A 567,251-nucleotide genomic window follows, 5' to 3' on the forward strand; every position below is an offset into this window, starting at 1 on the left:
AAATGCCAGTACACTGGAAATGATTGTATCACAATGATCATTGTAGATCATTGTAGCACAAAAGACATAGACAGAATGTGGGTTAGAATTGCAATTGGTTGGTTTATTTTCAGTTCTGTTTAGATGTAAGCAGCTCTACTAAGACAGTCATGTCATTTTTCAGCTCGAGTGAGTTCAGTGTTGCTTCATTTCAGTTCAGTAACAGTATCGATGTTGCAAAATTCATGAATTATGAACAAATTCGATTTGGCTATTAATTCAGTTCAAGTTTTGAAAACTGATATACTAAAGACAGGCGGTTGTTTGCAGTTACATTAGAATGGCAGTAGCTTACATTCAGAGCTGAAGAGAAATAGATAAGATTTCATGTGATTGCCAGTGAATGTGGATTTAGTACATAGGTTTGTTTATTTGTGTGTGTGTGTGTGTGTGTGTGTTCGTACTGTATGTGTGTTTATAGGTTTTGTCCGTGTCTGAACTTGACGGCAGATTGGTAACTGATTTCTGCCACAGAGAGCATGGGTTGATAGGGATTACTTCAATCCTGCTGTAGTTACGATAATCTCCATAGATTATTCTTGAACCTGGAGATGTACTGATCCGACCCAGTCTCCCCACATTCAGTGGGTGTTCACTCTAAAAATAGGTTAAGGCTGGAAGAACTGATCTACGATCAGTTCAGTCCAGTCTCATAGTATTGTCAGGGTCAAAATATGGTGACAAAGATGTCTTTTGCCTTTTCAGTCATGAATACGATTTTAAATATTCATAAAATGGTATCAGCATTTTAATAAAAAATTGTTTGAAAGTGATTAATAAATACAGTATACAATTATATAACATTATAATCTTAATACATTTATTTTATAATATACTGGGAATAAAATGCTCACTATAAATTGTAAACCAATATAATGCAAAACAATGGATATGAGATATGAATTTAATATTATTACTGCCATTAGTACAATATCACTGAATTCTGTATTACACAAAGCTATTTTCTAAATTGCTTTTATGTGCAATATTTGGCATGATTGCATCACATTATTATATTATATTGGCAAATGGTATGCTTTTTTTTTTACAGTACCAATGATGCTATATGTTGCCACTCTGTTCTGTTGTAATCCAAAGGATTAAGATTATTTTCCAGTTATGAATATTCAGACCCTCAAAATCAAATCTGAAGACAAATTAATATTACACTGTAACCCCCTATATACACTATATTTTGCACACATACACATACACACACGTTTGTTTTTGTGAATTGTGGGGACTTTCCATAGACTTCTATAGATTTTATACTGACCAAACGATATTGTCTATCCCCTAACCCAACCCTAACCCTAAACCTAGCCCTCACAGAAAACATGTTTGCATCGTTACACTTTCGGATAAACATCATTGACCGCAGGCCGGTCCCCACAGTGTCAAAAATTTCAGGTTTTACTATCCTTGTGGGGACATTTGGTCCCCACAATGTAGCAAAAACAAGTACACACGTACACACACATATCTTGAGCATAAACTAATGTCTCTTTTTCTTCTTCATCATCAGAATTTCAAACTATCTACTGAAGAATTTGAAGCAATCTTCACCTATTATGATAAGGTCAGATAATGTATATATTTCTTGTGTTCTTGTTAATTTGTCTTTTTTTTGTGGGTTAGTAATTCACATATACACACAAAAACAACACTTTAGCACTACTATATGATACACAACCACAAATTCATAACTGCCACATCCTCTCAGATACCATGTGCGATGTCTACTTTCACTCCAGTTTTCATCTGCAAGATTTATTTTTTAAAATGTTTTGTCAGATGTTAAAGATACTCTTAGAAATGTCTTTTTCATATGTTTATAATTTAGAATGTACATAAAACTGATTCTGTCCTTTTTCTTTCAACAGGATGGAAATGGTTACATTGATGAACATGAACTGGATGCACTGCTGAGAGACCTCTACCAAAGACATAAAATGGTAACTTGATGTTAGGTGGGAATTTAGTCTAATAGTCTTTTAACTGAAATTGTGGCACAAAAGCTGCATCTGAAGCTGTATAATCCTGAAAAAAATACTCAACTGTTTTAAATATTGAAAATAATAATAATAATAATAACAATGTTTCTTGAACAGCAAATCAGCATATTAGAATGATTTCTGAAAGATCATGTGACACTGAAGACGGGAGTGATGATGCTGAAAATGTAGCTTTGATCACAGAAATAAATTACACTTTAAAATATATTCAAATAGAAAACAGTTATTTTAAACAGTAAAAATAATTCAAAATTGTACTGTTTTTGCTGTACATCAGATCAAATAAATGTAGGCTTGGTGAGCGAAAGAGACTTCTTTAAAAAAAAAACAAACTTTAAACTGTTCAAAAACTGGTAGTGTATATATTTTAACTGATAAATTCATACTTAAGATAAAGTAAATACTTTCTATACATCAACTAATCCTGAAAAAAGTATCATTTTCCTCAAAATATTAATCAGCACAACTGCTTTCAACAATGATGATAATTTGAAATGTTTCTTGAGCACCAAATCAGCATATTTGAATGGATCATGTTTCTGAAGGATCATGTGACGTGGAATAGAGTAATGGCTGCTGAAAATTATACATTGAGAAATATGGGTAATCTGAATACTTATAGACTTCTATGTGTGTCCTTCTTTAGGTTGTTGACCCTCAAAACCTGGCTAGCTCAAAGAAGAGCATCATGGCGTTGTCTGACGGAGGAAAGCTGTTCCGCACAGAGCTGGAGATTGTGTTATGCAAGGATCCGTCAGTGTGAACTCTGAGTTCTTAACTCTCATGTCCTTCACCCACCCCAATCTAGCCAAAGCAGGTGCATGTGGTGGCTCTGTTCCGTCTCTTATCCTGTTAAAGTTAATCAGCATCCACAACGTACCCTTCTCTCTCTGTGGCATGCCTTTCCTAAAGATATGGCTTCTCGATGTGTGCATCTCTTGCTTGTGTTTTTTATGTCAAAACATGACATTGTGGTATAATAATGGATAAATGGTCTTATTCTCCTGCTTGTACCAAATCTTCAATTCGGTTTGTTACCTTATGTATGCAGCCTGCTCTCTCTCTCCGTTCCTCTCTCTCCTTCTCTTTCCAATCTCTCTCATATCTCCTTTTTTGTTCCTAGCAAGACTGTAGACTGTTCTGTTTTGCCAACACTGCTAAAAGAATTATTGAAATAAAGATCAGATAATACATTTACCTTCTAAACCATACTGTTTCTTCTTCTTTAAAGGATCTAGCTTACTTTTCTTTAGAATAAATAACCATTTTCATATTTTCAGATTATATTTTGCAATGCCCCTAATTTAATCATGGCTGTAACTGTTTTGAAACTGTTTATAATGGTAATAACGGGCACCTATTATCACCGTTTGGATGTGCCATCTTCTCAGGCGCACTGTGATCTCATTTTCCATTTAGATAACTCCAACAGCGGCCAACTTATCTTCGCGGGCCTGCAAGTGAAGGCGCGCATCTTCAAGCCAAAGCGAGCGCGGTAGCACAATGAAGTGTTTAGAGCTTATCTTTTTCATTTTCATGGTACGAATGTTCTTTGTGCTTCATTAATCTCTGATACAGGATAGAACAGGAAAAGGATTGTGGTGATGCAGACAGTTTTCTTGGCTTCAGTTTCTGAATATCTTCCACAAAATTTAAAGGTGCCATTTTTTATGCTTGTCTTTTTGGGATCACATGCATTTTATTACAATTTTTGAGAGGAGAGGGCAAACCATGGAAACCTTCATGCAGTTTAACAGGGAACTTTGGCTAATGTTCTGGCAAGGTTATTCCAGTAACATTAATACAACCTTCATTCAAAATGATCTAATCTTTAGTAATGTTTTCAAAATGTTAGCAAATAAAAACATTTTTTATACATCATTCATGGAATGTTTTTTTTTTTTTTTTTTTTTTAAACATTTTGGTTGGATATTCATCTACAATTATATAAGTATTACTAATTCTTTTAGAATGTTCAGAGAACATTCAAAAGCGATGTTCCAATAATATTTGCGAAAATTCTAAATTCTGTTAATTCACTAAAAAATGAAAATTTTGTCATTAATTACTCACCCTCATGTTGTTCCAAACCCTGTAGGGCAAAGTGGGGTAAGATGAGCCATTTTTTACTTATGTGGTCCTCAAGATAAGGAAAAATGAGGTATCTAAGGTACTTTCAGGATGTTTCCTATCATTTTAAATAATAGGAATGTATCTATGACAAAGGGTTCTAAAAATATGGCTTCTTATAAAAAAAAAGTTTGCCCCAGGATAGGGGTAAGTTGACCCGTGTCAGTGGGTAAGACGAACCATCTGGGTGTAAACTTACTATTTGACTGAATAGTCAAAGATAATTTACCTCTTTTAAAAGCTAACTTAAATTGCATTTTACAAACAGTCAGTTAACTTAAAACCAAATAAAGTTTAATTTGCAGTCCTTAATTGTTTGCATTTCTGAAACAGTTTAAAGAACCTTCCCAAAAACAGACTAAACAGAGAGTTTGTTGAGTAAAATTAAATAAAATCTGAATTAGAATAAAGGAATAAATGTCACTGAAACTAATACATATTTTAATCAAAAGATTCTTGGCATGGTACCTCTTCTGCAATGTTGAACTGACCATTAGGGACTACAGGTGGAACGATATATTTGATTATAATGTGATAAAAGCATCTTCTTGTTCTCAGAGGATTTGGTGCACTTGTACACTGTCCCTATCAAATAATATCTATAAACTAAACCAGTTGCGTAATATCATATGAAAATACCAGTTTATACTTCAGAGATTTATCTTATACTTCAGAGAATTATCTACGTCAGAACGCCGGCTCCTATTGCACCACATGCTTCTAAGATTGACAGGGAAGAGAAGAAATTCTTGAATTAAGTGAAAAAAGTATTCTGGTAGCTTCATAAAATTACTTTTGAACCACTGATGTCACATGGACTATTTTAACAATGTCCTTACTACCTTTCTGGAGCCTGAACGTGGTAGTTTCGTTGCCAACTATGCAGGGTTAGAAAGCTCTCGATTTCATCAAAAATATCTTAATTTGTGTTCCGCATTTGAACAAAGGTCTTGCCGGTTTGGAACGACATGAGGGTGTGAGAGAATGAGAGAATTTTAACAAATACTTATGCACTTAATAAACAATTTAACTTAATGGGAACATTAGCAAAATGTTCTTAGAAGAAATTTGTGTTAGTTGTGAATCCACTAATAGCTGTCGACACTAAAAGATGATGTTTTCATACTGTTGATGTGATATCGTTTCATGATTTTTGTTTTGTGACAGTTGCGATAGTTGCTCTGCCACGTTCTGACTAACGTAAGCTGTGCTACAAGACCTTGCACAGTCTGGGAAGGCCATCAATTAAATATCAGCACTCTCATATATTTTTTAACAAGAGTGTTTAAAATAAGACTTAGTTCTGTATGGCCCTTCTCACAAAAACAACATGTGCACTTTAGACGCCTTTCTAGCACTCCAGAGAGATGAAGCACTCAGGACTGAAGGACCACTACGGAAATCTGTGGAAACTGATGGAAACAGACTGAGAGGCTCAAGATAGACCTCTAGTGGCCTATACCAAAACACAAGCATTAGTGATTTTTACACAGATGTCATTTAGACATGATTGTCTTTATAGTGATGGATTCAACAGCAATTTGTCTTGCACTTGAAATCATTCTCCAAATCTAAACTTATAAATGTTGTTAAATACTATCCACCTTTTTCCTCAATGCGGAAGTAAGCCTATGGGTGACTTCCGGTTCATTAGCCACTTTAGGGAAATAACGAGAGGAATAACAGCATGCAGTAAACAGTAAAACTGTTTGCACTACAAACCAGTGTGTTCATAATTAAGATAATACATTAAAACAATATAGTAAGACACACCAATTTGCAAAATTAAGCAGCAAAATAAACTGTTGTACAGCTAAAAATAGCTGGATGCCTATGAAATCGGAAGCCACACCCATACAATTTACAAATGGCCACACCCACTCTAACAGGAAGAAAAAGGTGGATACATCTGAGGAAAAAATAAATGTGATAGCAGTAAACATTCATTCCAATTTACTTAATTATATATCTATTACAATTCTGTATAATAATGTACAGTACTGATTCTTTATGACACATACAATGACAAACATTTCTAAAAAAAGAACCAAGTTCATTCTTCAAGTACTCTATAGGGCATTCACATAATAGAAATAAAAATATACAGTGAAATGATATAGAATCATGCTCTAACTACTTGATTCCCAAAGATGAATGACCCTACACCCAATATCATAATGAACAGTATATCCGAGACCAAGCCATTAAACTTTGATTTGTAAAACAGTGATTTACAGCTGCTACATAGAACGACTGTGGTAAAGCTTATGGACATTTTCAGTTTTACAGAATAACTGGAAATTAAGGTTCTGTGTAAACCAACAGCACATGATGACACTGCAGTCTTTTAAAACAAGGATTACGAGGTCACTTCATTACAGAGGCTCGACAGTGCAAGTTTCCTTCAGCAGATTCAGAAGGCTCCAGCTCAGTCCTGTCCCACATCTTTATCAGTGGTTTTGCTGTGGTTCGGTCGATTGTTTAGTGCAAGCTGCATTGCCCAGATGCTCAAAGGCCTCATATAAGCGAGAGAGCGGTAAATGCCTTTTTCGCAGTATGCCTCAGGAGTCTGGAAGGCCATTCCCATTCGCTCCCATACAGCACGGTAACAACCTTCCGCAGTGCGCATTCCCTCTTCTGTCATGCCCTGAGACAAAAAGACAGTGGGATGTATTAGGAGCTGATTAAAAGACTCACTTCATCCGGAACCTGGTGATATGATCTGAGGTTTGATTACCTCATGTATCATTGTAGCTGCTAATCCGTACACTACTCCCACCCACACCTCGTCTGATTGGACACTGGAACGGTCAGGCACACCCTCTGGCCTCATCCCGTTTACCGCACCCATCTGGCCGTCTGCAAAGCTCAGAACATTGAGGTCAAACACTGACTTCAATGCACTACAGATTTTCTCCTTGGGAAAAGCCTGCATAGAGAAAAGGGTGTACAAAATAATTCATGTTAGTTCCCATCAAGGACAGTCTTGTCTTCCTCTAGAACACTGACCCCTTCTGGAGTGTCAGTGACCCACACTAAAGTAATGTATTTTTTGCTAACACTGTACAATAAGGTTCATTAGTTAACATTTAATTAGTTAACATGAACTAAGAATGATAATTTTAACATTTACAAATGCACAATAATAATAATAAAAAAAAATCAAGTTGTGTTTGTTAACATGCACTGTGAACTAACATGAAAAAACAATGAACGACTGAGTTTTTATTAACTAACATTAACAAAGATATAAATAGTGCAATAAATGTATTGTTCTTGTTAGTTAATACATTAACTAATGTTAACAAATGGCACCTTATTGTAAAGTGTTACCTATTTTTTTGTAACACTTGTAATACTTACAATAAGGCTCAGTTTATTATTACCATTAGGTATCTTAAACTAACAATGAACAATACACTTCTACAGCAATTTATGTTCATTTCAATATACATTTTTAAACACTTAAATTTGTATAAACTGACACAAAGTGTTTGTTTTTGTTTTTTTTTGCTTTTTTTAAGAAATTGGTAATTGGTTTATACAGCAAGAATACATTCAATTTGTTAAAATGACAGTAAAAACATTTATAATGTTACATAAGACTGTTGTTCTTGCACTCTCTGCCCATCAGAGAATCCTCTAAAAGAACTGTATTTTCACACTTCATTAAGCAACACAACCATTACCAACTGTGATAATAATAATGAATGTTTCTTAAGCACCAAATCAGCATATTAGAATAATTTCTGAAGGATCATGTGACAGTACTTTCGTTTCCATACAGATTTATGCAAAACTTTGACAATATTTTATAAATATCAATAAAAAAGTATTGGGAAATGACGGCGATGTTATGTGAAAACGGTTACTAAAACTGATTTTTTTCCTTTCGTGATTTTGACAACAGATTTTGGTGGGATTTTGCCTATATTTTATCAAAAGAGGCGTAAGCCTGTATCTTTATTGAAGCAGTGTGGAGAGACGCTTCAGAAACATGCACGGCTGGCATAAACATAAGCACTGATTAGAGTGGCTGCGATCAGCTCCGGTGGCTGTGTCGAAGTGGTAACGCGCCGCAGACGTGTGCAGTGTAAATAGTCTAAGCATTAATGGAGTGAAAGGCCCTTATACTTGAGGGCGGCCACGTATGAAGTGTTTCTTGGAGGTTATAGTACATTGAAGAATGACTTTTTACATATGCCATGTGACCTGTAAATGAGAAAAAAAAACTCTTTCCATTGTAGTTTTGCTAAGTATTCCTTTTTCGAACTGCCTGAAAAACCACCTTGTGTGAGCGTAAAAATGTTTGTGATATATGGGAGACTTTGCGAAATTGAAGCATTTACATTAGGCGTATTTTCAATTTTAAATTTCAGTTCGCACAATTTGAAGGGTGACTGGTAACACAGCTACTGAAGATTGTAGTAATGGCTGCTTATTCAGCTTGCCATCACAGGAATAAATTACATTTTAAAATACATTAAAATAGAAAAAATATATCTGAAATATAATAACACTTAACAATATTACTGTTTTATGGCATTTTCTGATCAAATAAATGCAGTCTTAGAGAGCAGCCTTTGAGGGTCTTAAATTATTGTTTAGATTTAAACATTAATCTAAATATTTGTGTATATTTTATGACACCTAATGCATTAATGTTAGGCACTAAACCATGTTTTAAAGTGTTATCATTATTTCTTTTGTTACTAAAGCCATACAAAATTATTTTTAAATAAACATTACATGGTAAAAATGCAACCAAATGTTGATCATATTAAAACATGCTTGTAAAATGTTTTTCAGACTAACCTGGTAGTCATTGTCCCCAAGTCCAGACGCCCTGAGAAACCACTGGCCCGCACACTGGTCCGACATTACACTATTAGACAGGCTTCGTCCACTGCTGTCATAATTGTAGTATTTGCCTATTAGAGAAGGAGAAAGACATGAATGCATTACACTGAATGTGTGTGTTTTTTTAAGGCTGTGTATGTTTACACTTACCATTCCAAAGGAGTTTGTCAAAGGCTGCTTTTCCTCTATCCAAAATATCTCTGTAGCGTTCATACACAGAATCGCAATTCAGCACATGTGCCATTTTACACATCATGCACACTGATGCCAGCCACAGACCACCACAGTATGCACTGGAAAACACAGGGATGTTGTACTTATATCATGATACAGGATTTTAATTTACAAATTAAACATAAAAAACAATTTGTATACTCTGAGAAATGTTTTTTTTTTTCTTTTTTTAGGAAAAATAAAATAAATCTTCATGAGTCCTAACCTGGGTCCTGTCACTTTCCACCCATCATAAGTCTGGTCTGCATAGCCAGAATTTTCAATCAGGCCATCACCATCTTTATCAAACTTCAACTCTGTTTCCATAACGGTCTAAATAAGCCAGAACATCAGATATTTAAGTAATAGGTCTTAAAACACTTGGAACACTTGGACAAGTCCCTTTACATTTGTATATACAGAGGATATAATTTTACACAAAACACTAAAATACAACACAGAAAAACTCACCTGGCATATGGGCCACATGTCCTTCAGATACTGCTCATCCTGGGTCAGGTAATAGTCTCGGTACACCTGCAGCACAAACTTCAAGTTCAGATCCTTCCAATCAGCTGTATCGTGGATCAAGTACGCATTGGCACGAACCCATGGCTCATCATCTGTATGAAATCAAAGGTTTTATTGACATATTAAGAGATATAATAGCTACAGTTAGACTATTCAAATGTGTGTCTCATAATTTAACTTTATGTTAAAATCAGATTTTTTTCCACAGGAAAAAAATACGGGGTTCAAGATGATAACAATTTCCATGTTTAGGTGAACTCTCTTTCTCTCTTTGTCAAATATGACTTCATGGTATCCTATCATGCACAACTCACCAGGGTCTCCAATGTCATGAGGTACAACGCCCCGGGTCTTGACTGGTGAATATCTGCCATTCATCAGATTTAACCTCTCTGTAGGGTCATGCTGAACGACACTACCAGCTGAACAAAAGAGAGAGAGAAAAGAGAAAAGTACAATTAAACAACCAGAAAACTAATGAATTTAAAACGCAAAAGAAAATTTAAATACTGTCTGCAATGGTCAAATAGAAGCTTAGCTCACCAATATCATACTGGACACTCAGAGCCAGTTTGGGCCAGAGCATGATGAGAGCGAATGAAGCATAGAAGTGCACATCGTATGTGTTATACATCCTGTACTCCTGACCTGGAGTGAGAGAGACAGAAATTATTTATCACCTTGATTTAAAGGAGAAGTCCACTTCCAGAACAACATTTTACAAATAATTTACTCACCCCCTTGTCATCCAAGATGTTCATGTCTTTCTGTCTTCAGTCGTGAAGAGATTATGTTTTTTGAGGAAAACATTTCAGGATTTTTCTCCATATAATGGTCTTCTTTGGTGCCCCAATTTTGAACTTCTAAAATGTAGTTTAAATGCAGCTCAAATGGCTCTAAATGATCCCAGCCGAGAAAGAAGGGTCTTATCTAGCAAAACGATCAGTCATTTTTTTTTTTTTCTCGAAAAATAAAAATTTGTATACGTTTTATGCACAAAAGCTTGTGTAGCACAGACTCTGGGATGCCTGTCCACAACACTACGAATCACGGCCAAGTTCATTGTCTGTGTACTCTGGCTCAAAAAGGTAGAGTATGGCGAAAAACTCCATCTTATTTTCTCCTACAACTTCAGAATCATCTGACATCGCTGTACCTTTTTGTTTGTTTGACTTATTTGCACTTCCTTAGTCTTTGCGCGTTCGCTTTGTAAACACTGGGTCTGTAGTTCCACCTACGTTCCGCGTGACCTTTCGACGTGATTCAATAGTACGCAGCGTTGTGGACGTGCATCCCAGAGCCTGTGCTACACAGGCTTTTGTGCTTAAAAAGTATACAAATTTTTATTTTCCAAAAAAAAATGACAGATCGTTTTGCTAGACAACCTTTCTCGGCTGGGATCGTTTAGAGCCCTTTGAAGCTGCATTTAAACTGCATTTTGGAAGTTCAAAATCGGGGCACCAATGTCCATTATATGCAGAAAAATCCAGAAATGCTTTCCTCAAAAACCATAATTTCTTCACGACTGAAGACAGAAAGACATGAACAACTTGGATGATAAGGGGGTGAGTAAATTTTTTGTTTAATTGTTGTTCTGAAAGTTTACTTACTAAAACCAAAATAAAGTAAATTACAAAAAACAAACATAATTTGACAATAAAATTACTAAAACACAAAAATAAAAGCTAATTCAAAACTTATTAATGAATACAATAATAATCTATAAATAATACTAAAATAACACTGATTACAAATTAGCAGCAACAGATTTCTTCACAGCAATGCTAGTTATAATTTTTTATGATGATTTTTCATACATGGCATGCATAATAATTATATACCCAAATCAAATGTTAAACCTGTTCTAAACAATCTTGAGTTTAGAGTTTAGGTTAATTTTGAATGTTACAGCCCTACTCTCTTACCCTCTAGGTAAGCGAATCGGCCATATTCCTTGACAAGTTCAGGCTGGGCTGGAAGCCCTCCATCCTCAGGACGAAGCCCACCGCTGATATCAGCATCCTCTGGCAGCTCCACCCACACGGTTCCACCATCCACAACGAAGTACAGCTCATTAAACAGAGCTGACTTATACCAAGCCGGAAGAGTCCTAAAACAATACAGCATTTAAGTCTACTGGTAGTGAAACACACAAAATAGTTGCTGAAATAAATTAAGTGAGCATTTATTTCACATAATATTTAGTAATATTTTTTTAAAAACAGAAAATGTAGTTTTCCTAATGACAGGGCTGTCACTACATTTTTAAAAACTGACACAACAAAGAATTTTGCCAAGCTGGCAATGGATACCGCCAATACTCCTGATCTAAAAATGGCCAAATACCAACAAATTAATCAACCAAGCAACTGAAAAGAATAGCTGCCTTATGTTGAAACAATAGGTGAACACCTAGAATTAGTATGTTGCATGTGACTGGGCCAATACCACTCCATTCACACACAACTTATTCTGTATTTAATGCACACAACAGTACGAAGAGGACTGTTGAAACAAAATGAGTAATACGTGCAAAATGGCATGTTAAGGCTACTCTTGTCTATCCACATATTGAATAAATCCATGACTCTACTGTTCGTTTAAATAAGTAGTAAAATCAATTTACAGTAGGGACAACTGCTTGCTTACACATAGTCTTTTGGATGAGTAACAGTCACACAAATTAGCCACAGACAACTTGATTAGCTGATAAGACAGGCTGTCGTGCCCTTAAGCTTGATATTTTTCATGGTAAAATGACATTTCTTTTTACCCGTCCTGTAGAATCGGCCTCTGCCACTCAATAATGCTCTCCTCCCATTTACTGTAGTGGGTGAGCGCGTAATGAGACAAAGACGGGGCGGCATCTCCTTTGCTGCCATAATAACGTGTGTATCTCCTGAAACAAACACCACAAAAACAATGTTATTATTTCATAGCATCAAAGGGTATTACTTCATAATTTCAAAAGCAAATTAGTCTATAAACAAAACAAAGCATACTTCTAGGACCATTAAGATCTTCATATAACAATTACCCACATTTTCCCAAATTCCCATTAATGTAATATAATAAAGTCTCATTCTCATTAGCGTAACGCAAACTAAAATAATTAAATTTTTAAATTTGTAGTATTTATGCATCATTGTCTCCTGGATTCTCTGAGATTAAACAAATTAGCATTGCTGCATGCTCTATTTTGCATATGTAAGGAGCACAAACTGAGGTGCTTCAAGATTCTCCTGATGTGTGCTGAACTTTATGAATGTTGATAAAAAAAAAAACCTTCCTTTCAAACAGCTTGAAAATAGTACTTTTTTCATACACAGCCACAACACTTCCTTTTAAAAATCTCATGAAATTGCTTTAAAGCACTGCTTTAGTTATTTCAGAATTAATATTTTTCTCAGTTAGGAGAACAACTGAGAATCAATAATGCATGTACCTGTTAACAATCAATTTTGTCAACATGTGGGACTATAAAGGGACATACACATTGTTCAAAAGCTTGGAGTTGATAAATTTTGTTCATATTTTTGAAAGAGGTGACTTATGCTGCATTTGAAATGGTAATGTTGTGATATATTATTACAATTTAAAATGGTACAACTTTATGTTTTAATATATTTTATGTTGTATATTCCTGTGATGGCAAAATTTAATTTTCAGCATCATTACTCCAGGTCTTGTGTGTCACATGATCCTTCAGAAATCAATCTAATATGCTGATTTGGTGCTAATATTACTAGCAATGCCAAAACAGTTATGCTGCTTTTTTGCAGCAAATGTTTTTGTAAAAACTGTGATACATTTTTTCTAAGATTCTGTGATGAGTAACAGCATGATAAGAACAGCAATTATCCAAAATAGTCTATTCTGCTCATCAAGCCTGCATTTATTTGATTCAAAGTACAGCAAAAACAGTAACAAAAAAAATAAATATTTTTACTATCTAAAATAACTGTTTTCTATTTGAATATCTTTTAAAATGCAATTTATTCCTGTGATTTCAATGCTGAAGTTTTAGCATCATTGCTCCATTCACACGACCCTTACAGAAATCATTCTAATATTATGTTTTGGTGCTAAACAAAAAACATTTATTATTATTATTATTATTATTATTATTACTCATCACATAATTCTCTAGAAATCATTCTAATATTCTGATTTTCTGCTCAAAAAACATTTATTATTATTGTTGAAAACAGCTGATTAGATTTTTTTCAGGTTTCTTTGATGAATAGAAAGTTCAGAATAACAGATTTTATCTTAAATAGAACTCTTCTGTAACATTATAAACGTCTTTATCATCACTTTTGATCAATTTAAAGCATTCTTGCTAAATAAAATTATTAATTTCTATAATTACTTTCTAAAAAATAAATAAATAAATTGTACTGACTGTATAGTGTATAATGTTACAAAAGCTTTTTATTTCGGATAAATGCTTATCATTGGATCTTCCTATTCATCAAGGAATCCTGAAAAAAAATGAAAAACTTTTTAAATATTGATAATAATATTAATAAATATTTCTTGAACAGGAACATCAAATCAGCATATTAGAAGGATCATGTGACACTGAAGACTGGAGTAATGATGCTGAAAATGTAGCTTTGATCACAGGAATAAATTACATTTTAAAATATATTCAAATAGAAAGCAGTTATTTTAAATAGCGAAAATATTTTACAATCTTATTGCCTTTGCTGTATTTTGGATCAAATAAATGCAGGCTTGGTGAGCAGAAGAGACTTAAAGACAAAAAAAAACTTACTGTTGAAAAACGTTTGACTGAACGTTTCTGTGACACACATTTTACACACATACTAAAGAAAATAAATACCAGGTAACCTGATCCATAATGTGTACAAGGAGAATGAAAGAAAGATTAGAGAACAGATAAAAGGCCTGGAGCACATGATGTGTCACTATACACTGGAGATGCCAAAAAACACCAGTGATCATTTTTTTTAATCGTTGAAATATTTATGCATCATGGTCTAATTCATCTGGATTCACTGACCTGAAACAAATATTCCCTGCACAATTTATCAAGCTGTTCGCATTAAAAATTTACAACTGCTCACTTGAGAACAGGCCAAAAAATTGATGATTCATGTTGCTCTACACAGATTTTTGTCCAATCAAATGCTCTTTATAGTGAGAATGTCCCTCCCAATAACAACCAACCAGCAAGTATCTCCATGAAAGGAAGAGGTTTGTTCTATTCTCCATATACACATACCTGAGATATATTCTCTCTCTAGAGCCAAATGTGATTTTAGGCATATCCCAGGCCAAACTGAACTCCACATTGTTGTGACTGTTAGCAGGCACCGAGCAGCTCACAGCCAGGGCTGCCGCCACTTCCTCCCCTTTCTGTGTGGGTGGGCTGGAGTCCTTGGGCGAGTCGAGACGTCCATCAGTCAAGAGGTCACTCCACAGAGCACTACAGGTTCCCTTTGGGCTAAACGCCGTCTGGTGACTGATCTCTTGGCCAGACTAAAATAAAGCGAAACTTTAAATAAAGAGAGGAACAACAACAGCTCTGTCTCAAAACCTAGTGAAGAGACTAGGAAGACTTTAAGGTATAATTCACAAAAAATGTAAATTCTGTCATCACTTATCACCCTTATCTCATTCCAAAACTGCATGACATTCTTTCTTCAGTGGAACATAAATGATTATCTGAAGAATGCTTTAAACATTTTTGTCCACAAAATGTAAGTCAGTGGGATCCAAAACATCTTTTGTGTTCCACAGACAAAAGAAATGCATTTTGGATCTTTAAATCAACAGTTCAAGCTGTTTTTAAACTCTTGTTTCTTAATAAAACATACACTTCACATGGTATTATCTGTATCTTTGCATAGTTTATTGTGGTAAACCACAGCAATCAGTCATCCTTATAACGCTCTTATTTGCACAGAGAAAAAGGAGCTCACACAGCACAGCGGTGTGATGGTGAAACCTGTTTTGCAGAGTGGTTTTGTCTGTGCACTTCTCCTAAAAAAGGAGTTGTTTTCATGCATTTACTACAGGCCAAACCCGCTGCTTCTAGATTTACACAGGTGTATTACCTTTTCTCTTGCAGCTATGCACATAGTGTAAGGGTTGACAGGCGTCTGGTGATGTAGTAACACCCCAGACACAGATTCTTCGTCTTTTTCAAGGTGAAATGGTTCATTCCAGTGGCCCCCACTCTTATCGTCTTTATGGCCCGACCCATTAACCATTGTGAACATGATGGACACATCAAGTGCGTAGTCATTCTTATTCTCAATGTCCCACACAAACACAGCCACAGGAAGACTGGAGTCCTGAAAAAAATATAAAGATTTTTGAAACTGCAATATTCATATACATACAGTTAAGGGCAAAAGTTTACATAAACTTTGCAGAATCTGCAAAATGTAAATTATTATAACAAAACAAGAGGGATCATGCAAAATGCATGTTATTTTTTCATTTAGTACTGACCTGAATAAGATATTTCACATAAAAGACATTTACATATAGTTCACAAGAGAAAATAATAGTTGAATTTACAAAAATGACCCCGTTCAAAAGTTTACATACCCTTGATTCTTAATACTGTGCTGTTACCTGGATGATCCACAGCTGTGTGTGTGTGTGTTTTTTTTTTTTTTTTTTATAGTGATAGTTGTTCATCCCTTTGTTTGTTTGTCCTGAACAGTTAAATTGCCCGCTGTTCTTCAAAAAAAAAAATCCTTCAGGTCCCACAAATTCTTGTTCTGTTTTTTCAGCATTTTTGTGTATTTGAACCCTTTCCAACAATGACTGTATGATTTTGAGATCCATCTTTTCACACTGAGGACAACTGAGGGACTCATATGCAACTATTACAGAAGGTTCAAACACTCACTGATGCTTCAGAAGAAAAAACTATGCATTGAGAGCCGAGGGGTGAAAACTTTTGAATAGAATGAAGATGTCCATATTCTTCTTATTTTGCATAAATATCATATTTTTTCCATTTAGTACTTGCCTTTCAGAAGCTACAGAAGATACTTGCATGTTTCCAGAAGACAAAATAAGTTCAATTTACCCTGATCTTCAAATTCAAAACGTTTTCACCCCCGGCTCTTTATACATCGTTTTCTCCTTCTGAAGCATCAGTGAGCGATTGAAACTTCTGTAATAACTGCATGAGTCCCTCAGTTGTCCTCAATGTAAAAAGATAGATCTCAAAATCATAGTCATTGTTGGAAAGGGTCCAAATACACAAAAATGCTGAAAAACCAAAGAATTTGTGGGACCTGAAGGATTTTTCTGAAAAACAGCAGGCAGTTTAACTGTTCAGGGCATAAACTATCATTAAACAAAAAAGCAGCTGTATATGTAAACTTTTGAACGGGGTCATTTTTATAGATTCAACTATTATTTTCTCTTGTGGCCTATATGTAAACTTCTTTTATGTGAAATCTCATTCAGGTTAGTACTAAATAAAAAATAATATGCATTTTGTATGATCCCTCTAATGTATGATTCTGCAAGGTGTACGTAAGCTTTTCACCTCAACTGTAAATTCTTTGTAAATAAAAGCAACAATGTGCTTCAAATATCAAACACATTCCAAACAGCTTGTCACCTTGTAGTCGTGAGGAATGACAGGTGACACCTGCCTGCAGGTGAGAGTGACATTTTGCCCCGGCAGGTGGTAGACGGTCCAGGCTCGTGGGTACAGAGCATGGTAAAAGGCGTATTCACCGCAATAACCCCAGTTCCAACCCTGAAGAGTCGGGGGTCGCTCCATAGACAACACCTGCTGGTATACTGTTTGACCGCCCCTACGCAGACATACTGTAAACTAAGAGATAGTGGGAGTTAAAATAGACTTCAACTAGGTGAAAGGGAGATCTGAACATCTGCATATATAACAACACACACTTGCCCATAACTGTGTTATAGTTACCAACAGACCAACTGAGTCACTAATTTGTCAAAATGAGTCACAATTACACTAAACACTGCTGTTCAAATGTTTGGGGTTGGTAAAATTTTTTCTAATTTGAAAGAAGTCTTACCAAGGCTGCATTTGTTTAATCAAAAATACAGTAAAAACTGTAATACTGTGAAAGTTTTCTATTGTAACATATTTTTTAAAATGTAATTTATTCCTGTGATGGCAAAGCTGAATTTTCAGCATAATTACTCCAGTCTTCGGTGTCACATGATTGTTCTGAAATCAACCTAATATGCTGATTTGGTGCTCAAATACATTATTATCAGTGTTGAAAAATAGAAATGAATGTCATTACTATCACTTTTGACCAATTTAATATGACCTTGCTGAATAAAAGTAATAATTTATTTCAAAAAACAAATCGCACCCGTTCTTTACCTGGTTAGCAATAACAGTTTTGTAGTGGTACATTCCAGGATTTAGTTGCCACCGGCAGAAATCGCCCCTCCATCCACGCGTGATACTGCCTCCACCAATGCCACCGAGAGGAGCACCTGCACAAAACATGTCCTCGGTTACAGCAGGTTATTTTAAGTGTTCTGTTGTTGCTTTGAAGTTTCTGTTTGTCTTTGCGCTTACCATAAATTTGTCTCAGTGGTAAAGCCCGAAACATATCAATGAAAGGTGCCTTCTTCTCAACCTGGGTCTTTTTGTACCACCATCTCAAATACCTGCTCAGACAAAGCAAGGAAGAATTCAATAAACTGTTCTCTAAGTCACAGGTACAGACTAGAACTGGTACTGATGAACAGTGAAGATGGGTAACAGATTTTTGTTCAGTATACTGGTTATGCATCTATGTGCAAAAATCATACTTTGACTTCTTAAATGGGTCATGAACTGCCTTTTTTATTACTTTGTACTGTTCTCTGACATCCACTTATGATGTTATCAAGATTTCTACATAAAAAACATCATAATTTAGAAGTATCAGCCTGTTTTCTGTCCCGTTTTGACCCCCCTTATCAGAACGCTCTGGTTGAATAGACATGACAGATTGTAGACTCAGAAGTAAACACTCACAGCTATGACTGGCTAACAGTTGTACATGTTTGACAGCCTATATTCCTCATAGATGGACCATGCTGTGATTAAAGTTAAAAACTCAAAAATACTAAGTACATATCAAAAGATCTGTAATAACAGACAAAGCAATTGTGACCATGTAATAAAAACAGTTACTCACACCTGTGTATTGCGACATTACTGGAAAAGCGGTGTTTAGCCACACCATTATGCCATAAAGTGGCACATTCTACAACCTGTCGTTTTGGCAGATTGGCCTCAATATAAGTTTTTAGACTAATGAGAAAGCATGTTTTATAGTACAATAACCTTTTATATGTCAAAAGATAAGGGAATTTTGATTTCTCAGTTCATGACCCATTTAAATTGGACTTTATAGCTTCACAACAATGTTAGTTCTAATACTGAACCTCTCTTACACATATACACACAGTACATTTCCCTTCACTCACTCACAAACCACTTCATCCAACTCATTCTTGTCTGTCTCATTCATTCTGCAGCTATAATGCACACGCAGCTGTTTTCAGTCTTGTTGCACTCAGCACAAGAGCGCCTAGAAACAGAGACCGATTCACACAAACATGAAAGGGCGGATGGCATTATGGGATAGGCTGAAAAAGCAGGGAACCATCTCTGCTCTGGATAAAAATCACATTTTTGTACTGAAGTTTGTCCCAATTAAAATCTCTTATGTCGCACATTTATCTGAAAAGTGCAACTTTTACCTCTCTCAGAATTGCTGATTTATTTATGTATTTGTTTGTTAAGTGAACTGGAATTTGTTTTTCTGACATGTTGCTATAGATTGAAGGGAAAATTAAGAAAACAATTACTACAAAAAATAATATTTTATTTTATTGCATTATTGAAACACTCTTTTCCCATTTAATACTGTAAAGCTGCTTTGACACAATCTGTATTGTTAAAAGCGCTATATAAATTAGGGTGACTTGACCTACTATGGAGGGTTTCAAATCATGACTGCATATGATTATCGTAGATGCAAGTCATGGCTCTATGCTAGTATGCTAGCATGTAATCAGTCAAGTGTGGTGAGGGTAGGGCAACATGAATACAGTACTCACATACACAGAGGACTGATCGTGCAAATGGGAACGTACAATACAGAATTATCAAGCTCACGACCGTTTTGTGTCAATCATTAACATGGAATAAAACATCACACAATGTCAATATTGACCGATATCGGCACTGATTAACCAGCCTCAGTGGAAAATTCCATGCAGCTGTATTGTGATTTTGTTAAATTAATAGTTCATTAACAACTAAATACAACAACAAAATCCAGAATCTAAACCCAAGCTAACAGCTATCAAGCTGTTTATAGCAGGAACATCCATGCATGATTTCATTAAAAATTAATTTGAAATTTATTAGTTATATTGCAACAGTCTAAGTAGTTAGAGAGAAAAAACAGCCCCACCTGATCCAGGTAAATACACTTGCTACACAAGCCTGCAACTCGCCTGCAGTTAACCCACAAATGATCCATGTGCTCAGATATCTGGTTTTACTAGTACGTGAGATGCAGTAAACACAATGAGCTGTCCTCTTTTTGAAGATATTATCAGTAACCATGAAACACTAAATAACTTGACTAAATAAAGCCACTAAGAACACGCAGAAGGCTTTAGAAGAAGGGAATGAAAACATGTCCGTCTGTGGTCAAAATATAACCACCGAACAATATTTCCTATTCCCGTTTCAACCATGCATATTAAAAGGCCATTAAGGTGTCCATAAAGGTCTATTTCAGCAGCTTTTGACATGAACGTATTTTATTCTTTAGTAACTTGTGTTTGCTGTAGATGAAGTAAGAACAAATGAATGAATGACCAAGTGAATCTAAGGTTCCTCTATTGAAATATGTCTTGTTAAACATACCTGACTCCTAAAGAAACATGCTCGATCATGTTGGCCAACGAGACATCTTTGGCCTGAAATGGTTTCCGCTTCTCTTTGAATTCATGTGCCAGACATATCCGCCAACCATCCTTGGGGACACCAAATCCCGTTTCTGTAGACACATATCGGCTCATCAGCTCAGCCAGAGACGTGCTGTCGTTTAAATCCATAGTCCGGAGCTGTTGGATCACCAGTCCAAACCAAAACAGTAAAAATCAGCTCCTTAAATCCTCTGGAAAAAAAGGCAAAATTGATAAGTGTTAATGCACATAGAATATTTTCTTTGTTTTAAGGCCAAAGTGACACATGGGTTGAAAAAGTGACGTTTTGCCTCCTGTGTTGTGCAAGTAAGAGTTAAGGTCACAAGTTTGATCTGCATGCATGGGCAGGTAATCTACATTCGAACGCAAACCTGTCACCAGGGTGATGGAATGACAAGTTCAGCTGCCACCAAAAACCACAAGCTGGAGATGTAACCTGATCCTTTTCTTTTGAATTAAGTAACAATAGCTTGCCCTTTCCTTTATTTCACCCCTGCTCCAGACTAATTTAATTTATCATTTCTCTGTATGGTAGAATTCACTTGGCTAAATAAATAAGATATCTATACATCCCCAGCCGGTCCCACATGAACAAGTTTTGACATTCCTGACTACACTTAACAATTAAAGTCATTTAACAATGTCAGGACTTAATCAACTGCACTGAAATTTTTACAGAAATAAAAGGAAAAACACATAATAACATTATATTATATATAATATATACATAAATATAAATAAATAAATATATAACTGCAGCACCATTACAGAAACATGCTTTGACAAGATCTGACAAGAAGAAAAATATGATTCAACAATGACCAATGTGCTTTTGCACCCTTTCTCATCGCCATGCTCTAAACTTCTGGCTACTTATGTCATATTTGCTTTTAGATTGCCCATGCATAATTAATGTTTTTCTGTTATTGTTTCGTCCAAGCTATCCAACATAGGAACGTAAATCTCTCTTACCCTTGCCTCCAACACCACTCTGGGGTCTGCGTGTCAGTGGCGAGATGCACTTGTTTTGACTCTCGTCAACATGACTATGTTAGTAGAGCCATCCGGTGTCTCTGTGGCTACTGTTCCACCTTGTTGCGGTTGTATCTTGGCAAATTTTTTCAAGTGACCAGCAAAAACTAAGTTGTACAGACGAAAGAATGTATGTAGCATTTAAAAGCTTCCTTAAGTGAAAAACACATTTTCTGGTTCAGAACAGCACATCGCGAACTCTCATTGATGACCTGGTCAAAGCCAGAGATCAATTTCCCACTAACACAACAGTACAGTAGGGCCTTCTGCTGGCTTATACCAATTTGCTCACTCTCGGGGGAGTACCATACAAAAGAGTGTTATCATTTCAGTATTTTATAAAGGAACACAAGCTTTTTTTTCTCTGTCTGTTTTCTCTTATAAGCCAATTCTTGACTATTTAAATTATTAAACGTTACATTTTCCTTAGGTATTTTCTTTCGAAGAAGCCGTACCACCCCCGTTGTGATTTTGGATGCGACTTTTACGTCACATTTGCCACGGAGCCAATTATCGTGTTTACTCATTCATTCGAATCGGTTCTTTTGAACAGTTCATTTTAAAGTGAACAGTTCATTTCAAAAGTGATTCAGTAATTCGTGTCACGATGTTGCTTACTATTCAAATAAAGCCACATGTAAAACACATATTGCTGTTTATTATGGTTTTCGATTAAATTTTACAAATCTTTGTTAGTCATTGGTTTTAACGATGCCAATTTTATTTAAATGTGAAAAATATTAATTTCTGCTAATTACTATAAATAGATTTAAGTATCTCGCAATGTAAATGCAAATTAGGTTATCTAAGCTTGCTTTTATAATTATAATTTTCCGTCTGTTTATTCATGAATTTTTTACTAAAATCTGATTCAGGAACAAGTCGTTCAAACAGTGAACATCTTGAACTGATTCATTGAAACGAATTGACTCTTTCAATGATTCGTTCACGAATTGGACATCGCCATACCGGAGTTAGGACAAAGAAATTACATCTTATACTTTTCCATGATGTGTTGTACTGAGTAAATCAAAACAATATGCATAGCAAAGATTTTTCGCAAGCCAAGTTTCATGTTATGGCAGCGTTTGTTTTTGCATTTATAAATGTAGCCTGAACACCGTTTTGGAAAAACTCAGGGAAACCTTATAATGGCCAAGAAAAGTCTCCGGTTGTTTTGTTTTTAAGTTGCTGGAGCGTCGCCGGCTACACTTTTATTTTAACTTCTGTGATAAGGAATACGACGTAGAAATAGTCGACGGGAAGAAATAAAAGAAACAGCTTCGAGGTATCGTAAAGGAAACAAATAAAAGAATGTTAGGACTTCCTGCTAATATAGTAAACATTCGTCGTTGTGTTAAGCCGCAGGAGGCCAGCTCTTTAAATATAGATACTAGCTTCTCTGTAGCTACAGTACAGCTTCACACATATTTTCATGTCAGAGGCAGATTAATTAGGAGAAACTTGTCTCTGTACCTCTGCCACTGCTTAAAAGAATAATAATATGTTCAAATATAAATATCTGAAAACTAAGATATTCCCCTCAGTGCATGACCTACTCTCTACCCTGCTTAAAACATCTTAAAGTAGTCTACTCAGTTTTGCTGGTGTTTGCCGTCTCATAGTTTGAAAACCCCCTGTAAGAACCCAACAAAACCATTTTAGGCTGGTTCTATATATATATATATATATATATATATTAAAAAAAATTAAGTGCCTTGTATGCAATCTTTCTGTTTTCCCCAGATGATTGAGGTGGTGGCATCAATGGCTCGAGGGCCTGTGTTTTTAGCCGGGGAAGTTTTAGAGTGTCTTATAACCTTCACAAACCCTATGTCACATCTGTCTACATCTGCCAGCAGGTAAACAATGCCGTCAGCAGCATAAACAAATTGACATGGTTCATACATATATATATATATATATATATATATATATATATATATATATATATATATAATGTGTATATGTATATGTATATGTGTGTGTTTGTGTCCTGATCTGAGTCTGTTCATCTTCCACAGTGAGATGTTGGCTTGGGCCAGTGCTCAGATCCACTGCCAGTTTCATGCCAGCGAAAGTCGTGTGGCTCTACCTGCTCAGGGCACCAAGCAGGACGTCCAAGCTGAGAGCGACACTGTACTGATACCAAGCAGAGGTGAAGCATAAGCAGCTATCTCAGTCTAAATTGCTTAACTTGTATTTTTAAAAGACCAGAATCAAGATCAGTTTTTCTATAACAATATCCATATCTAAAATGTTGGATTTAGACAATGGTATGTCAAATCACCTTTATTTATATATAGCACTTTATCCAACAGAGATTCAAAGCAGCTTTATAGTATTAAACAGGAAAAAACTTCTTCAAATAAGACTCAAATCCAAATTCTGCTGTAAAGCACCTCTAACAAGTCGTAGTAGTAGTAGTAGTAGTATTCAGTTCCAGTCAGTTCAGTGCTGAGTTTCATTTTTTGTTGAGGATGCTGTGCTGTAATTTGTATTTTTAGAAGCAGAACAGTGGGAAAATTTTTAACAAAAATACACACTCATGCTATTAAAAAAACCTTCTACATTAAAATATTTTAAAATGTATTAAAGGTTATCCACCATGAATTACTGTACCAGAAACTATATAAAAATATACTGGGCAGAATATTGACTGCCAAACTCACAAACGTAGTTATCTGGGGAAAATGCAAAGGAAAGGACGTGACGTGAGGCTAAGTATGGTGACCCATACTTGGAATTTGTGCTCTGCATTTAACCCATCCAAGTGCACACACACCCGGAGCAGTGGGCAGCCATATTGCTATCGCTGCTGCGCCCGGGGAGCAGTTGGGGGATCGGTGCCTTGCTCAAGGAACTCATCTCAGTCGTGGTATTGAGGGTGGAGAGAGCGCTGGTTATTCACCCCCACCTTCAATCCCTGCCAGACCTGGGACTCGAACCCACAACCTTTCGGCTACAAGCCCGACTCCCCAACCATTAGGCCATGGCTGATAAAGATAAAGTTTAGCAAGCGTCAATGACATGAGTCGTAAACTCAATAAATGTGACTCTGGACAACAAAACCAGTCTTAAATAGCACTGGTACATTTGTAGCAATAGCCAACAATACATTGTATGGGTCAAAATTTTTCAAAATTATTATTATTTTTTTTTTATGACACAAATCATTAAGTAAAGATCATGTTCCATGAAGATATTTTGTAAATTTCCTACCGTAAAATCGATTGATTAGTAACATGCATTGTTAAGAACTTCATTTGGACAACTTTAAAGACGATTTTCTCAGTAATTAGATTTTTTTTGCACCCTCAGATTCCTAATTTTGAAATAGTTGTATCTCGGCCAAATGTTGTCCTATCCTAACAAACCATGCATCAAGGGAAAACGTATTTATTCAGCTTTCAGGTGATGTATAAAAAACTGACCTTTATGACTGGTTTTGTGGTCCAGGGTCACAAACTTCAAGAAAACCACTGGTGATGGCTGACAAAGCACTTATAGATCAAATACTGTAATGGTTTCAACTGGTCACCTGGACTTACTAATAACACTGTGTGCTCAAAAACTTTTAATTTTTTTTTAATCTCTCTATTTGTTTGGTTTTGAATGGTACCTTTTATATCACAGTATAAGCCAAATACTTTGAGTCTATCAGAAAGTGTGCTTGTGATAAGGATTAGACAGCAGGCAGGGTTCATTTCAGTTTGTTAATTTACCCAGCTCTCTGTAATCTCAGATTTATTCACAGGAAACCTCTTAATTTTGGAGCAGGGATTTAGAGGAGAGATTTCACGATTTCCCTGTTTCTTCATTGATCCAGGTGAACGAGGGCAGTGTGTGCTGGACACGCCGCCGAAGATCTTGTTCTGTGACCTTCGCTTGGATCCTGGAGAGAGCAAGACCTGTAAGAAGCTGAATATTAACCAGACACAGATTTAATCACGTTTAGCTTTTGGTCTAAATGACCCATTACATTTTCATGTAATAAGTGCTTCTGTTGTTTACATGGTTTTGGCATGAAAATACGTCCTGGGACATAACACCTCACAATATCAGTAATACGAAGCGAACTCCTTAATCAGTTCAGAAAAAAACTAATGCCTCATGACCCAATTTTTTTTTTTTTTTTTTTTGATACACCACTAAAAAACGGTTCATAGCACAAAACCAAAGTTCAGCTGTTCAGGCATGTAATTGCATATAATGCAGGCTAATGTCAGTTTGAACTCCAGGAGCCACACTAAATACCACTAAATAATGTTTCCCTTCATTCAGATTCCTATAGTGAGGTCGTGCCCACTGATGGTCCACCCAGTTTCCGAGGCCAGGCAGTGAAGTACGTGTACAAGCTCACAATTGGCTGCCAGCGAGTCAACTCACCCATCAAGTTACTGAGAGTCCCTTTCAGAGTTCTAGTACTTCATGGTAGGTTGCACAAATGCCCTGTTTTTATATGGTGTCCCTAGCCTTGTTTATAAAAAGCAAAGGCTAATTTTCAGCTAGCTGCGTTAGGGATGCATTAATCATTTTTATTACTTTTTGCCTAAACAAATGTGAAATCTTTTTAGAAATATGAGAATACTTTGTGGTTGTTGAATAAATTAACAGTGTGTGACAAATATGCTCCTGGATAGAGTGTCTCCACAGTGTAAGAAAATGTCCGTTTGCAGGCATGCCAGAGCCTCCGTTCCCCCAAGATGAGGAAGTGGCTCCCTCAAACCCCTTCCTGGAGGAGGAGGAAGGCAGCAGGAGAGATACAAGACCATTAGAAAGAGCTCTGGACATGCTAATGATCACCACTTCACGTCGATGCCCATGTGCGTGAGTGAATGTGGGAAGGCTTGTGTCTTTCAAAGAATGTGTGTTTATCATTTATCTGTCTCTTATCATGTCATCTGTGAATGTGGTAATGAGCGCATGCTTTTCCTTCACAGATATGTTCAACATCACAAATGTGCGGGGAAAGGTGGCTAAGTTCTGCATTTTTAAGACCGTGTACAGGCTCGGGAAGATATTATTGGCACCTTCACATTCTCAGAAGGGGATATTCCATGTTTACAGGTATAGTATACATTACAGGTCAAACACTTGGGGTCAGTATATTTTTTACTCCAATACTTCAATGTAAAATTATCCTTCAGAAATCATTGCAATATGCTGATTTGGTGCTCAAGAAAAGGAGACCTTTTATAACATTTTTTTACAATATGCAATATTGCAACTGGTGTCCCCTGTGAAGTTTCAGCTCAAAATACCCAACAGTCCATTTATGATGTCATTTTGAAAATGCCTATTATGTCACTTTTAATAATTAATTTTGAAAACAGTTGAAAGCAGAAAACGTTGCTTAATATTTTTGTGAAAACTTTCTTTGATAAATATAAAGCTCAAAAGAACAGCATCTATTTGATATAAAATTCAAATAAATGCTAAATGTAATTGCAAGTCTTTACTGTCATTTTTGATCAATTTAACACATCATTGCTGAATGAAAGTGTTAATTTAAAAAAATCTTATTGACCCCAAATTTTGAGAATGTAAATGTGTCATGAAGCACTCCTGGAACATTGTATTTATATCTTCTCAGTATTCAGTAAGCCTACAAAGTGAGGAGGAGGTCCAGGAGCAGTACCAGAGACGTCCCGGCCAGGCTATCAGTGTCACCGGTCATGGCCGACATCTAGAGTCGTGCTTGCACACAGCCTCCAGCCATTTCTCTCTCCCTGTACCCCTCAACGTCACACCAGGATTTACCACAGATATAGGTTAGAAATCCTTCACTCATAAAAAAGACCTATTGGTCTATTTCTGAACCTGGAGTTTTAAATATTTTATCATTATATGTGAAAAAAGGAAATAAATGAGCATTGATAATGTTTTCATCCTCATTAAATGATTTTATTCTCTTCCCCAGTGACGTTAAGATGGCGTCTGCATTTTGAGTTCGTAACAGCACGGGAGCCAGTGGAAGCACCAGTGGTTCTGCAGAATCAGTCAGAGGTCACCGTATGGACTGGGGCGGAGCATGTGGATGTGGACACCTTCAGTTGGGACCTTCCAATCAAAGTGCTTCCCACCAATCCCACACTAGCTTCATATGTTTCACAGTTCACAGGGACAAACAGCATCAACATTTGAGCTGTGTTGGTATTTGTGCAGGGAGATCATAAAACTATGGGTTCTTGTTGTTGTGAGATATCTTGTTAGCAGTCTATTTTAAATTCAGAGGTGGCTTATATATGGAGTTTTATTGGATTTTATCTTTTGCTGTGCAATGAGACGATAATTCTTTATTTAAGCTGCTTTACATTTCAGCCTTGACCAACAGACTGCATTACCTCCTGTAATGTAAAGATTTTCTGTATTTATTGTCTGTATTTCATTCGTATGCTCCACACTATGATGACAAATGGTTTCTTTGTATTTCAATTCTCTATTACAAGCTATTTTGTACCATTTCTGTATATGCAAACCATAACTAAATAAAACGGTTATTAAGAGTTATTTTCAGCTGCTGGCTATATGAACTACAATATGTCCTGTATTTCTGCTGTAGTTCAAACAAAGTTGCTTGTATTAAAACTTTGTAATCAGAAACTATGAGTATTGATAGATTAATAAATATAAAGGTTTATTGTATGCTTATGATAGATTTTTAAACTATGACTGATTCTTGCAATTCTTAAAAACAACAGGTTCTAAGGGGAAAAAAGAAATACGTTTTCAGTTTACATCTTGATTTTGTGTTTATTAGCATTTTAAATTAGAGTTATAATCATTTATTAATTTGTAATAATAATTTGTGAACATTTTTATTTTATCCAAAAAATCATTAGGATATTAAGTTAAGATCATGTTCCAAGAAGATATTTTGTACATTTCCTACTGTAAATATATCAAACTTTTTTTGATTAGTAATATGCATTGCTTTAAAGGCGGTTTTCTCAATATTTTGATTTTTTTTTCAGATTCCTCAGATTCCACATTTTCAAATAGTTCTATCTCAAACAAATATTGTCCTATCATAACAAACCATACATTATTAGCTTGTTTATTCAGATAATGTATAAATCTCATTTTCATAAAATTTATCTTTATATCTAGTTTCGTGGTCCTGGGTCATTTGTTGATTTGAATACTTTTAAGTCATCCTGTGGCCCCCTTGAAAGTTCTTGAGGCCCTTGAGAACCATTATACTATTGTAATTTTTTTTTAGAAATGAAGAGAGAATGAGATGATTCCTATACATATTTATTAGAGTATATTGTAAATATAAGACAGTTACATTTTATTAAGCTAATTATTTACAGTAGTGCATAAATGATTAAGGAAAAATTAATTGAATCAAAACATTGCTTTTCTCATGAAGAGGTTTTTAGTTGTTGTAACTTTTTAATGTGAATACACTTTCAGTTTTGTTCTCAGAGCTTAAAAAGCATCTTGAGAGAATATATTCAGGGAATGAACTGTACAAGAGACAACAACAGTCCATAAAGTGCTAATTTTTACTGTTATAGTGATGTGATAACATGGTAGAATAAGCACAAATTAACATAATGCACATTCCATACAAATGAAAAGAACAACTGATCTGTCTCTCACTTTAAACACATGACTTTCATTCCCTACATGCTCTACATGTCAGACCACTTCCTATCTTTCTTTAAATTGAGAACTTAAATGGTAATGCTTATGTTTTGAGAATACAGTCGCTATAGGAGTAATATGCCATCTCACATAACAGTGAGATAGATGTTAGCTGACAGGCAGGTGATTCATGGTTTGAAGGCTTCCTCTATGCTAACCTTCTAGTTTCATGTTGAGTGCTCCATGTCTTGGATCAATATTGTTCTCTTCTCCAGGAATGCAGGGCAGGCGAGGATCAGAGGTCATCACCAGTGTGACCTGGCAGGTCAGATTTTCAACCCGAACTTCACACCAGGGAGGGAAGTCCACAGGCCGGTGCACCCTGTAATTGAGCAATTATTTGAAATACAAATGAAAATTACTTTAGGTACAAAACTAAATAGTACACACTTCAAAATAGGGGTTTTCACAGCGATGCCATAGAAGAACCATTCTTGGTTTCCCAAAGAACCTTCCAGTGAACAGTTCTTAAAGGAACAATTTATAATAAACATTTTAATAATCTAAAGAATCTTTTACACTATAAAAAACCTTTTGTGCAATGGAAAGGTTCTATGTTTTCTGAAAGGTTCTAAATGGAACCATCACTGCCAGTCAAAAACCTAGAGTTTACTTTTGGTTTCAATGCTCCAATAGATAAATTAATGCAAGACGTTTCTTACGTTTCGCAGCATCCCACTCCCACAGGGTGCAGGCAGGTGCATTGCACACAGCCCTGCTCCATCCAGCTCTCTCCCATAGAGTACTGCTTCCCATCGTACTCACACAGAGCTGTGAAGAGAAACATCTTGAGAAAACCTTATCCACAAGTGCATTCCAAATAAACTCAATCACGACGTGGAGCACCTAGTCTCACCTTGAGAGTTGAAGTGGCACTGCATTGGTGCTGCTGAACATTTCATCCACACCAAAGAGGCCATGAAGATCATCATTGCACCATGACTCACCATGGGACCCATCTCCGTTGTTCGATCAGCTTCTGAATTGTTCTCTCCTCCTTTGCACCTCCATTTATACCCCCTTGCGTTCATGGGGACGGGTGCTGAGGTGTGTTTCTGGGGTGGGGGCAGGTTAGTTAGGCTGTTTGAGGGGGGTGTGCAAAGGAAAAAGCTGTGGCTTGGCACCACTTGCTTTTTCTCTCCGGTGATTGCCATTCTCCGCTCCACTGGGCATGACCTTGAAAAACTATAGAAAATCTGACACATCCTGGGATGACTAAGAGAGGTGGGGAAGCGAGCTGGAGAGCAAGAGAGAGCAAAAAAGTTGACGCGAGACAGCATGCAGAACAAATATGGATAACATAAGTTGCCAATTAAAGATAACAGCCCTACGTTTAGTCTGAAAATGAACAAAAAAAGGCCTAAATTTATCTAATATGATGATGCTCACTTCAAAGACATAAATGTATTTTTTTTTAACAAAATAAGATTTTTTTTTCAGTTTATAAAATATATATATATATATATTAAGATTGCCAAAAGATTTTTAATATTTTTTAAACAAGTCTTTTGAAGAAGTTTCTTATGCTCATCGAAGTTTCATTATTTGACCCAAAACAGAAAAAAGTAATATTATGAAATATTATTTAAAATAACAGTTTCTGTTTTGATGTACTTTAAAATAAAAACGTATTTCTGTGATACAAAGCTGAATTTTCATTAGCCATTACTCCAGTCTTCAGTGTCACATGATCCTTTAGAAATCATTCTAATATGCTTATTTATTTAACACATCCTTGCTGAATAAAATTATTAATTTCTTTCAAAGAAAAAAAGAAAGAACAAAATTACTGACTCCAAACTTTGAACAGTAGTCTATACTAATGCTGTTCTTTTTAACATTTTATTCATCAAAGAATCCTGAAAAAAAAGTATCACAGGTTCCAAAACAATATATAAGCAGCACAACAGTTTCCAACATTATGATAATAAATCATTTCTGAAGGATCATGACACTCAAGACTGGAGTAATGATGCCGAAAATTCAGCTTTGCGTCACAGGTATAAATTCTATTTTAAAGTGTATTAAAATAGAAAACCACTATTTTAAATTGCAGAAACATTTCTGTATTTTTGATCAAATAAACACAGCCTTGGTGAGCATGAAGTCTTCTTTAAAAAATATTACAAATCTTACTGATCCCAAACTTTTGAACAGCAATGTATAGGCCTATGTATCAGCTTTAAATCCACTTATCAAAATAACAAAAGTCATCAAATGCCAAATGTTTTAGTTTTAATGACAAAAAGAAGTATTGAAATGTATAATCTAACCTGCAATCTGCACACACAAAATCTGTAATATTCTGTCACTTTTTGGGTGTAGTAAAACACCCACAGATGTAACAGAAAACATCTGGCACATGTTTGTATTTTCTTCTGTCACTGGCCATAATTCTAACCTTGATATCGGGATTAGACATCAATTATGTCTTCAGAATCATTCATAAATGTGGAATAAACAAACAGTTTTACTCTGGCTCAAAGGAAGATAGGAGTTGTGTCTTTGTGGCAGGTTTTTGGTGATTAAGACATAATACAAGACTTCATCTGTCAAAATGGCTGTCAAAAAATGCTAATGATCAAAACAGGTACTAGTTTTGGATTCAGCATCCCATAATTATAAAAAAAATAAAAATAAAAAATCAGTGTTTCTGGGTTTTGGCAGATGCAATTGATAAGATGACATTCAGTTTAGTGTAAGATGTCAAATCAGAAGCATCCTGAGGATGGTTCTCAACATCAAAAATTGTTACTAGGTGATCTTCAAACACACAAACACAGGCATCCCTCTCAACTGTGGTCCTCAGGTTGCCATGACCCTTGTCTGCTTCTTTGGACTGAGCTCATGCCGATGATGTCATGGCCGTGGTGACCTCACGTGGGCCTGGTCCAGCTGAAGATGTTCATGAGCAGGAGGAAGCTCATAAAGGCAGAACTGGACTTTTATTGCACAACCGCTGCAGGTGTGTGTGTGTTTATGACCAGAGAAGATGAAGATGTAATATTCCTGAACCGCTCTTTTGTTATTGAGGAAGGATCCTAGGTAGGTGACGAGCGCGAGGGATTAGGCTTTGAGCGGATGCCGGGAAGGTAACGCTCTTTGAGCCAGAACCAAACATTACATACTCGTTCACACATTAGCTCATCTCTCGTCATCTTTGCTATCAAGACGGAAAAATTTGCGATAGAAGAAACAAGCATTTTCCAAGGAGGCCCTGGGGTACCACAAAGCCTGTTTGTAGCATTCACGCCTGTGTCACCCCACAGTAGTCTGAAAGGTGTTGAAAGCTCCTCCCTGTGTACTGCATGTTGTACTACTGCTCTATGGCTCTGACTAGCGCCTCAGTTTGGACAAAGTGACTCACAGTCTCTGCTCTGGCCGTGCATTCTAACCATGTTCCCCTCTGCTTGAACGTTAGAAACTGGTGTCGTATTTAAACATTTCCGCCTCATAGGACGTGATTTGTGTCCAGAAGTAGCAGAAAATCTGCCAAAAGGCCACTGGGCAGAAGTTCTCATTTTTTGGTTAATCTTTGGTTATTGTCGTTAAATGGAAGAAAGTGCTGTTATGAATAAGTCTATTCAACAGGTACACTTGATTTTTGGCAGCACATTTTCTGATTTAATGGTAAACCTTAGGTAACCTGCCACTGTATGCCACTGTTTCCCAACTTCTGTCTTATGTTGCCATCTGTAATGCAGTTCTAGGAAAACAAGATTATTTGCCCAGAACAGCATTTTAGGAAATAGGTAAGAGAGTTTTACTGCTGAGAAAATGACAGGGGTACGAACAAGATGGGTTACACGTGTCATCCGCAAAAACGGAAAAAACATACAGTGCGCTTCATTAATATTCCCATTCCCATGTTGGTGCTTCTTCTCTTCATTTCACCCCATTCATTTTCTATAGGGTTCAGATCAGGGAACTGGGACGGCCATGGCAGAAGCTTAATTTTGTGCTCAGTGACACATTTTTGTTTTAATTTTGATGTTTGTTTTGGATCATTGTCCTGATGTAAGATCCAACCACGACCCATTATAAGATTTCTAACAGAGGCAGTATGGTGGGCACCATCTGGTGGGTTTGCTGCCAAAAAGCTCTTTTTTTTAGTTTTATCTGACCACTGAAGCCAGTTCCATTTGAAGTTCCACTAGTGTCTGACAACTGAATATGCTGGAGTTTGTTTTTGGATGAGTGAGGAGGATTTTTTTGCAGGCTTTCTGACCCCCAGATTCAACTAATCTCTGCAAGTCTTTGGCCACTCAAACTTTCCTCCTCACCACGCATTACACTGTAAAAAATAAAAAACACAATTTGTTGAGTCAGCTTAAAATAATTTGTTACCCTGCTGCCTTAAAATGTTAAGTTCAGTCAACTAAAATAAGTTTAGTTAACTTGAAATGTTAAGCTGTACTAAGTAACAACTTAGATATTTGTGTTTGCTAAACTTAACAGATGGGTAAGTAACCCAGCTGCCTTAAAATTTTAAGTTGATTCAACTTAAATATCTAAGCTGTCACTTAGTATAATTTAACATTTCAAGTTGAATAAACTTTTTTTCAGTTGACTAAACTTAAAATTTTAAGGCAGCCAGGTTACAAATTATTTTAAGTTGACTCAACAAATTGTTTTTTACAGTGTAGGGTGATATAAACACACATCCTCTTCTAGGCAGATTTGTAACATCTTTATGATTGGAACTTCTTAATTATTTCCCTGATGGTGGAAATAGGGGTTTTCAATGCTTTGACTCTTTTCATACAGCCACTTTCTATTTTGTGAAGCTCAACAATCTTGCTCTGCACATCAGAAATATATTTTTTGGTTTTACTTCTTGTGATTGATGACTGAGGGAATTTGGACTTTGTGTTCCTCATATTTATAATCCTGTGGAACAGGAAGTCATGGTTGGAAAATTTCATGCTTCTAGTCATCCTGGTGTGCTAAAAAAATGTAAATATGAATTGGAATATACTACAATACTAGAAATATAGTACAATACTTTATATATATCTTAGCAATAATTGTTGGCAACATGCATTTATTTCATAATGTGAGTTTCCTCCCACTTTCAATTATTTTACAATTATTTTTTGTATTTTTTTGAATGAAAGATCAAAAAAGATTTATTTTCACAACCACCTTTGCTCATATTTAACAAGTGTGCCAATTTTAGTGGAGGGCACTGTACGTTATTTTGTTTTTTAAAAGGAACTGATTTTTAAAATTATTTGTGTGTGTGTGTGTGTTTTTTTTTTTATTGTTTTGTATTTTTATATTATTTTGTCATTTTATATTATTATTAACCGAATGCATTACCATATTTAATCACATTTATTTCTTTAGCACATTAGAAATAGTAAGTTGTCGAGGTAAATTACACTACTAAAATTCCAACACATTTGTTGTTATGCTACCTGTCAAAAAGTTTTGAAAAGCAAGTATTTTTAATGATTTTTTTTTAAAGAAGTCATTTATCTGAAATAGAAATCTTTTGTAACATTATAAAAATCTTTATCATCATTTTTGATCAATTGAAAGCATCCTTGCTAAATAAAAGTATACATTTCTATAAGTTCTTTCCCATAAAAAACTCCAAGCTTTTGAATGGTATAGTGTATAATGTTATAAAAGCTTTTTTATTTCAGATAAATGCTGATCTTTGGATCTTTCTATTCATCAAGGAATCCTGAAAAAAAATGTACTCAACTGTTTTTAATATTGATAATAATAATAATAATAATAAATGTTTCTTGATCTGCAAATCAGCATATTAGAATGATTTCTGAAGGATCATGTGACAATAAAGACTTAGCTTTGATCACAGGAATAAATTAGATTTTAAAATATATTCAAACAGAAAACATTTATTTTAAATAGTAAAAACATTTCACAATATTACTGCTTTTGCTGTTTTGAATCAAACAAATGCAGGCTTGTTGAGCATAAGAGACTTTTAAAAAAAACTGTTCAAAAACTTTTGATTGGTGGTGTATATTTAAAATGGCACATTTAAAAATAAAAAAAATCTTTTACACCTGCTTTACAAGTGCTACTGGTTGGGAATCACTGATCTAAATTATTTGTTCCTAAAAGCATTGTTCAAATGAGCCTAGTAGGCAATGTGCTTTTTTCGTTTGCTTGTTTAAATAAATTTTTTGAATCAATCTATTGATTCTACAGAAGCATTTCAGGTCTGATCATACCTGCAAATACGTAATCCATCAAATGAGTCATTATTGATGGGTCATAAGCAGTTCCTGAATACAAAAGTTCAGGCCTGCCAAGGTCTAGCCAGTGGAAACCTTCATCATCCCAAGAGTGCAGCTGCCCTTTGGCTTCAACTCAAAGGAATGTGGCTTTAAACTTGGGAGCAAAGAAGCAAAGCCCCCTCTGTGAGTGTTCGGAACACATGAGGGGTGGCAATGAGCCTTATCCTCTTTAACAGCTCTGGAGTCCCAAGTGGAGGATGTAATGGACTGCGGTCCTGTTCTGTTGTGCAGTCTGACTCATCACCATTTATTATATAACCACACACTAATGTGCAGGGGGGACCTAAGGTTGCACTAAGATTTAGGATGCAAGTGATCTAATGCCAAGCTGCCAGCGAATGTAAATTAAAGGCGAGAACAGCTTGTTTTCGCAATCATTTTATTGCCTTGGTTCTTTTTATGCCCTCACAAATGAGGGCAAGAAACACACTTGTGTGAAGAGAGATGAGGTCTTTAGGAAGTATTAACCTACTTTGGTGCCTATGTACACAAACGCACCAATAAAATGTTCATTGCATTGGAGAACATGCTTGGAGAACATTGTTCATGCACCCAAAAGACAGATAGCAGTTGCAAATGACTTGTCCACCTGCTGTGCAGAATGGCTGGAAAAGGCCATAACCTGGTTTCACAGAAGATCCTACAATCACAAAGTGAGTTGAGTGTGATATATAAACTTTTGTTATTATTTTGTCGTTGTTGTTTTGTTTTGCCAATTTCTTAATAGATACAGACCACAATGGATTGCAATTTAAATAGATTCTAAGCAGAATAAATATATATATTTTTAATTAATGATTAATTCAATTATTAATTAAACTAATTAGAAACTATTTAGAATCAGAACAGCTTTATTGCCAAGTATGCTTTCGCATACAAGGAATTTGTTTTGGTGTCACAGGTTTCCAGTGCATGACAACAACAACACAGAGAAAATAATACAAGTTGACAATAAAAAAATACACATATGTAAATATAAATAGACAAAAATTGCAATATAAGATTTAAGAAAAATAAATAAATAAATTGTATATACACTTGTGCTACAGATGATAGAAAAAGAATAGAACAGAATAAAATAGAGTGGAGTAGAATAGAAAATTATCATTGCAAATAACTGTACTCAATGAACTAATATGCAATTCGAGAGGACTTTTAAACGCCTTACGAAATTTGTCCTATTTTACTATCCGTTCTTGAACCAAACAGGAAGCCAACGAGCTTCACCAGACCAAAGTAGCCATTTCTGATCCGTTCAGTCTATACAAGTCGCTGCGGCCATCGAACGATTTGACATCGATTATTTATGCCTGGTTCCAATGTTTTCTTTTCTAAAAGCGGACGCGATGAAACCATGGCAGATGTTTATTACCACTTTATTATTGTCTTAAATTAAGACTGATAGTATTTTTAACCGGCCATATTGGTTTTCATTAATCAGGCAGAGTTATATCAAGAATATAAACTGTTGCGAAAAGCAAAAGCTGAAGCAGATCCAGTGCGGGGTCTTTGCTGTAGGGCCTGCAGTTTATCTTCCACCGCCTGACAAATCTGCATTTTTTTTCTTATATATCCGTTTTGTTGTATACGGTTTTTCATAACACTTAATCGATTACTGAAGATGGACACAGACAAATTTAACTATGTGTATAGTTGCGACTTGGACATAAACGTCCAACTGAAAATGTGAGTATGTTTTAGGACCTTAGTCATTGTTTTGATTGCAGAACTGTCAAAGCAGCAGAATGTCAGCAGAGGCTGAATAACAAAGACACATCGCACGTATTATTTGAAGATGCTGTGACACATAAATTTATATCAATTTATGCTATTTAACAATACGTTTTTAAATAAAGTGTCTATTGGACACTTAGAGTCAGAGCACAAGATGTAGTGCACTTTTAATTAAACTTAAATGTAAAGAAGTGGAATTTTCCTTCCATGATTAACGTTACTAATCAGAGCGCTGTTTTTGCGATGTTTACCAAAGCGAGCATGGCAACACTGTGAGTCAGATGTATTAACACGAGTCCAGCGAGAGCCTTTGTGTTTTAGGGCTGTCATCAGTCTATTGACATCATTCTCCTTTTGCCCTCGATCTTAACGAGTCTCTGTCCGTGTACGTGCGGATCATAAATAAAGATCATAAATGGTTCTTCTGACCCGCGAGTGTTGCTCATAATGGAATCGGTTTAATTTCGCTGTGCCTGTTGCATTACGTTACGTTAAAAGAACAGAAGGAAGAATCCCGGGGTGCAAGTAAGCATACTTGCGCAAGACGTCATCATAGGACGGTGACTGTAAAAGCCAAACTGCATGAACAAGCACAACATGTGAAACACTTGGAATTGCGGGATGCTTCGGCGGTCCTGACCTTCTTGAAAAGGGACATGTAGTAAAAAAGAAAAAATAATTCGACGAAAAGTTTTACATTAAAAAAAAAAAAAAGATTTTAAATGTTTTTAAAGACAAAAACAGCAAACACAGAACAATTCTGAAATATTTTCACTATTTAAAATAACTTCTTTATTTGAATATATTTTCAAATGTAACTTATTCTTGTGATTTCAAAGCTGCATGTTTAGCATCATTACTCCAGTCACACGATCCTTCATAAATCATTTTAATATTCTGATTTACTGCTCAAAAAACAGTTATTATTATTATTATTAGATTTTGTGCAGGTTTCTTTGATGAATAGAAACAGCATTCTGAAATAGAAACCTTTTGTAACATTATAAATGTCTTTATCATCTTTTTCGATCAAATTAAAGCATCCTAAATAAATATTAATTTCTATACTTTTCTTTTTTTCTGTTCATCAAAGAATCCTAAAAAAATGTACTCAATTGTTTTAAATTTTGATAATATTAATTAAAAAAAAAAGTTTCTTGAACAGCAAATCAGCATTTTAGAATGTTTTCTGAAGGATCATGTGACATTAAAGAATGGAGTAATGATGCTGAAAATTGAGCTTTGATCACAGGAATAAATTACATTTTAAAATATATTCAAATAGAAAGCACTTATTTTAAATTGTAAAAAATATTTCACAATATTACTGCTTTGCTTTATTTTGGGTCAAATAAATGCGGACTTGGTGAGCAGAAGAATATGTATATACATATATATATACATATATATATATATATATATATATATATATATAATTAAAAAAAAACCTTTTTTCTACTGTAATAATAAGAAATTGGTAACCCTTTACTTAAAGCCTAGACTTATTGCATTAATTAGGCCTTGTAATGCACCTTATAATGCATTGTTAACACAGTTAGTACATTATAACACTTATCAATTAATGCACTTTGCATTTTTAATTCTGTTATAATTATTTATGACAAGATATAATGTATTACAATGCTCATTATGAATAATTATAATGTATTATACTCTTAACCCTTCATAATGCATTATACATGAAGGCTTTAAGTGTTAAAAGAACTTTTCTTGGACAACAAATAAGATTTCTGAAGTATCATGATGTGATACTGAATATTGGAGTAAAGGCTGAAAATTCATCACAGGAATAAATTTCATTTTGAAAGATTTGTTTTGTAATATTTGCCATATTACTGTTTAATATTACTGATCAAATAAATGCAGCCTTGGTGAGCATAAGAGACTTTTTTCAAAAACATAAAAACAGCATCAGTACATAAGCAGCATGGAAAAGGAAAGGAAATCATTGATCAAATAGTTTTGTAACCTTGCTGACTTTTAGCACAACTGCTCACCATTAAAGAAGTGTGCGCATTACTTTTGAGCTTTACTTGAAAAAGCAAATGTCTTGTGTTCTGACTGAGTAGAAAAAATAATTTCTTTCTGTTTGATTTTATAGAGGCAGCCTGGAAGGCAAGAGAGAGCAGAAGAGCTATAAAGCTCTCCTTGAGGACCCCATGCTGCGATTTTCAGGACTTTATCAGGAGAGCTGCTCCGACCTGTATGTCACCTGTCAGGTGTTTGCTGAGGGCAAGCCACTTGCCCTGCCAGTACGAACGTCTTACAAGGCCTTCAGTACTCGCTGGAAGTACGAACATTTATCAGTGGTTAATCTTCATATGCCACACTGTATCTCATTTTATGTATGTGTGAACCAATAATGAGTCAGAGCAGGAAACCAAAAAAACTGTGACCGAGATGATTTACTGAGATAGTCACATAGTTGCAACATGTGCACAATAAATGACAATATGATCTTTTTTTATTATTTGAACTGATTTTAGTATCTATATATTTCATTTGTTCACAATACTAAAACATATGTGTTTTGTCACATTATTGTTGCCTTCTCTTCACCTTAGCTGGAACGAGTGGCTAAGGCTGCCAGTGAAGTACCCTGACCTGCCTCAGAGTGCCCAGGTGACTCTAACTGTTTGGGATGTGTATGGACCTGGCCGAGCCACGCCTGTTGGGGGCACTACAGTCACCCTGTTTGGGAAATATGGGTAAGAGTGTAATGTTTACAATTTTTGTTGTGTGTTTTGTACCTTCGTAGCCTTAGTGTAAACTTATGACTGGAAAATGTCATAAAATTAAGTGCTTTAGTGCCTGGACTGCGCTGATTCTAGAAGTATTTTCTCATTCATTTTTCCCATTGGGATTTTTAAAAAAAGTAATTAAAGTGATTATGTGACACTGAAGACTGAAGTAATGGCTGCTGAAAATTCTGATTTGCCATCACAGGAATAAATGACGTTTTAAAATACACTACCAGTCAAAAGATTTTTAATGTTTTCTAAAGAAGTCTCTTCTGCTCACCAAGCCTGCATTTATTTGATCCAAAGTACAGTAAAAATTGTAAAATTTTGAAATATTTTTACTATTTAAAATAACTGCTTCTTATTTGAATATATTTTAAGATGTACTTTATACCGGTGATTTCAAAGCTGAATTTTAGCGTCATTACTTCAGTCACATGATCCTTCAGAAATCATTCTAATATTCTGATTGGCTGCTCAAAAAACATTTATTATTATTATTATTATTATTATTATTGTTTTTTGTTGTTGTTGTTGTTTTATGTTGAAAACAGCTGATTAATATTTTATATATATATATATATATATATATATATATAACATTATTATTTTTTTTTTGATAATAGTAACAATAACAAAAATGTTTCTTGAACAGCAAATTAGCATATCAGAATGATTTCTGAAAGATCATGTGACACTGAAGACTGGAGTAATGATGCTGAAAATTTAGTTTTGATCACAGGAATAAATTGCATTTTAAAATCTATTCAAAAAATTGTAAAAATATTTCACAATATTACTGCTTTTGCTGTACTTTGGTTCAAATAAATGCAGGCTTGGTGAGCAGAAGAGAATTCTTTAAAAAACATTAAAAATCTTACTGTTCAAAGACTTTTGACTGGTTGTGTATATATATAAAAAAATAGTTTTAAAGTTTTAAATTGTAATAATATTTCACAGTATCATTTTATATATCAAATAAATGCAGCATTTTAGAACTTAAAAATAATTCTTAACAAATTTAAATCCGTGTATGTTAAAATAGAAGGTTAGGTGTTATTAGTTATTTAGGGATAAGATTATTATCATGTGGTTGGAGAGACAAACTTGACATGTTTTAACTTTTTTTTTCACAAAAGTTTGCACACCACTACTTTTATACATCTATTACTCCGTTTTATCTATCTATGTCTCTCACTCTGTCTACTAGAATGTTTCGGCAGGGCATGCATGATCTGAAGGTGTGGCCAGGTGTGGAGGGTGATGGCAGTGAGCCCACTAGTACACCTGGAAGGACCAGCAGCACTCTGGCAGAGGACCAGATGGGCCGCCTGGCCAAGGTCAGTGGATGGATTGAGGAGCGGAGAAGCCCAACTGAGACAGAAACTGGAGAAATATGCCTGTAGACAATTACTGCACATGAGGGATATGTTAAATGAAAAGTGGGTGGGGGCAGGGAGGGATAGATGGATATGCTGATTGTGTTTGTAGATTACCCAATTTGTGGAAAGAATGAGAATTGAGAATGTTTGTTGTTGCGAGGGAGTGTGCTTGTGTGTGTGTTCTGTCGAAGGACATGTTTTAACTGCCCTCTGTTCCAGGGCCCAGACCTGGAGATACTTAGTGACGTGAGTATGAGAGAAAACAGGACAGGAATGCCGAATGTATGTGTGAATGTGTGTGTGTGTGTGTACGTGTACGAGTGTTGGCTTGTCTCATGTACTTATGTAAGACGGGGTATATATTTAGCTTGTATAAACTGACCAACAGTTTTACAAATAGGATGAGTATGTTGTTTTCTGTATGTTTTGGACTTTAAGCACTGACATTTTTGCTGCTTGCCCTCACCATTTTTTTACATTTTACATTTATATGCTCACTATCAGTTAATAGTTTTTGGACAGTAAGATTTTTTATGTTTTTTAAAGATGTCTCTTCTGCTCACCTAGCCTGCATTTATTTGTTGCAAAATACAGCAAAAGTGATATTGTATATATTTTTACTATTTAAAATAACTCCTTTCTATTTGAATATTTTTTTAATGTAATTTACTCCTGTGATCAAAGCTAAATTTGTAGCATCATTACTCCAGTCTTCAGTGTCACATGATCCTTCAGATCCTTCTGTTCTGATTTGCTGTTCAAGAAACATTTTTATTATTATTATTATTATGATTATCAATATTTAAAACTGTTGAGTACTTTTTTTCCAGTATTCTTTGATGAATAGAAAGAGCCACAGATCAGCATTTATCTGAAATAAAAAGCTTTTGTAACATTGTACACTGTACCATTCAAAAGCTTGGAGTCAGTATAATTCTTTTTATTTTTTGGGAAATAAACTATAGAAATTAATACTTTTATTTAGCAAGGATGCTTTAAATTAATTAAAAGTGATGATAAAGACATTAATAATGTTCAGATAAATGCTGTTCTTCCGAACGTTCTATTCGTCAGAAACCTGAAAAAATTCTACTTGGCTGTTTTAAACATAATAATAATAATAATTAAAAAATGATTTTTGAGCAGCAAATCAGAATATTAGAATGGTTTCTGAAGGATCATGTGACTGGAGTAATGATGCTAAAACTTAAGCTTAGAAATCTCAGAAATAAATTACATATTAAAATATATTCAAATAGAAAACAGTCATTAAAAATATTTGAAAATGTTACTGTTTTTGCTGTACTTTGGATCAAAGAAATGCAGGCTTGGTGAGCAGAAGAGACTTCTTTAAAAAAACAATAAAAATCTTACTATTCAAAAACTTTTGACTTGTCATGTATATTTACTAGATGTTATAAAGCACACCAAGTGTTCAGGGGAATCAAGGCATTAGAATACATTTTTATGGCACTATAAATTAATTTAAAAAAATATGGCAGGTCAAATACGGATTTTTTTTTTATTTAGTCATGTCATTACTTCAGTCATGCCATAAATGTATAACCAGATGTTCACCCACTTAAAAAAGGAGGATTTTGAAAAATGTACAGACTAAATAAAAAGATTTTTGTGCTGGATAAATCTTTTAAGTCAGAATGATTTGTTGTGGATGCCGCTGAGTAAGCGTAACTTGTTTTGAACTGGGAACATTCCTTGAAATATCATTATGAATGTCATGGACATTATGTTTAGTCAATAAAACACAAGTATGGCTGGTTAAACAAAGTCCTCTTAGACTCTTGGTGGCCTTTAGAATGAGATGTGTTATTGTACTAACTATTACTAACTGTTTGTTTAGAAAGGGCTGAGTCATTTTGGTGTGCTACTTACTTTGTATTGGCACCCCCTTGAATGTCCTTTGGCTAATGAGCATTTTTGTGAGCTTTTGCTGGCTGACACGCCACTGTCATATGATTGGCTAAAGGATTGTGCACACGTCTTAGTTGTGCCTTAGTGTTACTGGTCTTTTTCTTTAAGTTTTCCTCTCTTTCTTTGCCTCTTTGCCTCTCTGTTTCTTTCTCTTCTCTCTTAGCTAACAAAAGCTCATCGACAGGGGCACATGGTCAAAGTAGACTGGCTGGATCGCTTGACCTTTAGAGAGATTGAAATGATCAATGAGGTGAGTAGTTTTGGGGTAAAACATGTCACAATGTGAAGCCACTGTAATGTTTACTGTAATGTACTACCGTAAAGCCCGAATTATTTGTAAAACTTGTTTTTTTTTAATCTACAGAGTGAGAAACGTAGCTCTAATTTCATGTACCTAATGGTGGAATTCCCCCGTGTCAAAAGTGGTGAACGAGAATACAGCATTGTTTATTACGAAAAGGTAATTTTCTTTACATTTTCAATCGAAATAAACCTGTTTACTTTCCCTGTTAATATATGATTTGTTTGTTTCTAAATAACCACTTTTTAGTTGACTGAGCTGTGGTGTTAATGTTAGCTGGCCAAATAAATGCTAAGGCATTGTATTAGGATACTGTTGTAGAGAAAGCAGCTTTTCAGAAATGTTGCTAATTGTTAACAGAGCAATTTAATGCTGGTTTATGTAATATGTAGTTCTTGAATGTCTTGCATGAGTAAAACAGGTCGTAGATGGGGTTTTATGTTGACTTAAATTTGTGATTAATCAAAATTTTGCAGAGCAGTGTAGTTCACTATTTAAAATAAGTATAAAAAAGTATAGTATAATAGTACTTAAATGACTTGTTAAATTCCAGTGGTTTTACGCCTCTCTCTCTTTGCAGGATGCAGATGAATCTTCACCTTTGCCAACCAGTTCAGATATTGTGAAAGTCCCCGACCCTCAGATGTGCATGGTGAGTGGAAATCAAAACTAAAAAGTCAGTTATCGTGGGTTCATGAGTTTAAGAATCTGCTGTTAATGTCTGTCTTATGCTCAAATGATGGAGGAAATGTTGTAAGTTGATAATGTAAAAATAATTTGCTTTAAAATTAAGTTGGTACCTAATGGTGTTGCTGTTCTGTTGCAGGAGAACCTTGTGGAGAGTAAGCATCATAAACTGGCTCGTAGTTTGCGCAGCGGACCATCTGACCACGATCTCAAACCTAATGCAGCCACACGAGATCAACTCAATGTTAGTACTAAAGCTAAAAAAAAAGATGTACACAAGAAATTTCCTCTTATGTGTTTATAATACTGTTTATCTGCCATAGATCATAGTGAGCTACCCACCCACTAAACAGCTGAGCTCTGAGGAACAGGACCTAGTGTGGAAGTTTAGATACTACCTCACCACACAAGAAAAGGTGAGCAGGCACATTCAAAACCATTCAAAAGTTTGAGGTCTGTAATAAATTCAGCAATAAATTTAACAAAAGTTACATTTGGAATATTAGAAAAGATACTGTTTAATGGTTTCATGCATGTCAAAAACTCATCAGGATTTCCACAAAATATTAAGAAGCACAGCTCTTTTCAACATTGATAATAATAAATGTTTTTGAGCACCAAATTACCATATTGGAATAATAGAAAGATCATGTGACATTGAAGACTGGAGTAATGGATGCTTAAAATTCAGCTTTTCTATCACAGGAATAAATTACATTTTAAAATATATATAAAAAAAATATATTTTAAATTGTAATAATATTTCACAATATTGCTCTCTGTATTACTGTTTTTTTGAAAAACTTAAAAAAAAAAAAAAAGTTGTAGTTGCCAGCATTGCTCCATAACAGGATGGTATCTCAATTGTAGTCTGTGTCCAAGACAAGATCTCACTGTGGTTATATTTTTAGGCTTTGACTAAGTTCCTGAAGTGTGTGAACTGGGATCTGCCCCAGGAGGCCAAACAGGCCCTGGAGCTGCTGGGAAAGTGGCGACCGATGGATGTGGAGGATTCCCTGGAGCTGCTGTCCTCTCAGTTTACCAACCCCACAGTCAGACGCTACGCTGTTGCGAGGCTGCAGCAGGCTGATGATGAGGTAAAGTCGATGTGTGTTTGTGTATGTGTGTGTTAGTCAGATTGTCGTGGTTTAGATATGTATCATTTGTAACAAATCATTGTTCGTCAAATTATGTAATGCTTTCATAAGCAGTTTTAAAGATATAGTTCAATCAAAAAAGGAAAATTACCCCATGATTTACTCACCCTCAAGCCATCCTAGGTGTATATGACTTTCTTCTTTCAGACGAATACAATCGGAGTTACATTAAAACATATCCTGGCTCTTCCAAGCTTTATAATGGCAGTGGTTGAGATTTTGAAGGCCGAAAAACTGCATCCATACATCATAAAAAGTGCTACACGGCTTTGGGGGGTTAATAAAGGCCTTCTGAAGTGAATCGATGTGTCTTAAACCCACTTCACTGCCATTTTTTTATATAAATCCAATTGTATTCGTCTGAAAGAAAAAAGTCACATAGACCTAGGATGGCTTGAGAGTGAGTAAGTCATTGGGTAATTTTTATTTTTGGGTTAACTATCACTTTAAGAATACTTAATTTCAGATACCATTACCAGTGGTAATCTTTAGGGACAACTAAAAGACTGATACATTAGAGGAACCTGATTCCTGTGTAAATACATGTAATTCTGATTACCTTTGTAGGATCTGCTAATGTACTTGCTCCAGCTGGTGCAGGCGTTGAAATATGAGAACTTCAATGATATCCAGGGTGGTTTGGAGCCTGCCAGTAAGAGAGACAGTCAAGGGGTTCTGACAGAGAGCTCAACAATAGGAGATCTGGACAGGTTAGCTGCGTCCTCACAGAAATTCGTCTGTGTCTATGTGAAATGCCTTAAAACATTTATACATCACTTTGCCTAGAATTACAACATCTTTCAAAATCTGAATGTACAATCCTTAAAGATAGTTGGATGATGTTTACAGCTGGAATTCTAAAAAAATTAAAATAATGATTTATTTTAGTTCCCAAATGGGATCCACCGTTACTGTGATGCCCAGCATGCAGAAAGGCAAAGAGGGAACAGATGGTGAGAATCTAGAGGTAAGTGTTAAAAAAAAATTCAGTTGATGGTGGATGTGAAGAGTATGTAACAGTGTATATGACCTGTGTTCCACAGCAAGATCTGTGCACCTTCCTTATATCACGGGCCTGCAAAAACTCTACACTGGCAAACTATTTATACTGGTGAGTAATGGATTGATGTAATTTGCAGTTCTGTTTTTACAATGTCTGCAACAATTGCCAGTTCTGATGGCTCCATATTAAAGATTTTAAAATAAAAGAAAATATTTTACATTGTTTTGTACTGCAGGTATGTAATTGTGGAGTGTGAGGATCAGGACACTCAGCAGAGAGACCCCAAAACCCATGACATGTACCTCAATGTAATGAGGCGGTTCAGCCAGGCTCTGCTCAAGGTACATTCACATTCTGAACCCACTTGGATTACAACAAACAAATGTAATGACATGCACTGCTTCCTCTTATTTGTAATATTAAGACTGTATTTTTAAAACTGGTACAAAAAATTCATTTTGTCTCATTTGATTGTATACGTAAGTGTGTTTACATTAGGTGTGACCCTGGACCACAAAACCAGTCATAAGGGTCATTTTTTTAAAACTGAGATTAATACATCTAAAAGCTGAATAAAAAAGCATTCCATTGATGTATGGTTTGTTAGGACAGGACATACAACTATATATATAATCTGAGGGTGCAAAAAAATCTAAATATTGAGAAAATCGCCTTTAAAGTTGTCCAAATGAAGTTTTTAACAATGCATATTACTAATCAAAAATGAAATTTTGCTATATTTACAGTAGGAAACATACAAAATATCTTCATGGAACATGACTTAATATCCTACTGATTTTTGGCATAAAAGAAAAAATTATCATTTTGACCCATACAATGTGTTGTTGGCTATTGCTACAAATTTACCCATGCTACTTAAGACTGGTTTTGTGGTCCAGGATCACATATAAGATATCGGAAATAATATGTGATGTTTATGTGTGTTTCCAGGGTGATAAGAGTGTGAGAGTGATGCGCTCCCTTCTGGCCGCTCAGCAGACGTTTGTAGACAGATTAGTGCAGCTCATGAAGGCTGTTCAGAGAGAAAGCGGAAACCGCAAGAAAAAGGTATGCAACATCAAATCGGTTTTAATAGCTGCTGAAGATGATAAGGAATCAGTTGATCATTTTTTTATATTAGTTGTATCATTTCGTTCTTTGTCTCTGACAGACGGAGCGATTACAGGGCCTGCTGGCTGATAATGAAAAGGTGAATCTCTCAGAGATCGAGCCCATCCCTCTTCCTCTGGAACCACAGATCCGCATCAAAGGCATCATTCCTGAGACTGCAACACTCTTTAAGGTGTTGTGCATCATTCATATTCATTGCATTTTGTCACACGTGCATCCGTCCACCCCTGACTGCTGTTTTTTTCTCTCTTCTAGAGTGCTCTGATGCCAGCAAAGTTGATCTTTAAGACAGAGGATGGGGAGCAATATCCTGTAATCTTCAAACATGGAGATGACCTGAGACAGGACCAGCTCATCCTGCAAATTATTTCACTCATGGACAAGGTCTGAAGTCATTATATCTCATCACACAGTACCAAAAAGACACATACCTGTAGTTCATATTAGTAATGTCTGCTTATATTCTTGTACACTAGAGGTGTGCGGTATATATAATCTACGATAATATCGTAATAAGCAATTGAACATTATCGAGTATATTGCAAAAAACAAAAACACACCCACACACTGTGAGATGCAGGCAGAACTGTTTTGCGCCTCTGAGAAACACACGACAGTGTTTCATTATCGAATATTATGAATCAATGACAGTTTGATGGAATCGGTTGAATGCATGACTCAATCAGTGACTTAAAGGAGAAGTCCAATTCCAAACAAAGATTCACATATAATGTACCCACCCCCTTGTTATCCAAGATGTTCATGTCTTTCTTTCTTCATTCATAAAGAAATTATGTTTTTTGAGAAAAACATTTCAACATTTTTCTCCATATAATGGACTAATATGGTGCCCCGATTTTAAACTTCCAAAATTTTTGACACAAAAGATGACACAAAAGATGATGCATTCATTTAATTATGTTAGAACAAAATTGCTTTGTGAAGGAAAAAATGCCTGAAAAAGGTAAAAATCAATTTAAACTTATTTGAGAAATTGTTATCAACAAAATTCCAGAAAATAACAAGATAAATTTTTTTTGTCATTATCGGACACCCCTACTGTACACACAAAAATCCAATTTTTCACAGAAACCTGTTGATTTAAAATATTTAGTAGTAATTTAATTTTTATTTCATTTCTATCAATACTTTCTCAACATTCATTTAACAGTTGCTGAGAAAAGAAAATTTGGACCTGAAGTTGACTCCATACAAAGTTCTGGCGACCAGCACCAAACATGGTCAGTACTGCTTCACCTATTGTATGCAGACAAACCCATGAGCCAGTCAGTGCACATATGGAAGTTTCTTTTCACACTGGACGTGTATGATTTGTCTACAGGTTTTATGCAGTTTGTGCAGTCAGTACCTGTGGCTGAGGTTTTGGCAACTGAAGGCAACATTCAGGTAATGCAGTGCATCAGAATCGTCCAATCTGTCTAATGGCACATTCCCAAGTAAAAAAAGGCCCATATTTTTATATTTCTTTTGGTTGTTTATGTCTTTATGCAGAGTTTCTTCCGAAAGCATGCTCCGAATGATAAGGGGCCATATGGCATCAGCTCTGAAGTCATGGACACATACGTTAAAAGCTGTGGTGAGTTTCAGTCTGTGAATCCATTAGTACTTTATTTAGCTTATTATGTATTTAGTACTTTAGAAATTCATATCATTTATCATTTAAATCTTGATATTCTTTTCAGCTGGCTATTGTGTCATCACATACATCCTAGGGGTTGGAGACAGACATCTAGACAACTTGCTTCTTACAAAGACTGGTACACTTCATAAATGCACCACAATTTTGAATGACGTGCAACAGATTAGATATGCTGATCTGTCTCTCTATCTTGCAGGGAAGCTGTTTCATATCGATTTTGGGTATATTTTGGGTCGGGACCCCAAACCCCTGCCACCCCCCATGAAGCTGAGCAAGGAGATGGTGGAAGGGATGGGGGGCATGCAGAGTGAACAATACCAGGAGTTCAGGAAACAGTGCTACACTGCCTTCCTGCACCTGCGCAGGTCGGTTACAAACGGAAGACTTACACTAACGTTTTGAAAGAAATTAATACACTGAGTGATGCAATAAATTGATCAAAAGTTGCAGTCAATATTAATAGTAATACAAAATGCTTCTTGAGCACCAAATCAGCATATTAGAAGAATTGAAATGAAGGTTCATGTCACACAAAAAACTGAAGTACTGACTGTTGAAAATTCAGCTTTGGCATCACAGGAATAAATTACATTTTAAAATATATTCAAATAGAGAAGTTATTTTAAATTGTAGTAATATTTCACAACATTACTCCTTACTGTATTTTTGATCAAACAAATGCAGCCTTGGTGAGCATAATAGACTTTTTTCAGAAACATCACTGACCCCAAACTTTTGAATGGTAGCGTACTTCATTTACGTAGTATATCAGTAGACTAAATCATGGGAATTAAACTTTTTTTTTTTTTTCTCCCTCTCTCAGATACTCAAATCTCATTCTGAATCTGTTCTCTCTGATGGTGGATGCAAATATTCCAGACATTGCACTGGAGCCAGACAAAACTGTAAAAAAGGTACGTGTGGTCCTCACATTTTGTTTCCTAAATTGCAGAGGTAAATTGAGCTTGGCAGTAAAATAATAACTTGTTCATTCTTTTCCCGCCCACTGCAGGTTCAGGACAAGTTCCGATTGGACCTCTCAGATGAGGAGGCGGTGCATTATATGCAGAGTTTGATTGATGAGAGCGTAGGTGCTTTGTTTGCTGCAGTGGTTGAACAGATTCACAAATTTGCACAGGTTTGTATGTTTCCTCATTTTTTTTAGCACAACACTTTTTGAAGAATCAGCTTGGAAAACCGCAAAGCCTGTTGTTTTTAATGATAAATTTCAGGATGTTACTCAAAACAAGCTTGTTCTATTGCTGTTTATGTTTTATGGTTGGCAGCAGTAAGATTTTTTGGAAGTTCTGGAACACTACACAACTTTTGCACAGATTTTTTGCCCCCGTTTGCGGTCTGGATGCTAGTTGCTGTAAGTCAGAGCCAGTCTTTAGATTTGGTCATTCAGAGTTCACGAAAATTGCATAGTATGTGATAGACACATACTCCTATTTTTTTTTTTTTTATTTTAAAGCTGCAGTCTGGGATTCCATCCAGTCGCAGAATATTTTGAGCAGATTTTAGAATACATATTTCATTTGTCACACATCTTTTAGCAACGAGGCACACTTCTCTGCTCAGATTTTAAAAGTTGTGTGGTGTATTCCAGGCTTAACAAAGTTTGCACTTCTGTTATCGGCTATGCTTATTTACCAGTACAGAAAAAAACAAAATGGCAGATAGCAGAACATTAATTGACATGTTTTACTAATGTTTGAAATCCACAGTATTGGCGTAGATGAGGTGATGTCGTGGAAGCTGATTCTCACATAATCAGTGAGCGACAGATAGATGGACGGACGGACCGCAGCAACGAATGATGGAGAACAGAAATGGACACGTGCCAAGGCCACACTAGTGACATCATGTTTTCACTATTCATGTCCTAGGTCTTGACTCTACTGAATATCTTTGTATATATGAAATTGTAATAAAATTAACTGTATATGTATAAAAAAAAAATAATAAAGAGATAGCCAAATAAAAATTCCAACTTTAGCATTTGTGTTTACTGTTTAGTATTCACTTTAAAGGAGACTGATACCACACAGATTATTTATTATATCATTTTGAAAATGCCTATTTTGAGTGGAAGCAGAAACGTGCTGTTTTCGTGCATGTCTTTAAATGTAAATGAGCTCCTGCTCCCCGCCCCCTTTTCCAGAATAGGACTGTGCCTTTACAGCTCGTTCCTTGGATACTCTGCTAAAAAACATCTGTTTGGTTTTCATTACATCTATTGCCATGAATCATAAGTTTTAAACCATATTAGTTTAAACTTTTGATATAGGGTTTTCTAAACTCATTCGAAGCATGCCTACAGAAAGTGGCTGTCACTTGACATGTATGTACTAAACTAAGTTCTCTTATTGCCATTAAACTGTCAAATACACATGTTCAGTTTTGGGGGTAACGCATTACAAAAAATGCAAGTTACGTAATAATATTACTTTTTTCAAGTAACTAGTAAAGTAACGCATTACTTTTGAATTTCTAAGAAAATATCTGAATTACTTTTTTAAATAAGTAACGCCAGTTACTTTTTTCCCCATTTATTGATTGATAAGTCTCCTGTCAGGAAATGGGGAGTAAACATGATGTTACTGTATTCTAGACTAAATGTGAACATGCATTAATTCATCTCACTCACAAAAAACAGATTCAGTATTCCTCAAAATAAATGAAAACAGTGAAATGCAAACTCAGAATATGACGCAACCCTGCAGTAATTAAATATGTTAAATAAAACAAATGTTTTGCTTTATGTATTTAATCCCATTTTATTAACCAGTGTCTTTGCTGCTGACCTTCGATGATGCAATTCAACCATACTAATAAGCAAAAATTACTTTAGATAAACTAACATGTGTGCTTCATTTTTTTTATAGCTGAAGAGTGATCTCCTGCATAAATTTATTTTTCTTTCAGCCTGAGGTGAATTCATTTTACTTTTGATGTAAAAGGGCTTTTACATTAGAATTGTTTTATATTAAAAACAAAGAAGCAAGTCCTGCCCAAATTTAAAAAGTAGGGCAAAGTAAAGCAAAAGTAACGTAACGCATTACTTTCCGTAAAAAGTAACTAATGTAATTAGTTACTTTTTCAGGGAGTAACGAAAAATGGTAATGCATTACTTTTAAAAGTATGCCAAAAAAACCCAGAAGTCCTCTGCCTGTGGGGATATAAAAAGGCACTTACGTTCACACACGCCCTACGCTTCTCAGGACCGCGATGGCCGGGGGCTAGCCGATCCCGAACTCGCCACCGAGAATCTTGATGGGAGTCATGACATCGCCAACATTTACACAATTCTGACAAAAATCTCAGGCGACATGGATGGAATTGCGGAGATGCTTTTGTGAAACCCTTGACTAGGCTTAGTTATTTGTTTAGGTGTGTCCTTGTATGACATTGAGTGATTCTGATACATATGGTGGTTTTAAAGGTTTCTCTGGATGAAGATGTGCATGTTTCTTTTGTGCAGTCATTTAGTCAGTTAGTGAGTCACACCTTCCTATGATGAGTATTCTCTATGGCACAGCTAATGTATAGAAATTTGCCAGTGGTTTAGAACAAGACTATAAGTTATACAAAGTTCAAAATTTATTATACTTTTCTTGGACTCCACATTGATTAAATCTTGCACCCACCATCAGTGTCTAACATAAATCACGCTGAGAAACTCTAATGCAAATCTGCAGCTCTTTTGTTTTCTAAACATGAAGGCGTTTAAAAACCTTAGTCACAAAAAATCAATTAATGAACAACATTTAGGAAGATGTTGTTACATGGACAAAAAGCAGCAGGTAAAAAATTCAGTATAGGTTTAGCTTGCTTTTTTTTCTTTTGGGGTTTATATGTGTTCGGAGGTTGTTTTTCTTGTTTGTGGGCTGTGGTTTATTAAAGCTGAACTTAACCAATGCAGACTTTTTTTCCACTCTGCTACATTTGGTCAACAAGAAACTTGACATTTAAAACTCGAGTCATCTGTTGAGCGTAATTACAGCGAATATTTTCATTTTACATATTAGTTTGGAGGCGGCATATTTGCCAGTGATGGTTATGGCTACAGAAAAAAAAAAACTCCCCTCTTCTAACTTACTGTATTTATTACTCTACAACAAATTTCCCTTTACGGTTACAATGGCAAAATTCAGTTGAACCAATGAAGTCCGCATACACTTTCTCACAAGAGGGAAATAAGAAGTAAGCATGCATATTTCTATATAAAAAGTGACATTTATGCTACAATGCACTTTCCAGAGTCTCACTCGGTTCCTGTGAACATTTCAAGAGAACAGGCAAGATCAGCAGAAATCTGCACCTTAGCTTGGCTAGCTGTGAGACATGCTCCACAGAAAATGTGAGACAAAATAGGGCAACTCTGAGTCAGAAGTAAAAAAAAATATGGATCCAAAAAAATCAAACAATAAATCAAGCCATACAGAAAGCATACCATATACTTAGTTACTCAAAAATAACACTGCTCCTCAAAGGGACAGCATAAGGATTTATAGTGCTCTGAGTCACTGGACTGTGTGTGTGTGTGGGGGGCGGGAATCCTAAACAAACCATGAAGGGCAATAATAATAATGACTGCTAGATTCAGGTCAGCCACATTTGACCATTGATGTACACATGCATGAGAAACGTGCATGATGTGACACATTTCACCCTACAATAAAGGAAATACGTGCTTAACTCAATATTACCCGACCTAAGCCACCTAGACTAAGATGAATTATATATTATAGTAAACATGAAATTTAAAATCAATCTATATGATTTTCTAAAGGCATGTTATCCACCTTATTCTATTTATTCTATGTGGAAGAAAGCCTATGAGCGAGACAAACCAGTGTGCTCATAATTAGGATAATACATTAAATAATATGGTAAGACACACCAATTTGCAATATCAAGCAGCACAACAAGTTGTTTTGTACAGCTAAAAATAGCTGGATGCAGCTGAGACCGGAAGCCACAAACAAATGTACAAAAATGCACCTGCTCTTACGGGGAAAAATAAAGTGGATTGATCTTATTGTAAATGATTCATCCATGTCTTCCTTTAAAAAAAAAAAAAAAAAAATTTGAATCAAAGTGTAATAACCGTATCTTGACAATTAAAAATTGCCATTGCCGTCCATTTCCAAACAACCGATAAATATGATCAAGTCCTTGTGTCAGAATGCCGCTACAACTACTGCTACCATGAGTCTCAAATCTGCTACCACCAGAGGTCGGTTGGCTAGTTGTTGTACCACTTGGCTGAAATTGTATCGTGTACTTTTGCTGTAGGGCCCGGGACGAGAATGAAAGAGTTGAATACAGCGAAGTGAACCATTAAAGTCCAAGTGATTTTATTTATGACAGCTGTCTCATCACACGTGCTCCAACCAAATTTCAAAATAAACAAAAATAAATCAACAAAATATTCAAAATAAACTGTATGAAGCATGAAAATAAAACATGCTGAAAGCAGCAAAACAAGGCCTGGGCACTAGCCTCGAGAAACAAGCTGACACTCATATAAGACATTCCAGCATTTGACTTCACATACAAGACCTGGGCCTCCCGTGGACAGACTACACTCGAAAAACTGCTGGGTTAAATACAACCCAGTGCTGGGTAAAATATGGACAAACTACAAAATTTGGTTGTTTTGACACAGTGGTTGGGTTACTACCCAGAAGGTTGAGTTAAACATTTAACCCAACCACTGGGTCAATCGCTGAGAATGTCCATATTTCACCCAGCGATAGGTTGTATTTAACCCAGGAGTTTTTAGAGTGTAGCCTTTACACCCAGACACCCTCCCCTGTATATTCAACCCTCCAGTCAAACACTAGTGGAGCAAACCATTAACGGGTGGATCAAGACCCATGACAGAGGATAGTTCAACATTAGTATTAAAACATACACATTCAACACACACATTCAGATAATCAAAAGCAGGAATATTACAATTAATCAGACATAACCAATGTTCGTTTCGAATAAGACAGTTAACACATCCAAACATTCACATTAATCCCAGTGCCTATTAAATGGTATAACCATTAATTAAAGAAATTTGGGATTTTCAGGTCATCAAAATGCTCTCCTCCCAAACACAGTACTGCACAGGTAATCCCAACTATGAAAATGTAATATATATGTGACCCTGGACCACAAAACCAGTCTTAAGTCACTGGGGTATATTTGTAGCAATAGCAAAAAATACATTGTATGGGTCAAAATTATAGTTTTTTTTTTATGGCAAAAATCATTAGGAAATTAAGTAAAGATCATGTTCCATGAAGATATTTTGTAAAATTATTACTGTAAATATATCAAAACTTAATTTTTGATTAGTAATATACATTGTTAAGAACTTTATTTGGATAACTTTAAAGGCGTTTTCTCAGTATTTAGTATTTTTGCACCCTCAGATTGCAGGTTTTCAAATAGTTGTATCTCGACCAAATATTGTCCCATCTAACAAACCATACATCAATGGAAACCTTTTTTTTTTTAGCTTTCAGATGATGTATAAATCCCAATTTTGAAAAATTGACCCTTATGACTGGTTTTGTGATCCAGGGTCACATATATGGAAAAACACAATTTTAACACTAGACATTGACTCCATACACATATCACATCATAAACATAAACAAAAACAAAAAAACATAACACTGTAAACTGATGTTCAGGTGATGATAACCCAGTTTATCATCGCACCTTGTCTTTTTTTTTTTTCAATAAGCAGTTACATTTGGCTGTACATCACAATACCTCAAAAAGATCTGTTGTTACTTCCATTTCACTGCAACTTTAGCAATGACAATAGTGGGCGAAAGGGCAGAATCACAATCGCAAATTAATAGCACCAAAGAAAGCAGGTTTTAAAATTTACACACAAAGCAAATCTGTATCTTGAGTCTAAAAAATGTTACATTGAACCTAAATGTATACAACCTTTTGAAAAGAAACATCAGTGGTTTCAGTTCGACTGGATGTCTTCTATTGGTCTCATGTTCAGTTTTCCCCATATGACATCTTCAGTCCGCTCTGGATCTTCAGTTGATATCTCGTCCTGTTGAGTGTGTTTCACTCGTACCGAGCTCAGAGGGATGTCTCTGAGTGACGGTAAAATATTCTGATTCTGATATGCACATCCCATCTCTGCTTCTAGAACTGGATGTGATGGTAACACATGGAACTCGTCGTGTTGGACTTCTGTGTTCAACTCATCGGACTCCACAGATTCCTCAGTGCAGTCTGGATTGTGCAGGATGGGGCTTGTGTAATAGCCATTGCCCAGGCTTTGGGTGTTGTAGTAAGATGACTGGTTGTTCATGAGTGTGAAGTCAGAAATGGATACAACAGAAACGTAGTCACCATCAGAGTCCTCGTTGTGTGGTGCAACATTACTGTCAATGACTGTCTCGTTCTGAAGTTCCAGGTCTCGAAGTAAAGCCTAAAAACACACAACATGGTTTCAATTTCAAATGTAAAACACAAAAATTATACTTAGTTCATAAATGCATTGAATGTAGTTAATAGGGTTTGTGAAAGATTAAACAAAAGTATATCTATAATTTGATTAGTCGATTTGTTCCAAGAGTGCTTATATGGACCCTTGTCAGACTGTGATGACACATTTCTGCACTAAATAACTATATTTTTTCCCTGTTTAGGAAAGCCATGAAAATGCAATAGCTGATTATTTAGTTTAGTTTGTTTAGCAAATGGGAACACAAAAATAATTTTCTATGGTCTCCCATGTACAGCTGTGATTCTCCACCTTTTTGACTTTGATTTCTGAATTATAACAAAGCTGTTTTTATTAATTAATTAATTTGTTTATTTAAATTAAGAGAAACTGGGAGTAGTGCTGTCTTGTGACATCAGTGGTTCAACTGTAATTTTATGAAACTATGAGAATACTTTTTGTTGCAGAAAAAACTAAAATAACTTTTTTCAACAATTCATCTGCTCCACGTCAGCAGCACCATGCGCTTACATTGTTTATGTGCAGATCACGCGCATGCGTTGTAGTACTCTCTAAAAAGGCGTTGTAGTACTCTCTAAAAAGGCGTTGTAGTACTCTCTAAAAAGGCGTTGTAGTACTCTCTAAAAAGGCGTTAGGGTGACAGGGAGACGTATTGTTGAATAAAGTTATTTTAGCTTTTTTGCACACAAAAGGTATTCTCATAGCTTCATAAAATTACTGTTTAACAACTGATGTCTCATAGACATCACATGGACTGCATGACAGATGGAGGCGCCAGTGCGGTCACTTGCACTTAAAATACTGGTCATACAGATAAAAGTAATACATCTTTCAAATCTGTAAAGACTCTACGTTTATATATGTGCACTCACAGTAACAACGAAATGTGGCACCTTCAGTGTTGGGGGTAACGCATTACAAGTAACACGAGTTACGTAATATTATTACTTTTTTCAAGTAACTAGTAAAGTGACGCATTACTTTTTAATTGACAAGAAAATATCTGAGTTACTTTTTTCAAATAAGTAACGGCAGTTACTTTTCCCCCAATTTATTGATTAAAAGCTCTCCTGTCCCCATGTTGAGAGAAATTGGGAGTAATACGTTAGTTCTAGAATAAATGTGAACATGCATTAATTCATCTCACTCACAAAAAAACAGATTCAGTATTTCCTCAAAATGAATAAACAGTGAAATTCAACTCAGAATATGACGCAAACCTGCAATAATTAAATATGTTAGATAATACAAACATCCTTTATGCACTTAATCCCAATTTATTAACCAATGTTTTTGCTATCAACCTTCGTGATCCAATTCAACCATACTAATAAGCAAAAATTACTTAAGATAATCTAACATTTGTTTTCCTTTTTATTATTGCTCAAGAGTTGACATTCTTTTTCTTCTGTGGTCTACTGAACAGACGTGAATTTACTTTTCTCAAAGCCTGAGGCTTTTGGTGTGAAAAGGCTTTTACATTTGCCAAAAATAGAACTTTTTATAGTGAAAACAAACAAGCGAGCCCTGCCCAGATTTAAAAAGTAACGCAAAAGTAATGCATTACTTTCCGTAATTAGTAATTAGTTACTTTTTTAGGGAGTAACTCAATATTGTAATGCATTACTTTTAAAAGTAACTTTCCCCAACACTGGGCACCTTTATAAAATCACTAAAGCAAACAGGATGCGCTTTCTGCCGTTTCTGTCTCTGTGAACTCGAGCACGAAACTTGGAAACTCCGTGTATACTGCTTACAGGCATGACAAATATATCTATAGAGAGTGAAATGTCACTTTCAAATAGAAAACAAATAATCTCAGATTATGTAATCCATACGATACAGGTGCAGGTACTGTGGAGATGATGAGTCAGTGTCGCCAACTTCATCTCTTAAGGCGAAAACTAAGAAAGCACTAGTTTATGAATAAATTATTAAAACGTTAATGGAGTCTCCTTGCTGTTTTTACCTGACACATTCAGAATTATTATATCTGCCGGTGCGCTGTGGCAAGCTTTTTTATTTATTTTTTTTTTTTTTGCATGAGCTTGAGCCCTTCTTAGGCTATATAGGCAATTAAAGGCTCATTATTATGATTTATATGATTTATTAATAAACGTGCAACTAAGTGTCGACTAATGGTTAAAATGAACTACAACTAGTCGACCAGAAAAATCTTTCCTCAAGCATAAGAGCAATAACAGACTTGCAATAATGTTCATGTAAGTTCAGTACCAAAGATCTGGGCAGAGGACGTTCAGATGTCGTCTCACACTGTCTCCTCAGCAGAAAAATTACTAGGCCAAGAGCGATGAGAACAGCGCACAAAATTACGACGATGAGGCTTTCTGAAGAAACACACACAAACAAATATATTAGTACCAAACATTAAACACATGTATGGAAACTAATAAATGTGTACTGCATCATTACACCACAAAATAAGTATAAACACTTTCAAAAGAAATAATGCACACCGTTTTTTGCTGGTATGTAAACACACTGTGGGAAGCTCGTGGGAGAAGAGGCCAGTACATCCTCAACTTTGAAGCTGGCCACAGCACAGTACACTTGCCCTGATGTAAGAAAACCAAATTCCACCTTGAATGGGTGTTCACTGATCACTTCAGCTGTGTATGCCTTTAAGGAAAATGAATTAAAAAAAATAAAAATAAAAAACTGAACGCTCCATTTAAACACTTATACTGTTAAAATAAATACAAAAGTAAATAAAATGCAGCTAAAGGAATGTAAAGATGAGAGTTGTGCACCTGTCTGTCTGAGGGGTTCTGTTCGTTGTATAGAGTGACTGTGGCATTGAGATTTTTAATCTCCATTAGTGGGCAACAATCCATCTCCTCCTCTTCCTCAATGGAGCAGCTTTTGGCTGGAGCACAAGGAAAATTTACCGTGACCCAAACACTTCCCTGTTCCATGGAGATTATTACGGAAGGCATGCTAAATTTGGCATCAGCTAGTAAAAAACAAACAAATATGAAAATACAAAACATTGAAGGAACAGCCTTACTCCTACCACTTGTTTTAATAATAATAATAACAACAATAGAAAAATCTAAATAATACAATGCAATAATATAATCATAATAAAGTTAAACTATTAATCACATTTAGCAAATTCCTGTCCAGTTATGAGAATTTATATATTTATAGACAAATGTTAGATATTTCTTATGTACTATGAGTGAAAGCATTTCTGTACTTTTATTTAACTTTTCAAGGTTTTCAAGATTTTTCCTCTTTCTTATCAAATATCTGTAACATGGTTTGAGGTTTAATACTGACGGTCATCAACAGAGTTGCAGGACCAAGTTTTATTTAGCCAGAGAAATTCAGATGTCAGTCTAATGAAGTTCAACGTGTGTACGCTTGGAAAGACATTTGACAGATCACAGCTTTGCTGGGAAATCTGGAAGCAGCCTGAAACATTTGTCCATGATGTTCTGCAACACAAACACACAATATCACACTTTATAAAAATGCCGAGTACATTCTTTTTGGTGATCATCAGGCCATTCATCGCCTGCAAAACTGGGTGAAACATACATTTCTGACTTTCATTTCTTAAAAAACATGACTTATCCACTGGGCATGAAATTAAAAAAAAAGCAAATTGAGCTTGAGTGCTTCTGAGTCATTTTCATTTTTCAATTTTAATTCAGAGGAAACCAAGAGCGTGTCTGAAGTGATAACAATAGCGTATCTGCTCCGGGGCGATGAGCCTGGATTGTTTCTCACTGTGGTTTTCTGCTAAACCACACAGTTTCAACTCTCACCCCAGTGCTCTACAGCTCTCTGCTCCTCACTCTCATTTCTCCTCTAAACAGCAGTTTCCGTATCATACATAGTTACTCATGTTTTTCTAAACTCCCTCTTTTGTGTGTAGATGAGACTCACCCTTGTGTTTTGCTCAAGACAGTGTAAGTCGTATTTGGACTGGCATCAGGGCAATCCCATTTAAGATGGCATCCGAAATTCAACGTATGCACTGTAACGTTACAGACAGAGACTGCAGACTCTAGACGAAACAAATGAAAACCAGAACATGTTGCACCTGTGTATGTCACAGACATGATCGGAAACAGAGCATACCAAATGGAAGAGACAAAAGCTAGAAATTCATACAGAAAAATGTACTTACCTAGATTCAGCACCAACAGAAAGAAACATAAGTTTAGGAGAGCGACAGGCATCCCCACAACAGAATGCTATTTTATGGAAAAAACAAACAAACAAAAAAACATAATAATAATAATAATAATAATAATAATAATAATAATATTAATAAATAAATAGCTGTTTTTACCAAAATGCCATAGCTGATAATATCTCTACCAAGTTGACAAAAATATTAACAATTTATAACTAGGGTTTAAAAAAAAAAGAAAAGAAATACACTTTACCTGAAACAAAAGAATGGAGAGATTTCATTAGCTTCTACTTTCAGTTGGCGAACAGAAAAAGTGAGAAGAGGACAGCTGTCACGGCATAACTTATGCCACAAAACCACACAGGGACTAAACCCACTCACAGAAACAAAACTGGAGAACAAAGCTCTCTAGTGGAAATAGTAGCAAAAATGTTTTTTAAATATTGTAAATATAATTTTATGTATGTATATATATATATATATATATATATATATATGACTTAACTGTAAATACTTAATCTAGAAAGTGTTTTTAAAATGTTTTAAAAGAAATCTCTTGTTCACCTAGACTGCAGTTATTTGTTAAAAAAAAATTATATATATAGAGAGAGAGAGAGAAAATAAGATACTCATTTTGTAAAAAATAAATAAATAAATAAATAATTTTTTTTAAACAGTATTCTACATAGTACTGACAAACAGTATATTACATATTAAACAAACCCTGTTATTTTCATGTGTATGTATGTATATATATGTGACCCTGGACCACAAAACCAGTCATAGGTCGAAATATAATAAGTATAAGTATAAGTATAAAGATTTATACATCACTGAATAAATAAGCTTTCCATTGATGTATGGATTGTTGTGACAGGGCAATATTTGACCAAGATACAGCTATTTGAATATATGGGATCTGAGGGTGCAAAAAAAAAAAAAATCTAAATATTGAGAAAATCGTCTTTAAAGTTATCCAAATGAAGTTCTTAATAATGCATATTACTAATTCAAAATTAAGTTTTGCTATATTTACAGTAGAATTTTACAAAATATCTTCATAGAACATTAACTCTACTTAATTTACTAATGATTTTTGGCATAAAACAATAATCAATAATTTTGACCCATACAATGTATTTTTAGCTATTGCTACAAATATACCCCAGCGACTTCAGACTGGAAATATATATATATATATATATATATATACACACACACATACACACAAAAATAACAGGGTATGTTTAATATGTAATTTACTGTATGTCAGTATATATGTCCATAGACACACACACACAGATATTCAAAAGTTTGGGATCAGTAAGATTTGTCATGTTTTTTAAAGAAGCCTTTTTTTTTGCTCATCAAGGTTTGGTTACTTGATTAAAAATACACCAGTAATATTGTGAAATAATATTGCCATTTAAAATAGTGGTTTTATATTTTAATATACTTTAAAATGTAATTTATTCCTGTGATGCGAAGCTGAATTTTCAGCATCATTACTCCAGTCTTGTGATACTTGTGATACACGTGATACACATATATGTTATATGCATCTAATATATTGCTATCTATTATATGCATATATATATATATATATATATATATATATATATATATATATATAAAAATGTATGCATGTATGTATGTATATGTATGTTATATGTATGTATTTATGTATTATATACATACACATACACATACACATACACACATATATATATTTAATTATAGCTAGCGTTCACTAGTGTTCAAAGTTTGGTGTCAGTATTTTTTTTTTTTTTTCTTTTTTGTTTGAAAGAAATTAATACTTTTATTCAGCAAGGATATGTTAAATTCATAAAAAGTAATAGTAAAGACTTATATTGTTAATATTGTTAGAAAAGATTTTAATTTCCATCAAAGAATCCTAAAAAAAGCATCACAGGTTCCAAAAATTATTAACCAGCACAACTGTTTCCAACACTGATGATAAATCAGCATATTAGAATGATTTCTAAAGGATCACGTGACACTGAAGACTGGAGTAATGGCTGATAAAAACGGTAATATATTTCAAACTATATTAGAATAGAAAACTATTATATTAAATTGCCATAATATTCCATAATATTACTTTTTGTCTGCATTTTTGATCAAATAAATGCAACTTTGATGAGCATTGGAGACTTGGTTAAAAATCTGTAACACCATGTGACACAAATAATGTAAAATGTAGAGCTGCTGTATTAAAGATAATGTTACTTATATCTTTCATAAATCTTTCATAAACGCAACACAGCCTGTTAGAACTCTGTCCATATCATTTAATGTCATTAATAAAATAATACATACTCTTTTTTTCTCCAATTCTTAAAGTATTTTCATAAACTTTCAAATAATTGTAAAAATAACAAAAATATCGACAACACGTGTCTTTAGAAAGGCATTAAAACCTATGGGAGTGTTCAAGTTTAGAGGACTAGGACTTGAGATCAGAACACTAAATGATCCACCTAGTCTAAACAATAATACATAGCATTTTCTTCTTCTCCAGAAGGACATTTTTCAGCTTGATTTAAGTTTGAGTGCATTAAGCAGTAGCATCCGCTTTTAAAGGTAGCACTTCACCTATACAGCATGCATCTTTCATGTCCGTGTGCCAGGCAGAGCAATGTTTGGCTCTGTAGGCGAGGGCGGCAACGCTTTGCACAGAAGCCTTTTCCCAGCCGCATCGACATTCAAGTTCTTATAAGGGGTTTGTCGAGGTCCACGTGTGCAAATGGAGGGGAAACTCATCCCTGCTAGGCAGCAACCCGGACAGGCTATGACCTCGTCCTGCTCCGGAGGCGTAAGAGGGGTCGTGGCACCATTAGAGTTATTAACTCCCCATCCCAAAGATCGATTCATAGGGACGGTGCCGTTGTTGTTGTCCGTGTCTAGTAAAGGAGGTAATGAGGGCGGCCCGTTGGAGACCGGGGAGCTCCAGCCATTGGAGAAAGGTTTGGTTGAAGTAGCAACGGCGCCATCTAGTGTATCAGGAGAGCTAGTGCAGTCCATCGGCTCCTCGATGCCTTCCTCAAACCTCGATCGGTTTGGAGAAATCAGCTCTAGATCTAACGGAAGACCAGAGTCGTCAGCTACAGGTTCTTGACTTTTAATTTCAAGGGTCTCCTTATCGTCCTGCTCAAGGTCTGAACGCCTAACGTCACTGGGTGTATCAAAAACCTCATTAACATTAGGCAGATCAGCAATACTCTCGTTGCTCATAGACAACACACTGTCCCTTCCCATGTCCAACAAATTTCTATTGACTGGATTTACATCTGTGTCCATAACACTTTGATTATTTTCACATTTCTCATTCACAGCTGTGCCGCGTAGAGACTGGATGTCTTCTGGCGTGCAGGGCAGTGATTGGCTGCGTCTGTGGAAATGGAGAGGACCTTTGTCACAGGAGACGGGGCTGCTGGGGTCAGGGGGCGGAGGGAGAGTAAAGGTGAGGGAAATGACAGACTTGCTGGGGGTGTCAAAGAGCTTGATGCGGCCGCCGTTGAGGTCTTGGCGCTGGGAGAAGGGGTTGACGCGCATCGGTGTCGTCTGAGGCAGGAGAGGAGACGGAGGGAGGAGCACGTCGGACTTGCTGCGACAGAGATATGAGTCGGCGGGAATGTCTAGAGAATGCTTTCGACTCAAAGGTGATGTGTTTGTGGATGAGTGGTCTGAAAAAGAAAAAAAAAAAAAAAAAAAAACTAATTTAAGGCTCAGTTCAGTTTTTTTAATGCCATGCACACTTCTTTGGTCATTATTAAATTTATTCAAATTTAAAATAGAAACTAAAGTTATTTAAAGGGATAGTTGACCAAAAAGCAAAAATTAGCATAATTTACAGTTAAGGTCAAAAGTTTATATACACCTTGCTGAATCTGCAAAATGTTATTTTACCAAAATAAGAGGGATTATACCAAATGCATGTTATTTTTTATTTAGTACTGACCTGAATAAGATATTTCACATAAAAGACATTTACATATTGTCTACAAGAGAAAATAATAGTTGAATTTATAAAAATGATCCCATTCAAAAGTTCACTGTGTTGTTACCTGAATGATCCACAGCTGTTTTTTTGTTTAATAATAGTTGTTCATGAGCCCCTTTGACATGAACAGTTAAACTGTCTGCTGTTCTTCAGAAAAAATCCTTCAGTTCCCACAAATTCTTTGGTTTTTCAGCATATTTGTGTATTTGAACCCCTTCCAACAATGGCTGTATGATTGTGAGATCCATCTTTTCACACTGAGGACAACTGAGGGACTCATATGTAACTATTACAGAAGGTTCAAACACTCACTGATGCTTCAGAAGGAAAAACCATGCATTAAGACCTGATTGGGGGGGGATTTGAAGATCAGGGAAAATTAAATTTATTTTGTCATCTTGGAAACATGCAAGCATCTTTTTTAGCCTCTGAAGGGCAGTACTAAACAAAACAAATATGACATTTAGGCAAAATAAGAAATGTGCACATCTTCATTCTGTTGAAAAGTTTACACCCCTGGCTCTCAATGCATCCTTCTTCCTTCTTCAGTTTTAATTTTTCCTTTCTTCAGTGTGCGTTTGAACCTTCTGTAAGAGTCCCTCAGTTGTCCTCCGTGTGAAAAGATAGATGTCAAAAATCATACGGTCATTGTCGGAAAGGGTTCAAATACACAAAAATGCTGAAAAACCACAGAATTTGTGGAACTTGAAGGATTTTTCTGAAGAACAGCAGGCAGTTTAACTGTTCAGGACAAACAAGGGACTCATGAACAACTATCACTAAACAAAACAAAACAACCAAAAAAAAAAAAAAAAAAAAAAAAAAAAAAAAAAAAATACACAGCTGTGGATCATTCAGCTAAGAACACAGTATCAAAAATCAAGTGTATGTAAACTTTTGAACAGGGTCAACTTTATAAATTCAAGTATTATTTTGTCTTGTGGACTATATGTAAATATACAATATCTTAGTCAGTACCAAATAAAAAAAATAAAAAAATAACACATTTTGTATGATCTCTCTTATTTTGGTAAAATAACTAACATTTTACAGATTCTGCAAGGTGTATGTAAATTTATGGCCTCAACTGCACTTATTCTCACGTCATTCCAAACCCTTTGGTTAATCTAAAAGAAAAAAATAATAATAATAATAATATATATATATATATATATATATAATATATAATAATAATAATATAATAATATAATATATATATTATATATATATATATATATATATATATATATATATATATATATATATATATATATATATATATATATATATATATATATATATATATATATATATATATATATATATATATATATATATAATAATACTTTTTTTTTTTTTTTTTTTTTTTAATAAAACTTGAGAGGTTTCGGACCCTCAATTAATAAATCAAAGCCTAAACTGAATCAGAATAATAAATAGCAATGACAGCTCTTCACAAGATTAAACAGTTTGGCCCATATGAATTTGTTTTACTATGCCTTTATAACATTTTTGGACTTTTTAAGCTTCCATTGCCTAGACGTTCAATGGAGGAACAGTAAACTATTAAAAATAGGGATATAACTATTCACGCAACTCGCAATGTGATACGATTAACGATACTGATTTCACAATACTATTTTCTCACTTTTTTTCTTTTCTTTTTTTTTTTTTTACAAAATGAGATTTAAGACCAATTATAAATGACAAGGTGTCCTTTTATTATTGCTTGGACAAAATGGTGCACTTTTCTTTGTCAAATTTAAATATGTCAAATAACAAAACTAAACTGAAATTTTAAAACAAAATCAAATAAATAAATAAATAAATAAAACGAGTAATATGCATTATACAGAGGTAAGAAAATACCTTGTAAACTTTTCTAAAGACAGTCAGTTCCCCTCAGACATACACTCATATAAACTCCTACCTCCAATTGTATCGTGATTCATTTAACATCTCAACCAATTTGAATTGTCGGGGTGGGTCATTACATCTCTAATTACAAATATAAAAAATACCTTAATTTGTGTTTAGAACATTAACCAAAGACCTAAACTTGGTTTGGAATGACATGAGGCTGAGAAAATGATAGAATTTTCATTTTGGGTGAATGATTCCTTTGAGACCAATCAACAGCTCAGCTCAGAGCAAACATAAATGTGATCTAAATTACAAACATTCACCATGATTTGAAAATTAACACTTAAAAGATTTACTGACACAAATTTGCATTATATATGCACTGTCGATGCAATAAACGTGAACAGTGTTCTGGCAACAATGCTGCATTTTTTTTTTTTTTTGCTGACTCACCCTGTACATTAGGCTCCACACATTCACTCTGCTCTCGTTCACTCACTATCTTCTCCAGCTCTGCTACCACCTCTGTGAATGAGGGCCGACTGCCTGGATTCATCTAGGAGAGAAAAACACAGAATTTTCAAATGTAAACACTTCTGCCCACATTTTTATCCAACTTTGCTTCAACCAGCATTTATGCACATGAATTAAGACTCCAAGGTTAACAATACTTGTCAGTCTGCACATACTTGTCAGCTTATATTAAATATAAGCATACTCGTCAGCATATGCGATTTTTAGGGGAGGCTGAACGTTAATGATCGTTTCATGACATAATACTGTTTAATGATAGTAGATAAGAGATCTTACACTGCAGCAGACGACTGTGAGGTTGAAGAAATGAGGCGGACAGTCTTCAACCATCTGCCGAAAGGCCTCCACATCCAGACCGAAGTCCTGAAAGACAGATTCACCACACAAACCTAATTTCAGACTCCAGAAAAAAAGCCGCTAGGTTGATACTGAGAAGAGTACAAGCAGTACTATAGAAATATATCATCCTGACAATGAGAAGTCCAGTGTTTGGTTGCAAACAGTAATTAATCATTTGTATGTAAAAGCATGACTTCACTGGCAGTGCTGCTATCTCACATGGAGTAAACTATGACCCATATTCATATACTGAGGGAAAACATGAGATTGTTACGGCCCTGATATTGATACAGACCAAGAAAATGCTTAATCAGCAATTTTAGAATAATGGTACAGCAAAAACAAATGTAAACAGGAAAAAGATACTAGCCTTCATACTTAAATGTTTTCTAAAAAGCTTCTCTCTGATCACAAAAAAATTTGAACTGAGCTTTTAAGATAATGCATGTTCAGTTTTTCACCTCTGTGCGTGGAAGAAAGTCAGGATCTGCCTGTACCCGGCCAATAATCTCACAGAGAATAATACCATAGGCAAATACATCCACCTGTTAAAAAATAAATAAATAAATGATTACCTAAAACCCTATACATAAGAATGAACTTTGCAGAACAACATTCTCAATCAATGGGAATAATGGCACCAATTTTGCTTTTAAAATTGTGAAATGACAGTAATCTGATAAGTAATGTGGGTGAAAGAGTCACTGAAAAGGACTCTGGCCTGCATCTGGGTAATGAATCATACGGCGTTTGACCTTTTCATTGTAGCGTTCTCCTCTGAGCACCTCCGGTGCCATCCAGTAGGGGGACCCGACGACAGCCAAGCTCTGTTTCTCTGCCTCATCACTGAAAACACCCAAAGGGAAAACAGGAAAATCATTTACTTAAAGTGAACCTACAAGTTCTATTAATCTTTTTACAATTACTCCTCATTTCCTAATTGAACTCCCATAAACCTCTAGTCCATTAACCCCGCAGCATGATTACGTGTGCGTGGATGTATAAAATAAAACAAAGCAAGGTCTTGTAAGAACTTAATTTTAGCTGGCATACTCATACGCTGCTGAGAGACACTTCCTCAGTTTTATTTTGGTCTGGGACTGTGTCCTGGCATAAATAGACTTAGAGGGGAAGAGTGGAGACAAGGGAAGAGAGAGAGAGAGACAAATAGAGTAATGTGCCGCAGTGTAAACACCATTTGGGGATGTGGGTTAGTCAGAGTGAGGGAATCTATCGCAGCAAACAGCTGAAATACTTTGTCCTTTTTAGGAGAGCTTTCCAAAAAGCCCTCATTTAGCAATCTGCTCCGTCTTCTTCACATATACAAACACCCGTGGTTTTACACGTAAACATGAAGCATTTGCAAGCACGCCAAAATATGCATTACATAACATTTACAGAAATAACAACACTGAGAAAAATACAGCTAAGCTCAACTGTAAAGCTGCTCTCTCTCACACAGACTTTCTTACAAAGCCATCATTACAATAAACACAAGTGCAGGGTGGAAACAAGTCCCTGATGACTCTGACACCACATGTACACACTGGATGTGTTCATAATTGAACACTAGCTTAGTTACTACTTGCTGTATACACAGTTATTAGATTAGTAAGCAAAACAAACATTTCAAACAGTGGTGACAACATTATCTTCAAATGACTTTCTGCATATTTAATTCAGCAAGTCCAATCTTATTAGTACAACTTTAAATTCTGAATTTCTTTTTGTGAAATTTTTTATTCAATTTTAAGTCTAAGCATTTGTTTGTTCAATAAAACAAAGCATAATTCTACTTCATTCATCATAAAAAAAAGAGAAGGTCAAGTTCAGCACATTGCATTGTGAGAAAGTATTTCATGAAGTAAACTCTAAGGTCTAAGTCCAAGGTCAGTAAGATTTTTTTAGGAAGAAATTAATTATAAATTATTTTTTTTTAAAAGAGTAAGAAACTTATAAGAAATTACACTTTAAAATAGAAGAGAGTTATTTTAAATTGTAATAATATTTCACAACATTACGTTTTTTTGTGTATTTTTGAGCCAATAAGATACTTTCAAAGATATCAGGAAATCTTACAGACTCAAAACTGCTGAATGGTGTAATCACTAAGGACGGTAAATATACAAAATATTTTTGGCAAAGGCAGAACAAAAACAGCAGTCTGATGGCATTCACGATCACACGCTATGTTTGGGTGGTACACTTTGGCTACCCCATTACATAACGTTTGTGCTGAGACAGCATAAAAAAGAAAAAATGAACAGACACTTACAAACCTCTGCTCTCATGCATAAGTTTATACAGAGGCTCTATGCTGAAGAAAGAATTACACAAGCAGCAGATCACTTTAATATGTACCAGCATGAGTGTTTCACTAAAAGGAATGTTAATCTAGAGGATATACGGATTAACTGTTACATACTTTAGTCTGCACTGGCCAAACAGTTTCCGCACCAATGTAAAAGCACTACAATATCATTAACAGTGATCCTTTACTTAAAGGTGAATGTTTTTTTTTTTTTTTTGTTATGTTGCAAACAAATCTTAACACAAAAGCTCCCACAAGTTTACCATGTAATATTAAACAAAACATAAAATAAACTAATGTACTTTAAAATACACTTTGCATGTCCTCCTCATATTTTGTATACCTCCAAGTGATATGCCCAAGAGCCAATTTACCTCCTCCCTTCATTTCCTATTTCCTTACTAAAAGTCACCCAGCAATTACAGTATCATAGACATATATATACACACACACACATATATACATATATACACATATATATATATACATATATATGACTTTACACATTATGACTTTTTTTCCTCAGAATTACATGTTATTACATCAGAATTGAGATAAACTTGCAATTCTGAGAACAGTCTTTTTCCCCCTCAAAATTGAATTTGAGAGTTTTTATCTTTCAATCCTGACTTTATAATCCACAATTGTGAGTTTATATCTCATAATTCTGATTAAAAAAAAGTCAGAATTGCGAGTTTATATCTCATAACTGTGAGAAAAAGTCAAAATTGTGAGTTTTTATCTTGCAATTATGACTTTTCTGACTAACTTGCAATTGTGTCTATATATATCACAATTTAGAGAAAAGTCAGAAGTTTGTATCACAATTCTGAGAAAAAAAGTTTTTAAATCGTGCAATTCTGACTTTGTTTCTCAAAATTGTGAGTTTATATTTCACAATCCTGAGAAAAAAAGTTAGAATTGTGAGTTTCTTTTCTCAGAATCACATCAAAATTAGATACAAAGTTTTAAGAAAAAAGTCGCAATAACCTTTTTTTTTTATTTTTATTCAGTGGCGGAAATGGGCTTCCATAGCTGTTAGTAGGTAGACTACAGTTCAGGGGTGAAAAAGAGTTTATGTTTTTGAAAAAAAGTCTCTTATGCTCACCAAGGCTACATTTGATTAAATGTGAAAACACTGGTAAAACAGTAATATTGTGAAATCTTATTACACTTTAAAATAACCGTTTTCTGCAGAAAATATTTTAAAATGTAATTTATTCCTGTGTTTATCTCTGTAATTTTCAGCAGCCATTAGTCCAGTCTTAAATTGTACTACTTAATATTTATGTGAAAACCATGATAAGGATTCAAAGCTATAACGTGATGTGTAATTACTTTTTAAAATGAAGAAATTGTTTTTTGCACTTCAGTGTCCATAGTTATGAGTTTAACAATCTATGTGTAGGACTGTTTTAGGTGTATTGTATTTACCTTTAATCTTATGAACAGCATTTAGCTTAAACATCACACATGCAGTGAGACGAAAAATGTTAAGTGATTTCTTTTCCAATGTTTTTCTATTCAAGCATCTACATTCACTGCATGTGCCTGCAGTGCAAAAGTACATGCTTCACATCATGTGTGAACAGATACATGGGCCATTAAGGCTAAATGTCAACATCATAACTCAAGCATATCTGAGGTATTTAACATTCATTTCATTTACACGTGTACACATCTACTGAAACAACAACGGGACATGACTGGGCTGGATGTGTAGAGGCTAAAGATGTGCTGACTACATCACATGCTTTTAATCATTTACTCTCCAGCTATAGATACAAGAGCTTTATGGAAAAATGGAAGCTCATCAATCAGTACTTGACTGCATCCATCCCTCTCCCCGGAAGAGTGTAGTATATCTAATCTTATCTCTTGAGTTATGATGATGCAATTTACTGACCTGTGATCAGGAATTTTCTCTGCCAGGCCAAAGTCCCCCACCACTGCACTGCACTGCCCATTCTCCCAGCGTACCAGACAGTTCTATAAAACACAAAACATACTCGGATGAACATTTGCATGCTCTTAATGTGCATTTGTGTTTGTGTTTAGTACTTCACAGAAACATTTGCGGTATGCAGTACAGATCCAGTGTGAAGTGTCTGGCATACACACTTGTGTGTGCATGTGTACCTTTGACACAAAGTCTCTGTAATAAAGGCTCTTCTAGTGGGTGTGTACCTTTGACGTAAGGTCTCGGTGAAATATGCCCTTGCTGTGAAGGTATTGCAGTCCTCTGGCAATATCAAGACTGAGGTTTATTCTCACAGACCAGGACAGGAACACGTCACTGTTCAACAGCTGCTCCAGGTTACCGCCGTTAATGTACTACAACACAAACAGATGCCAAACATTAAGGGCATCTTCCATAAAAAAGGAAAGTTACGCTTTAAAGAAATTAATACTTCTACTCAAGGATGCACAAATTGTTCAAAATCTGACAGTAAATACATTTATAGTGAGATTCAACTAAAAAGAAATGCTGACTTGGTGAACATAAACCTTTCAAAAAAAAAAAAAAAAAAAAAAACAACAACACACTTTAATCTAGAAAAGAATGGATAAAACAATTTCCTGTTTATTTCCTGTGCTTTATTGGCACTTTCACTTTCTTACCTCTGTCAGAGCATGAAGGTGTCCCTCATGTACACACACTCCCACAAACCTAAATGGACACACACAGAGAATTAGGCAAAAGGGTGCTGGGAAAAACAAAAAAAAACAGGAGAAGGTGCTAACAAGTTCCTTCAAGAGTGACCCATCTCAAGAATGTGAGCTGGAACACCTGTATTTTGAAGGCAATCTTAAGCATGCATGAAAAACACACACTCTCGCTCTCTCTCTCACACATACACACACACACAAGTTTAATTCAAACACATGAGACCACACAAGCTGGTGCAGGTTAAGCAGACAAAAGTCCTAGACTTCTTGCCCTGGCACATATAAACAAACACACCCCCAGTATTCATGTGCGGATTTGTTTGAGATAAATATATTTGTATTGCATGGTTAATAATGTGTTGCTCCCTTCTGTACTCCCTAGCTTCCAATTAAATATTTTACTCTATATAAACAGTGACTGCAGTTATGGAGGCTGGACAAAAGCCACCATCCGGTATCACATCAATATTCATGTTCTCATACAATGCGGTGTTTATTGCCCAACAGCACAGACTTTGTCCTCTAGGTGTGCTGGACTTAAAACAAAACAAAACATTCTTTCCACTCTAGAGGCAGGAATGGATAAAAACATCTTAACGTGAATTTAGAAATAAATTAATGAATTATTCAAACGAACACTTGGAAAGTCCAAAAAAATAAACAAACACCTAGTTGGAAACTCTCCTGACTATAGGTTGTGCTGGTACACAAGAGAGTGAAGAGCCATCAGATCAGGAACTGGTGATATTAGCCCCTTTCACACATACAGACTTTACTGGTAATTTACCGGTAAATTACCATTAAGGGTGTGTTCACACTTATAGTTCGGTTCGTTTGGTTCCGAACCAAAAGGGAAAATGATACATTTGGTCCTGATCTGCTTAGCATTCACACTGACATTTTTGACAGAGAACCCAATGATACCGAACCTAAAGGCATAGTGATACGTTCACAATCTGGTCGGGTTGAATGACATTTGGAAGCAAACCCTAGTGCGCACCAAACAAGCGGACCGGGACAACTAAGAAGATGGGTCTCGGTCTGCTTGTTTGGTGCGCACCAGCGTTTGATTGGCAGTGCTCACACTTACTGAAATGAACCGCACTAACAGAGCAATTGCACCAGTTTGTTTTATTCAAAACCAAACATGACAAGTGTGTACACACTCTAAGAGATCATGTGTGAAATGTTAAATGTTTCAGCAATTTACCAGGGAAGTTGTAACATATCCAGTAAATTGCCAGAATGATGCTGTATTTGAATGCAGAATGAAAATTACCGGTATGAGCACGTAGAACGTGCTGACCAATTAAGTCCAAACTGGCCAATCATAGCGTTCTTATGCAGATGACGTGATTACTCTGCTGTTTACAAAGCTCCGCCGCATTTTAAAAATTAGTTTTTCTATGTAAATATGCATAAGATGGACATTTTTGACCATTGTGTCTCACTTTGCAGCTTTTTCAAAGTGTTGCGCTTGAGACACAGCTTTCTTTTCCATTCATCAGCGCTGCAGTTCTGCAGATACTATGATGTGCATCTCGGGTTTATAAGAGCAAAAACGCTCATACTTTGTTAAATTGGCCAGATGCTCATGGGGGCGAATGAAGACAATGGCATGCCTTTTAAGGATTGTTTCAGATGTCTGACACCACAGACTTTACCAGCATTTTGGTGCTGATGTGTGAATACAGTTAAAAAGCCACTTCTGTATTTACCGGTAAAGTCATACTGGTAATTTTACGGCTATTTAGCGGGATTGCTGTGTAAAAGGGGCTAGTATTTTCCAGCTAACCCTCACAACCCATGCACCATGGTGGTACCATGGTATAAATGGTATCAGATTATAGTAATTATAGTATTTTGATTGTGCTTGCAGCAATTTAGCAAGCACAAAATTGGCTGAAACTGATTACAGCACTTTTAATTATCCCCATTGAAGTCCACTATATGGACAAAAATCCTGGAATGTTTTCCTCAAACACCTTTATTGTATTTTTATTTTTTTTGACTGAAAAAAGAAATACATAAACACCTTGGATGACATGGGGTGTGTAAGTTATCAGGAAATTTTAATTCTGAAGGGAATTAATTCTTTGATTTCTTTACCAATAAATAGAAATGAGTTTTTTGGTTTTTTTTTAAATGTCCTTTATGATTTACTCTGAAACAGCTCAAAAGTGTTTCCTTCACAACCAGAGGAACCATTTTAATCTAACAAGTATTAGAAGTAATGGACGTAATGGTCAAATAAAAGCACTTATAATCATAGCAAGATTTTATATTTTGGAGGCATTGCCACTGCACATATGTGATTAATATTCAGTATTGACCAGCTCTGCTGTCAGAGGACACAGATGTGTGCACTGCAGACCTGAGTATGTTGGGATGTCTGAGACGGTTCATCAGCTGCACCTCTTTCAGCATGTTGGCTTTGTTACTGGCCATGGTGTTCATCTTCAGAGCCATCACCTGCCCCGTGGTACGATGCTGCACCTTCAGAGAAAGAGAGAGAGAAAATACTTGTGTCACAGACAGGCACTCTAGAGGTCTATTCATGTCTGGGCCAGCTGGACAGAGATCTCTGGCCCTTTTCTCCCTCATACACGCACACACACAGCCTTCTGATTCATCCCAGACTTCAAAGTCCCTGGCTGCAGGAGACATTATCTGCACTCAGGCGGATACACAGTGTATCTATGTTGAAAATGTGGAATTTAAAAGCAAGAAACAACAGCTGAGTTACATGAAACATTTAAAAACGTATTTAAGGTTCTGTACTATTTGTACGTCACTAATCAAATATAGGCAAATTTACTGACCGAGTGAACTCCTTTGTACAAAAGGTCAGAAAAGTCTAACATTATGTAACATCACAAGATGCCTTGGTGCTTATGGTGTCCACATTCATATCATTTGCTTGAGTGGCTCATCAGGGCACATCTCACAGAAAATATGAAACAGACCCACAACACACTGCTTGGTATCAAGCTGGAGGTTTGCCCGCTTAAGCCGTCTGGTCCATATCTCGACTCAGTAGCAGCCCCGAAAACACGTATACACTTTCACAAACAGTCAAACTGAGAACCATAATATTTTGGTTCATAGCAACTACAAAAAAAATGATTTATGAGTCAGAAATTATAAAGTGTGTTTTTTTTAATCACTATAAATTTAAACAGTATGCTATTGACTAACTCTATTATTGTCTGAACATGTTCCCTTGATGACAAGAGATATTTCCAAACACACATAGCCTACACAAAATCAAATAACCCAGAGCAAGAATTTCCCTGAAGGACCGAAACTATCTGCATCCAAGCTTCAAGAGTATTCTTCATTATTGACTATTTATACAAAAGCACTATGACAATCTAATCAAGCAAAGCAGAAACCCATCCCTGATTAATGACACCCAAACCTGTGCCGTGCTGTCTGTCTGGCTGGCTGATCTCGCCTGCAGCGCCAAAGCGTGCAGGCTTAGATATCATGATAACAATGAGCACCATTATCTGCTTTTGTGAGTCTTATGAAGATCAATAGCAGGAAACTTTAAAATCCATAAATTATCTGATAGAACTCAGCCCTGCAGCTAGAGTGAGGGAGAGTGTATAATTGTTCACACATCTGAGGGTGTGTGCGCTCACTATTTTTTTTAATCAAAGGTAAACAGTGCTGAGGTGCAGTGCATTCTAAGGAATGGATGGAGAAGACGCCCTCAACACACATAATATGTATTTTAGCATCCTGTGATAAAAATATCTGTGCCATGAGAATTGATGTCCTTTAGGCAACTGAGACAAAGTCTTGTTTTCCTGAGCAACAATAGGCATACATGTAGTCTGTGTGCTTTCATATTTTATGGTGTTGGTTCAGGGTGGAATTAGGCTTGCGCAATTATAACAAGTTCATAATTGTTGATCATTTCAAATACAAACCTCTGACAAGATGACTTAAATGGAAAGCTGTAATTGATGATCATTTTTCATGCAGTTAATTGTGTGTCATAAATTTTGCTAAGTAACTACACAGCCACATACAGAATGGATTAAAGGAATAGCTCACCCCAAAACTAAAGATTTTCGATTGAGTTTCTTCATTTGGAGAGCAGGTAAGGAGAAATTTAGCATTAAAAAACTTGCTCACCAACAGAACCTCTGCAGTGAATGGGTGCCATCAGAAGTCCAAACAGCTGATAAAAATATAATAATCCACACCACTCCAGTCCATCAACGATTTCTTGTGAGCTGAAAAGCTCTGTATTGGTAAGAAACAAATCCATTAAGGAGTTTTAACGTCATTAACTACCATCTCTTCTGGCCAAATTAGTCCATAATCCAAAATAATGCTTCCTCCAGCATAGAGTCCATGCCCTGTTGTTCTCTCACACCAAAATCCAATGACATATTTATTTTGAACTGTTTTGGACCAATTTTGTATGGCCCTATCAATTTTATTTTTTCCCAAATTTAATTTTTTTGTTTTAATTTCCCTGGATTCTGTTGTTTTTTTCCATTTTAATTTTTTCAATGGTTAAATGGAAAAAAAAAAAAAAAAAAAAAAAAACAGGTCTAATTAATTGAGATCATAAAACTTACACAATTTAACAGCAATGTATTAAAAGTTTAACCAAAAATTACCTTTTTTGCCCTATGAAATACTTTTTCCTCAAATAGTTTTACTTTTTTAACAAATTCTGTGTTTTCCGATAATTTTCCGAATTCCATTTTAATGGTTTCATAAAAATTGTAATAATTCAATTAATCTCTAATTAATTGATTTTATAAAAAATTTATACAAAAAACTGTGTTGTGCATTTAAATTTTTCTGGTAAATAAATTCTGGTAAATTTTTTTTTGGTAATTATTCCCTTTAATAATAATAATAAAATAATAATAATAATAATAATAATAATAATAATAATAATAATTTCATTATTAGTAGTTGTACTGTTGTTACATTAAGCAATATATTTCTGTCACAGTTTCTTTAAGTTAAACAGAACTTTATTTTCACGAGTTGCTCTGAAGACGTTTCTATTTGTATATCATATGATGATAAATTTCTCAATAGAAACCATAAAATGCTCATGAAGTGACTCTCAGAGCAGTTGTAGAGATGAGATATACAGCAAATTTCATTTTAATGACTGAATTCCACAATTCTGTCTACTTTTACCACATCGTAGAAATCACAGGGACCTATTTTTGCTTGCAAATGGTGCTTGATCTGTGCATATTTCTCTCCTGATTCAGACAAGATAACATTTCACCAAAAATAGCAATATTATGGATAGTGGACTTGTAACATTAGCCAGAAGCAACCGTTAAAATATCTTGATGGATTTGTTTCTTACAAACATGCAGTTGTTCCACTTCACAAGAAATGAATTGATGGTCTTGTGGATTATTGTGATGTTTTTATCAGCTTGTTTGCACTCTTATTCTGACGGCACCCATTTACTGCAGAGGATCAACTGGTAAGCAAGTCAAGCTGAATTTCTCCTACGAAACAAGAAAAACTCATCAACAGTTGAGTACATTTTCAGCAAATTTTCATTTTTGGATAAACCACTCCTTTAATATGGTAAAACATGTATAATGGAGATGAGGTTACTGTACACCTGGTTGCTGAAAGCAGTATCCAATCAACCTAATTTTTTTAAACAAGCAAACAATAGGTGGGGGGATGTGTAGCGCTTCGTGAATGGCAGCTGTTCAAATTCTGTGGAGCTTTCCATGGAAAGCTATGAGGACAGAAACCATGCAGCCTGGCTATAAATGATCTGTACAACATTTGTTTTTGATAGGAGAAGGGGTGAGCGTTGGCTTGGGAAATATGGCACAAGATGGAATTAAACCGGGGTTGCCCAGAGAATTGTCACTGCACAATGTGCCAGAGCATGTGCACTGCACACACTAACACCCACTCTTGTACCAACAAGGCAAACAGTAGCTGAATGAGCATTGAAGCTGCTCAGTATGCTGATGAGTGTATGAAAAACAGAGGAGTAAGAGTCTGGATGAGCACGTACGTGATGAATCTCATTTCTATCAGCATACTTCTCATATTGCCATTTAGACAGGTGGTCCAAGACAGCACTTACCGGAGCATCATTACCACCCACTCTCACAATACAACACACAGCCAGAGAGACAGTTAAAAGTACCCCACAGAGCACTTAACAGGCCCTAAAACATTATCAGAGACACAAAACATTTTTCTTCTTTACAGCTTACATCTCTTATAAAACAATCCTTACTGTAAGAACGCACTTTGTTTTACATTCATGCCACACACCTTGTATGTTTGCATAATATTCAAAAAAGGTTCATATAGAGACACAAACTGGCATTTACACCCAGTTTAGTGCTGTTACTTTTTAATAGGGATGCACCGATATTAAAATTCTGTCCAGTATTTACAATATTTTTTATGTTATGACCGACAACCTATAAATAGCAAATATTACAATTCTATACTATGTTGTCTATATAAATTACAAATTAAACACTAAAACCAAAGAACAATACTTGTAAACGCTTTAGATAAAATCACAATATTATGTACTTTAATAAAAAAAAATTATATTAATTTTGAGATGTTTTAAAAATTAAAATGACATTTAACAGTGTTACATTATTGTTGTTTTAAAAGATGCTAATCTAATGTGCAGTTAGCAACAGAACATCCAATATATCATATGGTAAATCCAAAATATAAACTTAAATATTGGCTAATAACACGGTATAAATATATTGTGAGATCTATAATGTGAATATAGTTTGAACTTTTTTTTGCAAGGACAAAAGTTACAACGGCAACACTAAACCCAGAACTTTTGGGTTACCAGCAGAAATCTTTAACTTCCATGCCACCAACGTTTTAAATATGTCACAAGCACACACCTGCAAAATGCATCAAAACGTATTCAAAAGCAGACTTCAAATCGTTCAGACTCATATTTAAAACGTACGCAAACTCAAACAAACATGCGCAGCTCTTTGGCGGCAATGGAGCTTGAAATCCATGCATGTCCTGACTAGTAAAAGATACTGAGGAACAAGAATAGAAAGACAGAGTGGGAGAGAGAGAATGCAAAAGGGAAGCACTAAAGAGGACTTTGTGTTGTAAATCCAGGCTTTCAAAATCATGTCAAAACTAGCTTGCAAATTGTTTACAACCTCAAACCTTCCAACCAATCAGAACCAGTCTTTAACGATCAGTTCACAAATCCCCTCCCACCAACAAGACCACAATGTACAGAGAGTACTTTTAAGCACACTCCTCATATCTATATTTAATGGAAGCGAGCCCGTTTTAAGGGGCGCGTGACACCGAGGAGGGAACCAGATCCCACCGATGAGCATCTTTTCTAATTGCGGAACCCAAGACGTGTTACCGTGACATCACCCCTTTGTCAAACGCAGATCAGCATGCAGTCACCAGACTCATTACTGTATTTCAGGAACATACTAGGACTCAATGAGCACACTTGATACAGTGACCCCAACACATAGCCCAAATGTACAGCTAATAAAACTAGAACTAGAGAAGAAAAATTCTCATCTACAGCAGCCCCAAAAGTGTCTGGGTGCTTAACACCATCAAGTGAGACTCGTATGCAACTATTACAGAAGGTTCTAGTGCTCACTGATGCTTCAGAAAGAAAAACAATGCATAAAACTTTCTGAATTTGAAGATCATGGTAAATTTAATTTATTTTGTCTTCTGGGGAACATGTAAGTATCTTCTGTACCTTCTGAAGGGCAGTACTAAATGAAAACAATATGTTATTTAAGCAAATTAAAAAAATAAATAAAAAAAAAAAATACACATCTCTATTCTGTTCATAAGTTTACACCCCTGGCTATTAATGCATCATTGCTGGAAAGGGTTCAAATACACAAAAATGCAGAAAAACCAAAGAATCTGTGGGAGGATTTTTCTGAAGAACAGCAGGCAGTTTAACCGTTCAGAACAAACATGGGACTCATGAACAACCATCACAAAACAACAAAAAAAAAAAACAGGTAACAACACAGTATTAAGAATCAAATGTATGTAAACATTTGAATAGTGTCATTTTTATAAATTCAACAATTATTTTCCCATGGACTAAATGTAAACGTCTTTTACACAAAATATCTTATTCATGTCAATACAAAATAAAAAGAACATGCATTTTGTACAATCCCTCTTATTTTGGTAAAATAATTAACATTTCTGCAAGGTATATGTAAACTTTTGACTTCGAAAGTTTGGTTCCATCACCCTGTTTTTATGCGCATTTTAACTTATCGCATCAGAAACAAGTGACGGAAAGCGATGGATTTTTTGTGCATAAGTTATATTCATAATTTTGGATAGAAACCTGGCTACTGATACCTCTCCTGTCCCCATGTTGAAAGAAATTGGGAGTGAGGTGCACAGGCAGATGCACTTCCTTCAGGCTGAGGCTTATGAAATTTTCTTTTGGTGTGAAAGGGCCTTTACAGCTGCCAAAAATTTTTGTTATTAAAAATAAATAGTCCATCTCCGGTGACAAAAAATATTGCAAACGTAAGGTTATGCATTACTTTCAATAAAAAGTAACCAAGTAACAATTAGTTACTTTTTTATGGAGAAAAGCAATATTGTAATGCATTACTTTACAAGGAACTTTCCCCAGCACTGGATACAATGTTTACTTTTGAATAAACCATAAGTTGCTTTGGATAGTGTTTATAAACTGCACAAAAGTAAATGCAATGTAAATGTTTTATTATGTGCAAACTTAAAATATTTTGCAAAGTATAACTTTCTTTGAAACAAATGGCACTTGGTTTGATATTTGTGTTATCTAATGCAATAACTTTTATGATTCTATTTGTGAGTTAAAAAGGCACAGAAAGAAAAAAACCTTAACACTTAATTCTGGCCGTCCACCTCCATCAGATTCTTGAATCTTGAATCTCACATAAATAGCTACTTTGTTTTGGCACAGCTTAAAAGCAGCCTGCTGATCCCACAATTAGGTGAGCATCAACCCAAGAAATACACAAAATTCCCTTGTCTTATATCACTGATTTTAATCAAGATAAGCAGAAAACAGGAGAGAACTGAAGCAGTTAGGAGAAGAACTGAGCAATATTTTTCCACTCCAGATCTGATGATATATCAACCAAACCATTATCTGAACAGACAGAGGAAAGAGGTTTTTCTGACTAACCAATTGGAAGAGTATGAACAGAAACATTTTTCTGGCAAGTGCAAGTCCTTACTGTTGACACAGACGGCAAAGTCATTAAAAACTAAAAACAGCACCTGAAGGATCTGTCATGACAGGCACAGAGATTGCTCAATAGTATTGTTGTAGGCCATTAATGTTTGAATCTATTAAAACAAACTAAAAATACCCTCACAACTGTGGACTATTAACTGGATTGCCCATTCTAAATGTCATATTTACATCTTTCATAACCCTTGCACTACAAACAGAAACAAATAGCAGCTACCGCACATTTGCATATATATTGACTTGATCAGCAGTGACATTTTTGCAGGCAATAACCAGCAGGAAGTTATTATCATATTTGGTGTCTGGTCAGTAAATTGGGTGACAGGGTGAACTATGAGGGATGGCTAATTAGGTCTCTTCTCTCTCTGTCAGTCTCTGTCTCACATGCACGCACACAAACACGGGAGTAGAGTTTCCAGCACACCTGCGCACCTTGTCAACGGGTATCCACTTTCACACCAACACAGACCTACTGTCCTTACACAGGTCATGACCCCTTTTCTCTAACAGGAAGGGAACAGCCTGAATGGCTGCTGCTATCATTAGAATTTTGTAAAGAGGTTTATAAATTGATGGTCTGTCCAATCAATCATTTTGAGAGTGTAAAACAGATCATAAATCTGCAGAGCTAAAAAACCTGGAGGCATATGATGAGACACAATCATAAAGTCAGCTTGAAGTGCAAAGACGGTTCATTTTCCAAAGTCAGTAATAGAACCATATCATATATACAAAGTCGATAACAGGATAATTTCCGTTATGTAGTACTTTTTGAGCTGTGTAATGTTCATTTAATAAAAGTATTTATGTACAGAAATATGCTCTGCTCAGGCTTAGGCACTTAAAGCAAAACAAGATTACATATGCCAAGAAAATGAACAGGATGGAACATAACAGAATGGAATTGAAGAGCAGAAGTTAGCCATTGCTCACTGAGTGATTAGGTTAGCTTAAGGTTATTTATGGGTGTTTTTTATTAATGTAAAGGAAGACAAGCCAACTAATAAAACAAATGCATTAGGGAGAAATTCAACAATTTAAACATGGAGCCACTTTGAAATCCCCAACTGAACAACATAAGACCTTTAAAATGAAGATTCCCAAAGACATGTTTATTAAGAATGAGAATCTAGAAGGATATTAAGATATTTTGAATACTTTTAGAGTTACAGGCATGCCATCTTCAGAAAAAGAATATTTATGGCACTCAGACAGGTATGTTCTATGCAGTTGTGCTAATAGAAAAACAACAATTAGATACATTTCTAGTTTTAACATTATCTGTTCTTCAAACATCCCTCTTTAAAAGAAAAGTATCAGCTGAATACAGTGACCCACATTTGGTTTTGACCACTGAAACTGTGAATAATTCACCAGTTTACATTAAGATCACTGTATCTCTGGGACTGAACAATAGAGGGTCTTTCAAATTAAGTTACAAAAAGGAAAGTTTGTTAAGAACCAGAATCTAAAAGGATATTAAGATATCTTTAACACTTCTTGAGTTACAGGCATGGGGCAAAAACCACAAGAAGTGCTTTTTGCCGTTTTGAAGTGCCACCGCTGGCATATAATGAAACAAAAAACGCTGAAGTCAACAGATTTTACTAATAGACCTACCAATCTCCGTGGAAAGATAAAATAACGATGCTGCCAGCTTTCTAAAGTCACTTTCAAAGTAACTTGGCTCCAAAACTCAGGTGAAATTTGTCATTTTGGCCTGTCCTCTACAAAATAGTGGATTACTCAGTTAATATACCATCTGTGACATTTAATATTTTGTCTTTCATCATTATATGTAAGCCTGGACCACAAAACCAGTTATAAGTAGCACGAGTATATTTGTAGCAATAGCCAACAATACATTGTATGGGTCAAAATTATCGATTTTTCTTTTATGCCAAAAAATCATTAGGATATTAAGTAAAGATCATGTTCCAAGAAGATATTTTGCAAATGTCCTACCGTAAATTTATCAAAACTTAATTTTGGATTAGTAATATGCATGGATAAGAACTTCATTTAGACAACCTCAGATTCCACATTTTCAAATAGTTGTACCACAGCCAAATATTGTCCTATCCTAACAAACCATACATCAATGGAAAGCTTATTCAGCTTCAATCTCAATTTCAAAAAACGTACCCTTATGACTGGTTTTGTGGTCTAAGGTCACATATGTTTGTTTTTCTAAAGAAAAATATATTAACAAAATCTAAACTGTGAGACACAGAATGACCCATTACGATATAATTAAAAAAAAAACACACACACACACACAATTTTGATATTAGAAAATACTACAACTATTAATATTTATATTACTATTACACAAGACTACCAGAAACACTGAAAAGGCATAGTCAAAGTGCTTAAAACTTTTTCTAATATGAACTATGAAAACACAACCTAATGACTTCCATCCTATAAATGTATTTTATTTAATATATTACGATAACTATAAAATATACTGCATAGCAGAAATGACCCAGCAAACTCTTTCTACAGAATTACGCATTTGTTTGCATGCAGTGCTCCTCTACATAGACACTGGAAATGCAGCACGTGGAATCTGTGAAAAACACAAACAATATCATGACATATTTACCTTGAACACCTCTGAGAAGAAACCTGAGCCGATCTTCTCGCAGATAAAGTCATCTATTCGTGCCAGGCTGGACACGGCGTTCCGCAGCGCCCGGTAAGAGGACGGCCTGGGCCGGTGCGCTCCGTGAATCCCGTGCAAAAGAGAATCCGAAGCCTCCGGGTCCAAGTCATCTTGGTCCATAACGATGGTCCCGGATGACATTATCTCGCGCTCTGTAAATTCCACCACGAGGGTTTACATATCTCTGACGCTCACGCAACACTGCAGTTTCAAGGTCCCTGTAATTGTTTGACAAGAAAAAAAAGAGCGGGTCCGCCTTTCGTTCAAGTTAAGACGGGCTACACTCAATCCCCGTTGCGCGTCCTGCGCGTGACCGATCTTCAGGTCTCATGCGTCGCTTCCTCCATACTGATTTCTCGCCTCATTTTCAGTAACGTATCACATTCCTGTTACAAATAAGAAATGTAGAATCGATCTCAACAGCAGTTACATTTAAACCCTCTGATCAATAGCTGCCTGTCTTGCGGCGAACATGTTTTAGTGAAGTTAGATTAGTGTAAATGATAGTGTACGGCGGCATCTTCCGCTACAGCCGGACTGCGGATGATGACTTATACATAAAAGTGAAGTGATACGCGTGGTCGCGACCTCTCCAAAACACTGTTTCATACCGTTAGTTATCACCTATATTAACCTTGTTACAAACAATATCATATTTTGCCAAAATGTCGTTTTATCGTGATGCTTACCTGCGGTGCTGTACACTTATCGAGTTTTCGCTTCACCAACTTCCAGTTTTCAGCCCGTTGTAAATATTCTAAAATGATGGAAGCGTTTGCTCGGTCCCCCTCGTGTTTTATTTAGAAAGCGACTAAACGGGGAGCCCCCACTGCCATCTGTGTACGTAAGTCGCAGGAAACGTGTGCAGACTGAGTTTGAGTTCTTATTGGAAGCGACTCACCTGGGCGGGTCCAGCAACAGCAGCGGCTGCGGCGGCTCACCTGCGGGGGCGCGTCTGCAGTCAAGCTGCTGGTTTGACAGATAACCAGGCGAAGCTCATGTGGTGGGGATGTTCATGAAACGGGGAGCCACGCCCCCCAACATTCTAGCCCAAATCCCTGTCTGCTTAAAGCTTAAAAGTAGTCTATTATTGTACCTCTTTTGTACCAAAATCAGTTTAGGCTGTAAGCCACTAGTGTTTTTAGTTGTGCAAATTAAATTAGTTGTATTTTTATTAATTTGGGGAAAAAACTTGGTCAGTTACCCGGATGCGCGGTCATATTGGTGATACTCAGATGTAAACAACAGCATGGATTACACTTTTAATGTACCACTGAATATGTTGTTCGGCTAATTTATGCTGTCTAAATCACGAAATCATATATAGAAGGACTTGGTAAGCAGGAAAGGGCAAAGTATTATGACAAACTGAAGTTAATGGGCAGTAAAGATACGCACAAGTAGTATTACTTAAGATATTAGCATGATATTTCACCTACCTGACCAGAAATGATAAAAACAAACACGAATGTCAAGATTCTTGTTCTGGAAATCCTGGTTCAGCTTGGCTAACCACAAACGCCTTTTGTTCCTCAGAAAGTTTTTGTACACTTCTCCTTGATTTGTTATCATTTTTGGCAGTCTATAGAACACCAAATGTTTTTCCTGGTCCGACCGATTAGTACAGCCTAAAACGTGACAATAATTGATTATTTTCAGTAAAAATAATCAGCAAAATATGCAAGTTTCGTTCAGTTCATTGAGATTGTTTACGTTCAGTGCCACCAATATGGTCGATTGATGACGTGTTGTGAAAACACTGAGATATAGGCCTATTTGTGATATGCAAATCTATAATAAAGTGATACATTAATGACAAGGTAGGGGAGAGTAGGGTGAGTTGGGACAGTTTTTACTTACGGTGTGTTTAAACCGAGCACATGATAGTAATGGTTCCAACTTACACATGTACATAATTTTGTGGTGCATCCTTGAGAATAATCACAATGAATCTGAAATAAACTGCTTTCAAAATATGGCTTTCCAAAACAAAGTGGTCTCTTGGCTCAACTTTCCCCCAGTGAGGGGTAAACTGAGCCACATGGAGCTAAACTGTGACGCTGTTTTGCTGAAATAAGACTGCTGAAATAATTCAAAATTCAATAAAAATTAGTTCAATAATTCAATAAAAGAAGCATGAGTCCTTAAAAAAAAAAAAAAATATATATATATATATATATAACTATTTACATTATTTCATATATAACCTATTATTACTTTTGTCTTATTGTTAGATGTGCCTAGCATCACCAGAACCAACTAATTAATATTCATGAGCCCAGTCTACCACATACAGACAAGTGACTTACCAATTCGTTCGCTCCCAATTTTTTCACCCTCAAAATCTCTGGGCCACTTGTCTGAAAAATATAGACAGTTTATTTTTATTCTCATATCAGGACGACTCAGAGCCAGTTGAGAAGTATAGTTAATATAGTGCATTTTTCCATCAGCATTTGATAAAACCCCTATACAGCATCATTCTGTAGCCATTTCAGTCATGTTAATTATATTTAGTAGGCTTTTTATGTTAATCCACGACAAACAGGCCTATAGTGCTGTGAGAAACTTTATACAAAGACAACACCTATCAAATCTATGATGTATGAATTATTAAGCAAGACCGTCACTGTTAAGTTATTTATGAGCTTTAAAGGGGCATTTGTTTTGATAGTATTGGATACCTTTTAATTTGCCAAAGGTGTGACGTACATTTGTTGATATATAATAGCCTAATATAATCCATGAAATATATATTAAAATCTTTATTAAGAACATGACGTTTCCAGTCACCCTGAAGCTTAGTCATGACCTTTTGACTTAAAGTTGTGAGCTGAATTTCATTGTGCAAGAATATAATATCTCACGGTAAATAAAGCACGCATCTGGCCTCTTGAATAAATGAGTCAATGCTTGAGCGCACAGAACTCATTAAATTGCTCCTGTTAGCGTTAATGGGTGTAGAGTTGCATGCAGCAGAACATGAAGGAGTGTGTGTCCTGTGTGTGCACGTGTGTTGTATGCCATGAAGGAACTGTTTGCATTACTCTCTGCTGCCATCTAGTGTCACAAGACCAAAGAGCAAATATATGTGTTGCAGATTTTGAATTCAAACTTGTTAATAAATGAAATCTGTTTCATGAATAAAGTACCAATTTTTAAAACATTTTTATTGTGCAAGATACTAAAGAAGAACTGTGCATCACAGACTCTTTACAGGTCAGTATCACATCAGAGATAAGCAAAGAAAGAGTGTATATTTCTTGAAACATGCATAAAATAATTTTCTACAAAAATGCTGAACATTTACATTTAGCGAACATTTACATTTTCATCTGGTATTTAGGTGTACTTCATTCATTGTAATTAACAGGTGAGATGATCAGTGGTGCTGAATTTATACCTCCACCATTAGACCAAGGGCTTAAAAATGGATAGAGATTCTCAGTGAAAGACTGACCAGTGAAAGAGTAGATGTGAGACTTAGAGTTCACATCATAAAAGGAGACCAGACCGTCCTCATAATCCACAAACACACCCACCTTCTGAAGCTTAACGTTCAGGGACAGAGAGACAGGGGAAGATTCGCAAGCTTTATATTCTTTTTCATTACTCTGCCACAAAGTCCAATTTCCACTCTCAGGGCACAGGTTGAGCGCCCCCTTTCTGTTAATGGATTCTCTTGCCACACCTAAACTCCACTGAGTCTTTCCCTTAACCTGCACCTCAAAATAAAACCTACCAGTCGAAAAGCCTTTGTTTCCCAGGACAATCATATATTTATCAAACCTCTTGTTATGGTTTGGGTGGTATTGCTTTATGTTTCCGTGTCGCACTTTTTTTCCATCTTCAGACAGGATCAGTTCAGGATTAGCTGTGTTAGGATCCAGAGTCACATCCACTGAGAGGGAGAATTTAAATCACAGCATCAGAACAGAAATATTTGTGAATGCTAATAATGGAAAATGAGAATACTGGAAGTCCCTTATCAGATCATTTAAAGAAATAGTGGTAACACTTTACAATCAGGTGTCAATCTGTTAACATAGTTAATGCTTTAAAGGGATCATGTGATGCAATTTCATGTTTTCGTTTGTCTTTGGGGTGTTACAAGCACTTTGTGCATATATAAGATCCGTAAAGCTGCAAATGTTAAAGACTCAAACCCAAAGAGGTATTCTTTCTAAAAGTTAAGACTTAGCCTCACCTTCCTAAAAATGCTCATTTAAAGACGCCCCCCACAAATCTATGTCACGGTGTGGGAATATTTGCATAACACCGCCCAGTTGTATACGCAAATAAAGAAGGCGTAACTTCTATTCTCGCTGTTGTATTGTTGCAGCCGCTATGTTGTGGAGACACTGTGTGTTTCGTTGCGAAAGTGAAAGTACTTTGTTTGGCCTTCCAAATGAGTACACAACTAGAAATCAGTGGTTAAGTTGCATTTACAGCACTGTTCCAGAACAGTACAACGCTAATATTTGAGGGTGCAGCGCATTTCACAGAGAACTGTTTCCTGCGCTTTTCAGAACGATGAGCTTTGTAAAAATCAACGAGTTTTAGAAAGGCGAAGAGGAGCAACAATAATGTACAGTATGTGAATAATAATCTGTTTTTAGAACCTCAAACCATGTAAACACATTGCATTTCACCAAATACACAAAATAATGTTCTTTTAGCAACATCATATGACCCCTTTTAACTAACATGAACAAATAATAAACAATACATTTATTGCACTGTTTATTTATCTTTGTTAATGCTAGTTAATAAAAATACAGTTGTTTATTGTTTCTTCATGTTAGTTCACAGTGCATTAACTGATGCAGGGCTCGACAATAAAGAGTGCCCGATGGCCCGATGGCCCAATCGGGACAGTTGACAAATATGTCACTGGCCTGATTGGGCCACTGCCGCGTTCCCATGAAAGTTTATCATCTGCATGTGTTTTTTAACCTTGATAATTTAAAATTTGAAGCGATGACAGACAAATGGCCTACAAAAGTATTAGCTTTGTAGCTTTAACAATGATCAATACATAATTTATACAGTGGAGACAGATGCACCGATCGACCGGACATATTTCAACCGATCTCCTGTTCTGGGCTTGCACACAAACTGCATACAATCTTCTTTCAAAATGTCTTGTGACGAACTATTTAGACATCTGTTAACAGAGGCCAAAGATGCTAAAGACGAACGCAAACAGAAAAATATACTGTAGCAGGCAGACCAAGATCACGGTGCACAAAGCGCAAAATATTATCCTAAATATTGAAACTGTGGTTTATGAGAATGTATCTGTGAGGGGAACTGACTGACTGTCCGAAATTGGAACGGAGAATTGTACAATTTTATTCGGTATGTCAAATTTTGGTGTCATATAAGGTTATTTATTAAAATAAAATATAACATGAGTCAAAAACAATGATAACAGCAACTATCTAATTTTTTGTGGTAGGGCCTGTGAAAATTTTGACCGGACAAGTAAAAATTTGAAACACTGGCCCGACCGAGCCAGTAGAAAAAATCCTTAGCGTTGAGCCCTGTGATGTTAACAAACACAACTTGTGATTTTTAAAATGCATTAGGAAATGTTGAAATTAACATTAACTATGATTAATAAATGCTGTAGAAGAATTCTTCAGTCCTAGTTCAACTAATGTATTTAACTAATGAACCTTATTGTAATGTGTTAGCAAAATGTTTCACCCAAAAATGAAAAAGATCGGAAAATGTATTCACTATCAGGCCATTCAAGATGTAGATGAGTTGGGAGAAATTGCAAGAAATTTAACAGTACATTACTTGTGAATGGGTGCCATCAAAATTCCAAATAGTTGATAAAAACATCACAATATTTGTAAGGAAAATAACCATCATTAAGGCATTTTAACATTATACTGTTGATTCTGGCCACAATATCCATAATTCACAATAATGCTTTAAAATCCTTCCCCTGTTGTCATCAAAATCCACTAACATATTTGTTTAGAAATGTTTTGGACTGTTTCCATGTGTAAACAACTTTTTTACTGGAGAAACCAATATTATGGATGGGATCTGTATTTTAGAAAGCAGCAGTTTGACATTAAAAACAAGCATGCATCTTTTCACTTCACAAAACATTAATTGATGGACTGGAGTCGTGTGGATTATTATGGTGTTTTTATCAGCTGTTTGAACTCTTATCTTAATGCCACTCATTCACAGGATTCACTGGTGGGCAAGTGACGTAATGCTAAGTTTCTCCAAATCTGTTCTGATAAAGAAACAAACTCATCTACATCTTAGATGACCCGAGGGTGTGTAAATGTTCATTTTTGGGTGAACCATTCTTTTAAGGTACTGTAAGTGTGTATGTGATTGAATAGGATCATACACTGTACCTGCATACTGCTGTATCCTCTTCAACACTGTGACATGCATGACAACAAAAGATGAATAAGATCTTTATTTATGTACAGACACATTTATCAATTGCTTTTAAACATGTCTAGCTTGCATTTGGGATTGAGTAGCCGGACAGAAAGAAGAAATAATACTCTGATACATCAATAAAAAAGAATGCAAAGTTACAACTGTAACAAAAAAACGGCCTTTTTGAAAACTAATTTCCTAAGGTGGATGATTTATGTGTGTTATGAAGTTTGGTCATTCCGTAATTGCTGATATTGTGAAATAAGAATCTGTAAACCCTACCAGTTTGACTGAGTTTCTCATCTAGAGTCTTCTGCAGCTGAGTCAGAGCTCTTCTCAGAGTCTCGACACTCACAGAAGTGTTAATACGGATTCCAGCCCAGATCTTGGAGTCTAAAGGCCTGCACAGGGACGGATAAATCTACAGAAGGATTGAAAGAGAGAAATCTCTCAGCATGTTGAGTGTTATCCTGTGATGTGAGCAGACAGAGAGACACTGACCTGTAGGAAGTGCAGGTGATCTTCAGTGTGTGAGAGCTGCTCCAGCTCAGTGTTTCTCCTCTTGAGTTCAGTTATTTCCTCCTCCAGCTCTTTAATGAGCTCTTCAGCCTGTGTTTCTGCCGCTTTCTGCTTCCGCTCCATCTTCTCCAGCAGCTCAGACTGACATCTCTCAACGGAGCGGATCAGATCAGTGAACAGCTCGATGCTGTCTGCTTTCTCTTTCTCAGTGTTTTTCTAATTAGTCAGATTCATGACAAAAAAAATCAGAGCTTTTCTAAAAGCAGAGTATCTGATAAATCAAATTTATATATACATTTGATTTAAATAAACTTATATAAGCTTACTTTTCTTAGCTTTACTGAGTGCTGGATTTCTTCAATCTTCGTCAGTCTGTCCTGGATCATTTGCTGCACATCTGTCAGAGTCTTTGTAAGCTGACTCTATGGGCAAAGAATAATAATAATAATAAATTAGTATTTAAAATATTTATTTCCAGTAAATCAAAAGAAAGTTTCACAATGCATTTAAAGAAAACAAGAAGTTTTGTAATTAACAGGTGTATAAAACATAAAACATATCAAAATAACAAAGTAAAATGAATTGAAAGATATCCTGAAAAAAATTAGGATTAAATATACTAAGGGACTGTGCATGTTTTAACTTGGTATTTCCTACCTTCTTCTCTTCACTCTCCTGCTCTACAGGAACATTGTTGTGAAACTTGTGTTCGGTCACAGTGCACATCACGCACACACACGTCTGATCATTTTTGCAGAACAGCTCCAGAGGTCTGTTGTGTTTCTGACACAAATGACCCTGCAGGTTTTTTACAGGGTCTATCAGTTTGTGTTGTTTTAAACCTGGAACCCTCAAATGACGCTCCAGGTGAGCCTCACAGAAAGAGCTCTGACACGTAGGGCACGACTTCAGGGCTTTCTGTTTTTTGCCTGTACAGATATCACACAACACCGCAGGTTTTTTCGGCTGTTTTATTTTCAGTTGACTTCTCTTTTTGTAGTAATCTGCAATCTCTCTGAGAGTTGTATTGATCTTGAGCTCAGGCTTTTGGTTGAATGTTTCTTTACAAATTGGGCAGCTGCAGTCATGCCTGTTGTCCCAGCATCCTTTCAGGCAGATTTTGCAGAAGTTGTGTCCACATGGAGTGGAGACTGGATCTGTGAACACCTCCAGACAGATGGAACACTGGAGCTCCTCACTCAGAGAACCAGCTGAAAGGAAGAGATGAGATATAAGTGAGATATAAAAAGTATCAAATATAAGTCTATAATCTGTTATTTTAATAAGAGGGTTACTGACTTACATAGAGATGAATTTGGACTCGTTGTGGATTCTGCTATTGCATTTCCCCTTTTAAATATTTAAATAAATAGTAATAAAAAAAACACATCAGGTCTTGTTTTACAGCAGAAATCTTCACCATTCATAAGAGTCAAATAACACATATATCTTAAAACAAAGATATCTAAATACACTTCCAGTCAAAAGATTTATAATGTTTTTAAAGAAGTCTCTTCTGCTCACCAAGCCTGCATTTATTTCATCCAAAGTACAGCAAAAGAGTAAAATTTTGAAATATTTTTACTATTTAAAATAACTGCTTTCTGTTTGTATATATTTTAAAATATAATTTTTTTCCAGTGATCAAAGCTAAATTTTCAGCACCATTACTCCAGTCTTCAGTGTCACATGATCCTTCAGAAATCACTCCTATATGCTGATTTGCTGTTCAAGAAACAATTATTATTGTTTATCAATATTTAAAACAGTTGAGTACAATTTTTCGAATAAAAAGCTTTTGTAATACTTTTATTTAGATGATAAAGACATTTATAACATTACAAAAGATTTCATTTTTAGATAAATACTGTTCTTCTGAACTTTCTATTCATCAAAGAAACCTGAAAAAAAATCTACTCAGCTGTTTTCAACATCATTTTTTTGCACACCACATCAGAATATTAGAATGATTTCTGAAGGATCATGTGACTTGAGTAATGATGATAAAAATTTGGCTTTAAAATCACAGAAATAAATTACATTTTAAAATGTATTAAAATAAAAAACAGTTGTTTTAAATAGTAAAAAATATTTCAGGATGTTACTGTTTTTGCTGTACTTTGGATCAAATAAATGCAGGCTTGGTGAGCAGAAGGGAATTCTTTAAAAAAACAAAAACAAAAAAAAAAAATCAAAAACTTTTGACTGATAATATGTTTTTCTTTTCAAATAAATAAATACATAAATGAATTAATTAAAATTCATATTACATATTTATATCCCATGTTAACAATACTAATGGGGGAAAAAACCTTTTGTTTTTGGGGGTGAAATTTTCTTGGAAAGACAGTGACAAATTAAAACTTTTTAACCCTTTAAATGTCACTCTCATTTTTGAGCACAGACATACAAATGCACTATCCAGACTTACATTTTTATAATTCATGAATGAAAACATTTTGTAATATGATTTTTAAGTACATTTTCCGTGGAAATGCAATGTCTGATTTTAAAATGCCTTTCAAAGGATAAATTTTGAGAAGGATGAACTTTTGAACTAATATATAATTTCTTATGATTTCTAAATTGTAATAGGGAAAAAGGCAACGAATAAAGTCTTTTGTGACAAAGGTCAGAACTCATGTTATGATGTAGATTTTTCAAGTTGCACTCTTGACATATATTAATCTATTACTTTTGTCACGATTAAATTAGGATTTATTTGTAATATGGTGAAGTAAACTTAGGCGTCCCACAGAGGGGCCGGTGACAGTTAAAGGGTTAAACTATATAAACTAATGGCTGAACATGATCAAATGTAGTCAATCTTGCGTTTTCACTGAGCTGTCTGCTCATATACTTCTTGCTAACGTCTTCAAGATGTAAGAGAAAATGACAACAAACTTTTCAACTTTTTAGAAGCAAGCAAAATTACATACATTTAATATAATTCTGATACCGCTTCAGTGCTGTAACAACACACAACTACATGACACAATGAATTTTTACTCATGATTGCTCCTGGTCTATTTGTTTCCAGGCAGACATAAATCATACATGTACTGAATACAACCACTAACTTTATATTTCTATCACATACCTTTGAGTATCAGCTGTCCTCGGTATCATCTTGCGTACATATGGATAGCTAAACATTTTGTTGTTTAAATGCAAAAAAAGTTGTCCAGATTATTGGTATTCAGTTTCCAGATGGCTAGTTTCATTTCGCTGAAAGTTTCCGCCCACCTACATCAGTCTCATAGCTCCTCCCATATTTTCTTTATATGGAACAGATGAAGTTTTCCTCTGCTGTGGATGCATTTGATACACATCTGTATTCATCTGTATGAGTGTATGAGGGTTTTATATTAGGCCATGAAGAAGGCTGACACAACATTTGTTGTTGGGACCATTTGTTAAGACTTTTCTTCTTTTGATAATCAGTCGGAAGAAATATTTAGGTGGCTGGACATACCAGAACAAAAAGTTCTTCTTTATATATATACTCTGGAACGATCTTCAGTCAGTTGACTGCTGGAGGAAGCCATGACTGAAATAAAAAAATAAGAAATAAAAACAAATCAGTTTCATTGCACTTGCTTACTAGATATTTTGCATATGAAGGGGGAAAACAAGAATGTAATCAGTCATGATTTTAACAACAATACAACTTGAAGAATGCACTTGTGCTTAGCCACGTACACATCACTGTGTTGTAATCTGACTAGAAAGTGGACCCTCCTTGCATCAAATTATTATCTTACATTTTCCCTTAAACTTTTCACCCTATTGTCCCTTATTGACTCTGCATCTGCACCTGTGTAAAAACCTAATCAATTTATAAATTAACCATACATGTGGTGACTGCATGTATTGTTCTGTTATAAGAATAGCAATATGTAAACTGCATAAGGTCAAAGTTCAGCATTTATAGAGATAAATTGCAGTGGGAGTGGCATGTGTGCACTGCACTTTACATGTCTTACTGCATGATCTCTGCTGTCACCACAATGGCTTTGACAATCGGTGAGCGTGTGCAGCGCTTCCTGCTGGTCCTCGTGCCCAGGCTGCTCCTGGCTCTTTTTAAACTGGTCTCACCCGGCACAAAACGACCAAAACATCTCCCTCCAATCAGAAACCCACTGCTTACTCTCTCTGCAGTGCAACTGGCTGAGAAGATACGCAGAAGAGAGGTTAGAGCTTTCATTTGCATTAGTCACAGCTGAGCATTAGAGAATGTATATAAGATGGGTGTTTTGTCATTGTTGTGGAGAAGGATTGAGTTTGTTTTGGTGCTGGCCTGGTTTTAAAGTGGAATAATGAATAAAACATACTATAACCATAACTGCATCAAATCTTACAAGTGATAAAAAGGTTACCCTGTGTATTTTATGTTTAGGTGCCTTTTTGCACATTTAAATAAAAGCTGTCAGAGATGGTTCTACTATGCCAGGCTACAGTGCGCACTACAAGCACCCAACTGAAGTGTAACTTGTTGCTGTAACACTGCCTCCATTCCAAAGGTTTAAATAGTGTTGGCTTTACTGCATATATTTCCCGACTGGACTTAAGTAATCTTGGGTTATCTTGTCAACTTTATCATGGATAATTGTTACAAAGGTCTCTGAAGTGGAAATGATCTGACATAAATCTAGATCACAGCTTAATGCTTTAAACCTTATGTCGAAAGCTCCTACATGTGGAGAAAACATGTGACCCTGGACTACAAAACCAGTCGCATGTAAGCATGGGTATATTTGTAGCAATAGCCAACAATACATTGTATGGGTCAAAATTATTGATTTTTCTTTTATGCCAAAAATCATTAGGATATTAAGTAAAGATCATGTTCCATGAAGATATTTTGTAATTTTCCTACTGTAAATATATCAAAATGTAATTTTTGATTGGTAATATGCATTGCTAAGAACTCCATTTCGACAACTTTAAAGTGTTTTTTTTTGCACTTTTCCTCAAATTTCAGATATTCAAATAGTTGCATTTCGGCCAAATATTGTCCTATCCTACATCACTGGAAATCTTATTTATTTAGCTTTCAAATGATGTATAAATCTCAATTTGAAAAAAATTTACCCTTATGACTGGTTTTGTGGTCCACGGTCACATATATATGTGCTTTTTCAGATTTTTCTGCTTGCAAAAATAACAAATTTAAATATATTATTATTAAATTTATCATTAAAACCAAGCAGTCTCTAAATTGTAACTTGCAAATGTGTTCATGTACCACAAAAAAAATAACATAAATAATTAAAAAAAGCTTATAGGTTTGGAGCAACACGTAAAAAAAAAATGTTCTAATCATTTTCTCACCCCCATGTGATCCAAGAATTTATATACTTTTAACCACAAATGCTGGTCTCGCACCAGCCCGACCTCACACGTTACGTAATCATATTGGAAAGGTCAAGCGTGATGTAGGCGGAAGTACCGACCTAGTGTTTACAAAGCAAACGTGCAAAGAAAGTCAGACACCCTTTACAGAAAAGGTAAAACAACAATGTTGGATGATTTTGAAATTGGAGGAGAAAATGCTGCCCTATCCTACCTTTTTGAACCGAAGTACACATGTGCATAACTAATGCACTATATATATGTTTTTTTTTTTTTTTTTTTTTTTTTTGTTTAGAAAAATTCTGAATGTTTTGTACTTTAGACTACAGGTAGAGCAAAATATAATAAACATAATGTTTAAATGGTCTCTGATACTAGGTGCTTATAAGTCCTAAAACAACAACATTTACAGATTCACCACTGCAGACTGAGCTTGACTAAAAGAACTAGTAATTCTGTGTTTTCGCTAAAATTGAATATTAATCTATTTGATTTGTAAGTTTAGGTTACTAGTGTGGAGGTTGTGCAGGCCTACATTGACAGGATACAGGAGGTGAACCCACTGCTCAATGCTTTGGTCAAAGACAGGTGAGTACACACTTACTTAGTAAGGCAGTAACAATGTTTATGCATGACTGAACTGGACTGAACTGAACTGGACTGAACTGGACATTTCACTATAAATCTACACTATCCTCTCTTTCAGGTTCCCATTCGCCATTCAGGAGGCCGCTCGCGCAGATAAACTAATAGAGGAGGAGAATGGAGGAGAGGAAGTTCTGAGGAACCGATTTCCTCTGCTAGGAGTTCCACTGTCTGTCAAAGAGGCATTCGCTCTACAGGGTACACATCCCATAATGCATACACACAGTATCAGCCTAAATAGGTTTATTTTGAGATTCTTTAATTGGGCTGTAACTAGTGAACACTGCTTGTTGATCCAAGAGGGATAAAATTTAACCACGCTCATGTACCGTCACTCATATACACAAGCTTCCTCATTGTCGAAATTAAGAGAATACTAAAAATGATTCATTTATTGATTATCTGCTCCCACAGGTATGCCCAATTCTGGCGGGTTGAAATCTCGGGGTAAAGTACTTGCCAGTGTGGATGCTCCTTCTGTGGCTCTGTTAAAGAGAGCTGGAGCAATTCCTCTAGGAGTCACCAACACCAGTGAGCTTTGCATGTGGATGGAGTCCAGCAACCACCTCTACGGGATCACCAGTAACCCTTATGACCTCGAGAGGATGTGTGGAGGAAGCTCAGGTCTTGCAAAAAGAAAAAAAATGTGTTTAGCTTAACATAACTTGGTGAAAAGTTGACAAGACATAAACTGTATTACTGTAATAAACAGATTTTTTCTCTGGTAGGTGGAGAGGGAAGTTTAATCGGTGGTGGTGCATCTGTGATAGGCATCGGCTCTGACATTGGAGGAAGTATCCGCATGCCATGTTTTTTCAATGGCATATTTGGCCACAAACCTTCAAAAGGCATGTGTTTTGTTATAGGAACAATCAGAAAAACACATTCATCTTTCTGTTAATAGGAAGAAGGTTGTATCTATCATAAAGAGAGAGAGTTTTATTTGATTTCAGATGTGGTGTCAAATGATGGTCAGGTTCCCCCATGCTCTGGTCTCCAAAATGACTACCTGGGTTCTGGTCCAATGTGTCGCTATGCTGAAGACCTCCTCCCTCTTCTGAAGATTATGGCTGGACCCACTGCAGACAAGTACATCTGACAAAGAAAGATATAAACCTGATAATGCAAATATAATTTTTCTACAAGTCAGTTCTGACGCAAAGTATATATTTTCCAGGCTATCCCTATCAGAAGAAGTGGATCTGAAAAAGTTACGTTTCTTCACAGTAGTAGATGATGGTGGATCTCCACTGACATCTCCACTAGATAACCAGCTCATTCAAGCTCAAAAGAGGGTGAGAACAACATATAATACATAAAAACATAAGCATGAATGCTAATCAGCTGTATTACCTTGTCACATACCAAGTTTACCTTGCAGAATCTGCAAGATGTTAATTATTTTACCAAAATAAGGGGGCATGCTAAAAAATGCATGCTATTTTTTATTTAGTACTGATCTGAATAAGATATTTCACATAAAAGACATTTACATATAGTCCACAAGAGAAAATAATAGTTGAATTTATAAAAACAAGCCTGCTCAAAAGTTTAACTGCCCACTGTTCTTTAGAAAAATCCTTCAGGTCCCACAAATTCTTTGGTTCTTCAGAACTTTTGTGTATTTGAATAATGTACTTTCCAACAATGACTGTAGAATTTTGAGATCCATCTTTTCACACTGAGGACAACTAAGGGACTCAACTTAAGGGTATGCAACTATTACAGAAGGTTCAAATGGTCAGAAGGAAAAACAATGCATTGGGAGCCTGGGGGTGAAAACTTTTGATGTGTACATTTTTCTTATTTTGACTAAATATCATATTTTTTTCCATTTAGTACTGCCCTTCACAAGCTACAGAAGATACTTACATGTTTGCCAGAAGACAAAACAAGTTAAATTTACCCTGTTCACCTCCCAGGTCTAAATGTGTAATGTTTCCTTCTTAAGCGTCAGTGAGCGTTTGAACCTTCTGTAATAGTTGCATATGAGTCCCTCAGTTGTCCTCAGTGTGAATGAAAAAATTAATCTCAAAGTCATTGTTGGAAAGGGTTGTTCAAATACACAAAAATGCTGAAAAACCAAAGAATTTGTGGGACCTGAAAGACCTGAAAGAACAGCAGTTTACCTGTTTAGGACAAACAAGAGACTCATGAACAACCATCACTAAAAATAAAAAAACAAAAAAAAAAAAAAAAAACAGCTGTGGATCATTCAGGTAACAAGTGCATGTAAATTTATGAACAGGGTAATTTTTATAAATTCAACTACTATTTTCTCCCATGGACTATATGTAAACATCTTTTATGTGAAATATCTTATTCAGGTCAGTACTAAATAAAAAATAAGATGCATTTTGTATGATGCCTCTTGTATGATAATTAACATTTTGCAGATTCTGCAAGGTGCAGATAAGACTTCAGCTGTACACAAAGTACTAATGTAAGCATTATTTACAACATTTTAGGGGACTTGTAGTAGCAGTAAAATTATAAAAGGCTTTATTTCTTATTTTTTGTCATTTCTGATCACAGGTGGCTGCACGCTTGGAGGCAGATCTGGGAGTTAAGGTTAAAGAAGTTAGCTTTCCTCAACTCAAATACTCTTTTCAGATTTGGGACACATTCTTGGCTCTACCTGACAAAGATGGCAAGGTGTAGTACCTTAAGCTGCCTTGACATACTAAATAAATTTAAGAAAAATGGTACACTCAGAGAATTAGAGCAAGTTTGAGTGTTTGTGTTTATTCCAGCCTCCACAGCCTTTTGTTGAGCAAATGGCAGATGGAGGCTCTGTGTGGCCTGTTTGGGAGCTGATAAAAAGGATATTTGGAAGATCTGAGCACACTCTGGCTGCTATTGGTAAACTCTAACTAGCTTTATTTATTCTATTTCAGGTAATGAACATGTATTGTTATTGTTTTAGTTTAAATAATCCTGACTGTAAAACTGATCTACATACTGTATAGAGTTTGGCAAATGGTCATGTTTTAACTGTGGTTGTCCAGGGTTATTAGGATAACTGGGTGTTGTTCTTGCTTGACTTACTGCCGGACATGTATTTCCCTTTTGGCTGATTTCAGGTTTGGCTCTAATGCAGAGTTCTCACAGCTCTAAGCCATCGCAGTTCATCCTGAAACAGAAGGAAGAGCTGCAGAAAGAGATAGACGATCTGCTTGGAACAGATGGAGTGCTGCTGTTCCCCTCTCATCCTATTCTCGCACCCAAACACCACCATGCGCTTTTTACTCCATTTAACTGCGGTTACACAGGTAACAGTTGCTAAAGTTTTACTGGATTACAATGACAAGTTACTAAAGAGACCTAAAGAGATTAAGAGCCATTATAAACTAAGAGTGGTCAAACAAAAATAGACTATAATGTTGAAGTCAATCAATCAATACAGATGCAGCAGCGATTTCACCTATTTCTAGGGATCCTGAACATCCTAGGGCTGCCGGTGACGCAGTGTCCACTGGGTTTGAGTAAGGAGCGATTGCCGTTGGGCGTCCAGGTGGTGGCTGGGAAGCTTCAAGACCATCTGACCTTGGCTGTGGCGCTCTACCTGGAGAAGGCTTTTGGAGGCTGGGTCGATCCTGGAGTGGTTTGAGCACTGAAGACACTGGAGGAATTGCTGAGGCTATCTCTGAAACTAATGCTGAAATAGACGAACTCAACCCAACACAGCCTGATCCAAATTTAAAGGGACAGTCACCCAAAAATTAGGTCATGTACTCACTCTCATATATTTCTAAATCTGTAGTAGTTTTTTCTGTCAAATAAAAAATTGCTGATAACCAAACAATTTTGGTGTCCACTGAAAGCACAAAAAAAAGTATCAAAATATCTTCATGTTCCACAGAAGAAAGTCAGTTATAAAGATTTGGATCAACATTAGGGTAAGTAAAAGATTACAGAAACTTTAATTTTGGGGGAACTATCCCTTTAAGACAAATAAGTGGTTATGTGCTGTTTTAGTCAGTATTTAGACATGACTTGCAAGATAAAGTGTAATCATTTTAGCAAATCTATACAAGCAGATTTATTAACAAATATAGCTGCAAGGAGCGATTACCGGGGTTCAAGCGCTTTAAGGCATTTAAGCACATATGAAAAAATACATTATTTAGCAAGCCTGTAACCACCAAATGAATGATTTAAAAAAAGCATTTTTGGCAAATCCAGGTAATTTACCATTGAAATATTATGTTTTTTTTTTTAAACATTTATGACACTTATACCACCAGCTGTGGTCTGATCTCCTTAAAAGTTTTTATGCTTGTTCAGAATCACCTATCGCATGTGCTTAGCAGGTTTCCGTAAGTTTTGAGTTTTTCTTTAGGCTTTATAGAATTTTGAGTAAATTTGGACAGGCCCCTTTTGTAAACGACCCCGTTATAGCTTCCCAAAGGGTAAATTTTGATTTTTTTTGTTGATAATTATTGGCCTAGAGAGTCCAGAGAATTGTACTGCAGTGTTTTTTCCAGACTGAGCAAAAAACCTAAGACTAGTTTGCAAAAGTTGTTGTTGTCTTCTCAATCAATTAACAAACAATTTGATTGACAGCAGTGGTTCTAGAAGCAAAGCTGTCTGGAATAAGGAGTTCTATCTTATGATACGAATATGGTGCATATATGCGAAAACCGCGCAACGTACAATCGTTTATGCCAGGGGTCACCAAACTTGTTCCTGGAGGGCCGGTGTCCTGCAGAGTTTACCTCCAACTTTCCTCAACACACCTGCCTGGAAGTTTCAAGTATACCTAGTAAGACCTTGATTAGCTGGTTCAGGTGTGTTTGATTAGGGTTGGAGCTAAACTCTGCAGGGACACCGGCACTCCAGGACCAGGTCTGGTGACCCCTGGTTTGTGAGTTGAACAGGCCCACCGAGTTTAGTTACGATCAGCCTCTGTTAACCTTGTCTAAAAGATGCTCAAACTTCGTCGGCCGTGTTTTTTGAGATATGCAAATGTTGGACCAAGACCGTGTGCACCAATTTTCATGTTGATAGGACAAATGGCTATTTTTGTTTTTTCCCTCTTAGAGATCCACCAAGAGGCCAAGCTTTGTGATACATTTCCTGTGATCTCAAATTGAGCTCTTATATAAGTGTTCTGAGTTTGGCAAATATGTGACCCTGGACCACAAAACCAGTCTTAAGTCACTGGGGAATATTTGTAGCAATAGCCAAAAACACATTGTATGGGTCAAAATTATTGATTTTTCTTTTATGCCAAAAATCATTAGGATATTAAGTAAAAATTGTGTTTCATGAAGATATTTTGTAAAATTCCTACTGTAAATATAGCAAATCTTAATTTGTGATTAGTAATATGCATTAGTAAGAGCTTCATTTGGACAACTTTAAAGGTGATTTTCTCAATATTTTGATTGTTTTGCACCCTCAGATTCCAGATTTTCAAATAGTTGTATCTTGGCCAAATATTGTCCTACCCTAACAAACAATATATCTATGGAAATATTATTTAATTGGCTTTTCGAAAATTTTACTGAAATTGCCCCTGCCCCTTTCAAACTTTTTGGTATCCCTTTGCCACGTTGAGTCGAAAGTTTAACTTTTTGATAACTACTGATATTCACTATGCAGAGTATATCTGCACTAGCTTGGTTTCAATCAGGTGAAAAACCTAGGACTAGTTCACAAAAGTAGGCGTTTTCAAAAAATGCAGAAAACCCGAAATAAATTTTAAAAATCGAATTGGACGCATTTTGTTGTACCAAGGATTCCAATGTCATAAGTCACTTGAGAATGCGACTGATGGTTTAGGAATTATGAGCGATTAAGTACTTTTGATTGCTGAAGTGCCCCTTTCAGGTTGACTGGGGCGAGCCCTGGTCACGTTGTCTGCGGTGCGAGTACTACCATCTCTCCAATTTTCAAGTCTCTACGACTTACGGTTTGGTCTGCATCAATCAGTTTTACGTGGAGATTGCTGATCCATTACCATTCTAACAATTACAATAGGATTTTAGCGCTACGTGCCTGAACCCCTAAATATGAATGCCTAAGGGCTTTTCTAGCTAGTCTTTTGCATCCTACCTAGTTTCAGCCAAACAAAAAAAAAAAACACTGCGCGCTGAATGCTGTCTTTAAGGTAGACCCTGTCATGAAGAATGAAAGTCAAAGTGAGATGGGCAGAACACATTTTCACTCAATTCAAAAATACTTAGCTATTGTTATTGCTATTGCATAACGAATGTAACAAAACCATTCAAATACCTTAAAGTTAAGGTGTATACTGACAATTCAAAACCAGTTGCAAAGTAAGGATGAAAACACTCATATTGTGTCTCACTTTTGCACACAGATAAAATGTAAAAATAAGTAGCAACAACTAGAAGGTTGTTAGAAAGGCAGTGATTCAGTTGTGACTGTGGTTGTGCAGTGCAACATAAATCAATAGTATTTACACTAAACCTTAAGCAAACGACTCATTCAAAACTGGACACGTTTTCATTTATTTCCTCCTTTTTTAAAAAAATAACGTTCTTGAAAAGTACTAAACAGAAAATAACCTGTTTTACACTTTGTTTATTGTTTTCATTTCTCTTTTTTTTCCGTCCAAGGAGGAACTTGAAAACATTTGAAACATTCTCAGTGTGAAAACACACAGACAGGTTTTTTTGTTTCGTTCGTAGGACAATGTAATTGTATGTTTGTACCCTTTTAAGATCTCTTAATAACGTGTCAATCAAAAGTAGGTTAAGACACAAACTAACAAGCCCCGCCTCAATTTCGCCTCATTTCCCAGACACTAAGAAATCTGAAATGGGCCTAAAAACGAGAGACGATACAAACATTAACAAAATGATAAAGAAAACAGCTGTCTTATAAGAGGTCCCTGTCTTTGGCAACGCAGGAACAGAGATAGGACATGAGGTCAGCCAAACAGGACGTCCTTTTCAACTGTCTGAAACCAACATCCAGAAATTCACTAGCGCACATTCCCAATACACCTCAGAATTTGGCCCGTAAATATGTACATTCCAGCGCATGTACATGAAACTTGTATTTTAAGCACTCCTCAGGTGGCGCTGAAGAGGGGTGCATGAATGTGTACATATGTCTATGTAAACGCGCTGAGCAAGTGTGTGTGTTTGTTAACCCAGTCCTCCTCAGGAGACGTTGGTTATGGGTTTGTATTTCTTGAGGCGGGTCCATTGCCCAGTAGAGTAGTTCATCTCAAACACTGTGTCCACCAGCATGGTGGTGCTGCCGGTTCCATCCGCTTTAGGCAGTACTTCTGTGTGCTCGCTCAGTTTGATCTGAATGATGTCACCCTGCTCTGGACAGGGGTTTTCTGTTGGGAGGAAAGGACAGACAAACATTAGAAGGGTCATTCAGAAAATAGAGGAACAGTTAGATGAAAAAAAAAAAATCTGATGAAATCAAACCCAGAATACCTCGAGATCCTGCCATGAAGCCCAGGATGAGGGCTTTTTCGGGCCGTGTAACTTTGTTTGCAGTCTTGAACATTTCCTGCGCAGCATACATCTGTTCTCTCTGTGGGGAACCGCACACGCAAGATAAAAATTAAACTTCCCAGATTGTACACTATCATTCCAAGTTTGGGGTTAGTAAGACTAATATGAATACTTCTATTCGGCAAGAATGCATTAAATCGATCACAAATGACAGTAAAGACATAATATTAGAAAAATAACTCTATTTCAATTAAATGCTGTTCTTTAGAACTTTCTATTCATCAAAGAAACCAGGAAAAAAGTACCACTGTGAAATTTGAAAAAATACTGTAAAATATTAAAATCACAGGAATAAGTGATACACCACCAGTCAAAAGTTTTTGAACAGTAAGATTTTTAATGTTTTTTTAAATAAGTCTCTTTTGTTCACAAAGCCTGCATTTATTTCATCCAAAGTACAGCAACAGCAGTAATACTGTTAAATATTTTTACTATTTAAAATAACTGCTTTCTATTTGAATACATTTTAAAATGTAATTTATTCCTGTAATCAAAGCTACATTTTCAGCATCATTACTCCAGTCTTCAGTTTCACATGATCCTTCAGAAATTATTCTAATATGCAGATTTGCTATTCAAGAAACTTTTTTTTTACTTTGTATTTATCAAAGAAACCTGAAAAAAAATCTACTCCGCTGTTTTCAATAATCATAATAAATGTTTTTTTGAGCAGCAAATCAGAATATTAGAATGAGTTCTTAACTAGACTAATGTAATGATGCTAAAAATTCAGCTTTGAAATCACAGGAATAAATTACATTTTAAAATATATTCAAATAGCAGTTATTTTAAATAGTAAAAATATTTCACATTTTTACTGGTTTTGCTGTACTTTGGATCAAATAAATGCCGGCTTGGTGAGCAGAAAAGACTTCTTTAAAAAAATCTTACAGTTCAAAAACTTTTGACTGGTAGTGTATTTTAAAATATTTTGTAAATAGAAAACAGTAAACTTAAATTCTAAGAATATTTCACAATACTACTGTTGTTACTGTATTATTGACCAAATAAAAGCAGTCTTTATAAGCAGGACACTTTTAAAAAAATTCATTCTCATGCCGTTCCAAACCCGTAAGACCTTCGTTCATCTTCATAAAATTAAGGTTGAACCACTGATGTCACATGGACTATTTTATCAATGTCCTTACTACCTTTTTGGGCCTTGAACATGTCAGTTGCTTTGCTGTCTACGCAGGATCAGAAAGCTCTCGGATTTAATCCAAAATATCTTAATTTGTGTTCAGAAGATGAATGAAGGTCTTACAGGTTTGAAACGACATGAGGGTGAGTAATTAATGACAGAATTTTCATTTTTGGGTGAACTATTAGAGTGAACAATTTCATTTCTACAATTTTTCAGTTTTAAAAACATCTATTAATTAAATTTTAGAATAAAACCGTTGTGTCGTAACATTTAAAGCAGAACAGTTCAGTAAAATATTATCACATCTATAATTCCGAGAGGTTTTTACCGTGAGGGACAGGTTCTTTTTGGCTGGGTTTGTGGGGGTGCTGGCGTAGGTGCAGGCTGGGCTGCTGTGGTGGGCGGCTGCGTGGGCATGTCCGGCTGTGCTGCTGTGGCGGCTGGGGGCGGGGCATTGTTGGTGGGCGTGCTAGTTGGCGTAGTGGGTGAGGTGGGGGCCGTGGGACTGGCAGTGCTGGCATTATACATGGGCGGCCGCTGTTTAAACTGGCCGGGTAATGAAGCAGAAGCGGCACTCGGGGCAGACGACTCCTCTGTCTGCCGGTTTGTAGTTTCACGCCCTGAACCACCTGCGTTTGCTAAATATTAAAGCAAAAAAAATGGAGTTGTAAGGTCTTTAAGCTTAGTTTCCAGTTAATATCAGTTGTGTCTAATTAAACAATCTTCTACTGTAGCTAATTCCTTTGCAACCACCCCATCCTGCATCTGTCGATGGCTCACCTGGCTGTGTCTCTGAGCTGGGAATATAAGACGAGGAAGGAACCATGCTGGGGGTGGCAGGAAGGTAACTGGTTGACGGCAGGGCGCTCTCGTTGTTTAGCGCCCCAAGTTTCTGTTGTAAGGAAAGGAGAAAAAGATCTGAGTTTTTGTTCTGACCCACATTCACAGCATCCATCATACGGCTGATAAGATTTTCAAAACTACCTGTGTGGACACCAGGCCAGCTGCGTAGTCTGGTGTTGCGTTCTCCACCACCGCCTCTTCTTTGGCCGCCTTTTCTCCAGCTTCTGTGTCTAAATAAGACCAATAACAAACATTGTAACTACAAACATACAACACAGAGGGGTGTAGGCTGGGCTTGAAGTCAGTCAGTTCAGAGGTGCACAGTCTATATCACCAAATAATCTTCTTGAACTTACCCAAAGTCTTTCTTCTCCTCTTAGCTTCTCTGCCAGCTCCTACCATATCCAACTCAGATATATCCAACAACTGCAAGAAAACACACAGTTACATAACCTGACAATATAAAACAGAGATGACACGCATACTAAGAATGTAAAATTCAGTTCATGATTCATAATTCCAGGTGTCACTTCAGTTATTTTACAACTTATTGCCAGACAGTTACCTTGACTCCCCTTTCCTTGCGCAGGGGTGTGCGGGCAGGGGCGATAGGGGTTCTGTTACTGGGAGGGCTGAACATGCTTGGGGTGGTAGGGCTGCGGAATGGTGCTTTGGGAATGCCCTTCAGAGGTGCTGAAAGTAGGCAGACAATCATTATTAGCAAACTTAGGTGTTGTTAAGAGAATATATGTACACTGCTGTTCAAATGTTTGGGGTCAGTAAGATTTTTTTGAAAGTCTCTTATGCTCACCAGGGTTGCATTTTATAATTATACTGTGAAATATGACTAAAATGTAACATTGCTGTTAAAACAGAAGTTTCCATTTTAATACATTTTAAAATGTAATTTATTCCTGTGATGACAAAGCAGAGTTTTCAACAGTCTCTGTGTCACTCTTTCAGTCACATGATCCTTCAGAAATTATTGCAAAATGCTGAAAGATTTTTTTTTTATAATTATTAGTGATGAAAACAGTTGTGCTACTTAATATTTTTGTGGAAGCTGATTGTTTTTTTCAAATGTCTTTAATAAATAATAAAAAAAATGAATACAACAGCATTTATTTAAAATATTTGTAACATTGTAAATGCTTTTACTAGGGATGCATGATACTGGATTTTTGTCGATATCCAATATTTTTCACCTCATTCTGGCCAATAGCCGATGCTGTTACTGATATATTTCATTTTGTTTGGAAATTTTTAATTTTGCTTAGTTTTTAACAATAACTTTTTTTGTTAGAGTTAAATAAAGTTCTTTTATTATGAAAGTACATTGAAGCATTAAAAATAACTATAAAACTACATATCACTCGCTGCATTTTTTTTGTCTGAAAAATGCAGAGATCATTTTAACATTTTATTTTAAGATTTAACGTGCAGATGATCTAAAGTTGTAAAAAGTAGTTCTAAAGTAGTTTGAAGCCCCATTTAAACTGCATTTTGGAAGTTCAAACTTGGGGAACCATAGATGTCCACTACATGGAAAAAAATGCTGAAATGTTTTCCTCAAAAAAATAATTTCTTTACGACTGAAGAAAGACATGTACATCTTGGATGACAAGGGGGTGAGTACATTTTCTGTATATTTTTGTTCTGGAAGTGGATTTTTCCTTTCATGAACAAAGCAGTATATATAAAATTGTTAATTTACAAGTGTCATGTTTGTGATTTTTTTAGTTTATCTAAGCTATAGCTTCTGACCTTTGAATCAAAACATACTCATGATTTTATGACATCAATTACAGCTTTACTATGAGACACACAGTCTGAATGATATTTGTATTTTACTTTCATTTTATTAGAAGTACGGAATTAAAATTGGGGAGAGGCTGCCACCACTGCTGCACATGCTATTACTGTTTACTCTATCACACGCCGAACATGTCATTCTGTACGTGCATTCTCAGATTAAATGCAGTGATCCAAAACTATGTGAATCTAATCATAATTCAGGCAAAACTTTGCATCAAGAATAAGCCACACAGCTGACGTGATCTAACCACTAACACACACTGAGCACATTATTCCTCTTATCTGCAAGACATATCTGCATAATTTTTCATTTCGGGCTGATGCAGATTAATATGCAATTTAATATGTTTTTGCTAAGTAAAAGTTTCAGCTTCTTTCAAACAAATTACCCCAACAATTTAGAAAGGAAATGTAAAAAAATTACCCATATTAAAAAAAATAATAATAATACATTTTTATCCAACTACTTCCAAAGTATTTTGGTGGATGTACGAAGTCCATTCTTCTCAAGTTCATCACTTATCAACTATGGACATCTATGGGCTAACGTTGACACGGAAATTGACACTACATTTATAGCTATCGTCACTAACGCTGTATTTATTGTTGTATCATTTCAAAAATAAAACCTACGATGTGATATTGTTATCTAATGGAATGCCATTGATAAATTTCTCTGTGTATACATGTATATCTTACTTGTTGTGTCAATCTTCTTAACTAGACCTCTTCCTTTGGAGTGGAACGGCACTCCTGCTGTTTTCTTTAACTGCTGGGCAGTCTCTGTGGCTATAACAAATATAATGAATATGAAACAGTGACAAACATGACAATCATCACACAAACTGTATGATAAACTCTTGTTTTAAAATACTTGAATGCCTCCACACTGAAAATCACAAATCTGGTGCAAAGAGTTCATAAACACACTTACATTTCTGAAGCAGTTCAGCTCTGAGCGTAGCACTCTTGGGTTTCCTCTTGAGCTGGAAGTGCTTGATGGGTGGAGTGAGTGGCCCCACCAGCGTGGTCAAAGCACTCTTGTTTAGATACTGACACTCCAGAGGCAACATCGACGACGCTTCACATTCATTTACTGGACAGAGGAGCAAATAAACAACAAGTCTCAGCAGATGCTTTCTTAGCAAAGAGCATATTGCAAGTGAAAGGTTAGTGAGATTACTCAGAACCTCAAACCAAACAAAAAATCCCAGTCAAATAGATTTGGTCACTGTTACATTAATATATAAAGGTAGGCAATTATCAATCATGAAAAAATAAAAATATATATATATATATATATATATATATATATATATATATTCCATATTTAAATATTGCTCCAGTTTTAATAATGCTATTGGTTACAAAGGAATTGTGGTCAGCCCTTTGAAGTCAGTTAATAAATACAGTATGTTATGATTTTTTGTCCAGGGCAGTAATACAGTGCTTAGAAGTCTGTTAACTTAATTTTTAACCAGACACACTGTTTTTAAAACGTGATGCACTTTACACACAGTGCACCTATTAAAGACGCCTGTCTGATACACATACACAAAGACCAACAATGAGCTGATAAATGAACCAAAATGTACATCCCTAATGCACGTCTTTTACGTGACTTTTTTTTAACATGCCAAGAAGAGACAATTATTAAGCTAGAAATGATTTACAACAGCCTTTGACCCTCTTCTAACACCATCCGCAATCATTGATTTCAGACAGACCTTTTTCACGTAGCTCTCCAAGTATGTCCTGTACATTAGGGTTCTGCTCCTCCAGGTCAAGGTTTAGTGAGCCGGTCTCAGGAAATGATTTTAGGATGTCGGCCACCATTAACACCCACGGCTCAGAGTCCACGGTGGCCAACTGAATGATCTCTGACAGAGCCTCCTTCATCTGGAATATTAAGGAACAACAGAAAGAGAGAGAGTGAGTTAGACATTTATTTAACCTAGTCAGTAATCAGTCTGTAAATGAGCGGCACTGGAGTTTGCCTCATACGGTAAAGAGATCATTCCACCATTGTTTACATTATTGCTATTGTATATTTCCTTCCTTCTTAGTTCCCTGAGGCAAAAAGTACAGACAGAATCATGACAGAATTCCAGGCTAATTTAAGTGAAACAACAGACAAGGAAACTATATTTTTAAACAACTTAAATTCAATATTCTATACAATTTAGTATTTTGTAAGTTTGCAGATGTTTTTCCCTAAATTATATGGCACTAAAACAAAAACTTGCTTTATTACTTCATGCATTTGACCATAAAAGCCATTAAATGTTAGCCAATAAAACTCTCACTAATAAATAAATAAATATCAGATGGTATTTTCAGGTTTAGCTTTACAAACATTGCAAACATTATTTCCCACTTTTTTGTATTTCGTTGGAAAAAAAGACCTTTATACAGGCTAATTCTGTGAATGTTTTGCCCACATCGTATATGAATGTGCTTTTGTGTGAGTAAAGATTAATTTGTTTCTTCAGAAAGTGATCAAATCAATCAATATAATCCAAGACTATCCACATACATACACTAGTCAAAAGTTTTTTGAAAAAAGTGTTTTTAAAGAAGTCTCTTCTGCTCACAAATCCAAAATACAGCAAAAACAGTAAAATTTTAAAATATTTATTTTTACTATTAATCATTACTCCAGTTACATGATCCTTCAGAAATCATTGCAATATTCTGATTTTCTTTTCAAAAAACATTATTATTATGATGATGATGATGATGTTGAAAACATAAGTAGATTTTTTTCAGGTTTCTTTGATGATTAGAAAGTTTAGAAGAACAGCATTTATCTGAAACAGAATCCTTTGTAACATTATAAATGTCTTTACCATCATTTTTGATCAATTTAAAGCATCCTTGCTAAATAAAAGTATCAATTCCCTCAAGAAAAAAAAAGTTTCTTGAACAGCAAATCAGCATATTAGAATGATTTCTAAAGAATAATGTGATGCTAAAGACTGGAGTAATGATGCTGAAAATGTAGCTTTGATCACAGGAATAAATTACATTTTAAAATATATTCAAATAGAAACTTTTTTTTAATTATTAAAAATATTTAAAAATAGTACTGTTTTTGCTGTAATTTGGATCAAGTAAATGCAGGCTGGGTAAGCAAAAGACACTTCTTTAAAAAAAAAAATCATTAAAAATTTTAGTAGTCTGGTAGTGTATGTTACAGTATTTTTTTGATACATGTTTATTTTATATTTTCACATTTTAGATTTTGGACACCTAATGTTATTAATTACTTAGTGCCTTATTTTAATACTATTTTGTTGTTGTTTATTATTGCAATATTGTATATTGCTTTCCGTGCCGTTACACACAATACTTTGGCAACACTGTTTGTAAAACAACCTTTTCAATAAAGAACTTGAAAGTTAAACGGAAAATTGAGTGGAGACTTCAACTGCAAAACCATAGTTTCCGCCAAAAACGTTACTACTGTAATTTTTTAAATGACAACAGTAGTTAACACAAAGTTACCACAGATTTAGAGTACTAATAATGATTGGACCAACTGTGGCATTTTGGCGGAAACTATAGTTACCATGGTACATTTTCTAAGGGGGGCGTCCAAACATAGAAATAAACTCCAATAATAACACGGCAGTAACACTCGCAAAGTTGACAGCGTGTTTACATAAAGGAGGCTAGCAAGTTAGCTCAAGCCCAGAGGCTGAAGACAGACAGCAGCCTGAGCAGAGCTCTGCTGGAGACTGACATGATCCAGACAGCAGCTGCAGGGGTCTCATGGTGGAAGCCATGTTATTACACATGCAACAAATACGTGTCAACAACATATCACACAAATACTACTAACAAACAACATGCCACCGCAATAAAGCATGCCACGCTCGGAAGTTAAGAGAGTTTGTGTGTGTGCAGCAGCAGAAGGACTGAGTCCTGCAGTCGCACCTCATCCACGGTCCTGCGCGGGAGGTGCAGCATCCCCAGCAAGAGTTTCAGCTTCACCGGAGGCGACAGACTGGAGAAACACAGCCGTATGTTGTCGATGACCGACACGGTGAGTAGAGAAGCAATGCTCGAAGGTGTCCATAGCTCGTCTGTCGATCCCAGTTTGTTGTGGAGCCACAGGCCGGTGTCGCTCTCCCTCATCGACGCCATCTTGGAAAAAGACGAATAATGAGATCGGGCATTTTAACAGGCTACCTAAGAAAACACACACACGCACAAATGAGCGCTAGGACCCGTGTGACCACAACGAAAGAGAAACTTTTAGGGCAAAATCATATAGTCAGTTTGTTATCTGAGTTTTAAGTGATTTGCGTAATTTGCCCCCCTGTTTATCTATATTTGTTTCTCTTGTGTTTTTTTCTGTATTTGGTTTTGGCGCTGTGTTATGTTTGGCAATGTACGAACACTTGGCTATGAGCCCTTGGCATATGTTTTGTTTACAACACGTAATCGATTCATAACAATACAAATATGTTTTTATTTATCAGTGCTAATTTGTTATGTGAATTTAATAAAAAAAAATTCTCCAAATTAGGAGATTTTGTTTTCACGACTACTTTTATTGATGTTTCCTTAATTTAACTGATGAGTGTTATTCAGATTTTTCTTATTAGCTTTTTTTTCTTATTAGTAACCTATCATGAATGTGAAATTTGGTGAAAATTATGCTGTTATGGCAAATAGCATACATCTAAAATATCTAAAAATATCTTTTATATTTGCTTTTTATTACTGCTTTAAAATGTGCATATATATTCCTTTTTTTCTTTTTAGTTCCATCACACAAAGACACAAGGCAAACATAGGGCAACGTTGCACATTTTAAAAACATGCAAAACAGAACAACAACAATAAAAAAAATCAAAAACGTAAATAAATAGATGACGGGATAAAAAAAAAGTTCCATACATTAGGGCAGTTACATACATTTTAAAAGCTTTAGAATTTGTATTGTTTTAATAAGCTTCTTATTTTCATTTTAAGTTTCATATTAGTTTCAAAATATATTTTAAGACCAGTGTTACAAATTGTAATGAATTACCTTTGACTTATGACTTTATCATGAGGTTCTAAATTAAGGCTTGTTTAATTTTTTGTTGTGCCTATTTTAAAGTCAACCCAAAATGAAACAAAAAAATGTTCAAAAACTTATATTAGTACGTTCAAAACGAGAACGGTCGGAACCCACGTGACCTGCGGTAGCCAATCAGAAAGAAAAACGTCGCCTGGGCGTAAAAAGAATACAGGACTCCACCCTACGGTGCTCCGCAAAGGACAACAGAGCTCAAAAACGCAATTGACGCTCCGCAACGAAACTGCGTCCTGAATAGGAGGGCGGTGGTTTGACTAACGGTACTACTACTATCTTTATCAGAGACTACAGGTAATGCAAATGAACTCTGTTCCGCTTTAACTAGCTTTAATAATAGGTAGTGCATAAGCGGGATATGTATTTTCGGTGGACATATTTTGGAAATTACCAGATTTCAGCTGTACAAAGACAAAGCTAAAATAAAGCACACATATGCTCGACAGTGTCTTATTTGCGCTTGTTTGTCTTTCATAAGGTATTTTTTATGAAAAGCGTATGTTGAATAATTAAATATTAGAGCACTGCGCCTCCAAAGCGCTTTATCTGTGTTGTGATTTCGTAGGTATTGTGTGTACGGTGATGCTGCGTGACAGTATGAGGCCAAGCGGAGCTCTAGCGACAGTGATGCTGCTGGTACTCATCCAGCTCCTGTGTTTCAAACCACTTCATGCCGAAGAATCAGGGACGGTTATTCCCGCTGAGAGTAAGACTATGCTTTTATAGACGTGTGGTCAACAAGCATGTATCATTGCATGTGTCATCACAACATGTAGCCCTTGGATAGGCATTGGTGGTGTTTCCTGAGCATTTGCAGTGTTATTCCAACAATATTTATATACTATTATAGTTTTTATTAATAGCTCTTACATGTTTTGTTTAATAGGCCGACCATGTGTTGACTGTCATGCCTTTGAGTTCATGCAGAGAGCCTTGCAAGACCTGAAGAAAACAGCTTTCAACTTAGACTCACGGGTAAGATCATAAAACGGGAGATAACTGAGACACAATGCACTGTTTTTAGGCCAAGGACCCCTTATTGTGAATGTTTTAATGTGGGGCAGACAATAAAACATTTAGCTGACATTTACTGTCTTAACTCCCGCTTGTACATTTCATTTGAGAGTCAAAAAATAAATTTCAGACCCCTTTAGAATTGCTATGGTCCCTCTAGGAGGTCACAAACACCCTATCAAATACCCCCAGCTTTCCTGTTTATTCCTAAAAGGCAATTACACAATCAAGCTGTGAAAAAGGTTCATGTCTAGTCAATCTGGCTGGCATCTTTAATACATTTTGGAGACCTGAGGGCTTCACTTTAATTTTGTTTTATCTCATGTGTTTTCAGACGGAGAGTTTGGTGCTGAGGGCCGAGAGGAGGGCACTGTGTGACTGCATGCCTGCCAGCAGCCTGCGCTAAAAAACCAGCCGTAAACACTGCACTCAGACATAGAAATCTTTATATACCTAAAGGATACTACCTGCTCTCTCTGTCATACACACTCTTTTACTCTCAAACATGTTTCCTGTCACGTTTTACATGAAACATTTATCCGTCATTGTAGTATGTGCATAGAGGATCATAAATACACATTCCTGACTGAAGAAGTCACAACGCAGCATTCCACAGGTTAAATGTCAATGTTGAGAGGCACATACATATTAGGACAGGAGGTAATGCATTGAACTTTCCATAAGTGTGTGTAAAGACAAGGGGTAAGTGTTTCCTCTCCAGGCACAATGCACTGCAAAATATACTCCGAACACTGAACATTATTTATCATAATTATTTGCACAGCACACTATGTTTTTTCAAATGTTTAACTGCTTTTTATATTTGTGTTCTAGAAATATATGATTAACTGTCACAATAGTCTAGCAGGTTTTAACTTAGATTTATTAAATATCAGAATTTAAGTGTAGTTCAGGCAGTGTTATAGAGAGTTTGCTGTAAGATTATTAGATGATAGATATATGACTAGAAAAGAACCTGCATGTATAGTGATAGTCTAGAATTTTATATGAGAATTTATGAAGGAGGTACAAAAAAATGGATGGTTTCCTATAGAGATTACTTTGGTACTAAGATGTAAGTTCACAGCTGTAACAACGTCTTTTTGTGTGTAGCGAAAGTGCATTAAAACGTGATGTATTTCATGTTGTAAATTATTTATTTCATAGGTTATACTAGACCCTTTGTCTTTTTATGTCAACTGCCGTAAAAGTGTAATTGAAACTGAAATCAGCAGCTGCAGTAAACTGTCTGAAGTTGTGTGTGTGTGTGTGTGAATCCCCCTACCAGCTGTTAAGAAACTTCATCATCCAGCAGTTTTTGCAGCTCTCTTGTCCCGCACACTTTCTTGCTTGTGACGCATCAAATGACCAGATGGGGGCGCAAGGATATAAAGGTTCGTCAATACTGTCGCATCAATGCAGCACTTCTTGTCGGGGTGTGAAAACACAGCTCTGCAGAGCAAGCAACTTTAAGGAAAAAAATACGCACAATAACAGTAAACATGGGAATTCAGAGAACGGCATGGCCCCTGCGGTTATAGTGTAAAACTGCAATGTAATGCCATTCAAACTATTGACAGGGGTGTAAAATAGAGAGAAAGAGAGAAAGTACTTTACCTTATGATAGCACACTCTTCATTAAAGGAGGGTAAAAGGAAACATTAGGTAAAACGTATGCACTTTTTTTCACACATAGTAACCGGTGAAGTGCAGAAGTTGCTTTTTCACAAGAAAAACACACAAAAACAAACATCAGCTGCATCAGCACTAGTAATAGTCACCTGCAATAAATCATTGCATATTTCAGTCAAAGTGGAAAACAAGTATATCCTAAAATATATAATACTTTAGGGGGAAAATAGTTTTTTTTTAATTTATTAACAATAAATTAACTCTGATTCTGTTTTAAATTCTAAATTAAAATAATCAGTTTACATTTATGGATTTTAGGCCTGTCACTAACGATTATTTTGGTAATTGAGTAATCGGCCGGTTATTCTGATAATTTTACTGTTTCTACACTTTCCTGTGCTGATTCTTTTTTTAATATTAGCTAAACAATATTTAATTTAAATCTCCAAATAATATTTAATATTGGCCCATTTCTTTATGACAGAAATTCTACAGCCACTGCAATTTCTTGATATGTGGACATCAAACTCAAAGTGAGGGTTTGAGCTTTTAGTGTAAAATCATGATGAACGGTTAGCATATTGAGAAAGATGCTTTTGTGATGCTTTCTCAGTATGCTTTATAATTTTTAAAAGGGTTTAATATATGTGACCCTGGACCACAAAACCAGTCATAAGGGTCAGTTTGTCCAAATTGAGATTTATAAATCACCTGAAAGCTGAATAAAGAAGCTTTCCATTTATGTATGGTTTGCTATAATAGACCGATATTTGGCCGAGATACACCTATTGGAAAATCTGGAATTTGAGGGTGCAAAAAAATCTAAATATTGAGAAAATCACCTTTAAAGTTCTTAGCAATGCATATTACTAATTAAAATTAAGTCTTGATATATTTACAGTAGGAATTTTACCAAATATCTTCATGGAACATGATCTTTACTTAATTTCCTAATGATTTTTGGCATAAAACAAAAAATGATAATTTTGACCCATACAATGTATTTTTGGCTATTGCTACAAATATACCCCAGCGACTTAAGAGGGTCCAGGGTCACATATCACGCAGCCTTGGAAAAACATTCTAAAAATGTGCTTTATGGATTCTCGCCAGTGGAACGTACCACCGGTATTTTGCCTGTTACTCGACACGCATATTGCAGTCCATGATTTTTTAAAATCGAGTACTCGAATTGAATTGATGAATCGTGACAGTCCTAATGGATTTAGCAGATGCTTTTATCCAAATTAACAAAGGAACAAAACCATGTTAATCAAAGATTCCATGTTTAGGAAGCAAGCAAGAGAAGGTGGTCAAATACAGAGAAGATTGATTATCTATTGATCAAATAATCCTATGTTTTAGCTTTTATTCTGATAAATGAGCTCAGAGTAAAACAGGCAGAAACTGGTCTTGGGTCAGTTATAATCAAACTTTAGCTTCACCTACAATGCTCGGCAAATAAGCAATAATACTCAACAATCAACTACTGCTAATTAAGATGACTTTGGAGTCCTAAACAAACAGCTTGAGTTAAAAATACGCATATACAATGAAAAGAAACTGATCTCAAATCAGCCACAGAGGCCCTCGAGGGCGTTTCAACTATGTAGTGAGAGGCTCATGAATACTTAAAGCTGATAATCCATTAATTATGCATACATATTTTTGCAGAAGCCTCAAATGAATTACTCATTAGGAGGCCGAACTATGAATAGGTCAGGACATGTCCATTACTGATAATGAAATATTCACTTTCCCCCATTCTAGGTAAGAAAGAGAGAGAAAGAGAGAATGACACAACACTATTCTGGTGTAAAGAGTTTCTGAGCAGGGGGTCTGCAGAGGAAATGACGGACTGTGCATTAAGTGTGAGGGAAAAAAAGACTGCCCCATTACACACTTTGTGAACGCGTATGTGTGTGTGGTGCTTAATTGACGATCTGCTACGAGGTGACGCCCTGTTGCATTATGCATCTGCTGACACCTCCACAACCCCTGCTGATTTTGAAAAAATACAAGCGGAGATGCTGTCTGTTTTTTTTTTTCCCAAGGAGAACAAACCTCAAGCCTCCCTCCCAGACCTGTCTGTCTGTCTCCTCCAGGATGGAGAATCCGGTTTGTTCCTGTTTCCATCTCTCCTCCTCCTACCCTCCCTCTCCCTCTCACTCTTTAGCGCTCTCTCTCTCTCTCTCTCTCTGACCCTGTGTCCCGATGCTGACAGTAGTGTCTGGGTGGTTGATGCCCCTGGCACTAGGCATGAGTCCCAGAGGAAAATGGACACAGTGTGCGGACGGTGGGCATCCTGGGACACACCCACATACAGATGGATTATTTTTAGAATCAGAAACCCTGGAACAAGACCACAGACACACAGTGAGATAGATTAAAATGGAATTCATACACCAGTTTAGATCATCATAACAAAGGGATAGTTGTTCCATAACCTGTATGACTTTGTGTCAACAGAAATTGGAAATCTGTCGACAGAACTATATTTATTTGATAATATATTTCAATATATTCATTATTTTTTCATGACTCATTAAGAAAGCAGAATGAAATGTCAAATTTCAGTATATTTAAACTTGTTTATTATATATATATATATATATATATTATCATTACATATTTTATGATTATTATAATTTTACATTATTTTTCTCTGAACTTTTCTTCTTGTGGAACTCCTTTGTGTCCCCTCTAAAACCCTCTGTTTTAAAGCCTTAAAACAAGCCATTCCACTATTCATGACAACTTTTTCATGACCCCACAATTGCATGTAAAATCTACTTCTAAGATGCTTTTAATAAAAGTATATGCTAAAAGATTACATGTAACACACCCAAACTGTCAGTGACTGAACTTGGCACTTTCTCTTGACCCCTAAATCTTGCTGGATTGGATTAATAAACAGTTAAGATTATTAGCATTGCTAGATGTACAAACATTTTTTCATGTCTTTGCTTTTCTATTTTCCTAACCTCATAAAGTCCCTTAAAGCAAGCAACACAACAAGGTCACATTGGTTGAGTTCAGAAAGACCTCACCTGACCCATGTGGGTGAACACCATTCACAGTGTGTCTGTTTGATAGATCAGAGGATATGGCATCGCATTCAACCCATTAACACATGCTGGTTTCCTGCCAGTTCTCTCCACTTCCTCTTGCTCTGTTTTTATGAGTTACTAGTAAACCTCTGTTAGGATTATTAGTCCTGTCTATATTAGTCCCTTATTATTTTACACTAACCACTTATTAGCATATGCTAATGTATATAATTATGAAGTGATGTAATTAATTGTCATATATGCTGTATATATGTTTATATAATGTTAAATTAGTTTTCTTATTAAGAAATAATTAATCACAAAAATAAATTAGAACTTTTATGGACCAAGAAGAGAAAGTCAGCGAATAATCAGGCAAAACAAATCCAAACATTTTAGACACACATAAATGTACAATATAAAAAGGCACATTTTGCACATTAAACAGACCTGATAAGTTTTTTTTTTCCATAGTTAAATTGGTTAACTAAGGTACTAAGAAGAATATTCAGTGGATTAAGTGTTTACAGGGCATGATCAAAACGCTGTGTTATTGTTTAGATTTTTGTTTTGTTTAGCTTTTGTTTAAAAATGAATGAATGAAGCAAATTCACTGGTAATGGCAGAACAGTTTTGTCAGTGCCTTTTAACTACTTAACAGACTCATTTCTAAAAAGTCTTTTCTCACTATATTAGTCAGCGTTTTGTGAGGAGTGACATTCAAAACAGGAAACATGCATATTGTCTTTTTAGGTTAACCTACATATCACATCAAACACACCTTGACAATGACAAACTGCATGTTATGTAATGCAGAAAGATAAAGTACCATTTAAGAATTTGGGACTTTTAATTAATTCTGAAAGGCCACATTAACTGATCAAAAGTGACAGTAAAGACATTTATAATGATACAAAAGATTTCTATTTTAAATAAATGCAGCTCCTTTCTTTTTTGCTGAAAATTCAGCTTTGCCATCAGAGATATAAGTTGCATTTTGAAAAATATTAAAAAAGAATTTTTGGTAACACTTCAGTATAGAGATTAATTCACACTGTTAACTAGTTGCTTATAAGCATGCATATTACCAGCATTTTGGTAGTTTATTAGTACTTACAAAGCACATATTCTGTATGACCATATTCTACATCCCTAATCCTACCTAATACCTAAAATTAACAACTACTACCAAGCGGCAAATTAGGAGTTTATTGAGTCAAAAGTCATAATTAATGGTTTGTTAACAGCCAGAAATGGACCTTAAAAAAGTGTGACCGAATTTTTTATTGTAATAGTAAGTCACATTATTAGTTTTTACTCTATTTTTGACTAAATAAATGCATCATTAATGAGCAACAAGACACTAAAAATTTCTGATTTCAGAAAGTGATTTACATTTCTGACTTTCAGCAGCGTTAAGCATATGTAAATATTGACCCAGTACTACGGAAAAGCAAGATGAAGAACGTGAAGACCAGATAATCCATATAATCTTGTGCCTTTTGTAGTGTCTACCAAGATCAAGGTTATGAAGACTATCGAAGCTGTTTTGTGCTGTTTCTCATTTGCTAATATCCCACAGTATACAATATGAAACACAATCCTAATTTCTTACTTGAAAGACAGAATGGCTCACTAAGCCCTCGAGCTACCATTAACCCTTGACTCATTTTTACAGAAACAAGTCAAGTTGAGCAATGCTAATTCTACACCCAATAGAAAATTGAGGAGGGTTACCCACAGCCCCCCTGACCCGCCAGCAAAAACCTTGCCAATCCTGAATCCCAAACTAATGCACGTGCGCAAACGCACACACACACGTCCATTCATGGGGGGCCCTCGCCATCAGTCATTATAACAATCACTGGGAACAAAGCAGCAATAGATTATTCACTCATGCATGAGGATAAATCTCTAAAATGTGTTATTTAAACAAACTGCAACTTTACAACAAATGTGCAATAAATAAAATGGTTAATAAACAGTCAAACACATTTAAACATAATTTTTTTTGAATGCAGGTGCAATAATTGTTACAATACATAGTCTGAGCTTAAAAAGAACTGACCTCAGTCCTCTAATGAGTCTCAGATGAGCTTATGAGCGCTTATTATCTAAGAATACGATTTAGCATGTCTCTTAGGATCTTATATTCCCAGTGTTTAAAGTCGCACCCTGAGCAGATACTCTGTTAGTCAGAGGAACAAATTTATTACTGTTACACACACACACACTCCACAACCATGCCACACACATGCTAGTGATTAGTGATCACTATTTCTAAGAATCTGAAAGGTTACTGCAAAATGGAGCCCACGAAAGGCAGATTTTGTGCCGTCTGACATTCAGGGTCACCCCATTCCTTCTGGACTGCTGAGGTCGAAGGTCAAGTTACACAATAATGGCAATGGAAGGAGAGACAAGTGTCTTCATATACTCTGATTCAATAGGCACCAACAATTAAACCACTTTTTAGAAGAAAGAAACTCAGGTTTGGAACAAGTGGAGTTTTGGAACAAGTTCATTTTTGATTCACTTTGCCTTTAAGGTAAGTGATCTGTATTGTAAAATAGTGATAAGTTTCCTTCAAGTTCTGAAGAAGCTGACAGATACAAACTTACTTTAACATTATGATATTACATTGTAAAAAATATCTGTAAAATCATGTCTGTATTTTGTACCAACGAAAACGTCAGTAACATTAAAAGACAAAAATGATGGGACTGGGGAAGAGCGGTTCACTAGTTACTCTCTGCATAACGCGCGCATGCCCGTTGGCACCACCGGACTGGCCGCCTGCACGCAGATGCTGATGCTGAGAAAAGACCGCATCTTCACTAGAGCTATAAAACCCACGCTTTCCGTTTTTTTAATTGTCGAGGGACGGCGATTTCGCAATATAGCGCATGTAAGACATACCTGCTCAAACATTTAGGAAAAAGACGACCCTTTTCGTCTGGGAGGGGGAGGGGCTGGGAGTGTAAGGGCGGGAGGCGATCCAGTCTAAACTAGTTCTGTACAATACGGCTGGAATGCGACCTTATTCAAATCAAGGCGATTTCTTTTGGGCATCAGTTACTTCGGAGAATACCCAAGGCATTTAAAACTAGACACTGACGTAATCTGAGCATGTAGCATGTACGCAAGAGTAATTGTGTTAATTACTGTAATGGAAATAAAAAATAAACGGATAAAAAAATGAATGCAACACCTCATGTAGTAAATGAGGGAATCCAGAGAAAGTGTCATTCATATGTCATTCTCGTAGATACTAGTGCTCTGTTCTTTAAGGAGCACTGGATCTCGATTCCAGTATCTGATTTAATGTTCCATAAATCAAAAAAGAATATTTTCGATATTAGTAAACTTTTGATAAGAATAATTAAAATGCCTCATTATATTAGCGGCCATCCAAACAACTAATAAATGTCTGTTTTGTCCGAACGCACCTTTGGGAAATGGAATAAGGAAGAAACACTGAACATTTGACAGCTGCTATTGGTGGTCGCTCATACTTTATTGTGCTTTGTGGTTTTAGCACACAATACACAACCGTACCCTGTAAATAAGCGACTTATACGTCGCGTACGTGGCCACGCTGATCTGGGGTCTCAAGAGGAAAGGGGTGTGCTGGATGAACTTAAACCTAAGCGTAACATTGCGGTGCAGTAAAAGTGTCACTCACACCCTCGTAAAACAAGCGGTCCTGCGCACGCTGGTGGATGATCCCCGTCAATATTTGCACACGCACTGTAAAATGTGCAGGCCGGGTGTCGTTGATGCACGCAGACTGATGTTGCGCAGCATCGTCGTGACGTTGCTGATACTGCAATCGCACGCGGGGTTTATGGCGACGGCTCTGGCATCATACGAAGCCATGGGCTCGCCCTCCCCCCAAAACACAAACATGTGCGGAATTTCGCCGGTGTACTGACGGGGGCAAAAAATACTTTGTTTCAAAAAGACACGTTACGGTGTGTGTCTTTTGTACTTTCGCCTCCCACCGCCGTCATGTGGCACTGCGCCGCGTCCAATCAGCGAGATGAAGTGAACACCCACACCCCAGAATCTGAATGCGGCTTTGGCGCATTATAAATACCACTTGTGATGCACCGGCAAGTCTTGGTCGTGAGGAAGCTCAGGGTTGCAGTAGTGCATCAGTCTTTTTTCTTTCCATAACAAAGAAGACCATCATCCATCTTTTGTTTTTTCTCCCCGATTTCAGTTCATTTCAGGCCAGTTGCATGCATTGTTCGTCTCCCAAAATGGTTTGCGAGACTAAAATCGTTGCAGACGAACACGAGGCCATAGCTGGGACCAAAAAAGATTCAATTATAGTTTCCTCCTCGCAGATGTGGACGTCTTCTTCTCCCTCTCCCAGCGCGCTCGAGAGTAAGGTTGAAAAACGGGACCAGGTTTTTATTCGCGAGTTTGAACGCTCGGACCATGAGGAGGTGCGCCGGATCTTCACCGAGGGAATCATGGAGCGGATACCCAATTCGGCATTTCGGGGTCTAAAACAGCAAACTAGAACCCAGTTTATCTATGCTTTCCTCACAGGTATGTTGTCAAACTATGGGTGTACGATGAGCGTAACGGTTTGTGAAAATAAGCTCCGAGATGTTGAGTTCCACATATAAGTTAATTATGTTAAAACAAAAGGATCAAACTAAAGTGATGAGCACAAATCAATTCAGACATTTTACGCCCCAAACTATTTTTTTTTCAGAGCAAGTAATCTTGAAATCCTTTTTCGTAAAAATCCCAGTGAGTATCAGTAAAGCAGCCACAAAGGCGGCAGCAGCAGCAGCAGCAGTTCAGAGCATGCGGCACCGCCGAATGAATGAATGAATGAATCCCGCGCGGGCGCACTGCGTTCCCCACATACGTCTCATGTTAGTGCACGAAGTTCTGTTTGTTGCCTGTTGAGATAAATTACGTTTTATTTGCAGAGATTTGTTAACTACCTATATTTAACGATTTATTTCCCTTTCATGTTTACTAATGATTTCCAGCGGTTTTCAACTACAGGCACCGTGGCGATCTGGCTAGACAGCCACTTTTTTTTTTTTTTTTTTTTTTTTTTAAATGCACTTATGCCACACAGCTGAAATGAATGAGGTGTCCATGAACTTGCATACTACATACGCTTAGAGAGTGCAGTACATCACTGTACACATAGTACGGCAAATGCTTCTCGGATAAATTAATCATACATTTTTGGGTAAGCACATTTTATAGTATGTCAGAGTTTAAAGCACGTCTGTGTTGACAGTAAACAGTGCGCATCGTGTTGCAGTGGAGTGTGTGGATAATGCATGACGTGAAACATGCACATTGGCGCAGCAAGTCAGTTGTATTCAAGAGCACCATCTTGCGTCAGCATCCTCGACATACACAGTCAGATTTCCTTGGGTTTAATTACATCTATTGAGACCCTGTTATAGCGCCCTCCGTTGCCTATTATGTTTCCAAGTCTTATACATGTATAAAGTTGCTTTTTTTTCAGGATACAGTTTAATTACTTTGCATTACATCTCACTGCTCAGGGTGTGTCTGCACACTCCTAGTACATTTGATGTCTGTTTGTCTCTCCTCTGCCAAAAATCAAACATTTGATTCTCTTTTCTGACAGGTGTCGTTTATTTTTCTTCCATTTCTCCATAGTAATGTGCTATGTTATGACCAAATCCTTCACACTGACCTTCTGCACACCATTCATTCTAATGGGTGCACGTTATTACTACAGCAGAAAAGTCATTCTCAACTACCTGGACTGTGCGCTGCACACTGATATGGCTGACATTGAGGCATATTACATGAAACCCACAGGTAAGGCATCATTTCAAGCACACACACATTCACACGAAGTTGTTGAAAATTACAAACATGTTTTGCTACAATTGCGAGGACATTTTTAAAAATATGCCAAAACCTGGACACATATAAACTACTGTTCAAAAGTTTGGGTCTGTAAGATTTAAACAAAAAAAAAAAAACAAGGCTGTATTTATCTGATCAAAAATACCCACATGAAAAAATACTATAGTATTTTATAGTAAATACTATAGTGTTTTTGAACCATAATGTAATAAAGTGTATTATACTGTATATATTATAGTATTTACAACACTTTTTTGAACGCTACAGCATACTGTAGTATTAACTATAGTGAACTGATAAACTGTAATAAATACTGTAGTATACAGTAAACTATAGTGTATTGTAGTATAATATACTCAATAGTTGTAGGAAACTTAGCGCAGCATTGGGTAACTATAGAATTACCACAACAAATTAATACTATAGTATGGTTAAATACTGTAGTATTTAATGTAAATTACTATAGTGTTTTTTCATGTGGGTACAGTTAAAAAAAGGTTTCCATCAGAAATCATTCTAATATGCTGATCTGGTGTTCAAGTTTTCTGGATTATAAGATAAATAGAAAGTTTAAAAGAACATCATTGTTGCAATGTAAAAGTCTTGATACTTTTGAACAATCTAATGTGTCCTTGCTGAATAAAAAGATATATTTCTTTAAAAAAAATGTTACTGACAAACTTTTGAATGGTACTGTATGCACTTAATGTTTGCATGGAGATTCTGTGGTGTGTAAACAAACTACATTGTGTTCATGAAGTCACTGATGAAAAGTCACTGTATATTAATATATAATGTATGATGTATACAAGTCTATGCCGAATAGCACCTGGGCACTTAATAGTGAATATATGTATGCTAATCACACACAGGCACAAACACTTATAAAAATAAAGCATATATTAATATTTGACTTCATATTTAATTACTAAAATATTGACTATTTACTCTAGAAGAGAAAAATAGTTGAATGAATAGACTTCCCACAATTATCTCACCAGAACAAATGCTCTCAGAATCGGTACCTGTGATACTGAGGTTAAATACTGTGCTTTAGAAGTCCAAGAGGGGATGAATAGCTGATGTGAAGCTTTAATGCGGAAGACTCATGAAATATGCAGAAAGTCTCTCTCAGTTCTGCTCTTGAGGATAAATGTTTGCAGTCATGTGGCTCTATTGATTGAAGACAGGAAGAATGCTGATACAGATTGTATTGCGGCAAACTCAGAATCCCAAAATACTTTTTAAAAATTTGAAGCACAAAGAGAACAAACATACCCTGGTGACTTGCGGGACAGGAAGTGTTTTTAAAGCTAGTTGTGTATGATCGGTGTTCTGGAATTGTTTGGTGGCTGGCAGCAGCATGTGCAGATTGAGTGCTGGGTGGCTGAAATCTTTTATCACTCTATGGGCTTTCCTCAGACAGCGTTAGAGTAAGAACAGACATTTACTGCCTATGATAAACTCTGCTGCAGCACTTCACGGTCAAATTCAGAACAGCTGCCATACCAAACAGCCAGATGCTGCTGTTGGGCAGAATGCTCTCTGCAATTCAGTGCTAGAACTTTAAAAGGGTCTCTTTTACACCCCTAGTGCACACGTATATTAGATCCAGACTTGTGTATGGCGTCTGTTTCCGCACACTACTGACTCAGAATGAGTCAAGCTTATCAGCTTAATATACCAACATATAAGTTTACAAGAAAATGCTCCCACCTGTCAGAGATAAACATTACAGGGGTCTGCAAAGCAAGTTCATTATAGCCAATTCACACTGCACTGAGAGATGCATACCAATGGTGACAGTCAGCAGATTACAGTATGTAGCTCAAACAGACATTCTACGAACTGACAGAAACCAAGTCAACATTGTTCAGTCGGCAAAAAACAAGTGTCAACCAACGGCAACAGATGCCAACGGGGGTAACACATTGATCCGACAAAACCTAAATAACATGTTTGTTGCCTTTTTTGTCTAAATTGGCCTTAGGAGTCTTATCATGCATGTCCTGGACAATGACAAAAGACTGACATACACTGTAAAAAATAAAAAAACACAATTTGTTGAGTCAGCTTAAAATAATTTGTTACCCTGCTGCCTTAAAATTTTAAGTTCAGTCAACTAAAATAAGTTTAGTCAACTTGAAATGTTAAGTTGTACTAAGTAACAACTTAGATATTTGTGTTTGCTAAACTTAACAGATGTGTAAGTAACCCAGCTGCCTTAAAATTTTAAGTTGATTCAACTCAAATTGTCACTTAGTATAATTTAACATTTAAAGTTTAATAAACATTTTTTTGAGTTGACTAAACTTAAGGCAGCCAGGTTACAAATTATTTTAAGTTGACTCAACAAATTGTTTTTTACAGTGTACATGATACACTCCCATAAAGTTCAAAAGGGTCTGTAAGATTTTTTTTTTTTTTAAATAATAAATACTTTGATTAATCAAGGATGCATTCAATTGACAAATGTAACAGTAAAGACTTTTGAGCTTTTCTTATGAATTTTCGGTAACACTTTAGAATAGTGTACACTTATTCACTATGACTTTTCCCTCAATAAATTCCTAATTTGCTGCTTATTAAGAGTTAGTAAGGTAGTTGTTAAGTTTAGGTACGTTAGGGATGTAGAATAAGGTAATACAGAGTAAGGCATTAATATGTGCTTAATTAGTACTAATAAATGGCTAATATTTTAGTAATATGCATGCTAATAAGCAACTAGTTAAGAGACAGCAAAATAGAAGTCCAACCAAATCAGCATATTAGAATGATTTCTGAAGAATCACGTGACAATGAAGACCTCAGTAATGGCTGCTGAAAATTTAGCTGTCATCACTGGAGTAAATTATATTTTTAAATGTATTAAAATAGAAAAACATTTTTTAAAGTTATTTTAAATTGTAAAAATATTTCACAATATTGCTGATCAAAGGAACAATTTATTTGAAATATAAAAATATACAAATGTCTTTACTGTTCCTTTTTTATTACTTTAATGCATCTTTTGCTAAATTAAAGTATTAATTTCTTTATATATATAAAATAGCTGTCAGTCCTTGGTGCAGACAGTTTCTGTGCATACAGGCTTCTTATTTACTCCAGAATCAAATGAAAGGGAATTGAAGATTTTATTTTATTTTTTTTTTAAATAATTAATACTTTCATTAATCAAGGATGCATTAAATTGACAAATGTGACAGTAAAGACTTATAAACTTTTCTTATGAATGTTCTTTATTAAACAATCCTTAAAAAACAATATATTATGGTTCCTATAAAAATACTAATCAAAACAGCCATTTTCAACTTCGGTTATAAGTATTTCTTGAGAACCAAATCAGCATATCAGAATGATTTCTGAAGAATCACGTGACAACGAAGACCTCAGTAATGGCTGCTGAAAATTCAGCTGGCATCACTGGAGTAAATTACATTTTTAAGTATATTAAAATACAAAAACAGTTATTTTAAATTGTAAAAAATATTTCACAATATTGCTGTTCAAAGAAACAATTTATTTGAAATGCTTTTTTTCTAAAACATGTCTTTACAGTTACTTTTTATCAACGTAATGCATCTTTGCTGAATTAAAGTATTAATTTCTTTAAATATATAAAATAGTTGTCAGTCCTTAGTGTAGACAGTTTCTGTGCGTACAGGCTTCTTATTTACTCCTGAATCAAATGAAAGACAGAATTGAAGACTAGGGTCAGGAAATGGGGGAAGGTGTGAATCAAAGCCCCGCTGTGAGTATGTATGGTAGTTTTGTTTAGTGGCAGCATACAGACAAAGGATTCTCCCAAGGGATTTTCTCTCTTGCTATGCTAATGTGGAAGCCTGCATCTGAGGAGGGAATGGTTAAAAAATATATGGGTTATCTGCCAGGGTAAGCTAGATGTTTCTTTAATGCACTATACATCTATTTGGAGTGGCTTTTAACATTGCAGGGACAGGGTTTCTGTCAGATACTTTGAGGATAACAAACCCCCCATAATATAAAGAAGGAAGATTGGTTGTGCTACCCACAAGACATTAATGCCAACATTTGTATTTGTGAGACATTAAATTTTCTTAATGTGATGTGAAGCTGCATATTCAGCAGGAAATATTGTGAGATTGGGCTTTAATTTTATCCACCGGGATTTGATTGGATCATAAAAAGTTGTTTGATATTATTGGCTAATGTTTTTTTTTCTCCATTTTAGTGGCCTCGCACATATACAAGAGAAGCATTTATCAGACAGCTGGGAGGGGGGTTGTGCAGATGTATGTGTGTGTGGTAAAACTAATGAGTGTACAGCAAGACGTTCAGTCACACAGTGATTAATAGTGCTCCTCAGCCCCGAAGCGAATGCAGTCATGACACACACACACACACACACACACACCTCTCTGTGTGATGTAGCAATATGTCACAACATGGCACTATGATCTTTACGTTGAAAGATTGCAACTCCTTCTGTACATTACACGTATGTTGTACATTTTCTACACTCAGAATAAAGAGTTTTCTGATTTTAGAAGATAGTGTTGATTAGATGCTAAAAATTGTTAAAATGCGAGATAGAAAAGAGTTAATGGATCTTACGTTATAAGCATGATTCTTAACAAAAAAACAATTCGTATGCATGACAGAAGGTAGCATCAGTTCATTTAAAACACATCCGTTTAGACATACCTTTTAATGCCTGTCAATATACTTTTTATATTTCTCAGAGAAATCAGAGCTCAGTCCCATCCTTGTGTATTTGTATTTGCAGCTCCTCGCCATATTTACCTCCTTTATCTCTGCAACTTCATAAGTAACTAGTTAGTTTAGCATATATATATATATATATAGAGAGAGAGAGAGAGAGAGAGAGAGAGAGAGAGAAAAACAATGTTCAAGATGAGAAATACCGAAATCTGTGCTCCACTCATGTCCCGATCTGACGTACAGATGACAGTTGACTTGCCTAACAAGAAAAATGTGCACTTAATCTGCTAGTTCCAAAAGCACTTCCAAAAATCCCCCCAAGCAGTGAAATTCTAAAAATGATTAAGGCAAGTCATCAGTGGTGACATAATCAGCTTTTGAGTGTGTAAAAACGGGTTTGAATTATGTCAATCATGGGACTTATCAATGCATTTCAATACCTTTGATGGTGCACATATTTTATGACTCATCCTACAATGAAACATTGTAAACAAATTATGACTTTCCATTCCAGGCTTTCCATTACACACTCATTAAAAGATTCAAAATAATAATGAGCTTATCGTAAATATGTCTCCCATGTATTATATTCTATTTATAGCACATTTGGGCATCTGTAATTCCAGGCAATTGGAATTGAATTTGACTGGCATGTTCCATAAATACAGACTGCTACACAGTGTGCTTAAATGTGGTTTCACATTTCAGAACACAATCTATTTGTAAGGTGCACTCACACTAATGCACATCGCTATATATTGTCCAGGTGAACATAACTTTATTTTCAGAGTTTTAAAAATGTATAAGGTGTATAATATAAAAACGGTGTCGAAAAATGTATAATGTATAAGGTTGATACTACTACTTTGCCAATCTTCGATTTTCTATATAATGTAAGATAAATGGATTTCAGGTAGTGATTTGATTGGCTTGATGTTCTAATGACGAGAGGTGTTGAAAAGCATCCCGTACTATGATGAATATTAGATGCAGATGGAAATAAGCATGACCCTGAAGGGTCAAGACACTATAAAGGAGTAGTTCACTTTCAAAACATAAATTTTGATCGTTTGACAAACTGTTGCCATCCAGGATGTTCATATCTTTCTTTTTCAGTCGTAAAGAAATTATGTTTTTGAGGAAAACATTTCAGGATTCCTCTCAATATGGTGGACTTCTATGGTGCCCCCAAGTTTGAACTTTCAAAATGCAGTTTAAATGCAGCTTCAAAGGGCTCTAAATTATCCCAGCCCATTATCCCAAGGAAGAAGGGTGAAACGTGAAACGATTGGTTATTTTCTTTTTAAAAAATTACAATTTATATACTGTGTGAACTCTGTTTTTTCCTATTCAAGACAGTTAGGGTATGTCGAAATAAAAACCAACTCATTTTCTCCTCCAACTTCAAAAACGTCCTAAATCACTGCAGAAGTACCGACCCAGTGTTTGCAAAGTGAACATGCAAAGAAGGTCAAACGCCCTTTACAAAAAAAGGTAAAACAGTGATGTAGGACGATTTTGAAGTTGGAGGAGAACTGTACTGAACCGGAAAAAACAAGACAAGGTTAAAAGTAAAAAGAAAATAAAAAGAATTAAAAGAAAATAACCAATCATTTCACTAGATAAGGCCCTTCTTCCTTGGCTGGGATTGTTTAGAGCCCTTTGAAGCTGCATTTAAACTGCATTTTGGAAGTTCAAACTCCGAGGCACCATAGAAGTCCACTATAATGTTTTCATCCAAAAACATAATTTCTTTACAATTGAAGAAAAAAGACATGAACATATTGGGTGACAAGGGGGTGAGTACATTATCTGTACATTTTTCTTCAGGAAGTGAACTGCTCCTTTAAATGAGAACTAGACCATACAAATATTTGGTAAACGTTTACTCTGAAGACAAAACTGAATAATCTCTTTGTTTTGATTCCGACAGGCTCTTGTTTCTGGGTGGCAGTTTTGCAAGGCCAGGTTGTGGGCATCGTGGCAGCGCAAGGCCGAGAAGACGACAACACCGTGGAACTCCGACGCATGTCAGTGGACTCTCGCTTCCGTGGAAAAGGCATCGCCAAGGCTCTGGGTCGACGTGTTCTAGAATTTGCCATGCTAAACAACTACTCGGCCGTGGTTCTGGGAACAACTGCAGTCAAGATGGCCGCCCACAAGCTGTACGAGTCTTTGGGTTTCCGGCGAGTGGGAGAGACTGAGGACTACACGCTGCCTGGGATGACCCGTTCGCCGCTGGAGAGGCTCTTCTTCCAGATTCGCTACAGCCGGTACCGATTGCAGCTTCACGAAGAGTGAGAGACAGAGAGTTAACACGAGTTCAGAAGACAGAATTATAAACGACGATGCCGGCAACGACCCTGAACCACCCACTGACCCGGTCCTCTTCTCCTACCTATTTATTTATGTTTTGGGCTTTTTTTAAAAAAGTCTGTTCCTACAACCTTTATTTTTATTCATTTTGATTTCTATTCTTATTTTCATGATCATTGTTTTGGAGGGGGTTTAACGGAACGTTTCATTTCTTTTTTTTTTTTTTTTTTTTTTAGACCACCCTGGATGTTTCTGCTCTTATTCTTTCTTTTTCATGGTCACCCTGCCCTGAAACATTAAGTGAATAGCCCCAATGATTTTATCTCAATTGGATATAAATGTACATTTATTTGACAGATTCTCCACTAAAAAACAAATCAAGGCAGACAAATTCTGCCTTTGACCTTTTCCCAAACCATTCTATAGGCCGATCCACAGAGTAGCACAGACCACTATAAACACAGTTTATGATCCAGTGGACATCAGAACTGGAGGGAAGGAGGTGGTAAAGTCTGATCCAGCTTTTCTGATGCCACCTTCCTTTTGAGGAAGTACGTTTGAAACTTGCAACAGCAGCAGTCTGGTGGAGCCAAACAGTCCATCTAATTGTAATTTTTAGTCCAAAGCACAGAATTTTTAACTGTGTCTAACCAAAAAACAAAAAGAGCTAGAAATGTGGAATATTATAAAGCCAGTGATTTATATCCCTAAGCGCCCCTAACAACTTTTGCAAAATAGTCTTTATTTTTTTGTTAAACAGGTTCCTAGTGCTGAGCCACAGTCAAAAAAAAGGTCAATTTTACTAGAAAAACATGAATGTTCATCATGTTAAAGAGAACGATAAAGAAAAAATGTTTCTTTACACTTCATTTGGCTGACATTAAAGTAACAGTCAGTGAAACTCGCGTTTACAGACATAACTGCTATAAAAAAAGTCACTGAAATCTGAAATCTACAAAAAAATTCAGTTAAAATTTGATTCTAAAACTGCACACATTTCAGTATCACACAATTGTCATCAAACCGATTTTAGCACATATCTATTTGTGTACCGAATTGATAAAGCTTTAATAATGACTTGATTAAACTTTTGTATACTTTGTGGATAATCTCAGAATTTGGGTTTGGGGAAAAATACTTACTACAAAATTGTGGTCATGCTTCCCAAGCTGATATTGCTCCTCCGATGCAATATCTAAAATACAAAGCAAAAACAGACTCCAAGTATATTCAAATTAAACTTGGGTGGCATAAAAGCAGCAATATGGTGACAAAACAGAAATTGAACTGAGCACAAATTTAAATTTGGATAAACAATAAAAAAAAAAGGACTGTATAAGTATACAATATATAAGGCTTTATATTCTGCAACTATTCAATATGTATATGTAAACTGTTTGAATACATATATATGACATACCCATAATCTCTCTCTGTCTCTATCCTCCTATCACAGTACCAGCACAGGGAGAGATACAAACCACAATGAGCCTCATCTGTGACATAATGTTGTATAAAGTTAAGAAACTAAATGTGATTTAAAATACATAGAAGTAACATGTAGTGCAAAAAAAAGGACAAAAAAACAAAAAAAAATAAACATGAACATCGTCAGTTTTCCTCGACGTTAACCCCACCCCCATCCGAATATCTGACTGCAACCCTGGGCCAGACCTCTCCCTCCCTTACGTCCCCACCCCCATCTCTGCATGCGCCACGGAGTGTTGTTGCGCTGCCTTTTTCCCATTCTAGCTTGTACTATCCCCATACTTCCCTCCCTCTGTGATGTCACAGTAGCAGTGTGGAGAGTTGTGGGTGTGGCTTAGAATGTGAGATGGGCGGGGTCAACCAAATAATAGGACTACCCACCAGCTTGCTGCTTCAATGACATCACAGCTGCCAATAGTAGAATGCAAGAGCAATGCAAGTATGTGGCATGCCTCTGTACCTGGTTTGTGCGTACGGTGCCTGCCCTGGAAAAGAAGTATATTTAAAACTATGTAAAACAAGCTTCTTTTTTTAACTGAACATATAACAAATACGTGTGTTTCATTGTTCAAAGAAATTGTTGTTGCATGAAACGTCTTTGAAAGAAAACCGAGCAAAGCAAGAAAACACCATCTTTCACACGGCAAGTCTTAAAAGTGGAGCTGTTTCTTTTTATAGTTCTATGTAATTTCAGTTCATGCGAAAATTCTTACTGTCATCTTTTAGGATATTGTGAGATGTCCTTTTTCAGAGAAGGCCTTGAAATTTATTTATCTGAATGCGCTGTTTCGATTACAGATCTGTTACGTGACGCTTCTCACTTTACTCGTGAGGACGTCCCTGTTTTAGCAATGTAGGTTGAAACGAATGAGGCACCAAGAAAGCAATTCTCTAGACAGCTTTGCCAGTTGCGTGTGCCAGTCAAATTAGACATAGCATTCACCTGTCTCCCTTAAAATTGACTTGAGTGGCCAGTTAAGCTGTATTTAAATGCACTTAACATCCTTAAGAAGAAAGGCTGCACGTGATGGGATATTTAAACTGTCAGCATGAAAGCCAGTGTAAACCCAAAGCAAATGGGCTACAGATCGCTTACGTGTGATCTTGTAAACATTTACTCTGTAAACTGTGAAAGGCCAAAACAATCCACAAATAATCAAACACATAAATAGAATACAGTATGAGAATATATAAGGAGCTGTACCAACCCAACATATAGGAATCAGTATCAAATAAACTGGAAAAACACACAAATGTCTTAATGGGATTTACCATAGTGCTGGCAGATGTGAATGTACACGGCAATCAGCAATGTATTCGTACAGATTTGAACAGTGTTTGATGTACTTGAGGTCTTTTGCTATGAGTGTTATTCTTATTCTGTAGTGCAACTGCCTTGAAAAAAACTTATCTTATTCTGAATGCAGTTAGCATGGGATTGGGGATTTCATGTATAAGGTGCATGTACTGTTACCAGACTGAAGAGAGCCTTATTGTAATGCTAAAATTGCAAGCAAGTGCGAGAACGCCATGATCACTGCTTGTGTTTAACTAACCCGTTGACCGGTCCCTGATCATGCCGCTTAGTATTGCACGTGCTAAAGCTTTTGCACATGCTAAAGGCTCAGTTAAACTGGATTGATGTATACAGTGTCATATGTGGGTTTAGACTGGTGACTTGATTGGCTAGCGAATGTCTCCGAAAGTCGGAGCAGTGCGAAAAGAGATTGTTACGTAAGGATAAAAAGCTGGGGTTTTACCCAAGTCTTAAAGAAAAAGAAAAAAAAAAAAAAACAACAACACAGAAATAAAGTGCATTCTTTGTATATACATTTCTAGTGTTAGTTTGAGAGAACCGTTGATGATAAGGCATTCAGATTGACCTTGGTAACCTGCATGAAAGAGATGGCTGCTAAGAATGTTTCACTTAATAGAGGAGGAGGGAGCCAGAGAAAATCCACAACGGTAAATGGTCTTGCTTCATCACTGTATGCATGAAACAAGCCAAGGCGCCAACGTGTGGAGCTGCTCCCTTCTCCTTTCATTTTCTAGGTTGAAAGCACTCCCTTAATTGTGGCTGCAAGTGCCGAGGAGGTAGTGGCACTTGCAGCACAATTGTACAATTATTTTCTTTCCTTGGTTCATTTTTTTTAAACAAGGGTTTGTCTCATATGCTTATCTATGATCCACTACAATGTATTAACGGTATTTTTACAAGTTAACTTTGCCAAAGTCGGGATGTTTGCTCTATTTTATTCTTTTGCCGCTTGTCTTTAAAATGTTGCCACTACTCATCTTTGTAGAATTCATTTGGAAATCAAGCCTATGTGCCATTTTATCAAGCAATAATACAAAGTATCACAGTTGGAAAGAAAAAAAAAAAAATCATGAGATTATAAAAATGTTCAAATGCTGCATTGATGTTCAATCCCTCATACTTTACTGGTGACAGTCGCTAAGATGTTATTAGTATTGGCACAGCAACATCACCACGGGCAAGCCAAGGCCTGACAAAGTGTGAATGTGAATTTTATTTTTTTGTATATTCTCTTTGTGTTTTATATTTCCTTGATTCTAACTACAACTAACATGTTTACTTGCATCTTTAATTCTTCAGTTTACAGTGGATTTTATGTTGTACTGATATGAAGCCCATGAAAATAGGTCAAAAACCTTTGTGACTGGCTGATGCCATGGGCCTCTGAAAGTTGCGCCAAGCTCTGAACGACGACTGGTCACTCGCAAATATCCACTGTCTCCTGATTCACAAGGAGCGCAGTCTCCAACAATCTGTGACAGTAATCAAAACAGAGAAATCAACACCACACTACCAGTTTTACAAGTGGCGCAATACGCACAGAATCATGTTAACAAAGCTTTTATGATTTTTCTTGAAGACTAAAACAATTAACCTTTTTTATTAACATTTTAATATATGTAAAGTTGTAAAGTGTAATTTACTGTAAATAGCATTTGGGGACATTTTATGATCATTTTGTAACAGAAACTATATGAATATAATTAAGATGTTTACAAAAAAGAAAAAACAACAATGATACACTTTAGGAAACAACTGCAAACTGAGACACAATTCTAACTGTACAATCAGCCTACATTTGTGCCAGTCAGAGCAAAAGCAACTTTCAGAGTCCCTGCATTGTTTCAGCACTTATTACGGGCTTTTAGAAGCATTGAAAAGTGCTGGTGGGTTTACTAATTATTGTAAATTTATGGGTAAATCCCTGGAAATACTTTGGAAAATGTATGGCACTTAAAAGATAATCTCACAAGTTGGCAGTAACACTTTTTCTTTGCTTTAGAAATGCTCGTGTTTACAATTTCTGCTGTAAGTTGGCACTAGTTGCCCCATTTATGTCAGCATGGTCACATTTCAGTCATCGGCTGTCTGTTACTATAGAAACAAACCCACACAAAGCACAGCAGGGAAATGATATGCAGCCATACATGGGGGACGGGGTCAGGAGCCACAAATGGGGCTGGGTTTAGTATGATAATGAGGAGTTTAGGGAACGAAAGGAGGTTTGCGGATTTCATTATAAGTCTGACCTTGCTTTACCTGTTTGGTCGCAGTGATCACCTGGTTCTTTGAGTCTGAAATCATTGTACTGCCTGAGTTTTCTTAAAATGCTGTTTAAGTTTCCCCCCTTTTCTTTCATTTCCTCAATACACAGGAACTTTGTAAAGATGTAAAGAAAAGTTTTCCTGATTTATGAAAGAAAAGGATGTACATACTGTATCAATTAAAGGAACGATTCATAAAGCTTGTACATATGTGTCTGAACAAGTTTTAAAAGCGACGAATGCACACACACCAAGGACATTCAAAACTTACACATTAGTTAGATATGGGCAAAATTATTTACCTCATTATGGCAATATGGTTGAAAATGCTATAAACAGCAGTGGCCTTTTAAAGGGACAGTTCAGTTGAAAATGAAAAAGATGTCATTAATTACTCACCCTCATATCATTCCAAAAACCTAAGACCTTCATTTATCTTCAGAACACAAATTAAGATATTTTCGATGAAATCCAAGAGCTTTGTAACCCTGCTTAGACAGCAGTAGTACAACCATGTTCAAGGCCCAGAAAGGTAGTAAGGACAACGATAAAACAGCCCATGTGACATCAGTGGCTCAAGCTTACTTTTATTAAGCTACGAGAATACTTTTTGTGCGCAAAGAAAACAAAAACTGTGACTTTATTCAACAATTTATTCTCTTCCATGTAAGTTTTTGATGTATGCGAGAATACCAGGAGTGCTTGTCAAAGACCGACAGAAAAGAGAATAAAATTGCTGAATAAAGACTTTTTTGTTTTCTTTGTGCCCAAAAAGTATTCTCGTGGTTTTATAAAATTATGGTTGAACCACTAATGTCACATGACCTATTTTGATGTTCTTACTAGCTTAGTAGTACACTCCAAAAAAATGCTGGGTTAAAAACAACCCATCTTGGGTTATTTGGCAACCCAGCGCTGGGTAAATATTGGACAGAACACATGCTGGGTTATTTTATTTAAGTCAACTACAGTTTAAAAATTATATTGCTGTCTTAAAATGGACTGGAACTTATAAAAAACCCCACACAGAATTACTAGAGGCAACAGCAACAATCAAAAGATGAACATTTATTATTAGCAAGAACACATGGACAAAAAACAAGACAAATTACATTTATTTGGGCGAATACAGCATAGTTTACAGTATTACATTTAAACTCATTTAACAAGCATTTAAGACATAAAAAATGTAACATTTAAAAGTAGAATTTTAATTTTAGTGTATTCAACCGTTCTCTGTAATCGCTTTTTACCAAAATAGCGTTAATTCCTGTCCTTGTGTGTCGCCGAAATCTGAGCCAGTGAAGGGCTGCTGTTCGCCGAGGTAACTGCGAACTTCAGACCGTGGCCTCCTCGCGTTTCACTCTCAGCTGAAAGATGCTGTGTCTGACTCCAAAACCTGCCCATAAACAAACAGTACTGATATTAGAGAACATATTTAAATATCACACTAATTTAAACTTTGTACAATAACGAATAAAATCCATTTATTTTACGCAAGGCAAAAGGCATTTCCATCATGCGAAATAACCACTGCTAATACAGCAGACTGACATCTCATCACTGTTACAATGCGTAAAATATTACAATTTACTACACAGTAAAACTTTATAAACAAAATAGACATGTATACAAACCTTTATTTAGCTGAAGAAGTGCACCAAATTGGCGGTGCTTTGAACAGCTCTCTCCTGTAGAAGACTCAAAAAGCTCACGCTCTGACTGTAACTCAGCAGCTGGGTTATTTTGTCGGAGACAGGCTTAACCCAATGGTTGGGTAGAAAAAAATAACGGCCCAGCAGTTTAGTTACAGAAAAACTACCCACCACCTGGGTAAAAAATATTAAAACCCCAATAAAATGACCCAACAAAGCTCTTGGATTTCATCAAAAATATCTTAATTTGTGTTCCGATGATGAACGAAGGTCTTACGGGTTTGGAACGACATGAGGGTGAGTAATTAAATGACCGAATTTTGATTTTTAGGTGAACTAACCCTTTAGGAGTTAGCCTAACCCTTTTGACTTTAGCAAGTCAAACGCCATAATACACTTCTTAGCCCTAAGTAATATGTCAGACTCAAATCATTTGTTTAAAACGTACCGGTAATCTCATTACTAACCCCCCATTACACATCCTAATGGATCTTCTCTTACACCAAATCTCAGTGAAGCTGAGCATTAATTAATGACTTTAGGAGAGAACAGACAGATCATGACCTAGCAGGGTAAACTCTTTCTCCTCTCAGCTCCAGACCTTTAAGAACAGGCTTTCAGGGATATCATGACATTCAGAGGGGGTTACAGCCATCTGCGCAGTTACCGCCTTTGAAAACACAACAGCAACAAGCACAGCGACTGGAACATTTTTCAAGGGCGTGTTTGTATTGATATGGTGTATTGCGAGGGGGCACAGAAGATCTGACGCCACAGACGGACACTGGAAATCTGGGTCAGTGTGTGTGTGTACTGTGTACACATGAGACGGAGATACAGAGAAAGGCCAGTGGGCTGCTGCTAAGCGAGTTGTGAGGTGCCTTGGAAACGGAAGAGATAAGATTAACGGGTTTAAAATGGAGTGATCGGGACTCACTAAATAAGGACTGAGTTTATTAATATTCATAAGGAGACAGACGTTCCATCACAGCAGCTGAGAAACAGATAGCAGCATCATCGCCTCACCAAGCCAATAATACATATGAAATTAAGTCGTCGCTATGAGGCTTACAAGAGGACTGTATTTATTATTTGTCACTGAATATGTCAATAGTAATGGGTGTACAAACAGTATTAATTAATTTTAAAAAAACATGCAGGTTCATGCAGAAATACTAGGTTCTGAACACTGAGAAGAAGAACCGATTCCAACAGTTAAAAGATAAAAATGAATCCAGAGAAGCCCTCCCAAAAACAAACTGGTACGATCCAGCTCGCTCCTACCGTTGCCCTCGGATACATCAGTGAGAAACAAGAATTGGGAACTGCAGCTGCCCGGTTACCATAGTTACGGGATGGAGAGGAAGAGCGGGAGACTCAGAGAGAAGTAGCTGTGGTGGTACAGGGGAGGTTCATCTCGCACATCGAGCCCCACGATGGTCCCGTGGACAGTGAGACTTTGAGGGGCACCTGATAATAGAGACAAATGAACCCGGGATATAGGGAACCCCTATATCTTCTGATCTACATCTGCTGCATCATTTAGTTTTACGGTAATTTAAATCCAGGCTGTGGGAGGGAAGGCTGTCTGGAAATGCAGTGCAGCTTAATTAGGTTACCAATCAAATGCTGTGACACAGTGAAGCGCCTTGATAGTGGACAAATCTGTTTGAAAGTCTGTCTGATATGATTAAGGCTTCTATTAGAGCTATAAAATGTGTCTGAAGCAACAAGGAAGAAACTAAATAGATCATGGCATGGTACTTTCTCTACATCAAGATGCTCCACTATATACCAAGATAAATTGGCCGTCATTTCAATGAAGCTGTGTGGGTGTTCACTTACAGAGAGATTCACTCCCCAGTTTTCAATGTGCTGAAGAGATTCCATGGTCTTCTTCACCAACACTGTTTATCAACATAATATTCAAAATATTTAAATGACCAATACTTGTTGTCTAATTGATCTTATGGCATCTCACAAAATATTTTATCAGTGAAATATTCTGGGTAAATATTAGTTATGCTGTATTGACAGCATTTGTAGCTTAATGTCGGTTACCATCAGTGTTATTATCTTTAACTAAAACTATTAAACATTTTTGTTAATTAAAATAAAGCTGAATTAAAATGTGACCCTTAACCACAAAACTGGTCATAAGAGTCAGTTTTTTGAATAAATAAGCTTTCCATTGTTGTATGGTTTGTTTGGATAGGACAATATTTGGCCGAGATACAGCTATTTGAAAATCTGGAATCTGAGGGTGCAAAAATCAAAATGTAAAGTTGTCCAAATGAAGTTCTTACCAAACATGTACCAAATGTACCAAAATATCTTCATCAAACACAATCTCTACTTCATATCCTAATGATTTTTGGCATAAATGAAAAATTGATAATTTTGACCCATACAATGTATTTTTGGCTATTGCTACAAATATACCCGTGCTACTTATGACTGGTTTTGTGGTCCAGGGTCACAAATAAGTTGAAGTACTACAAAATAAAATGAGCTAAAACACTAAAATTACTAAATGAAAATAAATGAAAATGGCATATAAATAAAAACTACAACTGAACCAAAAATAAAACTAAAATAAAAACAAATTCATGTAAATAACAATATAAAAATAATAAAATAAAATTAACTAAAAATGTCTAAAAATTAAACAAATATAAATTAGAAATAAAAAAATATATAAAAGCCAATTCAAATATTAATAAAAACTTTAAAGGGGACATCGGATGCCCATTTTCCATAATTCACTATGATTCTTTAGGGTCCTCAATGGTCATGTAAAACACCCTTTTTACCTTGTCAAAAACAGCTCTGTTCACAGCGACCCGTTGGGTACATGCCTCTTTAAATGATAATGAGCTACTGCTCACCCCGCCACTCTGTTTCGTTTTTTGTGTATTTGGGGGTGTGTTACCACATCAAAAACAAAACTACTCCACTGCGTCCTCAGTGGCTTTGATGTCGTGAGAAAACGAAGACTCTTATGTTCACTTTTACGTCCAACTACAAAACACCTGCATTGCTTCTCTACAGCTGCTCGAGCAGAGAAAATGGTGGAGAATGTTCAACTGAGAGTGGAAATATGCTAATAGGGGATAGTCCGTCAGTGATCTTGGGCAGGGCTTGAACAGTATGATGTCATACCATTCAAAAAATCTAAACAGCTTGATAATTGAGACGGTTTAAGTTTTTGGGGGATTAAAAAAAGGAGTGAATGGATTTTTATCATTGTATGGTGGTTGTGTCCACATACTGCTGACACAATTATATGTAAACACTAAGTGAATTTTGCATCCAATTTCCCCTTAAATAGCATATAAATAATACTAAAATAAGACCACAGAAAAAAAAATTATTCACTCAGAGCTAGTTAAACCCGACTTGCATTTTAGCCAAATTATTTCTTTCTTGTTCATATAACAGGACATGTGTGGTCTCCCTCACCAGCAAACTGCTCCAATTGTGAGATCTCCACTTCAAACAGCAGCTCATCATGGATTTGAGCCACCAGCCTAGAAGTATAAAGGCACACAGAAAATAAAACAGAACTATCAATCTTAACGTGGAGATATAATAACCACACCAAGGCCACCGAGCCATGATGTGTTTAGTTTCTGGAGTGTGGCGGCAATATTACATGAGACGTGTCAAGCACTCTTATTGCTCTACATGAGTCTGGAAGCCATCTACTGCAGACGTATCTCCTTATATTCGCTGAAAAGAATAGAAGAGACTTGGAGGGAGGGGCAACGAGAAAGAATGAAGAAGGAGGGACAGAGAGATGCTAACAAAGATAAATGACTGTAATATATATGGCTGCACTGCAAGTTGAATGATTAGCACAGATGGCCGAGAGGGAGAAAAAGAGAAAGAAGATCAGGGATATGTAGAATACGAATGAAAGGAAATGTATCCTTTGGATAAGAAAGAATAAATTAAATTTAGCATTTATAAAATTAAAAATACGTAAAAGTTAAAAAAAAAAATGTATTAGCATATGTAAAAGTTAAAGGAATGGTTCAACCAAAAATTAAAATTCTGTCACTGATTTTTCACCCTCATGTCGTTCCAAACCCATAAGACCTTCATTCATCTTTGGAACACAAATTATAGAGATTTTGGATGAAATCCAAGAGCTTTCTGACCCTAAACTGAGCTGAAACGTTCAAGGCCCAGAAAGGTAGTAAGGACATTGTTAAAATAGTACATGGCTACATTTACACAGTCAGTTTTTGGGATTGACAACCACATTTACTTACAGGTGTGACCCTCAAAATGTCCCATTCACACAGCAGCTTACAGAAGTGTCTCAAATACTGTCTGTATGAACGTGCAACGGGAGTCAAGCCCATATTCCTTACTAGTTACCATAGCAACAGTGTCCAAAGTAATATCAAACATGGCGACGTCCGTAAAGTTTTATCACTTTCTGACACGAGTTCAATCGAGCGCGAGTTCATCCATCAAGCCTTCATTTACCGACAGCCTCTTTTTTGGTGCCCTGTGCCCGACTGGAGCTGTCCCCGGATTACAGCACATTCAAAACAACCCGAAAATACAATGACAGCGCGACGTAACAGAGTCATTAAAATATCACAGCCATTCAGAAGCGCAGAACTACTGCACTGCCAATGAAATGGACAAGTTTATAATCTAATTCATAAATATTAAACCTTTTACACATGATTAAAACTACATACTGTGTGACTGATACCATCTTTGTCATGGAAAACACTTGTTGGTTTGTATTGAGCTCGCAGTTTTAACATAGGCTATATGTTTGCTTAAATTTATTTCAAGATCTGAGGTAAATTATCTATTGTTGCTTTCAGTATGGCTATAAATGTCACGCAATATGATATTCAAACTCACATTAGACACTTTTAACATTGAATAAAGCACATCATTAGTACCTGAGATTATAATTTTATAATTGTCAATATGTTTTTCTAAAGCCATAATACCACTGTTTTCATATGTTTGCTATTTGCAATAGTTACTATTTAGTGTTGTATGGAAAAACTGGGGTATAAGTTTGATCCTCAAACATCATTGTAATTATCAGTTATGACATTAATATGGAACCCACAACAATAAAAAACCAAAAACATATTGTCCCCATTTTTTAATTTGTAGATAATCATGATATTTTGACCACTGAACTTGGAAATGTCCCTGGTTTTCATTTCAGAAATCTGGTCACCTTATCTGAGCCGCGCACAGGACACAAAACTGACGGAACGACTGCCATGGAGACTGGATGCAAAACTTTCAGATGACACACAGTTCATTTCTCCGTCACATTAAGTTACAGAAACCACACATGAAAGCATGCAACACACGGTAGACGCTTTTGTGTGGCAGAATGGCTATCTCGCACTGCATGACTTGACAGACAACAAGTTTGTCCAGTCCTGTTCCGTTCACACAGTGCAGGTTTCTGAAAACGGTGTTGTGAGTTCTGAAAATTTATGGGTGAGTTCGGTCACAGAGTGCGGTTGTCACACCTGTAAATATCCGTACTGTGTGTGAGCGCAACCGTATTATAGACTCAAATACGGGACTGACAACCGTACTCTGCTGCTGTGTGAACATGGCACTTGTAACATCAGTGGTTCAATCTTATGAAGCTATGAGAAAACTTTTTGCATGCAAAGAAAACAAAAATGAACATGGTAGTTTCGTTTCTGCCTGTTCTTCTGTGGAACACGAAAGATATTTAAAGAAACTTTTTTTTTCATCCATACAACGGAGCTCAGTGGTCACCAAAACTGTTTATATATGGGTCATTCTATAATTGTGGGTACATCTCATGTCCGTGAAGTATATTTTTTATATATTTTCATCAATATAAAGCCCTGATGCTTAATTTTCTAGTACACAAATATATTTTTCTCAATCACACTACTATATGTTGAAAAAGTAATATCTTTTGTTCAAAATTGATGTTCATATCACATACAACCCTGGTATTCAGCTGTCCGATTTTGTAAAGCTCATTCTACTCGCAATTCAAGCATGAAAATTACCTCAAATATAAATTAATTTCATAGTTTTGCCTTCAGTTAGATTAGGTTATCAAGACATTTGGGTGTGTGCTTAAATAATAGTGTTTATTGTGATATAACTTGTTTTATGTGTGTCCGAAAAACCACTGTCAGCTAAGTTAATCACTAGAAAACCCCCCCCCTCAAAAAGGAATGGTTTGTTCCATTGGCACATAATTTGCACAGTATGATTATATTTCCTTTAGAAGTGCATGGATGAAACACTAGAAGTTATGTTCTCTCTCTTTCCCCTAATATTGGTTAAACTACCAAACCTGTGTCAAGAGTGGGATAATTGACTGTTAACAGTAAGTATTATGGCTGCAAATTGTAACAAGACAATTTAACTAAAACTTATATTTTGTTAATGAAAACCCATATATATATATATATATATATATATATATATATATATATATATATTCCACAGAATAAACTAAGTCATACATGTTTGGAACAACATGATGGTGACTAAAAGATAATAGAAATCTAATTTTCTGGGTAAACTATCCATCCTAACTATCTGAAACTTACTGTAAAATGTTACTGAACATCCCATACACAAAATGCATTATTCAGGTACACTTGGGATTATAAGAGAGGGAGGGAGTGGAAAGTTAGATGGATGAATGGATAGCTGTACCTGGCAGTGTAAGAGGCAGAAGCCACTTGAGAGCAGACTCTGATCATTGCCATTTTGGCTAGGTCTGCAGCTGAGCCTAATGGGACACACACAGCCACAGTGACAATCATAAATGTGGCAACCATTACAAACACACAAGTACAAACGCACACGATACCCTGTAGTACAAAGTTGACCGCCTGTCTCTCCGCTTGGTTTCGAAGGCTCCAGTCAGCGGAGTGAATGTGAGGGAGCGAACGGCGCCTTCCCATAATGGACTTGACAAAACCTAAGGCATCAATAAGAAAGAACACACATAGCAACTTAAACACTCATTCAGCCTTATTATACTCAGTCACTCATTCACACACAGATTCTTTACGAATCACTCATGCCAGTGCATTCCGGGGTAAGTCAGACAATAGGTCAAGCTTTACGCATAAACCCCTGTTGGAAAAGAGTGAAGTCAGCCAGTGGACTCATTCGGAAAATCTTTTTTCCCAGAAGCACACCGACGCCAGGGGCATAAAGTTATGGGGCACAAAGAGAGAACACTGTATGCATAGGTGTAACAGTGTTCAGGAATGTGTGTGTCCAGTGTGGGCTTGTCATATGAACAGATAACATGAATAATGCATCACCAGAATGTGCTATTGTGTTTTTCTGCTAATGTAGATGATGAGAATTTGTGTGCTTTGTTTGGCAAAGGCAAAATGTTAATGTGCATTTGTTTCGGGTGTATCCTTTTAGAAGTGCGTTACGATAACATTGCCAGTGCACAGTACTTTTCAAACATACATACAGTGGCCACAAATATTTGGACACTTAAATAATCCACCCAGTGACAACAACTATGTCATAATTTACTCATCCTCATTTCATTTCATTTCAAACCTGTTTAAATTTCTTCTCTTTACAAAAGACAATGTTTTAACTATTTTGTCCATCCCAAAAAAAAAAAAAAAAAAATCTTTTGTGTTCCACAGAAGAAAGTAAGTCATACAGGCATGGAACAACAATGGTAATGATACGAATTTTCATTATTGGGTGATTAATTCTTAAAAGATAAAACCAAGTGACATCTGCAAATGAATTTCCTTTAAACTTCACTTTTCTGAATCATATTTGCAGTTAATCTTATCAAACTGTTGGCCATTTTAGACAAAATCTACAAACCACTTTGTAAGTGAGCATGTAATTTAACAGATACATGCTGCTAAATTACAGTTGTATACTGTAGATGACAAAACGGCATTTTGCTGTTAATTTCAAAAACAGTAGCACACTGTATTTTTACAGTAAGATGCTGGCAACCACAGCTGCCAGTAGATTACTGTTTTTTTACAGGGACATTTTTTACAGTGTATTTTTCTTTGCATTAACAAAATATCAAACCAAATTACTTTTATTTTCAGTGACATACATTTTTCAAATGAGTTCACCTCCTCTTTGTAGTCATGTTGAACACAAAAGAACATATTTTGAATAATGTTAGTATTGGTAACCAAAACGTTCAACAGAAGAAAGTAATTTATACAGATTTAGAGCAATATAAGGGTGAGTAAAGGATAACAATATCAATTTAAGTACAGGTATCTAAATACTTTTTGGATCATTGTGGTTTAGGCTCTTTCCATCACAGTATGTATCAGCAGAAAATATGTTATTTTCCTTTTCACCTCTGAGAAAGGTCCTGTATCAGTCTTGTCTCTCTCGCATTAGGCTACATAACTGCGCCTCTCTAAATCAAAAGGCAGCACAGGAAGTCTCCCTGCGCAGAAGATTAGACGCAATCGCACTCCTACTGGAACACCCTGTTATAGAACAGATTACTGAGAGAGAAACCTCAGTCTTCACAGCCCTTCTCCGTTTCATTTTCTTGAATCGCTTTCCTCCCTCTCAGAACTCGATAAATTCCCAGCTAAAATGATAGCAGTTGTTTTGTTGTTGGGTAAGAGGCTGTGCAGGCCTGTCAATGAATCCAGTATAGATCATGTAATGAGCGTGCTGGAAGGAACTTTCAGTCCTGGAACTTTAGTTTCAATCTGTTCCTGTCTATTTGATGAGTAACTCTCTGAAGCTTTTGCATACCTTACTTACAATGTAATCGGATACTTATATGTCAATTTACAGTATGCTCTGAATGAGGAATCAGTGATCAGAACAGGAACCCTGACTAAAATCTATGAAATGTTTGATAGTGTAGGTATACCTGTATTTTGCATTGGTAAGAAGTGCTTTCTCTGCTGGTTCTCATAATATTTGTGGCTTTTTCAAATTTCAGCTGATAAGGAGAAGATATCTTTCAAGGACAAGATGTAAAAGCAATCATTTTCCACTCCACTGCCTGTGAAAACACCCACTGGTTTTAACTACTAACAACCTCAGGCCGAATTAATACAAAGACATACAGACCCAGTCTGATAATGCTTTAAAAAAAAAAAAAAACGTATATATATATATATATATATATATATATATATATATACACACACACATAAACATATACATATACACAGTAGTCAACATTTGAAGTGATTCAAAACAGTTAATTAAAGTTGTCCTAAGATATATATATATATGGGAAAATATATATATAAGGAAAAAGACATTACATATTATTTAGCAAGGCTGTAGCCACCTAAATCAATGAGTGAGAAACCATTTTTGGCAAGTTCACGTAATTTACCTTAGAAATATGATGTTCTTTAATGTTTATGACTGGTATAGTGCCAGCTGTGGTCCGATCCCTCAAAACTTTGCATGCTTGTTTAGAATCACCTGTCGCATGTGCTTAGCCGGTTTTGTGAAGTTTTGAGTTTTCCTTTAGGCTTTATAAGATTTTGGTTAAATTTGGACAGGCCCCTTTTCTAAACAACCCTGTTATAGCTTCCCAAAGGGTAAATTTCAACATTTTTGATAATTATTGACCTAGAGAGTCCAGAGAATTGTACTGCAGTGTTTTTTTCCAGATTAAGTGAAAAACCTAGGACTGGTTCGCAAAAGTGGGTTTTCACATCTTCTCAATCACTGAACAAACGATTTGATTGACAGCAGTGGTTCTAGAGGCAAAGTTGTCCGGAATAAATAAATGGTACATAAGATTATCAACAATAGAGCTCCTTCATATTTTAATGCACTTTTTAAAAAAATATTCTTAAATATTTTAAAATATTTTAAATATTCTGGGGCACCTTTGTGGAATAAGTTACCTTTGGATATTAAAGGTAATTCGAATATGGTTAGTTTTAGTCTAAAAGCTAAAAGTTGGCTCTTAAGTAGGTTGTTTTGTTGATGCATTTGTATTACGCACATGGTTATTAGTGATTGTACATTTCTGTAAATGTGGGATTTTATTGTAATTTTTGTATTTATAATGCAGTGCCAGTGTACCTGTTGTTTTTAAACTTTATTGTGTTATCCTCGACGAACTGAGTGTATTTACTACTTTTATGTCGAATAAGAAGTAAAAAAAAGATATGTATATTGTGTATATGTGCGAAAAACTGTGACACGTGCAATCGTTTACGCCCTTGAAAAATGCGATATCGCACCCCAGCGGCCGATTTCTTTCAAATTTCTCTCAGACCTTTGGTGCCATGAGTCAAACAGGCCCACTGAGTTTCGATCCATTCACCGATCTGTCTTCGTTAACCTTGTCTTCGTTAACAAGTGATCAAAGTTCCTTAGCCAATGGCAGACATGTTTTTTGAGATATGTAAATATCCTCGCAGACACTTGTAGCAGTTCGGACCAAGACCGTGCACACCGACTGTCATGATTTCAATGTTGACAGGACAAATGGTTGCGCAGTTTTAGCCATTTTTATGTTTTTCCTTCTATAGCAACACCAAGTGGCTAAGCTCTGCAATTTTTTCCCCTGTTACCTTAGATTGAGCTCTTACATAAGTGTTCTGAGTTTGGTGGAGATACCTCCTTCCGTTCAGGAGTTATATGCATTTTACTAAAAGTGGCCCTGCCCCTTTCAAACGTTTTGGCGCCCCTTTGCGACGGTGAGTTGAAAGTTCAACTTTTTTTGATAATTATTTATATTCACTCTCCAAAGAATCTTTCTGCATTGGTTTGGTTCCGATCAGGTGAAAAACCTAGGACTAGTTCGCAAAAGTAGGTTTTTCAAAAAATGTGAAACACCCGAAAATTTCGCCAGGCTCACGATTGAATCTGAGGTGCGCATCTTGTCCGGCGTAAGCCAAGGATTCCAACGACATTAGACACTTGAACCAGCGAATGACATTTTAAGAGCTGATTTAGAACTTTTGAACGCTGTAGCGCCCCCATCAGGATGATTGGGGTGAGCCTCGGTCACGTTGTCAGCGGTGTGAGTACTACCATCCCTCCAAGTTTCAAGTCTCTACGACTTGTGGTTTGGTCTGCATGATCAGTTTTACGTGGAGATCGCTGATCCATGACCATTCTAACAATTACAACAGGGTTTCAGCGCTACGTTCTTGAAACTGTGCCCTTCATCTTTTTAAGCAACACTGAGATGAAACTAGATCAAATATAATGCCAACAGAAAATGTAACCATGTGAGTCACAGTATGAGAAGTGAAAGAATGAGTGTGTGTGTGACTTAAGTTCACACCATGGTGTAAAAACCATGATGTGTGTAATAGTGAAAATGTGGCCTAACGGCAACTCTATACACACTGAACTGTGAAGTGAGTGAGTTTTGTGAGAAAGTGTCAGCTGCTGTGCTGCTCTGCTTAGTTTTTTCAACTCTACTCTCTGTTTATGAAACACACCGTGTTTGTGGCAGTGCTGGATGGTGTGTTGGATGAAGGCGGGCACCTCTCCGTACGTCTGTAGAAAAGTGTCATGAAAACGACTGGCCTCCTGTGCACTCACCCCCAGAATACCAGACAACCGCTCTCTTCCTGTGTGTCAGGGTGTCGAGAAAGAGGGAGAGAGAGAGAAAGAGAAAGTCAGTGGACAAAAGCGAGAGAACAGAAATATTCCATGCTTAAAACAGTTCAAGGTGAGACAAAAAAGACAAAATGAGGTGAGATGAGGCACAGAATGATTATGAGAAATAGGTTAAACTGAGCACCCCATTCTCCCAATGTTGCTATGACGACAACTACCATGACAACAAATGTGTTGACATGAAAACAAGATATTATGGGAGAGCGCTGACTTTGGCCTCTACTGACATTGCTAATGTAAGACATTTACATTGTTACAAAAGATTTTAAATAATTTTTTTAAATAAAAAAAATTCTTTTTTTTTTTTTTGATAGTTCACCAAAAATGAAAATTTGTTAATTATTTACTCACCCTCATGTCATTCCATACCTGTATGAATTTCAAAATATATTCTTTTGTATTCAACAGAAGAATGAAATTCATACAGGACATAATAATGTGTAAATAATTAAAGAAATCTCATACTGGTTATGCTCTTGGCTATACCTTTATTCCTTTAAGCAGCACAACCGTTTTCATCATTGATAATAATAAGAAATGTTTCCTTTCATCATGTGACACTGATGAAAACAGTTATTTTAAATTGTAATAATAATTCTAGTCCTGTCAATCTATTAAAAAAATGAACTAATTAATCGCACATTTTTTTCTGAAATTAATCGCAATAAATTCCACCTAACATTAAAGTTTTTAAATATAGTTTTATTGCAATAATTTCACTTTGAATCTTCAAATTTATGTAGAAACAACATAAAGACAGCATATTTTTAATATTTGTTTTAATGACATCTTTTTGACTGAAGGTGAATATCATTACTGATAACAATACTACTGATGTCCATAGGAAATTGTTATTTTTTCCTAATATTTAATCATTGACTACAGCCATTCAACATTACAGTATAATTGAGAGCTATCAATGTTAACATTTTAACATTTACAAAAGTTATTGATTTTCATTTTTTCTTTTGCTCTTTGATTAATAGACATCACAGCAGCTGGGTTTTTAGGTTATTTGACTGCTATTACTTTAAGAGCTCCCCATTAGTGCTGCTCATAGTTTCACTCACAGTTTAATATGAAATGATACAGGCTACAGTGCGTCACTGCATTTGTGTGTGGAATTGAAGCACGCCTGCTATGAGCACATTATAACAGCAGACAGGAGAGGAAAATTAGTTTTTACTGACATATGGTCTGACAACATCTCATCTGAACGCAGTTCACTGTTGTTCTACTTAAGATGCCTCATCACTTGTACCTTTCCCATGCTCATTTGACTAGCGCCTGGTGCTGAGGCTAAGTGGAGTGCGTGTTTGAAAAGTATCCTGTTTGATGGTTGTAAAGACGTCCTGCTGCTAAATAAACGCACATCTTGTCGAGAAAAAAAGAGACAGAAGCAGCAGTTGAGAGTGAGGTGCCCAACCCTAGCCCTGCCCCTACATTACCTGGGTTAAACATTTTTAATGCCATTAAACTGGAAAAATTAATTGCCTGTGTTAACACGCTAATTTTGAGAGCACTAAAGTTGACTGTTTTACTGTATGTTTGATCAATAAATGCAGGATTAAAATAGAAGTTCACGGTCCCACTTTATATTAAGTGCCCTTAACTACTATGTACTTACATTGAAATTAATCATTTGATACATTGCACTTATTGTGTACATACATGTATTTACATTGTACTTAGATTTAAAAAAAAAAACCCTGCATGTAATTACATCTGTAATTAATTTCTGTAACTACATTTATAAATATAGCTGCAAGCAGCAATTGCGGGGCCAAGCACAAAAGAGGCAGAATGAGGAGTTAAGCACGGCAAGGAGCAGCAGACCGACTACAACAGTGAGTAACTTAAGCCATTTTAGGATAATATCAGTTGAAATGGCTGAAAAATCATAAATACAACCAGTCGTAATAAAATTTAATGGCTTATCACTTTTGACCAACAGGTGGTGCTGTTTTCAAATTGATGTGACGTGTTCTGTGTGAAATGACAATGACACACACAAAGTTTGCCGTCATTATGTCAAAGCTTTGCAGAGATACAGCCTCAGATGTAGTTTGGCATCTTTCCAGCAAATTTGTTGATGCGCTAAATGAAAACGGTTTTGTATATCGACACGAAATTCATAACTTTTTGCCAGCATAGTCTGAAGATGATCTGAGTCAAATTTGGTGAAGATCGGACTAACAGTCTGGGAGGAGTTCGAAAAAGTAGGTTTTGTACATTAATCAAAATGGCGGACAGGAAGTTTGGCCAATTTCGGCATAATGGGTATGAATGTTCTCGACTTGACCCAAGGAATCTATTGGCGTCAGTTTCATTCCAATAGGCTAATGTAAACAGAAGTTATTAGCATTTTTGTAAATTTCATTATTAATGTTTAGTGAATGGCGTATTACTTCTGACCCATAGGTGGCACTGTTACCAAATTGATGTGGCTTGGTCAGAGTGTGGTGACAATAGCACATATAAAATTTGGTGTCAATATGTCAAAGCTTCAGAGATACAGACTCGGATGCAATTTGGCATCTTTCCAGTAAATTCGTTGATGCGCTAAACGAAAACGGTTTCGTGTATCGACACAAAATCCATAACTTTTTGTCAGCATGGTCTGAAGATGATCTGAGTCAAATTTGGTGAAAATTGGACTAACGGTCTAGGAGGAGTTCGAAAAAGTAGGTTTTCAACATGAATCAAAATGGCGGACAGGAAGTTCAGCCAAAATTGGCAAAATTGGTATCGGTGTTCTCAGCACGACCGAAGGAATCTATCAAAATCAGTTTCATTTCAATAGGCTAATGTACGCAAAAGTTATTAGCAATTTTTGAAATTTCGTTATAACTTTTGACCACAAGGTGGCACTGGCCCCAAAATTTTTATGTACATTCAGGGCATGGTACCGAACATTTTTGTAATTAATGTCGAAACGATACGCTAATCGGTTCTCAAGATACAGCATTTTAAAGCTAAATTCAAAATGGCCGACACCCAAAATGGCTGACATGGGAAAATTGGATATGGTTCGACTCGGTATGACACACCGAATCTAAAGAGACCAGTTTTGTGATTTTTGGACAAATCATTCAGACGTTATAAAGAAAAATAGCCATTTTTCGTATCTTCTGACCACTAGGGGGCACTGCACCGAAACACTGCAGGTAGGCTCAGGTCATGCTTGTTATAACACACACCAAGTTTGGTGTCAATATGCCAAACTGTTACGGAGATATAGCCTCACATTGATTTTTGCTAGCTTTTCGTAGAATTCTTTCGCGTGTTATTCGTGAACGGCTGGACGAATCGACTTGAATTCCATAACTTTTTGCCAGCGTGGTCTGAAGATGATCTGGATCAATTTTTGTGACAATCGGTGCAACGGCCTAGGACGAGTTCGAAAAAGTAGGTTTTACGAACAATTGAGAATAGCGAAAAAACTAAACCTTACGATTTTTGAATTTTGGTGTCCATTCAACTCGGCATAAGCCAAGGAATCAGAGGAAAAAAGAATTTTTGTTGTGTGACTTACGGTTCAAACGTTATTAGCATAAATCTTTTGAAAGTTTGGACAAGTGGTGGCGCTAGAGAGTTTGAGTTAGAGACTCCAAACTTGCTATGGTTAATGTTGGGACTGTCCTCTATCAGTGTGCAAAATTATACAACTTTCCCACAAGCGGTTCTATGGGCTGCCATAGACTTGCGGCGGAAGAGGAAGAAGAAGAAGAAGAAGAAGAAGAAGAAGCGGAATAATAATAACGCCAACGGATACAATAGGTGCCACCGCACCTCTGGTGCTTGGCCCCTAATTACACTGTTGACCCATCCCTTACACCTTAACCTACCCTTAAATCTACCCATACCACCAAACCTCTCCCTAACCTTATTCATATCTCACCTCAATAGCAGCAAATGTGTTTTGCAATACAATATTACCACATTAAGTACATTGTACTTATTTTTGATGTAAGTATATAGTAGTTAAGGCCACTTAATATAAAGTGGAACCAAGTTCACTTCCAGAACAACAATTTACAGATAATTTACTCACCCCCTTGTCATCCACGATGTTCATGCCTTTCTTTCTTCAGTCATAAAGAAATTATGTTTTTTTGAGGAAAACATTTCAGGACTTCTCTCCATATAGTGGACTTCTATGGTGCCCGTAAATCTGAACTTCCAAAATGCAGTTTAAATGCAGCTTCAAAGGGCTCTAAAAAAATGACAATTTCTAAAATAAAAAAATTACAATTTAAATACTTTTGCTCGACTTGTCTAGCTGTGTGTGAACTCTGTGTATTCCGGTTCAAGACAGTAAGGGTATGTCGAAAAATCCCATCTCATTTTCTTTTCCAAAAGAAAATCATCCTCCATTGGAGTTTTTTAGAAAATAACTGATCGTTTCGCTAGATAAGACCCTTCTTCCTCAGCTGGGATTGTTTAGAATCCTTTGAAGCTGCATTTAAACTGCATTTTGGAGGTTCAAACTTACGGGCACCATAGAAGTCCACTATATGGAAAGAAATCCTGAAATGTTTTCCTCAAAAAACAATTTCTTTATGACTGGAGAAAGAAAGACATGAGCATCTTTGCTGATAAGGGGGTGAGTAAATTATCTGTAAATTTTTGTTCTGGAAGTGAACAACTATATTATTTAATACTAAGGTCTAAAGGTTTGTTCAGAACAACACCAATGATGCTTTGCAAGCAGCACAAATGAACACCTAGGAAATATTGTAGTATTAGATGTAGCTACTAACAGCTTGCATTAGAGAGTGTGAAATACGCCAACCATAAAAATGCAATGATTTTCTCATCAGGCCAACTACAGAGTAACAGTCACATGACATGGCTGAAACCCATGCTACTTCCTTTAGTTTATGCACAGTGACCTGTTGAATAAAGCAGGATGGTGTTCATATCCCAGCACGATTCAGGCTCATTTTTATCTGACCTTCTGTCTTACCTATAATTGAGATTATTTCTAGACAGAGGGAGAGATTAATATATCAAGCTTGTGAGCAGGGAGATGAAGGAAGCAGCAGGCAAACAGAAGTTCAATCACTGGTTGAGATCATTTGCTCTCTAGTGCCCCTCCTTTTGCCTAATTACTCCAACCACTGCATCTCTAAACCATCCTTCTCTCTGGGATACTCAATAGTTAGTCTCTCATATTCTGACCCACTTGTGTGTGTGTGTGTGTGTGTGTTTCTACCCCTCCCCCTCGCCTATGAGTGTGTGTGTTTTTGATTGTCTTCTACGCTACTCCTCCTTTTAGTATTCGGTAACCATGGCAATCCTTCGCTTTCTGCAAGATTATCAACATATGCTGACACTGTAGCGCTCTCACCCCCTCTTTCTCTCACTCACTTTCTACTAGCACTCAGTTTCTCATTATTCCCTTCCTCACGCCGTCTCACTGTTTCTCGGTTTTCCTGAGATGACATTGTGGTCGAAATGAAAATGTTTCGTTCTGGCGCATCAAGCCTTACGTCTTTGTGAGAGTGCAATAAATGTCTTTTTCTGTATTCAGCAACTTGATGCTCACACATTTTGATGAGCCACTTGTGAGTTGCTAGACTGAAAAATATAAACGAGCGAAAAAACACAGAGATACACTCAAGCTGACCCAGTTGAAGTAAAGTAGAACAGTGACACCCTCCATCGGTTCTTCACTCCTCCACACACACACATAATAAGATTCTTCTCTAGTAAGGTTGTAGTCATGGAGGCCACATTCTGGGAGATCTCTGTTAGCAACCACTATGAACAAAAAGGCTCTTGCACTTGACTCAGAGAGCAAAGCCCTCCGGTGTAGGTCACAACCTTTCTTATCTGTTCCAATGTCTACGTGTTTAATTAAAAAAAAAAAAATTATGTATCTCTGCTTTGCCTATGCCTAAATACAGTTAAGAATATTTATAGTTTATTTACAGTTTTTTTTTAATATTCATCAGTAGACTTCCCTATATTTTTCCCCTTTCATTTAAAATTCAAAGTTTCCAAATCCATAATGCTCCCAGCTTTTATTAAAAGGGTAAACTAGCATTCAAATGTTTGGGATCAGTATTTTTTTTATCTATCTATTATTCTGTCGTTCCATCTATCATTCTATCTGTCATTCTGTTTTTATCATTCTGTTTCTCATTCTCATCTTTCTATTGATCTATCATTCTATCTTTCTATCGCGTGATCATTCTATTGTTATATCTAGCATTCTATCATTCCATCTATCATTCTGTCTGTCATTCTATCTGTTTCTATCATTCTATCTTTCTATCTGTTGTTCTGTTTCTATCATTCTGTTTCTATATTCTTTTTCAATCTATTATTCTATCTATCTAACTATATATCTATCTATCTATCCATCCATCTATCTATCATTGTATTGTTCTATTGTTCCATCTATCATTCTATCCATCTATAATTCTTTTTCTATCAATCATTTGTTATACAGTATCTATCGTTCTATGGTTCCATCTATCATTCTATTTTTCTATCCGTTTCTATCATTCTCTTTCAATCACTCTATGGTTCTATCATTCTATTTTTCTATCTATCATTCTACATTCTATCTATATTCTATATATCTATTGCTCTATCGTTCCATCTCTCATTCTATCTATAATTCTATCTGTTTCTATCTATCTTTCTATCGCTCTATCATTCTATCATTTATCGTTCCATCTATCATTCTATCTGTCGTTTTGTTTCTATTGTCATTTTTCTATCATTCTATCACTCCATCGTTCTATCATTCTATCTGTTGTTGTATGTTTCTAAAATTCTATCTTTCTATCGCTCTATCAATCATTCTTTCTATCACTATTGTTTTATCTATCGTTCCATCTGTATTTTATCGTTCTATCTATCTATAGTTCCATTTCTATGGTTCTATGTTTCTATCATTCTATCTATCATTCTATCTTTCTATCGCTCTATTGTTCTATCAATCACTTTCTTTCTATCGCTCTATTAATCATTCTGTTTCTATCGCTCTATCGTTGTATCATTCCATCTATCGTTCTATCATTCCATCTTTCTATTGTTCTGTCCATCTTTTAATCATTCTATATACCGTTCTATGTTCTATCTATATTCTATGTATCATTCTATCGTTCCATCTATCGTTCTATCTGCTATAACTGTGTTTCTATCTATAAATCTGTTTCAATTCTATCTATAAATCTGCAATCATTCTATCTTTCTATCACTCTATCATTCTACTGTTATATATATTGTTCTATCTATCTATCCATCTATCTAAATGTCCCGTTTTTTTTTATTGGGTACACTAGTATTTTTTTCAAGAAATTAATAATTTTATACAACACTGACTTTTGCCACTACTGACACTGATAATGTAATATAACATATACAATATAATACTTTTATTCTTGCATTAAATTGATCAAAAGTAAAAGTAAAGCCATTTGTTACCACAGATTTCTATTTCATATAAACTGTTGTTTAATTTCATATTCCTTAATAAATCCTGAAGAAAAATGTATCAGTTCCATTAAAATATTAACTGTTTTGAACTGTTGTCAACATTGATAATAGTAAGAAATATTTATTGAGCACCAAATCAGGATATTAGAATGATTTCTGAAGGATTGTGTGACACTGAATGGCTGCTGAAATACAGTTGTTATTATACTTTAAAATGCAATAATTGTAATAATATTTTACAATATTACTGTTTTTAGCTGTATTTATTTTTATTTTTTGGTGAGCACTAGAGACTACTTCCAAAAATATTTTTGAAACGTCTGAACGATAGTATAGGTCATTCAAAAATGAAATTTCTATCATTCATTCACCCTTATGTTGCTCATGTTGAAACTTATATTTTTCCCTGTCTGCTGCTTTTTAAATAACATCTTATTTGCCTAAATAAGTGTTGCTAGTAATGGCCTTTTGACTGTACATGTTCCCTTGTGGCATCATCCTATCAGCACTGTCAGGATGTCATTTTCTTGCAGCTCCACAGTAATTAGTAGCATGGTATTTACAGCTAAGGGGAGCGCCCATGAGCAAAGATAGCAGCATGCAGGAGTTCATGGTACTGTGTGCATCAACCACTGGAGGGAAAAGTGAGTGGTAAAATTCATGGTAAATATTGACATGTTTTGTACTTCCTGTAGATTGAAGTGATGGTGTGCATGCATTATGGGTAACACAATTCTCACCAGCTCCATAAACCACAGAGTAGACGATACGCTTGGCATGCTCTCTGTCCTCCAGACTCACTCTGTCCTCACTCGTACCCTTCCTAAAGACAAAGACAGAGACATTTATGTAATGAAAGTGCTAGCAGTGCTGGTATGCTGGAGGCATCAGTGTTTGTACAGTGACAGTGAATCAGAGGCTGCCCAGCAGATGTCTTACTGCATTAGAGCAGCGGCCAGTGTTGGGTCAGCACTCACACTTAATCATATCAAAATCTCAGATCTTTTGAGTGAGCAACACATACATACATACATAAAAGCAGGAATATGCTAACAGAAATGCTGTGATGATCTGGGGTCATTAGAAAATGAGGCATCTTCACACACACAAACTGGGCTCGTGTCAGCAGTCAAATCACACTTTGTCTCGACAGGCCTGTCACCGTGCACTACGGTAACCGTGGAGATGTGAGCATCAGACTGATCGCCTCACATCTCTCTCGATCACCTCTCTGTCTTGCTCTCTGTCTGGTTGACTGCACACAGCCTCAGGGAGAAACACACAGACTGGTACTGCAGGACACTTTGCCCTCTTGTCAGCCTGTTTATTACCTTTTGCATGTGTGACAAATGGAACATCTAGCTTTCTTTAAACTTAACCTGTTACCCATATGAACATTACACTTTGTTGGCTTGTTTGTTAAATACCAGACATGAAGTCTCTATAAACTACCAGAGATGTCACAAAAATTAACTTTTTAATCGTTTAGCATGTAGAAAATAAAAAAATAATAAAAACATAACAAAAAAAAACATCAATGTCCTTTTAATAAAATAAAATATAGTATTAAAAAAAACCATTATAACATAAATTGTTTCATTTACAAAAATGCTATTGTTAAAAAAAGTTCTTCTAAAACTTTGTGCTCATTGAAGAATTAGTTCACTTCCTGAATAAAAATTTCCTGCAGGTCCTGAGGTCAAGCTAGTGCAAGATGAGCATTTGTGGTTAAAAAGTGTATACTTTATACACTTTTTTACCACAAATGCTCATCTTGCACTAGCTTGACCTCAAGCCTTACACAGTCATGTTGAAAAGGTCACATGTGACATAGGCAGAAGTACCGACCCAGTGTTTACAAAGCGATTGTGCAAAATCAAATGGACTTTAAACAAACAAATAAAAAAAAAGGTACAACTACGATCTCAAACGATTTTGCAATTGGTGGAACCGAAGTACACAAATGAAGAACTAATCATGCGTGACCTTTCCAATGTGATTACGTAATGCTTGAAGTCACAGAGCTAGTGAAAGATGAGCATTTGTGGTTAAAGTATATACATAGTTTTTTTTTGTTTTTGTTTTTTTAGAAAAGGACTCATCATTTCGCTAGATAAGACCCTTATTTCTCAGCTGGAAACATGTAGAGCCCTTTAAAGCTGCATTGAAACTGCAGTTTAGACCTTCAACCCACTGGCTCGCACTATATGAAGAAAAATCCTGGAATGTTTTAGTCAAAAACCTTCATTTCTTTTTGACTGAAGAAAGACATGAACATCTTGGGTGACATAGGGGTGAGTAAATCATCAGGAATGTTTATTTTGGAAGTGAACTAATACTTTGAGAGTTGTATGACAACGGGATACCAGCATTTCTAACGGTTTAGATTTAACCTGACATACAGAATCTATTCACTTTTCTGAATGAGTGCACTGATAAAAACCATTCTGTGAAGCAAATACTACAGAAAAACGTGTCATTTCTACTTGAAAAAGTTAGTTCAAGTAAATTCTACTAGTACTCAATTTAAGCTTGTAGAAATTGAAGTGTAAATATCAACATTATAAAATTAAGTAAAACCTGTTTAAGTTTTCTGATACTGGTCTTCCCATCATGCACTGGGGCATGAATAATTAAGAAGGTTGATTTTTTTTTGCTGTTTTCAAGCTGTATTATATCTGGAGTTCATTTTCTACTCAAAAATGACACATTCATGGTTAAGAAGTCCCATCTCATTTTGTCCTTCAACTTCAAAATCATCCTACATTGCTGTTCTACCTTTTTTTGTAAAGGGCTTTCGATGTTCTTTGCATGTTCACTTTGTAAACACTGGGGCGGTACTTCTGCAGCAACATAGGACAATTTTGAAGTTAGAGGAGAAAATGAGATGTGTTTTGACCCGGATTACACAGAGTTTGCATGGCAGAGCTAGACTCAAGATAGATTTTACTCAACAATAACAGGTAAACAGTACAGTGCAGTAGCAGGAAAATTTACTTAAAATGTGCAAATTGTTACAAAGATTTTATCAAGTAAATCCTTTTTTTTTCCAGTGTGTTTGGAGTGTGAATTTTTCAAAACCCATAATGAATTTACTAATGCAAAGACACTAGGGGGTCCTGTCAGCAAGACAAAACAAAACTCTCACGATGCCTCCACTGCCATAACAAAACAAGTGTTTAAAATAACTGCTACCTGGGCACAACATTCTGTCATAACTAAATGAGAACAGGTGTACACAATCATTCAAAGGTTTGGAGTTGGTAAGATTTTTTGAAAGTCTCTTATGCTTACCAAGTCTGTAAATATTCAGTAACACTGTAAAATTTTATTACAATTTAAAATAACTGTTTTCTATTTTAATATATTTAACAATTTAATTTATTCCTGTGATAACAAAGCTGAATTTTTAGAAGTCTTTAGTGACACATGATTTATTTGAAGTACATTTTTTGTAATATTATAAATGCATTCACTTCCATTTTTTTTAAATTACCTTTTGATCAGTGTATTACATCCCTGATGAATAAATGTATTATTACACAATTATCTTACTGACCCCAAACTTGTGTCAAACTGAAAACATGCATGCTGGAAAAAAAAAAATGCATTCTGTGTGTGCATTAAATACTGTGTGTATATGGGAGTGTGTATACCCACCACTGGGCTGCCAGCATAGTGAAGGCGTCTGTTTCAGTGTTCTGAAAGATTCTCATCAGCTGTGGGTCAGCTGACAGGTGAGCCAAGAGACGCAGCTCCACCTGACAGAAATCTACACACACACACACAAAGATACAGATGTCATAATGACCTCTTCCAAATTTAATCTTCAGCCACAACTTTTCATAACTCTCCTTCCCAATAAAAAGATAAAAGGGGGAGAAGATGACAGTGAGTGGTGTGTGTGTATTGGCATCTCTCCCATCTGTGTCAGCAGGAACAGTAATGCACCCAGCAGCTTTTCTGTCAGATAAAAGCGAATGTGTGAGAGGATAAGTTCACATTGCAATACAGACTGTGCGTGTGTGTGTATGTGTGTGAGAAAGAGAGAGAGTGTACACTGCAGTGACTGCCAGAGCGCTGACTCACCCTCACACACACCAACATTGGCACCCAACATAGCCCTTTGTGTGTACTATGAAATAAATTGTGTGCATAAACGTTGTATATAAACTGCCATTTCTGAACTTTATTTGATAAAGGGAGAAAGGTCCTGAGAAGAGAAATGATGTGGTTGTTACTGCCCTTTACTGATGTGTGTGTGTGTGTGTGTGTGTGTGTGTACAAGACCAGTTTCAGAGAAGGAGGAAGAGAAAATGGCTTATCTTTGGCAGAAGCAGCAGCTCAACTGTAAGTTAATCTGATCTAAATTGTCCAGCATCAGTTAAGCGTTTGAACAGACAATGAAGATGGCAACAGAGCTATTCAGTTTATATGAATTTCTTTCTAAAAACGTTTTTTCACATAAACCAGTTGAAAAAGACCATATTAATCATTTAAGATTTTAATTTATTTAGTTTAACTGAATGCTTCGATGAGGACCAGATGGCCACTTTGGAGCAAACTACATCAGAATTTAGACTCTAAATGAGCTTCTTTAAATGAGCTACCGCTGACCTTGTTCCAGAATCATGATGGCTAGAAACACAATAGCAGCAGTTTAAGTTAGGATTAATCTAATATGCCTAAAGTACAGAGCCATAACACCATAACTGAATTCCCTTTACAGCTACTTAGGGCCGTTTGTCACATTAAGTCTATTCGTGGACTAGCTTCCCGTTTTTCTAGCAGCTTATTAAATGTCAATGACCTTGCGTTGTGATATCTTTTTATTTCAGCTTTCAGAATAATGACAATGAATATGTAACGCATAAAGTCAGCAACTCCATGCATACAAAACAGCTAAAGGAATAGATTGTCTGAATACCTGTGAGGAAATAACGATTTACAGTTACATTCTGGTTTTGTACATTTCTAATTAAAAGCTCATTTTCAACCAAGGAACAAACTACACTACCAGTCAAAAGTTTTTGAACAATAAGATTTTTAATGTTTTTTAAAGAATTCTCTTCTGCTCACCAAGCCTGCATTTATATGATACTAAATACAGCAAAAGCAGTAATATTGTGAAATATTTTTACTATATAAAATAACTGCTTTCTATTTGATTCCTGTGATCAAAGCTAAATTTGCATCTTTCCTCCTTCAGTGTCACATGATCCCTAATAAATCCTACTCGGTTGTTTTCAACATAATAGCAATAATAAATGTTTTTGAGCAGCAAATCAGAATATTAGAATGATTTCTGAAGGATCATGTGACTGGAGTAATGATGCTGAAAATTCAGCTTTGAAATCACAGGAATAAATTACATTTTTAAATATATTCAAATAGAAAGCAGTTATTTTAAATAGTAAAAATATATATATATATATATATATATATATTTTTTTTACTGTTTTCGCTGTAGTTTGGATCAAATAAATGCAGGTTAGGTGAGCATTTAAAATCATACTGTTAAAAAACTCAGAGGAAAATGTGAGTGAAGCTTGCATGCGCAAAATTCTCACAATGTTGAGGTGTTAATCAATGTTAATCACAATGTTACGGTGCAGTTACATTTACCATTTCAATAGACATCCACATGATCAGGAATTTCAAGTGAAGGCAATAAACTTCTCCACATTGATTTCACTCATGTTCTACTGGGTTGTGTAATTCACTACAATGACCAATGGAAAGCTGCTTCATACACTGCTTTGATAACTTTTTTTACTCACAAAATGTATCCAGAATTTTGTTTATGTGACAGCAGTTTGATATTCTGGTTCAGAAGCTCACTCCTGTTTTTATGCATGTTATCATCAGATCGTTTTGAAAATTAATAGCACACTTTCAATCAGTGAGTGTGATTGAAGATGAGTTATTATGCGCTCATGTTTAAGAATTAGAGTCTTTAAAAATGCCTTAATCTTAAATACTACAGTACTTAAAGTCCAATCAAGCACAAATATAGCTTTCTTATGTCTCTTTAGAGCCAGATTGTTGTCTGTGGTTCATAACTAGATATCTGGGCTTATAAGAGCAAATTTCTTTTACTCGGAGCAAGCTAAATTAGGATCTGACAGAGAATATATTGAAGAGGTGTGACTCTATTAATACGAGTCCGGTCTTAGTGCAAAAATAGTCCCACATTGATTTATAAATGAAAAGATGGTCTAAACATAGACATACAAAATCGATATATTCATAAGCACTGTGCTCAGATTCCAAATAGATGTGTTTCCCTGTTCACACAGATGCAAGCTTATATTTATTATTATTTTAAATTAGCTTTTTGTTTTATATTTTCAGTTTTGAATTATTTTTTAAATTACGTTTTACATTTTTGTAATTTTGTTACATAAACTATCAGTCAAAAGTTTTTGAACAGTAAGATTTTTAATGTTTTTTTAAAGAATTCTCTTCTGCATACCAAGCCCATTTATTTGATCCAAACTACGGCAAAAATTGTAAAAATATGAAATATTTTTACTATTTAAAATAACTGTTTTCTATTTGAATATATTTTAAAATGTAATTTATTCCTGTGATTTCAAAGGTGAATTGAAAAATTTAATCCAGTCACATGATTATTTAGAAATCATTCTAATATTCTAATTTGCTGTTTAAAAAAACATTCATTATTATTATTATTATGAAGTAGAATTAGAATTAGAAGTAGAATTTTTTCATGTTTCTTTGATAAATAAAAAGTTCAGAAGAACAGCATTTATTTGAAATAGTAACATTATAAATGTCTTTATCATCACTTTTGATCAATTTAAAGAATCCTTGCACAATGAAAGTGTTAATTTTTATAATTTCTTTCTCTTGGATCTTTGTATTCATCAAAGAATCCTCTCAACTGTTTTAAATATTGATAATAATCAAAAATGTTTCTTGAACAGTTATTTTAAACAGTAAAATATTTTACAATATTACTGCTTTTGCTGTATTTTGGATCAAATAAATGCAGGCTTGGCGAACAGAAGAGACTTCTTTAAACATTAAAAATATTACTGTTCTAAGAATAAAGCAGGTGTCCCTGTGGGTATTCCAGTTTGGGAAGACTTTTGGTCTTTTGTGATGCTGACTTTACATGTAACACAATAATTTTGACTTTTCATTAGCATTATTATTATTATTTTTTTTTTTGTAATATTATTTATTTATTTATTTTCTCTCTCCTTATGTAATAATCCGTCTACCTCTGTTAATTATATTCTGGCATTATGCACAGTATTTGTAAAAATTTGTAATCTGTGATTTGTATGATATTGTCATGTACCGGATGAAAACAAAAACTTGAAAAAAAACAACAACTTTTGACTGGTAGTGTACTTTTGAGATGTTTATTTGTTTTATTTTTAATATACTCCTTTAGCATTATTATATTTCAGTTTTACCAATTTTAGCACTAATATTATTTCAGTAAGCTGCAGTAAGCAGTAAGCTAATTTTAATTTTTCTAATCTAATATTAATTTTATTTCAGCTTTTTTACTTCAGTTAATGAAAATTTGGTTTTAGACTTAACAATAACAACACAACCAGCAAACACATTAATCTATAAAGATGAGTCTAAGCTACCTTATTTACATATTGCTCAAATGTAAAAATCCTGATTATCATAGATAGTTAAACTGGGGTTCTTATTTAGAGTCTATCCTGTTTACATCTAATTTCATACTTTTCCATCTCTTTTCCCAATAAATTAATAAATACTTTAAAAAAATATGTGAATATGTGAAAAAAGCCCTATCAAAAATGCTGTGGCTCTGTAGTTTAGTGTTTGATTCACCTTTCTCCTCAGAAAGTGAAAAGAGGACTTCCAGAAAAACAGATTTATTGAAAGGTGGTATTGACTGATGGAGCTATTAAGAAAAAAGGTTGCAAAGCCATGTGGGAATGATGGTTTAGTTAAAAAGACCCCGATTTGAAAGGATAAAGTGAAATATTATGGTTTGACCTGAAGGCTCAGTGGAGCTTTCAGGAGATGCAGGGGATAAAACGCGGGGAGTTTAGTCTGTGCTATAGAGGCCACCAGACAAGCAGGGAACGAGGGATGACTTTGTCCTCATTCTAGCCTCTCTCTGCTCTCCTTCTGGAAACATCCGGGCACACTGCACAATCGGATGTGACAAGGCCACCACAGGGACAGGAACTCACACTGCAACTGAACCACCCCCCATGCACGCGCACACACACACACACTTAATATGCACATGTCAGCAAACGTATAAAATGAATGAGTACTCCTGAGGCTGAAAAATATCAGAGAGACAAAAACCAATTAAGTGATCTCGTATTACTCCCTTGTGTCACCATCTCACTCTCTCTCTCATACACACACAGAGAGTTTAGGGGGTCACAGAGAGTTTTGTTGTCCAGGCCAGCAGATGAGATTGTGGACCAGAACGGGCTGTTTCCAAGGTTGTGATTATGCTATTGCCAGGGGGTCTAAAGGCTGGCCTCTACTGCTGCAGGTTATGCTGTCCTTGCTGTGACACCGTTATATAACAACACACTGACACACCTCACACACACTCAGTGCTGTCAGAACAAACAAACACATACCCAGACCAACAGGACACATCAAGTGCTTGTCCTAAACACACCATTAGTGCTGTGCACATCACATCACAAACTCCTAACATCAAATAGAGGTTTTGGAAAAAACAGTTTTGCTTTTCAGAGACAGTCACCTGCAGAAAGGAAGGTCCAACCCTCCCGTGGAATGAACATGGCACGTGGGTGGACAGTCACTACGTCAGAGATCTTTCCTATACAGTCACAAAAATCACAAAAAACGTCTGTTAAAATAAATAATTAGACTGATTCAGCAACATAACACCCAGTGGCTTTAGGAAAATAGCAAACGGTGGGCAATATACATTTAAAGTGGTAAACATAGGAGGAATCTGTCATTTATATGTGCCAAAATTCCTGCTACTATGTGGTGGCGCTATGATTATAACTGGATATTGGCATGTAGATGTCTTCATGCCAGCACTTTTATCATCTATGATTATAACTGAATACTGGCCTTTAGATGTCTTCAGGCCAGGACTCTTACCAAACATGTGAAGTTTGGTGCAGATTGGACACTGCATGGCTGAGCTATAACACTTTCCTATGGCGAAACATCAAACTTTGTCAAGCCGCCACCGACACACCCTTTAACAAAACTCAAGATCTATGCAATTTAACATCGCAAAGGCCTTTAGAGTAGACTGACCAAATATAATGTTGATGTCTTTAAATCTCTATGAGGAGTTTGTTAGAGCATAAAACATGCCACTTCCTGTTGCCAGCAGGTGATGCTATGACTACAACTGAATACAGGACAGGACCCTTATCAAACATGTGAATTTTAATGCAGATCGGACAATGTATGTCTGAATTATATAACAACTGCCTTTTTTAATTGCGAAACATCGAAGTTTGTCAGGCCGCCACGGACACGCCTTCCAACGAAAACACAAGATCTTCGCAATTTAATGTCTCAAAGGGCTTTAGATCTCACTGACCAAATTTGGTTTTGATCTGTTTAAATCTCTAGGAGGAGTTTGTTTAAATACAACGCCTGAAAACTGCAAAAACAGCACAAAACCTGCCAACAAAATTTAAAATAACAGACTTCCTGTTGGGTTTTGGACTTCGTACCGAAAGACTTTTTTGTAGGTACTGGTGTGTTACATGTGTCTACCAAATTTCGTACATGTACGTGAAATATAGCTCAAAGGGGAACTTTGTTGAAATTTTACAGGTGGCGTTATCGAACCATTTTGTCACACCCACTTCTGAAACCCATCAGATGTAAATTTTCACCACTTTTGGTATGTGTGCAAAGTTCATGAGTTTTTGAGCATGTTTAGGCCCTCAAAAATGCAATTAATTTTGGAGAAGAAGAGGAAGAAGTAAAGGAAACTGAGCAATTCCAACAGGGTCCTTGCATCATGTCACATGGACTATTTTAACAATGTCATTAGAAGTTTTTATGAACCTTGAATGTGTCAGTTGTGTTGCTGTCTATCCAGGGTCAGAAAGCTCTCGGATTTTATCAAAAATATCTTTATTTGTGCTCCGAAGATGAAGAAAGGTCTTACGGGAACGACATGAGGGTGAGTGTGTGGTTACACATATACTTTACCTTGGATGTACTGTTTCTTAGAGATCCGCAGTGGCTGCTTTGGAAGAGCTTGAAAATTCTGCAGGAGGAAAGAACCAGTTATTATACATTTGAAAGCGTCTGATTCAGTCACCCTGAAAAGCACAGCACAGTGCCTCTCACATCCAATACCACAACACAAAGAGTAGGTTAAATTTAGCCCTGGCTTTGACAAATATGCAGACTTCACAGAGCTTATAAAATGCCAATTGGGGCCGCTAAAGCACGGTGTAGCTGTGTCTGTCCAATCAGTAAATGAATGAGATCTCTCTCTTACTGGGTTTTTAAATTAATTTAAACTGTCTCTGAGAAGAAATGTTAAAACGCTTTGCCCTCTATCTGTCTAGAGAGGGATGAAAGACATTAATAAGATGAGAAAAATAAAGTATTAATCTGGCAAAGTCATGACAGCTTTTTGAACACAAGATCTGAACTTTCTGATGACAGACGGTCTCCAACCTCTGGATCTGAAACCAACCCCTGGCCTCATGCTCCTAAAGTGGAGGGGTGCCATGAGTAGTCAATAATAAAACCATAATTAGTCCCACTTTTCCCCTGGAGGACAGAACTAGTGAAGACAACTTTCATCATAAAAGAACAAATTAGCAGGATATGAAAAGAGCTATTCAGTACTTATAAAATCTGTGTGAGAGAGACAATGATTCAAAGAGAAAAAATGTGCCAAAGGGGGATGATGGCATGCACAAATGTATGTAAGAAAGTATGTGAGTCTGTGGGTGAAAGGTTTGTGTCTCCTTCTGTCTGAGAGTAGAGTAGATTGCTGGTAGGAAGGCCAGTTCCTCTCCTCCCAGTGCTTTGTCACAGCTGTAAATCTGCAAACAGTGAGAGGGAAGAGAAATATACAGCTTCAAGGCCAGTCACACACACACACCTCAATCTCACACTCATACAGACACAAAGTGGTTTCCTCACGGTTTAACCGTGCAGTCATGCGTGTCTTGAATTGAAAGCATTTTCCTTACAGACACATTTAATACACTGCCTGCATAAAACATCTTTAAATATCAGTGCTGATCGATTGATCGCTTTCACATTTAATGTGAAATGTGAACAGGAACACTGTGCTACATCAGCTTTTTTACCCTCACATGATTGACCGACCCATGTCTACATCTCTATTAGAACTGCAGTATCTATGATATGATCCAGTCCAAAGATCAGCACCGTGCTGCAGTTTTTAGCACATGTGTGTAGGAACGATACAAGCTGATCTCAGGTTATTGTGTGCAGTAAATCTGTTGTCTGGGTTTGATAGATGCTGGTAGTCTGGGAGAGAGGAAAAGCTTTTAATAGCAGCTGAGGCTCTCTGCTTCTGTTTGAGTAGCTCTATTGATCTACAGTAATATAATACAGACGAAAAGAGAGGTAGAGAGTCTGTGCGAGAGAGCAAGAGAGCGAGGCAGAGATTATTCTTTTCTTATATATTATTAGTCATATTACTACTACATGGCTCTCTGGAATGCTTGATTCGGATTGGTCAGTGGTAGAATTGCACAGTCACAACTGCTTTTTGTATAAAGATGCTAAAATGTGTAATTGACCTACACAAAAGAAAAATATTTCAATCAATTCAATATTTGTGTCCATTTGTTTGGTATACAACCACGTAATAAGATTGATAATCATAGTCCGCCTGTCATTTGTGTAAAACAAACCAATGTTTTGAACTTATCTATTATTAGGTTTTATTCATTATTTATTTGAGACAATTTAGGATAACTACAATCTGAACATAGACACTAAAATGTTAAGAAAACTAAATGGATACAGTACATAAAGATGGGCAGAAAGAGAAAAAGAGGGGTAAATGGTGATAGAGATGGAGGAAAGCGCAGAGGGAGGAGCACAGTGGTATTGATTCTGAGGATCAGACCGGACTCAGCGCTTCACTCCGACTCTAATCCACCTTAATCTGGACAAGAAAATGCTGCTCACCGTGCTTTTCTCACACAAACACACACAAGGGCACATTAACACACTTACACATACACTAGCACCGAACACACTCTTTGAAAGTCAAGGCTTGAGAGTGATCTGCCTTATAAACCTCTCCTTTCTGTAAACCCCATTCTTTTTTCCTTCTCTCCGTTGAGCTCTCTCGCTCCTTTACACACATTCTTCACTCTCATGGCAGGTGATTTTGCTAAGGTTGTGGAATTTAGACTGAAGCACACACACCACTGCTTATCTACAGCTCAGCTGATCAATTATTCAATAGAGAGAGAGGGAGAGAGGGCAAAAAGAAGTAGAGAATGAGAAAAGGGGAGGGGGGTTGCAGTTGTCACTTCAAACAGCAAAATTCATGAATCCTCAACAGCAATCATTAAAGTCAGCATGAAATCAAAACGGACAATTCCCCTTTTTTTTACTGGAATATTGCAGTGTTTATTAAAAATGAGTTACCCACGCACATCTTTATTTTTAGAATTCACAAACCCTCATAATCTTTAAGCAAAAACACTGACTTCCCCTTACAACAACATCTCTTCTCTGATGACTTGTGCACTGGCATGAGGTTGGGACAATAGTCCCTTCCAGCAACGTTTCACTAACATAAGCGAGCAGTAATTGGCAAACGGTCTAATCAAGTTCCAAAGTCTCATCCTACATTTTTGTTTTGTTGAGTTGGCACAAGCTCATACAAACTGGGGGCCTCGGTAGAAATCGCGTTTTGGCAATTGGAAATTGGCAAGGTAAAGGGCACAGGGACCTAAGTGGTTGGGCCAGGCGCCCTCAGGCCCGCTCATGGCGCTGACACAGGTTGTTTAAAAAGCAAAGAAGGCCCACACACTATGAGGGTGAAAAAAATGGAATGGATTTTTATGTGTTAACCCTATACTGTATCATACACTGCTGTTCTGAAATCTAGGATGAGTAAAATTTGTAATGTTTTTTGAAGTCTCTTGTGCTCATCGAAGTTTCATTTATTTGATCAAAAATGCGGGAAAAAAAAAATATTGTGAAATATTATTGCAAATTAAAATTACTTTTTTTATTTTATTTTAATATACTTTAAATGTAATATATTTCTGTGATGCAATGCTGAATTTTTATCAGCCATTACTCCAGTCTTCAGTTTCACTCAATTTATGATCACATGAAATATTATCAGTGGAAATTTGGAAACAGTTGTGCAACTCCCATCTCATTTTCTCCTCCAAATTTTCTCGTCCTACATCGCTGCAGAAGTGACGACCCAGTGTTTACAAAGTGAACATGCAAAAAAAGATCAAACGCCCTTTACAAAAAAAGGTAAAACAGTGATGTAGGACGATTTGGAAGTTGAAGGAGAAAATGAGATGGGAGTGTTTGAACCGGGAATACACAGAGTTCACGCAGAGCTAGGCAAGATAAGCATTTCAGGTTAAAAAGTATAGAAATTGTAATTTTTTTTTTAGAAAATGACCATTCGTTTTGCTAGATAAGACCCTTCTTCCTCAGCTGGGACTGTTTAAAGCCCTTTGAAGCTGCATTTAAACTGCATTTTGGAAGTTCAAACTTCTGAAGTCCACTATATGGAGAGAAATCCTGAAATGTTTTCCTCAAAAAACAATTTCTTTACAACTGAAGAAAGAAAGACATGAACATCTTGGATGACAAGGGGGTAAGAAAAATTATCTGTAAATTTTTGTTCTGGAATTGAACTTCTTTCAGCTTTGCATCACAGGAATAAATGCTATTTTAAAAGTATATTAAAATAGAAAACCGCTATTTTAAATTGCAATAATACTTCACAATATTACTGTTTTTTTCTGTATTTTTAATCAAATAAATTCAGCTTTGATGAGCAGAAGCAACATTAAAAATCCTACTACTCCCAAACTTTTGAACAGCAGTCTATTTGATATGCAAACTGCTAAGGCCTCTAAATGATCAACATAATCAAAAATAATATGCAGAATCACTTTAGAACACAATCTATTACATGCCTTCTTTTAGCAAGTAAAAGGCCTTTTAGTATAAAAAGGTCATGGTTCACATATTTTATTACTATGAATTGCATTTTTTTTGTTTAGTTTAGTGCTATCAGTTTGAGGAACATTTATTTGTATATCTCCCAGTCATCACTGTATTGCATTGTATTATGTTTTTGCACATATTGCAACATTGCTTTAAGAAGACATATAATTGGGAAATAACAGAGGGACATTTCATCTTACTTTTTGGTCACATAAATATCAGCAACTGCACCAAAATGCATATTTTTGGTCAGTTTGAGTCTAAAGTGTTTTTTCCTCTTTGCATGTAGGCTCTATATTCATCATACTATTCAGCTAATTTTTCAATGCAGACGTAAGCTGTTTTCTGGTAATGTGTTAGGCTTCATAAGCCGCTGTAAGGAAACAACGAGAAGAATAACAAAGTGCAGTAAATGGCAAAACTGTTTGCACTACAAACCATTGTGTTCATAATTAAGATAATACATATGGAAAGACACACCAATTTGCAATGTCAAGCAGCAAAACAAGCTGTTTTGTACAGCTAAAAACAGCTGGAAGTGGATGAGACCGGAAGCCAGACACATTAAATTCGCAAATGCCCGTGCCTGTTCTTATGGGAAACATAAGTTGGATATGAGCCATTAAAGCCTGATGTCTCAAATATGATACTCAACAAAAACATCTATGCAGATTTAATTTTTTTTTAAGATTTTGTCTGAAGATTTAACAAACTGTGATTTTATATGTCAGACTTTACTTAAAATGGGTGGTGAAAAACATTAATAATTTAGCCCCCCAAAAAAGAACTTTCTGAATGACATTCGTTCCAAATACAGTATGTTCAAGCAGGGTCCATCTCTGAGAAAGAATGCGCAAAGGGTTGGTTGATTCATGTTCTGTCAGATCTGCCTGCTCAGCTCGACCAACAAGCATCACCGGGGGCGTGATACTAATAGTTCTGACAGCAGGGAGCGATCGGCCGAGCCCTCAGAGTCGATACCCTCAACACTATGAGCAACCTGCAGAGCCTACTGCAATACGCACAAGCCTCAGTGGTGCAACAAACCCACCCACTGTTCTTCTCTGTTTCTATATCACCCCCAGCACAGGACTTCCCTTCATTTAAAGCCTCACACACACACAGAGGGAGAGTGCTGGCACTGCAGGAGCGTTGCCAGGGTGACAGAAGGCTGGTCTCCACCCTGCAGGCCTCTCCCCTCCTGAACATATGCTGCACCAGTATTATCACACACATACAGTGATAGTCAATAAGACAAGTGATCTCTCGCTCTCTCACGGTAACAGACGTGATAATAGTCTATCGCTCACCGCAAACACTCACTGCCTCTCATCTGCCTCTGTTTAGACAGATTTTACATCCATCCTCAGTTTTTGTAATTGTCTTTCCGTCCGTCAATCATCACAGTGGCTTCAAATTACTGTGCGACATACTGAGTCCAGTCACACTGTGGGGTTGGGTGACAACGTTGGCATCACCCTGGTTACAAAGACAGATGACAAGGCAAAAAGAAACCATGCAGCTTGGGTCAGCTCCTTCTGTTACTGCTGACACACACACACAATCAATATGCATCACTCACACAGACGCCACCCTTCAGTTCCCTGCAGCTGTTGAGTCAGGTCCTCTTTAATTATGTGAGTGGTACAGGAAGTGTGTGCTTCAGTGCAACCAAGCACATGGGAAGGCCTGAAGTTTTTGTATTTTGAGTGTGCAGGAAAATGTGTAACTGTACTAGGATAGCTTTTGCTCAGTGGAAGTAACAGTCTCACACCTCTTCCCTGATGCGACATTTAGTCAAAATGGTAATTTCCCCCAGGAAAGCTGATTGGCTTGCAAGGCATTAGTAACATGAACTAACAATGAACAATTATTTTTACAGCATTTATTAGTTTATCAGTAATTAATTAATTGGTTAATTCATAAATATATTTTCAAAGTTTTTTTTTTTTTTTTTAAAGTCTGTTATGCTCAACAAGGCTGCATTTATTTGCACAGTTTTGGTCCAAAGTGCCACAAGCATCTACAATGACACATGTGACCCTGGGCCACAAAACCAGTCTTAAGTCACCAGCCACGGTCCAGGGTCACATATATCTTCATCGACCGATGAAGTTTGAGCACCTATTAGACAAGATGAACAGACGCTGATTGGAACGAAACTCAGGGGGCCTGTTTGACTCATGGCCCAAAAGGTCTGTAAGAAATTTGAAAGAAATCGGGTACTGGGGGGCGATATCGCATTTTTCAAGGGTGTAAACAATTGTACATTGCACGCTTTTTCGCACATACACGTGATATTATCATATGATAGAACTCCTTATTCCGGACAACTTTGGCTCTAGAACCACTGCTGTCAATCAAACTGTTTGTTAAATGATTGAGATGTTAAAAAAAGAGAAAAAAAAACAACCTACTTTTGCAAACTAGTCCTAGGTTTTTCGCTAAACCTGGAAAATATAAACTGCTGTACAATCGTCTGGACTCTTTAGGTCAATAATTATCAAACAAAAATTTAAATTTACCCTTTGGGAAGCTTTAATGGGCTTGTTTAGAAAAGGGGCCTGTCCAAATCTATCCAAAATCCTATAAAACCTTGAGGAAAACTCAAAACTTCACGAAACCTGCTGCAAAAGTTTAAAGAGATCGGACCACAGCTTGCCAAAAATGGTTACAGCCTTGCTAAATAATGTCTTTTTAATGTCTTAAAGCGAATGAACCCCAGTAATCGCTGCTTGCAGCTATATTTTTTTTTGTTTACTTCGTGCACAGAAAGTATTCTCATAGCTTCATAAAAGTAAGGTTGAACCACTGATGTCACATGGACTATTTTTACAAAGTACTTACTACCTTTCTGGGTCTTGAACGTGGTAGTAACATTGCTGTCTATGCAGGGTCTGAAAGCGCTCAGAGTTCACCAAAGATATCTTAATTTGTGTTCTGAAGATGAACAAAGGTCTTACGGGTTTGGAACGACATGGGGGTGAGTAATTAAGATTTTCATTTTTGGGTGTACTATCCCTTTAATTCAGAAGTTCCCACTTCAGAAAGTTTGGTCAGTCTCACATCAGCACATTCCAAAAAAAAACCCTGATGATGAGCATGAAACATTTTACAGACGCTTTTATCCAAAGTGACTTGAATGAATGAAGGATACACCATTAACAATTCACCCCAACGAGGCAATAACACAAAGCCCTAAAACTGCTCAGAAGAATACAGCAGGCTAGAGCAAAGATAAAAGTGTCAGACATAAGAGATAAGTAAAATAATAGAACTTCTACATCTAAGCTGCTCCAGTGGGAATGCAGCTGCTGGCTCCTTAAGGTTATCTACTAAAGAAGAATCCGTTTAAATATAATAATTCTCAGTCGACAGCCTCTAATGCTCAGGGCTGCTGCCATCTACCGGAGGCTTTGCATCACTGCAACTACCTCATCTTTACCGCAGTACACACCAACGCCCACACAGAAGATGATTATTACACACAGGGGTGTTAGATGCTCATTAACCGACACAACAGGGGGCTGAAGCCGAAAGAAGAGATACGGAGTGAGAGTCTGTGCATGTGCGCAGTCATTAGCTCTTTAAGGTGTGAGGTGGGGCAGTAACAGCGGGCCAGTAGCAGCTAGAGAATCTGCTATATTGATTCAGAGGTTAAAAAGGTTTGGATGATTAATTAATTGAGCAATGTAAGCACAGAATTCACCAACCGGGTCCTCAAAGACCTTCACTGACTATAAAACACTATATATATCATCTTTTCTCAACGATATAAACAGAGGGATTCGTTGGAGGAGCAGCATTTTATTTCAATCACTTTTCAAGTGAAATTACCCCCTACTGTACACCCTTCCTGGTGTTTCTTTGCAGTCTCCGTGGCAACAAACCCTTCAATCACCCAGGCGATTGGCGAGATCCATTGCCATCCCACAGCGGCACCCTGTCGGCATGACAACGGCGAAACATGCTGCCTCTGCTGTTTCTGAGGCTGAGTAAGAGAAACAGTAGAGGCCTCCAACACACATTCATGCACTGTAAAATATACACACCATAAACTACTGCAAATATTTCGCAACGGCATGCTGATGGTGGGAACTAACTCACTGACCTGCTAATGGCCTGTTAAACAGGGACTGAATTATCCTCAATGTCTGAGTCATCATTTTGAGCTCTTCCAAGCGATTTGCCGCAGTCTTTGGCAAAATTAATGAAATATAACCCTAACTATTCCTCCCTGTGGCCCAGCTTTAGAACGATGATGCTTTGAAGCACAGATGTTTCTAAAGTCTGCAAGACAACAGAAACCACAGTAAGATGTCCGTCACATGCTCTCTCTCTCTCTCTCTCTCATTAGCACACTGTTGCCGCATGCCCTCTCCTCTCGCTGCTGTTACTCATCTGCTGCTGTTTGTGTGGCAAAAGCTTAATAAACACAGAAACGAAGCCCCGTGCAGAAAACCAATTAACACTGGCGGTTGTTGTTTTAGAGCTCATCAAACCAGGCACTGTGAAAATAATAGCACAGACGTACATCTCATTGACTCTTAATAGGTTACTTTGGCTTGTAGAGCCTGGTTTGCTGTATGATGTTTTTGTTTCAGCTTGATGCTCGATGAATGCGCACTTGTTTGTAGTGGATAAACAGAATAAGTGCTTTGTTAGGGCAGTCAGTCGGCTTTGTTGAGGATTCCCTGTTGCACGCTCCCCTTGAAAACATAAAGGTGGAAAGATAAACAAATGCGCTGGTGTTCAAGCAAACAGTACACACACATGCACAAACACCAGTGACGTGTGACCCATTTTGTAAGCGCTGATGTTTTTCCTTTGTAAAGTGACTCATCAAATACGGTTTATAGACAGAGATCTGGCTGCAGAAAATCACTGTCCACGGGGGACCTTCAGGTCTGTCAAAATCAGGTGGGAGGATTTTTCAGCAAAGTTTTTAAAGCTAAGAAATGATTATGTAACCTAGCAGCTGCTCCACAGGCAATTGGTATTTGGATTTACACCAACACAAATAAAAAGATTTATTATTTTGGGGAAGGAAAATATGTATAGATGTATAATCAGGGCTCTACACTTACTTTTATTTTTAGGAGCACTTGTGTTCCTAACTTAAAAAATTTAGGAGCACAGTCAAAATTCCAGGAGGACCTTTTAATCAATAATAAAAAAATCTGATCAAAAATTTTCTGACTAAATTTGACTAATATCCCTAAAGTGATATACAGGGGAATTTTGTTTTTACCTTTGTAATGGCATTTTTCTGACTTTATTAAAAGTATGCCATCTTTTATGTCAAACTTTTTAAAAATTATATATTTTTTAAGATTTTAAAAATTTCTAATTAAAACAACGGAATAAGAATAAATTACCAATCAAATGAAATCAGTATTATCAAAATTAATTTGAGGTGGCATAGAAGAACACAAAGGTGGTCTGTAGGCGTATTTTCATGTTTCATGAGGCTCAGGCTCAAATTCATAAATTCATTAAATATAAAATTTTGAATACAGAAATATTAAATGATTAAATAACTGAAAAGACACTTTAAAAATGAAACTACATCTGCCAGTAGGTGGCGGCAAGTCACTGATTTAATTACTGAATCATATCATTCATTTGATTCGTTTGAATGGCTGATTCATTCAGGAATAAAGCAAGTGACTGTCTTTATGAACGAGAAATTGAATCATTGACTCACTAGATTTATTTAAAAAGGCATGTTTATTCATATACGAAACGACTCTGTGATTAAATGGAAAAGTGCAGCAGCTCAGTTGTGACTTGTTTCAGACAGTTTCTGACAACAAAATAGAGCAAAATAGAGCAAAATCATGCAATAGCGTCATAGTTAGACAATATGTCACTTAATATTAACTTATTGTTTATTTAACTATTTTATTAAATAAATATCTCATTTACAAACTCCCTTTAAAATCATTAAAAGCTGTCACTCATCTTAGTTCACTACTACACTGCACAATGAATCTCTTACTTACACTCTCTTTACACTTTATGAAAGAATTTGTGAGATATGTCTTTGATACATTACTCAACGTTGCAAAAACTCGTAGAAAACTTTGAAGCTCCCCCACTGCAAAAACAAATATGCTGATCGGGCCAGTCACACTGGTGCTCCTAAATATTTTGTTTAATAGTCGCACGCAGTAGTTTTCAGTCGCAAATGTGACTGAAATGGTCACACAGTAGAGCCCTAATAATACCTATAATTTAGGCTGGAGATGTACTTTAATGTACTGAAAGAGTACAGTATGTAATATGCTAACTAGCATTTCATTGATTGTCAAATCAACCAACACTTCCCCAGCTCAAATTTCTAATTTTGTTAATATTTTTCAGTAGAAAGAGCAACATATATAGTAATGAAAGCCAAAATATTAAATGTCACAGATGTATCTGTGTATTCCACTATTTTGTAGAGGGAAGTCAAAATGACAAGTTTAACCTGAGATTTGAAGCCAAATTACAAAGAGGTAAAAATGACTTAAGAAAGCTGGCATCCTTATTTTATTTTTAGATACAGATATTAGTAGGTCTTTGTTGCATTAAATGCCAATGGGGGCAGTTCAAAAATGGGAAAAAGCACTTTTTCGCCTCAAGTTTGCATTCCTGTAACTCAAGAAGTATTAAAGATATTTTAATATCCTTTTAGATTCTGGTTCTTAACAAACTTTCCTTTTGATACCTTCATTTTAAAGGCGCTCGACGGTTCAGTCCCAGAGATGTGGAGATCTCAATGCGGCTTCATGAGAAAATTGTAAAACTAGAAATGTATCTCATTTTTCCCAGCTCAAGTTGGGAAGTCAAGTCATGCCTGTAACACTAAAGATATTCAAGATTCATCTTAATATCCTTCATCTTCATATCCTTGTAGATTCTTAATAAACACTTCTTTGGGAATCTTCATTTTTAAGGTTCTATATGGTTCAGTCACACACATATTGGGACCCCAATGTAACTCCATGTCCAAATTTGTGAATTTTACCCATTTTCAATCGTCAATAACCAAATGTAGGTAACTTTTTAAACAGCTGATAGTTATTGTGCTTAAAGAGGAAAGTCTGAAGAACAAATAATACTGAAACTAAAAATGTACCTTAAAAAAGACAAAAAAAGACAAACAAAATGTATATTCATGTCATAGTTAACATAGCTGAAATTCTGTATCTATAATTCATTCTACTGCACAAATGTGATGGACCAAAACGTTTCATTAAAGTTGCAATGAAATGAAAAGAGTGTAACAGATTATCATCAATTCTTCTATTCATTGATTGTTGACTGGATTCTGAGATGTGCCAGTCCATTTAAAAATAGAGGCAGATCTGAACATGATCTTGCAGTGGATTGTAGGATTGTAAGTGGTGGGGTTTAAGCAGACAAAAAACATTAGAGACATCCAGCACACATCAACAAAGAAGTTAACCGGAATATCAAGTTATGATATTGTGATTAAACATTTTGAGGTAAAAAAACAAAAAAAAAAAAACCCCACCAAAAACAAATTAAATGTAAAAATAAAACATACGCATGGATGAATAACTTGCATGTAGAAAATCAATAGGGTTTCAAATAGAAATAGAAATTTCAACTGAAACGGCCCGGTATATTACAAACACTCTCCTCATCATTTAAAGGCCAAAGCTCATAGAAATTCAATGAATTAATTTAGACAGGGCTTTTGTGAAATAATAGTGCTGATTCCAGTTAACTTAACTTGATGCCAAGTGTTGATGAAATGTTGACAGAGCACTTTAGAAAGATCTCTGATACATAATGCAGTCAGTAAAGAGAGATGACAGTATTGTGCTGCATGTGGAATATTCTTAAAGTGAATGTGTGAGCGAAAGAGAGAGAGAGAGAGAGAGAAGTGGGGCAAATATGACACAGAGCTCAACAAATAAATTAAAAGAGAAGGCCGCTTCCAGAACAACAATTTACAAATAATTTACTCACCCCCTTCTCATCCAAGATGTCCATGTCTTTTTGTCTTCAGTCGTAAAGAAATTATGGTTTTTGAGGAAAGCATTTCAGGATTTTTCTCCATAAAATGAACTTCAGTGGTGCCCCGATTTTGAATTTCCAAAATGCAGTTTAAATGCAGCTTCAAAGAGCTGTAAACGATCCCAGCCAAGGAAGAAGGGTCTTCTCTAGTGAAACGATCTGTCATTTTTTTCAAAAAACAAAAATGTGTGATGTGTTCATTTTGGGGAGTGATTCGTTCAGTCGCGCATGCGCAACATCCTATTAGGTTCTGTACTGGAATTAGTTCACCTGTTTAGAGTCTTTGGGTTTTTGGAGTCGTTTGTTCATCTCATGGGGCAGTCACGTGATGAACGAACGACTCAAACCCGAAAACTTGTCAGATAAGAGGTGAGGTGAGCTAATCACAGACTAAAGACCCAGGTAAACAATGAATTAATCTTTTTCTGTTTCTTATAGCATTATAGTTTTGTCTTGTTTGTAGTGTGATCAACTTTTGTGAAAGCATGTAGATGTGTTAGGGAAGTAACACGTAACATTTTAATTATATTTTGCTAAAATGAACGAAATGACTCGAAAAAAGATTAGTTCATTTTGCTAAACGAGATTCAAAGGTCTGAGTCGGTAAAATGATCCGAACTTCCCATCACTACTATGAATCACGTCTAGAGTCACGTAGAGTATGGCAAAAAACTCTATTTCATTTTCTCCTACAACTTCAGAATCGTCCGACATCGTTGTACCTTTTTGTTTGTAAACAGCATTTGACTTACTTGCTCTTTCTTCGCTTTGTAAGCCTACGTTCCGCGTGACCTTTCGAGTGATTCAATAGTGCGTAGCGCGTGAACGCGCATCCCAGAGCCTGTGCTACACGTGCTTTTGTACATAAAAAGTATAACATTTTTTTATTTTTCAAAAAAAAATTACAGATAGTTTCACTAGATAAGACCCTTCTTCCTCGGCTGGGATCATTTAGAGCCCTTTGAAGCTGCATTTAACTACATTTTGGAAGTTTAAAATCGGGGTACCAGTGAAGTCCATTATATGCAGAAAAATCCTGAAATGCTTTCCTCAAAAACCATAATTTCTTCACGACTGAAGACAGAAAGACAAGAACATCTTGGATGACAAGAGGGTGAGTAAATTATTTGTGAATTGTTGTTCTGAAAGGGCAGTTCTCCTTTAACAACTACAACAACAAAGGTTTGTTGTTCTCAACATATCCATAGAGGCCTTTAAGACTATCCAGCAGAAAAACTAAACATTTAAGTCTGCAAGATATAACAATGGATAAACACAGCACATGGCCGTCAACTGATCGGAAATGTTTCACACTGGTTGCAGAGCAGCGTGCCATCCTTATGGCTGAGACCTGCGACAACAAGTGCATATGATCACACGTGTACATTCACACATTCTGGGTGAACAGCTGATGGGATTCTGACACTATCTCTTTTTCTAACACACAAATGTAATCCCGCCTGCTCGCTGTGTCAGAGCAAAATCTAATTAATCAGTTCACACACACAGTGAGTCACACACCCTGAAGCAGTGTTATTATACACAGTTCTGTGATGCTTTGGTGCAGCCAAATTGAAATGACTAGAGGAAAGCCATGCATCACTCTGAAGGAACACCTACTACAATGACTCATCCAATAAAAGCTGGAAACCCCTTACATTATGTAGGTAATTTGTTTTTTTGTGTTTGAGTTTGTTTAACTGTACTTCAAAAACACCCTGAAAAGTGCTCAATCAAAAAAACAGCACGTGATTCGCAGGACCATTTCTCCTGAAGGTATTATTTATCAAATGCAACGAGATTAGCTCTCTGTTGTGAGCTGTAGGATAGAAGGCTTTGGAAAGTATATAAAAAAGCTGATTTGATGCCAGAGAGAAGACAAAGAAATAAAGATGAAGAGAACGACGTCTGTCCTCATTCTACTGTTCTTTGGTGTTATTATCAAGGGTGTCTCTGTCTGTGTCTCTGGATGGATAAGTGATGTCTGGCCTTCTGTTCAAGAATACTTGGGGGATTCTGATCCAAAGAAGGCTCATTTTTTGGTTATGACTCTAAAGCCTGCAAAAGCTTTGCCTAAAGCAAACCCGTATTAAAGCTGAAAAAAGCTGCTGCCAGCCAGCTTTATTTGTGTCTAGGCAGATTTGCGTGTATGTTCAAAGACAAAGGGGGAGTGAGAAGAAAGCAACAGCAACAGCAAGGAAGATGTGTGAGTGTGCGTGTTATAGAAAGATATCAGAACAAGGCAGCCGCCCCCTCAGCAGCAGAAGAGAGAGAGCATTCAAGTTTCTCCAATAGCAGGGACAGAATCTATAGTACACAAATACACAAAACATTGGAAATGCATCCAAAAAATTCCAGTGGACAAATACAATCCGACCGATTGTGAGAATTAGACATGACATTAAATTTACACAACTAATTTGACTGGACACAACTTTGTCTATCCCTAACAGTCTTGGTTTTATTGCCATATATATATATACACTACCGTTCAAAAGTTTGGGGTCAGTAAGACTTGTAATAGACTTTAAAGAAGTCTCTTATGCTCATCAAGGCTGCATTTATTTGATTAAAAATATAGAAAAAAAACAGTAATATTGCAAAATGTTTTTACAATATAAAATAATGTTTTTTATTTTAACATACTTTAAAATAGAATTTATTCCTGTGATGAAAAGCTGAATTTTTATCAGCTGTTACTCCAGTCTTAAGTGTCACATGATCCTTCAGAAATCATTCTAATATGCGGATTTATTATTAGAATGATCAATGTTGGATAATATCAACAGTTGTGCTGCCAAATATTTTTTGGAACCTGTGATTTTTTTTTTTTTCAGGATTCTTTCATGAATAACAAGTTTAAAAAGTACAGGTGTTTATTCAAAATATAAATATTTTATAACAATGTAAATTATTTATTATTAACTTTTAATAAACTTTTAATTATTAACTTAATACATCCTTGGTGAATAAAAGTATTAATTTCTTAAAAAAAAAAGAAAAAAAAAAAGGAAACAATAAAAATGTACCGACCCCAAACTTTTGAACGGTAGTGTATATATATACATATATTTATAAATATAAAAAAATAACATTGTAAAATATTATTACTATTATTTAAAATAACTTTTCAATATTAATATACATTACCAGTCAAACGTTTTTGAACAGTATAATGTTTTGTTTTTTTAAAGAAGTCTCTTCTGCTCACCAAGCCTGTGTTTAATATACAGAAAAAATGAAAATTTTGAAATATTTTCTATTTGAATATATTTTAAAATGTAATTTATTCCTGTGTTTTCAAAGCTGAATTTTTAGCATCAACACTCCAGTCTTCAGTGTCACATTATCCTTCAGAAATCATTCCAATATCCTGATTTGATGCTCAAAAAACATTTATTATTATTATTATTATTAATAATAATAATAATAATAATAACAATATTATGTTGAAAACAGTACAATTTTTTCATGTGTCTTTGATGAATAGAAAGTTCAGAAGAACAGCATTTATGCGAAAAAAGATATCTTTTGTAATGTTTTAAATTTATCATTACTTTTGATTAATTTAAAGCATCCTCACTAAATAATATTAAATATTAATTTCTATAATTTCTTCCACCCCCCCAAAAAAGTTGGTATTGGTATTGTGGTATTGTGTATAATATTACAAAAGATAGATGCTAATCTTTGGATCTTTCTATTCATCAAAGAATCCTGAAAAATTGTACTAAACTGATTTAAATATTGATAATAATAATAAAAATGTTTCTTGAACAGCACATTAGCATTATTAGAATGATTTCTGAAGGATCACATGACACTGAAGACTGGAGTAATGGTGCTGAAAATTCAGATTTGATCACAGTAAAATATTACATTTTAAAATCTATTAAAATATTTTAAATAGTAAAAATAAATAATAAATAATATTAAATATACTGCTTTTGCTGTATTTTGGATCAAATAAATGCAGGCTTGGTGAGCAGAAGATACTTCTTCAAAAAAACACCTTACTGTTCAAAAACTTTCATTTGATTTATTTCTGTAATTGCAAAGCTTAATTTCTCAGCAGCCATTACTCCAGTTATCAGTGTCACATGATCCTTCAGAAATGATTATATGATTATATCTTGATTTGGAGCATTGAACATTTCATATTATTATTCTATGTTGAAAACAACTGTGCAGCATAATATTTTTTAAAAGTAATTTTTAAAATTCTTTGATGAATAGAAAGTTTAAAAGAACAGCATTTATGTGAAATACGTTAATGAAAGTAAAAAATGTATTGTAATATTATAAATGTTTTTAGTTTTGATAAATTTAAAGCATTCTTGCTGAATAAAAACATTTAGTTACTTTCTAAAAAAATCTTACTAAGCACAAACTTTTGAATGGCAGTGTACACACACATAAGCGGTAAAGCATGCATACAAAGCCTTACTAACATCTGAAGCGCTCACAAAATACACAGAACATAGCACAAAACGGCTATAAAAAACTTTGAATTTAATCCTTCTTAAATCCAGATTGTGAGAAAGCTTCTGGCTTAGTCTTGCTCATGAAGGATTTTCAAAGAGCAAGAGAAGGGAAATAAGTAAAGAAAAATATGAAAGGCAAAATTGTAGGGGCATGCTTGCTGGTTTGATGACATAATAAAAAACTAAATTCACCCACTAAAAAGCAGAGAAACAGAAGTATTAAAAAGTTGAATTGCAGGTGAATTTCATCTTTTAATTTCACAGTTATTCAGTATGATTCAGCATCATTTGAACTGCCACCCTCTTAGGATGCTCTATATCTTCCCTAGACAGCAATTAATGGCCAATGATTTTTCTCAATTAGTCGTAGCGGCTAATGAAGCTCATTCATAAGCTAGCTCATCAGTGGAAATGAATTTTTAAATGCAGTGGTTACATTTACAATACTCAGATGAACAAACCCCCCAGAGGTTACTTAACTGAATTCAGCATGAAGGAGACACAGATCATTGATAAATGTATGTGACAAGTGTGAGGTCTGACGGATTTCTTGGAGCTACAAATAAGGACAAGCTCAATTATTCTAAAGAAAGAATGACTAGAATGATAGATTGAAAAAGTATCTGAAGGAAAGAGATATTATTAGAGGACAGTGTTCTCTGTTTGAGTGTAGTGGTACAACAGTGTAAAGCAAGTGCATGCCGGGCCCTGAGACAGACCTAGAGATGAGCTATTGATTTGTCACAACACTAGAGAGACAGAAAGAGAGGAGGAATGATACAACATGATGGGGCAGCAAAGATTAGTATCCCAGTCTCAGAGGGACATTTTTTAGAAAAAAATAAAAAATAAAAAAAAATAGTGGGAGGGTAAGTGTGTGCATGTGTCTAAAAGAGAAACAGAACATGACAAAATACCTAGAAAAGTGAAGGAGAGAAAAGGGAAGGACAGATCAATAGTAAACAAGCACATGATTGAGTTGAAAGGGCAAAAGCAGGAGCACTCACAGGATGTTTAGCAGACAGTCTGCCACTCACTGTACTTGTCTGATTCCATGTAGAAGAAATGAACATCTTAGAAGAACAGAAACAGAGAAATTAACCCCACAAAATGTACTAAACAATGACAATCTATTAACTGTGACAGTCATTCAGGAACAAAATTCAAATGGAATAAAAATAAATAAATAAATACATACATACATACATGGAAAACACTGGATAAAAAGGAAAATATTTAAACAACAAGAAAAGATATAAGAGATAAGATATACAACAACACAATAAAAAGGCATGTTTTAAAATCAAATTTTGTGTTAAAACTGTTTTTTCTTTTTGCACAAACACAGCAGTATAAATACAGCTTAACAGTTATGAAATGGATATTTCATAGGAAAAAGCACAGAAACATTTTTAACAAAATGACTCAAATGTGACACTCTTGTGCTGCCACCTAGTGTGCATGGTTTGATTTCTAAAATTCTGTATGTTCACTGTCTCACCTTGCTTATACAAGACAAAATGCCATCCACAAATGCAGTCTTGATTTTGTGAATCTGTCTGTATTCAAGTATGATTTTGGGCAGAGGATGCAGCTTCTGTAGTTGCAAGAGCTAAAACAGGAAAAAAAAGGGAAAAAAGCTGAATTAAAACAAACACTTCACTTTTAATTTTAGTTAAAGAATCAGATGTTATGGGCTAAATGGAGTGCTAGAGATTAAAACAAACAAACAAAAAAAACACTAAAACATTCATGCAGACTCTTTATCTAAAAAAAGTATTTTGTAGCCTGTGAGCCTTTTAATTTTTCCTGCTTATCTACAATTTAAAAGAGTAACAGGTAATCTGAGAAATGGGATAAATTGTTAAACATTTAAAATAACAAACTGCATTATGATTGGTTCAGGATTCCACTCCATATAATGGACTTTTATGGTGCCCCTGAGTTTGAACTTCCAAAATGCAGTTTAAATGCAAAGGGCTCTAAACGATCTCAGCCAAGAAATAAGGGTCTTATCTAGCAAAATGATTGGTTATTTTCTAAAATAAAATGTACAATTTATATACTTTTTAACCTCAAACGCTCGTCTCGTCTAGGTCTGCATGACCACTTTTTTCCAGTTCAAGGCAGTTAGGGTATGTTGACTCCCACCTCATTTTCTCATCCAACTTCAAAATCGTTCTACATCACTGCAGAAGTACTGACCCAGTGTTTACAAAGTGAACATGTAAAGAAGGTCAAACGGCCTTTACAAAAAAAAAAACAAAACAAAAGGTAACACCGCGATTTAGGACGATTTTGAAGTTGGAGGAAAAAATGAGATGGGAGTTTTTCGACATACCCCAACTAAGGTATGTTTAGAGCCCCTTAAAGCTGCATTTAAACTGCATTTTGGAAGTTCAAACTCGGAGGTACCATATTAGTCCATTATATGGAGAGGAATCCTGAAATGTTTTCCTCAAAAACATTATTTCTTTACGACTAAAGAAAGAAAGACATGAACATCTTGGGTGACAAGGGGGTGAGTACATTATCTGTAACTTTTTGTTCTGGAAGTGAACTACTCCTTTAGGTAGCACGGGTATATTTAGCAATAGCCAAAAATACATTGTATGGGTCAAAATTATCAATTTTTCTTTTATGCCAAAAATGTAAATTTCCTACCTTAAATATATTAAAACTTGAACCCTATATATGATGAACCCTTATGACTGGTTTTGTGGTCCAGGGTCACATATAAAAACATTAAATGTGTACTCACTGCAGTTTCTGATGTGGACTGCTGCTTTTTGATTGTTTTGGGAAGCTTCTTATTCTCACAAAGTTCATGTAAACGCAGCTTCTCAAACAAGATCTGAAAAGAAGAGAGATCTGTAATATATATTTACAAGTACAATAAATTATCAACATGTTAGTGACAGAACAAAATCTAACAGACAGCATTTTTGGACATCATAGGGCATCTATGATCATGCTCAGAAATAGCATCAAGGCAGACAGCTAGCAAAGTTTCAAAAGCAATTCAAAACACTGACCAGTCTGAGCTGAGCACTGCTGGACACCAAGAACTTTTGACCTGCAGCCTGGTGAGCCTCCTGCTCTAACTGCTTCAGCTTAGACTGAGAGAAAGAGTGACACTTTCAAATACAGAAAATACAGTAACACCCCCACAGAGAATAATCCAGCAGTGTTTAATTCATTCCTTCCTTTTTTCTGAGAGAACTAGAGGATGAGAGAGATGTACAAAGCAGAAAAATAATAGAAGAGGAGAAAGTGTGAAGAGGAGTTTATAAAATAAATATACACAGAGCACTAGAGAAAAGAAAATGCTGTATATGTACACAGAGCAAAGGAAAGATATATGATGTTCTTTTTGAGAAAGCAGATGCCAGCGGTGGTAGATCTAGTCATTAATATTAACTACACACAACATACCCTCAATTCTCCCTTAGGAAAGATGGACCTGAGAATGTCACTGTTTATAGCTGTTTACAGAATCACACACACTCTTACCCCCAGCAACTCTGAAGTATTTTTCAAGGCCTCCTTGTCCACATGCATTTTATAGTTTTCCATTGCTGAAAGAGAGAAAAAGAGGGAACAATGTTAATGCAGCAAATCAAAATTATTGGCTTTATTGTAAATGCATGACTAAATCTAATTCATTAGACAGTGATATATGGCTCCCCTCTTAAACAGCGCTTTATTTCAGACTGTGAAAGTAAATTTAAAGATATAAAGAATGAATGTGCTGCACTGAAAGTTTATTCAATAGATCAAGTGACTAAAGAATAAGATAAATTTAATTTGTGTCATTACAGTGCCTCGCTCACAAATTACATGATTAAGAAAGAAACTGCATGTGGCCATATCTGAAATAAAACTCAGATGTTTCATTTGCAGCAATTTAATGAAAAACATATACATATTTGAGCACACACTGATGAAAAAAAAATGTCCTGTGACAAAAGTAAAAATGGAAATAAATTTATGATTATACCATGAAATGAACAGATTATGCAAATGAGGTATGATGAAATTGTGAGTTAAATCGTTCACTTTTTTGTTCTCTCTAGAATTTGTTTGCTCAGACCTGCCAGAACTGGAATCATCTTTTGTTCTATGCCAGAATAGAGCTGCAACAGCCCCTGAGTCTATAGACAGAGAGAAAATTGAGAAAACTGTCTCAAAACAGTCTGCATTATGCTTATTTAGAAAAGATTAATTTTTAATTACCTTAAGCTTGTTATGCAGTTCCTCCATTAGATTGTATAGGAGAGACAAGTTTGAGATCACTTGAGTCACCTGATAAAGAAGTAAAGAAAGGGACAACGCCACTGTAAAAGTATAATTTCCAAGTCAAAATTTAGACACACCACTGGGGCTATTTCTGATCACCATTTGTTGAATTAAGCGTGTACGTCTGACCTTGGCTTGCCCAAGCGCAGGTTGCAGTGATGTGGACGTAACTGGATGTGTGCAGTGCTTGGAAAGCAGAGTCTGAAAGCAGGACGCAGAGTCGGCAGGATCTAACAACCATGCTGCAATCTGAGGATCCATCACTTGACACCCCAACACTGCACAGAAAAAAAATGACCCACATTACCACCGTTCCCACATTAAAAGTCTGTATTCATTAGTAAGATTTTCAATGTGGTCTTACACTTTTGCATTCTACTCTGTATAATATGGCAACTGTTTAAATAGTCAGAGATAAAGGAACTTCATATGTGTGCCACCTTGTTTCCAGCTCAAGTCTTTGCTGAAGTGTTTCAGTGCTGTGCGAAGCAGGTCTTTAGCTTTAAAGCACACAAACGGCTTTGTATCACACATCATCTGCATGAGCATCTCTCTAAGGACACATATACAAACAAATACACCGAAAAACACACATCACATACATCACATACAGCATCTGTAACAGCATTCCTTTCAGGACAAACTAATAATAAATAGTACTTTCTGTCTGTGACAGAAAAACTGCAGTGACACATTTGCTGTTAAATGCAAACACCTCTCTGGCTCTTTCTCGTTTCCTCTCCAAATACAAACACACCTGGTAAAGACATCCTGCTTTTGTGTACAGTTTTGTTGGGCCCAGGCTGGTGCCTGCTCTAGTCTGAGGTACAGCACCCTCTCTGGTGGTTCCTCTGAATCTGCATCCCTCTTCAACAGAACCAGCATGCCACACACTGAAGGGCACAGCTTCTTTAAGAGAGACATTGAATAACAACAATACGTTAAATATCTTAATAAAATTAGTTTTTAAAAGAAGTCTCATGCTAACCTAGGTTGCTTTTATTTGATCAAAAACACAGCAAAATCGTAATATTGTGAAATACTATTGGAAAATACTATTATAATTTAAAATATCTATTTTCTATCCGTTTTAAAATGCAATTCATTGTTGCGATGGGGAAGCTGAATTTTCAGCAGCAATTACTCAGCCGTTAGTGTCACATGATCCTTCAGAAATCATTCTAATATGCTGATTTGCTGCTCAAGAAACATTTCTTATTATTATTAATGTTAAAAACAGGTAATATTAATTTACTTAATGTTTTCTGTGGAAACTGTGATACCTTTTTTCAGAGTATTAGATAAATAGAAAGTTCAAAAGTTATTATAAATAGTGGTATTTTGGAACATTATAAATGCATTAACTGTTACTTCTGATCAACTTAAAGCACCCACTGACCACAAAATTTTGAACAGCAGTGTATATTAGAGATGTAAAGGCATCAAAATATTAAAGATATTAAATCCATGATACGATATTTATTGTGATATTTTAAAAAAGACAAATGAAGGAAAGAACATTTTGTACATTTCAAAGTTAAATTATTCTATCTAATGCACTTTGAGTTTAAAATTAAGAGCTCCGACCCAAGTTCTTAACTTAAAAAAAAAAAGTCTACTTTACATTCACACTGGAGTTTTAGGAAGCCAAGCAAATTAGAATATAATAATAATAATAATTTTATATTAATGGAATATTACGGAAACGCAGAAACGGCAGTAGAGCTTTTATTTTGACAGAAAACTCAAATCTAGTGAAATGCTGTAATCATCTGCTGCAAAAATAAAGCATAACTAGAGGTCGTTGCGTTCCTAAACAAGTGCTAAACTCACAGCACATGGAAAAAAAAATTTCACTGCATTCACTGTGAACTAAGACATTCTGAGACACGGAAAACACCGGATCATGGGCTGATCACCTGAACGAAGAGCGTGCTTTGCTTTGAAACATGCAGCGAACACAGACTTGATGAAGGGATCTTTTTGTGCTTTCAGGTTTTAGTTTGTTTGACAGATACTGTGCCAAAGCATAATGGCCCAAAATACAACTTTAAAGACCTTTTATGTTAGAATAAGATGTTTAAATATATTTTAAAAACTACACTTTTTGCCAGGAAGACCTGTCGTTTCATATCGTCATGCGACCACGATAGTGATAATACCATTATTTCCCTAGTGTATATCCACCAAAATTTTAATCATAGCCAAAGCTTCATAGTTTAATTCAGTGAATATCATCTAGTTACTGTAATCACACCTGTTCTGGGTCCAATTGTATGGTGCCATCTTGGAATACCATGGTAACAACAAATGCTTTTACTTTTCCAGCCTCCTCAAGCAAACACTTTCTCTCCTCTTGTGAGAGACAGCCTGTGTCACACACCCTGGGGTCAGAGGTCAAACTAAAGGCCGCCCTAGTGGTTGCTGCAGTTCCATCTTCTTTTCTGTCTGTTTCCGCAGGTATTTCATAGCTTTGTTTGGAGTCTGAAAGACTTGGATCAGAGAGCTTGGGAGGTTTGGAGTGATTTGGTTTATTGGATCCTTGACTCTTTAATTCTTTCTGGGGTCTGAGAGGATGTCTCTGCCTCTTGACCTCAGGCCGTAGAGGTTTTGGTTTCAGGAGCTTTATTGAGCCCTTTACTTTTGCCCTGTGGATGAGCTGTGAGGGGAACCTCAAGGATCTGAGTGTCTTTTTGCACAACTCCTGTGATGATATGATCTTAGGAGCTTCCTGTGAGGGTCCAGGGGGGTTCCAAGTTCCCAGCATGCTTTGAAAATGACTTCAGCTCACCAGCCTGTATGTGTTAAAATATAAACAAACAAATAGAAATAGAGTGAAAGAAGAGGATATTTGAATTCAAACTAGGTCTAATTCACATGTGAAGAAAATATTCAAACGTAAAGCCAATTTCATAACTTCAAAAAGCTTAAATCGGCAGCAGACAGCCATCCACACATAACCCTCCTATTCAGAGTGTGGCTGTCGGCGCCAGACAAATCAGCTTAAAAAAAGCTTCAAGAAGAGAATATGTACACACAGTTCCCAGGCTGTCACTAATAAAGCTCTCTAAAGCAGTTTTCAGGCTGATGCACCCACACTTTTATCGCTGCTAGGACAAGTCTTCGTCTGGGACTTCTCAACCTCTGAATGGCCCCTGTGATTCTTTACATAACGGACATCTGCAGCAAGAGACTTCAATTATTCATTAGTAGGCTGTTTCACCTTAAAAGGAGTTCGAATAAAACTACACCAAAAATTCAGGGTCAAAACCTTCTTGCACACAATAACGGATCCCCAGATAATTGAAGCTTTTTAATGTTCATGCTATTTTTAGAATGTCTAGAACTTGATGTTCTTTGTGTAGATAAGTCTGTAAGCAGGTAAAAGGATGCTGTCCTTTGAATTGTATGTGTGTGTGCTTAGTTCCCTGTCAGTACTTGTTCTTCTCATCAATTGGATGCTCTATTCTTCAGAACCCTGGGGAAGTTTTCTGTTTTTTCTTCTCTGCACAAAGAAAGCCTAAAATTTTTTATTTTATTATTTTTTTTTTTTTTTTACAGAAATGCAGATTGATGCATTAACTTCTATCCCACAGCGTAATGTGGTGCTGGTAATAACACCTCTCTGAGACATCGGAGTACAGGGAGACCCTCAAGACCCTTAAAGACCACTGTTAACCTTTGCTGCATTTGTACACTTTGTAGAAGAAAAGTTCTTTGCAGCTATATATATATATATATATATATATAGAACCACTAGAAGTTAGGGAACCCTTTATAATTTCAACAAAATAAGAGAGATCATACAAGTGCATTTGTTTTTTATTTAGTACTCTCCTCAGTAAGATATTTTACACAAAATATGTTTACATATAGTCCACAAGACCAAAAAAAGTTAAAATAACCACCTTCAAAAGTTTTCTTAATACTGTGTGTGGTTACCTGGATGATCTAGTTGTTTTTTTGTTTTGTGATGGTTGTTCATGAGTCCCTTGTTTGTTTTGAACTGTTAAACTGAGCACTGTTCTTCAGAAAAAACCTCCAGGTCCTGCAGATTCTTCAGTTTTCCAGCATCTTTTGCATATTTGAACCCTTTCCAGCAGTGACTGTATGGTTTTGAGATCCATCTTTTCACACTGAGGACAATTAAGGGACTCAAACACAACTATAAAAAGGTTCAAACATTCACTGATGCTCCAGAAGGAAACATAACGCATTAATAGCTGGGGGGTGAAAACAGGATGAAGATTTTTATTATTTTGTTGAAATATCTTTTTTTTCATTTAATAGTGCCCTTCGGAAGCAACAGAAGATACTTGCCTGTTTCCCGGAAGACAAATTAAGTACAATTTACCTTGATCTTCAAATTTAATAAGTTTTCACCCCCTGGCTCTTAATGCATCTTCAAATATGCAAAAGATGCTGGAAAACTGAAGAATCTGCAGGACCTGGATGATTTTTCTGGAAAACAGTGCTCAGTTTAATGGTTCAGAGCAAACAAGGGACTCATGAACAACCATCACAAAACAAAAAACAGTCGTAGATCATCCAGGTAACCACACAGTATTAAGAACCAAGGGTTCCCAAACTTTTGAATGGGATTATTTTAATAATTTCAGCTATTTTTTTTGGTCTTGTGGACTATATGTAAACATCTTTTATGTAAAATATCTTACTCAGGACAACATGCATTTTTTATGATCTCTTATTTTGTTAAAATTACATATATATATATATAAACAAATGACAAGGAAAGCAGAAAGCTGTAGCCTAGTAAGTTAGCGTTTCCCAATCTTATTTTCTTTCTCTATAACCTCTCTTTACCATATTTTTAGCAATTAGGTTCAAGTAATAAAATGAAAAAAAAAAAAGATAAATGTTCAGATCCACAAAAACAAACAAAAACACATCAGATGACAAAACACATCCAGGACTGTCTTCTGGACTGAAGTCGTAAATTACCTGAGAGTGAGGCTGAATGTGGTGTTGTTGGGGTACTGTGAACTCCATCTTTCGATCTATATCCCCAGCCGGTATCCAGATCGTATTCTTATCTGTCTGGGGAGAACCTGCACGTATGATAAGAAGGGTGAAGAGTATGTAAAACCTGTGCAAACCTGACCAAGCTTATTTCTGCCCAGTGGGTACTGTCTGTTTGTTGTATTTGCTAAATCTAAAACCATTTTAAGCAGCATTTTCTAAATGATTAATAATTATCTTGATACTACTATCTTGATTTAACAAAGAACTGGTTCGCAAGAACAAATTTGTTGCAAATCAGACATTACCAGAGAATGTCTTATATGTAAAATAATATGCCGTCTGGTAGGCTGCACTACGAAGATATTTTTTTTTTTTTTTTTTTAATTTATTTTTGCTATCTAGCAGTCCATCAAGCAATGTACTTACTAGTTCTGCTCTTGGTAATCTCTCTTCTTTCAGAGCCACTATTGTCTTTTCCCTTCTCTGAGTCCAATATTTCACCTGACCTAACACGTGTGTCTTGCACACATTCAAGGACAGAGATGCTTCCATGTATTTCGGCATGTACACAGCTTTCCATTGGAACTGACAATTCAGAGTTTGTGCTATTTTGCCAGCAATGGCTGCTCTCCAGATCCTCAAGCTTAAGTGTTGGTTTCTCTACATTAGACATATGATTACTATGCTGCACTTGGATGAACACATCTTGCTCAGTTCTGGCCTCTTTAGAGATTCCTTCAAAAACAGAATCACTGTTATCTTTCGCTGTCAACCCCGATCGACAAGTCCAAAATGGCTGTCCTACACTGTCCACAATGTCAATCCTCTTTTTTTCTTCTCCAGACGCTGGATGACAGCTCTTAGTAGTAAGCTGCCCAAAGTCCAACTTCTTCACTGGAGGAGCCTCATGTTGATCACAGCCTACTGGGTCTTTTTCAGTGGGGCTTGGTGATTGATTCCAACACCTCTTACCGAAGGTCAGTCTATGGATCTCTGCTTCTGTCACAATGTCTGGCCTAATCTGAGGGCTTCCCACGTTATTTAAGATGAACATATGTAAACTGTCTTCTCCTTGTGCTATTGGTATACAAGGCTGGATGTTGGGCTTTATATCACCAGCATGGTACAGAGGAGACCTTTCATTACTGGTCACATTCTTTAACTTGAAGTGGTTTGAATCTTCCACCAAATCATTAAATACCAAGGCTCTATAGATAAAAAGATAAAATAACAATATATACTATCAGTGTAAACTTGTTCAAGACTTGGACTTGTCTATTTACTGTACATTAACAGCATTTTTAAATTTAAAAAAAGTGAACAGTTATTTTATTTGTAGTTATGAAAGTAATGTATACATTATTGTTGACTCAATACATGCACAGCAAAGATCTAAATAAAAATTGTTACTGTAGCTGCTGTATCAATTCTAGGTATTACTCACCTGCTTTCCCCTTCACACAAATCCTGCTGAAGCAGTCGGAACCCTCCACCAGATGAGCCTGTAATTTTTAATAAGTTAAAGAATCCCTCAGAAAAATACTGAAACCATTTTAGCACCTGTTTGTGAACTAGTCTCTCAAAGTCACCAAGCCTAGCTCAAAAGTTTGAACTCAAGTGTTCATAACCAATAAAATGCAGCTTCTTGTTGGCCATAACTTGCCTGAAGTTTATAATACTGTTAGAATGTTCTGTTTCTGACTCACTAGCTCTGCTTCTTCCTGTTCTGTGCACATATTGGACCCGAAGGGCTGCTATGATGCTCTGTGCAGCTGCAGAGAGAGGGACTGCATTCAGACTGCTGCAGAGGTAGCTCTCCATCTCATTTGCTGCTCTCCTAATCTGTCTTACCCCTGCAGACACACATGCAGAAAAACAGCAGTGCAATCTTAGCAGGTGCTAGATTCAAATCTGACAACAAAAGGAAACGTGCATATGCAACACAATAAATGGCTGCTTATGGCTCATACTCTTTCGTTACACAATACATGAGCGGAAATCCATTGTTCCGATGTTTGTCAGTCAACTCAGATCTATCAAAAGGTAATACATGCAGCTGGCTGGTGTTTTTCAGGTGCTCTTTTTTAATGAGAGGACTAAAAAATAAAAAAAAGAATCAAACAGCATTTATAAAAAAAATTTAAACACACACAAAAAGATTTGCTCAAACATTGAGAATACAAATTATGTTTATTCACAAAGAAACCGTTAACAACCGAAAAACTAAGAAACATGATTTATACAAGGTGCAGCACATTTGTTAAAGTACAAATGCAAATTGATGTGACACTGTAGGTACCAAATACAAATCTGACATACCTAAAGATCATGAACAATTAGCAAATACAAGAAATAAAGAATAATAAGCAAGTACTGTATGAGATCTACAGAAGCAACAATGCTCCATGTCCTTGTCTGCATATAACATTCTTTTTTTGCAGCAGCAGCAGGGACCCTGTATTGGCTGGAGTAGATAAATGAGACCAATCTCTACAATCTAATTCTACATAACCCCGGCTTGAGCTTCTATATCTCTCACTGCTCTGTTGAGCAGTCTTGGGTCCAGATGGAAATAAACATACAGTTCCCTCTCTCTCCTTAGGGTGGCACTGCGTTCAAGCCTTCCTCGTTTGGCCTTCAAGTCCCCAACTATGTCCTGAAGAGATGTGTATAAGGCCTTCTGCTTGACCTCCAACTCATCCAGAACTATTGTGAGCTCCTAAACAGAGAGAGTGGGTGGCAAAAAGTCAGACGGAGAGCAGGAGTTGCCAAGTACAGTGGTAGGCAGAAAGCGTGACAGGCATAGTAAAAGTCAAAGACAGAAAACAGCATGACATGACAGTATATGTGGTGGAAAAGAGTTTGAGAAGGTGAGACGAAGAGCAGGAGACTGGAGTTAAAATACAGTTATCCATGCTCTTTTTGATATGGTATGGAAATACACATATCCCAATCTACACATGAATACTTCTTTAACATTCATTGCTTTCTGTGCACACAAGTATAGATGTGAACAACATAAATACAAGTGATTAACAGAATTGATTTAATAAACTGCAATATGATTATAATAAATACATTTAAATTTTGCATTACAGTGAGAAGGAAAGAGAAGAAAAATAATATATTGCAATGAATTATGTGTTTGTTTTTAATGCCATCCCAGCTTCTTTGACCATCTTCATGGCAAATCCAGGTTAAAATATAAAAATAGATAAAACTAAAAACCCAGAAAAGATGTTTTAGATCCATTTTAAATAAAACTTATTTTGGACTACATTGCTAAAAAGCTTTACAAGGGTGTCAGCAGAACAAAGGTGTTTTCAGAGGACTAGAAATATCACAGTTCAATAAATTGTGTTTCACAGACAGTGTGGTGTTGTGATGACAGGAAAGAAAACAGAAGCCACAGACAATTTTATACCTTTTCACTAAGAATAAAAACATAAAGGGCCGGATATATTAACAATTTGTGTCAGTGCAAACCCTCTTTTGACATTAAAATAACTAATGTCAGTATGTACAAAAGTAGGGCCCTATGATTTCCACGATGGGGAAAACACGGACGGAATCGCGGAATCCAGTCATAAAAACGGAATTTATTGAATAACGGGAAATGTCACGGATTTTGTCAAAGTTTGAATGAATTAAATAAGAGTAGGTCATTATACTTAAATCAAACTGCAATATGGACTAGTATCTGTAAATATTACGCCGCAAAAATACCATTTAAATGTGAATCCTGCATGTTCGGCATGTCTCTGTTTTAATGAATGGAGTAGACGAGCGGTTTTGTTTACTACACACACTGAAGCGTCTGTCGTCTCACTAAACGAAGACATTAACACATGAACGATATCTGCTGAGAGTCACTTCATGAGCATTTGACCGTTTCATTTTAGGAAAACTAGCGTTATATCATATACACACAGACACGGCAACCCGTCAAAATAAACGTCCGGTTTAACTTGAAGACATTGTGCCAGATACATATTATATAAATATTAGTTGAGAAAACTTAAAATGGGAAAAAACGGAATCCAGAAAAACTGAAACGGAAAAAACGGAATTTGGAAAAAAATAAAACGGATTTCATAGAGCCCTACTATAGACACAGAGTGAAAAATCTTCAATGAAAAAGCATGGACAGTAATTTTTGTGGCTAATTTTAACTGCATACGCATTTGTAGGAGTTTCCCCTTCAGATGCAAAACTTACGGAAGGAAAGTATATAAATTAACAAAGGTTTGCAATACTTTACTGGAATTTGAAAAATGGCAATTATTTAACAACCAAAAATTATGCTCCTGTATTGTTACTAGATTACCTGCATCTGATTGCCACTGACTCTGCTTTTTTGCAGCCCTACGCTAATTTGTACTGCTCTTGGTCAATTGCGTTGGTCACTATGGATATGAGCGAGCTGTGTTCGTGTCTTTCATTTGAACATTGTCAGTAGATCACCTGCAAAACTTCCTTACTGGCAACACTCTCACAGGCATTTTTATGGGATTACGGTCTCCCTCTAATTAGTAAATCTGGCCCATAATCTTAAAACAGGAAATTACTGTTTTAAGATTATTGTTAAATGACACACCGTGCATATAAGTACAGAAAACCCCACCACCAAACAGGTACAACCAACCACCGAGAGGTGCATGCTTTTTTTTATGAGTCATAAATATGATTATCTGCTCACGTTTCTTGGGATTCACAAGGGATGATGTTGAAAATGGCGGTGAGGTTGAGAAAATAAAGAACAGAAAAACATACCTGTGCATGAGGGCAGAGCTCCAGTGCAGGTGTGGCTGTAGCACATACCTGCGGCCTCAGAAGAGGCTGCACAATGTCTGAGTACGCCACTTGGTCGAGCGCATCTCGGTCACTTTCTAACCGAGCTCCAGCATAGGCTTGCTCTCGTTTGGCCCCATCCAAAGCTTCTTGTACATTGACCAAATCCTCCTGCAGTGTAAAGGCCGCTGTTTCCAGCCTACTGTAGGTTTGGAATGGATCCTCTCTCTCAGTGGGGGCCTTGCCCAACTCAAGAATCTGCAGCAACCTGAGGAATGAAAATAAAGATATAAAGATATAGTCTTACAAACTCATAGTACAAAACATAGTACAAAACTCTAAGTTTAAGGAGAAGTTCAGTTCCAGAATAAAAATTTCCTGATCCCTGAAGATGTTGATGTCTTTCTTGCTTCAATTACAAAGAAATTCAGTTTTTTTGAGAAAAACATTCCAGGAGTTTTCTCCACATACTGGAATTTTATGGTGGCCAACGGTTTGAAGGTCCAAACTGCAGTTTCAGTGTAGCTTTAAAGGGCTGTACATGATACCAGTAGAGGAATACTGGTCTTATCTATTGAAATGATGGGTCATTTAACTTTTAATTTAAAAAAAAAAAAAAAGTAAATTTCTATACTTTTTAACCACAAATGGCATCGAATGGGATGCACATCTTCATGCTTTACATAATCATGGTCACGCACGATTAGTTCTTCGTCTGTGTACTTTGGTTCAAACAGGTAGGGTAGGGCAAAAATCTCATTTTCTCCTCCAACTTCAAAATCGTCCAACATCGTTGTTTCGCTTTTTTTGCAAAGGGCAGTTTACGTTCTTTGCACGTTCACTTTGTAAACACTGGGTTGGTACTTCCGCCTATGTCACACGTGACCTTTCCAACAAGAATATGTGAGGTCGGCTGGTACAAAACAAGCATAATTATTGCGGTTAAAAAGTATGTACATTTTTATTGTTTTAAGAAAATGACAGATCGTTTTGCTGGACAAGACCCTTATACCTTGACAGAGTCTTGTGTAGAGCCCTTTGAAGCTGCAATTAAACTCCAACTTGGACCTTCAAACCGTTGGCCACCATAGAAGTCCACTGTATGTTGAAGGTTGAACTGTACGTATCTTGGATCTTTCCCTCAAAAAATGTAAGTTTTATTCTGGAAGTGAACTCACTTTTAAACTTCCCTCCACTCAGGACAGGTTACCTGCTAAAGGCTGTGTCCTTGGAGCTGATGACCTGTTGTTTAGCATTAGAACCAAGGTAAGGGACTTGAGTTAAGTGAGGTTGTGTCAGAATGTTTTCTCTCTGAACAGCAGCTTCTGCTGCCCCCTCCAGCCTCTTCAGTATTTCATCAAGCTGCTTCATCACCCTCTTCCCCATAAGGAGCTCTGCATCCTGGGCCAGACGCACAAGCTCAAAGAAGGCCTTTTGACGGAGAAGCTGGTCGCGAACTTCAGTTTGCCTGGAGGTGTAGTAATTTTGCCTGGCTAACTGAAGAGCGAGGTCCCCACGTACCACAGGGATGTTAAGGAGGTGGGCACAGTCTCGTAATGCAGAGGGGACTGGGTCAGACATAAGGGACTGAATTTCAGACTGAACTGAGAGGATCTCAGAGCGTAGATCGGGCTCAAGACTGCTCACCTGTGAGTAGCACAGAGTCTACGAGAGGAAGACAATACAAAAAAATGAGAAACATTATAGGTCTACTCAATATCAAGTGACAAAACATATTGCTTGTGTATATGTATGCATGTAAGTGTATATATATATATATATATATATATATACACACACACACACACATATATATACACATATATATACACATACATGCATGCATATAGGGTCATTCCAGCTGGAATCATCAAATTTTGGAAAAGTTCCCCACCTGACCTCCTCAGATTTGTCTGAAAAAAAATCCATGTGATGGGTAATATGCCCAATAGATCATATACAAAATTTCAGATCTCTACTGTGCATACTTTTTTCACAAAAAATCTGTAAATAAGTTTGTTTTTTACCCCGTTTTGGCGTCACACAGTCTGAGTGACCATGTTCAGACTGAAATATCTCCAGAACTAGTTGTGCCAGGTCCATGAAATTTTCTGGGCTAAGAGTCCTAGTCCAGAACTGCATGAATTACAACTCACAGCATTGTTACTGAATTTACACCTGAATGCTGGCCCTCTACTTTTTTTGAAACTATTACTTCAAGGGTTTTCAGATGTCCATAGAAACCTCAATTTTCAATGTATAAGCATCAAACTTGGTAAATGGTCTGATATGTACCATGTCTTCAGAGCAATATTTCCCATGAATGACACTAGGTGTGAAGATAAAACTTGTTTTTTTGAAAGAGCATATTGTTATTGATAAAATATAAAAAAAATTAGGATGGGGTTTTGCCTCATTTTTCTGGAAAATTTCATGGACCTGGCACAAATAGTTCTGGAGATATTTTAGTCTGAACATGGTCACTCAGACAGTGATGCCAAAACGGGGTGAAAAACAAACTTTTTTTTACAGATTTTTTAAAAAAAAAAAAGTATGCACAGTAGAGATCTGAAATTTTGTATATGATCTATTGGGCATATTACCCATCACATAGATTTTTTTCAGACAAATCTGAGGGGGTCAGGTGGGGACCATTTGATGATTCAAATGACCTGATTCTGGAATGACCCTATATATATATATATATATATATATATATATATATATAAAATAAATATATATATATATATATATACACACAATATAAAATAAATACAAATATATATATATATATATATATATATATATATATATATATAATTTATCCCTGTAAATTTAAAGCTGAATTTTTAGCATCATTACTCCAGTCATATAATCCTTCATAAATCATTCTAATATTCTGACTTGCTGCTCAAAAAACATTTATTATTATTATATTGAAAACAGCTGAGAAGATTTTTTTTTTCAGGTTTCTGAATCGAAAATTCAGAAGAAAAGCATTTATCTTAAATAAAAATCTTTTGTAACATTATAAATGTTGAACAGTTGAGATCCAAAAATCAATTTTACATACTGATAATATAATGATAAATGTTTCTTGAACAGAAAATCAGCATTTTAGAATGATTTCTGAAGGATCATGTGACACTGAAGACTGGAGTAATGATGCTGAAAATTTTGCTTTGACTTGAATATGTATTCAAATAGAAAGCAGTTATTTTAAATAGTAAAACCATTTCACAACATTACTGCTTTTGCTGTATTTTAGATCAAACTGTTCAAATGTTAGATTTACTGTTCAAAAACTTTTGACTGGTAGTTTATGCAAATCATGAAAACTATAATTTTCTTTCATATTTACCTCTGTGCTGCTGTTTAGCCGCTGGATGAGCCACTCATTTGCTGCCTTGTCACCATGCTGCTTTGCCCTCTCATTCATTAGCTGGTACTGTGCCACTATATATGCCCACTGCACCTGTGCCATCTCCTTTTTCCTGAGCTCCACTAGTCTCTCATCCTCTTCTTCCTCATTCTCAGTGCAACAGCTCAGACTGGTCAGCTGGCAGCGATTGGATGTGGAGGTCTCCATCATGTCTGAGATGCCGTGAAAGAACTGACGCTGAGTGTAGGCAGTCAGCACTTTGGTGAATTGCTCCTGTTGCTGGAGGAAAGGCTCAAGAGACAACTGAGAGAGGAGCACTGGAGTTCCTGGTTGAGGACCTAATGGTGGAGAAGCTCCATCTTTACTCTTTAGGGAATGAGTGTCAGTTTGGAAAAAGCCAGCCAGTTTGGTGGTCTCCTTAGACAGGTTCTCTACAGCTGAGTTGGTGTATGCATTTTCGGCTGCCATGGCAGAGTTGGCATCCTTTACTGTATTCCCTCCTTCCTGCAGAAGTGCTTGGGATGCAGAGGCGTTTGCACCCCAGTTGGTAGCTAGCATCTGCAGCTTATTGAGTCTGCGTTGTTTTAGCTGCTTTTCCTTGCGGAGAGCTTGAAGTTCTGTCTCGAGTTCTTCGATTGTTACATTTCCCTCTCCACCCAGCGCAGAACTGCCCTGTGACACTACACCTCCATCCACAGGCAAGCAGGTTTTAAGCAGCTCAGCCAGTGTTGCCTCATCCAAGATGGGCTTCCCGGACTTCTGGAGTGCCTTGTAGGCTTGCAATTCCTCTGGCGTTAGAACATTGCTGCGGTTCAGGCGGTTGCAGACGACACGTAAGAGGTGCAGGTTATCTGGTGCTGTCTCAAATAACCAGTCAAACTCGGAACCTTTCAGCCCAGACGCCTGTGGGTAACCCAACCGTGACAACGCCTCAACGAACTGAGCCCCATCCAGCATGGCTGCTTATTTGAACTTGGCTTCAGATATATTCCCTTATCCTAAGGCAGATGGTCAAAAGACATTATAGCAAGCCCTGACTTATTCTATGTATTCACAAAGAGAAGGCCCAACTGAGGTGAATGTTGCACGATACTTTACTGTGTGTAAACTGGAAAACACACACACACAGTCATGTGTACATTACAGTTCAAAAATATCTGGAGTGGGTCAAATTTTGTAAAATGTTTACGCAAGTATCTTGAGCAAAATTTTTTTTTTTTTGGCATGCTTTTTAACAGACGGGACAGTAGAGAATGACAGGAAAGTTGGGAACGGGATTGACAAAGGACCATGAGTTGGGACTCGATCTCGGGTCGCCAGAGGTGCAGTTGCACTATATGTCAGTGCTCTAACCACTAGGCTATTAGCACCGACTTGAGCAATTATTTAATTGAAAATAAATAAAACCAATAATGTTATGTAAACGTTTCAAGTTATAATAACTTTTTTTTAAATGTTTAAAAAAAATTAAATACATTTTAAAATTTAATTTATATCTGTGATGGCAAAGCTGAATTTTCAGCAGCCATTTCTCCAGGCTTTAGTGTCACACGGTCTTACAGAAATCATTCTTTCAGATTTTCAGAAATCAGAAATCTAATATGCTGATTTGCTGCTAAAGATTTTTTTTTTATTAATACCAATGTTGAAAGTTGTGGAAACCCTGACTTTTTAATGAATTAAATAGTTTAGCAGAAAATAGAAATAGATTTTTCTATAACATTATAATTAATTATAATCTTTACTGTCACGTTTGATTAATTGTTTTATCAATCCTTGGTAAATAAATTCTTAGTGACCTACTATCACACTCACATGTTCATTTAGCTAAGAATTCTCTTCTGCTCACCAAGCCTGCATTTATTTAATCCAAAATACAGCAAAAGCCGTAATATTATGAAATATTTTTACGATTTAAAATAACTGCTTTCAATTTGAATATATTTTAAAATGTAATTTATTCCTGTGATCAAAGCTACATTTTCAGCATCATTACTCGTAATGCTCAGTCAACAGTGTCACATTCAGAAATCATTCTTATATTTATATTTGCTGTTCAAGAAAGATTTATTATTATTATTATTATTATTACTATTACTATTACTATTATCAATATTTAAAACAGTGGAGTATATATTTTTTCAGGATTCTTTGATGAATATAAAGATCCAAAGATCAGAATTTATCTGAAATAAAAAGCTTTTGTAACATTATACACTATACCATTCAAAATCAAATAAATGCAGGCTTGGTAAGCAAAAGAGACTTCTTAAAAAAAAAAAAATAAATAAACAAAAACTTGACTGGTAGTGTATTATAAATGAGGATTTCTATTGTTTCTAAGGCCAGTCTAATTTTTTAGAATTTAAACAAGTTTTACATTCAGAACAGAACATGTACTATTGAAATGGAGTATTTGTATAGCCTCACAGCATCTGTAATAGCCTGTACAAGCTATATTCAACCAAACAACTATACTTATCTATGTCTGAATTCAAACTTTATCCATTCCAGGTAATGAGGGTTTTAATGGGTTAAAATAAACAGGTTGCTTTGCTCAGTTTGTTTATCTAAGTTTCAACAGTCAATTTAAAAAGCTAAGAAAAAATGCATTTATTTTATTTTCACTTGTGTATGTTCTCAGCTAGATACTTTCAGTTAGGTACAATTTTGACACAGTATAGCCAAGTAAACACACATTCGTCGACTGCTATGGTTGGAAGAGATGATAAAAGTTACAGATAAACAGTACTACGTCGTTGTGGTTGTTTAGCCTTATATCATCTGTGAAAACCAGCAAACATTCGTCACAAACATGGACAGTACAAGATACATAAATAGTCAGAAATTTCAGACACGACTCGGTCATGACCAATACCTAAAAGACAGCTTTAGTCAAAGTGGCTTTAGCTTTACCGTCAGTATGACAGACGAATAACAATATTTTGAATTTCAGTAGCCGTTAAAAACGAGCTACTTGTTAAACGTCTGCATTTAGCTAACTTAGCTTGCTTTACTAGTTAGCTAAGGACAAACGATAATTTATTTGCCATCATTAAAAAAAGACTTTGACATATATTTCACAAAGCAGTATAAAATACACATCCCTACCTTGAAAAACAGAAACCGGTCAGCCTGGTGTAAGTCACCACTTCCGAAATGCCCGCGCTTGCTTTCGTCACATGATATGGGGTGGTTCCTCGCCAAATATATTATTTAAAAGCCTATTTTTTTGCAACAGAAAATGGAATGATGTTGTAATACAGCTTAAAACTGTATAAAAATATGTACAGGTGGACTTACTATAAAAACATTAAAAAGCATCTTCACAGAAGATTGACAAATCTTGTCGACCAATTAGATCGATACAAAATGTCACCTGATTAAGATTCGCCAAGAGGTAGCAGTGGGAGGGTCTTAAACAAGTTCGCTACTGTGCACGCAACAGCAGCAAGTATAGAGGAACACAGAGCTTGTGCGTGTAACAGTAACGGGTATGTATCTTAGAAAATTCGTGTTAAAGTTATTATGGACTGCTGCTTTGTATAGCTGATGTGATCTATGACTAAATCAACTGCGTTTCGTGGAACAGTCTGTAGTTTTGAATGTTACAAATCTTTGCACTTTGCATGTATGCAATATTATTTCCCCCCCCCCCCTTTTTTTTTTTTTACAGTTGCTTCCAACAAAGAGAGCCATGGTTCAAGCCAAAACCTGGATTCTAAAGCAGCACTTTGAGGGCTTTCCTAAAGACTCCGACTTTGAGCTGAAAACAGAGCAGCTCTCTGAGCCCAAAGATGGAGGTTTGTGATCCTCACATTACACATTTTCCCATGTTTCCTCTATTGCATATCAAGTGGCATTTGTTCTTGTTCTTCAGAGGTTCTTCTTGAGGCAGTGTTCCTTAGTGTGGATCCTTACATGCGGTGAGTGCCAAAGCTGTAATGAACAGGTGCACTAACCTTTGCACTGACATGCAATAAATCATACTGGTTCTACCTGTTTAAAAATTAATCCTTGTTTGGTTTGTTATAAATTGCTTGATGCATTACTATTTTCCCCTTGAAATATAATTACTAGCTTCCTATATGTTTAATTTATTCTAGACCATATAGCCGCGTTCGAATGCAAGCAGGAGATGTGATGATTGGAACTCAAGTTGCCAAGTAAGAGAAATAAACATTTTGTTCCATAAGAGCCAAAGTCCCTTTCTATATTCTTTGATAAGAGCTGCAACTGCATAACTTTTCAATCTGTTTAGTCTCTCTTTTTTTTTTTTTTTTTTTTTTTTTTCAAAGAAAATAAACCTTGACTTTCTGATCAGTGTAAAATGGGAAGTTTCCAACAATCTGGTTAATATTACAAAAGAATAGCATCTGTGATGCATGTACTGTCACTGACCGTTAGTTGAGGTGCTTTGTGATAAGCAGATCAGGAACTGGCACAATGTTCAAAGTAGTTAATATTCATACTTTAGGTAGGGCTGGGTGATATGGGCAAAAAAATGATCACAATAATTTTTTTCATATCAGTCGATATCGATAATTATCACAATAAATGTCAAGTCTTTATTTATTTCCAGTTTAAAGTCCGATTTTTGCTCCAAAGTGGAAGTTGTAGAAGCCAGACCATTAATTTTCCTTAACAAAATAAATATCTAAATAGAAAAATTAATTTCTGCATGTTCTAATAAGTTATATTGTTTCAAATCAAGAAACAGGTTTGGGTTGTCTGATAATGATAATGATAATAATAATAAAAATAATAATAGTAATATCACTTTTTTGTTTCTTAGAAATGCACATTTGATAGTAGCTTGAGGATGCAGAGGTGGAACGGGCCGCGTGGCGCGATTCAAATGAGTCGCGCTGTTTCGTTCCGCCTTTGGCACATAAAAATTATATCGAACATTTATCGAACTCCTCATATAGTTTTATCGAGGAAGATTATATCGTGAAAATTATCGTTATCGAATTATCACCCAGCCGTAACTTTAGGAGTGCAAATATTTTGCCAGTCCAGTTAAATAGTATATGTTTGTGTTTAGAAAATGCCCATTTTAAATGGGACAATGCCTTGCCACCTTTTTAAATTATACTGGAGTTGATGGTTTATAAACCACTTTTCTGTTTGTGTTGTTTACTTACTTCATTTGATCAAATACTTTGTAAATGAGTGTCTCTTCTGTCCTATATTTTGATTGTAGGGTGATTCAAAGTAATAATCCTTCATTTCCTGTGGGCTGCCATGTGGTTGGTCGAGGTGGTTGGAGAACACATACAGTGTCAGATGGAAGTGAGCTCATCAAACTTTTGGATGACTGGCCTCAGGATGTCTCCCTCTCCCATGCACTTGGAGCCATTGGCATGCCAGGGTAACTTGCTGCTTCTTTCAAAATCACAATTGTTTCTTTTCCAAATGGTTTTGGAAAGTAGGTCAAACGCTTAATCCACTGTGATATAGTCATTATCTGATGTTTCATTCAAGCACAAGATAGATCACATGTCGTGAGTAGATATGGCAGAGTTCAAAGAAAAATAGGTGTTTTGTAAAGCACTTCTGGCTTTACGGAACAAACATTTGTCGCCCACATGTTCTACTACTTCTCTTTTATTTGGGGCAGCACATCGAAACTTTATACGATAAAATGATACATGAATATGTAATAAATCACATTAACTGGGCTCCACAGGTTGACTGCACTCTATGGTTTGGAGGAGGTCTGTGCCATCAAACCAGGAGAAACCTTACTGGTGAATGCAGCCGCAGGGGCCGTTGGTTCCGTAGCGGGTCAAATTGCCAAACTAAAAGGCTGCAAGGTTGTGGGTTCAGCAGGAAGTGATGAAAAGGTGGCATACTTGAAAGAGATGGGCTTTGACCAGGCTTTCAACTATAAGACTATCTCCTCTCTGGAGGAAGCACTGAAGAACGCTTCACCTGAAGGATATGACTGCTATTTTGAGAATGTAAGAATTTACTAGTACTTTATGAAACTCTCAGGTAAAAATATCTTCAAAAGGCAACTTCATATTCTTGATTATTCACTGATTTGCTTTGGTTTTCAGGTGGGCGGCCCTTTTTCGAGTGTTGCTATTGCGCAGATGAAGGCGTTTGGACGTATTGCTGTGTGTGGAGGAATATCGTTGTACAATGACACCAGTCCACAAACAGGTTTGTTTAACTTCTCATGTGATTCTTGTTTTAACCAGTAGAGGTTGCTCTGAATAACCTTTACACTGTAGAATCCACACCTCAGTATAAACAATACACAAACTGCTTAGTCACTATTAGTGAAAAATAAAATTAGACATGAAGAATTGAGTAGATAAAGACTCTTGTCCAAATACATAATGTGTATTTGTCTTTTTTTAGGTCCTTATCCACACCTGCACATGATTTTTAAGCAGTTGAAAATGGAAGGTTTCTTGGTGAGCAGGTGGGAACATAAAAATAAAGAGTCACTTAAGCGAATGTTGACCTGGATGCAAGAGGTACAGTACAAAGGAATACTTGGTTTACTATACATTGCTTGATCTAAATACAGTCATACTTCATCTGAAGAAGTATCATATTTGATAATGATGCGGATTATCTTGTTTTGATGGTTTACAGGGAAAGCTGAAGTGTAAAGAACATGTTACTGTTGGGTTTGAAAACATGCCTGCTGCGTTCATGGGGATGCTGAGGGGAGAAAACATTGGAAAAGCTATAATTAAAGTCTAATGGCAAGTGTTCACTGGTTTTGCCATGAAATTACAATCTTGACATGTTTGTTAAAGGCTCTGCATTAATAACTGCATATTTTCATGTTGTTTCCTTTATTTTGTTTTACAAATAAAATCTCTTTTGTAAATCACTTTCAAATTTGCCCTGTTCTCTAGGACAGATATGAACAAAGCAGGAATAAAATGATACTTTTTTTAATATTAGAATCATGAAGGAGATTTTGTAAAAGGATTAACATGTAGAAGTCTAGTAAATCTGTTGCTCAGCACTACTCAGCATTTATAAATTCTGTCATAAAAAAAAAAAACTTTTGTCAGCAGCATATGCTGAGTCATCATGAACTAGTCGAACAACAGTTTATCATGTACAGTGTTTGTACAGTGAGTGTGCGGTTTTTAATGACTCTCATGCAGTTTGATAAGCATAGTTGTAAGGTTTCTATTTCGCAATAAATCTATTATTTCATCCATAATCCTTAGAACCTCTTTAGGCTTCACTGTTGATGGGTGTGGCAGGTTTCCCAAAAAGTAGAAAGCATACAGACAGTCAAATACCGACACTTTGTAGAGGTATCTAAAGGAAGTTTCTAAAAACAAGTATAATAAATAAATGCATGAGCGTAAAAATAATTGTGTTTTTACTGCCTGCACTGGTTGATGGGTGGTGACGTACAATGACACAACACAAATGCGTCTGTCTTCAATAATACATCAGTGAACACTGACATCTTGTGGCTATTTATGAAGAAATTGTAATTCATAGTAAATGCTAATTAAGCACAGACAGGAGCATCTCCTGCGTGGGGCAGATTTATGTATTTCATCAATGACAAAATTTGTATTAGCTTTTGTGTTCAATCAGTCAATCACATTTATTTATACAGTGCTTTTTAACAAAACAGGTTGTGTCAAAGCAGCTTTACAGTAATAAATAGGACAACAGTGTGTCAATAATGCAAAAGTTCCATGTCACAGCAAAGTCAGTTTGCAGAGGACTCATCTGGTTCCCATGGTTTCCTGATGATATCTCCCAAGGGTAACATGTAAAGCATAAAAAGTAATGGCCCAAGTACTGAGCCTTGAGGTACTCCATACTGCACTTGTGATTGATATGATCCCTCTTCATTCTCCACGAATTGCTGGTGGTCAGATAAGTACAACCATGTCAATGCACTACCACTGATGCCAGCATGTTTTTCAAGTATGTTTAAAAGAATGTTGTGGTCAACAGTGTCAAACGCAGCACTAAGATCCAGTAGCACTAACAGAGAGATACAACCACGATCGGATGATAACAGATCTTTTGTAACTCTGATAAGAGCAGTCTCTGTACTATGATACGGTCTGAAACCTGTCTGTAAATACTCACAGATACCATTTTTCTAGAGGAAGGAACGTAACTGTGAGGATACTACCTTTTCTAATATTTTTGACAGAAAAGGGAGATTCGAGATTGGTCTGTAATTAAATAATTTGTTTGGTCAAGTTGTGTTTTTTTTTTTTTTAATGAGAGGCTTAATAGCAGCCAGTTTGAAGGTTTTGGGGACATATCCTAATGACAGTGACGAATTTATAATATTCAGAAGAGGACCTATGACATCTGGAAGCACCTCTTTTAGTAGCTTAGATGGAATAGGGTCTAACATACATGTTGTTGGTTTACATGATTTAACAAATTTAACAAGTGTTGTATTGATTAAGAATATATTCAAATAAATTTTAGAATGACCCATTTTATTTTAGTGGTATATGGACAAATGATTTTGTTTCAGGCTCACGCTGGTGAGGCTTCCGGTTCATCAGCCACTATATTAGCCGGAAATAACGTGAAGAATAATAACATGCAGTAAACGGTAAAACTGTTTGCACTACAAGCCAGTGTGTTCATAATTAAGATAAAACATTAAAATAATATGGTAAGACACACCAATTTGCAATATTAGGCAGCAAAACGAGCTGTTTTGTACAGTTAAAAACAACAGCTGGACGTTAGACCGGAAACCAGACCCACAAAATACACAAATGACCGTGCCCACTCACAGAATATATGCATTGTAATGGTTATGTGGTCATGCTGATTGTGCATAAAAACTGTATTCTGTTATTTCTACAAATAGCAACAAATAAGTAAATGAAATCCATTTTCATCCACAAACCAACAATGTTCAAGTTTACCACTCACTTCATAATGTTTGAATGTCTGTTATATGAAATTCACAACAATCCTGAAAACTGTGAAATTTAACATGAAGAATAAATCTGCACTGTATAGCTGGTAAAACCTCCTCTCCCTTTAGGTTGTTTATAGTGTTAAGGACAAATATTTTGTTATTAATATTTAATGCAAATAATACAATTTACATATTTGAAATCCCAGGTAAACAATATTCATTGTACTCAGGTGAGACATATTTCGCCCATTAATAAGTGTATAGAGGTTATAAGAAATTGCAGTGTCATTTATGTCAATAAAGACATTGTGTTATGTAAGAGTGTTCATTGTCGTCACTACAATAAATGCAAGCTCTGTTCTTTCTCAGAACAACTTTCAGTTTGAAGAACTCTGCCTGTGCAGCTTCTGACTTACACAATCATGGTTAAAGCGAAAACTTGGATCCTCAAAAAACACTTTGAGGGCTTTCCTAAGGAAAGCAACTTTGAACTAAGAGAAGAAGTTCTGCCAGAGCTTCAGGATGGAGGTATGGATAATTCAGATTTTGTCTTTTTGTATACCTGTGCTATGCTTCACTGATTTATTAATTATTTTTGCTTTAGACGTGCTTGTGGAGGCAGTCTATTTAAGTGTTGATCCATATATGAGGTAAAGATGTCTTCTCTACAGTCTTATCAGAAAACATCTCTCAATTAAATGTAATTCTATACTATGTGGTGTGTCTGTTTTTAAACACCTCCTGTTCCTGTAGATCTCTGAGTAAAATGTGGATAAAAGAGGGGGATGTACAATATGGGACTCAGGTGGCAAAGTAAGGAAACTAACAATTGTTACTAAGTATATTGTAATATACAGTATTGTTGCATTTTATTTATACTTTTTTAAGTAATGTACAGTAGATTAATTTTAAGTTGCATGCTCAGTGGTGAAAAGGAAAAGAAGTCTTATCCAAGTAATCATAAAATGTTGAATAATTTGAAACATAGTAATATGGTATCAAAAAACATCTGTTGCACAAGCGGTTCAGCCACTCATCAATGCAGTTAAAGTTGCATTAACTGATGAAGACACTTCCCCATAAATGTGTGGAAAAACATCTTGAGCAACAAAGAAACACACAGTTTAAATAGAAAAACTTTGGACTTTTTAGACAGTTTGCATGTTTAGGCTTTTGCATTAGTAAGTTAAATCATAAAGTTGCATTTAAGTGAGAAAACAGGTCTATTCATAAACAAAAATAATTCATATCACCATATAAATATCTTAACTCATTGTCTGGCAGGGTAGTGAAGAGCAAGGACCCAGCATTTCCTGAGGGATGTTATGTGATTGCTAATTGTGGATGGAGGACACACACCGTAACCAAAGCGAAGGGTCCAGCTGGGCCCATCTTGACCCGGATAGTATCAGAATGGCCCAGTGATATTTCAATGTCCCTGGCCCTTGGTTCCTTGGGGATGCCTGGGTAAAGTAATCAAGATGGTACCATACAGAACCATCACTTTATTAAAAATCGTTTCATTCTTTTTAATAAAAAAAAAAAAAAAAAATTCTAAATCCCGTCCCTTTTATCCTCTAGTTTAACTGCTCTGTATGGCCTGGAAGAGGTGTGTAAGATACAACCTGGTGAGACGATTCTGGTAAATGCAGCCGCAGGTGCTGTAGGTGCGATGGTGGGGCAAATCTGCAAGATCAAAGGCTGCAAGGTTGTGGGATCAGCAGGAGGTGATGACAAGGTGGCATACCTGAAAGAACTGGGCTTTGATGAGGCCTTCGACTACAAGACTGTCCCCTCATTGGAGGAAACACTAAAGAACGCTTCTCCTGCAGGATATGACTGCTACTTTGAGAATGTAATTTACATTATATATGTATTTTTGTCTAAAATACAGTCTGCTACTTGTACAAATCTTCTTAAGCTTTTTTATTTAATGTTCTTCAGGTTGGAGGGCCTTTCTTTACCGCAGCGCTGAAAAACATGAAGCCAGGAGGTCGTATCGCTGTCTGCGGTGCAATAGCCACTTACAATGATACAACACCACAGATGTGTATGTCTAATTACTACAGAGTCTTAAAAGGGAAAAAAAAAAACCTTGGGAGATGCTTTGGCGTTCTCTCGCAAAATGTCCGCTGGGAAACTTTGCTTTTGCTGGCAAACCTTTTGTGATGGAAATAATTCATGTCACGATTTGGTCAGTTACCCATATGTGCAGCCACATTGGCAATACTCGGATGTAAACAACAGCATGGATTGCACAGTTAATGTACTACTGAATACGTGGTTATGGTAATTTATGCTGTCTAAACCACCTAAAAAACATATGGAAGCGGCTAAATATAGAGAAAGACTTAGTAAGCAGGAAAGGATGCAATATTTTGACAAACTAAAGGTAATAGGTGGTAAAGATACGTACAAGCAGTATTAATCAAGATATTAGCCTAATATTTCACCTACCTGACCAAAAATGATAAGAAAGTCTGGTTCAGTTTGGTCAAACACAAATGCCTTTTGTTCTTCTTCAGACAGTTGATTTGTGATTTGTTATAACTTTTGGCAGTCTATAGCACTCCAAATGTTTTAGCCAGTCCGCCTGATTAGTACAGCCCAAAACATGACAATAATTGACCATTTTAGGCAGTAATAATCAGCAAAATATGCTTAATTCGTTGGGTTCAGCGACATTGTTTACGTTCATTGCCGCAAATATGGCCAATTGATGACGCGTCGTGAAAACACTATATGAGGCAGGGAGACAACTATGCCAACGCATAGTTTCTGAGGGGAACAAACTAGAGAAAAGAAATAAATGTTTTTAAATAGTTACACATTACAACCACTAGATGACAGTATAGGATATGGAAAAGCTAAGCAATATAACATTGAGATATTAAATTTGTTCTGTCTCACAGGTCCTTATCCTCACCATGAAATAATTACACGACAACTGAAGATGGAAGGCTTTATGGTGAGATCTTGGCAACACAAGGATGAAGAATCTATCAAGAGAATGCTTAAATGGATGAAAGAGGTAAGCTTCTTGATTAACCTGCTTTCAACACCTATCATTACACCCTTTGTTAGATAACTGCCATTACACAGCATATAATAGCAACATACCTGTGGTATGTAGACACACTGAATTGTTTTCCTGCAGGGCAAACTTAAGGCAAGGGAAGTGGTCACTATTGGCTTTGAGAACATGCCAGCTGCCTTCATGAGGATGCTGAAGGGCGATGGACTTGGGAAGGCTATTGTTCAAGTCTGAAGCATGCTTAGAAATCCATCTGTTTACATGAAGTACACTGTGACACATTTGGAGAACCTGAATATGTGTAAGACAGGTAACCTAGTGTAGTCTGTTTGTGTCAAAAAGGTTCAGGGAAGCAAATTAAATCCCATACTTGTCCACTAAGTGATTTTGTTTTGAAGTGTCACTATTTTAACTGTATTTTACTGCAATATGTTTACAAATAAAACAATGTAAAGCCTCATATTTAAGTTGTATATGGTCATATCTTCCTACAACTTCCTTGTCTGATTCATTATTCCTGTCATTCTCCCCATTCTGCGTTCTGCAATTTATAAATATAAATAGCCAAGAAGTTTTGTTATTGTTATGCCACAGACAGTTCTCAAGAAACACACAGAATCTATTTAAATGGAAAAAGAAAAAGAGGATGTGTGATTCAAATGTGTCAGCAGGTCAGCTAGTTATTCAGCAGGTTAGTTATCATGAAACTGTGTAACCAGACAAGTTCAGCAATATATTTACATGCCCTAGTTGTTGAGGCGTAACTGTACATATGACTTGTTTATGAAATATTTCATGAGTCTCTACACAAAACAGATACAAAATGACAGTAGAATGTTCATGAGCAGACATGTCTTCAATTAGATTAGGCTGTGGCACAAAATGTAAATTGAATGCTACCTTTTTACATAAAAGTACATTAACATTAAGTAAATGGTAATTAATAAGCTGGTGGTGTCATTTTACAGCCACTAGAGGATATAGTTAGACCATTTTATTATTTTATTAATGACTGTATCCAAATTAAACACTGTTATTCATTACAGACTTGTGCTTCAAGATACAAATATTAAAATTCGTCGAGTTGTCTTAAGTTATAATAGGAAGTATTTGCTCATTAAGTAAGACTGAGAACATGCCAGCTGCTTTCATTTCAGACGAAGAGTTTTCTTCTGATAGTATAGTTTAGATGTCTAAAACAAAAATCTAAAAAGACATTGAACGTTCTTTGTTTACTATCTGATGCACTATACGTGTGCAAGAACACGTGTGCACTGTGCATACAAACTTTATTCTATAGTTTCGGAATCCACCACTACTCTTGGTGACGTCAGGTAAACCTGGAATATGTCAAGTCATTCTGACTTGCTCATAGCAGAACCAGGATTAGTTATTGTCCTTCAAGATAAATAAACATGTTTTACTTCTTATAGAGGCTACATGTAAATATTTATGCCACAAACTGCTCAAAACGTACGTATTCGCACTTACTGAGCTTTTTTTTAGCTGATTGTGTATATTCGTAGTTGTAGTGGTAGGCGGGATTACGGGACCTCATAATTCCATGATTGGATCGTTGTCATCCTTGGAGGCGGGGTTACGTGACTTCATATACGGCGCTAATGACAGGCGCTGCTACTCTGACTGTCAATGAAGCAGGAGCTTTCAGAAGCGCACACAGTACTCAAATAGAAGACAGACATCAAAATGGTCATCGCAATTGAGGATAAGGTAGGTATATAATACCAATATTTTAGCTGCTACCTAGATGTTTACTGTAACTCTGACTTCTGTTGTCTATGAAAAAAATATATATATATTCGTTATTAAATTAATAACTCTAATAAAAGTGTTTTATGTATATAAAATTAACTTATAGCTACATGTAAATTTTTCTTACGAAATGCTGCTTGCGAAATATGGGAAACGTTTACACCACGTGGTTTCTAGTATTTCACAGAACCTCCAAGAAGAGTACAATAATGGAAAGTAGGAAACGAGAAGGAGGTTCTCAGTTACTTTTTTAAACAGGAAATAACACTTATGATTGTTAGTTAGAAAAGTGTTCGCTGTGTATATTTCAACAGCTGATTCAATGATTACTCTAAATGCTTTAAAACGTTACAATAAAGGCACACAGACTGTTTATTAGCCTAATAAAGGTGTTTTTGTAATTTCGTGTTTATTTTAGCCATACTTCACCTCATAAATATAGAATTAAATATAAATATTGAACAGAATATAAATATAATTAACAGTAAACAATTAAAAATCAATCAATTTGGCAAACATTTGAATTATTATAAAACAAAGCTGTGAGTCAGTCAGTGATTCTTTGACGCACTGCTCAGATTGATTCATTCAGTTTCACTAACTTATCTTTTAGACCTGTTCAACAGGTTGATTAAATCAGACTCGAATGATTCGTTGAAGAATCGGATATCGGTAGTATCAGTATCTTCCTCTTCTGTGAGTGTCAAACATTAACACACATGCAGTTCAAATATGATTTGCACTCAATTGATTTATGATGCCACATACAAAGTCGTAAAGAAAACTGCACATACATGTACACATATTTTTTTTTGTATCACCACCATCAAAATGTTCAATTAGATATTGATTTAAGTGCTCGTTTGCTTTAGTCTAATTTCATAAATTAGGAGTCTTACAAAATAATTTTTGAACATATTTCATTTACACAATTACATATACTGTGCGTAACAAATTTATTATACCACCACCTAATTTAAGGTTTGTGCCACAGCTGCCCTAAACTAAGTATTGGTGATAACCAATGTTATGTTTGTTTCTGTAATGATTAGTGTAGGATCTTTAGTAACAGTAGTGTTTCGAATGCTAAAATACAATTAGCTATTGTTGGGACTGAATGGATTCAAAGATAGATTGCACAAAAGTTTAATCAAAAGCAAGTCTTTGGGAACAACTAGAAACTATTTGGAAGCCAGTAACAAATGAGACTGTGGAAAAGTGCATAAACAATATGATAGCAAGAATGCATGCTTTTATCAAGGCCAAATGAGGCCATACAGAATAAAAATCAAATATATATATTTTTTTATTTCTATATCTGTATTTCTCGGTTATATACGATGGTTTTGTTGTTATCAATTAAATCTTTTGACGCCGAATTGCCCCTAATTCTAAAGTGAAAGTAAAATTCACATTTGCACATTTGCAATGCACAGGCATTTACAAGCTATTTAAAAGCGAATAAAAGCGAGGAAAAGAGGAAAATTTAACTGGTAACTGGTGGTATAATAAATTTGTTAAGAACTGTATATAGGTACATAGTTTTGTGAGGATTTGAACTGAAAATTAAACTTACAAACTGGTTAACACCCTTTCTTGATTGCCAACGGCTACAAACTACAACGTGAAAGGGCAAGGCTGACGCTCTGTAGCAGATTCAGAATCACACATCTGTGAGTGAGGTGGTTTCATTACAGTTGCAGAGAATTAGCCTTTTTCACACTTCCGTGTTTCTGGCTTCCGGATTGGCGCTTGCAGGGTAAACGTTTTTCCGGTGACAGCAGCGGCCGTACTGAACAAGAGTAAGTTCGGGAATCAAAGTCTATTTTTACGAAATAGATACTATGATACTATGATATATACCGGTGTTTTACTCTAAAAATAGCAAACATTTATTCAAAAACTTTGTGTCAGCGTCTGGTCATCACAAATACTATGTTTATTTAATTATGAACGTTAGCACTTATAATACAGTACAGTTTTAAGTTTTGCCGTACTGTCTATTTGGTGCTGGCTGTGCATTATGACTCTTCACATCATTTTTTTTCGCGATTAATATTGTTATTATTATTATTATGAAAGTAATATTGTATTTTCTACTTGCTCTCCTTTGCATTATTAACTTTAGGGTGTAAATGTACGTTGCATAATGTGCCCAGGGATATACATAATAAAATAATATAATACTAAATAAGACATGACTCCGATTAATGGCTTTATTCCTTTTGGATCTGGATTACGTTGTTGTATTGTTAGTTTAGTTTATGCATAGTTTATGCATCATCCGGACTCAGAATTGTTTCATTTATTCTTGGGGAAATGTGCATTTGGATATAAACGCTGTCATAATTTACCATGATGTAGTGATTCGAGGGAAATGACTGAGTAAATTGAGAAAATACGCTTAAATATACCGGAGATGGAGAACAGAAACTATAGCTGGCGCTATGTTGCGCATATATTATATTGACGAGTACCGGTCTGAGTGCCCATATAAATTACAAACAAGTAAAATGTTGTTTCTTTGTTGATTATATAACAACTTGGAAAGCAGACAAAAAAGAAAAGGTAAAAGGCATTATTTGAGACAAGAGCATATTAATATAATAGGCACAGACCTGTAGCGGAACTGACTTTACCCTGCGCTGACGTCACTTCCGATTTTTGTGAAAAAGGCTAATTGTGCGACACCGCACACCATGCTGTTAGAATCTGTTTGCGTAATATATGGGCGTCGAAACGAAAGCGCGCGGGTTCACCTAGTATGGTGTACATCCGGCGATAGATCGCGTATATCGCGATTTACGCAGGAGGAAACAAAAAGACTTTTAACAAAACATTCAGGGTAGGCTACGTTCTGGCGAAAGGGTATAGGCCATGGCTAGATAGACATGAGAATACATTGCTTGTCTTACACGAGAAAATTTATTTGTGTGGTGCCCCTGGGCACCTGCCCAATTGCCCATATGGTTAATCCGCCTATGAATGTGTCGTGTTAGTTTGAAAACGGAATCAACTTTTCCTCCCTCTCTCTGCAGGCTGCATTCGACAACGCTTTGAAAAATGCTGGGAACAAGTTGGTGGTGGTGGACTTCACTGCCACATGGTGCGGGCCCTGCCAGATGATCGGCCCAGTCTTTAAAGTGAGCAACGAGCATGTATACACTGCTAAACATGTCATCGCATCTAAGATTCAGAGTGACATCTGGTGCTGTCACGTTTATTCTATGGAGATCTCCGGAATCACCGGGAGTGGCTCTGTTGTTGTGCTGTGTTGTCGGGGCAACCGGCAGGGAAGCTTCCTTAAGAATTAAAACGTGAATCTTTCAGAATGTAAATGAAGCAGTGAGGATAACGTAAAAGACAAAGAGTGCTGATTCATTCCTTGAAGATTTTGGTGTGGTTGAGAACTAACCAAATGACAAACTAACCAAATGCTCTTGTTTACTTTAACTCTAACTCAATAGACATACATTTGTACCTGTTTTAGACAATGAAAGAAAGCATATGCAAATTTCACAGATGAAACGGAAGGAATGAAATATGATGTTCAAAGGAAGTGCTTTGATTGCAAGCTTTGTGGTTTGCTTTTTACCAACCCCTTTTCCCCCTCCACAGGCGCTGTCTGAAAAACCAGAGAACGCAAATGTCGTATTTCTAAAGGTGGATGTGGATGATGCACAGGTTAGTCACCTGGTGTCTTGTTTCTCTGATGAATGCTCTCAAAGGACACCCTTTTACATAGATTCACCATCTGGGTTTTTCTGTGTCACCTTCATTTGAATATTAGCCTTGCTATCTCCCTCCCGTAGACAAGGATGTCTGGTGTGGTATCATGTATTTGGATACTCAGCCTAACCCTTTTGTAAGCGACCCAAACACATTAGAACATCCCAGAACACCCGGCTGCTGTTCTCCTGATTGGTTTTACTGATAGTGTGTTATTTGATTCACGGGATAGCGCTCAGAAAGGATATTGGCCGTCATTCAGTTTTATCGAAGGTAGATCGAGACAGTGCCTGAATGGGACAGTTCTGATGCCTGCCCATGTTGTTATGGCTACAAACACTAGCTATTATTACAATGCTGTGTTGCAAAGCAGATGAGGGACGGGGCTGTGTTTGAAAGCTAAATTCTTGATACATGTTTGCGATTTGTTGAAATGTCATTCTTTTTGCCTGACATTTAAATCACAAGGTAAGGATGGCAAATGTGAGCAGAGCGTTTGAAGGTTCTGATAACAGTGCACCTATCCAACGGACCTTCTTGTGACTGAATTCGAGAATGGTGCAAAACTTAATTTGAGATGAAAAGAATATAAAACAAATCATTTTTCTAAACATATCAGTAATTTCGACAGCCTTCGAGTTCTGCCGGGGACATAATTTCAGAGCAAAATGAAAATACACTATTAAAGATGTTTATCAGACTGAATAAACCTATTCAGACCTGATCCGCTCCCTCTTTTTTCATCTAGGATGTGGCCGCTTCCTGTGACATCAAATGTATGCCAACATTTCATTTCTACAAGAATGGAAAGAAGGTAAAAAATCATCTCTGGGGTTTTCCGTTCTATTTCCGTGATCTTCTCAGGAACTATTTTTTAATTAACCTGTTTGTTCCCCCTTGTGCTGTAACGGATTCATATTGTTTTTCAGATTGATGAATTTTCTGGATCAAATAATGCTAAGCTGGAGGAGAAGATCAATATGCATAAATGAAGAAAAACATACAAAAATGCACAAACCAACCACTGTAATAAATAATATAAGCATTATGTTTTCTGATCTTGATTTTAGAAGAATAAATCAAGTACAGAAACGTTATTCTCAACCTTTAACACATTCTGATTTTATCTGCTACATTTATACCCTATTTTAGTTTATATAAAGAAATAGAAGTCTTTTTGTTAAATATTTGACCTTCTATAATGGCTGTAATGTATTTTATGTTGGATTTGTATGAAATTACAACATTAAAGGAAATTAAAAGTAGAGTTTTACAACGTTCTTGTAATGTGCTGGTTGTATCAGATTCTTCAAGTCAAATGTTTATTAGTCATATGAGACAGGCAAGTAAAACAAACTGAAAGTTTAATTGGGAAGTCTTCATAATCAACTGGGAATGAGAATTACAGTTGGTTTTTATATAGTTGTGTTTTTGTTTTAATAAAAACATGAAAAGAATAGTTTATATACATGTACATGGACAATCACATCAACATTTTTACACATCGTACAAGTTCATGTATATAGCAGCAGCATATATTTAATACTGTTTCATTTTCTACATGAAAAAATACAGCTTTAATTTACAAAACCACTTAGGACTTTCTGAGGGAAAGAGAAAATGTGTTGTATACAAATTTCTGACATTACGCCATCTTGTTTCAACACATTCAGATTCAAACTCTTGTAGCGTGGCACATTAAAAGTGAAAGTATCCAGATCTTCTTTTTCTAAAAGACAGTAATTAACAGTCAAAGATCAGCTGAAGACCAAAAATTACCACCATAATCACTAAATAAAATTCATAGTAGAGGCAATTTTCCTTGTACAGTTTAGACAGATCGACCATGAAAAAGTATTAAAGCTTATTTCTTTAATCGACCAAGTCTGCAGTAAATCTAATTGTGAATCACTCTAACCAGCAATGAAGGCTACAGCGTGTAATTAGCTGAGGGATGCGGGTATCAAACCAACTAGCTGGGAAAACGCTTATAGCAAAAAGGATCAGATCAATAGCACTTTACTGAGAGACTGTATCTGCTCAATAAAATCTTGACATTGATACTGATCAGCAAATGACTTAAAAGAATGAATCGCAATGGAAATGGCTGCAGTATCTATCTCCTATCCTTAAGCCAACTCAATGATTGGACTGAATCCAACTGCAGTGTCCTGGGAAATGTAAGTTTACTGTAAGATATGCAATCATGAAACTAGGTGTGTCTGAGGCATAAAGTCACATACTGACACAAACACACAGTGGAGTTCAGAGAAGGCTGATTCTTATCTGTATTTCCCTATACTTTCACTATGTTTACAATCACCAGGAATCTCCCAGCTGAGTGATTTAGTGTTCCTTGTACAGTTAGAGGAAATACGCTGGCAATGTAATGGTTCATAAAATACTGTAATATGCATATGTTAATATGAATATCACATACAGTTACAGCCAAAAGTTTACACACACCTTGCAGAATCTGCAAAATGTTAATTATTTTACCAAAATAAGAGGGATCATACAAAATGCATGTTATTTTTTATTTAGTACTGACCTGAATGAGATATTTCACATAAAAGACGTATACATATAGTCCACAAGAAAAAATAATAGTTGAATTTATAAAAAATGACCCTGTTCAAAAGTCTACATACGCTTGATTCTTAATACTGTGTTGTTACCTGAATGATCCACAGCTGTTTTTTTTTTAGTCATCGCTGTTCATGAGTCCCTTGTTTGTCCTGAACAGTTAAACTGCCTGCTGCTCTTCAGAAAAATCCTTCAGGTCCCACAAATTCTTTGGTTTTTCAGCATTTTTGTATATTTGAGTCCTTTCCAACAATGACTGTATGATTTTGAGATCCATCTTTTCACACATGCAACTATTACAGAAGGTTCAAACGCTCACTGATGCTTCAGAAAGATCCTCCTGATATATCCGTCTATGTTCGCGCGAATCATTCATGATCCAGCTTCACATACAGCAGAAGTGTGTATAAGCGTTTTTTTTATGAATCTCTGCGATGGGCTTTCCTTATAACGTGGTAGTTAGGAAGTTTAGCGGCTAAACGCGGCTAAAGTAAACAAGATCGTCATTCCACGGCGAGAAGAGAGGGGCGGGGTGAGCAGAGCTCATTTGCATTTAAAGGAACAACCCCTTAGAATGAGATGATTTTTGCAGAGCTGATTTTGGCAAGATAAAAGAGTGTTGTTTTACAAAACCATTGAGAATTTTTAATCAAAGTATATTAGAGACTTTACATTAAGACCCTAAAGAACCATATCAACTTGTGGAAAATGGGCATCCGATGACCCCTTTAATGCATCGTGTTTGAACCTTCTGTAATAGTTGCATATGAGCCCCTCAGTTGTCCTCAGTGTGAAAAGTTGGATCTCAAAATCAGTACCAAATAATAAAATAACATGCATTTTGTATCATCCCTCTTATTTTGGTAAAATAATTAATATTTTGCAGATTCTGCAAGGTGTATGTAAATGTTCAACTTCAACTGTTTACCTAGTTTGTATGTGACTTACCTAGAGCAGTCATATCCTCCCCATCCTTGACTGCAGTGACACCTGTTGGGTCGGATACACCGGCCTCCATTCAAACAGGGCATGGAACACACCGCTGAAAGCACACATGCAAATTACTTCCATTAACCAATAATCCAGTGCATATATTTATACTTCATATATGTTAATATCCACAAATGTTACTATGTCAACATTAATCATACTATAAAATGAATTGATTGACAAGTTGATAAAAAAAATAGGATATATGAATGAAGTACAGTGCAATCAGTCGGATCTAGTACAGTGCTCGTTCAATAAATGCACACCAAAACAGATGTGTTTTGAATCAGGATTTAAATGTGGCCAAGGTTTCAGCAAATCTGGAACCTGGTTCCATGTGTAGGTGGCACAATAGCTAAAATTGGACTTGGCAATCTTCTAATAATGTTATATTCAGTGAGAATATCTGCAATGTATTGAGGTCCTAGGCCACTGAGTGATTTATAATACTTCCAGCAACACATTCTTCAATGCATTTTGTTGCTTCATATAATTAACTTGTATAACTTGTCTGTCTTTATCATGGTGTATCTTTCTTTGCAAAAGGAGACGAACAATATTCTTTCTTTTATTACCACATACATTCACATAATCTGGAACACAACCAGAAAGGTTCTTCAAAAGGTAACATTTATTCCTCTGTGATGTCAAAGGAATCAAGCATTTCCAGAATTCCTCTTTGCCCTAGAGACCTTTGCTCTGACAGACACCTTGTACGAATCGGTCGCACAGACCGAGACAGACAAAACACAAAGAGTCTGACCACAACAGCAGAATGAAAACCTGTGGCTAATCAGTAAAACCTGTAGAGCAAACACTGCACGTGACACTGAGTCTGCAAACCCATATCAAGTTTGCTTTAATGATCTGAGCAAGTAGGTTTATTTGTCTTGGTACTGGAGCTTTAAAGACCATTAAATGCATGCAGTTACTCTCCTGCTGGTGGTGTTCTCAATAAATCGAATAAGGTTTCATTGCTGGTATTATAAATGAGCTCTTGTTCTTTACAAGTCATGCAATATTTAATTTAAATCACAGTACATTTGTTTTTAGATATTGGTCAGAAACCTTTTCATAATTTTTATTCACCTGTTATTCACTTAAATAGTCATGTGGTGTAATGATTTTTATTTTTTGTACCTGCGGAGGCTGACACGAAAGAGAAGAAATTGTTGAATAACGTTACATTTGTTTTCTTTGCGAGCAAAAAGTATTCTCGTAGCTTCGCAACATTACGGTTGAACCACTGATGTAGGGCTGGGCGATAAATCAATAACAATAATTCTCGCGTGATATGAATTTCCACGATAAACGATAACAAGAGTTCGATAACTGTTCGATGTAATGTTTATGCGGCAAAGGCGGAACAAGCGCGCCACTCGGACCGTTTATCCACTCGGATCAAAGTTCAAACACCGGCACGGCGCGAACTTACTAGAGTAGATGCGTTTATTGGCTTGTGAGTCTCAGTCACTAAACAGCGGCAATGTGAAGCCTTTTAATTTAGTGAAGAACATAATTTACTTGGTGTGTAGGCAGATGAAACGGCGCTGACAAACAGGAGAAACACTGTGGGCAACGATACAGTCATGTACCATAGATTTACTGTAGTAGCACTAACTGCACAGTGGTATTGTGTCAGAAATGTGGGTATATCTGTGTCAAATTTTATTATATTATTAATGTAGACATGTATTAAATGCATTGAAGGAGGAGTAATGGAATATAATTACAGTATATTTTGTGATTAAGCTATAGCGTTTATGCAGTTATACGAAATGTATTTAGACTACTGTTTTCCATATAAATACCTAGAAACCATATTACATTTTTACCATGGTATTGAGGTGCTATATTTGTGGTTTTAACTGTTATTATGATCTATGGATGATACTGTGGAAGAGCAATGGTTAATTAGAAAAAAAATCCTCAAACAGTCATAATAATTAAATTTCACCATATAAAAATGAGGTTGCTACAATTTTTACTGATATTACTGATTTTGATAATGAACATAAATGTACAACTGCATCCTAACTCAAGATACTATCAAATGTGTATTTCTAAGAGATAAAAATGTTATATTATTATTATTAATATTATCAGGTAACACAACCGTGTTTCTTGATTTAAAACAATATTACTCTTTAAAACATGCAAAACTAAGAAATTATTTTTTTCTTTTAAAATATTTATTTTGTTAAGGAAAAAGGACTGGAAAAAGTGTGAAGAATTTAAAAAAAAGCGTTTGTCATGTTCTGAACACAGAATATTTTAACCACATTTAACTGTCTGGTTTCAACAACTTTTACATTGTAGCAAAAATCTGCCTTTAAACTTGAAAGAATTTATTGACATTTATTGTCATAATTACCTGTATCGACTGAAAGATCATGATAATTTTTTGGCCATATCGCCCAGCCCTACACTGACGTCACATGGACTAACTTATCAGCGTCCTTATTGTTTCTGGGCCTTGAACATAGTAGTACTGTTGCTGTCTGTGCAGGGTCAGAAAGCTCATGGAGTTCATCAAAAATATCTTAATTTGTGTTTCGAAGAAGAACAAAGGCCTTACAGGTTTGGAACGACATGAGGTTGAGCAATTAAAGACAGAATTTTCATTTTTGGGCAAACTATTCCTCTATCTAGTCAGTGCAGCATCTAACGTTATGGATCTTGGATATTAATTAAATAACAAATCTACAACAATGAGGAAGTATGAACATCATCTGCTTTATTCAGTCCTGACAAGTTGACAAGTTGGGTGAACTTTCCCTTTAACGTAAAATGTGACATACCCACTGCTTGACATGACATATAAACTGCCCCTATGTGTTTTCAATAATTGTGTTTTGTTTTACTGCTTGGGCTCCTGGGATCTACTGCGTATCACTATTAGTGTCTGTTGTCACAGGTGTTGCCTGGCAACAGTGTGAGCATGACATAGGATGACCTCAGGAGAATAAGCCCCGGCCCCATCCCACCATGAGGTCCTTCTGTCTGTAATCACTCTAATCACTTCACTCCCCTGCACTCCACCCTATTTTAAGTTTAATTCTTAAGTTTAATTTGTATAGCATGATGTCTTAATGGCGAGGGATGTTAGCAACCTTTATAGTTGAACTAAGAGTTAAACTAACCTTCACGATCACAGATAGCTTGAGGCAAATGGCAGATGTTCTCTAGACTTTATAAATTGGCTATAATTACTAATTGTGTTTCATTTGTCTCAGCTTGTCAGGACTGAATAAAGCAGATGATGTTCGTACTTCCTCATTGTTGTCGATTTGTTATTTAATTAATATCCAAGATCCATAACGTTAGATGCTGCACTGACTAGTTAAAGGAACAGTTTGCCTAAAAATGAAAATTCTGTCTTTAATTGCTCAACCTCATGTCGTTCCAAAGCTGTAAGACCTTTTTTTATCTTCAGGAAAACAAATTAAGACATTTTTGATGAAATCCCAAAACTTTCTGACCATGCATAACAGGTCTTACTGGTTTGGAACGACATGAGAGTGAGTAATTAATGACAGAATTTTCATTTTTGGGTGAGCTATCCCTGTAATAACTTATGCTAATCTGCTACTTTTCTTGACAATTGTCACAAGTCATCATACACAAACACACACTCTTACCATTATGGCAGCGTGTGCCTGTCCATCCTGTTGGACATTCACACTGGTATGGAGCTACACAGCGTCCTCCATTAAGACATGGTAGGATGCAGATCGCTGCAGTAAAAAGCACATGCAGTATGAAACTGTGACATTTGGGTTGAAGATACACATGAATAATCAGAATAATCAAGTCAAGTCAACTTTTTAAAACCAATCCTTTAACTTCAGAATGAGACAAAATGTTGTTTCAACCACTCGGTATTTCCAAAACATTCAAGCACATACAGACATTCACACCACAACTAACAGTTCAGGTTTCCTGTGGAAGAAAAAGTGAAGCCACGGAGAAATGCAGCTGTGTGGGGTGATGGTTAATTTAGCAATGCTTTGTAAGAAACCATTGCTGTTATTGATTCATAACTGCTGTCCTATTAAAATATTAATAATCTCTGTGTTGTGAGTGCTGCTGTTATCGTGCATATTTGTGTGTGTACTTACGCTCCTCGCAAAATCGGCCCATCCATCCCTCTGGACAGGAGCAAGTGTTTGGTCTTTGGCACACACCTCCGTTCTGACACTGGAGCCAACAGACGGCTGTACAAACAAACAAAACATGATTGGTGCAGTGATGATGACACAATCACAACAAAATAGCAGTACGATCGCTGTTGTAACAAAATATCAAAATACCACACAGAGACATGCAGCATTCAGAGACGAACTGGATGTTAGATGTTAAGACCAATGTGAAGTTTCACTGATCAAAATTAGTTTCTACAAGCCAAACCAAACCAAACAAGCCAACAACTCCAAGACCGAAAGCGAGGCTGAGAAGGGCTATAATGTAAAGTACAATGTTAAAACATCACCATGCCAAAAATAAAGAAAAAAAAAAAAAAATCATGCTTTTTTTGAAAAAAGTGACATCCATACCAAAGCCCATCTGTATAATCTCTGTGGGACAATGCTGTTATTCAGTAACTATTATAAAACAAATTCTGGTCCTGGATTGGTCAATATAACATTCTAGCTACACTAAAATATGCATTAAAATAACATCTTTGACATTATGAACTGTTAGCTACATATCGCTGCATAGCACCCAAAGAGAACACTTGTAAGATACTATAGAGTACTATAATGTAATAACATAATTTAAATTATTGCTAAATTATTGAAAATAATTATAAACTTATATTTTATAAGGAGCTTGAGGCAGTGCCATAACTGAAGGCAAAGGCAAAGTCAGAGTCCTAAACTACCCTTCAAACGTTTGGGGTCAGTACGATTTTTTGGAAGACCTTAATACTTTTAATTATGCATTTAATTTATTAAACGTGACAGTAAAGGCAAAAAATCTTTTTCAAACTATTTGTATTCTTTTAAACTTTCTATTCATCAAAGAATCCTGAAAAAACTGCACAATCGTTTACAAAACTGATAATAAGAAATGTTTCTTGAACACCAAACTGAAATCTTTGATTTCTGAGATATTATGTGACAATGAATGGCTGCTAAAAATGTAAAATTAACACAAAAAAATATTTCACAACATTACAGTTTTACTGTATTTTTAATCAAATAAAACCAGCCCTGTGGTCAGTTGCATAAAATGTATTGTCTCATTTCTTTGTTTAAGATTGGTCATAATCATTCATAATTCATTTACTTAAAAATGTGGATTAGTTGAGTAAATTGAATCTGACTACCACTTGGCTAAACTGCTAGTTGGTCAGACTAGTTCTTAAGACTATGAAAGCTTGTTTCTGGCACTGAATAAAAAAAATGTAAAAAATAAAAGGTTATTGTGATTTTGTATCTCACAATTTTGACTTTTTCTCAGAATGAGATATAAACTTGCAATTGTGAGTTATAAAGTCAGAGAAATTACGTCAGAATGGCACGATATAAACTCACAATTCTGATTTTTTTTAATTAGCTTTTTTTTTTTTTTAGATATACTCACAATTGCAAGTCCAATTTTAGGAGAAAAAAACTTGCAATTGTGAGTTTATATCACACAATTCTAAGAAAAACAGTCAGATTTGTAAGTTTATATCTCGCAGTTCTGTCTTAATAACTGACTTAATTCTGACGTTTTTTTCTCAGAATTGTGAAATATTAACTCGCAATTGACCCTTCGCAAAAACCCGCCCTCCTTAGTTAGTGTTGCTAGTGTCCAACAAACAATACCGTTCTCACACTTCACATCATGTTCTCACAGTGAAAAATACATCGCTGAGCAAAGAGGAAACTGACACGCTGACAGGCAAGACAGAGCAGGTTACTTCAAGGTCTCGGCTTTAAAATGTTGTCATTTTTTAAGAAATTCAAACAAATAAATACCGTTCTGTGGCTCTTTAATCGTCTTTTTCTTCTTTACTTAAAAGCACAAAAAAAACATGAATGAACATCAGAACATTTTATTTCAACCACGGAAAGACGTCAATACACACGATTTAAGTTTAGATCCACCGAAATAATCTACTCTCTTGTCTGATCTGTTTGTCAGACAAAACGGTGGATTCAGCATTATAATTGGTCAGACCGCCTGTCAATCAAGCTGTTTGCAAAGGGTCAATTGCAAGTTTCAAAGTTATAAAAACTCGAGTTCATATCATGCAATTCTGACTTTATAACTCGCTATTGCGAGTTTATATCACACAATTCTGACTTAATTTCTCAGAATAGGGAGTTTATATCACAGTTCTGAGAACTAAAGTCAGAATTGCGAGTTTGTATCACACAGTTAAAAAGATGTGAACTCGCAATTGCGAGGAAAAAGTCAGAACTGTGAGATAAAAAGTCGCAATTACTTTTTTACATTTTTTATTCAATGGTGGAAACGGGCTTCCATATAAGACACTGTCTAAATTTAAAAGCTAAGTTTATGCAACTGGCCCCTGATAACCATAAGACTTTTTTCAATAAGGCTGAAAAAATTTTACTAACCCCAAACTTTTGAATGGTAGTATAGGTCAACAGCTTAAATATTCTCTATTTACAATACTGCATGGAACTTTGGCGATTTGGGTGAATGAGTTTAATGAGACTCTTGACACCAAAATGTGCAATTATGGCTAGGTAATCTCAACCACTGACTAGTGGTGTGGCCTAATTCCACTGTCTAAAGTGCTCAGTGCTTGTGTTTACATGTGTAAATGTGCAAGATCAGTCAAAAGGAGTCACAAGATTTTGCAAAGATGAAGAAAAAGGCTGAAGTCAGAGCTCCAAGTGGGATTTAAGGGCAGTTCCTTGTGCTACCTTTGCAGGTAGGAGGTGGGGTCCAAGTGCCATTCTCCAAGCACACACTCCTGCTAGAACCCTCCATGGTGTAGCCTGCGTAACATGAGTACACCACCACATCTCCAAACTGGAACACTGCCCCACGGACTACCCCATTTGCCACGTACAGTGGTGGGCCGCAGGACACCCCTGTGTGTGATTAAAATGGACCGGACCAGTAAGTTAGAAAGGAAGATTCTCAGCATGGCTGAGCAGTCCATTGAAGAACTAAAGAGAGCTTTTTGGGCCTTTCAAGGTTGGTTATGAAGTGCCATTTTCATGGTTGCTCATTTCATTTTTAGTTAAATGTTCACATTTCTTTCATGTAACAGGAAGCCTAATTAGTGTTGGGAACATACAAACAAAACAGGAGATGGTGCACGAGAAACGCACGTTTGAGAAGATATCATAGTATCCTCTCATATATTATAATAGTGATACTACAAGCAGTGAGTGAAACTCAGCAGGTGTCTCACAGAGAGAAAAGTATAACATATATACACATACTGACAGGATCAGATTTAAAAAAAAATAACTAGATGAATGGGTTTGCAAAAGATAAAAAAGGAGTCAATAAATGTGCACACATGGCACCACATACATTTAGTACTATGCATATCATACTACAGAGCTAGCATGCAAAATGTCCAAGGATCAAAATATCACAAATTATACAACACAACAAAGGAGCATTAACTCTATATGAGAGAGCAGGCTTCTAATATTCTGAATGATAGCGTGCAGAAGTAACATGGGCAGAAGAAAATACAGGTGAGAGTTTCCAACAAAACACAGATAGTACTCTACCAGTTACCATGCAATAAGAAAAGCAGCACTAATTGTGATGCTGCAGCCTGAATGAGGAACAAATGATATTGATCAAATTTTACTCTTCCAGCTGCTGTAATCAGCAGCTGTGTTTGAGTCAGAGGGATACACATGGTGAAAGTGCTTAGGGTCAAAGTCTAGAGTGTCTTAATCTACCACAACAAATTTCCAGCTCACCAAGTCAGGAAGTCGATTTGCTTTATGCAAGTTGTGTACACTTTATGTGGTTGAACCACATCCTACGAGAGGTGCAGCAGAAACAAGCTAAAATATGCTTTAACATTGGCCCAAAGACATTGAAAAATATTTTAGATCTTCCTTCTGTGCTGGTGATGAAGATGTCAAAACAATCTGACACTAACTTGGGAATAAATTCTCTTGACATTTTGGTGCAAAATGCTTTTGGAGCTATAAATTCATATATTGACATAATTTTTTAAATCATCCAAAGCAAATGAAATAACAGTAAAGGTGCAAATAATGAACACTTGTACTCACTCTCGCACACTGCACTGATGGGGGTCCAGGTTTGATCACTCCTGCAAGTTAAGGTAGCGACGCCTTTTCCCTGGTTACCTTTGACCCGCTGACCTTTAGGACAACTGACTGGTACTGACTGGCCTACCAGGAAAACCGTCTGGGTAGTGTTGACACTGCCACCAGTCCAGCCAGGAGGAGGGGGGCATGATTTGGCTGTGTGGGGGGGAGGGGGAGATTTGAGTCATGCCAACATGTTTAAGCTATTTTATCTGATATTGTGAATGGATTTCCTAACTAACATATGTGACATTAAAGGGATAGTACACCCAAAAATTAAAACTACCTCATGATTTACTCACCCTCAATACCAGGTGTATATGACAGTTGGAGTTATATTAAAAATGTCCTGGCTCTTCCAAGCTTTATAATGCCAGTGATTGAGGTTTAAGATGTTGAAGTTCAATAAAAGTGCATCCATCCATCATAAAAAGTACTCCACATGGTGACCGCCGTTTTGTTTTGCTCTCTCCACTGCACTTCCGATTTTGTCACTTCTGCATTCATCACCACGTTCACCTACGTCCTATATCATCCTCTCTGAACGTGTATACAACAGTTAGTGAAAGCTAGAGATTACGGTTTATATAGTTTTAAATATGGATATTTTTCGGAAATAATTTGCTTCAGATGGCCTTTATTAACCTCATGAGCCGTGTGGAGTCCTTTTAATGATGGATGAATGCACTTTAATTGGACTTCAAATGTTAAACTCCATTCAGAACTCCATTATAACGCTTGGAAGAGCCAGGATATTTTTTAATATGACCCCAATTGTATTCGTCTAAAAGAAGAAAGTCATATACACCTACAATGGCTTAAGAGTGAGTAAATCATGGGGAAATTTTCATTTTTGGGTGAACTCTCCCTTTAAGTTTGTGTGTTCCTTGTTGGAATAAAAGGTATTTTACAATGCTCTCGCTGATGAAGGCCTAACAAGAGTCTTTTACTAGTTTGGTTGTGAAATTACTGTTACAAAAATGTCTGTTGTGCAAAGTCTTGCTAGGTTTGCACACATAAAGAAATGTCTGTTTTTGAAAGACTTGAGTGAATTACAAACATCAATAAATCAATGTACAAACAGTGTATTGGAAACAATAGTGCTTGACATACGTATACAGACAGGGAAAGGTGAACTCCAGGAGCCGTTTCCCACACACATGATGAGAGACTCTCCTTGCAGTGTGTAGCCTTTGTCACAGTGGAACTCAAGAGCACGTCCGCTGGACAGGTTGTGCTCCTGCACCTTTCCATTTAATAACTCTGTTATCTTCTCACAGCCATCTGGAACTGAGGGTTTGTGTGTATGTACATTTGTGTAAAACAGAAAGGAGGAGAAAATAATTTAAAAAACCAAAACACTGAAAGAACTGTTACTTAAAAGCTAAAGTGTGAATGTTTATCTATTCTTACATTCACATGATGGTGTAGGTAAGCTCCATTTTCCATCTGCTTGACAAGTGAGGTTCTGTGAACCAAGCAAACTCAGCCCTGGGTGGCATGAATAACTCACAATACTTTGGTATGTTTGACCACTGGACACAGAAACTGCATGGGGAACCACTGGGGGTGGACCACATGACAGAGCTAAAAACAAGAGACAAAAGATGAGTTTAGAGATCAAGCAGAATATTAATAACAATAAATTAATTTTCTTACTCCATTAGCACGTTTTGCATTGTGGAAAAATTCTTACCAGCACACACTGGCTGAGTTCCACTCCAGGTTTTATCACCTTGACATGTCTGAACCGAATCACCCTGGAGGACAAGAAATTACGACACATCATGCATTCTCTTGGTATTTATTATAAACACATTTATTGAGGCAATGATTTGGGGGGGTATGGCATTAGTTTATATTCCTACACTTTCACACTGTTTTGTTACAAAATAATATGAACTTTGTTGCCACTGAATTCATTTGTTTTAACTACAAGGTCTAATGGCCATTTGTTCAGGGTGTTTCCTTGCCTAGACACTGTCAACTGCTCTAGCAACCTCACGTAGGACAAGACTTTCGAAAAATGGATTAATAAAAAATAATGTACCTGTAGTTCAAATCCTGGTAGACAAGTATAACTAATAATATCGCCATAATTGTAGCTCTTTCCCTCAACCAAGCCATTGAGAATGGGGAGAGGCTTCTCACAAATAACAGGCACACAAGACTTGGAGGAGAAAGGTGGAGACCATTTGCTAGAGACCTGGATCAAACAAAAGGGCAATTATATCCCTAGACATTATTAGAAAATGACAAAATTATCACCAGATGAAGCAAGGAGTGTCCAAACAAGATGATCATCTTGGCATATCACTTACTGAACATTCAGATAATCCAGGTCCCTCAAGATAGTACCCTGGTCTGCAGGAGATTGTGACACTGCCCCCTACAGGTGTGAGCTGCTTGCCTGTGATGACTACATGGGTGAGGTTAGCAGGCAGGCTGCAGGGTGAAGGTCGACATCTGACACTGTGTTTGGACCAGGTGCCATCACTTTGACAGGTTATTGAGTCCGTCTTTGTTGCCAACTCAAAGCCGTCTTTGCACCTGTGTCACGTGGAAATGTTCAATTTAAAGCACCTCAGCATTTTATTTGTACTTAGTTTTTACTGGACGCTTATGTTATCTCAAATTACCTGTACTGAGCTTTGCTGCCATAGGTCAACACCACTCCAGCAGTCTCTGCATTTGGGACAAGAGGAGGCACTCCACAAGAAACAGGTTCACAGTTCAGGTTTGGCTCTCCCCATCTGCCCAACCTTCCACAGGAAAGATGGGGAAAACCTTTCAAATGATACCCTGGCCTACACCGGTAAGTGACCGTGTCAATGGAGTAGGAAGCACCGCCTTGTACAACAGCATTAGACACAGCTGGAGGAGGGCTGGAACATCTCCCTCGGGTGCAGATGGGTACTCCTGGACTCCACACTCCACCCTTGTCGCACACGGCTTCTGTGGGGCCAAGAATTTTGTAGCCTTCATCACATCGGAACCAGATGCTTGTGCCACAGGTGTGGTCTCGACCGAGAATAGCACCGTACTTCAGAACTGGCGGACTGCAAACACAAGGTCGGCATTCGGGAACTTGCCCCAGCCAGACACCCTCGGCAGCACATCGCAAAACTGGACTGCCGACGACCTCATAGCCTGGGAAGCAGATGTACTCAACAACATCATCGAAATTAAAGCTTGATCCATTCAGGTAACCATGGCTAATGTCCTCAGGTGGGTCACATGTGACTATGTCACACCGTGGAGGAGGGTCATCCCATAGTCCATCAGCTCTGCATATTAGTGTAGGATTTCCTGTCAAGATGTATCCAACGTCACAGGCATACCTAACCATGCCGTTGTAACCATAATCCGTGCCTGTTACTCTGCCATTTTCAATTACCGGTGGTTGACCACAGTTGGCTGGGAGGCACTTTGGAGGGGCCTCACTCCAACTGCCATTGGCTGAACAAACACTGGTCGGTGCTCCTTGTAGGATGAAGCCGAGATTGCAGCTGAACAACAACCTCTTTCCAAACGTATAGTCGTCTCCTCTTACTAAAACATCCTTTGATACAACAGGGCGCCCACAGGAGACTGCTCTACATGATGGAGCTTTGTTGTCCCATTTTCCATCAACCTGGCAAGTTCTAGTTTCAACACCCTCAAGGACAAACCCTTTATGGCACTCATAGTGAATAAGCGCCTTGAAGTGAAAGGATTTTCCAATCACTTCGCCATTCGCAATGCCTCCAGGATTACCACAAGAGATGGGCAAACAGCGAGGAGTGTTATCACTCCACTGCTTCCCAGAAATGCACTGTCGAATGGTCTGTCCATTGAGTTCGTAACCGTCCTCGCAACTGTACTCCGCAAGGCTGCCAAGGGCGCTATCAGTTACCATAACTGATCCATATTCAGGGCTGGGTGGAGTCTCACATTGTGCTGGAACACACACAGGGGCAGTCCCATTCCACGTGCCATCTTCTTGGCACATCAACATGATGCTACCATTCATTTCATACCCTGCATGACAATTATATTGAACCAGGGAACCATGTAAAAAGCTGCTGTCTATCAGTAATTGCTGGCTTGTAAGTGTGTCATCTTCTGCTGATGGTTTTCTGACCTTTGAGTAGTCACCAAAATCAACATGCGGAGGCAAGCCGCAATCAGCAGGAATACATTTGGGCTCAGAGCTTGACCAGCCATGTTCTTCACAAGTGAGATGATTATTACCAACTAGTAGGAAACCGGGGAAGCAGCTGTAGAAGATAGTAACCCCGAACTTGCGGTCCCGGCCTTCTACAAAGCCATTCTCGATTGGTTTTGGAGGAGAACAGTAGATCTGCACACAAGTGGGAGCCTCCTGGTGCCACTGTCCATTCTCCAGGCAGGTAAGGGTTTCTGGGCCTTGTAAGCGGTACCCCCTGTAGCAGGAATATGTAACTGATTGGCTAAACTGAAGCCTGGAGTATCTAACAGAGCCATTGGGAATCTCCTTGGGTGCAGAACACTTAACAGGGTGACATACAGGTACACCTCCTAGCCACTGTCCACTTTGACCACAAAGCACAGTGCTGTTACCTGCCAAGTCATACCCTGCTTTACAGCTATAGACAGCAGTACTAAGATACATTAGTCCTTGAACATCCACAATTCCATTTGGTATGTCCTCAGGCTGTGGGCATTCAACAGGAATGCATTCAGGATAAGGTTTACTCCAGTTCCCATCCGCCTGGCAGCGGACAGAAGCTTCCTTCCGGAGCGTAAAGCCATCCATGCAGGAGTAGGTCACCACACTACCAAAGTAGGACAGTGTGTCAGATGGGTCACCAAAGGCAACCTCAGGTGGAGGTCCACAAAAGACTTGTTTGCAGACAGGAAAAGAGTCATTCCACTCTTGGGATGGCGTACAACGAAGAGTTCGTGCACCATGGAGAACATACCCTTCCTCACAAGAAAGCTCCACAACGCCCGAGTCAGAATCCAATCCACGCAGTACAAGGTGATTCTCCTCTAAAGGTGGTTCAGGGCACTGTACTGGGGAACAACGTGGGGTTACGCTCTGGTCCCAGTTTCCAAACTTTAAACAAGTCCATACGGAATCTCCAATGAGTTCATATCCTTCGTTGCAGGTAAATTCCACCTTGCTGCCGACTTCAAAGGTGGAGCCGTGGTAACGGCCGTTTTTGATATCAGGTGGAGTAGGGCAGGTGAGGAGGACACAAACAGGAGGACTGTTGTTCGACCACTGCTTATTGGCCATGCATAAACGTTCAGCCTTTCCAGTTAGGCGGTAACCATCATTGCAAGCGTAGGTCACTCTACTGTTGTATACATAGCCGTTCCTTCTTATTTGGCCCTATGGGGAAAAAAATATAATGCATATTTAATTACGGATTAAATAAGTTATTACAAAATACATTTAAATAGCTCAAAATGCGCTAAACAGCAAGCAAATATTCCAGTAAGATCTTGTTAGGGATGCGTCAATACTAAAATTTTATTTCATTTTTGTCTAAATAAATTAGAAATAAAACACTAAAAATTAAATCAATATGGTACCACTATATCATGCATTACTGAGAGACAGTATTATATTTACCTGTATAAAACCATTTGCCAAGCGAGGTGGGTTGGAACAGGAAATAGGCTGGCATGTGGGCAAGACACCTCCCCACTCACCGTTGGCTTTACAAATTCTCCTCTTCTCTCCTCGAATGAAATACCCTTTATCACAGCTGTATGCAATCACCGCTCCAAAACTATAATTGCTCCCACTGACATAACCCTTCTCAATACTGTCTGGCTTTGAGCATCTGACAGGCATACAGCCAATGTCCAAAGGCGTGGGCGTCCACTCTCCCCCTATCATGCACTTCAGGGTTCCTGTTGTGTTGAGAACAAAGCCCTCCTCACACTTGTAGCTGACCTCTGTGTTGCTTGCATACTTTGGTTTGTTGATGGAGTCCAGAATGGCATGAGGTACATCCGGGGGACGCTGACAGAAGTTGGCAATGCAGTGAGGAATGCCAAATCCATCTGGGGGTGCCCAAACACCTTGAGAATTGCAGAACAGTTTTGTATTGTTACCAGCAGTGTAGCCATCATCACAGAAGTAGATAGCAGTGTCCCCAAAAAGCTGGTGTCCGGTGTCAGGTAGAGCATGGTCAACTTGGGGTGGTGGTCCACAAGATCGAGGCACACACTGGGCAGAATTATGTGTCCAGTTGCCACTTGTGAGGCATTCTTGAGTTTCTACACCAAGGAGGGTGTAACTACAATAAGACATATTTTACAAATCATCATCAAGTCATTATTAGAGTGATTGAAAAATATATTTAAATTCATTGAATATGCATATATGAAGTTAATTACCCCTCTTTGCAAACATAGACGATCCTGCTACCCAGTGTAAAGTTGTCGCCATTAATCACAGCATCCTTCAAAGGAGGAGGTTTGCCACAGTCCACTCTTGCACAGATGGGGGGAGGAGATGCCCACTCTCCTGATGACTCACACTTCAGTTCCATGGCACCCTGCAATCTTTAAACACACACACACACAAAAAGGACACTCAATACATTTTCTGACATCTAGATTGCGTAGAAAGCAAGCATGCATTCAAAAATGTTTTCCTATACTGGGGTTGACAACCTAAGGCACGTGTGCTAACCCTTCATAAAGTCAGTGATGAAAAAGTATCAGACTTTACCTGTATCCTTCTATGCAGGTGTAGGTTAGCGTGGAGAGGTACACTTTTCCGTTGAGGGTATACTCAGCATAATCCACCACTGGGGGCTCACCACAGGTAACAGGCTGACAAACATTGGGCTCTCTGCTCCACTTCAAATTGGATTCACACTGGCTTTCTATTGGCTCCTGAGGGACATAGCCCTTCTCACAACTGCAGAAAATGCAGAAAAAAAAGTTATTTACACTAACAAATATTCTCCTTTCTCACTCACATTTAAACAGGTCTCTTAAAATTAACTATACAATACCTCTAGAAACTGACTCTACATCTAACAGTGACAGTGATACCTGAAAGTCACCTTGCTTCCGTATGTGAAGTTTGACCCTTTCATGGTTCCATATTCAGGGAGAGTGGGATGAGCACAGGAAAGGGCTGTTGGGGGAAATCATTAAAACAGCTCATGTTCAGTGTTTTCCGTGAAATGCAGACTTCAGACAGTAATTGTCTTCGTCATCGCTGCATTAAATTCTGCTATGTCAGGAAAACGAAAATGCATCCGGAGTGTATCCGGAATCCGCCAAGGCAAAATACATGCAACTCTTATTGACATACAATATTGTGGGATGACAAAGTATAAAAGCCTCATAAAAGCTACTGGCTGCGGTTCAGGATAATGCTCAGTCTGCTGGCAGAGTAAAATATTAAATTGTTCCAATAACATGGACTAAATAAAGCTGAACAATTGTTTATCAGATTAGGTACCTGTATATACACAGACATTGCATGTCTCCATAATCAAGCCAGTTTCCTACTGAGATTGTGAAACAATGTATGTGTGTTGTGTGTGGTTGGATTACATTTTTTTTTTCCATTTTTTTTCTTAAAAAACAATCATACTAACTCCAGTTGTTGAACGGGAGTGTATGCAGGCAAAGACTAGCTCCAATAAACACATCTGAAAGCAAGGCCTACCTTTGCAGTATGGGAAATCTTCCTTCCAAATTCCTTCTTCTGTGCAGGTTAGATGGGATGAGCCAATCAACTCATAGCCTTCCTTACAGGAAAAGACCACCTCACTGTCCATGATGAAATTACTGCCCTCACGGTGTCCAAATTCAGGAACACCTGGATCTTTACATTTTACTGGCTCTAGTGAGAATAAAGAAAAACAAAGAGAATTTTCTTCAGTTATTAAACATATTACTATGTGGGCTGGAAGCACAGTCATCTGCTACCTGCGGAAACTATAAATGTCTTTATGAGATTGAGAATTTATGAGATTGTGTTACCTGTGCAATTTCTTCCATCTCCACTGTAAGGAGGTATGCAGGTGCAAATATGAGAGCCATCTGTGTTTTGACAGCTAGCATGTTCATCACATTCAGAGCCCAGAGAACACTCGTCCACATCTGTAAAATGAGCACAAACCAACACAACAAGGACAAACAAAATGTAAAACGATATTCCAGATTCCAGGTGCACCTGTGTATTGTGATGTTTGACAGACCTATTGTCTATTCAATGCCTCTCACAGGTTCTTTCCCTGATTTGCTGTGTATCTCTTACCCAGACATGCAGGTGGGTTGCCAATCCATTTTCCATTGTTGGTGCACAACATCTTACTCTCTCCTAAGAGGTAGAATCCTGGTTTACATTGATAAAGCACTGTGCTCCCAGCATAGAAATCCTCTCCATGATACTGCCCATGCTCCAGGTCAGGCGGAGGACCACATTCCACACCTACAAATAAAGGCCCTCGTACAGATTAATGATGGTCCTAGTACTGAGTAATGAGTAGTGTTGATACTATATTGTGTGTCTATGCAGTACATGAGAGTATGTGCAAAAACTATAGATCCATTTTTGTTATTGCATGTGTTTATCTTTGTTAAATTTAAAAATGTTAAATTTAAGGTACCTGATTGTATATCAGTCCAGTGTAAGTATATTGTTGTCGATGTGGCTGTAATGGTCATTTTGAATGCGTGGTTGTTTAAACAGCCAGCGCATGTTTTTGTATCTGTGCATTGCCATCACTCACGTTCACATATTGGTTCTGCGTGGCTCCACTGGCCTCTGTTTAAGCACTGCTGCACTGGCTCCCCCACCAGATAGAACCCGGGACTGCAAGAGAACTGCACCTTAGAGCCCGGACTCACAGCTTTACTGGATGAACGCAGTTGAGGAACAGAAGCCTCCACCAGAGGGCAATCTAACAAAGACAAAAACAGTGGAAAACAAATGTAGGACTAAAGTGTTTACCCATGCACACACATGGTTGAATGATAATAATATATGTCTTGACTTCATTCTTACCAGCACAGAAAATGCTCCTGCTGCTGGTCTTTACTCGCCCTGTGACCCCTCCTAAGAAGTCAGGCCATGCAAACACGTTTCCTTTCTGCAGATCACGTGGACAGCTACTGGCCAGAGTCTTGATCTGAGAATAGTAGAAATATGTTTAGTTTCCGGTCTCAGAGCAGTTCAGAAATTTATTTCAGTCTTGGTGAACTCTGTACTCTGTTAAATTAAGAGTAAGAATAAGGAATGCCTATAAACTGTTACCTGCTGTGGTGTTAAAACATAGTTCCATATATTAAGCTGGCTAAGAGTGCCCACAAAGGACTCTACTGGGTTAAAGCCATCTCCCCTCTGGTCCTGATCCTGTCCAAGTACCAGAGCACCCCCTCCTGTTTAGTTAGTACAGAGCAAACATTTCAGTTTCTGGACACACGTTCTCCTTGAAGCACCATAAAGCAATATCAAAGGTGTATTAAAGAAGTTCGCCTCCAGAACAAAAATGTACAGATAAATTACTCCAAGATGTTCATGTCTTTCTTTTTTCAGTTGTAAAGAAAATTATGTTTTTGGAGGCAAACATTTGAGGATTTTTCTCCATATAGTGGACTTCAATGGTGCCCAGTGGTTAGGGTATGTCGAAAAGATCCCATCTCATTTTCTCCTCCAACTTCAAAATTGTCCTACATCGCTGCAGACGTACCGACCCAGTGTTTTCAAAAAGCGAATGCGCAAGGAGGATCAAACACCCTTAAAAAAAGGTAAAACAGCAATGTAGGACAATTTTGAAGTTGGAGGAGAAAATGAAATGGGAGTTTTTGAGGTCAAAAAGTATATAAATTGTACTTCATTTAGTTAGATAAGACTCTTCTTCCTTGGCAGGGATCATTTAGAGCCATTTGAAGCTGCATTTAAACAGCATTTTGGAAGTTCAAACTCATGGGCAAGTCCACCCAAGTCCAACTTTTTGTTCTGGAAGTGAACTTTTCCTTTACTGAACTGGCAGTGTGTTTGAATTCTTCATTAGATAAAAAGGTCAACCTGGTATGGTAGTGCCAACAGATAGTCCTTTCCCTCCATCTGAAGGGATCCCATCAATATAAACCCTCCAGTCGCCATCCTTGCTGCGCCATGATACACCAATATGGTGCCAGAGGCCATCATTTACTGCTGGACAGTCAGTGATCCGCTCCTTGCCATTAACATACAAGACCCACCTGAAAGTGAGACAAAAGGGAAGAAGAAAAGTGGAGAATGTAGAGAAAAGGAGGAGTAAGGTGTAGGAACTTACATAATGTAAAAATGTTAAACAGATCATAGCATGTAATTATAATTAATTTAGTTACGTAAATGCAAATTTTGCAACTTTTAAACAAAGCTCTCACCCATTATAGTCAATGAGAAGGAAGGCATTGTCACTTCCCTCCACAGCGTAAGAGATGGGAGTTCCATAATTAACAGTGTCTGATGACCTCATCCAAAATGTGCATGTGATCTGTGTAAGGGATGGCATGTGACCGTCCATCATCACATAACCATGGATACCAGACACTTCAAACTCCAGATCAAAAGAGTAGGGCATTTCTGTTTGAAAAAAAGGAAAAGACCACAGATGATATGTAATTATCAAGGGATCATATTATACATTCTTTTTTATCAGTATATTTTTGGTTAACTTGTAATGTAATTCAGGTTTTACCTCAAAACACAATATAATAAATGTCTATATAAAAATTATATACAGTAATTTTTTTTATAAAAAATAAATCATAAATGATTTTCTTATTGCTAACATTCATCTCTCTGATGAATTAGAAAGATGCAAAAGTTCAAAGCAAACTTTTTTTGTAACTTAATTCTAATAAATGATCATTTTTAACTGGGGAGGAAGTTTTTGGTTCTAAAGGTTACAGCTTGTTGTCACAGTACATCAAACTTTATCTGAAAACATCTATGAAAAATGTATTCTGCACGACAGGGTCTGAAAATTAACAGTCTACTGAATCATTTTAAGTGCTGCTAGGAATTTTCCAAACTTTTCTGGGAATGCATCTCAATTAAATCTCAATTAAAATGACACACAGACTGTCTCTAACAAGCCACTGTAAAGCAACTCTCAATGATGATGATTTTCCATGATTTTTTTCCATCTCTTTCCCTCTATACCTGTCTCACACCTGGTTCCGTTGAACCCAGGAGGGCATCGGCAGGTGAAAGTGGCTACTCCATCCATGCAGGTGGCGCCATTCAAACACAAATTTGGATCGCAGTCGTCTACATCCACCTGGCATAGTCTGCCGCTGTATCCATTCACACATTCACACCTAAACGCAAATGTAAGAAAAGGTCTGTTAGTTATCATATGTCAGTTGTAACATAAACAATGAATTATAACCATCATCCTAATGCATATGCATGAAAAGCTTCTACAAAGGTTTCCTCACTAACCTAAAATCATTGACAGCATCCACACATGTTCCTCTATTCAGACAGGGGGCGCTGTAGCACTCATCAACATCAACCTCACAATTGTCGCCAGTGAAGCCCTGAGGACATGTACAGAAATACCCACCCTCCAAATCTTTACAAACACCTTCGTTTTGGCATGGGCTGGAAGCACACTCATTTATTTCCAACTCACAACGTGGACCTAGAAGTAAATGACAAAGATATTCCTTGTAATTTTTTTGGTGTGCTACAATTTAAAGGGATAGTTCACCCAAAAGTGAAGATTATGTCATTAATTACTCACCCTCATCTCTTTCTAAACCCGTAAGGCCTCTATTCATCATCTGAACACAAATTTAGATATTTTTGATGAAATCCAAGAGCTTTCTGGCCCTGCATAGACAACATCGCAACTATCACATCCTTCAATGTCTACCTGTTTGGGCCTTGAATGTGGTAGTACTGTTGCTGTCTATGCAGGGTCAAAAAGCTCTCGAATTTCACCAAAAATATCTTAATTTGTGTTCCAAAGATAAATGAAGGTCTTATGGGTTTGGAACGACATGAGGGTGAGTAATTAATGACAGAACTTTAATTTTTTGGGTGAACTATCTCTTTAAGAACTTCCAGTTTATTATACAATAAATTACATATGTATATGTACAGTATCTCACAAAAGTGAGTACACCCCTCACATTTCAGCAACGTTTTAGTATATCTTCTTAAGGAACAATACTATAGAAATGAAACTTGGATATATTGTATAGTAGTCAATGTGCAGCTTGTATAGCAGTGTATATTTACTGTCCCCTGAAAATAACTCAACATACAGCCATTATTGTCAAAATAGCTGGCAACAAAAGTGAGTACACCCTCAGTGATAACAGCACTATGTCATTTAACCATGCAAAGCCACATGTCCCATTCATCGTGCTCATGTTTTTGTGTGCTTGACAGGACCATACAAAGTTGTGTATCTTGTATTAGAGCAGTTAAAATGTGGTGCTTTGAGGCCAATTCTGTCATACTGACCACTGGATGTTCAACAAGGCACCTCATGACAAAGAGCTCTCTAAAGATTTGAGAATTAGAATTGTTGATCTCTACAAAGATGGCTTAGGCTATAAGAGGTTCAGAAACAACCTGAAACTGAGTTACAGTACTGTGGCCAGGGTCATACAGAGGTTTTCCAAGACGGGTTCCATTCGGAATAGGCCTCACAAGTGTCGATCAACGAAGCTGAGTGCTCATTCTGTGCGTCAGGTGCAGAACCTGGCTACAAAAAACAGATGCATGAGTGCTGCCAGCATTGCTTTAGAGGTTGCAGAAGTAGAAGGGAAAGTCCGCTTGTCAGTGCTCAGACCATACGCTGCACACTGCAACAAGTCGGATTGCGTTGGCGTGATCTGAGCAGGAAGCCTCTTCTGAAGCTGGCTTACAAGAAAGCCAACAAACAGTTTGCTGAAAACAACCTGTCCAAGAGCATGAATTACTGGAACCATGTCCTATGGTCTGATGAGACTAAGATAAACTTGTTTGGCTCAGATGGTGTCCAGCATGTATGGTGACGCCCTGGTGAGAAGTACCAAGAAAATTGTGTCTCTCCTAAAGTCATCTGGCCTGAACCGTACTGAGCACCTATGGGGCATCCTCGAGCGGAAGGTGGTGAAGCACCATGTGTCTAACATCCAGCAGCTCAATGATGTCATTATAGAGGATTTGAAGAGGATCCTAGCAACAACCTGTACAGCTCTGTTGAATTCCATGCCCAGAATGATTAAGGCAGTTCTAGATAAGAATGGTGCTAACACAAAATATTGACACTTTGGACACAGTTTTGACAAGTTCAATTAGGGTGTACTCACTTTTGTTGCCAGCTGTTTTGACAATAATGGCTGTATGTTGAGTTATTATTAGAGGACAGTATATATACACTGCTATAAAAGCTGTACATTGATTACTCTAAAATATATCCAAGTTTCATTTTTATAGTATTGTCCCTTGAGAAGATACACTAAAATGATTGCTGAAATGTGAGGGGTTTACTCACTTTTGTGAGATACTGTAAGTGAACACGTGTAGCAGAGCTGAAATGCTGACCTGTGAATCCATCTGGGCAGCTACATGTGAAGTGATTCACTTCATCCACACAGAGTCCTTCATTCAAACATGGAGATGAGCTGCACTCGTTTACCTCTGCTTCACACATCAAGCCTTCCAGAGACAAAACACAAGACACAAACAAAAGCATGTGAAACATCATTTTACCTCACACTTGTGACAATCAACAAGCAAACATTACTTCAATATTCCTATTATAATGTAGATTGCCATACTATCTATTAAACTTTAAGTTACATCACAGTCTTTAATGCAGATTTCTTTTACGATACACCAAAACGTATTTATTTATTTATTTTTAAATGATGATGTCATTCCGCACGTTTTATTTGCAAAAAGGAAAAAGATTTTTCTGACTTCATTTCCATGTTGTCAATAACAGAACAGCACAAAACGTGGATGGAAACTTGGCTAATGTTGAATACTGTTAGCAGTTTGCACTGTTTGAGATCAGTTTTCATTATATTTGTTTTGATTTATCTTCATACATTCAATTATTTCCTTTTCAACTTTAGCCTGGCTTGCCACCTCGAACTGAACACCCCTGACACATACACAGAGTTAAAAAAGAACAAAAACGCTTCAAATTCAATTCTGCATATCTAGGGCAGCCACATGCTTAATCATGGCCACGTTTTAAAGAGGAGAGACAATGGCCTGAATGGAAAAAGTGTTGTAAGGTTCTGAGAATGAGAGCTCGTGCAGTTCCACTGCCAGACTCGAGAGATTCAGAGACAGCTAAATCCATCACAATGGTTAGACTAAAGGAAAGTTTCAGAACCCTCAACAGAGAGGAATTTTGGATTTGGGTTTAATTGCCTCAAGCATTTCAGTCGTAGCTTTCACAGCTACATTGGGATTCCCCAGTGTAAGGTTGAGCTGATGTCAGATTATGTGAGTGGACTTTCTCTTACCTACAAACCCAGGCTGACACTGACACTGGAAATCTCCCATGCCATCTCTGCACAAGCCACCATTTTGACAAGGAGCAGAATCACATTCGTCAATGTCGCTCTCACACTTGGCTCCTGTCAGGCAATGAATAAGGAAAATGGGAAAAAAAGTGGGCAGTGGTTCATCTCAACCACAGAGGCTGAGGTAAATCTATCAAAATTACATAGTGTAATACCAGACTAACTGAATTATTAAAACAAATTTAGTTGGCTCAACTGAAAAACTTGAAACACAATGCAGTACATAGAACTACAGCAAAGTACGAGAAAACAGTACATAGGGCAACTATAAAGACTTAGAAAGTTGTTTTCCAAAAGCTGACTGAACCTAACAGCTGGTTTTTCAATGTAACCTGTGAGTTATGGCTACAGAACATGCCAAACCTGTGAATCCTGGAAGACAGGTGCATACATATCCGACGCCGACTTCCTCACAAGTACCTTGGTTTTGACACGGATTCAGGAGACATTCATGAAACATCTGCGGAAGTGAAAAGAGCTACAGTTTTAGCTATTGTACTTCAGCCTCCAGGGGGTGCTGCAACACTAACAAAAAGTAATGATCACTATTAACTAAAAACTTCTGAATGTCATTTCAGAAAATAAATTGGCATCTTTAAACAAAATCATACAAGAACTTTCTTCAGCATTATTTTAACTATAGTATTACTATTTAGTGGATGTATGATGAACTTTTCCTCAAGTTCACGGGCGAACTTCATTTAAATCAGGAGCATGATCCAATACTATTGTGAAATGTTATGTGTGTTATCTTTACTCAAAACAAAACACTTTGTATTCAGTGCTGAATGCAATGGCATTCATACATTTATTGGTATGACTTAAGCATCCAAATTCTTTTAATGTGATCCAAACACACCAAGAACACATTTCAAAGATTCCAGATACAGGTACGAACTAGTGAGAGTGAGAAGACGACTCACCTGGCTACTTGCTTGATAATCCTTTCTCACAACAACTTCTGGCGCTGCAGTTGCACTTTCCTCTTTAGGCAGGAAACTAGAGCCAAAGCCTGAGTCAGACCAAGAGAAAAGAGGGAAAAAAGTATAAGGAGGAGACAGAAATGAGAAAATGAAACAGACAGAATAAGCACAACACACACATAAAAAAAAGATGTGAAAGAGGAGAATTTCTGCTGTCAAAACTGGAAAACAGTTTCCAAAGGCATTCATCATCCTCATCTTTTCCACACTGAGGCACTTTTTTCCTGCGTGTACAGAGAATCAGATTCCATTATGTGCATTGGATTCTCATTGCAAATCGTTCACACACCTACCCAAAGCCTGAAAATTACCTATATGTTCCATTGGTGAATGAATGAAGAAACACTCTACGCACCATGGTCTTACACAAGCATCACATTATATCACATTAAAGGTGAAGCGTGTCATTTATTTATGTTAAAATACTTCCTCTTACCAAGCCTACCTATAATAAGCTGTTTAGGAGAAACTGACAAGTGGAAACGAGCATTATTTTGAAATTATGGTTACTGGTCCCACTAATGACGCAGAATTTACATGCATAGGCTATTCATACTCAGCATCATATCCGAACGCACTTCCTCTTACCAAGCTTACTGTACCTATAATAATGCGGAACTGTCCGGATCCAATGCCTAATTTAATATTAACACTGAAGAACACAAAAATGGCTTGTATGTGTATTTTCATATGTTTCATGAGGCTTTCATGTTGAGATTAATGCTTTAAATATAAAATTTTGAATACAGAAATATTCAATGATTTAAATAACTAAAAAGATACTAAACAAAATCTGCCAGTAGGTGGCGGCAAGTCACTGATTTAATTACTGAATCATTCATTCATTTGATTCATTCGAATGGCTGAATTATTCAGGAAAAAAGCAAGTGACTGTCTTCATGAATGGGAAATTGAATCACTGACTCACTAGATTAGTTTAAAAACGCACGTTCGTAAACAAAACAATGCTGTGTTTGAATGGAGATATGCAGCGGCTCAGTTGTGACTTGTTTTGAACTATTTTTGATGACGAAATAGAGCAAAATCGACAATAGTATTATAATTAGACAATGTAATACTTAATATTTATTGTTTAACTGTTGTATTAAATCAATATCTCATTTACAAACTCCCTTAAAAAAGCTGTCCCTCATCTTAATTCATCACAATCTACACTGCCCTATGAATCTCTTATTTACACTCTCTCTACACTTTGTTTATGAAAGGATTTGTGAGATATGTCTGGCACATTACTCAACATGCAAAAACACGTAGAAATATTTGAAGCTCCGCTCAGCGCAAATACAAATATGTTGATCGGGTCTGTCGCACACAGTGCTCCTAAATATTGTTTCATAGTCGCATGCAGTAGTTTTCAATCACAAATGTGACTGAAATGGTCACACTGTTGAGACCTGCATAGGCGTTGCATTATCTTTGATGAGGAGTGACGGACACAGAAGTGCAGAGAAGAGAGCAAAACAAAACAGTAGTCACGAATTGGAAGTGCAAAAAGAGGATTTGTAAAGAAAAATGTTGAAGGAATTCAATATAAGCCAGGAGTAGACTGGTTTCCCTCTGCAGTAAACAAAACTTGACTCTCAAAAGACTAGCATATTCTCACTGGAACTCACAGTGGTGTGAAACGCCACTTTCTCGTGAATGCGTGCAAGACACTTAGCCGACGCTAGAGATTACCATTTGCAAAGTTTTAAATATGGATATTTTTCTTGCACAAACACATCACTTCTCCTTCAGAAGGCCTTTACTAACCCTAAGGAGCCGTATGGAGTACTTTTTTATGATGGATGGATGCACTTTATTTTGCTTCAAAATCTCAACCACCATTCACTGCCATTATAAAGCTTGGAAGAGCTAGGACGTTTCTTAATATAACTCTGCATTTGTCTAAAAGAAGAAAGTCATATACATTGAGGATGGCTTCAGGGCAAATCAATCATGAGGAAATTTTAATTTTTGCGTGAACTATCCCTTTAAGACTGAAGTAATGGCTACTAAAAATTCAGCTTTGCCACCACAGGAATAAATTACATTTTAAAATATTTTAAAATAGTAAAAAAATTTCTAACCATTTTAAATTGTTGATTTATCATAGAATAAAACTGCTTTTACTGTATTTTTGAATAAATAAAAGCAGCTCTAGTGAGCACAAGAGACAACCTTGAATGGCAGTGTACTTAAAAAAAGGGTAATAAAATGACTAAAATAAAGTCAAAAGACACATACTAGAGCACTGTTGGATGGCTTTGGCTCCAGTTATTGTGGTGGTACCATAAAAAGGGCAAGAGAGGCAGTAGGAACGGCCCTCCTCAGGCTGGTAATAATCTCTGGGACATGGGTAACACGGAACTAGACCTGTCCGGGAGAAATGGCCTGCGGAACATGGTACTGGAAACACAGAGAGAAAAAGAAACCAAATGTTTTTAGAAACCAAATAGTACTTTTCTAATAAATCTAGCATTTGTTTATGTTTAAGTATTTTTTAGTTGTGTTTTAGTAAAAATTCTTCAGTTGTTACATCTCACCACCGCACTCATTGACATCCAGAGCCCCTCTATTGACAGTGGTCGTGGTGGGAGGGCAGGGCCGACAGGCCTGAGAGCCAAAATCTGGCTGGTATTCCCCTAAAGGACAGGACTCACAGGTCTCCAACCCGGTTACTGACGAGCTGCCAGGCTGGCACTGCGCTGGAAACATGCACACACATGCAGGTATGCACAAACACAATCACAGAGACACACTTAGAGATCCCATCTACAGTATAAGCAGTTTTCTACTAGAAGTGATGAATGGAGTGATGAGTAGAGTTTAACAAACATACAAACAGATCATATTAGATCAATGAATCAAGCTGAGTAATTACCTTTGCACTCTGCCAGGCTGCGTGAATGAAGGTACGGAGTGGAGAAGCCATCTGGGCATGACTTACACTCCATCTGCCCCTCCTCATCCTGATACGAGCCTCTCCAGCAGCTCTCACACTCACCATACTCCAGAGAGAAATACGTCCCTACTGGGCATTGCACTACGGGTGAAAAAAAAAACAGGACAGGAAGGTCAAAAAGGTGTTTGTTGCCAGTTCATACGCAACTGACTGGCACTTTGCAAAACAGTATTTTTGTGGTAAACTCGCAGTTAATTTGTGGCAAATTTGCAGCAAACAAAATAGTTCGCCGCAAATGTTTTCCAGACGTTTGTAGCTCTTCACCCTAACCCAAAAACACTTAAATGCCTGTCACATTTTTACTCCGAAATCTATATCAGATGTGCCTTTTTGAATACTGTGTATTTCATTTTCAAACTCACCACACACCCTGCCTTTGAGAACAGACCCTGGCTGGCAGTACAGTGTAGCTTTTTTACTTTCCAGGGATTTAGGGTCCGCTACGATCATTTCTGACGACACATGGAAGGTAGAGAACGGCTGCTTGCTCAGTGTCCGCTTAAGCCGATTGGTCAGCTGCTCAAGTGCTCTCAGCAAACGTCTTTGATTGACTACTTCCGCCGAGTCGTTCCTGGACAAGGGCAGTGGGATGCTTGCTGGGAAAAAGGAATGGTGTTGGGAGAAGTTGCAACTAGCTTTGGATGTAAAACTAATTTTCAAAAGGTACAACAAAGGGCCAACTAGTTAACCCCATAGTTGGGGGTATTGCTCTACCTGTGATGTTGAAATGGATTTGTATCTTTTGCTCTCTGGTAGGGCCAGTGATTTTGCGATGGCGTTTGGTTCTCATATGGTGATAACCATATTGTGATGAAGCATCTTGCTGCATGTGGTGCTCTGGAGCAAAACCAGTGTCAAAATATGCATAGTCCTGGCCATTCTGAGAACCCCAATTACTCCCCCATCCTCCAGGACCTGAGAAGAAGAAAAAAGAAATTAGTTTGAAAATTTAAGTTGCTCACATGTGGGGAAAAACTATATAAAATCATTTTTTCATCAACATTTTTTGTTTAATATTATATTTTATTTTATTTCAGATTTATTTCAACAATAACACTGCCTGGTGAAAAGAATTAGCATGCCAATATTTACCGATAGCAAATCCATTTGGATAATCATAGTTATACTCCAGGCACTGTCCAGGTAAAGTCATTTCCAGTTTGCAGGAAACATCATCTCCACTGCAAATTTTAGGGACCTATGGAATTATGATTATTAAAAAAGAAGAAGAAGTAAACATTGAGGGATAAAAAGATATATTTCAAGTCATGTGGCCACAGTATATGTACACTACCAGTCAACTTTTGACTGGCAGTGCACATCTATATTCTTATGTGACAGATCTCACCATATCTTTAAGAACATTTGAAAACTCCCCAGCAAAGGACTTTAGCAATTCAAGATCATCACAGCGGGATGCTTTAAACAGCATCTCAAAGGGCTTATATCCATTGTTTGCAATTCTGTTCACTGTAGACGGGAGACAAATAGGAGACGCATACATAACCTCAAAGGAAAGTATAAAAATGAAGAGATTCATCTGTGCAGTGTGTGAAACAGTATATGTATGAATCTGTGTGTGGAAAGTGGAAATTACAAACAGTAAAGCAAAAATGAAAGACAAATGTTGAGTAAGAGAAAAGCAATACTCACGGGAGCAATCAGGCCTGTCTGGTGAGCGGGGCGGCTCCCAGATTCCATTATTGGCGCAAAAGTAGCTGTGCACGGCATCCTGGGTGAGACTGTAACCCTGTCTGCATATCAGAGTGCAGTTCTTTCCTTCCTCTGTCTTGGCACATGAGAAATCCCCATTCACAGGCACAAATGGCTTCTCACAGGTTGAACCTGAGGTTAGAAACAGCCTTCAGTGCCAATTAACTAGTTTATTTAAATAGGAACGGCGTAATCTGGAAAAATTCACAGCATTTAGCTTAACTGGCCAGACAGATTTTAGTCAGATTAAAGCAGAGTACTTTACTTTTTAAGAAAAACTAAGATAATAGACTGTAGCATGCTTTGTGGACTGATATTTCTTCATCAACAATGTGACAATCCACAATAACATACAGTACCTTGTACGGTAATGATGAGTTCACAGGTACGGTTGTTTCCAGAAGGGTCTGTGGCTGTGTAGTACACTGAAGTTTCTCCAACAGGAAATACATCTCCAGATGAGTGAGTACTAGAGATATTCAAATAGGCTCCTGAGAAAGAAAATTGAACAAATGAATTACTTAATACAGGCTAGGAAGCAGCACACTATTACAGTTTTATGAGAAAGTTTGGGAATCCCTTGCTGAGTCTGTGAAAATGTCAATAATTTTAACAAAATGAGAGAGATCATACAAGATGCATGTTATTTTTTATTTAGTACTGTCCTGAGGAAGATATTTTACATAAAAGTTGTTTACATACATTTTTTTGTCCACAAGACAAAAAAAATAGCTAAAATGATTAAAATAACCCCCTGCAAAAGTTTGGGAACACTTGGTCCTTAATACAATGTGTGGTTACCTGGATGATCTACGACTGTTTTTTTTGTTTTGTGATGGTTGTTCATGAGTCCCTTGTTTGTTCTGAACAGTTAAACTGAGCACTGTTCTTCAGAAAAACCCTCCAGGTTTCCAGCATCTTTTGCATATTTGAACCCTTTCCAGCAGTGACTGTATGTTTTTGAGATTTTTTCACACTGAGGACAACTGAGGGACTCATACGCAACTATTACAGAAGGTTCAAATGCTCACTGATGCTCCAGAAGGAAAAACGATGCATTGAGTGCTGGGGTTGTAAACTTTCTGAATTTGAAGATCAGGGTAAATTGTATTTAATTTATCTTCCAAGAAGCATGCAAGTATCTTCTGTTGCTTCCGAAGGGCAGCACTAAATGGAAAAAAAAATTTATTTCAACAAAATAAGAAAAATTTGGACATCTTCATCCTGTTCAAAAGTTGTCACCCCCAGCTCTTAATGCACTGTTTTCTTGTGGAGCATGAGTGAATGTTTGAACCTTTTTTGAGTCCCTCAGTACTAAATAAAAAATAACATGCATTTTGTATGATCTCTCTTATTTTGTTAAAATTATTCACATTTTCACAGATTCTGCAAGGGGTTCCCAAACCTTCGCATAAAACTGTAAATAGTCTACCATTCAAAAGTTTGGGGCCAGTAAGATTTCTTACTTTTTTTTTTTTAAATGCATTAAACTGATCAACAGCAACAGGTTTTCAACATTGTTAATAGGACATTTTTCTTATGCACCACATCAGCTTATTAAAATGATTTCTGAAGGATCATGTGACACTAGACTACTGTAATGGCTGGTGAAAATTCAGCTTTGCTGTCACAGGAATAAATTGCATTTTATATAAAAAAAAGTTATATTTATATTGTAATTAAATTTCACAGTATCAAAAACATCTTACTGACTCCCAATTTTAGAATGGTAGTGAACACTACATTTAATATGTGACCATTTAAAATATATTATTATAATAATAAATAAGCTTTCTATTATTGTATGGTTTGTTAGGATAGGACCATATTTGGCAGAGATACAACTATTTAAAAAATCTGGAATCTGAGGGTGCAAAAAAAAACAACTGAGAAAATTGCCTTTAGAGTTGTCCAATTCAAGTTCTTAGCGATGCATATTACTAATCAAAAATGTTTTAATATATTTACGGTAGGAAATGTACAAAATATGTTCATGAAACATGATCTTCACTTAATATCCTAATGATTTTTGGCAATCTATTTTGACCCATACAATGTAATTGTTGGCTATTGCTACAAATATACCCGTGCTACTTATGACTGGTTTTGTGGTACAGGGTCACATATTATATAAAATCAGTATGTGCATGTATATTTAATTTGTAAAAAAAAAAAAAACATCTGTATTAATTTCACTCTTCGCAGCTATAACAGCTTACAGTTCTGGGAAAGCTTTCTACTACATGTTGGAACATGGCGGGAGGATTTGTTCCCATTCAGACAAAAGCGTGTCCAATTCATCCCAAAGTTGTTCTGTTGAGGCCAGCTCTGGGCTTCTTACACACCAGACTGTTATCAGTTTCTTTGCGGACTTTGCTTTGTGCACTTCATCACGCTGAAGCAAAAAAAGTGCCATTCCCCAAAACAAATTTGGAAGGACATCACTGTATGGTGTAACATTATGATTTATCTTCACTTGGGTTACTAGAATAGCTAAACCTGATAATTAGAAAGGGGTGTACATACATCACTGGCCATGCAGTGTATATACGCCTGCATCTGTTTGCAATATCGCAGACAGATCGTTTTAGTTGTAAAATCTGGCGTTAGCCAATGATGTAACAGGTACTTTCACAGACATTACCACAGGGAACAATGTGGAGCTCCACAAGGACTCGCTCTGGTCAACCACAAAGTCCCACAAAGGGTGATACGCTACTGTAGCACTCTTCGCGAGGCCTGGGAATAATAGGCCTTGGTGCCAAAGGAAAGTAATTGCTAGATTGTTTAATGACACAGAACTAAGGGTGCTACACTGCGGTCAGACAATAGACTCTTTCAAGGTTCATATAAACACCACACACTCAAAGACACACAAGCTTATTTGGATGCACATATCAGTACCCACAACTGTAATGAAACCCTCATACATATATCTACTAAAATAAGGTTTTGTGACCACACTGAGGCTGCTTGTCGACGTCACACTATACTACTCCAACGTCAGCATGTTTTGTTTTTCCATGCCCACACCCTGACGCTGGTTTATATTTAGTACAGACAAAACTCCTTCCAAAAGCCGGCAGACCCAGACATTTGTCAGACAGTTTGGAATAGCCCTGGAACTTCTCTCTGGAAAAGTGTGTGTGTGTGTGTCTGTGTATTCACGTCTGAACTGGTTAAGAACAAAATAATTTATCTTGAGGAATCTGCAGTGCATAGGCCTTTGTGCATTTGTGTGTGTTTTCTTATCTTGTTTTATCCCAATACAACAGCTGTGGTTAACTCCATACTCCATAATCACCATATCACACATTCTTTCTTTCTTTGTTCACTGTATTTGCAGTTAAGAGTAGAAACCTAAAGTCGCTTCACCTGTCCAAGACCAAAATGCTGATTCCAATCCTTATCTCAGATTAAGGTGCCAAATCAATAAATTTTTCTTTGTAGGAAAACGTTTCCTTCCCAGAGTTCTTAAAATGTTCATAAATCAAACCATTTCCATTCCCTGCAGCTACTAAGAGTCCATTCAACCCCATTCAATCTCCACAGGTGTCCAAAATTGAAACCTCTCTTTGATGACTCTACCAAACGTCAATTCCTGAAGATTCATTTTCTCACGCACCAGATTCAAAGTCATTCCAATAAGGCCTACAATTTTCTGAACTTGTTTAATATTTCATCTGAACATAATAAAGTATAAACATGATAAACGATTTGACATTGTTCCTCATTTTGCTGTCTATATTTATTAAAACATTAAAATATCATGTTGATTTATTTGAGTACGACCTAATTTATTTTCCTAAGTACGCTTTCTCCTATTTTAAGGTGTACTAAGCAGAAATTTTTAGTTACTGTTTATAAACACAACATTCAAAACTTGGCTCCTCTTTACAGCTAAAAAACTGCCAGAAGCGCACATCTCCTGCCCCTGACCGATGATATAATTTGCCAGAAAACATGCAGACTACGTGTGGGAAAATGAGTGATGAGATATTTTTGTGCATAAACTGCATTTTTTGTGTATATGAATTAACAGATACGCTAACAGTTAGATGACTGGATGTAATTTGCAAGCAAGTTAGTCATCCTCAGTTTTGGTCAAAACTGATTGAAAATCTGACTTTGGTTGAAAATCTGACTTTTTCTCTGTTTAACTGCTAAAATGCACCGTGGTGCATCTACACTCTAAAAAATGCTGGGTTATTATTTTTAATCCTAATGCTGGGTTCAACTTCTTGTGTCATTTTATTGGGTTATCTTTAATATTTTTACCCAGTTGCTAGGTAGTTTTTCTGTATTTTTTTCTACCCAGCCACTGGGTTAAGCCTATGACAGAACAACTAAGCTGTTGAGTCAGAGAGCAAGCTTTTAGAGTCCTCTACAGGAGAGCAGTTCTCAGCACCGTCAATTTGGTCCACTTTTCAACTAAATAAATCCGTATATATAAATTTGTATACATTTTATTTCAAGTCTTTACTGTGCTGTAGATTATATTACTTTACGCAACACAACATTCAAGGATGAGATGTCAGTCAGCTGCGTTTGCAGCGGTCACTTCGCATGATGGAAACGCCTTTTGCCCTGCATAAAATAAATGGATTTTAATCATTATAGTACTGAGTTTAATTTAATTTGATAGTAAAACATGTTCTCTAATGTCAGTACTGTTTGTTTATGGGCAGGTTTTGGAGTCAGTCACGGCATCTTTCAGCTACGAGTGAAACGCAAGCAGGCCGCGGTCTGAAGTTTGTAGTTACCCTGGTAAACAGCAGCCCTTCAACGGCTTAGATTTCAGCGACACAGTACCACAAGAATTAGCACTATTCCGGTAAAAAGCGATTACAGAGAAAGGTTGAATACACTAAAATTTAAATGCTACTTTTAAATGTTACATTTTTTGCCTAAAATGGTTGTTAAACGCGTTTAGATGTTTGTAATATTGTAAACTATGCTGTATTCAGCCAAATAAATTCAATTTGTCTTGTATTTTGTCCATGTGTTCTTGCTTAATAATAAATGTTCAACTTTTGATTTTTGCTGTTCCCTCTAGTAATTCTGTGTGTGTTCTTTATAAGTTCCAGTCCATTTTAAGCCAGCAATATAATAACTTTTAAACAATAGTTGACTTAAATAAAACAACCCAGCATGTTTGGTAAAAACATTTAACCCAACCAGCTGGGTCAAAATAACCCAGCATGTGTTCTCTCCAATATTTACCCAGCGCTGGGTTGCCAAATAACCCAAATTTAGAGTGTACCAACCCAGAAAACATGCACTTTCTTTCACAGCTGTTTACATTCAGACATAACCAACCGTTTTTGTAACTCGTGAGTTTTTAACATAAACTTGTGTGTATCTGACAGTTTAAGTGCAATAAGGCATGAATAAGAACTTATTTTAGTACTCACATGCTGACTTACAGACGCTTTCTGTGTGAGTGCTTTGGATGTGTGCACTCAGAAAACAGCATGTTTCTGCTTCCCCTCAAAATAGGAATTTTCAAAATGATATAATAAATGATCTGTGGGGTATTTTTAACTGAAATTTCACATGCACATTGTGGAGACACCTGAGACTTATATTACATATTGTAAAAAGTGGTGTAATAGGTCTGCTTTAAATTTTGCTTAGTGCAGCTTTAAACACTTTTTTTTGTCTTTTTCACTCTTATAAATTTAAAAAATGTTTTACTAGAGTTGTCCACCATTTACCAGAATTGTCTGAAAACTGAGGTTCTTCCCAATATACTGCAGTTTTTTTCCCAGTGGCCTTAACAGTGGGTGGAGATCGACACCTGTCAATCAAGGGGGGGTTCCGTATCTAAGGAAACAGAGTACAGTACAAAGTAACTATTTTGCAGAATTTTGAATATTGTGAATAATATATCAATTATTGTGCTTTGGCAAAAACAAAACACAACATTTAAATATGACCATGTAAATTACTATTAGCTGTAGATGGAATCCAACCTCACCAACTACAGTAACAGTGAAAGAGCAGTTGGCCTTGTTTCCTGTGCGGTCGGTTGCTGTGTATGTTATGAACTCAGTTCCTATAGGGAAAGGCTGCATAGGGTTAAGAACAGGGGTCACCTGCACCACAACCTGAGGAAAAAAAAGGCACAACCACATTTTAAAACAAATACACAAAACCTGAGTATTTGATTAAAAGAGAAAAATGGAAAATTAAAGAGCTGATGTAAAACTCACCTCATCTCCGGAATTGTCTCCAAGCATGGGTGCACTCAAACTGACGTTAGCTGACCTCTGATGTTCATCTGTCTCTGTGATGACATCACCAGGACACTGAATCCATGGAGGCTCTATATCTACAGAGGAGAAAATCAGTTCAGGGCTCGAAAGTCTCCATAACGTCAACCCCATTACCAATTACTTATTTAATTACTGATGTAAACACGCCATAATGATGTCACTCATTGCCTCTAGCTATCTAATCTTTAATCTTACGCTCCATGTAAAACATCTGTAACATAAAAAGATTTTATCCCTTTTGGAGCTTGACGGCCCCTGGTTAGTGTACACTGCAAAAAAAGTAAGCTACTAAATTTTAAACTTTATCATTTTAAAAGAAGCTTAAATATCTAACAGGGATAGTTCGTGCAAAAATGAAAACCCTGTTACCATTTACCCACCCTTGTTGTTCCAAATCTATAAGACTTATTTTCTTGTAAGGAACAAGAATGATTATATTTCGACAAATGCTTGAAAAAAACAAACACTAGGAAAGTAGTGAAGACTTCTCTTGTTGCCCGTAGACTGAAAACTACAAAAGCCGCACAATGTGTATTCTGAGTTGTGTTGCAGTAAAAATAGCAACAAGTAGTGCCAATAGCTTATGCAACTATTTTACACCATTAAAAATAAAAGCGATGTACATATTTCAGTAAGAGGCATTCATTTATGTTTTATTAAGCCATACAAGTCTTAATACCTGGAGTTCCCTTTTAAAAAAGCTCATCTTGTCAGTGGCAAATCTTTAAAGGCACAATATGTAAGTTTTCACCGCTAGAGGGTGCTATTCAAAACAAACAAAGAACCAAAGGCGTAGTTTGATGATGCCACGATTGAGTATGGAATCATGGGATTTGTTGTCTTCATCCCCACAGCTGATGGGAGTCTGTTGGGATTTGGGCAGAAATCATGTTCATTGATGAGCTAATGTATTAACGACTTATTAAGGTCACCGTAGTATGAAGCATGGTGGGGCTAAAAGTCGTGGAAGTACTTTTACGTGGAAGGATGCTGGAGTGATTGCTAATGACAAACGAGCACGACACACGGCTTGAAAGCAGCGGAGCTTTTATTATGCCACAGTCGAGTGCTTCCACTCTCTCCGGTCATATGCATGTGAGGTAAAACAGCACTGTTTTATCATACTAGATACATTTGAGTGTGTTGAAAGTTTTGTTATAATGCTACTCTGTGCGTTCGTCACCCGTCTAATAAAATGCATGACATATTAAAGTAAATTTTTTTCCTTGGAAAATGAAGACAAAAATGCTCATTTATTTTTTATTTACTATTATTATCAATTTCTATTATTTATTTATTTGTTTTTGCTTAGTGTATAGAACAAAAAAGTGTGAAAATTCTGCGAAACATCATTTGTGTTCCTTGGAACTGGAAGCCAAGTGGGTTGAAAACATGAGAATGAATAAATGATTTTTGGCGAACTCTCCGTTTAAAGATGTGAGTCTAGAATCGTGTTGAGAATTAGCTGGTGTTACAGTGATATGACCCATTTACAGAGGTGTATCATTATCACATGCAGCTCTGTGGTCTGCACTCTCTCTCCAAGCCAAACAAATACTTCACTGGTATAGTAATAGGGCCAACAGAGAACAGAAAGGAAAGTCCTGTCATGATTTCCTCACCCTCATGTTGTTCTAAACCCATATGTCTATTCCTTTAATGACGACTATGTCTGTGTGCACAGAGCATTTGTTGGTGTTGCTGTGTTGACGGAGCTCAGCTATTGACTGACTATTATTATCATATCCAGCTTGGAGTTGAGTCTTATTAATCACACAGCCTCTGCTGTCCCTCCAAGCTAAACAAATACTTTATCATTAGACTAATAGGTACTAGAAACAACCTGGATCAGATGTAAACACTCTGTCTCCTGTCCTAATCTCTATAGACACTGATGAGCTACAAACGCGCATAAATATAGAAAAGACAATCTCTCCTCTCATCAGTAAATCATAGAGGTTCAGAAGTGAAAGCCAAAACTAATTGATCTTTTGTTTAGTTCCAGCTTGGAGGGGCAGTTTTGAGTTTTATGATCTTGGAATCCTTTAGTTTTACACAATGGTGCAACTTTGTTTGATGATCTTCCACGTATTCTGTTCTTCATCATCTTAAAGGTTTAGGAGCAACAAATTTAATGCACCTGTTTTACTGGCAGCACATCTGTCCCATTGCAACACAACATATTACGGTAATAAGTCAAGAACAAAGAGGGATGTTTCAGGCACGTGTGTAAAGGTATATGCACAGGGACAGGAAAACATCACATTGTATGACTATGAACGCAAACAGAAAACAAATCACCTGTACAGGTTGCTTTATGCAGAATGTCGCTCCAGTTTCCAGAAGGCAGACAGGTGACTTCAGAGTTACCAATGAGGTGGTAACCACTGGGACAGGTTAACTGACACGATCCTCCGGTCCTGACCTCGTTCTCCCCACAGGTAGGGGGTGACAGACGGATATGCTTCAAAGTAACAATTGGAGGACAGCGCACCTCTTAGAAAGAGATAAGGAAAAAAAGGAACACAGTAAAACATAAACAACAAGCATTTCCCACAAAGATAAATCAAAAGAGTGAGAGTGTGAGAGAGAGCGTGCAAAAATATCTCCAGAAAGGGAAATGCAAGAGCGGTTGTTGACCACACTGCTTGGCGTTCTTGGAAACAACCTCAACACACGCATACTCGCACAAACAAATGATTTTCATTCTGACATCTGGATCACCCTGTACTGCCAAAGTGAAAGAAAATGATGAGCACAGAGAGAAATAAAATTTAAAGAATTACAGTGAAGACAAAAAAACGTCACACAACTTCAATGGGCTAAAGGCATTGCTGGAAAATCAGTCCAAACAATCCAACTAAAGACTGAAGAAATCGAGAAGCGCCAAGCAAGGGCACAATTATGTATTTAGTTACATCGGACTGATTGACTGTCTTGTGGAGATCAGAGACATTGTTATAAAAACAAAACTTGTGCCTTCTTGTGTGATTGTATTGTTGCATGCTTTTTCCTGATAATTTCTACACAAGCTAAATTGATTCTGCAAAATTATCAGTTAAACTGACTTGTAATGCGGAAACACTGAAGCTTGTTTACAATTTACAATATTGTTCAAAAGTTTATGGTCAAGTAATGATCTCGTTTTAATTTATTATATTTAAATTTGTAAATGTTCTTGAAAGAAGTCTTATGTTCATCAAGGCTGTGTTTATTTAATGAAAGATACAGTAAAAACAGTACTATTCTAAAATAATACAATTTAAAATAACTTGAATTTTCTATTTGCTCATGTATGCTCGATGTGTTCACTTGGTGAACAGGAAAAATGTCCTATTATTATCAATATTGTAAACAGTTTTTTTTTTTTGTACTGACCCCAAACTTTTGAACAGTAGCCAGGGGCATTTCCTCTGTGGAGTCAAGGGAGGCAGTGTCTCCTCAACAAATTGGACGAGAAAAAATTCTTTGTATAAAAATAACACAGCACAATTTTTTAAAAAAAATATTACAGAACAAAGTTTTTCAACAGGATAATTGTCTAACAGTGACACCAGCAGGTAAAGTTACAGCAGATGTCCGCGTCTCTCTTGCCTCCCCTGAGTCCAAAGAGTTTTAACAGACCCCTAAAGCATGTGGTGAGTTTAGTGGGGGCTTACTGAAAATGAATGGGGAAAAGTCATGTGAAAGGAGGCAATGTCTCCATCACGATATGATTGGATATGACTGGTTATGATCGGCTATGATTTGTTCATACGTAGGGATGTTACGGTATTATCTATATCGTGGTGTCTCTATATCATCTTGATCACAAGACGATATGAAATGATAGGTCTTCCTGACAAAAATTGTAGTTTTTGAAATACACTTAAACTTCTTATTCTAACATAACAGGTCTTTAAAGTTGTGTTTTGGGCCATTATGTTTTGGCACAGTATCTGTCAAACAAACTAAAACCGAAAGCACTGCATAGCGTAATCCCTATATCAAGTTTGTCTTCGCTGTGCGTTTCTAAGCAAAGCGCACACTTCGTTTAGGTGATCAGCTCATGATCCGGTGTTTTCCTTGCCTCAGAACGGCTCAGTTCACAGTGAATGCAGTGAACTAGTTTATTGCACGTGCTGTGAGTTTAGTGTGCATTTGGGAACGCAATGACCACCAGTTATGCTCATCGTGGCAGATGATTACAGCATTTCGGTAAATTTACAGTAAGCCTATTTTAACTGAACTGAAGCTGGAGTTTTCCATCAAAATAAAAGCTCTACTGCCGTTTCTGTCAAAATAAAACCTTAAAAGTGCAGTATGAATTGCTGACAGTTAGCGGTTTAAATGGGTAACGTTACTGCAGTCCAAATTTAAAGTATCTCTTTCAAGTGTAGAAATTAGGAAAGAAGTATTGTAATTTCCCTACTGTAATGTAAAGCAAAAATAATATATCAAATTTGAAATTATTTTACAATGCAGTTATTTTACAATATATGGTTATTACTGTCAGAGGAATAACAATATTATAAAACCGTTTATAAAAAATTTCTATTATTATATTCTAATTTGATTGTCTTCCAAGTCTTCACCACAATGTCACTACAACGTAGGCTTTTCAGTTTATTTTGCCATTTTATCCCCACATAAAAACATACACAGCTGCGATCTTACCGACACACCGAGGTTGTGGTCCACTCCACTGTGAGTTGGCCAGACAGGTTAGTCTGGCTCTGCCTTGCAGTCTATAGCCCTGTTCACAGCGCACCAAACACTCCAGCCTGTAGGGGGTGGTCCACTCACTGCAGTTCAGTACCCCATGACGCGGAGGAGAGAGGTCTGGGCAAGACCGAACTATGGGAAAATACCACACACACCAGACGGGGGTTAGAGCATCGCGTAGAAAGTTCGGTCCTATGTTATTAAAACTTTGCTGTATTGGACAAACTTTAAATGATTCCATGGAACAACACTGAGCTAAAATGGACAGCTGGGAGAAACAAAAATGGAAAAGATGGACAGACTAAAGAAGAAGAGAGATTTTAAGAGCAAATGGGAGGGAAAAGAGAAAAAGCTCAAGAGAGGAGGGTTGGTAGCTAAGTCTGTGGTTAGGACTTGAGACCTGTAATTTATTTCCAAACAAAGAAAAACCAAAATATTGTTATTTCAGTCCTGAGGTCACAAGACGGAGAACTCTTAGCAGGTCAGCTTGCACACATACATCTGTCTGAGCGTCTGTGCGTGAGTATGTGTCTAGGTGCATATACATATTGTATTTATTTGTTGAAGTGTGTAAGCACTCACATAGTTGGCAAAGCATTAGAGTTTACTTTCCAGCTATCTAAACACACATGAACTCAGAGCGCTGCAGGCCGACAGGCAGAGAAATGGCTTTATGAGACCCACTGCACACACGCATACATACTCACAGGCTGCAGTATATTAGCGTTTCTGGGGGTGATGAAACATATGGGGTGACTAAAGGCCCTTTGAGCTTCCAATTGTGTAACACATAAACTGACAATAAAACCAATCTGTTTTCCGCTTAGATGGAATTAGAGGCAAAAAATAGCACACAAGAGCGTCGAGGGGGTGAGTGAACGAAATAATGAGTCAAATCAAAAGAAAAAGAAAAGAAACAAGTAATCATTTTGTTACAGGACAGATGATGTCATAAAATCCAGGTGTGCCTCACCTCTGCAGCTGGGCTGAACTCCCGACCAGGTTCCGTCCGGCTGACAAAGTCTGATTCCGTCTCCCTGTAGGTCAAAGCCTGTGAGACAGCGCACCCCACATGCAGAGTTAAACTGATTGTTACACACATTCTGGACGAAGAAGCCATTCTCTGGGGGGGAGAGAACCGGACAGACCACCGCTGCAGTAGGGAGAACAAAGAACAAGGATGGGAGAGTTACAGGATTATATTTAGAGTACACATATCTATAAACATAAATGTTAGCAGACATATGTTTATAGATATAAAACAGATAGATCAGCACCTTGGCATGTGTTGTTGTGTGGTCTGTAGCCTTCTGTACACACACAGTCTGATACATCTGTACTCCCAGGTCTGGATGTGTGATGAGGGTCAGGGCAGGGCAGGCAGGTACTCACACCTCCAGAAACGGCTTCAGGTTTAAATGTGCCAGATGGACAAGCTGAGAACGAGAGAAAAAGTGAAAAAAAAAGGTTCAAAAGAAAGCTTGATAGCAGTCATTTCGTGAAATGAAAATTTACCTGATACTCTTCTAAACGCATGTTATAGATCTTATTGTAAAACAACTTATCCATGTATCCGTTTCATGTTTTGGACCTCATAAGGTTTAATCAAAATATCCTACAGGGGACAATTATTTGATTCCCTGATTTTGTATGTTTGCCCACTGACAAAGAAATCATCAGTCTATAATTTTAATGGTAGGTTTATTTAAACAGTGAGAGACAGAACAACAAAAAAAATACACAAAAAACGCATTTAAAAAAAGTTATAAATTGATTCGCGTTTTAATGAGTGAAATAAGTATTTGACCACTTCGCCACCACTTGGTGGCAAAATCTTTGTTGGCAATCACAGAGGTTAGAAGTTTCTTGTAGTTAGCCACCAGGTTTGCACACATCTCTGGAGGGATTTTGTCCCACTCCTCTTTGCAGATCCTCTCCAAGTCATTAAGGTCTCGAGGCTGATGTTTGGCAACTCAAACCCTCAGCTTCCTTCACAGATAAGGTCTGGATGGCTAGGCCACTCCAGAACCTTAATGTGCTTCTTCTTGAGCCACTCCTTTGTTGCCTTGGCTGCGTGTTTTGGGTCACTGAATACCCATCCACGACCCATTTTCAGTGAGGGAAGGAGGTTCTCACCCAAGATTTGACAGTACATGGCCCTGTCCATCGTCCCTTTGATGCGGTGCAGCTGTCCTGTCCCCTTAGCAAAAAAACACCCCTAAAGCATAATGTTTCCACCTCCATATTTGACAGTGGGGATGGTGTTCTTGGGGTCATAGGCAGCATTCCTCCTCCTCCTCCAAACACAGCGAGTTGAGTTGATGCCAAATAGCTCGATTTTGGTCTCATCTGACCACAACACTTTCACCCAGTTTTCCTCTGAATCATTTATATGTTCACTGGCAAACTTCAGACGGGCCTGTACATGTGCTTTCTTGAGCTGGGAGACCTTGCGGGCGTTGCAGGATTTCAGTCCTTCACGGCGTAGTGTGTTACCAGCTGCCTTGAGATCACTGACAAGATCCTCCTGTGTAGTTCTGGGCTGATTCCTCACCGTTCTCATGATCACTGAAACTCCACGAGGTGAGATCTTGCATGGAGCCCCAGACCGAGGGAGACTGACAGTTATTTTGCATTTCTTCCATTTGCGAAAAACCACACCAACTGTTGTTGCCTTCTCACCAAGCTGGTCTTGTAGCCCATTCCAGTCTTGTGTATGTCTACAGTCTTGTCCCTGACATCCTTGGACATCCTAATCTCATCTTGTTACCTGTATAAAAGACATCTGGGAGCCAGAAATCTTGCTCATTGATAGGGGATCAAATACTTATTTCACTCATTAAAATACAAATCAATTTATAACTTTGTTGAAATGTGTTTTTCTGGATTTTTTTTTTATTTTTATTTTTGTCTCTCACTCACTGTAAAAAACAATTTGTTGAGTCAACCTAAAAGAATTTGTAACCTGGCTGCCTTAAAATTTTAAGTTCAGTCAACTCAAAAAAAGTTTATTCAACTTGAAATGTTAAATTATACTAAGTGTGTGTGTAAATTTTAAGGCAGCTGGGTTACTTACCCATCTGTTAAGTTTAGCAAACACAAATATCTAAGTTGTTACTTAGTACAACTTAACATTCCAAGTTGACTAAACTTATTTTAGTCAACTGAACTTAAAATTTTAAGGCAGCAGGGTAACAAATTATTTTAAGATGACTCAACAAATTGTGTTTTTTATTTTTTACAATGCTGTTAAAATGAACCTGCCATTAAATTATAGATTGATCATTTCTTTGTCAGTGGGCAAATGTACAAAATCAGCAGGGGATCAAATATTTTTTACCCCACTGTAACTCAATCTTCCTCTTAAACAGACTTCTCTCTAGTGACTTATGCCAGAATTCACAAATCATTCTTACCAGCTTGCATTCAAATCTGCCTCTATCCAATTGACAACTGTACCAAGTCCCTAATCTGATGCTACTTACATGTGATTTACTTTAAAAAATTTGATTTACTTTATTCCATCACAACGCAGATTTCACACAGCTACAACAACTCTGAGATCAAGTTCCAAATTCTGTGTAAAGATGCAAAGATATAAAGATTTCAATGTTTAAAGGCATAGTTTACCCCAAAATGAAAATTCTGTCATTAATTACTCACCCTCATGTCATTCCAAGCCTGTAAGACCTTCATTCATTTGGCCTGGGAACATTTCAGTTACATTGCTGTCAATGCAGGGTCAGAAAGCTCTTGGATTTCATCAAAAACATCTTAATTTGTTTTCCAAAGATGAACAAAGGTCTTACGGGTTTGGAACGACATGAGGGTGAGTAATTAATGACAGAATTTTCATTTTTGGGTGAACTATCCCTTTAATGATGCAATAAACTGTTTCCCACGACCGTGATTTCTCTGGAAATTCATTTATGCCACATTAAATGGACCTTTTTGTGGTATACACACCACAATTAAATCGGCCCAATGGATTTGTCAAACACTAGACACAAACCCTTGTGATAAGATGTTGTGTCAGATAACATGTCACTTAACTGAAAGACTCCCCGACACTAACTTTCCATTGCTTAAATAACACATACAGTATGTTTTGAGAGTTAAGAAAGGATTCATTAAATTCCTAGAGTATTTCTCAGGCTATTAAGAAAAGTAACTGATGTGTTTTGCACTGGAACAATTTTGGCTGAAATGGGTAAAAACCTCCCCACATAAGCTCATGTAAAATATCAAAGACATTTCACTTGTGGAAGGAGGAACAACCCAGACACACTTTATCAATAGCTGCTCTGTACAAGTCAGCCAAACATCTCAACTTTGTTAAAGTGGAGAAAAACCACTTTGTTTGGACCTCGACTGACATTAAATTAGGTAATGGGACTTAATTTTTAAAAGCAATCACCTACTTTCTCCACTCTCAGTCCATCTATCATTCCTTTCTTCAGTGGTACCTCCTGCCAGAAGTAAATTGACTATCTGGTCAATTTAACAACAAAACCCACAGCTGACAAATTTCCCTTTGCAGATGTTGCTTATAATAGTGACAGACTCACGTCCATCATTAACCCGACAGCTCAAATGGCTAGTCAGACAATGACTGTTTTGTTTCGCTAGTTACATAACATGTAATATGCATAAGTAAAAGAAGTTTCATCTGAGCCTTCCTCCCAGTATCCTTGGCATCGTTTCTAATATTTCACTGGGTCATTTTTCATGCAAATAACACCCAGCTGCTTCTGAAACAGTTGCTATGCTGAGTTTTGATGGGAAAGAGAAAGTTTCTATAAACTGGTGCTGATGGGTGGCCATCCGCTCTGAAACACTAGGCCCAAAAAGACAGGCAGATGGGCACAGGGCTAAAAGTCAGAGAGAAAGAAAAGCTAGCAAACACCAAGACACAAACAGACAAGCAGATGGTGGAATTTATGTAAGAAGAACTGAAATAAACAAAGAGAGATTGACAGTGAATCTGAGACAGGAAGAGAGAACTAAACAGGCAGATGGCGAAAAAGAATGCAAGACAGGAATACAACCAAAACCAACGAAAAAAAATGTGCATCTGCGCTCAAGTGAGAGAAACAGACATACAGATGGATGGAATAAGTTAGATAAAGGGGAGAAATCAGAGAGCTGGAAAGATGATGGGTTTCCTTTCTCAAAAAAGTGCTGGGAAAAAAAATGTTAAGCAACTGGTTATTAAATTTCCACACCTTCACACACATGCCCTGATGTTTTAATGTGTCTACTGAAGACGTTTTGTCGCTTATCCAAATGGCTTTTAGGAGCTGTCTGATGGCTGGAATTCCCCAGCATCCAACAGCTGATGAAGTCATTGAGATGGGTGGTGAAACATCTTCATTGGAAAGTCAAACTGCTTTCGAATACATTCTACCAGACATTTTGCAATGACCTGGTTTAATGATATTAATCACAGACATTACGCTTATGTTACAAATAGCTAACCTACGCTGTATTTTGTCACATTCAATACACTTTAGTGCCTAGAATATATCACATTATCTGCGAAACTACACCAATCACACTAAACTGAAAACCACCTTATTACACTGTGGAAAGCTTCTGGTTAAAGTATCTTATATTAAAGCATCACTTTTCATAGAGGTTTTAGCTAATGTCTGAAGACACACACAAATTCAGCATTTCACCTCTGCGCTACCTTGTTTCCTAATCTAGCTTTATAATAAAGCTGGCACTGACAAATTTCATATGTCTCTCTATTTTAAGTCACTTTAGATAAAAGCCAAATGCATTCATGTAATGTAAATGATATGTGTGAATGTTATATCATTTTCTAATGGCTTTTTAAAAGTTCCTTTTAAAATACTCCAAAGTCAACATCTAACATAAGAACTTTAGCATGTGTTTAATGATGAATGTGTAGCTCTGTTGTATATCAGGTTCTGTCAGGATAAGCTAGTCTTTGATAATCATGCGGTAGAAACTAAAGCCTTAGCTATTTTTACAGTTTTTAAAATAAGAGCTTCACAAGTTCAGCGGCCAAGTCCAGTACTGGTGTTAATTTGAACTGCTGTTTGCCTGCTGCATGTCTCATACCTCTGAGGCAATGAGTTAAAACTCTTATCCTACCGGAAAACCACAATAAAAGAAAAGAAAAAGAGGGGGGGAAAGGGCATCAACCCAACAGATGGACAAGAACTTACAGTCCAAAGAAAGGGTGTGACTAAGAAGAGAGAGAACTACAAAGGGAAATGAGGAGGTTTACAGTGCTACTGTGTGTTTAGCATGTCAGACGTAAGGTTGGCTTATTTTAAATTTCTGGTGAAGTTGTAAAATTTAAACCCAACTGAAGCAATACGTATTTCCTGACAATGGAAATGCTTTATTTAGCATAACCCTTAACATGTTTACACAATACAACTACTACAGCCAAATGCAGCTAGCTCATACAACAGACATTTATCATAATTTACACGTCCAAAGACATTTGAAAACCAAAGTGAATAGACACTGGTTAATTCTAGAGCTGAACCACATTACAGGCCCCATCGTGTCTGCTTTCCGTGGAACAGAGAATAAACAACTTCATCACGCTATGTTGGGCGTCTTGTAAAAGACATTTTAAAACTCTCACTGTATTCTAAAAGCAGGACTGCATGTCAGAAAACAGTTTGAACATGCAATTTGGATGCAAAAACAATACAGAATTTACAAATGCTTATATTACATGGATATCTTAACCAGACTGCGTGCATACGATGTAAGATTTTGGTAATAAACAATAATCCACAACTGCAAACCACAGGATGCAACAGATGCACCGTATGAGCTACTGTAAATAACCTTTCTAAATGACATCACCATTCAGACTACCACTGGTACACCGCATTCTTCTGTTTTCAGCCACAAAAATGTCATTCTGCATGTTTATATGGATTTCATCCTTTCCTCTTTGTTCTGGGTTTAAACTTGAGGTCAACCTCAAATGCAATTGTTATGCTTTGTGTCACTGTGACAAAAGATTTCCTGTCTCCATCTCTGCTCTGATCTGATCGGGATAGGAGTAAACTTTATACATTGATGTAACTCAAGTCTAAAACAAATGGAGAACAATCATGATCTGTGATGATCCATTTTAAAACTCTAAACCCAATGTCTAGACTCTCTTGCCAACTTTCAATGACTCAAAAATTCAAACTTCAATATTTGTTCACTCTCACATCATTCCAAATCCCAATTCAGGAAGATTTTATAATACTGTACTTTAACAAAATGTGACCCTAGACCACAAAACCAGTCGTAAGTAGCACTTACGACTTGATTAGTAATATGCATTGTTAAGATACTTCATTTGGACAACTTTAAAGGTGATTTTCTCAATATTTTGATTTTTTTGCACCCTCAGGTTCCAGATTTTCAATTAGTTGTATCTTGGCCAAATATTTTCCTATGTTAACAAACCATACATCAAAGGAAAGCCTTTTTATTCAGCTTTCAGGTGGTGTGTAAATCTCAATTTCAAAAAAATTACCCTTATGACTGGTTTTGTGGTCCAGGGTCACAAATATTAGCAATATACACAAGAAATTAATTTTTCAGGCAAGATACATTAATACATTTATTAATAAAACTACAATTTTTAGAGTACGTTTAACAAGAAAACACTATTTAAGTCTCTCTACTTTCACATCTAATTCAATGTGTTATATTTCGATCATTACATAAACCCACAATTGCAAATTATAAAGTCAAAATTGTGAGACATAAAGTCAGAATTGCACAATATAAACTTGCAGTTGCGAGAAATAGTCAGAATTGCGAGATATAAACTCACAATTGCGAGAAATAAAGACTGAATTGCAAGATATAAACAAGCAATTCTGACTTTTTTTTAGAATTTCATGATTCAACTCGCAATTGCGAGAAATAAAATCAGAATTGCGAAAATTAAACAGGCAATTCTGACTTTTTTTTCAGAATTGCACGATATAAACTCACAATTGTGAAAAATAAAATTAGAATTACGAGATATAAACATGCAATTCTGAATTTTATCAGAATTGCATGATATAAATTCACAATTGCAAGTTCTAAAGTCAGATTTGAGGGATATAAAGTCTGAATTGCACGATATAAACTCGCAATTGCGAGAAATAAAGTCAGAATTGCACGATATAAACTTGCGTGTGTGTTTGAATTGCGTGTTTGCAATTTGCAAGTATGACATTTTTTGTTTCTTATAAATTGCAAAGATATATCTTGCAGTTGTGAGTTATGTTGTAGAGTTTATATCTTTATAATTATAATTTATAATCTTTATAATTCTTCTGACTTAACTTGCAATTGTGTGTTGTGAAGTCAGAATTCAGAGAAAATACCTCACAAGTCTGCGGAAAAAAAGTCACAATTATGAGATATGTAGCTCTAGCATCTACCAGCAAAAAAAGGGCAGGACCGCCATATTAATTTTTCCATTTTCTCCTATTCTTTCTTTCCTAATGTGTCTTCTTCTCCTCCTTATACTGTCTCTGTTGTAAGTTAACATGTAGCAAAGGGTATCAAGAGGTTCAATAGCAAAGGCGCCTGTCTGCAGTGAGTGATAGCACGGTCTTTACAGAGAGCTCAGAGGGGAGGCTCCTAAAACCACATGCTGTGATGGACAGTCATGAAGGGGGACAGGATGCAACACTCACCCTCAACCCACAAGCACAACTGATTAATTCATACTATAAAAAGGCCACTTTTATATGAAGACAGGCAGAAAATAATGACATGACAGCTGTTGGGAGAAGTGAGGAGGGAGAAACATAGTAAAGCTGACAGAAAACAATGTAATAGGTTATAAAGAGAGAGAAAAATAGGGTTGTACTTTCATAGCAAGCCTTTAAAGCCAAAGCAGGTATCATAAAACATTTCCAGTGTGATTTTTAATGGCAGTGAAGGAGAAACGGAGGGCAAAATAACCATAACAGCAACCCGACCTGGCATGACACTCACAGGTCATTCTCAAGAATGGAATCAGAGTAAAATTAAATCTGTCTGTTTGGCCAGCATGGGGTAGTCATTTTACACAACACACATACTGTAAATCTGTTTTTATAACTGGATACACTGACACAGCGAGCTACTCTGTAATTGGCAAGGGGAAAGGGGGAAATAAGAGAGATGGGGGAGGAACACTTGCAAGGTTCGTTAGGTTCAGCTACTGACTCTTTTCACAAGATCCCATTTGTCACCCCCACCTGCTGGCGGCCCTAATTGCAGCCAGTTTACAGTCAACACACACACACGATTCCTAACAAGCAAATTTATTGTCATGCACACGCCTCTCGTATGCACAAGTGTCTATTTATGACCCAAAGAAACAGTAACTTTACAAGATCACAGTTTCTACAACCTATAAACTTGCCTCCTTTTTCCAAAGGCATTAATCAACACAGTTTACCACACAGTGGCAGGCCGAGGAATGCTTAATTTGTCACCGAGGCACTAAGCTGTTCCAGATAGGAGCCACTGACCTCAGACCGGCAGTCACTTCCAATATGTAACTACTACTCACTGCCACTGAAAGTGCAAAACGGATGTGAGGTCAGCGTAACAACGCAATGTCTCAATGACTAAGAGACCTCATTTAGAAATCTTCACATGCCTGTCTTCCTGGAACTAAAATCTTCACTTTAATCTGATCTAGTTTAAAAAACTGAGGTGAACCTAATTGACTCTGAACCTTTATGTCCCTTGAGATCCAAAGGCATCTGCTCTTTTTGGCCAAAACAATCCTGAAGCAGAGCACACACTAGTAGTTGAGCAACCATCGGCTGTTATCTGAAAAGAGCTCAAATTCTTTTTTTGAGCATTCTCTAGAAGTACATTAGATCACTAATCATGCATGTACAGTCATTTTCATAAACACAGTTATATAAGCTGATAATACTGTATGAATGGAAGCCACGCTAGACTTGTCCTAACAGTGCTTGCTGTAAGCAAGTATTATTTCTCATACAATAATTAGATTTGATTTGAACAATCCCTTTTTTCAATTTAAAGTATACTATTAACTTTCAAAGTGATCACTTTTTTTGACTTTTTTTTGACTTTTTAAGTGATCACAGTTAAGATTTTTGGTTGATGACAAAATGAATAAAACAAAAAGCTGCAAGCAGCGACTATCGGGGTTCAAGTGCTTTGAGGCATTTAAGCACATATGAAAAAAGACATTATTTGACAAACCTGTAACCACCTAAATAGTAATTTGCCATAGAAATTTGCTGTTTATGAATGGCGCCAACTGTTGTTCCGATCTCCTTTAAACTTTGCATGCTGTGCTCAGCAGGTTTTGTGAAGTTTTCCTTTAGGTTTTATAGGATTTTGAGTACATTTGGACAGGAACCCTTTTCTAAATGACCACGTTATAGCTTCCCAAAGGCTAAATTGCAATGTTTTTTTGATAATCATTGACCTAGAGAGTCCAGAGAATTGTATGTTTTCGAACAAAAAACCTAGGACTAGTTCGCAAAAGTAGATTTTTTACATCTTCTCAATCATTTAACAAATTATTTGATTGACGGCAGTGGTTCTAGAAGCAAAGTTGTCCAGAATGAGGAGTTCCATCATATGATACGAATATTGCGTGTATGCACGAAAAACCACGCAATGTACAATCGTTTACAACCTTGAAAACCGATTTCTTTCTCATTCCAAATTTCTCACAGACCTTTGGGGCTGTGAGTCAAAAGTTGACCTTGTCTAATAGGTGCTCAAAATTCATTGGTCAATGGCGGCCATGTTTTTTTTGAGATATGCAAATGTCCTTATTAGGGATGTTAACCGATGACCGTTTGACCGGTGGTTGACCGTATCAACGTTAACCGGTCAAAGTTGTCGGTAGTCGGTTAAAAAAAAAAGTGATATCTAAATTAGGCTATTATAGACAGTGGTCGCTACTACAGTTAGCCATCTCATTCCTCATCTTTTTGTGTTAAGTGAACAAATTATCCCTCACACTCAATTTTTCATAACTCGCCTGTTTGTACTTAATAAACCAATAAAAACATTTTGGCGCGAGGTCACAGCGTCTGGGTTCGCGCGCTCACAAGGTTTGCGAAAAGTAAAGGCAACAGGCTAAAACACTCGAGGTTAGAGCGGCGTCTCTTCGGAGCTGTCATTTTCTTAAATGAGCCGTGGCAATGTTTCAAATGAGCTTCTAACCTAGACAAACGCCTTTATTTTCAAAGCGATCACCTTGTACCCAAACCATTTGAAACTAAGGAGCCATTTGTCCTACGATTACATACAACAAGCTCTTCGGCGCCGCGTTTGCGGGACTCATGTTTCACGCTGTAGGGGATTTTAAAAAAGTGACGTGAGTGGCAGTGTGTGTGTGTGTGTGTGCGGGAGGCAGAGCGGCAGAGAGATGCGACAGAGTTGCGAAATTGCAGGCGCGGCTCGAAATGGCTGTTATTTCAAATAGCGTACCATATTTTAAACTAATCGGTTAACCGGTTTCAACCGGCTAATGAGGCTCGGTGGTCGGTCAAGAAATTTTTTAGTTTTCGCCATCCCTAGTCCTTATAGACCCTTGTGGCACTTTGGACCAAGATCAAACACAGTGATTTTCATGTTGATAGGACAAAATGGTTGCATAGTTATAGCCATTTTTTGTTTTTTCCCTCTTATAGCGCCAACAGATTTCTGTGACCTCAGATTAAGCTCTTACGTACGTGTTTTGAGTTTAGCGAAGATATCTCATTCCGTTTAGGAGTTATAGGCATTTTACTAAAAGTGGCCCCGCCTCTTTAGAATGTTTTGGCGTCCCATTCTGACAGTAAGTCAAAAGTTCAACTTTTCTGATAATTATTGATATTTACTCTCTAGGGAATCTTCCTGCACTGGTTTGGTTCCGATAGGGCGAAAAACCTAGGACTAGTTTGCAAAAGCAGGCTTTTCAAAAAGCCAAAATACCCAAGAATTTTATAAGAAACTTGAGCCTGCGACTGAAGCTACGCACTTGAACCCCTAAAAAACTTGACAGGCAAATTTTCTAAATATGAAAAACTTGGATTGGCTGAAATGTGAAATATGAAAACAGGATTGGCTGTACATGAAATACATGAAATAACCAGATAATTCCGTGATCTCAACAGTACAGGCCTAGCATGAAATCAGCGGCCTAGAAAAGCCTGATAAAAAAAATCCTGTCCAGCTAAGATTAAACAGGATGACTTCATACACAAAACATTTCATTTCAAACTATGAAAAATCAAAATGAAATGAAAACACCTGAAAAGTCTAATGTAATTAATATAACATACTCTATATAAACCAGAGGAACAGTCAAGAGCAGTTGGGGTTTAAGACAAAGTCATTAGTTTCACACTTCATAGAACATAGAGTACTTGGAGTGATAAAACTACACTAAAACCTTTTTTCCAGATTGTTTGCTGAAGCCCAGGTTGGCTCTGCACTGCAGCAGAAATAACATGTCCCTGAAGCCAAACATGCATTACAACACCTCTTCTGACTTCATTGCTGGCTCTCGGATATTAAGACAGGTAGGAAACCAGCAGTTTCATTGTGAAGGAAAAATGGAAAAAATAAGACAAAAGAAGGGATATGGCCATGTGGCATGGAGGTTTATATAGTGAAAGAGTAAAGTGGTATGAAAAATGAGGAAGAAGCGGAAGAAAATGATGAGGCCTGAGAGAGCTCTGAACACTTCTCCCTGAAATTGTGAAATAGGATGTTCACCTAGTGTCTGATGTGTGTGTAGTCTGGAAGAGATCAGAGATACTAATGGAGATACTAATGGAAAAAAGGAGGAGATACAAAGAAGATAAAAAAAAAAGTAGTATTAGTAGAAGAAAGGATGAAAAGTAAAGTAAACAAAACAGACAAGACTTCAACTCACATCCTCCACATAAGCACTGCATATCTGTGCAACATATACATTATACACCATCATTAAAATGTTTCGGATGAGCTGAATCATGTGATACTGAAGACTAGAGCTTGGCCATATACCAGTTCAAACAGTCTGAATTTTTTAAAAACCTGCATCCCGGTAAAAGTGTCTAAACAACATACACAGCGCTGTTAATTGAGAGAAGATCCCTGTTAACTGTACACACTTCTGACTAATTGTTGGAGAGCTTTTAAACTATTAATAACACACAGCAAATTCTTTAACTGGGCAAATAAAACAACTGTAAACGGCTGTAACAGAAGCCAGAGACACTGAAGACGAGCGCAAAGTGGAGACAACGCTGTAGCATGCAGATCAAGCTCACTGTTCATGATGCATGAAATATAGGAAAAAAATCATATCAAATAAATACTGAACTAAGGGTGAGGGGTTGATATACATGTATCTTTGAGGGGAACTGACTGTTTTCAGAATATATTCTTTTCATCTTACCTCAGTATAATGCATATTGCTGCTTTGTTTACAGCAGTAACCAAGTATTGCTGCTGTTCCATAAGCGCCACCTGCTGTCAGAGCAGTGAATCTGCATTCTCATTCAGCTCGCCTGCTGTTTTTGTTTTGTTCAAATATGTTTTATGTAGCATAATATCACAAAGCTAAGGTGAGAAAATTCTGTTTTTGCTTACAATGTTGAAATTATACAATCTAATTTACATCAAAAACTGCACATGCTATATGTAGCGTGTTAAAATGCAGTGGTTTCATGGATTCTGATATACAGACAGCGAAAAAACATGAAAACCCGTCAAACCGCTAGAATCCTAAAAAACATGATACAGATTTTTGGTCAAACCGCACAGCACTACTAAAGACTGAAGTAGAGATAGGTGATATGGGCTTAATAATTTATCATGATAATTTTTGGTATTATTGCGATAACGATATCAATGACAATAATTCAGGGAGTCCTGTTTCTTTAGAGAACAGTAATATATTTCCTATTTTTACCCAAAATAGAGCATAACTGAGTACACACATACAATGTAATGACTGTTTAATTCACTGGAAGCCGGTGGGGCGCCCTTGCGCAGAAAGTCCACGTATGTTTTTATAGCAGAAGTAATAGTACTGAGGAGGGTCCAGGAATCTCTAATCCATTATCACTGTAGCTGAATAAAATGCAGATAGAGAAATTTTAACTGAGGAAACTTAACAATAAACATACGACTGCTACAATATATGGTTTGTCTGTGTTCTTCAAGCAATCTTGGGTATTTTTATGAGGATAAAGTATATTTATAATGCAATGCTAATCAACATAGCTTTTATAATGCTATAAAATAGTATGATTTCTGCCTCATTCTGTGATATCAAGCCACGTCTGATTGCACAAGGTTATTTCAAACACTTGACTATGTTATGAAGTTACTTTAGAGAGGAAGCATGTCATGATATCTTTGTTGGACAACAGATCTGTAAACAGGCACATGTGCTACTGTAGACTTTATCATCATTATCGCGGGAAGTCTTATCGTGGGGACGCTAGCGTAGAAAGCCACAGTGATGAGTGAAATTAAACTGATAATTTGATTATAGTCCTATGAAATTACATAAAGTGATACAGCACAATACTAAACACAAACATGTCTACAGCTGTAGAACTGGAAGGACTGTGCTTGGGAAATACTAGAATCAAGAGTTGGAGACATATTCCGTTTCAGACTTGGAGAGGTATTAGACTGTAGAGTTGTTTACTGGAAGTCTGCCTGTCACCATGTCTGATGAATGTCTTCACTCTTACTGCAGCCCTCCAGTCTTCCCATGTAATATATCATTTCTACCGATGTGTCTCTTGGTTTCAAACCAAATGCATGTTACTGCGAGCAAGACACATGTGCACAAAAGTGTGCACAATTATATGCATACATACGCATAGACACAACACATTCTGCTTTACAGGAACTAACTGTAGCGAGAGTACATTTTTATCGACTCTAGAGACCATATGGGGGGTGTCATTGGTCACAGGGTTGTAGGGGGGTGAAAAGGAGGGGGAAAGAGACAGACACAGAGGGAGCAGAAGGAGGTCAAACACAAAAAACACGATTGCAACATTTCCTCACTCAGTACCTAGCCAACATTTCCCAGATTCTTTCTATTTTCCTCTTTTCTGTAAGTTTTTTTATGGATAGATTTATGTTTGTCTAGAGGCTCACATGTGGAATCTGAGGCGTTCTGCTGAAGGTAAATATTTACGAGCCCCGATCTGAGGAAATAAAACAGTGTCTCTTCCTCAACTATCCTTGACCTCTGACATCTGACAACCGGTCCCTGTCACACACCAGCTGAGATGTATTACAGTGTCTGCATCTATGGTGATGTATTACACTGGCTAGGTTAACCCAGAATGTGACACTGGATAAAATGTCAGGTCATTACAGCACCACTGGAATGCTAAAGTCAAACAAACCCCGACACAGATCTTCACAAATGGGTGTCATTCATCTTTCATCTGCGTCACCTATGTTTTACTTTCAAGAAATAATGGAAGGAGGTCAGTTCAGATGAAATGGCTTTTAGTCGTGTTAAGCACCGTTTAGACATCAGGACAATGCACACTGCAGGCTTTCCAGTAAATTCCAATGATACTCAGGGCAACTTTCTCTTTAAAATTCCCTACAGATCAACAAAAGATTAAAACTTGACCTGTGGGAACAAACTTGATCCAGGCTGTAACTTTCCTGCACACAGAAGCTAAACAACATGTCTGGAAAAATACTGCTATTATCTGTAACTGAAAAGCATGACCTTATCAAGGTCAGTTTTTTGTCCTTGATTTATTGCAATCATTATTAAAACACTCCCAGATCAGAACTCTGGCCATCATTTTGTTTTCCCGGTGGCTTCCACAGATTGAGCCAACCCCCTCTGGCCTGCTGTGACTTTGTATTCTGTCATTAATTATAGCATTCTGCTGCTAATTATCAGTCAGACAGAAATTAATTTTGAGGAATGCTATCACCCTGACAACATCTGATTGCGATTCACAATTGAGTTCATGCCCTTCGTTATCACATCCAAAAAAAACAGAACAACGGTGAAACACAATAAAAGACAAAATGACAAAATCTGCTCAGTCTTTTATAGCAAACTATAAAATACTCCAAATCAGACAATGACCTGTCAAATATGACTATTACACATCATGTCAATTATGCCAACTACCTACAATCGCAGCAACCCCAAGGACCAGATTCAAATTTCTTAAAGTAAATTCTAAGAAGTTCCTTAAAAAAAGTTCCTGAGAGCAATTGTGACCCTGGACCACAAAACCAGTCATAAGTATCACTGGTATATTTGTAGCAATAGCCAACAATACATTGTATGGGTCAAAATGATAGATTTTTCTTTTATGCCAAAAATCATTAGGATATTAAGTAAAGATCATGTTCAATGAAAATATTTTGCAAATTTCCCACCGTAAATATATCAAAACTTAACTTTTGATTAGAAATATGCATTGCTAAGCACTTAATTTAGACAACTTTAAAGGTGATTTTCTCAATATTTAGATTTTTTTGCACCCTCAGATTTAAGATTTTCAAATAAGTTGTATGCTAAATATTGTCCTATCATAACAAACCATAAATTGGCAAAGCGTATTTATTCAGCTTTCAGATCATGCATTAATCTCAGTTTCAAAAAATGTACCCTTATGACTGGTTTTGTGGTCGAGGGTCACAATTATTTAATTAAAGCTGCAAACAGTGTTGAAAGGGCCCTCGCAACTGGGCTCACCACCACCCGGCGGCTTTAGCAAAGCACAAATGGTGGGCAATATGCATTTAAAGTGGTAAATTAAAGTCATTTATATGTGCCAAACATCCTGCTGCCAGCTGGTGGTGCTATGACTATAACTGATTATCAGCATGTAGATGTCTTCAGGCCAGCACTTTTATCAAACATATGAAGTTTGGTACATATTGAACATGGTATGTATTGCCAACAGGCGGCACTATGATTAAAACTGAATATTGGCTTTTAGATGTCTTCAGGCCAGGTCTCTTACCAAATGTGAAGATCGGACATTGCATGTTTAAGTTAGTGTAAAACAAGACATTTCCTGTTGCCAGCAGATGGCGCTTTGATTATTATGGGATATTGGCTTTTAAATGTGGTCAAGCCAGGACTCTTATCAAACGTGTGAAGTTTGGGGCAGATCGGACATTGTATGAGTTACAACAACATCTATACCCATGGCGAAACATTAAACGTTGTTAGGCTGCCACGGACAGGCCCTTCAATGAAAACTCAAGATCTTTGCAATTTAAAATCGCAAAAGCCTTTAGATTAGACTGACCAAATATAATGTTGATGTCATTAAATCTGTAGGCATTTCCTGTTGCCAGCAGGTGATGCTATGACTATAACTGAATATGGGAACAGGCATGAGTTCAGGAGAGGACTTTTATCAAACATGTGAAGTTTGTGGCAGATCAGACATTGTATGCCTGAGTTATAACAACTTACTTTTTCACGGCGAAACACTGAAGTTTGTCAGGCTGCCACAAACACACCCTTCAACAAAAACTCAAGATCTTCGCAATTTAACATCACAAAGGGCTTTAGATTGCACTAACCACATTTGGTGCTGTCTGTTTAAATCTCTATGAGGAGTTTGTGTAAATACAACACCTGAAAATGGCAAAAACTTGCAGAGAAAATTCAAAATAGACTTTTTTGCAAGTATTGGTGTGTTACATGTGTCCACCGAATTTCGTACATGTGAAACACAGCTCAAGGGGCACTTAGTTGAAATTTTATAGGTGGTGCTATCGAGCCATTTTGCCACACCGACTTCTGAAACCCATATCAGATGTAAATTTTCACCACTTTTGGAGTGTGTGCAAAGTTTCATGAGTTTTCGAGCATGTTTAGGCCCTCAAAAATGCGATTAACTTTGGAGAAGAAGAAACTGAGCAATTCCAATAGGGTCCTCACACCACCAGTGCTCGGTGCTAATGATTCTGAAAATTCTCAAATATTTTCTTAAAAACATCTTTTTATTTTCTTTAGAAGAAAATTACTTTGCCTTTCTGATGTTATCTGTTATCTGATTGCATGGAGGTTCTTGCTAAAGATTCACTGATCAGCTGAAAGAAAAACACTTTAAAGGCCGTGTTTTTGTGCTTCCTCATGATTACTTTAAGTCTTTCTTTGGTCTTAAGAACATTCTTTTTTATGCTTTTTTAAGAATGTTTCTTGAATCTGGCCCCAGTTCCTTAGTGTCACAGATTTGGCAGTCAGGCAGACAATTTGTTTATTTTTTTCATGTATTATTAACATTGCAACATTGTCTAGTTTGTGGTCAGATGAAAAAACCTAATCATTTAGAGTAGGAACACTTTTAGTAAAGACATTTGTAAGTAAAAGCTCTCACTATTCCAAATCTATTTCTCAAAAGACCAGATTCATTTCCTGTGTTATGTCTGTTTAATATAAATACTTAAAAATAAGATTTATAATAGACTTTAAGGCATTTATACATGACTTCTCATGAGGATTGAGTGTCTCCACTGAGAAAAAGCAAGAAATACTGCTACAAAGCGACAAAGTGTGAAAGCAAGTGAGCAATAATAACATCTGTCAGAGGTTAGCTCTCCATCACTTGAACTCTGCAGTTCACCCCATGTTCACACTTTCCTACCACCTCATTCCTCAGTTTAATTAGTCAGTCTGATTATTTTAGAACTGTCTCAATATGAGCTCATTTTTACCACGGCATGAAAGATAGCTTTAATAGGACTGTAATTCAGGAATGTAAACAAAAATGGATCTTAATTTAAATGAAGCATTGCTTTTTCTTCAAGCTGTTTTATGAGGTGGATAAAAAGCATGGTTGTCAGATTAAGACGAAGTTAAGCAAACTGCAAAAAAGTATTGACAAAGCATATTATGTGGCATTTTGCAGTGCACAAGAGATGATTGCGAATGTTTTAAATCATGTTTATGAGTTTGTTATGAAAGCAAAATGAGAGTTAAAGCACCACTTTGGCATCACGATTCAATGTCCCATCTATTTGTATGCTGTTTTCTCTGTCACTATGGATATTTGGTGGAAGTGTTTCTTTTACTTCATTTCAGGAGAGGAATTGGCATTCAAATTCACATTTCAGCCTTAAACATCCCTGAGCAAATTTATCGAGTAATAAATTGGACTTGTCTCTAGGAACTCCATCCATTTCTTCAAAGCTTTTGAACTGAAAATCCAAACTTTGCATGCAGGCCACAACACTTACCCGTGCACTCATGTTTAAGTCCTTTTCCGTAGTATCCTTTCTCACACACACAATCGTACTGTCCTGTGTGTGTGCCGCATTTACAGCTGGCCATGATGTCACAACAGTCCTTTCCCTCTTCGCACAATGACGAACACTGGGCCAGATCCTCCTGAATATAACTTCCAGTTGGAAGATCTGGAAAAGAAAATGGCAATGAATATCAGACTTTGCACTTTTCTCTGATGTGAAAGAAAATCATTTTTGGCCTCATAATTCATCTATTTCTACCTGTCTAACTGAACTCCAAGCGGCTCTGGAAAAGTGAGCATGTGTGTTTCGGTACTGGCGTCTTCTGCATAACTAACTATAAAAACCTTCACTTTGGCAGGACCATTTTGTCTCCCTAAATACAAACAAATGGATTGCTCCAGATGTTGGCATACACAGACAGGCTTCGCAAGCTGAAGGAGTCTGCACTATCTTAGACAAAGGATATGACAGACATGCTATCACAACGTGAGGTGAGAACAAACAATGCCACAGCTTTAGTCAGCCAATGACTGATCTGTTGCAATCCAGAGGGCTTCTTTATATCTCTCTGGGTTTTAGTGTAGGTGGGTGATGTCATTTTGAAGAAAGAGGTCTTTTGAGTTCATTTGGCTGATTGAGTTCAGAGCTCTGATAAGAAGAATCTGCTATAGCCAGACAGCCAAAGGAAATAATAACACTGAATTATTTTTGTACCAGTTTTCTTTTACACTAGGATTAACAGGGGCTCATATTTGTCAGGCTCAGGAAAAATGAGCTGGATAGGCCTTTGATTTCCCTTTACAAACATTCACCATGGTAACTATAGTTTCTGTTAAAATATCACAGCAGCTACGATCATTACAGTAAAAGAGCTTGGTATTAGTCACCACTGACATCAAAATAAAGTTTGCTATGCTGTTAACTATGGAAACTATGGTTACCACAGTACATCTTTAGTAAAGCTTGGATTTATATAAAGAAAGACAAGAGAATTCTGTGACTATATCATAATTTATAGACATTTTAGCTTCTCACAGTTAACCTTTGCTTAACGCCTTTTTAAACTCACGTAACCCTTGTTTACATAATATTTTACTTTACCTTTACTTTTGGCAGGGATTTTGGCATTACTTTTAACAGATGTGCCAAAGTAATACAGCGTGAAGCCAAGCAGTGCTAAAATGTTCCCGTGAGTTGTATAGCAACAGAAAATCTGTAATAATCTTTTAATAACCTCATTAAATATTCATACGTTTCATATAGTCATAGAAACTTTGACGCTATGTTTAGTGTACATGCCTGAGAGAAACTGTTAAAATGTTGAACAGTGAAAGCAAACGCCATTCATTCATTCGTTCCTTCATTCATTTTTTCTTTCTTTAGAATATTTTAAACAAAATACAACAAATGGATTAGCGACATTACATACGTTGAGTTTCCATTGCGTCCGCGTTGCATGCCGGTCATGTGCTACAGTTGTCCAATCAGTATTATCTGCCTCATAAATATGCAAATACGAACAAATACGCAAATATGCAAATACGCGTGTATTCACAACGAGTCATCAATCGGCCATACTGGCAGCACTGAACGCAAACAATCCTACTGAACCAAATGAAACTTGCATATTTTACTAATTACTGCTGCTGAAAATGGTTAATTATTGTCATGTTTTGGGCTGTACTAATCGTTTGGACCGGGAAAAACGTTTGGAGTCCTATAGACTGCCAAAAGTTATAACAAATTAAGGAAAAGAGTGCAAATAACTAAGGAGCAAAAGGCATTTGTGGTTGGCCAAACTGAATCAGGATCTCCAGGGCAAGAATACTGACAACATTTGAGTTTGTTCTTATCATTTCCGGTCAGTTAGGTGAAATACTAGGGTAATATCTTAATATGTATCTTTATCATTTATGATTTAGCAGCTTCCACACGTTTTTTTTTTCCATGGTTTAGACAGCATAAATTAGCAGAAAGAAGTATTGAGTAGTACATTAACCGTGCAATCTATACTGTTGTTTACATCCGACTACTGCCAGTATGGTCGCGCATCCGGGTAACTGACCAAATCGTGAGAAATAGGGAGAAGAATAACAACTTGCAGGAAACGGTAATATTGTTTGTACTACAAACTAGTGTGCTTATAGTTAAGAAAATACATTAAAATAACATGGTAAGACACACCAGTTTGCAATATCAAGCAGCAAAACGAGTTGTTTTGTACAGCTAAAAATAACTAGATGGGTGAGAACAGAAACCAAACACAAAATTTACAAATGGCCGCGCCCACTCTTACGGAAAGAAAAATGTGAACGACTGCGAAGTATTAATTATGAACAAAACTGGGACTTTGTTATGAATTAAGAAGGAAATGTAAACAATGCAAACCATGAAACAATAACCCAGGATTATTTTAACAAAGACTGATGACCTAATCTTAACAGTTTTAAGGATGAGAAGCTCATATTCTGAATTCTCACCTTCGTGAAGGGCGCGTCGAGCCAGCGCTTCAAACTCAGCGAAGTTGTGTACTAAGTAGCAGTGCTGATCCTTGGGTTGCGAGGCCATGTCGTGTAGTTCGCGGATGTTTCCCTGCCAGATCCCCAGCGTGAAAATCTCCACGCCTCTTTCTCTCAGCGCTGCCGCCACCGGCCGCGGGTCTCCGCCGTTTGAGTAACCGTCAGTGACGAGGAAGATCACCTTCGTGGCGTTAGCCCGCGAGTGCCTCAGGATTTGCTGTGAGTTGAACATAGTAAATGAAATATTGAAACACAGTGTCTAAGTTTATTTTGAAATACCTCAAATTACAGGCAGGGATTGTAATTTAATTCACGATTACAGTAAAACACACAAACATTACCTAAATTATGATTTTCACCGTATTTTGTTAATTCAGTATGGATGACACACACTTCTTTTATTCAGACAACATTTTAATAATTTTATGAGTAAGAGTTACATGCCTAAAAATATTTATGTCTGTGAAGAACAGACCGAAACTTCTCGTTGACTCAGTTGAACTCGAGAACCGGATCAGTCTGATGCGAGAACGAATCGTGCAGACTAGTCTGAACTTGATCAACAGATTCATTTAAATAGATCCGATTCAAAAGAAAGATTCGTTCATTCTCATGAACAGCCCAAGGAGAACTTGGCTGGGTGTAAAGATTTTTTTAGCATAAACCAAACACAACTTTCGGTCTGTATCTCATACAAAGCTTTCGTATAGCTTCAGAAAAAAATAATACATACGGTGTAAGGACCGTTTTTGTGATACTTTTATGACGCATTTGTAATTTTGACTGTTTATATGACTCATTCGATCACAGCAATCATAATGTGTTACTCATAGTTGCACTGAGCTGAATTTTGCAGTGGGATGGTAGAATATGATTTAAGTTAAATAGTAAAGTAGATGATGATAGAGTTGTATTTTTCCTATTCCTTAACCAGCACCTCCTATACATCCAAAAATCCCCTATTGTATAAATGTTTAAAAACCAATGACATCTTTCTCCCTGTAACACACAGTTGTCCTCACCGAAATAGCAGAAAATGTCTGTCTCGTTGGCAAACACAGCTACATTTTACACTCACGTGCATGAGCATTTGTTTACAGGACTTTTTGTGTCTAAACACATGTAATTAAGAGGCTTGGTTGAGGAACAGAGAAAATCTCTTCATTTTCTCTAAGGGCGCTCTAAGTGGAGTACAATTTACAGTCTTATTGCTTCAGACAGAGAGAGAGGAGGGGGTTGTGAAAGTCAATGGACAAGGCCAATTCAAGGACTGGTAGAAAACAGAGCAGCTTTTTTCTTTATTGTCTAATTGGCTGCAGTTCAAGCATCTCAGACAGGAACAATAATTACAAAGCCTGGAGCCTGACTTCCAATTGCACACACATAGGGATACAAACACGCACCTCAAATCTGGAATCTCTAATGCATCGGTGCTTTTCACTGCGCCTTCCTCTCTTTCTAACACACACAGACCCAGACACAAATATACAGATGCTGCTGGTTGTCACCACAGTGATGTCACTGTGGTGGAGCCCTATGGGAGTTGGCCCATGGACTAAAACAGGGTGTGATTGTGGGCATTTATGGGGCGGCAGCTCAAAGACGCTGAAGGCGTAAGGGGTTTTAGATATGAGTCAGAGGTGGTCATGGTACACAAACATGTCTGCACATTATTAGAGCAGGGTAGACAACTGTCGGAGATCACAGTAATAGGAAAAAGAAAACAGCTACTGACGCACTGAGATGTGAAATTTGACATGCTTATTAGCAACCACATATACTGTGTTTGCACCCACAGAATTACACACTACTTCGGTCACTCCTACACATTATAAACCCACTTGATTTTTATGCACAAACCAACACATCTTGTCCCCCATCAGAGCAGTAGTGGTTAATCGCTCACATTAGTGGTTAATCTAATTAGCTCAGTTAAAAGGCAGTTTGTGACAAAACAAGGTTTACAAGTAATTCAGACAATCACAACATTATGGGTATATAAATGGCTGTTTGTTTCACTCCTGGTGACAAATTTTCTCTACTCAGTCTGCATCATTCCTTTTTTATTAGTTTATATATGTGATAGTCATGTGAGTTTAGGCCGTTTGGCAGCCTAAGACCTGTTGCAACAGCTAATGGTCACCTATAGTCTCAGACTCAGCCTCTGTTCACTGACCATCTAATGCATGTTACTGGAAAATATTTTCTCAGTCTACAAAGCTTTGATGTGATGGCTGACTTTACGCAACTTCTGGGAGTAAGAACACAGGGTTTTTTTGTTTTTTTTTATCAGTATGCCTGAAAACAAAGTTGTGTTTACAAGGTACCAAGCTGATATAACAAGCACTTTGAACCAGCAGAATCACAAAGCATACACATTTTCAGCTATTTTTGGTGTTTTCTACAATTGCTTATAGAGATTACTGTGTTTTTTTCATGTAGTATAAACTATTTTCTGCGCTAAATAAACTCTATAAAGGTTTTTATAGCTATGTGAAGAAATATTTTGGGTTCCCCAAAGATCCTGTCTGCAAAAAGATCTTAAAAGAGCTATTTTTTTCTTAGTTTTAAGAGCATTTTAATAATCTAAGGAACACTTTTCTGCTATAAAGACTTTTTTGTGGAATGGAATGGTTCCGTGAATGTTAAAGATTCTTCATAGAACCATTGATGCCAATAAAGAATCTTTGATTGTAGCATATAAAAATTAAACAGACAGTGGCTATACAAGAAGTTCACAGGCAGAATATGCTGCAGTGTGGACCAGACCTTATGCTATCCATCTGAGATCAGCTGTATGTTTTTATGTATGTCTATGTGTCGGTTTGTTTTTATGAAAGTATGATTAATACAGTACAGCAGCAGTTAATCCTGCTTTGTCATACAGACATCTTTGAACATGCCACATATGTATAATGTTTGCAGTCTGATGTAGCGTGATCTAAACGCTAACATGTGTACAGTATATGTTTATAGGCATCAGAAGAGGAGCCACAGAGTCTCTGCTGTCAGTGATAAGAGAAAGTCTGGAGATTTTCTGTGAAATTGTGTCTCCGCTTTTGACACAACTGGTCAACAGTTTTAGGTGAGTAAGATGTTTTGAATAAAATTAATAATTTTATTGAAAACAACCCAGCACTGAGTGAACTATGGACAATCCCAGCGATTGGATTATTTTGATCCAACGGTTGGTGTTAAATGTTTAACCCTACCTTCCAGGTAGTTTATTTAACTCAACTATTGCTTAAAATAAATTTCTTACTTCTTCTTCTTATTATCTTATTTATATATTTCTTGCTTAAAATGAACCCAACATAGACTGGAAATTAACATGTATTAACATGTATTAATAAGTTGAAATAATGAACATTTTTTAAATTGCTTATTAATAAATGCTCACTTTTTGATTATTGCTGATGCCTCTAGTAATTATGTGTCTGATTTTTTTTATTTACAGCCTATTTTGGGTTAATTTTAAGCCAGCCATATAGTAATTTTTAAGCAATAGTTGAGTTAAATAAAACTGCCCAGAAGGTTTGGTTAAACATTTAACCCACCCACTGGGTCAAAACAACCCAGTCACTTGGTTTGTCCATACTTCTTCCAGCGATGGGTTGTTTTGAACCCAGCATTTTTTTAGTGTAGGTACACTTAACAACTAGAGAGTACCCATAACGTATAAAATTATGCTCTACAACCCTGTCTGGCGCACAATATTTGCATCAGTGTCCGAATTCAATCACTTGTTTTCATTCACTCCTTTCTCATTTACTGGAGTATATGAGGGGAAGATTTTAGACACACCTGTGGAACTGATGGTCATAGACGTGCAGATATATATAGTTCATTTGAGCACTTAAATGGGTCAGCAAAAAATCATAATTTTACGTTTTGACTTGAATATGAGCAAATAATCCACTACTATCTCACACTACCAGTCTCCATGTTGGGGTCGACATGTCTACACAGAATCTCACATGCTTTAATCAGTAAGTCCTTTACGGCTGCAAGTGTAGACATAATCCTCTGTTCAGTTCCTGTATTGGGTTAATGGGCATGCTCAGTGAACCATGAATCACACAGGGTATTCTATTTTAAATCCTCTCAGACACTTTACCATGTTATAAAGCTAATCTAAAGTCAGTATTCTCTTAAAAAAACCTCAGTGTTAACTTAACTAAAGCTATGATGTTTCTGAGTTGTGTTACAGCAGAATGCAGCAGAAAATGAAAACTTTTGCTTCTATTAGTGTCAGTGTGGACATATCTTCATCTGAAGCATTCCACAATGGAGTAAACATGCGACCAGAGTGCATTCATTTGCTTGGTTGGAGGTCTGAGCTGTTTTGAAATGTTATGGTTCCAGTGGCAAAGAATGCCAGCAGCATGAACCTACGAAACCTGCGAAAACAAGCCCACTAGATGGAGCAGGCCATTTCAAGCAGTAGTCCTGGGTAGGAGAAAACAGCTCGCTGTGCAATTACTAGATATTTTTCCACAAGTCTGCAATAAATCCTGTAAAAATCCATTTGAGGGTAAACATTTTGCTCTGCAAAGCAGAGCTGCTGAAACCCTAGATATAAACCACAGTTTGATTTTGCACGTGGGAGACTCCCGTTGCATGCCTGTTTATATGCCTCCCACTGTGCACTAGTATGCTCTCCTTTAGTTCTCCTTGAGCGATTACAGTTGATTTCATTTCCTCAACATGTCAGACACACTCTACTAGTTACACCTCGTTTAGAAGGACAGGAGCAGAGAGCGTTGGGCTAATGGATAGGGTAGGCCTAGACTTCTACCGACTGCTGGAAGTCCCTAGATCCTTATTACAGTTCTCTCTGTCTGTAAAGTGAATTGAAGAGGATGTGCAAGTGTGCGTGGATGGATGGCGTTTGAATAAAGGGAGTGTAATTGGTCTGGATAAAATACTGGGACAGTGGGTTTGTGGAGTATGGTTAGTTGATTCCTGTCAAAACATCATTTATCAAGCCGAGGACAGCGAGACAGCGGAGGAAATCATTTTTAAAAGAGAGAAGGTCTTGACAATATTTCATCTAACGCAAGGACAAATTTGGTCTCTCTGGTCCTCTGGTGCTGCCAGCCATGTACTAGGAACTCAATACAAGAACAAAGTTATGGAAGAGCAAAAAGAGTCTGGATTTGGTCTGTTAAATTACATTTCTCATATTTTGGATCCTTATGCCAGAACTGAGAGAGAAAGAAAATCATGCAGGGCTTTTTATGAAATGTATTGTGACAGTCCCTGTAATTGGAAGCAAATTCGAATGATAGGAGTAAATGCTTGTGGGCCTCATCAGTATAACCAGACTGGCCTGTTAAATGACAAGAGGTAAATGTCATAAAACGCACAAGCACCAAATCGATGTCTACGAAGGAGACCAAAATGCTGTGAAGGAAAAACAATTAGGACAATTTTTTTGGACTATGTGGTTTAAAGAAATAAATTAATTAGAAATAATTCATTACCCTTATTTATTTGAGTAAATTGCTTCATCAAACCACAGTGTGATGAAATGTCGTCTTTAAAGGGAAGACTCAAGGGGGGGTAAAATAACAGCTAAATGAATAAGATAAGCAATAAACAAGCCAAGGCTTTATTGTGAAGTGCATCAGACATTATAATATGATATTTGCTCTCAGTATTAGTTGGCTTTATTTGTGAATATAGTAAATGCAATACGTATTGCTTGAAAATGAGCAGATTCAACTGGATATCTTTTAAAATGCCAAGTTATAAACATCTTATTGATGTTTTAGAACATTTACTTAATATTTATTATCTCATCAGATGTAAAAATGCACATTTCAATCAAACACATAGTATTCAGACCCTATAAGTGTTCTTATAGCTCAACTGTAAAAAAAACAAAAAAAAAAAACATAAATGTAAGTGCATGAACATTTCATCCCTTTGAGAACCCATCCTCTGTTTACCCATCTACTGTCCATCGTTCCTGCCTCCCTTAAGCCAGAGCTGTGGTTTGAGCTGCAGACGTTTTCTGCCTTGAGACTAAGCAGGAGAGTTCTTTGACAGTTAAACTATAATCTGTCCTCTGTATTACGGTGATCCTGACTCTGTTTTGGGCTTCCCCAATGTTCAGTTCCGTTTAAAAAAAATGAGCCCCGAGGGCCCGGAGCAGAAGAGTGTCAGTGTTCCTCAATCCACCCCAGCTGGACCTGATTTAAAAACACCTGGCTGAAGAGTAGTGATCTCACTGATCTTAACTGAGAGGACAGTCAGCTTTTTTATGTGGTGTGAGTTATAGATGTGGAACTGAATATATTCTGTACATTGGCATTAACATCATAAGAAGAAATCTATTTAGAAAACAAAATATTGAAATTACCTATTTCATCTAAAATAAAAGGCCCATAAAAATCAGACTGCATGTTCTAAGTGGTTCTTAGTGGTTTTGAAGGAAACCTTCTAGCATTGGAACCCATCCACCCATAAATAAATACTGCAAACACTTTGCCAACTAGGGAAGGTTAGTTGAAAAAAAATCCCTAAATTATAATTTAGATTATTTATAACTACATGGAATAAAAACAGTGCATATTTTGATATTATGTACACTGTGTCCACTAAATCCACAGTGTATAATTGTAAAACATGTTTTCTTCATAAAAAAATGCTTTCGCTTTATGATCGTCATTGCACTTGTGGAAGATCTGTGCAAGAGACAGTAGTGAGAATTAATAAAATTGCAACAATTAAAAAAATAAAAACACTTTCAAGCCAAATCTTATTTTGCATAACAAGCTACAACCAATGCCAAATAAAGCAACACCAGAGTTAGGGTTGCCAGGTCTGTGTAACAAAACTAGCCCAATGGGCTATTAAAAATAGTCCATATGACCATATCCTAAAAATCAAAACTCAAAATATGCATTTCCCATACCTAGTGTACATATTTCACAGTTACTGTTGAAAACCAATATATCGTAGTGATCATAAACACAGCTCAAGGGCTTTTTATAGTGGGCCTTCTTCAAACACAGCTATCGCAGTTTTATCATTGGTAGACTATAAAATATTTCTGTACAAGCATTTCAGTCAAATATACTATACGTAATATGTCAAACCATTAACCCACAACAAAAGGTTTAAAAGTAGCCCAATTTCACAGGAAAACCACAGACTTGGCAACCCTGATCAGAGTGTCTATTTAAACTAAGTGCCCGCCTTGTTACACTAACTCCGCACACCAGTGTTTGGTTGGGCTAGACAACATACAGAAGACAGCTGCTGAACAACAGCTCCAGTAGAGTAGTTAGTAAAGTGACTTTTTGACACCATCGACTCGAGTTTGAATCTGCTTTTTGCAGAACTCGTTCTTCTCCCTTTGCACATCTCATATCACATCAGAAAGGCATTTATAAGTGTAGGAAATAATCGAAAAGTGGAAAATAAAGTGCCTCACGGGTGTTTATCAGGTAGGGTTTTATTGCCCCAATAAGGCAGCATCCATTTAATAATTTAAATAAAAATGATAATTTACACTCAATACGTAATTATTGCATACTATTTTATAATGTACTACAATCCTGAGGTGAAGATATCACTATTTGCACTAGGTAGTATAAATAGCATCTCATTCACACTTACTGCAAATAGGCCCCACTGCTATTTTTACATAGTGTAAATAGAATCTATCGCTATTTGAACTTAGTGTAAATAACATCTTTCTCCATTTGCACCTAGTGTAAATAGCATCTATCGCTATTTGCACACAGCACTGTATCCTAAAACTTTGGCTTAGCTTTGGTTCTCATCTTGAAAAGTATTATGAGAGTAGTCACTGAAATATCTAGAAATTCACAGCAGCACCTAGGTAAGATATTTTCCAGAGGAAGCGCACAGGTCACTAATGTGAGGCAGTAATAGCACAGATGGGGGAGAGAGGAATCTATTTTCCCTGAGAACAGACCGTGTGTTGCTGTTGACAGGCTGAACTGTTATCCATTTCAACACTTCCGTGGCTTCTCCTCTGTGGTATGTCCTACCCATCCCCCTCAACACACATGTACACAAGCACACATGTGAACATTCACAACCGCAGACACACACAATACACACCAAGTGCACGCAAGTGCTACGAGTGTTGTGGGGGAAACCTGGCTGTTTTTCCTTGCTTTTTGCTTTGAACCCTAAAGGACATAACTGTGGCCTTAGCTGTGAGGTATTTTAAGTGAGACTCCTGGAAAGCCTGTACAGAGCTGCCAATTACTAGCCCTCATATCATAGTGTGGTCACAGGCATAGACCAGGCGTCTTTGCATAGGGCCTTTATTAAGAAGGTTGCCTCTGGAATTTTACAGTTCTTTTAGATAAATAGTGCTTCTGAAACTTTGTGTTCTTTTATTGCCTCCTCAAATTTAGAGTGTTTTAGAGTAATAACATCACTAAATGTATAGTCGTAGTAGATTTTTACAATAATAATGCCTCAGGAATTTTACAGTCTTTAATCAGTGCCTTTGTTTTGCTTTGGTAATTGTACAGACAGAATGGTTTTTGCCATTAAGATACAGACGCTGGTTCCAAAGTAAACAACACATTTTGCCAGCATTTATAAATGCAATGGCAGGGGCTTTTCCTCCAAGTAGGCAAAGGACACAGTGCCGCCTCAAAATGGATGAGAAAAAAATTGCAGTACAAAAAATAACATAACACCAATATTACAATATATAACAAAGCAACGTGTACAAATCACTTGTTTTTTAAAGGAGAAGTCCACTTCCAGAACAGCAATTTACAGATAATGTACTCACCCCCTTGTCATCCAAGAATGTCATGTCTTTCTTTCTTCAGTCAAAAAGAAATTAAGTTTTTTTGAGGAAAACATTTCAGGATTTTTCTCCATATAATGGACTCATATGGTGCCCCGATTTTGCACTTCCAAAATGCAGTTTAAATGCGGCTTCATGAGATTTAAATGCGGTTTGAGATTAAAAAGTATTTAAATTGTATTTTTTAATGAAAATAACCGATCATTTCACTAAATAAGACCCTTCTTCCTCGGCTGGGATCGTTTACAACCGCATTTGGGATCATTTGAAGCCGCATTTAAACTGCATTTTGGAAGTTCAAACTCGGGGCACCATAGCAGTCCATTATATGGAGTAAAATCCTGAAATGTTTTCCTCAAAAAACATAATTTCTTTACGACTGAAGAAAGAAAGACATGAAAATTTTGGATGACAAGGGGGTGACTATATTATCTGTAAACTGTTGTTCTGGAAGTGGACTTCTCCTAATGAAGCATTGTCTAACAGTGACACCAGCAGGTAAAGTCTCTCTTGGCTCCCCTGAGCCCCCTGAGTTTTAACCGACCCCTAAAGCATGTTGTGAATTTGCTGGGGGGTAATAGAGAATGAATGGGGGAAAGTCATGTGAGAGGAGGCGATGCCTTCATAACGATGTAATTGGATATGACTGGTTATGTGATTGGTTCATGCAATAAATCCCACCTCTTGTGTCTGTGCGTGTTCGCGAATCAGTCTGAATGAACAATATAATAGCGTTAATGGGAGGACCAATTTTAAAAATAAGTAAACTCACACACTTATATATAACCACTTGGTTACATCAAAATAAGTCTTATGAAAACATGATCTGTTTTTAGTGAGTAATCAGCTTAGTAAAATTTAAAGTAAATCTCTGTCTGTAACCAATATTTACCAAGCTTTGATGACTAATGATCTGAAAAATTAAAAAATAGTTAAAACTATTGAAAGGATTAGATGAACATAAGTTCACAAATAAAATATATTAACTTCTTACTGCCTTGAGTTATTATTTTGGAATAAATGTAAAATGCTTAAAAACACTATTTTTGTGTTTCTTTTTCTGATAGTATAAGTAATATTTATTAATTTGCATTTTGTTGTTTTGTCTTGGAACATTCTCAGATCATTTTTAACAAAATGGATCACTAGCCTCACCCTATGAACCTATTTTATATGTTATGAAAGCAAAAATTGTGGAACCTCACTCTTAATTTGAAACATTGTCAGACATCACCTGTTGCCATTTATGAATCCCACAGCCACAGTGGTCTCTTAAAACAAAAATAACATCTGGGAGTTGCAGGTGATTCTGGATGATAAAGTGGGCCTCCACATATGTTACGCTCTCTTGGTGGTGCATGTATGCAGCTGGTGGAAAAACGCATGCTTTTATCTTTTCATGCTTCAGAGCAGAAATGTGACCTCTTGCATTGTGTCAGAAATTACCTCGCTGTATGGGGCCATTAATAGTGCTAAAACAAACAGGAACTCTGTTTTTTGTCTATTATTTTCTTCCGTTTTTCTCTCAACAATATCATGCATTTTTTGGTAGTAAAGTGTTCTGGTGGTGTAGTCAGACTAAGAACACCACCGCAGCACTATATTTGACTTACTCCAGCATCCAGTTACCACTAATCACTGTGTTGAAGGTTTTTGCAGTGTATAAATGTTCCAAAGTGCATTTGCGTGTGTAGATCTCAGGGTGTGGAATAGGGCTCTCCTGGAGCTGAAAGTTGTGGTTAATAGGGATAATCTAAGAGCAGACTAAAGGTTTGGCGCGAGGTGAAAACTGCAGAAGAGACAAATTATTTTGCAATAATACAATTTGTGTGACTATAACTATGTTCTGTCTTAATGTTCCAGTAGCTACATGGAGTTTTGTTGCCAAATAAGCGGGAACATTATCAGGTGGGAGCCACTGATAATAACAGTCTCTTATTCAGTGGTTCGTTTTGATCACATTTTCCTTTTTGTTTTCAGAAATATTATAAATTTGACTGCACTGACGCTTTCTGATAAAAATAAAATTTGAACTGAATTGAGCTGAATGATGACACCATTGCATTGAACTCATTTCATGGTAAATTCATCTGGAAATGACACTTCTAAAATTAGGCTACCGGGAATTCTGAGTATGTACGAATTAAATAATAGGACATATCTAGATTTGTACTTGTTTTAACTTTATGCTTGTTTTATCTTATTTTTAAGTCATATTGCAGCCTACTTATAAATTTTCCTGTTTAGGAACCAGTGTTCTAAACAGAGCGTAATTTGGTCTACTGTGGACAAAGAAACAATAACACATGAGATGTGATTATACACAGCTAAGTGTTCCTACTTCCTGCAGAATGAATGCTGCACTGATGGATGAAGACCAGATGAAGGTTTTCTCGTGCCATCATGTTGCATTCATTTTACCATCACATGTGTGTCCCAGATAATCTTTTCTCTGGTCTCCTGCTGTCTCTCCATGTTGTTCCATTCCTTTTTAGGCATATTTCTTCTGCTTATGTATTTCAGTCTCTCACGTGTCAGATTTAATAGGTGCTATAAACCAATTTCTGGTGAAGGTAAATGTGTACAACTAGTGACTTAAAGGGGTCATCGGATGCCCATTTTCCACAAGTTGATATGATTCTTTAGGGTCTTAATGAAAAGTCTATAATATACTTTGGTTAAAAATTCTGCTCTGAGAGATTGTTTACTTTAGCCGCATTTAGCGCGTTTAGCCACAAAACTTGCTAACTAGCAGGTTATTAGGAAAGGTGATTGCAGAGATTCATTAAAAAAACTTTTTAGTAGATCGCATTTATGTAGATCAGGAGGACCACTATGTTCATTATTACATCCAGCAACACAACACCTCAATTGGAGGTATTGGAGATATTCTTGTCTAACCTACATCCCTGCTCCGGCATCGAAACAATAGAGGTCAGACTGTTACAGCTGATCTGAGGTAAGACGCTCATGTCAATCAACTACTATCGTGTGACGAGAATGGCTCGATTTGAAAAAGGAGATAATATTTTTACAGATTAATTAAAAACCATTGCATGGATTTTTGTCATAATAGGGTAGATGTGTACATACACTGCCAACACACATTAATATTTAAACAACATGTAAAAGTGAAGTTTGCATCCGATGACCCCTTTAAGGTAAAGCGCAGAGTAACAAGCAACCAAGCAATCTGTTCCTCCAACACAAGTTGCAATTAAGCCCCTAAATAAGACTAGGACTGATTCATTGTTAAACATGTTGCCTCTTCAGACAGTTAAAGACCTAAGGGCTCTTATCTGGCTGTCTGCAGACATATCTGTGGCTCTCAGGCTGGTTTAAAGGCATTCCTGACTGTTTTATCAGGGTTCGTAGAGTACAGGCTGTCTCTCATAAGGATCTCCCTAATCAGTCTTAATTAATAACACAAATACAGCCTCGGGAAGCGCCAGAGTTTCATCAGTGCATGCAGGCCAACAAGAATCATTCTGTACAGCCATTTCTCTCTTATTATGACTTTCATGGTTTCTTATTCACTCAACACCTCTTCTGTCTAGCTAAAAGTGATCTTCTACAAGTAGACAATCACCTTACAATAAATTAGAGTGTACCTGTAAAGCACTGATGGTGAATTTCCCGTCATTTGTATCAACACCAAACATGACACATTTGTGTCTTTTGACAGCTGTCCCAGTTTCTTTGTGTTCCTTTGCTTTTATGTCTCTTTGCTTTAATTTTGCACAGCACATTCTGAGGGTTGCTGACAGATGTTTTCGCAGACACAATATGAGATATTTGGACACGTTGATCTGTCTAGACTCGATGACAGTAATGCTCCTGCTGCCTTGTGCTTCAAAAAACAGGTCAGAGGGGTCAATGGCACTTTAAAGAAACATTCTCTGGAATTTCGGATGGGGGATTGTAGGAGGAAGGGTCATGTAGGGATGAAATGGGAAAGATGTATGTTAACAATAATGCAAAAAATATCACTGCTCTTTTCACCTCCACACTACTTGCATGAGATTAATGAGCAATCATTTTTGAGGAAGAATGACTCTTGATATGTATGTGTGTGTTTTCAAACAGGCTTATATAGAATTCCCATAGACTTCCCCTTCTTAATAGAATCCCTGCTGGGGGAAAGGAAGAATCCCACTCGAGACAAGCGTTCATCGGAAATAGGAAATTTCAAATCCATTTGGTCAAGGACTTCGATGTAATGACTCCCCATGGAGGCTGATCAGAAAAGCAGGCAAAGAATTTGGAAAGCACTAAAAGCATTCGCTAACTTTCAGAAGGACAGCAGAGAGAAAGAAAGAAGTTTTATGGAGAGCTAGTTCTGCTCTGGTTTGGCAAATGGAAAAGAAGTTGGGGATCTGGCATCCCAGGATGCCCACTAAGTGCAGATAAACACTGTGGTTAGAACAAAAATCAGTAGGAGTGCTGTAGGAGCGAACCTAAGACAGATTACATAAGAACTTAGAACCGTAGATCTCTGTCTGCCTGTCTATCTTTCTATCTATCCATCTATTCAAAGTGTCTAGAGAAACTTTTCTTTATAGTTAAGATAAATGTTGTAGCTAAAATGGCAGATTCTCGTCGGCGCCGACAGCCTTGTGGGCAGCGTGCTGACATACAGTGCCATTGTGCTACGGGCGTTCCGAGATTGAATCCTGGCTTGAGGACCTTTCCTTTCCCTGTCAGCCATGATCTGTCTTATCATAATAAAGACAAAAAGGCCAAAAATAAGTGGCAGATTCTCAAGTCAGTTCTGAATGGTTCACCGCCCTGCTGTTTATAAGCATGTTGAGTTTGTGGGACTACACAATGCAGCCTTTGTCCATCATCAGCGATAGCAAAATAAAATGCTTTTAGAGCCAACCCAACATTTCATTCCCCAAATGAAGTGGAGTAAATGAATTAGCGGCTTGGCAATTGAGAATGTTCTTGCTTAAAGACAAATCTGATCAGAGATGTTTGGCCCCACCGTGCACTTCGGCTGGGCAGTAGAACTGTGGATAAGGCCTTCGACCTCTGCATTTCTGGAAGATTGAAAACGTGTCTGGTAAAAGCTTCCAGACCTCCACACCATTTAGGCTGAAGGGAAGGAGCCAAAAACCATGAAATATTACAGTTTGACTGCAATGCCAATTAATTGCATATGAACAAAAGGACTTTCCTGCTGTGCTTCCATAACAACTTAATACATTTGCAGATCTGGGTTAGCTAAACCATTTTTCAAACCACAAATGTCATTCAGGACAAGAAAAATGTCTGAAAACACGAACGTCATAATCATTTGTAACGGAAAAAGGGAGTAGAAGCTGCAGTAGGCTGCAAGATGAGGCAATAAATCATTTAGCTGCAATTTATAGCATCGCTGTTAACTGAGACTGGGTTAGTTAAAAGAAAAATTAGTTAGTCACTGCTTCTGTATTTTCCTTTTGTCTGAATCCTGAAGTTCTCAAATCGTTCCAACTTGAAACCATCAAACCTGCTTTTCCCTATATCCCTAAGTCTTCAGTGCAAGTTTGCAGAGGACAGATCAACCATACCATGCACTTTTGTTTTTGTTGTTGTTGTATGACCACTAGAAAGCCTACATAGGTAAATGGCTGTTGTGGTTATCTTTCCCAGATCAGAGTGCACAGGAAACCATGTTGTGTTAACTTAGAGATGACATCTGGAGGTACCTCGCCAGGAATGGAGACTTTTATGTATTGTTCATCCATCATTTTGACTTTGCAGTCCTGTTTCTGCTAAATGTGCTTAAGTGATTTAGATTCACTAGCTATCTTTTTGTTGAAGAATATAAAGAGCAGTGGAGGAATATTGAATACATTCAGCATAAGTTCTCAATCAAATCTCAAACAACTCAATCTAGATTAGGTGGCTAGACTGTCTGTCATTTACCTTCATTATTTCCTCTTTTATCTGTTACATTCAAGTACTTTCTCACATCCACAGACTCAGACATTGTGATTACACAGCTGCTCTTACCGCTGCACGCTGGAAGGCCCCCCTGGTGTAGGTGCCACCTCCTCTGTAGGTGATGGAGGGGATCTCTTTGCTGAAGAGCGAGCACTTGTGTTGGTGGGCTTTGGGTGCGGACACATAGTCCACTCTCGTAACCACATGGCTCTTGGAGCTAAATGTCACCAGCGCTACACGTGTTGCCTCCGGTGCCACCGGAAAATCTGACAGCAGCTTCCGGACGAATCGCAGCTCGCTCCCGAAGTTGGAAGCTCCCACGCTGGACGACTCGTCCACGAGGAAGACCAGATCCAGACAGCCTCCGCGTTCCCGAAGAAGACGCACGTTCCTTCGGAAGACCTGGCCGAGACGTTCTACTTTGCTCTCCGCGCTCTCAGAGAGGTTTTGCCGGGTTTGGGCCGCCTGACGCAAAGCTTGCAGGGACAACGGCTGAGACTGCCTCGGCCAACCGGTACAGCATGACCAGCACAGGAACAGTAAGGTGAACCTTAAAGTCAATGTCACCATGATAACACCACAAACTCTAGCGTCCAGTAGTGGTTATGAGGGAATATTGAGGCGTACAAGTTTGTTGCAGTCCTTCTCTTCTTTTGTTTTCTCTCTCTCTGAGTCTCCTATCTCTCTGCTGGTCTCAGGCATCTGTGGAGCTCCTGCATTTCAGCCACCCTCCAAATGCGTCTCCCCTCTCTCTCAAAATCATTTAAAAAGAGCGAGACGGTGAAAAAAAGTTCGGTGAGAACGAGAGAGGGTGTGTGTGCTGGTGCGAGACTAAGGGAAGGAGTGAGAAGGAAGAGTGAGAGAGAGCAGCGAGAAGCGGTGGAGGAGGAAAAAAGGGGCAGTCAGAGGCGTGAGTGTCTCTCTCTTTTCTTCTCGTCCCGTTCTCTTCCTTATTCCCTACTTGTTCTGCCCTTCTCCCTTTCTTTTTCCTCTGCTTGTCCTAGTGTGCTTGAGTGAGGTTGTGTCATTGGAGCACTCCAGACTGTCCGTCAGCCAATGCCTTTGTGAGAGAATAAGGGTGTGTGTGTGAGGGAGATTGAGAGAGAGAGAGAGACGTTTGTCTATCGGCCTGTCAACATGCCCAAAGAAAACATCAGCACGGGGCCTGTTGATCAAATCCATATGTCTGGCACTCATCTGCTCTTGGATGAACACTCTCACCACTCTCACCAAACCACCAGGCAGATACCAAAAGAGCCATCCACTAATGAGAATAATCGAGAGGAGCTGTAGACAAAACAAGCATGAAATGAATACAAAAGCTACACAATTCATTTGACAAGCAGGTTTTAAATTGAAGCACCGTTAGATTAAAAGTCCACATGTCATGCGAGTTTTGTAAGCAGAGCCTCTGGTCTTTATTACTTCCTCTTGTTTTCTCTTGGGGGTCTTGTGGGGAGAGAAATCTCAAGTAGGATCTGACCCCCCTCTCTGTCTCTTTTATTTGTCCCTCTTTTCTTTTGTGATTTTTATCTGTAACCAAAACAAAGCCTCAATGCTTAACGCAGTTTGAGGTGGGCTGGCCCTAATTTGGCTGTATAACAGAACATTTTGAGCCAGGCTAAAATCCCAGCTGTCATGACTCTGACAGGTCAAAACGGATGAGGATTTGCAGTATTGCGAGATTATAGTTCAATGAGCTACTGAGTCTTGACTGAAACAACATGCTGAGTGTTAAGTGTGGTCTATAAAGTTAACTGTGAACTTTGTGTCCGAGAGCATTGAGGACAGCAGTGTTTGACTCACCAGTGTCCAAGCAGCTGGTCCACAGGGACAGACATCCCTCTGCTCATCATAAAGAGATCTTTATGACAGACACATCTTAAGTCAAACACATGCAGCATAAATCCACTCTGTAAATCAGTAAATCAGTGTCCTGTTTCTTTTGTCTTTTATCTGATTGGGCAGTAGTGATAATGGTGACACAAAAGGGGTATATGTCAAAATAATACAAACAATAATATATATATATATATATATATGTATATGTATATGAAAAATAATGTCAGTGTTTGTTCTGATGCAACTAATTTACAATACTTTTTTCCCTTATTAACTACTTGGCAAAGCAAAGTGTCTTATGTAAAACTTAAGTATTGTAGAATGGTGCCCTCTACAGGAAAGTAAGGGTACATGTTATCTAGTTGTTCAACTGTTAAGAAACCAGTACTTTTTAAATTGTAAATGAAACTATTGTGCATTACAAAACAATGGTTCTGAACCTAGGGACCAGGACCCAATGGGGGCCTCAAAATGAATTTAAAATAAGTAAAATATCCTAAAATACCAAGTCAAGATAAGATTCCAACAATCAACAATTTAGACCTGAAGAAGTCTAAATGTAAATTAATAAACTCAATGGGCGTGTGTGTGTGTGTGTGTGTGTGTGTGTGTGTGGACACCCTATTGAATTTCATGGTTTTCTGTATCAGGACATAATAAAAAATGATCTGGTCCTTGGCAGGTCTTAAAATTTGGAAAATAAATCCTCAGATCAACATCATCACATGACATATCACACAGTGTAATTATTTATTTAACAAAAATACAGCCAAGAGGGAAAGGCCATGTGTGACAAAGTTAGGACACACTATGAGTCAGTTGCCTGCAGAACCACTTTTAGCAGCAATAACTTGAAGCATTCGTTTTCTGTGTGACTTTATCAGTCTCTCACACCGTTCCGGAGGAATTTGGACCACTCTTCTTTTCAGCGTTGCGCCAGTTTATTGATTGTGGGCATTTGCTTATGCACAGCTCTCACCACAGCATTTGAGTCAGAATGAGCTCTGGACGTGGACTGGGCTATTGCTACACCTTGATTCTTTTCTTTTCAGCCATTCTGTTGTAGATTTGCTGGTGTGTTTGGGATCATTGTCCTGTTGCATGACCCAACTTTAGCCCAACTTTAGATGTCGGACAGATGCCCTCGCATTTGACTCTAGAATACTTTGACATACAGAGGAGTTCATGGCCAACTCAATGACTGCGAGGTGCCCAGGTCCTGTGGCTACAAAACAAGCCCAAAATGATCAACCCTTCTCCAGCATGCTTGTCTTTTGGTATGAGGTGTTTGTGTTGACATGCTCTTTAGGTTTTCACCAAACTTGGCGCTGTGCGTTATGGCCAAACATCTCCACATCGGTCTCGTCTGTTCAAAGGACATTATTCTAGAAGACCTGTGTTTTGTTCAGATGCAACTTTGCAGACCTAAACTGTGCAGCAATGTGTTTTTTTTAGATAGAAGATGCTTTCGTCTGCCAAGCCTTCCAAACATGCCATTTTGTCCCATATTTTTCTAATGGTATTGTCATGAACTTTATCATTTAACATGTTAACTGAGGCCTGTAGAGTCTGAGGTGTAGTTCTTGGATTGTCTGCCATTTTCTCTGAACTTTACCTGGTCTGATCTTGGGGTGAATTTTCTGGGACGTCCGCTTCTGGAAGGAGAGGTGTCTGTTTTAAATGTCTTGCACTTGTGAATAAACTTTAAATTGTTTGGAAATGGCCGTATTACTCTTCTAAGATTGATGGCAGCAACAATTGCTTCTCTAAGATGATTGCTGATGTCTTACCTTCTTGGCATTGTGTTAACACACACCTGAAGGCTCCCAACCAGCAAACTGTCAAAGCTTATGCTTTTATGGAGGCGCTCAGACTTGCTGATGATCAGTTAATCAAAAGTATTTGATTAGCAGTGCTTGACTGTTATTTACCCTCTTAATTGTTGTTAACAGTAAGGGCGTCCTAACTTTGTCACACATGGCTTTTCCATTTTGGCTTAATTTTGGTCCAGCAAATAATGACAGGGTGTAATTTGTCATGTGTTGTTGTTCATCTGAGGTTTTATTTTCAAAATTTTAAGACCAACCAAGTACCAGTTTTTTTTAATGATGTCCTGATACGTAAAACCATGGAATTCAATAGGGTGTCCTAACTTTTTCACATGACTGTACATACACATTTAACAAAAGTCACGACCTACGTAATCAGATGACTTTTTTCAAGTAACTAGTAAAGCAACCCATTACGTTTTGATTTAAACAAGAAAATATCTTTTTTGTTTCTTTTTCAAATAAGTACTTTGCTTTCCCATTTTTTGTTTTCCCTTTATGACTGACAGCGTCTTTGCTGCTGGTCTTTGATGATCCAAATCAACCATACAAAGCAAAAATAACTAAGGATAAACATAACATTTGTTTTTGTTTTTGTTTTATTTTTATTGCTAAGGAGTACTGAACTCTTTTCAGCACTGATGAAAATTAGTTTGAGCTGCACCTTCTACTGTACAGAAATGAAGTTACATTTCCACATGTTCAGCCTAAGGCTTATTTTTTGGACTGTTGACATGAGACGTTATCTAATCCAGTATGGTGTTTATATGTGCCGGCGCCTTCAATTTTGGGACACGCTGATAGCGTACAATGACAACCAATACAAATCACCATAGGAAAAAACGCCAGTATTTGCGTTAATATTTTTAATAGCTGCTTGCACCTGCTTAGAATATATGGACTAATATTTGAATCCCTTGCATTCATTTGAGCGCTCAGTCATGTGGCCAGAACACAACACATACATCATAGAAATAATATGGCCTCTTCCTGTTGTACCACACACAGAACCACATTGATTTCTCATTTGCAGTTTTCAGATATGGTGTCCAGATAAAATTATAAAAACAATATAGCTTGATCTCAGTCACCCGGTCAACACATATCATCATATCGCCCTAATTTCTTAATGTTAAAGCACTAAGGGATAAAATAACAGCCTATGACCCTCTGTAATGCAGCTCTGAAATTAATTGCATTGTGATATTAAAAAGTTTTACTGTACTTAAATGGAACAAATACACGATTTCCTACCAAGAGTTGCTGACCAATGAATCAAAGCGTGCAATCTGTGATGGTGTGCAGTTGCTGATTTCTTATGCGCGCTGTTTTACCGGTTTTACTTCTGCTTTGGAAATCTATCACGTTTAGCAAGGAGGGGAGAGGATTGAGGGGGCACGGCCCGCAAGTGCTCCCCACCTTGGCGCGACACCTGTCCTGCTTGATGTAGATGCAAAGTAATTGTTTAAGGCCTTTACATGGCAATTGTTTTGACTGGTGTTGGAGTGTTCCTGAGCTCCATCACAAAATACACATCACTAAACTGGACCGATCAGGTTGTGAATGTATCACTATGCTTTTAGGTTCGTATCTTTAGGTTTGCTGTGAAGAATGCCAGTGTGAAGGCTTAGCGGACCATGACCAACTGTATATCATTTTCCTTTTTGGTCCGGACCAAATAAACCAAACAAACCGAACTACAACTGTGAACACACCCTTAGTGTGAAAGGGCATTTACATTTGCCAAAGACAGAACATAAAAACAAACAAGCAAGCCCATCCCAGATGAGAAAAGTAATTCAAAAGTAATGTTTCCATATAAAGTAACTAAGCAATTAGTTACTTTTTAGGGAGTACTGTAACACAATATTGCAATGCATTACTTTCCGTCATAAGTAACTAATGTAATTAGTTACTTTTTTAGGGAGTAGTGCAATAATGTTATGCATTACTTTCCATATAAAGTAACTAAGTAATGCAGTTAGTTACTTTTTTTAGGAAGTAACATGATATTGTAATGCATTAATTTATGTAAAAAGTTACTAAGTAATGCAGTTAGTTCCTTTTTAGGGAATAATTCAATATTGTAATGCATTACTTTTAAAAGTAACTTTTTGTAAGATTTTGTAACATTTGATAACATTACAAATTATATTTTTTAATTTAAATCTTAAATATTGTGAATATAATATTAAAGAGAAAGAGAGAATTACCACAACTTAAAAAGATGGATGCTATTATAATTTCTCCCTCTGTTTTAATCTCTGAGTTTGTCAGAGTGAAAATTCATGAAGAGCTCAAATTTATTCTGCTGGCTCCATCTATTGGTGAAAAGATGCATGTTCGCCCTGATACTCCATTATTTGACCTTATAAATCAAAATTGTAGACATTTTGTCCATTTATAAACTAATGTACTTGTAAATGTTGACAAACATCACTTTTAGCAGGTTTAATAGGCCATTTAATTCCATTTGATTCTAAGAGTGTAGAATCAGACACTGGTTAAAAAAAAACCCACTAAAACATAAAGAAATATTTGAGATCTAAATACTACATGCGTTTCATATGCATTTGAATAGTGTCAACTGGAAAAGATGCTGTTTAAAAACAGATGTTGTAGCTATAGGATGCACCAGCAGGGGCTAATGGGGCCATCTATCCAGCCGTACCATACACTGCACAGATGCTCTCTAGAATGATAATATCCCTCCCCCTAACACAACCAACCAGCACGTAGCAAATCAGCAGTTCATGACTGTGAACAAAGCCTAATGTCATTTTTAAAGACTCTTTGAAATGACGCAGTAAAACCTATTAAAACATTGTGTTTTTATTTGTGTTTTCATGTTTTAGTCATTTTTGCCTGCTTAAGCATGCATGAGTCAATTATACTCTACACTGGCCTGCATTAATCCAGAACACAACATATTTGACATTCTGAAATTGGTGTTTTTTAGACATGTTTCTTATCGGTTCAAGTATATTTGTTGTGGTTGTTCCGTAGAAAGCACTTCTTCGTATTGTATCTGTCCTCAAACAGCCAGCGCCCACAATAAAATATAACGATCGGTGTGGTGGGGCAGGTTCTCAGAGATATTTTTAGCGCAACCTCTGACGTAGACATGAATAATTCATGAGCTCTGCGGCTGAATGATGGCCCATGGCATGCTGTGACATCACAATATATCAGTGACGTGAGATTATACCATCTGCAAAAGAAAAGGCTGCATTTATTTACCAAGTTTAACTTATTTATCCAGGGAAAATAATACAGAAATGTGAAACACTATACAGCTGCAATTCTGTGAGAAGAATTTGGTCTTTCCAAGAAATAAGGCATAGGAAAACATGTTGTTCCTCTCACACACTTAAGAAGATAGAGGGGGAAAAAACAGGGGGGGAAAAAACAGTTACTGTCTTTTCCTCTAGTGTTTGACATAAAAGCTGTCACACACATACCCACAACACAATTCCACACTTGATGACAGAGGAATTTGTTAATTTACAAACTAAAAACCAAAAAAGTAAACTAAAAATGAAAAACCAAAAGACCGCAGGGCAGCAAAAGTGGATGTCTCTGATGGGACAGGAATGAAAAACAGAGTGAGGGAGGAGATGAAAAACGGGGAAACGGAGGAGACTGGATTAAACCAGAGTTTCAAAAACATGCTCACGCTGAGGAGAGCGTGAGGAGAGGAGTGAAAATGGAGAACACTGGGAAGAGGGGGAGAGACCAAGCCGGCAAATAGGAAGAACGAGAAAAGCAGTTTTCCAGAAAAGCAAACAAATATGACAGAAACACAAAATTTAAAGGAACAGCTGATCATTTTGTTCCAAACCTCTGACTGCAGAACACAAACAAGAATGTTTTGAGGATCGTTGGCTACCAAACAGTTTTGGTGATCATTGTCTTTCATTATATAGACAGAGAAAAAAAAAAAAAAAAAAAATACAAATTTCTCAAAATGTCTTCTTTTATGTTTCAAAGAAGGATTAAAATTAGTTTCGGAACAACATGAATAAGTAAATGATGACAGAATTATCATATTTGAGTGGATTATCCCTTTAACCCGTGATTTGATTGAATACAATAGACTAAAGTTGTATTACAAACTCGAAATTAAGATGTGACGGGCATTCCTAAAGCTTCCGTAATATCATTACTGGATGATGAAAGAGGGTAATCAGTTCGACAATGATGGCTAAATGTAATTAACACTCTGCTATTGTGCTGCTGATGAAAACACTGATTTCAAACCACTTTGATTGATCACTGAAACTCCCACCTTTGATTAAAAACAAAAGACAGCCTCTCACTCCACAATAAAGGTAAATGCACTGTCAATCACATAGAAACCTTGTGGGAAGAGTGGGACAAAACAAAATCAGAGTGTTGAAACACATGTCCAACTGTACTTGTGTGTATGTGATTGTCCCCCCAAAAATAAACATTCTGTCATCATTTACTCATCCTCATGTCATTCCGAACCTGTATGTGTTTCGTTCTTCTGCATAACACAAAAGAAGATATTCTGAAGAATGGTGGGGTCCAAACAACATCGAACTCCACTGACCTCACTGTATGGACAAAAATACGCAAGTATATTTTCTGTTCTGGAGAAGGAAAAAAATCATACACGTTTGGAACAACATTTGTTGGTGAGTTATTATGGTGAAAATGACATTTCAAAAAAATGTGTTTGCACACAAATACAAACATATGCATATGAATTACAGACACAACAAAAGGAACACTTACGGCGATCAGACCGGCTGTTATGTATGTTGTAAAATTGAATGTGACACAAACACATATATGAAAATACAGTTTTATTCTTCTGAATAAGTGTTCCACTATTCGAAAAATATCTATGTTCTTGGACATATTGTTCCTGGAGCACATGTGCTCCGTGTGTATGGTAAACAGACGTATCAAATTACACTTCCTAGAAATATTTGCGCCCCCTCGCTACATGCCTTTCTCATTCTTTTTTCTTCACTTACACTCTTTCATATGATCTTTTTCTCTCAAAAGTTCATAATTAAATTCATAATTCTCTGTAACACATACATTATGCCTAACGTAAACATACTGTATGCAGGTGTAGACATGCTGGTTTTCATTTTCCCCGTTCTCTCGCTCCATCATACATACTAAGGGAACTTCATCCACATTGCGCAACACTCCTTCTCGTGTTGTGGTAAATAAAGTGTCCAAGCACCAAATCTGGTACGTGTGGAAGAACATGACTCAGCAGTCCTGAGGTCAGCAACTCAAAAGAGGGCCGCTGTTTTGTCTTTTCAGGTTCAGAAACACTATATGAGGCAGAGTAGTATTTGTTGTCAATCACAACTTAGCATACTTTCTAAAGTACTTTACTAGTTATTAGAGAGGAAGAGCAGTTATTTTATCCATACAGTGGGGCTGACATATCTGAGACTATGTTTTAAATCTGGATTTAATTTTATTTAACCCTGGGCCTCTTTGGTCTTTGACAGAATTTTTTTTTTTCAATTTTTTATATTTTTTGCTTCACTTTTGTCGCATTAGTTCTGTCAACCCACAAAAGAAACGTGATTTGAATATGATAAAGGGTCACAAATAGAAAGTACCACTTGGTATCTTCACAGTTAAAAATGACCAACATAGGAAATTAATGGGAAATACGGAAAAATATGAAAATTTAATTAAAAAAAAAAAAGGTAATAACAATTATATAAATATTGCATAGTATAATAAAATCCCCCAAAACTCAATATAACCCAACTATATTATAAAAAATTTACAAACAAACAAAATGCATGTTATTTTTAATTTAGTACGGACCTAAATACGATATTTCACATAAAAGATGTTTACATATAGTTCACAAAAGAAAATAATAGTTGCATTTGTGAAAATGACCCCGTTCAAAGGTTTATATACGTTTGATTCTTAATACTGTGCTGTTACCTGAATGATTTTTTGTTTAGTGATAGTTGTTTGTGAGTCTCTTGTTTGTCCTGAACAGTTCAGCTGCCTGCTGTTCTTCAGGAAAATTCTTCAGGTTTTTTTTAGCAATTTTGTGTATTTGACAACTGAGAGACTCTTATAGAAGCTATTCCAGAAAGCTATTCCATTCAAACGCTCACTGATTCTTAAGAAGGAAAAACGATGCATTAAGAGCCGGGGGTGAAAACTTTTGAACAGAATGAAGATATGTACATTTTTCTTATTTTGCCTAAATATCATATATTTTTCATTAGTACTGCCCTTCAGAATCTACAGAAAATACTTACATGTTTCCCAATAGACAAAATAAGTTAAATTTACCCTGGCTCACCCTCCGGTGTTTCCTTCTGAAATAGTTGCATATGAGTCCCTTAGTTGTCCTCAGTGTATATGTAAATATCTTTTATGTGAAATATCTTATTCAGGTCAGTACTAAATGAAAAATAACATGCATTTCGTATGATCAGATTCTTCAAGGTGTATGTAAACTTTTGACTTCAACTGTATATAGTGTCACTACTCAAAAACGTAATTGTGCATGTGAACTCCTTAGTACAGAAAGTCAGATGTTCTTTTGTACAGAATTCATATTGTAATCATTCATTTATATTACATTTGTTCTATATTTTATTTATAATAATATTGTTTACTCACATTAATATGCTAATATAATATGCTACTATTTGTATTAGAAATAGGTGTCATTTTAATTATTCACCAGTGCGATATAAGCCAGGGGAAATTAAATGCCATGGGCCATATCCATTGATCAAAAAAATATTACTGTGTCAAGCTGCAAACCGGCCATAAATTATCTGAAAGGGGTGCTGGGTAATATCTTTCTGTATCCTGGTGCTGATTTAGTATCTCTGAATAAAACTGTCTCTGGTTATAGTTCAATTTTCTCTGAAGTTAAGACAGGCTTATTTGTCTAGCTGTGCTGTGTTTTAGGATTGATATTGTCATTGCTAAGATTTTTTCCAGCCGCTGGGCAGTAAACAGAAGTAAAAGCTTTGGGTATTAATTAACCTCATATCTCTGCGAATCTCAATGGTTTCTAGTGCCCTCTTATCACTGAGAAAGAAGACTATTTGGGAAGACAGGGACGGAGAGACAAAGGGTAATAGTGGCCATATCATTGTAAGCAACCATTTATCAGTATGTTGAAGGCTAAATGTTGCTGACTTCTGACAATCCACTGGAGTTTAAACTCAGTGCTCTATCTTTCCCACCAGTCATGATCGTTTCATCTCTGTCTTTTTTAGTCACTTTAGTTTATACGTTTTAGTGCCTCTTGTCCCTTCAGATATTATAACACGTGGTTTGTGTCCTTCAGCATTTTGGACGCTCCACAGGTATAATTTTTGAAACTGATCATGCAAAAAGGTCTCCAGCAAAAGGGCTGTCTGTTTCCAGTGTACTTCCTCAGGCTTTAAGCTGAACGCGCCACTCACTCATGTGGATTTGACATGTTTATCCGTCCACTGTCTTGCTGATTAAAAGGAGGAGATTGGGTCAGTCCAGACGAGATTAGTGCAGTCAAACACACATTCACACAGTTTTTACATGCACGTTTACACTTAGTGAAGGTTGAAGGGCATAGCGAACGTTTTTAGAAAACAACCTTAACCATTTTCAGATGGTTCATAAAATCTTTATGTCTCTGATGGCAAACATAGTTTATGGGGACAAAAGCATTAACTGGAAATTATGCATGACAGATATTCAGAATATATGAATTAATTTAATGAAATATATTTAAAATACTGCAATGCAAATTATTTAATTTAATTATTTTATTTTATTCAGTATTTGTTTTGACTTAAGTATGTTTTGTCACCCAAGTTTTTCTTGTTTCTACTTCGGTTACAGGTTTCTACTTAAAACATCAAAAGGGAAAATAATGTTCAGTTAGAAACTACAGTGATGTGATGTTGTGCAAATATAACCACTGAAATATTGTTTTGAAATCATCTCTTCTTGTCTCACTCACTGAGTTTGCTGAATTAGAGATACATGAGTGAACAGTCTGTATCAAACCTAAAGAATGACTGTTGACATCAAATGAATTTAATCTCATATCAAAACAAATGTCATATTGACCTGTAAATCCGCTCTAAGGCTTACACCCTTGTACTATGTGTTTACTTGGATACACAGCTGACTGGTGTTTTTAAGATGCTATTTAACCGGTTGCGTTTGACCCAATGCCCTGCTTCTGCTCACTGAGCAAATTAATGAAAAAGAAGGCCATCATGAGGGCCGTGTGTGGCTCTGTGTACATGTGTGTGTGGAGCTGCGCGTGTGTGTGCCTATGAGAGTCATTAAGATATCAAGCAATAGCCCATTTATCTATGACAGCACAGCTGTGCCAACACAGTTTTAGAGTCTTCTTGTCCACTTTGATTCACATAATAATAAATGATGTGCCGTAGTGACAAACACATTGCATTTACCTCAGCTGCTCTCCTGCGCTCCTTTTTTGTCTATGTTATCTTTTGACTGGCTCAAAAAATCATGAGAATGAAGTAAATTTATGACACTCTGTATCTCTCCCAAAGAAATGCACTTTGCCCAACTAAGACAATAACTATGCAGGACTATTTTATGGCTGCTCTAAACATTGGATGGTCTGAAAACAATATGCTATTTGTGATCTTATGACTCATTTTCTGCTGAGAAATAAACAGTGTAGTCATAAAATATTTGCTTGGTCTAAAGCTCACTTAAATTTGTTCTACATCATTAGACATGACATTATGCTGCCTTGGAGCCTGTCTAAAACTGGTTTAATAGGAGGTACACTGTAAAATATTTCCACCCACTTCAATTTAAGAAAAAAAATTAGGTTCAGTTGCTCCAACAGGTGTTGCCTGTTTCTAAATTTGTACAATCAGTTGTCAATTAAATTATATATATATATATATATATATATGTGTATATATGTATACAGTAGTCAACATTTGAAGTGGGTCAAAACCTTTCCTTAAATTTGTCCTAAAACCAAAAAGAATACCTGTTCTTGTCTTAGGACAATTTTGTTTAATTTTTTTTGATCCACTTCAAATGTTGACTACTGTATGTGTGTGTGTACCTGGTATTTATCACGTTATCCCACAAGGATAGTAATACCAGTAAATTTTGACCTTGTGGGGACATTTGTGAGGTCCCCATGAGGAAACAGGCGTATAAATCATGCAGAATTAGTTTTTTAAAATAAAGTAAAAGTGTGCACAGTCTCCTGTGAGGGCTAGGTTTAGGTGTAGGGCAATAGAAAATATGGTTAGTACAGTATAAAAACCATTATGCCTATGGAATGTCCCCATTAATCATGGAAACACAACATGTGTGTGTGTGTGTGTGCGTGTGTAACCCTGGACCACAAAACCAGTCATATGGGTTTTTTTTTTTTTTTTTGAAATTTATACATAATCTGAAAGCTGAATAAATAAGCAGAATAGGACAATATTTGGCTAAGATACAACTATTTAAAAATCTGAGGGTGCAAAAAAAAAAAAAAAATCAAAATACTGACAAAAATTGCCTTTAAAGTTGTCCAAATTAAGTTCTTACCAATGCATATTACTAATCAAAAATGTTTTTATATATTTATGGTATATAACGATATATAAGTTTTGAAAATGTGGATTTACTTTTAAATTTTAACATATTTAGATGTAAGTTTAGCATGATGATGCATGGATGATGATGCATTAGCAAATGTGTTATTATAGGAAATTAAAAGAAACATTTGCTAATTTAGTTGTTATAGCACAAAATGTCAAATATTAAAAGAGGGGAATGTCATAATAGCAGCACTATGAATGCAAATTTAATTATTTCTCTCAATCAACCTATAGGTTTTAATGAAAGTAAAGTTATCTGAAATGTACATCTAATTCATGGAATTATTCAAAAATAATCCAATTAATTACTTTTTTAATTATTTAATTTTTTTAAAATACTACATTTAAAAATTTTTTTAAAATACTACATTTAAAAATAATAAACATGCCACTTCATCTTACCCCATGGGTGTGTTTTTAAAATAAAAACTATAACTTCATTTATTTATACATTTTCAAAACATTGAGGCACAAAACCATCATATAATTTCACAAATCAACTTTTTTTCCTATATATATATATATATATATATATATATATATATATATATATATATATATTGTAGACATTTATTGAGATGAACTGCAAAAGGAAAGCCCTCAAGCCGTTGCTATGGTTACTTCCCCAGGCAAACGTGACCTGTTCTGCTTAATGACAGGTAAAAATACGGGTTCTTCCTATTTTTTGTAATTACTCAAACGTTTAATCATACTCAAACGAGTGCGTACATACTAGAAGAACATTTGTAAAGTCTGTTAAAGTCCTTGTGAGAAAGTAGGCTATTATTGTGTGATATTATCACTAGGCTTTGGAAGCTAACACACTGACTGAGATGTTTAGAAAGAAGCGATAGAAAAATGAAACTGTATATTGTTTGGTTCAGGTAGGTCATATTCCTCACCGTGTTGGCTGCTCAACAGCTTGCCAGGGCTTTACGAGGGAGTTGTGTAGACCACAAAAACAAGCGCCGTGACGTTGTGGAAGGGGAGGGGGTGCGACTGTACTTATGGAGGGGGGTAGGAGGGGGTTGACATAAGGAGTAAATACTACAGACTGTGGCGGAGCCTGGACCACTGCTGCTTTGGATATCACTGGAGACGCGAAAGGAGTGCAGCGCGCGGGCACTGAACTACCCAAAGGCGTTTGTCACGAGTCCTTACCTAAAAATGCACCCGTTGCCTTAAGGAACGAGGAAGCACCAGATATTTGACAGGTACAGGAAGAAGGACACATTTTTGAATAGGCTTTTAGCCTCGCTTTGGCGCGGCGTTTTGGTTTATACGCCAGATTAAAACCTGGATAACCTTCACATAAAACGGACACAAAAGTTGCGACTGGACTATTGGTACTGTAGTTGTTGTTACGTTTCTAAATTAGTGTTGTATGTGGATTTTTAACGGCCGGAAAGTACATTAACATTCAATGACATTGACAGTGCCTTATTTCAATAGTATTTTATAGCCTTGCACGGCATTCGCCCTTCTTACTCAGTCGCTACATACAGTATATACTGACACATGCTTCAGAACAGCCTCGTTGATAAGAAAGGAGAGATAAAGTACTCATAGTCGCATATTTCGCTCGAGATAGTATTCAGGCTGTTTATGTATCCATTAGAGTCGCTGTCTGAGATCTGACCGGCAGCACACGTCAAGCGCGGCTCTAGCAGCATCACCGCTCAATATCGAGGACTGAACATCTCAATTACCAACATGACGGATGGACCGAGACAAAGAGGGAGCGCAGCCCCGAGCATTAGCGAGGATGGTGCAGCAGACGCGGGGAAAGCAGCAGGACAGTCGGTGGCGTTGAAGAAAGAGATCGGTCTCGTCAGTGCATGTGGCATTATTATCGGTGAGTGTTCAATTGTTCCTTTAAATATATTTTCATAGGAGTCGGTGTGTGTGTGTGTGTGTGTGTGTGTGTGTGTGTGTGTGTGTTTTTGAACGGGATGTACTGTATGGTCAAGCATGCACTTGATTGGATAATGCTGAATGAAACATCTTGCAGTCTGCTTCTCTCTCACGCACACGAATCAGCCCTATAAAATGAGAAATCGATCATACGTTTGAAAAAACTAGATATTTAATATGTATTATAGCACACTAAATATGTGGCCGTGGACCACAAAACCAGTCATAAGGGGCGTTTTTTTTAATTGATATTTATACATCGTCTGAAAGCTGAATAAATAAAATAAATAAATGGAATGATGTATGGTTAGTTAGGATAGGACATTTGGCTGAGATACAACTATTTCAAAATCTGGAATCTGAGGGTGCAGGCAAAAAATCAAAATATTGAGAAAATTGCCTTTAAACTTGTCCAAATGAATTTCTTAGCAATGCATATAAAATATATACTAATAAAAAATACGTTTTGATATATTTATGGTAGGAAATGTAGAATATCTTCATGGAACATGATCTTTACTTGATATCTTAATGATTTTTGGCATAAAAAATAAATCTGTAATTTTGACCCATACAGTGTATTGTTGGCTATTGCTACAAATATACCCATGCTACTTAAGTCCAGGGCCACAGTTAGTAAAATAATCAGTATTGGTCATACAAAAACTATATAAAAAACTATCATGCAATTTAATGATAACAAACAACATATGCATTTAAAAGAAGAATATCATTTACTCAAAATATAAAATGTGCACTATCCATCAACAAGGCTGTCTTTGGCACTACTACTGCAAAATGTGCAGTTTTTTATTTTTTATTTATTGGTTTAAAATACATAAACTGAACAAGTATTAAGAAAATTGTACTAGCCTGTTCACATTCTCTTAGTCTCTTCAGAAAAAAAAAAAGAAATCAGGTCAGTGGCAGAGAAAATGCAAAGTGGAAGCGTAGACAGGAAACGTGACTGAACTTTGTCAAATTGTAAAGTACATCACAGAGCAATATTCTCATTTATTGCTTTAGGTAGCATTAAGCTATAAAATGTATTATTTGATGTAATGATAAGATTTAATGAAAAGTAAAACCAACCCATGATAATCCCAACCCACATTTTAACTGCAGCTATATGATAATCCTCTTCAGCAATCTTGATCAGGTCAGGTCACACATTCACATGCTCTCAGTCCCCCACGTGAACATCATTATCAGGTGATTGTCGCTTTGGATTGCTCAAAGCTTTCATCAAGCCTTTGTTCTCTGTGTGCTTCACTAAATTTATCAGAATACTTCAGAACGGCTGCCATTATCGTCCTTATCAGCCCCTTCAATGTGATATTAAACCCTTATTTACCTGGAAAAGAAGCATGGACCTGAAAGTGAACTTTCTGTGATTTTCAACTTGCTTGGCCCCATTTTTTGATGATGATTTTGCTGGATTGTTAGAATGGAAGCAAGTGCCAGGAACACAGTTTTAGAAGAGGAAAGATTGATCTTTATTGTTTTTTTTCTTAGTTGCAACTTGATGTAGAACTGAAAACCAGAGTTGTTATTATGGGGTTTGAGGTGATTATACAAACCACAACAGATCACAGTTGAACCTGATGAAAAGAGACATTGTTTTGTGCAAATGGCTTGCTTCATTAACCAAACTTTGTTTTTTATATGTGAATTTGTAAAAGGGAAACAAATGGCTATCAAGGCTACAGACCCACAGAAACAGTTGGATCAATAGAGGCATGAAAGAAAATCAATAGGACAGTTAAGAGGGATTCACCAATAGCAAGAGTAATACATAAAAGTACCAAAGTATAGGTATTGTACATCACTGCACAATAAATGGGCCATCAATGCACAGTGATTGACATGCAAATGTGATAAACTGATAGCAAAGAGTAAACTGAATTTAAGGCAAGTAAGTTCACTGCGGGCACTTTGGCGCCACCCTTTGCAGCTATAGTGCTTGTAGCAATCACTGACCTAAATCCTGAAAAGCTGCAGACTTGTTAGCAAAAAATAAGGCAAAAAATTGTCCGTTTTTTTAATAGTGTAGTGATATATGAAGCACAGCTCACAAAAAGTCACATACCAAGCAGCTTTCACATGACTAACTTGAACTCATTGTGAAATCTGTGTGGGGAAATTCCTGATTGTGTTGATTTGTATTAAAATTACTGGATTTTGTCTACAAAATCAGTATCCAGTAAATGTGACTGCTCCTAATGATATCACACATTTGCTTTTTTATTTCAAATCACGCTACAAAACAGTATTTTTAAGCTGATACAGCTAATTTACATGCATATTCTACAGTAAAAGCCAGATGATGCTTTGAACTGACAGGCGTGACTTCTATGTAGTGTTTGACAAGGCTTAGCACAATATGATTAGATCAATATGAGCAGACTGACGAACTAGAATGTTAAATCAGGGATTGCTGCTGTGTTGTCAGTGATGTTTGTGTGGAGACCACTCACTAGGGAAGCAAAAGGATGCAGTGTGAACAGGAAATCCATCTGCATTTTTTTCCACTTGAGTCAGCAAAACTTCTAATTCTACAAGTGTGCACAATGATCTATCAGCCCCTTTAAGGATCACGGCTTAAAACATGTTGATGCTCACATTTTGCCGCTAGTTTCCACAGAGTCAAATAATACTCTAGCTGGCTGAAACCAGATCGATCCCTACATGCTTTGGCAATAGTAAAAGATACCTTAGATTGTATAAAGTTGTGTAACTTGTACTTTGAGGTCATGGGACATCAAGTTTGTGATTATCATATCTTGAAAGAGCTTTTTCACAACAGAGATTAAGGAGAGAACTGAAGAGGGAGAACAACCAAAGACGGAAGCTGAATGATAAGGTCTAGTCATGAAGGTTTATGGATATTCTTTTAAATCAGATTATTCCGAATAAATCATGCAGAGCAGGAGAAGTCATCTGATTAGTTTACAGTGGCTATGTTTAGCAGACACTTGTATCCAAAGTGATTTACAGAACATAATTGCAGTGACAATCCCACAGGAAAACCAAGACTAGCTGCCTTACTCAAGGGCACAGAGGTAATAGGGCAGAAACTCTGCAGCTCACGCATACCTGAATTTCCACATGAAGTGGCGTGATGTTAAAATCTTAGACATGTAGTGCAACTAGGGAAGAATGAAGAATAAACCACAGTTATAGTCCATGCGCAGAGTCACTTCACAAACTGACTCGCATGCTAGATCAGCAGTTTCTGCTTGTCCAGTCATATGAGAGTCTTCCTTCATGGAAGAGCCCTGATCAAGCTTGGTTAGATTTGACAACCACTTTGAGCTCTACACAGGGTTTTGGTGGTAATGCACCAATTTAATAAAGTGTGACTAGTTTTGTTTGTGTACCTTCATTGTAATAACTCAGTAGTTTTAAATTAGATAGGGGTCGACCAATGTGTTTTTCAGGGGCGAAGCTAATACCGATTATTACAGATCAAGTAGACCAATAACCGATATTTTGAACCGATATATTTCTGGTGTAAAAATAGAAATTAATGTCAAATTTAACTTATTTAAAAACAAAACGAGTTTTAAAAATGACCGATACCGATAACCATAAAAATGCTTAATATCAGCGCAGGTAATCGGCCAGGCCGATAATCAGTCAACCCCTAAAATTAGATCTTCTGTGAGATCTACAGTTGTTCTACAGAAATTACATTTGCAAGTTATGGATGGGTTTGTTGGTATTATGTGAACTAATGCAGTAAATGCACACATGCATTCTCTCATACAGTACAGTGACCTCAAAAAGTGACACTTAAAAGTTTTCTTTTCTTTCTGGTTGTCTTGTCTGTAGATGTGTGGAACATGCACATATTGAACTGAGGGAACATGACCTAATTCACCCACTAAAATTGACCAGTTGGGTAAAGATAAGTGAAATTAGGTCACATTTTGATATTTTTTGTATTCGATGTAGTCAGACATTTTTATGGGTGAGTATCTAAATATTTTTGGGGTCAATATGCATATCACAAACAGACATGGTTCACACAGTGTTGGTGCACTGCTTCACTAAGTCCACACACTGTTATACAGCTAGACAAATACACACTCCCCCATATATATGCTGTGTGTACTCACTCCATTAGTCACGCTGAATACTAACTCAGCAAATTACAGTTTGCTCTCTGTGAATCGTTCGCTCCACCTGTTCTCTCTCGGTTCTCCCTCCCGCTTCCTTCTCTCTTGTTCTCTGCCTCACTGACATTTTCATTTCCTTTTGATTTATGCACTGTCCTGCTTTTATTATTATTTTAATATCACCTGTTTTCTCTTTTTGACTGTGTTAGATCTTACTGATCTCTATATTAAGTGTGTCACACTGTCATGTCATCATGCCTTCCTGTGTATTTTAGTGTGCTACGAGTAGGGAAGTCATTTAGGTATGTAGTAAATTAAGGAAGCATCATATTTCAAATTTATCAGACAAAACTGGGAATCTATATGTTTCAGTCTATTTTAAGATTCAGATTATCATCTAGTGCTAATTTTAAAAAGATTGTGATAGATAAGGACAAAAATGTAACCCATCTCTTGAAGAATGTCTTATTTTTAAAAGCATGTTGGAATGAATTTGTGTGCATACAATTATAGTTTTGTGTTTTAATTGACTTTTTTCCATGAAGTTGTATAGTTTTTAATGTGAATCATAACATAAAATTACATTTCGAAATGTGAATCCCTAATGCTTTCCTACAAATCTAAAATCTCTTTAAATCCTTACTCAGGATAAAGTCTGTTTCATTCAAATGGCTAAACATCCATCAGCCATATGTCTGTTACACATAATCAGTGCTTTTTTGGAGTTTATGGTGAGGATTGAAAGCTTATATGGTTAAATAATTCACATCAAACTTTCTGACATGCTTCCTACATTAACTCCCATTTCTAACACCCAGCCTTTTTGTTTTCTCTTTTACAGGTAATATCATTGGCTCTGGAATCTTTGTCAGCCCGAAGGGAGTGTTGGAAAATGCCAGTTCAGTGGGCCTGGCCCTCATTGTATGGATCATCACAGGCGTTATAACAGCCATCGGTGCACTCTGCTACGCTGAGCTGGGTGTTACAATCCCCAAATCTGGAGGCGACTACTCTTATGTCAAGGACATCTTTGGAGGGCTGGCAGGGTGAGGTTTTCAGTCACACATTGGTTTTAATATTAGTTCCAGAGGCTATTTCTAAACAGCCTAAAGTCCAAAGTCTATATTATTTCTAAAAGCTGTAACCACTTTCAATTTTTAAGTAGGTGACTTATTATTCGAAATGCAAACCTGAGTGTGCAGGGACATGATTTTAACATGATCTTCCTAGAAGTGACAGATTAAACAGACTTCAAGAAAAATATATTATTGTTATTGCAGCCATCAAGGACAAAATATTTTTGTTATTGTCAGTAAAGTACAATAAATACTCAAAAAAACTCAAGCTGTAAGCAACATAGTGAGAAAATCAGATATTGTGGATAACTGAACAATTCCAGAATGAATAGTTGGTTCTGTCCCAACAGGAATCGTTTTCCCCTCAAATGTCTGTAATCTCCTTTCAACGAGTAAACACCATTATCCGTCATTAGCTTGTTAACACCATTAGCATTACTGCTGTCGGGTGAAGTGGTTGTATCTGTGATTTAAAATTTCTTATTCCACTAATAGGCAATATGTGGTCAATCAAACCTTATAGCCCTGGGTTTGCTCACATGCTGACAACCTTTGCTTAGCACGGTGACTGCTCTAATAAATGATACTGCCAGTGGACATCCATTAGCTGGTCACTCAGTCGTAACTCAATTTCACTCAACAAATGATGGCGATAAAGAGAGTCTATCCTAAGAATAAAGACATTGCTTTATGCAAATAACACAAAAACAATCATGGTATTACTATTATTTGTTTTTGGAGATGAAAGATAAGGAGATTTTTTTAGGCAAGTTTTATAACATTTATGTGTGTTTTTGTGCTACAGGTTTCTGCGGTTGTGGATCGCCGTGTTGGTGATCTACCCCACTAACCAGGCGGTTATTGCTCTCACCTTCTCCAACTACGTCCTGCAGCCTCTGTTCCCCACCTGCTTCCCCCCAGAGAATGGTCTGCGTCTGCTCGCTGCCATCTGCTTGTGTGAGTACCAGAAGGAGAAACAGATCTCATTGTCCTAGTATTTAGGGATTTTATTAAAATGACTGTTGATACTGCTACAGTATAAGGCTTTATTTAAAATTTAAGGCCTAGCGTAGCAGGCATTGTCAATTCATAGTCACTGGTAATTCATAGATAATGCAAATATTAAAACTTGGCAGATACCACTAGGATAATTTTCATGTTATTAAAACACTGTTTTATGTTGTTTACCTCACAGATGCAACAACAACTCACACAATCGCTATTTCCACATCTGCTTTTGATTCCCTTGTTGACAGTTGTATATTTTAGACATTTTTCTCTGATGCACACATTGTTGTTGGGAATGGGAACTTCATTACGGCCTCCTTATGTTTGACCGTAAGGTCAAATCACGCTTAAGTGAAAAAACATTGAAAGCCAGGACTAGAAAAACTGAGTTTTGGGACTGACAGAAAGAGCAAGATGGATTGATGTGTGAATGAAGAAGGCCGAGGGGTCTTATCCTGGGAGAGTGGACAGAAAGGTTGTGGGAAAATGTGCGGAGGATAGCGAGGGATGAGACTGAAAGAGAGAGGGATGTGTGACGATGAATGGAATGATGTTTTTCAAGGCGTCAAGCAGCCTTGAGCGTGGGCTTTCTGCAAACTTCACGCTGGAGCTACAAATACTGCATGCTGTATGTAGACAGACAAACAACAGAGACCCTAGAACAAAAAGAGAGAGAGGTCAAGAGAAGCTATAAGGTGATATTTCACCCTGATTTGATTTTTAAACAAAAGGCCCGATTTACTAAACAGGGCAAATTAGCGTTAGAGGGTTAGAGCAATTCCATAAAAGCAGCGATGGGAGGGAAACATTTTGCGGATGATTTACTGACAGTGTGCATATTGAAGAACACCGATGCAGCCAGATCATTTCTATAATGACCAGAGCAATCTACCAAGAGCAGTGAAAATTATCGTCTGCTTTAAGACATGCTATTTTGGGCATTAAATGATGCCGCAAATTCCAGTAATTTGACAAGCGCAAGTGTTAGTAAATCACGTTGCGTGATTAATTTTAATACTCTTCTCCCATAAATTTTGCATTTGAAAGAAAACACCTACAAATACATATTCAGGAAGGTCAGGCGCAAAAATAACAGTGTCCACTCATTTTCAGCAGTAATTCTTGACTGCGCATGTTTAGAAAATCATGACAGTATTATTTTAATGCCAAAAGACGCATTGCGTTGCCGCAAGCTGACCCAAAGTATGTTAAGTGTCAACTGAAGACTGGACTTAATAGCCATTTAGTTATTAACTAGATAGATGAACAATTTAATAACAGCGCATAACTTCCGTCATATATGAATCTGAGTCAGAATTATTTGTTTTACTTTTGGCTTGTAAACCAGTATAAGCTGTTCATCCAGTTTGTAGGGTTACAGAGCTGATCCAGCATTCATTGTATGCTTACAAGGCTGAATTACGGAAAGGAGGCTGTATCAAGATCAAAATGTTCTGATTAGATGAAGTTGAAAGTAGTTCTTTCATTTTTTTTTACTAACCAGATGTTCTCAGGCAGCTCTGAAGCTTTTTTCTTCTTATTTAGTTTTGCTATTGTTTTGTTTAGAGAGCAGTAGGAAGTGAGTGAAAGGGCAAAAGTGGACACTATGGCACAGTTTTACAGGATGTCCCTGCTGTTGTACCCTACTGCTTTATACCTCTTTACCTCCTTTATGCCTTTTGTTCCTGAACAGTACAGCAATTCTGAGCAAAGTGTGTCTGTAAGAGTGCACATCGCTCTCTTTCAGAACCGGCCTAAGTAGGCAGCACTTTAAGGGAACATACGCACACTCTTGACGCAAACACTGTTCCAAAAGGTAGTCAGAAGAACTGCTACCATTTAAGACACTTTCTTTTTGACAAATACTGGCAGCATTGCATTTATATTTTTCAGAGAAGACAATCCAATAATGCAATCGTTACGCCATTACCTATTTGCTACGATAGGAAAGCTATAAGACAGTTGAGTGCATCATCAAGGCACTAAAATTTTTTGGGATTTTAAGTGTAAACATACTTTATACTACAAAATGGCATAGAATAGTGCATAAGTATGCAAATTTGGACAACAAGCTCAGTGAAAATTCAGTCTACAAAGCTATTAAAGGAGTAGTTCACTTCCAGAACAAAAATTCACGGATAATGTTCTTCAGTCGTAAAGAAATTATGTTTTTTGAGGAAAACTCAATATTATCTCCATATAGTGGACTTCAATGGTGCCTGTGAGTTTGAACGTCCAAAATGTAGTTTAAATGCAGCTTCAAAGGGCTCTAAATTACAGACAAGCCTTTGAGGTTAAAAAGTATATTTATTTATTTTTTTTGGAAAATGACTGATCATTTTGCTAAATAAGACCCTTATTCCTCGGCTGGGAAGCTGCACTGAAACTGCATTTTGGACGTTCAAACTTGTGGGCACCATTGAATTTCACTACATAGGAATCATTCCGGAAATGTTTTCCTCAAAAAACATAATTTCTTTACGACTGAAGAAAGAATCGTCATCTTGAATGACAACGGGTACATTCTCTGTAAATTTTTGTTCTGGAAGTGAACTACTCCTTTAATATAAAATTAGTAAGTCATTAAATCTTGTAAAGTACTAAAATAATTCACTTCACTTAAAAACTACTTCATCTGAATATTTATGTGCGCTATGTGTGTGCTTTTTTTTTTTTTTTTTTTTTTGCTTAGTTGACCAGTATCACATGGTTGACTAAGCAACATGCTAACTGTATTATAGTCAATCGTAAAACAAATGTTGTGTGAGAGGGCTATTTGTGTTCCAGATCAAGCCGTTTTAAGTTTGGATGCTGCCTTTGTAGACAGTAAAGAGTTCAACAGGCTGTTGCATTTGAGAAAAGTTGTTTAGCACGTTTGTACTTGCATCAGTTCTAAGGTTTCAAGGCGATAAACATGTTAAATGAGTAACTCTGACCTGTGTGTGTGTGTGCACTGTAAGCAGCTTATTGTTTTAAGATTGCTGTTATCACAGGAATGTTTCTGCATGCTTGCATTAGCACAGTATACAATGTAGGGCAGATTTCACTACCTTAATTTTGCAAGGAAGCCGCCTATAACTCTATTCATCCTGTCTCTTCTTATTTTTACCAAACACCACCTTCTAAGACGTCTCCTCCAGTCCATTTCCCAGAATGCACTGCCCTTATCTCAAGACACGATTGGGCTCAGTTAAAGGCACGTCATTGCTCTGCACAGCAAGACAGCGTTCCTTTCAAACAGAGATAAGACATAAGGATTACACCTCCTCACCCAAAGCTTGTAGAGTTTGGCTTGACTTCGTTCCTTTTGCATTGTTTTAGGCAGGGTGTTGCTTCAAGCTGTTTGTGTTCAATTAGCCACAAACAGTAATTATCAAGGATTTTGTGCAACAAAATACACACCCCGCCTTATTACATGTCAGCGACTGTCGTGACTGGATGCTGCTCCAGGTGTAAGCAGTATGAATGAGAGCCAAGAATTCTCACCGTACACAGACAATTCTCAACTCACGCCCAGTTCACACTAGCTTTGTATATAATTGCTCTGTTGTTAGGTTACTCAAATATACATAGCAGTATCAGTCTGTTTAAGTACCTGTTGCGGTGGTTGCGATAGCATGTGAATGAAAAAGGACAAAGCTGAACTCTGAAGTAAATCACAAAGCAGCATTTTTGCATGTCTTGCAAGTTCTCAAAAGTGCAAGACTCAAAGTTTACTTGCATGCTCAGGTTTTTTGCGTCCCTCTGATTTTATGACCAAATATCTCTGTCACATGCCATCTGAAGATCGTGCATGTGACCATGAGCGTTATTTAGCACATTAACTTTTAAAAAAAAGTTTAATTAAGTAAAAACGAATGTATAAGAATACATATTTCGCATACTCTAACTGCTTTTTTGTCTCGATTTTTAATCACCTTTTACATTTTACAAATATTCTATGTAATTTCTCAAATCACAAGTTAAAAAAAATCAAACACCTCAATTATAGATTTGAAAAATGAATACTGGTTTACTTTGAATAAAAACATCTGCCAAATCAATAAATGTAAAGATAACATGTTCTATTGTAATTATTTTTCACATTATTTCACCTGTCTGTCTCAGATGTTGCAGTGCGTTCAAATGTTTACGTATATTAAAAAGGGTTCCTGAAGGTCTTTTCCGAGCTTATCATTTGTGTGTTCTGATTAATTCCTCATAGCTGAAAGCATTATTTTATAATTCTTTGGCATACTAGACTGCTCAAACTGCAGGGCGCCATTAATCTCACCAAAGGCTCATAATGTATGTGTGTAACCAGCCTTGTAACATTAATCTCTTTGTGTTTCAGTGCTGCTGACTTGGGTGAATTGCTCTAGCGTGCGCTGGGCAACACGAGTACAGGATGTCTTCACTGCAGGGAAACTTTTGGCCCTCATTCTTATCATCATCATGGGCATCGTACAAATCTGCAAGGGTAGGCACCATATGTCTATGTATGTATGTGTGCTATTTATGTATTACTGGCTAATCAAGAAGCACTGTGCTAAATAACAGTGTGTGTGTGTGTGTGTGTGTGTACTTGTTCTTGTTTGTTCATTAGTAGAAGTGTGCATGCGTGACTCCCCGTCCTCTTGGGTGCGTTGCTTCATCTCTTGTAGCTACTTAAAGGAGAAGTCCACTTCCAAAACAAAGATTCACATATAATGTACTCACCCCCTTGTCATCCAAGATGTTCATGTCTTTCTTTCGTCAGTCATAAAGAAATTATGTTTTTTGAGGAAAACATTTCTGCATTTTTCTCCATATAATGGACTGATATGGTGCCCCGATTTTGAACTTCCAAAATGCAGTTTAAATGCGGCTTCAAATGATCCCAAATGCAGTTGTAAACGATCCCAGCCGAGAAAGAAGGGTCTTATCTAGCGAAATGATTGGTTATTTTCATGAAAATAATACAATTTAAATACCTTTTAATCTCAAACGCTCATCTTGCCTTTCTCTGCCTGAACTCAGTTTGGGTATGTCGAAAAACTCCATCGTTACACTAGATAAGACCCTTCTTTCTCGGCTTGGATAATTTAATACTGCATTTGGGATCGTTTGAAGCCGCATTTAAACTGCATTTTGGAAGTTCAAAATCGGGGCACCATATCAGTCTGTTATATGGAGAAAAATGCTGAAATGTTTTCCTCAAAAAACATAATTTCTTTACGACTGAAGAAAGAAAGACATGAACATCTTGGATGACAAAGGGGTAAGTAAATTATTTGTAAATTGTTGTTCTGGAAGTGGAGTTCTCCTTTAAAGTCTCCAGAAAAAAACTAAAAGCACAGCACTTCCTCTCTCTGTCTCGTTGTCTCAGCAGAAGTCACTGGGTTCAGACCCTCTAATAAAGAATAACACTGATAATGCAGCTTTCACAGCTGGCGCGTCAGAGAGGATTCAATAATGATCACACTGTCGACGGCCTCTTAGCTCAGACGCTGACCTGATAATATGAGAGTGACAGATGTGATTCCATGCTGAATCTCTAAAAAAAACTGGATTTGGGTTAGTTGGCACTGGCTGTTCTTTAATGTGGGGTCTTCAGGGTCACATGTGCTCTCAGGGAGGGTTCAGAGAGTACATGTGACCCAAAGACCTGACCCTAGAAATGTGGTATTAATACCATGGCTTAGGCAACAAAAAGATTCTAGGCTTAGGAAATCCAGCCAAAACCAGTTAAAAGTTGTAGGTGTATTTTGGAACATGTTAGCTGGTGTCTAACTGGTGCTAGCTGGTGGGAATCTGTCAAACAAGATGGTTTCCCAGTTCAGCCAGGTTATACCAGCTTGATTTTCCTAAACGCATTACAGTCGCAATGACATTTTGCTTCCTGACCAAAAAACTTGACCTTCAGTTGCTGTTTTCGTGATTACTTAAGTTGTTTCGGGTGAAAGCTTTTGCTAAAAATTAACAAAGTAGCTAATAAACATGAAGCAAGTTTCTCTTTTAATATTTGATCATTACTGTTCCCTTTCTTCTTTCCCCAGGCGAGTATTACTGGTTGGAGCCGGCCAATGCTTTCGAGCCGTTTCAAGACTATGATGTTGGTCTGATCGCACTAGCATTTCTACAGGGGTCCTTCGCCTACGGTGGCTGGAATTTCCTCAATTATGTCACAGAGGAACTCGTCGACCCTTATGTGTAAGCCAATTCTCATTCAAAGAGCTCACTTTAATTCAACACCGTGTTCTTAATATTTAATTAGTGTTAACAAGATACAAGTTCATAATATCCAGCAGAGAACCACATAATGAATCAACAGTCAGAATGGTCTGCCGTATATGCACAAGTAGGAAGAGGCAAACAGAGGCACAGGTGGCTGAAATCTGCCTGTAGTTGTAGACGCTAGCTGAAATAATGAAATAATGTACTTCTTTTGCCTGAACGCTCTTGTTTTTTATTTCTCCTTACAGGAACCTTCCCCGTGCTATCTTCATCTCCATTCCCCTTGTGACCTTTGTGTATGTTTTTGCTAACATTGCTTACGTCACTGCAATGAGCCCTCAGGAACTTCTGGCTTCTAATGCTGTAGCTGTGGTGAGTGACCTGTGTCCATTCTTAGCAGTCAGACACTACCGGACTGCAAACTGAACGATTGTTTTGCTTTATGCAGGAGATTCTTTGACATATCTACCCAAGTATCAATATTTAAAGTTCTTTGATTGATACTTGGAATGAGCTCTTGATGCCTGCCAATATACCATACAAACAGATATATCAGACTCCGGAATCTTCTGCATTCAATTCTAATGACTTAATGAAACGGCACTGATATTATACACATAATAATGCATGCATTCGACCAACGTCCTCTTTTCCTCTGCTTGTCTCTTTTCTCTTCTTCACCACTCTGTTGCTGTCTCCCAGACGTTTGGTGAGAAGCTGTTGGGAGTGATGTCATGGATCATGCCCATCTCTGTGGCCTTGTCCACATTTGGGGGGGTCAACGGCTCCCTCTTCACCTCCTCTCGGTCAGTCCCTCCATCCATCCATTCATCCATCCATGCATCCATCCATACATATATGCATCATTCATACACAAGACTCATCTATCTATCTATCTATCTATCTATCTATCTATCTATCTATCTATCTATCTATCTGTCTGTCTGTCTGTCTGTCTGTCTATCTATCTATATCTATCTGTCTGTCTGTCTGTCTATCTATCTATCTATCTATCTATCTATCTATCTGTCTGTCTGTCTGTCTGTCTATCTATCTATCTATATCTATCTGTCTATCTATCTATCTATCTATCTATCTATCTGTCTATCTGTCTATCTATCTATCTGTCTATCTGTCTATCTATCTATCTATCTATCTGTCTGTCTGTCTGTCTGTCTGTCTATCTATCTATATCTATCTGTCTGTCTGTCTATCTATCTATCTATCTATCTATCTATCTGTCTGTCTGTCTGTCTGTCTATCTATCTATCTATATCTATCTGTCTATCTATCTATCTATCTATCTATCTATCTATCTGTCTATCTGTCTATCTATCTATCTGTCTATCTGTCTATCTATCTATCTATCTATCTATCTATCTATCTGTCTGTCTGTCTGTCTGTCTGTCTATCTATCTATATCTATCTGTCTGTCTGTCTATCTATCTATCTATCTATCTATCTATCTATCTGTCTGTCTGTCTGTCTGTCTATCTATCTATATCTATCTGTCTATCTATCTATCTATCTATCTATCTATCTGTCTGTCTATGCCTGCCTGCCTTTCTGTCTGTCTGTCTGGTTTATGTCTGTCTGTCTTCACATACTCCCCTCTCACGATTATATTGGCATCGTAAATAACCATATTATTGGGTCATCCTTACATTGTTCAGGTTGTTCTTTGCGGGTGCACGTGAAGGTCATCTACCTAGCTTACTGGCTATGATTCATGTGAAGCGCTGCACCCCAATTCCAGCCCTGCTCTTCACTGTAAGTAATATAAATACCCCTCTTTTCCTCCTCTTCATGCCTTACACTCACTTGTGTTGAGCATAAATAGTCTTCATGATGTTGTGACATCAAACCCTCTCTTGCTCTCCTGCAGTGCATCTCAACACTTCTGATGCTGTGCACCAGTGACATGTACACACTTATCAACTATGTGGGTTTCATCAACTACCTCTTCTACGGTGTCACTGTTGCTGGGCAGATTGTAATACGGGTTAAACAGCCAGATATGCACCGGCCAATTAAAGTAAGTGCTGAGAATTACTGAAATCCAGTGATTAATAAAAAAAACAATGAGTTTTTGCTCAGTGATCTCAGTAGTTGTTGACTTTTTACTGATAACATGTCATCTGTTATACACTACCAGTCAAAAGTTTTTGAACAGCAAGATTTGTAATGTTTTTTAAAGAAATCTCTTCTGCTTACCAAGCAAAAGCAGTAATATTGTGAAATATTTTTACTATTTAAAATAACTGCTTTCTATTTGAATATATTTTAAAATGTAATTTATTCCTGTTCTCAAAGCCAAATTTTCAGCATCATTACTCCAGTCTTCAGTGTCACATGATCTTTCAGAAATCATTCTAATAAGCTGATTTGCTGTTCAAGAAACATTTATTATTAGTAAATTTTTTCAGGAATCTTTGGTGAATAGAAAGATCCAAAGATCAGCATTTATCTGAAATAAAAAGCTTTTGTAACATTATACACTAGACCATTCAAAAGCTTGGAGACATTATACTAGTTTTATTATTAGAATGAATTGGAATAGAAATTAACAGTTTTATTTAGCAAGGATGCTTTAAACTGTTTAAAAGTGACGATAAACATTCATAATGTTACAAAAGATTTCTATTTCAGATAAATACTGTTCGTCTGAACTTTCTATTCATCAACGAAACCTGAAAAAATCTGTTTTTAACATAATAACAATAATAACAATAATAATAAATGTTTTTAGCAGCAAATCAGAATATTATAATGATATTTGAAGGATTATGTGACTGGAGTAATGATGCTAAAAATTCAACTTTAAAATCATAGGAATAAATTACATTTTAAAATATATTCAAATAGAAATCAGTTATTTTAAATAGTAAAAAATATTTCAAAATTTTACTGTTTTTGCTGTGCTTTGGATCAAACAAATTTAAGTGTAAAAACATTAAAAATCTTACTGTTCAAAAACTTTTGACTGGTAGTGTGTATCTCGTGTTCTGTTCATCAAATGCATTCATATTTTTTTACTTTTACTACTCACAGATCAGTCTGGTGTGGCCTGTCATCTACCTGCTGTTCTGGGCCTTCCTGCTGATCTTCTCTCTGTACTCGGAGCCTGTGGTATGTGGCATTGGCTTGGCCATCATGCTTACCGGAGTCCCTGTCTATTTCTTGGGCGTGTACTGGGAGAACAAACCCCAGTGTTTCAATACATTTGTTGGTAAGTTGAAGTCTGATGAGAAACTATGTACCTCACACTCAAGTAATGAATACTTTTATACAACAAGGAAGCATGAAACTGATATACAAAATAACTGTATGGGGCACAACCTGAATTCCTTTCTTTGTGTTTTCAGACAAGATGACATTCCTGGGTCAGAAGTTCTGCTTAGTGGTCTACCCAATGGAGGACGAGAAGAAAAACGAGGAGCCTGGAGAAGAAATCGAAATGAAGGAACAGTCGGTTCCACTGTCAGCGGATGATGAGCAGACACCGAAATCAGCTGACTGCTGAACAGACATGTGAAGACACACTCGATCACTAACATACGGGCAGCCAGACTTATTCAGAAAGACACTGGAAATCAAACTCAGATTTTTCACATACCTCTATATTTTGCCTTTTCATAAAGAGGGGGTTGCACTGGAGTGCAGTGGCTAAGCTCAGGAGAGTAATGAACAGACACTAGCTGCTCCACAGCTCATGTGGTCTTATACAACGTTCTCCGTTATCTCTAGTTGCTAGTCTCTTAGCAACTGCTTTCTACTCCATTGGCCGTGCAACAGAATTACAACATTAAAATGTGGGATGGCACAAAGCTCTAGAATGTATTACTTATAAACACTGATTTGGAAGGGTCTGCATTTTTTAAAAAGACCTTTCTGAAACATTCTTTTCTAAGAGAAGCACAGGGAATTAGAATTCTGTTTTGTTCATGCTAAAAATGCCAAAATGCCATCATGGCTTCACCTAAAGCGTTCATTTTTATTTATTTATTTATTAGCGAGTACATTCTAATGTTCTAATTCTTACCCCCTCTTTATTTTTTCCATTTTTTTATTTCTGTCCCAACACTTCCAGGCGTAAATGCTTTTTTTTTTTTTTTTTTAATAAGCCAAAGCTGTATTTTAATTTGACATTTCTCATTTCAAGTGTATTTTATCACACCAAAACACTCAGAAGCATTTCTGTTTATACATTTTTTATTATTTTTTTTAATTGTCCTGTTCTAATCATATTTCTTTGTCATGATGCAATTGTTATTGTTTTCTCTGTTCTCTTTCCTGAAGGAAAGCTCTGGGATTTTTTTTAATCATCATATATTTTAAGGCATATATGTAAGAACCAATTGTGGTGGTTCAGAGTAGTTTTCTACCAGGTTACTCTGGTACCGATACAATTTAAGCTCTTTTATTTGCCTAAAAACTTTTACATAAACTGTATAAAGAGTATTTTTCTTTCTGTAGATAAAAAGTGTTCGGTAAAAACCTAAAGAGGCCATTGTGAAATGAAGTGTTGCAATGGTATCTTCATTCTTTGTGGACTTTAAACAAGGAATATGGCTTTATAGCCACTGTCATAACATGCAGTTAAATAATTTCACAAGTATAAACACAAATATATATTCAAATTTGCAGAGCGTTTGGTCGTATATGGAAAAAAGAAAAACAGTAGTGGTGCATAGCTAGTGTCTGTGATGTAGCTGAAAGCCTGTGAGAATGTAATGTCATTAATTATGTGAATATTCAAAAACTTGAAATCAGTTGTGTCAGAAGAACTTGTTAAATCAGTCTTACAAAGCACAATATATTATAATTGTGTAAATGGACTGTAGATCTTAATGTAGGTGCAATACAAGGGACTAGAATCTATCGATCAAGCTAACAAACCTATGATTTATGCATTAATATACTAAATAATGGAACTGCACACCAAAATGGAGAGCCTTAAAGATAATTAATTTTCTAAAAAAAAAAAAAAAAAAACATATTAATTTGTGTAAGTATGCTTAGTTCAAGAATACATGATGAAAGTGTTCAGTATGTATGTCACTTATCCATTCAAGCGTGTAAGGCATTTTAGTGGTCACAGGGTCTTTTCAATGTGCCTGTGTTGATGTCACACCTTTACCCACTTGTGAAGACTATGGAAAAGTGCCAAGTGTTCTGTGTGTTATTATTTTTGCAGATCTGTAATGTGTAGGTGCTGTATAAAAAGCAATATGTATCAGTGTAATTCATTGCACATCCATTTTGCATGAGCTTAATCCCCCACATTTCTAAATATCAAATCTATAACCTTCGCACTTGCACAATAACCACTGCCTTTTGGTTCCTCTGTCCTAGTCAGGCGGCGACGAGGCCTGCATTTATCACCCAAACTTTACTTCTCTGGCATCAAAGGTGCAGAGCATCTTTGGTTGTCGAAACGCTGCTCTGAGCTGTGCCTCAGTATCCAGCACTGCCTACTGTGTGCTAAACACAAACACTATGTATATTTAATATGGAAGCTGCAACTCTGATTGTGCTGCAATATTAGGTTTTCCTATCCACACACTCGCACCATCAAAGCCATGCAAAATGAATCCACATATTTGATTGTCACATTAGTAACAAATGATTAATGTGAATATTTTGAATGTCCTCATGGTTATATTAAAATCAATGAGAGAATGACTTTTATAATTCTATTAAGATATGTACAGTGGAAGGATAAAGATCATAAGGCTCATATTACCACTTACACATAACTGAGGGTGAACGGTTTGTACCAGAGTCTTCTTGTTTACTATATGTTTTGTATTTGTTTGAACAGTATATATTACGACAAATAAATCTATATGCTGAACAATGGAAGACTTGTTTATTAAGGGTGACGTGAAAAAAAACTGTGCTACACTGCCACCTAGTATAAATCGGGAAAATTGCAGATTTTTTGTCACCTTTGCCAATAGTTTGGTTTTCAACTCACTTGGGGTTTTATTTACCACATGGGTTGTATATTACATTTTTTTCTCAGTTGCTTTGGCATTTTGAAACAGTCTTATTCTCTAACTGTAAATGCAATTGTTTTAAGGGACAACTACACTGGCCTCCAAAAGTTTGTAAACGTCTAGAAAAGTGGGGTTTTGGACAGTATTGGCATGAATCCTTTTTAATTTGACATAATTTTGCACTGATAAGGGACAACACAATCTACGAAAACATATTTTATTACATAAACAGTTTATACATAGAAAAAACTTAAATTTTCAAATCATCAAAATGTCCACCATTAGCACCATTAGCAATTCACTGTATTCTAAACTTAATTGGCAATCAGTGGTTGAAGCTATTAAGGTGTGCTGACCCAAGTTTAAACCAGTAACCAGGGATCACAGCTGGCAAAGGGCAATGTATATATTGCCATTATTATGTAATCAAAATTATTATTATTATTATTATTATTATTATTGCTGGTCTTCAATGATAATGTCAAGTTACTTTAATGTATTTACACCAAAAAATGATGCCCCTTTGCCAGGGGTGTTTCCAAACTTTTGGAGGGCAGTGTATATGCAACTATATTGCTTGTCTGCAAAATAAAATAACTTACCCACAACATAATGAATGCTTCAAAACCTTGTTATTGTGTCAGTAAATTGGCCATTATCACCTAAATCAAAAGTTTTGTCATTGTGTGAGCCATACTCATCAAAATGTTGTTGTTTTTTTATGCCAGACAACCCTGGAAATCTTTATGTACAAATGTACTTTTTGTTCTACTTTTTTGTTGAATGTGTATCACACTGAGCTTTTTAGATGCAGTTTTTATCAGTAGATAAAAACACAGAAAAATCATACACATATTTGTATGTATAGAGCACTTTTTTGTTGGTGAAAAAAGATATCATAGATATATATGAAATATGTAGGGTGCATTTTGCATGTGATTTCTCACATAAAGAATGTATAGATTTCACTGAAAATCAGCAAGCCATGTGCATTTAGTTATTGTGCAAATTGTAGAAATTGCACTTTTTTGCACACTGTTCAAAGTTTTTGAACCGTAAGATTTGTAATGTTTTTTAATGTTTCTGCTTAGCAAGTTTGCATTTATTTGATCCAAAGTACAGCAAAAAATGTAAAATGTTAAAATATCTTTACTATTTAAAATAACAGCTTTCTAACTGAATATTTTTAAAATGTAATTTATTCCTGTGATCAAAGCTAAATTTTCAGCATCATTACTCCAGTCTTTAGAAAACATGATCCTTCAGAAATCATTGTAATATGCTGATTTGCTGTTCAAGAAACATTTATTATCAATACTTAAAGCAGTTGAGTACTTTTTTCAGGATTCTTTGATGAATACAAAGACCCAAGGATCAGCATTTATCTGAAATAAAAAGCTTTTGTATTATTATACATTATACCATTCAAAAGCTTGGAGTCAGTGTAATTTTATTTTATTTTTTGGGAAAGAAATTATAGAAGAAATTAGTACTTTTATTTAGCAAGGATGCTTTAAATTTATCAAAAGTTTTGATATAGACATATATAATGTGTTGATTTCTATTTCAGATAAATGCTGTTCTTCTGAACTTTCTATTTATCAGAGAAACCTGAAAAATATGTTTTCAACATAATAATAATATTAATAATAAATGTTTTTTGAGTAGCAAAAGGATCATGTGACTGGAGTAAAGATGCTAAAAATTCTGCTTTGAAATCACAAGAATAAATTACATTTTAAAATATATTTAAATAGAAATCAGTTATTTTAAATAGTAAACATATTTCAGAGTTTTTCGCTGTACTTTGGATCAAATAAATGCAGGCTTGGTGAGCAGAAGAGACTTCTTAAAAAAAAACATTAAAAATCTTACTGTTCAAAAACTTTTGACTGGTAGTGTATGGTGTGAACAATAATCTAATTGTTCAAAAATCTAAATTTATTGTTTTGAGACAAACATTCTTATTTAATAACTGAGTCAAAGCAATTGAGGATAACCTGAAAACCTTTAGAATGATGAAAGAATCAACATTGTTACGTGCTTCAATGGTTGCATCAATTTTTATTGACAAACTGATACATCAGTTCCACTTTGATTTTTAACACATCTTGTAAACTTAACAAAAAGAGCACAATCATGCTCTTAACAAATTAAGGAGGAGTGGCATTAACAGGAAAAAGCTGATGAATATTCCAAGAAATAGAATGCAATGGCTGCCACTTGTCAGTCCAGATGATACAAATGGTTTCTGGCAACATGTGTGAATATATGGGCTATCTAAGGTGGCAAAGGCAGGAGTGACGGTTACATAGATGAAAGGAGACTGCTGGGATGCTGGTGGACCTGTCCACCTCTTAGCGCAAGAACCAGATGCAGCACAGAGCCACCCTGGATCTTGTAATCAGCTGCTGTTTTCTCATCATTCCTGAGGTGGAGAAGATGAAGGGTTTAGAATAAAAATACACAAATGTTATAGGAGCGAGATGAACGTGTGCATAAATGACTTAAGTTACATCTGTTTTCCACTGTAGATGAGTCTCTGTTGCTGGGGTGGGATTCCCTCTTTCTCCTCCACTCTCTCTTTTATTCTCTCCACCTGAATAAAATGCACTTTAATGTCCGTCCTTTAACATTTGCTATAAATCAGTAAACATTTTTGTATTGTACCTTGTCTGTGGGCTCGATGTCAATCTCGATTTCTTTGCCAGTGAGTGTCTTAAAAACAACGACGACGACAAACATGAGATTTCCCTCTGAATGGCTCTTTTAGCATTTACATACCACAGTTTGTTATAATATTATCTGTGTACGTCATATTGTAATAAAATGCTGCTTTTATGATTCGCAATGCCTTACCATATTTAATAATTAATAATAAATAATTGCACTAGCTCTGACTAGAACCATACTGACGATAAGAACTGTGCTGAATGAAATAGCTGTTCTTACCTTGACTTTAATTAGCATTGTGGCTTCTTCTGCTCTAGAAAAACATGCAGGGAATTTTATGCGAATGTAATTAATTTACGGTGGAAGAAGTTTAGACACCTCTAATCAAATTATTCCCACAATTTGCCCACCGAAGTTCCTGCGTTACTAAAAAATAATTCCTACCATTCTAGTGTCTGTAGGAAACGTTCCGACGGACTGTGTGGAAAATAACGGTTTTCGATGCCAGACGACGATTTAGAATTTTGTGAAATTAACTAATTGTTTTATATTTTATTATTTAAATACTTACAACTTACTTAGCTAACTGTAAATAACAAAATCTTTCGGTTGAATTCAAACTGACCGGGAAAAATTAAATTTGCGACATTTCTTGCGACCGTAATGTGTGTTTGTTTTTTCACCGAACGTTTGACCTTGAATTTATGCGCTAACCGTCAGAACAAAAACTACAGTACATGCGCTGACAACCGTAAACATCCGGCCTCTTAAAATTACCGCCTCCAACCCGGAAACAGGTTTCATTCTCTTCCATGCAGCCTTCGAAGGAGGTGCTCGTCTGCAATTATAGGTAGGAAAATATTTATTTTGTGGCGTATGTATATAAGGTCAGAGGTGCAACTGTTTGTAATGGAGAGCAAAAAAAATGTCACGATGACAGAAGATCAGCCATTATGCTCTTGTGGCCTAGGTTATCTGACATGTGCAGAACAGAACCAGATGTGAGACATCTAGGGTCATTTTATTTTTTGTGGCACATTGCTTTACGCTGCTGTCTGGAATAGCTATTTGGTATCACAAAATGTTTAATCATAGATTTAGAGTTTTGAAGTAATTATAAAAAGTATATTTCCTGTCTCAGTGTATCACCCTCCCCACTTCTTCAGCATCTGCAGCTCCCATAACTGAAGGAGTGGGAATGTTTATCTTTCCCTTGTCTTTTGTTTTTGCAGACAGTGAGAAACAGTTAGAACAGTCTCAAGGCCATCCTGATCAACAGCCATGCCACGAATTGAAAATGATATCAAACTCGACTTCAAGGACGTGCTGCTTCGACCCAAAAGAAGCACTCTCAAATCTCGCAGTGAGGTTAGTCACTCTTATTTATTTGCATAATAGGTGACATATGAAGTATTAGTTTGGTCTGTGGACTTTTATTGCTTTTCACACTCTCTTCTGTCTCTCATCTGTTTCAGGTGGATCTCATGCGCAGTTTTACATTCAGAAACTCAAAGGGAAGCTACCGTGGGATTCCCATCATAGCTGCTAACATGGACACCGTGGGGACTTTTGAAATGGCTTTAGCCTTACATCAGGTATGGATGAACTCTTCTGATTTTCATACAGTCTCAACAGAATTCTAAACAAACATCTTTTCTTCAGAAAAATCCTTCAGGTCTTTGGTTTTCCAGCATTTTTGTGTATTTGAACCCTTTTAAACAATGACTGTACACACCCTGACAAAAGTCTTGTCGTCTATCCAAGTTGTAGGAACAACAAATAATAACTTGACTTCTAGTTGATCATTTGGAATCAGAAGTGGCTTATATGAAAGGCAAAGGCCTCTAGATTACGCTTATTTTACCTAAATAAAATCTTATCATGCCGTGATTTTTAATTACTTAATTAGGACAGAAAGGTCAGACTTTGCTTAGACAAAAGTCTCGTCACATCTTTAAAGGATTCAACCAATCACAGATTAGAGCGTCACCTGTGACAAATACTGTAATCAGCACATTCCCAGGTGTGTAGAAAAACCCCAGCACACCCAGCCTTCATTTGAAATGCATCCTGACCTGACAGCATGCCAAAGATGCAACCACAGACCAAAGTGCTGATCATCAAGAGCCTGAAGACCAAGTCTCCTCCTGAGGTGGCAGGCATCTTTAATGTGTCTAAACGTCAAGTGGAGAGGATAAGAAAAAGATTTGAAGAAACTGGTGAAGTTCATGACAGGCTCAGGTCAGGCAGACCCCATAAGACAACTGTTCGAGAGGACCGTTGATTGGACAGTCCAGGGCCAGCCCTTTTTCAACTGAAGCAGAGCTACATAACAACTGGTCACCAGAAACCCCTGTATCTACAAGAAGTCTGTCGAATTCTCTCACGCAGTGGTCTCAATGGCCGAATTAGTGCTCAGAAACCAGCATTAAACAGAAGGCAACTAAAAAATCGTGTTGCATTTGCCAAGGCCTACAGCTTGCAGGAAGGATGGACTGTGGAAAAGTGGCAGAAGGTTGATTTTTTTTCCGATGAATCATCTACATCCCACTCGTCGCAAATACTGCAGAAGACCTATTGGAACCCGCATGGACCCAAGATTCACACAGAAAACAGTCAAGTTCGGTGGAGGAAAAATCGCGGTTTGGGGTTACATTCAGTATGGGGGCGTGCAAGAGATCTGCAGAGTGGATGGCAACATCAACAGCCTGAGGTATCAAGACATTCTTGCTGCCCATTACATTCCAAACCACAGGAGAGGACAAATTCTTCAGCAGGATGGCGCTCCTTCTCATACTTCAGCCTCCACATCAAAGTCCCTGAAAGCAAAGAAAGTCAAGGTGCTCCAGGATTGGCCAGCCCAGTCACCAGACATGAACATTATTGAGCATGTCCGGGGTAAGATGAAGGAGGAGGCATTGAAGATGAAACCAAAGAATCTTGATGAACTCTGGGAGTCCTGCAAGAATGCTTTCTCTGCCATTCCAGATGACTTTATTAATAAGATATTTGAGTCATTGCCGAGACGTATGGATGCAGTCCTCCAAGCTCATGGGAGTCATATACAGTATTAATTCTTTTTCCACTGCACCATGACTTTATGTTCTGTACTGTACATTATTTCTGTTAAGACTTTTGTCTAAGCAAAGTCTGACCTTTCTGTCCTAATTAAATAATTAAAAATCAAGGCATAATAAGATTTTATTTAGGTAAAATATGTGTAATCTAGAGGCCTTTGCCTTTCATATAAGCCACTTCTGATTCCAAATGATCAACTAGAAGTCAAGTTATTATTTGTTGTTCCTACAACTTGGATAGGCGACAAGACTTTTGTCAGAGTGTGTATGAGACTGTACACTGAGGACAACTGAGGGGCTCATATGTAACTATTACAGAAGGCTCACTGATGCTCCAGAAGGAAAAATGATGCATTAAGAGCTGGGGGTGAAAACTTTTGAACAGAATGAATATTTTTCTTATTTTGCCTAAATATCATATTTTTTTCATTTACTACTACCCTTCAGAAGATACTTGCATGTTTCCCAGAAGACAAAATACATTTATTTTACCCTCATGTTACAAATGGTTTCAAATACACAAAAATGCTGGAATACCAAAGAATTTGTGGGACCTGAAGGATTTTTCTGAAGAACAGGGGGCAGTTTAACTGTTCAGGACAAACAAGGGACTCAAGAACAGCTATCACTAAACAAAAAAGCACAGCTGTGGATCATTCAAGTAACAGCACAGTGTTAAGAATCAAGTGTATGTAAACTTTTGATAGGGGTCATTTTTATAAATTCAACTATTATTTTCTATTGTGGGCCATATGTAAACATCTTTTATGTGAAATATTATTCAGGTCAGGACAAAATCAACAATAACATGCATTTTGTATGATCCCTCTTATTTTGCTAAAAGAATCAACATTTTGCAGATTCTGCAAGGTGTATGTAAACTTTTGACTTCAAGAAATGCATGAAAAATAAATGTTTAATTTATTTTTGGTGGCCAGAATTTAGTTTTGAATTGTTATTTTGGAATTAACTTTTTTTTTTTTGTATTTTTCTTGTAGTTTACTCTCTTTACAGCCATCCATAAGCATTATTGTGTGGATGACTGGAAGGAGTTTGCAACCAAGCACCCAGAATGCTTACAGGTGAGTGACATCTTTGCTAGATTTTAGATTTAATCAACAAATCTCTAGATTATTGATATTTAAATGGTTTGACATTCTTTCTTTGTTTCTCCAGAGTGTAGCAGTCAGCACGGGGACGGGTGATGGGGACTTTGAGAAACTGGGGGCCATTCTGGCTGCTGTACCTCAGATTCAGTACATATGTGTGGATGTTGCCAATGGCTACTCTGAACACTTTGTCAACTTTGTCAAAGATGTGAGGCAGAAGTACCCTACGCACACTATCATGGTCAGTTACCTGTCAACAGATACTTTTTCTATTGACATTTTCTCATTAACAATCAACTTAATATTCTGAGATCTGTTTGTGTTTTGTAGGCTGGCAATGTGGTCACAGGAGAGATGGTTGAAGAGCTGATTCTTGCTGGTGCTGACATCATCAAAGTTGGCATTGGACCAGGTACCATCATCAGTCGTCTATTACCAGAGTTTCAGATGGTGTTCAGATTCATATTGCACCAGTTTCACTTATATTTATGTGTGTGTAGGTTCTGTATGCACCACTCGTAAGAAGACCGGTGTAGGTTATCCTCAGCTGAGCGCAGTCATTGAGTGTGCTGATGCTGCACACGGCCTGGGTGGACACATCATATCTGTGAGACTCTTGTTTTTCTACTACTAGTTGAGTTAGGAAGTAAACATACACTACCAGTCAAAAGATTTATATGTTTTTTAAAGAAGTCTCTTCTGCTCACCAAGCCTGCATTTATTTGATCCAAAATACAGCAAAAGCAGTAATATTGTGAAATATTTTTACTATGTAAAATAACTGCTTTCTATTTGAATGTATTTTAAAAATGTAATTTATTCCTGTGATCAAAGCTAAATTTTCAGCATCATTACTCCAGTCTTCAGTGTCACTCAATCCTTTAGAAATCATAATATGTTGATGTGCTGTTCAAGAAACATTTTTATTATTTTTATCATCAATATTTAAAACTATATTATTTCTAGATGAATAGAAAGATCCAAAGATCAGCATTTATGTGAAGTAAATTGCATTTGTAACATTATACACTATACCATTCAAAAGCTTGGAGTTATATATATATATATATATGGGGGGATGAAATTATAGATAAATATAATTTATAAATAAATTAGAAGAATGAATATTTTTTATTTAGCAAGGATGCTTTAATATTGATCAAAAGTGATGATAAAGACATTTATAATGTTACAAAAGATTTCTATTCTAAATAAAAGCTGTTCTTCTGAACTTTTTATTCATCAAAGAAACCTGAAAAAATTCCACTCTGCTGTTCTCAACATAATAAATGTTTTTTGAGCAGCAAATCAGAATATTACAATGATTTCTGAATGTGACTGGAGTAATGACGCTAAAAATTCAGCTTTGAAATCACAGGAATAATTTACATTTTAAAATATATTATTTTAAATAGTAAAAAATATTTCAATATTTTTACTGTTTTTGCTGTATTTTGGATCAAATAAATGCCATCTTGGTGAGCAGAAGAGACATCTTTAAGAAACATTAAAAACTTTTGGCTGGTAGTGTAAGAATAAGGATAATATTGTTAATAATATTTTAAGATGAACATTTATTGGACTGAAACAGCATAGGTTTACTTGATTATCCATATATCATGTTTTAGAAAAATCATGTATATATGATCAAATATAATACAACAGGCTTTTCAAATAAGTTTATTTTATTCATCTCTTAATCATTATGGCATTGCGCCTAAAAAAATTACAACTACAGAGCTTTGATCATAAAACTAAGCATTTAAATATAACTTACTACATCTAACTCCTATTGTGAAATATAGATCGACTGATATTTTTATGCGTTTTATGTAAGCGGTCTCTTAAACGTTTATAAAAATCTTATACCATTAGCTATCAAAATGTTACTTTTTGTCCATATAAATAAAAAACACATACAATATTAAATTTAAATTAAATTTAAGTGTTTTTCCTTCTAAAGTATGAGCTCCATATTCTCACTATATTACAGGGGCCATAAAAGCCTGATGTATTAAATATGGACAAAAAACAAACACATTTTTATAGATTTTTTTTCTTTTATATTTTGTCTGAAGGTTCAATAAGCCTTTCCACTTTAAACAAATGTTTTTTTCTGACAAAATGTCAGGCTTTATAGAGTTAGCGGTGAAAATTAACAGACCATGCCGCTTGCGTGTTTTGTGGACACAGAAGCTTTGATCGTGTATTTGTGGGACTCATCTGTTTTTCATCTCGCTGTAGGATGGGGGATGCACCTGCCCAGGCGACGTCTCTAAAGCATTTGGTGAGTTTTGGTAGCAGTGTATTATAATAATGGCATAAAACAAGAAAGCAAGACATCGTAGCCAGAAACGTTGTATTTGGTCGTTACTTGTTGCCTTTCTACATGTCCAGGCCAAATTTTTTAGATGTTGGTCACGTCAACCTTAATTTGAGTGGCTAAACTGTGCGACAGGGGCGGGAGCTGACTTTGTGATGCTGGGTGGAATGCTTGCTGGTCATTCTGAGAGTGGGGGCGAAATCATAGAGAAAAATGGCAAGAAGTACAAACTGTTCTACGGCATGAGCTCAGACACGGCCATGAAGAAGCATGCAGGAGGCGTAGCAGAGTACAGGTATGCTCATGAGAGATGCTATCATGCTGGAGCTTGTGGATTATTTTATGTAGCGTTTTGAAAAATACATAACAAATATTATTTGACAAGTAAGCAATAAAGTTGCATTCATTTAAATTTAAATAAAATTAAAGCAGCTTGAGAATAATAAACAGAAATATAACAGAATCAATGCTACAAATTTCTACAGATATGAGAAATTCAAATTCTAACGCAGTTCCTTATGATTCAGTTCATTTTTAATAACAGTGGTGGTGTTATAAAATCCATCCATTATAAAATGAATTTGATTCCGGTATAAAGCACCTATACAGAAGACAGTATTGTCATCATCCAGCTTAATTTAGTTGTTTTGTTTTTGTTCTCTTTCAAAAGTGTCAGAAATTAGGCTGGAATATTAAATCTAATGCCCAGTTTGATTTAAAACTGTGCATTCTGGTTTAAAAAAAGATATTTGGTAACACTGTCCTTGTTACATGTACGTACTATTATAATAACAATTAATTATGCATAATTACACTTCAAATGATCCCAAATGCGTTTTTAAACAATCCCAGCTGACAAAGAAGGGTCTTATCTAGGAAAGCGATCTGTGATTTTCATTAAAAAAAATAAAATTTAAATACTTTTTAATCTCAAACGCTCGTCTCGCCTTTCTCTCCATGAACTGTGTATTCTGACTCAAGACCGTTAGGGTATGTCGAAAATCTTCAATCGTATTAACTTCAAAAATCATTTCAAAATCATCCTACATCACTGCAGAAGTACCGACCCAGTCTTTGCAATGTGAACATGCAAAGAAGATCAAACACCCTTAACAAAAAAGGTAAAACAGCGATGTAGGGCGATTTTGAAGTTGAGGGAGAACATGAGATGGGAGTTTTTCGACATACCCTAACTGTCATGAACTGGAAAAAACAGTCCAAGCAGAGTAAGACAAGACAAGCGTTTGGCATTAAAAAGCATATAAATTGTATTCTTTTTATTAAAATAACTCATCTTTACGCTAGATAAGACCCTTCTTCCTCGGCTGGGATCGTTTGAAGCCGCATTTAAACTGCATTTTGGAAGTTCAAAATTGGGGCACCATATCAGTCCGTTATAAGGAGAAAAATGCTGAAATGTTTTCCTCAAAAAACATAATTTCTTTACGACTGAAGAAAGAAAGACATAAACATCTTGGATGACAAGGGGGTACTCAGTACTTAAATATATAATTACACTGTAACAAGAACACCTTAAAATAAAGTGTAACCAGAGATTTTTGGATCATCAATAATATATTGATTGTCATTTTTGTGTTTTCAGGGCGTCGGAGGGTAAAACGGTTGAAGTGATTTACAAAGGGCCTGTGGAGGAGACTGTGAAAGATGTGCTGGGTGGAGTTCGCTCCACCTGCACATACGTCGGTGCTGCTAAACTAAAAGAGTTGAGTCGTCGTACAACCTTCATTAGGGTGACCCAACAACTCAACACAGTATTTGGTAACGATAATTAAGCCAGTACTAAGGTCTAAACAGGTCCATATTGGGCCAGATTATGCCAAATCCATGCAAAGTTCATTTTATCCTCTCTGCAGTCAGATGCACACATATGCATATTCACACATTCACTTCACATCAACATTTAGTGTCATAATGAGTATTTTTAGGTTTCCACATAAGCTTTTGGAATTTAAAGGCTTTCCCCAGATGCTGCCTGAAGCAACTACTAATTTCGGAATTAGGAACACTGACACTGCAATACCAACTTTTTACATTCTGTCACTTTTAGTCTTATACTACACTGTAGTAAACAATGAGAACATTTATTACATTGTACCGATAGTGTATGTTTTGTGCAGTTTGTGTTTTAGGTCATAGCCTTAAAATCTTAAGATTGTCTTCTGTTCATTTGTCTAAACAAACTCTGTTAGTGTTACATTTTATCCTGATAATTCGGGTACTATTTTAGACTTTGTTGTAGATTTTAGCTGAACATCTATGCCTATTGTCTCATATGTTTATTCACTGGACCAATGCAGATCCTTGAAAGGATTATTGAAGTATTTACAGTTTATTATACAGTATGCTAAAGATCTCCGTTATAAACAACCATTATGTTATACAGAATATATATACAGGGTATTTTTAACCCTTTAAATGCTTTCTCCTGCGTTTGTGTGTAACAAATGCAGTTGCTTTACACAATGACTCTTAATCGGTTCCTGTACAAGTATTTGCATGATTTCATGCATTTGAGCTTGGCTTGATCATTAGGCATACTGCATACTTAAAATGTTTCTATTTTACCCTTAATTAACCATAATAATTTTTTCCATACATTTGACATTCCATTACAGTGCATTGATTGTGTTTTAAACTTGCTGCTGGAGCAGACATGAATGAATGTTGAAAAAAATAATTTTCCCCCTTTTAAAGCACATAATTTGTTAAAAACCAGATGGTCCCCATTGATTCATATTAACATTTATCTTTATTACGTGGTGTTAAATCAGTTTTATTCCTTATATTCACTTCATTTCAAATTATTTAAGAAGTTCATTTGTTAACATGCCTGTATTGTGTTGTGACAATAAATCATTTAGATAATCACTGAAAAATGAGTTGTGGTGTTTGCTTTGCAGGTACATAATTTTTAACATTTTTTTTGCATGTGAAAATATTTGTTTGCACTTTAAACACGAATAATTGTGTATTTTAAAGCCTTTAACCTGTTTGTCAAGGTCAGTGTAAACATGCTGACGCTCCTTCTTTAATAATGTTTAAGATTTATGAGACATAATCTATGCACAACACATCAGATACATATACTTGTGAAGATTTCCCTGATTTCCTCTCACAGATTGTTTCTTACTAAGATTATTTTACTCGAAACTGGATCAGTTTTCACTGAAGCAGTGTGAAGTCAGTCTAAACATGAAAGCATGTTTCTGCACAATACATCAGAATACAATCAGTTACAACATTATTGCATGGGAGGGGTAACAATGCCACATAAAAGTGACGTGAGGAACATGTGACAATGTACGCTGTCTTTCCTCCTGCAATTACACCACAAATGCACTAAGGACACACAAGAAGCCACACAGACCTAGAGGTGAGGAAACAAATAGTTTGTTAGTGAAATGTATTCCTTTGTATGTGCTTGTTTGATTGGTGTGTGTTCATTATGATTTCTATTGATATATAAATAATTGTACTGAGGCAAATTTGAAAGACACTTCATTTGTAACTACATGCAAATCTGTATTGTAATGTCAATTAAAGTATCTGTTGCATTTCACATCCTGTATCAAAACTGGTTTGACAAGTTCAATTTGTTTAAAAAGGAGGGGCAAGTAGAGATAAAGTGCATGCAAGCTTTGTTTGTACAGTCATTTTGTTTTCTTCTTCCACCAGCGATGGCTTGTTCCATCAGTTCTCAGGTTGCAGAACAGTGCCTGTGTTCAATATGTCAGGATTTCTTCACTGACCCAGCAACCATTCCATGCGGACACAACTTCTGCATGGAATGTATCACTCAACACTGGGACAGCAGTATAGGACCTCAGTGCCCACTGTGCAAGACGGACTTTCACTTGAGACCAGAACTTGGCATCAACAGAGAGTTCAGAGAGCTCATTGAAGGACTGAAGAGGGCGGAAAGTCCTATCCAACTTGGCACAGTACCATGTGATGCCTGTACAAAAATAAAGAGAGGAGCTTTAAAGTCCTGCCTGCATTGTGAAGGATCTTTCTGTAAAACACACCTAGAGCCTCATAACACTGTAGCAAAACTGAAGAAGCATAGGATTATCAACCCTGTGGAGAATCTGGAGGATTATATATGCCCGAAGCATGAGAGGCCGCTGGAGCTGTTCTGCAGAGATGATCAGAAGTGTGTGTGCCTGTCATGCACGACAAAAGACCACAAAGCCCACAAGATTGTTCCTGTGGAGGAGGAAAGCGAAGAACGGAAGGTGATAGATGCTTAATGTTTATTTGTTTTTCAAAGGCTTTCAAACTTTGCCTTAAAGAAAGTTTTGTTTCTGTCCACAGTCTCAGTTGGGGAGGAGACAAGTCGAGGTTAATTTGATGATTCAGAGCAGGATGAAGAAAATTGAAGAGATCAAATGCTCGATACACCTCAGCAAGGTTAGTCTTGTTGTATGTTCATTGCAAATTTTAATGTTTTAATGTGGTCAGAACTCAATACTGATTGATCCCATTTATTTTTTACATTTTTTACATTTTATGCAAAAGCGATTTAAAGGGATGGTTCACCCAAAAATGAAAATTCTGTACAGAAACATAGTAAGGACATCAGTGGTTTAACTGTCAGTTTATGAAGCCAAGAGAATATTTTTTGTGTGCTGAGAAAAAAAATAACGACTTTATTCAACCATTTCTATTTAACCATTTGAAAGGTTTGGAATGACATGAGGGTGAGTATTAATAACAAAATGTTAATTTTTTGCTGAACTAGCCCTTTAAAAATCATTCAAACTACAGTGTATATTTTATTTATATTTATTTGTTTGTCCTGAACAGTTAAACTACCCGCTGTTCTTCAGAAAAATCCTTAAAGTCCCACAGATTCTTTGTTTTGTTTTTTTGTTTGTTTTTTTAGCATTTTTGCGTATTTGAACCCTTTCCAACAATTATATTTTTGAGATCCATTTTTTCAAACTAAGGACAACTGAGGGACCCATATGCAACTATTACAGAAGGTTCACACGCTCACTGATGCTTCAGAAGGAAACACAATGCATAAAACTTCTTGAATGTAAAGATTAGGTTAAATGTAATTTATTTTTGACATGTAAGTATCTTCTGTAGCTTCTGAAGAATGGTACTAAATGACAAAATATGATATTTAGGCACAATAAGGAAAATGTACAGTAAACATCTTCATTCTGTTCAAAAGTTTACACCCCCCGCTCTTAATGCATTGTTTTTTCTTCTGGAGCATCAGTGAGTGTTTGCTTTTGTAATAGTTGCATATGAGTCCCTCAGTTGTCCTCAGTATGAAAAGATGGATCTCAAAATCATACAGTCATTGTTAGAAAGGGTTCAAACAAACAAAAAGGCTGAAAAACCAAAGAATCTGTGGGATCTGAAGCATCTTTTTTGAAGTACAGCAAGCAGTTTAACTGTTCAGAACAAACAAGGGACTCATGAACAACTATCACTAAACAAAACAAAAAAAAAAAGATACAAGCATATGTAAACTTTTTGAAAGAGGTCAGTTTTATAAATTCAACTATTATTTTCTCTTGTGGACTATATGTAAACATCTATGTGAAGTATCTTATTAAAGTCAGTACTAAATAAAAAAATAACATGCATTTTGTATGATCCCTCTTACTTTGGTAAACTAATTAACATTTAGCAGATTCTGCAAGGTGTATGTAAACTTTTGACTTCAACTGTAAATCTCATATAAAGAGATCGACTGTACATTGTCCTTTCCTTAGCAAAGCTCAGAAAAAGAGGAAGCAGACATTGTTGAGCTTTTCAACAATCTGATCTGCTCCATCGAGAGATGTCAGTCTGAGCTGCTGGAGGTGATAGAGCAGAAGCAGAAAGCAGCAGAAACACAGGCTGAAGAGCTCATTAAAGAGCTGGAGCAGGAGATCGCTGAACTCAAGAGAAGAAACGCTGAGCTGGAGCAGCTCTCACACACTGAAGATCACCTGCACCTTCTACAGGTCAGTGTCTCTCTGTCTGCTCACATCACAGGATAACACTCAACATGCTGAGAGATTTCTCTTTCTCTCTCTCTGCTGTAGATTTATCCATCCCTGTGCACGCCTTTAGACTCCAAGATCTGGGCTGAGATCAGTACTGACACTCATCTGAGAGAGGACAGTCTGAGGAGAGCCCTGACAAAGCATCAAAAAATTCTCAATAGTGTAATGATGAAGATTACAGAAACTGGTGAGCTTCAAGCTCCTTTGTTTAGAAAACAGCTTGATTTTTCTTGCCCTTTTATTGTGAATAAATTGAAATAGAATTATTTTGTAAGCATTCAACATTATTTAAAGCTAACGCTGGCACAGTTCTACCAATTTACATTGATCAAGTGTATAAATAAATAATCAAGTATATAAATTGTTTCCACAGAGCTAAAGAAGATTGAGAAGTTTACAGGTACAAGTCATCCATGCTATTTTCTTACATTTATGCGTAAATACACAAATAAATATGGGTGTTTCTTCAACTATGGGCACTTTTGTCCCTATGAACTTGTAAAACTCTTTAAACTCACTTTTCTGACTAGTCTAATATGTCAAATAATATCCAGCTGTGGATAAACATTCATGGAAAATCACGTTTTTTTTTTTTATTTAATAAAAGTAATAAATACATACAAATTATTAATACTTTTACACGTTTTACATCAATTGACAAAATTACAGTGTGATTAGAATTTACACACACAAATTCTTCTTACAAGTGATATTTTCACACATCACATAACTCTTCAGTGACACTGCAAAAAAACATGGAACAGCCATAATGTAAAAAATAAATGAATAATAGAAAATAGAAATTAATAGAACAATTTTTTCCTTTTTTTTTAACATAATTTTAAATATGTAATAATGGTTATTTATATTTTAATGTTGAAGTTCTAGAACAATAGTAAAACAACAGTACAATCTATATATAAAGGGCATTTATTTTAGAAAGTAGCAAATATACTTTAAATGAACTCAGTGCTAAACATTTCCAATTCCAGGTTTAATGGGAAAAATATAACAAAAGGAAAAAGTTTATGAAAGGTTCATATACTATTGTTGTCTTGTTTATTTCATACCACACATAGAGTGTGTTACAAAAAAAATTGTATGTTCTGATCTCTCTCTCTCTCTCAGTGAATGTGACTATGGATCCTGACACTGCTCATCCAAAACTGTTCTTGTCTGAGGATGACAAACAAGCTGTGTGCGGAGAAACACGACAGGCTGTCCCAGACAGTCCATGGAGGTTTGATACATGTCCCAGCGTCCTGGGGAAGGAGGGCTTCTCCACTGGGAAATTTTATTTTGAAGTGCAGGTGAAAGGGAAAACTGACTGGGATTTAGGTGTGGCGAAGGAGTCTGTTAAGAGGAAGGGAGTAATTACTCTGAGTCCAAGGTACGGACTCTGGACTCTGTGGTTAAGGAATGGTAGTGAGTATAAGGCATGTGACTGTATGTCTGTCCCTCTCTGTCTGAAAGTCAAGCCCCACAAGGTGGGTGTGTTTGTGGATTATGAGGAGGGTTTGGTCTCCTTTTATGATGTGAACTCTAAGACTCACATCTACTCTTTCACTGGTCAGTCATTTACTGAGAAACTCTATCCGTATTTCAGCCCGGGCTTTAATTATGGAGATAAAAATTCAGAACCACTGATCATTTCACCTGTCGGCATGGATAAGTGGATTTCAGTCAATTACAACTATTTGTGAAGAAGAAGAAGAAGAAGAAAATAAGAATGATTGTCAGTGTAATAAATGACAGTTTTTTTCATTACAATAACCTCAAATAGAGCTGATCTTAAAACTTATTAGGTTTTTTTTGAGAATTTGTGATTTTGAATCTTATAAAATATTTTAACGAGCCTCATGACTTATGTTTAGCTGTAACAATGAATTCGACAATAAATAAATGCAGAAAACAAATTCTCTCTCGAATCGATTCTGAGCTTGGTTTTTAACAGCAGATGGCGCTCTAATCTACTTTTTTAACCCCACACGAATGCTCAACAATATGTATCATGGATAAATCTTAAATTCCATTAAAATAACTCATTGATACTAAAATAACACTGATTGATGGATAAATATTGGCATGTGAGGAATACTGTAAATGACAACATAATAGAAAAAAAAAAATGACTGGCATAAAATGATTTTAACTTCAAAATGTTTAAAATATTTTACATTTTGGTCGGTGTTTCATGATGTTAAAGGTGTGTTCTTGACCTTTTCTCCAAAACCAGAGACCAGGAGAAAAAGCCTAGTGTGACTTCCGTATTCATCTGAAAATCTGAAGGATTTTATTTGCCAGAAACACAGGAGACAGGAGACCTTTGGAGCTGTTTTGTTGAGTCAAACACTGTGTGTCAGATGTTTCCAGCTGCATGTTTTTCAGAGTACTTCATATATGTCAATTTATTAAGTAAATCGAGGACCGTATTAAGTAAATATATTTACTTAATATATGGCAAGAAAGTCTAAACAGAGCTTGCAACCCTGCCATGCACATCATGGCTGTTAATGGCTCTCCTGATGATGGACTCATGAACTTCAACATTAACCAATGTGAGAAAAGCTTGTTAGAAGTTATCTTTGGGGTTCTGTGCAATCTTGCTTTGGAGTGATCTTTGTTGGTCGACCACTTCTGGGGAGGGTAACTGTGGTCTAGAATTTTCTCCATTTGTACTCAAACTGTCTGACTGTGGATTTGTAAAGTCCAAACTCTTTTTCCAGCCATTAGCAACAACAACTTTTCTGAGGTCCTCACAGATCTCCTTTGTTTGTGCCATGATTCACTTTCACAAACATGATCAGACTTTAATAAATCACTGTTCCTTTAATAAAACGGCATAAACTGACACCTTATTGTCATCCTACTGACTGCAAACACGTCTGAACAGACTCTAATTTGACCTTCAAATTAACTGAAATTAACTCAAATTAAACTTTTTCTAAATGATAAAGTACATATTTTCATCTCATTTGTTTAATGGGGTTCTCTTTGTGAATTTTCAAAATTTGTGTGAAAATCTGACGAACTTTTTGGTCATATTTATGCAGAAATATAGAAAATTCTAAAGAGCTCACAAACTTTCAAGTAGCACTGTATTTGTTGATTTCTTGAACACCTGTGACTGGCCATTGCGTTAAAGTTTGCCTGAATTTGAAGATTAACCTCTTAAACAACGGATTTTTCCCTCTGTACACTTGCCAGTCCTCTCACTGTAAATAAGAGGTTCATTGATTATAAAGGAACTTTGTGAGAACGCGATGAACTGAAGTAAGTGACACATTTAAGTAATTATCAAGGAAGAGCTATTTTCGCACTTCTAGGCTACATTTCAGAATTTGAATAAAAGTTTTGTTTTTCGTCCTGCTAACAGCCATATACCCTGTACATGGCCGTAGTTTCGGGAGTGATAAATCCCTAGAGGGACTGCTGTGGGAATTGTCACTCCAAGCTGAACTCAAACGTTTGCAGCCCTGCTCTTATATTTCATCTCCATCACTGCCATTATCATAGGTTGAGATAAATCTTGACCCTGTTGTTTGTCACGTTTTCTTTTCAATTAATTGGGTCGATCCTAGCCGCTAGGGGTCAGGTTAAAAAAAATCCTTTACAGTACGGGCAGATAAAGTAGTATATAGCAGAAAGTGAAACTATTAAAGGCAGGACATTTTCTCGCGTAGATGTTGTTATAGAACTCAATCTGGTACTGGTAAGTTTTTCACAAATTCCTCCCAAAAACATTTTCTGCATCCTAAGTATTTCGGTATTCTACTTGATAATCACTTTTTAGGTTAAAATAAGGGTCAGTAAGCTTGTTTAGAAACCGTGTTCCGGTGTTGTTCTGCATTCGGCCACTGACATTGCATATTCAGAATAAATAATTGTTTATTTTCCTTCGTGAGCAATTGTATCTTCTCGTATAGTACCATGAAGTCCTATGCGGTGTTTGCAACCATACAGAACAATTCACAGAACAACCGTCTTTTATTCGATTCATTTGTGTTTCTTGAAGGCCTGTCTAAATCTCAGCTGAAAACAACTTGTTTTGAACTGACATGTCATTAAAATGTATGTTACCTATCTTACTTTGTCATATTTGGCCATGTCATTCTTGTAAAAGAGAATTAACTTCATTTATTCATTTTTATCTTTAAATAATGATTACTTGCTTTTTAATGTTTACTGGTTAATGAGTACTGTGAAGGAGTGGGAAGGCCTGGTGACATCCATTATGAGATAACATGAATTCTGCAACAACTTGTATAAGCTGGTGGATTGTATAAGAAATGGAAGAACCCTTCTCAACAACCCCATCAAAGTGCAGACATGGCAGAAGAGACAGTATTGATTTGCCGCCATGTAAGTCTTTGTGGTCTGACTCTGAACTTACAGTGCATACAGCCATCCAATAATAAAATGTGTTTTTCAATTCACTGCACATGAACAACTAGTAGGTTAAGCCATTACATTACAATGATTTTAATGAATATTAGGGTTAGGAGTGTTAACTTGATTATTTAATGCAAGTCATTTCCCTGTTTTGCAGTTATGGATCTCCACAGCATTCCTCTTCTGACTGAGGAGTGCAAGTGTCCAGTATGTCTGGATGTGTTCACAGATCCAGTCACCACTTCATGTGGACACAACTTCTGCAAGAGCTGTCTGACAGAATGCTGGGGCAGCAAACAGGATTACAAATGCCCATACTGTAAAGAAATATTAAGCGAAAGACCTGATTTAAAGAGCAACACAGTTCTAAGAGAAATTGTGCAACTCTCTGAGAAAATCACAACAGGTAGGCATGTCTTTTAAAGTGAAAATATTTTAGAGTGCAACAGACTTTTGTGTTTTTCATTAATGTTCACAAACGTATTGTGATCTGCACAATCTTTGCTAAATTTAGAACTGAAAAATCTGCACTTTTAAACTGAGGAATTTCTTAAGTGAATACATTTCTTTTCCTTTCAGGCCTGTTCTGCACTAGTGGTCCATTATCTGAGGAGCTCCAGTGTTCCATCTGTCTGGATGTATTTAATGATCCAGTCACCACTCCATGTGGTCACAACTTCTGTAAGGTCTGCCTGGAAATGTTCTGGGACAACAGTCAGAACTGTACCTGCCCATTCTGTAAAGAAACATTCAGCAAATGTCCTGATCTAAGGTGCAACACAGCTCTTAAAGAGATTGTGCAACTCTTTGAGAAAAACACAGGTATATTTTTGTGCATGCTTTGTTTGAATAGTGACAAAAATGCTGTATAAAACAAGCATTTACATTTGGCACATTTGTCCATGGCACAAGTTCAATTTCATTTTCGAAATTTTTAAAGGATACAAAAGGGAGTCCATGATCACAGAATATTCACAACCACTAAAAATTGAGGACCAAGAAGAGACTCTGTGCAAACCTTCAGGTAATCAATAATAAACTGAAATCTTCTATTCTTCTCATAAAATACACTACCAGTAAAAAGTTTTTGAACAGTAAGAATTTTTAAAGAAGTCTCTTTTGCCCACCAAGCCTGCATTTATTTGATCCAAAGTACAGCAAAAACTTGCTGTATTATTTAAAATAACATCATTTGAAATGTAATTTATTCTTGTGACTTCAAGGCTGAATTTTTAGCATCATTACTCTAGTCACCTGATCCTTCAGAAATCATTCTGATATTCTGATTTGCTGCTCAAAAAACATTTATTATTATGGTGAAAACAGCTAAGTAGATTTTTTTCAGGTTTCTTTGATGAATAGAAAGTTCAGAAGAACAGCTTTTATTTAAAATAGAAATCTTTAAAACATTATAAATGTCTTTATCATCACTAAAAAGCGTCCTATATCTTTATCTGTAAATATATTAACACTTATGGATAAATTAGCTTCTTTTTTTAAATGAAGCTGTTTGCAGATAGTTTAAAAATATTTATGTATAAATATTTATGTTTTTATGTTCACATACTATTTTTAGGTTTTTGTAATGTATGTTAAGTAGTTTTTCTTTTCTTTTCTTTACAGTAGTGGCTTCCTCAAGCAGTGTCCTGACTGAAAACCTTCAGTGTTTCATTTGTCTGGAGGAGTCCACTGATCCTGTGATGATCCCATGTGGACATAACTTCTGTAAGGCCTGCCTGAAGGAATGCTGGGAAAGCAGTCATGACAACACATGTCCATGCTGCAAAGAAGATTTCACCAAGAGAGTGGATCTTAGAGATTTTGAGCAGCTATTGTCTCAATCTGAAATGCTGAAGTGTCAGAGCTCCTACCATGAGACTAAACTGAAGCCTCATGAGAAAGCTGTAAACATAAAGGAAGTCATGATGACTGACCTTGTGGAGGATATCAATCCTAAAATAATCCAGAAACATAGAGCTCTGGAGATGTTCTGTGGAGATGATCAGATGTCTGTGTGTCAGTCCTATACTGAGGGAGACCACAAGACCCACAACACTGTTCTTGCAGAAGACAAGATTAAAGAGAAGGTAACAAAGAATGATCAGTTAATTACAACAACAACAATGAAAAGTAAATCTTAAAACTGCTGGTAATGTAAAGCATCTGTATTTTCCCCCTTATCACAGATTCAGGAGATGCACAAGCTTGTGCAGCAGATGATCCAGGACACAATAAAGATAAATAAAGAAATCAAACACTTTGAAATGAAAATGAACAAAGTGAGTCCTATGTATCATATTATATTATATTATACTATATTTTTAAAACATACTGGATGATGTAAAGCATCTGTATTTTCCCTTCTCATCACAGACTCAGGAGATGCAGATGCTTGTGCTTGTGCAGCTTGTGCAGCACACCATTCAGGACACAATAAAGAAAAATACAGAAATCAAACACTCTGAAATGAAAGCGAGCAAAGTAAGTCTTGCAACATATTCATTTATTAAACTATTACAGTGAGGAAAAAATATATTTGATCCCCTGCTGATTTTCTATGTTTGCCCACTGACAAAGAAATGATCAGTCTATAATTTTAAAAATTTAATAGTTTATTTTAACAGTCAGAGACAGAATAACAAAAAAAAAATCCTGAAAAGCACATTTCAAAAAAGTTATAAATTGATTTGCATTTTAATGAGTGAAATAATTATTTGACCCCTTCGCAAAACATGATTTGTACTTAGTGCCAAAACCCTTGCTGGCAATCACAGGCCCTGTTTACACCTGGTATTAACATACGTTTTCGTCGATCTGATCACAAGTGGACAACGTTAAAGGGGTCATCGGATGCTAAGTTCACTTTTACATGTTGTCTGAACATTAATGTGTGTTGGCAGTGTATGTACAAATCTACCCTATAATGATAAAAATCCATGCTGTGGTTTTTAATTAATCTGTAAAAATAATATCCCCTTTTTCAAATCGAACCATTCTCAGATGCCTGTCGTTCTGGCGTCACACCTACAGAGGCCGCTTCCACGATAGTTGATTGACATTAGCATCTTACCTCAGATCAGTTGTAACAGTCAGACCTCTATGTTTCGATGCCAGAGCAGGGATGTAAGTTAGACAAGAATTGAGCGATTGAGGTGTTGTGTTGCTGGATGTTATAATGAATGTAGTGGTCGTCATTTACTCCCGACTAAAGTAGCAGCTAAAGTAAACAGGCTCGTCACTCCACAGAGAGTAGAGAGGGGCGGGGCTAGCAGAGCTCATTTGCATTTAAAGCAGCCTCGACCAGAATGGGATATTTTTGCAGAGCTGATTTTGGCAAGTTAAAAAGGGTGTTGTTTTACACTACCATTGAGAATTTTTAATCAAAGTATATTAGATATTAGAGACTTTTCATTAAGACCCTAAAGAATCATGTCAACTTGCGGAAAATGGGCATCCGATGACCCCTTTAAGTACAGTTGTAAAAGGGGTGTAAAACTTGTCGAAAGCTTGCCCACTTTTGACCGAACCACTGTTTTTGTTCGAACCACTGATGATCATTAAACGTAGCGAGCACAATGTTCCACCACTCCTGACTTCTAGTGCAAATCCACAGTGTTTGAGTCTTGAGGCTACGATTGCTAAAACGAAAGCGGCTGCTCTCTGCATTTTTCTCTTTTGTCTAATTATACGAACGTGTGAAATTTGTCTGAGCTTAATAGTGGTGCATGATAACTTTACAACGCTAGGTGTAAATGGGTATGTGTCTCCATTGTCCACTTGTGATCTGATCAACCAAAACGCATCTTAATACCAAGTGTAAACAGGGTGACAGAGATCCGACGTTTCTTGTAGTTAGCCACCAGGTTTGCACACATCTCAGGAGGGATTTTGTCCCACTCCGCTTTGAAGATCCTCTCCAAGTCATTTTTTGAAGCTGACATTTGGCAACTCGAACCTTCAGCTCATCACAGATTTTCTATGGGATTAAGATCTGGAGGGCTAGGCCACTCTGGGACCTTAATGTGCTTGTTCTTGAGCCACTCCTATTCTGCCTTGTCCATGTGTTTCGGGTCATTGTCATGCTGGAATACCCATCCACAACCCATTTTCAAAGCCTTGGCCATGACAGTACATGGCCCCGTCCATCGCCCCTTCAGTCCTTCATGGCGTAGTGTGTTACCAATTGTTTTCTTGGTGACTATGGTCCCAGCTGCCTTGAAATCATTGACAAGATCTTCCCGTGTAGTTCTGGGCTGATTCCTCACCAGTCTCATGATTGTTGAAACTCCACGAGGTGAGATCTTGCATGGATCCCCAGACCGAGGGAGACTGACGGTTATTTTGTGTTTCTTCCATTTGCGAATAACCACACCAACTGTTGTCGCCTTCTCACCAAGCTGCTCAGCGATGGTCTTGGAGGCCATTTCAGCCTTGTGTAGGTCTACAGTCTTGTCCCTGTCATCCTTGGACAGCTCTTTGGTTTTGGCCATACTTTTAAGAGAGTGCTCCTAATCTCGGCTCAATACCTGTATAAAAGACACCTGGGAACCAGAAATCTTGCTGATTGATATATAGGGGATCAAATACTTATTTCACTCATTAAAATGCAAATCAATTTATAACTTTTTTTGAAATGCGTTTTGTTGTTATTCGGTCTCACTGTTCAAATATACCTACCATTTAAAATATAGAACATTTCTTTGTCAGTGGGCAAACGTACAAAATCAACAGGGGATCAAATAATTTTTTTCCTCACTGTATACTGATGTCTGCGTTTGATCTGATTTTAGAAAAAGGAAGAGAAAGAGGAAGCAGACAACATTGCCCTCTGCACTGATCTGAATTACTCCATCGAGAAATATCAGGTACTGAGATTATGTACATGTTCTTGAAGCACTAGGATCATGAAGTCATTTCTGAACACTTTTTTATAAAGTTTATTTGGTATTACTGTATTGATTAACATCAAAAGATAATTAGAAATCTTCAAACTACTGGATGATGTAATTTGTATTTTCCTTTCTCATAACAGACTCAGGAGATGAATATACACAAGCATGTGCAACAGATCATCCAGGACACAATGAAGAAAAATACAGAAATAAAACACTCTGGAATTAAAATGTGCAAAGTGAGTCTTGCAACATATTATTCAGTTGTTTTAAAATACACTGCCCTCCAAGAGTTTGAAAACACCCCTGGCAAAGTGTGGTTTTGGACGATATCAGCATAAATCCTTATCATTTTTTGGTGCAAATACATTAAAGTAACTTGACATTATCATTGAAGGCCAGCAATAATAATTTTCATTTTGATTACATAATAATGGCAATATACGCATGTCACAGTCAGACATGCCCCTTTGCCAGCTGTGATGCCTGGTTACTGGTTTAAACTTGGCCTATTTTTGGTTCTGCACACCTTAATAGCTTCAACAGCTGATTGCCAATTAAGTTTAGAATACAATGAATTTAGGCCCAGATTATGCAGAGCTGTAATAGCTGCTGATGGTGGATATTTTGATGAATCGAAAATTTACGTTTTTTCTATGTATAAACTGTTTATGTAATAAAATATGTTTTCGTAGTTTGTGTTGTCCCTTATCAGTGCAAAATTATCACAAATTAAAAAGGATTCATGCCAATATTGTCCAAAACCCCACTTTTCTAGGGCGTTTCCAAACTGTTGGAGGGCAGTGTATTATATTTTATTATATTATATTGATGTCTGTGTTTAATCTGATTTTAGAAAGAGGGGGCTTACAACACTGAGCTCTGCACTGATCTGGATTACTCCCCATTCTTGTACATGTATTCTTGAAGCACTATGAAGGATCAGACAATCCTCAAATGCAAACTGTGTGTTTTGCTTCAAGAGAACAGCTATACATTTGTGTTGTGTTTTACTTTCTTTTTTATTATTATTCTTCATTTGTGATGTGATCTAGGAAAACCCAACACATGGTAAAATCTGACCTTTTTTAGGTTTTGATATCATATGTGACTCTGGACCATAAAACCAGTCTTAAGTCACTGGGGTATATTTGTAGCAATAGCCAAAAATACATTGTATGGGTCAAAATTATTTTTTTTTTATGCCAAAAATCATTAGAATATTAAGTAAAGATCATGTTTCATGAAGATTTTTTTGTAAAATTACCGTAAATATATAAAAACTTTTTGATTAGTAATATGCATTAGTAAGAGCTTCATTTGGACAACTTTAAAGGTGATTTTCTCAATATTTTTATTTTTTTGCACCCTCAGATTCCATATATTAAAATAGTTGTATCTCTGCCAAATATTGTCCTATCCTAACAAACCATGCACCAATGGAAAGCTTATTTATGCAGGTTTCAGATGATGTATAAAGCTCAGTTTTGAAAAATTAACCCTTATGACTGGTTTTGTGGTCCAGGGTCACATATGAAAGCTGGGCTCAACCCTTTCCAAAGTTGGCTGATAGCGACGATTTTTTCAGGAACAGAATTTTGAGAAAAATGGCTTAAAGTGAGACGGCTTTCACTTTCACTTTATGGGTTTAACGAGAGCTGTCTGTCAAGTTAGGAGTGCTATGCTGCATCATTACACAACCAGACTAATGTCTCTTTTCCGTTGTTTATCACGTGCATAGTCTCCCAACTTTTGATCGCCCATTTTATGTTTAGATAGCACAAATGCAGCGTACCTTGTAGTAAAAGCGAGTGCAGCGCAACTGTTCGCGCACTGTGTTTAAAACAGACTGTCATCAGACTCCTCCTCTTCAGTAACTTCATCATCCGATCCTTCATCTCTGGATGTGAAACAGTCCATTATAATATCGTTTAGGGCACTGACATCACTAAGATTTAGCAGACTGAGATTTCCCAGATCGCATCACATTTATTCTTCATTCATTTATTCATTTATAATCATTAACCATTTAATCATTTTATTATTCCATTTAACCATATATCATTTATAATAATCATTATAGTCTTTTATATATCCATTTCATTGATTAATTAATTGATTATTCATTTACATTGTTATATTGTTGTTTTTTTTTATATTTTTTCCATTGTTGTTTAGTCTTATGACTGTGTGGTTTCAAGGGCTGTTTTTCTTCATGGATAAGAGATACGAGGGAATGTTTATGGAAACTCAAGGTTTATGGCATGTTGTTGTGAAGCAGTTTGGTATAACAAAACTTGTTAGGTTTGTGTTCTTCAGACGAAGTCTGAGCATTAAGACATACACAACTAAGACTATTCAATAAACTCTGCTCATAACCATATGCATAACCAACTTTATGAGAAACATGTATAGGCTGAAGAGTGTAATAAGTGGCTTCCTTTTATTAGTGTTTGTTTATGGAATGACTTGTCAATATCTTGTTCAAAGTTAAGTCAGGAAAACAAGTTTTTCCAAACAGTGGTTAGATAGAAGAATTGTTTAAGAAACTGGTTTGGAAATGTTCATTATTACTTTGAAATCACTGTTTAATTTTAGCTGCTTTGGATTTTATGGTCTTGTTTATTGACTTTGTAACCATATCATTTGAAAACTATTGTAATCTTGTTGACTAAATAAATTCTAAGGATCATGTTGCTGTCCACTGACTTTTGTAAGTACACATAAAAGTCCTACAAGACTTTAAATAATAATGGTATAGTAATTTGAATGACTGAATAAAGCAGAGAATCTGTCTTAGTCCAGAAAAGGGCTATTGGTTTATACAACGTCAATTATATATTTTAAAAATTTTTATTTAAACTATACATTTTACAAAAAAACTTAATATTCTATAATAATCTTTGTTTTTTCAGTGGAGAGTAAGTCGAAGTCGTGTTTAAATCAAAGACAAACATCATCTTTCATGTGCACGCAAGATTTATCAAAGGACTTGAACTAAGGAAAGTTTATGACCATTGTAAAAATCTATGTTATCACACCACACCTTTATCATCTGCATCATAAAAATATTTGAATACATGTATTCCAAAAGATGTTTAATTATTTGTTATAATTTATTTACTTATTTTTAACTTTCTGAATTTTATTTGTCCACTACTATCAGTTCGTACTGATGCATTGAGTTTGTGGCATCTGTGGCATGTATGAAGGCTCATTGACGGCATGTACTCTGACCCTGACTGATGAACACTTCCTGTAGACGTGCATTCCAGCAGGCAGTAGAGAGAAAGCAGCCATGAAGCTCAGCACTGCTGCCACAATGACCTTAGACACTGTGGCTGAGGAGCGACGGATGAAACTGGGACGAGGAGTGGACCTGTCTTTCTTGATCACATCATCATCACTATAATACAGAAAACATATAACTTAAAGAGAGACCCAACTGACACAGAAACACGTTGTGTTTTGAGTTCTGTAACTGCTGACATGTTCTGATGCAGATAAAAACATTTAAATTTTAGAATAAAAAGATTAGACAAACCTTTCAATGAATGTGCCTGCATTTAGATGGTCAGCTGCCTTCTGTCTTGATGTAGTAGGAGCTAAATCAGAATATTTACATATTCTGTTGTCTGGGCAGAAAATGAAACCCTCATAACCAGACACCTACATAATTTAGAGACAAAGTTATAACAAATAAAAAGTCATTATGCTTAACCTACAGGGTTTAAATAAGGTTTATTTAAAAAGTTCTGAGATAACCAATGAGTTTCTCACTAACCTCAATGCTCTTTCCTGCTGGACAATCCAACCAATCAGAACCCATCACCTGAATTTGATATTTGTTTATTCCAGTGCATCTGTGTCTGTAACAGTGACCTGCCACTGGTGCACTAGCAGATGCATTATTCTAATGAAGGAAGGATAAAGATTTTTTAAAAATTAAAACAGCCTTTAAAAGTGAATCTGGTATCGTAAAACTGCTTTGACATCTTAAAACATTTCTAAATAATTTTGTTCATAAATGTGAGCACGTGTGGTACCAGTCTGGTGAGGTTGGATATGAAACAGCGGCTGTCTGAGCCATATATCTCTCCACTCCCTTCAGTCAGTCCACTCCTCTCATTCTCCTCTTTCCAGCATTCACTCTAATGAAGATAAGTGGCAATACACAAAGTTTCTGAGAAGTTTTGTTAAGATGACAACAAAGTGAGAGACTTGTGAAAGAGAAATAGAACTCTAAACAGAGCACAGAACACTTACAGCATTTGCTAGGGGTTTGAAAATGTGGCAGCCATCCAGATACTGATCAGTGACACACTCCCCCTTGTGGAAGTGAAGGTAATGACATCCCAATCCACTGGGAAAGAAACAGTGGACACTTTTACTAAATGTACTCTAAAATTAGATCAAATAAAATAAAACAATTTTTAAAAATATTTTACCAACTTTACAAAAGCTACAATTTTTTAACAAGCCCACTTTTCTCTTTTTCTTTTTTCTTTTTTTGCAAACAAAAAGTATTCTCAAAATTAAGGTTGAACCACTGATGTCACATGAACTATTTTAACAATGTCCTTACTACCGTTCTTGGTCTTGAACATGGTATTTCTGTTGCTGTCTATGCAGGGTCAGAAAGCTGTGGTATTTCATCAAAAATATCTAAATTTGTGTTTCAAAGATGAATGGGCTTACAGGTTTGGAATGACATGAGGGTGAGTAATTAATGACAGAATTTAATTTTTTTGCGTGAACTATCCCTTTAAATACATGTAATTAATCAAAAGAGCATTTTTTGTTTGATTACCTGTCTGTGCAAAAGAAAGTTGAATTGTGACAGGTAGAGACAGATCCAAACTGATGGCCTTCACCTAAAACACACAGAAACACATCAGGAATGGTAAATCAGTGAATTTGCAAGTACAAGGTTTGACTCCGGACTCAACAAGTGCATAATATTTATAAGGATAAGTCCACTTCCAGAACAAAAATTTACAGATAATGTTCTCACCCCCTTGTCATCTATGATGTTCATGTATTTTTTCAACAGCCGTAAAGAAATAGTTTTTTGAGGAAAAACATTTCAGTATTTTTCTCCATATAATGGACTGTTATGGTGCCCCGAGTTTGAACTTCTAAAATACAAATGCGGCTTCAAATGATCCCAAATGCAGTCGTAAACGATCCCAGCCTAGGAAGAAGTGTCTTATCTAGCGAAACGATCTGTTATTTTCATTTAAAAAATACAATTTAAATACTTTTTAATCTCAAACGCTCGTCTTGTCATGCTCTACCTGAACTCTGTGTATTCTGGTTCAAGACAGTTAGGGTATGTTGAAAAACTCCAATCGTATTTTCTCCCTCAAATTCAAAAATCATTTCAAAATCATCCTACATCACTGCAGAAGTTCCGACACAGTCTTTGCAAAGTGAACATGCAAAGATGATCAAACACCCTCAACAAAAAAGGTAGAACATGAGATGGTAGTTTTTCGACATGTCGAAGTGGACTTCTTTAACGCATGTCAGCTGAATGGACTCAACAGTGGATGCTTTACCTTCTCCCCACACCAGGCTCTGAGCTCGACTGAGGTTCACTGAATACCAGCCTGTGTCCTGGAGGGCAGCGAGTGTGATGGGATCGATGCGTATCAGTGACGGCTCCACCAGTAAAGCTGCCATGATGGAACCCTGAAGCACACGAGCCTCCCAGTGTGATGAGAGACCATCTGAACCAGCATCCTGAGAGGAAGAAAGACAGGAAGTCTTTGAGTATTTCATCTGCGTTTTACATTAGACTGTTTGTACCAAGTATAAATAGCAACTCATGGCATTGTATTTACACTAAGTGCAAACAGTGAAAGATGCTGTTCAAAGTATAAAGGAAAATACGTAGTAACAAAAAAGTGGTAATCACTAAGTGCTGAGTTGATGCTATAGTAGTGTCTTGTTTGAAATGAGTACCTTGTTCTCTAATGGAGCTCCAAGGTCAGTGTGGGTAGAGTTGAGGTGTTTTTGCATTTCTCTGATCACAGTAGGAGAATACAGTCTAGCTTGGCCCATCTCATCTGTGCTGGTCAGCTGGCCATGAGACCAACAGTCAATGCCAGCTTCATAACACACACATGAAAAAATTACCAGCAAATGCAGGGTTACGATAAACACCGTAACTCTAATATATATCTATTTAATTATATATAGAACATTTAGAAAAATAATGCAGTGTTACTTACCCTGAGAAGAGAGGGAACAATCCTTCCATCGGCCGAAGAGATCTTTACTGAAGCCCAACACATGGAACAGCTCATGGATCACTGTCTGTACCGAAACAAAATAACAAAGAGTGAATGCTGTAATCTACATTTTTTTTTAAATTAATTATCAGTAACTACAATTCACTTTACTCAGTCACACTCGCTGTCACCTGCACAAAGTGCTCATGTGTGTATCTTTCCATACTGAGTGTCTCTCTACAGATGATCATAGTTCCAGCAAGAGGACGTCCCTCTGAATCTGTCTGACAGTGAGCAGCATAAGCCAGTATACTAGACTGAAGAGACAGACATTTTGAGAAAGCCCACATTTTCTCCTCTAGTGAAGATCAATTTTTTCAGAAAGGACACTTGACTTTATTACTTGCCTATGGAAAAATGTTGAAAAACTGTCATGATTTAAAAGGAAATATGTTACAGACATTATATTACAACCTGCATTAATAATATCTCAGTGCACTCAGACTGGGACATGACAAATATTAAAATAAAATCATCATTTTATCTCATATATACATGACCAGTCAAAAGTGTTTGAACTGTACGATTTTTAATGTTTTTTAAAGAAGTCTCATGCTCACCAAGCCTGCATTTATTTGATCCAAAGTACAGCAAAAACAGTAAAATTCTGAGTTTTTTACTATTTAAAATATCTGTTTTCTATTTGAATATATTAAAAAATGTAATTTATTCCTGTGATTTCAAGGCTGAATTTTTAGCATCATTACTCCAGTCACATGATCCTTTAGAAATCATACTAATATTCTGATTTGCTGCTCGAATGACTCCAAGCTTTTGAATAGTACAGTGTATAATGTTACAAAAGCTTTTTATTTCAGATAAATGCTGATCTTTGGATCTTTCTACTCTTCAAAGAATCCTGAAAAAAAATGTACTCAACTGTTTTAAATATTGATTAAAATAAAAAAATGTTTCTTGAACAGCAAATCATGTAAATCACATGGAAGGATCATGTGACACTGAATACTGGAGTAATGATGCTGAAAATTTAGCTTTGCTCACCGGAATTTATTAATTTGAAAATATATTCAAATAAAAAGCAGTTATTTTAAATAGTTTAAAAAACACACAATAGTTGTTGTATTTTGGAAGAACAGCAGAAGAAAATTAAAAAAAAAAAAAAAAAATCTCTTACTGTTCAAAAACATTTGACTGGTAGCGTATACATACAAATTTATTTATTTTTTTACTTAGTAAAAAACAGTTTTATAGAAAGACCATTTTTACATTTTTCAGCCAAGCCCAGCACTTAAATTTCATTACCTGCTTGTGCAAAACATGGGTAGCACATTCTCATGAAAAAGAGAAATATATACAGATCCGAGAGAAATAGCTCTACCTCTGCTCGACATTTATCTGTACTGTGAGTAAACACATAAAGCAGAAAGTCGGTGTCAGCAACTCCCGTCCCCTCTGGCTTCAGCACTGTCGGGTCTGGATGCTCAGGATGTGGATAAACAGCACAGCCATTCAGGTGTTCATCTGGCATCTGTAAACAGCCAAGACGGAGCAATAAGAGCAATATTGTGAGTAATGTGTGCTTATGTATGAAAAGACTCACAATTACGCCAAGGCAGGTCTCGAATCTGTAGTTCTCATTGGCTCTGCCACATCTGAGGAGAATGACATATAGTTGACTAATAATACATTTTGAAAATTCATATTATTATTTATAGAAGAAAACAAATGACAGAGCTCCTACAAACAGTAGAAGAGCCAGAGAAGAAGACATGTAAAACATACTTCATGTGGTTAACAGTGCTGCTGTTTCTCCAGATGAATTTGCAGTATTTGTTTATGTCTCTGTTCAGCAGCAAACTATGTGGAACTCGCCTCACTATGAACAAACATCCACATAGACTTACTAAAGAAGAAAATATGGGGTAAATCCAAATTTATGTCTCACTATACTTGTTTAGTCTGTACTTCACATAAAACAGCCACACACCTGACAGTAAATTGGAAATTTCGCTCACAGCATCATCAAGTGCGCTCATTAATCTCTCTCGCTCCCATTCTGTGAGGGCGGGGCTTTCCGAAGGGATCCAGGCCTTGATTCTGATTGGTTGTAAATCCGTCATAGATTCCACACGTCTTTCTGCTCTCTGATGTTTAGAACTGCGTGGGGCTGGATTTTCCTGTGACGCAGTTTCACTCAAGGACCGATGAGCAAAGGCGTATTGACCAGTGGGCGGGGACACAACTTTGATTGATCTCTGAACTTGGTCAAAGATGCACTTCCCCAAAGTACATGGAAACCTCGGCAGCAGTAATATGCCAATAGAAACGCAAAGTGCAAAAGGCATGATCAACTATAGTATAGAAGACAAAGAAAAGCACAATTATTTGAATAAATAATTTACAAATGTTTAAAAAATATTAAGATTACAAAAATGCATTGTACATACTTTTTTAAATCTAATATTAACTAACGTTAATTATAAACTTAAACAAGGACACAAATTGTCTTCGAAAAAGAGTACCTAAATGTAAGACGAATTAACACCACCGTTCAAATGTTTAGGGTTAGTAAATTTTACTAATTTATCCTAATTTACTTTTCTTTTTTTTATTTTCTGTGGAAACCGTGATACATATTTCCGGGACTCCTTGATGAATATAAAGTAATAAAAATAATAATCAAAATAATGCCCTTGTTAAATAATTACTTTAAAAGTTCAAACTTTTTAATGACAGTGTACACTACCAGTCAAAAGTTTTTGAACAGTGAGATTTTTAATGTTTTAAAAGCAGTCTCTTCTGCTCACCAAGCCTGTTTTTATTTATTTATCTAAATTACAACAAAAACAGTAAAATTTAGAACTATTTTTGCTATTTAAAATAACTGTTTTCTATTTGAATATATTTTAAAATGTAATTTAGTTCTGTGATCGTTTTCAGCATAATTACTCCAGTCTTCAGTGTCACACAATCCTTCAAAATTATTCTAATATGCTGGTTTGCTTATTGTTATTATTATTATTTATATCAATATTTATAACAGTTGAGTACATTTTTTTCAGGATTCTTTAATGAATAGAAAGATCCAAAAATCAGCATTTATCTGAAATAAAAAGCTTTTGTAATAAGCTCAATTAGCACATTTAAGTAATTTTTATAAAAGTGTATAGAAAAAAAAACATTACTAGTGTGCATCTTGAGACAAAACAAAGGCACTTATGTATTTTAAGATCAGTCAGTGCAAGTTCTTTTCAACTGAACAGCTCAGACTTACATTTTAGTCTAGACTTAAGCCTAGCATACTATTGAATGGCATATTATTCAAAAGCTTGGAGTCAGTATAATTTTTTAGTTGTTGTTGGGCAAGAAATTATAGAAATTAATACTTTTATTTAGCAAGGATACTTTAAACTTATCAAAAGTGATGATGAAGACATTTATAATATTACAAAAGATTTCTATTTCAGATAAATGCTGTTCTTCTGAACTTTCTATTCATCCAAGAAACCTGAAAAAATTATACTCAGCTGTTTTCAACATAATATATGTTTTTTGAGCAGCAAATCAGAATATTATAATATTATTTCTAAAGGATCGTGTGACTGGAGTAATGATGCTAAAAATTCAGCTTTAAAAATCACAGGAATAAATTACATTTTAAAATATATTCAAATAGAAAACAGTTATTTTAAATAATAAAAATATTTCAAAAAGTTACTGTTTTTGCAAAAAATATATTTCTTACCAGCATGGTATCAGTCCTTTAGCTTGTATTTGGAAATGGTGAACAAGAAAACTTGCGTATCTGTTTGTCTCTTTCTCTTGTAAGGAGAACAATCAGGTATTCCTTCTTCACAGGAAGTAAAGAAACTGAACCAATCACTAACAATGCAGGCTTTGATGTGCAAATAAGACAATAACCTCTCACTGTTTCACCTAGAACAGTCACCTTCTTCACCTGTAACTCGTCTAAACATTCAAAGCTTTAGAAAAAAAAAACACTCTAAACCATAGCATTTAAGTAGGCACATGAAATCACACAAGGAAGAATAAAAGTGCAAATCATTTTAATCTTCGTGGATTTTCCAGCTGGTTTAGCAAATATATACAGTGAAATTCATCCTACTATCATCAATTAATCTAAGATCATTCCCACCCATGTCTTTCTAATCCAATCAACATTCAGCAGATGAGAGTTCAACATTTCGGCATTAAAAATACAGAGTAAAAACAACAATGACAGGATAAAAGAAGGAGTGAAATGATAGATCACACCAGCAGTTGAAACTAAGTGACTATAGATATGGCACTATGACTGGTTGCCTGTTTATTGTCCACTGAGCCAGAAAAGTATGAAATCTAAATTTTTCATTTTGTAAGACATATTCAAGTTATTGTGATATAATGAAGTCATTCAGACTGGTGGTGCATATGGAGGTGCGAGTGAAACCTCCGAGAAAGATTGTCTCAACTGAGTGGTTTACCACTGTCAGCTAGTTCACTCTCTCTCTCATATACATATACACACACACACGCACGCACACATACACAATCACTCACTCACAACACACAAGTTTTTATTATTAAGTTATTGCCACAGTTGCCATGCACTACCATATACATAGCGAGGGTGAGTTCTACATCTATGTGTAAACTTTTGTGCAAGTGAGTTTGGCCCTACGTGCAAGCACATACGCAGTCATATACTGTCTAGTGATGTACAGGAAGCTCAATCAAAGGCACTTCTGAGGAACACACACAACAAAATATGTGGCCTGTAGCATTATGAGGTAAACTCACATGTATGCACATAACACAACCATGTCGGCAGATTTAAAAAAAAAGAGCTATTCTAACTAAAATCAATCTTTTTAACCAACGTCACGGCACAGGATCACACAGAGGATCATTTCGTAAGCCAGCCAGGGAGATTCTTTGTGCAAATGTTCTTCTGCCAACACTTTAGATAAGTGCACAACCAACATATCTGTGTGCACACAGTCACTTGTCAAAATATCTTCGACCCACATTAATTCAATACTCAGGAAAAACAGATGCTCTAATACAAGTTAAGGCACCAAGCCAGCACAAGAAGCAAACATGGTGACGTTCACGTGCTGAAAAGAGGAAGGCAGGAGAGCGAGAACAAGGTGAAGAGACAGAACTAAAAAGGAAACGAAAGAATGAGTCGCTCATGTTAGCAAGGGCACATCATCTTCAGAAGTTGTGTCATCAGAGAGAGGAATCAACAGCACTTCATCTTCAGAGGAAGAAGAGGAAAAAGAAGGGGATGCTGAGAGAGGAAGAGAAGTAGAGGACGGGGAGGGTCGGAAACGGGAAATGCTCCGTCCCAGAGTGTGGAATAGAGATGCCAGGGAAGGGCTGCTTGGGGGGACAGTGACGGGTGGGATCTGTTGTGTTTCAGTGACTACGATTGACTGGACAGAAAAAGGAGGTGGGGGAGAAGGAGGAGGCGGAGGAGGAGGAGGAGGAGCCTCCACTTGCTGCTGTGTTTCTGTCTGTTGGGATAAAGCCAGTTTTTGAGGCAAGGACTGACTGGCTGCTTCTGTAGCCACTGAGGAGATTCCAGGACTTGACTGACTAGGCTCAGCGCTAGAATTAGCAGCTTCTGTCTGTTGGGAGGAAGAGGCGGTGGTCTGGGTCGTCCTGGGGGCGGATCGAGGAATTAAGCCCCATCTTCGTAGGCGTCGCATAGCTCTGCGGACAAACCGGGGCCTACGTCTTCGCCGTAGAGAGGAAGCGTTGTCTTGCCTGAGGAGCTGTAGTATTCCTCTCAGGGAGAGTGAGACAGTCTGGGGAAAAAAAAGAGAAAGTGAGAATTGTGGAAACAAAAACATGCAAAAGTGAAAAAAAAAAACCAAACACAAATAAAGCTGCAAGCAGCGATTATCGAGGTCCAAGTGCTTTAAGGCATTTAAGCACGTATGAAAAAAGACATTGCATATTTAGCAAGCCAGTAACCAACTAAATCAATGATTTCAAAAAATGTGATATCGCTCCCCAGTGGCCAATTTCTTTCAAATTTCTCACAGACCTTTAGGGCCGATGCGGCAAGATAAAAACATCTGAACTTTCCTGAATGCCGCAAGCGCACCGTGGGTCATGTGACAAGAACCAACCAATTAGCTTCATCCTTTCCCGCAACAACATTGAAAGCTCAGCCAAGATGGAGAAACAGCTGATCATAGCTGTACAGGGATAGGTATTTTTAAATAAATTTAGCAGCAGAGCTAAAGCAAGCAATTTTAGTGCTGGAAATCCATTTGCCCTTTGCTGAAACTTCTGCGTCTTTATTAAGAGCGCAGGTCATGGTTGCTTAGCAATGGCAGACGCCACGGGAGCGCAAGCTATAGAGCGCTTTGAAAAGGAGAAAGAGGCGCACCTAGCGTTTTTAGGCACGACATGGGAACTGCCCTTTAAAGTGCCACCAAGTGGCCAAGCTCAGATTCCGCTCTTACATACACGTTGTGCGATTGGCGAAGACCTCTCATTCCGTTCAAAAGTTATAGCTGTTTTAGTAAAAGCAGCCCTGCGCCTTTTGAAAGTTTTGCCATCCCTTTGCAACGGAGAGCTGAAAGTTCAACTTTTATTTAATGATAATTGATAATCATTGTCCAGAGAATCTTCCTGCACTGGTTTGGTTCTGATCAGGCAGAAAACCTAGGACTAGTTCGCAAAAGTAGGTTTTTCAAAAAAAATGCTATATACACTCGCAAATTTCTCCATGTGTTTTGTCTGGCGTGAGCCAAGGATTCCAACGACATGAGACACTTCAGCTTGTGATGAACAGTTTAGGGGTTATGAGTTATTTTGTACTTTTGATCGCTGTAGCGCCTCGTCAGGCCGATTGAGGTGAGCCTTGGTGACGTTGTCGGCAAAAAATACTACCATCCCTCCAAGTTTCAAGTCTCTAAGACTTATGGTTTGTTCTGTCTAATCAGTTTAACATGGAGATTGCTGATTCTTGGCCATTCTAATAATTATTAATAAGCTACAGCGATTTTAATATATTCTAATTTTTGGGTACCAATATGGATATCATTAAATGTGATGAATTACATGTTTTCTATCAAGCTTAATGCATTAATAAGAGCTCCTACCTCATTGGGGTTCTCAGTAGGGAAGTCTTCCACTGGTGGGATGATTCCCTGAGCAATTAGCTGACCGTAAGAGGGCGGGGCCTGCTGCTGGATCAGTTCGGCCTCCTGGCGAGTGATTGGTGCGAACATGCTGACAAAACAAGAGAACAGTGCACAGAAATTCTGTTACTAAAAGGTACCGTTATAACATTATACACCAATGATATTCTGATCTTACTCCAAAAAAAGTCACCATAAAATCATTATATTTGAAAAATTATTTTAATTGTATTATCTGGTTTAGATGATTCTACCTGTATTCTCGAGTGCGTAGGGAGTACAGCTTGCAGGTGCAACCCATTGCAATGACTAGCAGAAGTCCGCAAACTAGGCTTCCAACAGTAGCTGCTGTTATGACTTTTCGGGGCAGGGTCACAGTGCAGTTAAGCTCATCTGTGCCATCCTTACAGTCAACCTGTCCATCACAGCGCCAGCTCTCAAACACACACCTGTTTTAATCAATAAACATTGGTAGAATTTAAACACAGAATCCATCATATTGTGGGAAATATATATATACCATTAAAAGTAGTGTATAAAATTTTGGGGTCAGTATATAACCAGTCAAAAGTTTTTGGACAGTAAGATTTTTAATGTTTGTTAAAGGAGTCTCTTCTGCTCACCAAGCCTGCATTTATTTGAGCCAAAGTGCAGCAAAAATGGTCAAATTGTGAAAGATTTTTGCAGTTCAAAATAACGTTTTTTTTTATTTGAATATATTTTAAAATATAATTTATTCATCTGATTTCAAAGCTGAATTTTTAGCATTATTACTCCAGTCACATGATCCTTCAAAAATCATTCTAACATTCTGATTTGCTGCTCAAAAACATTTATTATTATTATTATTATTATGTTGAAAAAAAGCTAAGTAGAATTTTTTTAGGTTTCTTTGATGAATAGAATGTTCAGAAGAACAGCATTTGTCTCAAATAGAAATCTTACATATCTAAAAAATTTAAAGCAAGTGCTGATCTTTGAACTTTCTACTCGAATCCTAAAATGAATGACAGTTTCCACAAAAACATTAAGTAGAACAACCCTGTTCTACACTGATGAAAGTAAGAAATGTTTCTTGTGTAAAAAAAAAATCAGCATTTTGGAATGATTTATCATCATCAAGATCATGTGATACTGAAGACTGGCGTAATGGCTGCTGAAAATTCAGCTTTGCCATCACACAAGTTGCATTTTAAAAATGTATTCAAATAGATTTTAAATTAGTTATTAACTTAGTTATTTTTAATTACAATATTTTCACATTACTATTCTTACTGTATTTTTTAACAAATAAATACAATCCTGACTGATAACCATTGGAGACCTAATTAAAAAACAACAACGACAAAAAATGAACAAGAAAAATAATATAACCATAGCATTTACTTGTTTATTAAAGCAATAAGCCCCAAGAAGCCGTGGTTTATAGTCTATGTATAACAGCTAAGGGGCATTGTTAGGCATGACACGAAGCGGAATTCACCATGGCTTCACAGGGCTTATTGCTTTTATAAAACGGTTATTCCCTATACGTAGTATGGTTTCACAAAATAAAACAGAGCAAATAAAGTGTAGTGACATTAATTAAAACATTATTCCTCCGGTATACAGTGTAGTTCTTCAGAAACGGTTGTGGATGCAATGAAGTGGCTGCTGAGCAACACACAAATGTAAACAAAAGCGTATGTTTGCTTTGAACGCGGCTCAACCAATCAGAATCAAGGACCGGAACTATCTGTTTTATAAACACATATACAAACCTGTCACTGTCGCAGTGAAATGTTCCAGGTTGACAGATGGTACATTCTCTTTCATCAGTCCCGTCTGCACAATTAAGCTGGTAGTTGCAACGCTCATGAATCGAGAAACAGACTGGTCGTCCGGTCTGGTGAATTCCTCCCATGCCACAGAGGAAGTGCCCAGCCGGACAGCCCCAGCATCCTTCCTCATCCAGGCCCGTTTCAGGACAGTCCCAGTGTCCATCACAACGCTGCTTTGCACTGTAACAGCCTCCCATTGATCCCCCACAAAGCTCCTCCCAAGGAAGGCAGTAATCCTTGATGCGATAGGTCGCATTGAAGCCCCGACCTTCCACTGAAGGCTCCATATGGTAAATCAGCGAAAGAAAGCCAGTGTGGGACTCCACCTCCACTGCTTTGTTATTGGAGACATCATTGATCTGTAATAACCAAGAAAGGAGGTTCAAAGAAAGTTCATAAAAAAAGACTCTAATAGATTAATATGCACTGATCAAGCCATATCATTTGAGTGAAACTCACTGTTTTAATGATGTTGCCTGTTCCGTGGGACTGGTCTGTGATTGTGATCGTGTCTCGAGGACCCAGATCCAGTTGCTGAAGCTCTAATTTGAGCGGTCGTGAATCCTGGGGGTCAACCGTCCACACACACTCCACCGGTTGTCCTGTTTGTGCAGGGGGGAGCGAATGAACCATAAAACGCATCTAAGTATCCACCACATACATCGTCTATTGGTGGTTCAGGGCTGACGCTGTCACATTCGTCCTCGTCAGAGCCAAGCTCATCACCCACGCCAAGGCATTCAACTCGTCCGTTACAGCGCCATGATGCCGGAAGACAACGCTCACTGTAACATTCAAACTCGCCTGGAAAACAAGGACCTGAGTCTGGAAAGATGGGGGAAAGATGAATAAACCCTGTTAAACACTAAAGTTAAGTATTCAAAAAAAAAAAGTCTGTGAGAGGGCAGGAGACGTGAACAATTTCCCTTAATGTGTTGCACTCTACCTTTTATATATGAAAGATGGAACCCTGTTACTGGGTAGAAATGAGGAAGGAAGTGGTGTGTCACTGTAATGTTTCCCCCTGACATCTCAAATGGTGCTGGAAGCTGGGAACCGCAGAATTTGGATGGAGAGCCAGTGAGAGGAACCACGGACACCCATTCCCGCCCACATCTCATATCAAACTGGGAAAAACTTCAAGAGAAATGGACACATAACTAAAAACGGACTATTTGCTGTGTAAGGATCAAAGCAATCTCTCACTCTGTTAACAGCTAAAGCCATTTGTTAATCTATTTACAAATTGAGATACACTCATCAGCGGGCTGACTTTCACATTTGACGTTCATATCTGTACAGTATCACAAAATACAAAAAGCTTTAATGCTCACACTTTATTTTAAGGTGTCCTTGTTACAGTGTAATTATTAAGGCTGTGCCCTAATACTGTGTCCCCTCACAGAAAAAAAAAATCCACAGGATGTGGCGAAATCACACAGTCAGTGATGGACAGACCATTAAAATCAAGTCTGTGTGGTAATATATTACATCAGGCAGGACATCCAAACGCTTGCCTATCATTCATCAACCTCAAATATGGCTTATCATCTAAAATATGCAAGTAGTATCAACTTTATATCACCTTACAGACATGAAAAATATATCTATGGAGCGCAAAATGTCTACTTTCAAAGGAACCAATTCAAATGGAAAACAAATATTCTCAAATTATGTAATCTGTATAAAACATGCATCCACTACTGCGATGAGTTAGTCCACTCTTTAGGCAAGAACAAAAAAAACACTAGTTTATCAATACATTATTAAATTATTAATCCAGCCTCCTTACTTTATTTCTTTGACACATTCATAATCATTACTTTTGCCGGTGTGCTGTGGCAAGCTCTATGCGTGCACTTGAATGCTTATTAGGCTATGTAGGTAATTTAAAGACTCATTATTTTTATTTAAATGGTTTATTAATAAACGTGCGACTAGTCGACTAATCACTTAAAATGAAAGTGAAGTGACCAGAAAAAAACTGTAGTTGAGGAAAGCTCCAGTAATTATATATTTAAATGCTGAGTACTATTAATAAATAACATGCACTTACCATAGAGTCATAACGTTAGGATAAAGGTTTGGTTTAGGGTTGTTAGTTGCTTGTAATTATGAGTCATTTACTGTTATTACTGTAGGTAAGTACATTTGACATACTTAACAAGGACATTGTGTTATTGCTATGATTTCTTTTTTCTATCATAGACCACAAAAAATGGGCAATAAAATTCTGCTGGTACCTGATGATGACCCGCTCTTCAGGTTTTGAGGTTATCAACCAACTGCAGTTGAGTGGACGGGAAGACCAAGCATGGTGGGCAGTGTTATGAATCTCTCCTTGTCTAGATTGTAGTATTTTGGGCGAATGATCACAACGTCCTGAAACAGACAGTTAAAGCAAAGACATTTTTAAAATTGTGCTCTAAACCTTTTTTTGAGAACAAGAATTTGTAATGTTTTTTAAAGAGATCTCTTATGCTCACCACGCCTGCATTTATTTGATCCAAAGTACAGCAATTACTATGTAAAGTAACATTTTTCTATTTGAATATATTTTAAAATGTAATTTATTCCTGTGATCAAAGCAAAATTTCAGCATCATTACTCCGGTCGTCAATGTCACACAATCTTTCAGAAATCACTCTAATAATTATGCTAATTTCCTGTTCAAGAAACATTTATTATTATTATCATTATAAATAATTAAAACAGTTCAGTCGTTTTTCAGGATTCTTTGACGAATAGAAAAATCCAAAGATCAGCATTTATCTGATATAAAAAGCTTTGGTAACATTATACACTATACTATTCAAAAGCTTGGAGTCAGTATAACTTTTTTTTTTGGAAAGAAATTATAGAAATTAATACTTTTATTTAGCAAGGTTACTTTAAATTGACCAAATGTGAAGATAAAGACATTTATAATGTTACAAAAGATTTCCATTTCAGATAAATGCTGTTCTTCTGAACTTTCTATTCATCAAAGAAACCTGAAAAATTCTACTCAGCTGTTTTCAACATAATAATAATAATAATAATAATAATAATAATAAATGTTTTTTTGAGCAGCAAATCAGAATATTAGAATAATTTCTGAAGGATCATCTGACTGAGTAATGATGCTAATAATTCAGCTTTGAAATCACAGGAATAAATTACATTTTAAATATATATTCACACAGAAAGCAGTAATTTTAAATAGTAAAAAATTTTCAGACTTTTATGGTTGTTGGCGTACTTTGGACCATATTAACGCAAGCAGAATGCAGAAGAGACTTCTTTAAAAACATTAAAAATCTTACTGTTCAAAAACTTTTGACTGGTAGCGTAATTCGGAGAATTTAAATGTATTTAAAACATATAAAGACAGTACTGGAAAGAAAAACAAAGCTGTCAAGCAGGAAGTACAGACGAGTCACACTGGGGAAAAAAGGTCCATTGTCTACTGTCAATTGCATAGTGATGCATGATGCACCATTCACACAAAAAAGTCACTTGTAAACCAAGCAGCATTCTGTATTTTAATTCGCATTAAATCCTGGATGCAATATTTTCACTCCTCTCCATGACTATTCTGGTCAGGAATGTTGTATTTTTAACTGGGGCACTGGATGTGAAATAAAATGAGTGTTCAGACTGAAATATAAACAAAGAGATGTCAAGCTCTTACTTACCAGCACCGAGGACCAGCTCCAAAGTGCAAGGAACTGTCAGAGCAAAAACACAGAAGTTAATCACATAAAAGACCAGCATTGCTAAATGTTATTTACTGCCAGTTATCACAATGTAAAAACAATCAACCTTTTGTCTACCTAGCTTGACCCTAAAGTCACCATAGGTATCCTTTGGTTAAGACAAGGTCAATATTTTGAGCTACATGAAAAGTTTACCTTAGATATATATAATAAGACAGTTCAGTGTTCCATATTTGCGTGATACACACTCAAAGACAAAATTATGATATCTTACCTGATAAAAACAAAAGACCTAAAACGCAAAAACTAAGGGAAAAAGACATCCTAACAAGCCAATGACTGTCGTTGTCTCATAAAATCAAATAAAAATACAATTTATAGAAAAAATTTGGTCGGTAGATCCATCAGCTCGCCACAATTACAGGCGCCATCGTCACCAATGCGTCTTGTTGGAAGTGTTTAGCTGTGAAGACAAAAATAAACACCATAAACTACCATCATTTAGACAAAGAAAACACTGACAGCTGGAGCTCAGTGCTGGGCTTTCCTTTTGGTTTCCAAAATAGTGATTCAATCTGAAACAATAATCAGAAAATAGTCAGTGATACACTAATAAAAACGCGTAAAACGTGTTTAGAAAGGATGACTTCCTGTCTCGCTCATTTCTCGACAGTGACGCAACTCGGTGTTAGGCAGAGTAGCGCAGTAATGTTTAGATACGAAACAATCAAACTATTCAGTGACATTTCATACATACAGCCAAAGATTATATTTAAGAGCATCCCCTTACATTTCAACCGTAACACAGTGATAGGCCGGACGACCAGCTTCTAAACCGACGCATTGTTACAAAAGTTTCGTTCGCGACTTCTAGCCAGCCTTTCTCACTCGCCTGATTTTAGCTAACGCTAACTGGCTTCCTGCTACGTTACTTCATAACAGGGCACTTTTAGGACCTGGTGCCATAGTACAAACTATTCTGATTGGGATTGTTTCCATTTACGCGTAAATATTGTGTTATTACTTTTTCTTTACCATACCTTTTCTCCTTATCTGTTGTTGACATTCGTTCTCAGACACTTCCGTAAGTTCTGTTTCGTCTGTAGGAGACAATGCGCCACCCATTTACGTTTCAGTGACGCTATGCACGGCTCCTTCTGCTTGTAATGTTCAGCTTTCAACACTAGATGTCATCATTTAGCGCTTTATAGGCTACACCACTATTCTCAACATTGGTGTTGTTTTTTACACTACCATTTAAAAAGTTACAGCGCAGATACTCATGCTTTATTCCACATATTTTAATATTCAAAAATAATATTCACAAGAATAATACTTATAATAAACAACATATATCTGCGTTCACTGGCAGAGAAGAGTAACAAAAAAGTAAGAATAGGTCAGGGCCAGCAGCCATAGAAGAGGTCAAATCAGTAGAATTGTCAATTTAATTTATAATAATAATTATTATTATTATTATTGTTGTTGTTGTTATGTTGTTTATTGTAATGATGATAATTAGTCAAATGCTTGTTATATTATTTATTAGAGTGTTATTGGTATTATGCCGTTTTTTACATTACATTTACAACAGAAAGAAAAAAAAAAAAAAAAAAAAAAAAATATATATATATATATATATATATATATATATATATATACACTACCGTTCAAAAGTTTGGGGTCAGTACATTTTTATTGTTTCTTTTTCTTTCTTTCTTTTTTTTTAAGAAATTAATACTTTTATTCACCAAGGATGTATTAAGTTAATAATTAAAAGTTTATTAAAAGTTAATAATAAATAATTTACATTGTTATAAAATATTTATATTTTGAATAAACACTGTACTTTTTAAACTTGTTATTCATGAAAGAATCCTGAAAAAAAAAAAAAAAAAATCACAGGTTCCAAAAAATATTTGGCAGCACAACTGTTGATATTATCCAACATTGATCATTCTAATAATAAATCCGCATATTAGAATGATTTCTGAAGGATCATTTGACACTTAAGACTGGAGTAACAGCTGATAAAAATTCAGCTTTTCATCACAGGAATAAATTCTATTTTAAAGTATGTTAAAATAAAAAACATAATTTTATATTGTAAAAACATTTTGCAATATTACTGTTTTTTTTTCTATATTTTTAATCAAATAAATGCAGCCTTGATGAGCATAAGAGACTTCTTTAAAGACTATTACAAGTCTTACTGACCCCAAACTTTTGAACGGTAGTGTGTGTGTATATATATATATATATATATATATATATATATATATATATATATAGTTTCTAGGTGTCCTAGTTTGCCAGTGAGATTGAAATTGTGGTCTGTGCGTCTTTATTTTTGTTTAATATTTTTTTATCCATTACAGTTTTGTAAAAATACATTCATACACTACTACACTGTAACTACCACAATTTTGAGTTGATTCAACTCAAATATCAAAGTTGTCACTTAGTATAATTTAACATTTCAAGTTGAATAAACTTTTTTTGAGTTGACTGAACTTAAAATTTTAAGGCAGACAGGTTACAAATTATTTTAAGTTGACTCAACAAATTGTTTTTTACAGTGCAGTCAGAAGTTTTTGAACAGTAAGATTTTTAATGTTTTTTAAAGAAGTCTTTTCTGCTCACCAAGCCTGCAATTATTTGAGCCAAAGTACAGGAACAGTAATATTATATATAAAGTATATTTTAACATTTTAAAATAATGGTTTTCTATTTGAATGTATTTTAAAATGTCATTTTAAAATGGCACAAAAAACATTTATTATTATGTTAAAAAAACAGCTTAGTAGATTTGTTTCAGGTTTCTTTGATGAATAGAAAGTGCAGAAAAACAGCCTTTATCTGAAATAGAAATCAGTAACATTATAAATGTTTTTATTATCACTTTTGATCAATTTAAAGCATCCTTGCTAAATAAAAGTATTAATTTATTTCCCCCAAAAAATTATACTGACTCCAAGCTTTTAAATGGCATAGTGTATAATGTTACAAAAGCTTTTCAGGAAAAAAAAGAATCCTGAAAAAAAATATTTTTACAAAATGTAAAAATGAACTGATTTATCGATGATAATAGTAATAAAAATGTTTCATGAACAGCAAATCACCGTATTAAAATGATTTCTGAAGGATCCTGTGACACTGAAGACTGGAGTGATGAAGCTTTGATCACAGAAATAAAATATTTTAAAATATATTTAAATAGAAAGCAGTTATTTCAAGTAGTAAAAATATTTCACTGTATTTGCTGTATTTTGAATCAAATAAATGTAGACTTGGTGAGCAGAAGAGACTTTTTTAAAAACATTAAAAATCTTTATAAACTTGACTGGTAGTTTATTTGTCGACAAATCTCATTTAAATTTTACTGGTTTAAAACTTTTTAAAAGAAAAAAAAACTTTTTAAAAGTTTTACATACACTACCAGTCGAATTTAAAAGAAAACAATAAATCATAATAATAAATTATATATAAAAAAAATATATAATAAATCGTTTAATTAACCATCAGAGACAGGCTAGTCCTACATAATAGTCACCAAGTAGATGCTCGGATCGGACATAGACCGAAAAGTTCGCTTAAAAAGTCAACCTCCGCCTGAAGCTATTGAATAATTCGCACACTGGGAAAAATGCACATCTGCAGGGTCGATTCTCCTTTAACTCCTCCCAGTTAGATCCTCTGTAGTTCGGGCAGATTACGACAGGGGCAGTAACAACCACGTCTCCAATCTGACACTGAAGCCGCCTGTGGACAGAGAGAAAGATCAGCGGAGGACAAAAGAAAACGCAAGATGAGAATATAGCGCAAACCTAATTGAAATATATTTCACCTCTGAAGATAGTTTCCTCTCTTTGGGGTCCAGTTTTACTTTTGGAAAACCTTTCATTAATAATGATTATACATACTTATTAGGTTAGGAATAAGTCAGTTTTTATTCTTTTTGAACTGCGAAAAAAAGTTTCCATAAGTTTTAAGGAAACATTTTCACTGTTGGAATGGTCTAATTCAGGACAATCTGCTGGGAAAAGCTTAGAGGGCAAAACTTTAAGAACGGAGGCTAGAGCATTTTTGTGTCCCGAGTTCATTACTCTCTTGCATTGAGGAATGTTACCGAAACTCCAGTCGTTACCGCGGCTGCTGCCGCTCGCCCTCGCCAGCGTATTTCTGGTGCAAAGCGGGAGCAGTGACAAAGAAGTCAGACCAGAGGTAACACAGCATCCACTGTTCTTCTAATATTGTGTGTTTGTGTGTGTCTGTGTGTGTCTTTCCCCTGTCTGTCTGTCTGTCAAGCCTGCACTGTTGGATACAGATGCACTCAGATGTTTCCTCATGTCAGGATTTCCTTCATGAAGTGTCTTCATGTACCTCATAATTCACTGTGGAATACAGAAGAGAACAGTGAAGCGCTGTGTCTTTTAAAACCCCTAAATATCAGGTTAAAACAAAACTTGGGTGAGTCAGAGGCTCCAGGGCTCCTGGGTTAGTTATTAAACTGGCACAGGTCTAGATTTGTGGTGTCTGTCCTGCATCTGTAGATTCTCGTTTTTCTTTTAATAGATAGATATATTAGCAGATATATCAGTTTGTTTATACACCAAGAGGCATCCTAATGTCTGCTTCAGAAATAGGCCTACACGTCTGGTAGACACATAACTGTGAGTGGGAGAGAACGATCGACTGTTTTTCAGGACGTTTTGGCGTCTCTGTCACAGATGCAAGCCAGGAAATCTTAATGGCCTAAAATAAAGAAAACAAGATCAGAGCGAGGATTTAAGACATTTTAATAACTGTCTCTAGTCGTATCCCTTCATTCCTTACTCTCACACTCCTTCACATTTCTAAGATGGTTGAGAGATCCTTGTACCCAAGGATAGTGTGGAAAAAATTCAGCTCTCCAGATTCCAGCGAAGTTTTCGAAGATGATAAGAGTCTCCTGATGTGAGAGTCGTGTGATCAAAGATAAAGTTCAGACAAAAGGTTAAACCACAGATGCCAAGTGCTTTGAAGCTGCTGCTACTCTTCAGACTTTTTGGTTTAGGCTTCCATTTTTTTTCTAAGTAGTATGCTTTATTCATATACAGAAGTGTTTTTTTTTTCTTTTGTTTTGAATACTGTACTAAAAAAAAGTAAGAAAGAAAGAAATTTGGGCATATTCCTTATGGAAAACAGCTGGGTATTGCCCCCCTCTCCAGACCATAGACGAGAGATGATGTATTTGTTTAAGTAGTATTACAGATGCAAAGCATCTGCTGAAACACTGCTGAATCTTTCTGAGCTTCATCAGCTAAAGCTTAAAAATGGATGAAATGTTATATGCATGTTATATGCAGTTTAGATATGTTCATACACAAAACTAAAGCTCAAAAAACTAAATCTCTCATTTTAATGATTGTTTTGTTTTATGTGGAGTAAATGAACGAGTACGTGAATTAAACATGGGTGATAATGGCATGCATCTGCAACTGCTGTAATTAGACAATTAACTTTTGCTAACTGGTAGTAAACTTTGCAGTGTTCTCATATTTATAGCAATCGAGCGACGTCAAAGTTTGCATGATTTTTGTTTTGTCTTATAATGGAGGTCAGAAATTTGGTCCTGTATTAATATTAGTTCATTTGCTCAGTTAAATGGGTCAGTGATCTGATCCTCCACGTGAAGATGCAGAGTGAGACGTGGGCACTAATGTCTAAATTTTCTGTTTTTTCCATTGGCACAGACAAGGAGGAACGACTGACTCAGTCCTTCTGTCGTGCATTCAGACTCACCTCTGGCCTCCTTTTTTCTTCTTCTTCTTCCTTTTCTTCTACCCTTTGTTTTTAGATTTCTAACTCTCTTTTTAAAATTTCGCTTAGGTTTTGTTTTTGTCCCTTCAGCTTCTTTTTCCTCTCTCTTCAGTTATAGTTTGCTCTTTTCTTTCCCTCTCTAATACCTTAGGAGCAGCAGATCAGCTGTTAAATTCATAAATGCAGCTTTTCCCCCCTAAGCGTGGAAAGTTTGACAGCAATATTTTCTGCAGAGAAACTATAAGAATCACAGATCAGAATAGTTGTGGGCTATGCACAGTTTTTTTTTAGTATAGTGTTAAAACTGCTTACAGCCTACCAGAAAAACAACATGTTCCTCTTTCCAATTTGGAATGTGTTTTCCATGTTGCAACACCATAACATGATGAAACTGTTTTTCAGAAACAGCCATCTCAGGAAGTACATAATCGTACTGACTCCATTTATATTTTTCACGCAGCATGTGTTAGCCTTGCTGGTATGTGCAGCAGTGATGTCATAGCGTGTGATTACACTTAACCTCACATCTTCTGAACCTCACTATCATGTGTGAGTTAATTGTTAGTGTTGAAATCTGTTCCCAGACCTGTGCATGATGGCAGCGTCTGGCTTGATTATTACATAAAGCTTTCCCAGACTGCCCTAGACTCAGTCAACTCAATAAAGGCTACCTGTCTGCATGGTAATAGCTGACGCATGGCCACACAGTGACTCGCTCTTCCTCAGTCAGGGGAACGGCAGAGGGGTTCTAAATAGAACCTTTGACGCCCACCACTGGGAGTTCCAAGCCAGCAGAGCATGCTGGGATTGCTGGCAGCATTAAGAGGAGACCTGAGGCTTTTCAGAAGGGAGAAGAGTGGCCTTCAGAGGGAGTAAGAGAGAGAGAGGGAAACGTTTTCATCCTCATGAGTTAGTGTTTTTGCAAAAACGGGGTGCGTCACCACAGCGGAGCCACCACACACAGAAAGCACTCATACAGAAAGGAGGAATTAAATGACAGACTGAGAAAAAGAAAAATTGGGCAAAGGGTGACCAGGTTAACACTACACTATGGTGTTATCCCGATCTATACTTCCTCGACCGATACGGGCTGTGTTGACAAGTCCCACTGGAAAATCTACAACATGAATGAAGCAGTGTGAAAGCACTCGCTGATTTAGTGAAGCTGCTCCCTAATCACTGCAGTACTTGTATGCTTACATGCAGGTTTGTTGTAGTGTTTTGCCCATTTTGAAGATGTGTGGATTATAGGAGTACATGGCATATAGTTGAGCTGTATACACTGTAAAAAGGAATTGTTGAGAAACTTAAAAATTCAGCCTGATGCATTCAGATTTAAAGGTTCACCTATTGTCTTAAAAGTTGTTCTAAGTAAAGCTACTTTGTTTTGTCTGATTATGCTGGTCCTTAGTTGGTTATAAGCTAGTCCGGAGCTAGGTATAAGCTGGTTATGAGCTGGTCCTGAGCAGGACCTAGTTTCTTAGGACCAGCTGTCATGCTTCAAAAGATACCTAACCAGGTTTTCAACAGGGTTAAGGCAACTACATATTTCTTGTTCCGCAAACTTTCAATTAGTAACAATAAACTACAATTACAATAAATTGATCTATCATTTGGGCAGCCATATATTCAGTATTCACACTATTTTATAGGACACTTAATATGTGAAGTGAACTATGCTGTGTTTGTTTCTGAAGGTGCAAAGATATCTGGAATATAGTTTTAGGAAGTGGTAAACAGACCTCAACACTTAAACAGACTGACAACATTTCAGGATATCTGTCAATCTAAAATTAGTTTTAATGTGGTTTCAAGCGATTCATATTTCTCAGTATAAGTCTTACTTTTCAATTCAAATTAGAGCACACTCTTAAAAATAAAGGTTCTAAAAGTTTTGGTTTTCCAAAGAACCTTTCAGCGAACAGTTTCTAAAAGAACCAATTTTTTCTTGGTATAAAGAACATTTTGAACATTACAAAGAGCCTTTTGTGAAATGAAAAGTTTCCATTAACGTTAAAGGTTCTTTGTGGAACCTTTATTTTTAGCTGATTTTAAAAAGTTATGACCAGTCTAGAAGAAAAAAAATTACATGACTAATTTTTAAAGACTAGTCTAAGCAGTTTATGCAACTGGTCCCTGGACTGTTTCTCTGCCATCATGCTCTTCCTTCTTTCTCTCATTTCTCTCTGTAGCAGATTCAGATATTGCCTGTTGAGAAGAAAGAAAGAAAGAAAGAGAAAGAAAAGAAGAAAGGGAGGCAGTCTGAGGTCACACGGATTACTGAAAAACTGCTTGTAATTTTTGCTGACACTCTTTGTGGTTGGAATGGAGACACTGGCTGTCTGATCCTTAAAATGAGACATTTACCACTTAGTCTAACAGACAGTCACTCCTAAACATGTAGCCTTTGTGTTAACAGCCCAGATAAGCCCATGAGGTTACAACTACCTATACAGCTATAATCAGGGTCATAACTACCACAGACATGAAGGGAACACGTCCCTCTCCAGGGTTTTTCAATAACTGATTTTTCTTTGTTTTTTTTTGTTTTTTTACATTGGATCAATTTGTTTCTTTACAATGAACATTCAACTTTAAACATGTTTATGTGAGTGTAAGTTTATAAGCAGAGCTTCTTTAAGCAGAGCTTTAAAAAACACATGAAACACATAAAGTTGAAGTTCTTTGAAGCTACATAATTACATCACCATTGCAGTTTGTCTAGTTGTACATTGTAAGATATATTTAGATTTTATTTGTTTCATTCTTTGTTAGTGTTCTCAGTTCTCCTTTCATGTGCACAGTATTTATTTCTGTAAGTCAGAAAGAGTGAGAACAGAAGAACTGTTTTATTTTAAAGTCAGTCTGGTCTGTCTTTGCCCAAGTGTGGGTAACCTTAATCCTACCCTTAAAAATCATTTAGCATTTTTTAAAAATAATAATAATAAAAAAAGCACTCTTACAGACATTTATGAATGATTCATTTTGAATTGGTTGCTGGGTTTAGCCTCAGAAGGCAGTTTGGTCCCTATATAAACAGACATTTAATATAATTTATTATAAAACTTTAAAAAACCCGGATATACAGGTATATGTATTTTTTGTTGATATACATTTTATATACATACATACATATTCTTTGTAACCAAGATAGACTTATTTAGTGATTTTTTTTTGTTATTTAGTGAAATTCTGGTGACATTTCTTCAGCAAATATACCTCCATAATTATAACTAGGTTGGAAACACACACATACGTACATCCTTAAAGTTAAATTAGGGTCATAAAGTCTCAGACGCACAGTTACTCACAGTTACAACACACACTCCACAGTAAAAGCCTTTAAGATTCTCAAGCGTCCACATACACTCTCCTACCCACAAAAGTTTAACCAGGTCATAAGCACACACTAACACACATCTTTGTGTTTACATTGTGGTTCGTCACTGATGTTTGTAGACTTTGGCAGGTTTATGTACAATTAAATTTTATAAATTCAGACAGCATGTCATGTGGATGTGGTGCTGCACCGAGACGTTTGGAACAGCGAGTACGCTTCAAAAACATTCAGCCCGACCTTTAATTCACTGAGGTCACCTTAACAGCCATGACAGCAGTGACACCTGTGCTATTTCATGCTCTGACAGAAGTGATGTTTTCCAGAGAAACTTTATTTGTATGTGTCTGTGCACTATACCATTTCGTTGTTGAATATGGTTCATTACGATGATGGAAGTGGTGTCGTAGGTCGATATTCATGTGCGCTAATGTGGCATTCATTTTCTCAGGCATGGCTCCAGCAGTATGGGTATCTTCCTCCTGGCGATGTTCGGGCTCAGGCAATCCGCTCTCCTAAATCTATCATCACCGCTATATCCGCAATGCAGAAGTTCTATGGCCTCACTGTCACCGGCACTATGGATCCAGCTACACTCTCGTAAGTCTTCAGAGTTTCATAAATCTCTGATTTGATAATCATAACCATTTAATGATAATGTGCACTATTTGACTTAGTAGTTACATGATGTATGCTAATGACTGACAATCTCTGACCACAAATGAATGTAACATTACCTGATAGAGAATTAAAGAGATAGTTCACCCAAAAATAAAAAGAAAATTCATATCAAAATATCATCATTTACTCACTCTCATGTTGTTCCAAATTCATAAAACTATGTTTAATCTTCAGATTTCAGATTCAGTTTCTGAAAGGCATTATAAAATGAATCTATATGAATCAGACTTGTTGTGGTGGAAAGATTAATATTGATTGATTTTGTTTCTATGCATCCCACACTAGAACTAACCTTATTGGTTCTACTAGCATCTGCGTACCAAATGTGTATGCATGTGTGTTGATCATTGTTTAGATATAATTAACAAATTGACATTTTCATTTTTGGGTGGACCAACACTTTAAACATCTGATTTGCAACTGTTTTCTTGGGTGACTAAGTCACATATTATTTAGTGACTTTATGTTTTGCATTAACATGATTTTGCCAGAGCCATGCAGCGGCCAAGGTGTGGAGTTCCAGATAAATTTGGCTCTGAACTGAAGAGCAACTTACGAAAGAAGCGCTATGTCATCCAGGGCCTAAAATGGGACAAAAAAGAAATCACTTTCAGGTATCTAACAGTATTTGACAAGCTAAGGAGAACAGTAATGTAACATTTAATGCATTTAAAACTGTGGCGCTCTATACATCTGCCAAGAACACTTTGTATACAGATAGTATCTGGGTACACTTTAGCTGGAATGCAGTTTACCTTGCATTCCAATCCAGATTTAAACACTGAAAACACATAAACAATTTTGAGCTTTTTTAGAACATTAATAGATAGTCTGGTTCTTCTTTTTCAAAAATAGAAGTTGTTATCAGACTTTACAGACGTATTTTTAAAAAAATTCCAGTTTCTATACTTCCTAAAAGAAACTGTTTCCTTTTCTTAGTATCCAGAACTACACTCCTAAAGTGGGCGAACAGGCCACACACGAGGCCATCAGGAAGGCCTTCAAGGTCTGGGAAGCCGTGACGCCGCTCAAGTTCCGTGAAATCCCATATAGTCAAATCAATGGCAAGGTGGACAAGTTTGCAGATATCATGCTTTTCTTTGCGGAAGGCTTTCACGGAGACAGCACCCCATTTGACGGCGAGGGAGGTTTTCTGGCCCACGCGTACTTCCCTGGTCACGGTATCGGAGGTGACACCCATTTTGACGCAGCAGAGCCTTGGACAACAGGCAACGTTGACCAGGGAGGTGAGTAGAGAATAAGAGAATATGGAAAAGTGTCTGTCAGCTGAGCAAACTACAGGCAGGGTGTGATATTTTATATTTAGAGTTTCGTCTACCTCTCTTTCAGGTAATGATGTGTTCCTGGTGGCAGTGCATGAATTAGGTCATGCTCTTGGTTTGGAACACTCAGGCGATCCCTCTGCCATCATGGCTCCGTTTTACCAGTGGATGGACACTGAGAACTTTGTGCTGCCTGATGATGATAGACGGGGGGTCCAGCAAATATACGGTAGTCAGCTTACATTACATAAATGCAATTAGTTTCATTTATTTTTTATTTAGGAAAATATGCGAAAGTGTAAATTAATTCAAAAGGCTAGCTATTATAAAAATAATGTATGAGATAAGAATAAAAGATACGATTATATAAAATTGACTAAAAATCATTAAAAAAGAATTTACAAGAATGCCAGAATGTTTCACATTTAAACAGTGATATTACAAATGCATAAAATAAATCTTAAAAATATTTGATCTATTCAATCTATAGATATTTAAACAGCAAATGAAAGTTTAATTAAAATAATGCATTTAATGCATAATGCATTAAAATTATGCTAGTGCATTTTCAAAATAACTGCAAATAATCTACTGAAATCAGTACTCTCCAGTGTTTAAATTTTAAATTAAATTTTATTTTAATATTTTTCTTTTGAATTTTATGTACAGTTTTTTTTTTTTTTTTTTGCATTTTTATTATTTTTTTAGTAATTTTTATTTCATTTTAGTTATTTTAGTACATTAAGTTAAACCTGAAAAATTAGAAATGTTGCTTTGGCAACTAATTATTAGATATTTTTTTTTACAGATTTTTAAATTTTATATCAGTTAGCATTTTTTATACACTACCATTCAAAAGTTTTTGAACAGTAAGATTTTTAATGTCTTTTAAAGAAGTCTCATCTGCTCACCAAGTCTGCATTTATTTGATCCAAAAGTACAGCAAAAACAGTAAAATTTTGAAATATTTTTACTAATTAAAATAACTGTTTTCTATTTGAATATATTTTAAAATGTAATTTATTCCTGTGATTTCAAAGCTGAATTTTTAGCATCATTACTCCAATTACATGATCTTTCAGAAATCATTCTAATATTCTGATTTGCTGCTCAAAAACATTTATTATTATGTTGAAAACAGCTGAGTAGAATTGTTTCATGTTTATTTGATGAATAGAACGTTTAGAAGAACAGCATTTATCTGCATTTATCTGAAATAGAAATTTTTTGTAACATTATACATGTTACAAAATAAAAAAAATTACACTGAAGACAAGAGTAATGATGCTTTGATCACAGAAATAAATTACGTTTTAAAATATATTCAAATAGAAAACAGTTATTTTAAATAGTAAACATATTTCAAAATTGTACTGTTTTTGCTGTACTTTCAGTCAAATAAATTCAGGCTTGGTGAGCAGAAGAGACTTCTTTAAAAAATATTAAACATTTTACTGTTTAAAAACGTAATTATTTTTTATGATATTAGTTTTAGTTAACTCTAATAACCCTGATGCTCACCTGTGTGTCTTTCGACAGGTGCTGGATCTAGTGAGGTGCCCCAACCCCCGGCACCCCGGCCTCCCACACGCAGTCCAGACCGGCCATCCTTTGGCCCTGACATATGTGAGGGACACTTCGACACCATCGCTTTTCTCAGAGGAGAGATGTTTGTCTTCAAGGTACAACTGAATGCAAATTAAGGACTATTTGTGTGTACATGCCATGTACTTTGTGTGTTTTGAATATTTACACCCTCTCTGCTCCACAGGAAAAGTGGTTCTGGAGAGTTCGTGATGGTAAACCTCAGCAGGGGTATCCCATGCCCATCGGCCACTTCTGGAAGGGACTGCCTCCCTCAATCAACGCAGCATACGAACGCTCTGATGGAAAGTTTGTTTTCTTCAAAGGTGCGTCCATCTTCTGTATTTTATCCACCTCACATTGCATTTCTGGTTTTAATAGGTATTACAAATTGTGCAATAATGCTTGTTTGTCTTCTTTTTAGGTGATAAGTACTGGATTTTCAGTGAGGCCAAAATGGAGGAAGGTTATCCAAAAACTTTCAAGGAGCTTGGCACAGGCCTTCCGAGAGACAGGCTGGACGCTGCTGTTTTCTACACACCCACCGGCAACACCTACTTCTTTAGAGGAACCAAGTACGTTTCCAGTGTTACTCACCATGTCTTATGTAGGGTCTGGTCAGAAATCCAATGATTTTGCGTCATGTGGTGAAAAATGTTTCCTCTTCTTTTTCTCTCTTCTCTCTTTCTTTCATTGTCATCGTTTGTCATTCATGGCTTTTCTGCTTTCTCAGGTATTACCGTTTCAATGAGAAAAGCAGATCTGTGGATCCAGATTACCCCAAACCCATCAGTGTATGGCAAGGAGTACCAGATAATATCAAAGGGGCCTTCATGAGCGAAGATGGAGGTACAGGAGCATTTGTTCTTCACTGTCCACTCAGCAATCATAGTCAAATTTTGATTTACTGATTAACGTGATTGCTCAGGAAATCATTCTAATATGCAGATTTTGTGCTCAGGAAACCAGATTTTAGAAGAATTTCAAATTCACAAGTTTGAAAATTCAAATTCAAAAGTTCTAAAGAATTTCAGGATTTTTGATGGATAGATGGTTCAAAAGAACAGCCTTTGTTTGAAATAGAAATCTTTTGTAACATTATAAATATCTTTACTCTCACTTTAGATTAATTCTTTCTAAATAAATAAATTAAAAAGCTGTAAATATATGACTAGAGTGCTGCACTGACCAATCAAAAGCCAGAACCTTTTAAACCATTTTAGAGATTTCGAAATGTAGAGACACTTTTACTGAATCAACTTTCCCCCCACTTTTTCAGCCCACGCTTATTTCTACAAAGCCAATAAGTACTGGAAGTTTAGCAACCAGCAGCTCAAGGTGGAGCCAGGCTACCCCAAATCGGTCCTGACTGACTGGATGGGCTGTGAAGGAGAGGAGCCCAAGAAGAGAATCAGCACAGATGAGGAAGTGCTCATCATCGAGGTGGACGAGTCGGAGGGTGGAGGCATGGGAGGAGCCGCTACCATTGTCATCCCTCTCTTTCTTTTGGCCTGTGTTCTCGTCACTTTGGGGGCTCTGCTGTTCTTCCGGCGCTACGGCACCCCTCGACGCCTCCTCTACTGTCACCGCTCTCTGCTCGATAAGGTTTAGAGATGAACTTGAAAGGCACGGGAAGAGACGAGAAAGAGGGATACGAGTAGATGGCATTTGGAATGGGAGAAAGTTTATTAGGATGGAGTGAATATGAATGTCAGACAGTACAGATTGGTTTACAGGTCTGCAAGCAGGGGGAGATGAAAAAGTGATGGATGTGTATTGTATGTTTTTTCTATTTACATGTACTTCTCAGCCATTAATTAAAAAATGGGAGTGGGAGATAAGAAAGACAGACACAAGCCCCCCTCCATCTCTTCCATGGTTACGGTTTATCAGTGAAATGCACTTTTGTTCCTTCAGTCTTCTTTTCAGTATATACTCCCTCCTTTATCCTCTCTGAAAATCTCCCTCCCCAGAACCGAACTTGACTCCAGCCGGGCGGCTGTTTGATTGACATGTTCTATATTCTAAATGATCTCACTTTGATGTATTTCATTAACTCAGATTTTGCTTTTTTTACATTGTTGATCCAATGAAAACCTCCTGCATCCCATTACGTGCCTTTGCCATTGAATTAATAGTATGGAAGGACTATCATAATTGACCTTCCTTGCACCTTTTATTCACCAAAGATATTTGCACAAAGTATGGCTCGACTATAGAGACCTGCTGTACGTGAAAGGTCAAAGGTTACAGGTCAAAGTTCAGGGAGAGAGAAGCCGAGCAGCTTCTGGAGTAGGCCAGTTTTAAATACACCTATTGAGCAGAGCTGTCCATCTGTTTCAACTCAAAATACTATTGTTATTGTAATGTGTTTGGTACATTTTACTATGATTAATTGTGTCACTAATGATCAGCATTGTTATTATAACTATGGTTATTGTTATTATTGTTCTCCATGTGTAGTCGTACCTATTTTAAATTGTCATTTCAAGTCCTGCTGGACACAGGCAGAATGTGACTTATTTCAAATTAGCTTCTGGTCTTTTACTGTCAGGTTTAAGAGCGGAAAAATCAGGTTTCTATAATAAATGAGGCTGGAGGTGAGATTGTCTCTTTTGAAGACATTTTCTTGCTCTCCACCTTGCAGAAACAAATAAAAAAAAACTATTTATGAACAGTAATGGTGCTATGGGTTTTCTCACTGCATGCATCAGTATTAGACATTTCTGAAGTAGTTTTAACAATGATAATAGTAATGATATTTATAATGATAATGGTATAGTGTAAATGTAAAGGAATGACATTTTTGCCTGTTTCATACTTTTTGTACTTGGAAATGAAAATGAAATAAAGTTCCTTTTTTTAACATTATTCTCTCTTTCCTCAACCTTAAAAAATAAATTTCTCACATGAATACCAAATGTACTTAAACACACTTATTCCTTTTGTCTTTTACTGCTTTACTGCTGAAATTTCTACATCTAAGCTGTTTTGAGAAAGTTCCATTTTTATTTGTTTAGTGGTGAAGTTTTTATTAAATTTTTATAATTCAAGATAAAGATATTGCTTATATACAACAGCTGACAAATATGTAAGAAAGAAAAGAAAAAAGAACATCTTCATGACAAACTGTTTATTTAAACTTTCTTACGCCACCGATCTTGTTGCTAGTGCAAGTAATGATGCCTCCCAGCTAACAATTTTTGGTTCCCAGAACATTATTTATATGGTTTGTTGTTGGTTGGCCAGGAAAGTTTTCTTAACTTTTGCTATTTTAAAAAACCTAAAAATAACTATTAAGGTTAACTATTTGTTCTCTGTGAGTTATTCTTAGGTTATTTTAAAAACAACCACCAGACAACGTTCGGGGAACGTTATTTTATGGTTGCGAAAAAAATACATCAGGGAACATTCTCAATAAGTTATTTTTTTATTGATAACCACCATGCAAAGGTCTGGGAACGTTATTTTATGGTTACAAAAAAATAAAAAGAATGTTCCCCAATTGTTAGTATTTGGTTTCCAAAAAAATAACCAAAAGGGAGCCAAAAACTAACATTAGGGGAACGCTCTGTGTTTGCTGGACAAGGGCTTTTAGCAAGGGGCTTTTATGCAACAGTTTAATGTATCAGTTTCATGCATTGCATTCTGACTTATTTACACTGCTAAAGAGTTGGATTCTCATGCTAAACATGACCAAAGATTTAAAAAAAAATGAGTCAGACGTATGACAGAGTATTTTTGTGCCAAAGACACTCCTTCAGGTTTAGCATAAGGCCACGTTTACACTTGTGTGTTTTTATATTAAAACGCATTATTTTGCAATGGTTATGCCTGTCGTTTACACAACTCCAGCATTTTCAGCCCTCAAAAACGGAGACTTTTGAAAACACCGCAGACCTGTTTTAGTTTGAAAATTTTGGGGTTGCATTTCATCGTAAACGGATCAAAAAAGGAGACTTTTATAAAATGATGGCATGGCTGCCCATATTTGCTCTGCATATCCTTGACAACTGTGTAAACAATAACATCACGCTCATTATGAATGGTCACGTGACACACGTTTTCGTTTGTGTAGTGTGGACAGAGATTGTTTCTGATACGCACTGAAAACGCCAGTGTAGACAAGGATTGTTTTCATTTTAAAACACTGTTTTAAAACGGAAACGCACTAGTGTAAAAAGTGCCTAAGTAACGGAACCTTTTTTTTCGAGTATGGCCCTGTATGACATCATAAAGGGCAGAATGGCAAGTACTGCTCACTGCAGAGCCGAAAGGCCTCCAGCTCCCCCTCTCTGGATGTCCAGCTCCACCTTTGTGTGAACTAATGGGTGGAGTTATGTTTAGGATAGGGTAAGGGATAGGGTTAGGGTGTGGTTAGGTGTCTATCTCCACCCATTACCTCCAGCGAGGGGGAGCTAGAGCTCCAGCTCCTCCCATTTGGCTCTGCAGCCAGAATGGCACTTCTCCAGCAAGAGCGAGCGCACACATCAACCAGCGAGAGCAAGACCACACCCATCAACGTGCTTTATTCCTTAAAGGAGTAGTTCACTTCCAGAACAAAAAATTACAGATAATGTACAGTTAATGTACTTTTCTTTCTTCAGTCGTAAAGAAAGTATGTTTTTTTAAGAAAACATTTCAGGAATTGTTTCCATATAGTGGACTTGAAGCAAGCCAGCGAGTTTGAATGTCCAAAATGCAATTTAAATGCACATTCAAAAGGCTCTAAACGACCGAGGAATAAGGGTCTATCTAGCGAAACGATTGGTCATTTTCAAAAAAAAATAAAAAATAAAAAATGTAGATACTTTTCAACCTCAAATTCTCATCTTGTCTAGCTCTGTGACACACACGCATACTCTTGAGTCAATACAGTTAGGGTAGGTTGAAAAACATATTTGAAGTCCACTACATGGAGATAATTGCTGAAATAATTTCCTCAAAAAAAAAAAAACATAATTTCATTACGACTGAAGAAACAGTCAAAAGAAACATTTTTGACAAAAGAAACAACATTTATGATACAGTTGTTGTCAGGTTTCATTGGTGATTCAAATATGAAATATAATCGTAAGCTTGGTGAACGTTTGGAGAATTTGGTGTTAACCCATTCAGTGAGATAGGAAATGCACTTGCATGCCCTAGAGGCATTTCAAAGATGGAATGACTTAAAGGATGAAATTACTTGCCTTAAAGGGACTTTGATGTTATGTCCCATTTATGTCCCACAACAGTTGCACAACACATGGTGTGAACGATTGAATGAATGACTCAATAACGGACTCATAAAGGTCACTTTCTTTCCTAAATGTACCAACTTTTTTTAAATGAAACAGTTTACTGAATGATTCAATGACTGACTCATAAAGCCACTTTTCTGTTGGCATAACGATGTAACCTGAAGAGTCACTGATGGGAAGCAAAAATGCTTTGATAAAAATTTAAAAAGTCCCATGCTGTTGAACTGGTATTGTATATCAGATATGAGGACTGAAACTAACAATTTATGTAGGTAAATATATTAATGTAATAATTAATATATATATGAATAACTGTTAGCATGTTTACAGAAAACTGATGAGTGTCTGTATGTGTTCTCATATCTAAGGGACCAGAGAGACATATGACTGTACTTTGTAGTGAAGGAGGAGCGTTCGCTTCTCTCCGAAGTGTCCTAAAACTGTTCCAGCTGACAGAGTCAGAAAAAACAGCACTCTGCCATTTCCGCCTTCCTCCCGTCCTTTCCCCCTCCTCATTTCTCCACACAGCAAAATTGTTCTCTTTTATGAGGCTTTTAAATGAACGGCCCACCACAAACATCTCTGAGCTGTTTTTCCTGTCCCCTCCCTTTCGAAATCTCATTCTCCCCCATCTTTGAAACCCTGCTCCCTTCTATGTATTTGCATGATTTTTAATAAGTACAGTGGCAAGCATGTATTAGTCAGATGAAAAAATGCCCTTTCAGCATGATAATGATGACATGAAGAGACTTGTCAAATTATCGAAAATTACTCTTATATTCCTTTCTTTCTGTTCTCTCTTTCCACTCCAATTTCTCTGCCTGCAAAAAACATCCGGGTTTGATTCTCTGGAAACTGTGGCTGCCCTTATTAACTTACTGAATAGATTACTAAAACATGCATATAATATTTCCACATATTACATGTTTAATTTTTACTGAAACTGTGTCATCCCAGAAATTCATCTGTTTATGAGATGGACAGATGAGCTAAGGAAAGGACAGGAAGTCTGGCTCTGGTCATGGTGGTGTGAGAGAGCTCTGGCAGTAATGTTTGGTGAGCTTGGTTCTTGTCTCGTGGGGTGGCCGGGGAAAAAGTACACAAACGCCCACATGCGTGCTGAGTTGGCGAACAGGACGTGGCCTGGACAGTTGCTTGCAATTTAGACTGTGTATATGTGTTTTGTGTAACCTACATTACTATACTTTTTACCACACATTGCTGACTGAGAGGTGAACAGAAGTCAAGAGGCAAGAGGAGAGCAGAGAGGAAAGTAGTTCAAAGTTGTGTATACTGGAAAAGCAACAAACCATCAATAAAAATTGGTCACCTTTTTTGTATTGTGCATTTATTTATAAAGTATTTAGGTTGATTCAGTAAGAGTAAACAATCTATTTGATTGAAATTAATTAGATTTAAGTTAGATTTACTGTTTTTAGGACACCATTTTTTTCCCTGTGTAGGCCTATATGTAACACTGTTAGATACGTTGGCCTAAATAAATAAGCCTGAATCAGCAGCCACAGAATTATGCTGAAAAAAAAAAAACATGAATTATGCAGAAGGGCTCAGTACAAACTCCCACCTCTTCCATGTTTATTTATTAAATATTTTGGGTATTATCATAATGATTATTCTAATAAACAGTACATTGGCCCATTCTTCAGCTCTAAGCACTTTTGAAACAGTCTGCTTTTCAGGTTCTTTACTAGGTCAGCTAAGTCTATAGATTACATACACTTTGCAGAATCTGCAAAATGTTAATTATTTGACCAAAATAAGAGGTATAATACAAAATGCATGTTATTTTTTTATTTAGTACTGACCTGAATAAGATATTTCACAAAAAAGAGATTTACATATAGTCCACAAGACAAATAATAGTTATTTATAAAAATGACCCTTTTCAAAAGTTTACATACACTTGATTCTTAATACTGTGTTGTTACCTGAATGATCCAGAGCTGTGTTATTTTTTGGTTTAGTGATAGTTGTTCATGAGTCCCTTGTTTGTCCCGAACAGTTAAACTGTCTGCTGTTCTTCATAAAAATCCTTCAGCTCCCACAAATTCTTTGGTTTTCCAGCATTTTTGTGTATTTGAACCCTTTCCAACAATGACTGTATAATTTAGAGATGCATCTTTTCACACTGAGGACATCTGAGGGACTCGTATGCAACTATTACAGTAGGTTCAAAAGCTCAATTATGTTCCAAAAGGTAAAATGAAGCATTAAGAGCCAAGGGTGTAAACTTTTGAACAGAATAAGGATGTGAACATTTTTCTTATTTTGTCTAAATATCATATTTTTTTTCATTTAGTACTGCCCGTCAGAAGCTACAGAAGATACATACACACTTCCCAGAGGACAAAATTGGTTAAATTTACCCTGATCTTCATATTCAAAATGTTTTCAGGTAACAACACAGAGAGTAAAGAGTATGTAAACTTTTGAATGGGGTCATTTTATAAATTATTTTCTCTTGTGAACTATATGTAAATGTCTTTTACGTGAAAAATCATATTCAGGTCAGTACTACATAAAAAATAACATGCATTTTATATGATCCCTCTTATTTTGGTAAAATAAATAACATTTTGCAGATTCTGCAAGGTGTATATAAACGTTTGACTGCAACTGTATATATTTAGTTGTTTTACTCTTGCCACAGACCCAGACTTTTCATTTTAAAATGAAAATTCAAAAGTTAGTAAACCAAGAAGAAAACAGTGTGGGGACATTCCTGAGATAAAACATGAGACGTTAGATGTGCGAAGAAATCAAGGTAAATATCTTTTGTAAGCAGAATTTTTTTTTTTTTTTTAATTGTGTGTCATTTACAATCAAGCTGTAATTTTGTCCATTTCTGTCTTTCTATCTCTCCCTGAGATATACTTTTAAAGCAGGAAGTGAATTGCTGTGTCCTAACCCCCGGGCCAAACACATACTGTAACCTTAGCTTTGTCATATCCTTTTAGGACCCACACCAACACACATACATACCTCTAGACCCCCTTTCTGCCATCCTCACACACTTCTGCTGCACTCACTCTAATGTTTCTTGTCTGCTTTCAACTCCTACCTACTTTTTCCCTCTTTTTTTCTGTATGTATGCTAAAGGGCTGCACATTCACCTCATCTTTCGTCCCTCCCCTACCCTTCCTGTCCTCCGCTCTCTCGCCTCCTGCACTTCAAAAAAACATCTGGATCTCATTCTGGAAAACCAAAACAACATGAGAGAGCGACAGAGTGAGAGAGACAGAGGAAGGCGGGGAAACGAACAAAGGAAAAAATCTGTTGGTGAAAATCTAACAATATGAGAAAGATGAGTACATAAAAATCATCTTGATTTGTGTCTCGGTGCCTGTGTACTAGTATTTTCTGAATTACACAGACCAGGAGACAAAGATTGATAGGTTCGGTAAAACGTAAATCTATAAAATATATGTAATCATAACCGTGGTTTTGAAGTATTCAGCGGTGTGAGAGAAATCTTAGGTTTCTGTTGTTTTTGTCAGCTTACATCTTAAACAAAACGTTCTCATAGTGCTGACAAAAATGGTTGAATCTGATCCAGGGTCCAGTAAAACAGCAGAGGAAAAAATTTGCAGTTCAGCAACTGGAGCCATAATTATGGAGAGAGGCTGCTGAAATCAGCAGGAAGACCTGTGTGTGTGTATATGTCTCTGCAAGAGAGAGAGAGACAGAGAAAGAGAGAGTCAGACAGTGACAAACAGTCATGTGTGATCTCCACTCATACTTAAGAACTAAGGAGTAGAGAGAAAAGGAAATTCAGAAATGAACTTTTAAGGTGCTGTTTAGAGAATGATTAAAATACAACTATCCCTATATTTCATGGCCATACTGATTGATTTTCAAGATTCAGAGGTTCTCTGGTTAAAAAAAAAAGAAACGTGAAATGGCATTTTGCGGCTAATATAAAATTGGGTCACTATAGCAACACCCTTAATTACTTTCTCAGGCAGGAGATGGTATGGCAATAGTCTCATCTCGATGCTAGTCTGTACCTTGGAATCCATTTTATGACAGCACAACTTTGTCAAAGAAAAAACAGATGGCCAGAGAAAGACTAGCGATAAAATAAAGTGAAAAATATAAACATGTGGAAGCTGACAAGGGAGAATATGTCAGTCTGCATTATGTGCAGAAAGAACTTTTTATCCCAGGATGGGAGAGACAAGGTCAGGGACAAATGGCTGCCAGAACATCAGCAGCACAGATGGAGAAACACTGCAGCCTAGTGGAGTCAGAAAACATGTCAACATGTGACCTGACATGCCATTTTCACTGTCCCACAAAATAAAAAAGAATATAATTAGTATTGGTTATTTAAAATGCAGAAAGTCGTTAAACATTCCTTTGTCCTTCATGGATCTGTTGTTATAAAAGCTGCAGTGTTCGATTTTTTTATTTTTTATTTTTGAGCCAAATGTCAAATTTGTCCTGTGGTGTGACTGTCTCAAGCATGGTTCAAATTACAACTTTTATAAATTAAAAAGAAAAGCATAAAAATGTTAATAAATACCTCCGGCATAATTATAAATGTGTCTATTTTAGTAAATGGCAATCATTTTTTCATCTATATATTTCTGAAAGCGTAGGATACATTTTGTCTCTGAAAACCATGTCTTAAGGTGACACCATATCCTGATTTTAAATCAGCCAATTCCAGAAAAAACTTTAATTAGAACCCCAATTCATGATCATGTTACTGAAGCCCCCTGTGAAGCCCATGACGTGTACTTCGTAAATTTTTGTCTCAGAAGTGTTCAAATAATTAACTTTTTTGTAACGACTACAACACCCTGTGTAACCACTGTGACACCCCTAAATTATATTTTTTAATTAAACACTGTATGTTAAACTACATCATCATGGAAAATTATGCAAATGTGTCTTGCTAACTGCTAATGACAGGTTAGTTCGGAAAAGCAAGGTCATTATTGTTCTCTGGTGACGCTTGCATTGTCACACCAGAGGAAAAGCATTTTAAATAGTTTTACGAGTTCGCCTGCCCATCCAGTCCTACAAACTTGGCTTGCTGTCCTTAATGGAGGCTCGAACCCGAGGCTCAGCTTGAGCGCCGAGTTCAACCCCCCCATTGTGATATTACCTAGAGGGAGAATAACAGAAACAGAGGAGGAGAAGGGGAGGTGGAGGGATGCCGGAAGAACTGACACTGGGACGGTGCAATGAGAGCTGCTTATATAGGCTGGTAATGATGATTGACAGGTCTGAATGATTAGGCTCCTCCCGAACCTACGTTTGGAACTTCATTAAATAAGATTGGTTTAACTCCTTTTGATTCTTTTTTGATCATTTTCAGTGTTCTGAAATGCAGTAATTACATTAATTAAACTATTTTCTGATGTTTTTGCAGAAAACATGTACTGTTATAAAGTGTGATGAAAATCAGCAAAAAAAGTGATACTTGGTTTCTTAAACAGAAAGAACTGTGGGAGAGAAAATAGCAGAAGAGAGATGAAATGGAAATATAGAAAGAAAATGAACAGGGATCCACCAGATGGGAGGAGATCCTAAGAGAACAAAGTAGAAAGTGAAAAGAATCAAAATGATGCCTTAAAAAGAGTAGCCATATAGTAAAAAAAAAAAAAAATCATTCACGTTTTGGATATAGTTTGGATATTATATTTATCATATTTAGCTGTGCCGGACATGCAGCAGGGGAGCTAGAAGTGTTTCAGTAACATACTGATTGACTAAGAGACTGAATTTTGTTGATGAAAATTTTGTTTTGTTTAAAAAAACATGTTGATATTGTTTGTCTTTCTCATTTGACGTTTAAAATTAAATAGAAATACTTTAATAACTACCATTTCTGTCCTTCAGTGTGACGTAATGCCATATGGTGTGACACACATAAAAGAACCACAGATTTGTTTTTATTTCAAAATATCTTAAAAAACAACAAAACAAAACAAACAAACAAAAAAAAAAACAGTTGAGTATTGCAATAGGGGATAAACATAAATATCACAGATCTTAAAATAGTATAATTTTCAGCAGTTTTGCACAGATGACAGCAAAGTCTTGAAATTGTCCAAGTCATGGGGAAAAATTATGTTAATTATAATTTAACATATAATAATAAACACTATATATTTTTATATAATTTAAATATTAAAATTAATGTCACAAAAAAATTCTGTTCCTTTGAATTTACTGGTTTTAGATATCAAAGAATCATATCATATTTCCACAAAACAATATTAAGTGGACAACTGTTTTCAACACTAAAAATAGTTAGCATATTAGAATAATTTCTGAACAATCATGTGACACTGAAGACTGGAGTAATGTCTGCTAAAAATTCATATCCCCACAACACAAATTAAGGTTGACATCTTTTGCGATTTAAATGTAATAGCCATAAAATATGCAGCTGCATAATGTATATTTATCTATATTTATTTCACAAAGCTAGACTACATAATAAATGTGAAAAATAAATTCCAACTGTTTGTAGGTTTATGACTTGCAAGCTATCCTAATTGTACCCTAGGGCAATTTCAGCAAATTGTTGTTTGTTTGTTTTCCCCCCACAACAACACTCTCTGAAATAAGTGTCTTACTGGAACTGCTTAAACTCATCCCTCAGAACTTACTGTCCTCCTACAATCACCTTTACAAAAAGCAAAACATAGTTTTATTTTTTTTCAGTCACTATAAAAGTAAATATGTATTTTTATTGTGTATTGGTAGGTTTAACAATAAACACAGAAATCATGCACAAGCTTTACTGTATCTTTATTTTTTGTTCTTTAATAATAAATTTCCTTTAGGTTTTAACAATAAGGATTTTACATGTTCTTCTTTCTGTTTCTCCGCTTCCTTCTTCTCCTGCCATCGTTTCATCCCTTCATCCACCTCTGCACTGAGATACACTGCTCTTCTCTAAATGTGGACACAAATGTAAACATTTCAAGTTTTTCTCAAGTTAAAACCGACCACAAATCCAAAAACAAAAGTCTCTTACAGCAAACTCCTCTCTCTGCTTTTGTCTGCGGATCTGTCCTTTCAGTGGAGGTGCAGGCCTTCCATCTGAAAAGTCACATCATTTATACAAATCCTTGTCAGCACTTACATTTTCATTCGCAGATTCACTGTTGACAGTATGTTTTGACAAATACCATTCAACTGATGTATACAAAACAACTGACAAGCACAATATGTCTGTAGCTATTTAACACCCCATTGTTGCCTTTGGCTTTTATGAAAATAATAAATAAATTTACCTGCATATGACCAGTCAGGAAGATCTGTTAATGGTCCATACTCTGATCCACCACGTGCTAAACCGTTTCTGCAGACAAAAAAAAAAAAAAAAAAAAAAAAAAAAAAAAAAAAAAAAAAGAGCATGATGAAAGAAACCAAAACACTGACTTCAAGATTAACCATTGCTAATAAAATGTAATGCATGCAAATAATCTGATTTAATCAGGTATTTTTAGTATTAATTAAAATTTTAGTAGAAACGGTAAAAACGATTATTCAAAACTGGATTTTAAAACCATTTCTCCTTCGTATAATCTCCAACATCAGTATTTGTCAAACGTCCCAGTTTTCCTGGGACAGCATCGGTTTTTGATGTTGCGTCCCTGACTGGAGATGTCCTGGAAATGTACCAGTTTTACAACACATTCAAAACGACCCGCAAATACACTGTAAAGGCCCGACAGAACAGCCTGCTGAAAGTGGACGACACAAATCTTTCTGGCGCTATTATCATCAGTTATCAAAAGAGACACTCTTATCAGTTACAAGGTAATCACATATTAACAAACAAAACAAAACAAAACAATACAATAAGTAATTAAACAATTACACTTGCACAATTATATTTGCAGAAAAAACATGCTTTCAAAAAGTATGGTCAAACGTAGCCTAAAATGTCAAATAATGAGCCTAAATAGAGACAGTAAAGATCCATTTCCAAAAGCACGAACAGAAAATAAAATCTGAGCAGTTGTATACTCAAAATGAAAATGTTAGAAATGTTCTCAGTTGGAAAAGTTAAAAATATTTCTTTAATCAAGTTTTATATATCATATGTTCTTATGTTCTTGGGGCAGCCGTGGCCTAATGGTTAGGGAGTCGGGCTTGTAACGCTTCACGGTGTGTGTGAACTTGGATGGGTTAAATGCAGAGCACAAATTCTGAGTATGGGTCATCGTACTTGGCCTCACGTCACGTCCTTTCCTTTCCTTTTCCTTTTTTCCTTTATGTCCATTGTTTTATATTTGTAATGGGTTTTTGTAAAGTCATAATTTTGTTATAAATATTTTTTAACTGTTTGCTATTTGCACTAGCTACTAATTACAAATTTTATAGTCTGATTTTATGATGAACTGTATAAAAAAAAACAGGGTCAATTTGATCCTCAAACACCATAATTATTAATTCATATGGAACCCACAGCCATTAAAAACATACAAAAATATATTGTCCCTATTTTTTTTTAATTTGTAGATAAGTGAGGTCTCAGTGATATGTTGACCACACACACTAGAAATGACCCCAGTTTTCATTTCAGAAATATGATCACCTGAACCCAATAATATTTTAAAGTACAATTTGTCAATGTCAAACTGCAGAGGAAACTCACTCCAATCTCCACTTCTTTCCTGCAAGTGTCACACACGACGATGAAAACGGGCGCATAGACTGCTTCGACACTGTGAATGATATGAAAACAGAATTTACCCATTAAGAAAAATGTACTGTTCACTCATACCTGAGAGAGCACTGGCACCATAGACATTCATTAGCACGCTAGCTAATATAATAACGTTTAGATGCATTCCTGAGCTCAACGACACAACATCTATTTCGCAACAAAGCACGACAGGTTTATGAAACAAATATTCTGCTAAATCCTGACTAACACACTGCCTCACCTGCAGTACAAAACGTCCTCAAGGATGCTGCCATTTTGGATTGCAACAACTACGGCAAGCAAAAGGAACAAAATAGAGACTCTGCACTGGACTAGGGCGGCGTGGCTTGTTTTTACCAGTAGGTGATGCTATAGTCACATTAAAGACAACACAGACTCGTCTAATTCACCTGTTGAATAAACTACACTTAGTTTATTTTCAGCCTTCCTAATCACAGCTTGCACTCAGGACAAAAGATAACAACCAAAATAAAACGAACGTGTTACGACGTGTAAACTGAGAATTCTTGCGTCTGCCAGTGGTGGTATGAATAGAATTTTGAATGGTCTTTCAGGATTCGGATTTGGAATGTTTGTCATTTATTTAAAATGACTGACTGATATGTTGTCATTCATTTCGCAGTCTTAAGATGAGAACACATCTTGTAAAAACACGACACGGAGGCGCCACTGAAGACCGGCCCTTAACGCCTTCCGCTTCAATAATAAATCGTCTTTCAGCACCGCCGATCCCCTTCATTCCTCCTGTGTACGGGCTCGAGCAGTGCTGAGTAAGCGCTGAAACATTCCCGCGCGCGCTCCCAGACAAGTCCCCACTCGCCAGAGAGCGCGAGCTTGTGCGCGCGCCCACAAAACCGCAGGAGAAGCTGCAGACAAGACCGGAGTGGGAGGAGGGAGCTCCGGGGTAGGGAAAAAACGAGGTTTTAAACAAAAGAACAGCACTTTGGCTTTTTAGAGACTCGGTGGGCTTGAATACAGTAACCATACGACAGCAGGTCAGTTGTCACCGGAATTTATGCCACTCAGTAACTATGGAGCAGCGAGAGGCATTTTCCGCGAGGGAAGAAAAGAAAAAACAGTTACATTGTTGCGCTCGCGAAAAGCACACACGCAGCCGACTCACGCTGTCCCAGCGAACTTAGCGATATCCTTCCGCACATTCCACAGACGAAAGGCACGGCACGACCAATTAGGCCTTAGGGTTGGAAAAATGGCACAGAAAATATGTAAGGTCTTCCAACCACATACACGTTTCCAGGTTCCCGTTTATTTAAACACTACTTTTAAGTTGAATAAACGTCACTCTTTCCATTTTGTCGCCACATTACGTGTAATAAAAACATACGGTGTTATAAACAAAAGAGAAATAATTTGATTCATGACTGCATTTTGCATTCTTTTGAGTTTTCCACCTCAGACAGTTGACTCGTATGTAAGTATGTATTAAACTGTTCATTCTGAGCCCTCAGACTAACATAAAACGTGTTTGTCTGTTTTATTTTAGTGATTTGATAAATGTGTGCGATTATGTCAAGGTTGTTTGTCTAAGTCCAAACAGTAGGCTGAACCAATGGGCACAGTCTGTTTAAGAAGTTGGCTTGTGTGACGAAATAGTGGGATGCTATTCATGCGCGCTGCCCGGGGGAAAGGTGTTCCGGTCGGGAAAAAAGCCACAGAGGAAGAAGAAAGGGGGAGGAAGGAAAAAATTTGGAAAGAAAGAAACTGTACGTTGAACATTTTAGCGCAGTTTTCCGGCGTAGAGTGCGCAGTGCGTGTTTATCTACGCGAATATGTTTGGGTGAGCGATACGCGAACTTCCTCCCTTCGACTCGCTGCAGCTGGTTTTTTATCGTTACACGCTTTTGAAGACTTCCACTTCTGGGGAATAATGGTCATTTTCTTTCAAACTGGACTGGGCAAAGTGGAAATCCTGCGGGACAACAGGAGGCTTTGATGTACCTTGTACTTTTCGTTGCTGAGGAATACACGCTTTTGAGTTTTCGGGTACGGACGGCTCATTTATCCGCACAGAGAAACGTTTTCAACTTGCCTTTTTGAAAGCCGCTAGTTGAGACAGAAAGGGGTCGTGGTGTATCCCATAACCTGCGTGTTTAACTCCAACACAATCAAAGGAAACCGCGCTGGAATTTATTCAGTATTTAAACTCCATTCTAATTTTTTAAACAATCGGCAGCGCCGATTAGATAAATCCACAGAGACAAAGAACCAAGTGGCAATTAAAAGACTTGCAAGTGGTTCCGACAACAGTGGCAGTGGATCAGTGCTGCGAGACTCAACGTTTGAATGGATCCGTTCTGCGAGAGTCGGGGAGCAGAATTAAAGACTCTTTGAAAAAGTTTTCACACGTTCGTTTGCTCACTGCCGAAGACAAGGCCACAAGTAGCTGCAAAAGGGAACGCAAACAAATGGATGAACATGCTCCTGTTCACACGCATGTCCAGCAAATTCATCACAAGCAAACAGTTTGGAGACAAACCGTTTGTTTTCAAGCCTAACTAGTCCGACATGTAGCCTGCAGAAAATGTCATAGTGTTTTTATTTATCTTCAAAGTTAAATATTTATTTTTGTAGCTCATCCGAAAGTATTAGTTTTTAACGGTATTATTATTTTGTTATAACCTTTGGATGTCACTTATCTTTTGGTCTGTTATCTCATCTGCTGTTAAAACACTTGAATGATGCTTGTGCCTACACTGTATTTCACTGTATTTATGTAGTACGCTATTTAAACCGTAGTTGTTTTTCAGGTGGCATCTAAGGGAAATTCAATTCGTACTTTATATTTTATATCGTAGTTGAGCATATATTAAAAAAAAACACAATGGATCGACTTGGCAGCAAACTCAAGCAGAAGCTCAAACTGAGTGACTCTGGAAGTGTCAAATTCAGCAAAAAGAAAAATGACTTGGCCAATGCGAATAACAACAGCAATAGCAACAATGCCAATAATGGGACCGTGACACAGATCAATGCACCTGTGAGCACATCTCAGTTCCCACTCTCATGTTCGACCTCTGTGGAGGTGTGCGGTCAGTCAGCCGGACGACCTGGCAAAGTGGGCACTTCTCAGAGAATCGCACCCTCGAATACCACCTCGGCCACAGTTCCTGAGGATTGCGGGCCTGGGAGCGAACATCACCCGTCTACCCTCGCCCCTCTACGGCGCCGGTCGCCCCAACAACGAGCGTCGTGCTACCTACCTGAAACGGTGGAACGGGGCGACTCGCCCAGATGCGAAGGTGACCCGCAAGGAGCGTACAGCCCGAATTCTCGTGTGGCCTTAAAGCAAAGGCGCTATTCCCTGGAGCTCCAGCAGCTCGTTCGCCGCCAACAGCTACTCGCCCAGCCACCTCCGCTGTCGTCCGTACCACCTCCATACCCGACGCACAGCTCGGCCGCCCGTTCGTCCGCCATGGAGCCCAGCTTCCTCCATGACTTAGAGCGCCACAAGCGTTTATCCCTGCAGGAAGCTCTGTTCTACAAGCGTCTGAGCTCAGGTGGTGAGCCTTGGGACAGTGGGCGCCCCGCTTCCCTCTCTCATCCACCTCAGAGGACCCATGACAGTGGCATAGGGGGGTTCTTCTTCCCACCTGCACCAGCGTTGAGCCCCTGCTCTTCTTTCAGCTTACAAGAGTCTGTGTTGGCAAGCCCTCGCTCCAGTTTTGCGAGCAGTACCGCTAGTGGAGGAGGCGGAGGCGGTGGGAGTCCTATGGGTAGCCGGTGCAGCAGTAACCGGACCAGCGGCATCAGTTTGGGCTACGACACCCGCCATACACCTGGGCCCGCCCAGCAGATCCAACTTGGCGCTACCACCCCAGGTCAGATGTACCCTGTGCAGGCGTCGGGGAAAACAGGAGCGCCCCCTATGGAGGTTTGGAGGGACTGTCTCGAAGGGGTGTCGGGAGGAAGTCCGCACGACAGCCGCCACTCATATCCGCCTGCGCTGAGCACACCCACTGCCACCTTCCACCGGGCAGAACCAGACTGGGGTCCCGCTGACCAGCGGGGATCAAGAGGTGACGGTGTGGGCGAGAGGGCACGACACTCCGACTTGCTAGGAACCAGATACCAGCAGGAGCTCACCCGCCTGCTATTGAGAGATGCTGCCCTGGAAGGAGAAGCGTTACTTGGGGGTCTGACTTTAAAAGAACAACCCGTGTCTACCACCATCCTACCCAGCTCCGTATCTACTCCAGCCCCAATTGGAGCTCCAGGGAAATCCCTGGAAGAACAGTCGGCTGGATCTGTGGACAGACAGGAGTACTTCGGTGAGATCACTAACTTGTCCAATCTGGCTAGTTTGTTTATGACTAATGATGTGTCTCCCTGGCAGTAGGTTGTGAATGTGTGTGATGTGGTGAGATGAAGACTGCTTCGGACCTGCTAAAACATGCAAACGTTCTTCGAAGCAAAAAAGCAAGACATGAAACGCATCCCGTCAGACTTCAAAAATACACACTAGCCCTCCTTTTTCAGCCCGCTTCTCTGACTAACCATAATAACTAACTCCCAAGTCACAGAGCGAATATATAACCCCTCCACCCAAGGCTACACAGAATTCTGAACAGACTCCAAAGTCAAAAATATCTGCCTAGAGCGAGCATAGTGATTATGCATGACCCCAAATTACAGGCTCTGTGATATGCTGGTCATACCAAAGAGCTGTGAGTAATACAGTAGGACAGAGGCTTGGTTGAAAGGAGGGTTCTCTCTCTCTGTGTGTGTGTGTGCTTGTGTTTGTGTGTGTGTAAGCGCTTTCGGCTTTCAGCCAGCCACAGTTTGAGGGTGTGTTCATGTGTGTTAGCGTGCACTAGCGTGTGCTGGCGTGTGCTTGTTTAGCTCAGGTATTTGAGTCCTGAGGGAAGGCTCTCTCACACACTCAATTGTGAGGGTTGGGTGTGTGTTTGTGCGTTCTGTGTGTGTAACGCTTTGTTGCGACAAGGAAACCTCCCTGTTGTCTGAAAAGCACCTGTGTAAAGTTTAAGACATTACCTCATTCCGACACATTACAATATCCAATTCCTGCATTCAACAGCCTATTAGCCTTTTTTCGAGTAATGAAGGGGTTGCAGAGTACAGATTTATCGGTGTGTACTGTTACTACAAGAAACAAACCCACAGGTCGGTATTATGGTAGAAGAATGCACGAGTCATGCGGTGCAGACACGTATTTTTGAATCCAGACGACTCTGCCGCCTGTGTTTTATGTAATTGGTATGATTGGGTGATGACCTCATTGTCCTAGATAGCCACTTGAGCTGTGTGTGTGTTGTGAAGCCTCTGATGCATTTGTTTATAGTGTACTCAGACTGTGTTTGTGGTTGTATGCTTGTTTTCAGGAACATGTGTGAAGTGTGGTAAAGGTGTATATGGTGCAGATAATGCTTGCCAGGCTCTGGACAGCCTCTATCACACCCGCTGCTTCACATGCGTTTCCTGCGGTGAGTTATCAGTCTGTAATGCAACGCTGAAGTCATACATTCAAAGCCAATATTTTAATAGCTCTTCATTTGGGTCAGTATCTCTCATGCTGGTTTCAACGTCTGTCTTATCTTGCTTTTACTTGTAGGGCGAACTCTCCGCAACAAGGACTTTTACAACGTCAATGGCTCTGTTTACTGTAAGGAGGATTACATGGTAAGGATGACTTCATGTGGTCTTTTTAGTACTCATTTTAGCCAGTCTTAAAAGGATAGCTCACCCAAAAATGAAAATTCTATCATTAATTACTCACCCTCATGTCGTTGCAAATTCATAAGACCTTCGTTCATATTTGGAACACAAATTAAGATATTTCTGAGAGCTTTCTGACCCTGCCTGTACAGCAACTACTAGGACATTGACAGTCCATGTGACTTTTTTAATATTTAGTCTATAATATGTACACTCATAAAAATGATTATTCAACACTGTTCAGATTATTTTAAAAAATCCTTTTCATTTAACACCATTGTGTTAGGTTTCCCATTTATACAATTGCATTGTGTTAAACTGCTTGAAACAGTTGCGTTTTGGTACAACTCAATATTTTCATTTTGAAAGAACATGTTTCAGTTAAATAGGCCCCTTCCCATCATGCTTTGCATGCTTTGTACAAAGAGAGTAAATGTTGAAATAAAATGTTATTTTATGCATTTTTTAATTAAGATTATACAATTGGGAGACTTGTTAATGTTTAATGTTCTTTAATTTTTGTATTTAAAACAGTTTCTGGAGAGTTAATGTTTTTGGGGGTTACCACTGTGGTAAAGTGTAGAGCATGAGCTTGGGTTGAGGACCTGCTAACATGAGTTAAAGTTGTTTTAATAATAAAATAAACAACTAGTTTGGGTATGCCATGGAAAGCCATCTTATGGCTAATGCCTAACAAGTTGGTTAATGCCTGAAGTTAAGTACATCAAATGTGTAATTTTTTAAGTATAGAAGGATTTCTGCTTAGTTATTTGTTTTCCAGATAAATGTTTCAGTTTGAGCATAAAATAATCACTTCATAAATGTATCAATTTCATTTAAACTTTATTTGATCAAATTGAGTTGGCCCAACTCAATTACATTTCATTGCATGAATTTAATTTTTATGAGTTTGGGTTACACATATTTATTGGATGGAAATCCTGCCCTTAATTAAATTGAGTTCATCCAATGAATTATTTTTTTGAGTGTAAATTTATAGTATTTAAGAACGATGTTCACAATTTTATATTTAGTATTTCTAATGAATATCTAATGAATATTCCATAATTTTCACAATCTGTCTTTATTACAGTTCTCAGGCTTCCAGGAGGCAGCTGAGAAGTGCAGTGTTTGTGGTCACCTCATCTTGGAGCAGGTAAGTGTTCTTTCTGCATGAGGTCAGTGTCAGTGTTTGAAGGTTGTACGGGTTGAGTGTTCACAACTCTCTCTGTTTATGTGTAACTCAGATTCTACAGGCTCTAGGGAACTCTTATCACCCAGGATGTTTCCGCTGTACCGTCTGCTCGAAGGCATTGGATGGAGTGCCATTTACAGTAGACTACCTCAACAATGTCTACTGCGTCTCTGACTACAACAGGTCTGTTAGTGAACTGTGTTACAAAAGACATGACGACAATGCAATTTGCCCAACAATAAAGGGATAGTTCATCGAAAAATGAAAATGTTATCATCATTTACTCACCCTCATGTCGTTCCAAACCTGTATCTTTATGTTGAACATAAAAGAAGATATTTTAAAGAATGCTCGTAATCAAACTACTTCCATAGTATTTCTTTCACTACTACGGTAGTCAATTGATCTAAATATCATCTTTTGTGTTCAACATAAAAAAACAAACTGTGTTCAACATAAGAAACAAACTGTTCGGAAGAACATGAAGGTGAGTAAAGGATGACAAAATTTTTATTTTTGGGTGAACTATTCCTTTAACAACTGCTCTCAAATGTTTTTGCCTAATTTGTTGCTGTTCAGGTTTAGTTGTGAGCTAAAGAATGCTAAAAATAATTGTTTTATTTTATTTCTTAATCGGATTAAGATATCTCTTAAAAAACATGCATTATCGAAGTGTTGAAGGTTAATGCATTACATGCCATGGATTATTTTTCTATTTACTAATAAACAATTGAAGATATCTCCATTCCATGTATCATAGTCAAAGGCTTTGCAGCACAATGTCTATATAGTGATAAAAAGTGCATACAAACTACTGTCTAGAGCAAAAATGGGCATGTAGTGCAGGACGTGAGTAAATTCTAAACCTCAGTGGACAACACTGCCACATAGTTAAACTACCACCTGCCTAACATAAACGTTTTTTCTTGTTGTGGTTTTTGAAAGAAATTGTTACTTTTATTAAGAAAGGATACATTAAACTATGGAAGGCCATTTCTGCCACTGAATAATACATTTAAAAAGGTGATTGCTACTTTTTTTCTCAAATTCTGACTTTTTTCTTTACATCTCGGAATTCAGACTTCAGATTTTTTTTTTTGTTGTTGTTGCATGGTACAAAGTTGGAATTCTAACTTGTTTTCCTCAGAATTGCATGAAGACAGAATTGGGTAATATAAACTTGCAACTGCGAGTTATAACATCAGAATTGCGAGCTATAAACTTGCAAATCCGACTTTTTTTCTTAGACTTGCGTTATATAAATTTGCAATTGCGAGTTATAAAGTCAGCAGTTCTGACTTTATTTTTCAGAATTGCAGATTTGTCCCGCAATTCTGACTTTATAACTCACAATTGTGAATTTATATAATTTTATCTCGCAATTCTGAGGAAAACATTTTGTTTTGTTTTTTTACAGTATATCGAGTTTACAGAATATCTCGCAATTCTGACTTTTTTCTAGCAATTCTAACTTTTTTCTCTAAATTGCGAGTTTACCGTGTCTCCCAATTCTGACTTTTTTTTCCACAGAATTGAGTTTACAGTATATCTCACAATTCTGACTTTTTTCTCTTGCAATTCTGACTTTTTTCCTCAGAATTGCGAGTTTACAGTATATACAGTATAACTTTTTTTTTTCTCACAGTTTTGACTTTTTTTCTCAGAATTGAGTTTATATCTTGAAATTGACTTTTTTCTTTTCCAATTCTGACTTTTTTCTCAGAATTGAGTTTATATCTTGAAATTGACTTTTTTCTTTTCCAATTCTGACTTTTTTTTTCTCAGAATTGCAAGTTTACAGTATATCTTGCTATTCTAACTTTGTTTCTCTTACAATTCTGACTTTTTCTCTTGCAATTCTGACTTTTTTTTCTCAGAATTGAGTTTATATCTTGAAATTCGGACTTTTCTTCGCAATTCTGAATTTTTTTCTCAGAATTGCAAGTTTACAGTATATCTCGCAATTCTAACTTTGTTTCTCTTACAATTCTGACTTTTTTTCCTCAGAACTGAGTTTATATCTCACAAGTCTGACTTTATAACAAGCTATTGCAAGTTAAGACAGAATTGTGAGATATTAACTCACAATACTGACAACATATCAGTTTTTTTAACTATATAACTCACAATTCTGAGAAACAAAGAGAATTGCAAGATACAAACTTGCATTTGCGAGAAAAGTCAGAATTGCAAGTTACAAAGTTAAAAAGACTATGTTTATGTCACAATTCTGACTTGATTTCTCAGAATTGTGAATTTGTATCATGCAGTTCCGAGAAAAAAAGTCAATAATTGTGAGATGAAATTGGAATAACCTTTTTTTTTTTTTTTAATTCTGTGACAGAAACTGGCTTTCATATTAAACTGATTGAAGGTGACAGTAAAGATATTTATAATGTTACAGATTTTTTCTATTTCAAATAAATGTTGTTCTTTTGAATTTTCATCATTCATTTCAGGAATCATCAAAGAATCCTGAAAAAACAAACAAACAAAAAAAAAAAAACACTGTTTTCTGGATCATGTGACAAAGAGGACTGAAATTTTTTGAGTGAAATAAAATTCCACTAAATAGTAACTAATCGATTTGAATTTAAATACCAGCATCTAATAGTTTTGCCAGCTTATATTAATAAACATATTCACAAAATATGTCACTCTAGTCAGCTAATAATTCCCATAGTACCACCTGGTTGTTGTCCCATTGCTGTTTGAATGCCACATCTACATCAACATTGGGGACTTCCAAAACATTTGTATTTACAAGCTTGTTAATGTGAATTCATTTTTGTTTGTTTCTTTTCCTCAGGACATTTGCTCCCAAATGCGCTGCCTGTTTACAACCCATCTTACCTGCTGAGGTAAATCATACCCTAGTAGTTTAACAGATGCTTTCAAATCAATTCATTTTTTCAAATTTTGATTGTATATGTGTGTGTGTTTCAGGGCAGTGAGGAGATCCTCAGGGTGGTGTCAATGAACAAAGATTATCACTTTGAGTGTTATCACTGTGAGGTGAGTATTATGGAAAGTAGTTTGGATAAGATGCTTTGTGTAGCATTTCAGATAAGAGCATATCTACATGTCGTGGCACAGGCTTGTAATGACTGTAATCCTCTCTTTTTTCTTCAGGAGTGTGGGAAGCAGCTCTCCGACGAGCCTGGATCTCAATGCTTCCCTCTGGATTCCCACCTCCTCTGCCACTCTTGCCACATGACCAGGGTGTGCGTCACACATAACCTTCCCCCCTCACAACACACACTGAAATGAGAACTAATGTGCCTGACCAACTACTTTGTATTCTCATATGCACACTAGTGACCACTGTAAATTGTCGTCTTTCTGATGTCTCTCTCTTCTATGCCAGCTCTGTTTTCTTGAAGATGATAGCGAGAGGGGGAGAAAACACGTTTTCTCTTACTGAGACTTGAGGTCATAATACATTTCAAATGCAAATCCCAGTACTGGTACAAACTATATCACCCCCTAGTGGCTGGGAAATGCAGCAACTGAATCCTGCTGAACAGAATATTTCTATACAAGTTCTCCAAGTTTAAGATTATCGTTGCCTGCTTATTTCATTACTAGAGGGAGTTGAATTATCACAGAACACTGTTTTACTCCCGTATCTACTGTTTGCTGTAGGGAAAAAACAAGGGATTTTTTTGCTTAACATTTTTTCTATATTTAATATCACTAGCAAAGATTTTGCACTTAAACATGTTTACCTATTAAGAGATTTTTTTAAATAAAGTGATTGCAAAAAGATTAAAAACATTCCTGTATCTGTTTTAATAAATAAATCTTTCTGTGTATGAATGAGTGGTATTTTCTTGTATGGTTCACGCTTTCAGTTAAGAATTCAAATCCTTTTGTATTTATGAGGAAGCAGCTAATGACTTGCATTAACAGATTATATATTTACACTAGGGGTGTAACGGTACACGTGTTCGTACCGAACAATTACAGCATTTTCCCCCCAGGAAATACAAACAATAAATTGCGTTTTGACAGTCTTTGATGTGGCATGACACATATATAAACGCCTCGGAGAGCCACTTCTGGGACGGGTTAGAAACGTTGAAAGCATTGACTAGTGGCCGCGACCAGCTCCGGTGGCCGCATCAGAGCCATAAAGCGCCGCAGAATTGTGCATAATAGGGTCCTTTCGACCGCGAGTGAACGTAGTACTCTGTACTACTAGTTTTAACACGAATAAACATTAATGAAGTATGCCTCATGTAAACGCACAATCAGTGTTTCAGCCGCGAAAGACGTCAACAAAACAGCATTTACCTCAGGCAAGTCATGGAGTCTAGAGAAGAGCATTTCTCAAAATATTACACTATACTAATTATATTTTACTTTACCTGTTAATGTATGTTTAAATGAAACTGTTATGACGTTATGACATCCACTGTTGAATATATTTTAACAAATATACATTTTTATAATTTTTAACTTAATTTAAAAACTGCATTATGTGCAGTATTATACACACACACACACACACACACACACATATATATATTTTTTCTCTCTCAAAGAGTTTATTATATTTAAAAAATAATAATATAGGTTTGGGTTAAGATGTTAAATCTTAACTCCCTAGAGTTTAAAACATACCCTGAGGTAGATTGAAGACAATTTCAATTACAACTGAATATATTTAAAGAAGGAGCAACGTGTTCAGTAAACCACTGTTTATTTATTTATTTTTTTTAAAAAAGTTTGTTTTTCCCCTGCTGTACCGAAATCATACCGAACCGTTAAGGTAAAACCGAGGTATGTAACGTTACCGAACTGTTATATTTGTGTACCGTCAGACCGCTAAACATATATACATGCATTATATATGTGACGCTGGACCACAAAATCAGTCATACAGGTCATTTTTCTAAATTGAGGTTTATACTTCATCTGAAGGCTGAAAAATTAAGCATTCTATTGATTTATGGTTTGTTAAAATAGAGCAATAGTTGGCCAAGATGCACCTATTTAAAAATCTAGAATCTGGGTGCAAAAAAAATCTGAATATTGAGATAATCATCTTTAAATTTGTGCAAATGGAAGTTCCTAGCAATGCATATTACTAATCAGAAATTAAGTTTGGATATATTTACAAAATATCTTCATAGAACATGATCTTTACTTACTATGATAATGATTTTTGGCATAAAACAAAAATTAATCATTTTGACCCATACAATGTATTGTTGGCTATTGCTATAAACATACCCATGCTACTTACGACTGGTTTTGTGGTCCAGTGTCATATATATTATATAAAATAATTTTAAGCTTATTAAACAAAAGAGTAATATATAGCTGATATATACTAGAAAAAACAGTGCTACACAACCGCTCATGACCTCCTTGTGTCTTAAAATTTTTTCCACACCTGTGCTTGGATTTCACTGCTGACCTTAGCAGTTTTAATACACAATCTTCAGCCAATTTGGTGTAGTTTTCACTCCAATTGCTGCTAGTTATTACTGCAATTATTCTTGGCATTTAAAGAAAATTTCAACACGACACAAAAAAGGAAAATTTCCTTCAGTTTGTTTTATTATTCTTTGTACATTCTGCACATTCATAAAGAAAATAATCCAAAAAGAGAATCTTTTGAAATATATCTCCAAAACTACAACATTAAAATAATATTAAAAGGCCTCTTGCTATCTTCTCTATAAAGGTTAAATTTATACCTTGTCTGATTCACAGAGATGAACAATAAACTTCATAAGACCAGATGGAGGAAAAAAAAAAATTAAGAGAGAGAACAGACGAGGATGGAGATGAGAAACTAACAAATGAATCTACAGTGTGGTTCATAGCATTGGACATCAGTAGTCATTTTAATAAACTCAGATCTTATGAAAAAAAAAAAAACTTCAGTGAGATCAGCGTCGACAGCAGGACCGGCTCTGTTAACGGGGGCCAAAACACTCGGATAGGGGACTTTTTATTTTAACAATTTGGAAATATATTAATTGAATCTGGATACACAATATATAAAACTATCATTTGAAAGCCAAAGAATTTCAAGTCCTATAATTACGCACTGAATTAATGACCCATTAGCCTGAAGTGGCACTAGTTAAGCTATAAATAAAATTACAAGGGAAAATTATAAGGAAAATGATTTATATAGTCTTACATAATTTCTTTTGACTTTGGTGTTTGTGAGCTTTTGACAGCACACTAATACACACACACACACACACACACACATCCATAAGAATAATTTTAGCTTGGAAAATAAACAGTCCCTTCATTAGGTTTAGTTCTGCTTCATTTGAGATTGATGGGGAGACAAAAAAAAAAAAAAAAGTTTGATCTAAAACAGTGTGCTGCTTTGCACAGCAGTGAAACACTGATGACATTATTACTAGGAAAAAGAAATGTTAAAGGGACAGTTCACTCAAAATCTAAATGGTCACTTATTCACCCTTATGTTGTCCCAAACCTATCTGTCAATACAAATAAAGCCAATGGGATCCAGTGTTGTTTCAACTTCATTGTATGGATAAAAAAGCTGAAGCATTTTTCAAAACACCTTGTTTGTTTAGAAATGACAAGAGGGTGAATCATTTTTGAATGGTCTATCCCATCTTGGTAGCTGTCGTCATGCTGACGACTCTGATCTTACAAACCCGTCTCACACACATCCACTCGTTGACAAACATGCTCAGTGCACTCAGTGTCGTCTGTCCCTGGAGGTGTTGCTACGGCTCCGTGAGCGTCTGCTACCCCCTGCAGTTTTGGAGTCGCTACCGCGGCCTCTGTGGCCGTCTCTCCTCTTTTCTGCCTCTCTGCCCCTTTCTCTCTCCCTTTCCTTCCCTCTGTCTCTCTCTCCCTCAGTTGACCGTCTCACAACACCTGCTCCTCCTGCGTTCCCTCCCTCTCTTTCACGGCCTTTTGCTCGTTCTCGCCGTTCTTCTTGTTTTTTGTCCTCTTCCTCTTGGAGTTCCTTCCTCCTCTTCTCTCGCTCCTTTATGCGCTCAGCACGCTCCAGAGCTCTTTGTGTCGCCTGGGAAAAAAGCAAGAACTTAAATTAAGAAGGAAAAAGGAAAAAAAAAAAAAAAAAAAAAAAAAAAAAAAAAAGAGGGGCTTGTGTGATTTGGACTAGACAAAGTCATGCTGACCTGTTCTTCTGTGAGGGGTAACCAGTATATACAGGGAGCTGCTTTAGTTTTGTGAAAGAGGTCATCAAGAAGTTTTACAGGAGGCTCTTCTGGTTTATCTGGAAAACAAAGAGGGAGACTATGTCAAATGATACTGTTAAACTAAATTCCAGGTCTTTCAAGGACTTTAAGCATTTTTTGATTTTTAAGGATCTTATCAAACAATGGTTTCTTTCAAATTCTAAATTCTAAAGACAAATAGAGAATTACAAATATACTAATAAAGCACATGCAAAGTATCACTACTGAAGTATTACAAAGTATACTATACTTTTACTATAGTAAAACCACAGTTAATCTTCTTAAGAGATTTGTATTGGAGTATACTTTTTTCTTTGCTTTAATGGTCTGATGTTTTCTACTGTTTAAGAAAAAAATATATATGCAAAAAAAGAATTCACAAAATTACTCCGAAATCCACATCTGAAACAAAAGATTTGCCACACGCACTATGAAGTCCTGAACTAATTCAAATGATTCACAAACCCACACAGAAGTCCCGATCTGAATCAAATGATTGGCGATCCATGCTCTAAAGTGAATCAATTGACTTAGATTGAGACCTTAAATTTGCGCATCTCAAATTATTTGATTTTAATTATTCAATTCGTGAAATGATTCACAAACCTTTTCCAATCTAAATCAAATGATTCACGAACCGGCTCCAAAGTCCAGATCTAAGTCAAATGATTCGCGATACACAATTTAAAGTCCCGATCTGAAACAAATGATTCGTGATCCAATTGGAGCGCTTCGTGAATTATTTTGCAACACAATGGTTTAACTGATTCGGAGTTTCAAAAAGCTCACTTTCACCCCATCACTACATGCCTTTTAAAATCATTGCAAGCAATGTCGTAATTTGAAAATGATCTTTTCATTTTGTCTGTTTTTTGCTAACGAATCACTTGAAATTAATGATCGAAGTCACAAGTTTGAATCAACGTAGCAGCTCCAGCGTGAATGACTCAATTGATTTGGTTCATCTTTGGTTTATGACATTGTCAATACTGAAGGTAAACAGCTGGGAAAGAAATCAAAGTCAGATTTTCATGATGTCATCTTTAAACGTTTTTCTCACCTTTCTTTTCCGTTCTCTTCTCTTTGCTTTTGCCTCTCTCTCTGCGTCTTCGGTCCCGCGATCGCGACCTCCTCGTTCTGTCTCGGTCATCTTTCCCGAAGTCCTTGACTTTATCTCGGTCCCACTCCCGCTCAGAACGAGTCCGCTCTCTCCTCTCCATTGCTCTTTCCCTCTCTGCCCACTGGTCTCTTACAGCTGTAGCTCCTCCGTCTCGCTCTCTTTCTCGTTCCTTCTCTTTTTCGTGGTTTGCAGGTGGGAGTGGGTGATGGGCAGCAGGGCGGGCTGAGGCTCCAGGAGCGTGAGGGTCGTGACCTTCACCTGCACGGTCACCGGACAAGAGACCTTTATGGAAGTCCAACTGTAAACAGAACAAAATACAAAATGAGAAGAATGAAATGTTTGATTATAATTTGAGAAGATGAGAATGGTTAAATGATGACAGGAACAGTAAAGAATGCAGCTGAAGCAGATTAGGCAAACTGTTCAGACCTCATCCTGCTCGCAAAAATCCACACGGAGTACTTTGGGATTACTTGTAGGCCATTTTACACCATGCAGTGCTTCTCGAGTGGCCACAGCTTCCTCTACAGTGGAGTACTGAGAGAGAACACAACAGATTGAAGGTTAAAAGAAAACTAAAGGCATCAGGTGGCACAATATATCACTAATAAATTATGAGTTATCACAAAAGAACAATACAAGATGAATAAAAATACGCTACTGTGTATTAGTATTAATACTATACGCTATAAGAATTATTCTTATTGATTTCAAAATTTTGAACTTTAGTGTGATTTAAATATAAATAAAATGTATATAACAACTTACTGTGACATAGCAGTGGGACTTGATCTTATCGATCCAGAAACCCTCCTCCACCAATGTACCAGTCCGATTTAACAACTCCTTCAGCTGCCCTAAGGTAAAAGGTCGCACCTACAGAGAAACAGTTCAGATCAGGGGTCAAGAGCAGCAAAAACTCTAGATTCAATCTCAACACAATTACATCCCTACATTATAGTGAGACAATGAGCAAAATGATCTAGTGCTTACCAGGTTGCAGACATGTATGATGTTGGAGGTTTTCCCACGAGGAGGAGAGAGCTGGCGAGCTGTCCGTATGGGGTCATCAATAGTTACGGACATGCCTGATTTTTGCTGACTGATGGAGCGTCGCACCAAAGAATCATTGGGAGTGACTGACAGAGAAAGAAAAAAATTATTATAATCTTGCTTGACAAAAAGAAACTACTTAAAATGTTAAGATTATTTTAAATGAAACCAGCAAATCACAGATGGTCACCTTTCTTTGGCTCGCCTTCCTGTATTTCCATGGTAGCATCAGGGGAGCGCTCCTGTTTCCTTTGTTTTTCTGTCTCTCCTTTAGTCCACTTCTGCTCTTCTTCATCCTCCTCCTCCTCCTCTTCCTCCATTTCTTTCTGCCCGTTCTCGTGTCCATCAGATGGAACAATCTGAACCAAAATTAAGAGATACAAAAGTTCACTGAATAGCAGAGGCAAACCATGAACTTCAAAAGACAAGACTCAGACCAGGGCTGTCACTAACGTTTATTTAGGTAATCGAGAAATCTGATGATTATTCTGACGATTAATCAAGTAATCGGATAATTTTTTTTGTAGTAAGAAAAACAGACCAAAAAAAGACACTAATAATTAGTTCAAATAAAGTATCAAAAGCAAGTAATCATATGGTTTTATTAAATAAAACTGTTAAAATACATAATGTATTACAAACAATAGAACTAATGTGCATTACGCATTATAAAAATGTCTGCAGAGGGCGTTAAAAGGTTTAATATGTGGAATGCACCACTTCTGGTATTTTGCGGATTACTCTACACGGGCAAAATGCAATCAAGGATTTTTTTTTTTTTTTTTTTAATTGAATAGTCAAATAGTATAGAGGAATCGCTGCAGCCCTTACTCAGACTCAACTTTCTTTAAATGATTTCAAGAAAGTTTTTTCTGCAGTATTGTGCAGCAGTCTTTTGAACTTATGTTCATTATAGGGTGAACTATCCCTTTAATTTGTTTTGTCAGCTACCAGTTACAAGCCTTTGTCATTCTCACCTGTGTCACTGTGCGTCTGATCTTGAGGCCCTGATCCTCCTCTGGTTCCTCTCGCTCACGAGGCCCGGATGAGTCTTCATCTCCAGAGAGACGCCCCTCATCTGGGTGCAGTTCGACCACCGCCTCCTGTAGGGGCTTGATCTCTGGAATTAATGTCTGTAAAAAGTTGTTGTTGTTAAGTAAAAGTGCTTATCATGTAAAATACTAATATGCAGTACTATCAAACATAAAACTGACAAATCAGTAATTGGTTATGTCCATATTATACAATATCCATATATCCACTGCAACACTGAAACTGTAACATTGATTTTATTCAAACAGGCAGGCTGTCAAAAACAGGTAGTGATTCATCATCTATCTGTTAAGGTAATGTGGGAGCAGTCTTGGATAACTTACCTTCAGCGATTCAGTGGTGATGCTGATTGACGGCTTCTTGGCAGTGACTGCTGTACTAGAACCCCACCTTCTTTTCCTGCTGGCTCCGCCCACTGGCTCTGCCTCAGATGATGCAATCTCCGTTTTACCTAGTGCCAAAGAAAATTAATCACAGAACTGCACAACCCAGAAACAGATCCGGTTTTAAATGACCGGTAATGGAGCACAGCACATAATTCCTAATTGACCCTGTAACCTCTTTTTCACCGAACAGTACTGCAAATTAATTCAGCTTCTGTAAGCATACAAGAGCACGCTCTGAAGGATTAGTTCACTTCCAGAATAAAAATTTCCTGATAATTTACTCACCCCCATGTCCTCCACTATGTTCATGCCTTTCTTAAGTCGCAAAAAATTTGCAGCTTCAAATAGCTTAAAACGATCGCAGCCGAGGAATATGGTTCTTATCTAGTGATAAGACTTGTCATTTTCTTAAAAAAATAAACATTTATAGACCTTCTCTGCCTGTTCGCTTTGTAAACACTGGGTCAGTACTTCCGCCTACATTACACATGCGTAATTACATAATGCTTGAGGTCAAGCTAGTGCAAGACAAGCATGTGTGGTTAAAAAGTATATACATTTTTATTTTCCTTAGAAAATGACAGTTCATTTCACTAGATAAGACACTTATTCCTCAGCTGAATTCATGTAGAGCCCTTTGAAGCTGCACTGAAACTGCAATTTGGACCTTCAACCCATTGGCCACCATTAAGGTCCACCACACACACAAAAAAAAAAAAAAAAAAAAAAAAAAATACATACATACATTTCTTTGCAACTAAAGAAAGACAAACATCTTGGATGGCATGGGGTGAGTAAATGACCAGGAAATGTTTATTCTGGAAGTGAACTAATCCTTAATGTAATATTCAGTCAAGTTAAATGAAGATTTAATAGATACAAATATGGCAATCAATTGGTCAAGCAAGTCACATTTACTTGAGCACAAACATTTCAGGATACAAAAGGAAGATTAGCGGCTCTGGTAGCGGCAAAACAACAATTGGAAACAGTTTTATTTCAACATTATATTAATGATGTTGCAAGGCACTGCTTTCAGTGTAGAAGCGACATAATGGAACAGATTTTTCGTTTTGGTGGAATTTAATTTATTTTTGCACTCTAGCCAGAGTTGTTTTCACTTTGAAAACTGTACTTGGTGAGGACAGCATTCTGGCCCATTTACTGGTTAATGTTCTAGACCAACAGGTTTAAATAATTTATCATTTTTTGGAGGAAACACAGAATGGACTGCAGCAACCTGTCAGTGGACCAAGGGTCAAAAAGTAACACTTCGAAGACACTTACTGCTCAGGGAAATCTTGCGGGCAGCAAACGATTTTACAGCGGAGCTCTGAAATGGAATAGAAAGGAGGAGAAACAAGATCCCAGTGGATGTGTGGAGGAAGAGACAGACACAACAGACAAAAGAGACATTGGGAAAAGGAGGGGAATGAGAGAAAGGAGAGGGGGAAGAACAGATGCACAGCTATCAGTTACACCAATAATGTACAGTTGTTTTGACAAACAAAGGCTGTGAGAATCCCATCATTATTATAAACTGTTTCTGAATTTTTAAAGTCCCTTACATACTGCTTTAGTTTTTACTTTAACATGACTTCGGCTAACACATGCTTGACCAAATTCCCTACTTCCCATATGTGCTGTAAAATACAGGATAACTAACACCCTCTAACCTCATCATTAACTAAGCAAAAAAACCTTCTTTCCACTAAGTAATTTAAAAACAAATACATCTTGGGAAAAAGGGTTTTCCTGGTACCATTGACACCTGATTCCTCTCTGGCTTGGCTATGGCCCAACCGCACAGCAGTGTGCACTGTATCTAGGCAACAAAGGTCCAATCAGAGGTGGCTGAGGAGTGAGGGCGAGATACGATCACAATTGAGTGTGCTGATTGGCCAGCTGACAGGAACTGCACTTTTTGTTTCAATAGCTGTTTTTGGCTCTTGTAGTGGGAATTGTGATTCAAATGGTCTTTAAAAAGTCTTTGTTGAATGTTCAGGAAACAGCAGAAGTCTGTGGTAAAAAACTCCCAGCGATCAAACTGGCTGGGGAGATATCATCCACACTATGATCCAGCAAGAAACATGACGTTCGATAAGCCAAAATTCTGGTATTAATCTGTGTCAGCGTTTTATCATCGGTATCAAGTCCTTTGTACACAAGGTGTGCCACAAAAACACCTGTGATGTGCAGGTAAAGATGTTTTCCTTTTCTTAATGTCTCAGGGTCTCACTCTGGGAATTTGGGTGAGTAACAGCAGAAATAGCAAGGCTGTTTTTGTTTCCAATCAGCCTGGAGCATAAAGTTCTTTGAAATATCCAATAAAGTCCATTTGTATTGAAAGTGTCAAGAGAAGTCCTTTAAAAAAAAAAAAAAAAGGCATGGCTGTTGACAAACTGAAGAGACCCAAAAATGGCAGGAAAAACAGTTTGTAGTAAATTAGTCCATAAGCCAGGCTTCATTATCTCAGATTGTTCGACTTGCTGAGATCAGTCCACAGGCATGTGAGAAACAGCAGATGCCTCTGTAATGAGTCTCTGCAGATATCAGTTCATTCGAGCACTGAAGTGTGGGCAAAAATAGCAGGAGGCGTCAAGACAGCTGTGTTCCCATCATGCTGACAGGAGAAGTCCATCTGATGCTTGTGCTTGGCCAGTGCTTTAAACGATTTGAAAAATGTCTCTGTTGGCGAGCATCATTCTTTCTTTCTTTTGCATAACACGACTGACGCCTCCTCTGTCTCACCAGCTATTTTGGCTTCTCTTAAGCAGTCCCATCAGGAGGCCACATCAGTTTTGCATGACGAGGCAGTGGCCAATCATCCGGCAGGTTCCGTCAGGCTAAGTGTGCAGTGGCGACTCTGGGGGCCTAGCTCAGGTACAGCCGAGACGCTTGGGCATAGCGGGGCAGGTGATGGAGGTGGTAGAGGAGAAGAGGTGGTGGCAGTATGCAGGTACCAGTATGAGCAATGGAAGAGGGGAGGGCACCTTCACAACAAAGCAATCAATGGGATTTTAAACCACATAACAGTCATACTACCAGATCCAGAGATAAAAAAAGAGAAAGGGAACAAGAGTGAGAGACAGAGTGGGAGAAAGAGAGAGAAGGAGCTGGAAAAATAGAGGACAGAGAGAGACTAGAGCCTACATCTTAAACTACATGTTGCCAGGGTCTATCATTCTGCTCACTACAACTTAAATACACACTGGGCTGTTTAACTAAACACTTACGGCACAATACATGATAAGGATTGTTTTACAAAAGGGTGATTTTAGAGATGCAACTTCTCAGAGGAAGGTTATAAGACTGAGAACTGAAAAGCAGTTGCCTCTCTAAACTTTTCTAAAGCACCACTGCTAAGTATTTTTATTAAAAAAAAAAAAAAAAAAAATTGTTGATCGCCTACTTGGTCGATCATCTCATCTCAATATCTTTTAAGCTACAACAGGATTTACGTTCAATACAAAACGGCATGAAATCTAAATGTGTTAAACTGCACTTTTAAAATTAGCACTGATTCATCCTCGCTCACACACAATGACCTCAACAATGTCTATTTTCACACATTATCAGCCATCCACATCCCCCACACACTGCTGCTACATAGTAAAAGGAAAAACAGAAGAGGATAATGGCAAAAATAGTGCAATATCCAATCCTAATTTAAATCTAAAGAAAGACAACAAATTTGAAAATACTTCAACTCCAAAAGGTTCAGCTAGAACTGCCTTGCAAACTTCAGCTACCCCTCCCTACAGTTCAGGGTTATAGTTTCCACTGGTTCTTCATTCTGTGGGCCTTCTTACCTCCTCTGGGCGGGTGTCGCTGGAATCTGCCCCCTGGTGGTCAGACTGTTGCATAGCACTCTCTGAATGAGAGCGGCCCTCCAGTTCCATGGCAACTTGGCCTGCAGGCTCAGAGAGAGCTTCCTGCTTTACCTCCCTAGAGAAAGAATCAGCGAACAAGAGAGAGACAGAGAGAAAGAGAGTAAGGGGTAAGGTGGCTGAGGCTGGTTGATCTGGGTCACTCTACCTATAAATAACTGCCTGACTAAATGACTCTCACTGCCAGCATCACACATACATACATAAACAAGATGGTATACGTCATGGTAATAAAACTTGAACGCACTGAGACGGGAAAAACAAAGACAGCACTTCCAGACTGTCATCAACCAAGGCACATATACACATTTAAAAAGATACACATAAAAACTTAATGGGTAGGAATTATGAGACAGTGATTCTCTGTATTACTGAACTGTTGTGCAGCTAGTGAGGTAAGAAAAACAGCAAAAGAAGGAAATATAAATGCAGTGCATCTGAATCACAATACCACTAACATGTAGTACAATATACAGTCGAAGTCAAAAGTTTACATACACCTTGCAGAATCTGCAAAATGTTTATTATTGTACCAAAATAAGAGGGATCATACAAAATGCGTGTTATTTTCAAAAGTTTTCGCCAGGGGTGTATTTCTTATTTTGCCTAAATATCATATTTTTTCCATTTAGTACTGGCCTTCAGAAGCTACTTGCATGTTTCCCAGAAGACAAGTGTTACATTTATCCTGATCTTCAAGTTTAAAAACTTTCCACCCCCAGGCTCTCAATGCATTGTGTTTCCTTCTGAAGCGTCAGTGAGTGTTTGAACCTTCTGTAATAGTTGCATACGAGTCCCTCAGTTGTAAAGTGTGAAAAGATGGATCTCAAAATCATACAGTCATTGTTGGAAAGGGTTCAAATACACAAAAATGCTGAAAAACCAACAAATTTGTGGGAACTGATGAATTTTTAATGAAGAACAGTGGACAGTTTAACTGTTCAGGACAAACAAGGGACTCATGAACAGCTATCACTAAACAAAAAAGCACAGATGTGGATCATTCAGGTAACAACAGTATTAAGAATCAAATGCATGTAAACTTTTGAACAGGGTAATTTTTATAAATTCAATAATTTTTCTTGTGGACTATATGTAAACTTCTTTTGTAAAATATCTTATTCAAGTCAGTACTAAAAAAAAACAACATGCATTTTGTATGATCGCTCTAATTTTTGTAAAATAATTAACAGTTTGCAAATTCTGCAAGGTGTATGTAAACGACTTCAACTGTACACATAAGCATGTTAATAACTATGTATAAGTGTATGCTAAGCACGCTGTTTCAGTGCATCACAGTGTTTAATAATAAAAAGTTACCAATACAAATCAAGCAAGCAGCCCCTTGGGATTACAGAGGTTCTGTTTTGTGGCCCTTGAGCTTTCCAACAAATAAACTTGTGCTTTCCCATGAAAACTTCCCAGAACTTCTACTACTTACTAATCACAGTCCAAATACACTACAGTTCAAACATTTGAGGTCAAAAAGATTTAGGAAATTGTTAGCAAATATACATTAAAATGATCAAAAGTGACAGTAAAGATATTTACAATATTACAAAAGATATCTATTTCAAACAAACGCTGTTAATTTAAACTCAACATTGACAATAAGTAAAGTTTAAATGAGTTAAATGAGCACATCAGAAAGATTTCTGAAGGATCTTGTGACTCTGAAGACTGAACTAACGACTGCTGAAAATTCAGCTGTTCCAACCCCAAACCTATGAAAAAGTAGTGTACATCTGATGACCTTCATAACAATCATCAGCTCTTGCAAATAACAAAACTGTTAAACACAAATAAAATTTGTCTAAATGACACGCAACACTTTGACAATTAAACCATGGGAAACAACTGCATTGACAAGGAACAGACTCAATGGCTCCTGACATTCCGTACCTACATGTGATTCAATCGCATTCATTGTTCTACAGATAACCAATCCTTCTCTCTTACACATAAACACACACCTGTGCAGCACACCTTGGCACCGTGGTCTCTAGAGACACAACAGCCCTGATGCCATTTGCTCTGAGGAGGGAAAAACTGCCTCTGGGTTCTCAGAGCACAAGGCTTCCCCTTTGTATTAAAGCAGTCAACACATGCTGAGGGGAAGGGGGACGGGCAGTCAGATTCCCCGTGGACAAAAAAGCCAAGCGCTTAGAATACTTAACATTTACACATGAATGCAAAGCTGGCAAGCACCAAGAGGAAAACCTGAAAGACAAACTCAAACTGAACTACAGTGGCCTCAGGGTTCATTTTCCATGCATTGAGACACTTTTTTAACAGTTAATGAAGAATAATATACGTGGACTGACTTTGTCAAACAATAATCATATACAGAAACGCTCATATACATTCAACGTGTGATCTTAAATGACATTTCTGTGATTTTTGTAGCACTGAAGTCATTGCTCACTAGGGAACATCCCCTTTCCCCTTGAGGACTTTCAATGCCTAGCATATGAATACCATTATTAAGATTTGCTTTCCTTCAAAGAAAATAAACGAAACCTAATATACAGATCTATACGGATCACAAAACATACAGAAATGCAAGCTCATGATCATTCCTAGCATTTCCTTACCACACTATTAATTTCAACATTAAGTAACAGGTTTACTACGCCTAACTGCTTACATAAATTGCTATACTGTTAAATGGGCTTAGGTGAAATGCAAGCTGAGTTAACATTGTTTTATTCATAAGATGAGATGTTGCAATCCTTTCATACAGGCCATCGTGGACACAGCTATCTCCATTACTAATTTAACACTACACGCATCTCTCATGATTAAAAATGTCAGAGAATTGCCCACATCCTTAATGAACCCAAGTGCCTGAACAAGATCCCCTTCCCCCAACACCGTAACGAAAACGCCTGCGTTTCAAAACCTACTGAGATAGCCATAGAAAAATCATTTTTTGGGGATTTGATTCATCATGACGGCTAAAAAGCTTTCTAGATAGGCAGCTCAGTGTGTTTTAAGACATAGCTAAAACCCCTCTGCGATTTCGAGGCTGCATCTAAAATGATATAACACTGTTTCGCTTCGCATTTAGCAAAAGACAATACAGGAACTACTGCACAATCACAATCGCTCGATCGATTACGCTCGTAATATAAACGTCTATCACCTAAACGATGTGCCGACCCAGCGCTGGAGGGTATTTCTAGAAACCACCTCTCCCTCTCCAACCCTTACCCGTTTTTGTTGCCGTCCGACAGCATAATGTCAGGCTGTAACCGGGACCGCGATGGCCGATTCTATACCGGTTCTGCCGGTCACGGATGCGTAGGAAGAAATGTGAGAAGCGGGCGCGCTGAAAGGCTGTGTTTTTTTTTTTTCTCTTGTGCAATGCGTCGGTATAGTCACGGCGGCGCTCACAGAGCAGCCATATTGAGCAGCGCTGGGGGAAGTATGAGAAGTACAAAAAGGACCCCTCCTCCAAGGCCACGCCGGTTGATAGGCTGTCGTACAGAACGCCTGATTAAAAATACAACCGCCCTCATATTCCATATTCTAAACAGTAGTTACGTGGACGGGTTTTAAAATCTGTTTAGGTAAGGTTTCATACATATAAAATGAAGATCAAGTCTGTGAAGGTTTAGTTTTTACCCAAAAAGGAAAATTCGGTTATTTATTTTTTTATACTACATCATTTAGCATTTTCTCACCCTCATGCAGTTCCAAACCTTATATACATTTCTACTGCAAAACCAAACCGTTGTCTATTGTATGGACAAACAAATAAATAAAATAAAACAAATAAATGAAGGAAATGAATATTTTCTTTTATATTCTTTATGTCTGAAAAGACACGAGAGTGAGCAAATGATGACAATTTTAATTTTTTGGGGGGGAATTATCCCTTCAAGAATTGTCTTATTTCTGCATACATTTACATTTGTGATCAGCTCTTCATCCAAGTAGATAAAGACAATCCAGTTAAACAAATAGTACACAGATTTTCAACTTTTTATTGACCAAAACTTATGCTTGTTCTGGATGGAAAATAAGTATTTCTAATAGGTTTACGTTCCAGAAAGTTAATGCACAACATCACATAATTAAGCAGCGTTGTATGGAGCAACTGGCTAAATGTTCTCCAAACTGATGATGAATGATCCACACTTGCTGGAAACTTTAGGCTGCTGTTATGCTGCTAAAAGAGGGTTACACCAGATACTGAAAACAAACGTTAAAATACTTTTTGCTTAATACATTAAATATTTCCACTTATTTCTTTTATCAGGTTCTCTTTATTTGGTCACATGACTTTAAGAACTGATCACAATGTAGGTCAAATTTATGCAGAAACAGAAAATTCTTTAGTTCTAGTGTCACCTCAGAAATCTTGTTATATATACACCGGGATCTAAAAATATTTCTAGTATATAAAATAAGGAGAAATGTTTTTGGATGTTGTTGGTTTCATTTCTAATTATTTTAAATGATGTTACGATTATGCAGGACCCGAAACATCTGGATAAAGCCTGTTGGTGGCCTATACCCTTGTTGAGGCCACAGGTATAAAGAAAAAGAAAAAGAAAAAGACAAAGCAAGCGTGTCACCATCCTGTGCACAACAATGATTAGTAAGTACGTACGTCATGGAATCTCATGGCTCTCCTTGGTGCATTTTTAACATTACTGAAAACATTACCCAATATAGCATTATTTTCACTACATGTCATTAATAAGAATAAAGAGAAAAAGACCAAGAGAAGCTTCCATCTGCTGGAAGTCCTGGTGAGAAGCCCAGAATGAGGCCAAATGGGCAATCTCACTAAACTATGCATGACAACAGACGGCAGTTTTAGCTCACGCATTTCTGAGCTCACACATGCTGGGTGGTCCTGCATTTAGACAAATTTCTGTGATTCCAGAGATGGCAAAGGGGGGCAAAGGTTATGAAAATCAATGAGGTGTGAAAGACAGTTAGCAATGTGTGTGACTTGAATGGCAAGCATCCCACACCTTCTGACCAATGGATTTCTGTGACTTTTCCAGTCATTTGAGCTTAATGGAAATTAATTTAAAACATTACACAGATTAAACATGTAGAGAGCATACAAAGAAAAACGTTACTCACAAAACATTTTCCAAGTTTGCATGATCATTATGCATTTTTATGCAATATGCAATATTTTTTTTTTGCATTACATTACATGAGTACTTTAAAATATTATAAACAGAAAGACATTAAATCTGACCCTGGAACACAAACCCAGTCATAAGGGTCAATTCTTTTGAAATTGAGATTAATACATTATCTGAAAGCTGAATAAATAAGCTTTAAGCCACTGATGTGTCTGAGAGCCAATGATGGCCGAGATACAACTATTTGAAAATATAAGGGGGGTGCAAAAAAAAAAAAAATAATAAAAAATCTAAATACTGAGAAAATCATCTTTAAAGATGCCCAAATGATGCTCTTGGCAATGCATATTACTAATCAAAAATTAAGTTTAATATATTTACAGTAAGAAATTTACAAAATATGTTCATGGAACATGATATTTACATACTATCCTAATGATTTTTGTCATAAAAAGAAAAATCGATAATTTGACCCATACAATGTATTGTTGGCTATTGCTACAAATATACCTGTGCTACTGGTTTTGTGGTCCACAAATTATTTCCCTAAATATGACATATGATCAAAAAGTATAAAAAGAGAAAATATATTCTGTATGATAATTCATTTTTATTGTATTTTATTTTGTAACATTGTGTTTTTGTAACTGTACTATGCAATGTAACTGTTTGTATGAAAGACTTTACTGACCTTGAAGACTGAGCCTTTTTTTCTTCTTTAATATCATCTTCTTTGTTCTCTTCCTCATCCTGGTTGGAGTAAAGAAAGACAATTTCATCAAAATTCATAATAACAGTGACTTTGTTCCACTGCATTTTTTATTGTTTCTATGAACACTTTCTCTGTTTGTCCTCAGATCACACTACCAGTGTGAGAAGTTGTACTGAACTCATGTACACCCAGTCAGACTGGTGCATCAGTATTAGCATGGCAGACTCATCATCAGAACACACCAAAGGCAGAAGTAACCAGCAGAATTAAAAAAAAGGTATGTTTGATAAGCCTATTACACACCTTCTTTTGGCTGGATGGGCTGGATTTATCCTGCGAAGGAGAGCTTGAAGAACGAGAGGATGATGATTCAGAATCGGTGTCAGATGATGATGCCTGACTTGGCGTTGATAAGCGCCGCTCGTGACCCTTCTCTCTCTGTGAACGGTCTCTTGTTTCATCCATTTCTCTTTCTTCAGATGTAGAGTGTGGCGATTTTAGTGCCTTTTCACTTTCTTCTGCTGGTTCAGGTTGCTCTTTCTCTTGAACCTTCACCTCTTTGTCTTCCTCGTGTTTCGATTCAGGCGTCGTTGTAGAAGCCTCTGTCTCCATAACATCTTCAGAGCACTCCGGCCCTGATGTGAGGACTGGTACCTGTTCAGATTTGGAGGATGACGTAAGTGAATCAGGTGGCGGGACCTCTGAGAAAATGCCTGGCCTTCTATGTGGGAAAGTGGTGGGTGATGTCAAATGGAATGGTGCAGAAGTCTCATCCACTTTCTCATTTTCTTTTTCCTCACTGCTTTTTTGCTCATCTTTTTCCTCTTCCAACTCAGAGTCTTGAGCATCTTGTTGAGCAGGGGGCACTGTGGGTACTGACACAGACACCTCTGACCCACTACGCTGCTCAGCTGAGTCTTGCTCTTCTGCTTCACCGTCTTCCTGCTCTTCAACTTCCATCTCTCCTTCTCCCTCCATCTCTACCTTCTGTGCACCATCAAACACGCCCTCAGATTCCATTTTGCGGACCAGCAGGCTAAGTGGACCAGGTCTGCGTGTGGATGGGGGTTCTGGGCTGCTGGATCTAGAACTGGAGCTGGACTCCTGTCTTTTGAGGGATGGAGGCAAAACCATACCTGGTCCGGGAGCAGCACCTTCTGCTAGGCCAGCTGGCTCATCTTGGTCATTCGGGCTCTGTTTGGGAGTGTCAGGTAGCGGGAAAGAAAGCTCCGGAGGTGGAGATGGGGGAGGAGTAGGTTGCCGGATCTGCAGAGGTGGCTGGTGGACTGGTTGAGGCTGGGGAGGGATGTGCTGTGGTGGCTGAAGCTTTCGGCGGGATCGTTGGGGGGCTGCAGCTGGTGGAGTGTGAACAGGAGGAGTCCGGATGTTCTTTTTCCCTTTTGAGGTGGGACCCCATTCATCATCGTCACTACTGTCATCATCCTCATCGTTGTCATCACTATCAGCTTCAGCACAAGCCGCAGCCCTCGCGGAACGGCTGAGCTGCAACACTGAATGGGCAGGACCTGCTTCGGCTGGAGCAGTTCCCTCTCTCTCTTGAGAACGGGGCATCATGAGGCCTTGACGCTCTGGTTGTCCAACCACACGCACAGACAAGGAGGCAACTGCACGTGGAGGAGAGGGTGTTGCGACATCCTCGTGGCCGGGAAGAAACGAAGGATGCCAGATCCTCCCAGCTTTAGTGTCAGATGACTCTTGAGACACTGGAACAGGGCCTGTGTCCAACCTGTGTGATCCCATTAACCCAGGGTCTTGGGGCAACCCTCCTCCGCCTGCCTGGGTTGCAGACAGATGAGAGTGTACGACGTGATGCTGGAAAACAATGTTTTGAAAGATCAAACACTGAGCAGATGTTCCTAGACATGGAATTTCTAATTATTTATTCAGTAGTGATAATGTAATGAAATGTAATAAACAGTCATACGAAATGACAGTCCACGAAAACGGCCTAGTATTTCCTCAGAGCACACTGAAAGTGTGAGAAGTTTAGCTGAACTCACTTACACCCAGAGTGAAAAACTCTGATGCATCAGTATTAGCATGGCAAACTCATCATTGGAAATACAACATGAGGATATCAAACTCTCTACTGCTTCTACATGATTGCATATGTGACCCTGGACCAAAAAACCAGTCATGAGCCATACAGGTATATTTGTAGCAACAGCCAACAATACACTGTATACACATCATTAGGATATTAAGTAAATACGTTTCGTTAAGATATTTTGGAAATTTCCTACTGTAAATATACAAAAATGCAATTTTTAAATAGTAATATGCATTGCTAAGAACTTCATTTGGACAACTTTAAAGGCAATTTCTCAGTATTTTGATTTTTTTTTTTTTTTGCACATTCAGATTCCAGGTTTTCAAATAGTTGTATCTTGGCTACATACTGTCCTATCCTAAAAAACCATACATCAATGGAAAGCTTATTTATTCAGCTTTTCAGATGATGTATAAATCTCAGTTTTAAAAAACTGACCCTTTTGACTGGTTTTGTGGTCCAGGCTCACATATGTGGTGTGAATTCTGATTGCTTGCCCAGAAAACAAATGCTGTCATAGCAGGTAATGTTTATTCTGGACAGCTGATCTATACTTCTGATCTATACTTTAGTAAACAAATCAAATCAGCCTGTGTATTTGTCGATAAAACTAATCTGATAGAGGCCACAACTCCAAATAATTTTTTTCTTTGTGCAAATATTTAAGTCAGTTTTATCCAAAGACTGTGTGTGCTTACTTTCTCTGGCAGAAACGAAGTGCTATCTTTGGTTGGCGTGTGTTCATCCTCCTCAGGGCCAGCAGGACTCTGTGTCTCTGAAAGCAACATATTGCACTGGTCATACAGAGTTTTTGAAGGTGAAAAAAATGTGTATCTACAACCTAAAGTGTCTGAAAATTCAAATCCTTAATGCATTAAAGAAATGTAATCTAAAAAGAAAACAAATAACATGACTGTTTGACAGCAACTGACAGGCTGGTGCATCGGGAAACCACCTAGCATTTCCTCAGAGCACACTCCAAGTGTGAGAAGACAAGTTAACTCACTTACACCCAGATAGACTGGTGCATCGGTATTAGCATGGCTGACTCATCACTGGAAACACTAAATTAGCGTACAGGACTTCAAACATTATGCATCACTGTACATTAAGAATCCCCGCACAGATGGTGTAGTCAAGTCAGTGTTATAACCTGCATGTATATGTGCATGTGAGTCCCCTCACCATCTGCCTCAATGGCCTCCCGGGCTTCTCTCTCCAGTCTCTGTCGGAGGAGCTCCTGCTGTTTGGCCAGGTACTGCTTTATAAAGCTGTTCTGACTCATCTCCTCTCCAATCTGATACATACACAAAAGGCACACTCCAGTCAAGGTCATCTCATTTACATTTGCTGGAGCCAATAAGCATTTATATACTTTTTAACCTCAAATGCTTGCCTTGTCTCTGTTATATGCATGTGTAGTCTGTGTAATCCGGGTCAATGCAGTAAGGCTATGGCAAAAAAATCCCATCTCGTTTTCTTCTTCAACTTCAAAATCATCCTACATCGCTGTTTTACCTTTTTTTGTAAAGGGCATTTAATCTTCTTTGCATGTTCACTTTGTAAACACTAGGTCGGTACTTCTGCAGCGATGTTGGATGATTTTGAAGTTGGGTAAGAAAACAAGATTGGAGTTTTTCGACATACCCTAACTGTCTTGAACCGGTTAATGCAGACATAGACAAGACAAGCGTTTAGGTTTAAAAAGTATATCAATTGTCAAATTGTTTTGAACATCATTTTGCAAGACCCTTCTTCCTCAGCTGGGATCATTTAGAGCCCTTTGAAGCTGCATTTAAATTGCATTTTGAAAATTCAAACTTGGAGGCACCATTTGAAGCCTATCATATAGAGAGAAATCCTGAAATGTTTTTCTCAAGAAACAATTTCTTATCGACTGAAGAAAGAAAGACATGAACATCTTGGATGAGTAAATGATCTGTACATTTCTGTTCTATTCTGGAAGTGAACTACTCTTTTTAAAAAAAGATTGCTTCACTAGGTAAATGTATGGGCATTTTAAAACATACTAAAGTGCTTTTTACTTACTAAAATGCCCTCTGACCTAACTATCAGTCAGATTAGATTATGTGCAACAGGTTGTGAATTTATAAATGTTGCAATTGAGGAAAAAAGGGTTAAAGTGTCTTTCTTACCTGAGAGTTGGGCTGAAGACCAATGTGATGGGTAGATGATCGTTGGAGATTCTCCAACATAAGAGCCTTCACAAACACAGCAGATGATGCACATTTAAAACACAGCTATAGAAAGTATGCCATGCACATTAAACCCAGTAAACAAACAAACAGTATTATTCGTCAACACTGTTTACGTTCCTAAATCTGATTAAGCATGCATGTTTACAATACAAACCTATTCAAGCACTCTTCGTACAACGAAAAAGTCCGAAAGCGTCGAAAAATATCTCACTTACCCGACCAGCACAACATGACCGCTTGCGATTCGATAACGTTACAAGTCAAAGTAAAGAACCGTCACTGAACGAAGTGTTTATATTAGAGGTGGGAGTGGCATTAGCCTTTCAAAATTATTCACCGCGTTAGCACGTACTTAGCAGGTGACTGCGTTAATCTGACAGTTTACCGGTCGTTATGCTAATTGTCGATGGAAAATAGCGACTGAAAGAAAAGGTCTTTCACCTGAATGCGATTCTGAACGAGTGAAAGAAGTGTGAGAACACTCCACCCGAAGCCCCTAAAACGCGGCATTTATAACCAAATTAGTTGAGTGATTTACATAAAATAGTCAATACAGCCCAAACGTGATCAGTGAGCGTGTTTCATTTGTAAATTCATTGTTACATTGTAGAAACTATTTTTTTTTTCAAATGTTGTGCAAGTGTCAAACGCGCATCCATCACATGAGACTGACAAGCGCGCTCCCCCACTACAAACATACGACGCGCGGGCACGATGTCAACTCTGAGACCACGGCTTGTCATGACCCACAGACTGTTTAGAAAACAGCCGTATGGCTGTATTATTCAAATTGCGTGTTAGAATTGCATAAATAATGCAAAACAATTGCTATGCGCTGCGGTAAACGATTTAAACTATCCACATGCACTCGACAAACATTCCCGCTCTCGAAGCACCGATACTTGGCCTGCCTGTCGGGTCTCGTCTCCGGCTCAACTTGACAGCTAGCGCACGGTTTTAAGCGCGCCCTTTGACCAAACTCACCCCTTTCAGCCGTTTAATAAGTGCATTTTTCTGTCCACTTTTAGCGAGCCCTCTTTGCTCCAGGGCGGCTTTTAAATCCGCCACACGAAGCGAATGAAGCGGTTTGCCGTCTAACGTAACATCCTCGAGTTCCGCCATTTTGCTTCACCCGAGCGCTCGAACTTCTGGGGCCGTGCACGAGCTCACGGCGCGTCACCGCTCACTGATCTCCGGAAGAGAGAACCAGATAGACATAAAAACAAATGCACATTCAAAAACGGGCATGTTACTTATAATTTGCATACAGGATATACAGGATATTTACAGGAACGATTTAAAATTGCACTGTGTAGTCATTTAATGTTGTGACCCCTGTGTCCTTCATAAGTCACCACAACAAGCGCATGGCTTAATTCAGTTTCTAAAACGGTTTGTTGGTCTACCAGGATGATCTATTTGCTGGTTTAGAAGGGTTTTCAGGACTTTTCACCTGGTTAGGCTGGGAAACCAGACCAGCTAAACCAGCTGATTACCAGCTTGGCTAGACTGTTGGACTAGCTAGACCAACAAAGGCTGATTATCACACAAGCTTAACATTTTAAGCAAGAAAATGACACAGGACAAAAACAACTGAAACAACCACAACTTTGTTCAGTAACAAAAATGTATTTTAAAGAATCTCACCATTTGACAAGTACCAAAGATTCCCTATATGCAAAATACCTGTGGAGTGTGTTTTACAAACAAAATGTCAAAATGAACATCAACATAGTGTAAAGAAGCACAAAATATGCATGTCAAAAATACATTCTGGTACCAAATGAAATGGGGGGAGAAAAAAAATCACATTCGTAAAGCAAACTTCGCAAAGTTGCATGAAACATCCCTGGTTATGTGTGCATATATTTCTTTAATAAGCAACTTAAAGCCATGCAGACATTTGATTAACAAAATCAAATAAATATAACTATATAGGGCCATCAACTCTAAGCATTACTATAAGCACTTAATTTAAGAACTTAAGATAAGTGAGCTTTTTGAGAGGGACTCTTGCTTGAGGACTACTGTATAATTGTCTGTTTATATACACAGTTCTTTTGTACAGAATGACAGGAGAGCTCATTCAAAAGCAAAAATGATTAAGATTACCAGAAAATGTTTGTAAGTATACTCTGAAGTACCTGTTGAGGTGTTTTATTTTTTTTTATGTATCCAAGTAGTTTGTGTAGTAATACTGATGAAGTCCACCAGATGGCACTTTGAGTCAACTAAAACACCAACACCAGAGTAAACCATCTAAATTAACCAAATTCAATTCACTTATTTGGACTTTTCAGCACTTTTTAACACTAAGTCCACTGCATCCTTTGTGACAGGACTGATGAAATATGCAAAAACTAAAAAGGCCACTTTTTTTTTTGTTTGTTTAAAGGCAGTAATAAAGGGAAGGCTACTTGAGATTTTAATTCTGACATTTTTTATGGCTGAATTACTCAATTGCAAGAGTCAATAACTGTAAAAATGTAATGAACCAGTCAAACCAATATCAAGCAGCTAGAATAACACTGATAGCTTTGTACTGATAGCCAACATGTATATCCTGAATATAAAAAGCGGAGATGTGGGTATTTACAAAGATGGGGGAAGGAGCCAGAGAAAGAGAGCAGATGGAGGAATTAACAGATGGAGGAATGGGCTTTGAGATGCAGACTATGAGGGCGTCTCGTAAACATGACGGTACGTTTATGACACCGACTTGATTTTTCAAGACAGGAGGGAAACAGGTGCATGTTTTAACCTGTGTAAGTATTGTTCAATAGGTAAGATACACAAAGCTTAATTTGGCTAGAGCCAAACCTGTTCCAGTACAAGTTATTGTAAGCACCAGCATTTCAACTGCCACTATGGAAGCTACTAGATATATATTGCTGTTTTCAGAAATGCTGCATAGCCTATTTGAAAACAAAAACCCTGTATGATATTTATTGTGCAAGAGATAGTTGTTGCTTCACCATTAAGCTGCCTTCGTGAGCATGTGAAGAAACCAAATGTGGGAGTGTGAGAATTACGGGAAGGAAAAAATAAGTGAGCGAAACAAAGTGTGTGAAGAAAGAGTGGACCTGACAGACAGGTTTATCTCTGAATCAGCATGTGGGAACAAAAAAACTGTTATCTCTCCCAAAAATTCACCAAATTGTTCAATCTCTTATTCAAAAAGTACTGGCTTTCTTCATGTCAAGCATTCCTTCTTATTCAACATTTGAAACTAGGTTAGCTTTATCTGTTTTGGTTACATGTGCAGCACAACTGAAACCTCCTGGGCTGTCAAATTAGTCACTTCAATCTCTATAACACCAAGGCCACTTCACATTTACAAACAAACTGAATAATTAGACCAGTTTACAAGAGCACCCTTAAATATAGGAGTTCACTTTTACCTCATTGATGTCGATATTGTTAAGGGGACAAAATAAAGCTATTAAAATGTGCCTGAGGTTGCAAACATCTTCAAACAAAACATCCATCAATAAGTTATTAAAACGTTTAAGTGTGCTTGGCACCACAAAAAAAAAAAAAAAGAAATAAAGAAACGCCAAAGTGTCAAAACCAACACAGGCAAGCAGATACACTCCAACATATACTCACCAACTGATCATTTTATCACTGTTGGACCAATACAAGCAGTGACCAATAAAGAAACATATAAAAAAAATAATAAGGCATTCCACTGTGAAAACAAAGTTTAAACTGTTCACAAATAACATCAAGATATCTCAGCTAATCGCTGCAAAAGCCCAGAGAAACCAGCTGCATGCTGGGATAGATCGGCTACTCTGTCCACCATTTCTTGCGTGGCAGGGACTGAAGGATAATTCTGGGCTGCACCCTTGGTTGCCACGACAACAGCCTTCAGAGCTTGGCAGAGGCGTCCACTGGAGGTGGTGACCTAAAAGACAAACAGTGTTTGTGTGTGAATGTGTTTAAGTAAAGTCACCTGTTTGTAACATCACTGCTGGAAACTGACTTGTCAACATGTTTACTAAAAGCTTGTTCATGCTGACAACTGCCCTTCGGTTATCAACCATGACTCACAATTTGATTTGTTGTGGCATGAATCATGTATATTCACTTGTGATTAAGAATTTGTACAATAACACATGAACACAAACTCTCGATAACATTTCTATTTCTATGTTCTAACCTTTGCTCTGAGGTCTGAAGAGCTGAGAAGGCGTGCAAGTGTATCTCCAATGAAGACGAGTTTGTGTGCGGTCACGATGAGACTTTTCCCTCTGGAAACGAAGACTCGGGGTGGTTGGTTCCCTTGGACGCTTGTGAACAGGGAATCGATGGCATCGGCCAGGCAAGAAAGATGAGAGAGACTTTGAGAGGAGTAGAAGGAGAGCAGCTCTGAATCCTCCAGAGACATAGAGACTGGGGGTGAAGGACTCAGCTGGAGAGAAACAGAGGATAAAATTATTCATATAAACTCACTAAATACTCTGTACAAAGACCTAAAATGCATAATTACAGCAAAGCTGACATTTCAGTGTGTTAGAATGAATTTATACTCTATGAAGTTTTAGGCTAAATTGACAATATTTGAGGAAGCTTGACTGTGATGTAATAACTGAGCTTTGTTGTGAGGTGAATTTCTGCAAAATGTAGAAAGATGTCTCATTTAAACAGATTTATAGTATTTTTTTAAACACTGGCATTTTTATCTCACTGAACATGTTGAAAAAACAAGTACACACATTAATGTTCATGTGTATGTTTTTGAAATAAGTTTATTATGCTGGATTTATTTGATTAAAAACAGTCAAAACAGTTGAAACCCCATGGCTTTAGGAACACAGCAAATGGTGAGCAATATGTATTTAAAGTGGTAAATATAGGAGAAATATATCAAAGTCAATTATGAAATATGTGCCAAACTTCCTGATGCTAGCTGGTGGCGCTATGACTATAACTGGATATTGGCATGCAGATGTCTTTAGGGCAGGACTTTTATCAAATGTGAAGTTTGGTGCAGATTAAACATGGTATGTTTGAGTTAGTGTAAAACTTGACATATCCTGTTGCAAGCAGGTGGCGCTATGATTATAACAAAATATTGGCCTTTAGATGTCTTCAGGCCAGATCTCTTTTTGAGCGTGTGAACTCAAGATCTTCGCAACAGCCTTTAGATTGGACTGACCAAATATATTGTTGTCATTAAATCTCTAGGAGGAATTTGTTACAGTGTAAAACATGTCATTTCCTGTTGCCAGCAGGTGGCACTATGACTATAACTGAATATGGGCATGGGCATGTGTTCAGGACTGGACTCTTATCAAACGTGTGAATTTTGGTGCAGATCGGACATTGCATGCCTGAATTATAACAACTTCCTTTGTCATGGCAAAACATCGAAGTTTGTCAGGCCGCCATTGGAACGCCCTTCACCGAAAACCCAAGATCTTCGCAATTTAACGTCACTAAGGGCTTTATATTACACTGACCAAATTTGGTGTTGATCTGTTTAAATCTTTAGGGTGCGTTTGTTTAAAAATGTCTGAAAATGGCAAAAACAGGACAAAACTTGCAGAAAAAATTTAAAATAACAGACTTGCTGTTGGGTTCTGGACTTCGTACTTTTTTGTAGGTATTGGTATGTTACACGTATCTACCGTATTTCGTACATGTAAGTAAAACAGAGCTCGAGGGGCACTTAATTGAAATTTTTAGGTGGCGCTATCGAGCCATGCTGCCACACCCACTTCAACCTATATCACATGTAAATTTTCACCTCTTTTGGCGTGTGTGTAAAGTTTCATGAGTTTTTAGTTTTTAGAAATGCAATTCATTTTGAAGAAGAAGCAGCAATTCCAATAGGGTCCTCATACCACCAGTGCTCGGGCCCTAATTACATCTAATATAATATAAAATAATGTTTTCTATATTTTTAAAATATATTAAAATAGAAATGTAATTTATTTCTGTGACACAAAGCTGAATTTTCAACAGCCATTACTTCAGTCTTCACTATCATATAACCCTTCAAAAATCATTCTAATATGCTGATCTGGTGCTTGAGTAACATTTCTTATCATTGTCATTGTTAAAAAACATTTGTGCTGTTTAATATTTGTGTGTACGTAGAAGATTGCAAAGTTTGATTTAAATCATTCAGCAATGGTATCTGATTGAGGTATTATTTAAGTGTTGCAATCAATCTTATACGTAGTACAAATAATAGTATTTATGCAATCCTCATGGTGAGAAAAAACAACAGCGAAACGCAGTGCAACCACTTTTGGCGTGTGTGTAAAGTTTCATGAGTTTGTAGTTTTCAGAAATGCAATTCATTTTGAAGAAGAAGCAGCAATTCCAATAGGGTCCTCATACCACCAGTGCTCGGGCCCTAATTACATCTAATATAATATAAAATAATGTTTTCTATATGTTTTTAAAATATATTAAAATAGAAATGTTATAACAACAAACATATATGTTACTGTCACCAAAACATGTACATCAACCAACAATTAAAAATAGTGCAAAGAAAATGTAAAAACACCTTCTGAGTGAATGATCCTTTATTGTGTGTGAGTTTTGGAAGCATAACAGACAATCAAAGACTTACTTTATTATCAGTTGTGGTGATAAGCTGTGAAGAACCGTGCTCTGTATGGGTGTCTGGTGGAGGCTCTGGCTTCCCCTAAAACAGAACAACAAAAAATGTAAATGTCCACAAAAAGAGAACTGCAGAATACAAACAAGTTTCATCAATGATGAATACAGGCACAAAACGTCAACAGACAGTGAAAAGAGAAGTAAATGTCTGATTGAATAAACAACACAGAAAGATTGTGTGAAAATATAAATATTAAAGGGTTTGTTTACCCAAAAATGTTGTCATTAATTACTCACCCTCATGTTGTTCCAAACCCGTAAGATCTTTATTTGTCTTCGGAAAACAAATTAGAATTTTTTTATGAAATCCAAGAGCTTTCTGACCCTCCATAGACAGCAAGGGTCCTACCATGTTCAAGGTCCAGAAAGGTACCAAGAACGTTGACAAAATAGTTAAAAAAAAGAGTTTAAATTAGTTTTTGTAGCTTCATAAAACTATGGTTGAACCACTGATGTCAGAAGGACTATTTTATCGATGTCCTTACTATGTTTTTGTTCCTTCAACATGGAAGGACCCTTGCTGTCTACGGAGAGCCGGAAAGCCCTTGGATTTCATCAAAAATGTCTCAAATTTATGCTTCGAAGATGAACGAAGGTCTTACAGGTTTGGAACGACATGAGGGTGGGTAATTAATAACAGAATTTTCATTTTATTTCATTCCTTTAAAGTGGCCATGAAAGTTTTGTGACACAAAACCATCAGTGTGTGAACATTTACACTTTTTTGTTTGTTTGCTCTATTTTATGGCATTATATCCATGCATACTCTATAAAACAGGCATCTAACCTGCAATTTGACGTATCCCACACTATCACCTACAGGATATGATGGTGGTGTAGGAGTCAGGCCGATTCCAGCATACTCGTTCCCTTGTTCCTCATCCTCTGTTCTTCCCATAGCAGGGGCTAAAGAAACTGGAACCGGAGGCAAGGGGAAGGCAGCGGGTGGCGGAGGAGGCAGCGGTCGTTCCTGGATCCAGCTGCCCTTCCGTGATCCCATGTCTCCTGCGATCGGTTTGACCTCTGCCACCGGCAAAGCAGGCAGAGGTCTCCTTGACAGAGACTCCTGGGAAGGTAAACGAGGACGTGCTTGACTCTGTAAAAGGGAGACTGAGTCTTCAAGGGCACAGCGGACCATCGTGAGCAGACCGTCGGCTGGAGGTGCAGTACCGCACACCGAAAGGGCAGGAAGGAGGTCTGAGAGACGTGACCAAGCCTGCTGGAGAACTGGAGGAATATCACCAACATGCCCAGCCTTCCAGACAGAAAGGATCTCAGCCAATGCAGAGGCGAGGTCTCGGGATGGGGTGGTGGTGACAGAAGCAGAGGTCAGAGCGGACTGGACTAGAGCAGAAAGAGACGCTTTCCACTGGATGTCCCCGGAGCCGGTGCTCGACACAGATAAACGGCGTGTTGGGATTTCCAGAGTGAGGGCAGGCATGTCATAGATGCCTCCATCAGGTTCTGAAACATCTTCAGAGGTTAAGTCTTGCTTTCTAGGACTGGAAATCGAATATGTACGTCCGCTTCCAGCAGTTTCTGCAGTTAATCCCACCATTTCGCTTGCCTCCAGTGGCAAACCAGGAAGACTGGGAACACTGTACACATCCTCATCCTCTGCATCTCCAGCCGCAGCAGCTGATCCTGGAATATTGTAGGTTTGCTGCTGATGGTCAGAAGAGGAATTCAGGGCCAGAGTGGGAACATCATAAATCTGAAAGATATGGAAGAGTTACTCACTGTTTACTAATTTTTTTTAAAGAGTTACAACAGATTCCATTCACTTACACACCATAGTAATTATAACAGTAAACCGTGCCATAAAGCATGAATCATGCTGTTTCTTTAACTATTAAGTGGGAGTCTCTGCTACCGTTTCATTTAAAAGAGGAGTTCACTTCCAGAACAAAAATTTACAGATGATGTACTCACCCCCTTGTCATCCAAGATGATCATGTCTTTCTTTTTTTTAGTCGTAAAGAAATTATGTTTTTTGAGGAAAAAATTTCAGGATCTTTCTCCATATAATGGACTTCAATGGTGCCCCCAATTTTGAACGTCCAAAATGCAGTTTAAATGAGGTTAGAAAGTATATAAATTGTATTTTTTTGTTAGAAAATAACTTTTGCTAGATAGACTCTTTTTCCTCAGCTGGGATTGTTTAGAGCCCTTTGAAGCTGCATTTAAACTGCATTTTGGACGTTCAAAATCAGGAGCACCATTGAAGTCTGTATATGGAGAAAAATCCTGAAATGTTTTCCTCAAAAAACATAATTTCTTTATGACTGAAGAAAGAAAGACACAAACATCTTGGATACATATACTAAACGACTGAAGATCACACATGACTAGACTTTCAAGTTTTTTCGAACACAATAGACTCACTCATAAACATGTGTCTTGTTGCTAGGAGATGCATGACAAATCAAAACAACATGTGTTCTACAATCAGCTCATACTGGATGGAATCATCTGTACTGTAGTCTGTACACTACACAATTTTCTGTGAAATCTGTCCACTCTGACTGCCTAAAACCTGTAGACTGGTTCTGACTTATCTCCAAACTGACAAAAACAGGCAAATGTTGTGTAGTAGTGTATTCCACTTTGATACTGACTAATAATAATATATACGGATTAAGAGTAAAAATCCCTTATCAAAGACAATTATACAGATGCTACATTTATTTAGGGTTAATTCTCTGCCCAAGCACAAAAATCCTTTGCTAAGGATTCAGTGAGGATTAATAAGAAAAATGAGAGAGGGAAAGTGAAGAGAAAGATTGTGGGTGGAGGGCTGAAAAGAGCCACATGGGTCTGGCTGATCTGCCCAACCCGACAGACGGCTGTGACTTGTGTGAACAAGAGAAAAGTGTTACATGGGATTAGCTCATAGCAGAAAAAAGGTGTGGTTTAAAAAGCAAAAGAATAGGAAAGGAGTGAGAGAATGAGAAACAGAGAACAAGAAAAAGAGGAAAAACAAAGAAAGTGTGGAGACTGTATGTAAATGCATGGAGATTGTATGTAAATATCAGGATACATCTGATATTTAAAATAAGTGATTTTTTAGCATGTGAATTTCAAATACACATTCTTTTGAACTTCCTATAATTTTAAAAGTGAAAATAAATAAGAAATTTCCTTTTGCATTAAAAACGCATATTAGAATTATTTCTGAACGGTCATGTGGCACTGAAGACTTGGAACAATGGCTGCTGAAAATTCAAAATAAAAAAAATGAATTCCAAATAATAAATTAAACTTTAAAATATATTACAAATAGAAAAGCTAATTTAAATCATAATAACATTTCATTTTATTACTGTTTTGACTGTATTTTTGACAAATAAACGTAGCCTTGCGTAACACAAGACACTAAAATTTTAAAACATTTTAAAATCTTACTAACTTCAAACTTTTAAACAGTAGTGTATATTCAAATATGATGTTTGAAGACACACTGCGTTAGCATTTGATACCAATCACGCTAAAAACCACTCCTGATAGCACACGGCATCAATTTGATGTCTACGTTTACATCTGGAGTGTTTGCTCATCTGCAATATGTCTATAGGACGTTTCCTATCAGATGTCAAATAGATGTCTATTAGATGTCTTTAAGATGTTTATGATTTAGAATGTATGTAAAACTGACATCTTACAGATGTCTGTCAGATGTTTGTACACAGCCCCAGATAGCACACGTACGTCTGTAATATGTCTGTTGAAGACCACTTGATCTGGAAAGCATCTGCCGTGTACAAACAGATGTCTATTTGACATCTGAAACATTCAATAGATGTACTGCAGATGAGCAAACACTAAAAAAAACTTCTTGCAGATGTAAATACAGATGTCAAATAGACATCTCTGTGCTGTATGTGTGCTATCAGGGGCAGATGTTTTCCAGAACAAGTGATCTTTAATAGACATCTTGCAGACGTAGGTGTGCTTTCTGGGTAGGTACTTGGTGGCATTAAAATACTACTGTCAGAAAGATGTGCAGTGAAGAATTATTGCTGAAAAGGAATAGCTGAAAATGGACACTGTTATTTTTGCACCTGACCTTATTGAATATGCATTTGCAGGAATTTCTGTTTCAGATGCAAAATTTATGGGAGGAGAGTATTAAAATGTATCACGCAACGCAATTTACTAATGTTTGTGTTCGTCAAATTACTGGTATTTGCGCCATTATTTCACACCCAAAAAACCAAGTCTTAAAGCAGGCAGTAATTTGCGCTGCTCTTGGTAGATTGTGCTGATCATTAAGGAAATCACCTGCTGCGTCTGTTCTTTAATGTGTGCATTGTTAGTAAATCACATGCAGAATTTTTCTCTCCCGTTGGCGCTTTTATGGAATTGTGCTCTAATGCTAATTTGCTCTGTTTAGTAAATCTGTCCCTAAATGTGTTGCAGTCTAAAAGCAATATGAGAGCTATGAAAAAGGGCATGATTTTCAGTGAATAAAGTCTTATGTCTGAAAAAAGTCTGGTCTGTTCTTTATACAAATTGTATGGCTTCAAAAGATATGGAATGCATTACTTTTATAGTGCTTTATGCCTGTACTTGCAACTGGATAGTCTCAGTCCTGGCTCACTTTTATTCTGCCTTGCATTTCCTTTTGTGTTTGATTTCTTACCTCTGAGGCATGATCGGTGTGTAGGGGTACAGCACGAGGAGTGTTATAGATCCCATCATCCTCCTCAGAAGGCACTGCAGGAATTGGATGCTGCCACCTATTTGTTGGAGGTGTATCATATACCTGAAGAACACAGGGATAAGCATTAAACATTTCATAATCGCCACAACTTCTTCAGTAAAAACACCTCCATCTTCTACAGAATGACGAGCTTTTGTCTCGTTCCAATGAAGTTCTAATTTATCTCACCTCCTCACAGAGTTTCTCATCCTGAGAACTTGCACTCTCCCTCTTGGTCACCGATTCACTGTTCTTCTTCAACTCGTCCCCTCCATTTTTACTTCCCTGTCTCTCTTCTTCCAGCACGTTTGTCTGTGGGGGCACAGGGCTGGCCTGGAGAACAGGTTTGGTGGTTGGAACCGAGTTAGACTGAGGTAAATCCTTCCGGGTCACGCTTCTGACAGGAGGTGCTGGCGGAGGGGGCTTGCGGCCAAAGTTTGGAGACCCTGGTACTCCGGATTTTCCCGCCCTTGTGAGTAGAGGTGATTCTCTCAGTTTTCCTCGACCAACAGGAGGAGTTAAAGCAGCACCCTTTTGGGATCCTCGGACAGAGGGAGGTGTCTGTTTAAGATTCTGGGTTGGTGTCGAGGATCCAGACGCTAATGGAGTTGCAGCGGGGTGTTTGCGGTCAGATTGAGGGGTCCTTGATATGGCACCGCCAGGTGGGGTTGGGGTTTGGTACATCCCTGGGGCATCCTGGCCAGTCTTACTCTGAGAAGGACTAATGGAAGAAGATGGGCTGCTTTTGGGTGCAATCCCATCTGTAAGTCTTGAAGTTATTCCCGGTGCACACTGTCCTGTCACTTGTGTGGCACCACTTGGAGTCTGATATAAATTCTCACTGGTCAGTGCAGCAACAGCTGGTCTAGGCACCAAGTAGCAGCCATCGGAATTACCCGCCCCTGTGTCTCGTGGACTTAAATACCTAGCCTCCCCTGCAGTTTCGGCTGCAGACCGGGGAACAGCACTTGGAGTCAGGTACACCGAATCGGATGCCACTGCACCTTGTGATCTGTGTTGCGCCGCCATTGGCGCAGGTGAGGTGGGTGTCTGGTAGAGGGTCCCTGACTCGCCATTCCGTCCTCTAAGTGAGGGTGAGCGGGGTCGTCCTGCCGCACCCACATCCCCCCAATCGGGACGAGGCCTGGTTCCAGAACTAGAATGAGATCGTGGCCTTCCTCCATCAGGTTGACGTAACTCTCCAGGCCTGACTGGGGCAGGAGCAGCCCCAGGGCTCTGGTACACCCCTTCAGCTAAGCTAGGTGGTGAGAGATACACCCCATCTGAGTCTTCAGTGCCCAGTCCATTTACCCTACCCTGCTGGCTAGCTGATAGATGGGCTGAGTCCACGCTAGGAGCTCGTCGGGTATCTGTACCTGTGCTTGAAGCAGAAGTCTGAGCAGTTTGGAGGAGGCGTAATCGGTTGGCAGGGGCAATGCCTTGTCGGCCATGCAGGGAGCAAAGCCACCACCCTGGACCGCCGTCCTGCTCCTGGTCCAGAACCATCAGGATATCACCTTTGCGGAACGCTAACTCCTCTGGGCTTTCAGCGGCATTGTCAAAAAGTGCCTTTGCAAGCACCGTCTACAAGACAATGAAAAACAACATATAAGGAGAAGAGACCACACATAAATCACCTATGAAATAGCTTAAGTCTAGCTTTGTTGGCTCCATGACAAATTGCTCATGTTCCTCACTTCGGGTTAAAGTGCCTGTTAAATGCACAAATGTAAATGTAAATGCAAGGGCAGCAAAACATAAAATCCTGCATAAAAAAGGGAAGAGACAGAGGGAAGAAAGGCTTTTGAGTCCTTTGATGAAAATGGGGAAGGACAACAACAGTGAAGGAGAAATGGCAGATTTCACTAGACTGCTAGCACAATGTAATTCAATTGTTGTTTAAATTAAATGTACTCAGTTAGAATTAATTTATTTGAGCCTTCAGCTGACTCCACTTCTGCAGCATTTGAGCTGCATTGTGTTAATAAGGGAAGTCAAGAAAAAGGAAACAATGTAGAGGATCTAACATGGACATTTCAACCAGGTTCATCAACCTGTGTAACCAAATCAGTTTGTTTTCCCATTTACTTAACAAACAGATCTCGCATCATCGTGACAACACAAAGTAACCTAACGAGTCTCATAGGTGACATTTAAAGAATATACACAAATATAACTTGGTAGCTTAAATAATGGTCAGTACATAGCAATTTAATTGCTGACCTAAATTCTTGGCATACACAAGGCCTACAGAAGAAATGCTCATTTAAATGCCTGTGAGGGCAGCGCATATGAGCCGTACAGTTAGAGTGACGTTACGAATGTAATGGCTTGCCTCAAGGTCTTTTGTATTCAGAACACCACACTACTGCCTTCATGGCTAAATCAATATTGATAGAGAGAATGCATAAGTAAGGGCAGAGGTCTGTGATTATGGGAGAGAGAGAATTAGTGATTAAGGGAAAGAGGCGCTGAGTTGATGATAATGAGACAGACTCATGGGGGAGGGGCTCAACATCTGTCCCCCAGTTTTAGGTCCTTTTGTCATCCCCTTTTATACCTCTAAATTTCCCTCTCATTCTCTCATTCCCCCCAGGGGATGTGGTGCTCTGAGGCAAGCTGAGCCCCAGTTCCCCCTCCTCCATACTAGCGGATATGAATATTAAGAATTGCACAGCAGAGAGTGTTTTACAGTGGCGACTTACCGATAGAGACATGGTTGAAGCTGGTTCTCAGTTTTTGGCTGTGTTAACTCCACATGGGCTCTCCACAGAAGCTATCCCGTTCACATGTGCACTGTCTGACTCATCTGCATGTTTTGCAGATCTGGTTTTCCATTAACCTGAACAGTGGTAAATACGATGGCCTTTTTATCCAGAAAGATCAATTCCTCAAAACCATGATTGTTGTCCTTTGCAGTCCGTGACTTTCATCACACCTGACAGCTGCTGCACATATTGAATCTGAAGAATCAAAATAAATGAATTACTATGGCATAGTAATGTGTTAGTAACACAGAGTTCACTTTGAAGAAACACTCAGCTGCAGTGGCTAAACTAGTCAGACCAGCTGTGGGACTCCACCAGTGGAGTTCAGACAAAAAAAGATCTTATTTCATGGGTATCTGGCTGTTTTAATTTTTAAGTACAGCTGTAATGCGGTATTTAAATTCGCCCACCCTGATTGGACAGAGGATTAAGGGCTATATGATATCATAACTTAGTAATTATGAGTTAATGTAGGTGGAGACATTGTTCCACATTTATTCGTTTATGTTTGTTTATATTCATTTATGGTTTATAAAGATATTTTTCCAGTTTAAAGGTATGAAACGTATAATTAAAATTCACTTCAGCAGCTGTGGCACAACCGCTTACTGAAGGCGAGGACACTGGCCTTTTGAGTCCACAGAATAACATCTCTATATTTTTTAATTAAATAGATGGCAAATTGTAATCGTGTTTAGACAGCGTATTTCAAGCCATTTTAATAGACTGAACTGCACTAGACTGAAACAAGGTAAAAAAAAAAAAATCCCAGTAAGCCACGTTTCGTTTTCCATCCAAGACATCTCAAGGTTTCTTTTATGCAGTAGAACCCCAATGAGACAGAGGACCAAATTTCAACCGAGAAATAACAACGAAAACAAGGAAAAGCTCACATTCTCCGGATAAACCAGTGCCAAAGGCATAAGGCATATAAATAGCGTTCTTTCAAAAAACGAGATGCAATTTATTTCAGTCACAAAGCCGCAAACAAGCGGCGATCAGCCAGTGTAAAATTTTAACTAAATAACCAATGCTCGTCTTACCGTTCACATGTCTGGAAATATTATCTGGAAATACAGAAGTCGAGTCAAAGCTCGCAAATCATATCCTTTCAAATGACTGCAATGCACGGCTGTTGTTTTTCTTTTCTTTCTTTGGGGATACACGTCTCGCTCCGCCAGGCTTCGCCCTACCCTGGCCTTCTTGGTTTTGAATTACAGTTGAGCGCATATGGTCGCTCCCCCTCATTGTGCCCGACACACAGCACGATTCCTACAGTGCATCACGCCCTCTAGTGGAGGACCATCTATCTATCTATCTATCTATCTATCTATCTATCTATATCTATCTATCTATCTATCTATCTATCTATCTATCTATCACCAACACTGCCATGTGCTGCTTCTGGTTACATATGTCTCTAATGTAAACTTCTGACCAAATTCACATTAAGCAAATATAAATCATTTACTAACTAGACAGACTATTAATTTCCTCTTGTAAAATGCTTCTGTCACACTGAAAAAAAAAGTATGATAAAATTCATATATTATTTTATAGGCTGACTGACTATGAGGAAGAAAAGCCTTTGTGAAGAGAAGATTGCACTAGCTTGTTAAAGTCAGATTTCTGTTGTTCTGCGTAAAAGCTGTTTTATATTATGATGAATTTACCTTCATTGGCTGTGCATCAATATACACTACCAGTCACAATGTTTGTGAACAGTAAGAATTTGAACGTTTTTTAAAGAAGTCTCTTCTGCTCACCAGTCTTGCTTTTATTGATCCAAAGTACAGCAAAAACAGTAACATTTTGAAATATGTTTTCATATTTAAAATAACTGTTTTCTATTTGAATATATTTTAAAATGTAATTTATTTTCGGTGATTTTAAATGCTGAATTTTAACATCATTACTTCAGTCACATGATCCTTCAGAAATCATTCTAATATTCTGATTTGCTGTGCAAAATTTATTATTATTATTATTTTGTTGAAAACAGCTGAGTATAATTTTTCAGGTTTCTTTACTGAATAGAAAATTCAGAAGAACAGCATTTCTCTAAAATAGAATCTTTTCTAACATTATAAATGACTTTATCATCACTTTTGATCAATTCAAAGCATGCTTACTAAATAAAAGTATGAATATTTTAAATATATATTTTAAATAGTAGAAATATTTTACAATATTATTGCTTTTGCTATATTTTGGATCAAAAAAATGCAGGCTTTATGCAGCGGTGTAAACGTGTTATAATTCATCAAACTTTATTTTGTTACTTTAAGAAAACCTTTGGTTCTTAGCAAAGTGCTGAAAGAAATGCAGTAAGGGGTGGACCATCATTTTAGGAAAGGAAAGGAAAGGAAAGGAAAGGAAAGGAAAGGAAAGGAAAGGAAAGGAAAGCCCTGGTGAAAAAAACAGCATTATGTTTTGATGCTGGGATGCTGGTTAGGTATGTTTTGATGCTGGTTTAAGCTGGTCCTTAGCTGGTTTTTGCTGGTCCTTTGCTGGTCAAGAACCAGCATAAACCAGCAAAGGACCAGCATAAACCAGCATCAAAACATATGCTGGTTTTTTCACCAGGGAGGAAAGGACGTGACGTGAGGCCAAGTATGGTGACCCATACTTGGAATTTGTGCTCTGCATTTAACATTTCATTATATGGGAGCAGCTGGCAGTACATATAAAACATATGCAGAATGGAAATTGCGACTGTTTTACACAGCAATTAGTCTTGGTGTTAATCAAACATTATAATCACTGCATGTGCTTGTTAAGAGAAGTGTTTTTTGTTCTTCCGTCTTAACGATGTGGAATACCCCCTTACCTTGATCAATGGTATATCCCCCTGGTGCTGCACTCTTCAGTCTGCGTGAAACATTCTGAAGAGAGGTAAGTGTCCCTGTTAATGGAAAACTCAAACAATTTCCTAAAGCATATTAAATAGAAGTTACAATGAAATCAGAACAAGATACTTTGGTAATACTATTGTTGACCCTGCTGTGTGTACAATTAGAAGTTGTACGTGTTTAACACTTTGCATAAACTGTATCGCTTTAACCGTGCGATTGTTTGTATTTCTATGAACAGTACAGAGTATCAATTTATGTCCTATGTTCATTTTCATAAGAATAAAGACGCTTGTTAATGTTACTTTGAGTTCTATTTCATCTCGTTGTGATAACATTAGTGGTTAATCCGTCTGTGCAGAGTGAAATGCGCAGCAGTAATCCGCGGTGCGTTTTGGGTAATGTAGTTCATGATTATATGGTTAAAGAGAAGAAATTGGAACTGTGAATTGTGACTCTAGTATTGTAAGTTGCCTGCATATTAAAATATGCAACAGTGTACTAACTAAATGATGTATTTACTGACTTTGAAACAAGAACAAAGACATTTGTTGTAAAGCTCTCCCATTTTATGCTTGCAGGTATGAGTTATTGTTCATTTTGTTGTATTATTGTTCTATTAATTCTCAGTATTTGTAAATCTTATTAATTCTATATAAAAAATATGCCTTTGGGGTTATGCATTTTATTAAGTGGAACAATTTAAGATACTGTGAAGAAAACAAAGTTTGTAATATGAGTCTGCGTGAAACATTCTCAAGAGAGATTGTGAAACAAGAACAAAGACATTTGTTGTAAAGCTGTCCCATTTTATGCTTGCAGTAAACACCCAAGAAAAGGCACTACTGGTGTTTGTCCTTATTTGAGGTTGGTCCTGTGATGCTTCAGGTGTTCCGCTACATTTATGTGAGATTTCTTCTTACTGTTCAAAAAACTTTGACTGGTAGTGTACATGCTCTGATTCAGCAATATGCTGGGCAAAATTAAATAAGAATGTACTTAAGTATTTTGTATCTAAAGAAAATGTCTATAAAAACCAGAAAGCTAATTAGTGGTTAATAGATTATCTAGACTGAACATGTTGAGCATAATAAATGTTATATTTTCTGAGATTCTGAGGCTGTACACAATGGTATATCCCGTATGCTGCTTAGTTAAATTCACGATTTATACTTAAAACAAGTGTAAAGTAAAACAGGAACTGCATGCAGAACAAATACAAAGCTTTGTTATAGAATAAACGGACAGGGTCGATGCCAAGGTTAATAGTGCTGATTAAATATTTGTTGACCTCACAAAGTGCAACTGATCAAGAAAGACTGCACTTTTCTGTTCAACTCCAACTGTGTCTTATTTTTACTAAAAACACCACTGCAGTGATAAAATTGTACTGTATAGGACAGGTACAATTTTGACAGTAAAAGATATGATTGTATAGCCTAAATCTTATGTAATCTATATGCTATTCACATTTAGTGAGACATTTTAAGTTTACATGAATCGAAATTAAATATTAATGATTAATTAAGACTACCATCCTCCTCCAGAGGGCGCGTGAGGACGAATCCTCCACTGACCCGCGTTCAATTGCACACATTCCTACAGTTCAATTTTTGTTACATTTGTATACTTAAATGTATAACATTTAATCATTAATGTATAACATTTAAACCGTTAATTCCAACTACTAAAACCTGACATTTGACCTATAAATCTATATAGAATTATGTATAAAACATCCAGCGAATCATCCGGTAATCACACTGGTCTGTGATTGGTCCATCCTGACCAGCGCTGTAAAAAGTTACAGGCACCACGCAGGAATCGAATCTTCTTCAGCGGTCTGTGCGATAGTTTACACCTGACTAATGATGCCGAAGAAGCGTTAGCTGTCATCGAATTGCACATACACCAAAGAATATAATGGAAAGTCACTATTTGTAAGCATCTTTCCAGACCAATAAGAGACAACTTCCGGATTATCTTACCGCCCTTTCAACCAGTTTATATTATTTTACGGTAATGACGTACGAGAGGCGTTGATTTGTATTACTTGCAAAGTGCTATCAGAACGGCAGACCTTATCAACAGGTAGGTATGAACTGGTAGCTGTATTTCTTCTTACTAAGCTATACTTTACAATTATAATATTCATGGTTTATCAAGATGTAAAACAACTTGATTCGCTCTTGACTCACGTCAATCGTGAATGCGGTGTTGTTAGCTCTGTTTAAGTAACGTGAACGTTAAGGTTAATCAGGATAACTTGCTAGTTTTTCTCATTAGTACTTCCACCTCAACTGCTTGTCAAAGAATGCAATTAATGATAACGGGAAAACTATACCTGCAACTTTTAGCCAAGATGACCTTTAACCCACTTTCCTACATAGTGCTGTAGCAATTATTATGCAGATTCTCTTTCTGTTTGTCTCAAGGCAATGTTGAAGGCTGTAACCAGATGCCTTTTGTCAAATCCTCTTGCTGGCAGAAGAATGATGTCCCATCACATACCACAGAATTTGTCAGGAAAAGTTGCTATAGTAACTGCATCCACAGATGGGTATGATGTTTTATTTCCATTTTTATCCAACAGATTTTTTTTTTTCGTAAGTTTTTGAAGGGTGTGCAACTGTCACAGCACTAAAAACACATTGTTCCTCTGGTAATAAGAGAGAATACAACTGCTAAAACATGTGATTGTAGATAAATGTTAAATATATTCTAAATGGCCTACTTACATAACATGCTGACAGACCCTTGTACTCACCGGTCTTCTCAGGATTGGGCTCGCAGCTGCGGAGGCTTTGGGTCAGAGAGGAGCACATGTAGTCGTGAGCAGTCGACGCCAGGCCAATGTTGACAAGGCTGTGTCACTCCTGCGCAGCAAAAATCTAAAAGTCATAGGCACCACATGCAATGTGGGGAAAGCAGAAGATAGAGACAAGCTCGTTAATATGGTGAGGAGTTTCTTTATTGCTCTTTTTAGTAAGTATTTAGTAAATATTTTAGTAATCGTACTGAGGAGTGTGTGCAAATGTTATGCTGAACCCAAAAGTCTGTGGAAACTTGCTAAAACATTTTGTAAACAATTGCAGACAATTGAACAATGTGGCGGTGTGGACATACTGGTGTCTAATGCAGCCGTGAACCCGTTTTTTGGAAACATATTAGATTCCACAGAGGAAGTCTGGGACAAAGTATGACAAAGCTATTAACCTTTTTCTATGAAAATAAAATGTCAGTAGTGTAAGTACTAACATTTGCTTTATGTCCACAGATACTTGGAGTAAATGTGAAAGCTTCTTTCCTCCTGACCAAACAGGTTGTGCCTTACATGGAAAAAAGAGGGTGAGAAACATGTGAAAAATAGGGGAAAACAGAAAAATCAGATGTATTTCAAAATAAACTTTATATCTGAGCCTAACGTGGGACCTTTTTTCATTCAGTGGTGGATCAGTTGTGATTGTGTCTTCAGTCGCAGGGTACCAGCCAATGCAAGTATGATGTTTAATGTCAAGTTTAATCATGCAGCATATCTAGTGAAGTGGTTTCTTAAGTGGTTTCTTTATTTGGGTTTGTAAATTTCATAGACTGTTTTTCATTCAGCACGAGTTGAGAGTTCACCATTATGCCGCTCTTTGACTTTTAGGGTCTGGGCCCCTATAGTGTGAGTAAGACCGCCCTGCTCGGTTTAACCCGAGCGCTTGCTCCTGATCTCGCCCACAGTAACATCCGGATCAATTGTGTCGCCCCTGGCATAATCAAGACACGTTTTAGCGCTGCTGTAAGGATTTCTATCATTTATAAACATGAATTATTGTCTTTAAAATGTTTACCCGTATAACCCTTTGTGTCTGTTCTTTTGTAGCTGTGGGAAAATGAGAGTATGCTAGAAGAGTTCTTGAAACTTACAAGCATAAAAAGGTTTGTACAACTGCTGTCAAGACAATAAATTAAATTATTAAGTAATAGTACCGTGGAGCTTAAATAATCATACCACGTGAGTAGGAAACTTAATTGTGCCCCTAGCATTATGCATCATAAAAATATTACATATTTAATATATTATGCACAAATGTTGTTTCTATAATAGCTAAAGTGTATGATTACATGATTAATAATTTTAAAAATAAATTCCATTACCTGTAAGGTAGCATTGCAGTAATTGTCCTCAAACAATTCATTCATTATTATAAGCCTATATATGGGTCATTCTATAATTAGGGGTACATTTAGAATTTGACAATGTGAAGAAAAAAGTTTTCCTTTTTCCCAAAAACCCAAACATGACCTTACATAGCTGCTTTGAAACAAGCTATATTGTATAAAGTGCTATATAAATAAAGGTGATCTGTAGGAATGTGTGCATAAAATACCATCTATGTTTGCTACTGTCCACCATGTTACCTTCACTGGGTAACACAGGTGACAGGTAACTTAGTTGACATTTTTAGTGTTTTGGGCCTATACTCAACATGGAAGCCTATAACTACTAAGCATATGGTATGTTAAGAAATATATTTTCATAAAACATAAGTTTTAGTTAAATTGTCTTGTTAAAATTCGCAGCAGTTATACTTGTGTAACACTGTTGACAGTCAATTAATCAACTCTAGACAGAGGTCTGCTAGTTTAACCAATATTAGGGGAAAGAGAACATAACTTCTAATGTTTCATCCATGTGCTTCTAGAGGAAATATCATCATACTGTGAAAATCTCACATAATGTGAGAATGGAACAAACCATTCCTTTTTGAGGGGGGTTTTCTAGTGGGTAACTTAGTTGACAATGGTTTTGAACACAAATAAAACAAGTTATATCACAATAAACGGTTATTATTTTTGAAGCACACACCCAAATGTCTTGATAACCTAACTGAAGGCAAAACTATTAAATTAATTTATATTTGAGGTCATTTTCATGATTAAAGTAATACTGAATACCAGGGTTGTATGTAATAAAAATATAATTTTTGAACAAGATATGGCTTTTTCAACATATAGTAATGCGATTGGGAAAAAAATAATAATGTACTAGAAGAATAAGCGTCAGGCTTTATATTGATGAATGTATTAAAAAAAAATATACTTCACATACACGAGAAGCATCCACAATTATAGAATGACCTATATGTATGTTGGTGCAGGAAACCTGATTCTCATGTAATGTCTTGATCTTAGAATTGGCCAGCCAGAGGATATAGGTGGTGTGATTGCCTTCCTGTGCTCAGACGAAGCCTCATACATCACTGGAGAGACCATCACTGTAACTGGAGGCATGAACTGCAGACTGTAAGAGGAGTGGCACAGAGGCAGTAACAGTAATCATGTACTTGTACATCAGAGGGAAACCTTTGAATTCAATGACCCAACACATTTGTAACAGCTGATATAGAAAAGAATAATACATTTAAAAATGTTTAATTGTAATAAAATGATTTTTTTGCAGATTTTGTATGTCACATTAATTTAATCGTCAACTTTTCAAGTTTTCTTCTGATTAAAGGGAATTAGTTCAGAAATATTAATTTCCCTCAAAAAGAACAAACATCTAGCAGGAGACAAAATTCTTTATTTAAATATATTACATATAACAACGACAACAACATTCTACATGATACAGATATAGGTAGAATAAAAATAAAATAAATGATTCTAATCATTCTAAGTAATGCACACTTCCTAAAAGCAGGGAGATTTTCGTGGTTAAAAATGTACTACGTGGTAAGGAGCTTCGGTTTAAATAAAATCTCAGACGTATGACTAATACATGCATTATCTATAACAGCAAACACTGCAGCATCAAGAAAGTCTAAGCAAGAATGATGTTCCAAAAGTGCATCAATGTCTGCTTCCAGGAGACAATGTGGAACAAAACACGGGATTCCAAAACTCTCGCAGTGTGGGCACATACGTACCATTCTTTGTTTTATAATACTGCTGACTGAATACCTGACAGGAAATGTAAAGAAAAAAAAAAAAAAAAAAAAAAAAAAAAAAAAGCACAAAAGTCAGATCAAAACCACCACAGTTCAGACACATATTAAACCAAACCCTAGAATCATGAGTTTGGAAAATATAAATCTTACAGCCCTATTAAAAATGATTACCTAGTGCAGTGGTGTCCATTGTTGGTCCTTGAGAGCCACAGTCCTGCAGAGTTTTGTTCCAACCTTGATAAAAACCTGACCTTGATTAGCTTGTTCAGGTGTGTTTGATTAGGGTTGGAGCTGAAGTGTGCAGGACTGTGGCTCTCCAGGACTGATGTTAACCACCCCTAACCTAGTACATGAAAATTGCAAATTTTCAATTTTATGCAATATTATGCTATTCTAACATACAGAACAATATACAGGGCCACATACACACAGCAAAATTTTCAGGCATTCATTAACCATGCGTCAGTAACATGCCTAAATTTTCTGGTGCGTGTAAACGAAATGTTAATGAACTTGCTGTAGCTGTTATATTAGTTCAGTTATTAAGTTATATTAGTGACTGGAAACATTTATAACACATAAACATCTCTGCAATCTACCGCAGGGCTGATGGAAGCAACTAAAGTTTAGAGACAGATTTGTGAAAAGGAAAACACGTACCTCTTTCTCTGTGATTTGCTAACAGCACTCCTGGAGAAGAGAGACACATTGCAGACTCGCTTTCAGTGAGAGCGAAGTCACTGCAATAATAATTACTTGCTTAGTTTGGTCCTGAACAACACTACATGGATTTGTTCACTTCCAGAATAAAGATTTTCTGATAATTTACTCACCCCCATGTCATCCAAGATGTTTATGTTTTTCTTTCTTCAGTCAAAAAGAAATTAAGGTTTTTAAAATATTCTAGGATTTTTCTCCCTATAGTGGATTTCATTGGAGATCAATGGGATGAATTTGACCAAATTGCAGTTTCAATGCAGTTTCAAAGGGCTCTACACGATCTCAGCTGAGAAATAAGGGTCTTACCTAAAATGATTGGCCATTTTCTAAAACTAATAAAAATCTATATACTTTAACCACAAAAGCTCGTCTTGCACTTACGTTGGAAATGTCACGCATGGTTAGTTCTTCATCTGTCTATCTGTGGTTCAAAAAGGTAGGGCAGGGCACAAAACTCATCTTCTCGAATTTCAAAATAATCCAATATCGTTGTTTTACCTTTTTCGTGAAGGGCGTTTGACTTTCTTTGCACGTTCCCTTGGTAAACACTGGGTTGGTATTTCTGCCTACGTCATGCGTGAGCTGTTGCGTGAAGATGAGCATTGTGATTAAAAAGATCATTTTGCTAAATTAAACCCTTCTTCCTCAGCTGGGATCATATAGAGCCCTTTGAAGCTGCACTGAAACTGCAATTTGGACCTTCAACCCATTGAAGTCCACTATATAGAGAAAAATCCTGGACTGTTTTCCTCAAAAACCTCAATTTCTTTTTGACTGAAGAAAGAAAGACATGAACATCCTGGATCACATGGTGGTGAGTAAATTATCTGTAAATTTTTATACTGGAAGTGAACTAATCCTTTAACCATAACTACCAGAGTACTCTAAGAGTACAGAACACACATAAGCACTCAGAAGAGTGACAACTGTATTTAGCTAGTGTGTATGTGGCCACAGCAACCTGCTATAAATACTGTGCAACTCCCTTGAGAAGCTAAAATCTCTACTCTAGTCGCTGGTTCTACATGGCGTAATAATTTGGTTTGATTCATGTAGATCCAGTTACAAACCTTCCTCTTGACGTTGTCTGTCCTCTCATCATCAGAATCGCAAATTATGTCATCTGATGACTTAACTGAGGGAGATGGTGTTTCTAAAATAGACACACAAAAAAAAGTTACATCTCTAGCATACAACCCCCCTCTCCCACAAAAAAAAAAAAAACCTACACACAAAAGTTGTTACCTGGACTGCCGACTGGAAGATGCAGAACAACAGGAATACATGGAGAAGAAGCAGAAGGTCTTAAAAAACAAAAAATTCAGAAAAGAATGAATTAGAAAATACAACATAGCAAAAAAATAGATTTTTTAAAATTAATTATAATGATTTCAAATGAATTAAAGGAGAAGTCCACTTTCAGAACAAAAATTTACAGATAATGTACTCAGCCCCTTGTCATCCAAGATGTTCTTGTCTTTCTTCAATCGTAAAGAAATTGTTTTTTGAGGAAAACATATCAGCATTTTTCTCCATATAATGGACTGATATGGTGCCCCGTGTTTGAACTTCCAAATTGCAGTTTAAATGCAGCTTCAAACGATTACAATTGCAGTTGTAAATGATCCCAGCTGAGGAAGAAGGGTCTTATCTAAGGAAACAATCGGTTATATTCATAAAAATAATACAATTTACATACTTTTTAATGTCAGATGCTCATCTTGTCTTACTCTCCCTGAACTGTTTTTTCCGGTTCATGACAGTTAGGGTATGTAGAAAAATTCCCATCTCTTGTTCTCTATCACTGTTTTACCTTTTTTGTAAAGGGTGTTTGATCATCTTTGCATGCTCACTTTGCATAGGCTGGGTCAGTGCTTCTGAAGTGATGCAGGATGACTTTGAAATGATTTTTGAACTTTAGGGAGAAAATACAATGGGAGTTTTTCGACATACCCTAACTGTCTTGAGCCAGAATACACAGAGCCATGCAGAGCAAGACGAGACGAGCGTTTGAGATTAAAAAGTATTTACATTTTTTTTTTTTTAATGAAAATAACTGCTCGTTTCCCTAGATAAGACCCTTCTTCCTCGGCTGGGATCATTTACAACTGCATTTGGGATCGTTTGAAGCCGCATTTAAACTGCAATTTGGAAGTTCAAACTCGGTGCACCATACCAGTCCATTATAAGGAGAAAAATACTGAAATGTTTTCCTCAAAAAACAATTTCTTTACGACTGAAAAAAGAAAGACACGAACATCTTGGATGAAAAGGGGGTGAGTACATTATCTGTAAATTATTGTTCTGGAAGTGAACTTCTCCTTTAAAGTATTAACATAAAGCCATGTTCTTACGGTTTATTGACTGATAACGTCAGGTGTTTCTCCGGCGTTGAACTCAAATCAATAAATTTCCTCTTGCGTATCACAGAGTGACCGTTTCCCGCACTGTCTTTTGAAGACGTTGTATTTTCCTTCTCATCAGACAGATGACTTGGACAGACAGGAAGATCACTGTCGTTTAATCTGGGAATGACAACTCTCAGTTGGCGCTTCATGCAGGAAATGAGGAGAGCACTCATTTCTGCTTCCTGCTGTGACTCGATGCCCTCAGAGTTTGTCCTAGTGGAATATTTCCTTGTAACATCTTGCCCTTTTTTCCCATTTCTGTTCTTAGCTTCAGTCTTTTTGGCTAGTTTGTTTGCTCTCTCACTACTCTCCTTCCTATTGTTCATTTCTTCTGTGCTGCCCTCCTCCTCTTCTTCTTCTACTTCACTGCTGGATGACTGACTGATCACTGTGACCAACATATTCCCAACAAAATATTCATTTTCTGGATCCTTCTCTAAATCCTGTTTTTTAGAACATGATCTTTGTTTGCTTCTGGTATTTCTGGAGTTTTCAGAAGCTGTTTCGACTTCTTGTCCTGAACTTGCTACATTCTCATCGTCTTTTCGAAGAACGTCATTGGAAATGGACCCAATCACAGGTGTGACCTGCGACTGGGCTTCTTTCGCAGCACTGCGAGTGGTTCTGGGTGTTGATGGGGTGGGATTTCTGACCCTGTTGGATGAGGAAGTGGATTCTGAATGCATGGTCTGCAGCACTTTACCCGAAAGAGGAAGGGAAAGGGACGACAGGATCGCGTCACCAGTGGATGACAGAAGAGTTGCTGAAACAGAGAAAAGGAACGAGAAACTGAGGTTGACAAGGCAGATACTAAGTGGCATAAAAGGAAATAATTTGTTTTGGTGCTTCCGGACATGCAAATACTTGATCATTTGTGACCCTGGACCACAAAACCACTCTTAAGTAGCACAGGTATGTTCGTAGCAATAACCAAAAATACATTGTACGGGTCAAAATTATTGATTTTTATTTTATGCCAAAAATCATTGGGATATTAAGTAAAGATCATGTTCCTTGAAGCTATTTTGTAAATTTCCTACTGTAAATATATCAAAACTTTTCAAAAATTTCTGATTAGTAATATGCATTGCCAAGAACTTCATTTGGACAACTTTAAAGGCGATTTTCTCAATATTTAGATTTTTGCACCCTTAGATTTTCAAATATTTGTATCTTGGCCAAATATTGTCCTGGTTTTGTGATCCAGGGTCACATTTCATTTTCATTTACCTGGGCTGAGATGTCCAAGGCATCTTTCATGCTGCAGCAGAGTCCTGAGGAGCTGGGGCTGCGATGCAGAACGTGCACACTCCTCTAAAACAGCAGGGGCACCACTAAGCCACGAGACTGTCTGAATAAGACATCACAATACAAAACGGTAAGCATTGGGCATAAACAAAACAGTGGTCCCTTCCCACATGGCAGCATTAGCACTTGCAATCAGCATTTGAGAAAGCGCAGATGGGGAACCAGTCAGCAAGTGCACATTTGAATACTTCAGGCAATAATCAGGCAATTCAATTTTTTTTACTTTACTCTTTTACTTTTAACTTTTTTGGCAAATTATTATAAGCATGTCTGTAAAGGACCATACGAACTCACTCTTTAATATCTTTTTTTATTAAACATTATTTGCATGATACAAAATGCATTACAAAATGAAACAAAATAGTTCACATATAATCACATATAAAAGTTTTAATATTTAGGCAGTGTGCAAGAAAGTATTTCCTCCTTTCTAAATATTTTTGGAAAATTTTACCAAGAGTAAATTGTTAAAATGTACAATTTTATTGTGCCACGACAGCACCAAAGGTTTTTTTTCAAGGCATGAACAGAGTAGCTTCAATTACAAAAACAAACAACAACAAAAAACTTAAAGCAAATACACCTGATATTCTTACAAAAAAAAGTGTTTTGTTCTGAACTTCATTAACTTATACCTGAGCAAGATCTGGAATGGGTAATAGCTTATCCAATCGAACTAGAAACTCCCACAATAGCTTCTCTAGACTGGTCACATAGTTTCCTCCATAGTGAAGATGGAATTCCTCCTGGAGTCAAAGACAAAACCATGTCAGTGTACATGAATAAAAGTTTGCATTAATTAAAGATTTCCAGGCATTTACCAAATAGTGAGAGATAGTTTTAGAATTATCTTCTGTCATTGACTGACAAATTATACTTTATCTAAGATGCTGATAGAAAGTAAAAATAAACAATCTATAATTGAAAACAAAGTTTTAAAGCACTCTCATGAAAATATATCAGGTGGGAGATGTGAGTGAGGATTTGTGGAGTTTTTTATTTTCTCCAAGTTTTTTGGGGGGTTTTACCCTGAAGAACTGTTTTCTGGCTGCTGCATTGTTCAAGAGAGAGTGCACCAAGGTCTGGAAGTTTCGTTTAGCTTCCTCCACCTTTTGATCCTTCCTCTAAGGAAGAAAGAAGGTACAGTCCTTGATGCATGTAAATCTTGTGAAATTATATGCAAAAACACATTTAACTTCAAAAGACGCTAGATGAGAATAAAACTAGCAAAACATGAGACAAACAAGACTCTGCACCAAACTCACCTTTCCGATGGGAATGGAGGAATCTTGCAGCTTGTGCAGCTCTTGGAGGACAAGCTGAGCATCAGGAGGATCTGACTGACGAAGCTCTTCCAGGATCATCTTAGATTAGCAAGCAGGATAAAAAAAAAACAGAGAAATGTCTTTAAAAAGACTAGTTACAGACTTTAAAAAAAACGAATAATATGAGAAAACTGAGGGGAAACTGAACTAATTCACTGAATTACATGTAGCTTAAATGGTAATGAACAATGTACAGTGCATGTGTACATAACTGAGAATGACAAATTATGGCAGCATAAAAAAAACATGCTGAATATACACTGTAGTCCACTAGAGAAAATAATAGTTGAATTTATAAAAATGCCCCCGTTCAAAAATTTACAAATGCTTAATTCTTAATACTGTGTTGTTACGTTAATGATCCACAGATGTGTTTTTTTAAATAGTTTTTCACAAAACAAGTGTATGTAAACTTTTGAACAGGGTCATTCTAATAAATTCAACTATTAATTTATCTTGTGGACTATATGTAAACGGCTTTTATGTGACATATCTTATTCAGGTGTCAGTAATAAATAAAAAAAACATGGATTTTAAATGATCCCTCTCATTTTGATCAAATAATTTAGCAGATTCTGCAAGGTGTATGTAAACTTTTGACCTCAACTTATTGTGATGCAAAACGCTTTAGTAATCTTACCAGTGCCCGCAAACCCATTGTCAGCCTGGCCTGATGTCTGTAATGAAGCAGCCCAGGTACAGTCTCACAGAGTGATGTTATGGTTTCCTCCAGTTTCCCATAATGTACTGCATCTCTCTGCAGCATCACCTTCCACATGGCTGCAGACATCAGGCGTAAAGGTGGAGCTATAAGCTGCAGAGCTGACAGGGGTAGAGGTGCATCTGTTGAGAGAGAGAGAGAGAGAGAGAGAGAGAGAATTAAACCAAGCCAACTGTACTGACGCTCATTTTTATTACTATTCATCTCCATTAAGATAGATAGATAGATAGATTTAGACATTATTTCTAGGTATTTACAGCTCTGATATGTTAATCTATATTTAGATAAGCGCTACGCAGTTGACACATCAGCTGTAACCAGATCTGCATATAAACCATTCGAATCTAATGACAGAAGATACACAACAATGAAACTCTTCTTTAAATATTAGATTTTACAAGCTACTTTGCACAGACCCACCTTCATTCGTAGTGTTAGTCGCTGTTTTCATTGTCCTGTCCGTCCAGAAAATAAACAACTCCGTGTGTTTTGGAAATGGCTTACTTGATTCCTAAACTTAAAAACAAAATGTCTTCTACAGCTCAAACGAGGACTCATCAGCAACATTCAGTTTAACATCGCGATGTGTTAACGGTGACGCTTTCTGTCCTTTGATCTACATTTACAGCCGATACGTTACGTTTATTAAAACATCTGATGATTCATAAGAACGTAATGATAGTCGCGGTAGAAATACACTTCTCGCGCCAAAATGACGAAATGCTGTTTCCGGTGTGAAGTATACAAAGACAAGAGCTTTTAAAAAAGCTTCGTGGGCACACATTTTGTAGGCAGTTGTCTTTTATTTGAATGTTATTCCTGATCTTGACAATATGCCATAGTTTATTTGTTTTAAAATTAAAGTAATACCCTTATTTCTTTTTTTTTATTATGACGTGTAGTCGAGAACTTTGGCTTTCAAAATAAAAGTGCTGTAGAAGCCTGAGAAAACTAATCAGATTCACTAATAACTATAAGTAATAAATAAAAGCACATCTATCTGTCTGTCTGTCTATCTATGTATCTATCTATCTATGTGTGGATATTACTATTTTTAGGATGCACAGACACTTAAGTAAAAAGAGTTACAACATTAACCAGTTTCTCTACTTACATCATTTAAACCTTGGTTCCTAAACACACAAGTACAATCAGAGAAGAGACCTTGCCCAATGACACACACTATCAGGCTAAATCATCCAGCAAAGTCAAAGTCCACTTGGCTAGCATCACAGAACACATTATTGTCAAAAAGATATTCTCCACCAGCTGTGAGTCAGTATCACTAGTTTACTTCAAACGGTCAAAAAGAGGCAGAAAGGACTGTAAACAACTGATACAGAGGTGACAGGAAGAAGAGCTCAACCACAGATCATAATGGAAACAACAGCCTCCCTGTTCAAGTAAGTTTAGTAACATTAATTTGTTGACATTAAATACTGTTATTTACGATATACCTACTGATCTTCAGAAGCATGCTTTGAGTAAGAAGCTTCCACATTACATTTGATCTAAGTTGTTAGGAAATAGATACAAAAATACATATTGGGATATTTAGTTAAAATGGTTTTTATCAGTGATTGTCCTCAAAATTGGACTTTAACTGTTGGTCTCTCTCAATACATTTGTATGACAGAGAGTCATATTACAGCCATGTGCTGTCTGTGTTTGTCCCACTTTTAAAGCAGTCATTGATTATTCTAGGAAACATTAATATTTTGTCATTATTTACACATCCTCATGTTCCAATCCTTCATGGATTTCTTTCTGTGGAACACAAAAAAGGATTTTGAAGAATTATCTTGGTTGATCCAGTTCTAAAAAATGGGTACTGTTGTTTTCCAATGCCAAAAGGGAGACAAAAACATTAAGTATTATAAATGACATTGAATAGTTTTGTGTTGTAAACAGATCTAAATGTAAGTCATTATTCAAGTGATATTTTAGTGATAATCTTACTTTTTAGTGAGCACTGATTAGATCGGTGAGGTTTCTCTCAAGAATTAGATCAGTCTGATTTGTCACTTTATGAACTGGATGATTTGGTCATTAAATATCAAGAAAAATTTGTTTACAGATCAGGCATCACTAATTTATATTCCCTTAAAAATGGCTGGAATAACTAAGGAGGATGTCAAGATTTACAAGAATGTCAGTAAATATTACATTTTGATTTGTTCTTTACAAAGCTATCATGACTTCATAAAACTTGACATATAGTACATATAGTAAGCCATATGAACCAAGACCATCAACACAATTCTTCAAAATCCTTCCAATGAAGCAAGAAAGTCATACAACATGAGGGTGAGCATTTAAGCATTACTGTGCTAACTGTTCCTTTAAGTGGAGTTTCTTTTCAATATTGACTCCTAACACATTTTTGTATTCTTATTCTGTTTATTCCTTGACATTTTGCCTCCCCCTCACTCCCACACTGCTCTTTCTCTCAGGTCAGTATCTCGGCGGGTATGGTCACCCCCTCAGCGTCCATTCAGAGTGTGTTCCTGGGACAGAGAGGTCAAAAAAGGGAGTCACTGCTGGAACTTTAGAGGAGCTCAAAGAGAAGGTAAGCAACAACTGCTTCAACATGCAGTTTTGCCACTTACCAAAAAGGTTTTTTTTTTAAATGTAGATACATTGCTTAATCTCGCCTCAAGGATTTGGTTCTGTCTGTGTGTAGCAACTCCTACCCTGTGTTACATATGCTACACAGAAGCTCAAACAATTTTCTGTATGTCCTACAATATCCAGGATTACCTGAGAACTTTCACAGACATTTATTATAAACAATTGTGACAGATTTGAACACTGTGGTAAATTTTATACTGTGATTCTTACCTCAGGCAGCCCAGGCTCTCTTGATATCTACCGTGCTGACTTTGGTGTGTGAAGAGGATGGGACAGAAGTTGACTCAGAAGAGTTCCTCTTAGCCCTACCAGACAACACTGTTTTTATGGCCCTGACAGACAGAGAGATCTGGAGACCTCATCCTGTATGTATTTTCATTTAATTTCAGGTTTTTCATTTTAAAGGGATAGTTCACCCAAAACTGAAAATTCTGTCATTAATTACTCACCCTCCTGTCGTTCCAAACCCGTTAGACCCTCGTTCGTCTTCAGAACATAAATCTGAGAGCTTTCCGACCCTTCATAGACATCAAGGGTCCTACCACGTTTAAGGTCCAGGAATGTACCAAGAACATCGACAAAATAGTCCATGTGACATCAGTGGTTCAACTGTAATTTTAACGAAGCTACGAGAATGCCTTTGTTGCGCAACAAAAATGACACTGTGGTACTATCCAAAATGGCGCTAGGGTGACATGAAGGAGAAGAACTGTTGAATAAAGTTACATAGATGTCACATGGACTATTTTGTCAGTGTTCTCTCGGTACCTTTGTGAACCTTGAACATCTATGGAGGCTCAGAAAGCTCTCGGATTTCATCAAAAATATCTTAATTTGTGTTCCGAAAATGAATGAAGGTCTTAAAGGTTTGGAACGACATGAAGGTGAGTAATTAATGACAGAAGTTTTACTTTTTGGGTGAACTTTCCTTTTAAATTATGAGCTGCTTTTAGATGTTTTACCACTTATCTGATTGATTTCATCAACATTAGAAAGGTGGTAATATGCATTACATTTATTCTTATCAGCCATCTCATCATGAAGCAGTAACTCTCAGTGAAATATCACTTGGTAAAAACTAAACAAATGAGGTTTCATTCACTTACGTATGTTGTTATTTGTACCATTCAGTACCTTATCTTAACTTCTTCTATCCTTCCTAGTTACTCCATAGGGGTGGAAACAAACCCGCTGAGAGTAAACCAAGAACAGGAAAAGACATTGCTCAAATCACCTTCGACCTTTACCGTACACACCCCAAAGATGTATTCGGCTCACTAAATGTGAAAGCCACATTCCAAGGGCTCTACTCTGTCAGTGCAGATTTTCAATGCTTGGGGCCAAAGAAAGTCCTGAGGTAAACCAGCTACAGATGGTTTTACTGTTCATTTGTACAAAATAACCTTTATCAAGCCACTGAATTGTATCCTACACTTTTATTGTCTCTCAGGGAGGCTCTCAGACTCATGTCCAGTCTCCTTCACGCTGCTGGACACTTACTGATTTCTTCTGCTGCTGTAATTCGTCGTATCATCCACGGGGCGGATCTTCTTCAAGCCCAGCAGGGCAAACCTATCGAGTACTGGGAATAACTACTAGAGTATTGGGAATAACCAAAGATGCATATAACTTAAAGGACATGAATCCGAGATCACTAACAATGTAACTGAGAGATGTTTTTTTCTAAAATGTCATTTTCTATTATGCTGATTTGGCGCTCAAGACATATTTTTCATCATTACACATTTTGAAAACAGCTGTGCTGCTTAATATTTTTGTGGTAATTATGAATAGAAAGTTTAAAAAAAACAGCATTTATTTCTTAGTTAATACCTAATGCATACTTTGCGGCTAAATAATGTTAATGGAGTTTATTATAAACTGTAAAGTTATCATTTATACTGGTGGTTTAATGGAAAATTGCTCCAGGGAAATGTTTGTTTCTATGAAAACTGCTGTTTAGGTTTTTTTTTCTAGTCTAGGACTACCCAGTGTTACTTATTTTGTGTGTTCAACCTTCTTTATGAATGTTTATTTTACCTTTAAAATGTAATATGTTTACATGATAAACTACTGTATAATTTTAATCTTCCTCATTTTGTAAGTAGCTTAAGATAAAACCGTCAGCTAAATGAATAAATGTAAAAATATAATGTTATGTAAATACAAAAATGTCATTATATGTTTAGAAAATAAAAATTAAATGTTTTAAGATCAATTTATTAAGTAAAACCAAATAGGTACAAAAAGCTTCAGCACAAAAAAAGAAAGTCTCTCTAGTCAGCTTACTCAATGCATAGACTAATAAACTCCATATTAATACTACATAAGATTTAATTAGTCTTCAAATAATAATAATAAAAAAAAAAAAAAAAAAAAAAAAAAAAATCACAAATATGATTGGGGGAAAACAAATCAAGCACATAAATTATGTAGTATTATGTTCGCACGATGTTTCCATGAAAGAAACATATCTGTGTAGCACAATGTGGATCTAAAAGATTGTAGTTAAGCTTATAACCTTAAATACAATTGACCTTTGTAAAAGCAAACATCTACATATCTAAGCTCGAAGTGCAACTTAAACATGAAAATGGCAACACACATGCGTTCGCTCTGTTGAGTCACACCGAGAACCACAAGGAATAGACCTCTGATAAAACAAGCTACAAAATAAAATACATTGTACAGTCATTCAGTGCCTTGCCATACACATTTTTGTTTCAATTACTTTAAGGTACATACTCTAATACTAAATATTTTTGATTCAAGTAAGATGCTTAGTTTTGGAGATACATATTGCATAACAATGTTGTGACAGAGGTTCTACAAGGCCCTGGATCATAGCATTAAATTGGGATGGAAATATCCAGACAGGTTAAAGGAGAGACAAAAAAGTTTTGTGTAACATCTTTGGCAGTGATGTGGAATTCAGCTTCCACCTATCTGCACAGCTACAAATGCCATCGCAAACTGGCATTGCTTCAGAGGTCAGAGTTCACCCTCAGGCAGAACTGGGGTGCTTCCCCTATAAAGTTCATTCCATGCTGTTGCTTCGCCTCTTCCACCTCCGTTAGTTAACGCAGGATCACCCAAACTCATCCCAGAGCCCATGTTCTCAAATGAGAATTTGCCCCGTGAATACTTCCCGCCCCTTTTCTGCTGTTGCGTTATAACCGCGATGATGCGTTCCCTCTCCTCTGAGGTCATCCAGCGCATCTGATTGTGTTTGATGTGATAACGCGTGTCTCCGTACCACTGGATGATCTCTGTCCGCGTCAAGCCCGTCTTCTGTTGTAGTATCAGGTAGTCGTCGCTTGTGGGCCACTGGCAGCGAAGAAAGCTTTGCCGCAAAATTTCCAACTGCTCCCTCGTCTTCTTACGAAGTCGCACATTCGGTTCCACCCGGCCGCGACTGAATGACGGAGACGGGGAAGGAGAGGGAGAGATGTCTGCAGAATATTGTTGAACGGAAGCGCTGCCGTCATCTAACTCGCCTTCATCGCTTACTTCCTCCTTAGCCTCATTTGATTGGTTGACTGGTCCATCGTCGTCACCCAAATCCACATCGACCTCAAACCCCGCCTCTGTGTCGTCAGCCTCGTCATTGTCGTAAAAATCAGCGCTGGGTAGAACGTCGTTCTCCATCTCGTTTTGAGAGTTCTGCTGCATCAGCTGAAACGACCGATTGCGTCTTGCGAGCTTAGATAACCAAGCTCTGCCGTTCCTGCGAAGCTGGTAGCGGCTGTCGGCGAACCACTTGCGGATTTCACGCCGATTCAGTCCAGTCATTTTTTGGAGCCGCTGAACTTCGCCGTCAGAGGGCCAAGACTTCTGTACGAAACTGCGGCGCAGAGCCATCAGCTGCGCTTTTGATTTTTTCCCCGGTAAGCAGTGTAAAGACTGTGAAAGCTCAGGAAGCTCTGGGTACGACATTGTGGCGTGTTGATCGTACGACGAACGTCCAGACGAATCAAGCAGTTGGACTCCAGTATTGTGAGGTGGTAGGTTTCTACTCCCACTTTGGAATTGGGGATTGACTTGAGGAACTTGGGATGTGGGTCCAAGACCGTTTTTGTACACAACATTAGTGCTGAGCAACTGCTGTACACCGTTGGATTGGGAAGCGTTAGTTTGAATAAAATGCAAGCGGTTTTGGTCACTGGAGATGTGCTGTGGAACAGTCCGGCTGGGTTTAGGTGTCTGGTCTCTCTGATCTACATTAGCAATTGGCGCAGGTTGCGGCATAACAACATGTTGAGATTCCTCATGGTCGAAACAATCGTCCTCGTCGTTTATTTCCACACACTCCTCAGCAACCGCTCTATTTTGAAGGTGCCAGAGCTTACGTCGTGTCTCTTGGATGTCGTCGTCAGCCCAGCTGATTCCATAACGTACCCGCTGCATCATGAACCACGCTTTAACTCTGTCCGGCGGTAGCGCACACTTGCGAGCTAAAGCGCTTGCCTCCTGGGATGTGGGGTATGGGAATGCATTAAACGCCTCTACGAGTTCAGACACGGCATCCAGCTCGTGGACCTGCTCTGAGCGCACCCAGATAAGCTTTAATCCCTCGGACACCAATGGAAGACAAACCAGGTTAGTCTGGTTGTGGGTCGACGTGCCAGAGGAGACCGTTTGCCTCTTTTGGCAGGAGTCCTTAGTCCCTGAAGAGGAGGGTGACTTCTCCTGAGGTAACTCAGGGGATGAGCTCTGCGATTCTTCAGGAGTGGGTGAGTCGTCCATCTTCTCTTCCTGTTCTTTGGGATCTGTGGAGGATGAGGTCTCGTTTGAGTCTTCAGGAGTCTGATTGGAAGCAGATTCTGTTTCCTCAGCGGTGGCCGGCTGAAAAGAGTGAGATTGAGAAATATGAATACAAAATGTATCAGATGAGAAATTCTCTCTTAGGCTATGTTCACACTTGGCGTCTTTTTTTTAACCTACAATGTTCTGTTTTACATTGTAACCCTATGGAGTAAAGCGTGTTTTCAAAAAAGTCCTGAGCGTTTTTTCAAACACCACTGCTGGCGTCTTTTTCTGCAGCTTAAAGCGTCTTTTCAAGTTGAAAAAAGTTCAACTTTTCTGAAAAAAACACCTTATGTCAAGCACCTTTTTGACAGCTGACCAATGACAAGCCAGTAGGGAGACCTGTCATTTCCATAACAACAAGAAAAAATGGAAAAGGTGCCGGTAGATTAAAATTAGATTAATTTTTATTGTTGTGAACTGTCATTCTCCTTCCTGTTAACTTCAAATACGGACGTGCTGCACACAAGGCTATCGGCGCCACGTGACGGTATTTGAAGTTAACAGGAAGGAGACATGTATCTCCGTTGAGCTTCGAGTCAGGGCATCCCTTTTTCCAGTCTTGGCTCTGATCTTTTTGTGGCCCGTCTGTTTACATTCACTTTTGACACAATTGGTATCTGATATTTTCAGTTGTTATTTTATCTATAGCTCATTAGAGGTAGAATTATTTTATTAAAAAAAATGCTGCCAAGATGATATTTAATGAAATAAATTCTAATGAAATGTGTGAGAGAGGGAGAACGCACAAGTGTGAAGCTTACGAATAAGTGAAGTTTGTTGGTTTAATTACAAAAACTGCTAAGTTATCACCTCATTGCTGAGAAATACAATGTAGTTTTTAGTAGCGAAGCTGTTGTATTTATAAAATCCATGGGGCAGAGGTTGAAAACCTGAATGTGCAATTTCATACCCATCTAAAGTTTCTATCTCAATAAACAGCGATGCATACAGCACACTGGCATTAGGGCTGCATAATTAATCAAAGGCGCTAATCAAAGCTACACTATATTGTGTTTATTTTCGCAATTTAATCACGTAATTAAGAACGTGCAATAAATTCAGATCTGTCACATGTAAGCAAAAAAAATTATTTTTTGTGCCAGTGTAAATGCAGCCTTATTGACTTAGTTAAAATGGCATAACGGTCATCTGCTATTTCCTTTCACTGCTGTTACAGGTCACCAAAAAATCACCATCGACTGTTGTTTTTAATGGAATACTTTAGTGTTTATGATAAATGATTTATCTTTTTATAAATCCTTTATAAAGTTAAGTACACAGCTAAGACAAAGACTGACACAGAAAAGAAGAAATGCTTAAATTAAGTCGTTATTTTTGTTTTCTTTGCGCACAAAAAGTATTCTCGTAGCTTCATAAAATTAAGGTTGTACCACTGAGGTCACACACACTGTTTTAACAATGCCCTTACTACCTTTCTTGGCATTAAACATGTCAGTTGTATTGCAGTCTATGAAGGGTCAGAAAGCTCTTAGATTTCATAAAAAATATCTAAATTTGTGACCCTGGACCACAAAACCAGTCGCACAGGTATATTTGTAGCAATAGCCAGAAATACGTTGTATGTGTCAAAATTATCGATTTTTGTTTTATGCCAGAAATCATTTGGATATTAAGTAAAGATCATGTTCCATTAAGATATCTTGTCAATTTCCTACCGTAAATATATCAAAACTTAATTTTCGATTAGTAATATGCATTGCTAACAACTTCATTTGGACAACTTTAAAGGTGATTTTCTCAGTATTTAATTTTGTTGCACCCTCAGATTCCAGATTTTCAAATAGTTGTATCTCGATCAAATACTCTTAAATACTTTTAGAAGATGTATAAATCTCAATTTTAAAAAAAATGACTTGTTTTGTGGTCCAAGGTCACATTTGTGTTCCTTTGATGAACAAAGGTCTTATGGGTTCAGAATGACATGAAGGTGAGTAATTAATGACATTTTTGGGTGAACTATTCCTCTAACTTTCAAATTCAATATTAAAACCCAGAGGAAAATTAGTTTGATAATTTGGAATTTTTGGAATTTGAGTATTCATTACTCAAAAAGACTTTTATATATTGCTCTACAAAATCATTTAAAAAGTCATGTGGAAATGAGGTTTAGTCAGTATGAGGTTATATATACAGTATTACTCTTTTTCTTTGTGCAGCAGCTGAATGAGTAGTATTTTTGGGAAGCTTTCTAGCTGTTTTTTTTTACCAACAGTACAAAAAACTGCAACAAACTCAATTGTAATGTCAATATTCACTGTTACAACTTAGGATCATCAACAATTTGCCATAGGTTTAAGCAGTATCCAATATTAAAACAAATGTGCCATTTTCATGTGCGCTCAATTCATAAAAATTACCACTTGTAAAAAAAAAAAAAAAAAAAAACCTTAATTAAAACTCAAATAAAAAAAAAAAAAAAACGGAAATTGTGAAATAAAATAACGTTTGTCAATAATTTATAATAAACACTGCAATATTCCATAAAAATAAGCATTGTTGGCATTTGTGATTGTTGTCAAACAGGTTTCCCTGAACAACTCTGCCACTGGTTAGTCAAATAGAACGCCCTTTTCAAATTCACACTATTGGTTGAGTCAATAACATTTGACCAGAGTGTTTACCCTTTTCGGGTAGTTATACAAGTCTTTGCATATTGAGGCGGGATAGGAAAAGGAATTTACATTTACACAACACATAAACTCTATTCACAGCATCTCTAGTGGCTCACACAACTAACACAAACTCACGCACATCTATAAATGCTAAGACAAAACTTTACTTACTTTATCCTTAACAATACTCTTTTCCAGGTCACCATTTAAGCAGGGAGTCTCCGCATCATCCTCACACTCCTCCTCCAGCGTGTCACCTCGCTCGTTCCTCACCGAGTCAGAAAGACTGGTAACAGGGTGAGCGGTGTGCAGGTGCTGACTGAGACATTTAACGTCTTGCGCTTTATACCCACAAATCCGGCACTCGTAAGCATCCTTAACCGTCATCTCCCCGGCATCTCCTCCAGGCTTTCCCGCTGGGTCTGTAGGTGAAGAGTGTGTACTTGTGTTCTCGAGCTGCGGAGCTGCGCACTGCTCCATGGCAACCTCTGCACGACCGAGCCAAGACGCAATTCATACAAGCCAACAGAGACTAGACGGCTAAATTTCTCCCACAACAAAGTCGGTGTGCAATGCCCTCAAGGATGCAACGACTTTCATTTGAGTCAAATAACTGTATACGGCGTAAACATGCAGGAACTAAAGGCTGACTCCTAATTTATGGCCACACTGGTCTGAGTATGAAACAAAGGCTTGCTAGCAAGCGAGCTAACGCGAAAACTGTTCGTTCTGGCTTCACACAGATGTATAAAAAGTAAATATAGGCAGCTCAGATGCAAACCGGTTTATTTATTGGATTTCTGATGTAGTTACGTGAGAAATAAAGCAGTTAAAAGCGTCATTCCCTGCTGATCGCACTCGCCTTCGGGTCGCACAGAAGCCCAGAAAGCTGTCACAGGTTTGGTTTGTCGCATCCTCCGAATGTGAAGCCAGAGCGGCTTCAAAATAAAAGTTCACTCTCAGCCGCTCTCTTTTCTGTTTCAAGAAGCTTTTGCGATGGTAAAATAACTGTACATTAATAAAAAAAAAAAATAGTAACTGTATATATATATATATATATAAAACCAGTCAAAAGTTTATGATGTTTTTTTTTTTTTTTTTTTTTAAAGAAAAAACATTGCTCACCAAGAAAAAAATTGCTCACCAAGCCTGAATTTATTTGATCCAAAATACAGCAAAAACAGAGTAATATTGAGAAATATTTGTGCTATTTAAAATAACTCCTATCTATTTGAATATATTTTAAAATGTCATTTATTCCTGTGATCAAAGCTAAATTTTCAGCATTAGTACCCCAGTATTAGTACTCTATTATTACTCCATTCTTCAGCGTCACATGATCCCCCAGAAATCATTCTAATATGATGATTTGCTGTTCAAGAAAAATTTAGTTATTATTATTATTATCAATATTTAAAACAATTGTGGCAATATTTAAAACATTTTTTAAAGATCCAAAGATCAGCCTGTATCTGAAATAAAATTATAGAAATTATAGAAATTAATACTTCTATTTAGCAAGTATTCTTTAAATTGATCAAAAGTGATGATAAAGACATTTATAATGTTATGTAAATCACATTCAAATAATAAATACAGGTGGTGTTTATTTTATCATTTGCTTAGATCATAACTTTTTAACATTCTATAGTTAGGCCTAATTGAAAGTTTGTAGAATAAAATGTAGAAGAATAAAAACTACAGAATGCATAAATGGCATTCAAAAAAGTAACAAAACGTGGTAAAATGTTTATCGTGAAACATTAAAAAAACTATTTTAATGTGACTTTCACAAAAAAGGGAAATTATTACTTTTCATAAAAATAAACTCCTGAGAACCCACCATATATATTTTTATAGCTAAATATGATCCCTCTATAACACTGTGTGCAAGTGCTCTTGATATTTATGTTGGTGTTTATGGTCCAATATATCAGCAGTGAATGTGAGTCGTTTAAAATGGAGACATTAGGTATTTCCTAAAAAGAAGAAGAAGAAGAAGAAATTTGAGAGTTCAGATTTGAGGTTCAGCGGATGATGTTCCTGTTTCACCTCGCGGTATTACTGACACGTTTTTCTGTTGTAACTTCGTGGTGCTTTACCTGCTGACAAGTACGAGTTTTCAATGCAAACAGCTCCACGTGCAGACCCTTTGTGGTATGTAAAAGCACGTGAAGTCGGTATAGTTGCCCCCCCCTGCCGGGCTGTGGTGGTCTGTAGGTGGGGGGTGTGACACAGTGATTGACAACAGGAGGGCAAGGTGGTTATTCTCTCTAACCAAATGAGCTTTAATGGTTTATAGCATCCTCACCCAACCCCGCCCTTCATTAGTAACGATTGTTAATCACTCTTAACACCTGCTATAAACAATATGAGTAGATAGAAATCCAAATGCATATTCAAAATTATGAGGAAAATAAATGACCAAAGAGTTCAGAATACATGAAATGATATTCAGTGAAATGCAAAAAACCAAGAGCTTAAACGGAATGACTCTTGTGTTGTTGTTGATTTAAACACTTCAAACTCATGATTAAAATCCAGAAAGATGCAACATCCAAAGACTTCAGTGCTTGTTTACATAAACTTGAAAATATAGTAGACAGAATACAAACCAGAAGTCTTTAGGACTGACTATGTTTAATGATATGGAAGTCAGTGGCATACTACATATGTAAAACATTTTTTTGGACCCCAAACGTTTCCAACACTTCTTATTTTTGTCTTTTCTGAGGTAAATCCCATTACATGACTATTCAGATGCTGTTTTATTGACAGTATAAATGCTTGTAAATAATATTTATCAATTTTAAATCTATTTATTATTCGTAGCACACCAGCCACCCAATAATCGCATTAAACATTTTTGTTACTTTCATTATAACACAAATAGCCTTTAAATTCTGTCAGTTTTATCACGAAATACAAACAATAATTTTTTTCTCGCTCTTTGATGTGGTGTGAGATCACTATACTCACCTCAGTTCAAGCAGCATGTGAATCAGTCGTCTTTTTCTCTTTTCTAGTTACAGCATGAAATAAACAGGAATAAATATCAGAAGACATGATGATGAAAATTCAGAACAACTTAAACTGAATGTCTCATTTAATCGATCAACCAGTGTTTGAAAATCATCAATAAAACAGTGTGTAAATAGCATGATAGTCTTAACAACCTCAGAAGCGCTAACATTGCCAACATTGTTTTATTACTTTCATAAATCAGTCAATCACCACAGAGCCTTTTTTTTTTGAAGTAGGTAGAGTTTTATAAATGATTAACTATTCAACATTTCTCACTATCTCACTTTTTATTCGCTATAGTTTAGAAAATGGTAATTAAATATGACAAGAACTCAGAGTTAAACTCTGTCTGAACAAATTCATCTTAATAATGTCAGATAACTTTGATAGAAAGGCATGTAATAGATTGCAATCAACCAAAACTTATTCAAACAACTGTTAGTATGACTATATTTACACAACTATTAATACTTTGTTGACCAATTAACAAGCAATGCTTAATTTTGTTCAGTCTGTGGTGTGAAAAGGTCGCATTACAATTAAAGAAAAAAACACTTAAGCAAAACATGGTCAGGTAAAAGTGTCTGAATAATTCTGGTCCCATTTTTTTTTTTTTTTATCAGTTTGAATGGTAGTCCACTGTATGAAGAATTTTTGGGTATAATATGTCACAGTTTCATTTTATTTTGCTATCCTCACTTATATAAATGAACTATAGTGTCCTGCACCCACTAGTAAAAAAATAAATAAAAAATTAATCAAAATCAAAAATCTGGTGTCTGAATAGTTTATGGTTTGACTGTATAACAGAACTTTAATCTTGTACTTTTGACTTTATTCTAAAAATGTGATGATACTGAAACTGCCATATTTACTAAATTACTGCAAAGATACTCTTGGCACAGCAGTCCAAAACGCATGTGGTAATTTTAGTTGTAATTAATTTAATTCCTTCAGTGTATTTTCATATGCAACATTATATGACCCCTTTAAATAGGGTAACTTGTATGTGTAACCTATTACATTTCCAAAGTAACCTTCCCAACGCTGGTTATGTCTATACTATCGGAAATATTAACAAATAAATTAAAAGTTTTCTTTTGGATTAGAAGTTAGTCTAGCATTTATATTTTACTTCATATGAAAACCATACGTGATATGGTTTATGTGTGTGTGTGTGTACATGGGTATTTGACATTACATTTGTTATGCATTTTGATCTATTTAGTTAAGTTTGCACTGGTATAGCAAGTACATCAAAGCATAACAATAATGATTAGAGCTAAGAACGTAAAGGAAGATCTGGAGTTGATAATAAAGACTGTTATATATTCAAGTAAGAAATTTAATAATCATTTTAACCATGTTAGTGACTAAATGAGACAAAAGTCATGAGGAAGTGTGGATGAGATAAAACATGGCTATATAGCAGATATGTTGTCCATAGTAAAAGAATAAAGGTCACAAATGAACCCTCATAAACAACCCTCTGTTTCTTAGCAGACATCATTCCTATGGTAATATATTAACATGTACCATTAAAAAATAACCAAAGGTCAGTCACTGTGTATAAAAAGAAAATATTATTGGGTTTCACCTTACAGACTCAAAGCGAGGACAGAGAAAGAGATCTTAGAACATTTGAAGAGAAAACAGAAAATCAGCAGCATGTCAGCCACGTTTGAAGTTCCCTTTGTAAGCTGTGATTTATGTGTAGAGGTGAAAACTCCAGCGCTGAAGACCTGCTTGAAGTGTGAAGTCTCTATGTGTGCTCAGCACCTGCAGACCCACCTGACCACTCCAGTGCTGCTGCAAACCCATCCACTGACTAATCCTGTACAATCAGGTTCCTCCAGTCAAATGGCCAGCAAATGCTCAGCTCACGGCAAGCTAGTGGAATACTACTGCATGGATGATTGCGTGCTGGTGTGCATGTCTTGTGCTATCGAGGAAGGTCATCGGCTACACAACATGAAGACGCTTCAGACCGCCCATACGGAGCTGTCGGGTCAGTTGAGAGAAGAGTTAAAGGCACTGGCTCAGAGGCAGAACCAGGCTAAAGAGCTGGAAAGGTGGCATAAAAACCAAATGCAGATTTTGGAGAACTGTGTTAGTCAGCTGATGAAATCTGGATCAGCTCTGAAAGAACTGGCACTCACAAATTCACAGACTTCATTATCAGCCAGACTGGGTGCTCTTCAGACTGCCCAGCAAGCTGTAAGTTCGGTTCTAAAGGAAGAGGATCATTTCAACTTCTTGCAGAAATTTGCCAGTGTACACAAAGCTATAACGGAGGCTCGCAAAGTGAATCTCAAACTGGGCTTGGGGCCAGGACCTGATCGAACTAAAATAATGGAAGACATCAGAAAAGTTAGACAAGTTATTGAGAAGCAGGTGCACAAATTCCAGAGAAAATTTTTTGCTTTTGCTGATCCCCAATCCTACTCAGTCGTTCAGGACGATCCAAATTCAGTCTCAGAACTAACCTTTGACCCACAAACTCTAGGGCCTGAGATGACTCTGTCTAATGACCTTAAAATGTTGTTCTACACCAGAAGCTCATTCCAAGGTTATAGAGGCTCATATACGGCACAGACTCTTCGCCTGCAAACAAAACAAACTGGCAATATGCGCTGGTCCCTCAATCTCTCTGAGCATTGCGACTGGACCATTGGCCTTTGTAATACCAAAGCCATGAATGGGAATTATTCAGAGGTATATGGACTGAAGAAGCAGAATAAGTCTCTCTTATCCGTAAAAACAGAAGATGCCAATCGTACAAGTGATAATAGGAGAAGTGTTCCAATAATTCAGACTTCTGAATTCTCTTATGAATTCCATGTCACTGGTCCATGGAAGGTGGAAGTGATCTGGGATGATACTTCAAACCTACTAGCCTTTTACAGCAGAAATAAACCAACCAAAGGTTTTTTACTGTGTAAACTTAAAGCAAAAATGCTCTGTCCCTTTATTACTTTTGAAAACATATCGTCTAATCTACAAAAAGAAAACAGAGGGCAGCACCAGACTGGTCAACGCTATGTCAGCTCTGTCAGCAATTCCTATACAGAATTACTCTGTGTACTCAAATAATAATCAGAACAGAACTTAAAATGGCAAAAAGTGTCATTCATTTTTTTTGCTAATTGTTTCTTCTTTCTTGTTATGTGTCAAAATAATTATCTCTTAAAAATGTATCCAAATGCATAGTAAGTGCTTAGGGGGGAGATGAGTCTTATTATTCCAACTGAAATATGCAATGATGAGGTCTTTTTAATTGACTTTTTTTGACCCAGACTCCTCATCATCCACTTTCTGTATGAAGAATCCTTTTCTTAAGATGACATATTCAGAAATATTATGCATTGTACTTCTATCCTCTATCATTTTATCATTATACAGGATGTGTGACTAGGGGGATATGTATAAAGTCAATTTTATATGCATAGTAGAAGAGAATTTAAATTTTCTGTGATATTTATTGTGTCAAACTTTACACCAGTATGTTAATTTTGATTAATGTATATCAACTCCTACCAGTGGTGCAATAAATGTTAAAACCAATTATCATGTGCAAAATAAACAGATTATTTCTTCAAAAGAAGAGCATGTGAAGAGCAGGTACTTTTTCAGTCCACACCATCAGTAAAGCATATTCTCACAGTCATTCTCAAATTGCATGATGAGCAGGTTGGATGCAGAAACTTTCCTCTAACTCACTGAAAAAGTCTTTCAAAAATACAGATCAAAAATAAAGTCCAGTTACTGTGACCTGGACAGATTTAAAAATGCAGTTTTAATCATGGCTAAGTTATACAGCATTTTCACAACACATTATACTTAGCCTTGTTAAGGAATTAAAAACATCACAGTGAACTTTAGGTTGCATCATTTCTGAGTTTACAGTGCTGAAAACAAGTTATCAGCAATTGGTGCAAATAAAACTTAATGGACACTGATTTTAAAATGTTTCAATGTACAACATCATACAAGACAATGCAAATACTTCTATTCATTGCAAAGACTATAGAAAACTCAGGGCCATGGGTTCAATTCCCAGTGAATGCAAGACCTGATAAAATGTATACCATGAATCCAATGCTTTTAATAAATTATTTGCCACACATAACCAAAAATTACTAAAAGGTGTTAATTAAGAAGCAAATGTAGTATAATACAATTATTTTGAATTTTATTTTTGTTTATTGATAAGTTCGTTCATTCATTGACATTAACAGGTGAGATTATCAGTGGGGCAGAGTATTTTCTTTTAATGTTTGTACATGGGTTTAAAAATGGATAGAGATCCTCAGTAAACCACTGTTCAGAGAAAGAGTAGATATGAGACCTGGACTCCAAATTATAAAAGGAGACCAAGCCTTCATCATAATCTACAAACACACCCACCTTCTGAGGCTTCACTTTCAAGGACAGAGAGACAGTAGGTCCAGCACAGGCACTATACTGGTTCCCATTTCTCAACCGCAGTGTCCAGTAACCATTCTGAGGACTCAGTGTGATCTTCCCCTTTCTGGTAATGGATTTTCTGGCCACTCCTATATCCCAATCAGTTTTCCCCTTCACCAGTACCTCAAAATAAAACCTTCCAGAGGAGAATGCTTGCTTTCCCAGGACATTGCCACATTTGTCAAACCTCTCAGGGTTGTCTGGTACATTCTGTTTTTTTTCTCCACGTCGCACTTGCTTCCCATCTTCAGACAGGATGAGATATTGATGAGCTGTATCTGGATCCAGTGTCACATCCGCTAACGAAAATGAGTAAAATTATTATATTTACATTACGTATATACTGAGAGCCAATACAAGACTAATATCCACCTTTTTCATCCCATAAAAGTGGGCGTGGGCTTTTGCACATTTTATGGGTTTGGCTTTCGGTCTCATCTGCATCCAGCTGTGTGCAAAACAGCTCGTATTGCTGCTTCATATTGCAAATTGGTGTGTCTTACCATATTATTTTAATGTGTTATCTTAATTATGAACACACTGGTTTGTGATGCAAACAGTTTTACCGTTTACTGCACGATGTTACCCTCCTTATTTCCCTGTAGCAGATAATGAACCTCACCCATAGACCTCACCCATAGACTTTCACGTTGAGGAAAAAGGTGGATTTCACAACAACATTAAAGGTAAAATAGATTAATAAAGGTATAAATGATTTTTATTACTCACCTGCATATTTTCTTATCTTTTTGATATCTGAAAAGACACGTTTAAATGATTTTTAAATGTGTCTAAAATGAATTTGGTTCATTGGGAGTTATTTTACTCACAATTTCTGGCACAATTAAAAGAGAAGTCCACTTCCAGAACAACAATTTACAAATAATTTACTCACCCCCTTGTCATCCAAGATGTTCATGTCTTTCTGTCTTCAGTCGTAAAGAAATTATGGTTTTTGAGGAAAGCTTTTCAGGAGCTTTCAGGAGCTTTTCAAGTGCCGTTTAACCCTCTGGGGTTCTTCGGTCACTTCTGACCGGGAATTTTTTAAATAAAAAAAATTAAAAATCGTAGCTTCATCGGAATGGTACGAAACTTAGTGACTTTTATGGTACTTGGTATATGAACACACAAAAAAATTGGGGACAGGATTTGAAAAGTCTAAGTGGTCGTAAAAAAAATAGTCACACTCAGGGCCTTCGGGTCAAAATGACCGGCCATAGGAAATGAATGGGAAATTGGCAAAAATATGAAAATACAGAGTTTTTTTGTGCATACAATCTACAAATCAGCCACAATCCAGAAAAAAAGCACACAACAGTGAAGGGGTGACTCTCTAAAACATCAGTAGTGCAAAACACTACAATACACACACACACACAAATGAACGTGTGTCATTTCAAAAGCTAATTTTGGGAAATGTGTGAAATAGAAGCAATCAATGTAAGAAATAAAGTGCACAGCAATGAAAGCATGAGACTGTAAGCCATCAAGGTTGCAAAATAGACACACACACACGCACACACACACACACACACATAGGGAAATATGAGACTGGTGAGACTGTAACAGAAAAATGTGAGAATATGTGAAACAAAATCAATGAATCAAATAAAAGGGGGACACTGGATCCAAAATGCAAAAGTCACACACCATGTCTCTCTCTTGAACACACACACACACACAGGGAAATATGAGACTGTAACAGAAGAGTTATTGTTCATTGAATTTTACAAAAAATAATTTTAATGAAATGTTCAAAATAAATAAAATAGTTATGACTGAAATAATTGCATTTTTATTAAGTTTAAAACAATGGGTAACAAAATGCTTTCCATTGGTTCTCTTTCTAATGCAATGTTCAGGTTTGACTCTATTATAAAGTAAAACTGGTGCTTCAAATTACCAGTTAAACCAATCAAACAAACAAAAAACTTGGCAAATAATAAAAAAAAAAATAGTCTTTGATAATCTCATATGATATATTAAAATCCACAACCTGAAAAGGCAAAGGCAAATATGTGCAAAAACAACTAGAATTCACAAGCCCTTCTACAGACAGCAGTACATTCATCTAGTGATTAAAATATGATATTGCTTGATAATTATGCTCACCACACCACCAGATAGCACCAATCTGACTTCAAAAAATTGTTTTCTATAGGCCAGGTCTCTACTTTAAACTGAAATACAGCATTAATTAAAAAATAATAAAAATTATATATATATAAAAATGTTATATTATATTCAAAGGGAAAAAATAGATCATAATTATTGCATAAATATTAATTATTATCATAAAATTCTCTCAAAACACCACAGAAAAAAAGAAAAAAATATATATATTATTGAACAAAAATACATTTGATTGATTTTACTGAAAAAAAAAAAAAATGATTTCAGGGGTCTGGTCACTTTTGACCGTGAAGGTCCTGAGTGTGACTGGAAAACGAAGAACCCCAGAGGGTTAAATGCAGCTTCAAATGGCTCTAAATGATCCCAGCCAAGGAAGAAGGGTCTTATCTAGCGAAAATGATCTGTCATTTTTTTTGGAAAATAAAAATATATATACTTTAAAAGTATATATATTTTTGTATATATATATACTTTAAAAGTATATATATATACAAAAGTTTGTGTAGTACAGGCTCTGGGATGCACGTCCACGATGCTACAAATTAGTGATGGGTCGTTCTTGAACGATTTGTTCATTTTGAACGAATCTTTAATGTGACTTGGGAAGAACGAGTTGTCTTGGGGAGTGATTCATTCAGTCGCGCTTGTGCAACATCTATTAGGTTTCATACTGGAATTAGTTTACCTGTTTCGAGTCTTCAGGTTTTCGAGTCGTTCATTTATCTTGTGGGGCTGTTACATGATGAACGAACGACTCGAACCCAAAGCCTGCATCCCAATGTGCATACTATCCATCCTAAATTCTATGTGATAGTAGTAATTTTCAATACTATTTAGGGCAGATAGGGTGTATGCACATTAGGATGTAGGGGAAGACTCGAGAGATGAGCTAATCAATTCTTTTTTTCAGCTCACACTGCATTGGTTAAGCTAATGGTGCTGTCACGTGATGAACGAACGACTCAAACCCAAAAACTTGTTAGATAAGAGGTGAGGTGAGCTACTCATAGACTAAAGACCCAGGTAAACATTGAATTCATCTTTTCTGTTTCTTATGGCATTACAGTTTTGTCTTGTTTGTGCTGTGATCAATGTTTGTGTAAGCAGTAGATGTGTTAGGGAAGTAACACGTAACATTTTAATTATATTTTGCTAAAATGAATGAAATGACTCAAAAAAAGATTCGTTTCTTTTGCTGAACGAGACTCAAAGATCCGAGTTGGTAAAATGATCAGAACTTCCCATCACTACAGCGAATCACGTTCATCATCTGTGTACTCCGGCTAAAAAAGGTAGAGTATGGCGAAAACTTCATCTTATTTTCTCCTATAACTTCAGAATTGTCCAACATCGGTGTACCTTTTTGTTTGTAAACAGCGTTTGACTTACTTGTATTTTCTTAGTCTTTGTGCGTTCGCTTTGTAAACACTGGGTCTGTAGTTTTGCCTATGTTCCGCATGACCTTTCGATTTGATCCAATATTATGTAGTGTCGTGGACGCACATCCCAGAGCCTGTGCTACACAAGCTTTTGTGCTTAAGAAGTATACAAATTTTTATTTTCCAGAAAAAAAAAAAAGACTGGTCATTTCGCTAGATAAGACCCTTCTTCCTCGCCTGGGATCGTTTAGAGCCCTTTGAAGCTGCATTTAAACTACATTTTGGAAGTTCAAAATCGAGGCACCAATAAAGTCCATTTTATGGAGAAAAATCCTGAAGACAGAAAGACATGAACATCTTGGATGACAATAGGGTGAGTAAATTATTTGTGAATTGTTGTTCTGGTAGTGGACTTCTCCTTTAATGTAATATATGCACCTGTAAATTCCATGCATATACCACACATTATATTGAATGATTTTATGGAACAAAAATAAATCTCTGGCAGAGATAATATTAAAAACATGAGCTCACCTTTTTGAATCCTCCTCAAGTAAAGAACTGAAGAAATTTCAAAACATGAATAAGATAAATAAACACTGTAATTGTCAAACAATTTCTTTTTGTTCAAATGCAGCTACAAAACGAAGACAATTTAAAGAATAATTATTTTGCATCTACATGAATTAATGAAAAACAGACATCACCTCTTCTTATGTAAACAAAAGTAGCAACTGTAACTGCAGTAATGACGCTGACCACAGTTGTAATTGAAATCCAAATGACCGATGTTCTCCAAAAGTGAAACATTTTACCTGTAGCAAAAACCTGATTAAATAAGAGCAGTACTCAAATGTACAAAAGCTTAAAAAAAGCTTATTGTACCTTATTTATCCATTAATGGTATATTGTATCTTACAATAATATATTAGTACTTTAAAAGTACAAACAGTATCTAAAGTACACATATTGGTACCTTTAGAAAGTGTACCATCTTAGTGATTATTAACAAACATAAACTTAGGCATAGGCAAACATTTTCTGTACTAAAACATTTACAACAAACTTGTAAATCTGTGATAAAATCATTATTCATTCTGAATCATCACGACTGCTTCAATATACTTTGAACATTTAAGAATGATGAACTACCCAAATCATACTCACTTGAGACAATAATGTCTGTTTGAAGCATGTGATGTCTCAGTTTGACTCTACAGTGATACTTTGTCTCACGGTTATGCACAGTGATTCTGTGTTTCACATTGTAGCCCTTTGCATCTTTATGTGTCTCTGTAGAATCAGAAATCAAAGTGTCTCCTTTATTGTCCAGCCACTGAAGCTCAGGTTCAGGATTCCAACCTTCACATTCACATAGCAGATGAAGCCCTCCTGAATAATCAAACTCCTCTACAGTAATCAGTGGATGAGTTCCTATAGCTGCAGAGATCAAGAATAATAATTAATACATTGTACTTGTACAATAAAGTATCTGTAGTATTAAAGGAGAAGTTCAGTTCCAGAATGAAAATTTCCTGATAATTTACTCACCTCCATTTCATCAAAGATGTTCATGTCTTTCTTTCTTCAGTCGAAAAGAAATAAATGTTTTTGAGGAAAACTTTCTAGGATTTTTCTCCATATAGTGGAGTTCAAAGATGGACAATGGGATAAATGTCCAAGTAAGAGTGAACATGTGAAGAAAGCCAAACGCCCTTTACAAAAAAAAGATTAAAATAACGATGCTGGACGACAAAAACTAATCACACGTAACTTCGCAAACGTGACTACGCAATGCATGAAGACGTGCATGTGCATCTCAGAGCTAGTGCAAGATGAGCATTTGTTGTTAAAAACTATATACATTTTTATTTTTTTAAAGAAAATGACAATGTTTTGCTACACAAGATCCTTATTCCTCGGCTGGGATCACGTACAGCCTTTTGAAGCACCATTGAAATTTGGCAATTTGGACCTTTGACTGATCGGCCACCTTTGCAGTCCATTATACAGAGAAAAATTCTGGAATTTTTTCCTCAAAAAAACATTATTTCTTTGCGACTTAAGAAAGAAAGACATGACATCTTGGATGACATGGGGGCGATTCAATTATCAGGAAATTTTAGTAATGAAATTGATTTTCTCCTTTAAGTTGATTTCAAAAGCTTTTGTTTTTGTTACTTTCAAAAAACATAATTTTTGTAGTCTTCGCACCTCCAACGGAAACATTAATAGTGATGTCATCATACCAGGAGCTGGACTCAATAAAACACTTGTAAACTCCATTATCAGCGACTTGGACTGAGGAGAGCTTGAGTGATGCGTTTCCATTCTGTAGTTCTTCTGGGAACAGTGCTGTTCTCCCTCTGAAGTACTGATCCTGCTTTGTGATTTTGTTTTCACGATTCTCATAAAGATACAATACTGAGTCTTGACGGTCAAGTCTAAACCATTCCACTCTCATGTTCACAGCACTGGTGTTGGGCTTGATAGAACAAGGCAGGATCACATCTTCACCAATAAAAGCAAAGAGAGGTTGTGCAGGTCCCACAACATTATACATCTCTAAAACAAAGAAAATAATGTCTGAATCGGTCATATAGGGTTAGTGAGTTAATTTATGGCTGTACAAAGTATAGTAACCCATCTATTTCCTAATATTGCTACATCTGCTGCGTTTTATATGACTGTATACAACACAAATATATACACACAGCAATCACCCTGATCTCAGAACAGTTCTGCTGTGGTTTTATTTGCAACATTAAATGCACCTGGTATCACTGGATCTTGAAATGCACAACACTGTCTACTTTTTCTTTAAGGTGTGAATGATTACCTGATCTTAAATCTGTAATTGCACAAAACATCAGAGTCACGGCAACCAACTTCATCCCTGCAAAGAAACAACTGAAAAAAAAACAGAACGCCTTTTATTACAAATAGTATTCTATGTGTTGAATAAAATAAATGTGATTTAGTCAAAACACTCACCTGATTTGTCTCCTGTAAACAGTGTTTAAAAGACTTGCTATCACTTCCTTCTAGAGAAAAACCAGTCAAACCAGAAATCACACATTCAAACGCTTAAAGACACACACACACACATTCAAACATTCAGCACACGCAGTCCAGATGCCTATACTTGTCGGTTTCAGTGCTGTTATTTTAAACTGAAAATAAAGCCATTGAAAGCTGTTTTAAGTAAATTCAGCTAAAAATATATACAGAGGAAAACAACTGAAATTGCTAATACTGAAATAAAAAATAAAGCTAAAGAGAAATATTTTAAAAATGAATAAAAATTACAAAAAAGCACATTAACTGATAAAATAAAAATAAAAGCTAATTCAAAATATCAATAAATATTATAATAGTATATAAATAATATTAAAATGTCACCTGGTCTGTGCATTAAATCTTTGTAAATGCAAATAGATCAGTAAAGCTTTGTTTTGATGCACCGCTTCATAACTGATTTATATCCTCTCAAATCGACGCCTGGATTTTCAGTGGAAAAATGAATATTTTGTAATTATTTATTCAACCTCATGTTGTTCCAAACCAAAAGGAGGTTGTTTTATTTTTAAAAAACTTTAAAAAAGTTTTGGGTAAAGCATCCCCAAGTGATTTATGCGAAAATGCCTTAATGAAATTAATTAATTTAAAAAAATAAACTGTATATACAACATTGTATTGTAAGCAACGTGTATATACAACAAATCTGAGGAATTTAACAAGACAAAAAAGAGAAAAATAGCGCCACCTGAAATGCTGTCTATTAACAGCGCTTTGTATTCTGACATATTTTCAAAATATTGGACCAGACGTTACTCTTTCTGTATCTCAACCTGCTGAGATAGTAAAGAAATCAATAAACAAAGCCTTGTCTCACTTTAGCAAATACTCTCTTGAGTCACACAATAATCTTCATATGTTTATTGAAAGCAACTGTTGTAACTGAACTGGCTCTAATTATTGGTGGTTGCTCTGCGGGTGTTCGTTTTTGTTCGCGTTGGCTGGTGTTGTGTATTTTGAGCGTGGGGAAATACACTGGGCATGAATCTTCTGCATACACATTTGCTCCAGAAGTAGTTGCTGTTGATCATTCTGTAGAGAGACCTGTTGTTTTTGTAGAGCCTGAGTTCTTTGTAAGAGGTATTTATACTCCTCTTGCAGGCTTTTTTTCACTTGAAACACCCTGTTCATATAGGACATCAGGGAGTGAGATGCCTCCTGGGGAAAAGGGGATGAAAATATCCTGACCTGGTAACTCATGGTGATGTGACTGTACAGTAATACTGGCTGAGTTCACAACAGCATTCACTCACCTTGTTGGCTGAGATAGTGAGAGCTTGCACAGTGTCTTTTGCCTGTTGCTCACAGCTCTGCTTCTTTTTAATGAATTCAGCCTTTTGAGCCACCAGAGACTCTGAATGATTGCATTGCATGGTAGTCAGCTCCTCCTCCAGCTCAGTGATACGACACGACTGCTGCTGTTTTAGAGTCTACGACACAAGTAAATACATATGTAAAAAAACACAAAAAAAAACATTCCACTTCAGTGCAGTATGAAGAAATACAATTTAACCCCAGTACAATACAAACACACACACACACACACACACAAAAATAAAAAACAGATCCCGCTACCTTAACCTCTTTCAGGTCAGCAATTTCTCTATTTAGCAAGGCCAGCTGATTTTCCGTCTGCAGGATCTCCGTCTGCAACTCTGAAAACACAATCAAGTGCACAATCAATTTGAGGTTTCAATAGCATCTAGCCAACTACTGGTCGCATCTGTTGTTTGTGAACTGATTTGTAGTAATGTAGGATAATGCAATCCTATATCTTCAGTCATTTTTAGTACATTCTAACCACACATTTTTCCGTCATTTCTTGTACAGATGCATAAAGACTTGTCTTACCATTGGTCTGCTCATCATGTTTATCCTGCATGCTCTGTCTCTGTCCCTGCAGCTCCTTAAGTTCCTTATGGCTCTGATCACTCAGAGTCACTATTGAATTCTGTCTCTTCTCTGCTCCTTTAGACATATATGACATGTACTCTTTCTGCACAGCACAGAGAACAATGATTGTGTGTGTGTATATATATTAAAGCAATTATGTTGATCTGTGTTAATTTATGAGAACTTACACTTTCCATACGGCTCTGAGCTATCTCTTTCTGAAGAAACTCATTTTCTTTTCGTCTGGAGTTGAATGTGTTAAAAAGTCAAACACTAACATAAATGCAAACCAATCACATCTGTCAGTTACAGTTACTGGGCTGGACAGTATTAGGATTGTTGGTCAATCGATAAGTAGAGGTTTGTGATAGTCGCACAAAGGTTTTCGGCTTTTCCTGTTTCTTTTCCACGCATGTGCAATCTTCAATAACAGTAAACGCTGTGTTTTACATGGCCTTGAAATATTCATTTCAAAATCATTCTGATAATACACTGAACAAAATACATCCAGTTGCTTTAACAGTAGAAAATGATTTGCTGGTTTAATCTGGTCTATGTTGTATCACAGCCTGGTCAAGGTGATTAGCCAGATAAAAAAACAGTGTCATAAACTCCTCTAAAAGCATCAAACCAGATTTGTCTGGCCAGATTAAGAGACAAAGTAATAATTTTAGCTTGGTTTCAGCATGATGCTTCTGTTTGTGCAAAAGGATACAGTTGTTCAACTCTCCTCTTCAGTGTGCATAGGTTCTCAGTTAGAGTCTCATATCTGTGGGTTGCAAAGCAATATAAACTAGGTTGGTGACCTTGCTACATCAAAAGTGATTCTTAGCATCTCTACAAACAACTCACTCCCTGTGTAACAACATCTGCCTCTGCGATTCATCCTGTTCAGCGCTCTCAGCCGAGACACCTGCGTCCTGCTGACTCTCTAACTCGCTTTTCTTCATTGAAGACATCCTAAAACCAGCTAGACAAAATGTTAACTCGTACACAGCACGCTTATAACGACAAAATGATATCTAACGTATTTACTTTCCGAATCAGTCTAGTCTAGCAGTTCATTCTTTTCCACTCCCACAGTTGGTTGCACCGTGTAACCAAGACAACCACAAATAACATTCGCTGTAGGAGCCAGATTCACAGCATATATGTATAAAAGTTTGTTTTCGATCATTTATTTCTAACTCAAAGCGCACGCTATTCATAATCAAGCCTAAGTTAATATTATTTTGGGAAAAACAATTGTAAACAGCCGTGTTTGAAATGTGTTGTGTGTTGATATGATACACGCTAGCCGCTAGATGGCGCAAGATGCTCTTCTGGAGTCAGTGTTGCCATGTCCGCATATTGTAAGCTAACATGGACTTGTCTTTTTTCAAGCTCATATCCTCATTTTTCTTCAACGCTGCGGCGAAAGTAAGCCTATGGGCGAGACTTCCGGTTCATTAGCCGCTATAGGGAAATGATGAGAAGAATAACAACGTGCAGTAAACTGTTAAACTGTTTTCACTACAAACCAATGTGCTCATAATCAATATATTAAAATAATAAGGTAAGACAACAATTTGCAATATCAAGCAGCAAAACAAGCTGTTCTGAACAGCTAAATATAGCTGAACGTAAAGGAAGCTAGCACATAAAATGTACAGAATTTACAAAATAATAATGGGATAAGGTAAGGTGTATTGGACTTATTGGATTCATTATTATTGAAATAATGGAATCACTTTCAGAATTATTTTTCAACAGCCAAAATAGACGCTTTAAAAAACATTTTAAGTAGCCTAGCAGGTGACATAACTCCAACTCTTATCCACTTTATTTTTCCCATAAGAGTGGGTGCAGCCATTTGTAATTTTTTTGTGTCTGGCTTCTGGTCTCATCCACTTGCAGCTAAAAGAAAGCTTGTTTTGCTGCTTAATATTGCAAACTGGTGTGTTTTGCCATATTATTTTAATGTATGATCTTAATTATGAACACACTGGTTTGTAGTGCAAACTGTTTTACCGTTTACTGCACTTCAATATTCTTCTCGTTATTTCCCTATGGTGGATTATGAACCGGACGTCTAACACATTACCAGAAAACAGCTCACTTCCACAGTGAAAAATAAGGTGGATAACAAAACAGAATATTATCATCCACTGATGTGGATACTAAGGTTATCATTATTATTATAGTTATGCTTGAATGGACTTTAAAACTATAAAATGTTGATAAAACATTTAAAATGTCAATCGATCAACCATGATCAACCACTATTTACTGTTCAAGCCTCAAAGAGGGAGACTGAATGAGATGGCCAGTTATGTGTAATATTCAATTTTTTGTAAAACTATATATTAATTGAAAATACATAATTTTAACATTTTTGTTTTAGTAAGTTGCAGTTCAGTTATGCTAAATCTATTTTATATTTTTATATTCTAAATTTATAAATGAAATGATATTAAGTACTTCTTGCTTATTTTGGACTGTTTTCTTTTTTCTTTTTTAATGGAACCACTATTGAAGCAAGGTTGCTTGTTTGTCTTACAAGATCTGGCAACATTGCGTAGAGTGCGTTGAGCGAATAGACAGGAGGAGGCAGAGCCGAGCTGACATAGACAAGAAACGTCCACGTTTGACAGTTTGCCAATGTTTGATTATTAAAAAACCAGCAATAATAAACACAGTTCTTCTCTATCTTCATGGCTCTCGGCTTCAGTTCACGCGGTCAGTGTGTGTCGGAGGGGAGGATGCGCGGCTGAAGACTTCAGTCCGGATGACAAGGCGCGGAGAGACTGAAGCATCCGCATCTTAAGCATCCCGATAGACAATCACAGCGATGATGGAGGGGCGACACGAGTTTTTATGCGGTGTTGTTGAGGGTAAGTTTACGAACACATCATTTACCTTGATGCTCGAGTAGGAGCCACATATACTAACAAACACAGGAGAATTATTCGTTAAATGGCATGTTTAACGTGAATTGGCGCGGTTATGTATCTTCAAACCGTTATTTACTACGGAAAAAACAAGCACCAAGCTATAAAGACTCCTATAATTAGCCTCTAAAATAACCCATTTTCTAATTTATGGGCTAGTAGGGCAATTCATCTTATTAAGGCGCCGTGGAGCATCCTGGGTATTTATTTCCAGATTTATACTGGAGTGTGATAGGAAGCAGCTGGCCAGAAACCATAAGACACACACACACACACACACACACATTCTTAATTACACACACATTTCCGTCTCCAGTGCACACACACACACACGCCATGTTGTGCATATCTCCTAATTGGCCTTACTCTTGTTTGCAGCTCAGTGTCACATTATTGGCTCGGTGGGTGATTTGTCTTTTTTTCTCCTGTGGAAATGTCACCCTGCTGGATTCCAGTAGCTTTTTCTTACTGACCCACTTCTGTTGTACAGCTGCAAACTTTAGGACCACACTGTGAATATCCAATATCAGGGTTGTCGCTAGAACATGTGGTAAGGAACAGGAACACTCTTTATGACCTATAAGTAAGTCTAATATTACTTGCATACATACCGAACACTAACGTACAGTGAAACATACTAGGTAACAAATCTTGGCTATGTGATCATTTATATTGTTGCAAACTGTAAACTATATTATTGCCCAGCTCTCTATATGAAGAGTTCAGATGCAAAACCAGCTAAAAGCCATCTCGGTCAAAAATGAGATAATGATACTGAGTGAATGCTCTTGACACATATTATGCGTCCATCAAATACTTTTTCTTCAAACTCGCTAAAATACCAGGCTCAGCCCAAGCAGAAGTACCAGTACTTACATAGAAACCTATACATTTGAGCCTGACAAAAATGCATTTTTAAAAGAAAGACATCAGATGGATTTAGCTGGTTTTGCATCTGAACTCTTCATATAAAGTTTAATATTTAAGCAGAACTGGGTAGTAACTGATTACGTGTAATCTGGATTATGTAATCAGAATTCAAAAATTAGGTACTTGTAATTAAATTAAGTTACATTTTAATACTCGTAATTAGACTGCAGTTGTTTTTGTATGGATTTACATGATTTAATGATTCTTCCTAATTCCTCTTTTTCATCTTTTAAATGTTTCTATCTAAAATAGCCTACTGGTTATATACATTTAGAAAGTCTTCAAGTTTTGTGGAGATTCACACAAAGATCAGTCATTAGTCAGGCGACAGTATTTAACCACTGATTTACAAAAATCATTAGGTTTAAGAAGTGTTTCAACATCAAATATATATACATATATATTTTAAATACTGATGAACACATAAATGTTTATAAGAATTATCACTCTGTAGGTTATTTAACCATGTATTTCTATGTCTTTGGAAGGCTTTTTGGTGCTTTGATGTTGGTTATGGTCAAAAGACATGCAGGGAAACAAATAAAATATTTAATTTATTAGTACTTATTTATTTTATTTATTTATTTTAGTAATTATTTATTTTAATGTAACATTTTTTACTATTTAAATTTTTAGCTGCTTTTTTTTATTAAACTCATAAACCCCCTGCAGTTCCTTCACAAAAACAGTTTGGAAAACTAATATAAGGGTTAATCCACTTCGTGTTGTTGAAAAAAAATGTACATACAAATGTAATACATATATTTTTTACTCTTTGTATTGTTATGTCAGTATGGTACAAGATTATCCTATTTAAGTGCATGTGATAAACAGTTTAGTTCAAAAGTAATCTGAAAGTAATCTAAAAGTAATCTCATTATATTAAATGTGTAATGTAATGTTATGGATTATGTTACTTACTACAATTTTTATAATGTAATTTGGAATCAGTAACACACTACAATTTGTAAGTAATCTCCCCAGTACAGATGCTTACAAGACAGTATGAGATTTCATATGCAGCTTATTTGTCTTGACTTGAATAACCACACCAGTAATAACCACATTCAAACATGTTAGTAAAGTCAGACTGCTGTAAAGAGTTTCTAAATAGATTTTTTTTCATCCTGATCTCCAGAACCATACATACAAAATCTTTCTATATAAATGTACTCTATACAAATTTGATTTGCTACTGTTCACATACCAGTAAGGCCAGTCACATCATATTCATAATTACTGAAGAGAATCAAGCAGGAATATATGCGTGGTTTGTTTTTCCATCAGCATGGCAGCCAGCATGAATAATAAATAATAACCAACCGCTGTCTTACCTAATGCAGCAAAATCTAATCCTAGAATGCTAGAACAGCATAATGATGTGTGGTGCCAAACACTGTCAGTGCCAAATTCTATAAAGTTTTTGGAAGTTAAGATAAAAAAGCCATTGGATGTGTCCTGAATTTATTTATTAGCTCTCAGTACAAATTAGATTGAATTTTTTATTGAGAAGATGGATGCATATTGTAAATGTGGATTCAGATCTAAGATGGATTATCTCCTTTTTAATGCTACAATAATAATGTAATCAAGATTAAATATATAACATATGTTAAATTATATATTATGTATAAATATGTAACTTCATGACATTAATTCTGTGTATTTAAATGTTTTACTAATTATTCAAAAGACGATCCATGTTTTTTGCACAAGCAACCATAAAACAATGTAGAATGTTGCAGCAAAAAGTCGGTGCATACTTCCAAAATCTGTTTCTCATTGCAGTTTATTCTGGCCAAGAACTTCCCACCGCTTGACCAACATGATCAGTCATGCAGGATTAGAATGAATTCAGGTAGTCTCTATGAAAACTTGCACAGAAAACCTACAGTAAAAATAGTAAAATATATATATAGACTTTGTATAGACAACTCTAAAAACTATGTGGTTTACTTGTTGCAGAGTGTCTCAAACAAAGCTTTGATACACATAATCTAGCACTGCTTCCCAATGCCCACCCATGGCGATGGCCCTGACTGGTATTATATAACTGGTCCAGTATAGTATAAAAGCACAAAGCCCATAATTTAGAGTCTGCCCAAAATCCGGCTGTTTTGAGTGGGTTGCAGTGAAGAGGAGGTGAAAGAGAAGAGAAATACTGAAGCTTTGTGATGGTTATGAAATGCTGCCTTGTGTAAATTGAGAACAAATCACGTGTGTGTCTGCATGTGTGATATGTGTGATGTATCTTAGTTTGTTAGCAGCCATATCACCCTGCAGCCCAAGACTGGTTGCCCACTGAAGCTAAGCAGGGTTGAGCCTGGTCAGTACCTGGATGGGAGACCTCCTGGGAAAACAAGGTTGCTGCTGGAAGAGGTGTTAGTAAGGACAGCAGGGGGTGCTCATCCTGTGGTCTGTGCGGGTCCTAATGCCCCAGTGTAGTGATGGGGACACTATACTGTCAAAAGAGCGCCGTCTTTCGAATGAGACGTTAAACTGAGGTCCTGACTCTCTGTGGTCATGAAAAATCCCAGGATGTCTTTCGAAAAAGAGTAGGGGTATAACCCCACCATCCTGGCCAAATTTGCCCATTGGCCTCTGACCATCATGGCCTCCTAATCATCCCCATATTCTGATTGGCTTCATCACTCACATCTCCTCTCCACCAATAAGCTGGTGTGTGGTGGGTGTTCTGGCGCAATATGGCTGCTGTCGCATCATCCAGGTGGATGCTGCGCACTGGTGGTGGTTGAGGAGATTCCCCCTTCTGTGTAAAGCGCTTTGAGTGCCCAGAAAAGTGCTATATAAATGTAAGGAATTATTATTATATTATTATTATTATCTGTATATTCTACTCCTTAGGTTTCTATGGAAGACCCTGGTCAATGGAACAAAGGAAGGTGCTATTTCAGTGGTGAGTATGGGATCAGTGAGTGCACACACAGTTAGATAGAATGATGAGATTGCTTATTAAAAAGGACCCAAAATATTACATGTTACAGGTCTGCAGTTATGTAATGTAATATGGGATATTTATTCCGATCATGTTGGCAACTTGGTGGCTGTAGAGTACAGTAAGGCTGCCCGGGGGGCAGCACAGAGCAGCTGGTGCGTTGCAGAGGTGTAAAGTTGTGTAGGCAGAGAGACAAATGGCTTTTTTATGACTAATGACTGGACACTGGTGCCAGCATGACTCCACTGAGCCAGTTTCACACATCTTCAGACATTAGCCATGATGAAATCAGTGGCAAGGAACAAGTCCATTTTGAATCAGATCATGGGTGAAGTAGAAGAAGAGAGAGAAATTATTATGTTATTTTCTGAAACAAATAGTACAGCTAGAATTGAAAGTTTGATAAAAATGTACTCACTCTCTGGCTATCCAAGATGTAGATTAGTCCGTTTCTGTATTGGAACAGAAATTTAGCATTGCATCATTTGCTCATCATTGGACGCTCAAGCAGTGAATGGGCGCCGTCAAAATGACAGTGCAACAGCTGATAAAAGCATTACAATAATCCACACAAGACCAGTACATATTTGTAATAAACAAATCCATCATTAAGATGTTTTTAACTTCAAACGAGTCCTCTAACTTGTCTGAATCAGGAGAGAAATTAGCACAGATCAAGCATCAAAGCAGAAAGCATTGATATGAATGATGGTATTTTGTCCAGAAGTGAGGGTTTAAAGTTAAAACACCTTAAAGGATTAGTTCACTTCCAGAACAAAAAATTACAGATAATTTACTCACCCCCTTATCATCCAAGATGTTCATGTCTTTCTTTCTTCAGTCTGAACTTCCAAAATGCAGATTAAATGCAGCCTCAAAGGGCTCTAAATGATCCCAGCCAAGGAAGAAGGGATTTATCTAGCGAAACGATCAGTTATTTTTTAAAACAATGTACAATTAATATACTTTTTAACCTCAAATACTCATCTCTGTGATGTGCATGTATACTGTAGAAGTACCGACCCTGTGTTAACAAAGTAAACATGCAAAAAAGGTCAAATGCCCCTTTACTAAAAAAGATAAAACAGTGAAGATGGAGAAGAAAATGAGATTTTTTCGACATACCCTAACTGTATTGACCCAGATTGCACAGATTACACATGCGCATCGCAGAGCTAGACAAGATGAGCATTTATGGTTAAAAAGAAAATAAATTGTAATTTTTTTTTTTTTTTTTTTAGAAAATTTACACTTTTTGCTAGATAAGACCCTTCTTCCTCGGCTGGGATCATTTAGAGCCCTTTAAAGCTGGATTTAAACTGCATTTTGGAAGTTCAAACTCGGGGCACCGTAAAAGTCCACTATATGGAGAAAAATCCTGAAATTTTTTTTCTCTCAAAAACATAATTTCTTTACAACTGAAGAAAGAAAGACATGAACATTTTGGATGACAAGGGGGTGAGTAAATAATCTGTAAATTTTTGTTCTGGAAGTGAACTAACCCTTTAATGATGAGCTTATTACAAACACACTGGAGTCGTGTGGATCACTTGTGAATTATTGTGATGCTTTTATCAGCTGTTTGGACTCTCATTCTGATGGCACCCATTTACTGCAGAGGATCGATTAGCAAGCGTCAGAACAAATCTGTTCTGGTGAAGAAACGAACTCATCTACACATTGTGTGGCCTGATGGTGAGTAAATATTCAGAAAATATTAATTTTAGAGTGAATGTTTTATGGTATACCTGTGGTTTCCAACAAAACTTCCAGAACAAAAATGTACAGATAATGTACTCACCCACTAGTCATCCAAGATGTCGTTCTTTCTTCAGTTGTAAAGAAATTATGTTTTTTGAGGAAAACATTTTAGGATTTTTCTCCTTATAATGGACTGATATGGTGCCCCAAGTTTGAACTTCCAAAATGCTGTTTATATGCGACTTCAAAAACGATCCCAAATGCGGTTGTAAATGATCCCAGCCGAGGAAGAAGGGTCTTATCTAGCGAAATGATTGGTTATTTTCATAAAAAAATGAAATTTAAATACTTTTTAATCTCAAACACTCATCTTGTCTTGCTTTGCCTGAACGCTGTGTATTCTGGTTCAAGGCAGTTAGGGTATGTCGAAAAACTCTGATCGTATTTTCTCCCTCAACTTCAAAAATCATTTCAAAATCATCCTACGTCGCTGCAGAAGTACCGACCCAGTTTTTGCAAAGTGAACATGTAAAGAAGATTAAACACCCTTAACAAAAAAGGAAAAATAGCAAAATAAGGCGATTTTGAAGTTGAGGGAGAACATGAGATGGGAGTTTGTAACATACCCTAACTGTCATGAACTGGAAAAAAACAGAGTTCAGGTAGAGCAAGACAAGATGAGCGTTTGACATTAAAAAGTATATAAATTGTATTATTTTTATGAAAATAACTGATCGTTTTGCTAGATAAGATGCTTCTTCCTTGGCTGGGAGCGTTTACAACTGCATTTGGGATCATTTGAAGCTTCATCTAAACTGCATTTCAAACTCGGGGCACCATAGACGTCCACTATATAGAGAAAAATACTGAAATGTTTTCCTGAAAAAACATAATTTCTTATTGACTAAGGAAAGACATACATGAACATCTTGCATAACAAGGGGGTGAGTAAATTATCTGTAAATTTTTGTTCTGGAAGTGGACTTCTCCTTTAAGTTGTTGGTCAAGCTGGTTAACCTAGGAAATCTTCCTGGTTTATCTAGCTAAGAAGCCTGGTGGTGACACCAACACACCAGCATCTAAAAGAAGTATTTGCTGGTGTCCTGTATTGAGTCCCTGCTCCTTTTCAGTCATAAAGCAGTTTTCCTCTCTCTGCTGCAGCGCTATTGAACAAGCTCACACTTTACTCAGTGAGCCGGCCTGAGCTAGTAGATTTGAAATGCAAAACTGAAGTTCTCTTCCAGCTTAGTACAGCAGATTTTCTTAAACTTAAAAGATGAATAATTGTTTGTGACTGATTCATTCTTTCCCATTTGCTATTTGCTGACAGAAATTAAATATTTTAAGTGCAATACAGATATATAATTCTGACAGCTTCATACATTCTGTGTGAAGTATTACTGATTTTTTTTTGTTTCATTTTTCAACCTGCTCTGATTGATGTCTTGGGTTGTGACGTCCAAATCAGTAGAATTTACATTAATGCACAATGGCTCAGACATGACAGGAATTATAGTGTGTGGGAATCCATCTGCACAGGAAGGAAGGAGAGAAGCATGAGTGTATCCTACCCACCCACACACACACAAGTAATAGAGGCACTGGTCCAAACTCAGCCCTGGATGAAAAGATTAATAGTGCAGGCAAAAGAAGTGGGATGAGAACTTTTACACGCTCGAGTGAGTGTGAAGCAATAGTGCTGATGCAGTAGATGAAGGGAGAGAAGGAGGAGAAAAAGAAGGTGGGGGAGAAAAAGTGAACAATAGATTCTATCTGTGCATTAGCATTTTAAATAGGTTGAAGAGGGAGAGACCCAAAATTAGCTTTGTGTGTGTGTGTGTGTGTGTGAGTGAGTGTATGCACATGCTAGCTTGAGGTTAACCTTTGGGGAGGTTCTTTAATATTTTAGACAAGCACTAACTCAGCCTCGATCTATTTAGGGAGTCTGCTTTTCTCATGAGACACACACACAGACACACATTCTATGGTAGGCGAAGATGTAGGCTAATATTTCATTTATAGTTAACTCTGTCTGAGATCTTGATTAAGACTTTAATTTGGAAGAAACCCATCCTCTTTGTCAATCTGAAACAGATCTCGGTACTCTAGAGTACTTGTCCTGTTGAGTAATAGAAAATAAACTCTCCTATAACACTTTTAAAGGACTAGTTCACCCAAAAATGAAAATTCTGTCATTAATTACTCAACCTCATTTTGTTCCAAACCTGTAAGACCTTTGTTCATCTTTTCTGATGAATTTGTAATGAAATCCGAGAGCTTTCTGACCCTGCATAGACAGCAACACAACTACCACGTTCAACGTGTGCTGAAGACTGACACAGAAAAGAAGAAATTGTTGAATGAAGTCGTTACTTTTATTTTTCTTTGCGCACAATAAGTATTCTCGTAGCTTCATAAAATTAAGGTTGAACCACTGATGTCAAATGGACTATTTTATCGATGTCCTTGCTGCCTTTATGAACCTTGAAGGTGTCAGTTGCGTTGCTGTCTATGCAGGCTCTGAAAGCTCTTGGATTTCATCAAAAATATCGTAATTTGTGTTCTGAAAATGAACGAAGGTCTTACAGGTTTGGAAAGCATGAGGATAAGTAATTTTGACAGAATTTTTATTAAAACTAATGAAAATTCTAGCTTTGGTAAAAGTGCAGTTATCATGATTTTCCTTTGGTATTTATTTAGAGGCCATTGTCATTGCCACTGAAATGATTATACTGAAATAAAACAATCAAATATTGCACTGCAGTTAAACTGTTCTTTATCAATAGGCTGAAATTCATAGAGGGGCAGGCCATTCACTTTTTTCCTCTGCAGAGGAATCGACCCTTTGCTGTTGTTACACTCAGACTCATTCTCTGCAGGAAATATGACCCCTTATATTATTAATGATTCAAGATCAATGAATGTCTCTATTTTCTGCCGCCCCCTCTCTCTCTCTCTCTCTCTCTCACACTCTGTCTGCTGTGTCTTGTGCTCTTCTTACACAATATTCTCAAAACATGATGGAAAATCCATTTGAAATATTAAAATGATTTTTTCTTAATGCACATGTTGCACCTTAATGCACTTGTCCCTTTCAGGATGCAGATGTGGAGTTTGAATACATATCTGTATGGACCTAAAGATGATCTGAAGCACAGGTTACTGTGGAGGGAGGTTTATTCAGCAGAAGAAGAGGGTATGTGTCCCAATATTTATTTAAATTACAGTATATAGAAGCACTGGGTTAAAGTGTTTATTAAAAAACTGTTTATTTTAATTTCATTTACTGGTTTATTTACGGCTAAAGGCTTTCATTATTATTGCTTCCCAAAATATCCATATCTAGAAAACACAATCTGAGCAATCAGAATATAAATGCTTAGTTGTCTTAGCTGATATAGTTAAGATGTATTTCTAAGAATGTAATTTCCAAATTGCACTTAATCTTATTGTCATACAAACATAATTGTATTAAATAATATTTTGCCATTATATGCCTTATTATATGCCATATCTTAACCTGAATGCCCAATATTTTCTGCTAATTAACTACACTACCTATTGGTGTCTCGGCACCAATAGCCTCGTTGTTAGCGTGCCGACATATAGCGCAACTGTGCTCACGGCGACCTGAGTTCGATTCCCAACTCGAGGTCATTTGATGATACTGCTCCCCTCTCTCCTCCCAGCTATTTCCTGTCGTCTCTCTACTGTCCTATCACAATAAAAGGCATAAAAGTCCTAAAAAAAGTTTTTTTTTTAAAGATGTTTAATGTTTTTTTAAAGAATTCCTTTCTGCTCACCAAGCCTGCATTTATTTGATCCAAAATACAGCAAAAGCAGTAATATTGTGAAATATTTTTACTATTTAAAACAACTGCTTTCTATTTGAATATAATTTAAAATGTAATTTATTCCTGTGACCAAATTCTAATTTTTTAGCATCATTACTCCAGTCTTCAGTTTCACATGATCCTTTAGAAATCATTCTAACATCCTGATTTGCTGTTCAAGAAGCATTTTTTATTATTATTATCAATATTTAAAACATTTGGGTGAAATTAGTATTTTATTTTGCAAGGATGTGTTAAATTGATCAAAAGTGATGATAAAGACAGATAGATACTGTTCTTATGAACTTTCTATTCATCAAAGAAACCTGAAAAAATTCTACTTAATAATAATAATGAATGTTTTTTTTTTTTTTAGCAGCAAATCGGATTATTAGAGTGATTTCTAAAGGACCGTGTGACTGGAGTAATGATGCAAAACATTCTGCTTTGAAATCACAGGAATAAATGAAGAGTTCAGATGCAAAACCAGCTAAATCCATCTGATGTCTTTCTTTAAAAAAATGCATTTTTATTAGGCTCAGATGTATAGGTTTCTATGTAAGTACCAGTACTTCTGATTGGGCTGAAGCTGGTATTTTAGCGAGTTTGAAGAAAAAGTATTTGATAGACGTATAATATGTGTCGAGAGCATTCACTCAGTATCATTATCTCATTTTTGACAGAGATGGCTTTTAGCTGGTTTTGCATCTGAGCTCTTCAAATTATTTTTTATATTCAAAGAAAAACAGTTATTTTAAATAGTAAAAGCATTTAAAAATTCAGCAGATCAAATGAACGCAGGCTTGATGAGCAGAAAAGACCTCTTTAAAAAAAACATTAAAAATCTTACTGTTCAAAAACTTTTGACAGGTATTGTATAAAATGATGGCTGCATTCAGTATGATGAATAATGACTAATGAGTATTGTTATAGTATAGTGTAATTCTAATATCGTAAAGGTGCATTTTTTGAGATGCTAGCTTTTAACCATTGCAAAACTATATGTCTGGCATTGTTTTAGTGCCCGAAAACTTCTCACTTTTTCATTCTCTCTCTATATTTCTCACACTGTCTCCAGATCAGCTGAAAGTTTTGGTGAGTGAGGCAGAGTCTAGGGGTCTGACGTTTGTATACGCTCTTTCTCCGGGTCAGGACATCGTCTTCTCCAGCTCTTGTGACCTCACACTGCTTAAACGCAAACTCAGACAGGTAAGCAAACTTACTTGCTTTTCTCACTTAGTTTCTCACTTTATTCTGATCATAAGCACAAACTTTTGTTTCCCATTAATATTCCAACTGTAGCATCTGCACAACAAGTGTATTGTTTGACAAAAATGCATCAGTGCATGAATGCCTTGTTCTGTTTAATTTCACCACTAGGTGTCAGACCTGGGCTGTCAGGCTTTTGCCCTCCTTTTTGATGACATTGATCACTCCATGTGCCAGTCAGATACAGAGGCCTTTTCCTCATTCGCTCACGCCCAAGTCACCGTGGCCAATGAGATCTTCCGGTTCCTGGGGGAACCACCTGTCTTCCTATTCTGTCCCACTGGTAAGCTAATACATAAATATATCAAGCTTACATACAAGTACAGAACAAAATTCTGTTTAATGGAGTGACACATTTACTTAATGAAACCTTAAAGGAATAGTTCAACCAAAAACTGGCTTAAAATGTTTTCACCCTCAGGCTGTCCAAGACGTAGATGAGTTGTTTCTTCATCGAAATTTAGCATTATGTCACTTGCTCACCAGTGGATCCTCTGCAGTGAATGGGTGCCGTCAGAATGAGAGTTCAAACAGCTGATAAAAATATCACAATAATCCACAAATAATCCGTACAACTCCGGTCCATCAATTAACATGTTGTGCAGTGAAAATCTGTGTGTTTGTGTCATCATTGAGGTATTTAACTTTAAACTATAGCTGCTGGCTAAAAATCCATAATCCATAAATCCATAATCTATAATCCCTCCTCTGGTGAAAAAGTCCATTCCCTGTGTTCCTTCACATCAAAATTCACCAACATATTGATTAATGGATAATTGATGGACTGGTGTTGTGTGGATTACTTGTGAATTATTGTGATGCTTCTATGAGCTGTTTGGATTTCATTCTGACGGCACCCATTCACTGCAGAGGATCCATTGGTGAGCATGGGATGTAATTTCTCCAAATCTGTTTCAATGAAGAATCTGTCTTGTCTACATTTTGAATGATCTGACACTGTTCTTCCTGTCTTAAAACCTCATTGTCATTCTCTGTGCTTTATCTTACATTGTTCTCTCCTTTTCCCCCCAAAACAGTACTGTGTGTTTTTTCTTTCCTCTCTAGAGTACTGTAGTTCTTTGTGCACTCCTAGTGTGTCAAAGTCTCCCTACCTGCTTACAATTGGGGAGGATCTTCTCCCTGGCATCTCTGTCATATGGACCGGTGAGAGACATTTTCCATGTGTCCTTTAAAAATTCACACTCAATTCGTTATGAAACCACTTTTGTAACATTCCCATATTTGGTCTTCACTCTCCTATAGGAAATAAGGTGATATCACGGGAACTGAGTCCTGAATCACTAGCCGAGGTCCAGTCGGTGCTTCGACGGCCACCCCTCATTTGGGACAACCTTCATGCTAACGACTATGACTCCCGTCGTGTCTTCCTGGGGCCTTTTAAGGGCCGCCCTCCTGGACTCAGGGCCCATCTGAGGGGTCTGCTGCTAAATCCAAACTGCGAGTTTGAAGCCAATTTCATCCCTCTGCATACCCTGGGAAGCTGGTATAAAGGAAAGGAGAAGGGGAAAGGTGAGAGCAAAATGGATGATAGAGAGGAATAAGAATAAAGAGAGGCTTAAATACTGTAGTACGGATATAGAAATGACAAGGTTATGAGATTGATTCCCAGGGCATGCATAATCTGATAAAATATCTTGAATGGAATGTAAGTTGTTGTGGATAAAAAGCATCTGCCAAATTTATAAATGTAAAAAAAGTGTTAATGAACAAACATACAGTAATAGTCAGTAGGAGTATAATAAAACATTCTGACCCAGAATGAACCTCCTTAGGTGATGAAGAGGCCTATAGTGTGGATAGAGCGTTGTCAGCTGCCCTGCAAGACTGGATGAAGGAGCTCAGCCTTCCTCTACAGCCTGGTACAGGATCCTAAAAATATCTATTTATTTGTAAATTAGAAAAGTGATTTATGTACATTAAATATATTTAGCTTTTTATTTGTTATTTTATAAAATGTAATAATGACTAAAACATATTATATTGTTTTTTTTATTTATATATAAGTATAGTATTTATTAATAATTTAGTATTTAAAATTAATTAATTAATAATCAATAATACTTAAAAATAAGATTATTATTTATTAATAATAATTTTATTGTCATATTTTCATTTATTTTATTTTCGGTTTTAGTAATTTTACGTGCTTTTGGTTTTAGTGCATTTTGAGCTTGAAATTGTTTATTTCAGTGTTAGTTCCACTAATTTTGGTACTTAAACTTACTTGCAGTTACTTGCAATGGCAACATTTCTAATGAGTTTCATGAGTTCATGAAATTTTTTGAAGTAAAATTAATAAATATTTTTTTAATTTTCTTTATGACAAAGAATGTCTTTCAAGTGCTGAGATATTTTTTGTGTTATTTATGTATTATTATGGTATTTATTAATAATTTTGAACTAGCTTTTATTTTTATATTTTCCGTTTTAATTTTCATTTTAGTTTAAGTTTTAGTAATTTTATGTGCTTTTAGTTTTTTATTCATTGTATTTGTTAGTTTCACTAATTTTGGTACTTATTTTATTTCAGCTAGTTGCAAAGGCAACATTTCAAATTGTTCTAAATTTTTCTAAAATTTCTAATTTATTTTTAAATGAAAAGTTATACTATTTGATCATTGATCAAATTTTTCTTTATTTTCTTTATGACAAAGAATCTCTTAAGTGCTGACATTATTATTTAGTGTTATTTATGTATTATGATATATAATAGGAATTCTGAACTAGCTTTTATTTTTATAATTTCAGTTTTAATTTTCATTTTAGTTTAAATTTTAGTCTTATTATGTGCTTTTTGTTTTTTATAAGTTGTACTGTATTTTTAGTAGTTTTTTTATATTTCACTTGAGCTTTAATTTTTATTTCAGTGTTAGTTTCACTAATTTTGGTACTTGACTTATTTTAGTTCAGCTAACCCTAACCCTAAGTAAAAGTTATACTAATTGATCAAAAATATAAATTTATACAATTTATACTAATTTAAATCAAAAGTTTCTTCATTTTCTTTATGACAAATAATCTCTTTTAAGTGCTGACATAATATTTTTAGTGTTATATATGTATATGGCATTTATTAATAATTTTGAAATAGCTTTTATTTTTATTTTTTCAGTTTTAGTTTTCATTTTCGTTTAAGTTTTAGTAATTTTACATGCTTTTTGTTTTTTATTAGTTGTATTTTTATTAGTTTTATTTTGTTTATTTCAGTGTTAGTTTCACTAATTTTGGTACTTATTTTATTTCAGCTAGATGCAAAGGCAACATTTCTAATTATTATTATTATTATTATATATCTAGTTTTTATATCTAGTTATTATTATATATATATCTAGTTTTTCTGAGTCCATTTATTCCCCACTGTTTCTTTTAGGACGTCAGGTGAGGCCAACGGACCTCAGGCCCTCAACGCTCTCCGTTAAATCAAAGTCCTCCGATAGCTCAGACAATCAACATGGAGCCCAGCCCAAATTTCCCATAACCTCTTCCCAGAGCACAGGTGCTCTTTCTAGCGATGAAATCCCAGCAGACCCTTTTATGAGTCAGGATCTGAAAGCTGGGGAGAACCAGGGCTTCAGGAGCTTCAGCCATGAAAAGACCTCTAGAAGAGGATTGTGTTCTGGGAGGGTTCCTCTCAGCGAGCCCCAGGTCCGGCTGCTGGTAGGCCTGTACTACCTTCCGCATGAACACGGGCCACATGCTCAGAATCTGCTGCAGGACCTCACGTGGCTCAAAGCCAACTGTCACTGCGTCAGTGTCAATGGCAACGGCAAGAAGGTCTCGCCACACAAGGTGAAAAGATCATATTTGTTGAATATATTCGCTATTAATTCACTTGTCATTTGATTTTGTAGTTTTTGAGGGTTTTTTTTCGTTGTTAATGTTTCTCTTGCTGTCTCAGGTAGAGGAATGGCGGGAGCGTGCAGGCCGTTTCCTGGCTGCTTGTGATGATGTGGCATTACTGCACAGTGCTGTTGTGAACAGCATCAATAGGGCTGTTCTCTATGACCTTTACCCTTACATTTGGGACCTTAGAAACACCCTGCTGGTGGCCAAGGCTTTCATCTGCTGGCTAGGTGAGAGAGACAGTATGGATGATTTGATCTTGATGCTCTTTTCTTGTCATGTAGGGCTTTTTCCCCTTATGAGTTTAATAAAAAGTGAAAAACCCATCTCCCATCTTCCTTTCACAGAGGGTCGTATACTAAGTGAAGGTTCTCCACTGGGCTCCTGGAAGAACTGCTTCCACTGTGAGTGTCAGACATGCACCTATACACTGTACACTATACACTATTAATTTGATTTCTGAAGGATCATGGGACACAGCTTAAATTACATTTTCAGATATACAGTTGAAGTCAAAAGTTTACATACACCTTGCAAAATCTGCAAAATGTTAATTATTTTAGCAAAATAAGAGGGATCATACAACATGCATGTTTTTTATGTAGTACTGACCTGAATAAGATATTTCACATAAAAGACATGTACATATAGTCCACAAGAGAAAATAAGTAGTTGAATTTATAAAAAGACCCCGTTCAAAAGTTTACATACACCTGATTCTTAATACTGTGAAGTTACCTGAATGATCCACAGCTGTGTTTTTTTTTTGTTTAGTGATAGTTGTTCATGAGTCCCTTGTTTGTCCCATACAGTTAAACTGCCAGCTGTTCTTTAGAAAAATCCTTCAGGTCCCACAAATTCTTTGGTTTTTTTTTTGTTTTGTTTTTTTTACCATTTTTATGTATTTGAACCCTTTCCAACAATGATTGTATGATTTGGAGATCCATCTTTTCACACTGAGGACAACTGGGACACTCACTGATGCTCCAGAAGGAAACACGATCCATTAAGAGCCAAGAGTTGTAAACTTTTGAACAGAATAAGGATTAGTACATTTTTCTTATTTTGCCTAAATATTTTTTTTTCATTTAGTACTGCCCTTCAGAAGCTACAGAAGATACTTATATTTTTCCCAGAAGACAAATTAAGTGAAATTTACCCTGATCTTTAAGTTCAAAAAGTTTTCATCTCCCAGCTCTTAATGCATTGTGTTTCAGTCTTCTGTAATAGTTGCATACTCATAATAGTTGAGTCCCTCAGTTGTCCTCAGTGTGAAAAGATGTACCTCAAAATCATACAGTCATTGTTGGAAAGGGTTTAAATACAAACAAATTGTTGGAAAAACCAAAGAATTTGTGGGACCTGAAAGATTTTTCTGAAGAACAGTAGGCAGTTTAACTGTTCAGGACAAACAAGGGACTCGTGAACAACTATCACTAAACAAAAAAAACACAGCTGTGGATCTTTCAGGTAACAACACAGTATTAAGAATCAAGTGTATGTAAACTTTTGACTTCAGCGGTATATGATTGTTAACAGGGTGTGGAGCTTCCTCAGGGGCGGAGCTCCATGGTGTGGAGGCGGAGCCATGGGTGTTTAAAGGTGGACTGTCTGGAGAGGTGCAGGTAGGAATGATATAAATAATGATTCAGTCACAAATTAAAAAAAAAAAAAAGAAGTAGGATAAAAAAAAAGTAGGATAAAGGGCCAGATTGATGTGTTGTAGTTTTTCACATTCTCTTTTATTTTTACCTGACTTGTTCCTGTTTTGTCTGTCTCTGGTGTTGGTGTGAATCAGATGCTTCTGCCTGTGGGGACCAGCAGTGAGTTATTCAGTCACCCTCCCCCTCTGTTCCCCACCTCTCGACTTTATAATATACGGCCATTCCAGCAAAAAGACAAGGTGATTCAAGCATACTTGTTAACCTATTAAATCACACGTCATTATACATTTATGACTCTTATCATTGTTTTTTCCACAACTCTAGGTGGAGCTGTACCGAATGGTCCGTCAGTTGTATCAGAGGGGTAAAGGGACCCAGGACGCAGCCATCTCCCATCCAGATTTCATTGGGGACAGGCAAGAATTACTCTTAAGTATATCATAACCCATATATAAAACATTCTGACTATTATTGTTCAATCGATGCCTCCATCTGAGCACAAAACTATATCTTCTCATTGCGGTCACTGATTGAAGTGACGGTAAAGACTTTTATAATGCTACAAAAAAATATATATATATGTGACACTGAAGACTGGAGTAATTGCTCCTAAACATTCAGCCTTGCCATCACAAGAAATATATTAAAATAAAATATGAATTTTAAAAATATTTCATAGTATTAGTTTTTACTGCATTTTTGATCAAATAAATGCAGCACTGGCAAGCATAAGAGACTTTTTTCTAAAACAGAAAAAAATATACCAACCCCAAACTTTTGAATGGTACTGTATATAAAGGTAAAACAGTTTCTGTAAGAAAATATAAGAAAAACAGTAGGTTGTACTTAAATGTAATGCCTTAATATTCTCAGTCTTGAAAAATCAGTGAGGTATATGAGAAATATCAGCCTCTTTCTGATGTGTGTTTTTGTTTCAGGTGTCTGGGTGCGTCTCTGGCCTTGTGCCCAGAGTACAGCTTAGTTCTGGAGGATGAACTGGGTGTATGTGGGTGCGCTGTGGGTATTCTTGATGTCCGCTCCTTTGCCAAACGGTGTCAGGCCACCTGGCTACCTGCTATGAGGGACAAATATCCTTCACGCCCCCATGGAGCCAGTGGACATACTGCAACAAAGGTAAGAGTTAAAAAGATAGTTCACCCCAAAAAATTTTGTCATTACTTACCCTAATGTCGTTCCAAACCCGTAAGACCTTCATTCATCTTCTGAACACAAATTAAGATATTTTTGATGAAATACGAGAGCTTGCTGACTCCTGCAACTGACACGTTCAAGGCCTAGAAAAGGTAGTAAAATAATCAATGTGACATCAGTGGTTCAACTGCAATTTTCTGAAGCTATGAGCATAATTTTTGTGCACAAAGATGATATTGTTGAACAAAGTCGTTATTTTTGTTTTCTTTGTGCACACAAAGTATTCTCGTAGCTTCATAAAATTAAGGTTGAACAACTGATGTCTCCTGGGCTATTTTAACAATGTCCTTACCACCTTTCTGGGCCTTGAACATGTCAGTTTTGTTGCTGTCTATGCAGGGTCAGAAAGCTCTCGGATTTCATAAAAAATATCTTAATTTATGTTCTGAAGATGAACAAAGGTCTTACGGGTTTGGAACGACATGAGGGTGAGTAATTATTGACAGAATTGTAATTTTTGGGTGAACCTTTAAATTTAATACACAGCCACACTTTAGACAATTATTCTGCAGTACTTTAAAAATGGTGCAGTAGTAACATCTAATCCTGACATGGCTTGAATTGCACTTTCTCCTCCAAAACCTTAGGAGGTGCTGCTGTATTTTCATGAAGAACAGGACTATCCAGATTCCCTGCTGTATCATTTCCCATCTCAGCTCAGGCTTGAGGCTCTTCCTGAACTGGTGGACTGTAGCGTCAGTCGTAGCCTTCTCACAGCCTTGCTAACGGCCCTCAAAGCTAACGGTGAGCTAACGTGAATTGTAATTTGAAGGAAATTTCCAGACTCCCTGTTGAAAAGGTATGTTTTGAAGCATGGGAGCTGGTTTGAGCTGGTCCAAGCTGGTCCTTAGTTGGTCATAAGCTGGTTATGAGCTAGTACTGAGCAAGAGCTAGTTGCTTAGGACCAGCACATGACCAGCTTAAACCAGCTCAGGACCATCTTAAACCAGTTTAAACCAGCTGTTATGCTTCAAGACATATCCAACCAGCATATGGTGTTTTTTCTTCAACAGGGCTGGTTGATAGTATTCGTGATATTAGCCTTGAGTATTTCTTTTCACTTTCTTCTTCAGGTTCACAGGGTGTATTTTGCGAGGTCCAGCCTACAGATGGATTACGGATGGAATTTCTGACAAAGCTGGGATTTCTAGAGATTCTCCGTGGAGAAGCAAGGCCTAGAGAGGGCGTAGTTTTGGGGAGGCTGTTATAAACAAATAGCTAAAACACAGGATCCAGTTGAAAGAAAATCAGATTTTAGATGAACATATTGCCATGTTCGAGGCCGGAATTGGGGTTATACTTGTGCTTAAAAAATGACTGGGTTTAGAAAGTGCTTTGGTGAAGCATTAAGGTCTACTCCCAAAAAAAAAAAAAAAAAAAAATTAAAATGAAATGCATTTTGCATGCCAAAATCAAATTTAAGATCAGATTTTAAAAAAAATATTGTACTGTGATGATATGCATTTTTTTAAGGCTTTTTAATCATTTTCATTTCAGAAAATAACAAAAATTTGGCATCTGACTTATTGTTACATGTTTTAGTGTTAAACTATTTTGTTTGTGAATATTTGATTTATAACAGTACAAGCTACAGTAAAAATGTACAAACACATTTGACAAAAACCGTGTTGTTGGACAATAGGACGGGGCTTCAGTAATATGTAGGTATATGTTATCTGTTTACACTGAAAGTATTTGAGGGACTTTCAGAGATTGTCTGTGGGCACTTTTTGTGATTATTTTATAATTTCTTGACATTTAGTCACATTGGACTTGCTGTGAACAGGCCTTTAAGCTTCATGGTCAAAGCTGGGGGTGTGATGAAACATTAGGGACAAAACGAGAACTTAATTGTGATCACTTGTTTACAGCTTCATCTTCATTGATCAGCATTCAGTTTGCTTTCTCACTGCACCATGCATTTGGAGTGTAAACCTTGGGCTCTGCTTTTGGGGATAAATAAAACTGCTGTTTTTTATTGAGAATGGTCTGCGTTGCAGCTATGGATGGCTGTAGGAGCAAAAAGCACAATGTTTCACTTTGTATTCAGCGCACACACACACGCACTTCTCCTAGTCATGGACAGGCTCACAAAGCAGACTCCTCAATATTGTCACGTAATAGACACGTAATAGCTCCTCAAGTGTGCTGAGGGGGCCTTGACCTCCACTGCTACAGGATTGATGAATCATGGTGCATCTCACAGGGCTTTTTATAGCTCTTTCTTTGAATGAACTCTCTCTTTTTCTCTCACCCATACTCACAAATCTTCTGAGAGGCTAAATTATTGTTAGCTCTAGCCTTTTCTCTTTTGTCCCTTCACACACACTGACTGTATGCACGTCTGTCCACACATTCAATAATATGCCTTGTGATCTTTAACCAATAGCCTTTTTTAATCGCCATGGCAATCATAAAAGAAACGTATTGTATTAAATCTGCTTTTTTTGCACCACTGGTTTGATATAGTTCATGTACACTTATTAATTTGAGGTTATTTGCTATAGTTTTTGTACATTTATGGTAAAGGACATTTGATTTTGCATGGTAACTTTACTTTTGATCCATTTTAGAGCACTAACTCACTATTTCTGCAGGTTTTCATGTTGGAATTGTGATATGTACACTGAAAGGTCTCAGCTTAGATAGTAATACTTAATGTTAAATTGTTTGCATTTAATGTTTTTAAGGATTATGGTACAGTACAACTGCAGTTTTTGTAATAATGGAATAAAACGTGTTTACAGCATCATTAAAACTGTTCCTTTCTCGCAAAATGTCTCCTTTTTGTTTGTGTATGCATGAGCCATTTACAGTATAATAATTAATGGGGGCTGGCAGACATTTTCAGGTTTCTCCATAAATGTTTTACTGGTTTCAAGCCCAGGCTGTGGCTTGGGGCCTCAAGGACATTCACAGAGTTGTCTATAAGCCACCCTTGCTGTATACTTACGATCATTGTCCTGCTGGAAGGTGAACCTTCTGCCCAGTCTGAGGTTCTGAATGCTCTGGACTAGGTTTTCATTAAGGCTATCTCTTTATTTTGCTGTGTTGAGCTTTCCTTCCACTCTGACGAGTCCCTCAGTCCCTGCCACTGAAAAACAGCCCTACAGGATGGGGCTGATACCACCACACTTTATTGTTGGGATGCTACTGTGCAGGTGATGAGCAGTGCCTGGTTTCCTCCATACATGGCGCTTGGAATTGGAACAGTCTGAGAGATCTCCGGGTGTTTTGTTGCAAATTTCAAGTGGGTTTTCATGTGTCTTCACTGAGGAGAGGATTGAGTTTGGTCACATGGCAATACAGACCACATTGGTGGTGTGTTGCAGTGACGATTGTCCTTCTGTAAGGCCACGTTCACACAGCAGCAGAATACGGTTGTCAATACCGTATTTGAGTCCTTAATACAGTTATTTACTGGTGTGACAACCGTATTCTATAACCGAACTCACACCTGTAAATTTTCAGGACTCACAACCGCATTCTTGGAACACACGTGTCATTATGGTGTATGGTGTATGTAGATTAAAGTGGAAAAAAAGCTTTTTAAAGCAGTTTAGCATAAGACTGCAACATAACAAAACATTAAACACACACACACACACACACACACACACACAAAGGGGTATGAATACTTTTGCAAGGCACAGTATGTATTATCTATGAATTTATGTAAACATTATATGTCAGTTGCATTCGTATTGGCCGCAGACCATTGCTTGTGTGAGCGCAAGTTCTGTTCTGGTGAGGTTACTTTTTCAAGAGGGATTCTGTATTCTTTGAGGTTTTTCCCTGTCAGCAACAGCACCAGAGTGCCTGTCAGAGTTGCAGCCCAACTGCTTGCTGGGAGACCCACCTGTGCAGGTGAGAGAGAAACAAACAAAAACTGGCTGAATACAGAGATGAAACCCAGAGGGTGTGCTGGACAGAGTGTGCATATTTGTGTGTGTTTGTGTGTGTCTACTCACAACTCCCAGCAGGTTGCTCAAGGCGATGTCTGTGTAAGCTGAAAGCAAGGCTGCAGACAGAATAAATAATTTAGTTGTAGAAAAATAAAATAACACTACAAAGGATGTGTCTGTGCATTACTCACCATTTGCAATAGATAAGAGATGTGTTCTCCAACTGAATATGTAAAACACTCCCACAGCCATGCAACCCAGGGCACCATTAAAGCCCGAGAGGCCAGAGTACAGAAATGTGTGCTGCACTGACATAGACAGACCTGCAGGAGGCAACAGAGAAAACTTGAGTCCATACACTTATTGACCATGGGGTCAAAGTCTCCAAGTATATATAACTGAGGAGAGCTCCAAAATTGGGCGGGAGCTCCAAAAGTGGGCAGAACCGCCAAAATGGGGCGGGGTCTCGTCACGCAAAGACTTTCACCATTGGCTCTGGCTTCAGCCTATTATTATTGACTTAAATTTCAAAACTAAACTTTATTAACTATTGTTTGTAGTTGATCTCAAAAAAAAAAAAAAACGCTCAGTGAGAGCAGAGCCCCAAAGCTGGTGGCCAGTGGTTAATGAAATAAATGGGAATCACCCACAAGCTCTCCCGTGAGCCATCCCAGTGAAGCGCAGGGGAAAGGTTTTACTCTATCGCTTTGTTTTAAGCAGTGGGGGTGTCCCGGGGTTTGAAATTCGTGACGCTGGATGTAACTAATAAGGTCCAATTTTCCGGTGAGGTCCGGTTGGGGAGTTACAGTACGGCCCAACGATCGTATATAGCACAATCTTACTAACTGTTTATCTGCCTCGCTATTCTGCGCCAATCCCGCCGTGCAGTTATTTTCACTGGTTAAAGTTAGGGTAAGGTGTGGGGTAGGTTTAAGGGTTGGCGTTTGTGTAGCATAGTGTAGGAAATCAACACTGTGATTGACACATCCCATAAAATCTTTAAAATCAGCCGTGGAGCAGAGTTTGCGCTGAAGTGGATTGGGGGAAAAATTGTGCATGTGTGTCATGAGCCTGTCTGTCAAAGGGAGGAAGCCACGCCCTATTTTGGAGCGCCCACCTCGTTTTGGAGTTCACGCCCCCATTTGGAGATCTCCAGGCTGCAGTTATACCCCTCTCAAAGTTTTGCTAGTGGTAGACTAATGGCTGAACCACCCACCTTGACAGGTATGATTTGTTTTACGTGCCATTTTGGGGCTGAAATATATTACTACAGTAACAGACTGCCATGTTTAAAATCATTTAGACATGAATTTGCAATAGACTGCAGCAGGGATGACATATTTTTGTAGACCAGACCCAGAAACAAGTTAGCATTTTAGCACTCCCAGCTCTATTGTCCTGAAGTCAATGGGTTTTTGAATTGGTTTCTGATTGAATGCCTGAAATAAGGTCTGCCTTTTTTATGTGTTATTCTATGACATGAAATACATCAGTAATACCCTTTTATTTGTCTTGAAAAAGACATTGCTAACAAATGGCTAAATGGGACTACAGAGGTTATCTGAGACAATAAATGTCATCGTAATCATACTCAACAGGAAAACACATCTATTCACTGAATGTAAACAATGTCTATGAACTGAACAAAACTCAAATATTTTGCTGATTATTGCAGCTGAAAATGGTCAACTATTGTCATGTTTTGGGCTGTACTAATTGGTCGGACCAGGAAAAACATTTGGAGTACTATAGACTGCAACAAGTTTTAACAAATCAAAGAGAAGAGTGCAAAAACTGTGGTTTTGGTTGGCCAAACTGAATCAGGATTTCCAGGGCAAGAATCTTTACAACATTCATGTTCGTTCTTAACATTTCCAGTCAGGTAGGTGAAATATTAGGCTAATATCTTAATACTGCTCATCACGGCATCTTTACCACCTATTAACTTTAGTTTGTCAAATATTGCACCTTTTCATGCTTTCAAGTTTTTCTCTATTTGATTTAGCAGCTTCCACATGTTTTATCTATAGTTTAGACAGCATAAATTAGCAGAACAATGTATTCAGTAGTACATTTACCATACAATCCATGCTGTTGTTTACACCCGAGTATCTTCAATATGGCCGCATATCCGGGTAACTGACCAAACTATGACATAAGAGCAAACCCTTTATTGGGTTTTTGTTGAGTTGCTAACTTCCAGGTTAGCCTTTAGAAATATGTCTTTGTGTTTTCAGGTATGAGAAAGCTAACAATTTGGCTAACTAAATTAGCATAATGCAAACGTAAACATCTAAATATGCCAAAGACTACTTTAGATTAGTTAGAATATGCTATTGTGATGAAACAATTTCTGATCAGGCATTTAGGAAGAGGAGCTAAGGTGTGACTAGTTAGCTTTAGCAGTTAGCTGGTGCTGTGGCCTACTACACAATTATGCAAGCAAAATGCCATATATGGCTCTGGTGATTGGCTAAAACCACTGTCTCTGGAACAGAGTTGCCAGTGAGTGAACATGACAGCATCACATTTTTCACAGCCACATGTGCTGTCTAAGAAACCACCATTGAGACGAATATGAATAGGAATGCTACCGGATAGCTCTATCCAGGTATTTTGACTTCTTTACTATGGTTGTGTTCAGAATGAAATACTAGCATACTTCTAACTGTATACTGCACAGTTTAGACTATATTGCGTACTTTGTGGGAACCTGTAAGCAGTGTGCAACAATAAATGCTTCAAACTGCAATATGCTTCATTGCATAAAGCACGCATTATGTGTCTTGTATGACATACTATCCTCTTGATAGGTCATTTTTAGAATTTTTAGGGTGTTTTGTAAAATAATTTTTGATATCTGGTGTGCACAAATGTATTTAAGTGGGCTTGGGTTCTTGGTTGCAGTTCTGATTGTGAACTGAAGGTGGCAATGGATGTTCATTACAGAATATAGTTTTTAGTCTATAGCTGCTGCCCCCATGTTCTTGTCCAAGCCTTCATACTTCACTAACCGCCCACCATTCCCTAGAGCTCTCTTGTATTATAGCACGTCTTTTTTTCTCTCTCTCTTCGCATTTTTTCACAGCATGAATCTATTCGATAAAACTCAAGAACATTTGCATGGCTGGATGCTTACATTTGATAACTTGATGCCTAATTAAGCAGACAAGGCTTTGGAATGCATATATGTTATATTACTCATCAATATTATTGTGAAAATAGGGCCCTTTTCCATTATGATACGGTCTTTCTGTCTGGATTCACATACTGAACAGCAAGTTCCGCCTCTGATTGTCTCTGACAGATGATGAAAGTACTCTGTCATTCAACAGTTCACCTTCAGAGAAAGCCGTGTTCACCTTCCCCTCAATTTACCCTGTTTTATTTGTACGGCTGCCTTCAGAACATGGAATAGCTCTCAAGAGCTCTCGCTCTCTCAGATGACGTGAAATTTTGATGACATTATTCCTGACCATGGTACAGCTTTACAGAAGTGGCACCTTTCCATAAATGGGGTATAGACTCATCTAACATAACAAATTTAGTTTAATTTGGATCCTTGTTTATTTACTTTAATTAGGTGTTTTGTGGTATAAAATTGGATTAAATACAGACATGTTCATCATACACAATATACACTATTATACTAACAGTAAGATTTTATTTAATATTTTAATTCAGCAAGGACACATTAAATTGATCAACAGTGACAGTAAAGACACTTATAATGTTGAAATAAATGCTGTTCCTTTAAACTCACTATTCATAAAAAAATCCTGAAAAACATTATCACAGTTTTCACTAAAATACTATGCAGCACAACTGTTTTCAACGTTGACAGTAATGTTACCTGAGCAGCAAATGAGTGTATTATAATGATTTCTGAAGGATCATGTGACACTAAAGACTGGAATAATGACTTCTCAAAATATAGCTCTATTAAAGAATAAACTACATTTTAAAATAAATTCAAATAGCAAAACAGTTATTTTTAAACTGTAATAATATTTCACAATATTACTGTTTTTACTAAATTTTTGCACAAATAAATGACTTCTTAAAAACAAAGAATCTTATGACCACAAATTCTGAATTGTAGCATATATGGAATGAATAAAATAATAAAATACTGTGTATTTGCTTTTGTTTCACCAGGGTTAATGAAACAAAAAGGTTATTTTTGTAAGAAAAATAAAAAATGGCTTAATAAAAAATGACTTTTTAAAGCATTTAACATTTTTAGTCCCTATTTTGTACCCTGTTCATGGAAAATGCCAACTTATGTATGCAGGGATGCCGAAGGGAAAATGAGCTCCAGTGCGAAACATTTGAGTTCATCCTTCTGACTGCACTTTTGGGACTTTTATGTTTCATTGTTTTATAGTGAAGGGCTCCCCATAAAAGAACTGCCAATAAAAGAGCTCCGAGATGAAAACATAGCATCAGCAGCAGGAAGGACACACCCAGAACTCTCTTTCCCATTTGAACAGGAAAGCAATGTCACCCAGGAGGTTCGTACCGTCTGTTCACTCTCTTTTTCTCTCAGATATTTGTTTCCTTTTTATAAACAAATGTTTTTTGCGTCACATGAATCTGCATGGTTGTACATTTTCACACAAGGAGCCTGTTGACAGGTTTACAGACTTCAAGCTGTTACAAACTGGTAAACATCCGTAGATGACATACTAATTAAAAAACAGATTGTGTTATGTGGAAAATTTCTATTTCTACTGTGGTGTTTCATGATTAGTGTGTCATTGAAATAGTTAGAATAGATTTAAAAGATTCCCTCTCACACACACACACGCACACACACAATCATGAGAGCAGCAGGGAATCGGGTCTTCATTTCCAATGCAAATGCGTTGAATCACAAAGCATGCAATATTTTTTCTGGTGTTTCCATAACTCATCTCTGATCTGGTTATATAACACTTACAATCCACTATCTATGCAATTCTATAAACTAAATTCAACATCTGGGACCTAGAATGGTTTCATTATATTCCTAGTTTCACTATCACCATGGTTACGTGCTCATCTTTGTGCATCCGTGTGTGCGGGATCATCAGTTGTGAACCCGTGCTAACTTCAGTAGGTTTATACTATGAGTCATGTAGAGAGGACAGCATGAACAGCCTGTCTGCTAAACACCAGATCTCATTATCAGAGGACCACACTTCATGCTGTGGGACAGGATTAGGAGTCCCTATTCAGTTTCGATTTAGTCAGATTTCTAGACAAACAAACATATACTCCACTTTTAATTCTGTTGCACTTTCTTATGACTCTTCCTTCAATGAAACCACTACACTTGTTTGCGTGGAAGCTCTTGAGAATTAGTTGTAGACTTAATTTATTGTTGTATTGTATTGTATTGTATTTATTGTATGTAAGGTACAAAAGACATATGTGACCCTAGACCACAACGGGAATAAATAAGCTTTCCATTGATGTATGGTTTGTTAGAATAGGACAATATTTGGCTGAGATACAACTGTTTGAATATGGAATCTGAAGATACAAAAAATTCTAAATATTGAGAAAATTGCCTTTAAAGTTGTCCAAATTAAGTTCTTAGCAGTACATATTACTAATAAAAAATTACGTTTTGATATATATATACGGTAGGAAATGTACAAAATATCTTCATCGAACATGATATTTACTTAATATCCTTATGATTTTCGGCATAAAAGAAAATTCAATAATTTTGACACATACAATATATTTTTGGCTATTGCTACAAATATACCAGTGCTACTTAAGACTGGTTTTGTGGTTCAGGGTCACATATGATAAATCACACCACAGCTGAGAGTTTGACCAAGTCTGCCGTCATAAACGTCATGTTCTTTGAAGTGAACTTAGTGTTCTTGGTCTAATTGTGAATGATTCATCAGGGCTTGTTATTCCATTTTTACCCTTATCCAACTACCTGTCATACGGAAACTACTTTTCACATTTCAGTCCATTTTCAAAGGTTTACAACAGGGGTCACTAGACCCAGTCCTGGAGGGGCGGTGTCCCTGCAGAGTTTAGCTCCAACCCTAATCAAACACACCTGAACCAGCTAATCAAGGTCTTACTGGGTATACTTGAAACTTCCAGGCAGGTGTGTTGAGGGAAGTTGGAGGTCAACTCTGCAGGACACCGGCCCTCCAGGAACAAGTTTGGTAAACCCCTGGTTTACAAGATCACCTGTTCATATGGTCCTTATGAGTAAAACAAGGTAAACAGATTAGACTTGCACCAGACAACATGACTTTAATTTATAATTATATATATATATTTTTCATGTTTATTACTAGAAAAAATTAAGTAAAAATTGCCCATTTTCCACAAGTTTGAATGATTTTTTTAGTGTCTTCATGGTTTCTCATGATTGCTTAAAACAACACCCTTTTTACCTTGTCAAAAACAGCTCTGTTTACAGGGAGCCGTTTCAGTGATCGCCTCTTTAAAGGGGGTCATCAATGCAAAATTCACTTGTGCACAACCACTTCATAATGATAAAAATCCACCCAGTGCTTTTTTTTTTAAATCCCCAATAATAATAATCACTTTCTCAGATCAGGCTGTTCTGAGATTCCTGGCAGAATGATGTAGTTCTGCACAGGCCCCTCCCACGACTATTGATTGACACGGCCGTTTTAGCACAGACCTACCCTGAGTGAGCTGTAAACAGTCCTCCATTGTTTTGACGCCTGTGCAGGGGAAGACAAGAATGGCTCCTAAGCGATTGAGGTGCATTGTTGTTGGATGTAATAATGAACATAGCAGTCGCCAGAAAACCATTTATGTTTGTGCGAATTATTTGTGATCCATCTTCACCTACAGAAGAAGTGAGTATAGATTTTTTTTTAATGAATCTTTGCAAATCGCTTTTTCTAATAATGTGTTAGTTAGTTTCACAGCTAAAGTAAACAGTCTCTCAGAGAACTGCTCGTCACCCCATGGAAGAGAAGGGGCGATTGAGCAGAGCTCATCAGCATTTAAAGAGACATGCACCGAAATAGGTCGCTGTGAACAGATATGTTTTTGACGAGGTAAAAAGCATGTTGTTTTACACTACCCTTTGATAAATTTAACCAAAGTATGTTATAAAAGTTTATTAAGTCCCTAAAGAAAATGGTCATCTGATGACCCCTTTAAATGATAATGAGCTATTCCTCACCGCGCCCCTCTCTTCTGTTTTTTTGTGTATTTGGTGGCACGTTACCATCAAAAACATTGATTGAAAATGAAAAAAAGAGAAAATGAAGACTCTTATGTTCACTTTTACATCTAACTACAAAACACCTGCAAAACACAAGCACTGAGAAAATGGCAACAGCGTACAAGTGGCTGAGGGTGGAAATATGCTAATATGGGACGATCCGTCAGCTGCCGTGGGCGGGGCCTGAGAAGTATGACATCATACTGCTCAGAAAATCAAAATGGCTTGATAATTGAGACTATACACTTTTTTGGGATTAAAAAAAAGAGAAGTGAATGGATTTTTATCATTGTAGGGTGGTTGTGTCCACACACTGCTAAGACACATTTATATGCAAACACCGTGTAAAAGTGAATTTTTCATCCGATGACCTTTTTATTTAGAGAAAAAATTCTGGTAAAAGGGTTTACAAAGGTATAAACAAACTAAAATGATAAACCAAATAATATTTCATTTCAGCTCATGAGGTTGACGGTCAACATGTTCAACATTATTTATTATATCAGACCAGCAAGCACAGCACCAATACAATTATCTTGATTGTGAAGATCTCTGAAAGTGCAATCTTGTAAAGAGAGTCTATTTCTCTGCAGGCTTTTCTCTTGTAAAATACAGATGTAATTTCATACTGTAGTAAGAGAGAAATTCTACACCAGGGAGACAAGAGTGAACCATTAATCAATAAAACAGAGGAGGGTGGGATGGTAAGATGAGTGGAGGGATAAGAGTGGTATTGATTGGATGGTGAGGATGTTTAGAGTTTGTGTGTGTGAGGGACAGTCTTCTCATAATGGCTCTTTGGAAATCTAACATTCAGGGCGGGATCATGGTTCCCGCAAGGCCTGTTGGCACATGTCTGCCCCCACCACCCTGCTGCCCATATAATACAACTTTTAACAAACGTGACTGAGCCTCTGCGCACAAAAAATATTCTAGCTTCATAACATTATGGTTGAAACACTGATGTCACATGGACTATTTTAATAATGTCCTTACTACCTTTCTAGGCCATGAACGTGTAAGTTGCGTTGCTGTCTATGCAGGGTCAGAAAACTGTGGGATTTCATCAAAACTATCTTAATTTGTGTTCTGAAGATGAAAGAACATGAGAACATGAGGGTGAGTAGTTAATGACAGAAATGTCATTTTTGGGCGAACTATCCCTTTAGCATTTTTGTAAACTGTGATTCATTTTATCAGGATTCTTTGATAAATAAAAAGTTAAAGAAGCATTTATTTGAAATAAGAAATATTTCATATCACCATAAATGTCTTTTGAACAATTTAAAGCATTTTTGCTAAATTACAGTATGAATCTTTTCCAAATTAAATCTAAATGTTCTTTTGCCACACAGACAGGGTGGGAGAGTCAGAAAAGGGATTTTTCTTTTATAAAATCAACCCCCTCACTACTACGGGGAATAACAGACAGCTGTCTCACACACACGGATATACCGCAGAGTCCCTGATAAGCTTCTTTGCTGCTCCTTTATGGAATATTACATGAGAGCTTTGAAGTTTGTGAGTGTGAATCACACTGCAGGGGATGAAAAGAAACAGTGTGTATTGTGTGTGTGGGTGTTGTGCTGGGGACGAGGTATCTTACATCAGTCTCTTCTACCTACACACACACACACACACACACAGTCTACCCAACCTCTGTCTTTGTGTCTGCGATGACTCATATGTCTCCGTAAGGCTTTGTATATAAAATATAAAACAGAAAGAATGACTGTGTCTGTATATATGAGAGAGAAAATGAGTGAAAGGGTAAAAACACCTTCCATGGTCTTGAGGTGGCAAACGCAACAGTAAAACTGGCTAATTATCAAGCGGTAGGTGCAAATCATCGTCTTCTGCGTAGTGGGCGTTTGAGGAAATCTGTTTGCAGCCTGCTTTAGCTGAGTAAATCACAGCTACACAGCCAGAATACTCAGCACAAACCCTTTAAACAAGATTTACCCACAAATGTTTGATTTGTTCTGTGCAGGCATGGATCTCAAACAACCATCCACACACTTTAAAAAAGAATTTCCTATATATCGATGAGAAGTCTATCTTTCATATTAGTTATGTTTAAAGTGCTAGTTCTCCCAAAAATGAAAATTCTGTCATTAATTACTCACCCTCATGTTGCTCCAAACCTGTAAGACCTTCGTCTACCTTTGTGTGCCTTGACCGTGGTAAAATCTTTGCTGTCTGTGCAGGGTCAGAAAGCTCTCGATTTCATAAAAATATCTTAATTTGTGTTTCGAAGATGAACAGAAACCTTATGAGTTTGGAACAACATGAGGGTGAGTAATTAATGATGTAATTTTAATTTTGGGGTGAACTATCCCTTTAAGTATCAATTCTGAAAATAAAATAGAAAAAATGAGACAATTGTTGGCATGCAGAAACAGTATAGAGCTTTAAAATGAATGTGGATGGCATTGTCCAAATAATTCGGTCTTGGAAATTTTGATGAGAAATGTTTTATATTTAGATCACTGACTTATAATTGCAGACTTACAGTTGAAGTCAAAACTTTGCATCCACCTTGCAGAATCTGCACAATGTTAATTATTTTACCAAAATAAAAGGGATCATACAAAATGCATGGTATTTTTTTTGTAATGGTATTTAGTACTGACATGAATAAGATATTTTTTTAAAAAATGTTTACATATAGTCTCTCATATTTCCTCACAATTGAATTTATAAAAATGACCCTGTTCAATTGATTTTTTATACAGTGTTGTTACCTGAATGACCCACAGCTGTTTGAGATCTTTTCACACTGAGGACAACTGAGGGACTCATATGCAACTATTACAGGAAGTTCAAACGCTCACTGATGCTCCAGAAGGAAACACAATGCATTAAGAGCATTCAAAATTCAAAATTTTGAATTTGAATATCAGGGTAAATTTAACTTATTTTGTCTCCTGGGGAACATGTAAGTATCTTCTGTAGCTTCTAAAGGGCAGTACTACATGAAAAAATATATGATATTTAGGCAAATTTAAAAATTAAGTACACATCTTCATTATGTTCAAAAGTTTTCACCCCCAGCTCTTACTGCATTGTTCCTTCTGGAGCATCAGTGACTGTTTGAACCTTCTTTAATAGTTGCATATGAGTCCCTCAGTTGTCCTTAGTGTAAAAAGATGGATCTCAAAAAAATACAGTCATTGTTGGAAATGGTTTTAAATACACAAAAATGCTGAAAAACCAAAGAACCTGAGTGACCTAACCTGAATGATTTTTCTGAAGAGTGTTTGGGACAACCAAAGGGACTCATGAACAACTATCACTAAAAAGACACAGTTGTGGATCATTAAGAATCAAGTGTGTGTAAACTTTTGAACAGGGGTATTTTTATAAATGTTATTATTTTTTTCTCTTAAGGAATATATGTAAATGTCTTTTATGTGAAATATATTATTTGGGTCAGTACTAAATCAAAAATAACATGCATTTTGTATGATTCCTCTTATTTTATTAAAATAATTAACACTTTGTAAATTCTGCAAGATGTATGCAAACTTTTGACTTGTTTGTTTACTCTCCATTCAGTCTCATTGCTCTGTTCTGTTCTGTTGATATTACCTTACCTGCCATAGTGCTAATGCCAGACCCCAGGAGGGCGTAGACGGCCAGAATGGGTGAGAAGAGGAAAACACTACCCAGGATAAGCAGAGATGGGCCTAGAGTTCCACATGCAAAGATCTGCCCTACGCCCAACACCACCCCCTGCAGGAGCTGATGGGAACAGCAAAAACACCTGCAGATGAGTCCTGTATACATTACATTACTGATATCTTCTCCAAGAGTAGCAATACCATCCACATTTACAAAAGATATTATTTTAGTTAATAAAAAAAAATCATACTCTGCACAAACTTTTGAATTGTAGTTTATATTTTTCTATGTAAATTAGTTTATCTTAAAGACCCTATAAAATGTTTTTCTTTTCTGCTCTGATGTATTTTCTACTGAAACAGGAAAGTGACTACATTTCTATTTTTATAGCCATTTTTAATTATCTTAAATTATGTTGAAAGCTGTTTTGTCAACGTATAACATATAGATCAAAATCCCATACATTTATTCTGATAGTACGCCCATATTATTGCTGTCACAATGCTGTGCATGAATCATTTGCTGACTCAAGCTTGATATAATATGATCTAATTTTAAAAGCCAGATTTAATGGCCTTTTCACTCTGCTTCTTTCACGTTGAATATTTATGGCAGCGAGAGATAAAAACAGATACAATATAAATATACAATTATTTTCCATTATCTCTTTCAGCCCCATGCACCCGTCATTACCGGATCAAGCTGTCTCCATGGAGACGTGGTAAAAGCACAGATACTATTTAGTGCATAAATATGTAAGCTATAAACAGCCCATAATAGTCTGTTGCTATACTGTTTCAGAGAAAGCGGATCAGCCCGATGCATCCTAATGTCATCAGACCAGAGTAATGCAATAAATAAGATCACCATCATAACATAAAACATCTAAACACACACACACATCTCAGGAGAGATGCAAAATGGAAGGATGATGAAGATAGATGGAGAAAGGAATAGACCGCAGTGTGCAGATAAAGGGGTTAAAGAGGCAAAACAGGAAGGCGACAAATAAAGAAGACTGAGAGGCAGAGCGAGAGGGACAATACAATAAAACCTAATCAATAAGATGACAGGATAGATTTTTAAGAGCATGAATGGCAAATAATTTGAGTTGCTTTTTCATATTGCTCGGTCCTTTTGTTCTCTTTCATTCTCATCATTTGTTGCTGCCGTTCTCTTTCATCTTCTCACCTGTGGAACATGGAGCTGGGTGAGATTGGTGCTCGCCGGCGCCCCTGGTGGCTGGGCTGGATAGTTTGGAAAATAGGGGTTAGAAGTGCCAGTACAGGCCAGATACAGCACGATGACTGTGTTAAATGGGAAGACGCTCACTGGTAAATCCCAGTGACCCAGTACCGGAGCCAAACTGCTGGAAAGAAAAGTCCTGTGACAGGAGAGAAAAGGGTTGTTTGAGTTTGGAATGGTCAGTAAACATTTGTGTTTATATATGTGACACAAGACAGAATTATGTAAATTGGCTTGTATCTTACGTTGCAGCTCCACCGAGACACACAGGCAGCAGAAGCCACCAGTACCAATCTCCAGCAGAGCTGAACACTCCCATCAGCAGAGCCACCAGCATTCCATTAAAACCATGAAGGCCAGTGGATATCTCCTCACTGCAGACAGACACACATGCAGGTTAAGATCACATGTGAGATTGGAATCAGCACGTGCTCCTCTTCTAGCCATGTCTGACATGTGCTTAGATAAAATGTGTCTTTCAACACACCAGGGGAATTCTTAGAAGCAGAAAGAGCTGTGTTTTCTGTGCGCATGACAATGTTTTCTTTGTGTGTGTATCTGTATGAGAATTTAGAGAATTGTTAATAAACGCATTATACTTGTTAGAAATAGTGAATTGTGTAGTTAGACCGTTTAACTGTTTTTCTCCGTTTTTGTGTTTAGGATTTTTTGGCTAGGCCTGAAAGCAGCATGTCTCGATGAATTACTGGAGCCACTGAGGCTTAAAAGGGACATTCACTTCCAGAGCAAAAATTTACAGATAAATTACCCACCCCCTTGTTATCCAAGATGTTCATGTCTTTCTTTCTTCAGTCGTAAAGAATTTATGGTTTTTGAGGGGAAAAAAATCAGGAATGTTCTCTACATAGTGGAATTCTGTGGCGGCCATGAGTTTGAACTTCAAAAACGCAGTTTAAATACAGCTTCAAATGGCTCTAAATAGTCCCAGCCCATGCAGAAGCGAAATCTAGCGAAACAAATTGTTATTTTCTAAAAAAAATGTACAATTTATATACTTTTTAACCTCAAATGCTTGTCCTGTCTAGCTCTGTGTGAACTCTGTGCATTCCGGTTCATGACAAATGATGTTTGATAACAAAGTTCGGGAGGAGCACAATCAGATAATCAACTAATTCGGCACAGGTGCAACTCGTCTAGCTAATCATCCAAACTAGCACAAGTCATATATATGCACACAGCCGACCCCCCTCCTCCCCAACTCCTCACTCTTAATCTATCCTCATCCTATACTTGGGATGGAGGGAGTTCTCAGGGTTCAGTCCATATTCCGGGCTCGGAGCGCTCCCTCAGGACAGCACGCCAAAATATGCATATGTTTACTCAACCAGATTAGATGTAAAAGGTGAACTTGTGAATTAGGGTATATCGAAAAACTCTCATCTCATTTTCTCCTGCAACTTCAAAATCGTCCTACTTCGCTGTTTTTCATTTTTTGTGAAGGGTGTTTGATCCTCCTTGCATGTTCACTTCTGTCCGACTGGGTCGGTACTTCTGCAGTCAAGTTGGAGCAGAAAATGAGATGGGAGTTTTTTGACACAACCTAACTGTCTTGAACCAGACGCATGTGCATCACAGAGCTAGACAAGAAGAGCATTTGTGGTTAAAAAGTGTATAAATATTAATTTATTTAAGAAAATGACCTGAAAATGAAACATCGTTTCACTAGATAAGACCCTTCTTCCTCGGCTGGGATCGATTAGAGCCCTTTAAGCTGCATTTAAACTGTATTTTGGAAGTTTGTGGGCACCATAGAAGTCCACTATATGGAGAAAATTCCTGAAATGTTTTCCTAAAAAAAAAAAACATAATTTCTTTATGACTGAAGAAAGAAAGACATGCACATCTTGGATGACAAGGGGGTGAGTATACATTTTTGTTCTGGAAGTGAACTAATCGTTTTAAACCGATTTCCCCCTGAAAGACTCTTATGAGTTCTGTTAGCCGGTTCTTAGCTGGTTATCCTTCTTATTCTTCAACGTGAAAGTAAGCCTATTGGCGAGACGTCTGGTTTATTAGCCGCTATAGGGAAATAATGAGAAGAATAAAAGTGTGCTGTAAACAGTACAGCCGTTTGCACTACAAACCAGTGTGTTCATAATTAAGATAATATATTGAAATAATATGGTAAGACACACCAATTTGCAATATCAAGCAGCAAAACAAACTGTTTTGTACAGCTAGAAATAGCTGGATGTGGATGAGACCGGATGCCAGACCCATAAAATCTGTGAATCAATAACATACAGTGCAGCAATGTACTCTTGATTCCTGATGAATGACTCTTATGAGGCAGTTCTTTTTTTATCAGTAACAAACAGCGCAATCAGTGATGTCTGATTTCATCACAAATTACTCTATTGAGGTGGTTCTGTCTAGCAAATCAATAACTTAGAGTGTGTTAATTTACTCTAAATAGCCAACAAATTGTTTTAATGAGCCAGTACTTTTTGTTTATCAAGAACAAACAGTGGTACCAATGAAATCCGATTCAGTCTGATTCATGCACAGATGACTTTTATGGTTCTTTTTTTTTATCATGAACAAAGAGATTGACCTAAGAAAATGATTGTTATGAAGCAGTTATGTTTAATGATTCAATAACATTCAATTATGAGAATTAACTCTGTATTCTAATTCCCGAAGGGATGACTTATGAGCTGGGTCTTTTTGCTTATCAATAAGTCCAATTCTTGCACAAATGATTCTTATGAGTCAGTTCTTTTTAGTGAATCAGAAATGCACAGCACAATCAGTGAAGTCCGATTTCCGACCAGTTATTTTTAGAGAATCAACAACACTAAAAATCATAAAAATATAACCTTGATCGTTTTAGAACTGTATTAAAATATTTTTCTGTTTCCTATATCTTGTTAAAATAAACTCATCATCAGCTGACAACAGTCCGTTGTCACACCACTGTTTGTCTAGATTGCAGCTGTACAAGCAGTTTGAGCTCTGAGGTTTGTTTTTGTAGATTTGCGTCTGTTTATTCTTGTAATTGCTTGTGCACATTGTACATAATATACATAACAGTACATGTTTGTTTTTGCTGTAAGCAGGTTTTTTGTTCATGATTGGATACCTGAGTATACATTTACTTGTGCATGTTTTGGTCTATGCATATGCTTTTGTGCATGTGTGGGGGTGTAGTTCTTCACCAGTCCTGTCCCAGGATTATAGCTGTGCAGGTGGAGGCCAAAAGGCCGAGCATCCCCAGCAGAGCCTGCCAGGGGCTCTCTAGCAGCAGTGCTGCCAAAATCAGAGCTCCACTCAGGGGGTTATTTAGTAGAATCACACGTGAGATCCCGCGCAGACAGCACTCAGCCAGCTGCAGCGGGAAGAATTTATCTGGGAGAGAGAACATATGGAAAAAGGGAAAGAGATGGGAGAGAGAGAAACAGAATTTTCCAAAAATGAAAATGATGTTGTTGTTTCAAAACCTAAATAAAGGTGCTTCACAATGCGAAGAACCTGTTTTGTCTAAATGGTTCCATAATGAATCTTTAACATCTTAAGAACCTTTCTGTTTCACAAAAGATTCTTTGTGGCATAAGAAGGTTCTTCAGATTATAAAAAGATAGGAAAGAGATGGTTCTTTGTGGAACCAAAAATGGGTTTTCTATAGCATCGCTGTGAAGAACCTTTTAAAGCACATTTACTTTTAAAAGTGAATATACTTTTCTTTATTCTGCAAAATACAAAAGATGGTTAGCAGAATCTGTTAATAGCAGATATTATGTTCTCTTCACAAAAATGGGGATGGAACTAAGGGCTGTCAATCTCCAAAAAAGAAAGCATAATTAAAGCGTCATAATATTTTATATACTATATACTATATACTATTTATATATACAGTTTATATACTATATTCCAAATGTTCTGACCTGATAGCCTAATGTGAAACATTTTTATCTATTTTTTTGCATTGAAAATCACACTTGACAACTGTGGTCACCATTAACTTTCATTGTATTGCATTTCATCTTTTTTAATTCTCAAGAAAGCCAAACAGGTGTAAAAAGACATGGGTGTGTACATGATGACAGAATTTTCATTTCTGAGTGAATTTTTGCTTTAATATAGCAGTGCATGAGATTCACAGATATCCATGTGCTCACATATCCCTCTGAATCATGACATCAATACTTTTCATGTTACAATGTAATATAATACGCAAAAAGCAATAGTCCTTTTAACTAACACATGGTGTACTTGAATGTACATCTCATCAATACAAATAAAATGTGTACATCTATTACACATTTATGCTTTAGCACTTATTTTTGAAAACTGCTATGTATAAAATGCTTTCTTAGTTTTAGTCATTTTATCATGCGTTTCATGTTGTGAAAAAACAATATTTTGTGTAGTCTTTGTCATTCTAATACAAGTTCCTGACTTTAACAGTACTAGTACATTTTATTAGAATGACCTGAATGTTCTGTACTGTAGTGTAGCCATCTCTTACCCTGCATGTGAGTATGTAATTGTTGCATTTCTCCAGTGCAGTACAGCAGGGCACTGACGACACGCTGTTTTAGGCCTCCGGGCTGCTGTGGTGTGTTTTTTTCCAAAATCCACATGTTGCCAATCGAAGCCATGCAGGCACTAGAGAATTTCAGACTGAACTCTGACTAATCCAGACTTCCGCTTACTTAATGTCCTCTCCCCCTTTTTTTACCCTTTCCCCAGTCTTTTTCTTCTAGACATCCTGTGTTCTGTACTCTCTCACTTCACTTGTTCTCTCTTCACATGTGAAGGTTAATATTATATATTATTTAACTCATGTATTGTAACACATTTGCCCTGACTAAGCAGAGAGGGACAAAGGTCATTTGTAGCATCTTTTGATCATTCATGTTTCTGTTACCCTTGTGTCTTTGTGTACTTGTTATAATATTTGTTCTGTCTTGGGAGCAATTGCAGCGTAAAAGAACATATTGGTGTTTCTGCCTTATTTTTTTTAATTCATGACTGTTAACTATTTTTTTCGTTTTTATTCAAATCTGATTACCTATAAAGTCCCTTCTTTTTAAAATCTAAAAACTAATGTAATACACAACACAGTCCCTCTCTAAAAAGTAAATGAACAGAAACAGAACTTCATTCATGCGTATTGTGCGACAAGAGTATCATTTGTGAACCCAAAGTGCACCTGCAGTTGCATTATGTAATCAGCAGTCATTGCTGAAAGAGGGACCCACAGTTCAGTCTTTGGCACGTCTGTTACATAATAAAAGAGTGTTGCCGGAACAAAAAGAGATTTTGCTTTCAACTTACAAGGGGCCAGTGAGTAAGCAATTTGTAGTCTAAACGAGTCTGTCAACAAATGACGTCAACTTGTTTTTGTGTGGAGCTCTAGAGAGAGGCATAGATAGATAGATAGATAGATAGATAGATAGAAAAAAAACTCCATCCATCACTCATTTTCCATTTCTTGTTATTTTTTCACTCAACTAGTTCTCCAGTGTTCAATCAAAGGTTGAATTATTGACTGCAGTCATGCTGAATTACTGAGTGCAAGCAGAAACCAGACAGAAATACAAAGACACCCACACAAGCACAGAGAGGGAAAGCATAGAGGTAATTGTCCAGCCTCTCCCTACCGATGCTGTTTATGGGATATTTGTGAATAGCATAAAAATACCCACCGTGGCCTTGACAGTCACAGTCTATCTGAACGACCAATATAAAGTAGGTGTGTTAGTGACATGTGTAAGTATCTGAATTATATAATTTCTCCCCAAAAGCTTTCATTCCTATGTATATAATATAAAAGAAGCAGATAAAATGTGGTGGTTTGTGCAGAGTTATTTTGCAGTCTCACGCTCATCCCTGTTCACATTTTTAAACTCTTGTCATCAATTTTTCACTAAGCGTATCTGTTTGTGTGTGTGGGTTGAGGCAACCCAGAAGCAAACGCCCTTCCATTGATTGATAGTCACCCTGACTCAGTCTCTGAGGTTCTGACTGATGAAGAGATGGATGGAGTGAGGCAGAGAGAAATCAGAGCATGATGTGTTGAGTAGGAAATGCTAGAGAAAACAAAGCAAGAAATGTGTACTTGGTTTGTTTTGAGGTTAGTATACATTTTGAACATGCTAATGATGGGTTAATATATATTATAGATTCTGTGTGTATGTTTAGGTGTTTGTAAGGTCTTTGTGATTGACACAGAGGACGCTGTGATCTAGCGATTTGAGTGACATTCTCCTTGCATGGACAGAACTGGTCGATGTTCCCTCATTTACAATGTCTCAGGCACACACACAGAGGCTCTAATTAAAGATGCACAGACTGTCTGGCCAGTTGTAGATCGTTAGCCCCGCATGTGCTGGAGTCAGAACACAATTATCTGGCTGTGTAGTGCATTGGCCTCGTGATCTGTGCTCCAATTCACCCCACCCACAGAGCTTAGATCTGGGTAAAGCTGCCCTGGGAGGCCTCAGTGAAGCTGTATGTGTTATTTTCTTAAAGGGACAGTTCATTCAGAAATGAAAATTGTGTTATTTTTCTCATCCTTGTGTTGTTTCATGTATGACTTTGTTTCTTCTGTGGAACATAAAAGGTATTTTTGCTAGGGTGTGTGTTTTTTGTTTTTATTCCATACAATAAAAGCCAATGATATTCATATTGCAACAACACGAGAGTGAGTAAATGACAAGAGAAAAATAATTTCGGATGGTGTATTCTATTAATTGCACTGTTTTTAATTTATAGGGTACAATAGGGCTAATAAGACACGCCCTAAGAAAGCTTGTACTTTTCACTGCGCCCAAAGTGTATGAATGCAGAACAATATATACGTTTGTATTAAAAAAAATGGAGCAGCAGAGTTTGTGTGAAAATAAATCATACAAGTTGTTTATTTTGTTTAAAAATCTTATATATGTGTCACGTTTGGTGTACGGGGAAAAAGAGGTCAGGGTCCAAATGCAGGAAAGGAAAATTTTAATGAAACAAAACACAAAAGAACGTAAACCAGAAGGCCAACACGGCACAACACAAACTGGAAACAAGGATCAAAAATCAAAACCGAACACACACGAGGACAAAAGACAATGCAGACCTGAACAGGAGTGAGAAGTGAGAGTTCTTATACAATAGTCCAGAGTGTGAACAGCTGTGAGTGTAATCAGTGCAAATGACAAGACAGACGTGAACAATCAGGGGAGTGCAGTGCAAGGGGAACAGCGACCTCGAGAGGCTGAGGGAAGACCCACAGCCCCGATCATGACAATATGAGGTGGCAAAAGGGGCCTTTTACCCCACACACGGGGTAAAAGGCTCACCAGCATGGGGCAAAAGGCACACAGCATTGATACAATTACTTTTTTTTTATTAATGTCTAAGTTAATACTTGTTTAAAACAATCACTTTAAAAAAGTTTGTACAATTTTCTGCTTATTTTGATAAATACATGAATTAATTTTTGTTCAATAAATATACTGTCATTAAAATGTTAATATAAAACATATATTTTAAAATACAGAAACAAAATCATTTTAAAATGTAAAGATTCTGAAAGCACTGATTTACAGAAGTAACAACAAATGATATTTTATCCAACATCTGAATCTAACAATGTCATGTCAACAAATGGAAAAGTCAGCCTTCTAATAACTATCATGTTTATTATTGTGCCTTTTAGCCACAACAGCAGGGGCACTTTTTACCCCAAATATCATACTTTTACATATTCTTTCATTACTTTAAAACTGCTGTTTTACTACTGAGACATTTGTCTCAATATACTTTGTGCTGCTGTCCGTGATCGTGTCAAGGATCGGACAAATTTGCACATGTATCTTGAAAAGCGGATGTTTGGAAAGTGCTATGCCACTTTTTTCTGCCATCTAGTGGTTTAGAGAAAAATAATATCAAAGGCGCCTTTTACCCCGGGGCGCTGTTAGCCCTGTTGTACCCAGTATGTGACATTTTAAAGGTCACCTATTATTTTTTTTTTCACCTATTATGGCCTTTTTACAAGCCATTATATTAGTCTCAGGTGTCCTCAGAATGTTGTTTTTAGATGGGGTAAAATACCACACAGATCTTTTATTATAATTTGAAGCAGAAACACGCTGTTTCCTGCATGTCCCTTTAAATGCAAATGAGCTGCTGCTCCCCACCCCCTGTTTGAAAACAGGCTGTGCCTTTACAGCTCATAGCTCAGATACTCTGCCAAAAAGCATCTGTTTGATTTTGATTATCATGTCTATTGGGCCGAAATCATGCGTTTTAAAGCCATATCAATTAGAACTTCTAAGTTCTTTTTCATGTCTTATTGCGCTTAAACTGTCAAATACACACTAGTTTATTAAAAACACATGCATTTTTATTACAAAAACAGTTAGTTATGTCTGTGAAGGTAAACAGCTGGGAAAGAAATTGCATGTTTATATTAGATCTGTGTATCAAGTGACTGCAGCGTTAGTACCAATACTGCTGTCTATGCTGTTAGTATGACCCAAACAATACAATAAAACCGAAAATCACTCACTCTTCTGGACTGAAGAACTTCTGTAGCTCTAATAAGAAGACATTTCTTACTTGAATGATACTTTTAAATGCTGAAGACAAACATGGTGGATTGTGTGCGGTTTACTGAGGGCGGGTCTCTGAAATACAGCAGTGTCCGCCAACAGTTGTGGGTGCAGCTTATAAAATGTGACGCCACCTTTTACAGATTCTGCTTGCTCTGAGACACTGCTTATGATTTATGGGGATTTAAAAAAATGAGCGGCTGGATTTTTATCATTACGGGGTGATTTGTACAGACACCGCTAACAAACAAACATTTATGTTTAAACAACATGTAAAAGTGAATTTTTCATAATAGGTGCCTTTTAAAGGCCAACTATACAATCTAATCTAAGGATTCCCAAACTTAATTAAAACAATTTTAATAAATATTTATTTTAATTTTACATTTTATATTTAATTAGTTCTTTGCTTTCCATTAATTCACAAACCCCCAGTTTGGAAAAACGTGATCCATTCTAGATGATTTTCTGTAGTGCTGTGGAGCGTTTTGGATTTAATAATAAGGAGAAGCATTAAACATCTCTGCATATGAGATATGAGATATGAGATATTGTTCATCCCTCTATGTGTGTTTGTGTATGCTTGTATAGAGGAGTGTAGGTGGTGTTGGTGAGCTGGAAAACACTAAGCAGTTGCCATGTTTTATAAGACTGCTGCTTTTTAGCATATACATGTGCACATCCACACACACATATACACACACACTATTCCTCAATGTCACTGATTGAATAAGCAACACACCTTAAAGGTTACACTGACAAACCCAGATAAATGACATTGAGAGCTGTAAGAGTCTGGTTATGTTTTATGGAAACGGTTAAGCAAATGTTTTTTTTGCATTGTGTGCTTCTCTAAGACACTATTAATATTCCTTTTCCGAGAATCAGTGTGCTTGTTACTTATACCTGTACTCAATTTATATAATCCCACATTGAAAGGTTATATATTTCTATATGATATAGGCTACTATATAATTTCTTATGATGTACTTGCAGTTTGTTTCCGCAGGGTAAATTATTTATAAATTATTTATTCGTTCAACAACATGACTTTAACTCTTTTTTTGTTGTTGTTCAAAGTTTTTACAAAGTTTTAATATGGAAGGCAGATTCTAGACCAGTTTTGTGAGTTGTTTGAGTTTGGCCATTTAGCTCCACCACCACTCTTTGTGTCCTTTTAAAGGTCAGTCTTGCTAGAAGCAGCAAGCACAAATTAGGTTCCACAAAGTACAAGGAGGAGATAAAGGAGAGAGGTTGGGCTGGCCCGATTAGATCTGAGGCTGATCGATAGAGGATATATGATCTGGTTCAGTTTTCGGCAGCAGAGAGAGACTAATGTTTGCAGAGAGAGAGAGCATGTGTGTGTGTGTGTGTGAGAGAGAGAGAGTAGTTTAAAGAATGTATGCCACAGCCACTGAGCTGACTAATGGCTGTTCATAGCAAGTCTTCAGTTGACCACAGGGAATAGATGAGTTTAGGAGGAGAGAGCGGAAATGAGATATGGATATGGATAGAAAGAGAGTGAAACAGTGTGAGAGGACATAAATTGTTCTGAGAAAACAGTTTAAACCCTGCTGAACTTTCCTGCATCCCCCAATCTCTCTTTACCTACTTTTCTTCACAGGACTGTTATAAATGAAGACAGTTTCTATTAGTCCTAACCTCAGACGACACATCCCCCGGACTGACTGCAGTGGATTCACTGGTCATTTGATGCAGATTGCACACATAAGCAGCTTCAGGGAGTCCGAGTGCACAGACTGGTATTGTGAAATCATCTATTCTAGATTTACACGTCTCTAAATGTCAGATAAAAACAAAACAAATGAAATTTAGATCTTTCAGATTTCTTTCATGTGTAAAAGGCCAGAATAAACTACAAGGTGGACCAAACTATTATCGTGTGTGCACACCAAAAGCAAATTTAAGGTCCCCATGAAATAAAAATGAAAGTTTTTTGGCTTTTAGTATGAATATGTTAGCCTTAAGGTTATCTGTATTGTAGTGTGTTTCAAACCAATGACAAAATTCACATTTAGAAGATATAAGCATTCAAAACTGACAGTCTATAATGTCCGCTAATATGAATCAACGATTTTGATGACATCACCCTGCACCTCAGCTTCTTATCAAACTTTTTATCCAATAAAATGCTCTCTAGAATCCGAAACGTCCCGCCCCCTACACACTGAAGCTGCAGCTGAAATCGGTCACTTGTTCACAGAAATTCTATTTTCTGTACGGTAAATGGCACGTAGTGCACTCGATAGGGGATAGGGATTGATTCAGACAGTGTAAATATGCTTTCCGTTGGGGCGAATGTAGTCTGGTTTTGTTTTGTGAATAGATTACATACAAAGTCAATGCAAAGACACAAACAGACACAGATTCAGATGATGCAAATTGGGCAACGAGGTTGAAACGAACTTCCAACCTCCGTGCAAGTTGAAAAATTTCATTTCGAACAGAAAGTTCACGATGCGCTGTTGTGCAAGCCAATCAGTGAAGAACTTATTTGACACGTTTGTTTGTATCAGAAAATGGAAGAAAGCATTATGCGATTATTTTATTCGCACAAATGACACGAAAAAGATAACGCGGTTGAGTATATTTGATTCGTGTTTGGTGTGCAGGCAGCATTAGACTATTATTACTCATCCACCTTTTTCTTCCCATACGAGTGCATTTTATGGGTCTGGCTTCCAGCTTCATCCACGTCCAGCTATTTTTAGCTCTCTAAAAGAGCTTGTTTTGCTGCTTGATATTGCAAATTGGTGTGTCTTACCATATTATTTTAATGCATTGATTATGAGCACACTGGTTTGTAGTGCAAACAGTTTTACTGTTTACTGCATGTGGTTATTCTTCTCATTATTTTTTTGTTGTGGATAATGAACTGAATGAACCCATAGTCTTTCTTCTGCGTTGAAGAAAAAGGTGAATAAGGTGGATTTGCTCTCTGAGACTCTCTTTACAATGCTTTTAGGTAAACACATTCTTAAACTAGAGTTTAATAATAATCTGCTAAAAAAAAATTCATCCATTAAAAGCTTTGACAGAATTTGGGTGTGTGTGGGTGTAGTATCTCCCTTAATTCAGTCATGCAGAAGAGGGGCATCTGCCATGACTCACACTGCTAGTTCATCTGGGCAACAGGACAACTTTTCACAGATGTAGATGTGGCTGTGCTTCTCACAGAATGGGTTGGGAACTCAGAACACTTCTTATACCACAAGCTAATTGACACTTCGCAGGGAGCTTGATTGACAGGCGATCTGACCAGTCATATCACTGAATCTGCCGTTTTGTCCAACAAACAAACCAGACAGGAGAGTAGATTAACTTCAGTGGACTTAAATTTGAAAAATGGTATGTATTGATGATGGCTTTTCTACGGCTGAAATAAAATACCTTCTAATGTCAGTCATGTTTATTTTATGCTTTAACTAGTAAATATGAAAGATGATCAGTTCATGTGCCACCACAATACAGTATTTATTGTTCACATTTCTAAAAAAAAAAAAAAGACAAAATTTGAAAGCTGAGACTTTGTTTCTTACAAGATGTAACCTGTTCTGTTTTGTCTTTCAGCGCATCGTCAGCTTCCTCTTTGCTCCGTGATGTATTTTTCATTTTTATTATTTTTTATTATCGGAGTGAAAACAATCACTTAAATGAAGTGTCATTCCAAACTGAAGTGCTCAAAACTAGCCATTTCAAAAGGCCCTTTGGAATGAAGGATTTTGAAGGGTTCAACTGATGGACAGTTCGGGACCCCATGACCCTTTGCGCAGATTCTTTGCATGATGACGGCACCTCTGTTATGGGCACACGATGATGGTGCAGAAGGGTTTCAAGAAACTGTTGGTTGGTCCCCTACACCCTTAAATCCTTCGAAGCTTCGAAGGGTAAACCCTTTGAAGGGATTAGGGCTGGAACGCAGGGGACAAATTTGGTTCAAAAACCAGTCAGTACCTGGTGTGACCACCATTTGTCTCATGCAGTCCAACACATCTCCTTTGCATAGTGAGTATGCTGGCCATGCAAGAACTGGGATGTTTTCAGCTTCCAAGAACTGTGTACAGATCCTTGCAACATGTGGCCATGCATTATCATGCTGCAACATGAGGTGATGGTCGTGGATGAACGGCACAACAATGGGCCTCAGGATCTCGTCACAGTATCTCTGTGCATTCAAAATGCCCATACCATAACCCCACCGCCACCATGGGCCACTCAATCCACAACATTGACATCAGCAAACCACTCACCCACATGATGCCATACACGCTGTCTGCCATCTGCCCTGTACAGTGAAAACTGGAATTCATCCGTGAAGAAAACACCTCTCCAAAGTGCCAGATGCCATCAAATTGGTTATGACGACGAACTGCAGTCAGGTCGAGACCCCGAAGCATGCAGATGAGCTTCCCTGAGACATTTCTGACAGTTTGTGCAGAAATTCTTTGGTTATGCAAACTGATTGTTGCAGCAGCTGTCCAGGTGGCTGGTCTCAGATGATCTTGGAGGTGAAGATGCTGGATGTGGAGGTCCTGGGCTGGTGTGAGTTACATGTGGTCTGCGGTTGTGAGGCCGGTTGGATGTACTGCCAAATTCTCTGAAACGTCTTTGGAGATGGTTTATGGTAGAGAAATTAACATTCAATTCATGGGCAACAGCTCTGGTGGACATTCCTGCAGTCAGCATGCCAATTGCACACTCCCTCAAAACTTGCGACATCTGTGGCATTGTGCTGTGTGATTAAACTGCACATTTTAGAGTGACCTTTTATTTTGGCCAGCCTAAGGCACACCTGTGCAATAATCATGCTGTCTAATCAGCATCTTGATTTGCCACACCTGTGAGGTAGATGGATTATCTTGGCAAAGGAGAAGTGCTCACTAACACAGATTTACACAGATTTGTGGGAACAGTATTTGAGAGAAACAGGCCTTTTGTATACATAGAAAAAGTCTTAGATCTTTGAGTTCAGCTCATGAAAAATGGGGGCAAAAACAAAAGTGTTCTGTTTATCATTTTGGTCAGTGTATGTATATAAAAAAGTAATCATAGCAGATTTCATCCATTAGTCTGCCATTTAAACGTCTGCATTTAGCTGCAAATGGTGTCTTTGACAATACTATTCTATAAAAATGATTTGCATTCTGATTCTGACATCCAAAGGCACAACAATAGTGGAGCTTTAACAGTTTTACTCCACTTGTTACCAGTGTTTTTCTGCCATCACAGCTGCTAGTGATATAACTGTGATGTCTACTCCAGATAGACTGTACTGTTGTTTAACAACATATTGATTGCTCAGTTCATGAAACAAAAATTCCTTAAAATTCAAAGTTGTAAGTTTTGCAAATTACATGAGAATCTTAATACACTGCATGCCACTGTAAAGACTGTAACCCTGGTGAAAAAAACAGCATATGCTGGTAGGTATGTTTTGATGCTGGGATGCTGGTTAAGTATGTTTTGATGCTGGTTTAAGCTGGTCCTTAAACCAGCACCAAAACATACCTAACCAGCATCCCAGCATCAAAACATGCCTACCAGCATATGCTGGTTTTTCACCAGGGAAGTCTATTCCTCACACCCTTATCCAAGTAAAATTCAATACAGCATCTATTTGGATTAAGGTTTACAGAACAACACATAAGAGCTGGTTTAGTGAATAAAGTTTGTCCAATTTTCAACGAAATTCAGTAAGTTGAAAAAAATGTAGTGAAAAGATAAACATTAACACATTTTTCAGTGGTTTAGCAATGTTGTTTAATATATAGATTTGCCCTCTCACTCTCTGTTTCTTCATCCTCTCATTTTTCTAGTGACTGGTAATGTGTTTTCCTCGGAAGCGTTGCTGCCTGGTATTCAAATCACACACTATCATTATCGCAGGACTTATTTACCGTTTTATGTGTGTGTGTGCTCAGCTGTTTGTGTGCTGGTGTGCCATCCATCATGTCTCCCAGCGTTTTGTGGGCGCAGCAACAATTTGTCATGTCACACTCCTGCCAGTTTGATTTTGGCCCGCCAGGCACACTCTCTCCCAGTCACGACTGCTCCCTCTTTTTTCACTCCCTCTCTCTATCCATCCACCCTCTCCGTCTCCATAACAACCAAAGGAGTTTAGCCTTGACAGTTTGGTGGAATGGCGTCTTTTCTGAGCCGCATTCGGTAATTCATACTCACACACTCTCTCAAGTGCAACAGCTCTGTCTCGAATTCAATGAGACTCTCAAGCAAAAAGCCTTGTAATACCTCTCCGCTTCTCTGCAGGCTATAGACCTCCTTCATAGCAAATCCGACACACACACAGAGCTTATGAAGCATTTTAGATTATATTTGTGCTGAAGTGTATGATCAGTGAGTGGGATGGGTTCATCTCTGGAAACTGGGTCAGCATAATTCATTCTTCTCCCACTGAGACATGACACTGTGTGTGTGCATGGTTGCATGTTTGGTTTTGCCAAGATCGTCAAAATTTGAATGTTTCCACCAGGATAGTAAAATCTAAAATCACATACACTGTGTGGAGCAGCCGACAATGCACAAGGAAGATCTCTTAATGTACATGATAATTAATATCTTTATGGATATGTAAAAAGCCAGAAAGATTTGTGTTTTTTAGATTTAGGGGATGTGTAATAGTCATTCTTACATCTGCGGCTACAGCTATTAGTTTGGGTGTCATCTAGCCAAAAGCTAGAAGGATTCATCCTTTTAGTAGCAGTCAGAGGACCTTATGCAACTGAATTCATAAGCAGACACTCTGTAAAAGGTCTCCAATTAAAGGTGTTATTTATATATTTTTTGGGGTGTGTGCATGTTAGAGAGAAGAATGGGAGCCCTTTAAAAGGTTCTGTGGTTGTTTAATTGTCATTGCCGTTGAAGGTCATGTAGTTTCAGCAGTATGAGTCAGCATACTGCTCCTTCAGTGGCCCATCATGCATCTGGACACATTCACCTTTAATTAAAGACATTCAGACCGAAAATGGCAAATCAGTTTCATTCAGTTTTCATTCATGTTTTTTTTTCATTCATCTAATTTGTCACTTTGACTGTGTCACTTTTCAGTCAATCCATTTCAACCATTTTAAAAGCACTTCAGCTTTCTAAAAACAGTTTTCCTGAACAGTATAAAGCTCTTACAGAAAATGCTTACTTAAATGTAAACACTATAGAGGATTTCTTGTTTGTTTTCTTTTTTCAAATGGAATTTTTAGCCAGTATATTAAAGGTGACCTGTTATATCTTGTTTTATAATATGTAATATAAGTCTCAGGTGTCCCCAGAATGTGTCTGTTAAGTTTCAGCTCAAAATACCCCACAGATCATTTATTATATCGTGTTGAAAATGTCTGTTTTGAGTGGAAGCAGAAACAAGTTTAGTGCATGTCTCTTTAAATGCAAATGAGCTGCTGCTCCCCGCCCACCTTTTCAAGAATAGGGCTGTATCTCTACAGCTCATACCTCAGATGCTCTGCCAAAAAAACATCTGTTTCGTTTTGATTATCATGTCTAGCATGCTGAAATCATGCGTTTTAAACCATATTAGTTTAAACTTCTGATATGAAGAGTTCAAATGCAAAACCAGCTAAAAGCCACCTCGGTCAAAAATGAGATAATGATACTGAGTGAATGCTCCTGACACATAGTATACGTCCATCAAATGCTTTTATTTCAAACTCGCTAAATTCCAGCCTCAGCCCAATCAGAATTACCAGTACTTACATAGAAACCTATACAAAGTAGCCAGAAAGAAATGCTAATTTTAAAGAAATATGTCAGATGGATTTAGAGGCTTTTGCATCTGAACTCTTCATATACAGTTTTCTGAGTGCACACATTCGAAGCACATGCACAGAAAGTGGCTGTCACGCGGCATGTGAGTACTAAATGTCTCTTCTCTTTTATGTCTTATTGCGCTTAAACTGTCAAATACACAGTTTATGTTAAAAGCACACAGGAGTGACAAAAACAGTTGGATATATCTGTGAAGGTAAACAGCTGGGAAAGAAATTGCATGTTTATATTAGATCTGTGTGGCAGCAGCATAATATACAGTAAATAAATCAATAAATCCACTGTTCTCTTGTCTCCTCTGAGGCTGGCACTCTAAATAGTGTTCTGTGGTTGTCTGTGCAGCCAATGACAGAACAGTTAGCATGCTTTGCTCGAACTTTCGCCATAGTGTTAGAACTGGTACACCGTTGTCACTTGTAAAAACACAGTGGTGGTGCCGTGGGTGGGAATGTGCAGATTAAGGGGCGGTAATATTATAATAAGATCCCCTTCTACTTCACAAAGGAATGAAATCTGAGTGGCTTGTTTTTTCACATGCTTGAAGAAAAAGGCTTACCAAAACAAAGTTACTGGGTTTCACATTTTCTGGGTTGGTAGATGCACCAGGGACCCGATTATAGCACTTAAACATGGAAAAGATCCGATTGTCACCTTTAAATATTTTATAAGTCTTATTGACTGAGAGGTCCCCAAAATCAGAAGCGTGGATTGCAAATTAATTTACATAACATTTACATGCCCATTTGATATTGTGAATACTCGTTGTAGTCAATACGACACAGAGTGGAATTTTTTTAGAAAGGAAAATTTAAAAGAAAAAGAATAATTGTGAATAATTTACCAATTGTGTAAATAATTTGTAATGATGTAATCCATAAAAAGTAACTGTAATCTGATTACAAGCATTTTAAAACGTAATATAATCTTAGCACAACTACTACATTTTTGGAATCTGATTACATAATGTAATCAGTTACTACGCAGCACTGTATATACACCAAAAAATCTCTGCATCTCTCACTAAATAAGACTAAACCTCCAGCTCTTTTTATAATGCTTCTGGCTTATGTCTCTCTCTGCTCTCTGGTTCATTCCAGGTGATCTCTCGCACTCATAGTAACATTTCTGCTGATCTGAGAGCAGTTCTCCTATTTCATTTTAGGTAATAATAGATCTGAATGGATGACGCAGTGCCTTAATTAGTATTTTATGTCCTACTCAAATGAAACTCCTGAGCTTGTGATGAGTCTCTGGGGAGACTCGCCTGTGAATGAGAGTCTCTGTGTTGTGTGTGGAGGTGTTTGGGTGTCAAGCCTGACGAGGCAAAAATAGAACAGCCAAAACTTGTAGATTTAGCACATAGATGCAACACGACCGACACGCACAAGTGTGTCATCAGTGAGTTTAATTTAATAACTCAAGGTGCTGCTCTGCCTGTGTGTGGCCCTGGGCCCATATCACAGTGGTCTATTTCTTTTCTGTGGTTTAATCTTATTTTCATCCGTTTAATAATTTATTTCTTGGACGAGACAGTCATCGGCTGCTCTGAATACCAAAAAGTCAGAGAGCCAACCTCACGTGCCTCATCTCTCCCTCCATCAAACATACAGCTCGGCAGACTCAGTTCCCTCCCATTGTCTTTATCTCTTTCTAATCCTTTCCCTTTGTCTTTATCTCGCTCCCTCTCTTTCATTTCCACCTTACTTCTTTCTATGGGTTTATGACCATTTCAGTTCTGTTCTCCGGTCAGAAATCCATCCTATGATATTCGCACTTTTTATCCTTTCATCTGTTTCTTTCATGTTCTCTCTCACTTGTTCCCCAGTCCCCAGTTTTATTTTGAGATTTATTGGCAAGACAAATGACAGCTCTTTTGTACTGCCAAAGATGTAGCAGTTTAGACAATAAACTCCTTGCCTCATTCACTCGCTCTCCTTCTCAGCAAGGAGACAGCAATCCTTCATTTGTCGTTTCATGATGTACTACCGCATTTAAAATGCATTTCCATTACATCTGAGAACTATAAAAAATCCCAGCGTGCAAACGCACACACACACATAGAGCTGATTCACAGCTTGATCTTGCAGCTCCCGCAGAGCTGGACTGGACAGGGTGGGGATTTGTGTCTGACTGCAGGAGGTGCTCTCTAATGTGGACGTGGCTGGTCTTTTCAGACACTAGCTTTTTTGCAAAACCCAGTGAGTTGCCCACATAGACAGCATTTAATGTATTGATCCACCCAAAATGAATACGGCAGCAATATGTATTCACATAATGTTACAAACCTGTATCCTGTTATTTTCTGTATCATGTATTTTTTTAAAGATATATTAGAATTACAGGAGAACAATTTGATGTAACTTTTTTTGCGTTTCACCTCTGCTCTAGTTTCTTTAAACCCTCTACACTAACATATAAACGTATAAAACATTTTACACTTTCATTTTACACAAACGGGTTAACATTCAAAGTCTTGACAAACACTGCTGGTTAACAGTTACAATTAGGAGTTTCTTTAAATTTCAGTTCCATTTTATTTCTACTTAATGGTGAATAGACTCATTTTAGATGATTTCTTTGATGATTTTTTTATTTTATTTTATTAATTTTATTAATGAAATATGAGGAATATGTTGCTTCCTTAGAATATTCAGAGGTTACAATCCAATCTAATCTTTCTGTCTTCAATCCCTTTACTTAAATTGCATGTTGCATACAAAATGCATGTTATTTTTAATTTAGTACTGACCTGAATAAGATATTTTACATAAAAGACATTTACATATAGTCCACAAGAGAAAATAATAGTTGAATTTATAAAAATGACCCGTTCAAAAGTTTGCATACTCTTCATTCTTAATACTGTGTTGTTACCTGAATGATACACAACTGTTTTTGTTTTTTAGTGATAGTTGTTCATTACTCCCTTGTTTGTCCTGAACAGTTAAACTGCTGATTGTTTTTCAGAAAAATCCTTCAAGTCCCACAAATTCTTTGTTTTTTCAGCATTTTTGGGGATTTGAACCCTTTCTAACAATGACTGTATGATTTTGAGATCCATCTGTAACACTGAGGACAACTGAGGGACTCATATGCAACTATTACAGAAGGTTCAAATGCTCTCTGATGCTTCAGAAGGAAAAATGATGCATTCTTTTAAACAGAATGAAGATCTGAACATTTTTCTTATTTTGCCTAAATATCATATTTTTTCATTTAGTACAGCCCTTCAGAAGCTACAGAAGGTACTTGCGTGTTTCTCAGAAGACAAAGTAAGTTACATTTACCCTGATTTTCATATTCAATACGTTTTCACCCCCCAGCTCTCAGTGCATTGGGTTTCCTTCTGGAGCATCAGTGAGTGTTTGAACCTTCTGTAATAGTTGCATATGAGTCCCTTAGTTGTCGTCAGTGTGAAAGATGGATCTCAAAATTATGCAGTCATTGTTGGAAAGAGTTAAAATACACAAAAATGCTAAAAAACCAAAGGAATTTGTTGGGCCTGAAGATTGTTTTTTCTGAAGAACAGCAGACAGTTTAACTGTTCAAGACAAACAAGGGACTCATAAACAACTATCACTAAAGAAAAAAAATGGGGTTAATTCAGGTAACAACACAGTAAGAATCAAGTGTATGTAAACTTTTGAACAGGTCATTTTTTATAAATTATTATTTTCTCTTGTTGGCTTTATGTAAACATCTTTTATGTGAAATGTCTTATTCAGGTCAGTATAAATAAAAAATAACATGCATTTTGTATGATTTCTCTTATTCTGGTGCATAATTTATTTAATACTTGTTTATTTTTGTACTTTTATGCTTTCAGTATTGGATTGCTACCTTGGCAAAATGTGCAAATTCCAAACTCGATTGGAATTAGTTGTGAGTTGCTGTCTATTTTGATTTAGTTGCTGCCTTAGATAACAGCTTCCTATGTATGCAGTAGACAGCACAGCAGATCTTGAGAGGATCAGCTTCCCAGGTGTGCAGAAACCGATGAAAGTCTGAGCTCTCTTTTGACATTATTCTCTCCTTTTTTTTGTGCAGACAGGTGTGAAGGCAGGTCTGTCTGATGGGTTGGTGTGTGTGTGTGGTTTGACCATTGCCCAGAGCTCTTAAAGCTGACCTATTCTCTGATGTAAAACTGGAGAGTTGCCAGCTGATGCATCATTGTATATTACCTGACGTCAGAACCTCCGTCATCTTATACATTTGCATGCACAGTCAGCACACACACACATTTCAGTTCCTGTCACTTTATGTTTCCCTCTCTCTAGCTGTCCTCTCACTTTTCTCTCACACAAGCCTCTGCATATGTGCATATCTGTACATTTCTTTTGCTTTCTAATGTCGTTTTTAATGATCAATTGTTCTTTCGATTTGTCTTACAGATAAATTTGAATGAAACTAATAAACTGCCTGTTTGCCTCTTCATTTGAGTAGTGTGTCATTTTTGAATGACTGACACTTAGCTTTTTTTGATTTGTCACACTAGAGTCTCACAAGTTTGCGTGAACCCTTTTACGAGTTAATTATTTATGGTAAGTGTGGGTGTTCACATTGGTACTAACACATGTTTTTAGAAACCCGGAGCACTGACACATCAGTGTTGTACTTAGTGGATTGACGTTGGTGGCTAGGAATAGAGCTTTAGTTCATTTTGCCACTGATCCAAGTGAAACAGAACATTCAGCCCTCTTGATATTCCAAGCCTTGGCAACCCACCCACAGGTTTTATGAGGACAGAGTTCTTCCTGATGGACTGTAACTCTGCTAACTACCCTCAAATAAGAAAGGAGGGAGGAAACACACACTAGCATCAAATTAAATATCTTAGGCTTACCAAGACTGCTATATATATAAGAGGCCGCGTTAACTGAAAATTGTCTGTCATTGACAGATTATTTATTATTTTTTTAGTGATGGAAAAATCTGAAGGCCATCCATCATTTTGACAGATTACATTGAGGGTAAATTGTAACTATAACTTCCACTCCTGTCCAGTTGGTGGCAAGTGCACTAGAGTCTGGCAGCAGAGCAGGGGATCCAGAACAAAAACAAAACTGTCACAAATGTTTTCCTATGTGTTTGATTACGCACAAGCGAGTACACAGAAGCTACAAAAATCTATCACGCCACAATAAAGAGCACTAAAACAGTATTTATTGCTTGAACTTCCTAATGAAATGGACAGAATTTGAAATCTGAGACTTTGTTTCGTATCAAAAGTAACACAAAGCCTAGCCTATTGCTATTTATTGGAAGGAAGGCGCACTGTGTACTGTTCATTCATCAGCTGAAAACAGCATAGACCAAAAGATCGACTGGGATTTAAAGGGGTCATCGGATGCAAAGTTAACTTTTACATGTTGTTTGAACATTAACGTGTGTTGGCAGTTTGAGTACACATCTACCCTATAATGATAAAAATCCATGCAGTGGTTTTTAATTAATCTGTAAAAATAATATCACCTTTTTAAAATTGAGCCATTCTCATTCTCGCTCCTAATGATAGTTGATTGCATACATAGGAAGTTGTTATCTAAGGCAGCAACTAAATCACACTGACAGAGGCCGCTCCTAATGATAGTTGATTGACATGGGTGTCTTACCTCAGACCCGCCTTAAATCAGCTGTAACAGTCTGACCTCCATTGTTTCGATGCCGGAGCAGGGATGTAAATTAGACCGGAATATCTCAGATTGAGCGATTGAGGTGTTGTGTTGCTGGATGTAATAATGAACATAGTGGTCGTCATTTACTCCTGACATCTGAGCCGCTGAAGATGCAGTGGATTACGTTTGTTTGTGAAGGGAATGCACCTCCCGATCCACAACATGTATACGTTTTTTTTTTTCTTTGCAATCTTTGCGATCACCTTTCCTAATAACGTGCTAGTTAGCGAGTTTAGCGGCTAAACATGGCTAAATGTGGCTAAAGTAAACAGGCTTGTCACTCCACAGAGAGAAGAGAGGGGCGGGGCGAGCAGAGCTCATTAACATTTAAAGCAACCTCGACCAGAACAGGATGATTTTTGCAGAGCTTATTTTGGCAAGGTAAAAAGGGTGTTGTTTTACACTACCTTTACACATTGAGAGTTATACCAAAGTATATTATAGACTTTTCATTAAGACCCTAAAGAGTCACATCAACTTGTGGAGAATGGGCATCCGATGACCCCTTTAAGAATCGATATTGGTTCATTAAAATGAGAATCTATTAAAATCAAGACTTTTTGTTTTGTTTTGTTTACCCAGCCCTAGTGTATTTTGTTGTTTTTAAACACTGTGCTGTCACCCTGTAGGTTCATAATTAAAAATGATAATGTGAAGCAATTAAATGTGTTATTATAACTAAAATGTGAAAATTAAAATGACTGGTAATAATAGATTATGACAGAATTTTTACGACCCTGTCTATCAAAATGGCGGACAATGTTAAAGTCTAGTGCAACCTTTGATTACATATATATATATATATGAGGTAATTTATTCCTGTGATGGCAAAGCTGAATTTTCAGCAGCCTTTGATGCAGTCTTCAGTTTCACATGATCCATCAGAAATAAAGTATGCTGATTTGGTGTTCAAGAAGCATTTCTTATTATTATCAGTGCAATGAAAAAAAGGTTGTGCTGCTTAGTATTAATATAAACCCTTTTTAAGGATTCTTCAATGGTTAGAAAGTTCAAAAGGACTGCATTTATTTGAAATAGAAAACTTTTATAACATTAATTTATAATGTTAGAAAAGTTTTCTATTTCAAATAAATGCAGTCCTTTTGAACTTTCTTTACTGCCACTTTTGATCAATTGAATGCATTCTTGCTGAATAAAAGTATTCATTTATTTCAAAGAAATAAATAAATTGGAAGCTTGTTTTCTGAGAAAAATTTGTGGGCGTTAGATATATGTACATTACACCATCTCTCCCTTTCTCTCTAATGCTAATCACTAGTATTGATCTGACTGTGACGTAAAACCACTGACTCAGACTTCCTGCTCATCACAGTAAACAACATTAAAATGATATTGCTCCATCAGATGGAATGAATTTAGATGAACTAAATAACATAGGAGACGTACTGTATTTCCTTCTCAGAACTGGATGTTTTATAGTAATACACATATACATCACTTCCACCGTTGTGCTCACAGTGAAGAGAACAACATTCTGTCTCGCACTCCACTGGAACTGAACTAACACACACATACACATTTATATACACACACGGATACACGCGCACGCGCTCACATTCACACATGTACACGCGCACTGCATGCGGTCCTGTTCAGTTCGTGCAGTCGTCCTGCGGTAACACATCAGTCTCTGCTTGTTTGTGCCTAATTTAGGCTGCTTCCACACCATGTTAACTTACAAAAACGTCAGGCAGAAAACACAACGACGAACCAATGTCGAGAAATCAAGTATAAAAGGAAGAGAATAAATGAATTTGAATATCGGAATAAACAAAAGATAAAAGCATCTTTTAAAAAATAAACAGATCATTCAGTTAATTTACATCATCATCACATTACCAGGATTTTCTTTAATTGTATCGCATAATGGAGTATTATTAACAGTGAGTAGAGAAGAACAGCAATAGCAACATGACATTCGGTACTGCACAAAGTGGTGATCGATCAGATTTCGAATGAAGCATGGAGAAAAAGCGGCATCGGGCATCTGAGACAGTCTTTGGAATCATTAATTGGCTGGGTTCAGCTGCCGCCTCCCCCATTAGAAGAAGCCCCACCCCAATGATATGACTTGTATGACTGAGATCAGTTGATTGACAGAGGACATTACTCGCGACAAGTCCACAGTTCAAATCCTGCCCGCTCAAGCACGTCAGTTCCTGGGCAGAGCTAGTCTTCGGACAGCGCGTGCCACTTGGCGATCTGTCGCCGCGGGTGGTCGCAGATCTCGCGCCAGTGCTCGCCGGCGGTGCCGGGGGAGGAGGTGCCGAGGAGGAGCCGGCCAATGACGGGTGTACGGGACGTTCTGTCGGAGTCCAGCAGGAGAAGCTCCACGCTGGTGTCCCGCAGGCCGTCTTCCGAGGGCAGGTCGAAAACGAAGAGCTCGTTGAAGACGGGGTTGGGGGAGCACTTTTTCACGTGCGTCTTCTTCTTACACACTCGCTTCTTCCCCTGGAACAGGTTCACCTTCACGTAAGGATCTAACAAAGACGTGAGAAAGAGAAATAAACAGAGTGAGACAGAAATCAATACTGCAGTCGATGCACAGGAAATGATACATTGCGCACAGGGAGATCACACCTCTGCCAGACAAAGTGTTTTGTAAATGGATGATGCAGCTTAAGAAATACAATAAGGTAATAATCATGGTTATTATAGTAAACTAAAAACATCTTATTTTCATTTAGTTTTACTTAAAGGAATAGTTCACCCCAAAAAAAGAACATTTAGCCATTATTTACTCACCCTCATGTCGTTCCAAACCTGTATAGGTTTCTTTATGTTGAACACATAAAAAGATATTTTGAAGAATTTTGAAGAACCAAACAGTTGTTGGTCCCCATCGGTCCCCAGCATTCTTGTAAATATTTTCTTTTATGTTCAACCAATTTCGTTCCAAACTTGTATGAGTTTCTTGGAACGGAAGAAACTCATACAAGTTTGGAATGAAATTATGGTGAGTAAATGATGGCAAAATTGTCATTTTTGGGTGAACCATTCCTTTTTTATTGTACTAAAATAAACGTTAAATAATAACTAATAAAAATAAAAATATGAAAATGTAAATGAAAATATAACAATCATACAAAGTGAAAATATTATTAAAACAATAACAGTACCTCAGTGATTCTAAAATTATACTGGTACTAATAGAGGACATCCATCATAATATGTACATAAAATGTTCTAGATCAGTGGTTCTCAATCAGGGGCCCGGGGCCCATTAGGGGGCCTAGTCAAAGACTTTATATATGTGACCCTGAACCACAAAACCAGTCATAAGGGTCGTATCTGATTTTTTTATATATCATCATACAAATAAGCTTTCCATTGATGTGGGGTTTGTTATGATAGGACAATATTAGACCGAGATACAACTATTTGAAAATCTGGAATCTGAGTGTGCAAAAAAATCAAAATATTGAAAAAAATCACCTTTAAAGTTGTCCAAATTAAGTTCTTAGCAATGCAAATTACTAATCAAAAATTAAGCTTTGATATACTTATGGTAGGAAATTTAAAAAATATCTTCATTGAACATCTTTATGTAGCATCCTAATGATTTTTGGCATAAAAGAAAAATTGATCATTTAGACCCATACAATGTAGTCTTGGATATTACTAAAAATATACACTTGCTACTTAAGACTGCTTTTGTGAGTCACAAGATTGTGGACTCATATTACTTATGAATAGGAGTAAAGTGCAATGCCCAATATGGCGAATAAGCTCCACCCTACAAATGAAAGAGCCAATCGTTTATTAGTGTAGTCATCGCATCACTGCAGCTGTCATTAGACGCTCCTGTTCCTATAGAAACAGGCAGCATTCGCAAACTTGTGCTCATGACTGCACATGTGCATTGGCTGGTCTAGCATCAAAAACAAGTTTTTAACGGTATTTGAATGTAAGAAATAAGTTTTATTAGCCTGTTGTTGTTGAATTTCATTGGTGTTTTCAAATATGAAATTTAATCATGAACTTAGTGAACAGTTTTGGAGAATTTGAGATGGAAATGACTTGTCCTAAAGGGACTTTGGCCTAGTACAGTATACTAATAGTAGGCTAAAGACAACTTCTATCTGACCCACACGCTCTGACCTCACCTGAGGGTCCGTTGGAGTCCGCTTTGGGCAGGTGGCGGGCTTTCAGTACCACCACAGTCAGAGTACTGGTGGTGGACTGATAACACAGGGACAGAAGTAGCTCTCCTCGACCAGCACTCCTCTACAGATACAGATAAAGAACAAAGACATTTGTTTATATCTTCTCGCAAGGTTTGGACACAAGCAGCATCGCAAAGCCCAAAACACTTTCTTTTTTTTTCTTTTATAATGTCACATTAAGGCAACTAGCCCTAGGCAGGTTAGAGAAGACAACTTATAAGTGCGTTAACATTACGAGAAACTGACAGTGAATCATTCCCTTGGCACAACACCAATGTATGACTCCAATTATGTGTGAACACGGCAGCATGTTGCCTTGGCAACACATCAGCAGGGTTCTGCTGCTGCCACGGCGATGACTTGGAATGTCTCTCAACCGATGAGGCATAATTATGTGTGTTTAACTATATGCAGCCACAGTCACCGATGAAAGATAATAGCTTTCCTTTCAGCTCAAATGGAGTGAATTCTTATGTGCACAACAGTGAAATCGTGTTGCCAAAACAAGATTTTGTCAAAGATTATGACTTTTGCCCCATTCACTATTATTTAAATAAGGTATGTGGACTTTTCGTCCTCAACAATGCTTTTTATGCATTTAGGAGTGCATTAAATTTGACAACAAAATTGGTGTAGACAGGTCAGCTCAGCATAAATACATTGAGTCAGTTTTTGAAGCTCAAAAAACTGAGTCATGCCTGGTCCATTAGTAGGTCAATTAAAAATGTACAACCTGCCACATGGATGGCAAAGATTATTTATTGACCCAATGGACAAACAGACATCATTAATTGTTTCTCCTCCCAGACTTGGGTGTGTCATTGACTGTCCGCAGTAAGCAAGACCAACTACTGACAGTCTCTAATGTCGGATGAGCTGGAACGGGTATGTAAACACCTTAAAATAACCAAATTCTGTCTCCACTTCCACAGCTACAAGCATATGCTTTCATATTATACTCAGCTATATATATATACACATCAAAAGAAATATAATTCAAGTTATTCTTACCCTGACATTTCTTTTAATAATGTCCCGGCTCATGAGGACGCGTCCCTCGGACAGGTCAATGTCAGCCAGAGGAACAAGGGTCTCTCCAATGACTTCATCACGTGAAAAGCGGTCGAAGCTCAGCACCATGAAGTGCAAAGCCAGCTGGGAAACGCGTGCATATGGGATTCCATAGAAGCTGAAGGTCTCGTCGAAGGCTGGGTCCAGAGTCTTCCTCAAAACTCGTGTCTTCACCTTGTGCTTCTTCTCAGGCAGCAAGGTCAGCTTGATATAGGGGTCAGAGGTCAACGACTGCTCATCCGTGGGAGACAATCCATGCGCCTCCTTGATGTGAACCATGAAAGCCTTCTTCTCAAAGTTGTACTCAACCGAAAAGTGGAGTGTCCCCAGGCCACCCTGTTTGTCCTGAGATTTCTCCACAGCCGGTGTTGGTGTCTGACTGGACAGAATGCTTTCTGGCGTACCAGCCTCCTGATTGCCACCCGACCCGAAGCCTCCTTGAAGAGACGGGATGTCCAGATCTGGGGAGCTGCGCACCTTCAGTTGGAGGGTTGGTGGCTTGGAAGTGAAGTTCCCATTAAGATCTCGTTTCTCCAAGTCCAGATGAAGCTCGGGCCGCCCACCGGTGGGACTGAGGGTCTGTTTTCCATGAGCTTCTGGTGTTTTTTCTCCTCCAAACTTCTTTTTTCCACTCAGGCTCTCAGGATAGATGTCGACTCCCTTCAGCATGTGAACAAACTTATAGGGTGGGGTCTTGTTGCTAGCCTTGTTGGCTTTGCGCTGACAGCAAATCCATGCAAAGATGGAGACGCTGAAGACCAGGCCAAACACACTCACCACTGCCACGCTCACAGGAATCTCCGCTATGTATAAAAGAGGAAATTGAGAAAAAATACCAATACTTTATTTATTTATTTTATATATGTATGTAGACTTATATAAAGTTATTTGCATTGGATCCAGCACAAACACTGAGGTGTTGATGTTTAACAGAAACAGTAACACCCAGAAGAAGAAAAATAATGGCACTTTTTCCTCAGTGAACAGTCTCAGTCTCTTAAATCATGCCTGAGATTACTATGATACTGTTTACTAAGAACTGTTCATTTCGATTTAGCTACAAAACCCTGACAAGCTAGTGTCTGTGAATCTGGAAATTTCCGTTTTCATCATGGGTGCAGCACCTCTCCAGTGAATTAACTAAGATGCTCTGTCAGCCTTTTGTCTTTCTCCTTGAAAACAAATCACGTACACTTCCGTGACTCATACGTTATCACTGAAAGCTTCTGACAAACATCTCAACGCGTTTCAAACATTTTCATAAACGAGTGATGTCATAGGCTTCTAATAGAGCACGCGCCTCTCTATGATGTGTGCGCATATGAGGGAAAAGATGCGTTACTGTTACCGAGCCACGTTTCCAAAAATCTAACAATTCTTTAACCATAGGCAAATACGACCTGTTCACCAAAAATGATAAATAACAACAATTTACTCACCAAAATGTGCTTCTTCTGTCGTCACTGGTGCCATTGTGTTCGCGCTCTCTGTCCAAGGTCCTGAAAAGATGCTTTCAGTTCGCGCTGCCTCTCACGATTCTTCACCTCGCCAGTCTTTCGCTTCAGGCGGAGAGGGACACGAGATTAAATAATTTAACGGTTGTAGTAGATTAAAAATTTACGCCTGTTTATTGTTGTTCCACAATAAGCAAGAAAAAGCGAGATTTTCCCCCTTTTCCAGAGGTTACCTCACACCCGCCCAGTGCTGATACTCGCTGCGCTATGAGTCTGCCTGACAAGCGACGCCTCTCCAATCCCCTCCCCTCCAGTGAGTTCATCGCTTCTGACGCAGTTCTGACGAACGCAGTGCCTGAAATCACTGCCCTGCGCACTGATACCAAACACAGGCCTGTTAATCATTGTGATTGCCCAGGGTTTATGGCGTCTATGTGCCTTCAAACGTATCTGAAGAGGTCTAGGTGAAATGGTCTTTGTTGTGGTTCTATTAACGGGCAGGACTGAGCTGATGACACTTAATTTCAATTGTTAAAGTGCACACCAATTCACAAAGCACAGGCCCATCACACTGTATGCAATGAGTAATCAATAAACTAATAGCTTTTATGTTTCCTGGAAATGACATTTGATTATAATAACATAATAAAGCAGTCTTTCTCAATAAATATCATTAGCCTAATACGACCTACACATCTCTGATTGCGCACATATAAAACTGATTGTGGACTTGTTTATATTTTGTTCTCTTGGCAGAAATGTGTGTAGTCTGATCCCTATTAGGTCCTTATTTTTTAGGTTTGTCATTGGTTACATGTTCCTGTCCTCATTTAACATCTGTTGAATATTCATGCTCATCAATGAAAATCTGATTTATGGTGTCACCTTGACCACTTTCTTTATCACTTTGAAGTTTCATTTAATATAATCAGTGGGGAGTCTATGTTTAATTGACAAAGATTGTATTAATCTAAAAGACCTGTGGAGGGCATAAGATGACTTTTAGTTTTATACAAAAATGTTACTCAACTCAAATGATACAGTATGTACACTACCAGTCAAAAGTTTTTGAAGTAAGATTTTTAATGTCTTCTGCTCACCAAGCCTGCCTTTATTTCATTCAAAGTACAGCAAAAACAGTAAAAAATTGAAATATTTTTACTGTTTAAAATCGTTTTTATTTGAATATATTTTAAAATGTAATTTATTCCTGTGATTTCGAACCTGAATTTTTAGCGTCATTACTCCAGTCACATGATCCCTCAGAAAGCATTCTAATATTCAGATTTGCTGCTCAGAAAACATTATTATTATTATGATTATGAGTAGTATATGAGTAGGATACTTTCATGAAAGCTTACTGCAGTTGTCTGAAATAGAAATCTTTTGTAACATTATAAATGTCTTTATTATCACTTTTCATCAATTTAAAGCATCCTTGCTAAATAAAAGTATTTTATTTACTAAAAAAAAAAACACCCTCCAAGCTGAATGATATAGTGTAGAATGTTACAAAAGCTTTTTATTTCAGATAAATGCTGATCTTTGGATCTTCCTGAAAAAAATGTTTTAATTACTGTTTTAAATATTAAATATTGATAATAATAATAAAATATATAATCTTAAAATATATTCAAATAGAAAGCAGTTACTTCGAATAGTAAAAATATTTCATAATATTACTGCTTTTGGTGTATTTTGGATCAAATAAATGCAGGCTTGGTGAGCATATATATTTTCTTCAAAAATATATAAAAAACCTGTAGTGTAAACTGACATCATATTTCTTATTTTGTAAAGAAATGTATCTCATCCCCTCTGCCTTTTTTACTGAGGAATCACATATCTTAAAACATCCGGAATCATAACATTAATATGCAGTTAATTATTTTAATTTGCTGACACTCCTAGTTCCTGTTCATAATAAAACAAAATATCCTAGCCAACATGAGGGGGGCTCTGAATAGACAAATTTGTGGCATTGGGGTTAAAAAGTTTGAAAACCACTGGTTTAACTGAAGCAAGATCTTGTGCCCTTGATTCTAACTAGACACTGTTTTCAGCATCAGCCACAAATCATCAGCATGCATTCAGTTCCTGGGTCACCTTATCAACAGAACCTCCAGCCACTGCATTAGCAGCCAAACTATATTTCAGGTAGGCAGGCTGGTCTAACACACTCTTTCTTGGTACAAAATTTATAGTAATTCTAGCTAAACCTTTTTATCCAAAAGTGAAATACAATACACTTACAAGAACAGTGTCCTTGAATCAACCTGGGGTTACATGCTGAGCTTAAGGGCTTTGCTCATACCTCACTCTCTGACTCAATAAGTAGCCTTTCATTAGCAAAACTGAACTCAAATTACCACAGAATATAATCAGGGTAAAAAGAGAACTTATCAATGAAAATATTTATCAATCAAAATTTAAAAGAGAAAATATTCAGTGTTCAAGACCTCTCTTACTTTATGAGCAAATGCACTTTTACAGATATGAGTGCTTTTACTTTTATTCAATAATTTTATTATATTATTTCCAAATTTTACATTTTATAAATGTGAGGTTGGCAAAATCAAACCAAAGCACACACATCAGCTGTAAGAGTGCTCAAAATTGGGTTTTCAAAAAAAAAAAAAACCCAAACCAAAACACAAAACAAAAACAACAAACAAACAAAACAATTTTATTTGTTTATTTATTTTTTATTGCAATTTATTGCACTTTTAGTTTATTTATTTTGTTGTTGTTTATATATGCAGAATCACACACACATGGTCAGCTATCCTTTTAGTGACTCTACATAGGCGTAATGGTTTTTATACTGTACAAACCATATTTTCTATTGCCCTACACCAACCCTACACCTAAACCTACCTGTCACAGGAAACTTTCTGCATTTTTACTTCTGTATGATTTATAAGCTTTTGTATCCGTGGGGACCTCAATTTAGGTCCCCTGACACGAGTGACACAAGGTTTAAGTCCCCACCAGGACATATAAACCAAAAATTTTCAGAATCCTTTTATGAATATAACAGAATGATCAAAAGATCAGCATTAATCTAAATAAAAAGCTTTTGTAACACTATACCATTTAAAATCCTGGAGTCATTATAATGTATTTATTTTATTGTATTTTTGGGTTAAGAAAGCACGGATTTGCTGTCAATAAGAAATTATACAAACTAATACATTTATTAAGCAAGGATGCTTTAAATTGATCAAAAGTGATGATAAAGACATTTATAATGTTACAAACGATTTCTACTTCTGAACCTTTATTTATCAAAGAAACCTGAAAAAATTCTGCTCAGCTCTTTTCAATATAATAGTAATGTTTATTTATTTATTTATTTTTTAAAGCAGCAAATGAGAAATTTATAATGATTTCCGAAGGCTCATGGAGTTATGATGCTAACAACTCAGCTTTGAAATCACAGGAATAAATTACATTTTAAAATGTTCTGTGTTTTTTTAATTATATATTTTTTTGAAATATTTAAAAAATGTACTGTTGTATGTGTATATATATATATATATATATACATATACTACACTATATTACACAAACTCACACAGTGAAGGCCTGTACTGAAGGTGGCAGTAACATTAAACACTTGTGTCTGTGGGTCTGCTGTATTGCATCGTTTTAGTATGCAGAACAGAGAGCCGACTCAAAATCGAATTGAAGATAAACGGTCATTGTATTTGTCTATTTATTTATGTCACCCTAAATAAATGAGATCACACTGCTTGCTCACCCCAACTTTATACGTCACGGCCAGCGCCTCGTGCTCTTTCTCCGCGTCGTTTGGGCGACACTGACATCTGCTGGTTGATTTGTTAAGTTGCAAAGCCTACAAAACACAAGTTCGCCAAGACGTAGGTATTTCATTTGAAGTTAACGAACATTCCCAAACAAATTTAATTAGATAATAACCAGGTGAAAACACAAGTGCACCCTGAAAATACATCACTGGCTCACCGTTGGATAAAGATGCCGTTACTTTTATTATGCAGGCAGCGCTCATGCGTAAGAACTGCGGGCGCGTGCGTGAAGAGGAAGAGCCGTGAGTCTCTCCAAAATGGCGACGACCATAGAGAGTGGCAATGCAGGAGCTGCAAATAAGAAAAAACACCTCGGAATCCCCGAAGCAATATTTGTGGTCAGTGAGAATATGACATATAGTTAATTTTCATGTCTGTGCTGTCGATAGTTTCCCGTGAAAGCGGTGTGTTAGTGTGTTGGTCTTTTAACGGCTTTCTGAAGTAGAAAGCGCCCTGCTCCTCTCCTTATAAGGCTGCAGGCTATGCTTGCTCGTGTCTTGAAGGTGCAGTGAGCTTTGGGTGACAGATAACACACGATGAATCCGTTTTTGAGTACTTCATATGATGTAATTCATTAAGGAAACCCGTATGATGTCGTTGTGAACTATAACTGTGGTTCTGTAGGAAGATGTGGATGCATTCATGAAGCAGCCGGGCAATGACACAGCAGACGCCGTGCTGAGGAAGCTGGATGAACAGTATCAGAAATATAAATATATGGAGCTCAATCTGGCTCAGAAGAAGCTCAGGTTTGGTTCTGATCAATTCCATCCTGTAAAGTAATAGGCAATGATCAGTTTGTGTGTCAGTGCTAAATGATGCTCTTTTTGTACAGACTATTGTTGTTTTCTGTGATGAGGAACAAAATCGCAGTGATTTACTGCTGCATTTAAAAAAATCAGTTTCATTACTTTTTATTATTTTGCATTTTTCATTATTATTATTATTTTTTGTTTCTTAGGTTGAAAAGCCAGATCCCACAAATCAAACAGACATTAGAAATCCTACGGCACATGCAGAAAAAGAAGGTAAGCCCATCACAATGTTTGACTCCCATATCTTAATATGTGACCCTTGACCACAAAACCATAAGAGTCAAGTTTCTGAAATTGAGATTTGTACGTCATCTGAAAGCTGAATTTATACGTTTTCTATTGATGTATGGTTTGTTAGGACAATGTTTGAATGAGATGCAACTATTTAAAAATTTTGAGGAGAGTTTGAGGGTGCAAAAAAAATCAAAATATTGAGAAAATTGTCCACTTCCAAAACAAAGATACACATATAAGTTACTCACCCCCTTGTCATTCAAGATGTTTATGTCTTTCTTTCTTCAATCGTAAAGAAATTGTTTTTTGAGGAAAACATTTCAGCATTTTACTCCATACAATGGACTGCTATGGTGCTCCGATTTTGAACTTCCAAAATGCAGTTTAAATGCGGCTTCAAATGATCCCAAATGCGGTTGTAAATGATCCCAGCCGAGAAAGAAGGGTCTTATCTAGCGAAGCGATCGATTATTTTCATTTTAAAAAAATCAATTTAAATACTTTTTAATCTCAAATGCTTGTCTTGTCTTACTCTCCATGAACTCTGTGTATTTTGACTCAAGACAGTTAGGGTATGTCGAAAAACTCCAATTGTATTTTCTCCCTCAACTTCAGAAATCATTTTGAAATCATCCTACATCGCTGCAGAAGTACCGACACAATCTTTGCAAAGTGAACATGCAAAGAAGATCAAACATCCTTAACAAAAAAGGTAAAACAGCGATATAGGGCGATTTTGAAGTTGAGGGAGAACATGAGATGGGAGTTTTTCGACATACCCTAACTGTCATGAGCGGGGAAAAAAAACAGTCCAGGCAGAGTAAGACAAGATGAGCATTTAACATTAAAAAGAATATAAATTGTATTATTTTTCTGAAAATAACCAATCGTTTCGCTAGATAAGACCCTTCTTCCTCGACTGGTATCATTTTTACAACTGCATTTGGGATCGTTTGAAGCCGCATTTAAACTGCATTTTGAAAGTTCAAAATCAGGGCACCATATCAGTCCATTATATGGAGAAAAATGCTGAAATGTTTTCCTCAGAAAACATAATTTCTTTACGACTGAAGAAAGAAAGACATGAACATCTTGGATGACAAGGGGGTGAGTACATTATATGTGAATCTTTATTTTGGAAGTGGACTTCTCCTTTAAAATCATCCAAATTAAGTTCTCAGCAATGCATATTGCTAATAAAAAATGAAGTTTTGATATATTTATGGGAGGAAATTTACAAAATATCTTCATTGAACATGATCTTTACTTAATATCCTAATAATTGGCATAAAAGACAAATCACTCATTTTGACCCATACAATGTATATTTGGCTATTGCTACAAATATACCCGTGCTACTTAAGATACTTAAGGTTTTGTGGTCACATATGCAAATGGAAGGAGGGAAGTAAATCAAAGATCTCCTGTCTTTAATAGTGGCTTTTAAATGAGTGTTGTGTTCTTTGTAAGTTATCTCATCTCTGTTTGTTTGTTTTTCTATTCTTAATTATGCATGTCAAATCACAGGACACTACAGATCCCATGGAGACACATTTTCTTTTGGCTGATAACGTCTATTGCAAAGCCACTGTCCCACCCACAGATAAAGTGTGTTTGTGGCTTGGGGTAAGTGTTATTCACTGTGTTTCACTGTATTCATACAGTCAACATGAAGTCTGCAATTGATCATGTTTACTCTTTTAGTCTTACCCATTTCTACAAAGACAGATAATTTACAGACGGATAAAATCAAGTGCTGCTCTAATTTTCTTTTGTTCACCAGCCTGGGTCAGTGAGAAATACATTACATTATGGAAGTGACATGAGTTATGACTTTAATATTACTGTTATGACATTTTGAATATTCAAAGCGTTGATGTTTACTCTTGCTCTTTTGTGCAGCTCAGTTGTGCTGTATTGTGTTATTTCATCATGAACTGATGAAACAGTTTGCATGATTAGCAGTGTATCACATGCCTGTACTTTTTTATTACATTTTGTTTTGTAACAGTTTAGTTGTTAAAGGGTTAGTTCACCCATAAATGAAAATTCTGTCGTTAATTACTCACCCTCATGCCGTTCCAAATCCATAAGACCTTTGTTCATCTTCTGAACACAGATTAAGATATTTTTGATCAAATCCGAGAGCTTTCTGATCCTGCATAGACTGCAAGGGTCTGAACACGCTCAAGATCCAGTGAGAACATTGATAAAATAGTCCATGTGACATCAGTGGTTCAGGTGTAATTTTATAAAGCTATGAGAATACTTTTTGTTTTGAAAAACAAAAACTAAAATAACTTTATTCAACAATTCTTCTCCTCCACGTCACCTTACACCATTTGGAGAGTACCACAACTTGTGTGTGCTTTGATCTGCACGTAAACAACGCATGCATGTGGTGCTGCTGATGTAAAACACACGCGCTGTGCCTTTTTTATGTTTAGAGGAAAGCACGTGTATGCGTCGTGGTACTCTTCAAAATAGTGCTAAGGTGATGCAAAGGAGAAGAATTGTTGAATAAAGTTATTTTAGTTTCTTTGCGCAAAAAAAAGAATTCTCATAGCTTTGTACATTTGTTTAAACCACTAATGTCACATGGACCATTTTGTCGATGATGTTGGAACCTGGACCTTGAACGTGGTAGGACCCTTGCTGTCTGTGGAGGGTCGGAGAGCTCTCGGATTTAATCAAAAATATCTAAATTTGTGTTCTGAAGATAAACTAAGGTCTTATGGGCTTGGAATTACATGTTTGTAATTAATTGTTAACCTAACAGACTAGCTTATAGCCATGGTTTTTGTGTTTGTGTACCAGGCTAATGTCATGTTGGAGTATGATATTGATGAGGCCCAGGCACTGTTAGAGAAAAACCTGGCTACAGCTTCACGGAATCTGGACTCTCTGGAAGAGGACCTGGACTTCCTTAGAGACCAGTTCACAACCACTGAAGTCAGTATCCTTAAACAATGGCAAATGTATAGAGAGATTCAGGTTTGTGTTTGTTGTTTTCCGTAATGATGTGCTTTGATTAGTTTTTTTTAATTTTTGTGAAATTAAGTAATTGTCTTTGTTGAACACAGACATAAAACATATACACTGCCTTTCATAAGTTGGGGGTTGGCAAGATGTTTTAAAAAACCAAGCTGCATGTATTTGATCAAAGATACTGTAAAACAGTAGTTTTGAGAAATGTTACAATTTACAAAGTTACACATTTTTTTAAATTTGAATATATATTAATATAATATAATTCCTATGATTCAGCATCCTTCAGACATTATTAATGGTTAGCTGCTCAAATATTTTTTTTTAATTGCTGCTTAATATTTTTGTGGAAACCACAATTTCTTTGATTAATAGAAAGTTCAAAGAACAGCACTGATTTTAAATTAATTGAAACTTTTGTGACATTATACATGTCGTCTTGTCACTTTTAAGACAAAAAAAAGCTTATTGACCCCAAACCTTTGATCGGTAGTGTATGCATGCATCTAAAAGAGATTAACTGGTCAGTATTTACATTTTTTTTTTTGCAGTATTTGATGTGGAGAGCTGTGGAGAGCATTGAGTCATTTCCTTTTGTTGTTTGTTATCGTCTGTGTAATAATGAATAATATTTACATTTAGCATTTAAGATCAGTTGTGAGAGAAATAGGGTTATGCACTGGCTCCAACACCAGTACCATTTTGGTGAAGAAGTGCAGAATGAGAATGAGTGAATCATGTGGAGTATTCCTCAACAAAATTCATATCACATTTTATGCTTCGGCAAATGGTCATATGTTGTAATGGTTAGTCAGACATGTATGACATCTGTAGATTTCTTTCAAGAAAGAACTCCTTCGTTAAATCAGATACAGGCCATCTGTTTTCACCACCTGTTAGAATCTGTTAGTGAAAGATCTGTTGAAGACTCTTGTCTCATCTAAGGCTACATTCACACTGCAAGCCTTAGTGCTTAATTCAGTTTGTTTCTTTCTCAGATCTGATTTTTCTTTTTTACATAGCTGTTAACGTTGTTTTAAATGTGACCAATATCAGATTTACAGTGCAATATGAAAACCTGGAAACCCTGTTCGTAACAAAATCTGCCCAATTGCTTTTCAAAACTAGTCAAAAACTAGCTGAATCATCGTTGCTTCAACCCACAAAGTTGAAAAACAACCTACGGCAACAGTGGAAAAAGTAGCCCAATTCTGAGGGAAAACTCTGGACTTGGCAACACTTGCACAGTGCACTAGCATACGGAAGTAAACACAAAGACATAAAGTTAGTGATTATGCGTATAGTGTGATCTGCTGCAGAAGCCAGCGAAATAATGCACAGAGGCAATATGAAAAATAAAGACAAGGATGTGACAGGAGAACAGTTTTGAAGGTATTATGATACAAGCTCTCATGTTTTGCTTTGTATGTGGAGTTACCATTGTAGTACTTTCTGAGTTCTGACACATCACCGTACTTCCACTGACTATTTTTTTGCAACTGTCTTGATAACTTTGTGTATGTAAATTATTTAAAATGACTGCAATCGTGGTGAATGTCGATCTAAAGTGACGCAAGAGTCACATGAATTATGATATGACCGTTCACATGCGGTCGATTTAGTACCATATATGGAAGTGGCACAAATTGGAATCGAAAAGATCAGATTCCAGGTGGTTTGTGCTGTTCACAGTGTCATTAGAAAAAAATGGATTTGGGCCACATTTGAATGCAGTGTGAATGTAGCCTGAGTGTAACTTGTTCTTTCAAGTGTCAGAAAAGTTTTTTTTCAGATCCACCTTAACCACTACTCTCACAGATATGGCACGTGTTTACAATTGGGATGTCAAGAGAAGGAGCAAAGACAACCTCCTCAAATCTGCTGAGCGGTCCTAGAAGAGGAGGCCTGGTTTGGTCCCACCCTTCCCGAATTCCTTCCCCATCGGAAAATTCACCCCCATGTATCTGTTTGCACCAACACCAACTGTTATCTATTGATTTATTACTTTTTAAAGTATTTTTTCAAGTAAAAAGGTGAAAAACATCAAACAAAAGTAATAATGGTAGTTTTCTTGTTTTCTTTTTTAATGATGAATTATTAGCTGTTTCAGAGGGGGCCTCACTCCGCAGGGTCTACAAATTTGTCTTCCTCTGTTCTCCTTTTTTCTCTCATTTGTTGTTTGGTGAACATCTGAAACTTCAGTTCTGTTAAAACAAAACTGTTTAAACTCTGGAATTTCTGTGGAATTTTTCTTGCCAAATCTTGGTGAGAACTTTGTCAAAATGCAACATGCAGAATATCAGGGGGACATACTGTTTCGTTTACCAGCCTCCTTCCTTCTCTACTTCCCTGTTCTTCACTCCTCCTCTGATGTCTGTTTTTTCATCTCTTGTCCTTCATCTGTACTCAATTTGTCACACTGTAGCCATTAAACACTGAACAAGGAATTAATAATGAAGTGATTTGGGAAAAGGCACAAAATCGATGAGATGGTCTGTGTTTTTAATCTGCGTAGCTTTTTATAATTCCTCCTTTGATTGAGGTTCTGGCAGTGAGGGAGATGAATAAGCTTTGATGAATCCAACTAATTAAATATGTGCCTGCAATTCCGTCCATTTCTTTCAATCTTTGACAATCACTTGTGCAGTACTGAAACTACTAATTAGGGCCTGAGTACCGATGGGTGCAAGGACCCTATTGAAATTGCTCAGTTCCTTCTTTTTCTCCAAAATGCATCACATTTTTGGGGGCCTAAACATGCCTAAACTCTGCCAAAAGTGGTGAAAATTTACATCTGTGATAGGGGTTTCAGAAGTGGGTGTGGCAAAATGGATTGATAGCGGTACCTATAAAATTTCTAAAGTCCCCCAGGAGTTATTTTTTGCATACATGTAAGAAATTTGGTAGACACATGTAAAACACCAATACCTACAAAAAAGTCCCCTGGTATGAAGTCCAAAACCCAACAGGAAGTCCGTTATTTAGAATTTTCTCTGCAAGTTTTGTGCCGTTTTGCCATTTTCAGACATTGCATTTAAACAAGCTCCTTCCAGACATTTGAACAGATCAAACCAAATTTGTTCAGTGTAGTCTAAAGCCCTTTGTGACGTTAAATTGCAAAGATCTTGAGTTTTTTTTTATTAAAGGGCGTGTCTGTGGTGACCTGACGTAATGACATATTTTGATGTTTTACCATGAAACAGGAAGTTGTTACATTTTAGGCATATAATGTCTGATCTGCATCAAAATTCACATGTTTGATAAGAATCCTATCCTGAACATATTCCCATTCCCATACCCATATTCAGTTATGGTTATAGCGCCACCTGCTGGCAACAGAAAGTGGCATGTTTTATGCATTCACAAACTCCTCCTAGAGATTTAATGACATCAACATTATATTTGGTCAGTCTACTCTGAAGGCTTTTGCAATGTTAACTTGCAAAGATCTTAAGTTTTCGTTGAAGGGCGTGTCTGTGGTGGCCTGACAAATTTCTCTGTTTCCTCATGTAAAAAGGAAGTTGTTATAACTCAGCAATACAATGTCTGATCTGCCCCATACTTTACCCATTCGATAAGAGTACTGGCCTGAAGACATCTAAAGGCCAAAATTTGGTTATAATCATAGCACCACCTGTTGGCAACAGGATATGTAATATTTTATACTATATCTGCACCAAACTTCATATGTTTGATCAAAGTCCTGGCTTGAAGTCATCTACATGTCAAT

At 36.8% G+C, this 567,251-nt stretch overlaps 39 protein-coding genes, 2 long non-coding RNA genes and 3 other non-coding genes across 59 annotated transcripts in view; 21 read left to right on the forward strand and 23 right to left on the reverse strand.

The window, feature by feature from the left end:
• calb2b (calbindin 2b) overlaps positions 1-3,260 on the forward strand; it is an 11,288-nt gene extending 8,028 nt beyond the window's left edge. The window contains exons 9-11 of the mRNA XM_051114027.1: positions 1,565-1,618; positions 1,923-1,994; positions 2,701-3,260. Of these exons, the coding sequence (XP_050969984.1) occupies positions 1,565-1,618; positions 1,923-1,994; positions 2,701-2,817 (243 nt within the window). The 3' untranslated portion in view covers positions 2,818-3,260. The remainder of the gene's footprint in view (positions 1-1,564; positions 1,619-1,922; positions 1,995-2,700) is intronic.
• Positions 3,261-5,680: 2,420 nt separating this feature from the next.
• Positions 5,681-22,085, reverse strand: gba2 (glucosidase, beta (bile acid) 2). Its single transcript, XM_051115636.1, has 17 exons — positions 21,750-22,085; positions 20,716-20,968; positions 18,361-18,452; positions 18,160-18,275; positions 17,407-17,625; positions 15,875-16,114; positions 15,040-15,296; positions 12,562-12,687; positions 11,714-11,898; positions 10,332-10,436; positions 10,103-10,210; positions 9,729-9,880; positions 9,484-9,590; positions 9,195-9,337; positions 9,000-9,115; positions 6,922-7,113; positions 5,681-6,831 (listed from the first exon to the last, which is right to left on the reverse strand). The coding sequence occupies exons 2-17, from the start codon at positions 20,904-20,906 to the stop codon at positions 6,613-6,615; spliced, it is 2,568 nt and encodes an 855-aa protein (XP_050971593.1). The 5' UTR covers positions 20,907-20,968; positions 21,750-22,085; the 3' UTR covers positions 5,681-6,612.
• Positions 22,086-22,762: 677 nt separating this feature from the next.
• rgp1 (GP1 homolog, RAB6A GEF complex partner 1) lies at positions 22,763-28,322 on the forward strand. Its single transcript, XM_051113814.1, is given in 10 exon segments — positions 22,763-23,097; positions 23,556-23,671; positions 23,834-23,967; positions 25,639-25,722; positions 26,094-26,243; positions 26,489-26,635; positions 26,753-26,824; positions 26,827-26,879; positions 27,406-27,583; positions 27,733-28,322. Coding segments are annotated over 9 exon segments (1,158 nt in total). The 5' UTR covers positions 22,763-23,097; the 3' UTR covers positions 27,957-28,322.
• An 854-nt stretch (positions 28,323-29,176) lies between these two features.
• Positions 29,177-30,432, reverse strand: msmp1 (microseminoprotein, prostate associated 1). The gene is made up of 3 exons (XM_051116026.1): positions 30,322-30,432; positions 30,128-30,236; positions 29,177-29,787 (listed from the first exon to the last, which is right to left on the reverse strand). Exons 1-3 carry the CDS (start codon positions 30,422-30,424, stop codon positions 29,619-29,621), a joined length of 381 nt encoding a protein of 126 aa, XP_050971983.1. The 5' UTR covers positions 30,425-30,432; the 3' UTR covers positions 29,177-29,618.
• A 6,616-nt stretch (positions 30,433-37,048) lies between these two features.
• Positions 37,049-51,489, forward strand: pik3c3 (phosphatidylinositol 3-kinase, catalytic subunit type 3). Of its 2 annotated transcripts, XM_051115554.1 has the most exons (26): positions 37,049-37,426; positions 39,597-39,785; positions 40,060-40,203; positions 41,447-41,576; positions 41,838-41,864; positions 43,714-43,800; positions 43,915-44,010; positions 44,432-44,503; positions 44,678-44,782; positions 44,862-44,954; positions 45,450-45,635; positions 46,263-46,405; positions 46,584-46,662; positions 46,739-46,806; positions 46,934-47,039; positions 47,650-47,766; positions 47,870-48,001; positions 48,085-48,213; positions 49,001-49,070; positions 49,172-49,236; positions 49,342-49,426; positions 49,533-49,607; positions 49,686-49,854; positions 50,313-50,403; positions 50,502-50,627; positions 51,217-51,489. In XM_051115554.1, exons 1-26 carry the CDS (start codon positions 37,362-37,364, stop codon positions 51,229-51,231), a joined length of 2,664 nt encoding a protein of 887 aa, XP_050971511.1. In that variant the 5' UTR covers positions 37,049-37,361; the 3' UTR covers positions 51,232-51,489. The 2 variants fall into 2 exon arrangements, with proteins under 2 accessions (XP_050971511.1, XP_050971513.1); XM_051115556.1 differs by lacking the exon at positions 41,838-41,864.
• A 3,357-nt stretch (positions 51,490-54,846) lies between these two features.
• si:dkeyp-75h12.7 (uncharacterized) lies at positions 54,847-61,458 on the reverse strand. 2 transcript variants are annotated; one of them, XM_051114054.1, is made up of 8 exons: positions 61,412-61,458; positions 61,150-61,216; positions 60,906-61,026; positions 60,294-60,451; positions 59,762-59,964; positions 59,468-59,630; positions 59,226-59,338; positions 54,847-56,954 (listed from the first exon to the last, which is right to left on the reverse strand). In XM_051114054.1, exons 2-8 carry the CDS (start codon positions 61,199-61,201, stop codon positions 56,478-56,480), a joined length of 1,287 nt encoding a protein of 428 aa, XP_050970011.1. In that variant the 5' UTR covers positions 61,202-61,216; positions 61,412-61,458; the 3' UTR covers positions 54,847-56,477. The 2 variants fall into 2 exon arrangements, with proteins under 2 accessions (XP_050970011.1, XP_050970012.1); XM_051114055.1 differs by lacking the exon at positions 61,412-61,458 and having other exon boundaries at positions 61,150-61,374.
• Positions 61,459-63,045: 1,587 nt separating this feature from the next.
• On the reverse strand, positions 63,046-85,740 carry tesk1b (testis associated actin remodelling kinase 1b). The gene is made up of 11 exons (XM_051115841.1): positions 85,537-85,740; positions 84,788-85,233; positions 75,274-75,395; positions 72,852-72,900; positions 72,417-72,563; positions 72,136-72,218; positions 68,674-68,764; positions 68,380-68,463; positions 67,856-67,942; positions 67,499-67,601; positions 63,046-64,865 (listed from the first exon to the last, which is right to left on the reverse strand). Exons 2-11 carry the CDS (start codon positions 84,986-84,988, stop codon positions 63,793-63,795), a joined length of 2,040 nt encoding a protein of 679 aa, XP_050971798.1. The 5' UTR covers positions 84,989-85,233; positions 85,537-85,740; the 3' UTR covers positions 63,046-63,792.
• Positions 85,741-87,991: 2,251 nt separating this feature from the next.
• On the reverse strand, positions 87,992-95,022 carry btr09 (bloodthirsty-related gene family, member 9). The gene is made up of 8 exons (XM_051116115.1): positions 94,887-95,022; positions 93,090-93,136; positions 92,444-92,997; positions 92,113-92,208; positions 91,769-92,002; positions 91,550-91,688; positions 91,237-91,263; positions 87,992-88,748 (listed from the first exon to the last, which is right to left on the reverse strand). The coding sequence occupies exons 1-8, from the start codon at positions 94,940-94,942 to the stop codon at positions 88,201-88,203; spliced, it is 1,701 nt and encodes a 566-aa protein (XP_050972072.1). The 5' UTR covers positions 94,943-95,022; the 3' UTR covers positions 87,992-88,200.
• A 774-nt stretch (positions 95,023-95,796) lies between these two features.
• faah2b (fatty acid amide hydrolase 2b) lies at positions 95,797-101,543 on the forward strand. Its single transcript, XM_051116116.1, has 11 exons — positions 95,797-95,979; positions 97,647-97,729; positions 97,848-97,984; positions 98,201-98,410; positions 98,515-98,634; positions 98,740-98,875; positions 98,964-99,081; positions 100,322-100,441; positions 100,540-100,648; positions 100,870-101,058; positions 101,221-101,543. Exons 1-11 carry the CDS (start codon positions 95,797-95,799, stop codon positions 101,394-101,396), a joined length of 1,581 nt encoding a protein of 526 aa, XP_050972073.1. The 3' UTR covers positions 101,397-101,543.
• Positions 101,544-104,318: 2,775 nt separating this feature from the next.
• Positions 104,319-113,312, reverse strand: nelfa (negative elongation factor complex member A). Its single transcript, XM_051115675.1, is given in 12 exon segments — positions 104,319-105,107; positions 105,211-105,310; positions 106,764-106,787; positions 106,790-107,073; positions 107,216-107,327; positions 107,420-107,508; positions 107,635-107,704; positions 107,844-107,971; positions 109,793-109,882; positions 110,028-110,189; positions 110,821-110,992; positions 113,033-113,312. Coding segments are annotated over 12 exon segments (1,626 nt in total). The 5' UTR covers positions 113,243-113,312; the 3' UTR covers positions 104,319-104,922.
• A 1,030-nt stretch (positions 113,313-114,342) lies between these two features.
• On the forward strand, positions 114,343-116,339 carry c7h4orf48 (chromosome 7 C4orf48 homolog). 2 transcript variants are annotated; one of them, XM_051115676.1, is made up of 4 exons: positions 114,343-114,476; positions 114,748-114,888; positions 115,069-115,157; positions 115,531-116,339. In XM_051115676.1, the coding sequence occupies exons 2-4, from the start codon at positions 114,765-114,767 to the stop codon at positions 115,600-115,602; spliced, it is 285 nt and encodes a 94-aa protein (XP_050971633.1). In that variant the 5' UTR covers positions 114,343-114,476; positions 114,748-114,764; the 3' UTR covers positions 115,603-116,339. The 2 variants fall into 2 exon arrangements, with proteins under 2 accessions (XP_050971633.1, XP_050971634.1); XM_051115677.1 differs by having other exon boundaries at positions 114,363-114,445.
• A 7,631-nt stretch (positions 116,340-123,970) lies between these two features.
• Positions 123,971-138,054, forward strand: nat8l (N-acetyltransferase 8-like). Its single transcript, XM_051115165.1, has 3 exons — positions 123,971-124,438; positions 125,546-125,710; positions 132,396-138,054. The coding sequence occupies exons 1-3, from the start codon at positions 124,123-124,125 to the stop codon at positions 132,761-132,763; spliced, it is 849 nt and encodes a 282-aa protein (XP_050971122.1). The 5' UTR covers positions 123,971-124,122; the 3' UTR covers positions 132,764-138,054.
• Positions 138,055-140,440: 2,386 nt separating this feature from the next.
• On the reverse strand, positions 140,441-196,586 carry poln (polymerase (DNA directed) nu). Its single transcript, XM_051113685.1, is given in 27 exon segments — positions 140,441-140,973; positions 141,349-141,410; positions 142,966-143,033; positions 146,212-146,287; positions 146,369-146,479; positions 150,957-151,088; positions 159,333-159,415; positions 162,253-162,364; positions 167,339-167,416; positions 168,787-168,844; positions 186,308-186,373; positions 186,802-186,912; positions 188,062-188,154; positions 188,336-188,419; positions 188,814-188,878; positions 189,394-189,454; positions 189,537-189,605; positions 189,729-189,877; positions 190,040-190,152; positions 190,357-190,508; positions 191,857-192,354; positions 192,356-192,394; positions 194,562-194,668; positions 195,009-195,790; positions 196,027-196,176; positions 196,246-196,435; positions 196,571-196,586. Coding segments are annotated over 27 exon segments (3,618 nt in total). The 3' UTR covers positions 140,441-140,880.
• A 194-nt stretch (positions 196,587-196,780) lies between these two features.
• haus3 (HAUS augmin-like complex, subunit 3) lies at positions 196,781-206,013 on the reverse strand. 2 transcript variants are annotated; one of them, XM_051116025.1, is made up of 5 exons: positions 205,867-206,013; positions 202,735-203,753; positions 200,584-201,038; positions 199,404-199,641; positions 196,781-197,301 (listed from the first exon to the last, which is right to left on the reverse strand). In XM_051116025.1, the coding sequence occupies exons 2-5, from the start codon at positions 203,710-203,712 to the stop codon at positions 197,086-197,088; spliced, it is 1,887 nt and encodes a 628-aa protein (XP_050971982.1). In that variant the 5' UTR covers positions 203,713-203,753; positions 205,867-206,013; the 3' UTR covers positions 196,781-197,085. The 2 variants fall into 2 exon arrangements, with proteins under 2 accessions (XP_050971982.1, XP_050971981.1); XM_051116024.1 differs by having other exon boundaries at positions 199,356-199,641.
• A 208-nt stretch (positions 206,014-206,221) lies between these two features.
• On the forward strand, positions 206,222-209,611 carry ptgr1.1 (prostaglandin reductase 1, tandem duplicate 1). The gene is made up of 9 exons (XM_051115995.1): positions 206,222-206,249; positions 206,432-206,558; positions 206,636-206,681; positions 206,862-206,921; positions 207,962-208,129; positions 208,448-208,721; positions 208,821-208,926; positions 209,128-209,246; positions 209,368-209,611. The coding sequence occupies exons 2-9, from the start codon at positions 206,453-206,455 to the stop codon at positions 209,476-209,478; spliced, it is 990 nt and encodes a 329-aa protein (XP_050971952.1). The 5' UTR covers positions 206,222-206,249; positions 206,432-206,452; the 3' UTR covers positions 209,479-209,611.
• A 2,416-nt stretch (positions 209,612-212,027) lies between these two features.
• On the forward strand, positions 212,028-215,137 carry ptgr1.2 (prostaglandin reductase 1, tandem duplicate 2). The gene is made up of 8 exons (XM_051115994.1): positions 212,028-212,179; positions 212,256-212,301; positions 212,405-212,464; positions 212,936-213,118; positions 213,233-213,506; positions 213,596-213,701; positions 214,564-214,682; positions 214,809-215,137. Exons 1-8 carry the CDS (start codon positions 212,074-212,076, stop codon positions 214,917-214,919), a joined length of 1,005 nt encoding a protein of 334 aa, XP_050971951.1. The 5' UTR covers positions 212,028-212,073; the 3' UTR covers positions 214,920-215,137.
• A 1,121-nt stretch (positions 215,138-216,258) lies between these two features.
• On the forward strand, positions 216,259-221,467 carry txn (thioredoxin). Its single transcript, XM_051115707.1, has 5 exons — positions 216,259-216,416; positions 219,497-219,601; positions 220,077-220,142; positions 220,936-221,001; positions 221,117-221,467. Exons 1-5 carry the CDS (start codon positions 216,393-216,395, stop codon positions 221,177-221,179), a joined length of 324 nt encoding a protein of 107 aa, XP_050971664.1. The 5' UTR covers positions 216,259-216,392; the 3' UTR covers positions 221,180-221,467.
• A 67-nt stretch (positions 221,468-221,534) lies between these two features.
• On the reverse strand, positions 221,535-300,780 carry svep1 (sushi, von Willebrand factor type A, EGF and pentraxin domain containing 1). The gene is made up of 50 exons (XM_051115703.1): positions 299,770-300,780; positions 284,922-285,177; positions 282,430-282,606; positions 264,492-264,650; positions 264,188-264,367; positions 263,167-263,346; positions 260,812-261,006; positions 258,448-258,566; positions 258,184-258,342; positions 257,950-258,058; positions 252,592-252,723; positions 252,173-252,364; positions 251,868-251,989; positions 251,612-251,717; positions 251,234-251,434; positions 250,882-251,115; positions 250,439-250,600; positions 250,101-250,262; positions 249,802-249,963; positions 247,495-247,583; positions 246,935-247,031; positions 246,512-246,625; positions 245,577-245,690; positions 243,477-243,678; positions 243,195-243,352; positions 242,414-242,612; positions 242,070-242,245; positions 241,296-241,420; positions 241,047-241,170; positions 240,772-240,942; positions 240,297-240,470; positions 240,020-240,139; positions 239,703-239,879; positions 239,078-239,162; positions 238,749-238,940; positions 238,412-238,579; positions 237,639-238,311; positions 234,676-237,395; positions 234,358-234,586; positions 234,087-234,242; positions 233,733-233,796; positions 233,450-233,623; positions 233,150-233,326; positions 231,998-232,192; positions 230,651-230,821; positions 229,733-229,768; positions 227,885-227,980; positions 227,405-227,500; positions 223,722-223,815; positions 221,535-221,916 (listed from the first exon to the last, which is right to left on the reverse strand). Exons 1-50 carry the CDS (start codon positions 300,268-300,270, stop codon positions 221,886-221,888), a joined length of 10,905 nt encoding a protein of 3,634 aa, XP_050971660.1. The 5' UTR covers positions 300,271-300,780; the 3' UTR covers positions 221,535-221,885.
• A 13,243-nt stretch (positions 300,781-314,023) lies between these two features.
• slc7a8a (solute carrier family 7 member 8a) lies at positions 314,024-332,819 on the forward strand. 2 transcript variants are annotated; one of them, XM_051115704.1, is made up of 12 exons: positions 314,024-314,205; positions 314,610-314,846; positions 319,868-320,072; positions 320,908-321,059; positions 325,444-325,569; positions 327,128-327,281; positions 327,554-327,677; positions 328,008-328,111; positions 328,979-329,075; positions 329,191-329,340; positions 330,357-330,534; positions 330,671-332,819. In XM_051115704.1, the coding sequence occupies exons 2-12, from the start codon at positions 314,705-314,707 to the stop codon at positions 330,826-330,828; spliced, it is 1,590 nt and encodes a 529-aa protein (XP_050971661.1). In that variant the 5' UTR covers positions 314,024-314,205; positions 314,610-314,704; the 3' UTR covers positions 330,829-332,819. The 2 variants fall into 2 exon arrangements, with proteins under 2 accessions (XP_050971661.1, XP_050971662.1); XM_051115705.1 differs by having other exon boundaries at positions 314,024-314,846.
• Positions 332,820-335,351: 2,532 nt separating this feature from the next.
• On the reverse strand, positions 335,352-336,424 carry nedd8 (NEDD8 ubiquitin like modifier). Its single transcript, XM_051115708.1, has 4 exons — positions 336,260-336,424; positions 335,978-336,025; positions 335,824-335,906; positions 335,352-335,735 (listed from the first exon to the last, which is right to left on the reverse strand). The coding sequence occupies exons 1-4, from the start codon at positions 336,275-336,277 to the stop codon at positions 335,615-335,617; spliced, it is 270 nt and encodes an 89-aa protein (XP_050971665.1). The 5' UTR covers positions 336,278-336,424; the 3' UTR covers positions 335,352-335,614.
• Positions 336,425-336,746: 322 nt separating this feature from the next.
• Positions 336,747-344,374, forward strand: gmpr2 (guanosine monophosphate reductase 2). Its single transcript, XM_051115706.1, has 10 exons — positions 336,747-336,830; positions 337,213-337,348; positions 337,456-337,575; positions 340,056-340,139; positions 340,234-340,407; positions 340,497-340,578; positions 340,667-340,773; positions 342,411-342,453; positions 342,625-342,784; positions 344,093-344,374. The coding sequence occupies exons 2-10, from the start codon at positions 337,262-337,264 to the stop codon at positions 344,280-344,282; spliced, it is 1,047 nt and encodes a 348-aa protein (XP_050971663.1). The 5' UTR covers positions 336,747-336,830; positions 337,213-337,261; the 3' UTR covers positions 344,283-344,374.
• Positions 344,375-345,783: 1,409 nt separating this feature from the next.
• On the forward strand, positions 345,784-351,336 carry si:ch211-216p19.6 (E3 ubiquitin-protein ligase TRIM39). Its single transcript, XM_051113967.1, has 7 exons — positions 345,784-345,883; positions 346,186-346,745; positions 346,825-346,920; positions 348,243-348,476; positions 348,558-348,705; positions 348,892-348,918; positions 349,647-351,336. The coding sequence occupies exons 2-7, from the start codon at positions 346,188-346,190 to the stop codon at positions 350,219-350,221; spliced, it is 1,638 nt and encodes a 545-aa protein (XP_050969924.1). The 5' UTR covers positions 345,784-345,883; positions 346,186-346,187; the 3' UTR covers positions 350,222-351,336.
• Positions 351,337-352,141: 805 nt separating this feature from the next.
• zgc:153151 (uncharacterized protein LOC751646 homolog) lies at positions 352,142-360,494 on the forward strand. Of its 5 annotated transcripts, XM_051115624.1 has the most exons (12): positions 352,142-352,230; positions 352,534-352,589; positions 352,716-352,880; positions 353,068-353,316; positions 353,490-353,732; positions 353,851-353,934; positions 354,534-354,997; positions 355,097-355,189; positions 355,284-355,391; positions 357,701-357,775; positions 357,943-358,041; positions 358,659-360,494. In XM_051115624.1, exons 3-12 carry the CDS (start codon positions 352,808-352,810, stop codon positions 358,728-358,730), a joined length of 1,560 nt encoding a protein of 519 aa, XP_050971581.1. In that variant the 5' UTR covers positions 352,142-352,230; positions 352,534-352,589; positions 352,716-352,807; the 3' UTR covers positions 358,731-360,494. The 5 variants fall into 5 exon arrangements, with proteins under 5 accessions (XP_050971581.1, XP_050971578.1, XP_050971582.1 ...); XM_051115621.1 differs by lacking the exon at positions 352,534-352,589; XM_051115620.1 differs by lacking the exon at positions 352,534-352,589 and having other exon boundaries at positions 352,178-352,225; positions 352,702-352,880.
• A 114-nt stretch (positions 360,495-360,608) lies between these two features.
• On the reverse strand, positions 360,609-367,871 carry LOC127168611 (ciliated left-right organizer metallopeptidase). 3 transcript variants are annotated; one of them, XM_051115619.1, is made up of 15 exons: positions 367,805-367,871; positions 366,047-366,410; positions 365,842-365,935; positions 365,660-365,711; positions 365,438-365,587; positions 364,230-364,322; positions 364,039-364,123; positions 363,770-363,915; positions 363,364-363,547; positions 362,613-362,676; positions 362,069-362,165; positions 361,849-361,953; positions 361,587-361,715; positions 361,347-361,471; positions 360,609-361,208 (listed from the first exon to the last, which is right to left on the reverse strand). In XM_051115619.1, the coding sequence occupies exons 1-15, from the start codon at positions 367,808-367,810 to the stop codon at positions 360,965-360,967; spliced, it is 1,938 nt and encodes a 645-aa protein (XP_050971576.1). In that variant the 5' UTR covers positions 367,811-367,871; the 3' UTR covers positions 360,609-360,964. The 3 variants fall into 3 exon arrangements, 2 of the variants coding, with proteins under 2 accessions (XP_050971576.1, XP_050971575.1); XM_051115618.1 differs by having other exon boundaries at positions 360,610-361,208; positions 364,230-364,355; XR_007828125.1 differs by having other exon boundaries at positions 361,067-361,208; positions 361,347-361,437; positions 364,230-364,355.
• A 238-nt stretch (positions 367,872-368,109) lies between these two features.
• On the reverse strand, positions 368,110-377,885 carry lrp10 (low density lipoprotein receptor-related protein 10). The gene is given in 11 exon segments (XM_051115225.1): positions 368,110-369,872; positions 371,181-371,310; positions 371,474-371,668; positions 372,980-373,398; positions 373,499-373,657; positions 373,659-373,864; positions 373,986-374,176; positions 375,283-375,421; positions 376,717-376,749; positions 377,012-377,200; positions 377,778-377,885. Coding segments are annotated over 10 exon segments (2,142 nt in total). The 5' UTR covers positions 377,061-377,200; positions 377,778-377,885; the 3' UTR covers positions 368,110-369,251.
• A 2,573-nt stretch (positions 377,886-380,458) lies between these two features.
• On the forward strand, positions 380,459-392,290 carry mmp14a (matrix metallopeptidase 14a (membrane-inserted)). The gene is made up of 10 exons (XM_051115733.1): positions 380,459-380,961; positions 386,328-386,476; positions 387,049-387,171; positions 387,497-387,804; positions 387,908-388,069; positions 389,380-389,522; positions 389,612-389,750; positions 389,849-389,999; positions 390,158-390,273; positions 390,704-392,290. Exons 1-10 carry the CDS (start codon positions 380,860-380,862, stop codon positions 391,033-391,035), a joined length of 1,725 nt encoding a protein of 574 aa, XP_050971690.1. The 5' UTR covers positions 380,459-380,859; the 3' UTR covers positions 391,036-392,290.
• Positions 392,291-401,439: 9,149 nt separating this feature from the next.
• Positions 401,440-403,759, reverse strand: mrpl52 (mitochondrial ribosomal protein L52). Its single transcript, XM_051113938.1, has 5 exons — positions 403,607-403,759; positions 403,315-403,384; positions 401,945-402,012; positions 401,686-401,750; positions 401,440-401,603 (listed from the first exon to the last, which is right to left on the reverse strand). The coding sequence occupies exons 1-5, from the start codon at positions 403,638-403,640 to the stop codon at positions 401,457-401,459; spliced, it is 384 nt and encodes a 127-aa protein (XP_050969895.1). The 5' UTR covers positions 403,641-403,759; the 3' UTR covers positions 401,440-401,456.
• A 1,213-nt stretch (positions 403,760-404,972) lies between these two features.
• Positions 404,973-414,078, forward strand: ajuba (ajuba LIM protein). Its single transcript, XM_051115986.1, has 8 exons — positions 404,973-407,675; positions 408,747-408,848; positions 408,977-409,044; positions 410,174-410,236; positions 410,328-410,458; positions 413,085-413,136; positions 413,222-413,290; positions 413,408-414,078. Exons 1-8 carry the CDS (start codon positions 406,229-406,231, stop codon positions 413,543-413,545), a joined length of 2,070 nt encoding a protein of 689 aa, XP_050971943.1. The 5' UTR covers positions 404,973-406,228; the 3' UTR covers positions 413,546-414,078.
• Positions 414,079-415,820: 1,742 nt separating this feature from the next.
• Positions 415,821-436,259, reverse strand: acin1b (apoptotic chromatin condensation inducer 1b). Its single transcript, XM_051114462.1, has 17 exons — positions 436,083-436,259; positions 435,036-435,101; positions 434,065-434,176; positions 433,578-433,654; positions 431,112-432,641; positions 430,788-430,846; positions 424,908-425,043; positions 422,383-422,428; positions 421,033-421,160; positions 420,634-420,789; positions 419,847-420,015; positions 419,597-419,742; positions 419,372-419,479; positions 419,033-419,140; positions 418,544-418,901; positions 417,424-417,521; positions 415,821-417,308 (listed from the first exon to the last, which is right to left on the reverse strand). Exons 1-17 carry the CDS (start codon positions 436,218-436,220, stop codon positions 416,976-416,978), a joined length of 3,768 nt encoding a protein of 1,255 aa, XP_050970419.1. The 5' UTR covers positions 436,221-436,259; the 3' UTR covers positions 415,821-416,975.
• LOC127169054 (small nucleolar RNA U6-53/MBII-28) lies at positions 430,945-431,045 on the reverse strand. The gene has a single exon (XR_007828194.1). It is a non-coding gene; the product is annotated as a small nucleolar RNA U6-53/MBII-28 (small nucleolar RNA).
• Positions 432,784-432,890, reverse strand: LOC127169052 (small nucleolar RNA U6-53/MBII-28). The gene has a single exon (XR_007828192.1). It is a non-coding gene; the product is annotated as a small nucleolar RNA U6-53/MBII-28 (small nucleolar RNA).
• Positions 433,841-433,940, reverse strand: LOC127169053 (small nucleolar RNA U6-53/MBII-28). Its single transcript, XR_007828193.1, has one exon. It is a non-coding gene; the product is annotated as a small nucleolar RNA U6-53/MBII-28 (small nucleolar RNA).
• A 458-nt stretch (positions 436,260-436,717) lies between the features above and the next one.
• Positions 436,718-452,136, reverse strand: efs (embryonal Fyn-associated substrate). 2 transcript variants are annotated; one of them, XM_051115417.1, is made up of 8 exons: positions 452,041-452,136; positions 449,148-449,405; positions 446,632-448,026; positions 446,383-446,505; positions 442,528-443,454; positions 441,691-441,765; positions 439,264-439,515; positions 436,718-439,008 (listed from the first exon to the last, which is right to left on the reverse strand). In XM_051115417.1, exons 2-8 carry the CDS (start codon positions 449,157-449,159, stop codon positions 438,826-438,828), a joined length of 2,967 nt encoding a protein of 988 aa, XP_050971374.1. In that variant the 5' UTR covers positions 449,160-449,405; positions 452,041-452,136; the 3' UTR covers positions 436,718-438,825. The 2 variants fall into 2 exon arrangements, with proteins under 2 accessions (XP_050971374.1, XP_050971373.1); XM_051115416.1 differs by lacking the exon at positions 452,041-452,136 and adding an exon at positions 450,254-450,441.
• On the forward strand, positions 452,085-457,512 carry dhrs4 (dehydrogenase/reductase (SDR family) member 4). Its single transcript, XM_051115418.1, has 10 exons — positions 452,085-452,105; positions 452,885-452,968; positions 454,498-454,622; positions 454,842-455,019; positions 455,158-455,259; positions 455,340-455,410; positions 455,509-455,560; positions 455,712-455,846; positions 455,931-455,986; positions 457,244-457,512. Exons 2-10 carry the CDS (start codon positions 452,942-452,944, stop codon positions 457,356-457,358), a joined length of 861 nt encoding a protein of 286 aa, XP_050971375.1. The 5' UTR covers positions 452,085-452,105; positions 452,885-452,941; the 3' UTR covers positions 457,359-457,512.
• A 105-nt stretch (positions 457,513-457,617) lies between these two features.
• Positions 457,618-465,364, reverse strand: tinf2 (TERF1 (TRF1)-interacting nuclear factor 2). 3 transcript variants are annotated; one of them, XR_007828102.1, is made up of 11 exons: positions 464,904-465,364; positions 464,403-464,605; positions 463,703-463,801; positions 463,466-463,561; positions 463,073-463,183; positions 462,360-462,480; positions 461,076-461,892; positions 459,967-460,025; positions 459,792-459,874; positions 458,662-458,741; positions 457,618-458,014 (listed from the first exon to the last, which is right to left on the reverse strand). XR_007828102.1 is itself a non-coding variant. In XM_051115228.1 (11 exons), the coding sequence occupies exons 1-10, from the start codon at positions 464,932-464,934 to the stop codon at positions 458,680-458,682; spliced, it is 1,632 nt and encodes a 543-aa protein (XP_050971185.1). In that variant the 5' UTR covers positions 464,935-465,364; the 3' UTR covers positions 457,618-458,014; positions 458,662-458,679. The 3 variants fall into 3 exon arrangements, 2 of the variants coding, with proteins under 2 accessions (XP_050971185.1, XP_050971184.1); XM_051115228.1 differs by having other exon boundaries at positions 458,662-458,691; XM_051115227.1 differs by lacking the exon at positions 458,662-458,741 and having other exon boundaries at positions 464,904-465,363.
• A 266-nt stretch (positions 465,365-465,630) lies between these two features.
• cideb (cell death inducing DFFA like effector b) lies at positions 465,631-469,515 on the forward strand. Its single transcript, XM_051115229.1, is given in 6 exon segments — positions 465,631-465,886; positions 466,937-467,006; positions 467,008-467,052; positions 467,330-467,479; positions 468,278-468,471; positions 468,565-469,515. Coding segments are annotated over 6 exon segments (627 nt in total). The 5' UTR covers positions 465,631-465,860; the 3' UTR covers positions 468,707-469,515.
• A 147-nt stretch (positions 469,516-469,662) lies between these two features.
• homezb (homeobox and leucine zipper encoding b) lies at positions 469,663-475,461 on the reverse strand. Its single transcript, XM_051115226.1, has 2 exons — positions 474,728-475,461; positions 469,663-471,959 (listed from the first exon to the last, which is right to left on the reverse strand). Exons 1-2 carry the CDS (start codon positions 475,034-475,036, stop codon positions 470,106-470,108), a joined length of 2,163 nt encoding a protein of 720 aa, XP_050971183.1. The 5' UTR covers positions 475,037-475,461; the 3' UTR covers positions 469,663-470,105.
• Positions 475,462-481,337: 5,876 nt separating this feature from the next.
• On the reverse strand, positions 481,338-491,795 carry ccdc166 (coiled-coil domain containing 166). The gene is made up of 15 exons (XM_051113856.1): positions 491,383-491,795; positions 491,246-491,299; positions 490,719-490,773; positions 490,489-490,633; positions 490,213-490,292; positions 489,891-490,067; positions 489,682-489,795; positions 488,554-488,603; positions 488,399-488,469; positions 487,774-488,124; positions 486,727-486,999; positions 486,267-486,374; positions 486,094-486,120; positions 482,777-482,803; positions 481,338-482,346 (listed from the first exon to the last, which is right to left on the reverse strand). The coding sequence occupies exons 1-15, from the start codon at positions 491,487-491,489 to the stop codon at positions 481,799-481,801; spliced, it is 2,187 nt and encodes a 728-aa protein (XP_050969813.1). The 5' UTR covers positions 491,490-491,795; the 3' UTR covers positions 481,338-481,798.
• Positions 491,796-493,102: 1,307 nt separating this feature from the next.
• si:dkey-183c6.8 (protein O-GlcNAcase) lies at positions 493,103-513,651 on the forward strand. Its single transcript, XM_051115359.1, has 17 exons — positions 493,103-493,403; positions 497,256-497,307; positions 502,146-502,243; positions 503,959-504,089; positions 504,261-504,432; positions 505,215-505,313; positions 505,413-505,679; positions 505,943-506,029; positions 507,541-507,959; positions 508,069-508,243; positions 508,361-508,417; positions 509,553-509,638; positions 509,812-509,916; positions 510,002-510,093; positions 510,616-510,811; positions 511,477-511,633; positions 511,963-513,651. Exons 1-17 carry the CDS (start codon positions 493,361-493,363, stop codon positions 512,097-512,099), a joined length of 2,373 nt encoding a protein of 790 aa, XP_050971316.1. The 5' UTR covers positions 493,103-493,360; the 3' UTR covers positions 512,100-513,651.
• Positions 513,652-513,785: 134 nt separating this feature from the next.
• Positions 513,786-533,622, reverse strand: si:dkey-183c6.7 (urea transporter 2). Its single transcript, XM_051115360.1, has 8 exons — positions 531,375-533,622; positions 530,065-530,254; positions 527,131-527,259; positions 526,832-527,024; positions 525,613-525,760; positions 514,986-515,117; positions 514,861-514,910; positions 513,786-514,748 (listed from the first exon to the last, which is right to left on the reverse strand). The coding sequence occupies exons 1-8, from the start codon at positions 531,505-531,507 to the stop codon at positions 514,572-514,574; spliced, it is 1,152 nt and encodes a 383-aa protein (XP_050971317.1). The 5' UTR covers positions 531,508-533,622; the 3' UTR covers positions 513,786-514,571.
• On the forward strand, positions 515,955-525,709 carry LOC127168463 (uncharacterized). 2 transcript variants are annotated; one of them, XR_007828112.1, is made up of 4 exons: positions 515,955-516,018; positions 519,182-519,308; positions 523,024-523,135; positions 525,622-525,709. It is a non-coding gene; the product is annotated as an uncharacterized LOC127168463 (long non-coding RNA). The 2 variants fall into 2 exon arrangements; XR_007828111.1 differs by lacking the exon at positions 515,955-516,018 and adding an exon at positions 516,971-517,405.
• LOC127168462 (uncharacterized) lies at positions 526,288-527,237 on the forward strand. The gene is made up of 3 exons (XR_007828110.1): positions 526,288-526,361; positions 526,847-527,063; positions 527,138-527,237. It is a non-coding gene; the product is annotated as an uncharacterized LOC127168462 (long non-coding RNA).
• Positions 533,623-550,328: 16,706 nt separating the features above from the next.
• syt4 (synaptotagmin IV) lies at positions 550,329-556,020 on the reverse strand. The gene is made up of 4 exons (XM_051114537.1): positions 555,640-556,020; positions 554,141-555,003; positions 553,070-553,190; positions 550,329-551,443 (listed from the first exon to the last, which is right to left on the reverse strand). Exons 1-4 carry the CDS (start codon positions 555,671-555,673, stop codon positions 551,133-551,135), a joined length of 1,329 nt encoding a protein of 442 aa, XP_050970494.1. The 5' UTR covers positions 555,674-556,020; the 3' UTR covers positions 550,329-551,132.
• A 3,652-nt stretch (positions 556,021-559,672) lies between these two features.
• On the forward strand, positions 559,673-565,751 carry vbp1 (von Hippel-Lindau binding protein 1). Its single transcript, XM_051114541.1, has 6 exons — positions 559,673-559,822; positions 560,109-560,233; positions 560,446-560,512; positions 562,061-562,159; positions 563,351-563,489; positions 565,340-565,751. Exons 1-6 carry the CDS (start codon positions 559,742-559,744, stop codon positions 565,414-565,416), a joined length of 588 nt encoding a protein of 195 aa, XP_050970498.1. The 5' UTR covers positions 559,673-559,741; the 3' UTR covers positions 565,417-565,751.
• The last annotated feature ends 1,500 nt before the right edge of the window (positions 565,752-567,251 follow it).

This window comes from Labeo rohita, chromosome 7 (genome assembly GCF_022985175.1).
Source record: "Labeo rohita strain BAU-BD-2019 chromosome 7, IGBB_LRoh.1.0, whole genome shotgun sequence".
Lineage (NCBI taxonomy): Eukaryota > Metazoa > Chordata > Actinopteri > Cypriniformes > Cyprinidae > Labeo > Labeo rohita.

Coding starts and splice junctions, on each gene's coding strand:
- gba2 (XM_051115636.1), bottom strand. CDS start 20,906: ATGGATTTAAACGACAGCACGTCTCTGGCTGAGCTGATGAGCCGATAT. Junction 16,115..17,406: donor TCATTCCTCACGACTACAAG/GTGACAAGCTGT, acceptor TATTTTTTTCAG/GACTCCAGTCTTCCTGTGGC. Junction 10,437..11,713: donor CCGATTCGCTTACCTAGAGG/GTAAGAGAGTAG, acceptor CTCTCACTCCAG/GTCAGGAGTACAGGATGTAT.
- msmp1 (XM_051116026.1), bottom strand. CDS start 30,424: ATGGGTCCCATGGTGAGTCATGGTGCAATGATGATCTTCATGGCCTCT. Junction 30,237..30,321: donor GTGCCACTTCAACTCTCAAG/GTGAGACTAGGT, acceptor TTCTCTTCACAG/CTCTGTGTGAGTACGATGGG. Junction 29,788..30,127: donor GGAGTGGGATGCTGCGAAAC/GTAAGAAACGTC, acceptor GCTCAATTACAG/GGTGCACCGGCCTGTGGACT.
- pik3c3 (XM_051115554.1), top strand. CDS start 37,362: ATGGACACAGACAAATTTAACTATGTGTATAGTTGCGACTTGGACATA. Junction 44,504..44,677: donor CCGACCCTCAGATGTGCATG/GTGAGTGGAAAT, acceptor GTTCTGTTGCAG/GAGAACCTTGTGGAGAGTAA. Junction 48,214..49,000: donor TTATTTCACTCATGGACAAG/GTCTGAAGTCAT, acceptor TTCATTTAACAG/TTGCTGAGAAAAGAAAATTT.
- si:dkeyp-75h12.7 (XM_051114054.1), bottom strand. CDS start 61,201: ATGCCTGTCGCTCTCCTAAACTTATGTTTCTTTCTGTTGGTGCTGAAT. Junction 61,027..61,149: donor TCTGTTGGTGCTGAATCTAG/GTAAGTACATTT, acceptor TGTTTCGTCTAG/AGTCTGCAGTCTCTGTCTGT. Junction 59,339..59,467: donor TTACATACCAGCAAAAAACG/GTGTGCATTATT, acceptor GTGTTTCTTCAG/AAAGCCTCATCGTCGTAATT.
- tesk1b (XM_051115841.1), bottom strand. CDS start 84,988: ATGTCATCCGGGACCATCGTTATGGACCAAGATGACTTGGACCCGGAG. Junction 67,602..67,855: donor TCACAGTCGTCTGCTGCAGT/GTAAGATCTCTT, acceptor TTTCTCTCCTAG/ATGAATCCAGGCAGTCGGCC. Junction 64,866..67,498: donor TGTGGAGCCTAATGTACAGG/GTGAGTCAGCAA, acceptor TTTCTTTTTCAG/ACCACTCATCCACAAACACA.
- btr09 (XM_051116115.1), bottom strand. CDS start 94,942: ATGTTTAGCTATCCATATGTACGCAAGATGATACCGAGGACAGCTGAT. Junction 91,264..91,549: donor TGAGAAACTCAGTCAAACTG/GTAGGGTTTACA, acceptor TGCATGTCACAG/TGTTGAAGAGGATACAGCAG. Junction 88,749..91,236: donor GAGGATACAGCAGTATGCAG/GTACAGTGTATG, acceptor TCTCCCTCTCAG/TGGATGTGACTCTGGATCCT.
- faah2b (XM_051116116.1), top strand. CDS start 95,797: ATGGCTTTGACAATCGGTGAGCGTGTGCAGCGCTTCCTGCTGGTCCTC. Junction 95,980..97,646: donor AGAAGATACGCAGAAGAGAG/GTTAGAGCTTTC, acceptor TTGTAAGTTTAG/GTTACTAGTGTGGAGGTTGT. Junction 100,649..100,869: donor GCACACTCTGGCTGCTATTG/GTAAACTCTAAC, acceptor GGCTGATTTCAG/GTTTGGCTCTAATGCAGAGT.
- c7h4orf48 (XM_051115676.1), top strand. CDS start 114,765: ATGCTGCGTGACAGTATGAGGCCAAGCGGAGCTCTAGCGACAGTGATG. Junction 114,889..115,068: donor GACGGTTATTCCCGCTGAGA/GTAAGACTATGC, acceptor TTTGTTTAATAG/GCCGACCATGTGTTGACTGT. Junction 115,158..115,530: donor CTTTCAACTTAGACTCACGG/GTAAGATCATAA, acceptor ATGTGTTTTCAG/ACGGAGAGTTTGGTGCTGAG.
- nat8l (XM_051115165.1), top strand. CDS start 124,123: ATGCATTGTTCGTCTCCCAAAATGGTTTGCGAGACTAAAATCGTTGCA. Junction 124,439..125,545: donor TATCTATGCTTTCCTCACAG/GTATGTTGTCAA, acceptor ATTTCTCCATAG/TAATGTGCTATGTTATGACC. Junction 125,711..132,395: donor ATATTACATGAAACCCACAG/GTAAGGCATCAT, acceptor TGATTCCGACAG/GCTCTTGTTTCTGGGTGGCA.
- haus3 (XM_051116024.1), bottom strand. CDS start 203,712: ATGCTGGATGGGGCTCAGTTCGTTGAGGCGTTGTCACGGTTGGGTTAC. Junction 201,039..202,734: donor GGCTAAACAGCAGCACAGAG/GTAAATATGAAA, acceptor TTCCTCTCGTAG/ACTCTGTGCTACTCACAGGT. Junction 197,302..199,355: donor AGCTCTGCCCTCATGCACAG/GTATGTTTTTCT, acceptor CTCTCTGTTTAG/GAGCTCACAATAGTTCTGGA.
- ptgr1.1 (XM_051115995.1), top strand. CDS start 206,453: ATGGTTCAAGCCAAAACCTGGATTCTAAAGCAGCACTTTGAGGGCTTT. Junction 206,559..206,635: donor CTCTGAGCCCAAAGATGGAG/GTTTGTGATCCT, acceptor CTTGTTCTTCAG/AGGTTCTTCTTGAGGCAGTG. Junction 206,682..206,861: donor AGTGTGGATCCTTACATGCG/GTGAGTGCCAAA, acceptor AATTTATTCTAG/ACCATATAGCCGCGTTCGAA.
- ptgr1.2 (XM_051115994.1), top strand. CDS start 212,074: ATGGTTAAAGCGAAAACTTGGATCCTCAAAAAACACTTTGAGGGCTTT. Junction 212,180..212,255: donor GCCAGAGCTTCAGGATGGAG/GTATGGATAATT, acceptor TTTTTGCTTTAG/ACGTGCTTGTGGAGGCAGTC. Junction 213,702..214,563: donor TGATACAACACCACAGATGT/GTATGTCTAATT, acceptor TCTGTCTCACAG/GTCCTTATCCTCACCATGAA.
- txn (XM_051115707.1), top strand. CDS start 216,393: ATGGTCATCGCAATTGAGGATAAG. Junction 219,602..220,076: donor TGATCGGCCCAGTCTTTAAA/GTGAGCAACGAG, acceptor CCCCCTCCACAG/GCGCTGTCTGAAAAACCAGA. Junction 221,002..221,116: donor TCTACAAGAATGGAAAGAAG/GTAAAAAATCAT, acceptor ATTGTTTTTCAG/ATTGATGAATTTTCTGGATC.
- svep1 (XM_051115703.1), bottom strand. CDS start 300,270: ATGGTGACATTGACTTTAAGGTTCACCTTACTGTTCCTGTGCTGGTCA. Junction 238,941..239,077: donor GGAAGCAAGGTGACTTTCAG/GTATCACTGTCA, acceptor CATTTTCTGCAG/TTGTGAGAAGGGCTATGTCC. Junction 229,769..230,650: donor CCCACCTCCTACCTGCAAAG/GTAGCACAAGGA, acceptor TGTGCTTTTAAG/TAAAGAAGAAAAAGACGATT.
- slc7a8a (XM_051115705.1), top strand. CDS start 314,705: ATGACGGATGGACCGAGACAAAGAGGGAGCGCAGCCCCGAGCATTAGC. Junction 321,060..325,443: donor GCTCGCTGCCATCTGCTTGT/GTGAGTACCAGA, acceptor TTTGTGTTTCAG/TGCTGCTGACTTGGGTGAAT. Junction 325,570..327,127: donor CATCGTACAAATCTGCAAGG/GTAGGCACCATA, acceptor TTCTTTCCCCAG/GCGAGTATTACTGGTTGGAG.
- nedd8 (XM_051115708.1), bottom strand. Junction 335,907..335,977: donor ACATCGAGCCCACAGACAAG/GTACAATACAAA, acceptor CATTTTATTCAG/GTGGAGAGAATAAAAGAGAG. Junction 335,736..335,823: donor ATCTACAGTGGAAAACAGAT/GTAACTTAAGTC, acceptor TCTCCACCTCAG/GAATGATGAGAAAACAGCAG.
- gmpr2 (XM_051115706.1), top strand. CDS start 337,262: ATGCCACGAATTGAAAATGATATCAAACTCGACTTCAAGGACGTGCTG. Junction 340,140..340,233: donor AGCACCCAGAATGCTTACAG/GTGAGTGACATC, acceptor TTGTTTCTCCAG/AGTGTAGCAGTCAGCACGGG. Junction 340,579..340,666: donor CAAAGTTGGCATTGGACCAG/GTACCATCATCA, acceptor ATGTGTGTGTAG/GTTCTGTATGCACCACTCGT.
- si:ch211-216p19.6 (XM_051113967.1), top strand. CDS start 346,188: ATGGCTTGTTCCATCAGTTCTCAGGTTGCAGAACAGTGCCTGTGTTCA. Junction 346,746..346,824: donor AGGAAAGCGAAGAACGGAAG/GTGATAGATGCT, acceptor TTCTGTCCACAG/TCTCAGTTGGGGAGGAGACA. Junction 348,477..348,557: donor ATCACCTGCACCTTCTACAG/GTCAGTGTCTCT, acceptor TCTCTGCTGTAG/ATTTATCCATCCCTGTGCAC.
- zgc:153151 (XM_051115624.1), top strand. CDS start 352,808: ATGGAAGAACCCTTCTCAACAACCCCATCAAAGTGCAGACATGGCAGA. Junction 353,317..353,489: donor CTCTGAGAAAATCACAACAG/GTAGGCATGTCT, acceptor TTTTCCTTTCAG/GCCTGTTCTGCACTAGTGGT. Junction 355,392..357,700: donor CTGAAATGAAAGCGAGCAAA/GTAAGTCTTGCA, acceptor ATCTGATTTTAG/AAAAAGGAAGAGAAAGAGGA.
- LOC127168611 (XM_051115618.1), bottom strand. Junction 363,916..364,038: donor TTGTTCCCTCTCTTCTCAGG/GTAAGTAACACT, acceptor TGTGTTATGAAG/CTGGCATTGACTGTTGGTCT. Junction 363,548..363,769: donor GAGCTCCATTAGAGAACAAG/GTACTCATTTCA, acceptor TCTTCCTCTCAG/GATGCTGGTTCAGATGGTCT.
- mmp14a (XM_051115733.1), top strand. CDS start 380,860: ATGTTACCGAAACTCCAGTCGTTACCGCGGCTGCTGCCGCTCGCCCTC. Junction 386,477..387,048: donor ATGGATCCAGCTACACTCTC/GTAAGTCTTCAG, acceptor TGATTTTGCCAG/AGCCATGCAGCGGCCAAGGT. Junction 387,805..387,907: donor AGGCAACGTTGACCAGGGAG/GTGAGTAGAGAA, acceptor CCTCTCTTTCAG/GTAATGATGTGTTCCTGGTG.
- mrpl52 (XM_051113938.1), bottom strand. CDS start 403,640: ATGGCAGCATCCTTGAGGACGTTTTGTACTGCAG. Junction 403,385..403,606: donor GAGGACGTTTTGTACTGCAG/GTGAGGCAGTGT, acceptor TATCATTCACAG/TGTCGAAGCAGTCTATGCGC. Junction 401,604..401,685: donor AGCAGAGAGAGGAGTTTGCT/GTAAGAGACTTT, acceptor GTCCACATTTAG/AGAAGAGCAGTGTATCTCAG.
- ajuba (XM_051115986.1), top strand. CDS start 406,229: ATGGATCGACTTGGCAGCAAACTCAAGCAGAAGCTCAAACTGAGTGAC. Junction 410,237..410,327: donor GTCACCTCATCTTGGAGCAG/GTAAGTGTTCTT, acceptor TGTGTAACTCAG/ATTCTACAGGCTCTAGGGAA. Junction 413,137..413,221: donor AACCCATCTTACCTGCTGAG/GTAAATCATACC, acceptor TGTGTGTTTCAG/GGCAGTGAGGAGATCCTCAG.
- acin1b (XM_051114462.1), bottom strand. CDS start 436,220: ATGGCGGAACTCGAGGATGTTACGTTAGACGGCAAACCGCTTCATTCG. Junction 419,141..419,371: donor AGTCCCACTGCTATGTCACA/GTAAGTTGTTAT, acceptor GTTCTCTCTCAG/TACTCCACTGTAGAGGAAGC. Junction 417,522..418,543: donor GAAGAGAACGGAAAAGAAAG/GTGAGAAAAACG, acceptor TTTGTTTTCCAG/ATAAACCAGAAGAGCCTCCT.
- efs (XM_051115417.1), bottom strand. Junction 446,506..446,631: donor ATGAGAAACTCTGTGAGGAG/GTGAGATAAATT, acceptor TGTGTTCTTCAG/GTATATGATACACCTCCAAC. Junction 439,516..441,690: donor TCACCACAACTGATAATAAA/GTAAGTCTTTGA, acceptor GTTTCTCTCCAG/CTGAGTCCTTCACCCCCAGT.
- dhrs4 (XM_051115418.1), top strand. CDS start 452,942: ATGCTTCAGGTGTTCCGCTACATTTAT. Junction 455,260..455,339: donor CAGAGGAAGTCTGGGACAAA/GTATGACAAAGC, acceptor TTATGTCCACAG/ATACTTGGAGTAAATGTGAA. Junction 455,847..455,930: donor AGACACGTTTTAGCGCTGCT/GTAAGGATTTCT, acceptor GTTCTTTTGTAG/CTGTGGGAAAATGAGAGTAT.
- tinf2 (XM_051115227.1), bottom strand. CDS start 464,934: ATGAAAACAGCGACTAACACTACGAATGAAG. Junction 461,893..462,359: donor CCTTGGACATCTCAGCCCAG/GTAAATGAAAAT, acceptor TCTCTGTTTCAG/CAACTCTTCTGTCATCCACT. Junction 460,026..461,075: donor ACGTTATCAGTCAATAAACC/GTAAGAACATGG, acceptor TTGTTTTTTAAG/ACCTTCTGCTTCTTCTCCAT.
- homezb (XM_051115226.1), bottom strand. CDS start 475,036: ATGGAGCAGTGCGCAGCTCCGCAGCTCGAGAACACAAGTACACACTCT. Junction 471,960..474,727: donor AGAGTATTGTTAAGGATAAA/GTAAGTAAAGTT, acceptor CACTCTTTTCAG/CCGGCCACCGCTGAGGAAAC.
- ccdc166 (XM_051113856.1), bottom strand. CDS start 491,489: ATGTCTTCAATGAAGAAAAGCGAGTTAGAGAGTCAGCAGGACGCAGGT. Junction 490,068..490,212: donor CTGACCTGAAAGAGGTTAAG/GTAGCGGGATCT, acceptor CTTGTGTCGTAG/ACTCTAAAACAGCAGCAGTC. Junction 488,604..489,681: donor AGGCTCTACAAAAACAACAG/GTCTCTCTACAG, acceptor GTTTTTCTCTAG/AAGGAAGTGATAGCAAGTCT.
- si:dkey-183c6.8 (XM_051115359.1), top strand. CDS start 493,361: ATGATGGAGGGGCGACACGAGTTTTTATGCGGTGTTGTTGAGG. Junction 504,433..505,214: donor CTTCCTATTCTGTCCCACTG/GTAAGCTAATAC, acceptor TTTCCTCTCTAG/AGTACTGTAGTTCTTTGTGC. Junction 505,314..505,412: donor CATCTCTGTCATATGGACCG/GTGAGAGACATT, acceptor ACTCTCCTATAG/GAAATAAGGTGATATCACGG.
- si:dkey-183c6.7 (XM_051115360.1), bottom strand. CDS start 531,507: ATGGCTTCGATTGGCAACATGTGGATTTTGGAAAAAAACACACCACAG. Junction 515,118..525,612: donor TGGCATTAGCACTATGGCAG/GTAAGGTAATAT, acceptor TGCCTCCTGCAG/GTCTGTCTATGTCAGTGCAG. Junction 514,749..514,860: donor TGAGCAACCTGCTGGGAGTT/GTGAGTAGACAC, acceptor TCACCTGCACAG/GTGGGTCTCCCAGCAAGCAG.
- syt4 (XM_051114537.1), bottom strand. CDS start 555,673: ATGGCACCAGTGACGACAGAAGAAGCACATTTTG. Junction 555,004..555,639: donor GACAGAAGAAGCACATTTTG/GTGAGTAAATTG, acceptor TTTTATACATAG/CGGAGATTCCTGTGAGCGTG. Junction 553,191..554,140: donor TTATTAAAAGAAATGTCAGG/GTAAGAATAACT, acceptor CTGTATCTGTAG/AGGAGTGCTGGTCGAGGAGA.
- vbp1 (XM_051114541.1), top strand. CDS start 559,742: ATGGCGACGACCATAGAGAGTGGCAATGCAGGAGCTGCAAATAAGAAA. Junction 560,513..562,060: donor GGCACATGCAGAAAAAGAAG/GTAAGCCCATCA, acceptor GTCAAATCACAG/GACACTACAGATCCCATGGA. Junction 563,490..565,339: donor GTTCACAACCACTGAAGTCA/GTATCCTTAAAC, acceptor CTACTCTCACAG/ATATGGCACGTGTTTACAAT.